This window comes from Mus musculus, chromosome 11 (assembly GCF_000001635.26).
Source record: "Mus musculus strain C57BL/6J chromosome 11, GRCm38.p6 C57BL/6J".
NCBI lineage: Eukaryota > Metazoa > Chordata > Mammalia > Rodentia > Muridae > Mus > Mus musculus.
This window is the reverse complement of record NC_000077.6, coordinates 5,554,761-5,969,127: the sequence shown is the minus strand read 5'-3', so window position 1 is coordinate 5,969,127 and position 414,367 is coordinate 5,554,761. Positions and strand designations below refer to the sequence as shown.

Sequence of the window (414,367 nt, the reverse complement as noted above, 5' to 3'; positions counted from 1 at the left end):
CAGGACTCAGGACCGCCAAGGCCATCGCAATGCTGGGGCCTAGGGACCAACTTTGTCCTGGCTGCTGAGAGGCTCTTCCCCGGGCTTCCCAGGCTTCCCCTGCGCTCCAGCCCAAAGCATGGGACAAACCTTTCCCAGTAATCTGTGCTAGGTCTGTTTGCCTTCAGTCTTTGCTCAGAAGTCTGCAAACGTGAGCTCCTATATCCACAGTCCTAGGCACTATTAGTAGGGAGGACCAAGGAGTCCAGAACTGGCCAAGGCTCCCCCCAACTGCCTCTCTTAAACATCTGTTTCTAAGCATCTTCACTTTGTAAGAAGGCCACTGTTGTCTACCTAACGGCCTCCGTGGGCTACACCTAGGGAAGTGCTCTCAGGTACGTAGGTAGGCAAGCAGGCAGTAGGTAAGTCTCCAGAGCTAATACAAAAAAAATCTAGGCCAGTGCCCACAGGCGCAGCAGCAATGGGCCCTCTATCTAGGGTTCCAGCTACCTATCAGTTGTAATCGGAGGAGTGTTTCCAGGCCAGGCCTCCCTCAGGAAGGCAGCATGCTGCAGAGCCTGAGCCTCCACCATACATTATTCCTGAAGCCTTTGTGTGGGTGCTGGACAGCAAGGCAGGCAGCAGTTTTCAGGGGCAGGCCCCAGGGTTGGCCATCCGGTATGGGGCGGAGCACTAAGAGGGACACCCCTCCAGGAACCTTTCTTCCATTCAGCCTCTTTGAACGGCGGCGTGTACTTTAGACAGAGCGCCTTAGGCATCTGTCTCTAAGAAGGCTCAGGTTACTCTCAACACTTCCAGGTCCACATCAGGCAGAGGGGCCTCTGATGACAAGGACACCAAAGACAGGCTACAAGGCCTAGCTGACCTGCTGAGGCAGAGGCAGCAGAGGCCTCAGACCACTAATTGCTAGCCACTGAGGCCATTTCACACTGAAAACCATCCTCCAGATTTGAGTAGTGCCATGCTGACCCTCACACGTTGTCTGTGCCCCTCAGGAGTAAGAAATCCCCTCAGACCCTCAGAAGTCTCCCAAGGTTAGCAGAAAGCTAGGTGGTTTGCAGCCAGCCCGCACTAAACGGGAAACCAGCAAAACACAGCATCCTCCCCAGGACTCTATTGCTAAGAGGCGGCACACCCAGGCAAGTCTTTCAGTGTGCAGAAAACTGGGCTCTGAAACAGCAAGGCTATTCCAGAGCTCCCTCACCCGCTTAACAAAAAAGGAACATTCCTACCAGAAAGGTCGGGACCCTAGTATCCACAGGAACACAGTACCTGGTGTCTTCCCACCCTCACTGGCTGAGCTGGGGAAGAGGTTTCCCTGAAGCTAAAAGTAAACACAAGACAGTATTGAATTTCAAAAGACAATTTTATCTGGACAGAAACCTTCAAACAGAACATAGAGAAATTAGGCATCATTAAAATACACTCTTGCCAAGTGATTTAGCATTAGAATATAATGGGGGATGGGGAACCACTGGGCAACTCTCCCACTGCAGGCAAGGGAGACCCTGTAGGACAGCCATATGTAGGCAAAGGTTACCTTCTCCCCACAAACTTCTACTGCCACCCACCTCTCCTCCTCCCCAGTACCCCCAGAGCAACAAGAGAAAGAGGCAGCACCCCAGGCCATTTATTACACCTCAAGTGCCAGCAACACACTGGATCTGTGCTGTCCAGGGGCCCTGGGTTGGAGAGGTCTGTGGCAGTGGGAAAATTACATGGGCAGGTCAGTCCAGGGGGGGGCCCGAGCCCTTTGGCTAGCAGTATCCAGAGAAATAGACAGGTACACCAACTAGTGGGGACTTTTGGAAGCCACAGTAGATATCCCCCTCCCCATATGAGCACTCTGAGGGCAGTTCAGCAGGCTCAGGGTAGGGATCAGAGTGAGACAACGCTGGCTCAAAAATCAGAGGCCAGCATCCCAGCAGTGGCTTTTGGGGAGACAGGATCTCTCGGATATAGTTTGTGCACAGCAGACCATGAAGAGGTGATGTGGAACCGGGCACACTCTGGATTCACCATGTAGGCTGTGCTCGCAGTGGCACCAGCTCAGATCAACCCCTCAACCCCTCAATATCCTCTACTCTGCAACTGTCTCTGATAGGGAAGGGCTTACAGGCCAGAACTGGACAGACCACAGGTAGGCACTGGAAATATTCAGGCTGCTGGCACTTGTCCTGATTTGTCCCAACATGCAAGCTCCAGGCAGTTGCCAAAACACTCTTGTGGACCAGAGACAAATAAAACCAGCTTTAAGAGACGACAGCATCCACTAATTTGATCTTGATGTTCAAAGTCCAACTGCAAGTCCAGGTGAGTGTTCCTCCATACTGGACAGCTGAAGGCACCTGTGTCTGCTTCTTCCCTAAAGATGGACACTCCCAGCTGACCCTCCCAACACCAGAACAATTCCAGCCCACACTCAGTCTGCTAGCTGATAAAACTTACACAGCCTGTCCACCTTAGCCCATTCTAAGTACCTCCCACAAAGTCATCTTTGTGATACTGGGTGAAGGTACTTAGGATAGGCCCTGTCCCTGCCAGAAGCCAGTCCTACCAGGCAGGCAAGCTAAACATGTGAGACCCAGTGACCACTACCTTTCTCTGGCCATGGTGACTTTCTCCCTGCCCCCACAGTGCAAGGTAGTAGAATGCTGGAGTGTTCAGACTCTGCCCACCCCAGCCCTATCACCCCAGCCCCTCCCCCACCCCATTCATGGAGAGTTAATATCGTGAATGCACAAATGAATCCTAAGTCATACCAAGGATCAGGAAAAAGACTCCCTCCCTAGAGCCTTCCAGGGTTAGCTGAGAATAAGCCCTTCAGCACCTATAAGAGCCACTTAGAGTTTATGGTTTCATTTTCCCAACATTACATCTTGGAGGTCCTCAAATTCCTTCCCAAAGTCACAACCACACATACGAACATCAATGTTCCCACCCTTAAAGCATCCCTCCATTCCTCTTGGGAACTTCAAAATAAAAGCAGCCAGTCTGCCTGGCTCCAGATCCTCTTCTAGACACTGCTTGTCGCCAGGGGCTGATGTGACGTGACGATCCAGCGCCTGCCTCCGTGGGCTACGTCACATGATTGCACAGCAAGAGTTTTGTTTCCGGGCCTTGAAAGAAGAAAAAGAGGAGGCTGAAGAGTACAAGGAGGGCTGGAAGGTGTGGGGAACGCAGCAATCAGACAGAGAAAGCAACACCAACCAGGGGAAGCCCTCAGGGCTGCAAAGGGAGCTGCCCACATGACCCGACGCTGCTTCTACTGCCAGGATAGGCTCCTTATGGTTTTTGTCGCACACTAATATTTTCAATAAATTAATATAGTTCCTACAATCAGACCATGTATAAGCAAAAGAAGCAATCGTGGAAATTGGATTGATGGAGTCTTTCAGCAGTGCTATCACTGCCTTGGCAGAGAAGTATGGTCTCTGCGCATGTCTGCAGCAAGCAGCTGCTACTGAACCGATTCTTGCTTTTTGGCCAAAGCCCACCCTTCTAACCCCACCTGATCATCTTCCTCCAACATTGCAACTCAACATAAATATGCATAGGCAGACTTATCTCTACTATTGTCCCACAGTGGGCCAAGAACACAATGTTGGGGCTAAGGTGATGGCTCAGAAGTTAAGAGCACTGGCTATGCCAGGCAGTGGTGGCTCACGCCTTTAATCCCAGCAGTTGGGAGGCAGAGGCAGGTGGATTTCTGAGTTCAAGGCCAGCCTGGTCTACAGAGTGAGTTCTAGGACAGCCATGGCTACACAGAGAAACCCTGTCTCCAAAAACCAAAAACCAAAAACAAAAACAAAAACAAAAAACCCCAAAAAGAGCACTGGCTGTTCTTCCAGAGGATCAGGGTTCAAAACTCAGCACCCACACGGCAGCTCACAACCACTTGTAACTCCAGTTCAGGGAATTCTATGTCCTCTTCTGGCCTCTGTGGGCAGTAAGCATTTATGTGGTGCACATACATACATGAGGCAAAATACCCATACATATTAAACAAAACAACAGAAATGTTCACAACTGGAAATTTACGTAATGCCTCGAGAGAAGCAGGCAGTCAGCAGGAGGTACCCTGCCAATGGAAGGAAAATGTATAGAGAACTAAGAATCACCTCAGAGACGTGAACTGCTGGTATCTTAAGGATTTATGCCCAAATGTTCTCCCACCAGAGGAATTAGGAAAACCCTGGTGACCAAAGCTGGAACCAATATGGGAAGTGGGTGGTAGCTCTGAAACCAGCAAGGCCTAGCCTTGGTCAAGCAGCAGGATGCCCCAGTGTACGCCGCTCGTCCCTGGAGCCGAAGCACTTGCTTTAGGTCCCCATATCCCAAGGAGTAGTACCCAAATCTCATCTTGGTTAAATAAAGGGCCAGCCCTCATAAAGAATGCTAGAGAAACTAGGTGCAGTGGCTGTGTAGACAGGGATGCCCTGGAGGGCCAGGCAGAGCTACTCACAGTTTTATAGAAGGCTTTCGACTGTGTTCCCAGCACTTCTGACTTGGATACCAGGTCATCAAGCTTCTCGCCTCGCTCTAACAAAGACTCCATGGTGTTGTGCTAGGCAAGAGAGAGAGAGAGAGAGAGAGAGAGAGAGAGGAGAACTCTTGGCTCTGTGCAGTGAAGTGTCTGCTGACAGCAGGCCCTCATGGAAGTTTAATGGCTAGAAGTGCCTCCTCTGGGCCCCTACCCAACAGACACAACAAGCACTGAGACCCAGGCCCAGAAGATACTCCAGTCAAGTCAACAGCACAGGACCCGGTGGCTTTCCCATAATTTTTCCCAGCACAGACTGAGATAAGCACTGCTCTAGGAAAGCTCACACAAAGCATGTTTGTATTGCACTTGTGTACTGTAAGCACACATGTGCAGAGAGGTTTCTGTGTGTCAAGAAAGACATATCTGAGTGCTCTGTGACCGTACCAGGATAACAATGGCTGTCTAAAATTCACATCCATCCAGAGCCTCTGAATGAAACTGTACTTGGAGATAAAGTCTCTGCAAGTGTCATACGCGTAAGAAGCAGTGGTGCAGGGTTAGGTGGCCTTAGTTACATAACCAGCATCTTCATAAAACTACAGATGCAGGCACAGAGAAGCCATGTGATGACACAGGAGAAACTAAGAAACAGTGAGAACTGCCAGCAACTTCCAGAAACCAGAGAAAGGCCTGGAACAGACATTATTCACATGGCCCCAAGAAGGAACCAGTCTGGCTCAAACTTCAACATCAAGCCCCAGCCTCCTACGAGGGAACACATGGCTGTTGTTTGGAGTCATACAGCTCATGATTAAGTCTGAGCATCCATAGGAGACTAGCATAGTGAGAAAGCTGTGTCATCTGACCCAGGAGCCACAGAGCTACCAAGCACTTGAGACAAGTCCTAATATGTGCTTCAAGTGCAAACATAACACATTTCAGAGACTCAGGCTCAGCATGCAGAAAACTTTATTAGGACTGGAGAGATGGCTGGCTCAGTGGCTAATCATACTGGTTGCTTTTCCAGAAGACCTGGGTTCAATTCTAGCACCCACATGGCAGTTCACAGTCATCTCTAACTCCAGTTCCAGGAGATCCAATGCCTTCTGCATTAAAAGGCACTGCATTTGTGCAGTGCTCAGATATAACATGTAGGCAAAATCACCCTTACATATAAAATAAAAAATTGTAAAAGGTAACACTGTATTAATGACTTTTTTATACTAAAGATGTGATGGAAAGATACTTGGACATTCGGATTAAATGAGTAACAGCAAATCTCAACTACTTTCCTTTTTGTCATTTAAAAATGTGACTCCTTCCAAATTCAGAGTTTACACACACATATCAAATACACAATAGGTTACACGCTCACTGACAGCACCGTGACAGGAAGCCTCGAGATGAGGTCTAGTCTGTCAGCACTACAATCTGCCTTGTGGAAACAGGAGGACAGAGATGGAGGCCCTCTGAGGAGCAGTCCTGCTGCCCGGTCCATTTCCTTTCCCAGACAGCCACTGCCAGGCAGCTAGCTGTCCACTGGTGTGAGTGATACCAACTGAGGAGTCAGCCACACTGTCCTTTACTCCTGTACATAACTGGGCAATTCATACAGCAGAAAACGTCAGCTCAAAGCTAGGGTACAGCTCACTGGCACAATGCTTACTAGGACCACACTGATTCCCAACCTGGTCCCCTCCAAGTAGAGGGCACTGTAAAGTAAGATGAGGTATACAGGGAGAGTGACAAAGTTGGTGGAGTGGCAGCCACCACTTCCTGAAGCATGCTGCGACTGTCATTACGTAGGAATGGACGCTGTGTTTGGTCAGCGCACATCCTCCTGTGCTTTGGCGTCATGTTTGCCCTCCACCCTTCCTGCTTACCAGAATGATTTTGGTCTCGTCCAGTTCGGCCTGCACTTTACTCATGGGATCAGCTTCTCGGGGGTTCTAGGAAACAAAACAAAGTCAAGGTTGAGACTGAAGTAGTTACCTATAAACAATGTTGAACTGAGGAAACTACCAATTCTCACAATAAAAAGGCACAGAACAGTGGACTCAAAACCTAGGGTTATCTGAAACGATTTCTCTGTGGTTCTCAAACAGACCATTCACCTGCGCATCAGCCCTGAGCTACCACGGGTGTGGACCTTTTCCAGGTCCCACAGCTTCTGGGACGTCTCTAGATGGTGTTTCTTTACCTGGTATTTACTAAGGTGATCGTCCAGGCCTGTGTACTGGATTGTAGCCGGGGATCCTACTGGCCAGTCTATTCTATCCACCTGCTTGGAGAATTCATCTAGTACCTGCAAAACAAAGGAGACGCAACATAGCTTCCACCCAACTTCCTAGTACCTTCGGTGAAGCACCTTCCCCGACAGCGCTCATCCCACATGAGACTCCAGGGCACCCCAGGATACACAGACATCCAATGGCAAGGGAACTCTCTAGGTTCAAGTTCCTCTTTTTGAATGTTTATCATTAAAATATATCTCAGTAGTCTAGAAGCAGATGTAAAGTGTGCCGAGTATTAGGTAAACTTCATCTGAGGATGCTAAAAGCATCCTCATTTTATACTAGCCCTCTAGTTTTCCAAAGTAACTCTTCAAGAAAGTGAGCTTACCAGGCAGTGGTGGCACTCAGGAGGCAGAAGCAGATAAAGGCCGAGTCTGAGGCCAGCCTGGTCTACAGAGTGAGTTCCTGGACAGCCAGGGCTACACAGAGAAACCCTGTCTCGAAAAACCAAAAAAGAAAAAGTGGGCTGGGTCTTTGGATGTGCCGAAAAGTGCTTCAGTGCTATGAGGGACAGGGCAGTGCTTTCTGTCTCAGGGTTTATAGTGAGAAGTCACTGGGTGCTAAACTCCATGGAGTGAATAGGGATTGTCGTGCTGCAACATGCCTTTAATCTCAGTACTCAGGAGACAAAGACAGGTGAAATTCTGAGTTTGAGGCCAACCTGGTCTACATTATGAATTCCAGGCTAAACAAGGATACACAGTAAGACCCTGTCTCAAAAACAAACAAATAAACAAACTGCAGGAAGCCAGTGGAGAAAGCTGTAGTGACTGCCTGCAGGAACAACAGGAAGAGAACCCGGAACCTTCAGCAGAAACACAGGCAGAGGCTGGCAGCAGTGGCCCTAATCCAGCAGCAGGACACAGGTGACCTGAAGGCCAGAGTCAGCCCCAAGGAGGAAATACACAGAGGCAGCATTTCAAATGTCTCCTGGCTTGGATAGACGGGATGGGGAAACCGTGGCTTCTGGAACATTCACCCCTCGTGCTTCAGACTCTGCACCCACCTGAGTTTGTCTCACACCTGACATCCCAGCCAATCTAGTCCAACAACACTCACCTTCTCCAGCAAGGTGAAGGCCACTCTGGAAGGGTATTCGCTGTCAGCAATGACCACACCTGCCAGACTGTCGCTCCGGACGTAGACATGGCAAAGATACTCTACGGAGACAAGAGATCTCACATAAGAGGAGGGCTTCAGACTGTTGTCAACCTGCCAATGCATCATAATGCTGGTTCTTGATTTCTAGTTCAAACAGAGCCACTCTGAACTATTCTGAATCTTAAATGCTCTGAGCGAGGTCTACGAGAAGGCTCTTTACCACAGTTCTATGGGCCACACCCAGGAGCTCTGACTATTTAATATCCTAGATCCCCTGATAGTATGTGTGTAGCAGGATCTAAATGAGCTGCCAGGGATGAAAAACACACCAAAGACAATTTCCCTAGGAGCAAGTCTAGATCACTGCCCAGGCCAGGTCTGGCTACGTCTTGGCAATTTATGGCCCTCCCCGGCTCCGTGCTGTTCCTAAATTGAGGGAATACCAGACAGGACAAGCTGCTTCTCCTTTCTTAAAATAATCTTGACAGGGTGGCTGAGTAGCAGAAAATGACTTCCTAGGGCTTCAACCCCCTGTAATAAGACAACACAGTTTGACCTTCTCTAGCCTGTGGTGGGTGGCTGGAGGAACTGTCTAGAGAAAGCCCAGATAGCCATGGATGAGGTCTCTGGGGTTATTGCACTAAAGCTGCCTTATGATTACAGAGGGGATGGTTTGCAGAAAAGCCTGAAAATAATCATAATCCACAGGACTGTTGATTTCCATCCCTTGAAAGGATTCAGAAATGACATGGCTAACCGCATCCCCAGAACAGAAGAACCTTGGATGAGAGCTTACAAAACCAACCTCTTGTTTATGGAGCTGACCCAGAAGATTCCAATGTTAAACAGAAAGAAAAACAAAAGAGGAAAAGAGTGTAAGTCCCTGGAATCCGAGAGAAGCAGAGATCAACAAGGACAGAGAGGGATGGGAATTACCATCTTATTTCATATACATTCCCAAATAAGAAGGATCCAAACATGGAGTCAGTTTCCATGGAAACTAAGAAGCTTGCCAGGGTGAGAAATGGTCCTTATGGGATAAAACTGTGAAGGGTAGACAGCAGGAAGGAGAGAACACTGATAGTCACGAGTCTTTTTCACTTCTATGGTAGTCACAGGACAGAAACTCTTCACAGAGAATATACAGCCAGTATACAGATCAGTGATCTATCATCAATTCAGGAACTCTATCCTGAGGCCACTGATTAGGACAGGTCATCTTTGTTTATGCTTCAAGAAATTCATGTAAGATCAAATTTGTCTGTGAAGTGTATCAGTCTGAAATAAATACTCCAACCTGATATCCAAAACCTGAATTATGAAATAAAGGAAAGATCCTGCTGAAAAAGAAAGAGAGAAAGAAAGGAAGGAAGGAAGAAAGAAAGAAAGAGAGAGAGAGAGAGAGAGAGAGAGAGAGAGAGAAAGAGAGAAAGAGAAAGAAAGAAAGGAAGGAAGGAAGGAAGGAAGGAAGGAAGGAAGGAAGAAAGAAAACAAATGTTAAGGAACACAGTATTACCTCAGTGCAAGCTAGAACCTTCTTCTGAAGGCTCTACTCTGGGAGGGAACGCAGGATGTGATGGCTGCTGCTGGACCAGAGAATCAGCGCCTATCACTATTCGGCCTGCCAGGCTGGGGCAGGTGGAGAGCCAGAGTCTAACGAGCAGTGAGTGTAAGCTGTCTAAGTGCAGTTGCACATCAGGGTGCAGCAAGTGTGGACTTCAACATTTGGTTTAGTGCTCTTTATGGATAGGAGAAGCAAGGCGAGGACATGCGGTAGCAGAGGAGCACAGGCCTGGGAGCAGTCACACGGCACGGGCAGCATGTGTGACAGCCAGGCCAGCACTCAGAGGGGCGGGAGTCCTCTTACCTTGTTCTTTGACAGAAGCTCTGCTGCCTTTCCCCGAGCGTTCCACAATCAGTTGACTTGTAAAGGTCATGAATTCCTGCACACTAGGAAATATAACACATATTTACAACCTTCTTTCGGTCACACTGTCCCCAACACAGTGGAAAGTGACCTCCGAGGTTCTCTTGGTTTTATTCATTCCCTCTTAACCTTAGAAACAGTATTAAACCCAATGTAAATGAACACGAAGGTATATAACACCATTCATGTCACACTTGCGTACAACAAACCAGCCAGGTTGTCTGAGAAATCTTCAGGCTACAGCTATCTTAACATTTCACTCAAAACATGATTTGGGGTCCAGTGAGATGGCTCTTTGGATAAAAGCACCTTCTGTCAAGCCAGGAAACCTGAGTTTGATCCCTGGAACCCACATGGTGGAAGAAGAGAAGTGACCCCTACAGGTTGTTCTCTGACTTCCATAGGCATCTCATGATACACTCGTACCCACACACAAGCACACAGAAAATAAAACTGTGATTGAAATCTTAACATGTCTGGGTTCTAGTGTCAAAACAGAAAGCACCTCCTGTTCGAATTTCCAAGAACCAGGATAAATAAAATACACTGCTCTAGAAAAACACTAGTGGTAAAAACTGTCAGGCAGAAAGAAGCATGCCTGCTAGTACTATGGCCACAGGACAGATCCTGGCTGGGAATGTCACAGACCTACTAGGTGAGAGCTAGCTCAGGTCTGCTGAAGCCCTGGACACTGTGGAGGAAATGGAAAGAAAGCCTAGTCAAGGTAGAAGTGGGAGTCACTCATATGAAGCTGCAATAGTGGTTTATCATGGGCCCAAAGAGAGGTACAAATCTGACCAGAATAAAAGAATTTATGGTCCAGCCAGAGGACAGGTGAGAAACCTTCAACTGGAGATGCATGATCAAGGGCAGCCAAGGCCATCAGTTCAAGGTTGATCATTTTTTGAGACGGGGTCTATGTGGCCCTGGCTGTTCTAGAACTCTCACATAGACCAGGCTGAGATTCACCTGCCTCTGCCTCCCAAGTGCTGGGACTAAAGGTGTGCACTACTGTGTCCAGCACTACAGTACTCTTAACTACAATATCTGAAGACCTAGCTCTGAGATTTCAAGTCTTACTAGGTGTCACCCAAATTACTGTGCTGACCTCGATAGTAAAATCAAGACTGGTGCGATAGTTATGAGTGAGTTAATATACACAAAGCAATTGAAACACTACCTGGCACATAATACACTACTATTATTATCATGAGGGAATGACATGATGAAAATAGTCAAAAATATTTCCTTTTTAATTCTCAAGAAAGCCTTTGCAATAAAACAAAAAAAGAGCTATCTAGAGCAAGATGACAGTCGTGTGATTGGGACTACTACTAGTGCACTAACTGTGAGAGACTTTAGTAATCACAGTGACATGAAAGGTAAGACTGCGGGGTCTCACTCAACTGGAACATGTGTCTCTCTGCTTCACTGCTAGTCATCTGACAGTAGATAACATCAGGGTGTCAAAGAATGAGATGATAGCATTGTGAAGCTCTGAGAATCCTCCATATAAACAGAGAGAGAGAAAAACGGAAAGATCCAGAGCCAAGTTGGCACCACAGGTTCCATCCCAGAAGAAGAACACCAAGCACAGAGCAGGGGCCAGGGCACACAGAGGAGAGGAGCAGGAAGAGCAAACGGAGCCAGAGATGACTCAACAATTCCACCTTCAGGGGTGCACACCACAGCAAATTGTAAGCTGTGTCTCTGTGTATCTGAGCATCCACGTGCCATCTGTGTGCAGCTGCATGTGTACGCAGGGAGTCTTTCCTCAGGAGCCATCCACCTTTGTTAGGATGAAGTTGGTTATGCGCTCACAGAGTAGGCTTGAGCAGGGGGCCAGTCATCGCGCCATGATCCCCAGCGGGTCAGTCATCAGGCGCCATGATCCCCAGCGGGTCAGTCATCAGGCGCCATGATCCCCAGCAGGTCAGTCATCAGGCGCCATGATCCCCAGCGGGTCAGTCATCAGGCGCCATGATCCCCAGCGGGTCAGTCATCAGGCGCCATGATCCCCAGCGGGTCAGTCATCAGGCCCTGAGCCCCATCACCTTGTCTCTGTTTCCCTAGCTTTGAAAGTACAAGCATGTGTCAGGACACCCAGAGGTTGGTTGGTTGGTTTGTTTGTTTTTCCTTTTGATGTATTTGGGATCAAACCCAGGCCCCTCATGCAGCAAGCAGTCTCCTGAATGAACTATTTCTCCACTCAAGCTACCTTCCAACCCCTTGGCAAACACTATTCACATAACTATAATCCACAGCAACTCATGTCCATCAGCGGATGGATACATAAACAAAACATAGTGTTTACATAAAACTCAATACTGTATATATTTTAAAGGGGAGAAAAATTTGGTATCTGCAGAAACATAGGTCAACCTTGGGGTCATTCTGCTTAGTAAAATCAGTGGGACACAAAAAGCCAACTACTATATATCCCACTTATATGAAGTCATTAGAACCATCAAAAGCTGAGACACAACCTGAACAAGCAGATTTCCCCAGACGTTGAGTCAAGATGACCACAGGTCCTACCCTGTTGGGCCCTTTTCCTTTTGTGTCTGAGTCACTCCCACAAGACTGGGTATCTGTGCAGCTTACAATTAAAGCACCCCACAATCCTTTACATGCCTACAAGCAATACAAATCCAGTGGTTCCTGCCTAGCTACCAGTGTGGACCCTTCCTGATAATCAAGGCCCAAACACTAAAAAGAATGAGTTTGACCCCTGACTCCCAATCCTTGAGGAATCAACGATTTTACTCATAAAAGAAACACCTCCATACAGAACTTCTGGAAAGAGCTTTGACCAGCGACTTTCACAAACTGTGGGCTGCAACCCCTTTGGCAAACCTCAATCTCCAAAAATACATATGCATAACAGTAGCAAAATTACAGTTATGAAGTAGCCACGAAAATAATTTTATGGTTGGGGGTGGGAGGGTTCCCTCAACATGAGAAACGGTACTAAAGGGTCGCAGCGCAAGGAAGGTGAGAACCACTGGCAACGACGAAATACAAAGGTTAAGACACCAAACACTGGTTAAATCACAGGGTGCGAGGCGTAGTCAACATACTTATTTCTGAGTCCGGAGATCCCAGATCAGAACAGTTGGCAGCGCGTCTGTAATCAATGGCCTTCCAATCTTTCTACAACTGGGCAATACCGCGTAGGGCAGAGCCCTTTCCCAGGGTTGCTAACGACTCCTCAGGTACAGCCTGCCGCCCGAGGGAGGCCAAAGCCGTGCTCGCCCTTCGAGAGACTCGACTCCCTGGACTCCGGGTCCAGCCACCCGGGCCCGGCCCACTTACCTGGACCTCTGGAAGAAACTAAAGGAAGACACGTCGTACGCGGCCTTGAGCAGCACCGCTTTCGGATCGCCTTTGTAAAGGACACTAAGGCTGTACAGCTTCATGGCGCCGCACCTTCGGGCCGCCGGCTGAGCCCCAGACCCGCTCCCAGGAGCGCGGCCACAGTCCCTCAGAACAGCGGCGGCCGCCTCCTGACGGGGCCCGGCCGGCTTCTTCCTCCTAGAGTAAGGCCCACTTCCGGTTCCGGTGGCGAGTTGCTCCAGCCGCTCCTCGGAGGCCCGAAGGCAGGGTACGCGCGTGCGCGGACGGGTAGCTAAGCGGCGGGGCGCGCCCGCGTCCGCCCGGGTCGGCGCCAGGAGGCTCGGTCTCCGCCTGCGTGGCAGTGCCTTGGCGCAGGTTCCCTTCCGGGCTGTCGCGCGGACCCTGGCTGCCGGTGGGGAGTGCTGTGCCGTACCATCGCTCTTTTTTCCCCATTCTGCTAGAAAAACAACCCGTAGCTGTCCCCACTCTATACTTTTGTTGCATTCTATGTGTAACAGCACCAGGCTACCCAACCTCTTCCCTGGGTGTCCCAAGTACAGACGACTAAAAGAAAGGCCCTTCATCCTTTCTCTTGCAATAATAAAAATCAGAAACGTCACTGGCTATGGCCACTCAGCTTGGACACACTTGTTCGACAAGCCAGGCGGCCAGAGGTGTCAGCTATATTCACCTGCACTGACACCATGGCTCCACAGGCGGCAGACGGAGAACCATTTCTGAAGAAAGCCTCTTTATCCAAAGTTGTACAAAATTACCAGGATAGTGACCTTGCAGAAAGAGATGTGGATTAAGAAAATTGATAGCAAGAAGCAGACCTTGGGCTTCCAATGTGAACAGCAAAATGCTTATCAAACTCCCTTACAGCCACTCTTGGCACCTCTTCCTGCTTTTCTCTGACTTTACCCAGCCTCCCTTGGTCCCAGGAAGTCTCATCTAGAGATATGCGAACTCCCCAAGCCAAGCTTGTTAATCAATTTCAAATGACATTGTTTTCCCCTGCGTTTCCCCAGCTGTTATCCAGCCTGAATTCGGTCCCAGTACTTCCGCACCGCAAAAGTTACCCCCCCCCCCCAATCTGTTGGACTCAAAAAATACCTTTTTTGTAGACATGTTGGTAAAAGTGATAAACTATCAAATTCCAAGTCCTGCTCATTGCAGATGTTTAACAATGACGACGATGGTTATTTGCACCATTACGTTAAATGACAGAAAGAAAGAAAGAAAGAAAGAAAGAAAGAAAGAAAGAAAGAAAGAAAGAGGAAGCAAGCCTCATGAGAGGCCGAAGGTGCCCTTGAGGCTGTTAGAAGCAGAGCTTTAAAGGGAGGCTAAAATCTGAGCAAGGTCTACAGATTAGATAAGAGCACTATATCTTTATTTCCAGCTTTCAGTCACTGACTGCCCTGACCTTATAAGAGAAGTCTCTGGTGCATGCATGCATGCACACTAACACACAGTAACATAAATAGATGAACACTATGTATACAACTTACTCCGAAGAGGTCATATGCATACATACCTACATGTAAGTATATCTACATCTATATATATCTATGAACACATATATATGTTTCTATACATGCTTGTATATGAACATATTATACATGTATTAAAGTTCTCTAAAGGAACAGAATTGATAGGACATATATATTAAGAGAGGACTTATTAGATTGGCTTCAGGATGCTGTGTGTGTAAGTAGTCCAACAGTGGCTGTCTCACACTGGAGAAGCATAGAGTCTGGTATTTAAGCAAACCACAAGACTGGATGTCTTAGCAAACTTAATCTTGTGCTGAAAGTCTGGTTGATTCCTAGAGAGATTGGTCTTCAGCCTACATTTGAATCCCTAAATTGGTTTAGGTGTAGAAATACTGCGGTGGCAGGGTAGGTGACCTAGCCAGGGAAGGCAAAAGCAAGCAAGCGACAAGCCAAGTTTCCTTCTTCCACATCCTTCCATATGAATTACCACCAGGAGGTGCTTGCTGCCCAGAGTTAAGGTGGGTCTTCCCGCTGCCTTTAATCTGCTCAAGCAAAGCGCTCACAGGACTGCCCAGCAGTTGATTCCAGATGCGGTCAAGTTCAAAAGCAAGGTTATTCATCACGATGCCAAAGACAGAGCAAATGCGGGGAAAAAAAGAAAAAAAGAAAAAAGATTAAGTGATGCAGATGGAGAGCGTCCAGAAATTTCTGTCCTTGTTCAAGAAACCTGAAAGTATGGGGAGAGAAAAGCTTGCAAAAATAATTCATTGACAAGACAAGCATAGCATCACTGGTGTGGGATGGTGGAGCTCTTATGTCCAGCCTCCCCGAGTCCTGAGATGTCAAAGAAAAGCCCTTTTGCAGAGCAGGAGAGATGGCTCAGTGGGTAAAGGCATCTGCTGCCGTGCCTGATGACCTAAGTTCGATCCTCTGGCCCCAATGGTGGAAGGAGAGATCCAAGTCCCACGTGCACACATGCACACAATAACATACACGTCAGCCCCCTGAATACTCATTCATATGCATGCATGCACACTAACACACAGTAATAATGTTATAGATGATATATATATTTATAATTAAAATGTTAAGGGTTTTTTTTTTCATGAGTGTTACTCTACGTTGTACCCGAGGAGGCCAGTAGAGGGCGTCAGATACTTAGATTCCTGGAATTAGAGTTCCACATGGTTATTAGCTGCCATGTAGGTGTTGGGAACCAAGCATAGAATCTGTAAGAGCAGCTAGTGCTCTTAACCACCAAGGCATCTCTCTAGATCCTAGTTTTTAAAAAGCTTCTTTGAAAACATATTTGTAATAACAGTGTCCATGATGAAAGACCCAGGTCCTATGACTTTGCCCAGTAGATACAGCAAACACCTACCTGCCTCTGAAGCTTTGCCATGCTCACAAGAGGTGTTCATCCCAGCTACACAGCAGAGCCCCTAAGAAATCAAGACGGTATTGAAAGGGATTGCCTGGGTAGTCAGATTTCTATGAGACCAGTTATCAAGCTTTAGGTGTGTGAATATCTACTTTGGTGCTAGGGCCTTGGTCATACTAAGTAAGTTTCCCCTTCACTGGGGTGTACCAGTTTACCCTGGACTGTCTAAGCAACAAGAAGGATAGACATGGCCTACCACAGATTTCATGTCTGCCACTGGCTATGTCAGAACATGTAGGAGCTTTTGGAATCAGTGAAACAGGTATTTTCAGACTGCCTTCCCTGCGTGGGGCTTTCCCGAAGCCATATTTTTCCTAGAGTCAGCCTTTCCCAGCTGAGGACAAGCTGTACTGGACAGATGCCAGCCACTTGAACTGGGAATACATGGTCATTTAGGCAGCTGGCTTATCTCATCCATGGTACTTGATGGCTTCGGGTCAGCACCTCACAGAAAGTTCAGACGGGAGGCTTCCGAGAAAACAGAGAAGCAGGCAGGAGATCCTGCAGGCAATCCTCCTGCTCCACAGCCTGCATGGACTTCCCTCAGCCTTAGTGCGTGTGGGTCCCATCTGAGAACATTGGTTATATGTTATTTTCAAACCGATCTGCCTTTAAGGAGTGGAAGAAAAAAACTGTGGTGTTTGGGCTACCTTTATGATAATGGCCTTTTCATCCTCCTAATAAATATTGCCAAGTAGGGTAGATTCTATACGAATGCTCTTAACCCATGGTATTAGCAAATCATGTAGGTGCTAATAATGAATACTGGATGCAGTCAGTACAGGGATATAAAATGGAATGTAAGAGCCTGTTGCTATGAATGGTTAGCTAACTAGATGTTGTACAAGAAATGTTGACGTTATGACGTGTGGAAACTTGGTATTGAAGATGTGGACTCGAAACTTTGTGGATTTTTTGATGCCATGATAAAAATGTGAAGAATACTGTTCCTTACCAAAAAGAAGAAGAAGAAGGAGAAGGAGGAGGAAGAGGAGGAGGAGGAAGAAGAGGGGGAGGAAGAAGAAGAGAAGGAGGAGGAAGAGGAGGAGGAGGAAGAAGAGGAGGAGGAGGAAGAAGAAGAGAAGGAGGAGGACTAGGAGGAGGAGGAGAAGAAGGAGAAGGGGAAGGAGAGAGTAGCCAGAACATTTGGGGTGCCATCAGAATACCAGATACTCCAGACATAGTCACAGAAGGACTGGTTTGTTTGTTAAATAGGTGCTTTGAAAAGTTTGTGGGGAAACCTGCAGTGAGATTGTGTGTCTTAGAAATGATAGGCAAGATTCATCCACAAGAATGCGACAAGATGGCTGCCTGAACAAGCCCTGAACATTAACAGCACCAGTAGACCTGCTTACACGGAAGAAAGCAATCTCATAGGCCCTCACCCCAAACAAAGACTACAGACAGCAGAGGAACTGGAGAGCAGGAGAAATTGGGTCTCCCTTTTATGAGCCCCCTAACTGGTTGTCAAATACTCAATGGTCAGCCCTGAAATCATATGCACAAAGTAATACTAGCGCAACTGAACAGATTGTAGCTGTGTGTGTGTGTGTAATGATAACAAAGAAGAAAAGGCCCCATGTTAGAGAGGGAGCAAGGTGGGCATGGAGGTATGGAAGGAGTTGGAAGGAGGGGTGAGAAGGGGAAAGTGATGTAATTATCTTTTAATTTATAAAAAAATAAAAAATGGGCTGGTGAGATGGCTCAGTGGGTAAGAGCACCCGACTGCTCTTCCGAAGGTCTGGAGTTCAAATCCCAGCAACCACATGGTGGCTCACAACCATCCGTAACGAGATCTGGCGCCCTCTTCTGGAGTGTCTGAAGACAGCTACAGTGTACTTACATATAATAAATAAATAAATCTTTTAAAAAAAATAAAAAATAAAATATTAGAATAAAATGTAGAGGAATATTTTTAATTTAACAACTTGGGTGTGGCAAAAGCTTTCTTCAACAAAAACTTAATCCCTCAGATAAGAAAAGACTAGAATCCACGACGTGGATAGATACTTCTGTATGATGCAAGACACTATTTATCAGGTTGTAACTTGAGCAGAACTTGAGTTGTAACTTGTTGGGAAACACAACACCCTTGGCAAACAAAAGATTACTAGATATTTTAGATGAAATATAAAAATACTTTCCACAACTGATAGGTAGGAAACAGTTCAATAGTAATATAATTATTGAACAAATAATCCTTAAAAGAAGAAATCCAGAGGAATAGCAAGTTAGGGGAAGAGAGGGTGTGTGTGTGTGTGTGTGCGCGCACATTTATAGCCAAAATAGATGATATACTTAAATGAACATGCCATTATAAAACCCATTATTTTGCATACAGTTTACATATGCTAATGAATACTTAAAAAAAAAACATTGGGATTGGAGAGAAATGGCTCAGTGGTTAAGAGTTCAATTCCCAGCAACCACATGATGGCTCACAACCATCTGTAATGGGATCTGATGCCTTCTTCTGGTATGTCTGAAGAAAGTGACAGTGTACTTATAATTATAAATAAATAAATCTTTAACCAAAAAACCCCCATAATTTCAACAACAGATATGTCCTGGTCTGAGGCTTCCAGGCATAGAAATAGAAACACACAGAGTGTGGAGCCAGTGCGGTTCAGGTCCGCCATTCCAGTTCAGGCTTCAGACCAAGAGAAAGGGAAAAGAAGAGACAAGCAACAAGAAGCTTCCTCCAGGCTGGCAGCCAAGCATGCCTTTCCTGTTCTTTTGGTTCTCAGATATAGAGGGCTCTGCTCCTTAGTGTGATAGGCACCAAGGCACTGACCTGGGAACTAAGCAGGTGGTAATGTCTACCAAGCTGGCAGTCACTGTGGTGACAGGGTGACAGAGTGGTCACCATGGTGACAGGAGTAGAGAGGCCTTTGGCAATCAGTCCCAGTTTTCTGCATGGTGGCTCTAATGAGACAATGGTCACCATAGAAACCACAGGCCCTCCCAGGAGCACAGAGGCCCTGACAGGAGACATCTACTCCACACCTGGTTGGAACAGAAGCACCGACTGTGACTGAGCCCAGAGAAGAAAGCTGAGGCGTGAGGGACAGAGAGTTACCTGTTGCCTCATTACTCAAAAGCCATCCCCAAGCCACTGGAGGGAGAGACCTTTTGTGCTGAGTCCGTCTAGAGGCCACCAGTTCCTCACAGCTCAGCAGAGCTGGAAGAAAGTCAGTCAACACTGAGGAACCACATGGCTCCTCCTGAAGACCGCTGGGCCTGAAGAGGCCTTGGTGGGGAGGGGTCCAGAAGTGAACAATGAAAAAGAGGAAGCTGTGGCTTCAACCAGCCTGAGGTGGACGGCAGAGCTCTCTGAGGTCCGGGGCTGGCTGTGACTCTGTGGGGGAAGTCTGGGCTACTTCTGCTTTGGAAAGCTGCTGCGGAACACTGAGGGGTCCCAGCTCACCTGGGCTGGCGGCTGGGCAGATGCTGGATGACAGAGCCAGGATGGAGGCCACCAAGAAGGAAAAGGTAGCTACCTCATGAAGCATTTTAGAAGTATCTGTTTGCATGTCCCCAACACTCACAGGGTTGGCTGCCACCTATAAGTGTCTATGCCTCAGAATTTGCTTTTATCTTTAAGAAAGATGTGGCTGGGGGCACTTGTCGGGCAGAAAGATCTCTACTTCCTGGACTGGTGTTGAAATCTAGCAGTGGAGCTGTTCAGAGGTGTGGGTAGCAATCTGTGGAGAGACTCTGAGGTGGTGATGGTGGTGGGGATCAGAGATCCTATTGAGGTATTTGGGTGACTGAAGCATTAGTGGCTCAAACCTACTGCCTGATTTTGAGAATATACTGAACAGCTACAGCAAGCCAAAGGTGGCCTCCTCCCCCTCCTCCCCTCCCCGTTCCCCTCCCCCACCCCTCTCCCTTCTCCTCCCCGCTCCTGGAAGGAAGCACTTCACAGGGGCCTTGAGGGTTGCTGCTCCATAATAAGAATCATAGGGCAGTCTCCTTCCCAACAACTGAGTTCCAGATGTCAGCGCTGGCCCTGGGCTGAGCAGCGAGCAAGGAGAGAGATGAGGACAGGACATTGGCTGGGAAGCATGAACGAAGAGCACACTCATCTCTCCCGTTCTGGAGTGAGCAGGATTCAGTCATTTTGGGCACATTTCCCCCCTGGCTTGTCTCCTCTTTGTGTGAAACGGCAAGGTCAGCATAAACACCCTCTAGCCTGCTTCTGACAGAGCTAATGATGTTAGGAGACAAAACAGCCAGAGCTAGCCCACATGACACAGGCAGGGACAGGCCAGGACCTAACCAAGTCCCACATGTGCCTGCTACGGGTGCTTCGGTTCAGCTAAGCTGGGCCAAGCAAGGACCACTTTATACCATCTGGGGAGAAGGAAGCTGGTGTCTAGCACAAGGTAGCTGGAGACAGAAAAGGGGGGTTTGTTCAAACTGGGAAAGAAAGTGTGGAGTGCCTGCATCTGTGTTCCCTCGCTTCCAGGTAGGGATTACTGTCTGCAAGAAAGGCATGGCCTCCACTTGATGTCTGGGCCTTGCCTGCTAGAAGGGAGATGGGCCTTTTCTTATACATGCCTTCTGTTTTATTTTATTTTATTTCTTCCTTTCCTCTTCAGAGAACTGCAGGGTCACCTCTCCTTGTAAGCTGCTCTCTATTCCCTGCCTTCTCAGGGCTCCTTTGGGAGCCCTAAGGAGAGTCTAAAGCACACACACGGGTGTGTTTGTCTGTCTAGTGTGTACATAGGGGCCCCTGGCTTGGCCAAGATGGGCCCAGGTGGACTCTAAGTCGCTAACGGAGCAGGAAGCTGCCGGAAGGACTGGAGTCAGAAGGGTTAAATGAACTCCCGCATTTCCTCCCCAGCCCCATCAGCTTCCTGGCTCTTGTTCTTAATTCCATAGGCTGCGTGTATTCAAACCTATAGCCCTGTAGCCTCTGCTACTGATTTGCTACAGCTCGATCCTGCCCAATGGAGTCTTGAGCAGCCACAAGCCAGATCTGTGCTTCTCTCTTACTTCCCAGTATGTCTGTCTCTGAGGGAGGTGATGTCTGGACCTCGGAGGGCAGACAGGCCAGGCTGAGTCTGGAGGTTGTTGCTTGACTTCTTTGGGCCTATGATTGATCACTAATTGATTAGAACAGTGCTGTTTACTTCCACCAGCTGCTGAGAGGAGGAAGGAGAACTGCCTGTCAAAATGGTCAGCTGCTGGGCTGATAGCCTCTCTGGGCAGATGGATAGACACGCTAGAAATGCAGGCACCAAGCTCACCAGACCTATAGGTCATCCCATGTGTAATGAGAGGTGTTGCTACCAGGACAAACTGTCACAAACCTAAGAGCTTAAAACAACACACACTTAGGTTACAGTTCTAGAATCTAAAATGGATCTCTGAGGGTTAAAATAAAGGTGTTGACAGACTGACCCCTTCTGGGTACCGTAGAAGAAGCCATTTCCTTTCCTGTCAAGCTTCTCCGCCCAGCCAAACTCCTGGGTACCTGCATCCTTCCTCCTATATTCAATGATGGCCTCTGCACCTCCCTCATCTATGCTTGACCATCACATAATCTCTGTCTCTCCTGCCCACTTCTGATAGCATCGGCCCGAACAGATAATCCAGAACCATCTCGAGTCACTAGCTAAGTCACATCTGAAAAGCCTTTCTTACCACATCCGATTCTCAGGCCCCCAGGGCTGGGACATCTGTAGGTCATGACCCTGCCTCTTATACTGTCCTGTCTCCCACCTTAAGATCCTCCTTCAACCACAAGCTCTTCCCTGACTCGACCTGTGGTCCTGTTGCCCTTACACATTATTAGCTTCCCGGATCTGAGAACATTCTCTTGTCAGCAACAGTACGGCCAAGTCTGTGCCACGCCCCCTCCCGCAGTGTCGGTTTACAATCTCATTCACCTGTGGCCAACTGCAGTCCAAAGATATTATGCAGAAAACTCCATAAACAAGTTAATAATAAGGTTCAAAGATTTACTTTTTACTTTTAATTGGGTACTTATGTATATCTGTGTCTGGGAATGTGCACACATGAGTCCTAGCCGGCAGAGTCTAGACTCGGATCCCCTGGAGCTGCAGTTGTGAGCCATCCGATCTGGGTGCTGGGAACAGAACTCTGATCCTTTGCAAGAGCAATATGTACTCTTAAGTGTTGAGCCATCTCTCCAGCCCCCCAAATAAGCTTAAAATTGTATGTTGTTCTGTGTAGTAAGATGAAACACCTCACATCCCTCTTTTGTAAGTCATACTTTCTCAAGTGTATCCACTATTTACTGGACAGTAGTGCACAGTATATGGTGTATTCACTTCCTGCCCAGTAGCCATTTAGAAGCTGTCTGTATTATCAGGTTGATTGACAATATCAAAACTTCGTGTTCAGCCAGGCGTGGTGGCGCACGCCTTTAATCCCAGCACTCGGGAGGCAGAGGCAGGAGGATTTCTGAGTTTGAGTCCAGCCTGGTCTACAGAGTGAGTTCCAGGACAGCCAGGGCTACACAGAGAAACCCTGTCTCAAAAAACCAAAAACAAAACAAAACAAAACAAAAACAAAAACCAAAAAAAAAAACAAAAACAAAAAAACCCCTCATGTTCAAGTAACGTCTGTGCAGTAGCCTAACTGCCCCATGATGCCTAGCGGCACCTGCTAGCTCCATCTCATGATACAGGCACTCATCACCTCCCCTCACAGGAGAAGTGAGGCACAGCAGAGCCGTATATTTTAAAAGAACTCTTATCATGGAATATTGTTATAATTACTCTGCTTTGTTATTATTACTGTTAATCTCTTACTATGCCAAATTTCTAAATTAAAGTTCATCATAGGTATGAGTATATGGGAAAAACATTGGATAAGTGGGGTCCTTTGTCTCCCAGATCTTCAAGCATCCACCGAGGGTCTTGGAATGCATCCCCCGCAAGGAGTACAGCGGTTTTTGTTGTTGCTTTGTTTTGTTTTTGTTTGGTTCTTTGGGGATTTTTGAGACAGGGTTTCTCTGTGTAGCCCTGGCTGTCCTGGAACTCACTCTGAAGACCAGGCTGGCCTTGAACTCAGAAATCCACCTGCCTCTGCCTCCCTAGTGCTGGGACTAAAGGTGTGCTCCACCTCTACCCATCACAACACAGAGTTTTAATGAAATTCTTATATTTAAATATAAAGTAAAGCACGTGGAGGATGGAATTAAGGATAAAGGAACATGGCAGGTTGTGCTCAGACCTGTCCTAGGTCACAGCTTTTGCCATTCATACAAAAGTCCCGTGTGTGGCCCAGTGAGGCTCAAACTGGGTGTGTGAGAAGAGGGTGCTCTCGCCTGGGCGGGTGTTTGGTATGCGGGCCAACAGGATGCACGTCCATGGCCTTCCTGTCCAGTGCTGCCTTTCTGAGAAGTTTGCATGGGGGAAGGTTCAGCAGGAAGGCACATTGTCCCTTGGTTGTTTGTCCTATGAGGGCTCTGAAGTAGAAAATAAATACCTTCAGGATGTATGGAGTCTTACAGCTCCTGAATACAGGAGAAAGATCTACTGATGCAGAATCCATGGAGACAGGAGTCAACTGCCTGCCACCTGGCCTGCTCTCATGAGCAGTCTTGGCATTTGACTCTTTGTGTGTGCCATGGATTCTCAGTGTTCTTCCATGGCCAGTGAGGGAGCCTCGAGTTGAAGGAAAAATACGTCATCATAGGCAGATGGCCAGGACTGCTCTGGTACTGACTCATTGGGTCATAAAAGCAGAACCTGGGGTGAGCACTTGGTATCTGTGGTTTAGGAGTCCCTCTGAGGCAGGCCCAGCCTTTTGCACTCCTATACCCACCAGCCACTGGGGGGCCCTGCAAAGGCCAGGGCTTCCAGACTTGGTAAACAAAAAATTAGGACATCCAGTTAGGTTTGCATTTCATATAAACAACAAATGGTTCATTATGCACCCCAAGTAGCCCATGGGCACTCTATTTTCTTTGCCACACTTAAGGAAAGAGCAACTCCCTCAAGTTGTCCTGGGTGCGCTGATTACATCTGGGGAGTGAGTCTCAGGAGTGAGTGTATCTGTGAGCTGTGGCCATCCCTGAGCCTTAGGGAGGGGCCATTGCCCAGCAGACACCACTGTATCCACAGAAACATTTACAATGGCTGAGATGATTATTCATACATACAAACATGCCCATTATAGACCTTATCAAGTGTTAAGTAATTAGGAGGGTGATTTTTAAAATGTTTTATGTCATGTGTAAATATTTAGTGACCTGCTTTACCCAGAGAGCGTTTGGTGATAGTTCCTGGGTGGGCACTGTACTTTCTCTTACGTTAACACTGGAGTAATCCTACCATCAGTAAATTAGCTCCCAGCACATTTTTAAACTGGCTGCAAAGGGGGCTAAATGGATGTCTCAGTTAGTAAAGTTCTTGCTGAGAAACCATGAGAATTCCAGTCTGCAACCCCGGCACCCAAATAAAAGCAGAGCATGGTGCCTTACACCTGAGATCCCAGAGCTGAGAAGCTGCAGACAAGAGGATACCTGGGGCTAACTGACAAGTTGATTTAGCCAAATAGGCAAACTCTAGACTCAGTGAGAAACCTTGTCTCAAAGAATAAGGTGGCAAAGCCAGTGAGATGGCTCAGTAGAGAATGGAATTTGCTGACAGGTCTCATGACCTGAGTTTGATCCCCAAAGCCTATGTGATAGAAGGAGGGAACTGACTCCTGAAAGTTGTTCTCAGTCTCAGGCATGCTGTGGCATGTATACACACACACATACACACACAAACACACACACACACACACACACACACATACATACACACACCACACACACAAACACACACCCCACACACCACACACACACACACACACACCACACACACACACACACACACACACACACACACACACACACACACTTTCTTTTTTCTGAGTCAGTGTTTCTCTGTATAGCCTTGGCTGTCCTGGAACTCACTCTGTAGACCAGGCTGGCCTCAAACTCAGAGATCCACCTGCTTCTGCCTCCTGAGTGCTGGGATTGAAGGTGTGTCCACCACCACCCAGCTCTACAACATCTTTTAAATGGCTGCAAAAATCCTGAGCATCCAGGAAGTCTAAGAGGCCACCTTGGCTGAGATTGTCTGGAGAAAGTCAGCAGGTAGAGCAGATAGCTTCTTCAACACATTTAGGTGAGGCACAGCCCACTCCGTTAAGCCATCTGGGAGAACTTCAGCCTCTTGGAAGTGGGCAGAGTGACTTCAGACTTCCATGGATCTGGAGGACTGGATGTCTAGGAAATTCTTGGCTTGGGGGCAGCTTGGTAGAGAAAGCAAATCTTGGGCTAGGAGAAGGGGTTCTGTGAGCAGATCTTGGGGGCTTAGGGAGGAGCTTGTTGTGGTATTATGGGAAATGTCCTCCCTAGGCTATGTTTGAACTCCTGGTCGCCAGTGGTGGCACTGTTTGGGAAGGTTGTGGAACCTTTAGGAGGTGGCGCTTCTGTGAAGTGGGTCACTGGAGTGGGCTTTGTCCTGTTTCCTGTTTACTCTCTGATTCCTGAATGTGGATACAATGTGACCAGCCAGCCTCCAGTTTCTGTCTCGATACTATCCCAGCCTTGTCTTCCCACCAGGAAGGACTGTATCCTCTTGGGACTGCAAGCCAAGATAAGCCTTTCTCCATGAATCAGCTTTTGTCGGGGCAATTTTATCTCAACAAGAGTAACTCAGAGCTAGCACTCACTGCTGAGCCCCCTCCCCGCTGTCTGGTCAAGAGTAACTCAGAGCTAGCACTCACTGCTGAGCCCCTCCCCGCTGTCTGGTCGGAGCGTTTATAATGCAGAAGGAACAGAGCAAAAGCCTCCCCTTAGGCCTTTTTCCAGGAAGGCTACTTGTCTGCCCTCTTCTGCATAACACTGGGGTTCCATCTCCTTTCAGGGTGCCTCCTTTCCTGCCTCACTAGAGCTCCTGACCTCTTCCCTCCTGGTTCACTCAGGGTCACCGCTGATGCCCACTTCATCTTGTTTTCATTCTCTTAGACATCATCTCCCTGGAGCCTATGACTTGTTAATGCCGCTCTGCCCATTAGGGGTGTTGTGCTGTTCCAGATACCCAATTAAACTGAGCACATCTGAAGGTTTGTCGTGTTACCCGGCCAACAGCCTAGAGGCCCGTGGTTTTCAGCCTCAGAAAGGCTCAGCTTGGCTTTCCTGATTCTCTTGAACCTTCGCTCATGGCTGCCAGATGTGCCACAAGTGTTGCAGGCACAAACAAATCAAGCACCCCAGAAGCAAACATGTATGGTGGCTCACCATTTCATGGCTCCAGAGATTGACCTGGCCAGGGTAGAGAGGAACTAAAGAAAAGACACACACGTGGACATAGAGAAAAGCTGGGATCGGTGTTCTGGGATGATGAATGGAGAAGCCTCAGCATATCGGAGCGCAGTGTATATAGTTAAGCATGGAGCTAGAGTTACGGCACATAGATGAACAAGAAGGCAGGTTCAGCTAATCTGAGTAGGAGCAGTCTCAAGAGGGGAGCAGTCTCAAGAGGGGAGCAGTCTCAAGAGGGGAGCAGTCTTCATATGATAAATTTCCGGGCGGGGGGGAAGCTATAGTGGATATTTTCTGCACAAACTATCAGTATCCACATATGGACCAGAGGAATACCGCCATTGCTCTGGGCCTTTCCCAGTGAAGGCTTTTCTGATCCAATGAGACACTGGGGCTGAGACACTAGGGTCTTTGACATAGCAACAACATGCATCCACTCAGTACTTCATTCCATCCCTACAGGAAGAGGCTTCTGTCACCACATCTCCCAGATACAGAAAGGTCTAGAAAGCAATTCAGCAGATACAGACGGGAAGGACAAACCACACAGGTTTGTGCCCAATGCTGGGTACCAGAAACCAGTTGCAGGCACATCTCCAGGTTGCAACAGCCCCTGATGGCAGAGCCATTGCTGAGCACTGGGTACTCGCAATGGGCCAGGCCTGGGGATCTGGACCTGCAGGAGGTACAGCATCCTGCCCCCTGGCTCTGTCTCACGAAATTCAAAGACTATAACCCTAAACAAAGAGAGCAATGTGTGGGCTCCAACAGTGACAGACACCATCTGATATTTGGGCTAAGACCTCAGATGAAGGCAAAGAGGAGCTTTCTCCTGCTGGGGGCATTGTTTTCAGGAAACTTACTCTCCCATTCAGTAGAACCCACCTGAGTTCAAGGAAACTTTGGCTCTCTTGTTTAGAGGTCTTGTAGGGCTCAGATCGCCTTGGTCCCATAAAAACAAAAAATCCTGTGTGAATGGCAAGATTTATCTTCTAATCCCTGTGAAGTGCTGTCAAATGGTCTGTCATCAGATCCCTATTTGATAGAAATTGGCAGCAGTTTTGAAGGTATGGATTGCTCCTGGAAGAAAGCTAGAAAGAGTCCCTTACCAGCTCCAAAGCATCCATCCCTTGGCCTCCATCACAGTATCAGAGCTGGGATGACAGCTTCCATGGTCCTAGATGCCCAAAAGTCTTCCCAGGGGACCTCACTGTACCTGTGTCTAGCATCATCCTCTGCTCTTCCTTCTAAATGTACACTATCACAAAAATGAAACCCTCTTCTGTGAGCCAGGTGTGGTGATTGATGCCCACAGGTAACCCTAACACTTGGGAAGTGGGAACAGGGGCCTCAGAGGTTCAAGGCCAGCATCAGCCCCATAGTGAGACCTCAACTCAAAAACTCAAAACCAAAACATAAAAGCCATCTTTTTAGGTACACTTTGGTGAATTTGGTCAAATGTAAGCACCAACGTCAAGACTCCTGCCATTGAGCTGGGCAGTGGTAATGCACGCCTTTAATCCCAAAACTGGAAAGACAGAGGAATCTTACTGAGTTCGAGGCCAGCCTGGTCTACAGAGTGAGTTCCAGGACAGCCAGGGCTACAAAGAGAAACCTTATCTCAAAAAACAGAAGACTATTCCCATCACTCCAAGAGGCCCCTCCATTGCCTCCTCAATGACAGTCACCCTTGCTGCTCCAGTCCTGGGAAATCTCCGTCTGTTTCCTCCTCCTGTAGATTTGCCTTTTCCAGGACGTCTGTAAACAGGACAGTCTGATGCATCTGACTCTTTCCTTACAGGAAGCTTTGCTGTCAGCAGCTGGGTTGTTCCCAGCCTTGGCTGTCATGTGTAACGCGTCAGTGGACATTCTAGCACACGTCTTTGCATGGGTGACCATTTGGGGAGCAGTGGGAGATGTGTGGAATGACATCGTGTAGGACTTTAGCCTCAGAAGAAGCCCAAGCTCTTTCCCAGAGCAGAGGAGGCCTCTGCCTTTCCCAGGACAGGGTCAGGGGGCTCAGTTGATGCACGCCCCTCCCACTCCCCAGTTTCTGCTCATGTTCATGTTTTAAATGGGAGCCATCCTGGGACTCTGCAGTGGCGTGTCAGTGTGACCTTATGTATCTTTTGACTAATGATGGTATGTGTATGTTTTGACATCTGTATTGGACATCCTTTGGAGACATTTTCTTTTAAAATAGGGGTGTTGTCATCTTATTATGTTGGCAAGGCTCTTTATGTCTTCTAGCCTCAGTCATTTTACCAGGTGTGTATTTGATAAGTTGAGTGGGTCTACATGGATCCTGAGGGCAAGAGTCCACATCTGTTTCCATGAACTGTGTCCACACCTCCTATGCCCCATCCCCCCATCTCTCCCCACTCTCCTGATTCCTGCTGTGTGATATCCCATCCCCAGCATCTCTCCCCATCCCCCTGACTCCTGCTGTGTGATATCCCATCCCCAACATCTCTCCCCATTCCCCTGACTCCTATTGTGTGATATCCCATCCCTAGCATCTCTCCCCATCCCCCTCACTCCTGTTGTGTGATATCCCATCCCCCTGACTCCTGCTGTGTGATATCCCATCCCCAGCATCTCTCCCCATCTCCCTGGCTCCTGCTGTGTGATATCCCAGTTCATTTGTCCCTCCTCAAAGATTTATTTCTTTTGGTTTTCTGATACATGGTTTCTCTGTGTAGCTCTGGTTGTCCTGAAACTCACTCTGTAGACCAGGCTGCACAGCCACCTGCCTCCAGATCTTGTAGGCAGGCCTGTCTTCAATTCTGGGTCCTGGTAAAGACCTTCCAGGGAGAAACACTCTAAGTTGGGGTCTCACATTCCCCACTCCTTCTAGTAATAGTTCTAATCTTAGAACTAAGAAAATTAAACCTCTGGCCCAGCTGTCAAACAAAGCCAACATGAGGTCTCAACTTTAGGATTTGTAACATTGAGAGCCTCAGAAGCCCCTTGAATGAGACTAGAGAGTCTCTCGTCAGTGGTAGGAGGGAGGGAGGAGGTTCCTGTGCAGTGCCTGGTGAGTGTGAGCAGGGCTGGGCCAGTGGGCCTCGGCAGGTCCAGGAGGGGGAGCAGCAGGGCTTGTCAGAAGCACCAGGTAGGGTCCTTTTCATCTGGGTTCAAGGTTGCTGGAACGGTGGCGCCAGACCAGGACAGGATCTCCTATTTGAAATTTATGTGGCACCGCGGTGGTTCCTGGTTCATACGTTTTTTATTTTTTCAGCAATTCCCAGGCGTCTTTTCTGACCAGTTCTAGGGCCTTCAAGCGAGCTAGCAGGGGCTGGGAAAAAGGAACATCAGGGTCAAACATTCCCCCTGCTTCTGTTAAGGGGGGCGGTCCCCCACGGAGGAGTTCAAAGGGTGTAAGTTTAAATTTCCCTAGGTTGTTCCATACTCGGAACAAGGCAAAAGGAAGGAGAGCTGTCCAATCTTTCCACCGGTCTCTAAAGCCAATTTAGTCAAGGTTTCTTTTAATGTTCTATTCATCCGCTCTCTCTACCTGTCCTGAACTCTGGGGTCTATAAGCACAATGTAACTTCCAATCGATCCCCAATTGTCTGGCTAACCCTTGACTTACCTGGGCAATGAAGGAGGGGCCATTGTCTAAGGAAAGTACCTTAGGGATGCCAAATCTTGGGAAATTTTCCTCTAATATCTTCTTTGCCATGACATTGGCGGTCTCCTTCTTAGTGAGGAAGGCTTCGACCCACCCTGAAAAAGTGTCTATAAAAACTAATAGATATTTATTACCATACTTGGCTGGTTTAACTTCAGTAAAATTTACTTCTCAGTATGCCCCTGGCCGGTCACCTCTTAGCCGCCTTCTGGGGGCGTTCTTGTGGTGAGTTCTTAACAATTTCTTTGAGCTTTTTAGTTCTCAAGTGTGTGAGCCGGTGTAGATTGGCTACATATTGTTGCCCTTCTTTGGTGGGCAGGACCGAGCGACCATCTTGGGTTTTAGCCACCCTCTGGGGAGTATACCCACATATCTCAGCTATTTTGCCTATTAGTTCTTGATCTTCTGGAGTGTAGTCAAAGCCTGCGTCTTTGAGTTCATAGTGGTCCTTAAGTTCTTTATTTTTCTCTCTAGCTATGAGGATCATAGCTCCTTTGGCCGCCTGTTTGGCAGCCAGGTCAGCCATCTGACTTTTCTTCGCTATGACATCATGGCCTTTATGGTGACTCTAGGGCATTGTATGATGGCCAGTTTTTTGGGGTTTTTTTTGTTTGTTTGTTTTTTTGGCAAGTGTATGGCTTCTAATAGGCTCAAGATTCTTGAGCGCGCCCAACTGGCCAGGAAGAACGACGCTACAACAGGATCCTTCTGCACATGTTTATTCAGTCCTGTTTCTTCTTGTTTATATCTCCCTTCTTTATATCTCCCTTGTTTATGTCTCCCCTTTTTATATCTCTCCCTCGTTTATATCTCCCAATAATAACAATCCTCTCTCGAATAATAATCCTCCTCTAACCCGGGCCTCTCACTCTTTTATACTCTCAGTTCCCATCCACGCACAGCAGGCCACACCACCTCACCAGGCACGCAGCTTCAGCTAATCAGGGCAGCAGGGGCATATCTCCATCAAAATGGAGTCACCAGTATCCTGGTACACCTGCGCAGCTCTCAAGATGTTTGTGGCTTATATTCAGGTGTATGAGGAAGTCAGGTGCAAATCATATGACTTAGCTGCAGTCCCTAGCGCCTTTGGGACTGCCGCCACACCCGCTCCTCACATCTCCCCCTTTTTTCTTTTTTGGCAGAGAGAATGTCTGTAGATAGCCCCCCGCAGCCATGCCCCTTACCCGTCCTGGGAGACAAACAGCATTGGTTTGATCCCTGTCTTAGGTTGGTGACATGCCCAGGGAGTCTTATCACTGACTACCTCTCTATCATGCCAAGCCACACCTGGGGAGATTGTGTTTTGCTTGCGGCAGGTGCATCAAAAGGCCAGGATGTTGATTAATCTATGGCCAGATCTTAGTTGCTGCAAGCAAGCCTCATGGGTGAAGGTAGAGGTCTGATCCCCAGTGTGCAAGCATAGGGGCCCTACACAAAACCATCCCTTGGGCTCATCACCCAGAGAGGTCTTGGCCAGCTCCCGTGTCGTTTTTCCTGGGGGAAGAGAACTAGGACACTGAACCTTCATGCAATCAGACATGCCTTCCACAGGATGCCAACAGCAAGCTATCCTCTGTGCAGTGCTTAGCCTCGCAACCCACGGCATAACACAGCATAATTTCTTTTAGAGCAGCAAACCGAATCTGAGGAGATTGTCCTGCCTCCACTGCAGCAAAAGCCTACGCTACCATGGCGAAAGTGCAGGACCCGCACACTCTGCACCTAACACATGTGCCAAACACACAACACACACACACTATAACAAGCATACATCCCAGGGCTCTCATCCCCACTCATCTTCCCTGAAGCAAGGGATAGATAGCCAGAGGGACTATCTCTTTAAGGGGAATTCAGGGATCAAAAACGGCATGGAAAAAATTTGAACGTCATGTTGAGCTGGTATCGGCTTCTGGAACACCGAAAGGATCTCCCATCTCGGCTCCATCGTTTGTGCTTGTGGGACCATCCACCACATCCACAGGGGCAATTGGATCAGGAGCCTCATTCTTGCAGCGTCTCACCAACCTCTCCGGCACCCAAAGAGGTTCCGTCTAATCCTGTGGAAACACACAAACAGACCCTCTCACCCACGTCAACACCTGATCTGGTAGATCCCCAGGGAGATGGATACAATACCTCGTGGTGATGAGACGATAACCTCAATCACCTGTGTGTCCATCTGGGGAGTCATTACGAGAGTCAAGTTTTCACTAGCTTCCCCTCTGTTGGGCAATGATTTCCACACCCTTATAGCAATCTGATTCACCTGCTCAAACACCTGCAGTGGATATCCTGTCTGTTGTTGTGCAAATCGACCTTGACCAAGCAGCATATCCCTATCCCATGCTGGATTTCCTGCAACAGCATTAGCAGCTGCCTGTTCATTTGCAAATTCAATAAGGAAGGCTTTCCAATCTATATACTGCCCAGGTGAAAGGCATGCCTTCACTAAGCCTGCCCAATCGGACAGCGTCATGCAGTGTCTATTCAAGGCCTCCACTTGAGCCACAGTATAGGAGGCAGTTAAGCTGTACGTCTGCACAGACTCAGCAAAGTTCCTGATTACTTTGAAATCTAGAGGCTCATGATATCTCTGCCCTGCTTGGTTGGTGAAAATAGGACATCCCAGCAAGGAGAATCTAACCTCTCTCCAAATCTCTGGACAGAAGGTCCGCCTATAGGTGGCTGCTGAGGAGGCATAGGGAGGAGGCGCAAAAGCTAATTCGCCTTCCTCCTCCACCTCTACTCTTTTATTTTGTCCTTTCTGTCCACCTGATAACACTGTGTCTCCTTTCTTTTTCCTTTTTCTTTTTAAGCCCTTCTCCTCTTCCGACATACTTTCTTGTTGCTCCATAAGAATTTTCTGACCTGTCTTGACTGCCTCTCGATTCAAACAGTAACAGAGTCCATATATCAGAACAAACAAGACCAAAACTATCACACCTACCCACAAAGGGTCAATGGGAGAAAAAAGCATAACTACACAGTGAGGATCTATTGATCACTACACTGAGGTTATCATAGTTCCTTAATCTATCCCGAAACCGTGAACCTTAACTTGTCCCAAAGCCAGGAACCTTAACTTGTCCCCATAGTTTCACTTTTACTTTGTGCCTGCTTCCTGGCAACTTTATATTCGCCTCTATTTTATCCGAGGTCCTTTCCAAACTCCTGGGGTCGTAAATTTCACTCACCATGAACTTACCCTGCCTGCAACCACTGACTGCTGAAAGTTCTGAACTCGGTGGGGGAGTCGGTTCCCCGTACGGGCCACCAATTGTCGCGTCCGCTCTCGACCAGCAAGAACGACACGACCACCAGTCCTTCTAACAACAGTTTATTCAGTCTTCATCTTTCTTCTTTCTCTTCATCAGTACCGTTCCCCAGCTGAAGAGTTTTGAATCCACGCCGGATCCTTCTCAACAGTCTGTTTTACGGGAACCTTTATTAACCACTCCTTCCCCGTGATGCAGTTCTGAATCCTCCCTGTAGCAGGGGGTCTTCACTCGTGCCTGAAGATGTTTCTTGTCCCGGGTTTCGGCACCACTTCTTGCGCGTGCCCAACTGGCCAGGAAGAACGACGCTGCAACAGGATCCTTCTGCACACGTTTATTCAGTCCTGTTTCTTCTTGTTTATATCTCCCTTGTTTATGTCTCCCCTGTTTGTATCTCTCCCTCGTTTATATCTCCCAATAATAACAATCCTCTCTCGAATAATAATCCTCCCTCTAACCCGGGCCTCTCACTCTTTTATACTCTCAGTTCCCATCCACGCACAGCAGGCCACACCACCTCACCAGGCACGCAGCTTCAGCTAATCAGGGCAGCAGGGGCATATCTCCATCAAAATGGAGTCACCAGTATCCTGGTACACCTGCGCAGCTCTCAAGATGTTTGTGGCTTATACTCAGGTGTATGAGGAAGTCAGGTGCAAATCATATGACTTAGCTGCAGTCCCTGGCACCTTTGGGACTGCTGCCACACCCGCTCCTCACACAAGATTTCTTCTTCATTTTTAATATCTTTCCCAGCAAATGTGAGTAGCCGCTTTGGTCTATAGATTGCCCCATGTATGTGAATGGCAGCGAAAGCATACCTGCTGTCTGTGTAGATATTGATGTTCTTCTCTTCTGCCAGCTGCAAGGCTTGGGTGAGTGCGATTAGCTCTGTTCTCTGGGCTGTCGTCCCTTCAGGCAAGTTGCTGGCCTAGGTGGTTTGTTTTCCGTTGACCACTGTTGACTCCGCTTTTCACTTACCTTCAACCAAAAAGCTCCTATCATCCGTGTACCAGTTGGGACATCCTGTATCATCCTTGCCATGGCTGGTCAGTGAGGTCTTTCTTAGTTCCGGTTTCTTCTGCCAGGATGTCCATACACTGGTGCACTGGTAGGGAGTCGTCGGCTTCCGGCAGCAAGGTGGCAGGATTCAGGACAGCAGGGGGTGCAAACTGCACTCTCTCAGTCAGTAAGAGGCTCTGATAATGGGTCATGAGAGCATTAGTCATCTAGCAATCAGACGGTTGTCTAACGATACTTTCTAAGGCATGAGGGGGCTACTACTATAGTTCGTTGACCTAGAGTCAGTTTGTCAGCATCTTTGAGAAGTAGTGCCACAGCAGCGATAGCTTCTAAGCAAGATGGCCATCCACTGGCCACTGGGTCTAATTTTTTTACAAGTAGGCCACAGGTCGTTTTCATGGCCTTAGAGCTTGGGTCAGGACCCCTCTCGCTATTCCTGCTCTTTCGTCTACATAGAGTGAAAGGCTTGGTCAGGTCCGGCAGGGCTAGGGCTGGTGCACTAAGCAAGGCTTTTTTAATCTCTTTAAAGGCCTTCTAGTGTATGGGGGTCCATGAGAAAGTCTCAGTCTCTTTAGTAAGGGGGTAGAGTGGGGATGCCAGGGTGGCAAAGCCTGGCTTTTTAACTGGTAGCAATGGAGTATTCCAGGAAGACTGACAAGGGACCAAAACACCTAGTTCTAAGAGTCTTTGAACGTAAGGTCTGATTCCCTCTCAGGCCTCTTTGCTCATGGGGTATTGTCGTATCCCAATAGGAGTCGCACCAGTTTTCAGCGTCACAACGATGGAGGGCACCCTCTTTGTCTCTCTCATACCCCCAGTCTCTGACCAGGCTTGAGAATATCTCTCTAACCAGGTCCCTTTTATTACTTTTCTTGATGGGGCTTGAGGCTCATGTAATCTATATTTTTCTTTGAATTTTAAAGCTAAAATTATAGAGATAGGGACTTGCCAAGAGGTTGAAGTTCCTTCCGAAGAGAAGCTTATTTGGGCTTTGAATTTTGATAGTAAGTCTCTCCCCAACAATGGGGTGGGGCCTTCAGGGATGATGAGGAAGGTGTGAGTTACTTGGCTTCTTCTTAAATTAACTTTCTTATCAGTGGTCCAAGAGTATGGTTTCTGACCAGTAGCCCCAATTACTATGGTTTTTGTTGTTGTTGTTGTTGTTCCTCAATTTCTCCAGTGGCTCTTTCAGGACTGAAAACTCTGCTCCAGTATCAACAAGAAAATCTGTGGGGGTCCCCTCCACAGTTAGGGTTACCCTAGGCTCGGGGAGGGGGTCTGAGCCCCGTCTCCCCTAGTCATTATCTTCCAGGGTAAGGACCTTGGGTGGCCTGGTGTCTGTCTTTTTCTTGGGGCAGTCTCTTGCCCAGTGTCCCTTTTCTTTACAGTATGCACATTGGTCCTTATCTAGAGGTGGCCGTGAAGGTCCTCCAGAGCTCTGAGGTCTTCTCGGCCCTGTGTTGCCCAGGTACCCTGTCTGCCTACTTCCTCCACCTTTTCTATAAACTTCCTTATCACCTGCAAATGTAGCCAAAATCTTAGTTAAATTTCTTTTCTGCCTTCTATCTCGTCTACTTTTTCTTTCCTCAGCCTCTCTGTTTTCTATTTTTCTTTTTTCTTCTTCAGTCTCTCTCTTATGGTACACTTTCTCTGCCTCCTCAACCAGATATTGCAAAGATAATGTTTGTAGACTCTCTAGATGCTGTAACCTTCTCCTAATATCAGAAGCAGACTGCCCAATGAAAGCCATGGCAACTGCCGCCTGCTGGCCCTCTGACGTATGGTCAAAGGGAGTGTAACACCTGTATGCCTCTAAGAGGCGCTCTAAAAACACTGCTGGGGGCTCCTTTTCCTCTTGTAGGATCTCTCTTATCTTGGCCAAATTGGTGGGGCACCTGTCAGCTCCTCTCAGTCCTGCTACCAGATCCCAGCAGAAAATTGTCAACTGCTCCCTACCTTCAGGCCTGTTAGGGTCCCAGTTAGGACGTGTCAGAGGGAAGCCTGCATCTATTTCATTTGGAAGTTGTGTCGGTAGTTCATTGGCCCCCCAGAACGTTCTTTCTTGCCTCTAGCAGAATCCTCTCCTTTTCCTCTGTGGTGAAAAGAACCTGTAAAAGCTGCTGACAATCATCCCATGTGGGCTGATGAGAGAACATGAGAGATTCCATTAGATTAGTAAGGCTAGAGGGGTTTTCAGAGAAGGGGCCATGATTTGCCTTCTAATTATAGCGATCAGAGGAGGAAAAAGGCCAGTACTGAAGGGGGCCATAAGTATGTAAAGGCAGTGCGGTGGTTGAGTCTGGTCCCTCTGGGCTCTGAGCTCGCCGGCTTTGGGTTCTAGCAGCTGATCTCTCTGCTGTGTCTCTAGCAGCACCCTGTTGAGAGATCTGGGAGGGGATCGGTTAGGGATATGGGGGTGGGGTGTTACGCCATTTTGGAGGTTCTTCTATCTCTGGATAGACCTTGGGAGGAGCTGAGGGTTGTGGTTCAGCCCCCGTCATTTTTAATCTGAGTCACGGATAGCTAGGACCCGGGAGCCCAGCTTGTTCTTTTGAACCCAAGGCTTCAGCCAGGATGGGGGGTCCTGTGCTAAATTTTTCCAGATGAGAATGTAGGGCACTTGATCTGGCTGAAACCCTGGTCTCCTCTGCAAAACAACAACTTTAACAGCAGAAATCACAACCAAACCAAGAGTGCCCTCTGGTGGCCAACCAACATCAAAAGCTGGCCATTCCGCAGAGCAGAAAGTTCTCCAAAATCTCTTTCTGACATCCACAGACAGATTGTGAGCCCTAGTCTTAATTTCAGTCCAATGCTCGATAGTCAGTCCAAGGGGAGTGCTAATAGTCTGTCCCATCGTCAGAGTCACATACAGGGAAACAAACAATATATACACACAAAAAGACTACGATAACTGAGACCAGGACCCAAACAGACGGCCGAGTGAGCACACTCTCACTTGGCACCCAGTAACAGAAACAGATGGCCAAGTGAGCACACTCTCACTTGGCACCCTGATGGAGATCTCCAGGCGTCCCTGGAGCTCCCTCAGACCTCCTGGGACGTCTCCCAGGGTGACAGCCGGTTACTCCTGACACGTCTGTCAGTAACGCTCCCATCCATTCCGGACAGGGAGTTCGTTGCTCTCACGAGCGCAGACGACTGCAAACCGAGAATACCGAATTCAAACACAGCTGGCAGACAAAGGCATAGACAAAGATAGGATCCTACCTCCAAGCAGGATCTCTGAGAACTGGGGTAGGCCACAAATCCTGGATGAGCCCCCACATGTAAGACCCCCCAAAGCTGGGCCTCCACTCAAGTCCTGGGATGAGCTGGCCAGCACCCCAATGACCCGAGAGAAAACCACACCTGATACAAACTGCAAGAGGTTTTATTATCAGCTAGCTGAGGACAAACTCCTCGCGTCTCCCAGGGCAGGGGAGTTTGACCCAGAGTGGTGATAATAGGGGGCTTTTAACAGCTAGCTGAGGAATTGGGAGGAGTTGGGAGGAGAGTTGGGAGGAGAGTAGGGAGGAGTTGGGAAAAGTTGGGAGGAGAGTTCTTCTCTTCCGGGTGTCCTTGGTGAAATTTACAAGGCAGGAGTGGGGAGTGAGTTCTTTCTGAATTTTTATCTCCATGTCCTCGGCACAGGAAGGCAGGCATCTCTGGTTGTAAAGTATAGAAACAAAAAGGCTTTTTGCTGGCTATAGAGAACAAAGAGCTTCTTTCTAGCTGTATTTTTAGAGATCAGGGAAAACAAGCTTGGGAAATGTCCAGGGGCTTTACCTTCCAGGGAGAAACACTCTAAGTCGGGGTCTCACACTCATACACTTGATCTTTATGTTTCTCCATTTTCACAGCAGAATGTCCTGTTGCTCTAATAGTTGCTTTTCCCATAATGTAACCAAATACTAGGCAGAGCAACAAAAGGGAGGATGATTTGTTAGGCTTATGGCTATCAGAAATGCAGGGGAATGTAGTCAGTCAGTCATGGTGGGAAAGTGTGACAGTGGGGTTTCTGTCTGTGTGCACTGGGGTGTGACAGTGTCATTCCTGTCTGTGACACTGGGTATGCACTGGGGTGTGACAATGGGTGTGACACTGGGCGTGCACTGCAGTTTGCTCATTTCTGGACAGACCTGAGAGACTGGGCAGGAATCAGAAGCAGATGTCAACCCACTTCTACCTAAGTCACACCTAAAGCTTCCAGAGACTCCCAAAACAGTGTGGAGAGCAGAGATCAAGGATTCAAACACAGTCTGTGAGGAACTTCCTACATTTGGACATTGCTTGTCCACTCCACCATTATGCACCAAGGAGACTTTGTGCCTTAAGTCTAAGCCATCAGAGATTGATGTATCTCTTCAAACATCTGGAATTGCTTCAACCCCCTCCCCTCCATCCCTAATCTACCGCTTCCTCCTACTCAGGAGCTACAAGACCTTTAAGAAAAAAGATCCAGAGACAGCTGAAATCTAAGAGTTCTGACACCACCAGAATCATAGGAAGGACAGGCTCCAGTCAGATATAGCGAGGGCAGGTGGCACTAGAGATAATTAGATGGCAGGAGGCAAGTGTAAGAACAGAAGCAACAGAAACCAAGGTTACTTGGCATCATTAGAACCCAATTCTCCCACCATAGCAAGTCCTGGATACACCATCACACCAGAAAAGCAAGACTGGGATCTAAAATCACTTCTCATGATGATGATAGAGGACTTTAAGAAGGACATAAATAACTCCCTAAAAAAATGTAAGAGAACACAGGTAAACAGTTAGAAGCCCTTAAATAGGAAACACAAAAATCCCTTAAAGAATTACAGGAAAACACAACCAAACAGGCGAAGGATATGAATAAAACCATCCAAGATCTAAAAATGGAAATAGAAACAATAAAGAAATCACAAAGGGAGACAACCCTGGAGATAGAAAACCTAGGAAAGAGATCAGGAGTCATAAATTCAAGCATCACCAACAGAATACAAGAAGAGAGCATCTCAGGTGCAGAAGATTCCATAGAAAACATTGACACAACAGTCAAAGAAAACGCAAGATGCAAAAAGCTCCTAACCCAAAACATCCAGGAAATCCAGGACACAATGAGAAGACCAAACCTAAGGATAATAGTCATAGAAGAGAGTGAAGATTCCCAACGTAAAGAGCCGGTAATACCTTCAACAAAAGAAGAAAACTTCCCTAACCTAAGAAAGAGATGCCCATGAACATACAAGAAGCCTACAGAACTTCAAATAGACGGGACCAGAAAAGAAATTCCTCCTGTCACATAATAATTAAAACACCAAATGCACCAGACAAAGAAAGAATATTAAAAGCAGTAGGGGAAAAGGTCACGTAACATATAAAGGTAGACCTATCTGAATTACACCAGACTTCTCACCAGAGATATGAAAGCTAGAAGATCCTGGGCAGATGTCATACAGACCCTAAGAGAACACAAATGCTGACCCAAACTACTATGCCCAGCAAAACTCTCAATTACCATAGACAGAAAAACCAAGATATTCCATGACAAAACCAAATTTACATCATATCTTTCCATAAATCCAGTCCTCAAAGGATAATAGGTGGAAAACACCAACACAAGGAGGGAAACTACACCCTAGCAAAAGCAAGAAAGTAATCTTTCAACAAACCCAAAAGAAGATAGCCACACAAACATAATTCTACCTCTAACAACAAAAATAACAGGAACTAGCGGTCACTTTTCCTTAACATCTTAATCTCTTAACATCAATGGACTCAATTCCCCAATAAAAGACATAGACTAACAGACTGGATAACTGGATAACATAGACTAACAAACAGGATCCAGCGTTTTGCTGCCAACAGGAAACACACCTCAGTGACAAAGGCAGACACTACCTCAGAGTAAAAGGCTGGAAAACAATTTTCCAAGCAAATGGTCCCAAGAAACAAGCTGGAGTAGCCATTCTAATATCGAATAAAATCAACTTTCAACCAAAAGTTATCAAAAAAGATAAGGAAGGACACTTCATACTGGTCAAAGGAAAAATCTACCAAGATGAACTCTCAATTCTGAATATATATGCTCTAAATGAAAGGGCACCCACATTTTTAAAAGAAACTTTACTAAAGCTCAACACATCGCACCCCATAATAGCACTCTCAGCAATGGACAGATCATGGAAACAGAAACTAAACAGAGACACAGTGAAGCTAACAGAAGTTATAAACCAAATGGATCTAACAGATATTTATAGAACATTTCATCCTAAAGCAAAAGAATATACCTTCTTCTCAGCACCTCATGGTACCTTCTCCAAAACTGACCATATAATTGGTCACAAAACAGGCCTCAACAGATATAAGAAGACTGAAATAATCCCAAGCACCCTATCAGATCACCATGGACTAAGACTGGTCTTAAATACTGACAAAAACAATGGAAGCACACATACACACGAAAGCCGAACAATGCTCTACTCAATGATAACTTGGCTAAGGAAGAAATAAAGAAAAAAACTAAAGGCTTTTTAGAATTTAATGAAAATAAAGACACATCATACTAAAACTTATGGGACACAATGAAAGCAGTAAGAGGAAAACTCATAGCTCTAAGTGCCTCCAAAAAGAAAGTGGAGAGAGCTTACACTAGCAGCTTGACAGCACACCTGAAAGCTCTAGAACAAAATGAAGCAAATACACCCAAGAGGAGTAGACGGCAGGAAACAATCAAACTCAGGTCTGAAATCAACCAAATAGAAACAAAAAGAACTATACAAAAAAATCAACAAAACCAGGAGCTGGTTCTCTGAGAAAATCAACAAGATAGATAAACCCTAGCCAGACTTACCAGAGGGCACAGAAACAGTATCCAAATTAATAAAATCAGAAATGAAAAGGGAGACATATCAACAAAATATATTTTTAAATTATTATTTTGTTTGTTGAATATTAACTGCTGAAAATATTAAAATCATGTTCTACAAGAAAACAAACAAACAAACAAACAAACAAGATCCAGCTGAAACCCCAGTGTCTTAGTACTCAGGAGGCAGAGGCAGATCTTTGTGAGTTTGAGGCCAGCCTGGTCTATATAGGGAGTTCTAGGACAGTCAGTGCTATGTAGTGAGATCCTGTCTAAAACAAAACAAACAAACAATAAAGAAGAACCCACAGTCTCTCTTATGTTCTCCAAAGACCCTACAGTGTCCATGGACACTTCTCTACTTCTCTTTCCTTGTTCTCCTTTCTTTCCTTTCCTTTCCTTTCCTTTCCTTTCCTTTCCTTTCCTTTCCTTTCCTTTCCTTTCCTTCTTTCTTTCTTTCTTTCTTTCTTTCTTTCTTTCTTTCTTTCTTTCTTTCTTTCTTTCCTGCTTTCTTTGCTTTCTTTGCTTGCTTTCTTTCTTTCTTTCTTTCTTTCTTTCTTTCTTTCTTTTGTTTTTGTTTGTTTTTTGTCTTTTGGAGACAGGGTTTCTCTGCGTAGCTCTGACTGTACTGGAACTCACTCTGTAGAACAGGCTGTCCCCGAACTCAGAAATCCGCCTGCCTCTGCCTCCCAAGTGCTGGGATTAAAGGCGTGCGCCACCACTGCCTCCTTCCTTTTTTAAAAAAAGGTTTACAGTTTCTGGTCCTCTTTTCAGACATTGGTGCCACTCCAAAGGATGAGTCTTGGAAGAGTCTTCACTCCCTTTGCCACCATCCAGTCCCCATTGGCCTTGGCAGGTCTTCTCCCTTCCCCCCAATTCTGTTCTGCTGCCCTTCCTGGTATCTCAAGGTCTTTTGCCTCTCATAAAGGCCATGTCATACAAGTCTGTGTTAGGCTCATACATAATCACGAAGCCCATTGTGCAAATACAAAGATAACAGCTGGTGTGGCTGTGTACATTTTGACTACCTTTAGCTGAATTGTCTGAATGTGTTTGGCATGTTGCCTTCCCAGGATGAAGGACATTCACAACCATTTGTTTCCTTGGTAGTAGACACTTACTTAGTCATGAACTTCCCGGCCTGGACAGCAACTGAGCCATCCGTGATGACATTAGTCCTCCAGCAGCCAAGGAGGGGAAGGAAAGTCTGCCACTTTGAGTTTTGACTAAACTGTCTCTCTTTTTTGTTTGCTAGACACTAGACTCCTGGAAGTTAAATATCAGTTTCTAGAAGTTCTTGCTTAGGTGGCCCAAGCTGGAACAAGACAGAGGAGATGAGCATGACTGCAAAGGATGTGTTCCATATTTCCTGAACACAGTTGTCCTGAGTACTGCAATAAATCTAGGTAGACAGACAGACAGACAGATGGACCGGCAGACCGATAAAAGAAATAAGTCACTTTTGTGACTCAGATTGAGCACAAACGTGATACGCAGCAGTATTGAAGGAATGAGTGAGTGATCTCATATCCTGTTCAAATCTCTTGCTGATCATCAATCAATCCTGTATGCTGTGTTCCTTAGGACACACTTCACTGCTGTAACCAGTCTTATGAAAGACTGTGTTTCTCATCATGTACGTTAGTGTGGGAGGTCTGACGGCCCAGATTATCCACACTGTTGGGAACGCAGACTTCTTCAATTCCATGGCTGTGACTATTCCCTAAAGCCGATGGCTGTCTGCGTCTAGCCAGGAAGAGGCAGGCAAAGATATTCTCTTCTTAAGCATGTGGAACTGAAAATTGTACAGTCACTCACATTCTATGGAGTCAGCTTGTTAGGAAGAAGGCTGAGAAAGACATGGTAGCCAGGAGCTCAGCATCGTCACCAGCGTGGAAAAAGGGGTCAATGGCCATGGGAAATGATCTCTTCCATTGTCCACTCTTCTGTGTGCTTCAGTTCACAATCCCATGCACACTTTCTTCTCACACATGGAATGTGCATCAACCAATGCAGTTCCTGCATTCAAAGCAAAGTACGGGATCTGGGAGGCCGGAGACGGGGCTCGCCATGCATGTAGATAGTGCCACTAATTGGTTGTCATCATAAAGGAAAAACTAGCAATCTACCGTGGGATATGGGAACTTGGGTAGGAGATCTTCATTAGGTTCCCATCACTGCCAGAAATATTTGGTATAATCAGCTTATACAAATAAAAGGTTTAATTTAGCTCACAGGTTTTAAACTGTCCCCATTTTTGACTGGTTAGTCCTGCTCCTTGGAACTTGTGACACAGTCCTGATATGAGAATACCATGGAGTGACACGTGGCTAGAAAGTCAAAGAAAGAAGAGGAAGGGCTGGACTCATGCTCTGCCCTCATGGGGCGCCCCCACCCATGACGTAAAGTTCCTATCCCTATAGGACCTTGGGGGGACATTTAGGAACCAAACTTAAGTGTCAGCTTCCATTCAGAAAGAGAAAGTGAGAAAAACAAGTGTGTAGCACTAAGATGTAGCACCGTGCAGGACCTGGATGGACCGGACAAGTGTAGACCTTGAGAACACTGATCGTCCTCTGTGGAGAGCTCACATCCTCCCCAGCCTCGGCCCCACCTTTGGGAGACTGGTGGGCACTCTGAGTGTGCACTGTCCTTTCATGACCCACTCCCCACTGATAAATTATGGGTCCCAAGAATTATCTTTTGGTTTGGATAATCAAAGACTTCATTTCAAGCCAAGCTTAAAGGGTTTTCATGAGAAGCTGCCAACGGCTCCTCCCACCCTAGCTTTTAGATCTATCTTCTCCTAACAGTGGGACTTCGAGGCATCTGGAATTGCACATTGAGGTAAGAAGTCACAGCAAATTAATCTTCAGCCAGCGTGAGTCCCTTTGTTTAAGTGAGAAACCTAAGCTAACCTTTGCCATGGCTTCCTTGGGAGAACAGAGTGTGATTGTGATTGAGGGAGTAAAAAACCTGCTTACGATGAAAAGAGAACGCTTTGTAGTCAGTCTCTCCTTTACCGTGATGAAATCCTCAGAACCGGGGTTTCAGATCACTGTGAGCCACGTGGTGTGAGTTCTGAGAACCAAATTCAGCCTCTGGAAAAGCAGCAAGCAGTCCTAACGACTGAGCCGTCTCTCCAGGACCCATTTTAACCATTTTTAAAACTACAATTTGGTGGCATTAATTACCAACAACATTGTGTAACTCCTCACTCCTTCCAAAATGATTTTATCACTCCATTCAGAAATGCACTAACTTTCTACCCCCCACACCGAGGCAGGCACCACTCCTATTTCAATGAACTTACTGTTTTGTATTTACAAAACGGTAATCGTCATATATCTTTTCATATAAAGTTTATTTTGCTTATTTAATGTTGTCGAGGTTGATCTATGTTATGTCATGTATCAAAACGTTTCTCTTTTTCATGGCTAAATAGCATTTCCTGGTTTGCACAGACACCTTTTCTCTCATTCATTTATCAATTGATAGGTAGTTGGGGTGAGTCTACCTTTTGGCTGTTGTGAATAGCACTCCTATGATTGATCACTGGTATGTAGGAATTTGTTTGAGTTCCCACTTCAGGTTTTTAAAAGAGTGTACTTGGGTGTGCAATTGCTGGGTTGTATGGTATCCTCTGTCTAACTTTACAATGAATCACCAAGCTTGTTTTTGCACAGCAACTGAATTATTCACACGTTTGCATATGCATTCGTGTGCATATTTGCATGCACATTTACATATGAGGGACCAAACTCTCTCCTCTGCCAATACTTCATCATGGCCAACAACTCTTGTTATTTTCTGTCCTAAATGTCTTAGTGGGTGGAGGAGGGGACTTCACAGTTATGATTAGCATTTCCACCAATGATTACCAACATCTGTTCATGTGTTTTTGTCTACTCTGAAATCTTCTTCAGAAAAGGGTCCTAATTTTCTTCCCCAATATATGGGGTTGTTTGCCTTTTTGTTGGCATTGTTGAGTTGTAAGAATTTTTCTTATTGATAGATGTGAATTAAGCCACTCCTTACTAGATAGATGCAAGATTAACAAATACCTTCTTCCATTCAACGCTCTCTTGAAGGTGCCCTTCTGCCTACTGAGTCTGTTGTTGTTTGCTGCCATTGTTATCTGAGAGGTACTCTTGCTACGTTGCCCAGATTAGCCTCAAACTCCTAGGTACAAATGACCTTCCTGCTTCAGTCTCCTGAGCCTCTAGGAGTACTGGAACAGACCACCATACATGGCTCAAAACGTTCATGAAGTCTGGTTGATCTGTGACCTCTTATTACAGTGCCCTTCGTGTCACATTATGCCAGGGCTGGGTATGTGGCTCAGTGGCAGAGCTCTTGCCTAGCATCAAGACCTAGACTGGATCCTCAACACTAGAAAAAAGTTCAAAAGAGGCCACTGTTAAAATCCAAGATTTATCCCATATCTTCTAAGAATGTTCTAATTTCACCATTTCAATCCATTTCTTTTTAAATTAAGGGTTTTTTTTTGTTTGTTTTGGTTTGGTTTGTTTTGGTTTTTTTTTTTTTTGGGGTGTTTGTTTGTTTGTTTTTCAAGACAGGGTTTTGCTGTATAGCCCTGGCTGTCCTGGAGCTCACTTTGTAGACCAGGCTGGCCTCGAACTCAGAAATCTGCCTGTCTCTGCCTCCCGAGTGCTGGGATTAAAGGCATGTGCCAACACGCCTGGCCTTTAAATTAAGTTTTGTTTGGCATACAAAGTAATGGGTTTCATTGTGCTATCGCCACACACACACCTGATTCTACCCGCCCTTTGATCCACGACAAGGTAATTTTGTTATAGTATTGGGAGAGAATTCAGCTTCCTTCTTATGTGCATGGATGTCAAATTCACACAACATCTTCTACTGAAGAGATTGGTTTTCGTCCCCTGTACTGTCTTAGCACCTTTGTCAAAACACAAGCCATATGCAGGGAAACATTGTTACTGGGCACGCTACTCTGTGTCACTGAGATGTCTGTCTGCCATTAAGCCAACATCTATCATGATACTCTTGGTTGCTTTGACACTTTGTAGTAACTTTGAAACTGGGACTATTTGGTGTGTTGTGTTGTGGTTTTTGTTTTTTTTTTCAAAATTGTTTTGAATATTCAGGGCTCTTTGAGATTCCATATTGATTTCAAAATAGGAGTCATAATTTAGAGAGTTAGGAAGTGCGGAGCACCCGTGGATCACGTGGGGCAGTGTGGTTTTCCCAGGGCTAGTGTCTTCCATTTGCTGAGGTGCCCTCCTTCCTTTCAGCACTGGTTTGCTGTTGTGATGACTTCCTTATCAAGGAACTCCTTTTTGGTGCTGTTGTAAATGGAGTTGCTTTTACATGGTTTGTTTTTGTTTTTGTTTTTGTTTTTTTCAGTTACTTGCTACTGGTGTATAAAAATACAACTGACTTTTGTGTAATTTTTATATCCTGCAACTTTGGTGAATGAGAGGATTTTTACGGATTAGCTGTGACCTTCTACAGATACGGTGATGTCTTCTGAATTAGAGGTAGTTGAAGGTCCATTTGGAAACTGTAGAAAATTTATAAATTCAGCCACTTGAAAATAGCAGACTCTTTTTTTTTTTTCACAGTTCTGGAGTCTGGGGAGTCCAAGATCATTCTGTCATGTGGTCAAGGCCCGTTCCTCAAGTCTCATTTTCAGTATCACACCCTGCAAGGTCTAGAAGCTCTTGGGACCTCTTACATAGTCGAATCCCTGATGGCTCTGCCCTTGTGACCTAATTAGCTTTGAGAGGCCTCACCCTAAGATCATCCCACTGGTAATTAGGATTTTACAGATGGACACTGAGGGTAAAACACATCAGCACTCCAGCCCTTCATAGTTTGGTTATCTTTTATTTGTTTTTCCTTCCCCAATTGTTCTGGCTAGAGATTTCAGTACTGTGCTGTTTAGAAGTGGGTCTCTTTGTCATGTTCCTGACTTAGTGGAGAAAAATGTATTTTACTGCTGAGTATGGCATCAGCTGTGTGCTGTCATCTGTGCCACATGAAGTGACATACTCACAGGTACCTTGAGCTTTATAAGAACGACAACTCTATCTTCTTAAGATGTCCTAACCCACGCTGGGTCCCTTCTCAACCAAAAGGGACCCAGCTTTCTGTCTAGAATATCTCCCTGTAGCGTTTCCTATAGGGCAGGCTTACAGGGGACTCATCTATCTGTTTCTGTTCATCTGAAATATCTTATCCTTTCTGTGGGAGACTAGTTTTGGAGACCACGGAAGCCTCAGTTACAGCTTTTTCTTCCAATGCTTTAAGAATGCTGCTGGCTGGCCCCGGCAGCTTCTGATGAGAAACAGCTTCCCAGTCTCCCTGAAGATCCCTAATGTGGGTAGAGCAGGTTTCAAGCATCTCTTTGTCTTTTGACACTGTGACTACAATGTGTCTCAACCAGGGTCACTTGGAGTCTCTCCTGCTAGGAGCTCCACTGTGTGTTTGTATTTTTCATTAGACTTGGAAACTGTTTCACCACTATTTCTCCAACTATTCTCTGCCCCTCATCACCTTCTTCTCCTTCTAAAAGCAGTTGTCTTTATAATGACATGCTCGATGGGTCCCATGGGATGGTCTGCAGAGGTCTGCAGAGATGGCTCAGTGCAGAGGACTCAGGTTTGATTTCCAGCACTCACGTGGTGGCTTACAAGGTTGTCAGTAAATCCAGTCCCACGGGATCTAGTGCCTTCTTTCTGGCCTCTAAGGGTCCCCAGCGCGCACGTGGTACATGCACAGACATACATGCTGTTAAAACATTCCAACATATAAAATAAAAATAGATAGCTTTAAAAATCTGCCATTGAGCTCTTCAGTGACGTTTCCACATCTGTTATGCTTTTAAGCCCTCAGATTTCTATTGCGTTTTTAATACCTTCCATGCTTTTATGATGGACCATCTCTTATCTGTTGATCTGTTGATACATGTCTCTCCTGACTTCCCCGAATCCTCCATCTACTAATCATGTCTAAGACATTTGACTCCAGAGTCTGAATTCCTGATTAATAGTTTCCTTCTTTTTTTTTTTTTTCGTGATCCCTATTTCTTCACATACTGTATCAGAGTTCTCTGAAGAAACATGACTGATAGAATTATATATTAAAAGGGGATTTACTAGCGTGGCTTACACCATATGGTCTGGGTGATGCAACAGTGCCTGTTGGTCACACTGGAGAGGCTGAAATTCTGATAGATACTCAAGTCTAGATATCTCCACTGTCCTGGAATGGGGCTGGAGGAAAGGCTGACTCCTGGAGAGGCCCAGCTCTGATATCAGTGAAGAAAGGCAACTGCAGTGGGCAGCAGCAGAGTAGATGAAGTTGGCATCAAGACAGAACCGCTCTGCTCCATTCCCACCCAATTCTCCGCCCCTGCTCCCGCCTCACATTCTGCCCCATTCCACGCCCCGCCCCCTCGCCCGCCCCACGCTTTGCACTCTGTCCCGCCCCATTCCGTGCTCCGCCCCCATGCCCCATCTCCACCCCATGTAGAGTTCTGGCTTCTCAGACCTTCATCCCCTCCTGCTCTCAGAGACAAGCAGACTAGCCACCATATCCCCTCACCTGCCAGCGGAAGCCGACGCCTCCTTTACATCTGTTTCCCACGGAAGCAGCTCTGAGGTTGTTTCCTGACCCATGTGCTTAGCCCTAGAATGCACCCTCCACATCTAGTCCGGAAGAACAAAGTCTTGGACAAACGATCCCAGCACCTGGAAGGTGGCAGTATGAGGATCATGGGTTTGAGGGCATCATAGCTATACAGCAAGACAAAGGAGGAGAAGCAAGAGGTGCTTAAATCTTAACAATCTTGGAATTAGAATGGCCTGGGTATGAATCCCACTGAGTGGTTTGAGGCTGGAGCATCCTTCTAAACCTCTTAAATGTCATGGGCCTCAGTCTCCAAAGAGCATACAACCTGTAATTTGGTCAAAACTCTGCCACAGCATCCTACAAAAGGTTGTCGATGATCTCAGGTAGCTGTGGCATTTGTCAGGGTGGGTTCTGCTGTCTCTTAGTCTATCTCCCTCCTGTTCTCCATCCCCAACACCCTGGTCACAAACCATTTTCTACCGTCTGACACCTCCCACTCACCAGGCCTATGGCCTGCCCCTTTACACAAAGGCCCGGCCAATTTCTAGTTCACTCTGCGCTAAGCAAACACTTGCAACACTCATTGGCCTCCATACCCCATTGCATCAGGGTACCTGTACCTGGAACTAGACTAATACTGAGGGCAGCCAGAGAACAGGCCAGTTGGGGGTGGTCTGGCATTGTGGACTCCCTGGCATCTGCTTCATTTCCCTCTAGATAAGGAGCCTGGAAATGTGGCCAATTTAACTGAGAATCTGGGCCTTGGACCTTTTGTTCAAAAAAAAAAAAATAGCTATACCTCTCTAATCTGTTATTTTTTAAACTTAATTTTAAAATAATATTCAAGTGATGTGTGCTGGCTCCTGCCTTTACTCCCAGCACTTGTAACAGGGCAGGTGAGTCTCCATGAATTTGAGGCCAGCCTAGTCTACATAACAAGTTGAAGAAAATACATATATATATATATATATATATATATATATATATATATATCATATTCACATCATTATGGTATAATATTTGTCATATTTCCTTCAACATGAACATCATCAACATCTCCTTCTCATCTCCATGGCAAAACTACAGCATTAACAAACAATATAAAAAAGAAAGTACCATTTGCTTTATGTTAGCAACGTGCTAACAAGCCCAGTTATGTTTTTAAAAATTACTTTCAAGACGTGGAGACTTAAGACAAGTGGACTTTACTCTCCTGCATGGTTTCTGTGGGTCCAGCAGGTGGTCTGCCTTTTGGTCTCTCCTGAGATTTAGTCAAGGGAGTGGCTGGGCAGCAGCATCAGGGAGTAGGCTTGTGGCTGGTAGATCTGCTGCCAACATGGCAGATTATCAGTGTCTTCATTTTTTCCTCCCAATGTTATGGGGACACCTTCTTCCCATGTCATGTTCTCACCTGATGGCACTTGGCCTCCCTCAGAAGGAACAGACTAAGAGAAAGACAGGAACCACAGTGTCTTGTGGCATAGCTGCCATCATTTCTGCAAAATCCTATCCGTTACCCAAGACAGACCTATGCACACAGGAGGTATAGCCGAAGCGTATGCCAGGCCAGTGTCTAGTAGGAAATTGCAGGATGGTAGCTGCAATCCCTTTAAACAGACAGTCATTGACATCTTTGCATACTGTGTTAGTTACCTTTGCTGTGACAGTGTCTGCTAAGAAACAACTTAAAAGGAGTCTTATTTTGGCTTCTGGTTTTAGGGGACACATTCCATCACGGCAGGGAAGGAATAGCTCTAGGTCACGAGGCAGCTGGTTTCACACTGAGTCCACAGTCAGGAAGCAAAGAGAAGGCAGGAAGTGGGATTGTTCTGGGGTCTGTTTAAATCCAATATAACTCAGACACCAGGCCAGTGCATATGATAAAAATGTGTTAGAATCAAGCCAATACTACTGTATCAGAGCAGCAGAACAGACTCTGGAGTTAAACCATAACAGTGAGCCAGAATATTTAAGCTCACAAATCACAAACATCTGTGCCAAGTTACATTTCCCCATCAATCAGGATGGGCGTTGATTCCTGAGCCTGAGAACCTGAACTGGGTTTCCCCTTGCCAGCAAGATGGAGGCTACCCTTGAGATGACAACTCAGACAACTCTGCCCTAACTCGAGAAGCTGTCCAGCTGTGGGAAAGTCCCCTAGCACCTAGCACCAATCTCCCCTAGCACCTAGGACCTTGAACTTAGTTTCCCCCAAGACTAAATGGAGTCTGAAAACAAAATGGCAGTTCTTTAAACAAGTTTCTTTTGCTTGTCCCTAACAGGGTCTGGCTATCAAACCATAAGGCCTGCCACCCAGGGACTCACTTCCTCTAGTGAGGCTCCACCTCCTAGAGGTTCCACAACATTCCAAAGTAGATAGCACCCCCAGTTGCGAGGGACATTTCATGTGCTAACTTTAGAGATCAGCCTGACAAGCTGGAGAGAGGGCCTGTCACGGGCTGTTCTTCTGGGTTCCATTCCAACACCCATATACATTTAAAAAAAAAAAAAAAAAGAACCAACCTTACCTTTTTAAAAACTATTTTTGTCTTAAAATTTTAACTTATTATTATTATTATTATATGTGCTTATGGCACACTTGTCCAGCTCAGACAACAGCTCTGTGGAATACCCGCTCTATGGTGTACACACATGAGTGCACACACACACAACCATGCAGTTCTCTCCATCTTACTTTTTCTTTATTTTATGCTTTTGGATGCTTTGCCTGCATGTATGTCTCTGCACTATGCGTGTGCCTGGTGCCCAGAGAGGCTAGAAGAGGGAAGTGGAGTTATAGAAAGTTGTGAGTTATTACCATGTGGATGCTAGGAGTTGACCCTGAGTCCTTTGGAAGAGCATCAGAGTTCTACACTGCTAAGCCATCTTCCCAGCCCCCTCTCTGTCATCTTTACGTGGTTCCAGAGATCAGACTAACGTCACCAGGCTTCCATGGCAAGTGCTCTACCTGCTGAGCTATCCTGTCAGCTTTCACGTGACCTTTGTTACGACTGCACGGAAGTGCTGCCCAATGCTGTGATTATTATTTTTTGATACTAGAATGAATAAGCTTGATTATCAGTTACTATCCTTGTCCTGCTGATACCTTGAGGTAAATGAATAGAAAATGCAGCCACGTGTATGAAATGACTTCTTGAACAAGGCACAGGGACCGGGGTGGGGGAGGGGTGCTCACTGAGTAAGAGCACTTGATGTACAAGTGAGAGAAACTGAGTTTGAATCCCCAGCACCCACGTAAAACCCAAGCATGGCTCTGCATTACTAATACACCAGAAGTTGGAGGACAGGGACAGGCAGAGCCCCGCAGCCAGCTTAGCTGAAAACATAAACTTCATGTTCGCTTCTGTCTCAAACAGAGAAGATGGCAAGTGATAGACAAGACACACATATTCTCCTCCTTTGGCCTCTTCTGCATGGCAGTGCATAGGTGCATGCACGTGCATATGAACACCACACACACACACACACACACACACACACACACACACACATACACACACACACACGCATGCTTGCATACACATGAGAGGAGAAAAAAGGAGGTGGAAGGTCACCAACTAGGACAGAAAATGGTTCCTTCAGTTTACTCACTCCCTCTATCAAATGAAAGATGAAGATGGGAAAATGCTCTAACTCATGGCTGCAAGGCTCTGTTTTTCTCCAAATCCAAGCAGACACAGTGTTCATGCAGCTTTCCATGTCCTGTGCGTCCATCATGAGATCTCATCCCTAAGGCACCTTCTGTCCTGTCCCCTCCTCTCCAGTCGTGACTGTTGAGTGTAGGAAGAACATCGAGCTACGTGTCCTTACTGCAGAATGGTACTCCTGGACGAGGTGGATTCACAGGGGGGGGCGGTGAGTTGCCAGAGTTGTCCTGGGTGCTTAGCCAACTAGATCCCATTCTTCCCTCAAAGGTGCAGTGACTGGAAAGAGACCACGCCCTGGGACATGTTCTGGGAGGATGCTTGCTGCTCATGCGCAGTCTGGCTGAGACAGAAATCCGCTCCGTTTGTCTCTGGCTTTGCATTGGTTCACACCCTTCCTCCCACCTCCCAGAGATTAGAGCTTGAAGATTTGCCTCCTCCTCCTCCTCCTCCTCCTCTATCCTCCTCTTCCTCTTCCTCTCCTGTGACTTGCCCAGGAGATGGGAGCAAGGCTCCCAGGCAGCTCCAAGACCAGCCACCCCAAATTCAGGCATGAGCTCAACCCCCAAAGCAAAAGGGGCTCAGAGCCAGGGGTTGGGTAGTCAGAGGCTTGTCATATGAGGTCTGGTGAGGCCAGCTTTGCTCTATTTTGGGAAAGTGATCAATCGTGTCAAGGGGTGACCATACTGGCCAATCTTGGGAAAACCTGGCATTCTGACAGGCACCCTATGTACCCTGTCATACTTGCCAGTGGCAGCTAATTTTAGCAGGGCTTGGAAATGCCAGCAAGTGCAGAGTATGTTGGGGTCACTCCTGGCCAAACCCAAAGAAAGGTCTAGGAGGTGTCTGAACCCCGTAGAAGAGCCCAGAATGTCCTGAGCATTGCTGTCACAAAATTTAACGGCCTCTTCTATTCTATTTCTTGCTGTTTGGGTTAAAGGAAATTTAAGAAGATTCCACAATAGTTAAAAAAAAAAATTGTTTTACTTGCAGGGGAGGGGGTGTCAGGGAAGCCAGAGGACCTGAATCTTCTCCAGCTTGTATGTGCACAGATGTCCTTCCCATCTGCCCCAGTCCATGCCGTGACCAAACTCTCCCTTCCACAAACGCTTGGCTTCCTTCCTTCCTTCCTCCAGCTTCTCCTTCCCAGCCAAGTTCTATGGTGGAGCCCCAGACTGTGTGGCTGTGCATAGCCAACCCTCCATAGGTGAAACCCCATGAGGATCTCCACTACCCACAAGTCTGAAGCCTCACTGGCTCACACAGCTCCTCGTGCCTACCTGTTTCAAAGCATCCGATCATCATCTTCTGTAACAAGTCTGGAAGGGGGCATGTGAGTGGGCTAGCTCCAGCCACTTCATCAACCTCTCCACAGCAGCTCCAACCAGTGTTCAGAGAACATGGTAGCCTGTCTCATAGCCCTGTCCCTGTGGCCTTTGTCAAACCTGATCCCACGTGGTTCTTTGTCCTGGCCCTGGCCCTGTCCCTGACCCCGTGGCAGTAGGCAGGGTATTTTAGGAGCCACCTCTCAGACTGACCCATTAGTGCAGAAGTCCTTGGCTGCCTGTCTTTTGCAACACTCAGCCAGACAGTCCTCACCCACAGCAGGTGGCCTCGGGAGTCAGGAACATCTCTACTTCCCCAACGACCCCTGCTTATCCTCAGATGGCTGTGGATACTACAAGGAGGGGAGCCCAGTCGTTGACTCTGGTAAGGGCCCCTCACAGGCCAAAGGCCTTGAATTGGGGGAGACCTGGAGGGCAGCATGCTCAGGTTGGAGAGAGGGATTGGTTCAAGGATGAGTGCGATCCTGTAGGAGACCTGGATTTGTCCCTTCTTCCCTGTATCCCTTCTCATTGGTGCTACGATTGTCCAGCTCTTGAGGAGTCCACCAGGGCTTGTTTCTGGAATGACAGTGCCTAGCCTCGGGATGTTTTCTGAGTGCTGCTCATCTCTAAGGGGCACCTCATGGCTGTACTCAGTAGAGTGTGGGGCTTTCTTCTCCAGAAGTATGTGGATGGCTGACCTAGGGCCACTCACTCCTTTGTATAAAGCCACCATAGGACCTTGGAAAAGAGGATCCAGGCTAAGACTGGACATGCAGGTGCTGACACTGTCTCTGGACCTTCAGAACTGTGGCTTTTGTCTGTAGGCTGCTATGGCCCTTGTCCAGATCCTCTGGGGTCTACAGTTCCCTGGGGCTACCTCTCCCACTGCTAAGATGGTAAACACAGCACTTGATGGTGTCTTCTTTTTTTCCTGCATTATAAGGTGGGCAATCAGAGTGTGCTCAGGGATCTGACCCTGCCAGCTCTATCCCTCCCACTTTTGCTATTAGTTCCCTGTGACCTAATCCAGACTTGTATAAGAACATCTCCATGCTAAGGGCTTGTTTCCCCACTGTTTCCCTGAACTGTGTCTGCACACAGCCAGCCATACATACTTGAGGCAGCTATGTGCAGGCAGATGGGTTGCTTAGATTGGTTTCCCAGGATGCCTAATCCCAGTGGATCCCTGCTGCAGCTGCTCAGGCTCGTCCATGTGATCCTCCTAGTGTGTCTCTTCCTAAACCCCCTAGACCAAGCTGTCACCAGATGTCTGTATGTTCTCTAGACCTTACCACATCTCTGTCCTGTGTGCACTGTCACAGTACACAGATTCTGGAGACAGCCTAATGCCACCCAGTTCCACCCTGTCTCAAGAAGTCCGCATTCTGTAGCCAGGCGTCTCTAGCCTTCTCGTGGTTGTCGGGGTGACTCCTTTCTCCCCTCTATGCAACTTCCTCACTTTCTAGGAAAGTGAGGAGCTGCACCCCTCAGCCCACCCTGACACCCACTTCCTTGCCTCACCACCCAACTCAACTCTACTGTCATGTAATTCTCTTCCGTGACTCTCCGTGAGCACTGGCCTCGTGTGGTACTGTGCTTGGACAGATAGACAGACAGACAGACAAACAGACAGACAGCAAATGCTCTCAGCTCTTCTCTAACATCCCACACACCACAGAGCACACTGGCTAGAACTGGCATCAGCTCAGGAAACCTGCCAGTGCTCTTCAGGGGACTCAGGAGAAGGGAGTCCTCCCACAGGAAAAGCCCTATGTTTGCTCGTGGCCATGAACCTTGGTTATGTGTCCTGTGACTTTTCAGACAAGGCCCACAAGAGAATCTAGTGAGCTACCAGGGTCTCCCTGCAGCACGAGGTACTTCTAGAGACACGTGAGAATGGCTAACTGGACACCTGCCAAAGCCAGCTCCTGAAGTCCTGCAGGAAGGATCCCAATGGGCGAGTGTCGGCTCCGAGTCCAGGCTTCTGCTTACAACCCAGCTCCGCACTCTTGGCTCTGTAGGCTCTGCACACCGTGGCTTTGTGGGGGTGGGTTGTAGAGTGTGTGTTTAGCAACCCTGGATTGTCTTGGAATGATTCAGGAATATGGAGTGTCCCAGGGATACCCACGATAGGCCTGGCCCACAATCCTTGCTCATGTGCACAATGCACAGAGGCTGTTAAGACTGACACAATGCCCATTTCCCCTCCCAAACCCGCAGCCTGAGGGCTGTGAAGCCTCTCCCCAGGGTTGCACACTGAGCTGGTGCCAGGAGTATGGGCATCTTCAGACCCAGTGCACACGAAGAGGCGCTGTCTAGCAGAGCCCGTTAGCTACTGCAGCCTAAGCCTCTTCCAGCACCCACCCTCCGACCTGCATCGCCTGCATTGGGAAAGACAACGTGGGGAATGCGAGGTGTCCTTCTAGCCACAGTGGTCTGGGTCAGTATGGGAAGTACTGAAGCCTAGCTGGTTTGGCCAAGGCTCAGAATGAGGGTTCTGTGGCCAGGTCCTACCACTTGGGGGCAGCCTCTCCACTTCCCTAAAGCCTCCTGAGCATGCAGACCTAGTTTGTTGGAGACTTCTGTAGAAGGACCTCAATTTTAAATAAATTTTTAAATGTTGGCAGATCCACAGGCCAGGTGCAGTTCTGTTTATGAGAGTGGGGCTGGGCTCTCAGAAGGTCCTTTCTCACTTCCTCAATGCCAGAAAATTCTACCCCCTTCTCTGGAAAACTGCAGAAGGTGGCATGGTGGCGGTATGTGTCTTGGGTTTCTTCGGCATGGCCTTGTGAGTGAATGCAGTGTCTTAGGGGTTTTTTTTGTGGGTCTTATTTCATTGTAGAGGAGGTCCTGTGTCCTTCCTGTGATGTGTTCATATATTCTATGTCCTGAAGTTGCTGAATCAAAATTAAATTTTGATAGAGACAATACCTGGTCTTCTGGACATTTGGCATCAGTTTGGCTTCAGTCATGTCCAGGCCTTCAAGGTACAGTGACATAGAAACTGCAGAACCTGGGACCATCCAGGACACGTGCTCTTTCCAACATCTGTATAAAGATGATGGCACAAACATATTGGCCCTGCCAATCCCTCGCCACAGTGAAATAAGAAACAGCAGGTACCATTCGCTACATTCTCACCAGAATGCTCTAAGCTCTGGACAAGTTCTCCTCAACTCCAAGAGGAAAGTACAAGTCACTTGGAGCCCTCATCAGCCAGAGTCCAGCCATGTATTTACCCCGTCACCCTGAGCCATCTCCCTAGCCCTCATCCTTTTCAGAGACCCCAGCCTAAAGTGTTGGCTTCTTTTATGGAGAATCTTGAACTGAAGGCAACCTTAACCCTCACCTTCAACCTCACCCTCAGCCAGGGCCCAGGCCTCTACTCACTAGGAGGGACAGCCATTACAGAGAGGCAGGGATGGGGCCCACCATGGCCAGAGGATTGAACCCTTGTTAAGATCAACCCTCCTTGTTCCCCAAGACCAAAAATATCTTATAATTGGGTCCCTTTTGGTTTTTGGTTTGGTTTGGTTTGGTTTGGTTTGGTTTGGTTTGGTTTGGTTTTTGAGACAGGGTTTCCTGCCACTGACTCCCAAGTACTGGGATCAAAGGCATGTGCCACCACACCTGGGCAGTCACTGGGTTCCTTTGTACTGCTGTACCTGAAAGGAGAAGACACGTGTCCTGTGGCTGCTAGTTCTCAGGAAATCTTACAAATCTAGGAAAGAAACAGAGGAGGCCATCCATATGCAGGAATGGCAGTGTTGGATCTGAGCTATTCACACACAGGTCTCCCATGTCAGTATCCAGAGTGCCCTCCCTCTCCACTTAAAGCCTGCACACTGTGGGACGCCATGCTTTGCTAGCCAGACCCGTTTGGCGCTAGAGGTCACTCCACCTACTCTAGTCTTGGCTACCCTGTGCATCCTGACTGGCCTATTCATTCCATAAAGCCTTACAGCAGAAAAATATTGGCTCTCTACAGTGATGCCAGCTCCAGTTCTGCCTCACCAAATCCCACGTAGAGCATCTTCTCCCCTCATCCACACTCTTAGGGACAAGGGGAGGCAAGTTAAGTCATCGTGCTGCCAAGGTCCTGTTAAGGGCAAAGGCTACCCATCTCCCTGGGATCACCACCCCAGAGCTCCCAGGCCAATAACCATTGAAGGTCTGGCCTTGGAATGTTTGAAATCAACGATGGTAAATAGTCTGAGATGTAGACCATCCTGCATCGGGAGTCAGAGGACCAAAAGAGACCCTTGGTGTGTGGTGGCTTCTAGCGGCAGCCATAGCTGCTCCCATCCCCTCCCTCCCCGAATAGGTAGAGCAGATCCTGGCAGAGTTCCAGCTGCAGGAGGAAGACCTGAAGAAGGTGATGAGCCGGATGCAGAAGGAGATGGACCGTGGCCTGAAGCTGGAGACCCATCAGGAGGCCAGTGTAAAGATGTTGCCCACCTACGTGCGTTCCACCCCAGAAGGCTCAGGTACCTCAGGGCTCATCTGTCCCTAGACAGGACCCTCTAGGCAAACGATGACATCCCCGAATCACTGGACCTGCGTTTGTCCAGCTACCTGAAGCCCTGGGGTGCTCAGGTCCAGCCTAAAGATATCAGTCCCTAGGAGAATTGGCCTTTTTGTCTCTGAGGTCACCTGGGGAAGCTCCTCCTCTTCTAGAGTCTGGTCTGTCACTCTAGGTCTTGTGTAGCTCCCTAGGTTCTGGCTGCCTCTACCTAAGGCAGGGTTTTCCCGCTGGTGCTCCTACTTCACCTTTGACCCTTCCACAGGTTGCTCTAGCATTACCCCACCCCCAGTGTCTAGGCTAGCATCCCCTCAGCCACGTTGTCTGGGCTCCCCAGACCTAGTCCACCCGTCAGGTGGGCCACGAGACTGAACATCTCTCCCTTTGCCTGCAGAAGTTGGAGACTTTCTCTCCTTAGACCTGGGAGGAACCAACTTCAGGGTGATGCTGGTGAAAGTGGGGGAGGGGGAGGCAGGACAGTGGAGCGTGAAGACGAAACACCAGATGTATTCCATCCCCGAGGACGCCATGACGGGCACTGCGGAGATGGTGAGCAGCCAGAGGGGCTGGCAAAGGAGGGCTAGGGGTCAACGTCACCCAGAACCTCAGGAGAATTGGTCCTGATGGGAGGGTTCCAAGGACAGGAGTGATGGAGGTCCACCCAGCTTCAGAGACTCAAGAAGGTGTCTCAGAGGCTTAAAGTATCCCAAGTCCCAATCCCAGCCGGCCCAGAACAAGAAGGGGCTGAAGAAAGGTCAGCAGCAAGAGAAAACCCCAGCTCCTGTTCAATTTCCTAGTGGAAAATCAAAGCTTAGGACTGAGCAGCCAGAACCATACTTGCCCCTCCTTCCTCACAGGCCGCCATTACCCAGCAACAGGATATGCCAAGTGGCATGGCCGAAGCCACATTGCCTAAGCAGCAAAGGTCCCTAAGCATGAGAAAGACCCAGATGGGAGACCAGGAAATAGAAGGACCCGGGTTAAGATAGAGCCCCCCACTGACATCCCCAGGGACAAAGCAAAACCCTTTACCAGAGGGGCAACCAGGCAAGAGGTCGCCTATAGCCACTCAGCCTTCCCTTAGCAGACCTTGAACCAGGCATGTCATGACCCAGCTCCCTCATCCATCTGCAATGTGTCAGCAATGCCCAGTGATTGAGTGGTCCCACTTGAAGGGATTAGGATCGGCCTTCAGCGGGGGCAGGGGGCCAGTATACCTGGGAAACAGCAAAAGAGACAGAAATCATAGTCATAGCTAAGAATGGACTCCACCCAGAGCTTCACAGGATAGTCATCCAGGTTTAACACCAGCCAGTCCTGTGCTGTGTCACCTTGCTCTGGAGACTGCAATGTGCAGGGTGCTCCACCCAGGGAAGTGTAAGGCCTTAGTCCTGTTGAGAAGCAAACTCTAGACAGGTCCAGCATACAGTTGCCTCCCATTGTCCCTAAGAGTGTGGATGAGGGGAGAAGATGCTCTAAGTGGGAATTTGGTGAGGCAGAACTGGAGCTGCCTCAGGGGTCAAATGTCTTAACATCTCCAAGAGACACTTTGGTACAGTTCCTGGGGAGAGAGAACTGCTACTGTCCCAGCCCTGACCTAATGCCACACTGGTGCAACTCCTAGCTCTTTGACTACATCTCTGAGTGCATCTCTGACTTCCTGGACAAGCATCAGATGAAACACAAGAAACTACCCCTGGGCTTCACCTTCTCCTTCCCTGTAAGGCACGAAGACATAGACAAGGTGAGCAGGTGGAGGAGAGAGGAGATGAATGGGTGGAAACACTTGGGAAGAACTCTGCCGAGACTGCCTTCAGTTGCAGCTCCCCAACCCATGCCGAGTGGGGATTGCAACTGTGACCCCTGTCACTTCCTATCAGTAAAGCTTTGGCAAATAGACATAAATCAGTTGATTCTTACTGTGTGGCAAAGCCTCTCAGGAGACATGCTATGGTCACCCCAGTACCGATAATGAAACAGGTTAAGCAAGTCGCTTGTAGTGGGAGGTGGCAACAGGCTGTAAGAGTGAGGCCCAGTTCACCACAGAGCAGAAAGATACCAAGCTGCTTCACTCTGAGTCAGATGTGGGAAAGTTCTGAGAATCTACCCACCAGCAAGCACAACCTTATGAGTTACATCACAAAGACACACACAGACACACATAGACACAGACAGGCACACACATAGACACAGACACACAGACACAAACACACACAGAGACACAGACACACAGACACAAACACACACAGATACAGACAGACACAGACAGACACACATGCACACATACACACACATACTTCAATGTAACTTTTATTCTCCTGATGTAACTGTTGTCTGGAGGCTTACCACCTCTGTCTGCTAACCTAGGCCTAGTCCTGGAAGCTTCTAGCTTTCATACAATCTAACCTAGGCATAGAATATTTTCAGCCTCTGGGAGTTCCTGCTGAATAAGCTCACCCTTTCTTGTTCTTTCTGAACTCTAGCTGGCTCAACTCAGCTGTTCTTGCTCAAACTTCTCTCCAAGCTGACTGATTCAATTTGGCTTCTCTCTCCTCCTCTCTTAAATTACTCTGCATGGCCTCAAACTACCTCTAGCAACCTGTTCTAATCTTCAGGCTCCTTCTTATTCTCTGGCTTGTTCTATCTCTACCTGTGTCTAGCTTGTTCTCTCTGTAACCTGTCTCTGTAAAACTCTTCAGTAAAACTGCCACTTTGCTATCTTTTTTCTCTTTCTGTGCTCTCTCAAGTAGCTTCCCTTTCCTCTCTCTTCTCTGATAATTGGGCAGATCCTATTCTGTCAAATCTTTGTCTGATTCGTCACTTTGTCTGCCACGCAATTCGACATCACTTTCAAACATGGGTGCTTCTTTTTGCAAACTAACATCACCTTCATTGTTTGGGATCAAAAGTGTGTCCTAAGAGTATGTCTGTATTCCAGCCAAAGAGATTAAAGGTGTGTGAGCCACATCTTAACTGAATATAGGTTTATTTTTTCTTCAGTAAATAACATAATCTCAGGGTTCACAGTATGATAAAATATCTGCCGGGCGTGATGGCGCACGCCTTTAATCCCAGCACTTGGGAGTCAGAGGCAGGTGGATTTCTGAGTTCGAGGCCAGCCTGGTCTACAGAACGAGTTCCAGGACAACCAGGACTACACAGAGAAACCCTGTCTCGAAAAACCAAAAAAAAAAAAAAAAAAAAAAAAAAAAAATCCTACAAAACACACACACATACACACCCGTGCACACGTGCACACATATCATAAGATCTCTGCTTTAGTTTCCTTCGTAGTTACCATGAATAAGTAGTCTTCTGACAAAAGAGACATAGGGGAGAAAGGCCTTAATTTAGCTCACTGTTCAGGTTATAGTACATCACAGCAGGGAAGTCTCAGAGGCAGGAGCTTAAAGGTTGGTTGTATCACATCCACAATCAGAAACAAAGAGCAAAGAATGCATGCTTGCTTTTACTGAGACTCTGAGACTCCCTTCCCAGGTGATTCCTCACTGGGACAAGTTGACAAGGCAAATCATTACAACCTCTGTCTGAGACAAAACCTGGTCACGCCCACAGGGACAAAAGCAACAGCCAACCTCCCACCTCCTGTCGTTTTTAAAGCCCTGAGATCCACAGAGAAAGGCACATTTGGTTCATCCATGTGCATCAGGATTCAGTGTAAGAGAGGAACCCAGTGTCGTTCAGCACTGCTCTGCCCGGCTCTGCCCGGCTCTGCCTGGCCTACCTCTGCTCTGAAGTCGTATCCCTGAGCTTTCCTGCTCAGCATTCTTAGGCTGGGGTTATAGAGCATTTACCCCAAATTCTCACGGTCCTGGGTTCACTCTTTGTGTGTGTGTGTGTGTGTGTGTGTGTGTGTGTGTGTGTGTGTGTGTGTAGAAAATTGCTCCCAGTGCCTCTCAAAGCTGTGTGAGTCTACTTCCTCAAATGTGAAACAAGGTGTTGGGAGTGTCATGGCCTTATGGCCTGGTTGGTTGAAGGCCACAGCTCCATGTCAGTGCAGCAGCCATGAGGCTATCCTACCCTACAGGGCATCCTGCTCAACTGGACCAAGGGCTTCAAGGCCTCCGGAGCAGAAGGGAACAACATCGTGGGACTTCTCCGAGATGCTATCAAGAGGAGAGGGGTGAGCATAGCTTTGCCTGCCCTCAGGGGCTGTCCTGCGGATGTTCTCCCTCATCACAGGGCCCTCTCCTCAGCTCCATGTCCACAGTCTCTGTACTTCTTGGCAGGACTTTGAGATGGATGTGGTGGCAATGGTGAATGACACGGTGGCCACAATGATCTCCTGCTACTATGAAGACCGCCAATGTGAGGTCGGCATGATTGTGGGTAAGGGCTTCTCCCCCTTGCAACCTTTGCAGGCTGCACAGGCTCATAGCACTCAGTGCCAAAGCATTAACAACAAGAGCCAGTCAGAACAGGCCTGGTGCCTGAGCCAGGCAGCCGTGGGGTTCGGAGTGGGAGAGAATCGGCAAAATGGCACCATTCATGTGGCTTGTCACCCCTGCCCCAGTCTGGCTCTGCTGCCAACAGCGGACCCAGCTCTGAATCTATGAACTGCCAGATCCTAAACCTACTCTGGAGGGAAGGAGATTCCAGAAAAAGAAGCCAAAGCTAGCTCAAGCTTGTCCCGCCCACCTCAATCAGGGTGGGAGCTCCACACCAATGCCCTCCTCCCGCCCTGCCCCCACTGTCTCAGAGGTTCCTGAGTTCTTCCGAAGCAGTATTTCAACCAAATCAGTTCCCTGCTCTGCACACTGGTGTAGGGATGTATGTTTGCACACTCTGCACACTGGTGTAGGGATGTATGTTTGCACTCTCTGCACACTGGTGTAGGGATGTATGTTTGCACTCTCTGCACACTGGTGTAGGGATGTATGTTTGCACTCTCTGGGCACTGATTACCCAGAAAACCCGTGTTTTAGGTGCTTCAGAGACAGATCTCCAATAATGTGTTTATATTCATAGGCTCTCATCTGTACTTAAACTTGTGCAATAAATCCTGGAACTCATTTTGTAGACCAGGCTGTCCTCGAACTCAGAAATCTGCCTGCCTCTGCCTCCCAAGTGCTGGGATTAAAGGCGTGTGCCACCACGCCCAGCTTTATAAACATCATTCATCTTATATTATCTTATATATATATAAAACATTATAGGTGTACATATACACATACACACACATACACATACATATACATATATTTGTTGCTGTTGTTGTTCTGAGACAGGGTCTCATTATATAACTCTAGCTGTCCTAGAACTCACTCTGTAGACCAGGCCTCGAACTCACTCTGTAGACCAGGCCTCGAACTCACAGAGATCGTTCTGTCTCAGCCTCCAGACTGTTGAGACTAAAGGTACATGCCACCACACCCGGCTACGTGCATATATTTTATGCTCTAGCCTGACCCCTCTGCATCTCTTCTTATTTCCTACTTTTACTTTCAATCTTGCCTTGGTAGTGAAAATTTCTCTCTCCAGATGTCCTTGGCTATCCCTGCCTCTACGTTTCCTCTTTAACTCCTCCTGGAGCTCCCAAGACACTTCGATCTGAACTTAGCCTAGCCACCCGCAGCTACTCTGCCCAGGCACAGCTCCTCTGTGGCATGATCCGAAAGTGATGGGTATCTTTTGTTGGCACATGACAAACTGCAGCAGGCCCTGCCTACGGTGGCTTCTGAGTGGCTCTGAGGTACCTACCTACATGGTGCCTCACTCACTTTGAGAGTCCTCTAAAAGGGTTCAGGAGAGAGACTTCAAGATGTGCCTGCAGCGTGCTAGAGAGCAAGGGGCTGGAGAGATGGCCGAGCTGTTAAGAGCACTCAGTGTTCTTCCAGAGGACCTGGGTTCAATTCCCAGCACCCACATGGTGACCCACAACTGTCTGTAACTCTAGTTCCAGGGATCTATAACTTCCACTGGCTTCTCTAGGAGTCAGACAGACACATATGTAGTGTGCAGACAAAATACTTATATACAGAACATTTTTAAAAATTTAAAACCATGACACCTCACATTCATTTCCGGTGTCAAACCCACATTGGCACGCCTGGTTTTTCCTCCATCCCCCTGACTTCCCAGGTAAGGAGCTCTCGTTGGAGGGCCATCTGCAGACTGACCCAACTACTCTTCACTGCACAGCTGCTCCAGCCGTCCAGCATTCACCCCCCGGGTCTTATAGCGTAAATGTGCCTCATCCCGTAGGCACTGGCTGCAACGCCTGCTACGTGGTCTTATAGCATAAATGTGTCCATCCCGTAGGCACCGGCTGCAACGCCTGCTACATGGAGGAGATGCAGAATGTGGAGCTGGTGGAAGGCGATGAGGGGCGCATGTGTGTCAACACAGAGTGGGGCGCCTTCGGGAACTCCGGTGAGCTGGACGAGTTCCTCCTGGAGTACGACCGGATGGTGGATGAGAGCTCAGTGAACCCCGGTCAGCAGCTGTAAGGATGCCCCCCGCCCTCCTAGCCCACCCCAGTGGCTGTGCTGGCTGGGCATGCCACAGCTGGCTCACAGCACATAATAAATAGCCTGCTTATAAGCAGCTCTGGGGAGAAGCAAGTTGATGAGCCATCTGTGAGCTGGTTCTTTTCTTCAGCTCAGTTATCCCCTGCCCTGTGAAATGTGGAGCTGTCATGGTGGTTAGTATAAAGTCCCACCTCTCTACTCCTATAGGTGGCCTCCCACCAGATGGCCCTGAAAGACCCTTAGCAAGGTTTATCTGGTTTAAGGAAGAAACTCCCAAAGTACATATGCATGCCAGTTCCACAAAATAAGAATTGGCATTTAGGGGAATGCTGTGGGTTGGCAGAACATAGCTTGGGAACCAGCTGCCTTGAGTCATGGCTACTGCGGGGTATTGAGGTATACTCCTCTAATCTCACCACTTAGGAGGCAGTCAGACAGATTTCTTCGTGTCCCAGGCCAGCCAGGGATACATAGTAAGACCCTGTCTCAAAATAAAAGTAACTCAGTAAATAAAATGAATCATGCCTATCACAAGTTAGTCACCTATGTGGTACCATTCTCATGCTAACTATTTTATGAGTTTCCTCACAGACCCTCACGGGCCTCTGTTAGGTCATTTAATATCTGCTGGATTTCAAGACGAAAATATGGAGCCTCACACATTAGACAAAAATATACCAGGCTGCATGTGCCATGCCGGGCACCAACCCTGTGAGCCACTGAGAATGGTTGTCACTAAATTCCAGGGTGTGGGCTTCACACAAGGCCTGTCACCAGTAAGCTTTCAAAGGACCAGAGGCTCCTTAACTCTTTGTCCCTTTAATATACCAGGGTCAGCACAGGGCCAGATGTACCCCTCAACTGGGTTAAAACTGTGCATGTTCTCAGGACCTGAGGTTTCTGAAGCCTCTAGTTACGAATTTCGGGGTGGGGGGCAGGTTGTGAGGACAAGACCTTGGATAATGGCTTGGGGGTGGGGATGAGAGGGATCAGTGCCCCACGTGGTCACCTCCTAACCAGAATAGGGCGCTTGGGGATTTCCTGACGGTCAGCTGGCATAACCGACTGTTCTGTATCCAGGTACGAAAAGATCATTGGCGGAAAGTACATGGGCGAGCTGGTACGACTTGTGCTGCTCAAGCTGGTAGAGGAGAATCTTCTGTTCCACGGAGAGGCCTCAGAGCAGCTGCGCACACGTGGTGCTTTTGAGACCCGTTTTGTGTCGCAGGTGGAGAGGTGCCGAAAAGGGGCAGGAGCAGGGGCCGAGTGCGGGAGGAGAAGGGATGGGGTGGGGACAGAGACTGGCTCAGTGGACACAGAGGGATGAAGTGGGGTTCTAAGGGAAGCGGAGTGTTACGTCAGGGGCACCGGGGAACATGAAGCTAGGGCCAGCGCTCCTGGGCCTCTGTGTTTTATAAAAAAAAGCTAAGGATATGTTTTATAGAGCGTGGTATGGTGAGGTGGGAGGGGTGCCTCGGTGGATCCATGCTGAGGCATCCCTTCCCCGTGAGGTACCAGCCACATGACGACAGGTATAGTGTATAATAGAGTTTATTAAGAGAAAGGGAGGTAAGAAAGGAGGAGAGAGACAGAGATAGAGAGACAGAGTGTCACAGAGAAAGAGAAGAGGCCGCCAGAAACACGTGGAGAGAGGGGGGAGGGGAGAAAGGGACAAAGGGATGAGGAGATGAGAGTCTGAGAGAGAGCACCAGGAGAAGCCAAACAGTCCCTTTTATAGCAAGCCAGGCCTACCTAGCTGTTGCCAGGTAACTGTTAGGCAGAGCCTAAAAGGAATGCTAACACTGAGTGTCCAGTGACTCAGTGTCCACGTTCCCCAGTCACTCCTCACTACCCAGAGTCAGTGTCTTGCAATTTCATGCTACAGCTCGGAGAATGTGGCATTGTCATCCTCACGACAGAGAAAACCCGGGGGCTGACCAAAGGACTGCTGGGCAGGGCAGGGCATTCCCATTCCCCCAGGACCCTCAGTGACTTCCCTCCCTAATACCGCCCGCAGCGACTCTGGGGACCGAAGGCAGATCCTTAACATCCTGAGCACTCTGGGCCTTCGACCCTCTGTCGCCGACTGCGACATTGTGCGCCGTGCCTGTGAAAGCGTGTCCACTCGCGCCGCCCACATGTGCTCAGCAGGACTAGCGGGGGTCATAAATCGCATGCGCGAAAGCCGCAGTGAGGACGTGATGCGCATCACGGTGGGCGTGGATGGCTCCGTGTACAAGCTGCACCCGAGGTCAGCCTCCACCTTCGCTCGCGCTCCAACCTCCCGGGCTCCAAGGGAGGCTCCAAGGGCGCGGCTTTCAACTCCAGGCTTTTGTGAGCCGATCCTGCTTGATTCTCCCTGGGCCTGGAATACTGAATATATACTGCAGTCTGGGGTGAGGGGTGGGAGTGAAGAGGTGGGGCGTGGCCTGGTGGGGCGTGGGCTGCCGTGGCGGGGGTGGCAAAGGTGGGATCTAAAGGATGGTAGCAGAAATAGCAGCCCCATTTTCCTCCTGTTCAGCTTCAAGGAGCGGTTTCACGCCAGTGTGCGCAGGCTGACACCCAACTGCGAAATCACCTTCATTGAATCAGAGGAGGGCAGCGGCAGGGGAGCCGCACTGGTCTCTGCGGTGGCCTGCAAGAAGGCTTGCATGCTGGGCCAGTGAAATCCAGGCAAGGACAGGGACCTGGGTTCCACGGGGACTCCACACCCCACAAATGCTCCCAGTCCACTAGGGCAGGAGACCTATTCTGCTGCTACCCCTGGAAAATGGGGAGAGGCCCCTGCAAGCCAAGTCAGCCAGTGAGACAGCCCTAGGGCTCTCAGCCTGGGGCAAGGGGCAAGAGGATCAGCGGCACCAAAAGCCTTTCTTGCTAGAATCAACTACAGAGAAAGGTGAAGCACACTCAGGTCTTGCTCTTTCAGCTTCTGGCCTCCCACAGCTGTGGGTCTGGCCTCCCAAGGGAGTGCCTCCTGGACTTGCAATGGCCTGGCTTCCCTGGGAACACATCTCCATGGGGAGGTAGCTTCAGCAGCTTGGCCAGACCAGACCTGGGCCCCCAGAAGAGTAAGGGCTGCCCAGACCTGGCTGTTTTCTTGCCTGTGGCTGAAGAGGCTGCAAAACCATGGGAGACCGACTATCTAGCTACATGGAGGGGACTTTCCAGGCCACAAACATTCCAGAGACAGTCTCCTTCATATACCTCCACCCCTGAGTGGCTTACAGTTCTGGGATGAACCCTCCTAGGAGATGCCAGAGGATAGAGGCCCAGAGTCCTTGCTCTAGGGGACCTGAAGGGGAGCGCCTCACTCTGCACTGTTAGCAGGATGGCAGCTTCAACACTCACATCAGTGATCCGGGAAGAGAAGCAAGCCACCCACAGCATCTCTCCAGGAAACCACCCAGGTCCCTCTGTCCCTCATCCCTGTCAGGTTTCCCAGATGCCATGCCGCCCTCTCCACACCAGCTTGGAACCATGGGGGAGTTTTTAATTAAATATTTAAAACTACTTAAACATGGCCTGCTGATTGTTCTTTGGCCTCTGTGCATACTGATGGTGGTGAAAGCATACAGAGAAACGTCACTGATATACACAGACACTCCCTAAACTCGGCCATGTCTCAATTTGCTGTGTCCTCCAGACACTATACCCAGGGGCCTGTGAGAGGTAGGCTATAGGAATAGGAATGTGGAGGCATGGGGACACTAGGGGTACTGAATAGCCCCTGCTGGGCCCAGACCCCACCCCCACCCCCAGCTGCCCTTGCAACATGTGAAAGATAGAGGCTAGGATGCCAGGCTAGCTGCCACTCTGAGGAGGGGAGGGGTTGGTCCAGCTCTAGGATGGTCTCAGCAACATTCTATCTCAGAACCAGGGAGGAAGCAATATGGGCCAAGGCTAGGAGCTATTAAACAGTTTCTAAGGTCCCTCCAGAGGCTCTGGTAGATGGAATCTACCTAATGCTTTTCTATGCAGCATGAATATGCCTTCAGGTGAACGGACTTGTATGCGTTTAATGCACATTTATCTCTCACTGGGAACCCAGGGAGTCAAAGGCTTACTCTGTTCTCTGCTTCAGAAAAAAAATCCCAAATTGGTGGTTCTGTGGGAAAGTCACATTTTTCTTGAAATCTTGCTGTTTTCTGGTAATTCTCGTGTAGAATTGCTTCTATCGGCTTCACTTTCTTGAACCAACACGAGCATTTGCATTAACAGAGTACAACACTCATATTGGCACACTCACACATTGGAACAGATTTTCAGTCTTTCATCTTTTCGTACATACTGGGATCTGAGGCATTGTGCTGGTTTGTTTGTTTGTTTTGTTTTGTCTCTCTTTATACATCCAACTTGAATGATTGAACTTTGTTTTCAGGTAGTTAGGAGGGTGTTATAAAATATTCATACAAAAGGAGGCCTTGGAGTTGTGTGTGGTACAGACTTGTAATCCCAGCACCAGCCTGGGAAACATCGTGAGTTCCAGGCTAGCCTTGGCTACATAGCCGACCCTATCTCAAAATAAAAGAGGATGGAGTGGGACTTGAGTCCTAACAGGAGATAGTGCCCATATCCTAACTCACCTTGCATAGCCACATTGGGGTGAGGATGAACACTGAACCTAGTCAGAGACCTACTCATGATCTCCCCTAAGCTGTCCAGCTTCTCTGACTCCTCTGCCACACTAAGGTCCTCAAAAGTTGACGGCTGCTGCTTGCAACCAAAGCCCCTTGGTCCCAAATTCAGAAACATGAGATGGTCTTTGTGGGCCAGTTTCATAAGAACCCAAAACTTTTCCTGTGAAACAGCATCATGTAGGCCTGCCACGTGCCAGGGTTTCTGGATTCCAGATGTGGAGCAAGCTGGGTGCCCAGGAGAAGGCTACAGCTCTCAGTTGGGAACGTCAGAGAGAATTTGGAGGAGGAGGGTAGAGTTGAGATGGAGCTTAAGAAACACAAGATTCCGTATAGGGTGGGTACGCGCGTCTCAGCAGGACAGGCCGAGTGAAGAGCGCATGTCTGAATGTAGGGAGAGCAGCATTCGGTCACTCCAATCCTGAGTTACCCCCAAATCAAGCCAATGGTCCTGTGGGGCTCACAGCCTGGTTAGAACTGCTGTCTGTCCATTGTCAGATGGCCAGCAGGCCAGAACTCAGGGGTTTTATCTGACCCAGGGGATTCAGGCCAGAGACCATTCTCAGAATCATGTACTGCTTCCCAAGCCCAGAGTATAGACAGCACTAGTCAGGTGAGAGGACGGTCAGATGCAGGCATCACAGGGAATCACACCACCATGACCTGGACTAGCACACGTTTGGAGCGTCTCTGACCAGGGAAGACATGGAGCCTGGTCACAAGAGATGGATGGGTGGATCCTAGGATGTTACACTTGGGGGCCTGAAGGTTACCAGGAGTGTGAATAGGATCTATGTGGAGCCCTGTCTTTCTCCACCAGCGGGGGCTTCCAAGTTTAGCCCAATCATCCATTCCTCTCCTTATTTGGGCCTCTGGGTGATAAGGCTGAGACATAAAGAGCTGGGTGGCACGATCACTCAGTCAGACCGCCACAGATCATGGTGAGTGCTGGGTGGGGAACAAGAGACCAGCCACACCCAGGTGCTAGTCTCTGAGCTGCCCTGGGACAGAGCCAGGGACTTGTGTGCCTGTGCTGGGCTCAGGGAAGTGATCTCGGGTGGGGAAAGGCACCTCTCCCTGGCACTCCCACGAGACTACATGAGGTAGGGAGGAGGTCTTTGGAGAACTGGAGAGAGGACCCCTCTGATCATCAGTATTACAGGCCAGTAGGAAGGCTGGGACCCGAGGCAAGGCTGCAGCCACCAAGCAGGCACAACGTGGCTCTTCTAATGTCTTCTCAATGTTCGAACAAGCCCAGATTCAGGAATTCAAGGAAGTGAGTAGCCTATCCCAAACAGCCTCTCCCCGATCCGGGGAGCCACTTCATACCCCATGCACACGGCTCTCCTCTGAGGGTCAGTGCTCCTGCCTCCAACCTCGCTCATACTACCCGAGACTCTCCCTTACCCGCCATCCCTGGAAGAGATGGGGTGAGCAGCTCCCACCTGCAGGCCATCTCCTCACAGGCCTTCAGCTGCATTGACCAGAACAGGGATGGGATCATCTGCAAATCAGACCTGAAGGAGACCTATTCCCAGCTCGGTGAGTGGGTCCAGGAGCAACCTCCCAGGGACCCGGCTTGTTCACCTCAGGCACTTGCTCCGAGAGAGGACAGTGCCCCGCCCTTTCTCTCCTACTTAGCCTCATTCAGGCAGGAATCCCCCTCCCCCACCTGCCACACAGCTAGAGCTGCCCCTGCCTCTGCCCTCACTGCCTGGGAAGCCCGGGAGGGCGGCCTGGGTCACCTCAAGACCTACTCTCCTAGGGAGGGTAAGTGTTCCGGAGGAAGAGCTGGACGCCATGCTGCAGGAAGGGAAGGGTCCCATCAACTTCACCGTCTTCCTCACACTCTTCGGGGAGAAGCTCAATGGTGAGTTGGCAGGAGGTCTGAGTCTCCTTAGCCACAGCGCAAACCCGACCTCACCTGACCCGGGAGCCCCACGTGAGGCTCAACCTAACTCCCCTGAAACCTGTGCACCCTGCCTGCCCAGGGCCAACGCAGAGGATGTGGAGCGCCTGAACTGGCTTGGGTTCAGGAAATATCCACTTCCTAATCACAGTTTTGACTTCCCAGCCGGGCCTGCCAACCCCTTTGATGCCCAAGAAACACTCTGAATTCCGACTCAAGTCTCTTCTGCACCCTCCAATCTACCCCACCCCACCTTTATTCACTCGGTATAGCCGGAGCCCTTCAGGCCCCAGTACAAAGAAGCTCCCTTGTACTCCAAGTTCATCCTGGGTGGGGCCTCGCGGCAGGGGATCTGAGAGTTCACTTGGCTGCCTCGCCCCGCCCCCCCCTCCAGGGACGGACCCCGAGGAAGCCATCCTGAGTGCCTTCCGCATGTTCGACCCCAGCGGCCAGGGGGTGGTGAACAAGGAAGAGTAAGTGAGGCCCTTTCATGCCCCAGGGCGGGCGCCATGGGGAAACCCAGAAGGTGGTGAGGTTCTTTGTGCGCCTCAGGCAGGTGAGCAGCTCTACCCTGGGCCCCAGCCTCGCACTCCCAGCTCAGGCATTCTCTCTCCTCAGGTTCAAGCAGCTTCTCATGACCCAGGCAGACAAGTTCTCTCCTGCTGAGGTGAGACACCCAGACCCACCAACTCCTGTTCCTGTCATGACCCGCTGCCCCCCCCCTCACGCCCCCCACAGGGCTGTGTTGGTGGGAGCCAAATGGATAACAGGATCTTCTGAGAAGAGATATAGGCTCTGTTAAAACCCAAAAGGGAGGACGCAGACTCCCAAGAGGGTGGGTTTATCTATGTGGTGAGCCCTTTGGCCCCTTCCCCATTGGGCCTGTTTCCTAATCTGTTCAGAAACAGGAAAATCCAGCAGACTGCAGTTTGGGGTTGAAAAGGCTGAGTCCGGAAGCACAGCTGTTGGGACAGGGTATCATAGGGTGACATCTCTGCTGTCCCCCTGCAGGTAGAGCAACTGTTTGCGCTGACACCCATGGACCTGGCCGGCAACATTGACTACAAGTCTCTCTGCTACATCATCACCCACGGGGATGAGAAAGAGGAGTAGACAGGCTGAGGTCACCTCAATAAACTCTGTGCCTGAACTAGAACTGAGGTGTTGGCTTGACTGTGGCAGATGGGCTGGAGAGGGACCCCACATGGTACCACCTTGAGTCACCCTACACCACCAAGTAAAATATGAACCTCTATTTTGCCCACGGGTGAACTCCAAGAGAGGAAACGGGGTACACACAACCTCCATGAGGCCCAGGAATGAGCCACAAGTGGGCAACCCAGCTCTTGATGTCTGGGGAAGGAAGAAACATCTTGCTGGACCCTTTCTGCCCAACATCCAGCTAGAGGATGCAGCCCCAGGGACTCCCAACCACATAGCCTTCCCGTGCACTCAGGTCTACTGCCCACTCTTCTCTTGATGTGCTGCCTGTGTGGGCCTATGGGAAAACCACAGGCAGAACTCAATGCTGGCTCTGCGGTGCAAGCCTTGCCTAGCATGTTCTATGTCCTGGATTCCATTCCCAGCAAGCACCTCTCCCTTAGGTGGGGGAATCACAATCATATTGGGATTATAGGAAGATTTTGACATGATGGGACATGATGCTGGACGCAGAGCCAGATCACATGCAAATGCTGAAAACTGGTCTCCTGCTTAATGAGGCCCTCACTAAGGGTTCTGGCACTGGGTCACACAACTGGAGTTTAGGGAGGGGACTGCCCCTACAGAATTGTTAGTCTCCCCATATCTCCCTTCTCTGTCAAACCACAGGTTGCAGAAACAGGTGATTCGCCCCACAAGTACCTAGGGAGAGTCAGGAAATGAGTGAGTGCTCAGGCAGGCCGGGGCTGAGCAGGTCTCAGAGCTCTGCCTCCCTCCAAGCCTGCCACAATGGCCAGAAGCTTGGAGCTGGGATGAGATGAGAAAGAGGAGAGGAAAAGAGGGCAGGGGGGTGGGGGGGGTGGGGGGGGGGCGGGAAACTAACGTTTACACCATCCCTTCCTGAAGGCAGGAGAGAAAAGGCCTTTTTACCTGGGAAGGTGCTTGGCACTGGCCTCTATCCAAACCTGACAATTTAACTAGAGACTTTAGGTTCAAATCAGTCATTTGGTGGCTCAGCAGGTAAGAACACTGACTGCTCTTCCGAAGGTCCTGAGCTCAAATCCCAGCAACCACATGGTGGCTCACGACAACCCGTAATGAGATCTGACGCCCTTTTCTGGTGAGTCAGAAGTCAGCTACAGTGTACTTATGTATAATAATAAATTAATCTTTAAAAAAAAAAAGCAGTCATTGCAGTTTCTGTGGCTCATAAGGTCATAAAACCCACAGCCTTTGCCCCCCTTCCATCCAGAGGGAAGTGCAGCCCGACTCACTGGGAGTGCTAACCGGAACATGTGCAACCCACGGCTCTTTGCAGACATTGCGGAAGACTGAAATGCACAGAAAGGTCTCAGGAGTGAGGCCAGTGGCGAATGGCCGTTATCCCAGCACCCAGAAGGCAGGGCCAGGGGGGTTGAGAGTCAAAGCCAGTCTGGGCCAAATAACAGAACCATCTTTCAAAAAGAGAATCTCTAGGTTGGATGTGGTCTCTGGATCTGTCTTTGAGCAGTTTCAAGCTCTGGAGTCATGAGAAACCAGCAGCCAGCCTCTGGCTTTCAGCTGAAGGAGCTGGTGCAGGTGATATCCCCTCTGCTCAGTCAGAGAGGCCAGGTTTCATCTGCAGAGCAGATTCAGCTCAGCCTTCCAGATTGTCCAACATCTGGCGCTCCTTGAATCTGCTTTCAAACTATTTGTAGAATCTCACTGTGTCTCTCATGAATGAGCAAATAAATCTTCCCCGGGCATTCATTTTGTTTCATACTTGAGTCATATGTTCTACTTTGCACCTGTTAAAAGGCCAGAGAGATCATGAGGACCTTAGAATCCCCAGAACCTACAGGGGAAAGCTGGATGTGGTGGAGAGTGCTGGTAACCCAGTACTGTGGAGTCAGGGGCAGGTGGATTCCTGGAGCTCACTGGCCAGCCAGGCTAGACTAATTGGTGAGTAACAGGCCAAGTGAAATACTCTGTCTCAAAATGAAAAAAAAAAAAAAAAAAGGCAGACATTCCTGAGGAACGGCACCCAAGGTTGCACACACACATAAGTGTGCACGGCTCCAGGACACACTCACACCCACACAGCCCTGGGTCCCACCTGCCATTGCAGCTTCCCCTGGAAAGCAGACCCAAGACATGCAGCAGGGCCGCAGGAGCCCGTGCTTCAGGCTGCACCCAAGTTCTGTGTGGCTTGAGACTAGGCCTCTATACTCTGTACTCCCACCGCCCCCCACCCTGCACCCCAGTTATTCCTGAGGCTCTTTTCAGGGGCCTTTATCAGAAGGCTGCAGACAAACCCTCCACCTCTGATCCTTCTGTCTTCTTGAAGCCCAGGAAGCCTCCTTGTACTCCAATCCAAGGGGACATTCCAGACTCTCCAGAGCTCTCTGGCCTCTAGGACCTCTCAACCTATTTTACCCCAGGGCCCCACATCGTGACCCCCCCCCCAAGCTTCTTGCTCTACATCAGCACCAGAGTTCCCCATCTCCCTGGATGGACTCTAGTCACCTTCTGCCCCTCCTCTTTTAGGGAAGCCCACCCATCCCCACCTGTGCCCCAGCAGACCCTGTGTAAAGGCCCCTGGGAGCCTCTTTTCCCTACAATGCGGTTATCTAACGGCAGCTGCTGGTCTTCTCTGGGCATTCAGGGCAGGGCCCACTGCAGAGCACAGTGCCCTAATATCATCTTTAAGGGACAGATGCAGACATCTAGATGATTCTTAAAATAAGAAAAAGTTAAATTTTGCTCTCATAAAAGGTGAACATGAAGCCGTAATGGGGGGGAAGCGGAGAGAAGAACGAGAGCTGAGGTCACTTCAAGGAGAAATAAGCTCTAATTGCCGTGGCACAGGAAGGGGCTACAGAGAACAATAATGGCCCTGGTGTCTCACAGAACCTACAAGGGTGGATGCTGTGTGCTGTTAGAAAAGAGGACAATGACACAACTCACCAAGATATAGACAAGCAAATAAGGACTTCAGAGATGGCTCAGGGGTGACAAGCACCAGCTGCTCCTGCAGAGGACCCTGGTTTGTTCCCCAGCACCCACGTGGGGACTCACACCTGCCTGTAATTCTAGATTCTAGTTTCCGGGATCTGGCCTCCTCTTCTGGCCTCTGCAAGCACCAGACACACAAATAGTGCACAGACATACATCCAGGTAACACACACACACACACACACACACACACACACACACACACGAATAAATATTAAAGTTTTAAAAATAAACAAAATAAAAACAAGTTAATCCCCAGGCACAAAGGAGGTGAGGACATCCCCTTGTCTTCTGGGGCATTTGTTTAGAAATCTTGTAACTTCAGCACCTTTTTTGGATTCAGTTATATAAATCTATCTGAACATTAAAAGAGTCTCCTTCCAGAGTTACAGCCCAGGACTGTTTCCTAATGACCTGGGAGCCCCACTGAAATGTCATCACCATGGGAGACAGCATCCTTATCTCGCAGATCCCCAGGAGGGCTGAGGCCTAACTTCAGCAGGCGCCTGGGTGTGCTTGTAAATGCACTCCCAGTCTTAAAGATAAGAGTTTATTTTTTTCCCTTTGGATAAAGGCAATTAGCACAGTCAGATGGTCCAGTCCTAAGGGAGACTCAGGATTCACTGCGTGTAACATATGGTTCCCATATCTCTCCAGGAAGTGAATGGAATAGGTTGCCTCTGGCAGCAGATGGCTGTCTTCGATCTCTTCTGTGTTGCCAGAGACAAGTATTATGGAGTGTTTAGTGGTTCTTCTCTGTGGAAGAGTTTTCTGGATTGACAGGACATTTTGTTTGTCATTATCTTATCAGCATGACCCAGTGATCCATCCTTGCAGAGCCTTACAAGCCAGGGATATGCAATGCAAGCTGCCCCCTAAAGGCCCAGTTAGTGGAGGCTGGGATGGATGGACGGATGCTGGTGTTTTCATGCCCTCTGATTTCATGCTGAGACACCTCCAGCCCCAGAATCTCAGCTCCTGCCTTGCTTCCACCCAGCCTCTCTCCACATTTTCTCTTCAGCTGAATTAACACCACGGATTCAGTGGGAGTCAGACTCTTAGATTGCTGCCCTAGTATGAGGACTATGTGACCCCACATACTTCTCTGGCAGGCACGGGCTGCTCCAAGCCCCACACTGCCAAAGGCTTGATGGATGCCTGCTGGCTATCCACATGCCCTCTCCGGACTGGCCTCCACAGGCTCCCCACCTGCCACTAACCCATCACACCCTTCACTGCACTTGAGCTCAGAGGGCCCGGGGATGCTGCAGAGACAGGAGTAGGCTCACATGTGCAGTGAAGCTGCTGGAATCTTCTAGGTGTGGCCATAGAGAGGGAATCGTGCCAGGGTGAAGAAGAAGGCATACGTCCTCCGTGTATGACCTCACCCTCTCTGGGGTTTCATTTCCTCATCTGTCAACTGACTGGGCAGCACCTTAACAGCCCCCGATGGTTGCCCCAGTGCTCTCTTCTCGGGGGTCACTCCTCAGTGCCCACACCTCCATGGCTGCCCTCTCTTCCTCCACAGTAACTAAGTCAGGTTGGGATCTTGGCCCCAGAATAAAGACTCCACTTTCAGCAATTTTGCTGGCAAATAACAAGCAGACAAAAACGGTAGCAGTTTCCTGCCTAGAAGACAGACATAGGAATGTCCTTTCGCCTCAGATATCTGACAGTCTTAGCCTTTGGAAGGTGAAAGCTAGTGATCTGTTGACACATTCCAAAAAAGATTTACCTAAATAGTCACAAACACAGAGATGACCATTCGTGGATATCAAGGGGCTAAAGATAGCTCAAGATAATTTGGCTCCAGCTCTCAACAATCACAGCTCCAATCAGTCCTCTGACTGTAGACCCTGCTACATGGTGTGCCTTTCCCACCTTGGGGATTTCAGGCCACACTGCATTGCTATTTGTGCACAGGAATCCCAGAGCAGAGCAGAGCAGAGCAGAGCAGAGCAGAGCAGAGCAGAGCAGAGCAGAGCAGAGCAGAGCAGAGCAGAGCAGAGCAGAGCAGAGCAGAGCAGAGCAGAGCTGCAGGGCTAAAGGTATGTCTCTGCAGAATTGGCCAGCAGGACAGATCCCATGGTGCAGCTGCTCCCTACACTCGGGGATTTTTATGACTCTCACATTCCCAGAGGCTTCAAATGAAGACAATGGAATTGCACAGGCTTGAGACAGCACCCAACCAACCCCTGCAGCCTCCTCTTCCAGGTGGTCTGCCTGGAGTAGTTTGATTTGGGTCCAGAACTTCTGGGCACATACACTCTCTGGGCCTGGGTGAGTACCCACATCTCCTCGCCAGGGAACAGCGTCTTAGAAGCCATAGTCCTGTGTGAGCGGCACCCAGGAGTGATGACAACAGAGTTTAGTGGTGAGCCACTCTTCTCAGCAAAAGCCAAAGGGGCTGCTCCACTCAGAAGGCAAGACAGCCTGAGGCATGCTGACCCCAAGCTGGAAGTTCTGCCCTCGCTTGCTTGGCGAGGAATCCAAAGGCACTATGCTGATATAATAATAATACTAATGTGGCATAGGGGTACACATCTTTAATCCCAGCAGTCAGGAGACAGAGGCCGGTGGATCTCTATGAGTCTGAGGGATCTGGTCTACCCAGTGAGTTCCAAGTCAGCCAAAGCTACATAGTGAGAGGACCCTGTCAAACAGGAAAACAGAGTAAGAGATTATATACAGACAGCGGCCTGGCCCTTAGCCATTCTCCTAGAGCTCATAGAAGATTCCCATGGACCCTTATCTCCTGTCAAATGGCCATGCCCAAGCTCAGGCAGTAAGGCACCAGGAGCCACATGGTCACCTACAGCATCTTGTTTTGAGCCAACAAAATCTGGCCAGGCCTGTCCTGCAGATCTGTGGTCCATCGGCTTAGTCAATGTCCCAGTGGAGTCTATCAATACCATTAGCCAATAAGAAAGATCAACACAAATTTGAGACTCTAGCACGTGTTGTAAGAAACAGAATGTCACTATCCTCTCACCCACCCAGTTGCTGGTTGGTCACTAACTCCACAGGAACCTAGGGCTCTCTGTGCAGTCTCCTGAAGCCAGAACTGAATGGAAGGCATGAAGAACCAAGACCAGAGAGCTCAGGCCAACCCTGAGACAATGGTGCACGCCTGGCCAGCTCATCTGTGTTGGAAGAACTTCAGTAGCCCACAGTGAATTCCTGTGTCTGCTGACACGTGTCCATGGTCACATGACAAGAGACTCCAACCAGACCTTCCCCTCCTAGTCCTCCTTCTCTTAAAAAATATATATATATATATATATATATATATATATATATATATATATATATATATATATATGTATAGTCAAGCTGAGCAGGGAAGCTGAGACAGGAGGATCAAATCAGCCTGGGCTATAGAACAAGACCCTGCCTCAAACAAACAAAAAACCTTCAATGATAACCGTTAAAGCACAGTAAGACAGACTTTACTCTGGGCCATCATAATAAGTGTAGGAACCACAGCAACATATTTTGTAGCAGGGACAAAGACTGGGCTTGACTCCAGATATATGGTATTCAAGGAGCCAGAGGCAGTATCTGTGGTGGAAAATAAATGAGAGGGAAGACCAGAGCAGGGAATTCCGACTAAGTTCACTGTCCGGGATTTTGGTTGAATACAAAGCCAGAGTGGCCAGACAGGGAAGGGGTGAGAGAAGGAACCTGGTCAGGTATGGGGAGTGGAGGATGTGACCAACTAGCTGTACTAAGACAGGACCCATGGAAGTGAGCACCAGGGCTTCCCAGGGCTCACCCGGCTCACCATGACTTTGAGAGAACGATGTGAGTGTAGCCCTCGATCCCGACACAGAACAGGCACTCTGAGTAGGTTAGTAGTGAATAAAGAGAAAAGAAAAGTGTCCAGCCAGATACGGAGGCAGAAGAGCCTTTAGAGACTGGGTCCCCAGACTTTGCCTCTGGGAACAGTTAATGCTCTGCTTCCTCTCTGGGTAGCTGACTGCGTCTCCCTTCAAAGGCTGTTGTCTCAGGACCTGCTTCTGCAAGCAGAGCTGGTATATGGCAGAGGCTTTGCAGAGGAAAGGAGCTCTCTGCTGCCTGCATCTGCACTGTATGGTTTATATGTGTGCACTAGGGTGAGGTAAGGTGTGTGTGTGTGTGTGTGTGTGTGTGTGTGTGTGTGTGTGTGTGTGTGTGTGTACACCCTATATATCTATGGTCCCATTTCTCCAGGACATTGTTGTTTCTACAACCCCAGGCATCTGAAGTACCTCCCATCCTTCCATCTCGTCCTAACCTTAGCCCTGCCTCCCCTGACGGGAGATCATCCCCTGGAATGTGCTGCTGATGTGCAAAGCCCCACAGCTCCAAAATAGAACCCTATCTCCCTCTTGGCCACGTGCCAACAGCAGCACCTCCACCCCACTTTCCTCAGGACCCCTGAACTTTGACTTCCTCTGTATCCTCACCCTTCTGGAGAAATTGAGTGAATTCCAGTTAGCCTGGAAAAATACCCTGACAGTCTAATGAGCTCTTTTATTACAAACAGCCATGCTCCTGCCTGCTGCTACTTATATCCTTATGACTGTCAGAAATATGTCACAGCTCCCTGGGAAGGAGCTGAGGAGACATAATCAGAAACAGAAAAATCAACTGCACATAAAACACAGGTGCAAATGGCTTCATCACTGAGCGTGACCAAACAGCCCAGAACGCTGCTGATGCTGGTGCAGGCATAGCTTTGAGGCTCAGTGTGCCAGTGGTACATGAAGCAGAGCCTCTCAGCTGCCTGCATCTGCACTGCCCAGTACTCTAGGGCTCTTTTCTCTACTCCTTACTCTAAGGCGAGTCTGGAAGGAGCCTGGAGTCTGATGTGATGTATCTCCTTGGTAAAATGGTTTCCCTTATGAAAGTCTCATAAGGGCTAGTGAGATGGCTCAGTTGGTAAGAGCACCCGACTGCTCTTCCGAAGGTCAGGAGTTCAAATCCCAGCAACCACATGGTGGCTCACAACCATCTGTAACGAGATCTGACTCCCTCTTCTGGAGTGTCTGAAGACAGCTACAGTGTACTTACATATAATAAATAAATAAATCTTAAAAAAAAAGTCTCATAAAAGCAGAATGACCCTGTCTATTTTTTTTTTCTGGGTTTTTTGAGACACAGTTTCTCTGTGTAGCCCTGGCTGTCCTGGAACTCACTTTGTAGACCAGGCTGGAACTCATGGTTTCACTTTGTAGACCAGGCTGCCCTTGAACTCTGAAATCCACCTGCCTCTGCCTCCCAAGGACTGGGATTAAAGGAATGTGCCAACGACCCTGCCTATTTTAAAATTGATATTTTGAAAGTGCTCCCATGTTGATGACACTCAGGGACTTTTCTCAGTTTTTGCTTTGCTGTAGCAACCAGGTAGTGAGAAAGAGGAAGGAGGCCTTCATTTCCCCGGCTCTCTAGGTGGGTGTCGAGCACTGGTAAAATCTGTTAAGTTCACGGTTTGTATTAATGATGTCATTGTTGAAGACTTTCCTGCTATTCCTGTAAACAAGCAAGGCTGGGGGCAGACACATGACTCCTTACTCGGCAGCTTGGACTCTTGGTTGCTGTCCTGGCTGCTTTGAGCAAAAGGACTGTCAGGGGCTGGAGGGGCTGCTCAGCAGTTAAGAATACTGGACACTCTTCTAGGGGACGCAGGCTCAATTCCCAGTACCTACATGGTGGCTCACAATAGTCTATAACTCTAGTTATGGGGACAAGACGCCCTCTTCTTGGCTCTAAGAAGACCACATGAACATTGTGCACAAACATCTACATAGGCAAAACACCCATGTATATAAAAAACTTAAATAATAATAATAATAAATAATAACAATAACCACAGTAAGAGTATATTTTTAAAAGGACCATCAGCCAGTCTTATACCGGCATTCTCAGTGTTCCATGGATGCCTTGAAAAAATTGCCCAGCAGAGGCATCTGGTTGCTCTAGCTCCTGAAAGCGCCACCTTCTGCAGGAATATTTCACAGTTTATACCAGCCTTAGTGAACTCTAGATGACCCTGCAACTATGCCTACCTAAGGTCAGAAGGGGAGACTTCCCTTGGTGGCCTAGTGGGGATTTGATTGTTCTGACTGATGCTAAAGAGGCAGTTGTGATCTGCCGCCAAGAATGTGTCATTCAATACAAACCTTTGTCTGCTTGTGAGATGTGGCGACAGTTGGTCCAAGCTCCCCGCATCTGACTCTATTCACAGGCTGCTCAGAATCAATGAGGTGGCTTAGAGGTCCTCTCCTGGGATACCCAGGCCCGCCCAGGCCCGGCAAACAGCAAGCTCCACAGAAGACTTCCACAGTCTTTCTTTCCTACTTTAGTAGCATAGGCTGAGCTGATAACAAGAAGAAGACAGGCAGGGAGCCGGCAGTGGATGGGCTGGAAGACGGCTCAGGGGTTAAGCGTGTCCTGGTTTTGCACAGAACCTGGCTTTGATCCCCGGCACCCACATCAAGCAGCTCACAATCTCCAGAAACTCCAGCTCCAGGGGATGGGATGCCTCTGGCCCTCGCAGCCACCTGTACTCATGTGTGCATGCACGATTAGAAGTAAGATAATTTTAAGAAGAAGAAGCAGAGGTGCAGCTGCAGCCGGCGGCAGAGCTTAGCAGATGCTAAGGAGGAAAGCATCTGGCTCCTTAGCAGCTGGAGAAGCTGAGGAGCTCAGGTGTGGCCAGGGCAGGAACAAGGGAACAAGCAGGAGTCGGAGGACAGAAAGTGCAGGCTCTGGTCGCTGGCAGAGTTCCTGAGAACTGCCATACCTTAAGGCCTCAGGCCTCAGGCCCTGAGCTGGAACCCTGCTGCTCCTGAAGGACTTGGGAATCCTCATGCTTAGGCCTGCCTGCAAGCTGCAATAACGAGCTGCAGCCACTTTCTGGGAAAGCACAACTTCCTGGGCCCACTCCAAAGCTAAAACACAGTGCTGCAGAGATGGCTAAGCAGTTAAGAGCACTGGCTGCTCTATTAGAGAACTGGGATTTGATTCCAGCTGACAATCATCTGTAACTTCATTTCCTGAGGATCCAACTCCTTCTGGCCTTCGAGGGTAACAGGCATATACCTGAAACACAGAACATTCATACACTAAAAAGTAAAATAATAATACAAACACTTAAAGAGCTCTAATGCTTAACAGTCAAGGGTCCCTCTAGTGGAGAACTGCACACACTCCACTAGAGGGCGCCAGCTGTTAAAATTCCTACTTTCTCACCGCTGCCATTCCCTGAGAACACCAAAGTTGTCAATCAGCAGCCCTGGAAGAGCTTGCCCTTGCCCATCAACGGTTTAAGTTCAAGCGAACGATCCTAGCCAGATGATTGGTCGTGGAGGGGCTTCTGAAGGCGAGATCCTTGAATGGTGTAGGGTTTCCTTAACACTGAGCTTCCACCAGAACAACAGTGGGCCCACCAACGTCCTCCAAGCCCCTCGAGATGCTAGCGGCCAGACCCTACCCCTGAGGACCTCTAACCACCAGGTCCCACGCCCCAAAGCACCCAGCCCCTCCGGATGCAGATCAAGCCTTGCCCTTCAGAGTAAAAAGCCTGATCGCACGCCCTGGGCATGAATTCCCACCAATCGCCACCCATCCTGGAAAGCTCTGACCCAAAAAACCCTACATAAAACCTGCTTCCTGCCCAGGTTTTTATGCTGCTTCTCGCCCTAGCAGAGGCAGCCACCCTCTTGTGTCTTTTCCAATAAATCTCTCGTGTGAGGTTTGCTGTGTGGTGTGACTTTGTGGTACTCCTTATGGCTCCCCACTGCCAGGATACCTTTCCCTTCAGAGCTGTAACACTGGCATTGGGACAACCTCCCCACTCTGAGTTGTAATATTCCACTGGGGAATCTTTCCCTTTAAGAGCTTCAACACTTGTATTTGGGAAACCTTAGCCCTCAGAGCTGTGACACATATACACTCCATCAGGGAAGGGGAAGGGACTCATAGGCCACCCCTCCCTGAGGAGCCAAGAACAGTTAACGGTGGAGGAGGAAGAAGAGGAGGAGGAGGAGGAGGAGGAAGAGGAGGAGAACATTAGTAATAGTAGTAGTAGTATTTTGACTCCTTGAAGAGTCTTTCTACATAGCACTGGCTGTCTAGGAACTCACAGCTCACTACGTAGACCAGGCTGGCCTTGAACTCATAGAGATAAACCTACCTCTGCATGCTGAGTTCTGGAATTAAAGATGTGTACCAGAACACCAGGGTTACAGATGCAGCCACTAGGAAACTTTCTAGAACCTTGCTCAAGTAAATAACCCCTCACCCACTCACTCTCACGCAAACAACCCCAATGAAGTGTTGTGAGCACCCAAAACACTAAACAAAATGCAACACATCTACCAGGCTGGGGACTGATGGGAAAAAGGGGTTCAGAGGGAGGGGTGAGAACAATGGGGGAATATTATGAAAGTATAGTATATATGTATACAACATTAACAACTGAATATAAACAAACAAAGAAACAAACACACAAAAACCCAGCTGCCCTAGAGGTTCAGGAAGATGGCGCCATGTGAGGCCCCAACTAGCCCTCCTTCTGCTGGGATTACAGCTGCTCACAGCCACACCTGAGTCCCTGGCTGTTCTTTTTTCCCCTAAATATTGTCCATATTAGGGCCAGGTCCGGTGACATCCGCTGTAATGCCAGCATTTAAGAGGAGAGGGCTGGAGGCTTGTGGGCTCCCAGGCAGTGAGACTGTCCGTGTTGAATCTAGTAATTTGCTGAATCCGGCCTGAGTCTGGCTCTAGCTGTGGGTAAACTGTGGTTCTCAGACATTGGTTTACCCTGAGACCTCAAGTCTTTGAAGGCTCTGGCACAAGCTATTGATTTTCGGTTTGCTCTGCATTTTTCTTCATTGTGTAGATGGAGTGTGGTCACTTCCCAACTCTTTATATGTCTGACCAGAAACCAGCTGTTAAAGCTATTATTTTAGAGATGGAGAGATGACTCGGTGCTTAAGAGCACTTGTTGCTCTTAGGGAGGACCTAGGACCTGGGTTCAATTCCCAGTACCTACCTGGTGGTTCACTACTATCTATAAGTCTGGTTTCAGGTGATCCAATACCTTCTTCCAAAATCTTCTGGCCTCCATGGGCACCAAGCAAGCCTGTGGTGCACACGCCTGTATACAGGCAAAACATTCATACGTATAAAATAAAATAAATGAATTTAAAACAATTTACTTTTAAAAGGTCTTAGTCAGTAAGGAGGACAGAATTTGATCTCCAGAACCCACATTTTTAAAAGCCCCCTGGGGAGGGGTCGTCACACACACCTGTAATCCCAGTGCTAGAGACCAACCCAAGCAGACCCTCAGAGCTTGCTGCCAGCCATCCCAGCCTACTTGCCAAGTTCCAGGCTGGAGAGACTCTAAAAAGGTAGGCAGCCCATCTAAGGGGCAGCACTCAAAGTTGTCCTCTGGCCTCCTTATGTGCCTGCACACACAACGAAAGTCTTCGGATAAGTGTTCCGTTTCAGACCCCGGGACAAGGGACTGAGGTGCATATTTTACATAAACAAAGCAGACTGGGTCTCAGGTTCTCCCAGAATCCCTCAGTCCGTAGGTGGCATACCCTGCCTCATACCTGACAGCCCCTCCCCCAGAGGCTCTTCCCTAAGTAATCCAGACATTTTGGTCTCTCTCTTCTCCTCTCTGCGTGTATGCGCCCCCTTCTCTCTTCCTCTCTCCTTCCCCTATCCACCCCCTTTCTCCATGGCAACCTCCCTGGCCTCCGTCCTTGGGGCCAGTGAACCCACCCACCTGAGAGCAGCTTCCCAATAAACCTGCCTTTAAAATAATCCAACCTGGTTCCAGTTGGCTCCTTTCACCGGTGGCGGCAGTGAAATCACCTATTAATTACTTTTCTTTGTAAAAGTATGAGAGCTTGATACGCAGCTCAGTAGAGCTCTTGCCTAGCGTGCTCAGTGCCGACATGAGTTCAATCCTCAAAGCAGGCAAAATAGTGAGCACTGGGAAGATGGTGGCTCGGGGAGTACAGGCGCCCCTCTCTCACCTAGGAGACAGAGGTGCGGAGCCTGTCTGGTACAATGTCCTAACTGCACTTCCTTAGACTGTGTTTACCTATTTGGTGTTGTCTCATCACAAGGTGAATTAGATTTGCCACACTTCCTTTTTATAATTTTTAATCTTACTATCATGTGTCTGCTTATGCACATATTTGTGAGCCATCACACGTGTGGAGGTCAGAGGCCGACTCTGTGAGTCGGTTTCTCCTTGCACCTTTATGTGGGTGCTGAGCACGGAGCTCAGGCTGTCGGGCCTGGGCATCAGGCACCTTTACCTGATGGGCCTTTTGGGGCAGCCCTAGATTAACTGCATTTACTTCGTCTTGATGCCTGGCATTGGAGCCTTCTCGAACTGCTCCTCCCAAAGCTAGCCAATCATTCCTAGAGTTATCAGAAGAGCTTAGCTAGACAGGGGTGGCCCTTCCATACACAAATCAATGGTTCTCCCAACACTGATTCCAGAGAACTGGAAACCATCTTAGTACTTGGGTGAAGTGGCCTAAGGTAAGAGACTCTTCCAATGTATGTTCTCAGACGAAAAACCAGACAGAGGCTAGAAGAAACATTAAGGAAACAGTTAATGAAAGCAGAGCTCAGGAAACGGGGTGTGAGTTACAGCAGGGCAAGACTGTGGATGATGACAGACGACAACAGAGGACCAGCCACAGAAAGTCTGTCTTTGGAAGCTTCCACTGAGAGCATGTAACGTGCACTCTGCCCAGGATGATATGAGCACTGGATATGAAAAGCACACTCCACCCACTCAGGCCAGCCAAGAGAGAAATGACTACACTCTACGACTGCTGGTTTAACTTTGCAGTCCAAGGCTCTTCTGCATGGCCCCAAACTCGGACAGAGTGTGAGACAGGAAGTAACCAAGCACACCCCTGACCACAGGGTTTCCTTACCTCTCGTTAGCTTTGGGCCACGATGGCACGGCTAACTGTATATATCCTCGCCATCCTTTTGCTTCTGTCTGTCTGCTGTGACGTGAACAGCCTCCTCCCCATGCTCCTGCTAGTATGACTTCAGCCCACCACAGGCCCAAAGCAATGAGGCCTCAGACTGGTTACCTGGTTTGCTTTTAACTAAGCAGTGACAAGAACTTCCAAGACCAGCTTGCTAAATGGCAGCATTTCAGTTTAACATATTTCTTCGAGAACCTGCCTCCTCCCTAGCCCCTTGACTGTGGTGGGTTGAATAAAAATGCACCCCCCCCAAGGCTTGTATGTTTGAATGTTCGCTGCCCAGCTAGTGAACTGTTCGGAGAGGATTAGGAGTCTTGGAGGAGGTGTCACCGAGGGGTGGATTTTTAAGTTTCAAAAGCCCACAGTCTCTCTGCCTCTCTTGTGGATCATCAGATGGAAGCTCTCAGCTACTGCTCCAGGCCATGCCCTCATGTCTGCTGCCAGGCTTCTCACCATGATGGCAATGGACTAACCCTCTGCAACTGTCAGCAAGCCTCCACTTAGATGCTTTCTTTTATAAGTTGCTTTGGTTATGGTGTCTTCCTACTGCAATAGAACACTAATTAAGATACTGACTGTTGCCGGGCGTGGTGGCGCACGCCTTTAGTCCCAGCACTCGGGAGGCAGAGGCAGGCGGACTTCTGAGTTCGAGGCCAGCCTGGTCTACAGAGTGAGTTCCAGGACAGTCAGGGCTATACAGAGAAACCCTGTCTCAAAACAAAACAAAACAAAACAAAACAAAACAAAACAAAACAAAAGATACTGACTGTCCCAATAGCTTCTCTTCTATCAACACACCAAGCATGTATGTTCCCAGTCCTGGACCCAACAAGAACCGGTTTCTACCACTGGAACAAAATACCAAGATAATCAATTTATAAAAAGGCTCAGTCAGGAACAAAGGTACACACTTATAGTCCTTGCTACTTCAAAAGATGAGGCAAGAGGATAGTTTGAGCCTACGACATGGGGGCTAGCCTTAGAAACATACTGAGACCCTGGGAGGGCAGAGAAGAAAAGAGAAAGAAACTGTATTTTAAATTCTGGTTTCAGAAGTACAGGCTCATAATCTGTGGGTCCTATTCTTTTAGACCTGATGCAAGGCAACGCACCATGACAGGAATGCATAATGGAGCCCAACAGCAACCACATAGCTAGGAGGGGAGACAAAAAGGCCAGTGGCATGTCTTCTGTCACGACACACCCCTGAAAGGTTCTATAGTCTTTGACCAGTCCCTCCTAGGGGACCAAGCCTTTTAGAGACCTTCCAGGTCTATGTAAGCTATCTGGCCATTCATTAAGTAACCAACATATCATAGCTAAGGGGACAGTTTAAAAGAAGATGGCTGTAAGCTACCATGTGGGTGCTGGGAATTAAACCTGAGCCATCTGTAGGATCAGCAAGCACTCTTGCCTACTGAGCCATCTCTCTGGCCCTGATTTCTAGAGCTTCTAACTGTGGGGTTGAGACGTTCAGTTTTTGTATATCAGAGAGAGATGGTGGGGAGAAAGGTACCATGAGGAGGGAGGAGAGAGAGGGTAATACAATATACGGGACACGTGACACAAAAGCACAAGTGGGGGCCATTTGGAGGGACAGAAAAATGGAGGCCAGAGAGAAAGGGAACAAGGAGGATGAAGAAGAAGAGCACAGGAGGGTGAGAACTAACAACTTGGTGGCACATGCCTCTGACCAGCACCAGGAGGCAGACAGGTGAGTTCAAGGCTGGTGGTCTACAGAGTGAGTTCTAGGACAGCCAGGGTTATGTAGGAGATCTTGTCTCAGTAAGCCAAAGGCGGGGGGTGGGGGGTGGGGGGAACCAACATATAATGTCATTTATATATGAAAATGCCATAATAAAATATATTATTTTGGATTCTAATTTTAAAATTATTACACAGAAATATCAAAAGAAGCGTTCAAGCCTCCCCGCAAATTCAAAGATCACAAAGTATACAAAGAAACACGACAGTTTGACCCAAGGGGAGAAATCAACAAATTCCATATCGGCAGAGTTCAGGGATGGTGAGGAGGAGGAGGAGGAGGAGGGACACATATGCCAGGGAAAGGCCAGATGGCTGACTTGTTAGAGAAGTGCTCTGAAGCAACTGTATGACTAGTGAGTTAAGTGGTGTTGAGCTAAGTGAGCAATGCCCACGGTCAAGTAAGTGATGTACAAGCAAATGGAAGCATAAACAGAGAAGTCTTTGACGGTTTTTATTTAGGTAGCAAAAATATTCTGAAGCTGGAAAATAGTGACTAAAATACAACCTGTAGCCGACTTAGATTTAAAGTAATTAGAGCAAGGGCCACAATAAAGAACAGCAAAGGTGAAAGTCAGCTAAAATGATCAAATGTAAGGAATGGGGAGCTAGAGACACGGATCGGAGGGTTAAAAACAAAGCAAACACACTTGCTGCTCCTGCAGAGGCCTGGGTGCCAGAACACATGACCGCTCACAATGGCCTGTAGCTCTGCTTCCAGGGGATCTGGTGCCCTCTTCTGGCTGCTGATGACACTGCATGCACATGGTGTGCAGATGTGCACGCAGGCAAACACTTATATACATTAAAAAAAAAAGGAGAAAAAATATCTAAAGAACAGAAAAAAAAATACTAAAGCGAACAGATCTTTCCAGGTGTGTGAGCATCATCAAGGTGACCAGCACACCTGTCCTTCCTTGATGTTCCTGTAAGGTGAAATAAACCTTGTTCCCCAAGTCGCCATTAGCCATGTTTATCACAGCAATAGAAACCTGACTAGAACACCTGTAATCCTAGCACTCTGGAGGCAGACATCAGCCCTCGGAGATTAGCTGGAACACATAGCAAGATACCTGGCTCAAAACACAAAGTGGACGTAGGGCCAGGCAGGGATGTAGTTCAGAAGGCAGAGTGTTTGCTTAGCCTGCATGAAGCCCCGGGGCTCACTCTCCAGCACTGCATAAAACTCAGGGTAGTGGCACGTGCCTGTAACCCCAGCACTCCAGAGGTGTAGACAGAAAGATCAGGAGTTTAAGGCCCTGTTGCTACACCATGGAATATATTAGACCCGTCTCAAGGAAAAAGTAGAAATAAAGATATTCTGGGATAAAATTTGATGAGTCCATTTCCTTAGACATTTACTGTAAGGAATCCTAAGGAGAGTCCTGCAGACCAAAGGGAACAGCAACCAAAGAGTAAATGGAGAGCTCCAGTCAAGGGGCTGCACAACAACGAGCTCTGTGTCATTGTAACTTTGGATTTTAATTCTACAAAGTGGTTTCAAATCCATCAAATGGGGTTTGTTCCTGGAACACAAGAACGTTGCAACATAATCAAATATGCAACAGGCTACTTGAGACAGTAGGCAAAAATCCGCACTCAGCCCAGCTTACAAAGGAAAAAATACTCAACAAACTGAAACATTAAAAACAAATGATTTAGCCGGGGGTGGGGGTGCACGCCTTTAATCCCAGCACTTGGGAGGCAGAGGCAGAGGCAGGTGGATTTCTGAGTCCGAGGCCAGTCTGGTCTACAAAGTGAGTTCCAGGACAGCCAGGGCTATACAGAGAAACCCTGTCTCGGGGGGAAAAAAATGATTTAATTCATTATTAAAACAGGAACGAGGGAAACCTTGTCTCAAAAAGCAAAAACAAACAAAAACAGAAACAAGGGGCTGGAGAAAGCTCGGTTGAGAGCTCTTTCAGAATGGCTCACAACCATTTGTAATTCCAGTTCCAGGTGACACGGACGCTCTCTTCTCGCCTCCGAGGAGACTGACCTCACATGCGTGCAGGCAAAACACACCCACACACAAAACAAAACAAAATAAATTCAAAATAAAACAAAAAAACTTAGTAAGCCAGAAGAAACCTACCTTAAGTAATAAGTTTCAGACTGAGTAATTAGGCAATTTTAAAAAGGAGCAATGTTACCACTGAAGTCTGATGCACTTGCAGTCAGGGTGTCTTAGTGTGAATTCTAGCTTTTCTCACTAGCTGGGTCATTTTGCCTGTTTCCCTGCCTGTGAGATGGGAGAAATTGTTCATGCTTCCAAGGGAATCTGAGAAGTCAGGGTGAGAATCACAGCGCAGGATAGAGTGGGAGGGAAGCTTCAGCCACACAGGAGCCACCAGACCCCCAGCGCTCGGGGAGAGCAGCATGAGCCAGGCGCCCAGCCTCACTACGGCCCACGCTACCCAAGGAGTTCACCCGATGAGGCCCAGCCGCAAACACCGCATGCGCACAGGAAACCCAGTGCTAAGTGATGGGTTGTCCCGGGAACCGGAGGCGTGACTCCGCGTTTCCTCGGTCCAGAGGCGGGGCGCACGGGGATTGGCTGGATGAAGCGTGCAGCGATGGGCGGGATGGGGCGGGAGGCGATTGGCTGGATGCGCCGATGGGCGGGACGGGCGCGCAGAGATTGGCGGGATGCGGCGTGGCGCGGTGAGTGTGCTGCTGAGCGGGGTTAACGTGGGTCCTGGGTCAGACTTGGCGGTACCTGGACAGCGGGCCGGGGTCTTGAGGGTGCTTCGAACTGTAACATGGGCCCGAGCTGGGCGTGTCTGCTTCGGGGCAGGTCTCCCGTCGGGTCCGGCCTGGAGCACCGTGTGGGCCGCTGCCACCACCGTGCGTTTTTGGCTTACATCCAGTTTACATGTGCCCATTTGGCAAATTCATAGGGTCCGCTCCCTAAGCCAGAGCTGCGCATTAAAGAAAGCCGAACCAGCTAGGGGAATTTGAACTTTGTAATAGCTGTACCAAAAAAAAAAAAAAAAAAGTAAAATGAAAAAGAAAGCTGTGTTCAAAACTTCCGTTACTACATCCAGCCTGTTGTCGTCTCAACTACGCATGAAGAATATGTTGAGATACTTTATACTAAAGTCCGCTGTGCATCCATCCCCAAGCACATCTTAGTGGGAAGGGGTGCAATACAAGAAAACAAACCTCTGCGCTGCCGGAGCTTAGGCAACAGTTGGAGGAGGCAAAGTAAATGCTTGAGAGATGATAATGATGCAGACAGTTGAAGTAGCAATGCAGTCAATTAGATATGGGAAGGTGAGTTTTAAGGAAAGACTTGAAAGGGAAGAGCCAGTAAGCCTTGGGGAAAAGGAGAGGACCCAGCAGGAGTAGAGAGGCCTCTACTTGGAGCCCCTGCTGTGGAAGGGACACTTGGAAGGAGAAACAGATAGGAGGGGGGAGCTGTTCTTAGAGGCCCAGAGCTGATCTTACAGGTCGTGGTAAGAACTTGGGGTTTTATTTACTGAAAAGCAACCTTTGGGGGGTTTTGAGCAAAACAGGGGCAGCTTTATGCTTTATTTTTTATCACTAATTATATTATGACAGGCTTCTTCAGTGATGCCTGATAGCATCCCTAGAGGTAGCAGAGGTCCCAGGGAGCTGGGCAGAAGCAGATCAATAATTCCATTTGAGGGTATGCAGAATTTGAGACCCTGGTGATTGGGTAGAAATGTGGAGAGGAGGAGGTGATGAACAAGGTTTGGAACGAGCTCCAGGTTGTATCTGACTAGGTTATAGGATGACACCTCCGGACACATGTGTGCACATTGTGGACAGCGTGGTTGGGACACTAGGGGAGCTTTGGGTACAAGAAGGGATTGCAGGAATGCCTTTGTGTGTCTCTGCAGTGATAACTCCTCGGCCTGGACACAGCTGCTTGGACCAAACAAGCCAGGAGTGCCGCCATGTTCTCCGAGCAGGCAGCACAGAGGGCCCACACTCTGCTCGCCCCGCCCTCTGCCAGCAATGCCACCTTTGCCCGGGTACCTGTGGCAACTTACACCAACTCCTCACAGCCCTTCCGACTGGGAGAGCGCAGCTTTAACCGGCAGTACGCCCATATTTATGCCACCCGCCTCATCCAGATGAGACCGTTCCTGGTGAGCCGGGCGCAGCAACACTGGGGTAAGTTTGGGGTACGCTGCTCCCAGCAGCCCAGCAGCTAGAACTAGGACCTTATCTAACCTGGAATACTTTCCAGCTACCATGGAATGGCCCCTTCAGCTCCCTGCTTCTTCTTAAAAGTGAGGATTAAATTAACCTGTGTGGTTAAAGTTGGGTTTGGCCCAGAGTCTGGTCAGAGGTAAGGGCTAGGTTCTGGCAGTGATGGCTACTGTTCCATCCATGGAGGAAATGGTCTTCCTATCCTTATTGTCTTCAGTGTGAATTGGTCACTGGTGTGCACCCTTTAGCTAGAGAGCTCCTCATAGCAGCAGGCTTGGCACCTTGGTCTTTGAGGGATGGACACACCCAGGCCATAGCAGAGCCACAGCAGGTGGGAGTGTGGAATCTGCAGTTTATGTTGGCATCCAATGCTTCTGTGTGGTGTTAGCCCTTTTCTTCTGTGGATGGAGCTCACGGTGGAGCTCTGAGGCATGCTCCTGGCTCTTCCAGGGCAGGACTGCGGTTCTGGCCCAGCCTCCACTTCGCCCTGCCTCCTCAGCAGTTTGTCCCAGGATTGGTCTGTGCTGATGAGTCCCTGGAACTCTCTGGAACTTGCTTTCCTTCTTCCTGCCCAGCGTGGCTTTCTACATCTTTCATGCTGGGCGTGTGGAGCCTTCACACGTGTTCTGGTTTTCCTCCTGGGGATGTTGAATGAACAAGGCTGCTAACTCCACAGAGAATAGAGTGGGCTGGGGTGGAGGGGACACAGAGGTGAAGGATCGGGCAGAGCAGGGGCTGGCATGAGAATCCAAAGTCTTAGCTAGGCCTTTAATCTTAGTACTGGGGAGGCAGAGGCAGGTGGATCCCCGTGAGTTCAAGGCCAGCCTGGTCTATGGAGTGAGCTCCAGGACAGCCAGAGTTATTTCATAAGACCCTGTCTGGAAAATAAAAGACTGCAGAGTCTTAAGGACATGGTAGTTGTCAGCACAGAGCATGTGACAGGCATGTAGGTAATATACTTCAGTTACTTCCCGTGTCCATGGTAACAAAGTACTGTATGTAAACAGGGGACTTAGGACAACACACATGTATTCTCCTATGGTTCTGGAGGTGTAAAGTCTGAAATCAAGTCAGCAGGGCTGATTTCTTGTAGAACAGTGCCTCTCAGCCTTCCTAATGCTGCGGCCCTTTAATGCAGTTCCTCATGTTGTGGTGACCCCCAACCATAAAGCTATTCTCATTACTGCTTCACGGCTGTGTTTTTTGTACTGTTTTGAATTGTAATATAAATATGATATGTGGGATATCTGATATGTAACCCTGTGAAAGGATCATTTGACCCCCAAAGGGTCACGACCCACAAGTTGAGAACCATTTTGGCTCCTGGTGGCTCCAGGAGTCCCTGAGCTTGTTCCCTGTCTTCACGTGGCCTTGCCTCAGACCTCCCCAGTCTCTTTGGATGTTTGGTGTCAAGGTCCCATTCCGCCCAGAGCCCCTTTATCCTCTCTTCATGTCTTCAGGGTAGGGTTTCATCACATGACTCTACCCTCATGTCCAGGCAGCCGAGTTGAAGTGAAGAAGTTGTGTGAGCTGCAGCCTGGGGAGCAGTGCTGTGTGGTGGGCACGCTGTTCAAAGCCATGTCCCTCCAACCCTCCATCCTGCGGGAGATCAGCGAGGAGGTGAGCCCTACCACCCCTGACGTGCCAACCTTGTCCACTGCATTGATGCTGGGCCTCTGACTGTGGGGCATGAGAAAGCCAATCCAGGCAGGCAGGGATTGTAGTGCCACTTCATAACACAGAAGCCATGGCCACGTGAGCTCTGAGACTCCTTCCATCTGTCTCCTAGCACAACCTGGTCCCCCAGCCTCCACGGAGCAAATATATCCACCCGGATGACGAGCTGGTCTTAGAAGATGAGCTGCAGCGTATCAAACTGAAAGGCACCATTGATGTGTCAAAGCTGGTCACAGGTAGGAGCCCCAGGGATGCAGTGGCATCCTGAGGTGAGGGTGACCGTGCGTGGCTTCGCAACAGTACGTTTAGAGAGGCCCATTGCAGCATCTCAGGGGGTTGCCTATGCATTAGAGGCTGGTACACCAGAGGCCTTGGAAGTAGGTCTGGGTTCACATGGCTTGTCCGTGGATGACCATCTGGGAGGTCAATCTATCTGTCTCTACCCAAAAGCAGTAAGCTTGGGAAGTAGGCGTCAGTGCTGAGATTCCTGGAGTGGTTGAGTGGGGTGGCTAGGCAGTAGGGGAGCCTCAGAGGCTACTGTGGGGCTCTGACTTCACCTTTCCCCAGGAACGGTCTTGGCCGTGTTGGGCTCTGCGAAAGATGACGGGAGGTTTCAGGTTGAAGACCACTGCTTTGCTGACCTGGCTCCACAGAAGCCGGTACCCCCACTTGACACAGACAGGTGAGGAGCCCCACTCGGGTACCCCAGGGCCTGTGTTGGGAGGACTTGCCCCCTCCCTCCAGCAGCCCACAAGGCCTCACCTTCCTCTGCAGATTTGTGCTACTGGTATCCGGACTGGGCCTGGGCGGTGGTGGCGGGGAGAGCCTCCTGGGCACCCAGCTGCTGGTGGACGTGGTGACGGGACAGCTTGGGGACGAAGGAGAACAGTGCAGTGCTGCCCACGTCTCTCGAGTCATCCTCGCAGGCAACCTGCTCAGCCATAACACCCAGAGCAGAGACTCCATCAACAAGGTATGGCATCCAGCTGCTCAGCCCTGGCCTGGAAACATGGCTGGCCAGGCCCGATGCTCCAGGGCTGTCCTCCAAAGGCCCCACTCCCTGAAGGCCCTGGGTGGAGTTCAGGGCTTGTCGATCATTCGGTATGTGCCCCGTCTACCTGCTGCTGGCCTTGGCCTTTCTTAGAGTCAGGGTCCCTGGTGGGTTCTGGGTGCCCCCCTAGTCAGCCTCACCAAGGACCTGACCACATCGTGCGCATCTTCTCCCAGGCCAAATACCTTACCAAGAAAACCCAGGCAGCCAGTGTGGAGGCAGTCAAAATGCTGGACGAGATCCTTCTGCAACTGAGTGTAAGCAGCCTGGGGGCTGGCGGGCGGCGAACTTGCAACTGGGGTAGCGGCTGTTAGATGGGAAGGGGAAGGTAGGGTGGCTGGAGTAGGAGGCCTGTGAGCTCTCTGCCTTGTGCCTTTAGGCCTCGGTACCGGTGGATGTGATGCCAGGCGAGTTTGATCCCACCAACTATACACTCCCGCAGCAGCCCCTGCACCCCTGCATGTTCCCGCTGGCCACCGCCTACTCCACACTCCAGCTGGTCACCAACCCATACCAAGCCACCATTGATGGAGTAAGGTAGAGATGGAGTGGGGCCTGGGAGCAGAGGAGGTAGGAGGGCGCAGGGCTGCAGGAGGCCTTCCTGGCATCTGTCCGCCTTGCAGGGTTGGCTCGGGCACCCCCACAAGGCCATCAGGTGGGATCTCAGATAGTCTATGTAGGTGGGGTGGTAGTGATGGCCCCCCTTCACACTCACACACACACACACACACACACACACACACACACACACACACACAGAGTCCACAATCAGCAGAGCCTTTGCCTTGCAGGTTCCTGGGGACATCTGGACAGAACGTGAGTGATATCTTCCGGTATAGCAGCATGGAAGACCACTTAGAGATCCTAGAGTGGACCCTGCGGGTTCGTCACATCAGCCCCACGGCTCCAGACACCCTAGGTATCTGCTCAGCTACACTTGTGGGACCAAGGGGCCAGGGTGGGTTCCCAGCACAGCCGTGTATTCAGAAGCGCTGTTTTGGCAACCACCCTGGAATGTTGATTCCGTTCATGGCCAGTGCCTGTACCATACAGACTAGGGGCATACAGCTCCTACTTCCACAGAGCACTTTTGTCACAGTTGGGGTGCTGTTGGCATTCAGTGAGAAGGGAGGGACCCCTTAGCGGGACAGCTCAAAAACAGGCCTTTCTCCAGGGTGCTACCCCTTCTACAAAACCGACCCGTTCATCTTTCCGGAATGTCCTCACGTCTACTTCTGTGGCAACACCCCCAGCTTTGGTTCCAAAATCATCCGAGGTAAGTTTTATCTTTTGGGGGCTCCAGGCCTGAGTTGTGAGGAACAGTTTTTCCTTGCCTGGGTACAAAGGTCCCTACTGGATTCGACAGTCTGTACAGTGGCTATTGTGTGTGACATGGTGTAGCTGACTGGAGAGGGTCTCAGATGGCTCTGAGCACACGGTCCAACTGTGGCTGTTCTTTCTGGGGGCTTCCCTGTAAGGCAGGTCCTACCCAGAACTTGAGATGACCCCATATGATTGTTTTTGCAGGTCCTGAGGACCAGGTAGTGCTGTTAGTGGCTGTTCCTGACTTCAGTTCCACACAGACGGCCTGCCTAGTGAACTTACGCAGCCTGGCCTGCCAGCCTATCAGCTTTGCGGGCTTCGGGGCAGAGCAAGAGGACCTGGAGGGCCTGGGGCTGGGTCCCTAGTGAGAGGCAGCGGGCTCAGGACATCACCCTTGCAATGCAAGCCCTGTAAATAAAACATGAATTTTTCACAGGTCTGAACCTTGTTCACTTGGGCATGTGTAGGATGGGACAGGTAGGGAGAGCATCCAGCAAGCCAGCCTCTTGTCCAGCCAGTCAGAACAGGGGAAGGTGGTGTCATGAGCTTGTTTTATTGATGTGACGTTGGCTTCCTTGCCTGCCCCTCCCCAAAGGCTGGCAGGTAGAGCTGGGGCGGGTAGACCAGAGTCTATGCAGAGTCCCGGTAGCTTTGATGTCCCACACTGGGGGAGTGGGGTCCACCCAGGGACATCTGATGGCTATGTGTCTGCTGGCACAGGCTTGGGAGGTGCTGCCTTAGTTTGAATTGGGCAGGGCTTTGAGATCCCAGTCTCAGAAGTCCCCAAAGTTCACTGTGTAGGTCTCCACTGTTGTGAGTGGAAATGTAAGGCCTGTGTCCATCTCTTCCTCCTCCTCCTCCTCCTCCTCCTCTATCTCTTCCACCTCTAGGTCAGTCCCATACTCTGTCTCAAACTCTGTCACTACTTCTGTATAGGTCTCAGTCTCTGACTCCTCCCAGCCTGCAGTGGTAGTGGGTAGAACTTCCCAGGGCCTCAAGGTAATGGCTGGTGTAGGGGAAGGGGGAGGCATAAGGGCAGGAGTGGGGCTTGTGGCAGGGCCTGCGGTAGAATTGAGGCGACGCAGTCGCATCTGTTCCCTCATGCGGAGCCGGTACTGTAGACGGCGCTGCTGCATGCGCCGCTGCTGGGGGGTCATGGGTCGTGAGGGGTCAACTCGGAGAATGGGACGGTTCCCGTTCATAGCCAAGATCTCCCGAATGCGCTTCCAGTTGGATCGAGCCAGGATGAAGTTGCACTGAGTGGCCCCAATATCGTAGTCCACATTGCAGATCTTGGCACTTGAGGTGTAGCCCTCTGCGTGAGCTGTCACACGGTACTCACCCGGGTTCAGAATGCGCCAGTAGTCACCTCCACTTGCTATATAGGGAAGGTGGGCCTGATTGTCCCAGGGTCTCCCAGCCCTGCCCTTAGATTCCCCAGGCCCAGTCCTCAGGTATCTCTCCACACCCTGTCCTCCTGAGTCCTGGGCAGGGTCCAGAAGGCCAGACTTGCTGCACAGGCCAGGCTTGCCTTGCTATTTGGGGAGACTCACTACTACTTTGAGAGGACAAGGTGAGCCCACCTGGGAAGGCAGGTAAAGCTGTACATGCAAGAACCAGGTGTCATGACACAAGCTCTGACCTCAGTACTCAAGGGCTGTGAATTGAAGGCTAGCCTGGGCTATACAGCAAGTTCCGAGCCAACCAGAGGTACATGGTGAGACCCTTAAAAAAAACCACACACACATGCAGAAAGTGCATGCAAAGTACCTGTCTTCACACCATGGTTGATGCCACTCACAGAGATGGTGGCATTGGCAATGGGGATGCCTTGCTCATCTGTCACCACACCCTTAATGCCACGGTGCACCTTCAAAAAGGGAGATACAGTGGGAGCCCACCTAGAGATTCGATGTCTACGCCCCTCCCAAGCTTCACCCTGCCTTCTGTGCAGCTCAGGTTATCCCACCTGCTCCATGAAGGTGAGCAGCGCTTCTTTGTTGTTCTCCCATTCTCGGGGTAGCTCACTCTCGTGGGGGAACTTGTCACAGCCCAGGTATACGGAGAGCTCCAGACAGTTTGTGTGCAGGTAGCTAAAGTCATTGAAAGCTGGACGGACAGACAAACAGACAGACCTGTGGTCATCCTCTCCCCATCCCTTTCTCACACCTTTCCCAAACTCTTCCCAGGCTTACTCCCAGAGCGAGGATTCCACTTGGCCCCGTTGACAATGCCCATGCCGCTGGTGTAGTCCTGGGCCTGGCACCCTCCCCGGTAGGGCTCCGTCATGGTGAGATGGGCGGAGGCAAATGAGATGGCCAGCCAGCGGAAAATAGCGTGATCTGGAGTCTCCTGGGCCTCAGACACCCCGTCATCATCTTCTCCGCGGGCAGCTGCCAGTGCCTCGGCCAACAGCTGCTCCTGGCTAGGTGTCCGGGCCATGTCATAGGGATAAGACACAAGCCGCTCACCACCGTTCAGATTTGCACCCAGCACAAAGGGGTTCTTCTCCATCCAGGAAATAATGGCCCGGACTTCTGTGGAGACCTAGGGATGGGTGGTATAGGCCGTGTCCCCTTCCGTCTGTGAGCACATCCTACCCATGGCCCTCTGCGTCTTCCTCTTGCCCTCCAGGGTCTCTGTGTCAGCACCTCAGCTTCCTGTCAGCAACCCCCTCCCCAGCATCCTACCCCCCACGGCCTGCCACAGCTCAGCAAGCCAGGGTGCACCTCTCACCGTGGCATCTGGGGACAGGTAACGTTCAGGGATTGGCAAGTTATTGTTTGGGACCCTGTAGGGGACCCATTTCTTCTCCTCAGCTGCCCAGAGCACAGAGTTGAGATCTGGGAAGTCCTCGAAGATGTCAAAGCCCTCCTCAGTCCACAGCCCCAGTGCCCAGTTCCCAAACTCTGAGCCCTGCAAGCAAAACCATCGGTCACTAAGGGCTGGAAAGTCAAGGAGCCCCTGCCTCTGAGCTCTGCCCACTGCTCGCCAGCCCCACACTGAGCGCACCATCTGCGCTGCCACCTCATAGCCATCAGGGTTCAGCGAGGGCACCAGGTGGATGCGTGTGTCCTGCACCAGGTTGCGCACTCTCGGGTTCCCATCGCGGTACTCCTGGCATAGGTATTGCATGAGCAGGAGCAGGAGCTCTCGGCCTAGCACCTCATTGCCGTGGATCCCGGCTGTGTAGCGGAACTCGGGCTCCCCTGCAAAGACAGGAGCCACAGCAGGCACTGAGCCTGGCGAGGCCTGGGGGCAATGAGGCTTGTGGTGCTCAGCAAGGCAAGCCTGGATCTCCTGGGGTGTCCAGGTCAGGCAGGAGATGGTGAGTGTGGCAGGCATATCCACTGTACAGGCCCAGCAGGAGCACAGCAGTGCAGGACCCTGGTGCTCTGGCCATTGGCAAAAAAAAAATGACCCCGGGCTCTCACCCAGTTCATGATCCCCAGGGTTGTCTGAGATTTCCATTGCGTAGATCTTGAGCCCTCGTGAACTCTTGCCCAGGCTGTATGTGCGAGTGATTGTGGGGCACTCCTCATTGACAGCCTTCATCAGCTGGCAGGGAGGAGACATGACGTCACTGACCGGGATGCTGCTCCCCTGATGGGTTCTATGGGAAGAGGCAGGTAACTCCAGCCCCTCTCAGATGCCTCCAGGTACTAGTTTCCTCCCTAAAGCAAGGGGTGACCAAGATTCCCTGAGGGGAGACTATGCCTTTGGAATAGTAAGGACAGGGGTATATAAGTATAAGCTCTCCTGTACCCGAGCAGGGCCCATCCCAGCCTGTGACTCGGGTTCCTAACCTGGCGCATGTCCTTGTAGCTGTGGTGCCGGAAGTCCAGGCTGTCAGTAGTTACCACCTCATTCTGTGCGTAGTAGCTGTAGACAGCTGCAGGAGAGCCGGCATACAGGGCCTGGATCAGTTGCCCTTTGCTCCATATCCAAATCATATGCAGCTACCCCCAAAACCACAGGCAGCCCCCCTCCCCTCTTCACTCACGGGTCACGGGGCAGCCTAGCACCTCCAGGCGCATGCACAGGCTACCGTTCCAGGTGAGTGGATAGATGCGGATGAAACGGGCCACAACTGGCTCAGGGAGCTCGCTCAGCACAGGTGTGTCCTTGTCCACATTTCCATAGAAGGTCTAGAGAGAAGCAGGCCTCTGGGTCCCAGCCTGCCCCTCCCAAGGGTCCTCCCAGGTCCAAACGTGAGAGCCGAGCAGCTCTCGGGCACCCACCATTTCCTCGTAGCCATTGGTGTACATCACCCAGGTCTGGCTGTCATTGCTGAAGCCCACAAAGAAGGTAGTCACGAAGTCGTCACTGTGGAGCAGACACAATCGAGACAAAGCTGCTGCCACCCAAGGCTCTAATGCCCCAAGACCTACTTCTGGGCTAACAGGGCTATGGAGCATGACCTGGACCCCTGGAGCCAGATTCTGTGACTGTCTGGCCATGGGCAGTTGCTGTTGCAAAGCCTGTCTGCCCATCTGAACATGTGGAGTATGTGAGTAGCCATGACTGAGGGATGGAGACTTGGTTGGACTCTCATTGATTTTCTGGCCTTCCTAGTTCAGGCCAAGGGCTGTCCTGAATGCCCCACACAGGACTCAGAGCGGTGCTGGGCTCCTGCCCACTGCCCAGAAGCCCATCGACATACTGGATGCTGGAGTCACGGCCCTGAGTGATGACGCCCGTGAACCGAGTTGTCCTTCGGGTGTCCACCTCGATCCACTGGGTCTGCGACTCGTCCTCAGCACACCATGCCCCGTCATAGTAGTCATCTTCATTGGCACCAGCCTGTTAGAAGGGAGGCTGAGCATGGGCAGTGGAGCCTGACCCACTGCAGATAGACAGCCCACTCACCCACCTGCATGTTGAGCCGGCCCCGCTGGGCTCCGAGGCCGTGGCGCAGCATGGAGGAGGCACGGATCTGGTTGTCCTCAATGCGGTGTGACTCCATCCCAATAGGTGGGCACTCTGCAGATGCACACACCGTCGTGGGCTAGTGGTTCAGACTCAGCCTCCCTCCATTAATCCAGAGCCAACAAGCCTACAGCCCGTACCACTTACATGTGGGTGCCAGTCAACTCTGATCAGGCCAGGAGCCAATCTGCTCCAAGCCTGCTTCCCCTGCCATCTAAAGAATGAGCTGCTGATGCTTAAGACTTATGAAACCTATAAAGGCAGCTGGAGAGCTGCTTCCCTCCCTGAGGCCCTGCCCCCACCAGCCAGCTGCTGGATACCAAGAATCTCTGTCCCTCCCAAGCCTCCCACCATGCAAGCAGTCAGCCTCAGGCTGGAGCATGCATGAAGCTGAGGAAGGCTGCCTTCAGTTCATGAGACTCTCCGCTGTATGCTGCAAGAGTCTATGGTCTGATGGGCTTCTGGGGGGTCAAAGTTGCACCATGAATCAGGTCCCATGTATGGTCCTGAGTGGGTCCTCACCCTCCGCATAGCCTACTCACTGATTTTCTCCACTGGCGCCCACTCCTCCTCCAGCTCCTCACCCTTCCGGGGCCCTGCTAACAACAAGAAGGGGAGGAGCTAAAACCAAGGGCCTACAGCATCAAAAAAACAAAAAAAAACAAATGCTGTCCCCATGGGTGCCCCGTGCACCTTTGTGGTCCTTGTTTTTCTCCACGGTCCACTTGTCCTCTGTGTCCTCCTTGGGGCTACTACCCTCCTTTTTGGGCTTCTCTGGGGCATGTAAGATAAAAAAGAGGCCAGTCAGGTTGCCCCGGGGCCTGGAGTAGGGGAGAGCAGGCTGAACGGGGAATACATGGGGGGGGGGGTGTCAGGTTGAGCTGGGGCATATGGAAGGATCAGGTTTGAGCTAGGGGTACATGAGGGCCAGGCTGACCTAAAAGCAAGCAGGAGGGGTCAGGCTGAGCCAGGGCTATGTGGTGGGGTTCAGGCTAAGCTAGGGATACATGGGTCAGGCTGACCTGAGAGTATGTGGGGAGGGGTCAGGCTGAGCCTGGAGCATGCAGATAAGGATCAGGCTGAGCAGGGGACTGAGGGATTCAAGTTGAGCTGGGGGCACATCTGGTAGGCACATCTGGCCTCAGGAGGTAGCCTGCCATGCTATCTGCCTGTTCTGACTCACTCATCTCTTCCTTTTCCTCATCCACCTCTTGTCCAACATCAGGCTTCTGCGGTGGAGGGTGGGGGAAATAATAGTCCACTGTAGGAGAGAAAGCCTGGGTGAGCTGGCCCGGATCTATGCAGGTCTGGGCTCCTGAGCTCACAGGAGGCAAGCGAGGAGGTAGGGCCAAGACTGAGGTCACAAGCCTAGTACAGGCTCTGCCTATGGGGAGGAAGAATCGAAGACGGGCAGAGAGTGGCACCAGGACAAGACAGGTGCCTGGGTGGCAGCTACCATTTGTGGCCAAGAAGGGTCAGACTTTGAGATCTGGGCAGAAGCCAAGGGTCCGAGGCAGGGTAAGGACCTGTACCAGTCTAAAGCCCAGAAAGAAGAGATTTGAAGGATCCACTGGGATTTGGGAAAGCAGTGTGCCGAGGTCGACAGCCAAGCCCCTTGGATTTAAGGTCGTTTTCTTGTGCTTCAGCTGTGTTAGGCTATCCCAGGTTTGCTGTAGTAGGTAACTGGGCTCTGCTCGTGCCATATTGCCCTGGCTATTATTGTGTTTTTAGGCTGGCCTTTAGCCTGGCTTTTGTGGTTATTATAGGTGAAGGTGCTGATTTCTGAGTTTATCATCGCTTTTTGGATGTTTCCCCCTTGGTTTTTGTTTCTGCTGTCTACTGGCCTGAGTGGCCCTGGGGTTCTGGTTAGGTTAGCTAGTCTTCAGGTCCAGTAGAATGTCTCCCCTGGGCTTTTCATGGCCTGCATGACCTTTGGGGTCCTAGTGCCAGGGTAGCCTGGGGTCCCTGGTGCTGGCAGGGCGCTGGGAAAGCAGGCCCAGTTGTGAGCCAACCCCACTGGAAAAGACAGATGCAGTAAGCTGGCAGGAAGCCTGCTAGAACCCAGGGTATGGAGAGCAGGGCCCACATAGGGTAACAGGGCCAAGAGACTTAGAGACACCCATAGTGTCAAAGTCAGGGGTTAGGTATGTAGGTAGGGAAGGCCCAGTGTCCTGACTACACTTTCCACACCAGATGTCCATCTGTCTGCATCTAAGGACTTGAAGGTGCTACATACTCACAGTCATCATAGTTGGGGATCACGTAGCTATCCCCATAGTCCGGAGGCAGCAGGGGCTTCAGAGGTGGCTCTGTGGAGGTAGGATGGAAGTGAGCCAGGGTCTCTCTTCTGACCCCGACCCCCCTCTACTGCTTCCTACCCTACCGACTTCCTTCCTTTCCTCTGGCTCTTCAGTCTTCTCCTCAGGGCGCTCTGGCCAGAGCCTCCTCCTGCTGGGTGTTGGCCTGGGCTGCTTCTGGCGACGGATGTACTCAACTATGGGGGAGGCAGATTCTGAGCAGCCAGCCATGCTGAGTGGGCTGCAGGTTGACCCCTCAGTGCCCAGGCCAGAGTCTAGTCCATGCCCATGTGGAGGGCCCTACTTACAATCCTCGTAATCCTCCTTCTCTATCTGGTCATTGTAGTCCAGTGTGGGCATCTCAGTCTCCTCCTCTGGCTCTGAAGGGAAGATAACAGTGGCCTAGTGACAACCCTACCAAGGTCCTGTCCAGGAAGCCTCTCAGCATAGCAGGGCTGTACGGTCAGTCGCCCTGAAATCAAGAGGATGACAGCTGCTCACCTGGCCGGGGCTGCTTGGCCTCCACCTGGGTCTCTTCTCCTTGACCTTGCCAGGCATTTGGGAAGGGTGTGTCTACAACACAGAAGTCCAAAGAACAGATGAACGGGGCTGCCTACCCGGACCACCTCGAGAGTCTAAGACCACAATGCATCAGAGCCTTTGGGGATCTTATAGATACCCTCCTAAGACCACAGCTCACTCTGAGGAAACATAGAAAGCTCACTTCCACCCTACCTCCACAGATCCACCTCTGAAGCCCCTGTTGCTAGCTATTTGATCCCCAACTATGATGATAGTGAGTATCTAGTATCCCAAAGTCCATGGGTTATAGTGTAGTCCTAGTGTACCCTGGGGCTAGAGAGCTATGCTGCTGTTTGTAGGAGCTCTTACCATAAAGCTGATGCTGCCAGAGGAAAGCAGGAGGGACCAAGGGACAGAGCTCTCACCTATAAGCTCCCAGGCTTTCTCTCTGCCCAAGAGCAGCAATAACAGAACTCACTGAGAAAGCCACCAAGTTAATGACAAGGCCTCAAAATTCCCTTGTCTCAGAGTCCCAGGAATCTTTCCTCATTTCTCTGTCCTCAAAGAGGTCAGAGCCCCAGGGATCCTGCTACAAACCTCTCTTCTGCGGTAGCTCCTGGGCGCTGGGGTTGGAGGGTGAGGGGAGTAACCGATCCAGCGTTTCCAAGGGGGCCACAGTTGAGAACTTCTTTCCTGCCGAGGGCCTCTTAGTGGCCTTGGGTGGCTTCTCCTTAGGCTTCTTGGTGGCCTTGGGTGGCTTCTCCTTGGGCTTCTTGGTGGCCTTGGGTGGTTTCTCCTTGGGCTTCTTGGTGGCCTTGGGTGGCTTCTCCTTTGGTTTCTTGGTGGGCCTGGTAGAGCCCTCCAGGGGTTTTGTGGCTTTGGGGCCTTTGTCCTTCTTTCCTTTCTTCTCTTTGTCTTTGTTTTTTTCTGGAGGGACTGTCAAGGATGAAGATGCAGGAGCAGACAATCAGAGCCTAATCTGTGTGCCCACATGGTCCCCCTGGATGCCCAGAGCCTGGGTGTGAGGGCACCTGTCAGTCCCTGGTCTGGTACAGATCAGGAAACTGAGGTTAGCCATTTGCCCAAGTGATAGAATGAGAAACCTTGTCCAGGCATCCTATCTGTACATCCAGAGTGAACAGCAGCAACTCTTGGCTGCTCTGAAGTAGTGAGTTCAGGGCATGATATATAGAGAGACATCTCTGTCTGTCCAAACCTCCATGGGGTCCTCATAGTCCCTAATTCACATGTCTGCCTAACCCACATGCCTCACAGCTCAGTGCCAGGCATGGAAGGTACAGGGAAGAACCTGAAAGAGCAGGGCTACCCAAGCAAACAGCCAGGCAAATTAAAGACTGTGGCTTGGCCTTCCAAGAGCCTCCTTTCAAGGGAGAAGAAAAGCTTCAAAGAGACAGTCAGGCTGGGGATGTAGATCTGCCCTAGAGCAGTCAGTCCCCTGGTATGTAAGGCCCTGGATTTGGTTCCTTCCCAGGGAGGAAGGCAGGCAGGCAGGCCGGCAGTCACTCCGTAGGTCTTGAAGTCCCAAAAGGTTCCCGTTGAAACTCAAAACCAACAGGAGGCCCTTATCAAGGACAGAGGGAGAGAGAGGCAGGTAGGTAGTTCTCTCCGTGCTGGCTCATCTCAGAGAAGTCAAGTAGCAGGGGCCACCCTTCTAGCACCCTAGGAGCTGCAATTGCTGGGTGCGGAGAATTTAATGGCGAATGGGAAACACACAGGCAGCTGGCTGAAACACAGGGAATACAGCAAAACATGCAGCAGGAGCAGGGTCACTTGGCAATGTCCAGAACGTCTTGGTTGCTGGAGGCAAAGTGTGCAGGGAGGTGAGGGTAGGGAGAGCAGGACAGATCTACAGCAGTGGGGGCCGGAGGGGGAGTGGCTGACCTCAGGAATGATGAATGGTGCCTTACAGTCTCCTGGGAGAGAGATCACAAGATCCGTTGCCACTCTCCAGAGGGCCATGAAAAACAGCTAAGATTTACTGACAACGATTGCATAAGAGGCTCGGGGTTGCATGCCTCCGGGATGCTATCACCTCGCTTAGTTCTGACCATCTCAGACTGCCCACTTTCACCTGGAAGTCTTCCTCACCCCGCTCCCCTGTCTGTGTTCCTGTGGGAGAAGAGGAGGCAAGCAGATGCCTAGGCTTGAAGCTTGCCACTAAGAGACTAGGGCCAGTTCGGAGAGGCGAATCACAATTTCCCACTCGTCCAAACCTACACTCTCTTGAGACCTGGGATGAACAACTTGGGCGACCTCAAAAGCCCAGCGCCACCCTATGCTGAACACACACCTCCAGGTTTCCAAACTCCAGGACAGAACTGCTGCCTGGCAGTGTGTTGCCTTGCGTTGCCTTGGAGAGACATTCCTCACGGGGCAGCATGGGAAGTGGCTAGACCCTCCAGAGCCCCTGTATGCTCACTTGATGCCATGGCCACCCATGTCACCAGGTTCTCACCTTCTACATCTGCCCGCTGCTTGCCCCCTGCCTTGGATTTGCGGGGACGCTGGGTGGGTTCGGGAAGCGGCTGGACTTCCACGTCGTCTTCCCGGGGCGGGGACTGGGTCTCCAACTCCGAAAGGAAGCCTTCGAGGAACTCCTCGATCTCGTCGTCCGTCAGCACCGTCTGTGGGTTCCCCTCAGGGCACAGCGTCAGCAGTGCCAGGAGGCCGCAGAGCAGGGATGCGGTGCGCACTGGAGCCATGGCTCTGGGCACGCGCGGGAGCCGGGCGGGCTTGAGCAGGGACTTGGGTGGCAGGGGCAGCGCCCCGCGTAGGGGCGGGAAAGGGCGCGAGGAACGTGGGCGTCAAGGGTATCCAGAAAGCGGTGGGAAAGGGAGATTCAAGGAGAGCAAGGGGCTCCAGGAGAGGTTCTGGCGGGCCCAGCTCCGGCAGCAACTGGGCGCTCCTGCCCCGCGTGGCTGGCTCTCACGCGGACCGCCCTCCAGAGCGCTTGCGACGGCCTGGCCGGGGCGGGGGCTTCGGGTTTCCGGAGGGGGAGGAGGAGGAGCCGGCCTTGGACCGGGGGCTGCGGGGGAGGGAGGCGGAGCAGCACGGAGCCCAGACTAATAGCAGCGTCAGCGCCCAGTTTAGAGGGTCTGGGTGCAGGGCGCCTAGCGGGGAGGAAGGCCTGGGAGAAAAGAATGCAACAGTTATGGGGAAGGGAGTGTGCGGAGTCTAAGGAGACCTGTGCTCTAACCCGCTGTGCCCTTTGCTCTGAGCCCAGGGAGATTGCTAGGGGAGGGAGGGAGTAGGGCCCTCGAGGGTACTGGCGATCACCTCCTTTCCACTTTCTGGAGGTTAGCTCTTCAAAGTGTCACCTGCTGTGTGCTTGCACAGGTGTCACCTTTGTCCAGTTATCACCAACATCCCAGGTCTTTGGAGCCAATTTTTGCGAGGAAGGCTGTGAAAAGCTGTTCTCAGCAAGCTGCTGTCCTTATGGAGATAGGAGCCCCACTTCAGAGCTCAGGGCTCAGGTCCCAATGTGGAGTAATAGCTATTTCTCTCCTTCCTCTGACCAGAAGCGGTTAAAACAACAAATTGTTTACAACAGCTTCAGCTATGGCTTCTAGAATACAAACGTTGGCTGGCTCATAATGGCCATCATAGCTAAGCCCAGGAATGCCAGAGCATTTACCCATGAAGGATTAAAGATGTGAACGTGGGCTTGTAGCAGCCATAGGTCCAGGGCAGTGGCAGGCAGCTTTCAACCAAGGTGGGGAGGCACTCTGATAAAAAAGAATAGCGACCCCCAGATGATTGACATGGGAAAGTTTACATCTCAGCTGGAAGAGAAAAAAGAAAAAGCAGGTCAAGAAACACCAACACGATGCCACCTCCTCAGTCTTTCACCCTCACCCTCACCCTCTCTGTCCAGCATGAGCAGGGAGAAAAAGGGGAAATTTTCGGGTACTGGGCTCTGTAACCCACTGCTCTCAGGGAGTAGGCAAGCCCCTCCCGGCAGTCTCCTTTCTGGCTCTCCTTGAGGAAGCATGGAGACTATGCCAAGAACTGATGTGTGTGTGAGTGTGTGTGTGTGTGTGGGGGGGAGGGTCTAACCCATCTTAGCCCTCCTAGCTGTCTGACTCAGCAGGGGAACTCCGTGTCCACAACTTACTATACGCATATTAAATGGACCACCTTTCTGGTTTATTCGATTTTTTTGAGACAGAGTTTCTCTGTGTAGCTCTGGCTGTCCTGGAACTTGCTCTGTAGACCAGGCTGGCCTCGAACTCAGAAACCCACCTGCTGCTGCCTCCCAAGTGCTGGGATTAAAGGTGTGCACCACCACTGCCCGGCTAAATGGACCACTTTGTGCTGTGCCTAGCACACACGATCAGCCCTTGCATCCCACAGGCTGTTGGTCCTCATCCACTTTGCTCCCCCTCCCCCATCCCGGGACAATCCTCTCACAGCTAGGCCTCCCCATGAGAGACTTCAACCTGGTCGCAGAGCAAGAGTAAAGCAAGTCTCACTCATGGTCACCCTCTGAATCATTGTGCTCAAAGTCAGTTCTGGGAATTGGCTTCCGTGCCCCCAGTCTGGTCCAGTGTGTCATGCTGGGTATGCCACAGGGTGCATGAGGGGACATGGATGTCACTTCCCTAGGCATGGGTCATACTTGGACTGAATTTGGGTTGGATATTCTCTGCCAGGGAAAACAGAAGCCATTTCAAAAATGGAAAACAAAGAAACCTAAGGTCTAGAAAGCCTTTTCCTGAGCCTCAATGAGTCACGGACAGGAATTCGAGCAGAGGAGCTGGGCCCAGGAGGCCTGAGGGGTTGAGGCCTCCACACAGAAAATCCGGAAAGGTGCGTGGGAGCACAGTGCTACGCTGGGGATCCTCCCGAGGGAGCCCGTCCTCAGGAAGTCTTTCTAACCTGGGCCCACAGCGCTGGGGCAAGAGGACAACCAGAAGCCAGAGCCTGTGAGGAGAGCTCTCCACTCTGCTGAAGAGCATAGCGTTTAAGTCAAATGTCCAGAGGGCACTGCCAAGGCCACAGCTGAGGAATCGGGAGGCTGGTGGCTTCCATGATCAGGAGCACTCAAAGGGTCCAAGGGGGTCCCTGAGGGGTTGGGGGTTCCTGTCCGTGTCCAGGCGTTCTCCTGAGGTCCTGCTGGAAAGTTCTGTAACTCCTCTCCCTCCCAACTCCTGTTGTCCCTGTGAATGCGTTAGAGTCTTCCCGAGGGATCACACAACAGCACTGGGCTGGCCTGAGAGAAGGAAGGTGTCCTTCAGTTTTGTTTTCAATGCTGCAGAGCAGAAGCAGAGCTCCTGAGAGAACAGTGGCTGTTGGGGGTGGGGGGAGGCCCCAGCCTCCTGTCCTTCAGTATATCTGTGTAGTTTGTACCCCTGAAGGTTTGGAACAAGCATCTTCTGTAAGTGCTACCTCCATAGGGAAGCCCCAGGAGAGGAGCCAGGAGAGAGGGAGACTAAGCTTGGGTCAAAGGCAAAGAGAATTGGTGTTCTGTGGTGTCACATAAGCACGGGTGGGTGTCACATGGAAACGGGCACAAAGGTCTCCTTTCTCTTTGCAGTATCAGATCTCCCCATGGAAGGAGGGGAACCCACTCCCTTCTTATGAGAGGCCAATCCTGGGATCAGGCTCCTAGGGTGGAGAGAAGAGATACTGAAAACAGGATTAAAAAAAAAATCAACATTTTTAATTAAAGTGAATCTGATAGGTCAGGTCTGGTGGTACACACCCGTCATCCTGGCATTCAGAAGGTCAAGGCAGGAAGACAGCCATTTTGAGGCCAGCCTGGATTCTGTAGTGAGACCCTGCTTCAAAAAGAAGTAAGAGCTGGAGAGATGGCTCAATGGTTAAGAGTCCTTTCTACTTTTGCAGAAGACCCAAGTTCTGTTCCCATCACCCACATGGTGGCTCACAACCACCCCAGTTCTGGGAGTATCTGATGCCCTCTTCTGGCCTCCCTGGGTACTGCATGCACCTGGTGCACAGATGTACTATAGGTGCACACTCCTACACAAACAATTAAAAATCAAGCAAAGAAGTGAGCTGGGCAGCAATGATGTTTGCCTTTAATCCTAGTGCTTAGGACAGAGAGGCAGATGAATCTTTGAGTTTGAAACCAGCCTCGTGGTCTACAGAGCTCCTGGACAGCCAGAACCACACAGAGAAACCATCTCATAAACGTAAATAAATAAATAAATAAATAAATAAATAAATAAATAAATCTGACCTTAGCCGGTCAATGCTGGCTGCTGCTGAGTCAGAAGTGGGAGGGAGGGAGCCGGGAAGGGCTGGAAATGGATACTATTTCCTATTTCCTTCTCCTGTGCTTCAATGGGAGGGAGTGGTTTTGACTCTAAGAAGAAGGGTTCATTTCTTTGGAGCAGCCAAGAAGGCTCTGGTCAGCATGTGGCATAGTTGCAGCATCATTCAAGCCCCTGGGACATATCTGATTGGCTTTGATCACAAGGGTCAGGGCCACTCCTGCTTGCCGGTGACACTGCCATCCCTCCTATATTCAAATCTCAGTCCTGCCTTAACCAGCGGTGACCACAGCTTCCTCATCCATTCTCTGTGTGGTGGTTAGACTAGGAACGACTCCTATAGACTCCTGTTTGATTGCTCGGTTACCAGAAAGTGGCACTATTAGGAGGTGTGGCTTCTTGGTCTAGGTGTAGCCTTGCTAGAGGAAGTGTGTCACTGGGGGTGGGCTTTGAGGTTTCAAACGCTCAAGCCAGGCTCAGTGTCTCTCTCTTCTTGCTGCCTGCTGATCTGAATGTAGACATCTTGGCTCCTTCTCCAGGACAATGTCTGTCACATGCCACCATGTTTCCCCACCATGACAATAATGGGCTAAATCTTGGAACCAGTAAGCCATTTAAATGTTTTCCTTATAAGAGTTGCCATGGCCGGGTGTGGTGGTGCACGCCTTTAATCCCAGCACTTGGGAGGCAGAGGCAGGCAGATTTCTGAGTTCGAGGCCAGCCTGGTCTACAGAGTGAGTTCCAGGACAGCCAGGGCTACACAGAGAAACCCTGTCTCGAAAAAAACAAAACAAAAAAAAAACCAAACAAACAAAAAAAAGAGTTGCCATGGTCATGGTGTCTCTTCACACTCTGTGTCTGAGACATACTGTGACTTTCGAAGAAGTTCCTAAGTAATTCATGGCATCTCTCTGAAAGTGTCCCTCTCACGCCATGATGGGAGACATAGACTGTGGCACTCCTTAAGGGAACCGATGAAGTATTATCTCTATGCTCTTGTAGAACATATGTGTCATACCTGGGTGCAGGTGGGCCAGACAGAATAATGCCAGACCATTGATCACCCAGCCCCCCTCTACCAGCCTTGAGATTTCAAGGCAGTTTGCACACACCTCCATGTGGGTCCTTGCCTATGCATGGTTCTTTGATTCATTCAAGAGTATCTATAGAGTGGGCCAGCAAGATGACTGGCTCAGTGAATAAAAGCACTTGTCACCGAGCCGGGTGGCCAGTTCTGTTCCTAGGACCCACGTGGAAGAACCAGCTTCTGCAAGTTGTCTTCTAATTCCCGTCCACGTGCAGTGGCAGCACCACCCCTTGCAGTAAATAAACATCAGGAAATAAAACCACGATAGACTGTATGAAGCTTTCAACGGGTCTTGGCTTGGGAATTGCCAGAACTCCAGCCACCAAAGATGTGTAACTTTCCTTTGGAAAGTTGGGGCTAGAAAAGACTGAGTCCAGGAACTCAACAAGTAGGACCCTGGACAAAAGAACCCACACAAGGACCCACAAGCTGCTTTGGAGGAGTATGAAGGAATACCAGCTGGCCAGGCTCTGCCTGTGCACCTCTCAGGAAAGCTCAAGTCCCGACCAGCTGGGGCCCCGTGGCAAGGCCTGCTGAGTAAATCTGCTTCTCCCTTTCCCAGTGAAGAAGCTAAGGCCCAGGGAAAGGTTACCTGTTCCAATAATAGCATCAGTACAGAGAAAGTCTCAGCTAAGCTTTCTGAGACGGAACAGCACCCACCCTCCAGAGATTCTGCTGCCTCACATCAATAGCCAACAAGTCCCTGGCAGCGCCAGTGTGGAGGGCAGGCCAGCTTCCTCCCTGAAGCCCCCCCCCTGCAGCTCCTGAGCACCACTCTAATGATGTAGGGTCCTGAGCCTGATCTCAGACCAAGACTTACCTGCCAGTGGGCCCCGTCGGCCCCCTAGCTTAGTGAGGAGCTGTAATGGGGCAGGAGGCTGCAAGAACCTGGGAACCAGGCAGCAGACCTGAGGCTTATGGGCTCTCGGTGGCAACAGCCCCAACACGGAGGCTGAGGAAGTGTAAAGGCATGGGTACTGATGCCCTATGAGCCCTTTTTCTTCAGTTGCTCCCAGATCAGCTGGTCAACAACACCATGCACATGTAGAAAGAAGCATTCTTAAATCATAGGTCCAAGAAATCTGGCTTTCGTCATTAGGCCTCTGGGACCTCAGACGTTGTCCCTTCTGGACACGGTCTTCTGAGGAACCAAAGGGACAAGGACTTTTCCTTCCCCTGGTGGAAGTCCCGAGAGATAGCTCCTTCTCTGCAGCCCAGCTGCCTGGACTTCACCAGTGAGGTCAGCTGCTCAAGCCCACAGAGCGAAGTGGTTCCCTGAGCCATGTGAACCTGGGTCTTCCAGACAGTGGCCGGCCATCCCCACTGGCAAACCTCTCGGTTACTGACAGCTTGAAAACCACACGTGATTTTCCATGGTCCAGGCTCCCTGGGCCTGGCTGCTGAGCGAGCAGAGTGAGTGCTGAATTCCTTCCACTCACCGCAGGGCAGACAGTGGGCCCAGCTGTGGGGAGACTCTCTGGAATGGGGGGTCACCACATGCAGCCAGGGCAGGCATCCAACGCTGATGAGTAATCCTGAAGCCTGCTGCTCTGGGAAGAGGACATGTGACAGTTTTGTGTAACAATCAGCCCAGTGTGAAGCTAGAGAGGTGGAGACCCCTCAAAATGGGGCTACAGACAAAATGAGCATTTGCTGCCCCCCACACACCTTCACCCAAATTAACTTCAGATGTCAATATTTCTTGCCCTGGGTAGAAATCTTGGTTGCATACAAGCTTTGGCTCTGTGTACAACAAAAAGTCACTGAGGATGAAATTTCAAAGGAAACAGAACACTGGAAAAGAATCTGCATCTCTTAGGTCAGGTCAGAGACTGAGCATCCATAGCCTCCTGTGGTTTTAGAAAGCAGCTGTGGCAGCAGACCAACCTGCTGTGAAATCACACTTTGCAACATTGCACTCTTTGTTTGTCTGAGACAGGGTGTTGCTATGTAATCCAGGCTAGCCTAGAATTTAGGATCCTCCTACCTCAGCCTCCTGAGTGCTGATTATAAATGACTCAATCACTTCATCTCTGGGTCTCAGTTTCTCTCTTCTGTGAAATGGGCAAATGACATTATTAAATCTCTATGTCATGGTTTCAAGTTTTATGGAGACACATCTGGATACACTATTTATTATTATTATTTTATTTATTTATTGTTTGGTTTTTCAAGACAGGGTTTCTCTGTGTAGCCCTTGCTGTCCTGGAGCTCACTCTGTAGACCAGGTTGGCCTCAAACTCAGAAATTCACCTGCCTCTGCCTCCCAAGTGCTGGGATTAAAGGCGTGCGTCACCACCGCCCGGCCTGGATAAACTATTAAATCTCTGTCATGGTTCCAGATGTTGTGGAGACAACTGGACACTCTTGCCTGAAAACAGTATTTTTTTTTTTTAAAGACCTCCTAGGTGTGTGTCACACATCTTTTGGTTCCTGGAAATACCCAGTGTCCAGAAGGGACAGTGTCTGAGGTCCTAGAGCCTACATGGCAAAAACCAGGTTTCTTGGCCCTCCATTCAAAAATGCTTATCTGCAAGTGCACAAGGTGGTGTTGACCAGGAGGACTCAGGAGGCAGGGGATCTCTGAGTTCAAGACCAGCCTGGTCTATAGAGCAAGTTCCAGGAGAGCCAGGGCTGCACAGAGAAACCCTGTCTCTAAATGTTTGTTTGTTTGTTTGTTTTTATGTTTATGAGTGTTTTGCCTGTATGTATGTCTGTGCCTGCCCCAGTAATGCTTTGATAAAGGGAAGGTGCATTTTTAAAGTTAATTTGATTCCACTTTCCTTTCAAATGTCTAGCTTATTGAGAAAGCATTTATCCAGCATGCAAAAGGACCTGGGTTCTAGACCCACCACCAGAAAATCAGCACCCCACCCCCAAGGCCCAAAGAATAAAAATGAGCTCAAAGGGCTGAGAGAGAGAGCATAGGTTCAGTGACTCGCACCCTAAGGTGGCTCACAGCTGGATGCACCGACTGTCCCAGGTGATGCAGAGCCCTCTTCTGGCCTCCGTGAGCATCAGGCATGCATTTAATATATGCAGCCCAAGCATCCATATTGAAACAAACAAACAAACAAACATTTATCGGCAGGGTTTCTAAATGACCTAAGAGATACAAACAGACAATTAACAAAAGAAACATAGGTGGCCAATGAACATGCAAATGTCTAGCCTTCCCGAAGGTTATAAATATTCAAACCGGTACTGGAGAGATGGCTCAGCGGTTAAGAGCACTGGCGGCTCTTCCAGGGGACCTAGGTTCAATTCCCAGCAACCACATGGTGGCTCAAAACCCTCTGTGATGGGATCTGATGCCTTCTTCTAGCATGCATATGTACATGCAGATAGAGCACTCATACATAAAATAAATCTCTTTTTTAAAAAAATTCAAACCAAGGTGACTGGAAAAATGGCTCTGTGGTTTAGAGGACTGACAGCTATTCCAGAGGACCTGGGTTCTATTCCCAGCCCCCACAACTCACAGTCACTTATGACTCAAGTCTCAGGGATACCTTCCTCTGGCCTCCTAGAGGGACCAGGTGCACATAGGGTACACAGACATACAAGAAAGCTGAGTAACCATACAATACACATAAAAATAAAAAGTCTTGGGAGCTGGAGAGATGGCTCAGTGGTTAAGAGCACTGGTTGCTCTTCCAGAGGACCCAGGTTCAATTCCCACACCCACACGGCAGCTCACAGCTGCCTGTAACTCCAGTTCTAGGAGATCAGAAACCCTCATACAAACATGCATGCAGGCAAGACATCAGTGCACATAAAATAAAAGTAAATAATCATAAAAAGACCAAAGCTGGGGCTGATGAGATGGTTCAGCGGTTAAGAGCACCAACTGCTCTTCTGAAGGTCCTGAGTTCAAATCCCAGCAACCACATGGTGGCTCACAACCATCTGTTACGAAGTCTGATGCCCTCTTTTGGAATGTCTGAAGACAGCTACAGTGTACTCACATATAATAAATAAATAAATAAATAAATAAATAAATAAATAAAAGACCAAAGCCAGGCATGGTGGTACATACCTTTAATCCCAGCACTTTCAAGGCAGAGAGAGGCAGATCTCTGTGACTCTGAGGACTCTGAGGTCCAGGACAATGAGGGCTACACAGAGATCTGGTCTCAAAAAACTAACAAAAAAACCAATCTGAAATATATATATATATATATATATATATATATATATATATACATATACATATACATATATATGTGTGTGTGTGTATATGTGTGTGTATATGTATATATATGTGTGTGTGTGTGTGTATATATGTGTGTGTGTATATATGTGTGTGTGTATATATATATGTGCATGTGTGTATATATGTGTGTGTATATATATATATAGTGTGTGTATGTGTGTATATATATGTGTGTATATATATGTGTGTGTGGGTGTATATGTGTGTGTATATATATATGTGTGTATATATGTGTGTGTGTGTATATATGTGTGTGTATATATATGTGTGTGTATATACATATATGTGTGTGTATATACATATATATGTGTGTATATATATATGTGCGTGTGTGTATGTATATATGTGTGTATATATATATGTGTGTGTATATATGTGTGTATATACATATATGTGTGTGTGTGTATCTAGACTTCCATAGAGCACCACGTTCATTCCATTGATTCTATTGGCCTTTCATCACAACTGCCTCATGGGAAATGGGAAGCACAGCACAGGTTTTTCTGATGTTCTGGGCTATCTCTAAAGAAGGGAGATGACAGAGACCGAGGACTAATTAATAGACTCTGCTACACGTGGTATTCTTGCTTTTGTGTCTAGTAAGATCCCTGAAACCTAAGGATGATATACATATATAAAGCCTGCATCTGCTGAGGAGGGTGTGAGATGCAGTGAGATCCAGGGAGCAGAAGTCAGAGGCTGAACCAGAAGCTGTGATGCGTGTATGGGGGTGGGGTGGGGTGGGGTGGGGTGGAGGGAGTCATATTCCTGCCTGGTTGCTGGCTCAGCCAGAAGCCCAGCCAAGCAAAACATGAAGTGGGCAACCAGCTCCAGCCAGGGAGACATCCTGCAGGTATCCAGCCCAGCTCTATAGCCCCTGCCAGCATTGAGAGAGAAAAAATGTTTGCCAGTACACTGGGGTGACCCAGGTCTAATGCCAGGACCTATAGCTGCCTGGTTGCTATCTCTAACCTCCCTTCTGGCCAAGGAGTTGTTCACACACAAACATCCATTTCCTCAGCTCCAGGCAGTTCTTCAGAGCCCGGCCACTGCATCTCCCCTGGCAGAGTTAGGGTGGTCCCAAGTTTCCAAGTGTCTCCTTTTTCTTCTCCTTCATTCTGAGATAAGGTTTCAAAAGTATCATTTGATCAGTTCTTCCTTCCTTCCTTTCTCTCTTCCTCCTCCCCCTCCCCCCTCCAGTTCTGAGAGTTGAACCCAGGGCCTGGCACACATGAGACAAACACTTCTCCCAGCACTTCACAGAGCCCTTCACTGTTATCTTCTTGTCTCCTTCCTGTGGGAGCACTATTGCTGCAGAGAGGACCACCCACTCTCACCCGGGACAACTCTTGTTCTCCAAGTCTAGGCTGGACTTCATTCTGACTTCCCACCAGGCCCAAGTGCCCTCTCCCTAGCACTGTAGGGTCTGGGTCACCACTCCCAAGGTCTGCTGTCTCCCTGGGCCCACTGACTCCCACCAGTCTGGGAGTTTGATGTGAGCATCATGCCTGATTCATTGCTTGCCCCACATCTCTCTTTCCATCCCCACATACCACTTCAGGCCATTACAAAGACTCCACCACAGTGGAGGAAGTCCCACTGTAATATTCCTTAAGACAACCCTGTCCTGTACCTTGTCCCCCTGTTTATCCCTGGAGTGGGTCTGAAATCTCAAGGACTGGCACTTAGGCCAGACCTGATACTTGCCTGCTCTAGTTGCTCTGGTCTACTGCTTTTGACTCTCATCCCTGAAGGTCTATGCCCTGCCTACTTTCATGAGTCACCTACTCACAGCGCTCTAGACAATCCCCTTGTAAGCAATACTGGATCACCCACCGTGTAGAACTGCCCCTGAAGGTTCTCAGCAGCAGTTGAGACAATGGCTGAAGCCTGACACTCAAGACCAACACAGAGGTCCTGGAAGAAAGGCTGAGTGGGGCCTGCAGAGAAGGGACAGCCTTGCCGGGTGGGCGAGAGAACTTTGTTTCCTTTAAACACAGAAATGCTACATGAATGTTTCTGTTTTAAATCCAGGTGTGGGACACAGGGCTGCTTCAGACAGCAGCTGACTATGATGTGTTTCCTGCTCTAGCAGAGGTGTAGTTTTGACAGCTGCACAGTGTTTGCAAGTGTGTGATGTGTGCCATTCTGGAGACTCTTGAGAGGGTAGATAAATGCCAGAGCCCTGAGAGGGGGTGGCAGTTGCTATTCTCTGTCCTGCTGCTGTGGCTCCTCCTCCTCCTCCTCCTCCTCCTCCTCCTCCTCCTCCTCCTCCTCCTTCTTCTCTTTTTCCTCCTGCTCCTAGTTGCTGGTTGTGGTTGGAGATATCCTGACAATGAAGATCTGAAGTGGAAACTTAAGGGTTCTTTGGAAAATTAGTTGGATGGCATTTTGCTGGGACAAACATGCAAAGGAACATTTTGCTGAAGCAGACACAGGAGAGAGGATGGTCTGCTAAAGCAAGCACGTGAAAGGACACATGATGCAGGATTCTTCACTAATGACATGCATGTATTGGTCCACCTTACATTTGTTAGAGAGAAATGCAACCCCCCCCCCCCAAAAAAAAAAACCCTTCTGGTAGTGTGCTGCAGTTTCTTGCCCCTTCTGTGAACTCAGGCTGCTTGGCAGAGTGATGTCAGCTGAGACAGATGCTCGTGCTGAGGCAAGACACGTGTTGAGGCAAGACACATGGAGGACACGTGGTGTTTGGTGGGTATAAATAGGACTCAACAAACAGTGATGGAGGCTGAGCTTGGCTTGCTTATAGAGCTAGCTATGCAATTCTTTTTTGTTTGTTTGTTTGTTTGTTTTTGTTTTTCGAGACAGGGTTTCTCTGTGTAGCCCTGGCTGTCCTGGAACTCACTCTGTAGACCAGGCTGGCCTAGAACTCAGAAATCCGACTGCCTCTGCCTCCTGAGTGCTGGGATTAAAGGCGTGTGCCACCACGCCTGGCTTAGCTATGCAATTCTTGTGGGTCCCTAGTCTTCACAAAGATCAACCTTGCCCCAAGGAACTTGATCTCACCTAATCATCAGGAAGTAGTTTAATGAGACCGACACCCCCTTCCCCTCTATCCTTCTCTTTCTAGTGTTGGGAGGTTAGAAGGGATAAGGGTGGAATAGGGTGATAGAGAAGGGGACCCACAATGTAACCCAAAGTACAGTTACAGGAGGGGGCCAAAGAAGGGGTGAAGGTGGACGGGAGTAGACATGGGGGAGTCAACCTGAGCTCGGATCTTCACTGGGCTGAGGTAGAAGTCATTGGAGTGGCCTGCACAGAGCAGAAAAACAGGGACGATGCAGACATTCAGCCACAAGAAATGGTCAAAGAATCAACTGAGCCAACACAGCTTGGAAGTAGTAGGTAGGATCCCAGAGAGAGAAGAGGGGAGAGGAAGGTGAAGGTGCCTCACCCCTACTTAGCATGTCTCCAAGACAACTGAAACACAAAAAATCTTGGTGAGAGATGGGGAGCAGACTTCTAGTGGGAGAGGGGATGTGCTTACCCCAACCAGTTGTGAAAGAAGAATTCGTGTGTGTGTGTGTGTGTGTGTGTGTGTGTGTGTGTGTGGCAGGTGACCACATTGCCTGACCCCTCCCCGATGCCCCTTCCCAAAATGAGCTCATGCCTAGGGGTATAGAAATGGCCACTGGTGACCACATCCTGAATAGTTCTGGATAGCTGGTGCCAGTGGGAACACTGGAGGAATGGGGGGGGGGACCTCCTTACCTCCCTGCAGAGCCTGGATCTCTGCCAGCCGTGTTGACTCAGAGAAAGGCTGTGGTCATGGGCTCAGTGCTTTCCTGGTGGGGAGCAGGGATGGGGCCAGGGAGCCTCTAGTGGTTGATCCCCTCTCCCCCATGCAGTATGCTTCTGTCTTGGCCAGTGCCTAGCTCAGGTATACCCTTTCATCAGGCAGGAACTTGGGGCTCAGCATCTCCACTTTGCAGAGGCCCTCTGCATCCTTCCTGGTCAGTGCTGGCTATGACTCTGAGGAAGATGGTTCTTTCAAAAGACTTCTGTTGCACAAGTACTATGCGCTCAGTGTAGAAAAATTAAAAAGCATGCCAAGCCAAATAACAAAATTATTGGTATATGTTATCAAAGTACAGGCTGTGTCCCCCCCTCCCACCAGAGAGAACAACTATAATCTTCCAGAGGCTTATGAACTTGTTTAGACCTTGAGACACCTGAGGGGTTTCACATTCCATCAGCTGAGAAACTTGCCCTCTCTGTCTCTAGTCCCTCCCTGGCAAGATGCAGGCGCTGGTGTCACTCCCACTGACAGGACATGGTGTGGAGGGTTTGAGCAGTCTGGCAGCGTGCACTGGCCAGGCTGATCTCATTATGTAGATGTGCACACCCTTAGAAACATTTTATTGTGGAAACTTCAGTCATCTGCACAAGCTGCCTGCCAGCCTGGGCGCGTGCTCCTGCGATTCTACTCAGGGACCATCTGCTCTGCTGGGTTTCATTCACTCTCTCCTCTGAGGACATCATGTGATTCCACCAAAGAGTTCCCCCCTTTCTTTCCCCTCCCCCCAACATTAGCACTCGTGAACCACCAAGTGCTCTGTGCATTTTGCAGTTACTGTTTGTTCCTTTATTTTTTATTTGTTTGTTTGTTTGTTTTTTGAGACAGAGTTCCTCTGTATAGCTCTGGCTGTCCTGGAGCTCACTCTGTAGACCAGGCTGGCCTCAAACTCAGAAATCCACCTGCCTCTGCCTACCAAGTGCTGGGATTAAAGGCGTGTGCCACCACTGCCTGGCCTTACTATTTATTTGAATCAGGGTCTTTGTAAGACCTCATACGCTGGGATTATCGTCTCTGGCTCTCTTACTGCATCTAGGTTGTTTCTTCAGAACTTTCTCAGTGCCTGGACCTCGCTAACTTCTTTCTTTTTTTCTTTAAAGATTTATTTATTTATGATATGTAAGTACACTGTAGCTGTCTTCAGACACACCAGAAGAGGGCATCAGATCTCATTACAGATGGTTCTGAGCCACCATGTGGTTGCTGGGATTTGAACTCGGGACCTTCAGAAGAGCCGTCAGTGCTCTTAACCACTGAGCCATCTCTCCATTCCCGCACTAACTTCTTTCTACATCAAACATCTGAAACAAATGCCATGGCATTTGCATTTGCGGTGACGTCAATTCCATTCCCAAACTTGGAATGTTGAAAACTCAAGTTGACATTTCCCTGAGTGGTTTCATTCTGGCTTTGAACACCCCAGCCTGTTGCAGTCTTGTAGGGGTGCCTTCTTCCCTTCCCCTTGGCCTCCAGGGTACCAGAAGACAAGGCTGAGTGGAAGAATGTGGCCTGGAGTCACTGTCCAGAGACGCACACTCAGCCCTCCACATCTCACCTCATTGTAACCAAGGGATGTCTATGTGCAAGGAGCAGTCCCCATCTGTCAGTTTACAGTTTGTATTTGAGACTCTGAAGGGCTCTCAGGATTTTGTTTCATGACTAGAGTTTGAGCTGTCATTTAACTTGAGTGACAGGCAAGATTGAAGGAAAATGGAGGTTGCTCTTCCAGAGAGAACTGGTCAGGAGGCTCCCTGTCCTCTCAATCTCCTGCAGAACTTGGTGACACGTCAGGGATGCGTTACAGTATAGTTCTCAGGTAGCCAGTCAACTCTAGCCAGCTTATTATCCCCACCCTTCTCTTGGTGCTTGCTTCTGAACATCTCCTTTGCTTGTCCCTTGTCTGGGTGGGAACCGGCTCTCAGTCCTTTCATTCACATCTTCTGTACCCGAGTCCCCTCCCTCCCTTGCAGATCTTCTTGGCCCTGATGCTTACTTATAGCTGTAGACCTCGCTGCTCATCTAGCGAGGTGTCTTAGTTAGGGTTTCCATTGCTGTGAAGAGACACCATGACCAAGGTAACTCTTACAAAGGACAGCATTTAATTAGGGTTAGCATACAGGTTGTGATGTTCAATCCATCATCATCATGGTGGTAGCATGTTAGGTTCCAGGTAGGCAAGGCACTGGAGGAGCTGAGAGTTTCCCATCTTGTTCAGAAGGCAGACAGGAGAAGACTACAGTCTTCCAGGCAGCTAGGAGGAAGGTCTCAAAGCCCAAGCCCACAGTGACACACTTCCTCTGACAAGGCCACACCCACTCCAACAAGGCCGTTCAACAAATGCCACTCCCTGGGCCAAGCGTATTCAAAGCACCACACAAGGTGACCCTCATCCTTTGCTGTAGCTCTCGGGAGCACAGCATCTTGCTCCACCCTCAGCTCTCTGCCTTTCTGGCCTTTCTGCTGATGGAGAAGATCTCTGCCTCTTTCCCTCTCAGCCAGAGCTGACTCATTCAAATCACAGTGTAGTCAGAAGCCTGCATGCCTCCCCTGGGGCAGGCAGGACAATCACCAGTTGGAGTGGGCTGCCAGCTCTTCTCTGTTATCTCTTCATGTTAAAACTAAAAGGGCCAATTCCGGCTGTGAACCTCTGTTTGAAACCTCCCTTCCTCCTCCAGAGTAAAAGCCAAAGTCCCTCCAGTGACAAACAGAGCCATGTGATCTGACTACTTTTTGCACCTCTTCCCCGTGGCTCTGCTCCAGCTGCAAGGCCACTTCCTTCTTGATCAGCAGAGCACAACCTCACCTCACTATTCCCTGCCAAGAACAGGCCTGCGGGAGCACTGCTCGACCTCCAGCTTCTGGCTGGGCATGCACTCTCCCCTGGTTTTGATTTTAAACTCTATGGACACACCCAGTTCTGTGATTTTCTGCTCGTTCCTGTTCAGTAGGAGCTGGGGTCAGTGCTGGGGGCTGTGGTTCTTGTCTGTCTGTCTGTCTGTCTGTCTCTCTCTCTCTCTCTCTCTCTTTCATATGGCTACTTGTTACCCATAAATGGACCAGCCTCCTGACATGGCAGTTGTAAGCCCTTGTCAATGTAAACCTTGTCCTCAGGGTCACACTGACACTTCTGCATTCTGTTGGCCAAAGCAAGTTTCAAAAGGGGCCAGTGAGATGGCCCAGTTAGTAAAGGCACTTTCCCCCAAGCCTGGCAACCTGCGTTAGATACCTAGGTCTCACATGTGGAAAGAAATGACATCAAATAAGAAGGGGGCAAGCCTCTACCTCTTTCTAGGGAGAAGAGACATCAATCTGTCATTAAAGAAAGATGGTAGGTGGGAAGAATTCCTGGGCCACCTTCACTGTCATTGACTAATCTGCTGGTCCAATGTGCATTCTCCTTGTCTATCTTGCACCATGTGGGCAGTGATTTCTGTATGCCATATACACTATACTCCATGTGCTCACACAGAAAGCTTTGTGTTTGTTGAATGAATGGTTGGAAGGGTAGCTTAAAGTTAAATAGCTAATTAGCTAGTTAGTTAGTGTTTGTTTAGGTGGGAATTGGGTTTTTGCTGTTACTGGTCTCAGGTGGGACAGATAAAGTACTCTAACATTTGAGCTCTGCCACAAGGTTTAAGTTACAGTTTATATGAGTGTATGTATACATACACACATGTATACATGTACACATAGGTTTCTGTGTTTAAATCATGCTTCTGCCTCTTTGGCTACAGCAACCTTAGAAACATTATTTTAGCTGGAAGCCTGTTGCACTAGCTACACTGTGGGGAGATGATTATGAAGTGGGTGTAGTGGTTTGCACCTTTCCTTAGGACACCCTGGAAGCAAAGGCAGGAGAATTGACAGTCCTAGCCCTGAGCCACACAGCAAGACAACAATAGTAGGGGCTGGAGAGATGGCTCAGTGGTTAAGAGCACTGACTGCTCTTGCAGAGAATCCAGGTTCAGTTTCCAGTACCCACATAACATAGGTTCCAGTTCCAGAGGATCCAATACCCTCTTTTACCGTCTGAAGGTAGTGTATGTCGAGTAAACATAAACTCTTATACACACTCAGAAAAGCTTTAAAAATAAAACCAAGGTGAGGGACGGTGGTGCAGGCCTTGAATCTCAGCACTCAGGAGGCAGAGGCAGGAGGATCTCTGAATTCAAGGCCAGCTTGATCTACAGAGCACACTCCTGGGCAGTCCAAGCTATGCAGAGAAATCCTCTCTAGAAAAACTGATTGATAGATAGATAAATAGATAGATAGATAGATAGATAGATAGATAGATAGATAGATAGATAGATAGATAGATAGAATAAAACCAACACCATCAAAGTACAGATGGGTCTTAGCTTCTAATGGTCTGACTTAACAAATCTTCAGTTTACAGTTTACTGGTTCAGTTGAAATTACACTTTTTTGTTCAAGATAAAAGATCCTGACAGAATGTAAAAGGTCACAGAAGCCCTGAAATTGGCAAAATAGATTTCATTGTTAGCAGAACTAGCTTCACTGATTTAGAAAAAATAGAGGTGCACAATGCTCTGGCCACTCCTAGAACCCATGTGTCTGTCAATGTTTTGACTGTTCCTTGAAGTCATGTGTGTGCCCACTGATGAAGCCCATTGCCAGGTGTTTGTGATATTGGTTGCTGAGAAAGAGTCAGAAAATCTCCCCAGCAACCACAGCCCGGCCAATCCGGAGTTGCTGCACCTGCACCAGACTCTTTCCTTGTACCCCTCCCATACCCATTTCTTGAGAATAGATATTGTTTAGATCGGGAAATCCCCTACTCCCTCCTTCTCCTTCCCCCCCTGAGAGTCTATAAAACCTGGGACCCCTTTCCCCTCGGGGTCGACTCCTCTACCAGAGCTCTGGCTTTCCCCGAATAAAGCCTCGTGTGGTTTGCATCAAGTTTGGTCTCTCATGAGTTCTTGGGGGTCTGCTATTATCCTGAGACTTGAGTGAGGGTCTCCCTTCGGGGGTCTTTCAAGGACAAGTGATGTGCTGAATCTGATGAGAGCGGTAATGACCACTAGAGCAGGAGGCAGACCAGCATTGGCCTACAGTGTGCTAAGCTACTCCACTTTAGTGTTCTGTCAGACCAGTGTAGCAAATCTTTTCCTAGCTGAAAGATTTCCAACTTGTAACAGGTTTACCGTGCATTGTCCCACCATGGGTCAAGGACCCTCTACAACCAATTCAACATATTCAGAAGGAAAATAAAAATTCAACAAGTCACTAGTGTGGTACTTGGCTGCTTCCAGGGCCTCCGTTCCTGTAAGAGTTATTACTTCTCACCCGTCTTTCTGCCTACCACTCAACTTCTGATGCAGGCCTTGCCCCTGACAAGGAATCTAGGATTTTTCTACAACAACCCCCGACTGCTGGCTCCCCTTTTCCTTGACTTGGCTTGGTGCTACTCAGGGGTAGCTTGTTGCTTCCCTGTCCAGCCTCTCAGAACTTTCTGTGGATCAGAAACCAGGAAAGGTATCAAGATTTTCCGCTGGGCGGTGGTGGCGCACACCTTTAATCCCAGCACTTGGAAGGCAGAGACAGGCAGATTTCTGAGTTCAAGACCAGCCTGGTCTACAAAGTGAGTTCCAGGACAGCCAGGGCTATACAGAGAAACCCTGTCTCAAAAAACAAAAACAAAACAAAACAACAAAAAAAACCCAAAAAAGAAAGAAAAATATTTTCTAACTATTTGTGTCTGTGTTTTATTTCAATAACAATCACAGTAAATGAGAAAATAATTAAACAACATTGGGTCTGAACACTCAAGAATGAAATAGTGTTAGCTTCTGTGGCAGTGGGAATGAAAGCATCTTTAGATTTTTGTTTGTTTGGGATGGAGCCTCACTGTTTCATCCTCGAACTAAAAGACAGGCCTGCCTCTACCTCCTGAGTGTTAGGATTAAAGGTACCTGCCACCACACTTGGTATCTTAGTTTGAGTTTTATTGCTGTAAAGCAACACCATGACCAAGGCAACTCTTATAAAGGCAAACCTTTAATTGGGACTGGCTTACAGTTTCAGAGGTTCAGTCCATTATCAGCATGGTGGGAAGCATGGTAGTGTGCAGGCAGGCTTCTTGATTAGAAGGCAGCAGGAGACTGAAATTCGACACTGGGTGGAGCTTAAGCATAGAAGACCTCAAAACCCACCCCCACAGTGCCACACCTACTCCATCAAGGCCACACCTCCTAAAAGTGCCATTTCCTGTGGGCCAAGCATTCAAACCCATGACTCTACGGAGGCCATTCTTATTCAAACCACCGCACATAGCCATCTTTGGATTTTTAACTTGCAATGGAGCTAGGGTCTGCAAGTGAAAGACCCACAACATGAGGACTCCCCCACATTCTGACTCAGGAGAGAGACACCCCAAATCACTCACAAGAAACAGTCTGGATGCAAACTGCAAGAGGACTTTTCTTTCAAGAGCACTCTTGGGCCCACAGTCATACACCACGCAGGGGTAGAGGACCGGGGCACCTCGAGTAGCTGGGTAAGGGGGTATTTAAAGGAAGAAACCACAACTCAAAGGGGTGGGGAGGACGTTGTTGGAAAATACCAAAAATACCAGTTAAGAGTCACAAGGAAGCCGGGCGTGGTGGCGCACGCCTTTAATCCCAGCACTCGGGAGGCAGAGGCAGGCGAATTTCTGAGTTCGAGGCCAGCCTGGTCTACAGAGTGAGTTCCAGGACAGCCAGGGCTATAAAGAGAAACCCTGTCTCGAAAAAAAAAAAAAAAAAAAAAAAAAGAGTCACAAGGAAGTCACAAGTCACAAGGGAAAATACCTGATAATTGTGAGGTTATTTTCTCAGGACAGTTTCTATGAGGCACATTTGCATAGCGGGTTCCATGAATGGTCAGGGTGGTCCTTTTTGAACAAACACTCCCAGAACCCAGGAAGCAGGTGAGTGGAGGAATGTCACTATCTGTTTTATGATTAGCATACCTTGGGGCATTGAGTCACAAAGATCACATTTTCAAGCCTGGGCCTAAAGGCCTAGTTTTTATGTTTTTTTTTTTTAAGATTTATTTATTTACTATATGTAAAGTACACTGTAGCTGTCTTCAGACACTCCAGAAGAGGGAATCAGATCTTGTTATGGATGGTTGTGAGCCACCACGTGGTTGCTGGGAATTGAACTCAGGACCTCTGGAAGAGCAGTCAGTGCTCTTAACCGCTGAGCCATCTCTCCAGCCCGTTTTTATGTTTTTATGTTTCACTTTTTCACAAGCACCCTTGTCTTTCTCTTCTCCTGAGCCCTGGAGGCACTCCCTCACTGCCAGCTATGCCTGAACTGGATAGACAAACCCAAGGAGCCTTCATTTTAAGGGTACTTCCTATTGGTACAATCCTCAGGCCAAATCCTAGGCAGAAAGGGGTCCCTGTGCTTTCTGACTTCCACCACTCCCATATTGCAATGGGATCCCAGCCTGGTCCTCCACCTGCTCACTGGGTTCTTGCATGGTGCCTGTCCAGAAAGAGAGACAAAAATCTTCCTTAAAAGGCAGCAACTGTTTCTCACAAATAAAGCCTCTATATTTGTTGCATAACCAGGCAGGCCCTGGCAAGCCTCAGCTTCAGCCCCAGCGCTAGAACATCAACTGCCAAAAATCCAAATCTAACCCAGACATGGTAGCACAGACCGGTAATCCCAGCAGTGTAGAAGCTGGGGTACTGGAAGTTTAAGGCCAGTCTGGACTACATAGTGAGACCTATTTCACTATGTAAAATTACACAAATCTTGAAGTTCTAACAGGTCAGAGGAGGTGGTGAGGCTATTCCCCAGGGTAGCAGATTGGAAAGCAGCCCCCCTACCCCCACCCCCCAATTCCTTGTCATCCCAGAACTTTTTTGGAATAAGAGTCTTTGCTGATATTAGGGGAAGAACCTTGAGATGATGTCCTCCTGAATTTGAGCAATATTGCTTGACCAGTATCATCTAAGGAAAGAAGAGGACTCACAGAAGAGCCCAGAGGGAAGGCAGCCAATAAAGCGATAGCAGAGGCTAGACCAGTGCAACCGCTGACCAGAGGAGGCAGACAGGGCCCTCAACTGCAGATTTTAGAAACCTGGCCTTGCTGACACCTGGTTTGTTGTTTGTTTGTCTTTTTTTTTTTTTTTTTTTTAAGTTCTGGCTTTGAAAATTAGGAGAATTTGTTTCTGTTGGTTCAAGCTGCCGAGTTTGTGACAATTTGTTACAGAGTCACAGGGAAGGTGAAAGACCCACAACTTGAGGACTCCCCCATGTTCTGACTCAGGAGAGGCAACACCCCAAATCACTCACAAGAAAAGGTCTTGCTGCAAACTGCAAGAGGATTTTTATTCAATAGCGCTCTCGGGCCCATGGTCATATACCACGCAGGGGTAGAGAACCGAGGTGCCCCGAGTAGCTGGGTAAGGGGGTATTTAAAGGAAGAAACCACAACTCAAGGAAGTGGGGAGGGCGATGTTGGAAAATACCAAAGATACCAGTAAAGAGTCCCAAGGAAGTGCAAAGTCACAAGAGTCACAAGGAATACCTGGTAATTGTGCAGGTTATCTCTCAAGACAGTTTCTAAGTGCCCCTAACAATAGCATATTAGCATAGCGGGGACTGGCAATGGTCAGGGTGACTTTCTTTGAATGAACACTCTTTGAACCCAGGAAGCGGGTGGGTGGAGGAATGTCGCTATCTGTTTTATGATTAGCATACTTTGGAGCATTAAGTCACAGAGGTCACATTCCCAAGCCTGGGCCTAAAGGCCTAGAATTTTGTTTTTATGTTATACTTTCAAAGGCACACCAGAGATGAACGACTATAATGTATCAAAGAGCTTGCCAGTCCAGGCCAGCACTCCTGAGGGGCCAACAATCTCCAGCAGCCCTTTCAGGCAGCATCAGGAATTCAGCCACAAGCTTTCCAAGTGTGGCTGGCAGGTGGCCTGTAGGGTGAAAGAGCCGGCCGCAGGAGGGGCAGGTGTGGAGCAGAGCTGACTCCCAGCCCTCCGGCCTCGAACAAGCCTCATACAGGTGCACCGAAGCAGAAATGAAGACAGGTGCTGCAGGGGTGGGATGAGCAGCAGAGGCGTGCTCAGGGTTGTCTAGCTCTGGGAAGGTTTCCCACTGAGTTGGCCACTCTTCCCCAACACAGGCTGGAGAGTTGAAGAGAGGACAGCAAGCCTCAGGGCATTTAAAGGGGGTAGCAGGCTCTCTGACTAAGTGGGGGTCTCTGAGAGGGGAAGGCTTGAAACTTAGATGGGAACCCCTGAGCTAACTCTACTGAAACAGACCACCCAAATCAGTCTGACTTCACTATTTCCCAAGAGGCACGAGAGCAGCCTGGGGGTTCTGGAAGGGGAAAGCCGGAGACTACCCACACCATGTCAGGTCTCTGTCCCCTGCTGGGCCTGTCTCCTGAGGCCACCTGTTCTTAATTAAGGAACTTTTTGGGCCTGTTCCTTGGTATGTATGAAGGCATACACAACATTGTTTCTATCAGGAGATTAGGCCACACCTCCCTTTTTTCTTAAGGGCACCTCGTATTGGAGACAGAGAGCAGCACACATCTGGGCTGCCCCTTCTCAGACTCACTTCCCCACCACATGACTACCACTGTAGGACTGAAACCCAGACAATTTCCATATGGGAATCTGAAGTCTTTGTTCTGTGGAGTCTTTGTTACCACCCGAAGACCACTCTCCAGGAAGGGCAACTCCATTCAAGCACATCTTAGCAATACTAGGTCCTGGACCTACCAGGTAACTATGCATCCTGCTGCTAGCTCTGCTGCAAAAGCTACCTCCAGTGCCAGGATAGTCACAAACAGGTCTCTCAGCGCTCCAGGAGAGATCCCTTCCTTTCTCCACCTTGCACAGGAGGATTACAGACCTGCCCTTTAGCCTGCTCTGGGACTCTCTTAGGCACACAGACACATATAGGACACTCAGTACTCACAACCCACAGCCAGCTCAAACTACTTTCAAATGGAGTCCCTCCTTTCTCAGGTTGGAGTGCTGACAGTGCAGCTATGCCACCCTGCCAGGCCAGGATTTAAAGTTACATGTGGTTCCACTTGCCATTCTTTTCCTCCAGTTGGTTGTGCTCCTTAGATCACAAAAATCTTCCAATGGGGCTGGAGAGATAGCTTGGGAGTTAAGAGCACTTGCTGCTCTTGCAGAGAGCCCAGGTTCAGTTCCCAGCCATCTTTAACTGCAGTTCAAGATCTCTGCCCGCACCAGGCATACACGTGGTGTACATGCATGCATTCAGGCAAAACAATTAAGCACATAATTAAAAAAAAATTTTTTTAAGGGGCTAGAGAGATGACTTATTGGTTAAGAGCACTTGTTCCTGCTGAGGACCTGAGTTAGATTCCCAGCATTCACAGGGGCAGCGGCTCACAAATGTTCTTAACTCAAGTTCCAAGGATCTGAAACATTCTCACTCGACGGCACCAAACATGTACGTGGGGTACAGCTACACATGCAAGTAAAACACGAAGACACAGAAAATAAAAATAAATACATCTAATAAATATTTTTAAAAATTAAAAAAAATCGAGTGTCACTAATATAGCTTTGGTTTCTTTTTCGGATTTAAATGATTGCTGATCCGTCTGAGATCTGCTTAATGTTAAGCAGTTTGTAAGGGGGCCAATTTTTTTTTTTTTTTTTTGACTATGGCATAATGGGGCATAGGAACATTTCTGACAAAAGATCCAGTGAAATAACTGAACAAAGGGTATCAATCAGGACTCAAAATCCTTCCTAATGTAACTATAAAGGAATTTTAATAAGTTTAATCTATAAAATCCATAAATAATGCTGTTCCAGATGAAGAGCCACTGGAATTATTTTTCTTCAATCGGGGAAAAAGGGCACATAGAAACCATTTCTGTTCACTTCCACTGGGATCTAGTCTTTTTTTTTTTTTCCCCAATTTTTTATTAGGTGTTTTCTTACTTTACATTTCAAATGCTATCCCGAAAGTCCCCTATACCCTCCCCCGCCCTGTTCCCCTACCCACTCACTCCCACTTCTTGGCCCTGGTGTTCCCCTGTACTGAGGCATATAAAGTTTGCAAGACCAAGGGGCCTCTCTTCCCAATGATGGCCGACTAAGCCATCTTCCGCTACATATGCAGCTAGAGACATGAGATCTGGGAGTACTGGTTAGTTCATATTATTGTTCCAACCTATAGGGTTGCAGACTTAACTTTCCAAATGGAACGCCAGCTGTCCCAATGCTGTTCGTTACATTGGAAAACGTTTTCACCCTCCACCAGCTCACATGTATACTACTCAAACTCCGTTCCCCTCTGCATACCCAGGGGAAGTGGCGTGGGCGCTCTGTCACCAGCAGAGGCAGTGGAGGGTTATCCAGGACTTCTCATATGGCCAGGATAACCTGAGACCCCGCCCTCGGGGGCGAGGAAGAGAGGCCGAGACTCCGCCCCCGAGAGGAGAAAAGTGCCCGCCCAGTACGAGGCGAAGCCCCGCCTACGGGCCCAGGCTACTCTAAGGTCTGGGAAACCACTGGGGCTTTCTATGAGAGTAGTTCAAATAAGAATCCTCGGGCGTTATTTGCATAGAACTGGGGCTTCCGATGGGAAGCCAAAAGCATCCTAGAGGGCGTCTCGTTTGCATAGAGCAGACACCACTTCCTCTCTCCTCCTTCCGCCTTCTTTCATGACCCTGCCTTCCTTCGTTCTGCGGCTTCCTGTGCTTCCAGAGTTGGTGCCCAGATGCTTCCGAAGCGACGGCGAGTGCGAGCTGGGTCCCCACACAGCGCGGTAGCCTCTTCCACGCCGCCCTCGGTGGTGCGCTTCCCGGATGTGGCCATCTACCTTGCGGAGCCGCGAATGGGCCGCAGCCGCCGGGCCTTCCTCACCCGCCTGGCGCGGTCCAAAGGCTTCCGCGTCCTAGATGCTTACAGGTGTGCGGCTCCCGGGAGGCCCCGATGGTGGTGGGATGCCATCCCCCTCCGGGAGCTGGTGTAATTGTGCCCGTCACCCCAGGGTAGGGACTTACTGTGGCCCAGGGCGGGAGCTGGCGCGCAGCTGTGACAGCAAGCAGCACCTGCGGCTTTGGGTTCCAAGCCAGCCTCGGTACTTCGCGGTTGCGGTACGGTCTCCAACCCGGAGTTCCTCTTTTTGAAAGGATGCCATCGAGTCAGAGGCTTCTTAAAGAGCTATAAAAGAAAGAATGGTTAGTGAGAAATATTTGCTAGCTGCATTCCCTCCAATGAGCCAGCGGTCAAAGATGTCCTGAGTTTGCAGACGTCACCAACTAGCTCCAGTAGAGAAAATGCCCAGGGCAGTGGAGTAACTGAGATTGAGGAGACTAAAGGAGCCTGTGCCCGTGTAGCTGGCTAGTTTGTTTGCAACTAACTCCTCCCTCCACAAATGAAACATTCTTTTTGTTTGTTTGTTTTGTTTTTTTTCGAGACAGGGTTTCTCTGTGTAGCCCTGGCTGTCCTGGAACTCACTCTGTAGACCAGGCTGGCCTCGAACTCAGAAATTTGCCTGCCTCTGCCTTCCAAGTGCTGGGATTAAAGACGTGCGCCACCACGCCCGGCTCAAGACTACACTTAAAAGAGTAGAGATAACAATTTGGATTTCGTGTGGCTCTACATTCTTACCACAGCCTGACAAGGTGGCCTGCATTGGATTTTCCCAGTGTAAAGGAAATATAAATACGATGCTTTCCAAGTACATACAACAAGAGTCTGCCTACTGGGGTTTGAATAAATAGGGCAAAATTCTTGTGTCTTAAAATCTTAGCAGAATGGTATGCCAACCTGTAGTCCTGGTACAAGGGTACTAGAGTTCCAGGCTAGCCTGGCCTACAAAGCAAGTCTCTAAACAGCAATTAGCATTGAGATCAGAAACACCTGGCCCTGGCCACTAAGGCACCTGAGGCAGAGGGTGGCGGGTAACATGCCCAAGTGGCTTGTGGGTGAGGCTGCAGCTAAGAACCTGTTGGACCAATGGAGAGGTGCTCTCCCATCAAGGAGGGGCTGGGAAGGCTTTCTGGAGGAATGGAGGCCTGTCACAGTGCAAGAACAAAGGCTTGGGATAGGAGCAGCACAGCAAGGGCCCTGGGTTTCATTCTCCTTCCAGCTCAAAGGTGACACATGTGGTGATGGAAGGGACCTCAGCCAAGGAGGCCATCTGCTGGCAGAAGAACATGGATGCTCTCCCCACAGGCTGCCCACAGCCAGCTCTGCTAGATATTAGCTGGTTTACAGAAAGCATGGCAGCTGGGCAGCCTGTCCCTGAGGAGGGCCGGCACCACCTGGAGGTGAGCTAGTGAGCTGAGACAGATGACATAATAGCAGGTCCTTGGTGTCCTCAGGAGGAGGTAGGGAGTGAGGACTCTCCCAAGACTGCAGGGGGCCCTGGGAAAGCAATAGAGACCCCAACAGGGACTTGGGGGCTGGGCCATCCCACCTTCTGGTCTAACCATTTGGGACGTACTTTTAGTATAATTAGTTTCTTCCTTAGTGAGTACTTGGGATGAACTTGAGTCTGTCCTTGGGATGCTCTGGAGCCAGGCTGCTAGAAGACAGGAGGCAAGCTCCCTCCCTTTTGAGACCCCCATCCCTAGCCCACATATGTAGAGTTAGGGGCAGAGTACATGCCAGTGCTGCCATTTCAGGATGACCCGTGCCTTGCCCCCCCCTTTTTTTTTGCAGGTAGCTGAGCCCAGGAAGGAGCCCCCAGTCTCAGCGTCGATGCCAGCTTATGCCTGTCAGCGCCCCTCACCTCTCACACACCATAACACTCTCCTCTCAGTAAGCTGCATCTATGAGCAGATCCTCACCCAGAGAGCGGGACATGGGTAGAGCTGGTTGCTATCTGGCAAGGTACCTTATCCCATAACCAAGCCCCCCCCCCCCCGCCCCCAGGAGGCTCTGGAGACGCTAGCGGAGGCAGCGGGCTTCGAAGCCAACGAGGGCCGTCTTCTCTCCTTCTCCAGAGCGGCCTCGGTGCTCAAGTCCCTGCCCTGCCCTGTTGCATCTTTGAGCCAGCTGCATGGGCTGCCCTACTTTGGAGAACATTCCACTAGAGTAATCCAGGTAGGTGCTTGTCAAGGTGAGTGGGGCGAGTGGGGTGTCCTGGGCCCGGTGGAATAGCAGGAGACTTGGTTCAGAGCCCAGTCTGACAATATGGGTGTGCATAGGAAGCTGCTATGAGGGCCACAGTGAGTCACCGTCAGTACAGATTCCTAGTGTGTGGGTTGTTCCCCTGCCCTAGGGCGAATGAGTGACTCAGTAGAGGTTGCTGCAGGCATTCACGTCATCGTTAGGATGTTTGGGGTAGTCAGAAAGCATCCTGGAGTGGTTTTTGAGGGCCCAACATCGAAACAGCCTTTTGGATACTTTTTCCTGAAGAACCTATAGTGGCAAAAGCTGCTTTCAGATGAAGACATACATGTTTCTAAAGGGAAACGTTGGTCTATCCTGGGCCGTGTATGATGAGTGAACCATACCTCTGACCCTGAAAGGCTTTATAGCTGGCATCCCTGCCACACCAGCTGTGCCTTAAAGCTTTGGTGACCTCCCTGGGCACAGTCTCAGTTTCCAAGTCCTGCTGGTCCCTAACACTACAGAGCCTCTCTTTGCAGGGTACGGAGGGAACTCTGCCTTGGGCTCAGAGTTTTGTTTTGTTTCTGTCCCAGGAGCTGCTGGAGCATGGAACATGTGAAGAAGTGAAACAAGTCCGTTGCTCAGAAAGGTACCAGACCATGAAGGTGCGTGATGGGGAGGGGACAAGACACGGGTTCACTGCATAACCCACACGAGCAAGCAGCCAGCAAAGGCCTTTTTGCCCGGCCCTGGGGTCATAGACGGTCACTAAGGAATGGCAGCTAAACTGACACCTGATAGGCAGGAGGTTGCCAGATGGAGACGTGCAGACAGGGCCTGTTTTGAGCGTAGGGAAATTTCTACATCACTCAGCACCTTCTGTATTTTTTTTTATGGAATATTCTCGAATGTATTAAAGGGCTCACTGAGCCTGGCGGTGATGGAACAGGCCTTTAATTCCCAGCACTAGGGGGTACAGAGGCAGGCGGATCTTTGTGAGTTCTGAAGCCAGCCTGATCTACAGAGTGAGTTCCAGGACAGCCAGGGCTACAAAAAGAAACCCTGTCTCAAAAGACAAAAACCATCATCAACAAAATAAAAATGAAAGTGAAAAAGAGCACACTGAGCAAACTAGGATTTGTGTGTGTGCATGCGCGTACATGCGCATGCTACAGTCACCTTCATGGTGCCATCTCTGGTCTCTGGTATCATCATCAGTGCCGCGGGCCTGCATGCACCCATACGTACAGAGCACGTACATGCGCATGAGCACGTGCATACTACTGTCACCTTCATGGTGCCATCCCTGGCCTCGGGTATCATCGTCAGTGCTGTGGGCCTGCCTGCATCTGTGCTGCACTTGCACCCGTGCCTACTCTCTGCCAGCCGGATATGGAAGCCATCTGGGTGGGTGCCTTGCTTTTATCTGCCCAGACACCTCTGCCTCTCCTTTTGTAGCTGGAGATTGTCAGGTCAGTGGCCTGAGATTTGTGGCAGTGATGTGTGGCCTCCTGGGAGGGTGAGGCTTGTGGTATTGTGGGACACTGTACTGTCAGAGTGGCAGGGAGGACTTGGTAGAGAGTCCTCTAGCCAAGAGGCCTGGCTGTGGCCATGCTGGGTAGATCAGGCATGGGGCTCGAGCTGAGGTGACCTTGCCCCAGCCCCATAGAGGGTTTTCTGGGCAGAAGAGAGATCAGCACTAGAAGATGTTGGAGGTGTCTCCTCGCCATTCTGCTTCCCGGGCACCCCAAAGTCTAGAAAACATCCATGCCAGCAGAAAATTATTCCAGTAATTAGAAGGTTTTGTTTGTTGGTTTGCTTACTTGCTTTTCAGGGTAGGGGGTTGAGACATCTCATTACTGAAGCTGAGAGTGGCCTCCAATTAAAAGCAAGGGGCCTGCCTCTGCCTCCAGTGCTGAGATTATAAGTTTGATGCCCGCCCACTTTTCCCCCCACCCACTTTAAAAAAAAAAGATTTATTTATTTATTATATGTAAGTACACTGTAGCTGTCTTCAGACACACCAGAAGAGGGCGTCAGATCTCATTACGGATGGTTGTGAGCTACCATGTGGTTGCTGGGAATTGAACTCAGGGCCTTCGGAAGAGCAGTCAGTGCTCTTAACCGCTGAGCCATCTCTCCAGCCCTCCCCCCACCCACTTTTAAAAACAAATAATAGACTTGTTTTCTTAGTGCTTTACTCATTTTTAGATTTAAGTTTTAAAACCTGGTTTGTTTCTTTATCTGGGGGAAAGCACACCATGGCACACTTGTGGAGTGTAGAGGAGAGCTTGCAGGGGTTGGTTTTGGTTTTGGTGGACTGTGTCTCACAGGTCCAGGTTGGGCTGGACCACATTCTGTAGCTGAGGCCACCTTCCTCCTGCTTTGACCTCCCAAATGTTGAGATAGCAGAATGCACTGCCATATTCAAATGCCAGATTTTTTTTGTAGGTTCATTCTTTAAATTACATATATGCATGCATAGGTGCTGAGTGAGGTGGGCCCAGGTGACAGATCCCCTGGAAATAGAGGCAGTTGTAATCTACCTGACATGGTGCTGGGATTTGAACTTGGGTCCTTGGCGTGAATAATACTTGATGATAATTGCTGAGTCAGTCATCTCTCCAGCCCTAGATTCAGATTTTTGTTTTGTTTTTGTTTTTCAAGACAGGGTTTCTCTGTGTAGCCTGGGACTCACTCTATAGACCAGGCTTGCCTCAAAGTCAGAGATCTGTCTGCCTCTGCCTCCCAAATGCTGGAGATTAAAGGTGTCACCACTTTAGTCAGCTAGTACCAGATTTTGAAAGCCAGGTTCTATTGACTGTTTTACACTGTGAGTTCAGAGTCAGGGAAGCGGCTGAGAAATGCCCAGGAAGGGCAGGGCTGAGAGCTCTTTTTCTCATCCACATGGCAGCTTCGTTTTGTTTGTTTGTGATCGGGGTCTTGCTTAGAGTTCAAGGCTGCCTTGGAATTCGAGCTCTTCTTACGTCTGTCTCCTACATCCTGGGATTACAGGCATGCACAGCCACACCTGGTCTCCATCTTCTTGACACGCATCTGTAATAGCCACTGCTAGGAGATGTAGCCACAAAAGGGTTTGGACTGTGTGTATAACCTTCACTGCTATGGGGGCTGCCCTTAGTCTCATTCAAGAGTCTCTAGGTGGTTGGCTCAAGGCTGGCAACATGCTAGTCCAGGACTCCATGGACCAGTTGGCATTTGAATGTGAGAACAACCTGCTGGGGTAGATACTGGCCAGGCCTCCAGTGTTTCTCTTGAAACCACATCTTTGTTCACTCTTCCTTGGTTTTGGTGTTGAAGAGAAGCACAAGTAAAAAAGCTCCAGTTGTGGTAGGTTTTCCCAGGAAACTAAGAACCTGGCGAGCCTGTATATTAGAGTAACTCTTTGGGGTCTATTGTAAGCACAGGCTGGGCCTGTGTGTTTATAAAGTGATAAAGAGAGAGCTTACTGAAGTTTTTTGGTAGTTGGGCAGCAGAAATATGCTGTCCCTAGTTGGCCAGGATTGAGTCCTTGTCCTGTGGCATTGCATGAAGACAACACTCTCAGTCAGGGGCATCGTTCTGTGGATTTTGCTCCTGACCCATCCGTTCCTTCTTCCACATAGCTCTTCACCCAGGTCTTCGGGGTTGGGGTGAAGACTGCCAACCGGTGGTACCAGGAAGGACTACGAACCCTGGATGAGCTCAGAGAGCAGCCCCAGAGACTGACACAGCAGCAGAAAGCAGGTGAACTTCCCAAAGCTGCCTAGCCCTGGAAGCTACACAATGAAGCCCTTAGCTTTAGTGTGGAACACGCTAATTGCCTGAGTGCGGGGCAGCAGTTGGTGCAGAGGAATCCTGGTAGCCATGCGAGGGGCCCCCTGTGGCTTCCTGCCTGGACCCAGGGTTGGCCATGAGCCTTTCTCAGCGAGTGTTGTCACAGCACTGCCCTGGCATCCTGACCTCATGTTTCTTCCTGTTTGATTTCAGTTTGTGTTAGGGACAGCTTTGGTCTGGGCTACCTGTCCAATGTGGTGTCTGATGTATGTGGTTTTTTGGTGTGGGCGCCACCTGAGTGGAAATAACAGAAACCTTGGGCTGAGTCCACTCCTCCACGTGCTAAGTATGTAACCATGGCTTCAAGACTAACCTCTCTGAGTCGAGGTTACCTTCTCTGAGAAACACAGAGAAATGATAAGGTGGAATTCCTAAGTGCCTCCGGAGGCTGGCGAGTGATGAGCACACACGCTGTCTGTGTAGCCTGCTGGCTTGAGCCGGTGAGCTTGGCTGAAAGGTACCAGGGCCTGCTGGTGGCCTCCCCAGGGTGCTCCTGCTTCAGTTGCCTCTCCCCCAGCAAGGTAGACAGTATGGGCAGCAGCCTTTACTAAGAGCTTGCTGTGTGCTAGGTTTGCCATTCCTCGTGCTTGAGCCTCCTTAGTGGTGTCCCTTTGGCAGGCAAGAGACAGAGTAGGCCAAAGGAGAGGTGACTTGCGGTACCCCAACTTCTTCCCGTCTTTTTTCCACATCTCACTTGCATTGCATTAATCTGGAGAATCTGCAACCTTCAAAGGGCTGGCTACATCTTGCCTGCATTAGTTTCATTGTCTCATGTAGTTTTGTGAAAGAAGTTTTTGTTTGTCTTGTTGTACTGTTGGGGATTGAAGCTAAGGCCTTATAAGGCACATGTTAACAAACTCTGCCCCAGCCCTCTGGTATGTAGCCCTGGATGGCCTGAAACTCTATATATAGACCATGCTGGTCTCAAACTCACTCACTGGAGTTTTATAAGATCCTATGTTAGTGGGAGAGTTGAGGAGGGGATCTTGTTTTCTTCATTTGCATGTGAATCTACAGTTATCTCAAAATAAGAATTTGAATTTAAGTCAGACGTGGTGTTACATGCCTTTATTTCCAGCACTTGGGAGGCAGAGGCAGGCAAATTTCTGAGTTCGAGGCCAGCCTGGTCTACAGAGTGAGTTCCAGGACAGCCAGGGCTACACAGAGAAACCCTGTCTCGAAAAAAAAAGAAATTGAGTTTAAAAGGAGAAGTAGGTCATTAGTAGGGTATCACTCTGCTCTGGCCCCAATCTTTCCCTCTGTGTCTCTGCCTTCCCTACAGCCACCTGGCTGTGGTGGCTCTGTGTGCTGGGGTGGGGGGGTGGGGGTGGGGGGAGGACTCCGGGGAACAAAGGCTTGCTGCCCACAGGGCTCCAATATTACCAGGACCTGAGCACTCCAGTTAGGCGAGCTGATGCCGAGGCTCTGCAGCAGTTGATAGAGGCAGCTGTGAGACAGACCCTGCCCGGAGCCACTGTCACACTGACTGGCGGTTTCCGAAGGTAAGGGGGCCCACCGTACCTTCTGAGATACTCCAGGCTCCTTCCTAAGGGAGGGACTCGAGTTCTGGACACTGAGGTGGCCTTTCCTCTCACTTAAAAGAACATGGCTTTGTGCTGAGAATCAAACTGTCTCTTTCAGGGGGAAGTTACAAGGCCATGATGTAGACTTCCTTATCACCCACCCAGAGGAGGGGCAAGAAGTAGGGCTGCTGCCCAAAGTGATGAGCTGCCTACAGAGCCAGGTGAGGGCCTCCAGCAGCCTGTCCATGAGTGACCACTGACCAGCCTTCTGCCCTCCCAGAACCATAGCAAGCCAGGCCACACCTGCCTCCCCTCTCCCAGGGACTCGTCCTGTATCACCAGTACCACCGCAGCCATTTGGCAGACTCAGCCCACAACCTGCGGCAGCGGAGCTCCACCATGGATGCTTTTGAGAGGAGTTTCTGCATCTTGGGTTTGCCACAACCCCAACAGGCAGCTTTAGCGGGGGCCCTGCCTCCCTGCCCAACTTGGAAAGCTGTGAGGGTAGATCTTGTGGTCACGCCCAGCAGCCAGTTCCCCTTTGCCCTTCTGGGCTGGACTGGCTCCCAGGTAAGTCATGTGTTCCTTTCCGGGCCGGGACTGTGGTGGGCCAACCCTGCTAAAGGAAGCTGTCCCTTCCCTCTCTCCTCAGTTCTTTGAGCGGGAGCTACGGCGGTTCAGCCGTCAAGAGAAGGGGCTGTGGCTTAACAGCCATGGGCTGTTTGATCCTGAGCAGGTAAGTCTCTGGGAACTAGGGTAAGAAACAGTTTCCATAACCCAAACCTAGTCCACAACCTCAAGTTCGGTGTACACCGCCAGGCAGCATGACATGGTTCCAGCCACACTGTGCACAATAGCATGGCCTGGCCCCAGCTCTGCTGCATGGTAGCATGGCCTGGGCCCCAGCCACTAACGCTCTCGTCCCTTGCAGAAGAGAGTTTTCCATGCAACTTCTGAGGAAGATGTTTTCAGACTCCTGGGCCTCAAGTACCTTCCTCCAGAGCAGAGAAATGCCTGAACTGAGAAATGCCTGTGGGCTGCCACACCCATCCATACAAAAATGAGGGGCTGCCTCTTGCTTGACCAGGAATGTTTCTAGACAGGAACACTGCCACCCCATGGCCTCACCTGTGCAAATGGAGTTTTCACCTCCTGGGACATTAGTAGAGTGTGACCCCGAGTCAACTCAGCTTTCAACCTCCACACACCTCGCAGTCAGGGGCCTTTAGCAGTTCATACATCACGGACCTATGTCAGAGCCTGAAGTCTTGGTTCTGGGCCAGCTGTGGTTGCTGTGTCTGCTGCAGAGTACTCCGTTCTGCGTGCCAGAAAAGAGAGACCTATGTTCCCGCCCTGGGCTTGATATGGGAAGTGTCATTCCAGCAGTGAGGTGTTGTGCAGAAGTAAGACGCCTGAGTGCCTGCTGCAGTAGGAGGTGGCCCAGGACAGCAACCTCCAGTGCTGGTGCTGTTGGCACCACCACCCGAAGACATGGGTACCTGTACCAGACTTCATAAGCAGCTCATCTCCAGAATCGGCCCCACATGTGTCCTCTCTCTGTAGCTACCAATCCCCCGCATTCCAGCCTAGGCTAAGCCGGGCCTGCCTACCCACAATCTCCTGTGCAGCCTCAGCCCCTGCAGTACCTTCTGGGAAGGCTGGTTTCCTAGCACAGAGACTGTAGCTCAGCAGCATCAGTGGGCAGCAGCAGAGCGCTCTTCCTTCTTATCCTGAGATTGTGAGCTGCGTGGTCCCTGGTCCTGCTCCTCTGCTCTGCCACGTCTAACTGCCCTGCAGCAGTTTCGAACCTGCAATCCTTATGCAGGCCTGTGACCCTGCAGTCCTCAGGCAGGCCCTGTGACTCTGGTGTTTCTGTTATCTCTTCCAGTCTCAGCTGTACCCCTCCAGATAAGCCTTCCCCCACTTACCCAGTTCACTCCTGGTCCCTGTTTCCCAGCTCTTTGTGACCAACTTCTTCACCTTCTCTGGGCTGGAAGCACTAAAGTGTCACAGTGTCTTTGTATCTCCAAGTGTCGAGACCTATAAAGTCCCTTTCCTTCCTGTACACTTAGTGCCCACTGTCCCTGCCTCCTTCAGGGCCTGACAGATGCGGGCCTCCTAGATCAGTCAGCAGATTAACAAGTATTTTTAAAATTAACATTCAATAAAGTGGATTATTTTTTTGGATTATAGTTTTACAAGTTTTAACACACACATGCACACACAGAGAATGGCTACTTCTGCCACCTTCAGGACACAACAGCTCTGTCCCCCAGAACTTTGTCTTATACTGTTATAGTGACAGTTTCCTTACCCAAGTGTGTTAGGGTTTCTATTCCTGCACAAACATCATGACCAAGAAGCAGTTGGGCATCTCATTACGGATGGTTGTGAGCCACCATGTGGTTGCTGGGATTTGAACTCAGGACCTTTGGAAGAGCAGTCAGTGCTCTTACTCACTGAGCCATCTCATCAGCCTGGAACCAAAACTTCTAGGTCAATAGAACTTAAGGCCATGGGAACAGGAAGAAAAATTTTCCTAGTGGGTCACTAAGGGTGATAGTGAGTAGAACTATTCTCTTCTCCACCCCTTGGATCCTGGGTATGGTGGAAACTGTACCATATATTGGATGCTGATTCAAAGCATATACTGCCTTCTGAAGAACTCTGCCCCAGCCCTCCATGCTGCTGCCACCTAGTTGGTGCTGTAACTGTGTCTTCAAAAGGCCATTCCATATTTTTATCAAGTGGCTGCTTCAGGATGGTGGGGAACATGGTAAGACCAGGGGATTCTGAGATCATGGGCTCATTGTCCCACTTCTCTGGTTGTGAAGTAAGTTCCTTGAAGCAATACTGTGTGGATACCATGGTGGTGGGTAAGGCACATATGATACTATGTGGATACCATGGTGGTGGGTAAGACACATATGATACTGTGTGGATACCATGGTGGTGGGTAAGGCACATATGATACTGTGTGGATACCATGGTGGTGGGTAAGGCACATAAATCTATGAGTAGCTTTAGCAGAAGCATCACACGCTGGAAGTGGCCCAATGTAGTCATCTGCCACCAGGTTGCTGGCCTGCCCCAGGGGAATGGTGCCACATCTGAGGCTCAGTGTTTTTCTCAGCTGTTGGCAGGTCTGGCATTCAGCAGCGGCTGAATCCACATTGTTGAGCCCATCTCTGCCACCATGACCACTTTGTTCATGGGCCCGCTGGGCAATGATAATGTCTTAGCAGGGTTTCCATGGCTGTGATGAGACACCATGACCATGGCCCATGGCAACTCTTTTTTTTTTTTTTTTTTTTTTTTTGGTTTTTCAAGACAGGGTTTCTCTGTGTAGCCCTGGCTGTCCTGGAACTCACTCTGTAGACCAGGTTGGCCTCGAACTCAGAAATCCGCCTGCCTCTGCCTCCCGAGTGCTGGGATTAAAGGCGTGCACCACCACGCCTGGCTCATGGCAACTCTTAAACAGGAAAATAATTGGGGATGAGCTACAGTTCAGAGGTTTAGTCCATTATCATCATGGTGGGAAACATGGTGGCACACAGGCAAATGTGATGCTGGAGAGGCAGCTGAGTGACAGGCAGCCAGAAGAGAAAGTGACACTGGGCTTGGCTGGAGCAGTGAAATCTTGAAGGCCTCACCCACGGTGACACACTTCCTCCAACAAGGCCACACCTTCTAATAGTGCCACTCCCTATGGGCCTATGGGGGGCATTTTCATTCAAACCACCACAGCCCGGAAAGAGGCTGACTGTTCACAGAACAGGTCATCTTAATTACTTGATTTTGAGCTCCTCCCTAGCTGTAGTCCCCTTTTGACGAACACTGACATACAACACAAGTATCGTCACATCATTTATTCATTTGGGGAGATCTATCCACATACTTCTCCAGATGTCTTTCTTACCAATTTTCTGATCATGTTCTTCCCAAGTCCCTGACCATCCAACTAATCTATTACTTACAGCCCATGAGTCAGTGAACAATTGCACATATGGCCATTTCTTCTTCCAAATAAAATGTGTCCTGCTCAACTTCTGCCCACTGTGAAGATTTCCCAGAAAGGAGTTGTAATGCTGCAGCTGTGTACCTCTGTATGGTGTCTGCTTAGGATGTAGAACCATCAGTAAACCAGGCCCTATACTCTTCCAGTCAACTGATCTGGCACACCCTGTAAGGCTATATAGGTGCATGTGTAACAATAGACAGCATTGTATGGGGAGTAGAAACCACTTGGACAACTTCTTCATAGAACTTGTTTGAGCCTTTAGGATCTGCTTCTGTCCAATCATATCTATGCCACTTCCAGTTAATAATAGATTGCTGTGGTGTATGTCCATACTGTATTTCTTGATGGGTCAGACAACACCCAGCTCATAATGGGCAGCTTAGGTTGCATGGTAACTTGATAGCCTGTTGCCAAGCAACCTGGACCTGTTGGAAGAGCCTTCTCCAGTTCCAGGCCCCACACAAAGCTAGCAGCTTTCCCAGTCACTTGGTATATGGGCCAGAGTCAGACACCCAAGTGAGGAATGTGCTGTCTCTAGAATCTAAATAATTCCCTAAACACAGTTCTCTCTCCCTTCACCTTGGAAGAAATACCTCTGCATGCCTCTTACCACTGAACTCATAAGAACTTCACTGAGGTAGTAGAACCTTGGATTGTGGTTGGATTTATTTCTCATCTTCTGATTTATCCATGTGTTATCAACAAATCTAGCACCTGTTCACTTGACCCAACCAGCATTGTGTCGTCAACATAGTGTACCAATGTGACATTTTTGTGGAAGAGAAAATCAAGATCCCTTCAAACTGAGCTGACAAAGGGCTGGAAAGTTAATATACCTTTAAGGTAGAACTGTAAAGGTGTACTGCTGGCCTTCCCAACTGAAAGCAACCTGTTTCTGGTAGCTCTTATGGACAGGTGCCAAGAACATCTTTTGCTAGATCAGTAGTTGCATACCATGTACCAGGAGAGGTGTTCATCTGCTCTTGTAGGGCACCACACCTGGTGCAGCAGCTACAGTATGAGTCACTAGGTGACTGAGTTTTCAGTGGTCAACTGTCACCCTCCATGAGCCTTCTGTCTTTTGTACTGGCCACATACACACCCTGCAACTTTCCAGTCTTTGATGGTGGCACTAATTTCTACAAATCATGCCGGGATGTGATACTGTTTTGCAGAGACAACTCTAAAGGCTTCCATTTAGCCTTTCCAACCATAACAGGTAGCCCACTCCACAAGTCAGAACCAGTATGAGAATTCTGGCACTTTTTTTGTTTTGTTTTGTTTTGTTTTGTTTTGTTTTGCTTTTCGAGATAGGATTTCTCTGTATAGCCCTGGCTGTCCTGGAACTCACTTTGTAGACCAGGCTGGCCTCAAACTCAGAAATCCACCTGCCTCTGCCTCCCAAGTGCTGGGATTAAAGACGTGCGCCACCATGCCCTGCACAACTTTTATTTATTTATTTATTTATTTATTTATTATTTATTTATTTTGGTTTTTTCGAGACAGGGTTTCTCTGTATAGCCCTGGCTGTCCTGGAACTCACTCTGTAGACCAAGCTGGCCTCAAACTCAGAAATCCACCTGCCTCTGCCTCCCAAGTGCTGGGATTAAAGACGTGTGCCACCATGCCCTGCACAATTTTTATTTATTTATTTATTTATTTAGTTAGTTAGTTAGTTAGTTAGTGTTTTTCAAGACAGGGTTTCTCTGTATAGCCCTGGCTGTCCTGGAACTCACTTTGTAGACCAGGCTGGCCTTGAACTCAGAAATCCGCCTGCCTCTGCTTCCCAAGTGCTGGGATTAAAGGCATGTGCCTCCACGCCCGGCAACTTTTAAGTATATCTATCCCAATTATGCATTGTGGGACAAACACAAAGAAATTCAAAGCACATTGACTGGACCTACTGAATCGGACTTCAGTCAAATCCATTAATCACCTGAACTCTGTAAGCACTTTAATTGGAAGGCCACAGTGTTTCCTGAGGTTCAGAACCAGTATCCAATAGACACAGGAAAGGTCTGATTGTTTCCTTTCCCCAAGTGTATAGTTATCCTTGTAAATGGCCATAGGTTCCTCTGAGGAAGCACTGGAGAAAACCTACTAATAAAACCCTTAGTTATTTAATCGATGCCCTTCTTTAAGAAACTTCCTATCTCTTCATTGAATGGGTTCTAGGTCTGCAAACAGGCTCAAGTCTGGAAATTGGTTCATGGATCAAGATTCCCTTCTGCCATGATCCAATGGAGACTTCCGTTTGTTTGAGAATCTTTCCACTTATACAGATCAAAGAGAAATGCAGCAGGCTTTTTATCTATTTCATGCCTGCACATGCCAGGATTGATTAGCCAGAACCAAGGGTCCGTGTGAGACATGCCACATGACAGTTGCTTTGCCTGTGGGTCAGGCCACTGTGGACACTGCTTTGTCTATACTGCCCACTATGATAACCAAGATCACTCTGCACTTGGGCATTCAGTGCTACCACCTGGCCCTGCTACCTGGAGCCTAATTAAACCCATTGTATTTAATTCATCTAACTGAGCAGCAGCATCTCCAAGCCATTGGTCTTGCACGAGGAAAAGGTTGACGACAAAGCTCTTCAGATGTGCTCACCATTTTGCTTCTTATGGGATAGCTAAGGGTACGTCTTCTGGGCCTTCCCTTTGTGGAGGAGTTTTAGGTTTTACCCAGTATACCCACTATAGCATTGCAAACTCCCTGAGTCTTAAAATCCCTTCATCAACACTAAGCCAAGATATATCAGACATCTTCAACTCTTTTTCAGTAGGCCATCTTTGGACCAATGTTTCAGCTGACCATTTAAACAAACATTTGATACCTTTTTTTTTTTTTCTGATTGTGCAAGCTTCCATATTAAACTTTGGATTTTCACTCAGAGAGCCCATATCAACAAATTTAGCCTGATCCAGTTTCATGTTCCTTCCACTATTATCCCATATCCTTAAAATCCATTCTCACACATATTCCCCCAGACCTCTGCTTGAATGAATTAGCAAACTCCTTAAGCTCTTTGGTGTGTAGTGCACCACCTTATGGGCCACACTTTCTATCTCCCCTCCAGAAGATTTTTTTTTTTTTTTTTGCCTTGAGTTTGGTTATAGGTGAGAGACATCAGTATTGTCTTGCCTGGCATCTCCTTCAGGGAAAATCACTACTGGTTTCGGCAACAATGAAGGATTAGGCAGGATTAGGAGGAAAAGACAGTATTTCAGGGGATGATCAGGAGGGTGCATCTTTTGCTGAAGATAGAGAGAGACTGCTTCCTCGGGTGAGATAAACCCTTGAGAATCTGAGAGTTCAAAGTTCTCAGCCTTAACATGGTCCTCCCCCAAGTTACAGGACCTCATTCTTTTTTTTTTTTTTCCCCCTCGAGACAGGGTTTCTCTGTGTAGGCCTGGCTGTCCTGGAACTCACTCTGTAGATCAGGCTGGCCTCAAACTCAGAAATCTGCCTGCCTCTGCCTCCCAAGTGCTGGGATTAAAGGCGTGTGCCACCACACCGGCTAGGATCTCATTCTTTACTGATTACTTTACACTTAACTGTGATGGTTTGTATATACTTGGCCCTGGGAGTGGCACTATTGGGAGGCGTGGCCTTGTTGGAGTAGATGTGTCACTGTTGGTGTGGGCTTTAAGACCTCATACTAGCTGCCTGGAAGACAGTATTCTGATAGCAGCCTTCAGATGAAGATGTAGAACTTTCAGCTCCTCCCGTACCATGCTTGCCTGGATGCTGCCATGTTCCTCTGCCTTGATGATAATGGACTGAACCTCTGAACCTGTAAGCCAGCCCCAGTTAAACGTCATCCTTTATAAGGCTTGCCTTGGTTATGGTGTCCGTTCACAGCAGTAAAACTCTTAACTAAGACACTTACTTTAGCTGCCAACACCCTCTGAGGCGGGGACTTGGATTTTCTTTGTAATTTATCCAAACCTACAATGAAGGCTTTAGTTTGACTTTCTGCAGCTTGGCTGTTGAGAAGGCTCTCCCCCAGGACACACTTAGAAGGACTTGGGATGTTTATGTGCGTCTGGAGCCGGTCCGTTTTATCCCTGAGGTCATTATTATCTTTCACTGTTTCTGGGATGCTAGAAGTCGGTGGTCTTAGTGTTGTCTTGCTGTCAAGAGACACATGACCATGGTAACTCTCACAAAGAAAAGCATTAAAGCATTTCATTGGCGCTTGCTTACAGTTTCAGAGGTTTAGACCATTATCATCATGGCAGGGAACATGGTACTAGAGAAATAGCTGAGAATTCTACATCCAAATCCATAGGCAACAGGGAGACGCTGGGCTTGGAATGAACTTTTGAAACCTCAAAGCCTACCCCTGTAGTGACAGTTTTGGAATTTTGGTTTCTTTAAAAAAAACACACACATAAATATAAGAATATGTTTTTGTTTTAATCTCAGGAGTGGGATATGGGGCTGCTTCAAATTGCCCACAGCAGCTGACTATGATTTGCTTCATGCTCTGGCAGGGGCATGATTTGGCCAGCTGCAGAGAGTTTCTGCAAATGGATGATGTTTAGAATTCTGGGAAGAAACAAGAAGAAACTAGATATCCTAATGGTGAAGATCAAACTTGTCCCAAGGAACTGGATGCCCCTAATCATCAGGAAGTAGTCTATTGATAATATCACCCCCTTCTGACCCCTGTCAGGAAGTAGTCTAATGATAATATCACCCCCTTCTGACCCCTGTCAGGAAGTAGTCTAATGATAATATCACCCCCTTCTGACCCCTGACTTTATTCAGGGATCTCTTTCCTTTCCTCTCTATCATCTTTTTCTCTCTTATCTAATGTTAGGAAGTTGAAAGAAAGGTGAAAGATAGAAAAACCCACAAGGTAGCAAAAGACATATACATGCCCTCTGTTGTTGGGGTTCAGGAATCGCCACACAAACAATATGAACATGGATCTCATTTAAGCAAGAATCGTTTACTGAACGTGCATCTTAATACTGGTCAGACCAGGGAGAGCCCAGAATTCTCTGAACAATAACAACAGACATATTTTTTTTCTGTCAGCTTATGAAGGAAAACCCCCCACAAAACCCACAATGGGCTCATACACGCAGGCAGGAAAGGCTGCCTGGTGGTCAGCTCTGACTCCAAGCTTTGTGGAATTTCTTAAGATTAACAAACCTCAGAACACACCAAACATAACAGGGGATATGGTCAGCATGATCTTACTCTGAGTCAAGTTATTTTTTTGTGTTAATGACTAGCAGGCATATTACAGCAACAATATGAAACATGGAACAAAATGGTTACAGCTATGCTGGGGGTGGTGGTCAGACCAAACATCAGTGACACACTTTGTCCAACAATTCCCCATCTCTTAATCCTTTCAAATAGTGCACTCCCTTGTGACCAAGTATTTAAGTCCATATAAGTACCTCTCTCAGTTAAGCAAGAATAGTTTATTGAATGCACATCCTAACACTGGTCAGACAAGGTACATAGCTCAGAATTATCTGAATGATCACAACAGACATCTCTTTCTCATTCAAACCACATTAGTTAATTTTATCACAGAGCTTGTTCTTTTTCTTTGCCAGTTTATACAGAAATACTAGCATCGTCGTCATTCTCCTTATTTTTCAACAAATAAAAGTTACCTCTCATAATTAGTGATTGAGGATAATCAATTCATTTGTCTTCTTAAGTTTGTAAAATAGTTCATACCATGGGCTTTCAATGCTCTCAGTTTTTAGGAGAGGCATCAGCAACTGTAGGTGTTGGCATATTGGAAAACGTACTCCAGATACTTTAGAATTTATCCTTATACATCTGTTGCTCTAGAACCTCTTCTAGCACCAAAATCTGTTTAGTCAGGGTTCTTGAGAGAAACACAACTCATAGAATCTATCTATCTATCTATCTATCTATCTATCTATCTATCTATCTATCTATCATTTATCTATATTATTATGTAGAGAAAGGGGATTAGAATGGCTTACAGGCTCTGGCCTAGCTAGTCCAACAATAGCTATCTATTAATAGAAGATCCAAAAATCCAGTAGCTGTTCACTCCCTGAGGCTGGATGTCTCAGCTGGTCTTCAGTATACACCAGACTCCTGAAGAAATAGGTTCTAATATCAGTGAAGGAGTGGACTTGCCAGTAGGAGCAAGAATTAGCAAGCAGATAGAGATAGGCTTGTTGTGAGTAGTCTTTGCTACTCAGCCTAAGCTTTGGGAATGGGCTGTGTTACCAGCCCCCACCCATCTTCCCTTGAATCGAGGGATAAAAGACAGACATACCATTGTTCATTTTCAACTTGCCTTCTTGGCACAATTGCTGGACATTATTAAACTCCAGAGGCTAGATTGCCCTTATCAATACTCTTAGCTCTGCACCTCCCCCTACCCTAAACTTTAGTTGCTTAGTTACATCTAGTCCCTGCTAAACTCCCCTGACTACCCGCCTGTAGGAGTGGCCTATGTGGTCACTCCATTTTGAGATCTCACATGGCTAGTCAACTTTTCTCCATCAGAAGCATGGCAAATTCTCCTCTCCTCCCTTGTGTCTCTGTTTGCCTGCCGGGACCTGGAAGTCCCACCTATCCCTTCCATCCAGCAATTGGCCCATGGCTTCTTTACTGACAGATCAAGAACCAATTGGGGAACAGGACCATAGCATCAGAATTACCCCTACAGAGACTTCCTTCTTCTATGACCTTTATATTGTGTGCCACCAGAAGGCATGGCCCAGATTAAAGGTGGGTCTTCCCATCTCAAAGATCAATGCTTTCATTAAGAAAAAAAGCCCTCAGACATTGTGGGCTGCTCCCTGCCCTGCCCTGCCCTGGTGAGCATAGCCAGAATCAAGCAAATATGTGGTAGAGAAATGGGAGAGAAAAAGAAGCTGCACAGCTTGTGGGCTACGAAGAGAAACGGAGCTGGAGATGCAATGGTGGTGAGGAGCAGCCTGATGTGAGCGGCCTGCACAGCCACCAGAGGTTGTGGAAATGTGTGGCCCAAGCTGCCACTGAGGATCATGGCCTGTACTACCACGGAAGGCTATAAGAATACCCATAGTTTGTATTGCAGCCTGAAACCATGTTGATGGTTGAGGTCTGTCCTCTCCCCCACATAGCTGTACCACTTTGCTCCATGTCTGCCAGCTACTTCATATTGTTGCTGTAATATGCCTGCCATTCATTGACACAGATAAATAACTTGACTCAGAGCAAGGTATGCTGATCACATATTCTGTTATGTTCTGTATGTTATGAAGTTTGTTAATCTTAAGAAATTCCACGCCGGGCGTGGTGGCGCACACCTTTAATCCCAGCACTTGGGAGGCAGAGGCAGGCAGATTTCTGAGTTCGAGGCCAGCCTGGTCTACAAAGTGAGTTCCAGGGCTATACAGAGAAACCCTGTCACGAAAAACCAAAAAAAAAAAAAAAAAAAAATGTATGGTAAAGGAGAGATGGATACATTTCCTACCTTCAAATTTGATGATCCCAAATTTGAAGTCATCGACAAACCCCAGTCCTGAGGAACATACAAAATCCATGTGGTAATTTGTCATGAATTAGTTGTACAACTAATCAAAAAATTCAAATAAACATTCATTTCACAGTTAAAAAAAAAAAAAAAAGAAATTCCACAAAACCTAACATAGGACCCATCAAATTAAAAGTCAATATGAACTGTTACATCTAAAATGGCTTGAGTTAGAGCTGACCATTGGACAGCCCTTCCTGCATCTGCATATGAGCTCACTGTAGTTTTTGCAGTTTTAGTCTTTATAAGCTAATAGAGAAAGATATTCAGCACCATAGCCTCAGCTCCAAATTCTAAGCTTACAGTCCTGATCTTAAGGTGTGCATTCAAATAAACCTCAGAACATAACTGAGATTGGTGTTTGTGTGGTTTGTGAAGTGACTCCTGGACCCCAACACTGATGTCCAAGGGGTGCACTGAGCTGGCTCTGCCCTCCCACTGGTCATCATATGGTAGCCTCAGTGGTGATATGGGTGCAGGAGAACTTGCTCTGCTCCTCATCTGGCCATCAGGTGAGCCAGTTTTGGTGGTGTGAGCATGGGAAAGCTGGCATGCTGACCAAGAGAACTGCAACCTAGACCCAGATCCAGGGCTTTGAGTTGGTCCACTCCAACACCTTCCCCACCAATGAGCTGTTGGAGCTCATGAAGGGGCTGATCCTGAGGAGCCATAGGGCAGCAGCAGGATATCCAAGAGTCTCCATGAGGGTCCAGTATTGATGTTGTAGCAGAAGTCAGAGGCTTCGAACTAGCCTAATGACTCCAATGAATGGATGCTCACAAGTAACACTCTTTTGACAAAATGGTATAATGCTCAACACACAGATACTTCCAATGCCACTACAATGATAGAATGTGTGATGGAGAACGGGAAAGATGGAGGAACCAAATGCTACATGGAATCAAATGCTACATGCTCTGAAGGCTCTGGTACATAGAGGAGCAGCTCATTGCTCAGAGAGGCCCACGAAATGGGTTTTGTTGTTGTTGTTTCTTTTTCTTTCCTTTCTAATTTTCACTTTTTATTTCTTACTTACTTTTTTGGGGGATGCTCCAAGGTATGAAGGACTGGAAGATGAGTGGGATTGGGGTGTATGCTGTGACATTCCCAAAGATTCAATAAAAAATTACATTTAACAGAAGCCTTCAAGGAGGGGCCAGGCTTGGGGTTTGTCATCCTCAAGTCCCCTCTGCTTCGTTGGCAGTGCTGTCATCAGGGAAAGAATCAAGGACCAGAGTCTGAACTTGGAGTCTTTATTAAGCCAGACAACAACTACCTGGAGAGAAATGGTTCTCACAGAGCAATTTGGATTGTTCTCTGCAGGAAGCTTTTAAAGGCAAAAGCCAAATTCTGGTTGCCAGTTGCAGGGGGAAGTGCAACAAGCAAGCAGTTAGCTGGGGCATCTTGACCCCAAGTCCCTGAGATGTGGTTGGGTAATTTTCTCCAGGATTTTCCCGTAGGTATGAGTAAGTGGGGTAGAGGATTAGCTCCAAGTAAGACCTTAGATGGCTGCAGCAGGCAGGGACAAGATGGAGGAAGCTTGGCCTGTCACAGTGTGAGCCATACATGTAAGTTAACAGTCTCCTAAGAGACTGTTGCTCTGAATGTTTTCTGTGTTTATTTTAGTTGTTCTAGTAGGCTTTGTGGTGGTTTGAATATGCTTGGCCCATGGGAAGTGGCACTGCTAAGAGGTGTGGCCTTGTTGGAGTAGGTGTGGCCTAGTTGGAGGAAGTGTGTCACTGTGGGGGTGGGCTTTGATGTCCTATGCTAAGCCCCACTCACCTTCCTCCTGGCTGCCTGCTGAGGACAGTCTCTCCTGGTTGCCTTCAGATCAAGATGTAGAATTCTTGGTTCTCCAGCACCATGTCTGCCTGGATGCTGCCATGCTTCACACCATGATGGTCATGGACTGAACCTCTGAAACTCTAAGTCAGATCCAATGAAATGTTTCCTTTTATAAGAGTTATCTTGGTCATGCAGTCTCTTCAAAGCAATGAAACTCAAACTACGACAGAGCTAAAGCTGTGTGGTTCATTGTAATGTATATGATGTACCCCTCAAAAACTCATGTGTGTTGAAGTTTTGGTCTCAGAGATGAGGCTTTGGAGAAGTTTGACTAATCATGAGGTCTCGGTGGAATCAGTGGCTCAACCCACTGGTTGATTAATATTTTGATAGTGTTTCTTGGGTGGAGCATGGAAGCTACAAGGTGGCCTGGTTGGAGGAAGCATGGTTCTGGGTCTTGCCTTGAAGCATAGATGCTGTCCTCATGCTTCCTGGCCCCCGTGAGGTGAGCCTCTGATCTGTGGCTCCTGCACCATGATTTGCTGTCTCCACAGCTCTGCAGACCTGTGGCTCCTGCACCGCGATTTACTGTCTCACCACAGACCAATCGACACGAAACCCGTGAAACTGAGCCAGACTGGGTATCATGTAGCCAAACTGGCTATGTAGGCAAGGATGGTCTTGAACTTCTGGTCCTCCTGCCTCTACTTCCTGGCGCTGAGATTATGGCTATGCAGCTCTGCACCCTCGTCATGTGGTGCCAGAGATGGAATCTAGAGCATTGTGTAGGTGCACAAACCGCAGAACCACATCTTTGCTTCTTTGCTTTTTCTTGGGTAGTTTGTCACATACATGTGTTTTTTTCTGCATGTATGTTCATGCTCCATATGCATGCTTGGTACTTGCAGAGGTGAGAAGAGGGCATCAGATCCCCTGGGACTAGAATTATGTATGGTTGATGAAAAGAAAGAAAGAAAGAACGAAAGAAAGAAAGAAAGAAAGAAAGAAAGAAAGAAAAAAAGAAGGGAGGGAGGGAGGGAGGGAGGGAGGAAGGAAGGAAGGAAGGAAAGGAAGGAAGGAAGGAAGGAAGGAAGGAAGGAAGGAAGGAAAGGAAAGGAAGGAAGGAAGGAAAGAAAGAAAGAAAGAAAGAAAGAAAGAAAGAAAGAAAGAAAGAAAGGAAGGAAGAAAGAAAGGGAAGGAAGGAAAGAAAGAAAGAAAGAAAGAAAGAAAGAAAGAAAGGAAGGAAGGGAAGGAAGGAAAGAAAGAAAGAAAGAAAGAAAGAAAGAGAAGGAAGGAAGGAAAGAAAAGAAAGAAAGAAAGAAAGAAAGAAAGAAAGAAAGAAAGAAAGAAAGAAAGAAAGAAAGGAAGGAAGGAAGGAAGGGAATGAAGGAAGGAAGGAAGGAAGGAAGGAAAGAAAGAAAGAAAGAAAGAAAGAAAGAAAGGAAAGGAATGAAAGGAAGGAAGGAAAGAAAGAGAGAGAGAGAGAAAGAAAGAAAGAAAGAAAGAAAGAAAGAAAGAAAGAAAGAAAGGGAAGGAAGGAAGAAAAACCCAGTCTACACAGTTGGAGAAATACTCCAAATCTCACAATTATGCATAAAGAGCTCTCAGAATTCATCGCACATGGAGGCTAAGGCAGGAGCATTGTGAATGTGAGTCCATAGTTTAATCCCAAAACATCAATATCAATAACAACAACAACAAAACAAACAACTTTCAAAATTTGGCAGTAGGAAAACCTTAAAGCATGCAGATAGCAAATAAGCCCCGCAGACTCGGCAAGGTTAGACACTGGGGAAACATAGAATTAAGCCACACTCAGTGGGCTGTGTTGGTAGCTGGCTGTCCTGGTCCAAGGTTGGTGAGGAGAGCCGGACTCTGACAGAGGACCCACTATGCCTACCTCTGACGTTCAGCAAAGGCTATGTCAATGTCTAGAGACACATTCCTAGAACACAGAACACACCTAATTTTTATCGGTTTTCCTTGTATCCTGAAGGATGACAACACTTCATCGTAGTCATAAGAGATTTTTGGTGAATTCCATGGGGTTGTTTATAAAAATAATCATGTAGTTTATAAATGAGAAATACATTTCCAATTTGATGGCTTTTAATTCTTTTTCTCGAATTGCTATACTGGCTAGAACTTCTAGTATCGAGTTGCATAGGAAGAGCAAAGTGGCCATCTTTGTTCCTGATGTGAGGTGGAGAAGAATTCAGTGTTTCACCAATACATATGAAACAAGTTTTGTTTTGTTTTGCTTTGCTTTTCAGAGCTGAGGACCAAACCCAGGGCCTTGTGCTTGCTAGACAAGCGCTCTACCACTGAGCTAAATCTCCACCCCCATTTTTTTTTTAAGAATTTTTTTGCTTGCTTGGGTTTTTTTGTTTGTTTTGTTTTGTTTCTTTTTGGTTTTTCAAGACAGGGTTTCTCTGTGTAGCCCTGGCTGTCCTGGAACTCACTCTGTAGACCAGGCTGGCCTCGAACTCAGAAATCTGCCTGCCTCTGCCTCCGGAGTGCTGAGATTAAAGGCGAGCACCACCACACCCGGCCTTTGTTTTTGTTTTTTCAAGACAAGCATTTCTCTATGTAGTCCTGGCTGTACAGGAATTCGCTCTGTAGACCAGGCTGGCCTCAACTTGCGTCTGCCTCTCAAGTTCTGGGATTAAAGTTGTGTGCCACCACCACCCAACTTAAGATTTATTTTTATTTCATGTGTATGAGTGTTTGCCTGCATGTGTATATGTATGTATTCCACTTGCATATAGTGCCTGTGGGAGCTAGGAGATGGTGTTGGAGTCCCTGGACAGGAGTTACAGATGGTTGTTACCATCTGGATATGGGCGCTGGGAATCAAACCTGGGTCCTCTGTAAGAACACCCAGATTCTCTTGACCACTGGGCATCTTGCCAGCCCACAAACTGTTTTTGTTTTATTGTAGATGCCTTTTATCAAGTTAAAGAAATTACTCTTTATCTCTAGATTATTTTTAACATTTAAAAAGATTATTACACTTTCTTGTGCTGTGTGTAGTCCCATGCACGCACAGTGCACACGTGGACGTCAGAAGACAGCTTGGGGGTTGGTTCTCTCCACCTTGTGGGCGTGGCAACAGATGCCTTGGTTCTCTCCACCTTGTGGGCGTGGCAACAGATGCTTTCCTCATTCAGCTGTATCGCCAGCCTTCAAGGTTTTATGATGAGTTAAGTGTTGTCTTGCTAGCTGCTTTTCTTGCATCTAGTAGTACGATCGTGTGATTGTTGTTTTTAGCCAGTCAGCATGCGCCAGTTTTGGAAAACTCGACTAGCTTTCAGTTCCTGGGATAAGTTCCCATGTTTGCAGCTTGCTCTTGAGTGTTGTTGGAATTAGTGTTTGCTGAGGATTTTCATGTTTGTCTTCATGAAGAACACTGACTTGTAGTAGTGTCTGCTTTCACACAGTCAGGGTGTTTTCTGCTACTCTGTTTTTTTGATATTTGGATTTTATTTTATGTATATGAGTGTTTTGCCTACATGTATGTATGCACATCACATGCCTGCCTGGTGTGTTCAAAGGTCAGAAGAGGATGTCAGGTTCCTAAAAATCAAGTTACTACGTAGGTAGGATTATTTCATTTGCTAGACGAGATTATAAAAAATTATTCTCTAAACATTTAGAACTCACTAGTGGAACTGCCAGAGTCTAGAGAATTCTTTCTTTTTTTCTTTCTTTAAAGATTTATTTATTTATTTATTTATTTATTTATTTATTTATTTATTTATTTAATGTATGTGAGTACACTGTCGCTGTCTTCTGACACACCAGAAGAGGGCACTGGATCCCATTACGGATGGTTGTGAGCCACCATGTAGTTGCTGGGATTTGAACTCAGGACCTCTGGAAGAGCAGCCAGTGCTCCTAACCGCTGAGCCATCTCTCCAGCCCCCCACTTCTTTCTTTCTTGAGACAGGATCTCACTGCGCAGTCCTGACTGGGTCTGTAACTTGCTATTTAGATCACCAGTCTGACCTCAGATTCACAAGAACCACTTCCTCTGCCTGGGTGCTGGGCTTAGAGGTGTGTGCCACCATATCCAGCAAAGGGATTCGTTCACCAAAGGTCTAAAGTCCCGAATCGAATTTCCTTAGCATCTATAGGATGATGCTAGTTTTATCTTCTTGGGTATTGATAGTCTGTGGCTTCTAAAGCCATGGGTCTGTTTTTGTTAAAAGTGTTCATGCATGTAGAGTGTTAATGCTTTTGGTTTTCCGTGGCTGCGGTTGGTCTGCCCATCTCTCTTTCCCAGGTTGGTGAGTGTCTTTGTCCTCTCCCAGTCTCCTTGCATTTCTTTCTTCATTGCTTTTCCTTCCCTTGTTTACTTCATCAGTTTCTCTATTATCTTCTTTGCAATGGAAACTGAGTTGAGGCGAGCCTTCCCTCTTAAGTGAGCATGTGGCATTCTCAGTCTCCCTTGATCGTGAGCTTTGCTACCTCACAGTTGCTACACTGTATTGTGGGGGAAATCAGGTTTTTTCCATCACTTTAGTCTGTTTTTTTTTTTTTTTATATATATTTGGAGTTTACTTTATGTGTATGAGTTTTTTGGTTTTGTTTTTTGCCTTCGTGTACATATGTGTATCACATGCCTGCCTGGTGCATCGGCGGTCAGAAGAGTGTCAGATCCCCTGGAACAAGGGTTAAGGAGGATTGGAACATGTGCAGCTGCTGGGAATTGAACCCAGATCCTCTGCAAGAGCAGCAAGTGTGCTTAACTGCTCAGCCATCTCCCCAGCCTCGTTACTTGTTTTTTTGTTTTTTTGTTTTTAATTGGTTGGTCTAATTTGTTTGGATGGACTGTCCTAGTCTATAACCTAGGTTGGACTTGAACTTCCAATTGTACATCTGCTTACCCCGTGCTGGGACCACACTCCTGTACCATCACACCTGGGTCTGTATTTTTATTTTTTCAGCTCACACTATTTTCTGTTTCCCCCGAGGTTTCCTCTCGGATCCAAGAGTTGTTTAGAAAGGTGTCGCTTGCTATGTTTCCCAGTGTTAGAGGATTCCCCCTCTAATCTTTTGGAATTCTGGTTTAGTTCTTTATGGTCTGAAAAATGATCCATATAATTTCAATTTTTTAGCTTGTCAGTATGAGGAATGTCCCATGTATGCTTTTTAGGTGCAGTGACGCCGTATCTACTGATTTTTAAAAGATTTATTTATTTATTTTATGTATATGAGTACACTGTGGCTGTCTTCAGACACACCAGAAGATCAGATCCCATTACAGATGGTTGTGAGCCACCATGTGGTTGCTGGGAATTGAACTCAGGATCTCTGGAAGAGCAGCAGTGCTCTTAACCGCTGAGCCATCTCTCCAGCCCGTATCTATTGATTTTTGTGGGTTCATTTTGCACCCTGCTACTTTGATGACAGTGTTTATTGAGGGGGACCCCTTGGATGTCCAGGCAGGGCAGCAAACCTCAAAGAGGTGAGAATGGCTTGGTTTATACATGGGAAGTCTGATGACAGGGGGTTCATTGTCAGCATATTTAAAACACAGTACAATTTGGAAAAAGTTTCCAGGCACAATCAGCCCAATCAGTCCAACTTCAGGTGCACAGCGAAGCTTAAGGTAGATAGAAACTCCTTACAAAGAACACGTGACCTTGAGGGTAGGTTCTACCAATAAAAGGCATATAATCTATTGTGGTCTCTGACTGAGTTAGCATATACGTCAGCAGGCCATAAAATACATGAGCCATCTCCCTTAAGGATGGGTTCTATTAACTGGGAACTAAAGATAAAGGTCTAAGGAGGGAGATGTGGAATAACTTTTCTGGGAGACTTGGGGGCAGTCTGCCTGTACTGATAGTGAAAGGTCACCAGGTCATTAAACAATACCTACTCCCAGCCTTCTGGGTAGAAAACAGGCAACTCCTCCTTTGAGGAGCGGCCCCTGTGTGTTTAATATTCTTGGTTCTCTAGTGCTCTGTGTGCACGGGGATCTTTGTGTTCCTAACAGTTTATCAACTGTACAAGTTTCCTAGTAGATTTTTTTGGGGGTGGTCATTTATGTTTAAAATTATACCATCTGCAAATAAAGATACTGTGACTCCTTCCTTTCCTGTTTGTATCCCCTTGATCTCCCTCAGGTGTCTTATTGCTCTAACTAAGAATTCAAGTACTATACTGAATAGGCTGGAGAGAGTGACAGCCTTGTCTTGTTCCTATTTTAGTGGAAATGCTTTGGGGTTCTCTCTGTTTAGGTTGACACTGGCCGTGGGCTTGCTGTAACCTGCCTTATTATGTTGTGTTTTGTCCCCTGTATGCCTAGTCTCTTCCAACTATTTATCATAAAGGGATGTTGGATTTTGTCAAAGGTCTTTTCTGCATCTAATGAGGTGAGCATGTGGCTTTTGTCTATCAGTCTGTTTATGTGGTGTAGGCTTAAATGTTTCAAACCTTCCTTTTGATAAGGGGTTTTAAATGCTGTACCTCCCTCCTAGCCCACCACCCACCAGAGGTAGTGAAAAAGAAAGGTTACTAGGCTATGGGGGAAGTAGACCTGTTTAGAAATTGTTCTTTGGAGCAAATCAAATCTGCAGGAAATCAGCAGTTCAGTTCATAGGATTCAGCAGCAGCAGCTCAATCCACTTGCAAACACTTCACAAATAGACCAGCAGTCCAGTTCAATAGTCATGCCGCAGACCCTCTGGGCCCCTTTGTCTGTGTAGAACGGGTCTCTAGTCGCAGGTGGGCAAAGCATTGGATGAAATGACAGACAGATGCACACAGGAGAGGTTGTGTAGAATCTGAATGTAATGTGTCAAATTGAGCATCAAACTTTTTATACAGAAGAAAATAGGGAAGTTAGGTGACACATCGGCAAGGTACAAATGAGGTTACCGGATGCTTAATGACTCTTACACAAAACTGAGGAATGAAAACACAAAGACTGGCAGGAACTGGGCAATAAAACAACTGAGACAAAGTCAGCCCTATCTAAGGTCAGGTATAGTCTTAGAAGCCAGGTGTGAGATCTTTACACTCCTAGGGCAAGGGCTTTCACACCTAAGTCATGGTTTGCCAGGGCACTCTGGTGGAGTCAGCTTGTGAGGCAGAAATGCCAAAAGGCTGCTCATGAGAAATGAATTTCTAGGACTCTCCTCCTGGATGTCTGACGAAAGTCAGCCATCCAGTTTGGGTCAGTTTGACAGGCGAAAAGCCTGGAAGCTGTTTCACGAGGATAAGAGTTCCATGGAAATTTCCCTCCCGGAGTTATGGCGTTTTTTCCCTAAATAATCAAATTTCCACCGCATTAGTCTAATGTATAGATTCACGTGCACTCTATTAAGCATTACCTTATAGCAAATGCCTTTTAAGATTGTATTCTAACATAGCTAAAGCCTTTTCCCAGTGTTCTTAGATTCCAGATAGCAGCAAGGAGTTTAACCTATTCAGTAACTAATTAAGCACTACCATAAAACAATAAAACACTAGCCACTAATTCAGTTGTCTGCAGAAAGGGCCTGAAAGTCTCACTGAGATAGAAATCTTTTACTACAGGCTACATTCCATGTCAAGAATAAGTTGATATACTACCCCGATAAGGGGAAACTCTCCAGACAGGATAAGTTTTACTAGACCTAAGAATTTAGAGCTCCGTGATAACACATTACTCTTAAGGCCTGTCAAGAGTTAACAACCCCCTGATGCTTTTAACCCAAAAGTGTGAAATTCTTGCCTGGCATTAGGCTGATCCTAGGCAGGGCTTGTTATCCCTAATGTAAACATTTAATTAGTCTCTGCAAATTCCTTTCTGCTATAACTGGTGAATTTCAGTGTATCTTGTCTTTTGTGATTTGTATCTTCTCATAATTCGTTGTAATATAAGTCTGAAGCTCAACCAGAACATTACATTCAGATCCAACACCACTCTTGCGTGTTTGGCTGTCTGTCACATCCGACTCTTTTGCCCATCTGCCTAAGAAATCCCGTTCCTCGCAGACCAGGGACCCAGAGGGTCTGCGGCAATGGTTCTAATTAGGGAGTTCCGTTCTAGCTAACCATCTCATGAATAATGCAATACTCTAAAACCACAGCCCGATCTACTTCCTAAACCATTGTAAATTCCTGTATATGGGAGCGACTTGGCTTTTATTCTAAGTGATAGTGTAATACCAGAGGCAATTCTGAATGTCACTGAACAGGCAACATTCTTCCTGAATTCCAAGCCCATGGTCAGCTCAAAGACTTTCTAGGATGTTGGAACACTGGCAAAGGCTTAGCTATGGCAGAATTCAATCTTAAAAGGCACTTATAATAAGATAATACTAAAAGAGAGCACGTGGATCCATACACTAGACTAACTCGGGAATAGGGTATAAGTATATGGGTTAATGAGAATGCCAGAACTCCAGGAGGTGAGCTTCCGTGAAACTCTCTGCCTCGAGTGGCTTTTAGGCTTCACAGCCTGTCAAGCTGACTCGACTGGAGTGCGTGGCAGAGTCAGGTAGCAAATACAAATCAGCAGCGTGGCATGACCTAGCAGAAGTAGTCAGGCCTCCACCAAATCTGCATGAGTCAGCAGAAGTGACCAGGACCAGCCCAGACTCGAGGAGAAGTTCTCTGCTGAGCCTCTTTCAGTGAAGTGAAGATCAGAAAAGACGAAGATATGAGACCAATGAAGTATTGCAAAGCGAGCTATGCAAGCCAAACCCATCACTGTCTGTTGTGTCCTAGTGATACTCCCTTCAAACATCATGTGTCCTTCCACAAGTCTTGCCTCACCATGTGAGTTGGTCTTAGCAAAACTCCACGTGAGTCTGTATCAGCTGACATCACTCTGCCAATCAGCTCAAGACCACAGAAGCGGCAAGAAGCCACCAGAACATCATGAGAAATTCTTTGGTTTCTCTCTATGGTGTCACCACAAGAGGAGCTCTGCAATGCAATGCAATGTGAACCAATACATGTGTGTAGTTAGTGAAGAATCCCTGTGCTCTGCCTATAATGGGTTCTGGGGATCAAACTTGAGTCTTCATGCTTGTGAGGCAAACATATTTAGATTATTAATCTATTTTGAGTAAATTGGTAGTGACTGTGAAATGGGGGTCTCCCTTCATTGACTTTCACTTTTCATCAAAAAACTATTGACTAAAGAGATTACTCTTTCCTCCTCGGATTCTTTTGGCATACTTGTCAAGAGCATTTTTACCACAGTGTGAGGAGAGTCTTCTGGACTCAGTACTATTCCTTGACTTCTGTTTGTCTCATACAACCATGTTGTTTCTGTTCCTGCATTTCTTTACTGATATTTTGAAACAGAGAAGAATAAATGCCCTGGTGTTTTGTTCAAAAATTTTGGCAGTAGCTGTTTGTACTGGCTGGTTTTGTGTGACACAAGCTAGAGTTGTCAGAGAAAGAAGCCTCCATTGAGGAAATGCCTCTATGAGATCTAGCTGTAAGGCATTTTCTCAATTAGTGATAAAGGGAGGAGGGCCCAGCCCATTGTGGGTGGTGCCATCCCTGGGCTGATGGTCCTGGATTCTATAAGAAAGCAAGCTGAGCAAGCCAGGGGAAGCAAGCCAGTAAGCAGCACCCCTCCATGGCCTCTGTATCAGCTCCTGCCTCTAGGTTCCTGCCTTGTTTGAGTTCTGGTCCTGACTTCCTTTGGTGATGAACAGCAATGTGGAAGTGTAAGCTGAATAAACCCTTTCCTCCTCAACTTGCTTCTTGGTCATATTGAGTCCCTAATTTATGCAAAGTAGCCAGGTAGGATACTTCTGATGAGACACTGCTTTGAAGGTTCAGGTCACTTGCAGAAAATTACCAACTTCAACTATCTATATATAGTTGCCTGCCTCTGTCTTCCTAGTCTTCTATGTACTGGTATTAAAGACATGTACCTAGCACAGTTGTGTCTCCTAATCCATAAACATGGGTTATTCAGATATCCTTTAGTTTCCTTTAACAATTTTTTAGTTTTTATTTGTAGGTTTGTGTGTTATGAGTGTTTTGCCTGTATACTTGTGGGTATACCACGTGTGTGCTTGATGCCTGCAGAGTTCAAAAGGGCGTGTCTGATCCCCTGGAACTGGAGTTACGAATGATTGTAAGCCACCATGTGGGTGTTAGGAAACAAACGTGGATCCTCTGCAAGAGCATCGAATTCATGCAATCACTGAGCCATCTCTCCAGTCTGGTTTTATAGTTGTTGTTGTTTTTATTTTTCAGTGTGTGTGTTTCTGTGTGTGTGTGTGTGTGTGTCTGTGTTCATCTCTGCATGTGTGAATGCACACTAACTGCAACATATATGTGGAGGTCAAAGGCCAACTTGTGGAAGTCATTTCTAGCCTTCTCCTGTGAGGAGTATGAGGCTCAAACTCAGTTTGGCTGGCTTGGTAAGCATAGCCTTTACCTGCTGAGTCACCCTGCCGGGCCATTTTAAGTTTTTAAGAGTATACATTTTATTTACCTTTTGTTATTCCTAAACCCAGTGTGGGTTCATCCCTGTAAGCCCTGGAGTTTAAAACCAGCCCGGGAACCCTCGCAAAGAGGGGAAAAGCCCATGTGCTCTATTCTTCAAACGCTGAATTAAGGGGAATTATTTGTCAATTTCATTTCAGATTACTTATTACTAGTGAGTAGAAATACAGTTGACTTTTGCATTCCTGCAACCTCGCCAACTCACCTACTGTTCTTATGCTCGAGTCCTAGGATTGAGTCTGTATAGAAAGCCAAGCTATCTGCACACAGAAATAATTGTACTTCCTCCTTTCAATCTAGATATCTTTAATTGTCCTGGCTTGCACCTCTGTGCTGTGTTGTCCCTAGATAGGGAGTGTGAGGACCTTGCTTCTCATCTTGGCCTTCATTGTTAAGTCTGATGTTAGCTGTCACAGTTTGTCATAGATAGCCTTTACCAGAAATGACAAAGACGGTCAACTTGACCATAGTTTGGTAAAGGATGTAAGATGAGGATCTTGCTTCCCAGCCAGTTATAACTTTCCTCCACCACGGTGTCAGAGAACAGAGAGCACCTCCCTTTTATTCCTAGTCTGGAAGTGCGTACTATGAAAGAGTGTTAGATTTGTAAAAGGTATTTTCTGCATATATTAAGGATAGTTGTATATTTTGCTAAGTAACAAAACAATTTTGATAGGTGCTGTAGTCTGAATACTTATTTTAATTTAAACATCATGTGTATATGTGTGTGTGTGAAAGAGTGTGGGTTTGTGCACATGAGTGTAGTATCCACTGAAACCAGAAGAAGGCATTAGACCCCCAGGGATTTGAGTTACAGGTGGTTGTGAGCTATCTGACCTGGGTGACAGGAATTGAACTGAGTTCTTTGCAAGAGCAGTACAGGCTCTCAACCACCACACCTTGCTCTGGCTCCTGCATTTTTTTTTTTCCGAGATGGGATTTCTCTGTGTTGCCCTGACTGTCCTGGAACTCACTCTGTAGACCAGGCTGGCCTCGAACTCAGAAATCCGCCTGCCTCTGCCTCCCAAGTGCTTGGATTAAAGGTGTGTGCCACCCCTGCCTGCCTTGGCCCTGTATTTTTAACCAGAGTTTATTAGCCACACCAGCCAGGTGTTGTAATGCAGATCCTTATAGACCTCTGTACCAGGTCAGCCTGGTCTACATAGCAAGTACCAGGCCAGCTAAAGCTGCATAGTGAGAGCCTGTCTTTAAAACAACACAGGGGGCTGGGCAGTGGTGGGGCACGCTTTTAATCCCAGCACTCGGGAGGCAGAGGCAGGCAGATTTCTGAGTTCGAGGCCAGCCTGGTCTACAAAGTGAGTTCCAGGACAGCCAGTGCTATACAGAGAAACCCTGTTTTGACCCCTCCCCCCCGCCAAAAAAAAAAAAAAAAAAAAAAAACAACATCAGAGGGGTGACAGTGGTGCATGTCTTTAATCCCAGCACTTGGGCAGGGGGTAGGATTAAAGGTGTGCACAACCAGGTTCTAAAATGTCTTTAAGTTTATTTTTAATTGTGGGTAGGAAATGTGCACATTAGTGCAGGTATACACTGAGACCAGACCTGTTGGATGCCCCTGGAGCTATAGTTGCAGGTAGTGGTGAGCTGCCCAATGTGGGTACTGGAGATTGTATCTGGGTCCTTTGGAAGTGCTCTTGAGGAGCCATCTCTCCAGTCCCTTAGGGTGTTCTGTTTTTTACTGGTACCTCAACCCAGTGTACCCTTCCTGTAGGGCTCCCAGCTCTGCCCTCAGTGTTCTTCTAGCTCACCTGAGTATCATCTGGGGAGCTGTCTCATCCTGTGCACCTCTCAAAGCAACTGCTCCTCATCCTCCATACTTAGTGGGGTGGGGGTATCTGCCTGGTAAAACGTGTGTGCTCACTCCGTCTCACCAACACAGCAACACAGACAATGCATGTACGCTGGGACAGGCACCTGGGCAGAGAACAATCACTGTTGCAGACACGCCTACTTATTTACTTACACACTGACCTCTTTGTATGGATATCTTATACATACCCTTGACCTTGACACTAGGCTAGACTTCTTCCTGAGATGCGCTTGTTCTTAATTGTATTAAGAGACTGAAGAGAGATTGCAGCTTGAGTCACACAATTCAACTCTGTCTTTAAACATATGTATATATCAGAAAAGGGCCTGGAATAGTTGTTTCTACCCGATCAGGAGAGGGCCAATTGTGATTGAAAGCTGCTGATGTCAAGAGTGTCTCCACATGGAGAACACCCCCAGGTTGACTCCTGCCCTTCACCCTGGTCCAGTTCTGCAGCCCCATGCGGCTTGTTACCAGGTGCCAGCTGGTTATGGGGCTTGTCATCTGAGCTGATGATTTTGTGAGACTATTTTTAAGTTCAGCTCCTTGGACTACACCCCACCCCCAGTTCTGCTACTGGTTGCCTGCCTCTGCCTGTATCTCCTGGAATGCTGATTGGCAGTTAGGGCTGGGGTGGGGGCTGGGAAAACTGTTATAAAGCCTAAAGGGCCAAGCAAGCAGCTGCCACCTAGAGTTCCTGTGTCCCCCGCCACCATGACCACCCACCGCCTAGTAATGGTTCGCCACGGTGAGAGCTTATGGAACCAAGAGAACCGTTTCTGTGGCTGGTTTGATGCAGAGCTGAGTGAGAAGGGAGCAGAGGAGGCCAAGCGGGGGGCCACCGCTATCAAAGATGCCAAGATAGAGTTTGACATCTGCTACACGTCGGTGCTGAAGCGGGCAATCCGCACCCTTTGGACCATCCTGGATGTTACGGACCAAATGTGGGTGCCCGTGGTGCGTACCTGGCGCCTCAATGAGCGGCACTATGGTGGCCTCACAGGCCTCAATAAGGCTGAGACGGCTGCAAAGCACGGGGAGGAGCAGGTGAAGATCTGGAGGCGTTCCTTTGACACCCCACCACCACCCATGGATGAGAAACACAACTACTACACCTCCATCAGCAAGGTGGGCCAGATGCCGGGAAGCTGGAAGGTTGGGAGCCCAGGGGGGAGGGCTACCCAGTAAACAAAAGCGAAATGTTCCTGTGCCCTTGTCCCCAGGACCGCCGCTATGCAGGCTTGAAGCCTGAGGAGCTGCCTACCTGTGAAAGTCTCAAGGACACCATTGCCCGGGCTTTGCCCTTCTGGAATGAGGAGATCGCACCTAAGATTAAGGCTGGCCAGAGAGTGCTTATTGCAGCCCATGGGAACAGCCTTCGGGGCATTGTGAAACATCTGGAAGGTGAGGCCTACTCTCAGGAAAGATGTGAGACAGAAACCACTGCGGTTCATTGGTTTCAGCTATTTTACAGATGTCAGGGTTTCAGAAGTTGATGGAGGCAGGAGTTTTGTAATACTTTGTGTTGTCCCATTTCCAGTTATGTAGTCAGCACAGACAGCATAGCTGAGGCACCCCACAGGAGCTGATCATAGGTAGAGCAGGCTTCTGGCACCCACTGGGGAAAGAGGTCAGAGCTCTGGCCATCAACGCCAAGTATTGGCTTCCTGCTGAATCAAGCCACTTGAGCTGTTATAAAACTCTTGCTCTCTCTCCTGGTGCTGCCTGCATTTCCTCTTTTTCTCTCAAGTCTATGTACAAAGTGCCTTGACTCTGAGGCCCCTTTGCCTCAGGTACAATACATAGTCCATCCACCCACACAGACCTGAACCATGTGTTCCCCCACCTCTCAGTCTTCTATAGGCTAAAAAAAGGCAGCAGAGTGCAGAAATATGGAGCTACTTAAAATCTTAGGCCTGTGGTGGTGCTCCTAACTGAAGAGCAAGGGCTAGTAGACAGGCCTGGAAGGGGGGCATAGCAGTGTAGGGAGGTTACCAATTATGGTCCCAACTGGGTCGTAGACACCGGACGTCTATATTAGATTCTGGGTGACCTTTAGACTCGGTGGGATCCTAAGAAGGGGTTGGGGTGTGATCCACGTCTCCAGCGCCTAGCGGCAACCCGAGGGTTCTGCCCCTGCCCCTCCTCCCTGGGCTGTGTTCTGGGAAAGAGGTTCACGGGGTGTGCCTAGGGAACATTCCCAGGTCCTCCCTGTTGGTAGGGGTGCGGTGGCAAGAGCAAAGGTTGAGCTGCTATTCCAGGCAGGGGCTGCAGGAGCAGGCAGTGGGTCAGGTTTCCTGTTCCTCCCGGGTCAGAATTTAGAAGCTCTAGAAACCAAATGTCACCCTTCCAAACCTTCTTTAGCCAGCTCACACTGGGCTGAGCATGCGTGTGCCACAGCTATTCATGGAGGGTGTTCTCGTCTCTCTGTTGGGCTATTTCTGCAGCCAGGTCTCCCTTAACTCTTAGGCACACTTTTGTGGCCTTGCTCTCAGGGATGGGTTAACTGGCAGTACCACGAGCCCACAAAGGCCATTCTGCATAAACTGTTCCCCTGCTTCAGGGATGTCCGACCAGGCCATCATGGAGCTGAACCTGCCCACTGGAATCCCCATTGTGTATGAGCTGGACCAGAACCTGAAGCCCACCAAGCCCATGAGGTTCCTGGGAGACGAAGAGACGGTTCGGAAGGCCATGGAAGCTGTTGCTGCCCAGGGAAAGGCGAAGTGAGGGTGGACGGGGCAATAAAGTTACTTCCGCACAGCGCCACGTTTCATATAGCTGAGCGCGGTCCACCCAAGTTTAGCACAGCCGAGCGCGGTCCACCCAGGCCAGCTGGTTAGTCACAGGGCCGCCTAGGTCCAGGGTTACAGCTATCCCAAGCCACCATGTAGAGGCAGAAGTCCTGCACCATCCCAGGCTACTGGGGGAGAATCAGGACCTTGCGCACCCTGTGTAGTGCGACCAGCCCCTGCAGTGGTTCTGAAGCTATAGAACCACTTGTTTCTATGAAGGACAAAGGTAATGGCATCTGGCCTTCTTCCTGAGAACAGGAAGTACAATTCCTGGCCAACTTCCTTCAGGGTGGTTTTGTGCTATTCGTGGCATGCTAAGTGTACCTTCAGGGCAGAACAAACCTATTAGCTAAGCCTGTAACAGCTTAAGCTCATAGGGCCTCCACGGCCTGTTATCACCATAATGCCTAAAGGACAGGCAGAAGATGGGGAGGAAGTAGGCTTGACAACTGCCTGATGTCAGGGGCTTCCTTGTGCATTTCCACTCCAGGCTGCCAGTGGGTTAGCCTGGGAGTTAAGCATGTCCATTCATCATCTCCAAGCAGATGAGTGCTGGACCGTGTTGCAGGGGTTCCTGGAAAAAACTGTAGCAACGGCCTCTTCCAAACTGAAATGCACGAATGCTCTGACATCAGTTATATCATTTATACACCAGTTAACCCCGGCTGTCCAGGAACTGTGAACACCAGGCTAGGCTCATGGCCTTGAACTCAGGGATCCACCTGCCTCTGCCTCCCTGTGATGCTGAGATTGCAGGCATGCACCATCATGTCTGCTCACTTATACTTCCTGTAGGAGGCTAAACAGAGTCTGAGGGCACATATGTGAACACACACATGTACACACTCAGGTACGATGCAAATACAGAGCCTAAGCTTGGATTTCTCCCCCATTCAGGTCACAAGCGGGGCAGATGGGCTGTGGGCCTCACCGCACTGCTTAGATTCGTTTATCAGACATGGATGGGCTGAGCCAGGGTATAGCACGCAATAGATGAACCACATGACGTCTTTGAATGTGCACATTCCCAGAGATGGAAGCTTGGTCGTCCCATCCCTCCTTCCACAGCAGACACGGAGAGAAACAAGGTGGAGAAGCCTCCTGTGAGAAAACATCCCTGCTGTCTCAAAACTCACGGGCTAGTCTGACTTTGGTCAAGATTTTGCTAAAAGCAATTCTCTTTTAAGTTCACAATTCCCAAGGGCCTTTCTAAACAGCTGCAGCTACCACCCTTAGAAGCCACCCAGAAAGAAAGGCAAGAGTACACTGTGGCCCCAGATATGCCTGCTCTGAGTCCAACGTCTCAGTGCTGCTGTCCCTGGACAGAGGTCATCAGAGCTGGTCACTGGTTCACCTTGGCTCAATATGCCATCCCCACTGGGGTCAAGTGTAAGGCTGGAGAGGGCCTAGAGGCTGCGGTAAGCATTTGGGGGGGCGGGGGGCAGTGGGACACTGCTACATCTGGGGTAACAGGAGCACTCAAGGCAGAGGAAGTCTTGTCCTCACTCAAGTCCCATTCCTGGAAGAGTGCCAAATATTAATTCTTTGGCCTCCTCCTTAGGCGACAAGGAATCCACTTGTGGTGGAGAAGGACGCCAGGTCTCGGCCTCACTCTATGAGCTCCACGTAGTTGGCAGGAAACATGCCAAAGTGGCCGTCAGGCCCATAGCCTCGCCACCAGCCTTCGTCAATCACCTCGATGCCTGTGATTAGGTTCTCAGGGTCAAAGGAGATCTCGGTGTCATCAGCTGCAGGAGGGAAGTCAAGGCGCGGCATCTCAGGGCCTTGCCACATCCCTCACCAGGCCCCAGGGAGGCTGGCCTTTCCTGCTGTAAAGGTCAGAAACTCCCTGTTTCCTCCTCAAAAACAGCCCACTGCCATTCAGCCTGAAGTCAGTATGAGTAACTGCAGTGGCCAGCTCTCAAGGCACAGCTCTCCAGAGCACGCCTGTAAGAGGCAGCGCCACAACCCCCAGTCCATTCCCCAAGGCCTCCCCTCAGGAAGGCCAATATCCAGGCCACCCCTCTCTGAGTGATCAGACCTGGAAGGTCTACAGTAAAGATGGCTACAGGTACTCCTGCCCATGGATGGTGAGCAGCTAACTGGAGGCTCACTGAGGCTCCAAGGCAGGCCATTCTCCCCAGGGCTTCCCACCTCACATCTTTCCTTTCAGACATCCTCTAGAGCTGACCTCCTTGAAGCCCCTATACACGTCTGTCCCCTAACATCATGTTCTGTACCCTGTGACGGCCAGGTGGGGGATCTTACCTGCCTGGTAGTCATACAAGGCCCGGGCGCACAGCCCTTGTCCACTGAAGCCCTGGCTCTGCATGTAGTTGTCAATGTGTTCGGAGCCAGCCCCTTGCTGCTGTACCTGTCAGAGTTTGAGAAATGGCATCACCCCAGCCGCAGCCTTCTCCCAGGTCAGATTAAGCTGGGGGCTGAGGCCAGGGCACAGAGTACAGAAGGGCTTTGGGGCCTGATACTTGCAGCACAGCTCTCGCCTCAAAGGCAGATGCTCAAGGCAGTACGCAACTGCAAGGAGCTCTGGGCATCTTACAATGCAAGCTGCAGCACTGGTTCACACATCCCGAAGGACAGCACGGCTCCAAGGCAACCAGAACACACTCACTGCTAGGCTGCTTCCTTCCTACCATGCTCAGGTAGGAAGGATTCTACCATCCACGCTGCAGAACAGAATGATGCTATGCATGGCTGCAACCCTGCACTCAGGGAGCTGTGTCCAGGGCTCCCCAGCTGAAGGCCATACAGATCTTGTCTTTAAGAAGCAGTAAAGAGCCGGGCGTGGTGGCGCACGCCTTTAATCCCAGCACTCGGGAGGCAGAGGCAGGCGTATTTCTGAGTTCGAGGCCAGCCTGGTCTACAAAGTGAGCTCCAGGACAGCCAGGGCTATACAGAGAAACCCTGTCTCGAAAAACCAAAAAAAAAAAAAAAAAAGAAAAAAAAAAAGAAGCAGTAAAGGGGCTGGAGAGACAGTCCAGTAGCTAAGAGCACCTGGGGTCCTTGCAGAGGACCTGGGTCTGGTTCTCAGAACCCACATGGCAGCTCACAACCCTAACTTGAGTTTTAGGGGATCTGATACTCTCTTCTGGCCTCCATAGGCATCACACACACATATATGTATGCAGGCCAAATGTTCATACACATAAAATAAGATAAAAAGCAGTTCTAAAGAAAAAAAACCCCACCCCTAGTACCCTAAAATTTGCCACAGGAAACTCAGGCCTATGTTTATACCCACAACCCACACTAGGGACCCACCAGTGGTGGTTCCTCATAGAGGGTGTCCTGCTCTGGGGGTACTTCATATGTAGGTTCTTCTTCTGTCTGGGCAGAAGACAGAGTGCTAGGCGCTGGCTCCTCACAGACACCTACAGCAAAGGACATAGCAGGCTGTGACCTTCTTCCAACAACACTCCCCTTCTCAAGTGTACCTCCCCTCAGGGCTATGTACGGGCTGTTACAAAGGTCTTGCCTGCTGCAGGCCGGGAGACAGGAGCTGTGGGCTCTCGGCCGTAGGAGGTTTCTGGTTGAGTGAGTTGCTTCTGCAGGAAGGGGCTCCTCAGCTTGCCTGGAAAATGCAGCAAATGCATCAGGTATCACTTCAGACACAGCTCCTGCATCTATAGACCTGCCTGGGCATGTCAGAGTGTGAGCCAGAGCCCTGTGTTCTTTAGTGGTCAGAGTGATATAGACCATACTGCAGGGCATACTGCAGGACATGAGGGGACACCTGGACTCTAGGGGGCTCTCCTTATTCATTTGTCCTTTGTCACCCTGTAATACATGCATTGGAGGCCCCTGCATGGGACTCTGGCTTCCCCTCAGCCCACCCTGCTGTGTGGCAGGCCCAGAGGAGGTCTCACCCGGCTGCGAGCTGGTGACAGAGGTGGTGGACATTGCCCTTTCCTTCTGCTTGAAAATCTCTCGTGGGTGTGGGGCCTGCTGCCCAGCAGACTCCTGGGAGAAGCACAGAAGCACGCCTTGACCCGACTGCTCCTCCCTTAGAAAGCAGGCCCTCAGGCTCTGCTAACAATGTGTGGCGTCGGGGAGCACGGGGATTAGGAAGCAGAGGCGCTGACAGGGCCGCTTCCCAGAGCTTCTGTCCTGGCTCCCCCTACTGGGTCTCTAATGTGCAGAGACGCACCTCAGGCTAAGCCTTCAATCCAAGATCAAGGATTTCACCAAGTAGCCAAGACAGATCCAAATCAGCAAGCTCCCAGGTCCACGAAGGGACGTCTCAAAACTCACCCACTCCTGTCTGGTCCTTGAAACGGCTTCCTGCTCTGGCTCACCTGTCCTGCTGGAAGGGCTGAAATTAGAGGAGCTGAGGCTCTTCAGCAGCTCCCCATGCTGTTCCCTCAGTGGCCCTGCCTCTCAGAACCACTTGCCCCAGTGAAGGGAGGCTAACCTCGGGGCTCCAGCTGATCTGTGCTGTTCCTGGTAGCGCTGCTCACGTCGGGCAGCCTCCTGCAGCTCCCGCTCTCGTCGCTCCTCCTCCAACCGCTGCCGCTCCTCTTCGGCACGCCGCTTCTCCTCCAGGCGGCGGTTCTCTTCTTCCTTCTGCAAAGGAGCTGCTCACTCAGCCATGTGCAGCCAGCCCCCTTGGCCTCAACCCCTGCCAGGGACTTGGTCCAGGAAGGGCACTCTAGCCCACCATGCTCTGTGACTTAACTACATGTGCCTGCAGTTTAACTAGCTGTAAAGGGTAACGCCCAGAAGGATGCCAGTCAGTGTGCCACCTTCACGACTGCAGCACTCACCTCAGCTTTGGCCCAGAAGTTATCCTTGCCGACTCTCTTGATCTCAGATATGGCATTGGTCTTCTGGTACACAGAGCCCTAGAGACAGCATAGTACACGCTAGAGGTCTGGCCCCATGTGGAACGTCACACATCCCATGAGGCAGGGTAAAGGGAATCTGTCAGCTCTAGAGAGCAGGTGAAAGCTACTAGGACTGCATCTGGTAGGCTCAAGGGAGCCTGGCCCGCCACCCATGAGAGGAAACAGCAAGATGTTCAGAAAAAAGTCTAGGAGCACCCAAGAGGCTGAGGCAGGTTTTTTTTTTTTTTTTTTTTTCCAGTTTTTCGAGACAGGGTTTCTCTGTATAGTCCTGGCTGTCCTGGAACTCACTCTGTAGATCATAAGCCAGGCTGGCCTCGAACTCAGAAATTCACCGAGGCAGAAGGTTCTTGAGTTCAAGGCCAGCCTAGCTTATGGACCAAGTCCCTGTCTCAAAAAAACAAAAACAAAATACGAGCTGGAAAGATGGCTCAGCTGCCAAGAGCACTTACTGCTCTCACAGAGGACCAGGTTCAGTCCCCAGCACCCACATGGAGTAGACTCTTTAACTCCAGTTTCGGAGGATCCCACATGCTTTTCTGTCCTCTGCAGGCACAGTACACATGTAGTGCACATACATATATGCAGGCAAAACACCCATACATACAAAATAAAAATAAAAGCCAAGGGAACCCATGCAGCAAGGTCCTGGCATCCTGAGAACAGTGGGTATATGCAAACATTAGTGTCTCTGGTGGAGCTGGTCCTCGCTGATGGGCACAGAAAAGGATTCTTATCCGAGACTCCTGGCAGCGCTAAAGCAGGCTGCTCCTCTGACAGCTGTCAGCTGACAGCATCCAGGAGAGTCACCATGGAGCCCAACTGTATGACTAATAAGTGGTTTGCAGCCATGAGCTCCACGTGATGCCAGAAATGCATGCCTGTGTGGTTTCAGGCTCCATAATAAAGCCAGCAGACACGTTCCACAATGGCTCCTACCAGGGACCATCCAAGTCATGCAGACACTGGAGCCCCTGTGGACGGTCTCAGCTGCAGGGCCTTTGCCAAGCCCGTGGGGGTGGTGCCCAGCAGGGTTAGGATTACCATCTAAAGACCCCAAGCAGGAGGAATGTAGTTACCTCGACATTAGGAACTACATTTCTGGTCCCCACTCTCAGGCATGGAGGAAGATAATGGTGGGCGGGACTCACCACTGGGGCCTGCGGCCCTACATCCTGGAAGGAGGTGCTTTCCTTATGGAAGCTGTAGTTGGCCCCAGAGGCCTTGGCAACCTTCTCCATGATGCACTCAGGCTCCACATCCTCCTCGGCCCGGGCATTGATGGTCACGTGGGCACCCTGGCACAAAAGCAGCACTTAAAGCACAGGCTTCGCAGGGTTAGGAGAGGGCGGGCCCAAACCCTACTTGTCCACACAGTAAAGGCCACTGCTGCACACAGACCCACAGCAGGAGACACCAGGGCCCGCTCTCCCCAGCTGTGGACCTTAGAGTTCCTGACATCAGGCCCCACACTCCAACTGTGGATGCTATCTAGTTCCTGCTGAGTTCCATCCCTGCTCAGGCACCTGCCATCCATTCCTGTGGCCTCATTAACTGTTGTTATACGTCTGACATGTTTGGGAGCTCACTGAGGATGTAGGCTCAGTAGCAGAGCACTTGCCTAGCCAGCACATGAGACGATATCTTTGATCTGAGCACTGCAAAAACCTTAAAACTTAATTAAAAGCTTAGATGCTTCTGTCACCCACCAGATGGAAGGACTAAGGAATGTCTAAAGTCATGGAGGCAGAAACTGAAGCCAGTCTCAAGTCTTCCCACCAGGAACCAAGGACATGCAAAAAGTCAGCTGAAAACTGAGTTATAAATTGTGATTGAAAAGTGTCTTGGAAATTGGAAAAAATTACAGCTGTAGCATGAGTGACAATGGTTGTAATAACAGGTAGGGACGGAATGCATCAGAGGACAGACAGGGCTCAGAGGGTACTTGGGGCAGGGCATCAGAGGGTACTTGGGGTAGGGCATCAGAAGTATATGTGGGCAAGGCATTGGCAGCTTGTTCCTTCCTCCAAATCTTGCTGCTGTTTAAACACCACTCCCCCCTTTTGCTTTTAGTTTTATGAGACAAAAGGCCTCACTGTACAGCCCTAGTTGGCCTGGAACTCAAAGAATCTGCCTGCCTCAGCCTTCTGAGTGCTGGAATTAAAGGCTGGAGTCACTACACCATTTGCTGATAATCATTCGGACAGAGCAATCATAGCAATACAAAATCTAGTACTCAGTCCCCGTATTCCATCGGTGCTGGAGTGGTCCTTACCTTGCCCACACTGAAGCCAGCTAGAGGTGGCTCTGCCCATCCCTTGCTGTCTAGACAGAACATTAGTTACAGCCCCGCTCCTAATTTCAGCCCCTTTCCAGTTCACCTGGACCAAGACTAGATCTTGCAAGGCCCTGCAGGGCTTGGTTCAGCACCTACCTTCAGGAAGTTGGCCATGGTGCTGACGTGGTTGGCACATGCTCCTTTCCGCACATCATTCACACCCTCTCCTGTCTGCAACACAAGCACAAACTGCGTGAACTAGGCCTCCTCCAAAGCCACTTCCTGGCCCATATTTCCCAGGAACCCAACAGTTCCCTCTTTCTCCTAAGTGATACTCTCTAGTCCCCATTCCACACCAAAGCCAAAGCCATTCTCCCAAATAAGTCACATAGATGAGATCGGTCCTTGTACTTCCCAAGGAGCTCAGGGTGTTCTCTGAGAAGTATGGTTGCTGGCTTCCCTCGTGGGAACAGTTCTCACACACTCCGGACCCCTCCCCCACATCCTGCAGAAATGAATGGGAGGGTGAATTCCAAGCAAAGCCAATCCTTGGTTCACAACGGTGAACAGTCTAGTCTACTCGTTCACCCATTTACACCTAACAGGTCTGCTGACCTGCTGAGTGAGTGGTGTCTGTTCCCAAGGGTCAAAGGAAAGCACACCAGGAGCTTCCCCAGTGGCGTCAGAGGGGCTGACTTCACATACCCAGTTGATGAGGACAAACTTGGGCAGGCCGGAGTTGGGGTCCTTCACCCTGCAGAAGGCGTACATCACCTTCCCGCTGTTGAGCTCTTCCACCAGCTCCTCCAGGCCTCCCTCTGCAGAGTCACAGGAAGGCTCAGAGCAGCCTGCACCCCTGCCCCTCCACCAGCTCCTCCAGGCCTCCCTCTGCAGTCACAGCAAGGCTCAGAGCACCCTGCACCCCTGCCCACGGCTGCCCGGGACACTTCTCCATCAGGGCTCACCCCACCTGCCTCAGAAGCACTCTAAGGACGAACACGCAGCTCAGAGGGAAAGGGCCTGGCTAGCACACACCACCAGATAATAAGCAAATAATTAAATGACTATACAACCGATTCTTGGGCATCAACCCCACTCAGCCGATTTAGTAGAGTTCTGACCAGCAAGTTAGGTGACTTTTTGTTTTTACCCATAATAGGTTTTGTTTTTTAAGCCACTTCTCTAAACTGAGAAGGGAACGAGAATTTAAAAAAAAATAAAAATAAAAAATTGCTATTTATACTACATTTACCTTTTCTTCTTTCTTTCCTTTTTTTTAATGCTTTTGTGACAGGTTTTTCTGGCTGTCCTGGAACACTCTATGTAGACCAGGCTGGCCTCAAATTAACAGACATCCTCCTGCCTCTGTCTCCTGTGTGCTGAGATTAAATGTATGCCACTGTGCCTGCATATCACTAGATTTCTGTGACAATTTTACCAAGGTAGGCCTGAGACAATAGGCCTATAATGTTCCCTCGTCACAAACTTGACCATCAGAGTCAGGCCTTTCTGGAGCATTCCAAAGATGAAGCTCAACTCTCACATCCCTGCCTGGGGCCAGGATGAGCTGCCCTAAGCGTCTTCCTGACCCTGGGCTTTGCTCTCTAAACTTCCAGGTCATAGCAGAAGCCAGGTCAGGCATTTCAGCTACAGGGCTCCATAGAACCTAGGGCAGTCAGCATTCTGATGAACAAACGAGTCCTGCTTTGTGCCGGCAGGAAGCTAGGAATGCTGATACCCACAACTCACAGGCACCTACCACGTCACATGAAATGTCCATTTGGTGGCAATTCTAGAAAGAGGATGTGTCAGCAAGAATGGCTCATAGTGGAAAGGGACCTTTCTATCAGCAATAGTAACTGAGACCATACTCTCATTTGCCTGAGCAGGAAGTATGCTCTGGCCATCCACTTGGAGCTAGGAGCAGAGGGGGTTAGGAAGGCCCCACGGGCAGTCATGCTAGCCTCAAGCAAGGGGAGAGTCAAGGGTTTCAGCTGACAGACAGGCCTGTCTCATAGCTCAGGCATCTCTGGATCGATCGGCTGACTTGCCAGTTGATCCCTATAGCGGACAAAGAATTTCACCTTGACCACTTGCAGCAGCACTGCCTCTCCTAATGAGGGTCAGGTTCTTGGAGGTCCTTGCCCAAGAGCAGAGCAGGACAGAAGCAGAGAACATATGTGGGCCTTCACCTGCATCACCAGCTTCAGGGCTGGCATCCTCAGTGTGCAATGCCCTAGAGAAGGGCTGCCTGTGAAGTGGAAAGCAGCCTGTTTCTTAGCTAACAGCTCTGCCCGGCCCAACCAGAGAAGTTTTTCACTAACAAACATGTGACCTGCGTCAGTGTCATGGCTGACATGGCTCTCGCCCTGGTCCTGGTCGATGCTGGTCTGCATTCAGATCAGGAGTAGCCCTTAATGAAGCCAACTTGGCAAAAGGTCTGCAGGGAAACTCAGCTGGGGAAGGGTCACTGTAGCTGAGCTGGAGGAAGAGATGGCTGTGTACCCAAGTCCTCTTTCTGCGCCTGTGATGGCTTGAACATCAGCTGCGGTGGCCCGAGTTAGTCACACGTCTCCCTTTGTCATCTCACTATGATACTGTTGTTTGGGTTCATACTCACCTCCTGTGCCAGCCACACGGATGTCATTGCTGTTGCCTTCATAGGTAAAAAGAGCCCTGCAAGGAAACACAAGTGGGCTCAGTGCTGACTCAGGGCTCTGGGCCTCCTCTGCAGCTAGCGCAGCAGGAACAAGCTGCTCTGCACTGAGACTACTCAACAGCTACTCTGAGGATAGCACAGGACTTAGTATAAGAAAGCCACTGGGAGCCAGGCAGTGGTGGCGCACGCCTTTAATCCCAGCACTTGGGAGGCAGAGGCAGGTGGATTTCTGAGTTTGAGGCCAGCCTGGTCTACAAAGTGAGTTCCAGGACAGCCAGGGCTACACAGAGAAACTTTGTCTCGAAAAACAAAACAAAAAAAAAAAAAACAAAAAAAAAAGAAAGAAAGCCACTGGGACTGGGGAAGGACATATGAACATATACTTAGGGGAGGATAAAAGTGGGAGGGTTATGTGTTCTTTCTACACACTAGTGAATAAAACACTCAGCTGGCTTTCAGGCACATAAATTTCAAAAGGCAAAAGATGTCTTCATATTCCTGAATCCAAACACCTAACGTAGAAGCAGGAGGGAGAAAGGTGCACTGGGGACTCCTGGGTGGGTATCAGCCCTGCCTTCATAGCCTGAGGGTAGACAGCAGGGCTTCCTGTCTTGAGATTCTCCTGCAAACATGCACTTTACCAGGCAGATATAGCAACAGAAAGTAGACAATGACAACACTGAGTTCCAGTGAAGACCACAGAGCCACCAAGGCTCTAATGGATAGTTGTCCAGTGGCTTTTTTTCCATCTACTGGCGCCTTGCACCTGTGTGTCCTGTGAGTGCATCTGCACATGAACACGCACACATGCACAATACACATATCGCCCCAAATAAAATTTCCAGTTCAGAGATTTTTTTTCTTACCTTCAATAGAACTCTCACCTCTTCTTTTAAATCAGTGTGAACAACGCCTGGTACGTGTATGCTGACTGGACTGCAGCTATGAACAATTCCTAAAAGGTCCGACCCATGGAGCTTAACTTCCCTACACCTGATGCTAATGTACAGTGTACACAGAGTGTAATAGGAACCAGATAAGCACAGGTCATGCCAGGCTCTTCAGGGAGGAGGCTGAAGCTAGATTATAGATGAGAGAAACTAAAGCTATGGCTCTGGTCTACAGTGTCACGGTACCAGCTCTGTGTGTGTGACCTTTTTTGGCTACCAAATTGAAGACTACCTCTTTTTGACAGTCTCTTTTTCTGCATGGCTTAATCCATCCATCAAAACATATGACAGCTAGGCACAAGGGTCTACCTGACCATGTTAGGGAAGAGAAAAAGCACACACACACACACAAACACACACACACACACACACACACACACACACACACACACACACACACAGAGTCCATGAGGGTTCCCAGCATGTTTCTTATTTGTATCACAAAGAAATGAAACTAGGAGAGAGGACAAAGTGACTATCACTTTAGTCTCAGGGAACTCCACAGTCTTTTCTGGCCTCTGAAGGCATGCATGTGGCCCATGTACTAGGAATTTAGGAGGACTCTCTGAGAAGACAACCCTAGCATAGAGACATAAAGGACAAGAAGCAATCAAGATGATGTATATGTATGTTCCATGCAGGGGAAGCAGCAAGATCAGAGGTTCTGTTTGATGAGGAACTAGCTTGCAGTTTTGAGGAAGAGAAAGACTTTGGTACAAGGGTGGTCAACAGGTGTGGCCAGAGTAGTAAGCAGGAGGGGCAACAGGAACCAGGGCAGACAGGGTAAGAGTCTGGGCTTTACTAAAGTGCAACAGGAAGACACTGCATTTATGGGCAGGGAAGTTAAGATGGCCCAGATATTCTCTCAGCTAGCGAGTGGGGACCTGCCACAAAAATCTTGCTGAGTGACTACTGAAATGGCTGTGACAGTGAGGGTGGAGGCCAGAGGCTCGTTCAACTGGAGTGGCAGCACCGTCTGCATACAGTACTGTAGGAAGCTGGGCAGTAGCATGGCTGCTGGGGCAGATGAACAGTGTATGGGGAAAGAGCAAGATCTGCACCCTCAGAAGGAACAATGGGTGGATGAGGCAGGACAATGTCAGACCAAGGTGGAGCAGATGATTCTAGTAGGAGGCTCAATGTGTGCTCGGGAGACAGACACAGGTGAGATCGTGGCCAACCTGGTCTACACAGTGAGTTCCAGGCCAGCCAGAGCTACACAGTCTCAAAAGCAAGCAAGCAAGCAAAGCAAGCAAGGTCAGTGAAGAGTTATAAGCATGGGTGAAGGGCACTGCTAGCTAGGTTGTGAGGTATTCCCCAAACAGTGATGGTTCTGAGACGACTAGAGGGCCAAAAGATAAAGAGGAGAGACAACACAGTAGAACAGAAGAGATGATTGGCCAGAGTTCTGCAATAGGGGAAGTCTCCAGGGAAGACTCAACACAGGCAAACTCAGTATAGCGCCCCTCAGTGCTGACCACAGGGTAGTGGTGGCCCCACCAGAACTCCAAAGTCCAGTTTGTGTTCCCCAGAATTTGTCCACCTGCCATACTCATCAGATGTCTGAGAAACTGAAGCACTAAAAACTGGCTAACGGAAGCATGTTAAGTAAACGGAAAGTGAAAGAGAATTACTATAGACTGGTATGCATGTAGCAGAAACCTAAGAGGGCTCAGCAGGGCCACTCCAGAAACTTCAGATCTAGTTCACAGTACTGTAATGGCTCCTGGGGTGGTGAAGGAAGGATGGAGCCTTTTCTCAAACAGGTGACAGGATCCCATTTTCAGTCCCAGAATCAGGGACCCAGACCTGTGACATCCTTGACTGAGCCCTGTGTGAGCTCATGACCTCAACCCACTGCTCACGCCGCTTTCAAGGTCTCTTCCTGAACTCAGGGTTTAGAAGACGTGGTTTCCGCCTTCCAGGGAGTTGGGGAACTGCGCGGGACCCCTTTGTCCAGTGAGGTCCCAGAAACGCAGAGCCTGGCGGAAAGCAGAAAGCACAACCAGGCAGAGATCTTCAGGGCAGAGCCGACCGACCACTAGGTGGCAGGGGAGAGGCCCGGGGGTACTCGCCGGGGGGACGGCGGTGGCGAGGGTGGGGTAGCATCTCGCTAGGCTTCAGGAAGGTGGACAGGTGATCCTGCAATACTACGGCTACGCCGCGACCTCCACCTTCCCGCTCTGGCGCCTCTCCGGCCCCGCCTTGCTGCCTACCAGTCGGTCGGGGATTTCTCGGTGACTACGCGCACGTAGGCCTCCTGCAGCGCCGGCCCGTTCCGGCTCAGGTTCACCGCCATGGCACGCCCCACGGTCCCCGCGATGCAGCAGCTTCAGCTTTCTGCCGGCCTCCAGTGACGGCCGGAAGCCCCGCCCCGGAGGCCGGAAGCCTCGCCTCTGACGTGCAGAAGCCGCGCCCAAGAGGCCGGAAGCGGAAGTGGAGAGAAGGCGAGCTAGGCTGAGGGTAAAGTTGAGGCGGGGTGCTGGTGAATGAAGATCCACGAGAGGCGGGCCTGCCCGTAGGTCCTCGTTCGTCCGCATCTGCAGGGCGTGGGCTCGATTTAGAGCTTCACGCTGGTTCGTCTCTCATTAGTTAATGTATTTTGTTTAAGAGCAAGCTGTATGCGCGCAGGCGCCTCGGAAATTTCATCTGATAGTCGGACATGATGGCTACGCCTTCAACCCCAGCCTAGCCCGGTGTACAGCGCAAGTTCCAGGATGGCGAGGGCTAGGCAGAGAAGCCCTGTTTGGAAAAACCAAAGAAGAAAAGGAAAAAAACATGAATCTGCTGTGTTAGGCGTAGAGGTACAAGCCTGTGATCCTAGCGCGCAACTGGCAGAGGCAGAAGCTTGAGTTCTAGCCCGGCCTGGGCATTGCCTAGATCTTCTAAATAAAGTAAAATGAAATATTTGATGTGATAGTGGGGTAATGAAGAGAACCTGCTTTGTGCTTCACTTCTATTTCCAGACAGTTGCCTGAACGTCCCTATGAGAGACCATACTCTGTTGTCGTAAACTAAAACGAACCCTTACTTCTCTAAACTGCTTTTAGCTAGGGCATTTTATCACAGCAACAGAAATGAAACTAGAACAGTGGGGGTCGAAGTTACATTTAAAATGTTGCAAGAATGGGGCTGGAAGTGTTGTTCGTGTATTTAATCTCAGCACTGGGGAGGCAGAGGCAAGCCTGGTCTACATAGTTGAGTTCCAGCCTATCTCAAAGACAAAAAAAGGGGTGGAGGGGCTGGAGAGATGGCTTGGTGGTTAAGAGCACTGACTGCTCTTCCAGGGGATCCAGGATTGATTCCTAGCACCTATGTGGCAGCTCACAACCCTCTGTAACTCCAGCCCTAGCCCTCATCTAGTCTCTGCTGGGACTAGGTATGGCCATGGTGCACTTAAACAATCACACAATATAAAAATAAGATGGGTGTGGTGGCACATGACTTCAATCCCTGAACCTGGGAAGCAAAGGCAGATAGATCTCTGAGTTTGAGTCCAGCCTGGTCTACATAGTGGATTACTGGCTATAAGTGAGTCCCTCTCTCAAAAAAGTATTAAAAAAGAAACTTCTGGCTGGGCAGTGGTGGCGCACGCCTTTAGTCCCAGCATTTGGGAGGCAGAAGCAGTTGGATTTCTGAGTTTAAGGCCAGCCTGGTCTACAGGGTGAGTTCCAGGGACAGCCAGAACTATACAGAGAAACCCTGTTCCGAAAACAAACAAAAACAAGAAGAAACTTCAGCTCCATCTAGCAAGCCCAAATCTTCCAAGAGAGGTTATTATGTGTGTGGTATATGCACATGGGCCAGGGTAGATGCATACTACTGTGCTGTTGGAGGCCAGAGGACAGTGTCAAGTATCCTGCTCTTTCATTATCCACCCTATTCCTTAGAGGCAGGTCTCTTACTGAGCCTGGAGCTAGGCTGGTAGGCAGCAAACCACAGTGATCCTCCTGTCTCCGCCGCTCCACAGTACTGATGCTATATACAGAGCCAAACCCAGCTCTTGAAGCAGTTGCTGGGTGTTTGAACTCAGGTCTTCAAGCTTGTGCGAAAAGTGCACTTTCCCACTGAGCCATCCCCACAGCCCCAACAGTCATTTATTTGTCACAGATCACTTAAACCAGTGTTCTCCACTTTCCTAATGCTGTGACTCGTTAATAGTTTCTCATGTTGTGTCCACCATCCATTAAAATTATCTCATTGCTACTTCATAACTGCAATGTTGCTACTGTTATGAATGGCACTGTACATATCTGATATATAGGATATCTGATATGCGACTCAAACGTGAAGAACCACCAACTTAACCCCATGCATCTCTCTGATCTCTAGGGTCCACCCAGGGGAAAAAAGGTCACATTACCCCACAGTTATCTTTACAGATCTGCTTGCTGTTCAGTTACTGACCTAGGACTGGGCTTGGAAGTATAATATATACATATGTGGGTGGCACGGACCACCCACACAATGGCTTATTTTCAAAATAAGACTTTTGACTCAAGAATCTTTCCCCTAGGTTGACCAGAGCCCGGGGAACATGATGTAGGTGGCCCTCCCTTCTCAGTGGCAGAGAACCCAAAGGATTTGCCTGAGCACAGACTGTGCAAATGGTCTAGCTGGTATACAAGCTCATTTTAGCTATGCAGTCAATTATAGAAAATTTACACTGGGACACCAGAGGGCCCAATTTTTACTCTTCCTCCTACTTATTCTCCAGTAGCAAGGACTGGCTTGGAGATTGTGTGGAGTTATAAACTACAATGCTTGAAAGATTTAAGTATGGATGCTTATAGCACTAATATACCATATTGGACCAGGCCTTTCCCCTCTGCTGGCCTCTAATGTGAAACTGCCCATTTCCTGGCTAGGTTATTATCTACAAAGTGCTGTGTGCTGCCAAGCTCAAGTATATGACTTCACATAACACATGGTGTTGCAACTTGGGAGGGAGCATGTTGTAACAGCTTTGCAGAACACTTCAGTAGAAAATCTTAAAAAGCAGAAATGTAAAGAGTAACTCTCAATAGGCTGAGAAGCAAGGAACAAAGACTAAGCCCCCAAAGAGACTGTGGTAAGGACATCTTAAATGTGTGCAAATATAGGACATTGCTGAAGTGCTGAGACCAGTACTCTCCCGGGCACTGGCTAACTTCTATTGTGGACAGTCGTATGTGGCTGAGGCTGGCCTTGAACCTCCTTCCTCCACTTCCTCCTGCATACTGAGGTTCTAGGTATGCATAACCATGCCCAGCTGAGTGCTTTTAAAGCAAACCAATCTCCTTTGGCTGATTCTCAAGTGTTAGATCTGCGGACTTCTTTCTCCTTGCTCTCAAACGCCTTATCTAGTCTTTTAGTGGCAGTTTTCTCTTCTCTCCACTTTCTGATTCACCAATCACTATTCCCTGGGAATAAACCAGCATTAAAATCAAATCAGAAGACTAAGTTAAGGTGTTATGGGTATACCTGTTCTCTCTTGGTATGGCCAGCCTGGACTATGTTGTAAGAGCTCATGTAAAAAACAAGACGACGGCGATGACCCTCTGTGGAGACTCTTTGGATCTCCTCCCTTTCTGTAGTCCTTTCTAGAAATTTCTTTCCTAGCCAGAAGACTTAAAACAAGAGGATTCAAGACCTACTCGGGCTACATAAAAATCCTTTCAAAAAAGCAATTCTTTTACACTCACAGATACACTCACTCTTATGTTTTCCTTGGTAATTAATCTCAAAGCTTTGAACTCTTAAGCTGTGTGCTTCACCAGAAAGCCAACAGAAGAAGCCAAGTAGTTAAAGACTAATCACATCTCTAAAGAACCTGGTAAGTAGGGACTAGATAGCTACAGTGTGCTCATATACATAAATAACTAAATCTTTTTTTTTTAAGATTTATTTATTGATTATATGTAAGTACACTGTAGCTGTCTTCAGACACTCCAGAAGAGGGAGTCAGATCTCGTTAGGGATGGTTATGAGCCACCATGTGGTTGCTGGGATTTGAACTCCGGACCTTCGGAAGAGCAGTCGGGTGCTCTTACCCACTGAGCCATCTCACCAGCCCAAACTAAATCTTAAAAAAAAAAAAAAAAAAAAAAAGGACCTGTTATGTTTATTTTCTTCTAAGAGAAAAAAAGGAAACTTAAATGTCAATTGTCACTTCTGAAGGAATGACCATTTTTATTACCATTTAAAGTCCCATTCCTTCCTTGTGTTCCAGTTTGTGAATGGCTTATGCTTGAATTTCACGTTAAGTTTCCAGTGGGAAGACGGTAGAGGAAGCCTCATTACATACACAAGCATAACCCGAATCTCCCCTTGTCTGAGAATCCCATTCTTCCTTGGGTGTTATGTGCTTTAAATGCCCCAATGCTCCTCGCTTGCTGTTTGCAGCATGGAGCACTATGGAGGAACGTGGCGGAAGATGGCTTTCAGGGGAGGCTGTTCCAATTTCTAGGAGCCTCCAGGACATAGTGGCACTCCTTAGGACATGGTTCTGTGGCAGACAAAGTATGAAGAGAGCCCACTCTGTCTGGGCCCCTAGGAAATCACTGTGCTCTAAAGGCAAAGGGCAGGTGGTCAGGGGGCAGACTGGGCCCCTCTAGAGTGTCACAGTGAGTAGTGGCACCATTTGAGGACAAGTACAGGAGGCATGCATGGCTTGATTCCCCAGACAGATTCTAGTGTAACCAGGAAGACTGTAGATCATAACAGTGGTTGCTGATTTAGTATCAAAGGTGTGGTACTGTCAAGGCCACAATGGCTAAAAGTGGCACCAACATGCTGCAGCCACAGAGGTGAGTGCCAACACATGTGTGAACACAGGATGTTCCGAGAGTGCCTTAGCCAAGAGCTCAGAGCTTCACAGGAAGGTCACTCTGTGGGGCGAGCTTCTCTTGGACAGGGTCTTCCATGGAGCCTTCGAGGCACTTACATAGCATATTTCTGTGTCCACTCTCTTGCTAGTCTGTTTTACCTAGAAGAAAAAGGCAGACAGAGCAAGAGCTCACTTGAAATGAGTATCCTTTCAGTGTGGAGCAGAGAACGAGAGGGAGGCTGCTGCCTGTCAGGCATCTGGGGCTGATGGGAGAGTGAGACAAAGGCCACCATGGAAAGGTAGCACTTCAGGCATGAGGTAGGTAGGTGGTTCCTGTTGCTCCTCCATAACTAACTGTGGTAGAACATGCAGACACCATCTACTTTGTGGGGCTGTCAGGAGGACTGGACAAGCCTATGTAAGGCTCAAGGGCCTGGTAAGAGGGAGGGCTCTGTACGTATGTGTATTTACCCTCATAGTGTTACGGGAACTGATGCCCTACAACAGTAAATTAGAAATGTGTAGAGGACGCTGAGAAAATAGCTCTGTCTATCTAAAACAGTCCTACTAAATGTTAAAGTAAATACAGCTTAAGCCAGGCACAGTGGTGCACTATAATCCCAGCATCAAGAGGCAAAGGTAGGCAGTCAAGGCCAGAGAGGGCTATTCACTGACAGGATCTGTCTCAAACACGACCACCACCACCACCAAAACAAACAAGCAAAAACTCTTCAAATCCAGTCAGTTTAAACGTACTTTGATTGCTACTGGGAAACCACTAAAGAAATCAGATTTATAAAGACCTCAAGAAAAAATCTGGAAAAAAAAATCACTTACTATACTATATACTAATCTCTTTGGATAAAAATACCTTATCAACTAAAAGACTTATTGAAGATAATCTTTAAAAGATTGAATACTGGGGGCTGGAGAAATGGTTCAGTGGTTAAGAGCACAGGCTGCTCTTCTTGAGGATCCAGGTTCAATTCCCAGTACCTGCATGGCAGCTCACAACCTGTAATTCTAGTTCCAGGGGATCCAATGCCCTCTTCTTGCCTTTGTAAGCACATGGTGTACATACATACATGCAGACAAAACACCCATATACATAAAAATCTCAACAACAAAATCCAGATTCAGCCACATACTAGGCTGTCCATTAGCAGGACCACCACACTTGAGCCCCTGCTCAGAGACTCGACACTTGATAGTGACTCCTGCATGTGCTTCAGCAGCCAAGCTTCCGTGCACCATTGTGCTTGGCCACAGGAGGGAGGCCTACAAGTCTGGGTCTAGAAACCAGTGTGTGCACAGCTGGCAGTGAGGGCTGGGTCTTCTGATCAAACAGCTACACACTTCAGACTTCTATCTTATCAGCAAGCTAACCTTGGCAGTGCTCCCCACCCTGACTGGCTCATCTGGGGGTGTCCAAGCAACTCTCTTATTTATTTCATAAACCTTTTAATTTAACCCTGACTTTTCTTGTCATATCCTTCTGAGTCCTTTGTTGACTGAGCACTGATGTGGCTGTCCTCAGGTCAGGGCTTGCCAGGATTTTAGGATTCAGCAATGCTAGCTGGTGATCTATCCAACAGGGCAAAGTACTTTTATCCCTTCTCCCTCCTCTGGCCAAAGGACATGTTAGTTATAAAGGCAGGCAGGAGGCTCAGCCCAGGACACACCCACTGCATACATGGGCTTGGCTTGGGCAGGAAGATGTCCGTGGGAACCTGGGCAGCTGCACACAAAGCCAACCCTAAGAGGGCGCATACTTCGCTCTGTCGGCCTTGTAAGTGTGGGCTATTTCTGGCACGAGTGGGTCATCAGGGTTGGGGTCGCAGAGCAGAGAGCAGATAGACAGGAGAACTAGGAAGAAAGGAAAGGGTCAGTCAGCCGAGGCCCTGAGGTGTGGGCTCCTCGTGCGCCCAGTGAGCATCCTCAAGCACAGTTGCTGTCCCCTCTACACTCTGCTGTCCCCTCTACACTCTGCTACAGGCAGTGGTGGCGCACGCACGCCTGTGATCCCAGCACTCGGGAGCCAGAGGCAGAGGCAGGCAGATTTCTGAGTTCGAGGCCAGCCTGGTCTACAGAGTGAGTTCCAGGACAGCCAGGGCTACACAGAGAAACCCTGTCTCGAAAAACAAAAACAAAAAAACAAAACAACAACAAAAAGATTCTGTTCAAGTCGCGATAATATTTGATGTTAAAATACCAGCAGGACACACGTCATAGTGTAGTCACAGCACACTGTTCTGGGATTCCTCCACGTGGTCCTGGCCTTCACTTCCATCCTTCACACTCTTCCAACCGCCCGTCTGTACCCACACCACACATCTTTGGTGCCCCAGCAGCCTTGTCTACTGACAAGAAGACAGGAATTCCGAATGCTGAAGTTAGAGACTCCGAACCAGAACTGCAAGACCAGTCTGTGCCCTCACCGCTGCTTCTGTGCCCTCCTGTGTTGAGGACAATGTCAGAGGACTTGGACAAAGGAAATACTTTACCAGGTCTTGCTGAGCAACAGATGAAATGCAGAGAACAGTATTTATGCTTTGCCCTAAATCTACCATGACTCAAAACAAACTGGCTTCATCGAGCCCAAGGTCCTAACCGTAGTTCCTACAGCTAGAGCTGCCCGTGGGAAGGGCAGGCTCCGTTAATGAAGGCACTCAACTCTTTGGCACTCCAGGGCTGTAGATATCCCTCCACAGCACTCAGGGCTGCCTGTCCTTTCTCAAGTGTCCTTGCTGCTACCCCCTTTCCCTCCATCTTTTCTGACTCCTTACCTAAGATGCCACTGGCCCTGGAGGCTAGCAGACTCTGATGGCTGCCCCTGCCTTTACTGGGCAGTGGGATTAGGCTGCCTCCCTGAGGCACAACCCAGAAAAGAGGCATTCTGGCAAATGTTTCCTAGATGTGTGGGGTACACTGTGATCCTGAACAGTACGGTAGTTCTGTCCTTCTGGATTTACCATATCTACCTCTGCAGGCCTCTTGGTTTTTGTTTTTGTTTGCTTGTTTGTTTGTTTCATTCCAAAGCCTGCCCTGCCCGTTGCCCCATAGCCTGAGGCCTCTCCCAGTGCCCAGAGCCTTATGCTCCTCATACCGGCTGTGGGTGGCTCGTCCCACACGCACGCCCTACCGTACTCAATCTCTGTTCCAGAGCTCCTAGCATTCTATAGCATGGTGTAGATTGGATTGTTTTGTTTTGTTTTGTTTGTTTTGCTTTGTTTTTTTTTGAGGCGGGGTCCCTCCTAGGCTGGCCCTGAACTCTCAAGTGCTTTGTTTATATGTGTGCAGCTTGAATTCTTAATGCCGTCCACCAATAAGCTCATTATAACTTGTTTTGGGAAAGGAAAATGTCTTTACACACTAGAGCCCAGGCCATGTATTTGACCTTTCAGAGATGACTCACAGTCTGCTGGTCTGCAGATGAAAAAAAGTTTCATATTTGCTTTCCGACTTTTAGGTGAAAATGCAAGTAAAGTTGATGCTATCTTCTTGTACCCAGGTGACAGTTCGGAGCATCACAGAACAGCTGATGGCTGAGAATTACTGGCATGGGAACTGTGCTTCGCAATGCCCTCATCGCCTTACAGCATGGAGAATGAGGGAGTCACAGGACTGGGCAGGGCTATGTGATCTGGGGAAGCCATCTGTTCTTCCTCAGCTTCCGTGTCCACTAGTCAGCAAGGGGGACCAGTAGACCAGCATGCTCAGTCCATGCCAGTGTCTCTACCTTTAGACACAGTCAGTGCTGGGGACCACTGTGACCTCAGGATGTCCAGGCAAATGCTGCCATTGCTGTTGATATTAGGGTGATAGATTCTGGTAGTGAAAGCAACCTGTAAAAACAAGACATGAAGTCAGATAAGCCACAGGGAGATCTGGAAAATAATCCAAGTGAGGAGGAAGTAGCTCCTGCTGAGCTGTGTTGGCAGTGTACCCAGCGCAGTTTCTAACGGGGCACACACAGGCAGGCAGCCTTACGGGAAGTAGAAGCACCCAGACCCATTTCTTACTGCATTTTCACTTTGAACATGGCGGACTGATGCCAACCTCCCAATGCAGTATGCCGTGACTAACAAGCAGAGTGGGAGAATGAACCCAGAAGCCCAAATATCTATGAAAAAAAACCCAACTCTAATTATGGTTACAATGAAGAAGCAGTCAGCATAAGAAACAGCCACATAAAATTCACCACTCACTCTTTGCTTAACTACTTTAGTCTGGGTGGCTTAGATGGGAAAAACAAAACAAAAAAACCCAAAACCCCCCAAATTTTTTTTGTTTGCTTTTATGAGACAGGGTCTCATTATGTAGGTCTGGCTGTCCTGGAACTCACTATGCAGACCAGGTTAGCCTCAAATTCACTGAGATCTGCCTGCCTCTGCCTTCCAAGCGCTGGGATTAAAGATGTGTGCCACTGTGTCCAGATGAAAATTTTTATTTCAGCCATCATTGGTTTTGGCTGACCACCAAGCATAGACATTTTGTTGTATTTGTTGTACTAAGATGTACCATTAACAGGTAATCCTAGGCCCCACCCCTTTAAGATTCTCTTCTCCAGAGTTCACCTTCCAGTCTTAGGCCACACACAGTACCTTGAACCTGCCTGATCTGACTGTAAACAGGGCCAGGCCTGGGTAGTGCTTGGACAAGAGCATCTGTCACATGCTTAGTATTGGCCTCTCCCACACGTTTAGGCAGCGTCTGTGTCGCCCAGGCTGACCTACAACTCGAGGAATCCTGAGCAGGCATATAACTTTACATCTTGCACCAGCTTCCTGAGTGCTACGGCTGTTCCCCACCACAACCAGCTCACACATCATGCCTTAATACGATCTCCGTGGGTCTGAGCTCTCTCGTGGGGAACATGCTGATGTGCCCTGGTAACATCTATATGCATGCTGCAGAGAACGGCATAGCCATTGCCAGCTGGAAACTGAGCATCTGTGATTTTACACTTGAGAACTCCACGGCCTGGGGCCTCCCGACAGGCCCTTGTGGAGGGGAGGAAGGGTAACTCTGCCAGTGGGTGGCCCAGAAGGAGGGCTGCTGGGAAAGGGTAGAAAACTCATTTTTTCTTTCTTTTTGTATGAGTTATTTTATATATGAAAGTACACTGTTGCTGTCTTCTCAGACACATCTGAAGAGAGCATCAGATCTCATAGCAAATGGTTGTGAGCTGTCATGAGGTTGCTGGGAATTGAACTCGGAACTTTTGGAAGAACAGTCAGTGCTCTTAACTGCTGAGCCACCTTTCCAGCCCCCAAGAAAATTGATTTAAAGATTTATTCATTTTTATTTTCTGTGCACAAGCATTTTGCCTGCAGGCACCATGTGTGTGCAGTGCCCACAGAGGTCAGAAGAGGGAGTCTGAAACCCACAAACTGGAGTTATAGATGGTTGTGAGGTGCTGTGTGGGTCCTCTGGAAGAGAGGCAAATGCTCTTAACCACCGAGCCATCACTGCAGCCTGGGAGAGATCATTTGTTGATTGTATAGCCACCCCTATGTTACCTGTTCTTCCAGAGCTAACTTCTGTTCCTTTCAGTAATCCCAGCTGAGCTCACTGCTCACCACGCTAGCCTTGGGAAGTGTCATTCTTGTGTTTGTTTGCCACAGCTGCCCTATCTAGGCTGAATACACATCTCCCCACGAGACTAAGCTGATACCAGAGTTGATATGGAGCCCATGAATGATTCTCCACACCAAGGACACGTGTATTTTAACTGTCTAAGGAACCTGATTCTCAAATCAGGTCTCCCTTCAGTCCTCCTACCAACTCTACCAATGAGTCCTAAAATATACTTAAAAAGAGTGTGCAAGGGCAGTGTGAGTGCAGATCTCAATGCGGATCTGAGGATCTTCTACCTCATGGTTTTCTCAGGCAGGGCCTGACTTCAAAACTTCAGCTGTTATCTGTTTCAGTGACTTTTATAACAACCACACAGTCTTGTCCAATTTCTCCTAGGGTCAGAAAAATCCTTGTCTAAACACTGATACATTTTCTTTAAAGGTAAACCCTTTACTCTTTTAAGAACCACACCGGCTGGGCGGTGGTGGCACATGCCTTTAATCCCAGCACTTGGGAGGCAGAGGCAGGTGGATTTCTGAGTTCGAGGCCAGCCTGGTCTACAAAGTGAGTTCCAGGTCAGCCAGGGCTACACAGAGAAACCCTGTCTTGGAAAACCAAAACAACCCCCCCAACTGTATAGTGTGTGCCGCCGTGCTGGCCTTGTGTAGTGTATGGTGTGTGCCGCCGTGCTGGCCTTGTGTAGTGTATGGTGTGTGCCGCCGTGCTGGCCTTGTGTAGTGTATGGTGTGTGCCGCCGTGCTGGCCTTGTGTAGTGTATGGTGTGTGCCGCCGTGCTGGCCTTGTGTAGTGTATGGTGTGTGCCGCCGTGCTGGCCTTGTGTAGTGTATGGTGTGTGCCGCCGTGCTGGCCTTGTGTTTTGAGACAGGTTTTTCCTATGCAGCCTAAGCTGGTCTCGAGCTTGAGATCCTCCTGTCTAAAGCTTCTAAATCCTGGGAGCACAGAGCTGTATTAGGACTTTTGAGGTTTTTTGAGGCAGGGTCTCATATAGCCCAGGCTGGCCTTGGACTCCTGATCTTTCTGGATCTGCCTTCCAAAGTTGGGATTACACGCATAAGCTATCTCACTACCTTTTGCAATATAATAACAATTAATAATAATAATAATAAACACAAAACATGTATGGAGGTAGAGGCCAACTTTAATTGGTTCTCAAGTTGCCTCTGCCAAGTTCCTTACCTGATGCCCACATAGTGGTTATGCAGACCCCACTGCAGACCCCACTCTCAGCTGTAACACCTGGGCCTCCTCTCCCCACAGGAATTTCCTGCTCTCTTAAGATGTCCATTGTAGTCGCCTCCCTACTTGAACTTACACAGTGCCTGCTCATTAGAGAAATACCCACTGCCACCTGGCTCTTGGTGCCAGCCACTGCTTGAGTGTCTTTTTTGGCATGTCTCTGTATTCAATTTATGGGAAGGTAAGCTCAACCGAGTGTGGGAAGCCCTGATGTGAAGAGCCATGTCAAGAACAAGATAACCCGCACGCAGACAGGCCTCCCAACAATACACCTAGCCCCAGGTTGTTGTGGACTGGTTCTAATGCTATTTTGTTAATTCGGCTCCCAAAATTACATGGTGTCTTAGTCAGGGTTTCTATTCCTGGACAAAACATCATGACCAAGAAGCAAGTTGGGGAGGAAAGGGTTTATTCAGCTTTCTCTTCTACATTGCTGTTCATCACCAAAGGAAGTCAGGACTGGAACTCAAACAAGTAAGGAAGCAGGAGCTGATGCAGAGGCCATGGAGGGATGTTCTTTACTGGCTTGCTTCCCGATGGCTTGCTCAACCTGCTCTCTTATAGAACCCAAGACTACCAGCCCAGAGATGGCCCCACCCACAAGGGGACCTCCCCATTTGATCACTAATTGAGAAAATGCCTTATAGCTGGATCTCATGAAGACACTTCCCCAACTGAAGCTCCTTTCTCTGTGATAACTCCAGCTGTGTCAAGTTGACACACAAAACCAGCCAGTACACATGGGAACCTGCACCATCTGCCTGTAAGATGCTGAGGGTGAATAAAAGTTGCCAGCAGCCAATGGCAGGGCAGGGAGACAGAGGCAGGATGTTAGATTTCCTGGGAAAGGGAATCCCTCACCCTCAGCCCTCACCACCAGGAAGAGGAGGTTTTTAGAACTGCCATGCCAGGGAAGTACAGAGATCAGGCCTGAGAGCTGGAGAAGTGACAGTGTACAGCCATGTACGAGCATGCAGAGAGTGTCCCCAGGGGCCCCTGCCCCGATTGGGTCTGGGGTAGCAGAGATCAAATATAGATTTTAGTAAGTAATATTATTCAAGAGTATTGGAGGGGAGGCACTAGCAATGTGGAGGTTGGGAAGTGGCCCAGCTGTGGAGCTCCTTATTAAATAGAAGGCTGCATGTGTGTGTGTGTCTTTCATCCGAGAATTCACAAATTGGGGCAGCAGCAAGAAGCACATGCACACACACACCTGCCAGACTTCGGATTAAGCATACTATTCTTACAGATGGAGTCCAACCTGTAGGCTCAAACTCACCATTAAAAATTAATTGGAGATACTTGAAAGGAGGTGGGGAGAATTGATTTCTTGGCAGAGCTGGAAGTGTTGCCTGAGCCACATCTATGTGGGTTTGGAACTAGAACAAAAGGTGTGCTAATTGGTACAGAAAATTCTGGGGTTTGTGGGTTAAGGATGAGACACATCCATGCTGAGGCAGACAAAACTGGGTCAGGGGATTTACCCTGAGCCGCCCTTAAAGGCTTCTGGCTGCCTCAGAGAATTTGAACTCAGAGTTACTGGGAACCCCTGCTGTGTAAAGAGACAGGGTACTGAAGGCAGAGAGAGGCAGACAGTAGAGGCTGCTGGTGATAGAGATGAATGAAGTTTGATTTAATTGTTTTTAAGGATAGAAGGAGTACAGTGGCAATTGTTTCAGTGCTTTTAAGTATACTGGAATGAAGAAATCCAGGCTTTGATCTCAAATGTAGGACCCAAAGGCACTGAGATAGATAGAATAGAATGAATGAGTAAAATTCTCATGCTTTAGAAGAAATTGTAGAAAGTCTATGCCAGGGCGGCACTGGCGGGGGTTGGGGTTTGAACGCTGTCTACACGGGAGTCCTGAGATTGTCCTGAGATTTAATTAAAATTAAATCAGAATCTAATATAACCATGAGTTTACTCCCTGGCCCTTTACTTGTGTTACATAAAAATGTCTCTAGCCAAAACTTCAGCTAAAATTAGAAATAAATCTTGTTGGTTATGGAATCCTTAAGATTCTAATGAAGATCTATTACAATTGAATATTTGTCAAACTAACTCATAAAAGGATAGTTGCCTTTCACCTGCTCAAACAAGGAGCAAAAATTCATCCTTAACTGTTCTGTGCACTTTGTACAATCTTTATGAATATCTTAATAGTACTAAAAGTTTGGTTGTAAGATTCATATAGTGCGGGGCTGGTGAGATGGCTCAGCGGTTAAGAGCACTAACTGCTCTTCCAAAGGTCCTGAGTTCAATTTCTAGCAACCACATGGTGGCTCGCAACCATCTGTAATGAGATCTGATGCCTTCTTCTGGAGTGCCTAAAGACAGCTATGGTGTACTTACTTACATATAATAAATAAATAAATCTAAAAAAATTCATATATTGCAGAATTTGCAGTTCTGACAAGATTCATCCGCAGGGACACAGAAATGATCTACAGTTCCAGCTACCTGCCTCCCAAAACAGCATGAAGAACAGCTGTTGATTCCCAATGAATTCAGTTCATCCAGCCTTTCAGATGGATCCAGTAAGGACTTCAGTCAAGTCCTGAGCCTTCTAAGCATACAGAGACTGGATAACAAATGCTAAAGCTAGCTTTCTTAAGTCTAACCAATTTTTCTAATTTTCTTACTCCTCCCCACTTTAAAAAATTTTAGCATTGGAAATGTAATTGAGGAAAATACGTAATAAAAATTATCTTCAAAAAAAAATTTTGTCACTCCTATTCAGCAGAAGTTGTGGAGCATTGTCATGCCCATCCCTGGGGTTTGGGTGTCTGGTCATGGTTAATTTTATAAATTATAGGTAGGCTGTCATTTTAAGGGATCATTTGGAAATGGTCATAATTTTGAACAGGGAGGAAATATATGAGATGGATTACTAAATTTATTCTTGAACAAAGCATTGGATAGCTATAATTTTACATTGGTAGAAATCTTTATAATTGATACAAAATTGAAGTTAAAATTTCTTACATTGGTTCAGAATTTATATATTGATACAGACTTAAGGTTCTCATTGGTATAAATCTTTGTATATTGAGACAAAATTTGAAATTAATATTGTTATTCTTAGATAGACATTGTCCCTATGCAACTCATTTAAGAATACAAGGCTTTGACCCAGTCCTTCTATAGCTGTTATTACAAACTGTTTAGGATGATTAAGTAACACAAGTAAAGGGCCAGGGAGTAAACTCATGGTTATATTAGATTCTGATTTAATTTTAGTAAAAGTGTTTTTAATATTATTCAAATAGAAATAGCTAAGAGTAGTCAAGGTTTAACAGTTCAGATATACTTTATATAGTCTTCAAAAACATCAGAAGTCCACAGAATAGAGCACTTATAATCATTTCATTATTATTAGATTTTTGACTAGGAGGCATGTCAGCTCTTACAGCGCCCTCTTCATGGTTCAAATAAGATATTGAGCATCATAACCTCCATATGGAGTTGTTCCAGTTGTGACAAGGTAGGCACTGGACAAGAACTGCCCTAATTCATCTACAGACAAAAAGGAAAGGACACAAGATAGTGGGGTAATTGGCAGCTTAGCTCTGCCAAGACAGAGTGAGCTAGTCCTTCATAATTCCTGCTTCACTTAAGGTCTGTCAGATGGTTATGGCCCAGAAGGCTGAGGACAGATGCTCTGACGCTTTGAGAAATAGGAGACTGTCCAGGTAGTCAGCTGTCTCTATAATTTGTTTAAGTTTTTGAAGCTATGTTTTTGTGCTTCCTATATATTCAGGTAATATTTACTTTGTCTTGGATGGGGTTGAAGACTGGTTATAGTCTCATAATCAAACTTAAGTTGTTTAGCACTAAGGAAGATGATGTAGATTTAATAGGATGGTTTTCAGATGATAATGCAAGTTAAAATCAGAACATAATTCAGTTATAGAATTGTAAACTCTTAGCCAGGCATGGTGGCGCACGCCTTTAATCCCAGCATTTGGGAGGCAGAGGCAGGTGGATTTCTGAGTTTGAGGCCAGCCTGATCTACAGAGTGAGTTCTAGGACAGCCAGGGCCACACAGAGAAACCCTGTCTCAAAAAACTAAAAAACAAACAAACAAACAAACAAAGTAAACTCTTTAAGTTAGGATAGATGTTACAGTAATATACCAATATTAACAAGATTGATGGGCTGGGAATTATTAGTGTATATCATACCTTATAGTTTACATAACTGCTGCAACTATGCTCACTATATATCTGAGAGAAAAGGCCTTTTTAATGGACAAAAAGGGTGAGATGTTGTGAATTGGATCTAATGCTATTTGTGTTAATTTGGCTTCCAAAATTACATGTAAACCCACATGTCTGCCTGTAAGACACTGAGGGTCCCTTCCCCCATTTGGCTTCAATTGGTGGATAAAAGTTGCTGGTGGCCAATGGATGGACAGGGAGACAGATGTGGGACTTTAGATTTTTTTGGGCAAGGGAACCCCCAGGAGGAAGAGGTTTTTAGAATCACCATGCTAGGGAAGCAGAAAGATCAGGCTGAGATCTGAAAAGCAAGGGCATACAGCCATGTAAGAGGCAGGGAAGAACGGTCCCAGGGGCCCCTCCCCCACTTGGCTCTGGGGTAGCAGAGATGAATTATAGATTTTGGTAAGTAACAATTCATGTGTATTACAGGGAAGGCACTAGCAATGTGTAAGTCTGGGAGTGGCCCAGCTGTCCAGCTTCTTAGGGCATATTAAATAGAAGGCTGTGTGTGTGTGTCTTTCATCTGAGAATCCACAACATTGCGGTGGTAGCAAGAAGAGCAGGTTAACCATTCTACTGTTACACAGGTCGTTACACAGGTCACTCCTGCTCATTGATGGAATTGTTCTCTGAGCCTTTATAGAGAGAATGGTGTGATGGCTAGTTGTGATCAATTTGACACAATCTAGAGTCCCATAGGAAGAGGGTCTCAATGAAGGACTGTTAGGATCAAGATGGCCTGTAGGGGATTGGTTTCACTCCATTAACTGAGCTGGGAAGACCTCTACTCCCTAGGCTGAGGATGCTCATCAGCACACAAACAGAGAATGGGAGCTCAATCTAAGAATGCATGCACTAGCGCTGAAGAGCTGGCTCAGTGGTCAATGGGCACTTGTTGCTCTTGCAGAGGACCCACACTCAGTTCCCAAGACCTATGTGGCAGCTACAATGGACTGCGACTCCACTGCAAAGGGATCCAACACCTTATCGGACCTCTGCAGGCACCAGGCATGCAAACAGTGCACATACATATGGCAGGCAAAACACGCATGTACAATATATGAAATAAATATTAATGTGTACATTCCGTTCCACTTTGCTTCTTCATTATGGACACAATGGGACTGGTTGTCTCCAGCTCCTGCTGCGTGGCTCCCCTGAAATGATGGGCTGTAACCAGAAGCTGTGAAGTGAAATAGACTCTCCCTAAGTCACTGCTGTCAGGTTACATTCAAGCAACAGAAATGAAACTAAGACACAGGGGCTAGCTGGTCTTTGGCTATTTGGTGGGTTCTTCTTTCTCCCACCCTTCTCCACTCTTTTCCCACCCTTTCAACCTCCTAATATTAGATAGGAGAGAGAAAAAAGATAGAAAGGAAAGGGACAATGTTATCATTAGACTACTTCCTGCTGAATAGGGCATCGAGTTCCTTAGGGCAAGTTTGACTGTCTCTGTCAGGATATCTAATTTCTTCTTTCTTCTTGGTGGACGACTACTTAACAAACCATGGCAAACAACCAGTGACAACCAGCACACAACCACCTCCCCCCCATTCACCCACCACCCACCCAACCACCAACCTAATCTGCCTCACAGGAGCTTAGCAATTTTTTGTTGTTGGTTTTTTGTTTTTTTTGTTTTTGTTTTTTTGTTTTTTTGTTTTTGGAGATAGGGTTTCTCTGTGTAGCCCTGGCTGTCCTGGAACTCACTCTGTAGCCCAGGCTGGCCTCGAACGCAAAAATTTGCCTGCCTCTGCCTCTCGAGTGCTGGGATTAAAGGCGTGTGCCAACACTGACTGGCTCTTAGCATTTATTTATCCTCTGAAAAATTCCCCTGAATTCTAAAAGACTATTGTAGAAACTATCTGCAGCTGGCAAAATCATGCCCCTGCAAGAGCATGAGGCAAATCATAGTCAGCTGCTGTGGACAATCTGAAGCGGCCCCATATCCCATACCTGGGATTAAAACAAAAACATAGCCTGATGATATTTCTGTTTTTTAAAAGAATCCAAAACTTCAAACTGTCACTACAACAGGTATGTATGTGAAAGACTGTCTGAAATCCTTTTAACAACAAAATAAACTAACTTTTTCGGGCTCCATGAGCGGGTGATTTCACCTCTGTGTTTTCTAGTGTGGAGAGGAGAGAAGAGGAGTGGTCCCAGGGTGTGCAGGTCCCAGGTGCCTCACTGGGCTGGGCACCGTAGCACACCTGCCTCCCCCAGGACCCTCTCTTAACATCCCTGGGGCAGGTATAAAACCATACCAGTTGAGGACTCTGTCTGACATCGAAAGGAAGGAGGCCAGAGCCTGAAGACTCTTCTACAATGATAAAGGGCAGTTTAGGGATCTTCATTAACCTGCCTGCTGCCATCTGTGGCTATTTTAACAGACCCTTAGTAACTCTGGTCTATTTTCTCCAATATACTGCATTTCCCAAAACACTCCAATATACAACTAAAGACCCAAACAACAACACTCCCCCCTCATTAGCTGCTTTATAACTGGATGCTCATCTTTTTCTTCTTTCTGTCTCTCTTTCTTTCTTTCCTCCCCCTCCCCACCTTTTTTGATACAGGGTGTACTGGCTGGTTTTGTGTCAACTTGACACAGGCTGGGGTTATCACAGAGAAAGGAGCTTCAGTTGAGGAAATGCCTCCATGAGATCCAGTTGTGGGGTATTTTCTCAATTAGTGATCAAGGGGGAAAGGCCCCTTGTGGGTGGGACCATCTCTGGGATGGTAGTCTTGGGTTCTATAAGAGAGCAGGCTGAGCAAGCCAGGGGAAGCAAGCCAGTAAGGAACATCCCTCCATGGCCTCTGCATTAGCTCTTGTTTCCTGACCTGCCTGAGTTCCAGTCCTGACTTCCTTCAGTGGTGAACAGAAATGTGGAGGTGTAAGCTGAATAAACCCTTTCCTCCCCAACTTGCTTCTTGGTCATGATGTTTGTGCAGGAATAGAAACCCTGACTAAGATACAGAGTCTTACTGCATAGCTTTATAGCTCTGGGTGGCCTTAATCTCACAGAGATCCACCTGTGTCTTCCAAGTGCTGGGGTTAAAGTTAAATTAAAGGTATGCACAATCGTGCCTCACTGTTGCCTCCTCTTTCAGACCGCTGGTACCTTCCACCTACAGTGGTCAGGTCTTTTATACTCTATATCTTGGTACCCGAAGAAGCTTTAAAATTGTGACTTCATTATGGAAACCACTTACCACAACAGTCCTGGATAGTTTTCTGTCAACTTGACATAAGCCAGTCATTTGGGACTAAACTGAGAAAAAATGGCTACCAGATTAGCCTGTAGGCAAATCTGTAGAACATTTTCTTGATTAATGATTGGTGTAGGAAGACCCAGCCCACTGTGAGTGGTGCTACCCATAGGCAAAGGATCCTGGGTTGTATAAGAAAATGGGCTAAGCAAGCCACTAGGAGCCAAATCAGTAAGCAACATTCCTCCATAGTCTCTGCACATAGTTCCTGTCTCCAGGTTCCTGCTTGAGTTTCTGTCCTGATGTCCCTTAGTGATAGGATGTGACCTAGGAGTCATGACATTATCACAGCAAGAGAAACTGTAAGATAAGGCTAATCGTGAATGTCAGGAGTCTCAGCAGGCTGACCACTGACTGGTAATGGCAGAGCATTGGGAAAAGGTACACACACCGCTCTCTCTTATCATGACAAGAGAAAGTCACCATAAGCTGTCCTTTCATCAGAGCCGTATGGGCGTTGGGGGCAGCCTCACCTTTGGGGGCTTGAAAGGATAATCTGTAGGGAAGTGGATGGTCGGGAAAAAACCCCTCCTTGGTAAGGACTGTCATTCTGGAAGGACAAGACAGAGGAAGACATCAATGCCTGTGGGAAAGATGAAGTTCCAGAAAGAACCTAGAGCTGTGCATGCAGCAGCGCTACCTACCGGGCGCATGATGGCGGCCTGCCAGTGGGACACTCCAAGACAAAAGACAGACAGGCATGTAAGGCTCCTCGGGGAAGGTGGAAGGGTGCTGCCAGGCTCCACACAAGGCTGCCTTGCTTCTGACACCGACTGCAAGTGTGGGGCTTGGAGAAGCACTCACTAGGACTCCAGGGCTCCTTAGAAGCTGCTGCAGCCGGGGTTATAGGTTACTAACATGACACAGATCCAAATTCAGTTTCCTAGGCAGTTGCTGCCAATCGGGAATGCTTACCTGTGCAGCCCTGCTGAGGCATCAGCAAGACCCTACAATGAGCACACTGATGAGCAGCTCTCAGAACTGAGGTTAAAGTTCCCTCCGATCTTTTTTGGTCCAGACTAATTCTGGTACTTAGAAGGCTAGAACAGTGTTGGAGCCCCTGAACTAGAACTGAAGACAGTTAAGGAGTCCAAGTGGTCGTAGGAACTGAACTCAGGCTCCTTGAAAGAGCAGCAAGGGCTCTTCAGCATGGCGACTGCAATCTAGCGCTCGGCACGAAACTGCATCCTAGCTAGGCTTTGCCTCTTTACATGCTGCTCTTGGCAAGCGCTTTTCTGCGTCTTGGTCAGGCTGTGGGGCCTCTTGGTCACCCATGTCATCCTACCTAGTGACCCAGGCAGTCTTCTGAGGTTTTGATAACAAACCTCGAAGCCTTCTTGTTTTTGTCAAGTCTCTGCCCTTCAGCAGCCAAATGTTCATATCAAAACTCCTGTTGCCGGGCGTGGTGGCGCACGCCTTTAATCCCAGCACTCAAGAGGCAGAGGCAGGCAAATTTCTGAGTTCGAGGCCAGCCTGGTCTACAAAGTGAGCTCCAGGACAGCCAGGGCTATACAGAGAAACCCTGACTCGAAAAACCAAAAAACAAAAAAACCCAAAAAACAAAACTCCTGTTGTCTCCAGGGTCTCAGGCTGTCTTTACTTAAGCTCTGCTTATCCCTAGTACACAAGAGCTCACTAAGCTTCTCTGAATGCTTCAAACAGCCACGTCCACGGCTCCAGAGTACTTCAGGGCAAGGACTCCAGAGCCTCTGTAAGCACTGTCTTTTCACTAATGCGGTGGTGGGCTTGTGAGTTCTTAGAGATCTCCATTCTCAAGAAAATCCATCTCCTATAAATTCATGACAGATATTGATGTAAGGCAAGGTTTAAGGCCTGGACCTGTCGTTCCTGGTTTTCTTGTCACCTGCTCAAATATTCTAAAGGTTCAGTCCAGTCCATGTCAGCAAGACAGAGACAACCCTTATGTTTAGAACACAGGGTTGAAGAGAATCTTCCGAAACTCCTTGGCTCACAGATCTTCCTCAACATTTCAATCAGATGCTTGCCTGAGCTAATGAAGATAACACTTTAACATTTTAAATCATTATTGCTGGGCTGGAGAGATACCTCAGTGATTAAGAGCACTGACTGCTCTTCTAGAGGTCCTGAGTTCAATTCCCAGCAACTACATGGTGGCTCATGACCATCTGTAATGGGATCCGATGCCCTCTTCTGGTGTGTCTGAGGACAGCTACAGTGTACTCATATAAAATAAATAAATAAATAAATAAATAAATCTTTAAAAAAAAAGATAACTCATTATTGCTGCATGCCCGTGGTGCCACAGGACTGAACTTGGGTCATCAGATTTGAGCAACAAGTGCATTTACCTGCTGAGTCATTTTGCTGGCTTGAAAATATCACATCTATTGCTTTTGACTGTTTTAATTTCATCTCATGCTAATTATTTGGTTTTTAAGTTTTATATATATATGTGTGTGTGTGTGTATATATATGTATATGTATGTGTGTATATATATATATATATATATATATATATATATATATATATATGAATGTGATCTCTGTGTAGACCCTCATGCGCCATGGGGTGTATGTGAAAGTCAGAGGACAGTACCCTATCAGTTGCTTCTCTCCACTTATACATGGGCTATGGGGATCAAATTCAAGTTGCCAGATTTTCATGGAACATGCTTTTACCCATTAGCTATCTCAGTGGAACTAGGAAGACAGGAATGTACTTCGTATATAACTCAGATCCTTATGTACTGACTGAATCACCTTTCCAGTCCTAAAATTTTTTTTAATTAAGTGATAGAAAAATATATATTACATAAAAATACCATTTGCAGGGGGCTCAAATTTTATGGCAATCTACACTGTCTCAAAAATAAAAATGACAGGACCATGAAGCTGACTCAATGGGTGAAGAACTTTCTGTAAATGATAAGGGGCTGGGTTTGCATCTCAGCACCCAGATGTGGCAGCGTGCAATGGTGTCTGTGTGTCTGTCTCTCTCTGTGTGTGTATATAGTAAAACTTAGGGGTTAGGTAGTTAGCCAGCCAGTCTAGCCAAAAAGGTGAGTTCTGGGTTCAGCTAGAGACCCTGTCTCTAAAGATACAGTGAAGGGACCAGAGAAATAGCTCAGTGGTTAAGAGCAGTGGCTGTTCTTCCAGAGCACCCAGGTTCAATTCCCAGCACCCACATGGTAGCTCACAACCATCTGTAACTCCAATTCCAGGGGATGCAGTGTCTTCTTCTGGTTTCTGGAGGCACTGTTGTGTACAGACATACATATAGATAAAATAATAAGATACATGTAAAATAATTTAAAAATTAAATAATTAAAAACTATCCGTGTACCATTTGCACTAGTGTCCCGTGTCTGAGCTGGGACAACCTGCCTTCCTCATGACTCAGCAGAGAAAGAATGATTTCTGATGGCGCAGGCTCCATTTGGAATGTAACATGACCAGTCACACTGATATGAGCTCATGGTCTCCACTGAGAAAGCAATTCAGGCAGTAACTTACAGATTGTCACCACTTCTGCCCACTTTACTGAGTTCTAAAACCCTTTCTATCGTTTTGGATACTAGCCAAAATCCTAAGCATGCTCAAACTGCCTCTTGTCTAAACTTTCTCACTGTTTCTCTGAAGAACCCAGTTCCCAACTTCATGCAGCAGCGAGCATCATCGCTGAACACACCTGCTTTCTTGAACTACTTCTCTTCTCCATCAAACTTTATAGCTTACCTGTTCCATTGCTGTTCTCAAATTCTAACACAATGCAAAGTGATCCTTAAGCTTTAAACACACACACACACACACACACACACACACAAAAACCCAACCAAACCAAACCAATCAAAAACAAAAAGAAAGAAAAGACAAAGCAATCTACAGTGGGCAAGGTGGCACACATTTATAATTCTAGCAATCTGAAGAATAAGACAGGAAGATTACAGCTTGAGGCCAACCTGGGCTACATTGTATGTTCAGGCCAGCCTCAGCTACTGAACAAGACATGTATTAAAACAGCAAAAGCCAACCAAACAAAAAGCAATTCATAAGTATATGAAAGGAAAACAATTAGATATCCTAAGAACTGCTCAGAGGGGAGAGTGTCTGATGACACAGGAGGCTTTGGCTGCGAGCCTTCTGAAATCTGGAAGGATACTTACAGTCATCACCCACAGGTCCCGCAGAACACTGAGCAGGGGGATCCCTCTGTAATCAGTCAGTTCCTAGAACATGAGACACGAGTTAGGTTGCTCTATGCCTTGGAAGCTGCCTGTACACACTGGTCCTCTGGCCTTGATTAATCTGGCAGAAGCCCTTAGGAGGTGGCTGGAAAGAAGTCCAGGCAGGAGGCTACTTACAGAGGTGGATTCAAGATGGCCAAGAGTTCCTGGACAGACTAGAGACACTCAGCAGTTAAAAGCACTTGCTGCTCTTCCCGCAGACAGAGTTCTGTTCCCAGCACTCACTTCAAGGGGCTCACAACCACTTAACTTAAGCTCCAGGTGATCCAACACACTCTTCTTGCCTCCAAAGGCATCTTACACATGTGGCGTGTGCACACACACACACACACACACACACACACACACACACACACACACTAAATATAGCGTTTGAGATGAGCAACAGTTTGTACCTAAGAACCAAATGAAAGTCAAAATGAGACCTTTTGGAGTGCCTGGTTATAATGTGATGGACAATCTTGATTGTCAACTAGACTAAATCTTGAGTCAATTAAAATGTAAGCAGCTGTGAGAGATTTTCTTGATTGGATCATTTGAAGTTGGAAGGCCCACCCTAAACCTGGGCCACACCTTCTGGTGGCAGCCCACAAAAAAGGACATAGAAAAAGGTCCATTGCTATTTGCCTGCTAACTCTCACTCTTTTTTTTTTTTTTTTTTTTACCCCAGGGTTTCTCTGTATAGCCCTGTCTGTCCTGGAACTCAGAAATCCGCCTGCCTCTGCCTCTGCCGCCTCCCCAGTGCTGGGATTAAAGGCGTGCGCTACCACGCCCGGCCTCACTCTCACACTTGCTGGCAAGTTCATCTAGGCTGCAATCCTTTGCTAGTATTAGAACCTGCTTCTTTGGAATTCTAAGAACACTGAAGACCAGGAGAGACATCCAGCCTGTGACTGAAACTACTACCAAATCCTTCAACTTTCCATAGAGAGACAGTCATTGTTGCACTAGCCACTCTAATAAATTTGATGCATAATCTCCCAACAGAAGTGATTCTGTTTCTTTAGAGAACCCTGACTAATACACTAAGAGGCATCTCACACTATGAGCCTAGCTAGGCCAACAGCTATCAAACTGCCTAGAAGCATATCCTGGTAACACCACTGTGGAGCCAAGCTTTAGAGCCAAACAGGAAAAAACCAGCTGAGGAGCCTAATGAACAATGCTCTTCTGAGCCTATCAAGGGATCCCACCACTTTGATTTGGACACTTTAAAATGACCAGCTCTGTCTTCTTGGTTGTCTGCCTAGGGCCTATGTGGATGCTGGGAATCAAATCTAAGTCCTTGGTAAGAGCAGTAAGTGCTTTTAACTGTTGAGACGTCTCTCCAAACTGACCTTTTAAAGTGCTTGAGTTTTTTAATGACTTTGGGACTTTACAAAGTTGAAATGAAAACCAAAGAGATGGTCCAGTGGCTAGAGTACTTGCTCCCAACCCCTACATGATAGCTCACAAACATCTGAAGGTCTAGTCCAAGAGGATCTGACACCCTCTTCTGGATTCCACAGAGTACCAAGCATGTATACGATGCAGTCATTCATGCAGAGGAAACACCAATACACAAAAGAACTTAAGAAAAACCAAGCACATTATTTAAAAGTTGCAATGTATTTTGTATTGTGATATTATTATGAGCTCTTGGGGATAAACAAAAAAAGAAAAGATTATGGTTTAATAACAATCTATTGGTATATTAAGTTGATAAGGGGTCAATCGACTTGGAGGGTCATTTGGGAAGAGGTAACCTCAACCCAGCAAATCCCTCCATCAGACTGTCCTGTAGACAAATGTCTGAGACATTTACTTGACTGATGTAGAAGAAAGAGCCCAGTCCACTGTGCACGGTGCCCTAACTGGCACATGGTCCTGGGGTATAGAATAAAGCAAACTGGCACACACCAGCAAGCAGCCCTGCTCCATGGCCTCTTCTTCAGTTTCTGCCTCCAGGTCTCTGCTTTGGCTTCCCTCTCCTCCCAAGCTGCTTCTGGTTATGGTGTTTATCACAGCGACAGAAATCTAATTGAGACACATAACCTGGATCCACTTGGTGGAAAGAATCATGCTAATGCTAAAAGTTAGGGTCATAGGGCTGGAGAGATGGCTCAGTGGTTAAGGGCATGAACTGCTCTTCCAGAGCTCCTGAGTATGATTCTTGGCACCTACACAGGGCACCTTACACCCACATATAAGTGAGCAAATCTTTTTTTTTTTTTTGGTTTTTCGAGACAGGGTTTCTCTGTATAGCCTTGGCTGTCCTCTGTAGATCAGGCTGTCCTCGAACTCCGTCTGCCTCTGCCTCCCAAGTGCTGGGATAAAAGGTATGCAACACCACGCCCGGCCCCAAATCCTTTAAAAAAGAGGTTATAAATACCATTTTGCAGTATAGAAAATCCCAACTAGGGTTGGTGAGATGGCTCAATGGGTAAGAGCACCCGACTGCTCTTCCGAAGGTCAGGAGTTCAAATCCCAGCAACCACATGGTGGCTCACAACCATCCGTAACGAGATCTGACTCCCTCTTCTGGAGTGTCTGAGGACAGCTACAGTGTACTTACATATAATAAATAAATAAATAAATAAATAAATAAATAAATCTTTAAAAAAATTCCAACTATTAATACTATGTGAAAACATGGATCATAAATTACAGTATAATGCAGGGTATGGTGGTGCACGCCCCTCGGCAACCAGAGGCAGGAGGATCTCTGTGAGTTTGAGGCTGGCCTTGTCTACATAGCGAGTTCTGGGTCTGCCAGGAGGCCGTGTCTCAAAAAACCAAACCAAACCAAACCAAAACGGAACAAAAAACAACTTAGAAATATAAAATAATTTTCTTTAGGAAAAGGACGAAAAGTGGATAGGCTAAAACGTTAACAAATGGTAAAGGGTGGATTGGTGGCTTCTTTTTCTGAGATGCAATTACCAGGCTCTAGGTTAATGGGCTAATACAAACCTACGGGATGAAATTCTCCCGCAGCTCAGCCTCTCGTGCTAGGCACCCTGGGAGACACCCCTCTGCTTCCCTAAACTCCGCCCAAAGCTGCGCGCGCACGTGACCCGGTCGCATGACTCCGCCCCCGCGAGTCGCCCGCCAGAGGCACTCAGCCACCTCCTAAGTCTGCGCCGACCGCGGCGGAACTCGCGCGGGGCAAGTGTCAGTGCGCCCTGCCGCACCTCAGCCGCGGGGTTCTATTCGCTGCGACAGCCCGCAGAGTGGACGGGCGGGAGGACCCCGTTTCCGCCACTCTTACCTTCTGGATCCGTTTTAGAGCCATGTTCCCGCTGCTCGTGCCCCACCGGCCCTGCGGGGCAGACTAAGACGGCCGCCTGGGCCGCAACGCTGCACGCCGGGAACGGCGCTCTACGCGTGCGCGCCGCGGTGCGCTGTGGGTAGCTAGTGCGCGCAGCAGTCCTGGGTCTGACCACGGAGTCGCGCACGGTCAGTTACTCGGCCACGGTCACGGCCCTGTGGCTCTGGTTTCTGCTAGGCGAGGGGCCTGGGCACCAGGACATGCCTGAAACCGCAGGTGCCACACGCTATGCTCTCTGCCCCTCCCTGGGCTCCTCCCCAGGCTGTCACTTAACTCCTGAGCTTAGTGGTTGTCAGCGCTGTAAGTATACATTCACTTTTATATGCTTTCTGGGCAGAAGTGTTACAGATATTTCTGAATACGCGTAGGTGCTGAGCACAGATGCATCTACATGTCTGGAGAGCTGCATTTTCAGTAGTACTTAGTTGGCTTCAATGCACTGCCGCTATTGAGACTCAGCCTGAAAGTGCACATCCCAAGCTAAACTCTGCTTCCCTTTCCCCAAGACATCGAACTGTTTAAGACCAAGTGTAAAGAACTTAGTGGTATGTCACAAAATCTGTGTAATAGATTGTAGCCAACATCTTGGAAATGAAATAGAATATGGCAAAATACATAATATCAGCGTGCCTCATACAGTAAAGAATCTGGACTCTCTATATAAATAATCATATATATTGTTTCCAGACAGATAAACCTAATAGGGTATGCTAGTGCAGTTGCTCTGGACCAAAGGTGTTCCAACACCAGACTGGGCTACATAGTGAGTTTGAGGCCAGCCTGGATTGCAGAGTAAGACCATGTCTTAAAAAAAAAAAAAAAGCCGGGCGTGGTGGCGCACACCTTTAATCCCAGCACTCAGGAGTCAGAGACAGGCGGATTCCTGAGTTCAAGGCCAGCCTGGTCTACAAAGTGAGTTCCAGGACAGCCAGAGCTATGCAGAGAAACCCTGTCTGGAAAAACCAAAAAAAGAAAGAAAGAAAGAAAGAAAGAAAGAAAGAAAGAAAGAGAGAAAGATCCCCAAAGGAAAATCTAAAACTAGAGGAGCTGAGGAGATAGTAGATAGGAGTGCTTGTGGTGCAAGCATGGGGCCCTGAGATCATTAGTACCCACAGAAAAGGTGAGGTTGGCTACTCATGTCTCTAACCCCAGCACTGGGTAGCCGGCATGACAGGATCCCTGGAGCTACCTTAGCATAGATAGTGAGATTCCAGTTCAGTGAGAGACCTTGCACCAAAAGCAGTAAGGCACAAAGAGTAGCATTTACTCTGTCATATATCTGGCATTCTACTCTGGCCTCTGTCATGTTCCTGCACATACGCATACAAACCCTGCCCAAAACAAAAACAATGAATCGAACACTTAAATGGTTTCCCAGCCAGATTCCTATATGCCATTCACCTATTCTCCTAGTTTATCCTAAACACATGTCATGAACTGTCCTCTAAACTATAAGCCTTACCAAGCTCCACCCTCTTCCAAAACTCCACAAGGAAGATCTGTGGCCTGTGGGAATACATTCAGGGCTCTCTGTGATCCCTTAGGGTCTGCTGTCTTTAAGTTTTACTTCCTTACCTTTAGTTATGCTATTGTGGTGGTGGCTCATGCCTTTAATCCCATCACTCTAGAGGCAGAAGCAGGCAGATCTTTCAAAACAGGGTCTCTGTAGAGCCCTGGCTATCCCGGAGCTCACTCTGTAGACCAGGCTGGCCTTCATTCAGCTCACAGAGATCTACCCATCCTGCACCTTCTATCATTTAAAAAAAAAAACCATTTATTTAATGTATATGAGTACACTGTGGCTGTCTTCAGAAACACCTGAAAAGGGCATCAGATCCCATTACAGATGGTTGTGAGCCACCATGGGGTTGCTGGAAACTGAACTCAGGACCTCTGGAAGAGCAGCCAGTGATCTTAACCACTAAGCCATCCCTCCAGCCCCATCTTCTATATCTTTACACCTTGACTCTTTCTTTTTTTTAGATTCTTTTCATTTTATTACACATATATTACATACATATATATATGTGTGTATATACATATATATGTATGAATATTTGCCTGTGTGTTTATATTTGTGTGTATGTGTCCACAGTGGTTTGAAGAGGTCAGAAGAGGGGTTGGATTTCCTGGAACTGGAATTAAAGATGGTTGTGAACCACCATGTAGTCCTGGGTCTTTTGCAAGAACAAGTGCTCTAGACCACTGGGCTATCTTTCCAGCCCTGTGGCCTACTTTTATCTGGAAAGCTTCCTTTGTTTTTCTTGAGTAATCTTCCAAAGCTAGTTGAAACTTCACTCAGATGGCTTAAGTACAAGACTTTGCTTCTGGAGTCATGTTTTCACAGCCCACCTGGGTGCATGTTTCCAGTTGGGTGCAGTGGCTCTCATTTGTACTCTAGCTACTTTGGAAACTGAGAAAGGAATATCGTGAGTTAGGGCCAACCTGGGCAACATCTAGAGTCTCCCATTAAAAAAAATAAACAAATGTAACTGGAGTTGGTGTCTTGTGCCTATAATTCCAGCTCTTGTGAGGCCAAGACAAGAGGATTGCTGTTAGTTCAGGCCAGCCTGGGTTGCAAGTGAGTCCCTGTCTCAAAAAAACTAACAGCCAGGCAGGATGGTGCACATCTCTAGTCCTAGTACTTCGGAGGCAGAAGCAGATCTCTGTGAGTTTGAGGTCAGCCTGGGCTGTAGAGCACCAACCAGTATAGTATAGTGAGATCTTGTCTCCAAAAAAATCAGGCAAGTAAAAAACAACTACCCTCTACCCTGACATACACACATAACTTTGGTCACCTTGCAGAGAATAAGAGACTTTGGAACACTCAGCCAATATCACACACCCTTCTCTCCTTAGGAGATCTATTTAGATGAGGGAGCAGAAAGATTGTTAGAACCAGTCAGAGCCAGAAGAGATGGATAACTTCAAGGAAAGAGCTTTTTAAAGACATATCAGAGCAGTTGTATGTATGAACTCACAGACTGACAGCAAGCAGAAGACCTGCACAAGTTGAAGTCAGACAATCCTAGCGCTGAGAAGAGGAAGTAGACACAAAATCCCGCCCACCCTAGCCAAGGAGCTATTTGTAAGTGAAGGCTGCTGGCCGAGGGAAAGTCAAGTTTCCTTCCATGAAGGACCCTGGGTTTATCCACCACATCCCAGGAGTAGTCATTCAATACAATTGGACTTGATGTATTTGTGGTTTTAAAGGAGAAGACCATGAAGTTGAATGGTAGGTAGGATGTGGAGGAGCGTAAGTAATATGTTCAAAATACAGTGCATAAAATTCTCAGAGGATAAATAAAAGCATTATTTAAAAAAATCAGCTCACCCTTTGTAATATAAGTACTTGGGAGGCAGAGGTCAGAGGATGAGTGAGTTCAAGGGCAGTTAGGGTTACGTAGTGAGACCCGACCTAGCAAACAAAACAAAACAAAACCCTAGAATGAAAATTAATGTTAGTTCATGGGCCACCCATCTCATTCCATTTAACGCCCTGCACACATCTTGGAACAAGTGACTCCAAGCTTTTTGTAATTGTTCATGTATTTGTCTCAGTGAGCCTGAGTGATGGTGATGGCTATTCCTGGCTTTAGTAATGACTGATATCTTTTTTTTTTAATGATTGTTTTCATTTTATGTGCATTGGTGTTTTGACTGCAAGTATGTTTGACCAAGCCTGCTCAGTCTGTCAACAGGTTCTCCAGTGTGGGAGTGAGGATTAAAAACAAAAAAGACGGGCTGGTGTGATGGCTCAGTGGTTAAGAGCACCGACTGCTCTTCTGAAGGTCCTGAGTTCAAATCCCAGCAACCGCATGGTGGCTCACATCCATCCGTAACAAAATCTGATGCCCTCTTCTGGAGTGTCTGAAGACAGCTACAGTGTACTTACATATAATAAATAAATAAATCTTTTAAAAAAAAAAAAAAAAAAAAGACAGACAACATTGTAGCATGACCCCAGACAATTCTGAGACTGAAGGCAAATTTTTATTTTCCAAGCTACTTTTTATACCATTTTAATTACATGCAAGTATTTTGGGCAAGCAGTATAATAAGGAACTAACAAAGCAGCAAGCTAAGTCCACTCCCATGACAGTTGTTTAAAAGGGCTTGTCATAATGGCTGAAATACTTGAGCCCATTTCCTCATCCAACCCCAAAAATCTTGCCTGAAGCCCAGTTCTTCTGTTCCACACTAAAACTAAAATTCTTGCCTTACTTTACTTCTCTATTACAGCCTAAAGTTATATTCTTGCACTTCCTTATTATGCCCTAATGTCAGATTCCTGCCTGAAGCCCTTTTCCTTGTCCTTGGCCAATGTCAGACTCCTGATAAGCGGTACCCCAGAAGGCTTTCCACATATGTCTGTGTGGGTATCAGATCTCCTGGAACTGGGGATACACAAACTTATGAGCTACCATGTGGTTGTTTGGATTTTGAACCTTGATCCTCTTGATTGTTAATTGATATAGGAGGGCTCTGCCCACTACAGGCAACACCATTCTCTAGTAAGGTGATCTTCAAGTGTATATAAAAGTTCATGAGTCTTCATGCCAGCCAACAAGCAGCAACCTCTGTGGTCCCTACCCTACATCCTCGTGATGTGAGTTCCATGGTTGGATGCGATGCTGTATGGAATAGAAAGCAGGCGTGCCTTCAAGTTCTGTCTTGACTTCCTTCCATGATGAATTGTGATCTAGCGTTTTAAGTCAGTAAACCTCAGGTTGCTTCTGGCCAGAGTGTTTTATAACAGAAATGAATACAACAGTGCTTAGAAGCCTAGCACTTAGGGGGTGGAGGTAGAAGGAACTTAAATTTGAGTTTAGCTTACATTGTTATGTGATCTGGTTTTTGTATTTGAATGTAGTTCACAGTTCTGGAGACATCTAAGGTTGGACAGCTGTAACTGCTCAATTTGGGTCTCACAGTGATCTGTGGTACAGAGCTAGAAAGGCACACAGTGGTGCAAAAAAAATAAAGGTGCTAAACTTCCAAGATAGCGAATTCATTTCCTCAAGAAAAGCATTCTAAAGGCTGGAGAGATGGTTTAGTAATTAAGTGAATATTGGTCTTGCGGATCAACAGCCTTTAACTCAGTTCCAGGGAATTGGATACCTCTGACTTCCGACTTACCTTCACTCACTTGCACACGTACATAATAAAAAAATCGTAAAACATGCTTTGTCACTGTTGCAAATATCTGAAATAAAGATCTTAGAAAAGTCTGTTTGGTGTGCTGACCCATAGCCTTAATCTCAGTCCTTTGAGGAAGAGTCGGGTGTATCTCTGGGTTTAAAGGCAGCCTGGTCTATGTAAACTTGTCACAAAGCAAAGAACAAAACAAAAACAGAAACTTGGAGGGCTCATTTTGGTTTTGGAAGTTTCAATCCACAGTTGAACATCCATTGATATAGGGCCTGTGATAAGTCAGTACATTGTAGAAGCAGGAGGACACAGCAGCTCATCTTACTGCAGCCAGAAAATGGGGAAAAAAAAAAAAAGAGGAGGAGGAAGAAATCCCATCACCTCCTTCAAGGGCGTACACCCCTCACTTAGAGTCTCCTGTATGGGCCAGTGCGTTGGCACAGCAGGGAAAGGCTCTTGCTGCACAAGTCTGGTGACTTGTGTTAGGCTTCCAGAGGCCACCTGAAGGTAGGAGAGAACTGACTCCACAAAATGTTTTCTGATCTTCACACATGCACCCACACATGTGCATGTATATGCCCAGTATACACACACATACACACCAGAAACCTTGTGCAAGCCTTCTCTCCCTTCCCACTCTATTGTCTTGTATTGGCGATGGTCGTATGCAGCAATGCCTGCCTTGCGCTCACTGTTGAGATCGGGCTATTCCCTACTATGAGTCACCCCATGTTGTTTAAAACTGGTTTTCAGCCTGGGTTGCCCTGAGAGCATTTATAAGCAGCTTTTGACTTGATTTTGAAATTGAAGGATCTTGCTCTGGATGCACAAGTAAACACCACCATCTTTCAACAGTAGGGGTAGGCACCGCCCATGCAGCACAGGCTGGTTAATGGCAGACTCCTGGAAGAAGAGAGGGGGCCAGCCTATGAATTTATTGGGGTGAGTGGAGACATTGGGAGCATGTGGGTAGATTAAAATCATATCAAACAAATTAGACGCAAGAACTTATCTGACATAAGTCAGCCTAGGGAAAGGGTCCTCAACCAGGACCCCAAAAAGTGTGAGACACCTAGCACTTAAGTGGTGATGACCCACCTCCTCTATCATCTGATGCTTGGGTGTGTATCAAGGTCCACAGAAAGACAGAATTCTGAACTGTTCCTGGGGCCTCTGAGTCTTGGTCCACTGCTGTTGACATGAGCTGCCTGCCTGCTGCCATCCATCCATCTGTACCTGAACTGATCTTAGACCTGGTCTGCCTTTGGCCTTGGTGCTGGAACTCTGCAGCTTTCCCTTGAACACTGTCAACAGCAGCTTCTTTCCCATTGTCTTAGTCACTGTAACTGAGGCAACTCGTAGAAAGCATTTCATTGGGACTTGTATGCAATTTCAGAAGTTTAGTCTGTTATCGTCATGGTGGAGAGCATGGTGGCATGCAGTTCATGTATGATTCTGGAGAAGTGACTTAGTTCTACGTCCAGATCTGTAGGCAGCAGGATTCTTCCAGTGACTGGGCCTGGCTTGGGCTTTTGAAACTGCAAAGCCCAGTCCCAGTTGTGCAGTTCCTCCAACAAAACCATCCCTGCTAATCCTTGAGTATTACTACTCTCTGGTGACTAAGCATTCAATATATGAACTAGTCTTGGTCAAACCACCACACCAGTGGTTCATTATGCTATACAGATTCTCCTTGCATTCTCTCAGCTCACTTTAACTCTGTTACAGCCTCCTTAATGTGTTTTTTCTTTTTCTTTTTTTAAGATTTATTTATTTTATGTAAGTGAATACACATCAGATCCCATTACAGATGATTGTGAGCTACCATGTTGTTGCTGGGAATTGAACTCAGGATCTCTGAAAGAGCAGTCAGTACTCTTAACCACTGAGCCATCTCTCCAGCCCAATATTTTTTTTCTGTAAACTAAATATATGTATATATGTAATGTATGTATGCATGTCACTTGGAAGGCAAAAGTGAGCAGAGTTTGAGGCCAGCCTGAACAACATAGACCACATCTCCAAAAAACAAAAACAAAACTAATAACAACCCCCCCCCCCATGATTGAAATAAAGGGGCTAGGTATTACTCGTCTTTGCTACTTTGTGGGTTTCTTCTTTTTCCTACCCTTTATCACCCTGGTTATAACACTAGATAAAGAAGCAAGGATAGAGGGGAGAGAAGAATTAGGGAAATCCCAGAATCTAGTGACCATGGTTACTAACAAACCACAACCAACCTCACCCACCCATTCAAAATCAGGGCCCTAGCACTTAAGTATCCTCTGAAACGTTCCCAGAATTTTTAACATCACAAAATTGTAGAAACTATCCACACCTTTGGAAGCCATGCCTCTGCTAGAGCATGAGGCAAGCCCTTAGTTGGCTGGTGAGGACAGTCCAGTCCAAAGCAGCCCCACATCCCCACACCTAGGATTAAAATGGAAGCACATTCTTACAATATTTCTACGTTTTTAAAAGAAATCACGTTCCAAAATTGCCACTGTATTGAAGAGATGGCTCAGTGATTTAAGTGTTTGATATGCAAGTGTGAGGACAGGGTTTCTGATCACCAAAGTAAATACCAAGTGGGTATTGCAACTGTAATTTCAGCCTCAGAAAGCAGAGACAGGTTATCCATCAAGCAAGCTGACCAAGGAGACTTGGCTCAAGCTCTGGGTTTGCTTGAAGAACTCTGCCTCCTTGAATAAAAATAATTGATGATTTTTGGTCTGAGTTCTGCCCTGCACCTATTTATAGGTTTAACTACACCTATTCCATGCTGCCACCAGCAGGTGCTGGGCTTCAGGGAAGTACAGAGACACTGCTGTGTGTATGTAAAGTTCTGTCTGAGATGTAGGAATGTTGGAGTTGGTATTCCCTGACTTCTGGACCCCCAGTTGCTGCTGGAGAACCACACAGAGAAGTCAGGAAAGAAGTGTCGGGGTCCCCAGACCTGCAATGAGGCTGAGGCTGTGGTGGCTCTCAGACTCTTGTATATCCAGGCAGCTCTGGGAGTCATAGAAGAGCTGAGAATGGAGCTGAGTGCCTGCAGGCTATGAGGATGTGTGTGTGTGGTGGTGGGGGAGTGTTGGGAGGTTGGGGGAGGGGAGAAGGTCTGGCTTAGCTCAGAGGTGATTGCCATTAGCTTGGTGGCTGTTATGGCTGGGTGCACAGATGGGCCTTCTACAGGAGATTTAGGCTTGTTAATCGAAGACCTCTTTCCATGCTGCCCACTGCAATTCTTGATGAAATAGGCAGTTGATGGTTCTAAACTGTTTATTGTCTGTTCATTGGGGAAAATGGATACAAATGTACCAACTTCTCAGGATGGACCTGAGATTAAATAACTATGCAGAGAGAAATGTCTGGGAAGGGAAGCTTATTGGCTAAACCCTCAGGGACTCTACGTACCTCATTAGAATTGAGAACTCTGTTCTGGGCCTATGAGACCACAGGTCACATTTCCTTATATGAGGAGTGTGGCACGTGTACCAGGCTAAGAATTTGGCAGAGAGCAGGTAGACGCCTACCATCCCAGGTACGAGTTTCCAGGATCTCAACCAGTTCTACCCACTAAACTTCCTGGCATGGATTACCATCCACAGGTGATGATCTGCAAAATCAGCATCAGGTTTCCACATATAAACATGCATGCACACAGGACAAAAATATTGTAATGAAAGGAGACCTGCATTTGCCTTCACCAGATTACCAAGGAAAATGGGATTATCTGGCACATTGTTGCCACTGAAGCCATTGAATCTTGTGACTTTAGTGTTTGTGTTTCTGGCACAGTGTGCTTATGACACTCAGTACATAGTGGAGGATAGCCTTGAACTTTTTATTCTACCCCTACCTCTGAGTGCTGGGATTATAGGACTTTTCTACCTCCCAGTCTTTCCATTTGTAAGCTTTTCATTTTTCTGTAAATATTCTTGTATGTGTGCTTATTGCCTTGATAGAACTTTGTATTGCACCAAACCACTGTAGATCTATTAAAATAGGTTTCTCTCCTTCCTTCTTTCCTTCCCCTTCTTTCTTTCTTCTCTTTTCTCCTTTCTCTCCCTCAGCTCTAGGCTAAGGAACAAGCAAGACAATAAATAGTCAAGGAACAAAGAAGACAATAAACACAAATAGTCACGGAAAAAGCAAGACAATAAACAAAGTCCCATGATCACTGTTTCTAAGGGCTAATCAGGATGACCAAGATATCTGAGCCTACTTCTCTGTCCTAGCCCAAAGTCAAACTCTTGCCTGAAGCTTACTTCTTTGTTCTAGCCCAAAGTCAGATTCCAGCCTGAGCTTACTTCCCTGTCTGGGCCCAATGTCAAATTCCTGCCAAGCAGTCACAAAAGCTCTCCACACACTTCTTTTCTTTTGGAGACAGTATTTCACTATAGCTTTGGCTGTCCTGGAACTCACTATATAGACCAGGCTGGCCTCAAACTACCAGAGATCTACCTGTATCTCCTCTCAAGTGCTGGCTGTTTCAGGATTTCTGTAACTAAATTCTGAAGGATATAGGTCAGTAGGTTACTTTCTTTATATAGCTTTATTTTATTATTATCTTTTGAAAGAGTTTGAGCAGGAATGAGGTTTTCTAAAAAATTGGAAGAACTTATCAGTAAAGACATTTGGTCTTAGACTTTGGAAGTTTTTGGTAAGTGACTCAGTATTTTTACTTTTTACAGGGTCGTTTGGATTTGCAGTGATTGTCCCTTTATTTACTTATATATGTGTCTATGTGGGCATGTCCTTTGAAGATCAGAAGACAGCTTGTGAGGGTTGGTTCTTTTCCTGTCACCATTGTAAAAATATCTTTTTTTTTTGTAAAAAAAAAAAAGATTTATTTTATTTATTTATTTTATGTATGTGAGTACACTGTAGCTATACAGATGGTTGTGAGCCTTCATGTGGTTGTTGAGAATTGAATTTTTAGGACCTCTGCTCGCTCTGGTCAACCCTGTTCTCTCCAATCGGTGAACCATCTCTCCAGCTCTGTAAAAATATCTTTTACCTGCCAGATATAATTGTCATCTTGGAGGCTTACTGCTGAATAAACTCACCCTTTCTAGCTCTTTCTGATCTCTTGGTAACTGGTTCAACTCAGTTGTTCTGGCTTCTTTTTGGCTTCTGACTGAATTGCTTTGCTTGGCTTCAAACTAGGTCTGGCAGTCTGTTCTAATCTTCTGGTTCCTTCTCATTTTCTGACTTCGTTCTATCTTCCCCTGAAACCTGTCTCTGTAAAACTGTCCTGGTAAAATTGCCCCATCTTCTCTCTTTCTGCACTGCTCTTGTAAGACTCCGGCCCTCAGTCAATGGTACTTACTTTGAGATGCCCCCCAGTGAGACACCAAGATACAGATTGATGCAAAAACAAGAGGTTTATTTTCTGGCGCATGAGGGTCAACCTTCAATTAGTCCTTCAAGGTGAGTTACTAGAAGGTGAGCCCCGAATGACTATTACAAGCAGTTTTTATACATTTTAGAGGCACAGGTTACATCAGCAAGGTTACAGTTCAAACTTTGCATATTGACCTTTAAATCTATTTGTTAGCAAGCATGACACACAATTGAACTCTCCCTGGGACTTTCCAGAGGGTCAGGTGACTATCAGGACATTCTGAGATTTTTTTTACTCAAGAATGCTCCTGTGAGTGGAGAATAGAACTTGGCCTAGCCTTGACCCCAGTCGGGAAGGGGAAGCTGTAAGGAGGGTGTAGGACTGGAAAAAGCCCCTTAGGGTCCTTCACTCTCTCTCTTTTCTGTGCTGTTCTCCTGAGAGTTGAGCATACAATATCTCTATTCATTCTGTCAAATCTTTCTCTGATTCATCACTTTGTCTGCCCCTCATTTAGATAACACTTTCAAACATGGCTGCTTCCTTCTACAAACTAACTTGATTGTTTGGGATTGAAGGTATGTGGCATGTTTGCATTCTAGCCAGATCATATCTTTGGATGTAATTCTTTGCCAGAACAGCCATGTTTCTGGGTTAAAATTCCTCTACGCACTTTGGTCCTCAGTCATGGGAATAGGCACCTTTGCCTGTTGAGCCATCACACAGGCCCAGATTCTCCTCTCCTCTCCTCTCCTCTCCTCTCCTCTCCTCTCCTCTCCTCTCCTCTCCTCTCCTCTCCTCTCCTCTCCTCTCCTCTCCTCTCCTCTCCTCTTCTCTTCTCTCCTCTTCTCTTTTCTCTCTCTCTCTTTGACTTGGTTTATGTTACAGTTTGAAAGTGAAATGTCCCCCTTGGCTTATGTGTTTGCATACTAGTGACACTGTTTTGGGAGTTGCAGAGTCTTCAGGAAATGGGGTATAGCTTAGCTGAAGCAAGTGGGTTATGAAGTCCCAAAGGATCTTATGAGTTAGCTTAGCTTCTGGCCAAGCCTGTTTTCTGATAGCCAATACAATGTAAACATCATTCTTAGGGTCTTGCTGCCATGCTTTGCACGTCATGATAGACTTACTCTCAAATGAACCAAAGTAAATTCATCCCTTCTTAAATTGTCATTAGATATTTTGTTACAAAGATAAGAAAAATTATTAAGGGGCTGGTGAGATGGCTCAGTGGGTAAGAGCACCCGACTGCTCTTCTGAAGGTCCAGAGTTCAAATCCCAGCAACCACATGGTGGCTCACAACCATCCCTAACAAGATCTGACTCCCTCTTCTGGTGTGTCTGAAGACAGCTACAGTGTACTTACATATAATAATAAATAAATCTTTAAAAAAAAAAAAAAAAAAAGAAAAATTATTAATAACTTCAAAATAATCTATATTTCTGGAAATTTGCTCCTTTCATATGGATTATCTAATTTGTTGGTATACAGCTGTTCTTTTGATTTTGTAAGGTTAATAGCAATGTCTCCATTAATGTTTCTGATTTTTATTGTGAATGCTTTTTTTCCCCTTTGTTAATTTGGCAACAAATCAGTTTTTATTAGTTTGCCATCCTTTTATTTTTCAAGAAACAAAACTTGTTTATAAATGATGTGTGTTTGTGTGGGTATATGTACATGATCTGGGGTGCCCTTTGAGGCCAACAGCGTTGGCTCTTATAAGAGCTGGGGTTGTTTCAGGCTGCTGTTAGCTGCCTGACATGGGTGTCGGGAACTGAAGTCAGGTCATGTGGAAGCACAGTGTATGCTCGGAACTGGGCCATCTCCAGCCCCAAGAAACAACTTTGGAGCCTGGTGATGGAGTTTAGTTGGTAGAATTGACCAAGCACGTATAAAGCCCCAGCTTCAGCTCCTAGCAACACATAAAGCTGCTGTGGCACATGCCTGCAACCCCAGTACTGGGGAGGTGGAGACAGGATAATCAGAAGTTCAAAGTCACCCTTGCCTTAGAGCCAGTTGGTAGGGCCAGATGATCTTTAAAGATAAAAGACTACACATTCGGGTCTAAAGAGTTGGTCTGTGGTTAAGAGCACTGTTACTTTTGTAGAGGACCCAGGTCCAGTTTCCAGCACCCACATGACAGCTCACAGCCATAACTGCAGTCCCAGGGGGTCCAGTGTCCTCTTTTGATTTCTGCAGGTATTGGGCGTGGATGTGGTACACAGACATACACACAGGTAAAGCACTCGTACACATAAAACAATTAGCAATTCTTTTTAAAGTGTTTAATGAATAAAATAAATAAAAACTTTCATTGAGTTGCTCAGTAGCAGACCATTTGCTTGGCATTTGCCAGGTCTTGGGTTCAATCCTAGCACTACAAATTAAATAAATAAACTTAGATGGTTTTTAAAATATTAAATAATTCAAATTAACAGAAATGTCTTACCATGCCTTTTTTTGTTTGTTTGTTTTTTAAACGTTTTCTTTCTTTGGGGTGGGGGTGGGAACCATCTTTGCCAGGGTCCATGTGTAAAGGAGAGAGGACATCTTGTTATAGTATTTCTCTTTAACATGACATGGGACCTAGGGTTTGAACTCAGGCTGGCAGTTATGGCGTCAGGTGCCTTCACCCACTGAACCATCTCACCAGCTTTTTCCTTTATTTACTTATTCACTGTAACCCCACTATCAGCCCCTCTTCCCACTGCCTGCTCTCACAGCTCTTCCTCCCTTCCCCTCTCCTGAGAAGGGGGAGCCCCTCACCCCTGGGCACCACCTCCATCCTGGCATAGCAAACTACCACAGGACTAGGTGTGTCCTCTCTCACCGAGGCCAGACAGAGCAGCCCAGTTAGAGGAACAGGATCCATAAACAGGCAACACAGTCAGGGATAGGCCCTGCTCCTAGGGTCCAGGTTAGATGACTTTTGGTTTTCCTTTAGAGTCCGTATCCATCCTCAATCCTTCCAATTCTTCTACAAGACTCCCCCAGCTCCATCAAATGTTTGGCTGTGTGTCACTGCATCTGTTTCAGTCAGCTATTGAGAGGAGTCTCTCAGAGGGCAGTTATGCTAGGCTCCTGTTTGTAAGCACAACAGAGCATCATTAATTGTGTCAGGTTGGCTGTTCCCTCTGTCTCTGCTCCAATTTTGTGCCTGCACTTCTTGAAGGCAGGGGCACATTTTGGGTTGAAAGTTTTGTAGGAGGGTTGCTGTCCTTATCCCTCCACTGGGTGTCCTGCCTAGCTACAGGAAGTGGCCACTTTAGGATCTATATCCCCTACTACTAGGAGTTTCAGCTAGAGTCCCCCCATAGACAGACACCCTGGGGCCTCCCCGAACCCCCACTCTGTCCCAGGTCTCTGGTACATCCTAGAGATGTCCCCTGCCAATTTCCATTCTCTCTCCCCTGCTCTCCCTACATGCGATCCCCCATCCACTCTGCTGCCCAGTCCCTCCCTCCGTCCACCTCTCATGTCTATTTTATTTCCCCTTCTGAGAAAGGTTCAGCATCCTCCCCTGGGCCCTTGTTATCTGGCTTCTTTGGGTCTGTTTAGCAGCTTTTTATGCAGCAGGAACTGGCTTTGAACTCCTGATTCTCCTGCCTCCATCTCCCAAGAGGTGCTGGAATTATAAGTACTAGTATTCGGAGAATAAATATTGTTGTCATTATTTCAGTTTTTATAAAGAGCGAGGGCAATAAATGCCCTTTTATTCAAGCATGGTGGCACACGTCTGTGATCCTACTTGGGAGGTAGGGGCAGAAGATGAGATCTTATCTCAAAACACCAAAACACCCCTCCTCCACCCTACCCCTCCTTTTTTATCCCTCATGCATCTTAGAGGTTGAGGCAGGAGGATAATGAGTTTGAAAAGGCCAGCCTGGGTTAAACAAGATCTTACCCCCCTTTCCCTTCCCTTCCCTTCCCTTCCCTTCCCTTCCCTTCCCTTCCCTTCCCTTCCCTTCCCTTCCCTTCCCTTCCCTTCCTTCTTTCTTTTTTTTCTTCCTTCCTTCTTTCTTTCTTTCTTTCTTTCTCTCTCTCTCTCTCTCTCTCTCTCTCTCTCTCTCTCTCTCTCTCTTTCTTTCTTTCTTTCTTTCTTTCTTTCTTTCTTTCTTTCTTTCTTTCTTTCTTTCCTTTTTGGAGGCAGAGTTTCTCTATTTAGCAGTCCTGGCTGTCCTGGAACTCACTTTGTAGACCAGGCTGTCCTGGAATTTGAGATCAACCTGTCTCTATCCCCTGCCCCTACCCCCACCCCCCCAAGTGCTGGGATTAAAGACATGCATCACCATGTCCAGCAAGATCTTACCTTTAAAAAAAAAGGAAAAGAATAAAACAAAAATACAAAAAAAAAATAGCATAGTTGAAATACTAGAATGTCCTAGACTAGATTCCTAAATTTAAACAGGATTCTGTGACCTTCCTTTAAGGAGGTAATTAGCATTAGATAAGATCATAAGAATAAAGCTCTAATCTGATAGGATTGGTGTGCTTATAAGAAAAGAAGATGGACTGGAAAGATGGATCAGAGGTTAACAAGCACTGCTGCTTGTGGTTGTCTGAATGGAAGTGGTTCCATAGGATCATATGTTTTAATGCTTGGTCCCAAGCTGGTAGAACAGGTTGGGAAGGGGTAGGAGGTGGTGGTAGAGGTGGTGTGTCCCTGAGGGTGGGCTTTACAGACCATACCATTCCCATCCTCTCTGTGTCTCAGGACGTGAGCTCTCAGCTGCTGCTCCAGTGCCATGCCTGCTTGGTCTCATGCTATGATGGTCATAGACTCTAGACCTCTGAAACTATAAGCCTCAAACAAACTCTTCTCTAAGCTGTGTTTGTCATGGTATCTTCTCACAGTAATAGAAAATTAAGACAGAAGCTGGTATCAGGAGTGGGGTATTATTGCCTGTCCTAGCTTTTTTTCTTTTCTTTTTTTTTTTTTCCTTTTTGGAGGAATGTGGAAGTCTGAGGACTTTGGACAGGGAGAGTGGTTGGAACTGTAAGTGGGGATTACCATACCAGCCTAGTAGGAGTTTAGAAGATGGTAGTTCTGAATGTGAACTGTGTGTGAATTATGTGTGAACTATGGAGGCCCTGGCTTATGAGGTTTCAGAGGGAAGCAATATTAGCAAGTATTAGAGACAGTTCCATTTTTGTGATATTTTGGCAAAGAATATGGCAGTTTTTGTTTTGTTCCCCTGTCTTAGTTAGGGTTTCTATTCCTGCACAAACATGACCAAGAAGCAGTTGAGGAGGAAAGGGTTTATTCAGTTTACACTTCCACATTGCTGTTCATCACTGAAAGAAGTCAGGATTGGAACTCAAGCAGGTCAGGAAGCAGGAGCTGATGCAGAGGCCATGGAGGGATGTTCTTTACTGGCTTGCCTCCCTGGCTTGCTCAGCCTGCTCTCTTATAGAACCAAGATTACCAGCCCAGGGATGGCACCACCCACAATGGGTCCTTCCCCCTTGATCACTAATTGAGAAAATGCCTTACAGCTGGATCTCATGGAGGCATTTCCTCAACTGAAGCTCCTTTCTCTGTGATAACTCCAGCTTGTGTCAAGTTGACACACAAAACCAGCCAGTACATCCCGCAACCCCCAAATCCTAAGGATATACCTTAGGCTAAATTGAAAATTAATGAACTACTTTTTCCCCCCCTTGGTAGAGATTTCAAGACAACCTAATATTGACTTTATCTTGTAGTTATTCATAATTGTTCTTATGTGGGTCTACAATGAAAAAGAACAAATGGGGCAAAAAGACACACACAATGTACAATAGAAGTAGAAAGAAGAACACTAGGAAATGTAATGTTGGAGCCAAGGCTTGTGCTGAAAGAGATGAGCTGTGCAGTGGCATCTAGGGAATGGTGCCCGGGGACCCTGCCCCACTGTGCTCCTGCAGAGCAACAACAGCCTGGAGCTGGACCCTGCTCAAGCCCAGGGCGCTCCCAGCTCCTTCAGCACCTCACACTGTGTGGGGCCAGTGCCAGAGATCGGCGCCTTCTTCTGACTGCCACTGCACTTCACACATGTGATACAATTACATACATGCAGACAGATCATCCATACACATACAAACAAGACTTTTCTAGAATGACATGAGAAGAAAGAAAAAGACAAGAAGACACCATGGAGAGTGCCTGTTCCCTCCTCATGCTCCCATGCATATGCAGAGACACAGACTCACTGTCTAAACAGAAAACAACCACAAGAAGTAGATTTTGGAACTCTAGCCATGTTGTTTCTGGCACCCAGTCTGTTGATAGTTTTTGGTAGTCTGAACAGACAAAATGCAAAAAAATGAACCTTGAATACATAGTTAATAAGTTGGTGGAGCCCAGTTTCCAGCCGAAATGTTCTGATTACTGAAAAGAATTTCATTATAGCTTAGTGAGATTAGGTGGTCATAAAGAATAGTTCTGATCCCATTAAGCAGATCCCTAGAAAGAGAGCATTCAAATAGCTACAGCACAACAGAGAGAGCTTCTAGGGTGGGGAAGTGGAAATAGAGAGTTATGTCAGAAGGATCAGTTTCTGTTCCAGATGATGAAACTTTTCTAGAAATGAAAATGGTGGTAGTTACTTAATGTTGGCAATTTACTTCATAGCAGTTTGGGCTCACATGGTTAGGGATAGGTAAAGTTTTGGGTTTTTTGTCTTTTTTAAAAGATTTATTTATTTATTGTAAGTACACTGTAGCTGTCCTCAGACACTCCAGAAGAGGGCGTCAGATCTCATCACGGACGGTTGTGAGCCACCATGTGGTTGCTGGGATTTGAACTCCTGACCTTCGGAAGAGCAGTCGGGTGCTCTTACCCACTGAGCCATCTCACCAGCCCCCAAGTTTTGTTTTTTTAAAGTGATTTCTTTTAGTTGTATATTATCAGTATCCATATTTAAGACATTATATTTACTCAAAAATTACTTACTGTAAATGGACACAATTTACATATAAAGACTCAAAGTGAAATGAAATGTCAAGAGAAACCCTGTAAATATTTATGAGACTGGGAATAGATAAATAATATATTTGTAAATAATACTATTTGTCAATTAAAGTGAATACTTGGCTTTACCAAATATCAGAATATTTTTTCATTTTACTCTAAATGAGATGTAAAAAAATGGGATACATTGTTTTCAATGAATGGCATTATGTGTCTCTGTTGTCTAGGCAATAGTCATCATTAAGACAAGGGTCTGAGACCTGGCTCAGCAGTCTAGAGCACTGGCTGTTTTTCTAGAAGACTTGAGTTGTGTTTCTGGCACCCACATGACAGTTTATAACCAACCATCTGTAACTCTAGTTCCAGGGGACCTAATGCTCTCTCTTAGCCTTTGTGGGCACTGCACTCATGTAGGAACACAGACATATATACAGGCAAAGCACACATGCATAAGAAATAATAAATCTTAAGAATGCAGTAAGAGGGCATGAGAGAGGAGATGGCTCAGCAGTTGAGAGTACTGCACCTGCAGAACACCCAAGCTGTGTTTGAAGCACTGTGTCCAGTAGCTCTCAACCTATGACTCCAGATAAGGGGGATACGATACCTCTGGTTTCCACAGCCACCAGCAATCATGTGTAAATATTCACATACACATACTTCATTAAAAATGAATTTAAAAATCTTTAAGGAAAAATTTAAAACAAAACAAACTCCTGGGAGAGGTTGTGCATTCCTCAGTCCTAGCACTGAAGAAGGCAGAACCAGGCAGATTAAGCAACATTTAAAAATAAAGATTTATAAATTAAGTTGATAATATGAGATGGTTTACTTATTTCTATTTTGCCTTATTTTTTGAGACAGGGTTTCATTGTATAGGCCTGCCTAGCCTAGAACTCACTCTGTAGATTGGCAATGTAGGACGGGGTGTCTCTGAGACCTTCACAGACAGCAGCGACTAGTAAAGGGAGGCGAGGAGGTGAAGTGTTAGTTTGTCAATTTGCTCTATACTTTCTGGCGGGTACGCATGCCGCTATTGCCCCAATGTTCTGGATTCCTGAAAGAAAGACACACACACACACACAGCCTTATATCTTAAATAACCTTAAACAGCTCAATGGCCAAGCCACTCCCTTATTCCACGTGGCTAACACACACACTTCCCTCCCGTATCCCTGAGTTAATACTTACTAAATCTATATTTCATCTTCGCTGCCCAGGACCCTGCTAGGCAGCCCTCCTATGGCTGCTTTCCCCTGAACCTACATGTCAGCTGTTTCACCCTCCTGCGCCTTTCCAGAGTGGTCCGTCTCCTACACTCCGGTCTTGGAGGAATCTCCTCTTCCTCCTTCCCTTCCTGGGAATCCTAAAAGTCCTGTCTCTGTCTTCCTACCCAGTCATCAGCCACCGGAAACTTTATTGACCAGTCAAAAACCAACTGGGGACAGGCTTCCTTTGGTCCAATGTGTGGTGTGGGACACTGCTCCCTGAGGGCTGGGACTGAAGGCCTGCACTACCACAGCCTGGCGGAAGAGGCTTCCTTTTGCACATCAATTTAGGTTTTTGTTTTGTTTTGTTTTGTTTTTTTTTGGGGGGGGGGGTGTTCAAGACAGGGTTTCTCTGTGTAGCCCTGGCTGTCCTGGAACTCACTTTGTAGACCAGGCTGGCCTTGAACTCAGAAATCCACCTGCCTGTGCCTCTGCCTCTGCCTCTGCCTCTGCCTCTGCCTCTGCCTCTGCCTCTGCCTCTGCCTCTGCCTCTGCCTCTGCCTCTGCCTCTGCCTCTGCCTCCCAAGTGCTGAGATTAAAGGCGAGGCCACCACCGCCCTGCTTGTTTTGGTTTTTTAAACTTGCTTTAGTCTGGCCTTCTCTAGTGGCGATCATTACTGCCTTGAATCCAGCCATTTATGATTGCCCAGTCCTCAACCTTTCTCACCCTTTCTTCTGGATTTGTACTTTGTATCGAACTTTCCATTTGTCAGCTTTCCTGGGTAGCTCTCTGATGTCTTCTGAACATCTCAAGTAATTGTTAGCTTTTGTTTTCCTGAAGAGGGCAAGAATGTCCAGAAGCACTGACTGGATTCAAGTACTGAAAGAGAACCTGTACTAAAGGAGTATTCATTTATTTAGCCCTCAGAGAAGAAGAGAATGAGGAGTGGTGGCCCTGGAGAGCTCCTGTCTTATCTGGGCAACTGTAGCTAGTAAGTAGGCAGAGCCCAGTTTCCAGCCTAGGTGTTCTGGTCGATGGGCAAATTGTTCAATTATCTCTTCGGTGCTTTATAATCTCTTTGGTGTTTAATATTCTTTTTTTTTAAGATTTATTTATTTTATTATCTGTAAATACACTGTAGCTGTCTTCAGACACTCCAGGAGAGGGCGTCAGATCTCATTACCGATGGTTGGGCGCCACCATGTGGTTGCTGGGATTTGAACTCAGGACCTCTGGAAGAGCATTCAGTGCTCTCAACCACTGAGCCATCTCTCCAGCCCGGTGTTTAATATTCTTAGTGGTGAAGAGAATACTATCTCAATGTTGGGCCCTGCCCCGCATGGTGGTGCACACTTTTAATCTCAGCACTCTGGAGAAAAAGCAGGCAGGTGGAACTCCATGAATTCAAGGCCATCCTGGTCTACACAGCAAGCTCTTGGCAGGACAGTGTTAAACAGAGAACCTGTCTCAATGAAAATAAAGAAAAAGAACTTGAAGGTAGGAAGGTGGGGAGGAGCTGGGAAGGGAAATTATAGTGACACATAGTTTGTATTTTTTTTCTCATTTTCTCAACAGTTCATTACTACCGTTTGATTTGATTTTACTGGTTATGAGTTCTGAAATGACATGATTGGACTAATGCTTTTATGTCACAGAAAGGAAAATGCACTGTATGAAAAAAATAAATTGAAAAAACAACTTAATGTGATAACACAAAAATGCCACCAGCAGTGGTTTGCACTGCATAGTCCAGAGTTTGTTTCTTTAAATTAGGTATTTTCTCTTAAAAGATATAATTTGTCTTTGAAACTAATTTAGCAGGGGCTGGAACCAAGCCTCAAAATTTTACATGCCTAAATATTCATAGCTTGTAGGTGATTCTGGGAAACCCCACTGCACAAGTTCTAAACTTTTTATTTCTATGTAATACAAGATAAGGCTTAATATACACACTTAAAAAAAAAGTGGGAAACCAGCTCAGAGGCCAACATTACTCCACCCCGCTGCGAACTAGTAGCAGGAGAGATGTTGTTTTCCTTTAGAACAGCAACACTGTACACCCCAGAGGTAGAGGAAAGTGCGTTTCTTACAGAAATTAACATCAGAATGCGGGGACTAGAGGGTGGTGTCCAGCAGTCTGGCAGCTGTCAGTGGCCCCAGGGCAGGTCTGGCTCCGCAGGTGAGTTCCAGCCTCCGGGCAGCGGGCCGGCCTGGCCGGTGGCTGCCGTAGGTAGTGCTCTGGGCCCAGGGCGTCCTCTCCCTCGCCCCAGGCGCCCGCCTGCCCTCCACTGAGCTCAGCCCACGGCGCCCGACGCCCTAACGGAGCGGGCGGGGGCGGCCTACAGGCCCCTCCCCGGCGCCCGGCGGCAGCCGCGCAAGCAGCGGAGGAGGCGGGAGCGCCCAGGCCGCTGCGCTCATGGCGTCGCCGGGGTGAGTGAGGCGCTCCGGGTGTGCGGGGGGCGCCTGTTGGGCGAGGGGCGGGCGGAACTGTGCGTGTCCACCACCCGGCGCCCCCTTGGCCTCGGCCGGACCCCGGCTGACTCTGTCCCGCCAGGTGCCTGTCCACGACCCGCGGCCTCCCCCGCCGACCTTGGGCGGTCGTAGCCGGGCCAGGGTCTCCCGGCAGGGCCGCGGGCAGGACCAGCCAGGACAGCGGCCGGTCAGGGCCGGAGAAACGGGTTCTGGAGAGGGGCAGCAAGGAAGCTGCGGGAGGGGACTCGGGGTCCTAGGGCTCGGCTGAGGCCGCAGAGCGGCTTAGCAGGCCTGACGTGTGTTTCTGGCGTTTAGACTTGCTTGCGTTGGAAGTTGATGCTTGGGTTCACAGTCATTAGGGGACATCCCCAGGCTGTCCCACGTCAGGGCAAGTGGGGCTCAGCTGGACTGGACCCTTGTCCAGAGTGAAAAAGCGGATTCGGGATCTAAGACTGCCTGTGTTGGGGTGGGGGTGGGGGTGCTTCTGTGGGATGGCTACACTTGTTCTGGTATTACCTCTTTCCTAGTGCTCGTTCTCTCTCCCAAATAGTGTTCTTAGGAAATTATATAGTGACACATAGTTTGTATTTTTTTCTCATTTTCTCAACAGTTCATTACTACCGTTTGATTTGATTTTACTGGTTATGAGATCTGAAATGACATGATTGGACTAATGCTTTTATGTCACAGAAAGGAAAATGGGTCTCAAGGTCATCGCTATAGGTGGTAAACATCTTTTTGACTGTACGCCATCATTCAGAGGGTCTCAGACCCAGTAGTACTGGTAGCAGCCCACGCTGTGTATCATTGCAGTTAGAAGACTTACAGGTGCAGGAGGACTTCTGGGGGAAGCATGTAGAAGTTAGCTCTCCCACAAAGGCAGACTTCACTATGCTAGGGAGTGATTTGGCTCGGTACAGTGGTCTGAATGAAGGTGAATGAAGCAATCTGAACTTGATCCAGGCCTGCAGGCGCCAGTCAGATCATGGGCAATTTCCACCTGCCTAATGCCTTTCTAGGCTCGAGGGCAAGCAGGCACTTCTGAGACCAGGCCTTTTTCAATGCCAGCTGGGTATCCAGTACTTTGAGCTCATAAGGAGAATAAACTGTGATCCATCCTGGGCAGGCCAGGCTTTGGACCCAGAGGGCCAAGGTCCCTCTACATTCTTGCCCAGCCTCATAGGAAAGTGTAAGGCAGTGTTTGAGCCTGTGGCAGCTGCCATTAGGCTTGTAAGACAGCTTAGTACATTTTGTGTCTAAACACACTGCTTTGTAGACAGGGGTTGGAGGAGGATCTCCTAGGATTAATAATTCTGTGTGCCTGGACCCACAGAATTATGGTATTGTCTGATAACAGAATAGTGTAATGCCTGAACCATGGTCTGTATATATAGGTGGTATTAATATTTGCGATTCTAGTTGTGAGTGATCCAATTAATTTGTAATATTAATAGTAATCTGTAATTTCCTAAGGGGTGTCTATTAACAAAACTGAGGTCACAAAACTTTTAGTATACTCCATTTAAGGAGAAATCTATGCTTACTTTGATATGCATACACTACTATATTAGGTGTTTTAGAGAGCAAATATAGATCAATACATGGCAGAAATGGAAGGAGCTGTTCTGGGGAGGGGTGTCTCTACATTTGATTTTTTTTTTTTTTTTTTTTTTTTTTTTTTTTTTTGCTAAGTAGCAGTGTCAGTGATCTATGATAGAACTAGAGAGGAAAGAAAAAAAAAACTCTTAACTTGTTTTGAGTACCTTACAGATGTGCTAGGCATAGTGTCAAAGAAAGAAAAGATGTGTTTGAGAGATGACCCATAATCCACTGTGTCTTGAGCTAAATAAATAGAAGAGAAGGCAGGGACCGTGGACTCTTTGCCTACCACTAAAGGGCATCTCCAGTCGGCCTCACCACAGCTGTCTCTGGGGGAATCTGGTAAGCATTGTAGAGGAGAGGACGCGACACAGTCCATCTGTCCATCTGGCCCCTTCTGAGCAGGTCCCACCCTTTACAGGTGGCCTAACCAGAAGCACTTTAGTTCAGTCCTCAGCACCACATAAACTAGGCTGTAATTCTAGCACTCTGGAGTAGAGGCCAGGTGATCAGATGGTCAGCACCATCCTCTGTTAGAAGACGTCAGCTTGGAATGCATGAGAACCTGTCTTAAAATAAAAATGAACTCTGGAATGTTACTGTCGGTTCTAACAGCACTTACGATTGCCCGCTGCCCAGAGGAAAGGCAGGGAGATGCCTGCCAGCCTTGCTCTCACTCCCACCTACAGAGATCTTCCTGTTTAGCCTTCTCTTTGATAGTTTGGGTTTCCTCTGTCAGCCATCTCTGCTCATCTCAATACAGATTCTGCATTTTCATGGCTATTTCTGTGGACTTAACTGTTGATTCACAATTCACATGTAGGTTTCTAGGAGTTTCTCTGTTCTTTGAAATATTGTATGCAGTGTTAGGGTGATGTTTATGGTCCTGGAAACAAAATCTAGCTATTGTTGGGCTCAAGACAAGGTATGACTATGTCACCCAGTCAGGCCTTGAATTCATGATCCTCCAGCTTTGGTCTCTGGAATGCTGGGATCGCTGGCCTTCTTTCTCCCTGTGCTCAAAAGCATTCTCATTCTTAGCAGGGTCGCAGGCCATCCTAGACTCCTAGACTGTGTGTGTGATGGGGTAGCGTGGAAGTTAAAGGAAACCTTACAGAGCAAATTCTTTCCTTCTGCCTTTATGGGAGCTCTGGAATAGAACTCAGGGAGCCAGGTTTGCACACAAACACCTTTCACATTTTCTGTAAGACCGTCTCTCTTAAAATACTAAAATACTAGTGTTGCTTTTCCTGTTATCTTGAGAGGGTTTCTTCTAAGACACCCAGCAAGTATCCGAAACTGGCTAACATCAAAGGATTTGAGACAGGGTCTCCGGGTCTCTTGTAGACTGGGCAGGCCTCAAACTCACTGCAGCTGAGGGTGACCTTGAAGTCCTGATTCTCTTGCCTCTATCTCCCTAGTACTTGGATAAGCACTAACATAGCCAGCTAATACAGCAAACCTTTAAACTTTTTTTTTTTTTTTTTTTTTTTTTTTTTTTTTTTTTTTTGGTTTTTCGAGGCAGGGTTTCTCTGTGTAGCCCCGGCTGTCCTGGAACTCACTCTGTAGACCAGACTGGCCTCGAACTCAGAAATCCACCTGCCTCTGCCTCCCAAGTGCTGGGATTAAAGGCGTGCTCCACCACGCCCGGCTTAAACTTTTTTTTAAAGATTTATTTATGTATATGAATGATTTGCTTGCATGTGTTTGTGTGCACCACATGTGTGTCTGGTGCCTAAGGAAGTCAGAAGAGGGCTTCAGATCCTCTCAATGGGAGTTATGCATGTCTGTGAATACTGGGTGCTGGGACTTGAACCCAGGTCTTCTGCAAGAGCAGTAGGTGCTCTTAACTGGTGATTCATCTCTCCAGCCTCTAGCAATTTTTGTATGCATTTTTCTTATATACACACCCTATGATAAAGTTTAATTTATAAACAACTAGTAATAAAAATGAAACATTCATACAGTATACTGTAGTAACAATAGTTTGGGCCATTTGTAAGTTAAGTAAGAGTCACTGGAATACAAGCTGTGTTAGTATGACAGTTGACCCGGTAATCAGGCAGATTTTTAAGTGACTAACAGGTTGCTGACATACATCACAGATATGTTAGAAGGAGGGATGAGTCATGTCCTGGGTGTGACGGACCGGAGGCAGGAGACCTTCGTGCTCTTGAGGACAGTATGAACTTTGAATCTTAGCAATTCTTTATTTTTTTATTTCTCAGTTTAGAGTTCTAGTCTGTAGTTGGTCACAAGGAACAAAAACTCGAAAACTCTGGAAAGTGAAACCCTGGTGTGTGTGTATTTTATGTAGTCTTATACTTACACAGTCTTACAGATGAAATGAGATATTTCCCTGTCTCCCTGTGCCTCAGCTGAGTTTGGGGAGCACCCTGCAGACTTCTCTTTGTGTTTAGTCCTCTGTTGTTTTTGGAGGGGTATCTGGGGATTGAACCCACACAAGCTAAGTAAGTCCTCTATATCTGAAGTAGGTCTTACTGAGATTTTTTTTACCTTTTTTTTTGAGAAGAGTCTCACTACATGGTTCAGGCTAGCCTTGAACTTGTGATCCTCCTGTATCAGGTCTGGAACAACTAGGAATATAGGCCTATGCCACTCAAGCCTGCCGTTCGGTCTGTCAGTACATAGAAGCTTGAGAGTGGTCATATTGTTATATTGTTTTGTACTCGTTTAATTTGGCCAACAATGTCTTCTGTTTTTCTTTTAGAAGCTTGAGAGTGGTCATATTGTTATATTGTTTTGTACTCGTTTAATTTGGCCAACAATGTCTTCTGTTTTTCTTTCAAGATGGGGTTTCTCTATGTAGTTGTATAGGTCAGGCTGGCCTTGAACTCAGACTCTCCCTTGCTGTCTGCTGGGATTAAAAGCATGAGCCACCACAGCTGGTTTGAAATTCTATAACAAAAGACATAGATAACCTAAATTCTGACAGTTATGTCAAATTCTGTGGCATGGTCACAGTATTCTGTGTAACAGTATTCAGTTAAGAACGGTCATTTTGTCTGAGGTAATGCTGCCCATTTGTATCCCTAGACAGTTGAAGAGCAAAGGCAAAGGACTGGCCTTCTGTAGAACCGAGGTTTCCTATCTTTAATCCTGGTACTCTGGAAGCAGAAGCAAGAAAGAGAGTAAAGAGTTGGCTTTTTTTTTTTAAAGATTTATTTCTTTATTTCATGTATGTGAGTATACTGTTGCTATCTTCAGAAGAGTGCATTGGATTCCTGCTACAGATGGTTGGGAGCCAACATGTGGTTGCTGGGATTGAACTCAGGACCTCCGGAAGAGCAGCCAGTGTGCTCTTAACCGCTGAGCCAGGCCCCCCCCCCTTTTTTTTTTTTAGGTGGAGATCTTAGCCATTTTAAAATTGGTACCACCAGTCAGGCAGTGGTGGCACACACCTTTAATCTCAGCACTTGGGAAGCAGAGGCAGGTGGATTTCTGAGTTCGAGACCAGCCTGGTTTACAGAGTGAGTTCCAGGATAGCCAGGGAGGGATACACAGAGAAACCCTGTCTCGAAAAACAAAAAACAAAACAAAACAAAACAAAACAAAAATTAAAAAAAAATGTTGGTACCAGCAAGTATTCTGAAAACGGCATGGTTTTGCCTATTGCTGTTGCTTTTTAAGAGTTGCTTATACCCACACACACGTGCTAAGCCCCTACAAAAAGTAAGCTTCTTCCGTGGCCCTGGTATTTCCTCAGTAATATTTAGCCCAATTTATTTGACCTGATAACATTTGATTCAATTGGTAACACTGAATTCTGAGCACCCACATTCCACAAGTAATACTTGGTTTGCATGAAAATGAACCCACAGTCCTCAACTCTTGGTTTGGGCTGTGACCATCACCCACACTGAGGAATTAAGGACTCAGATGTGAGAGGAGCTGAGTTAGAGAGGAGGAGGAGCCATGGCTGAGTGTAGTGGGAGCATGGGATGGGGTAGGGGAACTCAGAGAAGAGCCCAGGCTGGTGCCTGGGGGAAGGAGAGACCCTAAGCAGAGCCTTCTCGTCCCTCCCTTCCTGTCTTCCTTTCTTTTTCAATCTTTTCTCTCTGGCAATTAAAAAAAAAGATTTATGTATTTAGCTTGTTTTCTGTGTATGAACGTTTGCCTGCTTGAGCACCGTGTGGAGGTCAGGAGAGAGTGACAGGGCTCCTAGACCTGGAGGGACTGGATGCAAGCTCTACACTGCCGTCTCTCCATGCCTTTCTCATTCTGTCGTCTTCCGCTCTGCGCTCCTGCCGACTTCCCTCTCTCAGCCTTACTGTCCAGCTCTCACTCTCTGGTCAGGTGATTGGTCTTTACAACCTCGCCTGGAGGCCTTGTGTCCACTTTTGCTCACTCCCCACAGGACGTCCCCATTACCCAGAATCCTCAGAGCTGCTGAAAGCTGCTGCATTAACACTTTCTGGACATAAAAGGAACCCGAGGTGGGCCGATACTCAACCCAGCATCTGTAGAGTGGAAGGCTTGCCTCTCCTACTGAAATCTGGCCTGAACTGAGTGGGCCACATATTGGGGGTTGGGGAAAGATGAGAGAGACTGACATGCCACACTTGGAGAAAACCAAAGATGTGTCATGCTTTGGAGCAATCTGACAGGAACACACACCTACCTTTGTTGCACAGACGCTTCCATGACCTCTGCATGGGACATAGTTGGTTGTGCCTTCAGCACTTTGCAGTGGTCTGCGAATCCGAGGTCCCCACAGGGGTGTACTTGGCAATCTCCTGGGGGTACTGTAGGCTGGAGTGTTCTGGCTGGGGGGGGTAGTTCTTCATCATCAGACCTGCTCTTGACCTCTCTGTGCCTAGAAACAAACCAGGAGCTCTGAGTCAGGGACTTTCCAGTCCAGAGAGTGTACTTAAATTTAGGTCCGGCCCACTTCCAACAAATGTGTTGTCAGGCCCCACCCTGGTCTTTGGACAGTTAACTAATCCTCACTGCAAGCTTATGCAGAGCATGCTGCCACTTCTCCTTCCCACAGAGAAGGAGATCAGGCCCAACCAAGCTGCAAAGTCAAACCCATCCAAAATGATTTGCGTGTGTGTGCGTTGCATGTGCTCTGTGGAGGCCACGGTTGTTGAGTGCCTGTCTTCAGTTGCTGTGTGCCTTTCTTTCTTGAGACCAGGGATCTGTCTGTCAGCCCCAACTTCCCTCCAAGACTGGAGTTTCATGTAACTGACAGACAGGCCAAAGAAACAGGTCCACTCAAGTCTATTGGGTTAATTATAGGAACATGGGTAATCCAAAAATGTGTCACCTGGAAACCAGCATGTGTGGTGCCCCGACCCAGGTGGCTGAATCTGTGGAGTGCCACCTGACATCGGCCTAGCCGTTATTACTGCTTTTATCCTTATTTATTTTGTATTTTGTTTATTCTGTATGTATGTATGCATGTGTATATATGTGTGGGGGCAGTATGGAGCACGCCACAGGGAGATCATGTGGCGATCAGAGGACAACTTGTGGAAGTCGCCTCTCTTTCCAGTGTGTGAGCCCCAGGGATGGAACCCAGGTCACCATGCTTAACAGCAAGCACCTTTGCCTGCGGAGCTGCCTCAGTTGCCCCTTATTCTTACTTGTTTAGTATGTACGCATGTGGTGTGTGTTTGTATGGCGTGTATGCCCATGTATGTGGAGACCAGAGGTCCATGTTGGCTGTCTGTTTGATCACTTAATTACTTTTTTATTTTGATTTTTTATCATGTATCTATGTATGGTAGAGTGGGTTTGTGCATGAGTGCAGTGCCCAAGAGGCTAGCAAACCAGGGCGCTCTGGCTCTGTAGTTACAGGTGGTTGTGAGCCACCCCATGTATCACTGGAGCCCAGACTCAGGTCTTCTGGAAGAGCATACATGCTTTTAACCCCTGGGCCATTTCTCAGCCCCTTGGTCACTTTTCAGGGTATTTCATTAAGTCAGGATCTCTCACTGAACCTGGAGCACTCTGATCCAGTGAGGCTGGCTGGGCGTGATGAGGAGTAACAGGCGGGTGTGCAGTATTGTCCCCCATTTTCACACTAGTGCTTGTGTGGCAGTGATGAGGAGTAACAGGCGGGTGTGCAGTACTGTCCCCCATTTTCACACCAGTGCTTGTGTGGCAGGGTCTTTACTGACTGAGCTATCTTGGGGCTGCAGTTTATTGCTTTTGTAGCTTGGTGAGGGGCCTGTGGCTCTTGTAACCGGCTGGGCTTTCTCAGCCTTGGGAGTTCCCCTTCCCTCCAGGAGGAAAAGTCTCATTTTGGAGGAAATAAGGCACAGCAGATGATTTCAGCCCAGCCCTAGCATAGGTGCTATCATAATCTGACTGATGCTCTCCCAGTATGGTATGTTGGAGCTGGAGCCCCGTGAATGCAGCTTTGGAAACTGGATCCCCATAGGTCTGATAAGTTAAAATGAGGTCTTATACAGGATCAGTGTGGGCTCTGGGGTAGTGTGACCAGGGTTTTTATATGGAGAAGAATCAGGAACTTAGAAAGCTGTGAGGAATGAGGTGACACAGCTGTTGAGCCACACATACACTATGCTAGTTCCCTGTAGTTAGTGTCACAAGGTACAGCTATTGTCTGATAGACTTTTCCTGGGGAGATGCAACACACACATCTATTCACCCCAGATCATGAGGCCCATGACAGCGAGCACTGATACTGTGGAAGTCCAGTTTGATGAGCCACAGAGTTTTATTGGGTAAGGAGTTACTTACAGGAGCAGAAATAATTCAGAGACAGCTGCATCACCGAAGCCCACCCCAGCATGGGTGTCCGCTCACAAAGCTGGGAAGCTGAGCACACTGTACAGCTGCTGCAGCACACTCAGCAGATGGTCTCACCCTCTCCATCCATCCGTCCATCCGGGAAGCTGTCTGCTCCCTGCTTCTTCCAGTCTCCTGGCTGGCTGCTCTCAGCTGTTTCTGTGCAGCTTTAATCCTCAGGAGTGACTCTCAGCAGTCTTTCCTGGTCACTTCTGGGAGGGAGGAGCCAAGTGACTCCAGTCAGTTTCAGGGGCTTCCTGAAGCTATTTTAAGTTGTTTACTCTCTGTCTTGAGGGAGTTTTTCTGAAAGATGGGGTGTTCCACCCCCCACCCCCCACAGAATGTCCTCATTTTCCCTTTACAGCCTGTGTCTGAAGAAGTTTCCCTCCAAGTTGGAAGGTTTGAATCTGGGAGTAAAACTGCTATACAACAACTCTGGAGACTGCTGACAAAATGCCTGTTCTCGCTGCTGGAGGCTTTCAAGTCCCAGAGTTGAGGACTGCTGGCATCTGGCTCTTCTTGAATCACACATGTGTCACTGCAGTCCTCGCCTGTTGCTGTCCTTCGTATGGGTCCAGTTTCCCTCTTTCATAAGGAGAGTGATCACTAGAGTAAGGGCCCACACTACCACATCATGACTTATTCATCTTTTGTTTATTCCAAGTCAAAAATCTTACTCTTTAGCTCCAGTGGACTTGAACTCACTAGGTAGTTCATGTTGGCGTCAAACTTAGCCATAAACCGCCAGCCTCAGCATCCCAAGAGCTTGGATTCCAGGCATGAACCACCTTCCCTGGCTGTGACCTCATCTTTATTTAGCTAATTAGACCTGCAAGGCTCCTGTTTCCAAGTAGGATCACACACAGTTCAACCCACAACACATATCCACAGGGTTCTTAAATGTGTCTGTCTCATAAAGTGAGGCTTTGGGGCAGGACGAATTTCTTGGGATATTAATTTAATTTAGGATAAGAATACACAGTCAGCATCATGGGAGAAGAGGAAGCATTGGGCTTTCTTGCCACTTTCTGGAATTACAGGGCATAAAGGGACGGGGACTTTAAAGCAGAGGTGTTCTTATCCAAAGCACTTAGTAACCTATTGCTGATTACAGTTGCTGAGCGGCTCACCTGTGCTTGTCAACGCTCAGCATCACAAGAAACAAAAAGGATGAACCGAAAAGCTGAAAAACTTTGCAAACTTATAAAAAATAGCAAATAGAATGTGCTAAAAAGGAACCAGCTGATTTTTGGGTTCCAGCCATGTTTGGGGTGTGAGCAGATCTTTGCCACACCTCTCTAGCCCTGCTTCCACCTTGTAGTGTGGATCTGGGGCCACATGAGCTTCTGTAAAGCACTATAAACTGGAGGCATCGATTATAGCCGTTGACTTTCTCCCAGATCTTGAGATAGCAGGTAGGTTTGAGAGATTAGGTTTCTGGTGAGGGCCTTTTCTCTGTGTCTTCAGGGGGAGAGTGGCCCTCCTCTTGGAGGTCACCAGGCCTGTCACATGAAGGCCTCATCTTGTAGCCTTATTTGATGCTAAGTTACTTAAAGATCTCAAGTTGAAATATAATCAATCACATTGGTGAGGACTTCAACATAGGAATGTTGAGTAACACAGTCTGTTGTTTGAAGGCATAGTGTGTTTAGTGAAGTTGTAGATGAGAAGGCACCAGCCACAAGCCTGGCTCTGCCTGAACCTGATATTTCAGGAGCAGTGATAGACCCCCAAGTCTTGCTTTGTACGTCTCCGTTGACATGGTTTGCAAGCAAGAATGAAACACAGAACTTGCCAACCAACACACACTTTGTGTGAGCGCGGTTGGAAGGACACCCTTTACTGTTTGCTTCCTGTTCCTTCTGTAGAGCAGAAAGGGCTGAAGTCAGATTCCTGTCTTTACTAGCCAGAATACATAGCCTGGGATGCATGTCCAGCCTTGGAACATGGATGGACCAAGGTCTTGAGCTGTAGAAATCTGTTGTCTGGCTTAGCTTGTCTGTGATCTGGCAGTGTTCTTGGACCTCTGAGACAGGCCTGCAGCTTCTGTTCTGAGGAACTATGTTTAACCAGAGACAGTTGTTTTATATTTTATTTATTTAGTGTACTTGTGTGTGCATGCGCATGAGTGAGAGTGCACTTGTGTGTACACCTGTGTGCGTGTAAGCATGTGGCAGTCAGGTGACAACTATTTCTCTGCTTCCATCATGAAGGACTGACCTCAGGTTGCCAGGCTTGGCCGCAGGACCTTAACTTGCTGAGCCATCTCACGGACCTACTTACAGCCAGCTTACTCTAGTCCTTTTCCTCTCCGAGACAGGGTCTCCAACCAGGGCCCTGCATGTGCCATGCGCTTACAGTACCACCGAGCCACACTACCAGCCAGCCTTTCCTGCTAGCTCAGGCCTCTTCTTTTGTTCAGTAAACCCATTCTTGGGGAGTTTTTCTAACCACCTTCCAACACCCCTTCTCCAAATACCATTGTGTTGGTTTTAGGCTTGGTGCAGTGACCTCTGGGATGCCGAGTGTGTTCCGTGTGCAGGGAGAATGGTTGCTTGCTTCCTGGTATTTTCCCCTTAAGCCTTCAGTATCTGTTTCCTAAGAAACAAGATACTCTGTTACATAACCCCAGCACTGACTGGACCTACATTTCATTTTCACTTCACCCCAAAATTTCTTCTTCAGGATATAATCTAGGATCAGCTGCTGTGTGTGGTTTTCTGGGCTGTTTCCGTTGTCTTATGGCATGTACATTTGAGATACTTTACCCCTCGCCCTCCGATAGAAGGCCACTTGTCTTCAGTGAGTTGTGATTGCCCACTGCGGGATCGGAGACTGGGGGTGCACACCAGGGTCTGACTTGATTATTAACGTTAGTTTGGCTCAGCTCTGGAAGTGTGGCTTGAGCTGTGTTGTTAGTTGCTGCTGGGATTTCTTCCCTGGCACTTCCTAGGGAGACTCGAGCCTGAGCACGTACAGTGGAAAGATGGTGCTATTCTCTCTACACAGGGTTTCTCTGTGTAGCCCTGGCTGTCCTGGAACTCACTCTATAGACCAGGCTGGCCTCGAACTCAGAAATCTGCCTGTCTCTGCCTCCTGAGTGCTGGGATTTAAGGTATAAGCCATTATGTTTGGCCTGATGGCACTGTTAATGTTGTAACCCCTGCACTTGTATTCTGTTGTGAGCGAGTGCTTTTTATTACCTGTATGACTGTTTATTGAGCTATTTATTACCTATATGGATGAATTAAATTTGTTTTTCAGTGTTGTTTCTTGTTGTTGGTTTTGAGACAGTCTGACTGTGCAGGCCTAAGCGAGCTCAGTCACCTGTCTGTCTGCCTGCCTCCGGGGTGGTTTTCCTTTCGAGGTTGATTTGCACATAGCAGTGTTTTGCCTGGATGTGTGTATTATGTGCACCATGTGTGCCTTGGGTCAGTGGAGCCCCTGGAGTTGGAGATGTGGATAGTTGTACACCACCACGTGATAGCTGGGACTAGAACCCAGGTCCTGCAAGCGCAGCACTCGCTCATAACCACTGAGCCATCTCTCCAGCGGTTTTTCATTACCATAGTTTATTTTTTCCTGCTCAGTTATCCCAGCTTTGGCCAGTGGGAGTCCCTCAAGCTGCTACAGGAATGCAGAGACAATCTCCAAAACTGTGCAGAGAGCGTTCTTACTCAGATGCTCAAGTCTCTCTTGTCTCCCTCTCAGTGCTGGGGTTAGCCAGCGTCTCCAAGGAGTCCTTAGTTCTCCTAACACGGACTGACGATGAAGGTGTAAAGGTATGGGATGCTCACAGTGCTCACTACTCTGCCTTGCTTCCTGGCTCCTTCAGCAAACGCCGGATAGATGTGGACACAGACATAGATGACTTAGGCATGTGACACTGAGTATGTGTGCAGAGGTCAGTTTACCTCAGCACCCTGGCAAGTTTTATAAATTTTGCTCAATATTTGGGTGTTCATCTTCCAGTTAGAACCTTCACCCTCAGGCTTGCTTGCTCTCCTTTTTTGGGGGTGGGGTGGGGTGTGTGTTTCGAGACAGGGTTTCTCTGTGTAGCCCTGGCTGTCCAGGAACTCACTCTGTAGACCAGGCTGGCCTCGAACGCAGAAATCCGCCTGCCGCTGCCTCCCGAGTGCTGGGATTAAAGGCGTGCGCCACCACAACTGGCTTTTTTTTGCTTGCTCTCCTTAAAAAAAAAAAAATGCTGTGTGTGTGTGTGTGTGTGTGTGTGTGTGTGTGTGTGTGTGTGTGTTTGTGTACAGGCATTATTATGCCACAGTGCAATGTGGAGGTCAAAGACAGCTGTTTAAGAGTTGCTGTCTCCTGCCCTGCTTTTGAGACGGTGTTTGTCGATCCCCTGCCCTTGCTGACCTCTTTGTTACCATTGACTGGCTGGCCCATTCTCCCATCTCTGCCTTATATCTAACTTCCTGTCAGTGCTGCTGCATCTGGCTTCTTCCGTGGGTTGCTGGGATTGACTCCAGTGTCAGGTTTCTAAGGCACTGTAACTGCTGAGCCCGCTCCCTGGGCCATGGTATTTCTGTGATACACTTAAATAGCTTTTACATTTTAGAATTTTATTTTATTTTTGCATTCAGGATCTAGCGTTGCAACCTCATCTGGGTTTGGAACTTGTAATTCTCCTGCCTCAGCTTGTGTAGTATTGAATTGGGGAGTGGGTTATAGATTAGTAGTAGAACATTTCACATGCGGGAAGCCCTGGGTCTGTACCTCAGCAGCACACACACCGTGAAAACAAGCAAAGAGGGTTATTCCTTCTTGCCTGGACTGTTTGTTTTATGCAGGGATTTGCTGTGTCAACCGGCAATTGAAGCTGAGATACTCCTGCCTCGGCCTATTGAGTTCTGGGGTTATAGATGTATGTTACCCCACAGAGCTCTACACTGAAGACAGTTTTTTTTTTTTAAGATTTATTTATTTATCATATATGAGTACACTGTAGCTGTCTTCAGACATACCAGATGAGGGTATCAGATCCCACTACAGATGGCTGTGAGTCACTATGTGGTGTTGGGAATTGAACTCAGAACCTCTGGAAAAGCAGTCAGTGCTCTTTAACTGCTGATCCATCTCTCTACTCCTCACTGTAGACATTTTTGTTCTGTGACCCTTAACTTTTTTTTTTCCTGAGACTCTGTGACCCTTAACTTTTTTTTTTTTTTTCTGAGACTCTGTGACCCTTAACTTTTTTTTTTTTTTCTGAGACAGGGTTTCTCTGTGTAACCCTGGCTGTCCTGGAACTCACTCTGTAGACCAGGCTAGACCAGGCTAGCTTCCAACTCAGAAATCCGCCTGCCTCTGCCTCCCAAGTGCTGGTATTAAAGGTGTGCACCACCACCCAGCGATGACCCTCAACTTTTTTTTTTTTTTTTTTTTTGGTTTTGGAGACAGGGTTTCTCTGTATAGTCCTGGCTGTCCTGGAACTCACTTTGTAGACCAGGCTGACCTCGAACACAGAAATCCGCCTGCCTCTGCCTCCGGAGTGCTGGGATTAAAGGCGTGTGCCACCACGCCCGGCTGACCCTCAACTTTTGATGAGCATATTTCTGTATCTCTCAAAACATACATAATTTTATCATATTTATATTATACTATTCTGTAACTTGATCCCTGCTAATTTGTACACCCGAAACTGCTCTGTTCACAGAAAGAAACCCATAGAATATTTTGTGCTGACTGTGGACTAGGACTGTAATTCCCTCTTACTGGACTTTAACAGGCATAAAGCTTTTGCTATTGAATATCAAGCTCACATCAACATCTTTGTAATTAAATTTTAATTTCTTTTCCTTAGGATAGAAGTGGAATTACTGGTCAAAGGGTATGTATCTTTTTATGTCTTTCTGAGTAGCTGGCAGCTATGTGAGTGGTGGTATTTCCAGGCTAGTGTGCCTTCCTAGGGCTGTGCACTGGAGCTATTGGGGGCATTGCACTTCACAGATGCCCAGGATCAGCCAGCTCCCAAAGGGAGAGGGTCTGAGTTCATGGGTCTGGAATACACAGAGAGTTTATGCGTTTGAAAGACTATAAGGATATGTGAATGTCCCGGGAATTGAATTCCGGCCCTCTAGATGAGCAGTGTGTGCTCTTTACCACTGAGCCAATTCAGCAGCCTGAGATTGTAGTTTTTAGAAGCTTTTTCCTCCTAAGAGATTTTATATGCAGCCAGTTTGATTAGGTGAAGGTAGTAGTAAGCTATTTTAATGATAATTTTCTTCTGAAAAAATTTTCAGGCATTCAGATCTGGGAGAAGTGGCCCCAGAAGTAAAACCTTCAGACAGCCAAACATCTGTGGCAATTGCAGGTAAAATTAGACCTGGGCCCATTTTGAAATAGATAGGTTTCTTCTGTCTGTTGGGATTTTATACTGTGACTTGCCGGGGATTGTGGACCTCTAAATTAAGCTTAAGACTTTTCTTTTTCTTTCTATAAAAGGATTATTCTACCTCAGCTTCTTTTGATAAAAAGCTCTAAGTTGTACAAATACTAGATCTTTATTTGAGACATAGATACATACTATGCAAATATTTTATCCCAGCTCCTTATGTGTGTGTGAGCACGAGTGTGTGTGAGAGTGTGTGTCTGTGAGTGTGTGTGTGTCTGTGTTCTGGTGTGTGGGTGTGAGTGTGTGTCTGTGCGTGTGTGTGTCTGTGTGAGAGTGTGTGTCTGTGAGTGTGTGTGTGTCTGTGTTCTGGTGTGTGGGTGTGAGTGTGTGTCTGTGCGTGTGTGTGTCTGTGTGAGTGTGTGTGTCTGTGTGTCTCTGTGTGTGTGGTGGTGGTGGTGGTGGTGGTGGTTGTGTTTTAGCTACTGCTGGAACTCAGATCCAGGGCTCAGTCATCACAGTAAGTACTGTTATTGAGATACGCCCCTAGCCCTGTGTTCAGGTTTTTTCCTTTTTTCTTTTTCTTTAAAAAAGGCTCTGACTGGCTTGTAGGTCAGGCTGGCCTCAAACTCACAGCGATCTGGCTTCTGCTTCTGAGTTCTGGGAGTAAAGTTATGGGCCGCCATGCCTGCCTGTTTTCACATTTTTGGTATTGTCCTTTGATGCCCAATGTTTTTACTTACCTTTTGCTTTGTCAGCTATGTTTAGTATCACATCTAAGAAACTAGAAAGAAGTCCAAGGCTATGAAGATTTACTCACATGCCTTCCAAGAGTTTCATGATTTTTAGTTCTTACATTTAGATTGTCCATTTTAAGTTAGTTTCTTATAAATGGTGTGAAATAGTGGTAACTATCTCTACCCAGCGCTAACAGTCTTTTTTTTTTTTTTTTTTTTTTTTTTTTGGTTTTTCGAGACAGGGTTTCTCTGTGTAGCCCTGGCTGCCCTGGAACCCACTTTGTAGACCAGGCTGGCCTCGAACTCAGAAATCTGCCTGCCTCTGCCTCCCAAGTGCTGGGATTAAAGGCATGCGCCACCACTCCCGGCCAGCGCTAACAGTCTTCAGGTGTACATGGGAGACAGGCAGTTAGTGCTCAGCAACAGTAGTCTACCTCTGGATGGAAAACTAGCAAGTGGGTGTTGGGCACTGGGATAATCAGGAGGGAGAGACCACTTGGTGTCAGTGAGAGTGCTTTAATGCTCCACTTTGAGTTCTCCCACGAAGGCCTGGAACAGGTCTCACAGCATGTGACTTCCACAGTGGAGTGTGGGCTTGTCACTGAGTCACAGTTACAGCCTCTCTCACTGTTTTGTTTTTTTAAGACCCGTGTTGTTAAGTTGTCCATATTGGTCTGGAACTCTGTGTGAGCTCGCCAGTCCTTGAGCTTGCTGCCTTCCTGATAAGCAGCCTGGGAGCATGGACGTGTGCCTTCTTCCTGCCTCTGAAAGCTTACCAACCCTGTACAGTGCTGCACATCTGCTGTTCCCGCACTCAGGGGGCAGAGACAAAGGGAGTCTGTGAGGTCAAGGCCGTCTTCACCTGCGTAGCAAGTTCTAGGACAGCCAGAGCGACACAGACCTTGTAAACAACAACAAACAAAATGCTATGCATGCGTGTTTTGCCTGTGTATATGTTTGTACACGACGTGTGCACAGTGCCCACAGAGGCCAGGCTAGAGGAGGGCACTGGATCCTTGTAATTGGGGCCACCACATAGGTGTTAGGTGCACCTCAGTCTTCTCTGCAGAAACCTCTGGTGTCTTGACCTCCGAGTGTCTCTCCAGCCCCTGCAACTGGCTCTGATTTTGCTGAAACCTCTGCTGTCTTGACCTCTGAGTGTCTCTCCAGCCCCTGCAACTGGCTCTGATTTTCTTCTCTGCTTATTTTTTCTCTTTACACTGCACTTTGAATTCTTAGGGAAAAATTTTTTTCTTCTAGTATCTTACTTTCACTTTGAGTGTTTTTTGTTTTTGTTTTTGTTTTTTTGTTTGTTTGGGTGGTTGGCTTTTTTTGAGACAGGGTTTCTCTGTGTAGCCCTGGCTGTCCTGGAACTCACTTTGTAGACCAGGCTGGCCTCAGACTCAGAAATCCGCCTGCCTCTGCCTCCTGAGTGCTGGGATCAAAGGCCTGCGCCACCACCTCCCGGCTTGAGTGAGATTTCTTAAAATATGTATGTATGTATGTATGTATGTATGTATGTATGTATGTATGTATGTATGTGAGTACAATGTCACTGTGTTCAGACACACCAGTAGAGGGCATTGAATCCCATTGCAGATGGTTGTGAGCCACCATGTGGTTGCTGGGAATTGAATTCAGGACCTCTGGAAGAGCAGTCGGTGCTCTTAACCTCTGAGCCATCTCTCCAGCTCTTAAATGAGATTTTAGTTGCTGGATACTGTTTTTGATGCATGAATCCTTCTATGTTTTCACTCACACCATACTGCTTCCAAAAGCCAGAACCCCCTCAATTTTTTTTCCTTTCTTGTTCCTATATCTATCTCCAGAAAACATCATCAGAAAAAAAAGTTTTGTTTGTTTGTGTGTGTGTGTGTGTGTGTGTGTATATATATATATATATATTTTTTTTTTTTTTTTTTGAGACAGGGTTTCTCTGTGTAGTCCTGGCTGTGCTGGAACTCACTCTGTAGCCCAGGCTGGCCTCGAACTCAGAAATCTGCCTCACTCTGCCTCCCAAGTGCTGGGATTAAAGGCGTAGTGCCACCACTGCCTAGCCAGAAAAAACAGTTTTAAATGTTAGGTTTATCCCAGGACTTGGGAGGCAGAGGCAGACGAATCTCTGTGAGTTTAAGGCCAGCCTGGTATTCCAGCCAATGCTATGTAGAGAAAGCCTGTCACAAACAAACAAAACTTAATTGTGAGGAAATTATAAGGTTGATTAAATAAAAAAAAAAACTATTAGAGCCATAGCTATATTTCTAGCCTTTGTTTTTGTTTAAACTTAGCTCATTCCAAGATCTAACCCGAGTATTTCAGCGATACTCAACTATAGTAGCAACAGTCAACAAAAGTCACGGTCAATTCGGACTTCTTCACAGACAGGTTCTACCTTGCCGATGAGGTGAAACCCTGTGTCCTTTCTTTCTAGATTTGGAATGGAGAGAAATGGAAGGAGATGACTGCGGGTTCCATTATGGAGGTAGGGGCTCTGGGACTTAGTTACACTGGGCTGCGGGTTTCATTGTGGAGGTAGGGGCTCAGGACTTAGTCACACTGGGCTGGGGAAGGAGGGTGCAGATGAGAAGTGAAAGTCACTAGAACCCAACAGTTTTATATTTTATATTTTTAGGATTTCAGAAAATTACATTGTGGTTTAAAAAAAGGTTTGGGTTCTACTTAATTCATTTCCTATCATCCAAACACACACTATTAGATTAATCTCCTTTATTTTCCTTGCTTTTTCTCATAGATGGTACAAACGAGGCTCAGGACAATGACTTCCCCACAGGTATTCATTTTCTCTTTCCTTTCCAATTTTCCATTCTATGGGAGGAGAGGACCCTATGGTAGCTAGTTCTCATTGACTCTAGATATCCTCTTGTCTATCACCCCTTTATGAGCTACTAATAATGTTGCTAAAAACAAAACCACCTGGGGACTTCCTATCTATAAAGTAACCAATGTTTCCTTTAACTTACCTACACCATCAGCATGCGTCTTTGTAGGTGGAGGCTCCTGCAGGTATCTATCTTGTTTTTAACTAGCTCCTGAAGTTTTTCTAATGCCCAGCTGGCTAAATTTAGAAACACTAGCAATAGCTTCGTTTGCATATTGGCAAACTTGAACCCAGAGCTGCTGAATGGTCTCCTAAGGGCCAAGTGTATGTATGGGTAAATATAGAATGTGGTTTTCCCAAGTTGCTTTGATGAATCATGCTACTTAAGCAGTAATGGTTGCTGTATATCCCTGGCTTCATCCAGTCATAACAGGAAAACCCAAGTCATATAGAACTTCTGACACAGTCAGTCTTCTGTTTTTAGTTATTCTTATATTACAGTTATTTGGGGCTGGAGAGCTGGCTCCATGCTGAGCACTTGTTTCTTCTGCAAAGGACCTGGGGTTGGTGTCCAGCCACCTTAGCTCTCTGTTGTTAGTCTAGTTCCAGACGAATACTGTGCCCTCTTCTGGCCTCTCTGGGCACTGTGTGCATATAGTACACACACACACACATACACACATACACACACACACACACACACACACACACACACAAAACAGCCATACACATAAAAACAAAATTTTTAAAAATTACATTGAAAAAACCTTACTTTATGTATTTGTGTGCACATGTGCAGGTGTTAGGTACAAGGATCAAACTCAGGTCATCAAGTGTGGAGGCAATTGCTTTTAACTGCTTAACCATACCATCCGTCCAGTTCTGTTTTTAAAACAAATTCACAGCCCCTTTGTAACTTCTCAAGTGGGCCTTCAGTCATATTGCTCTAGAACTTGAGCCCAAGCTGACAAGAGGGCTCAGGGGTAAGGTTGCGAGCTGCCGAGCCTGATGACCAAAGCTGCATCACTGGGACTCCCTTAGATTTTCTCTCATCTCTATACATAGTCTATGGCTCGTGCATGCAAATAAACTTAGAATTCCGAGCCCTAAACTCCATGCTATGGGACACTGATGGTGTTGTATGCCTGTCATCCCAAGGTAAAGGCAGGAAAGCTGAAAAGTTGAATCCATTCACAGGTTTGAGACAAGATGGGAACCCCCTCATTCCTCCTCCCATCTTGAAAGAACTAAAAAAAAAAAAAAAAAAAAGAGTTAGGGGTCTCACTCCGTGGTGAAATGCGGCCTAGCATTTGGGCTGCATCTCTGCTGCAAGGTACATCCATGCATAGATACTTACATTGATAAGATAGCAGGCCCAGGCCCTGGAGCAGTGACGACTTGATAAGCACCCTTTATAATTAAGCATCTGCTTATGAAAGTTTGCATCATAAAGGGTGGCATTTGAATATCTTAATCATTCAGTGTCGGCAAAGCATCGGTGACACCAAATGCTTATTGTCACTGCATTAGCCAAGGTTCTCTAGAGTAACAGAGCTTAGAGAGTGAGACTGTGTGCGCGCGCGCGTGCGAGTGCACGGCACGCACATGTCTGTCTGTAGTTGTTCAGTCCATGAGGCTGGAGGTCTCAGCTGGTCTTCAGTATATGTTGGAATTCTCAAGTCCTAATGCCAGTGAAGGAATGGATTTGTTGGCAAGGAGAGAGCAAGCAAGCAGGCAGACAGCAAAACCTTCCTTTTCCGTGTCCTTACAAAGGCTTCCAGCAGAAGGTGTGGCCCACGTTGGAGGTGTGTCTTCCCAACTCATGAGATCTGGGTTAAAGGTGTCTTTTTCCACCTCAGAGATCTGGATTAGAAGTGGATCTTTCCACTTCAAATGAAGCAAAAAACCCTTATAGTTGTACCCTCCATTTTTGGGTATTAGTTAATTCCAGATGTAGTCAAGTTGACAACCAAGAATAATAATCACAGTGCCTAAAAGACAAGTATTAGAGAGGGAGTGGTGGCTTACATATATAGTCCTAACAATTTTGAGGCTAGCTTGAGCTACATAATGAAGCTGTCTTCAAAATATCAGGAGCCTCAGGCTGGAGAGATGGCTTAGTGGTTAAGAGCACCAACTGCTCTCCCAGAGGTCCTGAGTTCAGCAACCACATGGTGGCTCACAACCATCTGTAATGGGATTTGATGCCCTCTTCTGGTGTGTCTGAAGACAGTGACAGTGTACTCACATACATAAAAGAAATAAAATGTTTAGAAGAGATATTAAGTGCTTGCTGGGTGTGGTGGATGAAACCCTGAAACAGATGGATCTGTAATTTGAGGCTGTCCTGGTATACATAGATTAAGAATAGCCAGGGCTACAGAGTGAAATCCAGGAGAGCCAGATCTGCATAGAGCAACCTGTCTTAAAAAAAACAAAACAAGCTGGAGAGATGGCTCAGTGGTTAAAAGAACGGATTGCTCTTCCGAAGGTCCTGAGTTCAGAAATCCTGGCAACCACATGGTGGCTCACAACCATCCTTAATGAGATCTGACGCCCTCTTCTGGTGCATCTGAAGACAGCTACAGTGTACTTAGATATAATAGTAAATAAATTATTTAAAAAAAAAAAAAAAGGGCTGGTGAGTTGGCTCAGTGGGTAAGAGCACCCGACCGCTCTTCCGAAGGTCCGGAGTTCAAATCCCAGCAACCACATGGTGGCTCACAACCATCTGTAACAAGATCTGACTCCCTCTTCTGGAGTGTCTGAAGACAGCTACAGTGTACTTACATATAATAAATAAATAAATCTAAAAAAAAAAAAAAAAAAAAAGGCTGGGCAGTGGTGGCGTACGCCTTTAATCCCAGCACTCAGGAGGCAGAGGCAGGTGAATTTCTGAGTTCGAGGCCAGCCTGGTCTACAAGGTGAGTTCCAGGACAGGCCAGGGTTATACAGAGAAACCCTGTCTCGAAAAAACCAAAAATAAATAAATAAATAAAATAATAAGGGCTGGAGAGATGGCTCAGTGGTTAAGAGCACTGGTTGTTCTTCCAGAGGTTCTGAGTTCAATTCTCAGCAACCACATGGTGGCTCGCAACCATCTGTAATGGGATCTTATGTCTTCTCGTGTGCCAGAAGATAGTGACAGTGTACTCACATATATAAAGTAAATAAATAAATCTTTAAACAATAAAATAAGTTAAATATATTTACCATATCTTAATATATAAATAAGGGTGAAGATACTGCTTAATGGTAGAGCTTTTGCAGGCATGCAGAGGGTGCCCCATCTTCAGCACCAGAAAAATCCCAATTCACAACAGAAGCCAGAGTCCTGCATTACATTACTCGGCAAACTGTTGCCAAGATATGGTTGCTATTTTTTTTAAATAGTCTCCAGTTTCTTGACAAATATAAAAGAACACTCAACAGACAACCCCGAGTGTGAAGAGTGATTGTACCCCATGGGAATTTCCTTTTGACATTTTTCCCTCCAGGTTTTGAGGCAGGCTTTTGCTATGTCTTATGTTGATCTTGAATTTACAGCCATTTAGCACCTGAGTGCCAGAATTACGGCTTGCTCTGCCATGCTCTCCAGATCCCTGATTGGGCTGGAGTGTGAAGAGTGGGTGGCCATGTGACCTGGGCTGAGGTCTGGGAAGTGGTGTTTGCACTCAGCACCTGGGAACACATGCTGCTGCTTTCTCTAGTTACTTAAGGTCCAGTTTAGACTTAGGCAGTGCGGACTCTAGAAAAACTAGAAACCAGGGCTTCTACATGAACTCTCTTGATCTTAAATGTAACTCCTAAATTTTCCTTTTTTTCTGTCTTAGCTATGGTCTTACAGTGAGATCCTGGCAGACCTGGAATGCCCTGTGAAGACTAGGCTAGCCTTGAATTCATAAGCGGATTCTGCCTATGTCTCCCCAGTGCTGTAGATTTATTTTTCACGTTACTTATGTGTATGGGTGTTTGTCTCGATATGGGTGTGTGTATGCAGAGGCTGCGCGATTCCCTGGAGTTGGAGTTCAAAGCAGTGTGAGCTACCTGACAAGGGCGCCGGGAACTGACTCTGCCCGTTTTCCTCTCTGTGCTTTTTTTTTTGGTTTTTCGAGACAGGGTTTCTCTGTATAGCCCTGGCTGCCCTGGAACTCACTCTGTAGACCAGGCAGGCAGGCCTCGAACTCAGAAATCTTCCTGCCTCTGCCTCCCGAGAGCTGGAATTAAAGGCGTGCGCCACCACGCCCAGCTTCCCTCTCTGTATTTAATGGCTCACACCCGTTAGTTAGACGGTGCAATTGAGACAGGATATCCCTTTGCCCAGCATATCGGGGCCCCTTGCACCTGCGTCCTGTTCTCAGGAATGTCCTCTCCCAACCCTTCTCTGCAGGCTCTTCCTCTACAGCTCTGCTCTGGCCCTGACTTGAGAATGAAGGCTAAACATTTGTGTTTCTGTTTTGTTGTTTTGTTTTGTTTTGTTTTTTATGCAGTGGAGAGAAGCAGGCTTCAGGAGATGCTGTCCCTGTTGGGACTGGAGACATACCAGGCACAGAAGCTCACCCTCCAGGACTCCCTGCAGATCAGTTTTGACAGCATGAAGAACTGGGCTCCTCAGGTTCCCAAGGACCTTCCCTGGCATTTCCTCAGGAAGCTGCAGGCACTCAACGCCGAAGCCAGGAACACCACCATGGTGCTGGACGTGCCTCCAGAGGCCTGGCCTGCAGAGAAGGAGAGCCAGGCAGAGGAGGAGATGATGTACTGGGACCCAGCGGAGGACGTCGCTGCTGACATCTACTCTTTCTCAGAGCTGCCCATGCCTGATACGCCTGTGAACCCCCTGGATCTTCTCTGCGCCCTCCTGCTGTCTTCAGACACCTTTCTGCAGCAGGAAGTCCTGCTGAAGATGTCCCTCTGTCAGTTTGCACTCCCACTTGTGTTGCCCGATTCTGAAAACCACTACCACACCTTTCTGCTCTGGGCCCTGCGGGGTGTTGTGCGGACGTGGTGGTTCCAGCCCCTCCGGAGCCTGGGGAGTTTCCGAGAAGACAGTGTGGTCCTGTCCAGGGTGCCCACGTTTGCCTTCGTGCGCATGGATGTCAGCAGCAACTCCAAGTCCCAGCTGCTCAATGCCGTCCTCAGCCCGGCCCGCCGCCAGTGGGACTGCTTCTGGCATCGGGACCTCAATTTAGGCACTAATCCTCGCGAGATCTCGGATGGGTTAGTAGAGATCTCCTGGTTTTTCCCCAGTGGTAAGGAGGACCTGGATGTTTTCCCGGAGCCCATGGCCTTTCTGAACTTGAGAGGTGACATTGGGTCTCACTGGCTGCAGTTCAAGCTCTTGACAGAAGTCTCCTCTGCTGTGTTTATTTTGACTGACAACATCAGCAAGAAGGAATACAAACTGCTGTACTCCATGAAGGAGTCAACCACAAAGTACTACTTCATCCTGAGTCCCTACCGAGGGAAACGGAACACGAACCTGCGCTTCCTCAACAGGCTGATCCCAGTGTTGAAGATAGACCACTCTCACGTCCTGGTGAAGGTCAGCAGCACGGACAGCGAGGGCTTCGTGAGGCGCATCCGAGCCATCATGTGCAGTGTGGCTCGCTCTCCCTGCAGGAGGGTGTCTGTGGAGGACATGGCACACGCGGCACGTAAGCTCGGCCTCAGAGTTGATGAGGACTTTGAGGAGTGTCAGAAGGCAAAGGACCGGATGGAGAAAATCCTCAGGAAGATCAAGGATGTGGACGCCTACAAGAGAGACGAGCTGCGGCTGCAGGGCGAGCCTGCGAGGAGGGCCGCCCAAGCTGAAAGAGAGTTCTGCCAGCTCCAGTGGGTCCCGGAGCCCCCAGAGAAGCACCGGGCCGAGCTGAGACGGCGCGTCCTTGAGCTCCGGGTGCAGCAGAATGGCCAGGAGCCCACCTCAGGGGTCCAGGAGTTCATCCTGGGAATAAGCAGCCCCTCCCCGAGTGAGAGGCAGTACTTCCTGAGATGGATGGAGTGGGGCTTGGCTCGGCTTGGCCAGCCACGGCCAAGACAGCCTCCAGAGACCCTTCTCACCCTCAGACCAAAACTTGGTGGGCCCTCAGACTTGACGGAGCCACTCTGGCCTGAGCCCTTGGGAGTGGAGCACTTCCTACGGGAGATGGGCCAGTTCTATGAAGCGGAGAGCTGCCTGATCGAGGCAGGGAGGCTGCCCGCTGGCCAGAGGCGCTTTGCCCACTTCCCGGGTGTGGCTGTGGAACTGCTGCTGGGTGGGCTGCCCCTGGAGCTGGTCGATGGGGCCACCCTGAGCATCCCTGTTCGATGGGTCACTGGGCTTCTCAAGGAGCTGCATACCCGCCTAGACAGGAGATCTCGGCTAGTGGTTCTCTCTGCCCTGGGGGTGCCTGGCACAGGGAAATCTACACTCCTTAACACCATGTTTGGCCTGAAATTTGCCACTGGGAGGAGCTGTAGTCCCCGGGGGGCCTTCATGCAGCTCCTCCCTGTAGCTGAGGGCTTCAGTCAGGACCTGGGCTGTGACCAGATCCTGGTAATAGACTCTGGGGGTTTGATCAGTGGGGCCTTGGCCTCTGCTGGAGACAGGTTTGAACTGGAGGCTTCCTTGGCCACACTGCTAATGGGGCTAAGTAATGTCACTGTGGTCAGTTTAGCTGAAACAAAGGACATCCCACCAGCTGTTCTTCATGCGTTTCTAAGGCTAGAAAAAATGGGGCACATGCCCAACTATCAGTTTGTGTACCAGAACCTTCATGACCTGCCTGTTCCCAGCCCCAAACCAAGAGACAGGAGGCAGCTCCTGGATCCGCCAAGCGACCTGAGCAGGGCTACCCACTTGGAAAAGCAGGGCGGCGGCTTCCGGACACTGGCGGGCCTGGCCGAGAGGCAGCACGTCTGGCACATCCCAGCCTTGTGGCATGGAGCGCCACCCATGGCCGCTGTGAGCTTGGGCTACAGTGAGGCCATTTTTGAATTGAAGAGATGCCTATTAGAAAACATCAGGAATGGCTTGTCCAACCAGAACCAAAACATCCAGCAGCTCATTGAGCTGCTGCGCAGGCTGTGACTGGTGTGACTCCAGGGCCTCCTGCTGTGGCCGGCTGTAACGACAGTAAGGCTGTGACAGTAAGGCTGTGGCCGGCACCTGGGAGTTGGCTGGTGCCTGCTGCTCATGGAGTGAAGGCCAGTGACAGCCAGGGGTGACGGGCCTCCTCTTCACAGTGTTAAGAAGCAATCTCAGACTAGCTCAGAGACACCATTGAGAATAACCCGAGGCCCGGGGTGGGGTGGTAAGCAGTAAGTTGATCTCTGTTCCTTACCCATGACAAAGCTCCTGGCAATCGGCCCTCTGGGTAGCTGCTCCTTCATTGGCCCCTGAAATTAGGGAACAGCTCCCTTAGTCACTGTAGCTGCTGGCAGACAGGGGTGTTTCAGGTTGTCCCAAGGAAGCAGACTCCACACAGGTCCTCTGTGGACCAGCCTGGAAGGTTTTGGTGATGTGCAGCAAAGTGTGAGGCACTGCCATGGCACTGCGCTCATGTACGGTGTATGACGCGCTCTCTGACCCGTGCCCAGGAAGTGCTCATCAGTTACCCTTCTGTGGTCCAGCACTGTCATCCTTCCGCAGCACCTCACGGCACATTGTCACGTGTGTTTCCTGTCTGCCCCTAGACTGTGAGTTGCTTGAGGGCAGGGCCTAAGCACCATACAGCTCTGGGTCCCTAGGACCTGGCACACATAGGCGCTTAATAAATGTTTGTTGAATTAATGAGTTGAATGTATACTCAAATGACAGTAGTGTGCAGGTTCTGCCTCTCCACGCCTTCATTGTCCTCATGCTTAGGACAGCAGCCTCTGCCTGAAGAGGGCCTGGGGAACAGTGGAAATGGTACCTTCATGGTGACTTCAGCAGGGTAGTCATTACCCCATTTTGTGGTTGCTGGAGGGTAATGCTAGCCTGCAACACCTGCACAGCAGGACGTGAGAGGGTCTGCTATACATGCTAGAGTCCTCCCCAGCATTCTGAAAAGTGCAGCAATGGAGCCACTGTTTGAGACAGTTACTTGGTCAGGGACCTCAGGCTCTCTGCCGTTATCTTCAGCTGGATCAGTCACTTTCAGAGCCCTGCTCCACCTACATCTACACCTATGAGTTTCTATCTAACTGTGTCTTGCTGCTGAGGTCTTGGGCTTTCCATTCATCTATGTTTTTTGTCTTGAGAGAAGTCAGGCCATGGCCTGAGAACCTCTCCTGTGTCTTGTCCTTTTACTAGATTCAGCAAAGGTGCCCTTGGTTCCAGGGTACTTGTGCGCTCTCTGATCTGGAACCCTTTCTTGAACCAAGGGCCCACTGCACTCCTCTACTGGCCTGGCTCCCTGGGTCTCCCAGGATGACCAAGAGGTGCCCTGGTGATCTGCTGGTAGGTCTGGCCGTGTGCGGATGAGAAAAGCAATCCTGAAACTTTGCAGGATCTCTGATCTGCCTAGAATGTTAAAATAACTTGCTGATTCAGTTAGAAATAACAAAACTTTTTTTTCCATATAAAAAATTTCATTTTTGCCAGCTGGACATGTTGGTGCACACCTTTAATTCCAGCACTAAGGAGGCAGAGACAGGTGTCTCTGGATGTTCAAAGCCAAGCAGGTCTAGGATAGCCAGAGCTACATAATAAACCCTGTCTAAAAATACACAAACAAAACAAAACAATAAAAAACAAAACCTTCCTTTTCCCACTTCTCATAGAGCTGGAGAAACTTCCCTGGCACCCCCCACACACTGCTTTTCACCTCGAGTTTTCCTAGCTCCAAGTTCAAACACAGGGAATTGTTGTGAATGGGGGGTCCTGTAAGTGGGTGCAAACACTTGCAGCAAAGCATAACAACTTGAATTTGATCTCTGGAACTCACCTAAAACTGGAAGGAAACCAATCCCATAAAGTTGTGTACTGACTCCATACGTGCCACGTCACCGCCCCCCATGTACACACTGTAAGCACACCTGCTAATAATAAAACTAGGGTATTTGCTTTCAGAGTCCCTCCTACTCCTGAAAGTTCAAGAATTGCTTTTAACCATACTTAAAAATTGTTTTATGCTGTCCCTAAAATCTGAGACAAAGAGGACAAGATTCATGATAGCTTAGAAAATGACTCTTCATACTGGGAATGGTGGTGCATAGCTGTGGTATCAGGACTTGAGAGATGGAGGATCCAAAAGTTTAGGGTCAGTCTGGGTATACAGCAAGACCCCCCATCTCCAAGAAGATAGAACGTTCTTTCTACATGAGGTCTGTCCACAGCCCAGAAATAAAATTCAGTCTGTATTCCTAAAATTTAGATACATGCAGAAAGTTTGTGATTTTATAACTTTGATCACAGTTTTGAGGGGACACAGATTATAGGACAGAGTGTGGTGGCACATAGCTGTATTCTGAGCATCTGGGATGCTGAGCAAAGAGAATAGTTCCAGGCCAGCTTGGACTGCACAGCGAGACCCTGTCTAGACATACCAAAGTCACCCTGGAGGCAGAGGCAGTAGGTAGATCCTAGTCCTAGGCCAGTCTGATCTACGTAGTTGGAGCTCCAGACCCTTCCTCAAAACAAAACCAGATAGCAACCGAATAAGTTATTCCATGTATCATCAGGACCCATCTGTTTTTATGTATCAAACAACAGACCAGTCTTAGAAGTCGTGGAGACTCCTGGAAACGGAATTTTGGGAAAATTCTGTGACTGTTTTAGAGTCAAGCTGAAACCACTGACACTCAGACATAGGAACAGAAGAGCTCATTCTGAGCTGGCGACTTCCAGGAAGTAGCATGCATGCTCACCTGCCCACACTGAGCTAGGTGACTTCCCGGAAGTAGTGTGCATGCTCACCTGCCCACCCTGAGCTAGGTGACTTCCCGGAAGTAGCATGCATGTTCACCTTGCCCATTTGAAGGGCTGCTGTTTCTAGCCCAAGGATTTCAGGACTGCTCTTGGCAACCAAACTTGTACAGTTGGAGTCAGTGTGAGTTTCAGTACTCAGCAGTGGGCTGTTCAGCCTTTGTAATTGCCCTTGGCTCTGATGTCAGGAGAACATTCTCAGGGCCCCAGAGCTGAAGCTAACTGCAGTGTGCCTGAAACCAGGTACTTAGCCCTTTTTTCTCTCCACAGGAAGAATGAAGCAGGAGGCTGCACAGGCTGCCTGTGGAGCTCCATTCTGCTTTAACCTGTAGGGTTCAGCAGTTGACTACCCAGGAAAAGCACTCAGGTAATTCTTGGGTGCTAGATGGATTTACACAGTCAAAGTGTCAATCCCTCTGAGTTGATTTAAGTCAGTTGTAAAGAGAACCAAAGGACTGGATTTGATGGTACATTTGGGAGACCAAGTGATCCTTAGTTAGAGACCACATGGGGCTGTATCTGGAGACTGGGAAAAAACAACAGAAGCTGTTTCACCCTTCCTGGATTCTAGTAATTCCCAGGAAATGCTTGTTTTCTCAGCTTTTGCACAGTCACTCCATAGCCCAGGCTTTGCACACTGTCTAGGTGAGACTGTTGGCTCTGCTGGGACACAGATCATTTTTAAGACATCTAGAAACTAGGGCCTTCTGCTACCAAGGGCCAGCAGGCCTGGGAAAGTGCTAGTCTTTCCCCCAGGAAGGTTAAGCAAGTTAAGAGTAGTTCTTGGCTGGAGAGATGGCTCAGTGATTAGGAACATTTAACTGCTGAGAGGACCTGGGTTCTGCCTCGAGTGTGCTCATATTCAGGTCCTCTTCTGCCCTCCCTCCCAGCACCATGCACAGATATAGTATGTATACACAAATTCAGGCAAACACACACACACACACCTCTACTGCAAACTTTAATCATCTGAGGAAATTTCAGAAAACATGTACCTGCCTTCCCATAGGCTGGCTGGGCTCTATCAGCTTCTGAGAACACAGGCTACCAGTTGTCACATGAAGAATAAGAATGCATGTGAGAAAGCAATACATACCTCAGGCTCGGCACTGGGCCTGGGTGGTGGGGTGCCGTGGCCATTTTTATGTGGCTCCTGGCTAAAGCTGCTCCACACCTTGCAGTCACCGAGCCACAGAAGCTGGGACCCCTCCTTCATCCCAACATGGTTCTGAACCTTCACCCTATCAAAAGTGGTGCAGGACCCCAGAAGTAGGACAAGTTTGTGCTGTGAATGAGGCCTGAGCCCAGCTACTCTGTGAATCCAGAGCCGCTGGGGTCTCATCTATAATGACGGGATGGGATAAGGCAGTGGTGATACTGCCTTAGCATGAAGGAACAGTGCATTGAAACAAGTGCACGCTGTAGGAAAAATGTCTCCCTTTAAAAAGTTCCCGTGGAGCTGGGGAATGGCTCGGGGTTAGAGCACATTGCTCTTGCAAAGGACCCTCTTCTGGCTTCCACAGGCGCGTGCACACATCTGGCCTAGAATCACAGACACACATAGACAAAAGTAAATGTTAAAAGTGGAACTTTCCCTGGCTGGGCTGGGGGAATGGCTGTGTGTGAGGATCAGAATTGGGAAGCCTACTATGCACATAAAGACCTGTAATCGCATCGCTTAGGGGAGGGAGACAGGCCTGCCTGTGGCCATGCATGCACGCCTTTAATCTCAGCACTTGGGAGGCAGAGGCGGGTGGTTTTTGTAGCACATGCCAGGCTAGTCAGAGCTGTACAGTCTGGAAAAAAACAAAAACAAAAAAAAAGAGGAGACAGGACCTCTGAAGCAAACTGGCCAGCTAGACTAACTGAATTTATGAGCTCTGTAGAGGTTCTCAGAGACCATGCTTAAGTGAATATGGTGAGGGGTGACTGAGGAAGAGCCACCCCCCCCCCAGCATCATGGCTTGACTAGAGAGAACACATTTGATTGTGCTAATGCCTGATGCCTGGGGAGGGGGAACAAACTCCAAGCACAGTCTTCATGCCGGCTCATGTAGCCAGCTCCTACTGTGGGAGGAGAATGTATGACTTTGTCACATCACCTTTATGAGGTTCAAGAGCAGCCAAAGGGTCTGTTCTTCCTACTCTCTGCTTCAGAGGTCCAATAAAGCAAAACCAAGTGAAAGAAACAGTAAGACCCCACCAAGCAGCCAAACAAACACAGAAGGCGTGTAACTTCTCTGTGGTGATAAGGTGCGAGTTGTCATGGATGGTGCCCAAAGCCGTATGCTTGTGCCCTAACACCAAGCTACACCCTCATCCCCAGAAACCATTACTGTCCCCATTTTACAGATGAGGGGGCCTGGACACAGGGAGGTTGACATTGCTTTTGCACAGCTAGGAAGTGGGTTCAAGTTTCGACCTGGATAGTTCAGATGCTGCAGGACCACATCTCTTTCCACGATAGAGCAAATTTATGTAATTTGTCAAACTATAAAATTGTAATATTTTATGAGAAATTTAAAAATAGCTTAAAAGGATTATTTGGGGAAAAGTAAAAGACTTTACATTTGTAAAAAACTATGGATTTTGAAAAGGTCACATCTCTATAAGTTATCGACAATTTGGAACAGTTGGAGGCTGTAGTCTAAAAATTAAAAATAGAACATTCCCGTTGAGGTCCAGAGGAAGGACCCAGATTCACGTGGCCAAAGGAATTTGACTTTAGAAACATAAGTGGAGGCCTCGGCCTTGCTGTCTGTGCAGGCACCAACCAGCTAGCAGCCCTGTTTCCATTTCCCTCTATAAGTCTAATATTTCTCCCTCAGGAAACATGGAGTGCAAATACCAGTAGCTCACCCACGCATATCCCATACAGCCAAAGTCAGCAACTTTGCACCATTCAGGCTGATAGACCCGCTGCCATTCCTTAATTGCTGTCTTCTGTTTTTTGTTTTTTGAGACAGGGTCTCTCAATAAGTCAGTATAGCCTGGAACTCTGTAGTTCTGCCTGGCCTTGAACTCAAAGCAGTCCTCCTGCCTCAGCCTCCCAAGTGCTTATAGGATTATAGGAGTGAGTCACCATGCCTGACTATTAAATGCCTTCATCCTAATAGCTATAAGAAGTGGTTACTTTCCTTAAGGTGTGTGTGTGTGTGTGTGTGTGTGTGTGTGTGTGTGTGAGTGAGAGAGAGAGAGAGAGAGCTTCTCCATCTGGAGCCTGATGGGGTCATTCTCATTTAAACCATCATAGGGTGGTCCTCTCCTTCCACCTTTACAAGGGCTCTGGGGACAGAACTCAGGCAACAGGCTTGGGCAGCAAGTTCTTTATCAGCTGAGCTATCTCATTAGCTCTGTGGGTGAGATGTTTCATGTCTACATAATGGATAATGGAACCAGCGCTCAACTGTACAAATATAACAGGTTTGCCTCTTGGTAAGTGCAAAATCAAAGCAAATCTAGCCAAGACACGAGTGGAGAAAGACTGATGACCTATGGCAGACAAGGTGGCACATACCTCAGCAGATCAGAGCATCAGGAGTTCAAAGTTAGTTTGTGGTACACTTCTAGGTCAGTTTGGGATCCATCAGATCTTGTCTTGAAAACAGTATTGCCTGCCGCAGGCAGGAAGCACTGGGGTTATTTCCAAAGCAACGCCCTCTCCGTGAACAAGGGAAGAATGACAATTTTATCCAGAGAACCTGTACGCATTTGTCTAGGAGTTGACTTATTTCTAAGAATGACCAGTTAGTTCCTGGTCATGGTCTTTTATTTTGAGACAGGGTTTATTTACTCTGTAGCCTTGGAGCCTGGAGCTCCATATGTAGACCTTGAACTGATAAAAGATCCATCTGCCTCTGCCTTCCAAGCACTGACATTAGAGTGTAAGTGTCCACTCCCATGGATGCTTTGAAGGAGTTCCCAGCCAGGTGTGGTGGCACACCCCTCATCCCAGCACTTCAGAGGCAGAAAAGGTGGATCTTTGTGACTTTGAGGCCAGCCTGGTCTATAAATTGAGTCCAGAATTTGTTACACAGAGAGCCCTTGTCTCAAAAACAAAAACAAACAAAACAAAACAGTCCCCCAAAACAAAAAACCAAAGCAAAACAAAAAATCCCTTCATTCAATATTTTGTTATAATGAGAGTCAGACTCTAGAGTCCATGTGCTTTCTTTAGTAGAGTGAGTTCTTCACGATTCTATTCCCCCCTTGCCATTAATAATTACTCAATAATAATTACAACGACATTGCTCTAGCCTCATAAATTTCCTTGCCATTTAAAATTTTCTTCCTTGGGTGGCTCCACCGCAGAAATAGACCCTCAACACACTGCCTCTTTACTTTAAATGATTAGGAGCCAACCCAGCAACCCCTTTTCTGGGATCTGCTCAGCATGAAGGCAAATGACTATTCCCAGCCCAAAGGAGGCTGACGCTGTCATATTGGATATTCCTGGAGAGTACGCGGTCTCAGGTAGGAGCACAAGCACGGAACAGCGGGGCCTGAGGGCCGGCGCGTTTTCTCTTCAATTCTCTAGAGGACATTGAAGCTGTTTCTACCACCTCTCTATGAGGATAAAAACTTCATGGCTTTTGTTTGTTTGTTCTGTTTTGCCAGAACGGGTTTCTCTCTGTAACTCAGACTCTCCAGGAACTCGCTTTGTAGACCGGACTAGGCTGGAATTCAGAGACCCACCTGCCTCGGCCACCCGAGTGCGGGGATTAAAGGCGTGCGCCACCATGTCCAGCTACACCTCAGTTTTGTTTTTTTTTTTTTTTTTTTTTTTTTTTTTTAAAGATTTATTTATTTATTATATGTAAGTACATTGTAGCTGTCTTCAGACACTCCAGAAGAGGGAGTCAGATCTCGTTAGGGATGGTTGTGAGCCACCATGTGGTTGCTGGGATTTGAACTCTGGACCTTCGGAAGAGCAGTCGGGTGCTCTAACCCACTGAGCCATCTCACCAGCCCCACACCTCAGTTTTATATCACCAAATTTTCGCATTTAAAACCCAACACCAGGTCCGACCAAGGACTAGCTGACAGTATCAGGAAAATTGCAGGACGTCCCACACTCCGACCCACGCCACGCCCTCTCCCTCGCCACGCCCCGCCCCCGCCCGTGTTCCCGTTAGTTCCTGCTCTGAGGCCCCGCCTTCCTGCGGCTGCGCACTGACGCGTCCCGGGTCGCGCCGGCCCAAGATGGCGTGGTCCGCGTCGGTGCGCGGGCTAGGGCAGCGGGTGAGTGGGCCGCGGGCGGGAGGGCTGGGGCGCCATCCGGTGTCCGCTCACTCCCCGCCTCTCCGCAGGTGCTGGCCTGCAGCCGGGAGCTGCCTGGCGCCTGGCGCACCCTGCACACCTCCGCGGTCTGCGCCAAGGTGAGTGCGGCGGCCGGGTCTGGGGGCCGCGAGGGCGGCTGGGCTGGGTCTCCCCGTGACCGCACCTTCGCTCCTAGAATCGGGCGGCGCGAGTCCGCGTGGCCAAGGGGAACAAGCCGGTGAGCTACGAGGAGGCGCACGCCCCGCACTACATCGCACACCGAAAGGGCTGGCTGTCGCTGCACACAGGTGAGGGCGCCTGGGAAGGACTGCCACCCTGGTGGCACGGGTCACTCTTGAACGTACTCTTCAAGGCAAAGAGCCGAACTTTTGGGTGGGAGGCCGGGCGTGACGGCGAACGCGCTCGGGAGGCCGATCTTGAGTTTAAGGCCAGGTAAGGTTACTTACTGAGACCCTGTCACATTTAGTTAGGGGACTGGAAAGATTGCTAAATGCTGTGCCGCTCTAGCATGAGGGTGCAGCCTAGCTCCTAAATGAGCACTTGGTGCCACAGCTCAAGGGGTGTGAGGGTGAAGGAGATATTTGGTTCTTGGGGGTCACTGGCCAGCCAGTCTTGGAAGAGCAGCTGTTTTGCTAGAAAATAAACGAGCAGCAAATAGTGATAGAGGAAAAACATTGGCTGTTAACCCCTGGTCTTCTCCATGCGTCTGTCAAGGGAGCAAGCCTGCACACACACTGTACATGTTACCGACAACAGAACATATGAGTGATGGGCATATTAGGATGGTGAAAGAAAGGAATTCTTGCATATTGAAAGGAATTTGAATATTTCTTGCTAAAGTCTCATTTGAGCCTCCATAGAACAGTATTTGCATGCTTACAAACAAGGTTTGACAGTGCTTTTTTGGCAAGCCATAATTTACAGATGTGTAATAGCCCGGAGGCGATGCGGTAGTGAAGTCTACATAGGATCCTAGACCTGGAAGAGTGTGCCCTATGTAATGCGGTGTTCACCCAAGTACAAAACTGCAGGAATGTGCTACAGTCTTCATGGCTCACAGAACCCGTATTTTTAGGCTTTTTTTTTCTCCCCCTACTTCCTATTTTGTATTTTTCTTGTTCATTTCCATTTCAGTATGCATGTTGTGTGTGTATATGTATGGATGTGTTCAGTTTGTCTGAGTCAGCCCTCTCCTACCATATGGGGCCCCAGGGATCAAGCAAGCACCCTTGCCTGCTGAACCATCTTTAAGAGAGTGTGGCAGTGTACCTCAGGCTGCGCTGGAACTCTCACACGCCAGCCTCATTTTTCTCAGTGCTGCGAGTATAGGTGTGCACCTGTCACCTGCCTGTTTATCTTTCAGTGATGCTGGAGTTTTGACTCCCGGACAATAAATTGTCTATCCACATTTGTATGTGCATGCTCACGTGTGAGTGCAGGTGTCCGTGTATGACCGCCTTAGGCCAGTCCTTGCCTTCATCTTGTTTGAAGCAGGGTCTCTTTCTTGTCACCACCTTTGTGTGCCAGGGTAGTTGGCATACAAAGGTCTGGAGACTGTCCTGCCTCTGGCTGCATCTCACGGTGGGAGCGTGGGGGTTGCAGATGCTGTTACCACTGTCCTGAGCTCTGGGCCTCCAGGTTCAGGTCCGTCTCAGGTTTGCAGGGCAGACACTATACCCACCCTGCTGTCTGCTCAACCCCTCAACCCTTGCATATGCTTACAATGTATGATTAAAATTTATCTGTAACCTCCAAGTCATTCAAGGTCACTCAGGGAGGTGGGCAGAACAAGGCCCCCAGCCGAGGTAGAACAAGCTTATATTGTAAAATGTGCCCTTTTGGAAGTTCAGAGCCGTATTTCAATCATTACTGTGCCTTTGTGTTGGGGACATGGCACTTTGTGTGGTCCTGGGATGCTGTCCAGTGTCTGTGAGCTCAAGAAGACTGACCTGCGTACGGAGAAAATTTTGTTAATCTTTCCTTTTTTTTTCAATTTTTATTTTTATTTGTTTATTTTTTTTATTTATATGAATACACTGGAGCTGTCTTCAGACACACCAGAAGAGGGCATCAGATCTCATTACAGATGGTTGTGAGCCACCATGTGGTTGCTGGGATTTGAACTCAGGACCTTTGGAAGAGCAGTCAGTGCTCTTACCCGATGAGCCATCTCTCTAGCCCTTGTTAATCTTTCCTTGGGCCTGAGTTATAACTCATATTAATGAGTCAGCCTTATACATTAGCAGTGCCTTTAAAGAGAAGGACAGGCAAAATTAGTTATTTATTAATCTCTCGATTAAAAAATATTGTGACTATGTGGCACTTTGGATTTTATTTAAATTACTACTGTGTGCAAGTGTATGTGCATGTGTGCATGGTACATCTGTGGGGGTCAGAAGAGGGCGACTTTCTGAGGCAGTTGTCTCCACACCACCTTGTTGAGACAAGGCCTCTCTCTTTCTCGTGTCTGCTGTGGTTTGGACTCCAGGCATCTCTTGAACTTCCTGGGCAGTTCTCCGTCATCTCGTTGTAAGAGTGCTAGGCTGACTGGTGTGTGCCACTGCTTCTGGCTTTTGTGTGAGGAGCTGTGGACTGAGGGTTTAATGAGATGACTCAAAGGCAGCTACAACAGGGGAAGTAAATCTGGCTTCTAAGGTGTACTTCGGGGTTGACCCAAGATTGGCAGGTGTTTACACTAAGCACGCTTACCTGCTAAGCCGTCTTGCCATCCCTGCGCTTTGGATTTTAGAATGTTTTCCTATTCCGTTAGCGTGCCCAGGCCTGTTCCATGTCAGGTCTGGGGTCTGCACAGCTCCCTTGGCTGACGATTGCTTGTGTGTTGTCCTCTTTAGGTAACCTGGATGGAGAAGATCATGCTGCAGAGAGAACCCTGGAGGATGTTTTCCTTCGAAAGTTTATGATGGGCACCTTTCCCGGCTGCCTGGCTGACCAGATTGTTCTGAAGCGCCGGGCCAACCAAGTGGACATCTGTGCCCTGGTCCTCAGGCAGCTGCCAGCACACAAATTCTACTTCCTCGTGGGCTACAGTGAGACTCTGTTGTCACACTTTTACAAGTGTCCTGTGCGACTCCACCTGCAAACTGTGCCCTCCAAGGTCGTGTACAAGTACATATAAAAAGTGCACTTTTCTCCAGTAGAGCCTACAAGGTCACAGAGGTGCAGGAGACCAAATGCCTGTTCTCTGAGGTGGAGGCGTCAGCTCCAAGCTGCTGTTGAATAAAACCCTGATCATGTTTTGTCCCTCTGGGTCTCTCTCTCTTTCTTTTTTTTTTGAGACAGGGTTTCTCTCTATAGCCCTGGCTGTCATGGAACTCACTTTGTAGACCAGGCTGGACTGGAACTCAGAGACCCGCCTGCCTCTGGGTGCTGGGATTAAAGGCGTGTGCCACCACCGCCTGGCCTCTCTTGGTCTCTTTTAAAGATTTTATTTTTAATTATGCGTGGGTGGGTCTGTCTGTGGATGGGTCTGTGTGTGTGTGTATGTGTGTGTGTGTGTGTGTGTGCACATGAGTAGAAGGCATTGGATATTCCTGGAGCTGGAGTTACAGTTAGCTTTTGTAAATGAATTAAACATTCAACAGGAAATCAACAGTGGAAGTACCTTAAGAAAATGGGGAGGTGGGGGGTGGGGAGCCAGGCAATGGTGGTACACACCTTTAATCCCAGCACTCAGGAGGCAGAGGCAGGTGGGTTTCTGAGTTCAAGGCCAGCCTAGTCTACAGAGTGAGTTCCAGGACAGCCAGGGCTATACAGAGAAACCCTGTCTTGAAAAAACAAACAAACAAAGGAAATGGGTGCTGGAGAGCTGGCTCAGCAGTTAAGAGCACTGACTGCTCTTCCAGAGGTCCTGAGTTCAATTCTCAGCAACCACATGGTGGCTCACAACCATCTATAATGGGATCTGATGCCCTTTTCTGGTGTGTCTGAGGACAGTTATAGTGTACTCATATAAAATAGATCAATCTAAAAAAAAAAAAGGAAAAATAGGAAGTGCTGAGCCTGGCTGGATGTCTTGTCCAGTGCTGTACAGTAGGGGGAGGACTGCACTTTGAGGCTGGCCTAGGTTAAGTAGCAAGTTCCAGGCTATACAGCAAGGGTCTATCAGAAAAATCAACAAAATATTGGTCAGTACTTATTACACAAGGGCTGAACTGATGGCTCCCATTAAGAGCATTCGTTGCTTTTTATTAAGGACCAGGGTTCAGTTCCACCACTCACAAGGCACCTCACAACCATCTGTAACTCTAGTTCCAGGGAATCCAGTGCCCTCTCTGGCCTCTGCAGGTACTTTGTCACATGGCGAATAAACATACGCATAGGCAAAACACAAAGCTTTAAAAATTTAAGGATAAGACAGGATACTATGAATAATCTATATCAACATTTTTCAGCACAGATAAAACAGGGTAATTCCTGCCACGGACTGGGCTCAGTCGGTCCTTCAACCTGTGGGGGAACCAGGATACCCATAGAGGTGAGCAAGGAGTTGGAGGATGACAAAACAGACACAGACACCAGAGAGAGAGTGCTGTATCTGATTGTAATTTCTCAAAGCGAACGCCAGACTTACAATACAGAAGAAAAACAAGAAAGCTAGGTGATATTTCAGCCAAGGTACATTGAGATGCATAATGGTTCTTCACACAAAACAAAGAATGCATACAATAAAAAGCTGACAGGAGCCAGGCAGTGTTTTCAACTGAGATAGGAATAGCCCTATTTAAAGTCAGCTATTCACAGGAGCCAGGTGAAAGGTCTGATGCAATGTTAGTGTATTGTTAAGCCCACCAGCAGGGGTCCCTTAGTAAATACCTACTTATGCTGTTCCTTTGGGCCAGGGGAATTCTGTTCTACTAACCCTTTCATGAATAATACAATACTTTACTTCCCCCTAATGTGATGTAGGCTGCCATTCATTTCTGCAATGGGAATTCTAAGTTTACTATTTTGAACTAGACTGAGAATGCTAGCTCCTATCCGGCAAACTGAGATGCCTGATTACTGTCAACACTGGGGCATTTCGTCTGGATGAATAACATTCTTACGAAATTCCAAGCCCAGGGTCAGCTCAAGGACTGCCTAGGACATTGGTGAAGGCCCGGAAGCAAAGTTCAATTTGATTTAGGTATTAGTAAAATCATTTCTTAGAGGCACCTATAATAAAACAATATTGAAAGAAAGCACACAGACCCATTCACTGACTAACGCTGGGACAGGTTTGGAGCATCTGTGCCAAGGTTCCAGGAGACTGAGTTTCCTTGACTGTATCCAAGCTTTTGGCCTTGTCACACAGTCTTTACTGGAGTGGGTGTGGCAATTTCCCTAAAAGGCAGAATATCCAAATACAAGATAGAGACTCAAAACCAAACATGTCTATGATAAAAAATTTAAAGTATCTTAAGACATTTGTATTTTACACATTTGTTTTGCCTGTGTGCATTGGAATAAGTGTGTTCTTGTTGGAGGAAATGACACTACTAGGCCCCAAGTGGAGGCTTTCTGGGAGCTGCTGATCTTCAGTTGACCTTGGAAGCCTGAGAGAGATGGGTCTGATGTCAGTGAAGGAATGCAACAGGATAGGTGGTGCGCTTGCTCATAGTGATACTACTAGGAGGTATGTCCTTTTTAGAATAGGTGTGCTCTTGTTGGAGGAAGTGTGTCACTATGGGAGTGGGCTTTTGGGTCCTATGCTCCACCCAGTGTGGAAGAGACCTTCCTCATGGCTGTCTGCAGAAGAGCCAGTCAAGATGTAGAACTCTCAGGTCCTTTCCAGCAGCCTATATGCCCGGACGCTGCCATGCTTCCTGCCATCATGATAATGGACTGACTCTCTGAAACTAGCCAGCTCCAAGTAAATGTTTGCCTTTATAAAAGTTGCCTTGGTTATGGTGTCTCTTCACAGCATTGAAGCTCTAAGGCACAATCTCAAAACTTTATTATTAATATGCAGGACATTATGAATTTACACATTTTCAGTAGCATTTATAGAACCACCTCTGGAAACAAATACAGTAATTATGAGTAATCATATGATTCAGAATATACAGTGCTTATCTTGAATCCATTCTGGCTAAAACCAGGCTGCTTCTGTGATAAGATGTTGAACAAATATCTACAAAACACTGTAATCTGCCCATGCTTTCTTTCTTTCTTTCTTTCTTTTTTAATTAGGTATTTTCCTCGTTTACATTTTCAATGCTATCCCAAAGGTCCCCCATACCCCCCCCCCCCGCCCATGCTTTCTTGAAGAACTTTATAAACACACATAGAAAAGCAAGGCGGCTCACATTGTCTGTTCAGTTGCTTCTCAGGGAGTTAATCCTGATGCTTTGTCTTTAGTATTTCATGTGGGCTGTCAGCATGACCAGGCCAGGAATCAACTAAAAGGCACACCTGTGAGGGATGTTCTTGATCATACTACTGGAAGTGGGGAGACCCCCACCCCCACCCCCAAATGTGGGTGGCAACTTTCTGTGGCAATCCAGATAGGAGTCAGAAGGACACTTGGCTGATTGCCATTTGCCCTCGCTCTCATTGGCAAGCATACCTACCCTGTTGCATTCTGTCACTGATATCGGACCCATTTCTTCAGGCTTCTAAGGTTGAACGAAGATCAGCAGCTCCCAGAAAGCCTCCACTTGGGGCCTCTGCCCACATTGTAACTACCGAGGCATGTCCTCAGGGACTGAGCTACCGAGGCACATCCTCACGGACTGAGCTACTGAGGCACGTCCTCATGGACTGAGCAGCTACTAGATCCTTGGCCTTTCTGGTGTGAGGCAGCCATTGTTGGACCTCTCAGACCACACTGAATTAATCCAATAGAGATTTGTTCTAGGGGTTCTGTTCCTCTAGAAAACTCTGGCTAATAAATACAAGGATGTTTTTTTGATACTTCTACACAGTCTTTGGGATATAGGTGCAAAGATATGCACAGCTAATACTGTACACCATAGGTGCCCACTGAGTGGTTTCAGGGGAGTCAAACATGGGTTTGAATTCATAATAAACTAATGTGGGAATTCAAAATTCCTTTCTTTGGTAAGAGAGATGTACAAGGGGAGAGATGATCAATATGGTGAGTTTATGCTGAGGACGACGCTGCCATAGCTCGGCAGAAGGACAAGCTAAACTGAAACCTGGAAGCATCTGGTAGTAATAAAGAAGGAACTCCTGATGTGGGGATAACTTTTAGTTTCTTGTTCTTCCTGTTGGTGGCTGATTGGTTTTTGTGTTTTTGTTTTATTTTGTTTGTTTGTTTGTTTGTTTTTTCGAGACAGAGTGTCTTAGTTAGGGTTTTAGTGCTGTGAACAGACACCATGACCAAGGCAAGTCTTATAAAAAACCATTTACTTGGGACTGGCTTATAGGTTCAGAGGTTCAGTCCATTATCACCAAGAAGTGTAGGCTCCCCCAGCCTGAAGCAGGCTGGTCCCGACTTTGACCTTGCTGCCACTAAGAAGGAGATTACCTAGGGTGGAGCCTTCCGACCTAGATGGCTCTGTTGTTCTGTCACCTGCCACTGCTCTCCTCCAAACACTGCTACCTGCTGAGAGGCCCCTGAGATATTCCGGAGGCACATCCTATCCTGCATGTCACCAGCAGGCTGGCTCCAGACACCAAGAATGGACTGGTGTGTGTGTGTGTTGGGGGGGGGGGGCTTCCCCCTTTATAAGCACAGTTTCTGAGTAAAATTTCAGGCCTTGATCAGCACCTTTACGGGCCGGCATACATCAGATTGGTGCCCTGAACAGCAACAAACGGGAAACATTGGGAATGGTGGGAAAACACTGCGGGAACGCTGCTTGGTGTGGAGCTCCATGGGAAGGAAAGAATCAGAGGACCGGATCGTATCGGGCACGGTGAGCAACAGGTATGTATGAAAGTGTTGCTGGAGGTGCGAAAGGATACGGGCTAAGTTTGGAACAGTGCTAACCCAACGCTGGTTTCCACTTAGGTTTAGCAGCAAATTATCAGAACTAGAAACTCAATCAGGAGGTTGTCCGCAGCTTTTAAAAGCTGCTTCAGGTGAGAAGAATAGGGTTTAAAATAACGAAACTGCATCAGGCTAGAGGAATAGGGTTTAAGATAATAAAATAAAATAAAGGAAAATGGATTTTGAAATTCTCCCAGAAACAGAGAGAAAATCGGGGGACACCCTGCTTATTTCTCTCTGGCTCTACAGCAGAAGTTCTCTGCCCTCTTGGTGTTGTCTAATGTCTGGTGCACCAAATCCGTTTATGTGTCAATCCATGTGTGTTTTGTCTAGTTGTCTGAATGACTGAATGTTCTGTGTTTCATGTTGGAAAATAAAAATGGCTAAGACTTTATCTGCTGGTTCAGCAAAGCCCGAGAGTGGCCACACCCTTTAGCCAAGGATCAGGGACAGCAGGGGAGCCACTGCTGGAAAAGCTGCTTTCAAAGAAAGGGAGAGCCGGGCGTGGTGGCGCACGCCTTTAATCCCAGCATTTGGGAGGCAGAGGCAAGCGGATTTCTGAGTTCGAGGCCAGCCTGGACAACCAGGGCTACACAGAGAAACCCTGTCTCGAAAAACCAAAAAAAAAAAAAAAAAAAAAAAAAAAGAAAGGGAGTCTGCAGCTTCTTAGTTTTCAAAAAAGCTGATAGTTGGTTCCTTCCTAGAAAATTCTCTGCAATCGTGATTATTGTGTTTAGCAAATGACAAAGCACTTTTTTTTATCTTATAATTATAGCTATAAAAGGTAAAATTCTTTGATTGGTCTAAATTTATAAGACTTGTGTAGCTGCTTTATTTGGTTTTTTACTGGTCTTAGAGGAGGTATAATATGCTCTGCGTGTCTTCATCATAGAGTATTAGCTTATAAGTTATTGGGTATGATCAAAAAGGTGTAACACTGGTTACTAGAAAGTTAGCGTTAAATTGGTAGCTCAGGTTTCGAGTCTTTCAAACATGTGGTGTAATGCAAGCCAAAAAACTAGGCCTCTTAGGGATGCTTCTAGTTGAGATAATATTTAAAGTGATTCTTATCCTAGAAGGTAGAATTAAAGATAAGATTTAAAACAATGTCTCTTTAATAAAGCATTAAAATTTGCACTGTCATACATTCATAGGTATAAACTGACAGCCAAATTTCGTAACGTGATAGTGATGTTTCTAACATTGATTCTAAGGTGATAAATTGTTTTGAAATTGGGTTTTGCTTTCCCAAGGTTGTAGATATTCTAACGTTGCAAAAGAAACTTGAAAATTATGGTTTAAATTGCTAGTGTTCCATTGACTGTAGCTTGCAGTTTGATCACAAGCTTAAGATTTTAAACTCACCCATATATTGTTAATTAAGATTATTACAAGAGTAATCGTCTTATGAGAGCGCTACAAAACTAAGACAGAGTTATCTAGATATGTTTGTTTTTGTACATAAATTAGACCCTCAGACAGTAGATTTTGGCTATGGTTGCTGCCCGGCAGGAGACTACAGTACAGGCAATTTTTTTTTTTACAGCACCAAAGTTATAAAGTTTTAACTATAAGTCATCTTAAGAAAGACTATCCAAAATTAGAAGCATAGACAGTTGAATTGTTCCCCCAGAATCTGTCCTCATTGCAGGAGGGCCAAAATGCTCAGATTAAAAAAAAAAAAATTTATGTTTGAGTTAATGCAAAGTTCGGAGCAGCCTCGGGGAAGTTTGTGTGAAGTTTCTTTTGTCTCGCTAGAAAACCTTGGCTAAGGAAGATCTTGGGACCTCACCCCTCCCTGCCTTCAGGGAAAATCCCTTTTAGCTAAAAGAACACTGTTACAGATCTATCCAGATGTTGTTCTAAATACAGTTCAAATTCCAAATTTATAAAGGGTCAGTCAGACTGTAGAACTTACAATCTGGCTTGCCTACTTAATGTAAAGTTATTATAGGTTTAAAGGTTCGTTTTTTCTCTTGCATGGTAAAGGGTTCACTTCTAGTGAACTGGTAATCATTGGAAAATTTTGCCTCTTTACATTATGTAAGAAAAATTTTTATTGTCTCTGCTTCTATACAAGAAGCTAAGAGTTTGACTCTTTCAGTGTATATTGTTTCCTAAGTGGAAAGTATTTTATTAGCTAATGCCTCTCAAGGGAAGTTTACTTCAAATCTTTGCTCTCACACAATGAGCTTTAAAGTTCTGGGGAGTAGCTGTTGCTCCAGAAAGATTCAGAGGCAATATCTTTTTAATATTTAGGGTCTTAGTTATGCTATAAAGTTGTGGTACAGAAAATCTAAGAGAAAGAAATTGATTTGCTTCAAAATTTTATTTTCAAAAGCTTCCAGGAGATGTTAATTAGCTAAGACCTCACCTTAAACTCACCACAGGAGAACTTAAGCTCTTGTTAGGTGCTATCAAGTGAGATTCATATTAACTGCCAAAGAACAAAAGGCTTTGCAGAAAATAAAGAAAGCTTTTATAAGTGTTATCAATTATGATCAATGGTAATTAAATATTAGCTGCTTACTTTAGTTATGGTTATTAAATGTGCCACAGCAATTCTTTGGCAAGAGAAAACATTAATGTAAAATCATCTTTCTTTGCCTCAAAGCAAAGTTTTAACATCTTATTAAGGCTACTGTGGTGCTAATAAAGAATTGTAAGATAAATTCGTATATCTTAGAAAACATATAACAAAAAATTGTGTCTTAAGAACCTGACAGGGCTGGTGAGATGGCTCAGTGGGTAAGAGCACCCGACTGCTCTTCCGAAGGTCCAGAGTTCAAATCCCAGCAACCACATGGTGGCTCACAACCATCTGTAACGAGATCTGATTCCCTCTTCTGGAGTGTCTGAAGACAGCTACAATGTACTTACATATAATAAATAAATCTTTAAAAAAAAAAAAAAAAAAAAAAAAAAGAAAGAACCTGACAAAGTGTCTGTTCCTTGTTCCAAACAGCAATTAAATTGGTTATTTCAGAATATTGATATTTGGCCTATTGCATACCATCATTTTAAATAAAATTGATAATCATTATCTTCAAGATAGGTTGATAAAATTTTTAAATGTAAGCCGGGTGTGGTGGCACACGCCTTTAATCCCAGCACTTGGGAGGCAGAGGCAGGTGGATTTCTGAGTTCAAGGCCAGCCTGCTCTACAAAGTAAGTTCCAGGATAGCCAGGACTACACAGAGGAAACCCTGTCTCGAAAAACTGAAAAAAAAAAATTTTTTTTTAAATGTACATGTCAAATTAAAAAAAAAAAATGTTCTTGGTGTCCTCAGATTTTACCTGTTTCCACATAATGGTGTTAATTCTTGAGGACTTATACTTAATCAATTGCTGCAAATGAATGCTCTTATTTCTGATTAATAAATAAATTATGCACATGTGACTATTAATAACTTTTTAAGCTTTCTAGTTACAACAGCTCTTCAAGAGAAACAACTGAAAGTATAATTATTCACTGCCCATGTTATATTAAAACTGACTATAACAGTCAAGTATTTGAGATTTTTGTCAACAATTCAATAATTCTCAAAGACAAATTATATTTATATTAAACTATAGCTTCTTAAAAAACAAAGAAGGGGAGGAATTATATCCCCATGCACATTATTTAAATCATATTTTTATTTTAAGAATTTTGAAATTTGGATGTCAAAGAACTTAATAAATGCCTTATTAAAACTAGACATAATCATGTCTAGGTGAGATGAAAAGGATCTACTTATTGGCATATGGCTTGATCCTGAACAGCTACCCTATTGGGGGAAGGGGAAAGCTTAGGTTCTCTCCACAGAATGCTGCAGAAGCATGACAACTGTCAGAAGGATTCGTGTGACAAGCTGACCTGTGAGTTCGCTGAGTGCCCTGACTGTGGTGACAAGAAAGATGAATTGGGTATATGTTTTGACCCACCTTTGCTTGCCTTTGTCCCAGATTGGACAAGCTAAGGTGCCTTGCTTCAAGTTTTTTAATCTTATGGGGCATAGAACGTTAAAGACCGTGGAATCTGACTTAGAAAGATTAGTCTTAAGAAAGAGTTATAATGATTCTTCTCTTTCCTTCAATGTGACCATTTATTCTATCTCAATCTTGGACTGGTCTAGTAATAATTCCAATATTAGAGATTCCTATTGAAGATAGCTAAAAATCTTAATTACCTAGCAAAGTTAATTTGGAGCACAGCCTCCACCTTCAGAGAATCTCTGGCCTTTCTGCTAATTCTCAAAACCAGCTCCCCCACACCGCTCCCCCACTCGGGAGGCCAGAGTCTGAGCGTGATTGTTGCTAATTTGCAACTGAATAAAGTACCTGGGCTTCCACAAAGAAGCTTTTATCCTGTTGCTTTTCACTGCCTCAACTTTGTTCTTCAAGCAGGTCAGTCAACACCTCACAGTCTGATTTCAGCAAGTGTGCAGCCTCGCCTCCAGCAAGTGAGGGTGGCAGAAATTCATCAATATGAAGAAGCATATTCAATACATATTGTGGCTTTGGTCTGATTTGGGAATAAGGTGTGCTATGAGGGCCAGTTAGTCAATGACGGGCAACTAGATTTCAGAGCCATATCAATCTAAGACAGAGGTATATGCCAAGAGGCCCTGGTTTATTAATAATACACCACAGAGCCATGTTTGTGCAAAATAAACACAAACAAGCTGCATATAACCTCTTTGACGGATCTGAATGGTTCGGGAAAATCTGAGAATTCCTAAGACAGGCATGGCCGCCAGCCACCTTTACTCCCAGGCAGGACTATGGAGCATAAATAAATTTTATGCCTCGGTCCGGCTATTTTTATTATATAATCAGGGAGGAATTGTAGGCTCCCCCAGCCTGAAGCAGGCTGGTCCAGACCTTGACCTTGCTGCCACTAAGAAGGAGATTACCTAGGGTGGAGCCTTCCGACCTAGATGGCTCTGTTGTTCTGTCACCTGCCACTGCTCTCCTCCAAGACACTGCTACCTGCTGAGAGGCCCCTGAGATATTCCGGAGGCACATCCTATCCTGCATGTCACCTGCAGGCTGGCTCCAGACACCAAGAATGGACTGGTGTGTGTGTGGGGGGGGGGGGCTTCCCCCTTTATAAGCACAGTTTTTGAGTAAAATCGCGGGCCTTGACCAGTACCTTTGTCTTGGCTCCATTTTCTCTCTCGACTGTCTAGTTTCTCTCTTTTCATCCCCAGCCTACCTCCCAGGTGTACCCAGTCCTTGTAAATTGCAGACCGGCATACAACAAAGGTGGGAGCATGGCAGTCTCCAAGCAGGCATGGCACAGGCAGAGCTAAGAGTTCTATGTCTTCATCCAAAGGCTGCTATTGGAAGACTGACTTCCAGGCAACTGGGTTGAGAGTCTTAAGCCCACACCCACAGTGACACACCTATTCCAACCAGGTCACAGGTGCAGATGGTGCCACTCCCTGGTCCAAGAATATACAAACCATTACACAGGGTTTCTCTGTGTAGTCCTGGAACTCACTCTGTAGACCAGGCTGGTCTCGAACTCAGAAATCTGCCTGCCTCTACCTCTGCCTCCCGAGTGCTGTGATTAAAGGCGTGTACTACCACTGCCTGGCTCTGTTTTATATTGTTTTTTATTTTAAGCGTATGGGTGTTTTTGCCTCTATGCATGTCTGTGCACTGTTGTAATTTCCAACCCCAATAAAAATACACAATCCAATTATTATAATTATAAGCTATATGCCTAGGTTGGGCAGATCTAACACTGTACCATATGAGTTTTCAGTTCCCACAGAGGCCAGGGGAGGGTTTTGGATTCCCTGGAACTGGAGTTAGAAGTGATTGTGAGCTGCCACGCGGGTGCTGGGAATTGAACCTGGGTCCTCTTGAAAGAGCAGTTAACATTCTTTGCCAGGCAGCCCTCTCTTCAGAGTTTTTTCCCCATGGGAATATGGGTGCCTTACCATTGTCCACAGTGCTGAAGATGTTTGTCCTTCCATCAACCGTTAATGGTGTATAAATCCTCAGGGAGGAATAGGATCCCACAGGCCCCTACTTCTTCCCATGATGGTGTTTAGGCTCAGCCGTCAGTTCCGCGGGTTTAGGAGTGCAACAGTCAGCCCAAGCTCTGTGCTGGGATCGGCGTCTTCCCTTCTGTTCTTCTTTTCTCTAAGCCTCGGAGGGAGAGGAGCAGATGCTCCATTTATGGCTAAGTTTTTACCCATCGTTTATTCCAGAACTTTGACCAGTTTTGACCAGCTGTGACCAGTCTCTGCAGCCTCTGCTGAGTGCTGCAAAATACATACAACCCAGCTTCTCTGACCCATGCTGATATCTCTGATCTCTGGGACAGATGTAAACTTTCAGAAGGACATGTTTAACGACATGTCCAAATTCTGCAGTAACCTCTCATGCCTAGAAATCCACTCAACTGCCCATGGTGTCCAATTGTATACTTGATTTTTTTTTTCTAGTTTTCAGTCAGGAAGCCCAAGAATTCCATGGCTGTGGCATTGTCCCCAACTCACATACACACTGGCTCAGGACTTCTCACTAGGGCTCTTCAGCTCCCACAATGCCCTACTGACAAACTTGGGTCTCCAGGGATGCTATTGTTGCTCACGGGGTTTATTCAAATGGTTTTTGATCATTGCAGATCAAGGCAGAGCGTTCCTCCACTAACTTGGATGAATTATGGAAGTACTGGCAGGACTTGGTGAGTTCATGCTTAAAAAATAATTGTAAGATTCTATTTTAATTATGAATATGTTTGTATGTGGCTAGTCTATGTGCAGGTGCCTGAAGAAGCGTCGACCCCTGGAACGGGGTTATAGGCAGTGGGAAGTGAGTGGTAAAACTAACTGCCTCACTTATGGGAGCATTTCTGAATCAGCAGAATCAGCAGAGCCATCTAGGGCCTCACTGTTTTGGGTTTTTAGCCATGTCGCTCCCCGGGGAGACCCTGTTACCCTCTCATTCTCCCCAGATGCTGTCACCACAGGATTTACAGGATTTCATCAGGCTCTGCCCAGGAAGTCTCTATTCCCAGTTTCCAAATGAGCTGCCTGTGTGGGGCAGTGGGCTGCACACAAACACCCTGGTCTCCAGTTGAGCTGAGGTCTTGAACCCGGGTGGGATCCGGTGGGTGGTGATTTCCACCTACATGGGCGTTTGATCTTGTCTCCAGGATCCCTGGCTCCTGTCAAAGTTACCGCCCCCACAGTCCCACCCCACCCCCAGGAGAGGTGTGTGGCTATCAGTCATGTAGCTAACAGCACCAAGCCTTCTCACATGCAAATAATGTTCCCCCCAAACTCTCAGTTCAAGCCAGTGATAGATACCTGCTGTCGAACCCTGAATCACCCCTAAAACTGTATATAAATCTTATCCAGGGAATTAAAGGTGTGCGAGAACTACTCCTTCATCTGAGTCTTTTGTTCCAAGAGCTGTAACACATGGAAAGAGAGATCTTCTCTCCCAGAGAGCCACCTGAGGTCCTCACTCTCATGGGCCCAGCCCCACCCGACTCAGTTCAGAGCAGCTCAGAGTTACCATGAGACCTGGAAGGCGCGGCAGAGACTTCGTCTCCCTGCCTGCACTTGCTTTCCTTCTCTGGAACCCTCGCATCAGGCCTGGACAGAGATATCCATGGAAAACATCTGGTACCCAGGCCCACATGCCTGGACGGTTCTGAGCAACTATAGGTGGCGCTACTGCTCTTCTGGAAAAGCAAACTGCAGCTTTAGCAGACCTCTATTAACAATAGAGAGCTACTGGACTCTGAGGGACATGGCTGTGTTCTGAGTTAAAACTATATCTCTTGGGGCTGGAGAGATGGCTTGAAGGGTAAAGAGCAATTCCCAGAACTCACATGGAGGCTCACCACTATCTGCAACCCCACTTCTAGATCCAAGGGACAAGGAACCCTCCCCTGACCTCCACAGGCACCAGGCACAGAGACAGTGCTCAAACATCTGTATGGGCAAAACACTCACACTCTAAATAAAAGAGAAGGAAATCGTAAAGATGACAGCCACAGCAGGCTCCACATGACAGTGACGTTCCAAGTGGTCGCAGCAAGACTGGTACTCCAGGTTCTGGAATGGGGGAATCACCTTTCCTGGTTCCCTAGAGGTTTCTGCAGTTGGCTGGCTTTCTGCTGAATAACTTGCCCCAGGAGCCACCAGGAAAATCGGTTGTTACCAGACTTCCCTGAGACTGTTAGGGGATGACAGTAATCAGCTGTGCCAGGACAGACAAAACAAACAAACAAACAAACAAACAACAACAACAACTGGAGCCTAAACCCTTCAAGTATCTGCACAGTCCACCTGAAACTGGGATAAAGTTAGCGTTTGACACTGAGTGAGCATTTGTTTTAGAATGGCAGCCTCTAGGGAGAGGAGGAAATGGGCTGATTTGGTGATCAGAGAGAATGATAGTGGTTCCTGAGCCCGTTCTGTGACAGTACTAAAGCCACTGAGGGTGGGGCATGCATGCTTTTCCTGTAGGTCTACACATCCCTTCACACTGACCTGAAGAGGAAACTTCTAGTTTCTTTGTACAGTCACTTGTGTTAAATGATGTTTTGCCGGGGCACGCAGGTAAAAGGATGCTTTGCTAAAGCAAACAGGAACAGAGGCCAGATGTTTAGAAAGAATATAATTATGACCCCACAGACAGTGGCAGCTTGAGTATCGGTTTGCTTTGCTTTGCCTCGGAAGTCTTTGTTGAGTATAGGCTCATATTGGCTCATCTTATATTTCACTGCTTAGCTGTGGTGGCATCATAAAGAGACACTCACTAAAGAACTTCTTGTGAGGTTTCTGTGGCTTCTTGCTGTTTCTGAGGACTTAGGCAGATTGGCCAGCCTTGAGGTGTCTTCTGAATTGAACTGCCATTGTTGATTTGTGTGTGGTCTTTGCAGAGTGCACTGGAATGCAGCTGCTGATTTGTGTTTGGTGTTTGCTGGTGGACTGGACTAAGAATAATGCAGATTGAATTTGCTCCAAAGAACTGTTTCTAAACAGGTTCACTAGATAGGTCCATTTCCCCTGTATCCTAATAGCCTTTCTTTTCCACTAAGTCTGGTGGGTGGTGGCCTAGAGGGGAGGTTGAACCCTTATTAAGGTAACCCTTATTAAGGTAGGTTGTGAAAAGCATACGCCTACTCCTATATGCCTACATCGATACACTGACACCTATACACCTGAGACATCAGATTCTGAGTTCAGGCTCCATCTTAGAGAATCTGACTTAAGGCTGAACTTGTTGATTTAAAACACTGATGCTAGCACCGGTTTCCAGATGACTCCCCAACAAGCCAGCTTCTGGCACCGGTTTCCAGATGACTCCCCAACAAGCCAGCGCCTGGCACCAGTTTCCAGGTTACAAGCCTGCACCTGGCATTTCACTCTAACAATCACCAATCAGGAGGAAAGTAGAAGTTAAGTTTATGGTTTGACTTCCAGTAATAGCCAATTATGTTAAAGGACAACAAAAGTCCTTAATGGACCCCCAATCAGATTGTAGCAGTCTAGAAACTCCCTTGCTTGCTTACCATTGTCTATAAAACCTTGTCCTGCCAAGCTCGGGAGAGCTCGGGACGTCACCTTCCTCCTCTGCTGAGTCAGAGACGGTGTGGCTCACGCTTGAGCTTGTAATAGACGTTAGTGGGATTGCATGGCAATCAGCTCCTTGGTGGTCTTTTGGGGATTGAAAATATGAAAAGGGCACAGCACATTGACACCTATGCGCTGATACCTGTATGCCAACCATGGAGTTATTTTGATGATTTTGTGAATTGCTTTTCCCTTCCTCTGTGTGTTTCTTTCCCGTGTCATAAGCATGTCTTTATCCAAGCTAGAAAACTTGTCAATGACAGGGACCCTCCAACTGACGATACCAAAGATCCCAATCCAGGAAAGTCTGCTGGTGTCAGAACACGCGGCGTGGGGAGGGAGGGGGGCAGGACACGGACTGTCATTCCCTGTCCATTGCCCTTCAAGTAGCAGACCCCAAATAGTTACACATGTTAACAATTCCAATTAATAAAATGGAGAAGTAGTTTAGTAAAGGCCATATTTAGAAAGCGTTATAGTACTAATCAGGTTAGCTACATGAGAACATTAGAGGGTAAAAGGCCACAGAAATCCAGACTGAAAAGGGGAAGAAGCCAAGGCCTCCTCGAACAGCAGTTCAAGTGCACATTCATTTCCCAACTCCGAGTCAGCTGTGAGGTCTGCACCCTGCAGCAGAGACAAACCAACGAGCTTTGCTATTTCCCTGGACTCTCTTTGGCTTGCTCACCCGGCTCTGTTCTCACGGGCTGGGCCAGGCTACCCTCTTCTGCATGGCGGTGCTGACGTCCAAGCATCCCTCCTCCAGGAGCCGTCGCTGAGCTCCCCGTGTGGCTAGCTGAGATTCCATGTTTTTAATTCTGAGATCCATCTGGCTTATCATTGCTGCATCATTGGTGTCTCTTAAATTTTCGATGTTGTTTTGATCTCTTGCTTGGATCTAAAGCAAAAAAAGTCCAAAAGTCCAAATAGTTAACCCTCAGGTGATTATCTTACTCTTGTTCCTTTGGTCGGGAATCATCAGCTCCTGCGCTCTTGTATGTATGTTAAATAAGATGGCGGGATTTACATTTTTATTACTAATGTCAATTACATTTAAAACATAAAGCCAGGCATGATGGTATGTGGAGGCAACGGCAGGTAAGTCTCTGTGAATTTGAGGCCAGTCGGGTCTATATAATGAACAAAACAAACCACTGCAACCTGATTAAAAACATATGTAGCAGAAGATGGCCTAGTCGGCCATCATTGGGAAGAGAGGCCCCTTGGTTTAGCAAACTTTATATGCCCCAGTACAGGAGAACACCAGGGCCAAGAAGCGGGAGTGGGTGGGTTAGGGGAGTGGGGGGAGGGTATGGGGGGCTTTTGGGATAGCATTGGAAATGTAAATGAAGAAAATACCTAATTAAAAAAAACATTTAAAACATAAAGCACTGTATTGCTTTCCTTTGAGTGGTGCTGGGGTTGACCCCAGGCCCTCCGTGTGCTACCTCAGCCGGAATCACTCTCAGGCTAGCCCGCAGGTATTTCCATAACTCACAGAACAGAAGAATCAATTAAAATTAAAAACATTTAACTGTAACTAAAGAAATATTTAAAAATATGTTTTAACTTTCATATAGAAGTTTTGCCTTAAAATTCAAACGGTTGTCTACAATATTGTGGAAGAGCAATCTTTTGTCAGTTTGATGTTAACCTCGCCATCACACCTGGGAAGACCTCACTTGCGGAACTAAGTACCTCCATCAGACTGGCCTGTGGACAAGCATAGAAGGCATTTCCTTGGTTTTGATTGGTGGGGGAGGACCCAGCCCAGCCCACTGTGGGAGGTTCCACCCCTCGGCAGGCTGAGCGCTCAGGGGGATGCAGGCTTCTGCTTCAACACTTTCTGCCCTGCTTGATGTGAGTTTCCTCCTCTCAGTGATGGTCTGTGAGAAGGACATGTAAGCCTATCATAAAACCTTCCTTCCTGTCTTAGGGCTGCTATTGCTAGGATGAAGCACCGTGACCAAAAGTAAGAGGGGAGGGAAGGACTTACTGGGCTGACATTTCCACGTCCTAGTGCATCACTGAAGTAAGTCAAGCCAGGTACCTGGAGGTGGGAGCTGATGCAGAGGGCCTGGAGGGTGCTGTTTGTTGGTTTGTTCGGCCTGTTTTCTTCTAGAACCCCAAACGACCAGCCCAGGGATGGCCTCACCCACCATGGGCTGGGCCCCTCCCCCATCAATCACTAATTATGAAAGCCAGATCTCATGGAGGCATCTTCTTTCTGTTCAGATCACTTTAGCTCCCGTCAAGTTTAATACCATCCAGCACACCTCCCACTTGTTCTTAGTGTTTTATTTCAGCAATACAAACCACAACGACCGACCGACATACACTGAAAACTTTAAAGAGAGGCAAATGACGACATTCAGAGATCTACCAAGCCAACTGCTGTTAGCCGAGGAGGAGATGCAACGGATGTAACCCACATTGCCAGTGTGCTGAAATGAATTAAAACCTGTCACGGACTCAAAAGACAAGCAAGCAACCCGGCTCTCTGCAAACCGCCTGCCCTCCCGCCCTGCTCTGTCCCCTGCCTTCACACTACCCACCTCGCTCTCCCGCACCCAGCTTTTCAAGTGGAGCACTTCTTCTTCCAAGTTCTTCTGGTTCTCGAGCAGGTGTCTACACTTCTTCTGTTCTGTTTTGATCCCTATCAGCTCCTGCTCGATAAACTGAAGCTTTACGACCATGTGTAGGTATTTGTAATATGTAGTCTCCCAACTTTCTTTCAGATTGTGAAACTGTAGGAAAAAATAATATGGCTTTAAGGTGAAGAATATGCACCAAGACTAGTCAGGTATAAAACCAATACATGTCTGCTGCCAGCTGAGAGGTAATAAGTCACTTATACTCTATAGCAGCCTCTTAGACTATTAGAATTATCCAGAAAAATAAAATCAAACCCAGCAGGAATGTCACAATTCTGCCCTTCGTACTTTGCACACAACACCTTTGCACACTTACACCTGAACGGCAGCTGTCACTTGCCAGGTCTGGTTTATTCTTTCCTTAATAACACAATCATGAGTCACATACGGACAGAAGTCCCTAGTGCTTTCTTCCTGAGTTCCGTGCTTGTAATTTCTAGGCAAGCTTTAAGGCAAGGTTTTCAGTTGCTTGGATCTGGATGGACGAGTGCCTTTCCCCACGAAAGACCCAAAAAATGAGACTGTAATGAACAGGTGTTAGAAGCAGAAGCATGGGTTCTGAAGTCATGTTTTTCTCTGAATTGCAAACATTTTATTTTAATTTTTTTTTCAAGACAGGGTTTCTCTGTATAGCCCTGGCTGTCCTGGAACTCACTTTGTAGACCAGGCTGGCCTTGAACTCAGAAATCCACCTGCCTCTGCCTCCCGAGTGTTGGGATTAAAGGCATGCACCACCACTGCCTGGCTTGTCTTTTAGGACAGGGTCTCGGGGCCTAGCAAACACAGAAGTGGATGCTCACAGTCAGCTAATGGATGGGTCACAGGGCTCCCAATGGAGGAGCTAGAGAAAGTAGCCAAGGAGCTAAAGGGATCTGCAACCCTATAGGTGGAACAACATTATGAACTAACCAGTACCCCGGAGCTCTTGTCTCTAGCTGCATATGTATCAAAAGATGGCCTAGTCGACCATCACTGGAAAGAGAGGCCCATTGGACTTGCAAACTTTATATGCCCCAGTACAGGGGAACGCCAGGGCCAAAAAGGGGGAGTGGGTGGGTAGGGGAGTGGGGGTGGGTGGGTATGGGGGACTTTTGGTATAGCATTGGAAATGTAAATGAGCTAAATACCTAATAAAAAATGGAAAAGAAAAAAAAGAAAAAAAATATCAGAACAGTGCAAAAAAAAAAAAAAAAAAAAAAAAGACAGGGTCTCACTGCGTAACTAACCCTCACTAGCCTGGAACTCATTGTGTAGAGCAGTCTGACCTTGAACTCACAGAGATCCACTGCCTCTGCTTCCTGAGCTCTGGTTAAGAGTGGGTTAACAGGATGATACAGCCCATGAAGTTCTCAGGGGAGCAATACTTAGCAGCTTATCGCTATGATCACAATTTTCATTGATAAGTTGCTTGGATACTACAGGATGAGTAGGGCTGAACTTGGGATGTGGATTTCTTCTACTGGACTTCCCTGTTGTCCTGTGACTCTTGGGTTGAGCTGCTGTCTCTAGAGCGTTAGCTGCAGGGAGGTGACTGTAAGGAACTGCTGGCTGAGAAAGAGGTTTGTATTGTGAAGAGGATCCGCTTTGGTTCTAGCCCAGGAACTGTGTTACGTTAGTCTTCCGCCAAGCTGACACTCTGTGCTGGAGGGAGGCTTATAGGGCCCAGGAAGACAGGAACATGCACAGGCTCAGGAAACTCAGGTTATGTAGTTGGCAAGGCCTTTCCCAGGGTTTTGAAGGCAATGATTGCTGGGGAGAGGGTACCCACCAGTGGGGCTGCCTTCAAGCTGACAAGAACTCCTGGGGTGCAGCTCTCCTGAGTCCTCAATCATGCTGAGAATGGCTTTTTGGGTGATGCAGCTGCCTTCGATCAACCATGCCCTGCTGATCTCTACAGCAAACTCATCACCCTTGGGTGACTCGGTTTTCTCCCCTTTTCTTTTCTCTTCTTCTTTTTGAGAGAAGATCTTTCTATTATGTAGCTGTGTCTGTCCCGGAACTTACTATATAGACCAGGCTACTCTCTAACTCTCAGAGATCTGCCTGTTTCTGCTTCCTGAGTGCTGGGATTAAAGGTGTGTGCCACTATGCTCGACTTTGGTCTGTCACTGTTACCAAGTCACAGAACCTGACAAGAGACTCGGCCAACTGTAAGATGACCATTAGTTCAGTTTTCGATGAGATGGCTGGCTTCATGTCCCTTTTCTGCACTGATAAAAACACTAATGCAACTGTACACGAGCTAAAATGACACTTCAATGCTGTCATTAGTGAATGGCTCAACAGAGTCTACAACCAAGATCTGAGGACATGCGAGAAAGAGGGGAGCGCAGAGAGAGGACTAGATAGGAGTCTGAATGTTTCAATGAATGAGAGGAAGAACCAGATATCCTTGAAGGCCAGCTCTTACCATGGTATGCAACCGGCGAGGCATAAGCTGGCCAAATCAGCCTTCACTACATAAAGAAATTCCTATCCCACGTGGGGTCCCCTGAGAGCAAGGGGACTGCAGGGGAGACCACCTCACCCCAGCGGAGTGCAGGAAGGCCCTGGATTTTGACAGTCAGAGCCCCAAGTGGGATCAGGTCAGAAGTGTCTCCACAGCAACTGGCTTCTGAGAGCTCTTCCTTGATTGGCCCCATTTCTAACCTTATGTGCATGCCAGTCAGGGCCTGATGTTCTGGGACTGCTTGAGAGCTCAGAAGTGGAGGAAGAGGAGGACTGGCTTCCACAGCTGAGCTCCCACTCCCTGCACAGGGCTCTCTCGCCTGAAGCCTTCCAGATGTGCTGCTGCTGCTGCGGTGGTGGCTGTGGCTGCTGCGGCTCTGGTCAGTGGACTGCAGGCTTGCTCTGCCAGAGACCTGATGCCCTCAAAGAGTCTTCTAGCTGTGACACAGTCGCGTGCACGGCACCCAGACGCCTGCAGAGGGCTTACAGCTGGGGCAGCTGGGGCACCACCAGCCTCTCTCTCTCTTTCTCTCTCACACACACACAGAGCTGGGGCACCACCAGCCTCTCTCTCTCTCTCTCTCTCTCTCTCTCTCTCTCTCTCTCTCTCTCTCTGCCTCTTATGGCCACTGAGGGTCTTGGGGTTCTTACATTCCTGTTCAAATTGTTATTCCCTCAAGGCAAAAAAGTTGCCTTTATTTTTCCTTTGCTGACTTTTCAGCAGGGAGGGTAACAGGAATCCAGTTGGGGACTCTACTATTCTTCTAATGTTCCTTCAAAAAGAGAAAGTCAACACCAGAATGAAGTTAACACTTTTCTACAGCAATTTGGCACAGTAGACAACAGGCAATAAGTGACCCACTACTGGGAAAGACTTCTCACTTAAGAAACGGATTTGACTGTCCCGGGCTTATAGACCCTCCCAAAGCAAACTCTAATGCTTATGATCAGCTGAATCTCAACAAATTCTGCAAAAAAAAAAAAAAAAAAAAAAAAATATATATATATATATATATATATATATATATATATATATGTATAAATATATATAGTTTTTTTGAGACATAGTTTCTCTGTGCAGCCCTGGCTGTCCTGGAACTCACTCTATAGACCAGGCTGGCCTCAAACTCAGAAATCCACCTGCCTCTACCTCCCAAGTGCTGGGATTAAAGGCGTGTGCCATTATGCCCAGTGCAAAAATAATTCTTAAGACTAATTTTTTTTAAACAGGAAATGATTCAGAGGGAACTAGTTATTCACACGTGAAAAAACCGCATATGAGTGACCACCAAACATCACAAATAAAATTCACTCAAAATGCAATATTTTTTTTTTTTTAAAGATTTATTTATTTATTTACTATATGTAAGTACACTGTAGCTGTCTTCAGACACACCAGAAGAGGGTATCAGATCTCATTACGGGTGGTTGTGAGCCACCATGTGGTTGCTGGGATTTGAACTTCGGACCTTCGGAAGAGCAGTCGGGTGCTCTTACCCACTGAGCCATCTCACCAGCCCCCTCAAAATGCAATATTAAAGTATGAAATGAGACATACAAATTCTGAGAAAAAAGCACAGGCACACACCATCATGACCGGATCAGGCAAAGCTTTGTGTTAGGACATTAAGACACAAACAGTTCAGCGGACTCCATGAACATAAAATGTCAGTGCACTTCAGAGACTGTGATGGAGTGCAAGGGTAAGCTGGTTAGAAGAATTCATACCCACGATATAAAGAGGGCCTCTACAAATACCAGTGAAAAGCTAATCCAATTAGCTTCTGAAGGAGCTACACTAATGGCCCAAAGGCTCAGGAGACCCCTGTGCTCCATTAAGGGAACCCAAATGGAAACTCCCATGACCTACCCACTGCTTCATGGAAACTTGGTTTACTTAAACTTTGGAAAAAGCCACATGTGGGGGGCTCACACCTTTAATCCCAGCCCTCCAGAGGCAGAGACAGATGGATTTCTGCAACTCTGAGGAAAGCCAGGGCTACAGAGTGAGACCCTGTCTCAAAACAGACACCCTATTAAAAGATGGAGCAGGTGTTGGCAAGAAAGTGGAGAAGTTAAGCACCCCACTCAGGACTGGAGGACAGGAGACTGTGGCCGCTGGAGAGGACATGCTGATGCTGGGGGCCTCAGACAGCAAGGACGTGGCTATCATGTGACTCAGCAGTGTCCCTGGTCAGAAGCCAGGCACAGGAAATGAAGCAGTTTTGTGCAGAACTCTGGCCTGCACTGTCAGAGCAGTATCTGTAATCGAAATTCAAAGTGGGGACAAGCCAGAGGTCCATTGGTTGGTGAGCGTATAAATAAAACGTACAGCTTATCCACATACCAGGACACTGGTCAGCAGTGGGACGAGATGAAGGACTTACAGGTGTGAGAACTTAGGCTGAACAAGGGAAGGATTGTGTCCAGGAACGGGAGCCAGACACAAAGGCAGCCAGAGTGCAGACTGTGTGAGTCTCTCCACACAAACTGTTCCGACAAACGTCTCGACAGCAGTTAAATGCACTTGGTTCCTTGAGTCTCAGCATGCAAGAGCAATCGCTAAGACATTTAGGACATATTTGGAATGTGAAAATACTAAAAAAAAAATTGAGATGATATTTGAGTATCTGTGAATATGCTCAACGTTACCGAATTTTACCATATACTTCAACTGTCTGGCTTTCATGGTCACCTACATCCTGATAGTGCTGGTAGCAAACAGAACGGACATGGGCGGAGTGATTTTAATATTGTAACAGTGCGGTGCACTGCTTGCTGTTAAGTCATCTGCCAGCATTGAGAGAAGCTGGACGATGGCTCAGTGGCTAAGAGCCCTTGTTGCTCTTTCAGAGGACCTGATTTTGGTACCAAGCATTCACGTGGTGGGGTCACAACCATCTGTAACTCCAGGTCCAGGGGATCCTGTGCCCTTTTCTGGCCTCTGAGGACACTAGGCAGATATATATATATATATATATATATATACACACACACACATACACTCACATATTATGTATGTGTATATATATATACACATATTATGTATATATATGTATATATACATATACATATATACATATACATATATAGTACACAGAAAAACACCCATGCACATCAAATAAAATCAATCAATCTAAAAAAGAAGAGAATCAGCACAATGTATCTTTTTTGTTTGTATTTTGTTTTTTGAGACAGGGTTTCTCTGTATAGCCCTGGCTGTCCTGGAACTCACTTTGTAGACCAGGCTGGCCTCGAACTCAGAAATCTGCCTGCCTCTGCCTCCCAAGTGCTGGGATTAAAGGCATGCGTCACCACGCCCGGCTAGCACAATGCATCTTTAATAGAAAAATATACATTTTCATTGATATCAAGTCAGTGAAGTTGCTTTTTTAAATCCTTGCTATATAGGTGCATATATATATATATATATATATATATATACATACATATATATAACCATAGCAAGAAATATTGAACCTATATATTACTGAAATTACCTCATGCCTTAGCATATTAATTGGAATATGCATATCAAATTGGCTGGTTTTTAAATCTCCAGGACCACCAAGCTCTCCGCCTTCATGTTTATTTAACTTCTTTCTTGTCTCCTCAAAGAGTTTCTTAAATCTGTAAAAATGTATAAAATTGGCCAATGAATGTTTTCAGAGTCAATATTTAATAATTTAAGTAGATAATTTGCAATATCATACAAAAGGATCAAATCTGTAAGCTGTGAGAATCTCATTTGTCTCAACCTAAAAGGAATCAAAAGTATTCTACTGAAATTATAATCTTTACATAACACTGTGTATGTGAGTCTTGCCTACATGTATGCATGTGTACAGCATGCATGCTCATGCTCACGGAGGCCAACGGTGGGTGTCAAATCTCCAGGACTGGAGCTACAGATGTTGTGAGCCACCATGTAGGTGCTGGGAATTGAACCTGGGTCTTCTGGAAGAACAGCTACCATCCTTAACTGCTGAGCCACCTCTCCAGCCTGAAATTAAAATCTTAACTTTTATATTTTTTGAAATTAAAATATAATACAGTTTTCCTCCTTTGCTTTTGCCACACCAATCCTTCCTATGAACACTTTTTTCCCCTCAAATTCATGGCCTCTATTATTTTAATTGTTGCTAAAAATACATGTTGTTGTTGTTGTTGTTGTGAGACAGGGTTTTTTGTGTAGCTGTGGCTGTACTAGAAATTAGCTCTGTAGACCAGGTTGGCCTCAAACCCACAGAAATCCATCTGCCTCTGCCTCCTGAGTGCTGAGATTAAATGAACATGCTGCTACCACCATACATACATACATACATACATACATACATACATACATACATACTGTGCTGGCTGGTTTTGTGTCAACTTGACACAGCTGGAGTTATCACAGAGAAAGGAGCTTCAGTTGGGGAAATGCCTCCATGAGATCCAGCTGTAAGGCATTTTCTCAATTAGTGATCAAGGGGGAAAGGCCCCTTGTGGGTGGGACATCTCTGGGCTGGTAGTCTTGGTTCTATAAGAGAGCAGGCTGAGCAAGCCAGGGGAAGCAAGCCAGTAAGTAACATCCCTCCATGGCCTCTGCATCAGCTCCTGCTTCCTGACCTGCTTGAGTTCCAGTCCTGACTTCCTTTGGTGATGAACAGCAGTAGGGAAGTGTAAGCTGAATAAACCCTTTCCTCCCCAGCTTGCTTCTTGTTCATGATGTTTGTGCAAGAATAGAAACCCTGACTAAGACAATATATCTAAATTCATAAATACAACCTGCTCACTATATATCATCGTACTTATATGTATATGATTTCAAGGCTGACTGCTTGGTGTTGGATACCCACTTGGAGGGCTCTTCCCTTGGGAAGACTATTTTTTCCATTCTCAGAATTTCTTAGTTGCCTGTAGTTCTTTGTCTGGACTGGAGTACCCTATAAGACTCCCCCCTTTCATAAAGGCATGTCCATTGGTGTTTGCCTTGTTTAGGCAGTCATGCTGATAAGACTTCACTTCTAGTAGACATAATCTTTCATGCTTGGCTACCTCTTACAGTCTTTTGCCCTGTTCTCTGAGCCTCAGGTGCAGGACTGTGTTAATAAGATGGATCAGTTGGGACCGGAACCACATGATCACTGTTTTTTGCATTTCTATCAGTCGTGGGTTTTTTTTGTAATTGTCTCTGAAGAGGTGTGAGAGCTACACTTATTTGCAGGTATAAGGAGAAATATTTAGAATGTAGTTAGAAATTAAACTGGTTTAGTAAGGTGGTGTTCCCCAAAGATCCACGACTTCACCAGTCCCGTGTGATTGCCCAGGTTTCCCTGAGAGACATGATTTCCCTTTGTTGAGTGGGTCTTAGGACAACTTTTGGTCATCTCCAAAGTATGCCCAGCAGTACTGCACTCCTATGATATTGGGTCATGCTGGATGTTGCAGTTTATAGGCATCGCAGTTGGGCAGGACTATCACTAGTTCTCCTGCCTTGAATCTTGCATAGCACTCTCTGGTACCATGAGAGCTAGCAGGCAGGCATTCAGGTTAGTTCCAGCTCAGGGACCCCGGACCCTGTGTCTGAAGTGTTTAGTCTTTACAACAATAGGAACTTCTGTCCAGTCTCTGGGAGGCAACCAAGGGCAACATTGATAACTTATCATGTTTTGGGGATCTCTTGGATAACTCTGAGCAACAACTCAGAAAGGGCTTTCACATGTCTGGTGTTGGGGTTTTTGTTAAATAGTCTATGGTTCTTGGGTAAAATTATAATATGAAGTAAATAAAATGAAAAAAATATTTATGATATTTATATCACATAAGGAACATGTGTTAGAACCACATTGAGATGTTTTATAATTATTATTATTATCCATTTTGGAGTGAACACTGACAAGTTATTAAAGATTAGTTCTAACTCAGAGATTGGTTGCCAGGGTGAAGCAGAAAAACATACTTATATATGAATGTCACTGAAAGATCCAAACACGCACTGTGATTCCTGGTTACTCTGGTGCACAAGAGGAAAGGGAAGGGCATGGAAAAGCCTCAGAGGGGACTGGCGTTTAACGCAGCACTCGAGTGAACGCTCAGCTCACCACTAACTGGGTCCATTCAGTACTGCTCTGCTCAGTACCCGTGATTTATCAAGGATTTCTAATTTTTCTTCCATTGATTTCAAGTTTCATTCCATTATGATACAAAAAGAATCAAGAAATCATTTTGGGGAAGAAGTCGTCTCAGCTGTGGTGTTGATGTTTTTTGGCAGTTGCTCCCGCTTTGCCAGTTGAGGGCACAGGGACACTCCATGTAAGGATGGTGTGTGAAAAGTGTGACATATGGAAAGATGGTGCCCGGAACACCACAGAGAGTGGTGGGAGGAAGCTGAACGAAAATAAAGCTTTGACTTAAAAAAAAAAGCAATGTTTGATCCATATGGAAAAAATAAGTTCTCCACTTCCAGGATTTGTAAAAGTTCTGTACACCTGTCAGATTCTCCTTACTGTCAAGGCTGTGCCTACAGAAAAGGCATCTGTGCGCTGTGTGGCAAAAGGTTTTGGATGCTAAAAACTACAAGCAGACTTCCGGGTAGATATGTTGATGAAGATCCTGACTCTCTAGGATTGTATTTTGTGCTTCAACTTTTCAAGGCATAGCATGGATGGCCATCTTACAAAATAACCTGTTTGAAGATGAATGATTCAGCCTGAAGCAGGGAAGTTGATCAGTATTGATTTTTTTTTTTTTTTAAAGATTTATTTATTCATTATATGTAAGTACACTGTAGCTGTCTTCAGACACACCAGAGAGTCAGATCTCGTTACGGATGGTTTTGAGCCACCATGTGGTTGCTGGGATTTGAACTCTGGACCTTTGGAAGAGCAGTCGGGTGCTCTTACCCACCGAGCCATCTCACCAGCCCCGATCAGTATTGATTTGTCTGCTCTCACAAAGTTCTGAACAGCAATGATACGCCCAGTTTTCTGCCTTAAGTGGTTATTTTCCTTGTGAGCATTTTACTGAACTAGATAAGAGACAAAATTAATGAAAAAGGTGTTCCTGACTTCTGTACGCACTGTCTACTCAACAGCATCCATATGATTCTTACCCGATCCATGCATTTATTTATAGTTGTTCCAAATGTGAAATTACTGATCCTTTGCTCTGAACTTGACATCCTGACCTCAGATTTCTCATTTATTCACAAATGTCACAGTTCTTAGAATGAGCAGCACCTTAGTTAAGTGCATTTTCATGAACTATAAATTATTGCAGAGTGGTTCCTTAGTGACCAGTCCTGCCGAAAGTCTAAGACAAGTTGCATTTTTAATTTAAATTTGCTGTTGACACTAAAGTCCAACATGTGACTCAGTCATGGGGCCCAACTGTCCAGGCATACACTGAAGTTCAGAGATGTCTATTCTGTCAGTATTATCTTAAATTCAAATGAGGATAAGTTTCTTCTGATTCAGAATGCTTTTTGAAACAAGAAACAAATCTTTCCTTAACGTCCCTCCACCCCCGCTGCCACTCCTTCAGAAATAAAGCAAGCACCCTGGCCAAAAAAAAAATCATTTTGATTTATTAAGATTTGATATTTTTGGCCTAAGATGTTATTTTCTTTGGGACTGTGATGTGAGCTTCTAGAAAGTGTACCCTGTTAATGTCAGGTGGGGCACTCGGTAGGACTCTGAGGTCTGTTATCACCTATCCTTCTGTCTTAGTCAGGGTTTCTATTCCTGCACAAACATCATGAACAAGAAGCAAGCTGGGGAGGAAAGGGTTTATTCAGCTTACACTTCCCTACTGCTGTTCATCACCAAAGGAAGTCAGGACTGGAACTCAAGCAGGTCAGAAAGCAGGAGCTGATGCAGAGGCCATGGAGGGATGTTACTTACTGGTTTGCTTCCCCTGGCTTGCTCAGCCTGCTCTCTTATAGAACCAAGACTACCAGACCAGGGATGGTCCCACCCACAAGGGGCCTTTCCCCCTTGATCACTAATTGAGAAAATGCCTTACAGTTGGATCTCATGGAGGCACTTCCCCAACTGAAGCTCCTTTCTCTGTGATAACTCCAGCTGTGTCAAGTTGACACAAAACCAGCCAGCACACCTTCAGTTTAGATCTATGGTTTCTTAAGATATTGAAAACCATGAGACTGGACACATGTGCATATCTCATTCCAAGTGTAGCACACTCTTGGATGAATATTCCATTTGTTACCCGCAGGGGCCTTCGTCATCTCTTCAGACTTTATCTTAGCTGGCACTCAGTCAGATGCACATCTAGGTAACCCTGGTTTTCAGACTCCATTTGCTCACTGTGGTTTTTCCCATACTTTGACTGTTTGACTGTGTAGTGTTTCCCACAGATGGAAGACTATGCTACCCGTACTAAGGTCAAATTAGAAGGGTCACTTCAGCTTCGAGGCTCTTCAAACTGGCCTTCACTGCAGATTGTCACATACCTCTCTTGGTAAGATTTCCCCCCCTCACGCTGTCTTTTACAGTTGTTGCTTCCCCAGGAAAAAACCTTGACAAAGAATCCACAATCGGCTTGTTGAATAGCAGCCAAAGAGCCTGGCTCCGACTCACATTGCAGGCTGAAGAGATGACTGAGCCTAGCTGCTCTCCCGCTCTGGCATAGGGCCTGAGTCAGGTTCCCAGTACCCTCTTGACCAACCACTGCCAGCTCCAGTTCCAGGCCATCCAACACCATCTTCCAGTGGGCACCAGGCATGTGTGTGGTGCACAGATACATATGCAGGCACGACACTCGAACACATAAACTAAAGAAATGACAAGGAACTTACACAATACCAAGTAGTCGTCCCTAAAATACAGGCGTAGGCGCAATATTAAGCAAACTCAGTAGATTGTACTGATAAATTCATATACACATTATATATCAATAACAAAGAAAAAGAAGCTATGAATTTGAGAGACCTTGGGGGACATGGGAGGAGCTAGAGGGAGGGGAATAAAGTAAATATTTCACATATGAAATTCTCAAGAATATAAAATAACAAAAATGTCAATGAAGCGAACTAATGGTTGAAAGGGTTTGAACGTTAAAATCTTACCTCGTTAGCTCTGTCAGTAATTCCTCATCTTTATTCATCTGTTTTTTCAAAGTACATTCTAAAGACTGTGTTTGATGGATGAGTTTCTTTGTCTCATCTCCAAGCTTTAAAATATTATAAAAATAGTTAAAAGTGTCCAGACTCATAGTCTTTCCTTATAAAATCACTTCTTATAAGTGTATGAGTAATACGCACCTGCCCAAGTTTGTAACATTCCACTGAGGATCAAATTAGAAAATAGCTCCTTAACGCTAGCTCCTATTTACTTAGATATTTATCATTAATTTCTGAAGAAATTTATTATTTTTATCTCCACTCCACATGTGTATATGTGTGTATATACACACCACATGCGCGCAGGTGCCTGCTGAGGTCAAAAGAGGGCCAGGTCTACCAGAGCTGTAGTTACAGATGGTTGTGGGGTGCTGGGAACTGAACTTGGGTCCTCCGGAAGAGCAGCCAGTGCTCTTCCCTGCTGAGCCATGTCTCTGGTTCCCCTCATCATTCATTTTTATAGAATTTACATTCCTATAATTTGTTAAAATGAGTCTTTTTGATCCTCACCTGACTTTAGGATGAGAAAAATATTCATTCTCACTAAGAATTTCCCCAGGAGTTTGACATTTTCTTCTCTATTTACTGTTTTTCTATAACAATGTCTCCGTGCTAACATCACAAAGCATAACATCTGCCTGACTCTTCTGGATTCCCTGCCATCCGAATTAGGCCCTTCCAGTGGGCTCCGATATTCCTTAATATGCAGTTCCTCTAAAAATCTATTTCATCACCCAGCACCTTTTAGTAACTTAAAAAGTACGATTTAAAAAAGAATTTATTTTATTTTATGTGCACGTGTGTATGTATGTGTGTGCATATGCCTAAATGTATGCATGTGTACCTGGTACCCATGGAGGCCAGAGAGGGCATCGGTTCCCCTGGAACTGGAGTTACAGATGCTTGTGAGCCATGTGGGAGTAGACCCAGGTTGGCTGCCCGAACAACACATCCTGAACCGTCTCTTTAACCTCTTAAAATCTGAGTTTTTAATCTTACAAATTCAATAAATATAGGGTAACAAGGACATTTTGGAGTCTTTATCATGCTTTGGGGCTTGTGAGCAAATTCTAATGATGTTCATACTTTCCCAGAGGCAGCTTGAGCCCTGCCTCTAGTTATAGGGGCAGCCATGTCATGGCTCCAGGTGAGTGTTCACGCCTTAGTCTTGTGATGGCGATGTCCGGAAAGGCAGTGTGAGAATCAGGAGACTTTGGATCTCTCTGGTGAAGAGTAACCAAGGTTTCACTATCCATCATTATAATGGAAACCTGAGCTGTCCATGTTCTCTGAGAGTGGAGGATGCACTGTTGTCTCTTAGCAGGACAGGAGCATCTCTTTGTGGATTTGGAAGTGGCTCTGCTTCAAAGCCTCTTTGGACCCCCACCCTCTACCTGATGATGCTCTGCTTTCTCTTCCTGCCTGTCTGAGCTGAGCTCCTGTGCCTGTGATCCACCTCCTGCAGCAGCTGCACAGTTTCTCTCTCTGGTTGGACTTTTCAGAGAAGCCAGCCTATCACTGGGAAGCTCTCCAGCACAGCCTTGCTGTGACAAAGGAGAGGGCTGTGTTCTTGGAAACCTGGTGGACACCCTGAGTGACAAAACAGTTTCTTCATCCTCAGTTCTGTAAGGCCCCATTGAATGAAACATCTCCTGGATGCATCCAATGGCATCATCACCTTTCTTTATGAAAATTACATGGAGAAAACGTCCTTGCTGGAAATGTTTATATAATGACAAGATATCTGCTTTTCAAAAGCATTTTTAAAGATTCATGTATTTGATGTGTATGAGTGTTTTTGTCTGCATGTACGCTTGGCATCTGTGGAGGTCAGAAGAGGATATCAGAGATCCCTTGAAGCCGGAGTTATGGATGGTTGTGAACCACTATGTGGATGCTGGGAACTAAACCTGGGTCCTCTGTAATAGCAGCAAATACTCTCTGAGTCCTCTTTCTAGCCCCAAGTATATCTGTTATTGATTAGAAATGGAAGTAACAAAGCCATTCATTCTCAAAACTTCACTGAAGGCTTCTGGGAACAGATTTAGAACTCTAGACCAAATAGCTAGAATGTTCTTAGAATACTAAGACTTTCCCTGTGACATAGACAACTGCATGCCGCCTACACAGCAACCCTACTTACAATATCCAATCACTCCACATGTCTATTAATCAACTAATGTGAAAACAAAATGTTATCTTACAAAGCATTATATATCAAAGATATGAATAATTATAAGATTATAAATCATTCGTTTTATAGGAATCTTGTTCAGTAAAATCTTTTTTCCAGATACAGGGTTTCTCTGCATAGCTCCGGCTGTCCTGGAACTCACTCTGTAGACCAGGCTGGCTTTGAACTCAGAGATCCGCCTGCCTCTGCCTCCTGAGTGCTGGGATTAAAGGTACTCACCACCATTCCCAGTGAATTCTTAATTAACACTTGTTTTTCTTTTCATTTATGTGTATGTGTATATATGCCATGTCTGTACAGGTGTACAAGTTAGAAGAGGGCATCAGGTCCTCTGGAGCTATCTGCTGTGGAGCTGGGAACCGAGTTCTGGCCCTCTGTAAGAACAGTGGATGCTCTCAACTTCTGAGCCAGCTCTGTAGCTTCTTGTTTAGTTAAATTTTGCTACCAAAGTCCCTAATGTTATCATTTCAAAGAACTTCTATAGAATCAAGGGGATATCCACTATTCTTGTTTGTTTGTTTGTTTGTTTGTTTGTTTTTCAAGACAGGGTTTCTCTCTGTATCCCTGGCTGTCCTGGAACTCACTTTGTAGACCAGGCTGGCCTCAAACTCAGAAATCCACCTGCCTCTGCCTCTCGAGTGCTGGGATTAAAGGCATGCGCCACCACACCCGGCTTGGGGATATTCACTACTGGTTTAAAAGGTAGTAGCATTATGAGCAGCAGCAGCAGCAACAACAACAAAAACCACCACACACACACACACACACACACACACACACACTCACACACACTCACACCATGTATGCAACACTGCCTCTATGATGTAACTCTGGCTGGTCTGGAATTCAGAGATACATCTGATTTGATCTCCTGAATACTAGCATTAAAGGTATGTGCCACCATGCCCAGACATGGCAAAGGCAAATATTTTTATCAATGGCACTTTTCAATTATCCTAAAATATTCCTATATAATCCCACAAATGGGGAGAAAGGATTTTCAGTATGGTAGAGAAAACAAGACTCACCAAACCTTCTTGCAGCAGATGATTCTGAATTTGTTCAATTTTTGCTGATTGCTCTTTCAGTGTAATTTTTAATTTGGAAAGTCGAAATTCAAGCCTAAAATGTATTTGATAATGATTCACATACACACTTTTAAAAAACATTATCACATTTTTAAACTAACATCTGAAAGAATAATTTTATTTTTAATAATTGAGAAGCTGGTGGTTTGGAAATCTTCCATGTTCCATGACAATGAACATAACAGTGCAGGAGTCATACCTTTATTTTTTTGGCAGGGTTTAGGGTCAAACCTTTTACCTTGCTCACACAGATCATGCCCTGTCCCAACTGTCCCAACTGAATTATATCTAAGATGTAAACAATGCATTTCAACTACTGTAATGCTGAGAGAGTTTCCTGGCCTCCTGGAGGAGTATTCATTATCATAACTGATAGAATTTCTATGTTACACTATTCCTTTTGCAAACTCCATGGTACTTTGTGGTTGCTCTATTTTATACCTTTGCAAGATGGCTCGAATCTTCTTAGAGCTCTGTACTGTCTGTGTGAGTTGATCTTGTGATTCCTGCAACTAAAATGAGCAATGAAAAACAAAGTTGTTAATACCATTCAGTCTGCCCTCTACCCATTCTCCTGGAGGGATTCGTGAGACCATGGCTGTCCCCTTCACCTGGATACTTTTACACTGTAACTGTAGAGTTACCTGAGCTGTGGCAACAGACTTCTAGCTCTACCATACTTAAGGTAATGAACGCTATCTGCTATCTACGGGAAAATTAACTGACATTTATCATGCACAGAAGCACAACTTGTTGGATACACAAATTAGGATGTGTAAAATGTGTAAATTTGTGGGTCTGAATTTCCAGGATTACCTCAAGACCCATCATTTGAAAAACTGGTTTATATATACATATATGAATGATCATATCCCTATGCCAGTGATGATAAAAACTGACAGAATGTTTTAGGTAAAAATTAGATATTTTAATAAATGATTTGAGAAACCAGGGAGTGGTACTATCAGGAGGTGTGGCCTTGTTGGAGTAGGTGTGTCACTGTGGGGTGGGCTTTGAGAATCTCCTCCTAGCTGTCTGGAAGACAGTCTGCTACTGGCTGCCTTGGGTTCAAGATGTAGAACTCTTAGCTCCAACACCATGTCTGCCCGGACATTGATGATAATGACTGAACCTCTGAAACTGTAAGCCAGCTCCAATTAAATGTTGTCCTTTGTAAGAGTTGCCTTGGTCTGAGTGTCTTTTCACAACAATGAAAGCTAAATTAAGACAGGGCAACTATTTAAATTTAATCTTCCTTCTTTGTGGCCTGTTTCTAGGTATTCAACCTGTCTGTATTCAACCTGTCTCTTTTTTTTTTTTTTTTTTTTTTTTTGGTTTTTCGAGACAAGGTTTCTTTGTGCAGTCCTGGCTGTCCTGAAACTCACTCTGTAGACCAGGCTAGCCTCGAACTCAGAAATCTGCCTGCCTCTGCCTCCCAAGTGCTGGGATTAAAGGCATGCGCCACCACTGCCTGGCTCAACCTGTCTTTTAAAAGCTTTTTTAAAGTTAAAAACATTTTCATACAATTTGAAATTTTCTCCTCTCCTATTTCCTCCCAGATTCTCCCAACCCACCCAACTTAATGTTCTTTTTATCTTTCCCTTCTTCTTTCTTCTTCTTCTTCTTCTTTTTTTTTTTTTTTTTTTTTTTTGAGACAGGGTTTCTCTGTATAGCCCTAGCTGTCCTGGAACTCACTTTGTACACCAGGCTGGCCTTGAACTCAGAAATCCTCCTGCCTCTGCCTCCCAAGTGCTGGGATTAAAGGCCTGTGCCACCACTGCCCGGCTTATCTTTCTCTTCTTAAAACATCAAAACAAAACAAAAAATCCAAGAAACACCTCCTCACAAAAACAGAAATCAAAACAAACAAGTTAAAGACAACAAAATCCAAACAAAACAAAAGGAGGTAAAAAGAGACTGGAGGGCTGGTGAGATGGCTCAGTGGGTTAGAGCACCCGACTGCTCTTCCGAAGGTCCAGAGTTCAAATCCCAGCAACCACATGGTGGCTCACAACCATCCGTAACGAGATCTGACTCCCTCTTCTGGTGTGTCTGAAGACAGCTACAATGTACTTACATATAATAAATAAATAAATCTTTAAAAAAAAAAAAAAGAGACTGGATTTTCACAGCTGCCATAATGGTCTGAACCCCAGTTCAGTCACTTTGGAGAGGTGTGAACTTTAGTTCTACCAATTTTCCACATCATGCTGTCTTCACTTATAAAATGGAGTTGATAATGCAGTGCCTGCCGCACTCCAACGCCAGAATGGTTAGACTGGGGAGTATCTATACATCATGGCTCATGAGGAAGTGTATTTAAGCACTAGTATTTTTATTATATTTTCTGTTCTAATTAAATCTGATATTTCATACAGCTGTTATGCCAATGAAAGTGGTAAGACCAGGGGTGAGTCAAGGTATTTGAGCCATAAGAGAGGCTGTGGACAAGAGGCTCAGCCAGGGGTGTGCTGAGACTTGAATAGTGTCTATTCAGGCAGACAGTAGTAGATTCCCCAAAGAAAAGTAGGAATGGAAACTGCAGTCCTCAATACCAGTTCCACAAAAGAAAATGTGGCCATCTTTTTGTTGAGGTCTGTTCCCGAGTATAGCTGCAGCCATTTTGTTCTATGCTTGCCAGGTATTTTATATTGTTTCTGTAACGTGCCTATAACATGTTCTGTAACATGACACAGAAAAATAACTTGACTCAGAGCAAGGTCAATGCTGATCACATATCCTGTTATGTTCAATATGTTCTGAGGTTCGCTAATCTTAAGAAATTCCACAAAACTTTACACAGGACCCATCAAATTAAAGATCAATGAACTGTTATGTCTAACATGGCTTGAGTCAGAGCTGACCACCAGGCAGTACTTCCTGCATCTGTGTATGAGTTCATTGTGGTTGTGTGTGTGTGTATGTGTATTTTCCATTGTAACCCAACAGAAAGATGTTTTGCAGTGGCTCAGCTCTATCAGAGCTACTGTCCTGTAGCTGTATCAGTATAAGGGTGTGCACTCAACAACAAAAAAGAGACTTAACCAACAAACTACTTCAGATGTGCAAGTCCCAGCAGAGAGATAAAAGGAACACAAAAATCTACCTCAACATGTTCCCTCTAATTACTAATTCCCCAGTAATGAGCTCCAGTGGGAATGACTTGGCAGGTCTTCCAGACAAAAAATTCAAGAGAATTATTATAACTGTGTTTAAACAACTCAGAGAGGATAGGAGTAGACTCCAAAAGAACAAAGACCTGAATGAACAGCTGAACTCAATTCAAGATAACTAACTTAATAAAGAAAATTGCAGAAAAATCCAAACTTAAATGTCTTAGAACTAAAAAAAAAAAAAAAAAAAAAAATTAAGAGAAATCAATGGGAAATCTCTTCAACAGGATGAATCCTGTGGAAAAAAGTATCAGGACTACAAGACAAGGTAGAGGAATTAGATGACTCAGTAAAGGTCAATGAGAAATTTAGAAATAATCAAACACGGGAGAATGTTGGGACATTGTGAAAAGACCCAACATTATAATAATGAGCATAAAAGATGGAGAATAACCATAGTGAAGGTGTAGAGAATATTTTCAATAAAGATTTCTCAATCCTGGGAAAAGAGTTATTCATCCAGGTGTAAGAGTCCTTCAGGGTACCACATAGACAGAAAAGAAACTCTCCATGATATATTATGGTTAAAACCTTAAAAGCACAGAATAAAGTGAGGGTATTGAAAGCTCCAAGATCAGGTAAATCAGGTAAATTTTGAAGATAGACCCACCAGAATGACAGCTGATTATTTCATAGAAAAATTTAAAGCCAGAAGTGGAAAGACACATTCTAAGTTCTAAAAGGCCCAAACCATCAACCCATATTATTATACCCAGCAAAACTAAAAAAAAGTGAAAGAGATGAAAGGAATTGATGAGCCCTAAACCAGATGTACAGAGGAGAGTAGGAGGAATGCTTCAGTCAGAGGAGAAGGATAAGCATCCCCAAGGGATCACAGGGAGTAAGTAACTAACCCCTGAACACTTGGAAAATAAAGTCTAAGAAAATACCAAAAAATTACCCATGGCAGGAATTCATTTACATATTTTAATAACAACACTATAACTTATTTTTATTTTAAATTTCTCTCTCTCTGTGTGTGTGTGTGTGTGTGTGTGTGTGTGTGTGTGTGTGTGTATGTATGTGTGTGGTTGTACACACGTGTCAGGTGCCCATGGAAGCAAGAAGCTTTGTATTTTCTGTTCTCTGCAAGAGAATTTTATTGCTGAGCCATTTCTCCATGTCAGTAATAACTTTAAATATTAGTAGTTTCAATTTCCCAATAAAAAGACATAGACACTTAGTAGATTGGATTAGGAAGCAAGATATTCAAGAATATCCCAGAATGATAAAAGATATTCTAGGAAACAGAAACAAGTAGGCATATTTATTCTAATATCTGAGCAAGTAGACTGCATAGCAAAACTAGCCAGAAGGAATAAAGATGGTCACTACATGATTATTAAAGGAACAATTCACCAAGATGATATCACAACCATAACCATACCCATACCATCACTTGTACTTTCAATTTTATTAAAGACATTCTACTAGGTCTAAAACTACATATTAGCCCCAATGTACAGTGACAGTGGGTTACTTCAATACTTTATACTCATCAATTGACACATCATTTGGACAAAAACTAAATTGAGGAATACCAGAGTTAAATGGACCAAACAGATATCTATAGAACATTCCACCCAATCACCAAGTCATACATATTCTTTTCAGTAGTTCATGGAACTTTCTCCAAAACTGAGCGTGTATTAGGACACAAGTTTCAACAAATACAGAAAAATTGAAATAACATTTTGCATTCTATCTAATCACAATGAAATAAAGTTAGATATCAGCATCAAGAGAAACTGTAGAAAGTACACAGATTCAGGAGGCAGAGGCAGGCAGAACTCTGAGTTCAAGGCTAGCCTGGTCTACAGAGTCAGGACAGCCAGGGCTATACAGAGAAATCCTGTCTAAAAAAAAAAAAAAAAAAAAAAAAGGAAGGAAGGAAGGAAGAAAGGAAGAAAGAAAGAAAGAAAGAAAGAAGAAAAAAGGAAAGAAAAAGAAACATTAATATAATTGAATAAAAAAGAAATCAAGAAAATAAAAAATTCTAGAATTGAATGAAAATGAAAACATATTATTCCTATATCTATAGGACACAAGAAGGTGGTCCTAATAGGAAATTTATGATGCTAATGCTTACCTCAAAAAAATTGAGAGATCTCTAATAATTTAATAAACACACTTTAAGACTCTGAAAAACCAAGAACAAACCAAAAGGAAAAAACAGTAGATGGAAAAAGAGAATTAACTAAAAAGAAATTAATAAAATAGAAACAAACAATTAAATGAAGAGTTGGTTCTTTGAAAAGATAAACAAGATTGACAAACTCTTAGCTAAATTAGCAAAAAGAAACAGAGAAAAGATACAAGTTAGTGAAGTTCAGAAATGAAAGTGAGATGACATAGTAACAGAAACTTATGAAATGCGGAAAATCTTAAGGACATTTTTAAACCTCCATTCCACTAAAATTAAAGAGATAAATAAACAATTTAAACAGATCTATAACCCAATAAGAATGAAACAGAGGGCTGGTGAGGTGGCTCAGTGGGTTAGAGCACCCGACTGCTCTTCCGAAGGTCCAGAGTTCAAATCCCAGCAACCACATGGTGGCTCACAACCATCCGTAACGAGATCTGACTCCCTCTTCTGGAGTGTCTGAAGACAGCTACAATGTACTTACATATAATAAATAAATAAATCTTAAAAAAAAATCATTTCTTTAAAAAAAAAAAAAAAAAAGAATGAAACAGAAATAAAAAGTTCCCCATATTAGAAGAAGCCCAGGACTAGATGGAGTCATTGTAGAGTTCTACCCAAACTTCAGAGAACTAATGCTAATACTATTAAAATTATTCCATAAAATAGAAAAGGAAGAAAGGCTTCCATACTCTTCCTATGAGTCCAGGATTACCCTAATACTGAGACCAGATAAACATAACATCAACCACAAAAGAAACTCAGACTGCCTCTTTAAGTCTGACCATAGGCATAGCAATTCAATAAAATACAGACAACCTGAGTCCAAGATTATATCACAAAGATCATTAATCAGAGTCGAGTTGATGATTCCATAGATACAGGAATGATTCACCAATGAAAGGGGTGGAGGGAGCACAGCTCAACTTAATGAAGTATACAACACACCTATAGCCAACACTGTGATAAATGCAGGGATGTACCAAAGCACTTCACAGAGACCAAAGGCAAGACAGGAGTGTTGGCTTTTCCACTCCGATTGGACATAGTGCTTGAAGTCTTCACTAGAGCACTAAGGTTAATAAATAAAAGGGATGCAGATGTAAAGCAAGAAGCCAACAGATCCGTTTGTAGACAACATGTTCTGTATATGAGAAATGCTAAGATGGCACCAGGAAACCCCCAGAGGGGATAAACACAGTAAAGTGGATTCTGAAGACAGAAATTGAAGATGCTACCAAAAGACGGAGAGACCTCCCATGCACGTGGGCTGGTAGACGCAATACTGTGAATATGGCCTTTTTTATCAAAAACCATCTATAGATTCAATATAATCCCTATCAAAATTCCAATGCAGTTCTTCATAAAAAATAATCTTAAACTTCACATGGAAGTACAAAGGCTCTTTGGCAGCTAATGCAATTCTGAACAATAAAAACTCTGCTGGAGACATTGCCATTCCTGAGCTCAAGTTTTATTACACAGTAGTGCGGGTACAGAGCCACGGCACTAAGAATAGCTTGGAGCTGGTGCAAGAGTGGACACAATAATCAGTGGAACAGAACAGAGGACCCAGATATAAGCCAAATATGCACAGCCACCTCATTTTTCCACAAAGATATAAAAATCATATCTTAGAGAAAAAACAGGACTGTTAACAAACTGTGCTGGGAAAACTGGATATCTACACAGAGAAGACGGAGACTTGATTTTTCTCTGTCATCATGTGCAAAAGTCATCTGTAAATCAATTTTAAGTAGATCAAAGATTTTAATGTTAAGTACAAACCCCTGAAACTTCTGGGAAAATGTATAGGGAGGGCAAGTCAGCATATAGGACGACATGCCAGGATATAGGGTCGGGAAAAGGCTTTCTTAATGGGACCCTGGTTTCCTGGAAAATAGGACCAACAATCTGTAAGTGGCACTTGATGAAACTGAAAAGTTTCTATACTTTAAAGGAAACTGCTCATTGCACAAAGTACTCAGAAGAGTAAACAGTGAGAAAACAAACCACCCAGTTTAAAAGTGGGCTATAGAACTGTACAGAGACTTCACAGAAGAAATACAAGTGACTGAGAAGTACTTGAAAAAGTATTTGCCATTGTCAGCCCTCAGTGAACTGCAAATTAAGACTACTTTGAGATTCCAACTTAGCCCAGTCAGGATAGCTAAGATTAAGAAATTAACAGATGGCGCTGGAGAGATGGCTCAACATTAAGTGCATCTGCTTTTACAGAGGTCCTTGGGTTTAGTTTCCAGCACCTGCATGGCAACTCATGTATATGTGTAGGTGGCTGAGGGAAAGATTATCTATCAACAGCCTTATTTCTCAGCTGTCAAACCTGTGAGCTACAGTAATGACTTGTGTGGACGCCATGTCCACATGGCATGAATGTTACGGTTTAACCAATGGCTTTCTGAGTTGATATAAGGCCTGATCTATAGGAGAAAGTTCATGCTCTACTGTAAATCTAGCCAAGAACCCATGGCTGGGCCATCATAGATTCAAGGGATGAGCCTACAACTATTATTCTGCTAAATGGGCACAGCAACAAACTGGCTCAAAGACTATATCTCTATCCCCATACATTAGTGCAGGTCTCAAGCCTCATTACAGAGGGTTTTTTGTTTTTTTTGTTTTTTTTTTTTTTATGCAGTGGATGGCTATCAATGTAGAAACTTACAACTCGCGTAAGTGTGTGTAATTTAATAAGCATCAGTGCAGTCCTCAGGCACAAATGGGACATCTATGTTACACCCCATCCTCCAAGGCTCAGGGACAACTACTGCAGTGGGGTTGGAAAGCTTTTAAGAATTAGAGGTCCAGGAAGACCAGTGTAAAACAGCGTCTTCTGGATATGACAGGACCATTGCAGTCATGATGGTGATTTATCAGATAGAAAATGCAGGGTTCCCATTTGCAGCTGTAGTGCCTTTCCAAGACCTGTCAACAAGCCAGTCAACACTGTAGCATGGTCAGGGCCTCACAAACCTGGGCCGAGGAGCCATAGAGTTTATGGCTTTGGAGGGGAAGAAGGGTCAATTTTCTTAAAGGGTTAGCCATGCTCCAGTGAATGGCCCCACGTCCATGAATCTATGGGCAGCGCAGATAGAGGCGGATGAAAGTTGGATGGAATGGAGACGTTAGGAGGGGAGGTAAATCTGACCAGAATGAATTTCATGCACGTATGAAATTCTTTAAGAATAAAAGTGCTATACATTGAAACATTAAGATACATTATATAAAACTGCATTGGCATTCCTGTACGAGTTAGATAAAGTTAATAAAATGAGATATATAGATCTAGGCCTGAGGATGTGACTTCGGAAGAGTATCTGCTATATTACAGAATATTATGGCTTTCAATGGCTGTGCACATTGAAATAAAATTGCTGTCTTCTTAAATGGAGGGAGTTCTTGGAAAATGGGACTCTGTTGGTTTTATTTTTCCTCCTTACATAGTAGGTGAAGTATACAAATTGCACATAAATCTCCATAATAGCACACGAAAGGAGGTCAAATCATTGTTCCAAACTAGAAAATCTGTCTGTAGATAGTAGATTTTTAAAGGAAAACATTGAAAGCCTTCTCTTTGAGTTAGCTTATCATGAATGCCATGATTCAGACAGACAAATAGAGTTAAATTAAGAACGTTACTGTAACTTGGGAAATGGAAGGGGGATATCACGAATTCAAGACCAGTCTTGGTTATGTATCAGGAGTAAAGATGACTCAATTCAACATTGCCGTAACCCCTCCCACATCTGTCCATTATACGCGTAAACTTAAGGCTCAAATTTCCTTCCTTTTTCATGATACAAGTGCATATTGGAAAACGCCTAAACATCTCAGACCTCCTCTGTGCTTTGTGCGATTGCTACTAAATCTTGTTGCAAAGATGATTTGCCTCAATCCTGTCTTATGAGACACTGGCATTTTGTTCTTGAGAAACTTGCAGCCAGGCTCTTTTGGTCCTCCGATTCCTAGAGTATCATTTCACTGAGTCCAGTTGTGTGTATGCTCCCTAACTCCAAAGCGTCACAGTAGAACTTTAAAATGAGGCCCCGGAAGCAGGGGGGCCGTTCCAAGGATGAGCGCTTTACAGGAATCACCGAAGCTGCGTGAATAAGCAAATTTGTCAAAGCGCAGAAGCAGCTGCAGAAATGGGCACAGGTAATACTGCTACTTATAGAAGATCTAACATGATTCACTACAGATCCAAACATCAATAGCCCACAGTTTACTATAAAACACTAGATGGTCATCCTGGTGGCAGTTGGCTAAACTCCAGCAACCCTCTAGTCCTCCAGCCAGGAACACGAGGTGAACACTATTAGATGCCAAGTTTATAATTTGTAAACTTAGCTACTAATGCCTTCATGTAACATTTTTGTTCTAAGCAATTCAAGAATGGATGGCGTGGCAACATTTAGGTCAACACAGGAGAGCTCTGCCTGGTGTCCCAGAGATTATACTGTCAAGTGATGATGTGCAAGGCTCAAGTTAGTGTAATTCACACTTTCACATTTTCATAGTGCTCAATTGGCAAGTAATACCTTCTCTTTCTGATCATTTTCTGTTAGTCACACATATGTATCTGAAAACATATACAAAATTGGAGTGATCTAACTAATACTATCAAACTCTCAGGAATATGAAATTTTACTCATAACTGTTTACCTGTCTCAGGTCCTTTTCTAGGGCCTTCAGTTCTGCGATCACTGTCCTGATTTCAGAGTGCTGAGTCCACTCCACACTCCCACCACATTGCTCCTTTTCCCTTTGTAACTGTGGCTTCTTTTGTTGAAACGTTAACTCAGCATTTTCTTGTTTCTCATCTTGTTTTAAGGGGAACCTAGAGTATTGAAACACATTGCAACTCATTTTGAGGAAAAATGGTCATTGTGATTTCATTATACTAACAAATAATCTACCTTCCAAACAATTGAATAAATTGACTTTGAAATAAAATTTCACCACCATAAAATTTGCCAGATGTGCCCCAAAATGATTCACATCGTAAAGGAGCACCCCAGGTTAGGCACCACCCAGGCCCGGAAGAGTGACTCCAGCATCTGCTCTCTCACCTGACTCCAGCATCTGCTGTCTCTCACCCTGCTCTCCTTAACATTCCAACCATAGCCCAATGCTCCTTATCACGTAGGAACCTTGATAGTCTTTTGTGGACAATACATGGTCCAACCATTTAGTAGCAGTGAGTAGTTCTTTAACATAGGAATCTGAGTCAACTATGGATGTATGAAAGAGAAATGTGGAATAAATGAACCAGTGTCCTCTATTTCTTTTTGTATTTCATTTGTGTTAACAGAAGTGCAGATGGGGATCTAGCTCATCCTCAGGCTGGTCATTCATGGTGCCCTTTGTTGGGTCCGTAGCACAGTAAATGAGTAATTAACTAAAGAGAACAGTTGCATCAACGTGAAAGTGGCTGCGTTGAGAAGTAATGACTCCTTCATGCTCTATGGATAAAGCTGTAAATGCATATTAGGCTTTTCTTAAACAACAAGTAAGATGTATTGATCCAAGCTTTAAAAAAGATTCCTACACTTTGAACCAGTAATGTATATGAATGATGTTTTCAAAATATTTAGAGGGGCTGGAGAGATGGCTCAGCAGTTAAGAGCACTGACTGCTCTTCAAAAGGTCCTGAGTTCAATTCCTACATGGTGACCCACAACCATCTGTAATAAAAGCTGATGCCCTCTTCTGGTGTGTCTGAAAAGAGCTACAGTGAACTCACATAAATATAATAGATACATTCTTTAAAACAAAACAAAAAATGTTCATAGCCAAAATATTTAGAAATTCAGAAAACAAAGTCCAAATGGCATTTCTTGCATTAACTGTAATAGGAAAATATGAAAGTGAACATAATTCTCATTCCTAAATGAAGAATTAACAGCATAGCCACTCGAATTCCAGTTTTGAAGATTATGAATTCATTTATTTAAAATATTCATATTCAAATGAGGCAGTTACACTTTCCTTAATAATTACACAACACACTCCATGGGACTGAGAATGTTCTTCTCCTAGAGCACTAGACCATAAGCCAGCCATTGCCTGTAGGCCATACAATATGGTGGTGAAAGTGTTCCTCTGAAGCTAAGACGTCATGGCACTGGAGAAATGGCTCAGTGGCTAAAAGCATGGGCCATCCTTGAGAGGCCCTGGGTTGGATTGCTACCCCATAGGGAGGCTCACAGTCATCTGTAACTCTAGTTCCAGACAATCTGATGCCCTCTCCTGGCCCCTGGGGTGTTCCATGCATGTGGCACATAGATACACATTTAGGCAGACAGACACACATATAAAATAAAAGATTTAAAACCAACTAAGACACCATGCCTCAGAGTGCAGAGCTTGTCCCATGCCACTTCTTTATGCTGTGACCAGGTTTTTGTTTTTTTAACTTTTGTCTGTTCTCTCATATTTCCCATTTTCCCAGGTTTTCTTGTAAGCAGTTCGCAGTGACTATTCTTCAGCTCTATCAGTCTTTCATCGGAGTGAGTTGTGTTCCAGAGCTTCAATGGGCTGTCAGAACCTGTAGGAGAGAAGATAGCATGACAACAGATTATGTGTGAGTGTATTTTGCACACAGGGACTGTATTTTCACAGTCAACCACTCATATGTTGAGAAGTAAGCACTCTATACCTGTAGTAAAGAACACAGTGTTAAATTCTGCAAATAAAACAAATGAGTCCTTGCGTGATGGATGTTCTTGATTGCCAACTTGATTATATCTAGAATTAACTAAAACCCAAATGGCTGGGTACACCTGTGGGGAATTTTTTTCTTAATTAAAGCATTTGAAGTTGGAAGACCCAATTTCTAATCCAGATCCAGAGGTGGAAAGATCCACCTCTAAGCCACTTTTGTAGTGGGAAGATACTACTTTTAATCTGGGCCACACCTTCTGCTGGACAAAAAAAGGACATGGAAGAAGGAAGCTCTCTAGCTCATTGCCTGCTGGCAAGTCCATTCCTCCAATGGCATTAGAGGCTACTTTGGGATTCCAGCATATACTGAAGACCAGCTGAGACATCCAGCCTCAGGGATTGAACAACTACTGAGTCCTTGGACCTTTCATTAGCAGGCAATCATTGTTGGGCTAGCTGGGACACAGCCCCTAAGCCATTCTAATAAGTCCCCTCTATAAGTTGTTACCCTAGAGAACCCTGGATAATATACTTGCTTTTGTCTAGTTTCAAAGCTAAGGGAGAAAAGACACAAAATGAGCATTATATATTCAGATAGATGCTGTAGGAAAGCAGTTCTATGAGAACTGATCTAAAATGAGACCAAAGTAGATTTTTCCGTGGAGGAAAAAGTTACACTGAGAAATAGAGGATAAACAAAATGCCAAAATATTACAACTATTAATATATATGTATTTATATATTTTAAGGCATTTTTAATTAGATACTTTCTTCATTTACATTTCAAATGCTATCCCCAAAGCCCCCTATACCTTCCCCCCCGCCCTGCTCCCCAACCCACTCACTCCTGTTTCCTGGCCCTGGCATTCCCCTGTACTGGGGCATATGATCTTCGCAATACCAAGGGCCTCTCCTCCCATTGATGGCTGACTAGGCCATCCTCTGCTACATATGCAGCTGGAGACACAAGCTCTGGGTGGGGGGGTACTGGTTAGTTCTTATTGTTGTTCCTCCTATAGGGTTGCAGACCCCTTTAGCTCCTTGGGCACTTTCTCTAGCTCCTCCATTGGGGGCCTGTGTTCCATCCAATAGATGACTGTGAGCATCCACTTCTGTATTTGCCAGGCATTAGCATAGCCTCACAAGAGATAGCTGTATCAGGGTCTTATCAGCAAAATCTTTCTGGCATATGCAATAGTGTCTGGGTTTGATAGTTGTATATGGTATGGATCCCTGGGTGGGGCAGTCTCTGGATGGTCCATCCTTCCTTCTCAGCTCCGAACTTTGTTTCTGTAACTCCTTCCATGGGTATTTTGTTCCCCATTCTCAGAAGGAACAAAGTATCCACACGTTGGTCTTCCTTCTTCTTGAGTTTCATGTGTTTTGCAAATTGTATCTTGGGTATTCTAAGTTTCTGGGCTAATATTCACTTATCAGTGAGTACATATCATGTGTGTTCTTTTGTGATTGGGTTACCTCACTCAGGATGATGCCCTCCAGATGCATCCATTTGCCTAAGAATTTCATGAATTCATTGTTTTTAATTGCTGAGTAGTACTCCATTGTGTAAATGTACCACATTTTCTGTATCCATTCCTCTGTTGAGGGACATCTGGGTTCTTTCCAGCTTCTGGCTATTATAAATAAGGCTGCTATGAACATAGTGGAACATCTGTTCATATTACAAGTTGGAACATCTTCTGGGTATATGCCCAGGAGAGGAATTACTGGATCTTCCGGTAGTACTATGTCTAATTTTCTGAGGAACCGCCAGACTGATTTCCAGAGTGGTTGAACCAGCTTACAATCCCACCAATAATGGAGGAGTGTCCCTCTTTCTTCACATCCTCGCCAGCATCTGCTGTCACCTGAATTTTTGATCTTAGCCATTCTGAATGGTGTGAGGTGGAATCTCAGGGTTGTTTTGATTTGCATTTCCCTGATGATTAAGGATGTTGAACATTTTTTCAGGTGCTTCTCAGTCATTCAGTATTCCTCAGTTGAGAATTCTTTGTTTAGCTCTGTACCCCATTTTTTAATAAGGTTTTTTGATTTTCTGGAGTCCATCTTCTTGAGTTCTTTATATATATTGGATATTAGTCCCCTATCTGATTTAGGATTGTTAAAGATCCTTTCCCAATTTGTTGGTGGCCTTTTTGTCTTATTGATAGTGTCTTTTACCTTACAGAAGCTTTGCAATTTTATGAGGTCCCATTCGTCAATTCTCGATCTTACAGCACAAGCCATTGCTGTTCTGGTCAGGAATTTCCCCTCCTATGCCCATATCTTCTAGGTTTTCCCCAACTTTCTCCTCTATAAGTTTCAGGGTCTCTGGTTTTATGTGGAGTTCCTTGATCCACTTAGACTTGACCTTAGTACAAGGAGAGAGGAATGGGTCGATTCGCATTCTTCTACACGATAACAACCAGTTGTGCCAGCACCATTTGTGGAAAATGCTATCTTTTTTCCACTGGATGGTTTTAGCTCCCTTGTCAAAGATCAAGTGACCATAGGTGTATAGATTCATTTCTGGGTCTTCAATTCTATTCCATTGGTCTACCTGTCTGTCGCTGTACCAGTACCATGCAGTTTTTAATCACAATTGCTCTGTAGTACAGCTTTAGGTCAGGCATGGTGATTCCACCAGAGGTTCTTTTATCCTTGAGAAGTGTTTTTGCTATCCTAGGGTTTTGTTTTGTTTTGTTTTGTTTTTTTATTCCAGATGAATTTGCAAATTGCCCTTTCTAATTCTTTGAAGAATTGAGTTGGAATTTTGATGGGGATTGCATTGAATCTGTAAATTGCTTTCGGCAAGATAGTCATTTTTACTATATTGATCCTGCCAATCCAAGAGCATGGGAGATCTTTCCATCTTCTGAGATCTTCTTTGATTTCTTTTTTCAGAGACTTGAAGTTCTTATCATAAAGATCTTTCACTTCCTTAGTAAGAGTCACACCAAAGTATTTTATATTATTTGTGACTATTGTGAATGGTGTTGTTTCCCTAATTTTGTTCTCAGCCTGTTTATCCTTTGTGTAGAGAAAGGCCACTGATTTGTTTGAGTTAATTTTATATCCAGCTACTTCACTGAAGCTGTTTATCAGGTTTAGGAGTTCTCTGGTGGAATTTTTAGGATCACTTATATATACTATCATATTATCTGCAAATGGTGATATTTTGACTTCTTCCTTTTCAATTTGTATCCCCTTGATCTCCTTTTGTTGTCTAATTACTCTGGCTAGGACTTTGAGTACTATATTGAATAGGTAGGGAGAAAGTGGGCAGCCTTGTCTAGTCTCTGATTTTAGTGGGATTGTTTCCAGCTTCTCTCCATTTAGTTTGATGCTGGCTACTGGTTTGCTGTAGATTGCTTTTATCATGTTTAGGTATGGGCCTTGAATTCCTGATCCAAGACTTTTTATCAAGAATGGGTGTTGAATTTTGTCAAATGCTTTCTCAGCATCTAACGAGATGATTATGTGGTTTTTGTCTTTGAGTTTGTTTATATAGTGGATTATGTTGATGGATTTCCATATATTAAACCATCCCTGGAATGAAGCCTTCTTGATCATGATGGATGATTGTTTTGATGTGTTCTTGGATTCGGTTAGCAAGGATTTTGAGTAATTTTGCATTGATATTCATAAGGGAAATTGGTCTGAAGTTCTCTGTCTTTGTTGGGTCTTTATGTGGTTTAGGTATTGGAGTAATTGTGGCTTCATAGAATGAATTGGGTAGAGTACCTTCTGTTTCTATTTTTTGAAATAGTTTGAGGAGAATTGGAATTAGGTCTTCTATGAAGGTCTGATAGAACTCTACACAAAACCCATCTGGTCCTGGGCTTTTTTTGGTTGGGAGACTATTAATGACTGCTTCTATATCTTTAGGGGATATGGGTCTGTTTAGGTAATTACTCTGATCCTGATTTAACTTTGGTACCTGGTATCTGTCTAGAAATTTGTCCATTTTATCCAGGTTTTCCAGTTTTATTGAGTATAGCCTTTTGTAGTAGGATCTGATGTTTTGGATTTCCTCAGGTTCTGTTGTTATGTCTCCATTTTCATTTCTGATTTTATTAATTAGGATACTGTCCCTGTGCCCTCTAGTGAGTCTGGCTAAGGGTTTATCTATCTTGTTGATTTTCTCAAAGAACCAGCTCCTGATTTGGTTGATTCTTTTTTTTTTTTTTTTTAAGATTTATTTATTTATTTATTTATTATATGTAAGCACACTGTAGCTGTCTTCAGACACTCCAGAAGAGGGCGTCAGATCTTGTTACAAATGGTTGTGAGCCACCATGTGGTTGCTGGGATTTGAACTCTGGATCTTCGGAAGAGCAGTCGGGTGCTCTTACACACTGAGCCATCTCACCAGCCCTTGGTTGATTCTTTGAATAATTCTTTTTATTTCCACTTGGTTGATTTCAGTCCTGAGTTTGTTTCCTGCCATCTACTCCTCTTGGGTGAATTTGCTTCCTTTTGTTCAAGAGCTTTTAGGTGTGCTGTCAAATTGCTAGTGTACGCTCGCTCTAGTTTTGGGGTTTTTTTGTTTGTTTGTTTTTTTTTTTGTTTTTTTGTTTTTTTGGGAAGCACTCAGAGCTATGAGTTTTCCTCTTAGGGACTGCTTTCATTGTGTCCCATAAGATTGGGTATGTTGTGGCTTCATTTTCATTAAGCTCTAAAAAGTCTTTAATTTCTTTATTTCTTCCTTGACTAAGGTATCATTGAGTAGAGTGTTCTTCAGCTTCCACGTGAATGTTGGCTTTCTATTATTTATGTTGTTATTGAAGATCAGCCTTAGTCCGTGGTGATCTGATAGGATGCATGGGATAATTTCAACGTACCTGTTGTACCTGTTGAGGCCTGTTTTGTGACCAATTATATGGTCGATTTTGGAGAAGGTGCCATGAGGTGCTGAGAAGAAGGTATATCCTTTTGTTTTAGGATAAAATGTTCTCTAGCTATATGTTAAATCCATTTCTTCCATAACTTCTGTTATTTTCAATGTGTCTCTGTTTAGTTTTAGTTTCCAGGATCTGTCCATTGATGAGATTGGGTGTTGAAGTCTCCCACTATTATTGTGTGAGGTAAAATATGTGCTTTGAGCTTTACTACAATTTCTTTAATGAATGTGGATGTCCTTGCATTTGGAGCATAGATATTCAGAATTGAGAGTTCATCTTGGAAGATTTTACCTTTGATGAGTATGAAGTGTCCCTCCTTATCTTTTTTGATAACTTTGGGTTGGAAGTCAATTTTATTCGATATTATAATGGCTACTCCAGCTTGTTTCTTTGGACCATTTGCTTGGAAAATTGTTTCCCAGACTTTTACCCTGAGGTAGTGTCTGACTTTTTCCCTGAGGTGGGTTTCCTGTAAGCAGGAAAATGTTGGGTCCTGTTTATGTAGCCAGTCTGTTAGTCTATGTCTTTTTATTTGGGAATTGAGCCCATTGATATTAAGAGATATTAAGGTAAAGTAATTGTTGCTTCCTGTTATTTTTGTTGTTAGAGTTGGGATTCTTTTCTTGCAGCTGTCTTTTATTAGGTTTGTTGAAGGATTACTTTCTTGCTTTCTCTAGGGCATAATTTCCATCCTTGTGTTAGTGTTTTCCCTTTATTATCCTTTGAAGGGCTGGATTCATGGAAAGATGTTGTGTGAATTTGGTTTTTCCATGGAATACTTTGGTTTCTCCATCTATAGTAGTTGAGAGTTTTGCTGGGTATAGTAGCCTGGGCTGGCATTTGTGTTCTCTTAGTGTCTGTATAACATCTGTCCAGGATCTTCTGGCTTTCATAGTCTCTGGTGAGAAGTCTGGTGTAATTCTAATAGGTCTGCCTTTATATGTTACTTGACCCTTTTCCCTTACTGTTTTTGATATTCTACCTTTATTTAGTGTATTTGTTGTTCTGATTATTATGTGTCAGGAGGAATTTCTTTTCTGTTCCAGGCTATTTGGAATTCTGTAGGCTTCTTGTATGTTCATGGGCATCTCTTTATTTAGCTTAGGGAAGTTTTCTTCTATAATTTTGTTGAAGATATTTACTGGCCCTTTAAGTTGAAAATCTTCATTGTCATCTATACCTATTATCCTTAGGTTTGGTCTTCTCAGTGTGTCCTGGATTTCCTGGATGTTTTGGGTTAGGATCTTTTTGCATTTTCTTTGATTGTTGTGTCCATGTTCTCTATGGAACTTTCTGCACCCCAGATTCTCTCTTCCATCTCTTGTATTCTGTTGCTGATGCTCTCGCATCTATGGTTCCTGACTTCTTTCCTAGGGTTTCTATCTCCAGAGTTGTCTCCCTTTGAGTTTTCTTCATTGTTCCTACTTCCATTTTTAGATCTTGGATGGTTTTGTTCAATTCCAACACCGGTTTGGTTGTGTTTTCCTGTAATTCTTTAAGGGGTTTTTGTGTTTCCTCTTTAAGGCCTTCTATCTGTTTAGCAGTGTTCTCCTGTAATTCCTTGAGGGATTTTTGTGCTTCCTCTTTAAGGGCTTCTATTTAGTAGTGTTCTCCTATATTTCTTTGAGTTATTAATGCCCTTCTTAAAATCCTCTATCAGCATCATGAGATACAATTTTAAATCTGAATCTTTCTTTTTAGGTGTGTTGGGGTATCCAGGACTCACTGTGGTGGGTGTACTGGGTTCTGATGATGCCGAGTGGTCTTGATTTTAGTTAGTAAGATTTCTTTCATTTGCCTTTTGCCATCTGGTAATCTCTGGTGTTAGATGTTCTAGCTGTCCCTGGCTGGAGCTTGTTACTCCTGTGATTCTTTAGCCTCTGTCAGCACTCCTGGGAGACCAACTCTCTCCTGAGTCCCAGTGGTGAGAGCACTCTCTACAGGCAAGCTCTCCTCTGGCAGGGAAGGTGCCCAGGGGTCTGAGTCTCAGCTCTGTCTCGTGGCTGAGGATAAAGTCGAGAAGGGTCCCTGTCCAAGAAAAGAAGCTCTGTTGCTTCTGCTGCCCACGTGCTCTCCTGCATAGACTGGTCTCAGTGATTCCAAGATTCTGGGTGTGCTAGGGCCTGCCTTTGTCCTTTGACCCTGTTGCTGCTAGCACAAGACCCTCTGGGCTTTCTGGAACAGATGTTGTGTTCTACTCACCAGTGATTTAAAGGTCCTGGGTGTGCTAGGGTGTCTACAGTGTGGAGAGTCCTCTGGGGACCTTGGAACCCTCCATTGAGATAGTGCCCAAGATGGTGCAGGGGTGGGGCCGACTGGAACAAACCCCAGCTATTGGTTGGGCAGGTATCCTTTGTCCTTGTTCCTGCTAGCACAAGACCCTCTGGGTTTTTTGGAACAGATGTTGTGTTCTGCTCACCAGTGATCTCAAGATCCTGGGTGTGCTAGGATGCCTGCAGCGTGGAGAGTCCTCTGGGGACCTTGGGACCCTCTGCTGAGATCATGCCCAAGATCACAAAATATATTTATAATAGTGTCTTAGTCAGGGTTTCTATTCCTGGACAACCATCATGACCAAGAAGCAAGTTGGGGAGGAAAGGGTTTATTCAGCTTACACTTCCATACTGCTTTTTTACTTTCATCACCAAAGGAAGTCAGGACTGGAGCTCAAGCAGGTCAGAAAGCAGGAGCTGATGCAGAGGCCATGGAGGGATGTTTTTTACTGGCTTGCCTCCCCTGGCTTGCTCAGCCTGCTCTCTTATAGAACCAAGACTACCAGCCCAGAGATGGCACAACCCACAAGGAGACCTCCCACCTTGATCACTAATTGAGAAAATGCCTTACAGCTGGATCTTGTGGAGGCATTTCCCCAACTGAAGCTCCTTTCTCTGTGATAACTCCAGCCTGTGTCAAGTTGACACAAAATTAGCCAGTACAATTGACCCCTTGTCAACTTGACACACAAACACATCACTAGTAAGCCTCAACCCTTAGTTCTTATTCATCCCCAAGATCTAAATAACTTTAAAAGTCCCACAGTCTTTACATATTAAAAGTTCAATCTCTTTAGACTATCCAGTATCTTTTAAAATTCAAAGTCTCTTAACTGTGGGCTTCACTAAAAAACTTCCTTCAAGAGGGAAAAATATCAGGGCACAGTAACAATCAAAAGCAAAAATCAATCTCCAACCATCCAATGTCTGGGATCCAACTCACAATCTTCTGGGCTCCTCCAAGGGCTTGGGTTACTTCTCCAGCCATGCCCTTTGTAGCACACATATTGTCTTCTAGGCTCCAGCCGCCTGTACTCCACTACTGCTGCTGTTCTTGGCAGCCATCTCATGGTACTGGCATCTCCAAAATGCTGCTGTCTTCCACTGTAACTTGGCTTTAACAATAGCCTCTCATAGGCTCTCTTCATGGTGCCAAGCCTCAACTTCTTTGCATGACCCCTTCAGTCCTGGGTACAACTGTACCTTCACCAATGGCCTTCCAAGGCCTCTCACAGTGCTGAGCCTCAGCTGCTCTGCGTGACCCCTTCATGCCTTCAAAACCAGTACCACCTGGGTAACTCTTACACATTACCAAGTCCAGCCACAGCACAAGGTACAACCATGGCTATCTCTAGAACACAGCCTTCTCATGCTTTCAGAAAACACTTCCCAGAAGATGTCACCTCAATGATGCTGGTCTCTTCTTAATTGTTGCTAATTTCTTAGCTCCAGCTAACCAGCATCAATAGTCCCAGTAATACAAAGGTTTCACTTTACTAGTTCTGGTATCTTGTTAATCACAGCTGATTCTTCAGCCCCAGCTAACCAGAACCACAGACTCTTCACAATCAAAGTAACAATGGCCCTGGAAAGAGTCTTTAATGTCCCCTCTGAAATTTCACAAGCCAGGCCTCCTGCTTCTGCACTGTTCTCCACATTATCTTCCAAGCTTCTACACAACATCCCACAGAGCTCTTAACATTGAATGGATCTTGTAGCTCAAAGTTCCAAAGTCCTTCCACAGTCCTCCCCAAACATGGTCAGGTTGTCACAGGAATACCCCACTATGCTGGTACCAATTTGTCTTAGTCAGGGTTTCTATTCTTGCACAAACATCATGAACAAGAAGCAAGCTGGGGAGGAAAGGGTTTATTCAGCTTACACTTCCCTACTGCTGTTCATCACCAAGGAAGCCAGGACTGGAGCTCAAGCAGGTCAGAAAGCAGGAGCTGATACAGAGGCCATGGAGGGATGTTCTTTACTGGCTTGCCTCCCCTGGCTTGCTCAGCCTGCTCTCTTATAGAACCCAAGACTACCAGCCCAGAGATGGTCCCACCCACAAGGGGCCTTTCCCCCTTGATCACTAATTGAGAAAATGCCTTACAGTTGGATCTCATGGAGGCACTTCCTCAACTGAAGCTCCTTTCTCTGTGATAAATCCAGCTTGTGTCAAATTGACACAAAATTAGCCAGTACAAATATGTGTATATATATATCATACTGTATGTATAACATTGTATATATTGTATATATATCATGTTTGTATATATAACATATATACAAAATATATTTATAATTGTATTGTAGTATACTATATTATATAATATATATACAATATATTGTATTGCAAAATATATTTTCAAGTATTAAGATAATGACTTATGAAGATAGTGACCTATGATGGGAAGGAAACCGGTGAAAGGGTTTCCCAGTGTCATATCTCCCTGTGAAGAGAGGGTCCAGGCCATAAAACAAGAAGAAGAAACTTATATGTAACTTTCTGGATTCCCTGGTGAGGAAGGTGAGCCTGGCAAGCTGACGCTTGCAGAGCACTCGAGCGAAGAGGACACTGTGGAAGAATGATGCAGACATGCTGAGGCCCCTTCAACATCAGCAGAGTGTGACCAAGGAAGCTTCCAGGGAACTGGAACATTGGAACAGGGCTCACAAAATGCTGGGAAGAGTCCGTTCCCAGCAGACTGCCTCGATAACCTGTTGTTCAGGTTGTAATGCGTTAGAACAGTAGTTCTTAACCTGTGGGTCGCAACCCCCTTGTAAAGGGCTCACATAGTGGCTCACAACCACCTGTACCTCAGTTTCAGGGGATCTGATGCCCTCTTCTGACCTCTCTTAGCACTGCATGCACATGGTGACCTTGTATATACACAAATGCATAAATATATTGTAAAAAATGCAGTTTAATTCTATAAGTGGCAGGGCCATTGGACTCAGGCGCTCACGGCAACTCTGCTATCTGCATATGAACAAGACCTCAGCAGTCAACATCTCAGCACGGACTGGCTCTGTACCATCAAGACGATAAATCCTGCCCAGTTTGTATGTCCAATGACACTTTACAAATACAAGACACAAAATTTAACCACAGTGCCTAAAGACATTCAGCAATGCCACCTGAAATTCTAGACACACTTACTCGGTAAGGGATGGCGCAGTCAGTGGGGCAGTGTGGGGCATTAGTATGCTTCCGCATGCTAATCCGCATTAAGAACAGAGGTATGCTACCACAGGATTAAGTCAAGACAATTTAAGCAATGAAAAATATGTTCCACAATGATAAAGAAATCAAATTGGAATTTAATGATTAAATTTTAGTAAAATTTGGCATAAGTACCAAAACAACTCTGACCTAATGTGTGGCCAGTTTCTATTCTCAACTTTATGCAACCTAAAGACACCTGGGAGGGGAAATCCTAGCTGAGCAGGCAGCTTGGCTTGTGCGCATTCTGTGGGGCATGGCCTTGATTGTTAATTGATGCAGGAAGGTATAGTCTACTGTGGGTCTCGCTGTTGCAGGCCGTGTAAGAAAAGCTAGCTGAGCACGAGCCTGTGAGAGAGCCTGTGAGCGAGCCAGCAACATTGTCCTTCCATGGATCCTGATTTGTCTCAATGTCGTGTTGTGACCTAGAAGTGTGAGCTGGAATTGTTAGGTACAGTCAAAGGAAACTTATGCTGAGTACTACTATTTCATTTGCAGACTCCAATCATAGGGAGAAACTAAATGAAAGGTTCCAGGCCCTAGGGGAGCTAGGGCCTTCCCGATAGCTGAACAGCATCTATTATAGGGAACTAAGTGTCTGAAACCAGACATGTCAGGGATTTCTCCATCTTGCTGGCAGAGTCAAATAAGTTCACATTCCTAGGCCCAGGACTCTACTCCCATCCTGATTGGTGAATACTCCCTTGCTCAACTCCTTATGTCAAAATATGATTGGACAATGCTATAGGCCATCCCCTCTCACTCTATGGTCTCATCTTTTAAATATGCTGTACAATTTCTCTTCATAGTCGTAACTCAGCTCCTGAGTCTGTTCGGTGGCACTGATTGATCAATAGTAGCTTTATTACTATAACTTTTGTCATCTTCATTGACCTGGTGTTTGAGTTGTGTTGGATTTAAGAGGATCCCACAACAAAATAAACCAAAGTTACTTTCATTTGCATGGATTATTACAGTGACAAAAAAGGAAACTAGAATGCCCAGTGACACAGGTCCCTAATCCTAGCTACCCAAGACGTTGAGGCAGGAGTATCAAAAGCCTGAGCCATACTGGGAGTTCAAGGTCAGCAGTGGAGCTAACCAAGCCTCTTTAGCAAAGTAACCAGAGAGCTGGAGATGAAGCTCAGTCGTTCTCCCCCAATGGGGCGTGCACACACACACACACACACACACACACACACACACACCATATAAACAGAAAATAAATATAGAAGCTTAATAGTACATTAAAAAAAAAACCCTTCAGTATGAGGAACAGGTTACCTCTTCTTGAGTTGATGACCAAGGTCACGTTACAATCTATTGCCAATACTCTTAGTTACCCCCAGAGCTTTACAGTAAGACCCTATTGTTGAAGACAACACAAACTTGAGTAACAGAACATGGAAAAAATGAAGCCGGTGCTGACATGGAAGCCTCGTCCCTATTGGCTAGCTTTTATGCTCTAGAAGGTGCTCTATATGCTACCGGAGGAGAGAGCTGGTCATCAGGTTCGCCCTGCTGTGAACCCTGTAGCCTGCAGACAGGCCAGTGCCAGACAAGATGCCCACTGGTGAAACAGCGCCATGAATGTCACAGGGCTAGCCAACCACTTTCTGATTGGATCTAAGGTCCACACCATGAGATGGAATCCATACCAGGTACTGTTAAAGGGGCCAAAAGTCTGTGGCTAGATGGGTCATAGGCTTTAGGCAAGAACTTAATACTATTATTCTACTAAATGGACATAGCTTTAAAATGAGTACTAATGACATTCTGGTATACACATATATCAAAACATCTTTCATCCCTCACCAGAGAAACTTCTCCTTGCAGTAGATGGTGATTGGTACAAACTCTCAAAGACACTGCGGAATGCTCAGCCCCAAACGGGACCCACGTATCACACCCCTCCCCCAAGGCTCATCATCTCTGAGGAAGAGGGGTTGGAAAAATTCTAAGAGGCAGAGGTTGTGGATAACATCAAGGCAATAGCATTTTCCAGATGCAGCAGGGCACTTACACATATAAAGGCACAGTAATTGATACAAGTTCAAGGCAAAAAAACCCAGTATCAGAAGGGGGAGGTGGGCATACACTCCTACTGCTTACATAGGAGCTACTCGCATTTGATAGCAGTGGGGACAGAAGAGTCAGTTTTCTTTAATGATGGGACCCCTGGTAGGTTGTCCCCATGACAGGGTAGGCCCTACTCACAATACTAATGGGGCATGAAGAGGGGGGAAAAACTCAAAGCTGGGGGGAGATGAAGGGAGGGTGGTTATGGGAGGAGCTGGGGAAGGGTGGGTAATATGACCAATATATGTCATATGAAATTCTCAAAGAATTATGAAAAATACTGTTGTTTTTTAAAGACACTGATAATGTGCAATAGACACTTACTAGAATGGTAGAAATGAAAAGGGCCCATGATGCTACTATGTAAAAACACAGAGACACTGGGCGTTGTAACTCTCATGTAACAGTGATGTGAGTGGGAACTATTCAAATACTTTGCAAAATGAACTGGTAGCTTCTTAGTAGGGAACTATAAGACAACGGAGGACACGCCTGTGACTGGAAGATTTATTGATACCCATGTTGACAATGGTGGTACGTATGTGTTTAAACATGCAGACACCTAGGCATGGGCCACACTTTACACACGTGTAAGTTATTTTGGTTAAGAAGACCTCAGCGGAGTTACTGAAAATACAAGGTTCTATTACAATATCACATGTCAAAGGAGCAGTAAAACCCAGGAAAAGCAGGAGGAGCCAGGGAGAGCGAGCGTTTAGCAGTGTGAAGTGACACCCTGGGGGAATTCTGAAAATAGACCCGACCGACCGTTCTAGTGACAGAGTGGATCAAGGTTTGTGGAAGTAGTTCTTTCTAAGGTTAGGACAGCAAGATAAACGGCACCTCACAGGAGTCTGCAAAGCTCGTTTGGCTGGGAGTTCGAAGTGGTTCTCGGTCTAGTATGGGACCAAGGGCTTCTCTTGTGGGCCCAGAACCTGAACTCTTCCACGTTCTGTGACTCGGGTCTGAGGGATGCAAGCGTAGGGCCCACATGCACAGAGGGCCCCTGCTCACACAGACCCCTTGCGCATGCCCTTCAGGTGCTTCGCTTGGCAGCGGATGAACTGACACATGACAAGGAGGGGGCAACTCACCCCAGCCTGGGGCTGGCGCACGAGGCTCACTTCCATGGCTAGCTTCTTCCATTTCATTTACTTGGGATTTCGTCTGTAAAATAGCACTATTTCAAAACATCCCTCAGATTTATATAGCATGCAGTAAATGCACAGAAGTGGTGGTTTAAAACTTAAATGTGTAAGTAGAAATGTGTGAAATTCTAGATAAAACTGATTACATCAAATGGTACCCCAGTCAACACCTCCTGTTTATTAATAATTAATCAATTAATTAATTTTGGGACAAGGTTTCTAGCTGGCCTAGAACTTGCTATGAGACCACACTGGCCTTGAACTCGTAAAGATCTGCCTGCTCTGGGATTAAAGGTGTGTGCCAACCACACCTAGCCCTATGTCTCCTGTATCTTAATTTCTTTTTCAAAACATACTCTTTTTACTAGTCTTTTTACCTTACCTCTGTAATACATTTCAGTGGATACATCATATTGTGTTTGACAAAAATATCTTAATAATATAATGTTTTGATACTTCTTATTATACTAAAACTAATATTAATAGTTGCTTGCAGTTATTTTTAAATTAAAAATATTTAGTATTGTATGTAATAGCAAAGCAGCCGCACTGGACATGTGGAGTGTGGTCTCTCCTGACCATTTGCATAGGTCCAGGGATCTAATGTGGTCACCTGGCTTTTTGGCAAATACGCTCACTCACTGAGCCATCTCTCTCACCAGCCCCAGAGAGTTACTTACAAAATAAGTCAACTTAAGTACTCTTTTTACTTTGGTTTTTGGAGACAGGGTTTCTCTGTGTAGCCCAGGCTGTCCTGGAATTAGCTTTGTAGACCAGGCTGGCCTCGAACTCACAAAAATCCTCCTGCCTCTGCCTCCTGCGGGCTGGGAGTAAAAGTGTGTGCCACAATGTCTGGCTGGCTTCAGTACTGAGTATTAAGTTAGGAGTAAGAATAAAAGACTGAGACCTGAGAGTGTACAGGGAAAGCTATTTTTCCACATCTGGGTCACGGCAACAGACAAGCTCTGGGGACCCTGCATCTGATGTTGCCACTGGGATTTCAGTTCCTGTCATGTTGATGTTAGACGGAAACAGCAATGTCAGCGGAGAAGGTGAACCTATCCACCTTTACCTAGCCTATCAGCTGTGCCCACAGCGTGGTGACTCGTGGCCATCCCTGGTTTGTGCATCTTTGGGCACCAGGGTTGGTAACTGAAGTTCTGACAGAATGGACTTTGGCGTGGGGGATGGGGTGGGTGGGTGGTGGGTACCTACTTTAGGTCTCATTTGAGTTTCATCATCCTCTTCCTTGCCTTCCTGTCTCAGGAGGAGGAGGCCCCTGCAGAGCCATGCCTACGGCCCAGCCGCATACTTGGTCTCGCTATTTAGCTTCTTCTTCTGTACCCTGGTGGTTCTATCGCTAATTCCTGCACGGCGGGCTGGGATACTACAGTGGATGCCCATAGGGTCACTGGACTTAGAAATTGGAACCCCGCAAAGCTTTGCTGACTTTGGGTATTTTTCAACTCCTCATATCCCCTCCCCTGCCCTGCTCATGACTCTACTAAGTTTGCAGGTGAATTGTGTGACGGGGCCTGGGACATGGACGTGTTTAGTATGGGTCAGACCTGCTATACATTCACAGTCTACCCTTCCTGCCTCAGCACCAGACTCTACAGTGTCCATCACCTTTAGGGAGAAGTGTCTGCCCGGGCATTTTTTGGCACCTGGCACGTGAAATCCTTTGTCATTCTTATGGATGGAACTCTTCTTCTCTCATAACAAAACAGTGCTGTTTCCAAAATCTTTCTTGCCACAACTATATTTGTAGGACAGACACTATTCATGTGAGGACTCACAGGCTGGACTCCCTACCCAATACCCATGGTGCCAGGCCTGGGTTGGGCAGGACCGGGGATGGGCAGAGGAGGTTGCAGGTTCACATCCTTGCTGCAGGGTGATGGTGATGCTGGTAGCAGCTGTGGCAGCTGTAGACGCTCCCGGTGAGATGTCACTCGGCCTGCAGCCCAGCTTCCCCGGGGTCTGCTTCACTCCTATAACCAATCAAACTCTGTTTCTGATTACTCATTTACAGTACCTTGTGCTTTTCTTTAGCTTCTCTCTTTGTCAGCCTTAAAAAAAATAGAATCTTTTCAGGCAAATGTTAAGAATACAAAACACAAACAGTGTCTTGTTATAAAACATCCTTACAGTTGTAATTTACCTCATGTTTCCATGTTATTGAATTTAAAGTACAATCATTTCCTGTAAAGTGGATTCAACTATAAACAGAAGTTAAACGTATTGGACAAAGAGTAACGGTGCTTGTGATAGTTAATTCTAACTATCAACTTGATCTAGCCAAGAAAATCTCAACGAGTAATTTCTAGCTCAGGTTGGCCTGAGATAATGTTCATAGCATTCAGTCTTGATTACACATTAAATAATGTGGGAAGACTCAGCCCCTGGTAGGTGGCACCATTCCCTATGCAGTGGATCCTGGACTCTGTGTAATATATATATATATATATATATATATATATATATATATATATATATATATATATATATATAAAATATAGTAGCATTTGATTTCTGATCCATTTTAGTACAAACAATCTCTCCTTTCTCTTCCCCCCCAACCCCATGTATATCTGCGTATATGCCTGTCTCCCTGTGTGTATACAAGCTCAAGTGACAGTTTACTATTAGCCTGATATAATGTATCAAGATTTCAAATACTTTGTTATACAAACATTTCAATTGTACAAATTGTCTCCTACACTGGATTATTTTCACCCTTATCCTCTTCTAAAAAGCTTAATTTTAAAAGGAAAAAAAAAGAAACGCTCTTAAATTTCACATCCTTTACTAGTTGCCACCCATTTTTATGTTGCTTTTATGAGACTAGTCTCCCCTGAGCACTGTCTGTTTCACTGATAGCCACTGATGAAAACTCTGCTTGTTGTGGTCATGTGCCTGCAACTCCATCGGCCAGCAGCACTGTCAGGGCGCTCCTTGTTTGGAACACAGATGACTCTGTTCTGCTTTGTTTCAGAAAAAGCAATCCCTGTCAGCACTCCTTCACAAGAAATGAAGACTTCACAGTTTTTACCTTCCTTCAACCCGATCCATTTTAGTGAGAAGGTGACCATCCTTCAGTAGTAGCAGATCAGCACCTGCTGGAGGGGACTTCTCAAATTCCGGTGTGACCACAGGCTCGCGGGGGCTCCATGCTTCCTTCTCACTGCCCTTTGCGTCTTTTATACACAAGTCAGGAACACTCCTTTGAAAAATTCACAAATACCAACATTGTCTCATACATCAGCAGATAAAGGTCAAACAGCAGTTTGGTAACCTTTTGCCTCTTCTCCATCTGCATCTACTTACTAGTTGTGAAACATTATAAAGCAGTAGGCAAGGAAGGGAATGCCAGATTCATTCTTCAACTAGGCAAATATAAGATTATGAGTTTGTGGACCAAGAGTTGAGTCTGAGCATGGGCAAAGTGTTATAGATAAGATTCCATAAAACAAAACAGCTCATCAGGCAAAAACTGGGGAAAAGTAGTTATGAGATATGGCTTAGCAAGGGAGACTACTTGTTGCTTTTGCGTAGGACCAAAGCTCAATTTCCAGCACCCACGTGGTGGCTCACAAGCATCTGTAACTCCAGCTCCCTCTTCTGGTTCCCGTGGTCACTGCACACACATGGCACACATATACACGCAGGGAGAACACCCATACACATAAGATAAAATAAGCAAATTAAAAAAATAATTTCTAAGCACTTCGGAGGCAGAGGCAGGTAGACTTCTGAGTTTGAGGCCAGCCTGGTCTACAGAGTGAGTTCCAGGACAGCCAGGGCTATACAGAGAAACCCTGTCTTGAAAACAAAACAAAACAAAACAAACAAAAAACAAAAACAAAACCAAAAATTCTAATTTTAAGTATTTATAACGTTATTATGTGTGTGTGTGTGACATGCATGTGCATATATGTGCATGTACTATGAGTGTGTGCAGGTCAGAGGGCAAATCCATGGCATTGGTTTGCACTTTCCATCTTTATGTGGGCTTCAGGATAGAACCTTGGTCACTAGGTTGCCTGGGAAACACCTGAATCCACTGGGCCATCGTGCTAGCCTTTGATTTCAATAAAATGCAAACAAACTTTGGATTTTATTCAACACAGTTTGCCATAATTGAAAGTATCATAAGTACCAGCCAAAGAATAATGAATCATGGCTACAATGTTGGAGTTTTCTATGAGAAAAATGGTTAATATAGAGGATGTGGACTACTAAGTGCCAGAACAATTAATTCAAAACCCATATATCTGTAAATTTAGATAAGAACTGACCAAAATGAAGCATTTTTAAAAACATTACTAGTCAAATGTTGAAAACAACAGCAGTAACATGTCACATAGAGTTTGCTCTTTACTACTGTAATAAGTGCTACCAAGGAGCCATTTACTGTGTACTGCCCCCATCTCTACCTCCTATGTTAGTAGCTGCACAAAATGGTACGAAAGAGGGTAAAACTCTGTATGGCAACCAAAAAGCCAGCAGCCCAAATACAAAGATGTCAAAGGAGCAAAACTCAAACAGGAAGATGAATGTTATGCATGGGGTGGAGGTGCGCTGGCAGCAGCCTCAGCATGGCCAGAAGGTAGCATACACAAAACCAATTCAGTCCTTAAAATTTCAACACGGCCTATGTAATTCCAGCCTTGGATACACGTGACTAGTTTCGGAGAGGCAGAAAGTCAGAGAGAGAGAGAGAGAGAGAGAGAGAGAGAGAGAGAACCTCCACATTTTAGAACAGAAACAAAATACCCAAACCCAGCAGCTGAAAGGGAGTGATGAAGTTGAGAACATAAAGTAATGGAGATGAAAAGACACAGAACCCACAAGACAGAAGTATTTCTTTGAAATGATGAACGATAATGACAAACATTGTAGAAACCCCAAATTCTTAAAAGAAGAGATGATAAAAAGTAACACTGCAATAGCTACAAATAAAATACAGGTTGATCAGCAAGTGCTCTGGAAATCTATATTGCCGGAAATTGAGAAGAGATGCAAACCCCTGGACCCCTGTGGCCTACCGACATTAAGTCAAGACCAAGACAGACTGATGTGAGTAAAAAGGGCTCATGAGGAGTCTCTCTGCAGGTGACTCAGGGGCCAGACCAGTGTAGACTCCAGAAAGCCTGCACTGAGGTCTGGGGGTATGTGGGGTGTGTCCAGAGGGGAAGTAGTAGATTCCAGGCTGACCCCAGGAGTCTGAGGGTGGGCTCCATGTTCAGATGCTGGGCCTCATGTTAAAGCTGTGAAATAAACAATGTGGAACACAGGCTGAACGATGTCTGCAACAGTGATTCAGTGAATGGACAGGGGTGTGAATTTTATTAACAAGTACTCTGTAAAAATTGCATTAATTTAAATTAACTACTGAGCAAAATACTCAGAAACAAAACAATCTCTCAGCCTGAGGAAGGCCAGGGCTGGGCTGAATCTCTGCATAATCTACCAAATTCAAGTAAGGCCCAGCTCAGCGGCCTCATACCGTCCCATAAAGATAAAGTGGTGAGAAAGCTAGTGGTGACATAGAGTGCGTTTGATCTTATTATCCTGACATCAAAATCAGAGAAAAAATATTAAAATATGCAAATGAATAAACAATCAAAATTGCCTATTTTGCTGCTGAACATAGATAAAAAATTCTCAATAAAATCCTTGAAAAACAAAATCAACAACATATTGAAATATCATACACAGCTACCAAGTTAGTTTAATTTCAGCTATGCAAAGATGGTTCAACATACATGTCTTAGTTTGAATTTTATCACTGTGAAGAGACACCATGACCAAGGCAACTCTCATAAAGGGAAACATTTCATTGGAGCTGGCTTACAGATTCAGAGGTTTAGTCCATTATCATCATGGTCAGGGGCATGGCAGCATCCAGACAGACATGGTGCTAGTGAAGGAGTTGAGAGTTCTACATCTTGATCCGCAGGCAGCAGGAGATTATGTGACACACTGGGTATAGCTTGAGCATAGGAGACCTCAAAGCTCTGCCTAACAGTGACACACTTCCTTCAATAAGGCCACACCTACTGTAGCAAGGCCATACCTCCTAATAGTGCCTCTCCCTATGGGCCAAGCATTCAAACACATGAGTCTCTTGGGGGAGGCATTCCTATTCAAATAACATATAAAAATAAAAAATTATGTATCTTGGCATACATATCAAGATACCAGGCACAGAAATCATCTGATCATCTCAATATTTGCAGCCGTTTGTCAAAGTTCAGCATCCCTCATGATAAAGCCTTGAAGGAGCATACTCCAATATAATAAGACTGCATTTGAACAACCTATAGCCAACGTTATACAAAATGGGGAAAATTTGAGTGCAGTTCCCCCTAATTAGCAATCATTTTATTTAACATAATGCTTGAATTTTAGACAAAATACTGTAGCAAGCCAAAGACATACAGGGTGACTGACAGGAGAGGAAGAGGTCAAATCATTTCAATTTGTAGACTAAGTGGTTGCCCACTAAAAAGATTCTTCTTATTCAACCAGAAAACCTTTTTGATATGAGAATGCTTTGTCAGGATACAAAATCAACATATAAAAATCAGTAGCTTTCCAATATACCAATAACTGAATATGTTAATATAAGAAATCAGGAAAATAGCCCCATTCTCAACTTCCTCAGAAGATGCACATCTCTCTCAATCAGTGTGTATTTTATGTGTGTCTCTTTTTATGTGTATAAGTGTTTCGCCTGCATGTTTGTCTCTGCACCACTTGCATGCCTGGTGACTGCATATGCCAGCATGTTGGGTTGAAGTTACAGATGGTTGTGAAGCACTGGATAGGTGCTGGGAGTTGAACCTGGGTCCACTGCAAGAGTAGCCAGTGCCCTTAGCTGATCTGTCTCTCCAGCCCAGAGCCCATTTATTAAGTGGTTACGCAATATGATATTTAGTGGATATAACACTATAAATAAATTCTTATTGATAAGTACACTATCTCTGAACTTATGATTCTAGTACCCATACATGCTATAAGAATAAATAAAATGTTTACATAAACATTTTAATATATATGTTTTATGTTCATATTACATATTGACTATTTAGTCACCTATTGTATATAATATGTAATAAATGTCCCTAATCTCTTCTTGGTGCTTTCATATTTTCCTGTCCCAGAGGAATCCAGCTCTAAAAATGAAGACAAAGAATGACACCAAAGCAAACATCTATGCACGCTACTCAGTTACCCGCGGTTACCTTGCTTAGCCGTGTGAGCAAGAGTGCACCAGAGGGACCGCCACTTTACACTAATCAACTCTTAATCTTTTAAAAGAAAATATTCATCAATTTAATTGGATTAATAGATATCAAATTATTTATATCCTTCTGATACCCTTGCAGACACCTGAATAGTCCTAGCAGAAGTCTACAGTTTATTAGCCCAAACTATTATTAGTGTTTGGAACAAGATGACTGACTTTAAACTATTTTTATAGCCTTACTTAGACAGGCAGTGGTGGCACATGCCTTTAATTCCAGCACTTGGGAGGCAGAGGCAGGCGGATTTCTGAGTTCAAGGCCAGCCTGGTCTACAAAGTGAGTGCCAGGACAGCCAGGGCTACACAGAGAAACCCTGTCTCGAAAAACAAAACAAAACAACCAAAAAAAACTACTCCCCCCAAACAAACAAACCAACCAACCAAAGCACAGCAAAGCAGCTTTACCTAGCAGGTTCATCTTTCTCGTCAGCAGGAGACAGCTCTGAGACTTCCAGGTCCATACTCTGCTGCTTCCTGCTTACTTCTTCAACCTTTGGTGAAAGTTTGAGGCAAGCGTGAACGTTACTGTTCAGGAAAACCATTACCATTTTCATCGCTTGAGGCTCATTTGCACTACCTGCCTTAGCGTGATTTGTGCAGGGCTGGAGAGGTAACACAGGGGTGAAGCACAGTTGCTGCTCTTGTAGAGGTCCTGGGTTCAATTCCCAGAACCCACCCACAAGGCCACTCACAACAACTCTAGTCCCAGATAACACTGTCTCCTGTCCTAGAGGGTACCTCACACACATGTCATACACATACATACACACATGCAGGTAAAATATTCATAAAGTAAAAAATAGATACATTTTTAAAAAGTTTTTGCTTTGTTTAATTTTAGCATTAGAGACTATTTTATTGTTAAGTCTGCTTTGTTTTATTTCTGTTTGATCTAAGAAGAAAAACCCCAGAGTTTTATACAACTTCAAAGATGAGCATTCTTAGATCTGTGTCTTTCTGGGTCAGTCTTTGCCATCTGGCATTTCCACTGTCTACTCGATGGAAGCGCTCTGAAGAACAGGAGAAAACTCATCGCCTTCAGGATTTCCTGCCAGGATCACACATACAACCGTTCAGGCCCCAGCACGTGCCATCATGGGTGTTAGGAGGAAATATGAAATGGTTCCTCACTGCAGAGCGGAACTCTTTCCCCTTTGACTTCGGCAACTTTTAAAATCACTTTGATACTGAGGTATCAAAAACTATGAAGGAGCTTACTGAAACAGATGTGCCCAATCCAGCTGCTGAGTGGTAGGTGAAGCTGCTGCACTGGTTTCAAACTCTGGGAACAAGATGCCTCCCAAACAGGACAGGCACTACCATTCCACAGATGGCTGGTACCTAAATTACTCCTACTTCTGCTTCAAGTACTCACTCAAAGCTCTTAGGGGCCATTGCCACAAGACAGGATGCAATCTCACAATGCTCTGTCAGATAAATGACCCAACAACTCCATGTAGTTAGTCAGTGCGATTAAAGACTTGTGAATTTGTGTGAGGAGCGGACAAAGACCTGAGCTAATGAGATCTTTGTGGGATGCATGTTGTTGACACTGTGTCTTGTAGACACTGGCCCAGCCACAGCCAGGACTCCAAGGCCTCTGCCCCGTGGGAGCGGCAATGCTTCCTGGGATAGGCTCAGAAGGAATATGAGTGGGAACACTGACAGTGTGCATAATGTCACCACAGCTGTCTCCCCATCTGATGGCCTGGGGACTGCTCCCCTGCCCACTGTTCCCACTGAAACTAGCTAACCTGCTCTTTACTCATCTGTACACGCTCACCATGTCTTCCTGTTTAACTGGGTGCCATAGCCCTGTCTCGGCTGTATGCGAGAACCCTGCTTCCTTGATCAGCTTGTTTTCCTTTCCTCCCTCGCTGGAGCAGTCTGGACAATCCCTGGAGCCACAAGGATGCAGCAAATTTGCAAAATAAGTCGTGTTTTCTTATGAGATGGTAGGCTGCATCTACACGTATGTTTTTAATATTTCTCTAGATTTTTGTAAATCTGGATCAAATATATTTTTTGGCAGATGATGAATTTTCTTGTATGATATAAAGTCATATGCTCTGAAACCAGTTTTACCAAAGAACATACTGTATGGATGCTTTAAAAAGGATGGTTTGTTGATCAACTTTAAACTCCATGGAAGTATATATACCCACTGTCAAAACTTACCAAGAAGGAATTACATCTTCCAGAGGTCGGAAAGGAAAATGCAAGTTTGCACACACCAAAGCACACAGTGACTATGCTGATTTGAATGGCAGGTTTTTTTGTCAAACTTACAGACATTTTCATTTCTTCTCATTTATTGCTTTGTTCCCATTGAGTAATTTTCCCTTAAGTCTATGAAAGCACATTTATCAAAAGCTGACAACCAATACCATACTCCTGTGTTTATCTTAACTCAAAAGATCACATGACGCGGGATAAATTGATTTTCTAGGCCATATCAATTAGTGAAAACTCATTCTGAAAATATTTTTCTGAATTTTTATTATTTAGACAGTAGAAAGCACCTCTATCTAGACACAGCTTTATCTGTGGATAGTCCCATTGTATAGTGAAGCTTTGTTTTATTTGAGACAGGGTCTCTCTGTGAAGTCCTGGCTGTCCTGGAAGTTGAAATATAAATCAGGCTAGCCTTGAAATTGAAGAGATCTGGCCACTTCTGCCTCCCATGAGCTGGAATTAGAGGCATGTACCACTATATGAAAGCTTTTAGTCGGCCAAAATAAGAATAAAATTGATTTTTGAAAGCAAGAATAGCAGGACCTCTTTTTGAATGTGAAACTTTTCTTTCTTTCTATTTTCTTTCTGTTTCATTGAGACAGGGACTCATTGTGCAGCCCTGGCTGGCCTTGAACTCACAGAGATACACACAGCTCTACAGTACTAGGGTTAAAAACATTGATCACTGTCTTAGTCAGGGTTTCTATTCCTGCACAAACATCATGACCAAGAAGCAAGTTGGGGAGGAAAGGGTTTATTTAACTTACACTTCCACACTGCTGTTCATCACCAAGGAAGCCAGGATTGGAACTCAAGCAGGTCAGGAAGCAGGAGCTGATGCAGAGGCCATGGAGGGATGTTCTTTACTGGCTTGCTTCCCCTGGCTTGCTCAGCCTGCTCTCCTATAGAACCCAAGACTACCAGCCCAGAGATGGTCCCACCCACAAACGGGCCTTTCCCCCTTGATCACTAATTGAGAAAATGGCCCACAGCTGGATCTCATGGAGGCATTTCCCCAACTGAAGCTCCTTTCTCTGTGATAACTCCAGCTGTGTCAGGTTGACACAAAACTAGCCAGTACAATCACCAAGCCCAGCCTGGATCTACTTTTAAAATGCCTATTTTGTTACTAATTTCAGCTTGTCTTTCTTTGTTTACACAGACTGACATCCTGTCACGGTGTGGGGAACTCCTGACATTTCAGGATTCAGGCGCCAGATTTTATACTTGTGGCCACTGCAGCAGTCAGGTAAGCCCTGAATTACTTGCATTACTTATTTACATCTTTACATCTTTAGTTGCAGAAATACTGTGATTAAAAATTATTCTTAAGTGTATTAATTGGTTGCATGTGTGTCTGTGTGCCACATGACTGGCACCTAAACAGACCAGAGAGAGGCCTCAGATCCCCAGGAACTGCAGTTACAGATGGTTAGGAGCTGTCACGTGGGAGCTGGGGATCAAACCTGTGTCCTCTAACAGAGTACCCAGCACTTGTAACTGCTGAGCCATCTCTACAGCCGCTGTGCAGTGTTATGGATCATTTCAGTCATATGATTCATTTCTTTGAAGTAGCTAAGCCATGGCCCTTTTGGTATACTAGTCTTGGGCTCTGTCCAATTCCTAATTTCCAGTTCCTACTTTCAGCACATCAATATCAAGCATGCTACGTCCTTACACGTCAGTTCTGACACTCCCAGGGACTTTTAGTCTTGTCTTCTGAATCACAACAATCCCCTTATTTGTGTGTCATATGTGTTTGTGTTCAGTGTTTGATTTCATTACTCGGCAAATGCACAGGGTGGCTGCTAAGCTCGTGTTCAGACCAAGAGCAAGAGGTAGAGGGAAGACATTTTTCCCTGTACCATTTTTCAAGTTGGGGAAATGTCCACATCACTTCAGACAGGCAAACCAGACAGACCATCAGCTCACATCAGACAGAGTCTTTTTTAAGTTAGAGGTAATTACCTTGAAGTGACTTCTACAGCCACCCGGAAGTGGATCCTCCACGGGACAAATGCTTTCCAGCCCATCGGCGGCTGTGTGCTGCAGCTCAGGGCAGCTTTGCTTTGACTCTCTGTTCTGCCCTCTCCTGTCTCCAGTGAGAGACTCTCTCCCATGCGCTTTCACTGAAGGAACTTCTGGATGTCCTGGTGCACATTCTTTGTCATCTTTCGTGTTTATTTCAAGATCTTCAGACATTTTTTTGAGACGCAAAGATGGGGGGTGAGTCTGCTTGCTCTCCTCCTCAGGCAGGGGCTGGATCAGCGTGGTTGGATCTGCAGGTGCGCTCTGGGCTTGTGGGCACGTCTTTGAGAGGTCTGGATTCTTCAGGGGACACAGGATGAGATGAGAAAAACAGTGAAAAATAAGTATATATTTTACATTTAAATTTCTTAATATATGTTTAGATGTCAGAAATCACTGGGCAGTAAATTTTTAAAAAAGAAAAATAATTTACTTAACCAATACAAGGATAACAACATGAACTGGAAAAGTTATGTTAGTCACTGTTGTTTGGACAAAACAATTATGGGTTAAATTATTAGTCAATCTGCTGTGTGTTATTTTACCAAAGATGAATTGTTTTGTTTTGTTTTTTTTTTCTTTACAAGGTTTTGCTTTGTTTGACAGCAGTTATGGGTTTAGGGGGCACACAGGCCTGACCCCTGTGTCCCGTTTGACCATGTGAGGAGACCCACGGTAGTGCTGGTGGTCCTGGGGGACCAGCCACGAGAGCTCAGCCGGAACCACTGGCTTCGAGGCTTTGTGTTCATTCCGCCTTCGGCCCCTTCTCGATAGGCTTCCCGACGTCCTTGCCCCGGAGCTTGAGGCCGATAGCTCTCTCAGTTTTGCCCAAAACCTGGTTATTCGGAATGGCCCGTCCACTTTCATAGTCTGCGATGACTTGCGGCTTCTCATTGATTTTCGTGGCCAGGTCCTTCTGGGTCAGGCCTTTGCTCTGCCGGCCCCGCTGGATCACTTTGCCCACCTCCAGGGCCACCCTGTCGTGATGCAGCTCCTCGGTCTCCCAGTCTAGCTTGGCTGTGTTTTTAGTGATGGAATGCTGCTTGTTCTGACCAGCAGCCCATTTCTTGGATGTCTCCACATCTTCTCGTCGCTGAGCTGCTAAGATGGCCTGCTTAGACTTGGCCTGTGCGGCCGTGGGGCCCTTCTTGCACAGCACCGTCACGGTGTCCCAGTCACTCTCGGCCATGGCGCGGCAGGGGCATCGGTCTGTCTGGCAGCTCTGGCAGCTGCTCAAGACCTGGCGCGGCGACGCGACATCCCTTCCGAATTGTTTATTTTTAATATTACAAATTTGTCTTTATATAAAAATATTGGACCTCTTAGGCTTCAAAAAGTCAGCCATGCTAGTGAGCTTCAGTGCGTTAGTGATCTGGTGAATAGTTGAGCAGGTGAAGGGATCAGAGCCAAACTCAAGCCTTTACACTGCCAAGAGCCAAAGCACTGACAGCAATCACACAAAAACTAACTGCTAAGTTTTGATTTAAATTACACAGCAACATACCATGACATCTATACCGGCTTTGAGCGTTAAGGCTGAATATACTCTAGCACTCACAAAAGACAATAGGTAACAGCATCAGCCACTTTCTAAATACCTAAGCTTATACCCATAGACAGAAGCCACTCTCAGCCTTAGCCGGAAGATCCTCCCCTCACAACAAATGGTGGCAAAAGCAAAGACTCAGTTTCCCAAGATGCTCAGCCTTTAACAAGGCATCCATAGCACCCCCGCCCCGCGCTAAGTCTGAGGGAGCACTGAGAACGGAGGGATGGAAGGGGCACTGTCACCTGTCTAGCCTGCCACTTTGTGCACTACTAAGGAAACTTTCTCATATGCTGTTACTAGCATGCTCTATGCTTTGGTGTTCTTGGAAACCAATCACAACAGAAGTCAGTTAGAACTGCTTTGTATAGTTAGCCACAATATGCTTGGAGCCAATCAACCACCAGGCAGCACTTCCTACACCTGTGTAAGAGCTTTTATGGTTTTTGCTTTTATAACCTGCCCCTGGGATGGACCCCAACATAAGAAGGACATCTGCATCAATACAAGAAACTATTTAGAATAAGACTTCCATTTTGAATAGTGTCGGAGTAAAATTTACGTTTCCAAGACCTCCCTGGAAATATGCTTGTCAAAAAGAGACATGTATGTAGGTAATTGACACCCTGGTTGGCAAGTTAAACAAGAATATTAGAGAAGGCAAGCCCCCTGCCCCAGCTGAATACCCCAACTAATGGGAGCAGGATAAGTGTACAACAAAGACTTGTTCCTAAGGAAATCCCCTACCCCTAAATCCTGATTGGTGAAATAACTTGACACAAATGTTTATGGATTTTGAAATTTAAAACCCTATAGAATCTTAACTCAATGTTGTAACCAGCTCCTGAGTCTGGTTTGTGGTTCTGATAGATCAGTCTTGGGATGTGGCATTCAATAAACCATCCTTGTCTGACTGAGATTGATGTCTGAGTGGTTTGTGTGGTGACTCCCAGACCCCAACAGTGACCGTGTGTTAAATTGTCTAAGAACAGGTTTAGTTAAAAATATATCACCAGTCAGGGTGGCATATGCCTTTAATCCCAGCACTCTAGGTGGGCAGATCTCTGCGCGCTCTTTCAGCCTGGGCTATAGCTAAGGTGGCTTCCGGAGGTCTGAGCGTATCGTACCCTCGAGCCCACCATCTCTTTCAGCACAGAAGCTGAAGGCAGTTCGACACCAAGAGACAGCATCGCTTCTTCGAATTTCCCACAAGCCATTGCAGGTGTGACACAACAATGCTAAGCTACAGGAAATGAGTCTCCAACAGTGGCCATCCCTGTTGGGCATACACAAGTTCAGGTACACAGGTCTATGGCTCAGAACTCCCCTCATCCTGTGAGGAAGTCAGATTCACAGAAGCAGGGAAAATACTCAGAAAAATGTCTGCTCTGAAGCAGCAAACTGACTGTAGCTTCTAAGAACACACAGTTTTATTACTAGTTTAAGATGTTTAAAACATTACACGTCAAATGTGATATGGAATTGCTGCCGAAAAGCTGATTATGTAAGCACTATTTGGAGTATGGCACAAAGAAAACATGACGGAGATTTGTGTATTAAAACTGTGCATACCGACGGCTGAGTATTCTCGCTGCTGTCAAGATTCTTTTGTTCCAGCTGTGATGTCCCCTCCGAATCCACTTCTGCTGAAACACACATACAGTTCTCTTAAAAACCTACTCATGAGGTTATAAAGAACAGCACTTAAAAGTAGATGAAAAGGATAAAAAGAATAAAACTCTAAAGGAATAATGGTTATTTTCAATTTTCAAATTAAAATTTTAAATGCAGATGGCTCCTTTATTTAAAAAATATTATAAGCTCACTGCTCTACACACACAAAGGGAGAGAGACACACACATATATACACATGCACATACAAACACACATGCACACACACTCACATACACACTTCTATATTATTTGGCTTGATAAATCCTTTCCCTAAATGAGGAAGCCTGAATAGTCCAAACCTGAGGACAGTCATTTGGACAGTGGGTAAAAGTGGCCTCAAGTCACCCTGATGTTGGGAAGATTCTACAATCTCAGACTTGTCTCTGTCAACAAGATCCCCAGAAGCAAAACGTTGACAGGAAAGAAGGAGGTACACACAACCACACCACTTGTTATTAATCACGGAGCCCAAAATTAATAGGATTTGTTTGCGCATTTATGTGTAATACCCTCTTGCTCTCATCAGAAGCATTTGTGTTCATTTTGTGACAAGTTCCCTTCTTTGCTGCAGCCAGGTCCTCAGTGGCGATGACTACACAGGTAAACTGATGTCCTTCCTATGTGCCCCCTATATTCTATCAGCAAGTGTACTCTATCTCCAACAAGAGAAGTCAAGTTATTTACTAACATTTGAGTCCGGAGATGATAGCTCAGTAAAATTCCTGACAAGCAAGCATAAAGGACCTGAGTTCAAATCCTCGCACCCACTTAAAAGCTGAGTATGGCTGCACAAATCTGCAATTGTAGCACAGTGGATGGAGGAAGGCACAGGTCCCTGGAGGAGCCTGCTGGCCAGCTAGGGAAGGTAACTGATAAACTCCAGGATTAGGGGTAGGGTGAGGGGACGAGGTCTCAATAGATCAAGTGCAGGAGTTGGGGGGTGAGGTGAGAGCAGAAAGATGGCTCAGTGGTCAAGGCATTCCCTGTCAAGTGATCTCGAGACAGGGTTTCTCTGTATAGCCCTGGGCCTGGCTGTCCTGGAACTCACTCTGTAGACCAGGCTGGCCTTGAACTCAGAGATCTGCCTGTCTCTGCCTCCCAAGTGCTGGGATTAAAGGCCATGGAAGTCCCAAGGAGCATTCAGAGGCATTCTCCTCTTGTCCTGGAATGACAGACACCTGGATCCCACTTTTCTTGTCCATTCCTTTTCTCCTTGCATTTAGTTAGTTCATTTCTTTGGCTATAGGGCACATGTTTACCATTCAGTCAGTGCCTGCTAGTCCCAGTGACTTTCAGGATGGCTCACCCTTACCTGTTGCCTGTTCCATATCTAGATATCGCCCTTGTTGATCTGTGGCATCAGATATAATCCCCTCACACTTGTTTAGCAGATTCTCAGAGACACTCTGAAAAAAATCAATACCCATAATTAGTCTGTAAACATTTCCCAAGTATTTCATAATATGATATCTGAAGTTTTCCTACTCATCATTTCTTTATTTTTTACTTTGCCATTAAAAAAAAATCCTAGAAACAAAAATGTCATACACTAAAATTAACCAGACCTAAAGACTTAAAAGTTAGTAACTTAATGAAATTCCTATTTGGAAAGCCACTGTTTTGAAATTAAGTAAAATGTTAAGTTTCTGAACATGTCTATAGAGGATCTTTTGTGTAATTTCTGGATCAAGCCAATATCTTTTCTTCATATGGTGACCAAACTTTGTATAGAGTTTGTAGGGTCTCTGGCCATCAAATATATTAACCAAAACTGGATGGCACACCTATCTCAACAAGGAACTACACTTCAGGATGTCTGCCTTTGATTCTGTATTTTGCACTAAAGTTAAACAACTATATAAAATACTTTAAATGAAAATGTATATGTATATTGCCTGTGTCACTCAGACTGACTTCCAACACAACTTACAGGGTTGGCGTTGTCATCGTGTGCACACCTGCCTCATCCCTGCCAATGCTGAGGTTACTAGTGTGTGCAGCCATGCCCAGAAAATGCCCAAAATGTTTCCCACGGCCCTACTTTTGTTGCAAAGCTCCATATTTGCCATGACTACATCTTGGTGAACATGGGCATGGGATGGTAGGACTCTCATTTTGGTAAACAAGAGTTTCGACAATCTAGATATAAAGTGGGAAATCACTGATGGGAGGTGGTTGACTAAAATGTGAAAGTAGTAAGAAAAGTACTGAGAGGGGTTGGTGGGATGGCTGTTCTTCCAGAGGACCCAGGTTCGATTCCCAGCACCCATGTGCTGGCTCACAATCTTCTCTAAGTCCAGTTACAGACATGCATGCAGGCAAAACACATACTTAGAATAAAAGTAAATCTAAAAAAGCAAAAAAGACCACCATGCAAATATTAGATCTGCCATGGGATTATCTCTTCATTTCATAAAACCACACAGTATTTCAAGTTTGGAGAAGAAGGAATGTTAAGAGCAGTTACTTACTAAAAGTCTACAAAATGCCAGGTCCTGAATTCACACACTTCCTTCCTAGTATCTCAAATGACATACCTAGGGTGGTTTAAGAAGCGGAGGCCACGGTGTTACGTTCCTTTGCTTAGGAAATAGAGTAGTCTACAAGGCTACACAATCTCATGCAAACACACCTCTATTTGCTTAGGGGAAAAGACAACAGGCAACAGGCATGCAACTCATGACAGCAAAAGAACAACTACCTCGCTTTCAAGGTGGACTTTCTCCCAGGCCAGGATCTCTTCCTCCAATATCCTGAACTCACTGTCGGATAGCCTGCCTCGCAGTTCTTCATCCGCGAAAGCTCTAGTTGTTGGGCCACCAGGGGGCGCATCACTGGCGGTTCCCAAGGTGCGCGCTGGGGCTTCAAAATTGCCCTTGCAGGGCAGTGGCTTCAGGAACAGGTCCTGTGTGCCTTTACTTTTCCTGTACATGTCGCTTGCAAGGGCAGAATCACCCCAACTTTTTACTTCGGTCACGTGACTCCTTTCTTTGGCGTTTGAAAGCCTGTTGGCATCACTGGACTTCAGCATGTGTCTGATATCTAACTGCCAGTCGGTGCGTTTTGGTTTCATAGTTTTTTGCGACTGGCTCTTGAACTCATGGCCTTCTTGCTTTTCACCCATACGTACTTCTGGGCACTTACCTTTTACCTTTCTGCTTTCAATGTTTTTAGAAGATTTCTCTTTTCTTTTGTGAAAAGATTCTCCCAATTCAGATGCGTTATTTTCACAGTCTAATTTATTTCTCATTAAGGGAAACTTAGTAAGTGACTGGCCACTGTAGTCCACGTCCTGAGAGGACGAGGGAGATGGAAAGGCATTTCCAAGGCCACCTTCCTCCTGTCTGGGAGAGGTCTGCAGTGTTACAGAGACCAGCGCAGCGCTCACATCTCTGTCGCCACAATCAAACATATTGTAGGCCAGGGTAGTGGGGTCCGACGTCAGGTGAGTTTTTCCTGAGACATCAGGTGGTCGCTCTTCCTTGAGGTAAACATTAGCGTTAACATCTTCATAGATCTCGTCACCCTTCTGCGTTGGCTTGTTAATGACACACTGTACAGTTTCTTTACCCTCCGGGTTTTCTCCTAATGTCAACTTTCCCCCAAGTATTTGGCCCTTAGCGGATTTTGAAAGTCCAGACGTATCTTCCTCATCAGAAGCCGTGTCCATCTCTGGCCCCTGAGATCTTTCTTGAAGTTGTACAGGTGGAGGGCTCGTCTGCTTGGCTTGATGCTGGGACGCCTTGGGTGCCAGAAGATGCCTCTCTAACCTATCCTCGTCCTTAGAAGTCATAGGGCAGGAACAAACAAACAAAAAGACTTAATGCGTACCATTTGGCTTTTCATAGTATGCGTTTAGATACACAAGAACCATACAAGCAAAATTAACAAGTAAAACTAGTTTAGGGCTGGTGAGATGCCTCTCAGTGAGTAAAAGGGCTTCCACCAAAGCCTGGGTACAACCCCCAGAATCTACATGGTGGAAAGAGACAAACAACTCCTCCAAGTTGGTTTCTGATCTTATCTTCATGGGATGCTGAGACATGGACATGCTCCCACACGGACAATAAATAAATGTAAAAAAAATAATAATAAATATAAATCCCTCATTTACTTCAGTCCTTCCAGAAGAATCTAGGACCCAGAAGACAACACTGTCACTGCTACTAGACTGATCCTCACTGATATGTGCTGGGTAATTTTCAATACTACAAGAACATTTATTTCACCATCCTTTAAATACTGATGCTTACTGACATTTAGTCTCTGAGAATGAGTAATTGAATAGTAGGTGAACTAAGATTGTTTACTTCCATAACGGTGACACCTTACATGCAAAACCAAATTAACATTAGAAGAAAATTCTAATGCTATGTTTGAAGAGCTGCAAATGCGACGGGTTTCTAAGTCTTCCCTGTTGAGATGCAGCTTCAAGAAGTATGGCAAGCTTTGCTGAGAGCACACGCACAACAACTCTGATGTATCAAGCACCCAAAACATGCCAGAGCCTTCTCGGCTGAGAAGAAAATTACTTTGGAGGTGGTTGTAGAGATCACAGGCGTCCTAACAACCTCGAGGGGCGCAGCCGCACGCAGCTGAGTGGCACAGGGCCTGTGCTGGGTTTTGGGTTAGGTCCTTTATGTACAAATAATGATGGTGATAAAGTCAACAGAGGTTTCTGTTTGCCTCACTTCTGGGGGGCATTGTGAGTAGTCATTGTCCAGAGGATTTGGATATATACAAACCCATCTTTTCATATGATTCTTTGGTAATAGGTAATTCATTTTAGAAAAACGCCTACATTGTGATTTTGTTAATTGGATGTGTATCCATCACAGGTACATAATTATCAGCAAAAGGTAAATTAAAAGGATTCGATGGAAGATGTACATTTTAAAGTAACTTAAAAACTTAAAAAGTAACATAGAAACTTAAATTTCATTTTCTCATTTACTATATAGAAATAAAGAGTTCTTACTGGGTATATCTTGTGAGTCAGTGGAAAGGGGCTTGTTTGGCAAACCCAAGGCCCTGTGATTCTCCCAATACAAAAAGAAAAAAAGGGAGGAAGGTGAGGAGGAGGGGAACAGATAAAAAGGCAGAAGTAGAAAGTACAAGCTGGTGTCTGTAACTGAACCTTTAATAAAAGGTTCAAATAAAATAATTTTGTATTTTTATGGATTACAGATTTGGGCATTTCATTGTTTATTTTATTTTTTAATAAAAAAATTTTAAACAATATATCTTGATTCTCCTCAAACTCCTCCCAGTTTTACCTTACCCATCTAACTTTATATTCTTTCTCTCTTTCTTAAAAACAAAAAAAGCCCCACAAAAAATAAAATTAAAAAAAAAATCAGGCAAAAGGCCAATAAAACAACAGATGCCAAATCAAAGAAAAAAATCCACAAAATACCACTGAGTTCATCTTGTGTTGGCTGATCACCTCCTGGTCTTGGGAACTTACCCAGTGAGACTCCATTGGAGAAAACTAACTTTTTCTTTTGCAATTGAGTATCAGCTGCTAATAGCTTCTTGGTTACGGGTGGGACCCATGTCTCCTTCCCTCTTTCAGCCTGGAACCCTGTCTGGCTTGAAGCTGTGCAGGTCCTGTGCATGCTACCCCAGTCTCTGTGAGTTCACTGTGCATCATTCCTCTTGTGTATGGAGGACACTGTGTCCCTGGAGTCATCTGTCAATGCTGGGTCTTAGAGTCTGCCTGCCTCCTCTTTCACATTGATCCCTGAGACTTGGAGGGGTTGGTTTGATGAAAACATCCCATTTAGGACTAAATACGCTGAAGTCTCTCACTCTGCACATTGTTAGTTGGGGTCTGTGTTAATCCCCATCTACTGCAAGAGAAAACTTTTCTGATAAGGGCAATTAAGTGAGGTGTTGCTTTTGCTAGTTTCCTTTACAAGAACCATTGTATTTGTGTTTCCCCTAGGCCAGTGACCTATCCAGCCTAAGGTTTTTGGCCACCCAGGCAATGTCAGACAAGGGTTCCATCTTAAAGTGTGTCTTAAAGTCAATCACATAGTGGTTGGTCACTCCCTCAACATGTGTGACGCCATTGCACCAGCCATCTTCCAGCAGGTCCCTGCTGTGGATTTGAGTGTCTGTTGCTGGGTGACCGTGATGATTGCCTTGCCTTTCTTCTCTGGTTATGCAGAGTGCCTTCCAGGGCTAGCAACGCTTGTCAATGGAGGCAAAGCTTCACCAGCTTGATAACTCTGCGTCAGGTGACCTAAGTGCTGTCTTAAGCAGCAGGGCCTTACTGTCAGCCCATAGAGCACAACCAATAGCCTTGGCGATAGCCTGGGATGTGTGATGTGTTGGGGCATCTAGGTTCCTCTCATATATGTATATATTTTAGGACCGTCTATAGCAGTAGGTCTCCATATGATTTCCAAAAGGCCTTTAGTGTAAGCTGTCCTTCCTAATGTTTCCTCATTCACTTTCCCTTCCCATCTCTCTCCCTATTTAATTCTCCTATTTGAGTTTCGCTTTTATCTCTCCATAATACTTCCTTCCTAGGGAGATCCTCTTCTCTCCCCAGTCCCTTACTAAGCTCTGTGGTTATTTGGGTAATAGCACACATCTACACATAAAAGAAAACATGCAATATATTTTTTTGGACCTGGGCTACTTCACTTAAAATGATTTTTTCTAGTTCCGTCCATTTGCTCGTAAATTTCATAATCCTATTTTTCTTAAGAGCTGAGTAATAGTTCATTGTGTCAATGTACCTCATTTTTACTATCCATTCATTGGTTGTTTCTATTTCCTATTGTGAAACAGAACAGTGATAATGTGGTTGAGCCAGTGTCTCTGTGGTGGGATGTAGGGTCCTTTGGGTGTACACCCAAGAGTGGTATAGCTGGATCTTGAGATAGACTGATTTCGAGTTCTCCCCAGAGCTGCCACATTGCTTCCCATGGTGGCTGTACAAATTCACACTCCCACCAGCAATGGAGAAACGATTCCCTTTGTTTTATTGATCTTGGCCATTCTGGCATGCATAAGATAAGATTTCAAAGTAATTTCGATTTGCATTTCCCTGATGACTAAGGACATTTAAGTGTTGCTCGGCCATTTGAGAGTTCTGTTTATATCTATACCCCATTTGAAAGTGGATTATTTATTTTCTTGGCATCCAGTTTTTTGAGTTCTTTATATATTTTAGATCAGTGATTCTCAACCTTCCTAAAGTCATGACCATTTAATACCTTATGTTAAGGTAACCCCCAAAGCCATAAAATTATTTTCATTGCTACTTCATAACTGTAATTTTGCTACTATTATGAGTTATGATGTAAATATCTGTGATCTCTGGTAGACTTAGGCAACCCCTAGCCCTCTATTGGATGTGTGATTGTTAAAATTCTTCCCATTCTGTGTAGCTTGTTCTTTGAATGATGGTGTCCTTTGCCATACAGAAGCTTTTCAACTTCATGAGGCCCCAGTCATTGTTGACCTTGGTGCATATGTTTTATTGAGAAATTTTGCATTCATGTTCATGAGGAAAACTGTTGTGTAATTTTCTAGGTGTTTGTATGGTTTTGATATTAAGATCATAGTAGCTTCATAAAAAGAATTAGGAACTATTCTTTTAGTTTCCATTTTTCAGAATAATTTGAGGGGTATTGGTGTTAATTCTTCTTTAAAGGTTTGGGAGAATTCTGCAGTGAATCTATCTGTAGGCTTTTTTTGACTAGGAGCTTTTCAATATGAGTTACAGATCTGTTTAAGTTACTTCATCTTGACTTAACTTTTGGACTCAGTAGGCTCATATATTTAAATATTTGGTCCCTAATTTGTGCAATTGTTTTTGTGAAGGATTAGGAGGTATGGCCTTGTTGGAGGGGATGTGTCACTAGGGGTGGCCTTTTGAGGCTTCAGAAGCCTATACAAGACCTAGCCTCTCTCTCTGCCTCCAACTCGTAGATCAGGGTGAGCTCTCGGCTCCTGCTCCAGCCACGCCTGCCTGCCTGCTGCCGTGCTCCCCACTGCGATAAATATAGACTAACCTTATGAAACCATAACCAAGCCCCCAATTAAATGCATTCTTTTATAAGTTGTCTTAGTTATGGTGCTCTTTCACAGTAAAAGAAAAGTAACTAAGGCAATAGGTTCTATATATGAAGAAATTCATCCATTTATTTTATGTTTTTTTCTAGTATGGTGAAAAAATATACATTTTAAAAGCATATCTTTATTGATGCTCTGAATTTCCCCACTGTTATAATGTACCATTTACATCTGGATCTTCTTTCTGGGCCTAATTTTATTAATCTGGTTCCTGTATGTCTTCTTGATTAATTTGGCTAAGGTTCTGTCAATTTTGTTGATTTTCTTAAAGAAGCAATTTTTCTGTTGATTTGTTCTTTGCACTGTTTTTATTTTATTTTATATTTTTCATTGATTTCAGCTCCAACTTTCATTATCTCTTTCCATCTACTTTTTTGGGTGTTATTTCTTCTTACTGTTCTAGAGCTTTCAGGTGTGCCACTAAATTACTAGCATGAGACCTTTACACACACACACACACACACACACATACATATACTTACTGATACGAACTTGACTCTCAGAACTGCCTTCATTGCGTCCCATAAGTTTGGATATGTCATATTTTCATTAAGTTTAAAAAAGTTTAAAATTTCCTTATTTATTTCTGTCTTGACTCATTTTTAGAAGTTAGTCAGTTTCCATGAGTTTGTAAATTTTCTGTTGTTATTGATATCCGGCTTTAATCCATGGTGGTCAGATAGGATGTAGCCTGTTATTTCAATATTCTTGTATCTATTGAGACTTGCTTTGTGTCTGAGTATGTAGTAAATTTTGGAGAAAGTTCCATGAGCTGCAGAGAAGAAGAGATAGTCTTTTGTGTTTGGGTAAAATGTTCTAAAAAGATCTATTAGGTCCATTTGGTTTATGATGTTCATTTAGTTCAGCTAAGCTTTTGTCTGAATGACCTGTCTACTGTGTACTGAAGTCACCAACTATCACCGTGTGAGTGTCAATATGTGATTTTACTTATAATAGTGTTTCTTTTACAAACTTGGGTGGCCATGTGTTTGGAGTATAAATATTTGTAATTGTAATATTCTCTTGAATTTTTCTTTGATGAATATGCAAGTTTCCTTCTTGGAACTAGTCTTGATTTGTCAGATATTAAAATGATGACATCCACTGCTTCTTGGGTCCATTTGCTTGAAAGACCTTTTACTCTCTTTTTACCCTGGGTTGGCGTCCATCCTTGTTGATGAGGTGTGTTTCTTAGATGCAACAGAAAGATGAACCCTGTTTTCTAATTTAATCTGTTAGTCTGTGTCCATTTGGGGGAGCATTGAGACCATTAATATCAAAAGTTATTAATGAACATTATTTACTGATTCCTGGTTTTGTTTGTTTGTTTTGTATGTGAGGTTTTTTTTTCCTTCTTCTTTAATTTACTGGTTTAGAATTAATCATTCCATTTGTTTATTCTGTGCATCTGTGGTCTCTCTGAGTTTGCAAAACATCTATTCAGGCTCTTCTGGCTTTCAAAGTCTCCACTGAGAAGTCAGATTTTAATCTAATGGGCCTGTCTTTATATGAGCCTGTCTTTAAAATGCCTGTCCGTATGGTACTGGCTTCTGGAGGAGGCATATTGTCTTTCTTTACTGTTCGTGATGTGGATTTGTTCTGGGATCTAGGCATTTGGAGAGTTATGGTATTTGAGGTGTTTCTTGGTATAGATGTCTGGTCTCAATTTTGTTGGTTGGATGTTTGGGCCATTGGTTGCTGTTGCTCACCCTGGATCCTAGGCAAGCGTGATGGATCTCCCGTAGAGAGTGTTGCTCTGTGTTGGTGGGTGATATAAAGGCATGGAGATGAGTAAGGAGGAGATGCTGAGAGGGGCAGCAAGGAGGAGTTAGGGGGACCCTGGGTCTATACCAAGAGATGGTGTCCCTAGGGAATGGAGATAGGAGAAGAGGAGGGAACTCTGCTACAGCAGGTCTATGAGTAAGTCTGGAGAGAAGAGAATGAAAGAGTTAGGGGAGGCTAGGTCTTCCCATTTATACATTTTAAAATACCAGTATGATTTTAGAAATGTAAAACCTTACTTTCAAATCATCCTGATTTTCCTAATTCTAGATCAGTAAACAAAGAGTTCTTATTTCCCAGCTTTTTCATTTCATAGCATAGCATATTAAATGTTATCAAAAAGTGAATAAAATCATAAATCTACCACTATTCAAATATCAGATTTATAAGCCCTCAAATACTTTTCAGATACTGTTCAAATTTTGGAAATTTGGACTCAGTTCTGACATGCACTAATCAGTTACATGCTAAGTCATGACATTCACAACTGCTAAATCTTTACATATGGATTATTTTGGGATGTTAGGAGGAATATAATCCTGATAGTTCCTGAGTTTCAAAGTTGAAAATGTTCTGTTAATATCTGACTGTCAGTATTAGGGGTGATTGGATAACCATGTGGTAGAGAACTAATTGCATACACTTGGATCTAGGCTCAAATAGTACAATTAAAAAGGGGAAAGCAATAAAAATTAATGTCAGTCAGACTTTCTGAGAGTGATTGGACAGGATGCTTGAAAATGCTGACTGGTGTTTTCCAGAGGGAGTATTGTCGATTCTGTTGCTCATCTTGCTTTTCATTCTTTGCTGAGAAGTACTGACTCTTAGAGCATACCACAACTGTTCAGTTGCTCATTGGGCAGGGCCACATGTGTTGCTATAACATGGTAACATTATTATGAGAAGACAAATTCAAACTGCACACACAAATACACAGCATCTATGTTTTCGAAGATGTCACAGATGAAGAGTTTCCTCCAGTGCTGAGAGCGTGGCTCAGGAGCTGGACTTCCTACCACAGGTATGACACTCAGTTTGATAACCAGCACCCTTATGGTGGGATGCATGAATACAGCTGACACCTTCATTACTATGCTGCAAATAATACTTATATTCTTTATGATACAATTAATTTTCTAAAAGCACCCTAGTAAGGGCTGGAGAGATGGCTCACCAGATAAGAGCACTGATTGTGGTCTTCTAGAGGCACTCCTGTGGATGGTCTCCCAGCACCCACACCAGGCAGTTCACACAATCCACTCACAACTGCTCAACTCCAGCTCCAAAGGACCCACCTCGCTCACCTCCCTGGGCAAGGGCACGCAGATGTGCACATACACACACAACAATGACAAATATTTGTAAACTCTGTATGCTAATAAAGAAAAAGCTTTGAAGGAATAAAAATTTACATATTTTTGCTAGCTAGTTAGAACCATGAGACACCAGAAAATTTCTTGATTACTATAAGTGACTATATTAAAATTAAAATTTATTTTTATGTATATAAATATTTTACCTGCATACATGCTTGGGCACCATATATATGCCTGATGCCTGTAGAAGTCAGAAAAAGGCACCTTATGCCCTGGAACTGGGGTTACAGGTGGTTGTAAGCCACCATGAGGTGGTAGGAACCAAACCTGAGCCCTCTGCAGAAGCAGAGGGTGCTCTTGACCACTGAGCAAACCCTCCAGCCTGTGACTGGATGTTTTGTAGTCATGAGTTTCATAAAAGTTGTATTGGTATCATGTAAAAAACTACACAAAGGCATATTTGTTCCACAAATCCTCCCCCAAATTTTAATTTTACTTTATCATGAGGAAAGTTTGTTGCATTTAAGTTTCACATCTCTTTGTTTTTCTCTTATCACTTCTTCATTCAAGCCTTGCTGTCCAAGAATATTTAATATCCTTTTGTGAGAGACCCAAGTAGAAACCTACTGACTGATTCTAACTATGTCGGATGTTTTCTTTGATCAGGGCTCAGTAGAAAGGGATAATAGGTAGATTATTGCTGACTTTAAGAACAGATGCTAAAACAATTCATACTAAGAAGAAGATGATCAACTTCTCAAAGAATTTTACCTTTGTATCAAGCTTATATTCATCCTTTCTTGCTGTGGGCTCTGGGTCACTAACATCAGGTTTGGCGAACCTTCAGAACAAAAATGTAAAGATGGGTGAGCTCTGCTCTTTAAAATCCCTCTCACTTTGTCTGGGATTGAGTCAAGCACACTGAAACTGTGCTATGTAGAAAAATCTACTTTTCTATATTGAGGTTCAACAAATTCATTTTACACTGTAAATACTTGATTTTTCTCAAAGAGTACCTAGCAATGTTTTTTGTACTGGTCTTATGAGGGACATCTGTAATTTGGATGTTTATAAAATATAACACTCTTTTAATCCATTTTAAGCTAAACACATATAAAAAACATTTCTCTTTAATAAATGCACAGGTTAAAAACAATCTATTTGTAGTTTTAATAGGAACCTGAGAATGCTATACTAATATTATAGTCAAATAATCATGAGTATATTATTCAATTAAAGTCAAATGTGGTTTCTTTATAAAATGTAAAAGATAGAAATGACATATTTAGAAAATGGGAAGTGTTACTGAGTGCAGATTATATCAAACTTAATAAATATGCCCCCAAACTTCTGTTATCATCATGATCATTTTGATATAGACTCCAAATATTCTAAAGTCATCAGTATTAGCAAAAGCGCATCTGAGTCTCCAGAAACTCCCCTTCCTCTGTCTCTCGTAGAAACTACCCTGGATCAGCTTCTTATTCCATCCTCATCTTTGATGATTTCAAATTCTCGCATACTTCATCTTTAAAGCACTGGTAAATAAACGGCCAGCAAAGGCCCCGGCCTTAGGCCTGAGGAACCTGAGGTTGGATTTCATTCCTGCCGCTTAGTGTGCTGAGGAAGTCCCTAAAGTCCTGGTACTGCGTGGACTCTCAATAGGGTCCACACAAGCAAAGGACAGAAGGTAGGACCCATACAGGAAGACAACAGCAACAACAAGTATGTTCATTGGTGACGAGAACACATTGAAAAATGACACTAAAGGAAGCAGCAGTGGTAGCTCATGGTGAAAATGAATAAAAGTCAGCAGCAGCAGCAGCAACAATTCAGATAGCTCCCGGACATATTTAGATATTGTTGGCTGAACACTGTCTGCATGGAGGCATGGTTTACTTCTAGAAGAATAATTCCTCTACAGAAGTTGCATGATTTTGTTCTGTACCAAACTGGAGGTCTGAGAGCCACAGGCTTGAGACCTACCCTGAAACTTTCACTGGTTAGAACAGGCCTTGGTGATGACTGCGGCTGTAAGATTTTTAAGACCATGATTATAGCACCACCACGCTTGTTGGGCCCACTCTGCACACGAGCTCCCATGGCTGGACTTTGTGAACTGAGGTTATACGAAGCAGTTTCTTGGTTTCATTGCTCATGCAGAAGAGCAGGCAGAGGCACTGAGAAAGTGCACCGTCTGATTCCCTGGCAATTGTGGGACTTGGAGCCCTTCAGTCAGAGGCACCTAGCTGAGGAAAATGCTTTATGACAGACAGCATACATGCTCTGCAAACAAGTTGTGATGACTACAAACCAGCCAGTGTCAAGCACATTATCGGCAGCGAGCCAGAGGACACTAACATATACCAGGTGTCTTTTTTTCTCTACTTAATCTTTAAAATCCTACCTTAGAATTGAATAGGACTCAGTACTTTCAGCTGCTTCTAAAGGTAAAGGAAAAATATATTGTTAATCAGCAATATAAAATAATAGAGAGGAAAGCCTGGAGGGGGTGTTGCATCCCTTTAATCCCAGCACTTGGGAGGCAGAGGCAGGCGGATCTCTGTGAATTCTGAGGCCAGCCTGGTCTACAGAGTTAGTTCCAGGACAGCTAAGGCTACACAGAGAAACCCTGTTTTGAAAAACAGGAATTTGTGTGTGTGTGTGTGTGTGTGTGTGTGTGTGTGTAAAATAAATTAGTATATTAAAATGGTATAATTGATGACTGTTTGGTGTGTGAATCCATTTGGAGCCTTGCATCAAGAGCATTCTAATGACAGACAATCCACTCTTCAAAACCTCATACTTCCACTAGTTTGTCAATTGCAAATCAAAAGAGAAAGACACTCGTCAAAATTTAATACCTAAATGTAAACTACCATGCTCAATAGCCAGACTAACTGAATAGCATCAGACTGGCAGAAAATGATTTTATTAGCACAGTCAGTATGAGAGGCTGTTGGTGTCAAAAACAGGCAGTGTGACTTCGGGGCTAATGGCAGAAGAAGCTGAGCTAAGGGCATGTGCTTATTTTTTTTTTTATTTTAAACTATTTTTCATTTTTGTTTGAAGTATGTAAGTGCTTTGCTCATGTGCAAGTCTGTACGCCATCTGTATGTCTGGTCCTTGTAGAGGCCAGAAGAGAGCACCGGATGCCCTGGAACGTAAGTTACAGGTGATGTTGAACCATCACCTGAATGGGGAGAGTTGAACCCAGGTCCTCTGGAAAAGCAGTCAGAGTCATGACTGAGTCACCTCTCCTCTCTGTGACCTTGTTTTGTCAGGACACAACACCACTGCTGGGAGTTCTCAGTGGAAACTGCTCGGCTTCAGATAAATCCTGCCCAAAGCAGCTTCAGTGAATGGCTGTGGTTCTTTGAAACTTTGCAAAAACATAATGGGTAGAGGAGTAATATGCTGGCTGGTCTTATGCCAACTTGACACACAAACTAGAGTTATCTGAAAGAAGGGGACCTCAAGTGAGGAAATGCCTCCATGAGAGCCAGCTGTAAGGCATTTTCTCAATTAGTGATTGATGGAGGATAGTCAAGCCCATTGGGGGGTGGTTCAATCCCTGGAATGGTGGTCCTGGGTTCTGTAAGAAAGTAAGCTGAGCAAGCCATGGGGAGCAAGCCAGTAAGCAGCATCCCTCTGTGGCCCCTGCATCAGCTCCTTCCCCCTGGTGCCTGCCATGTGTGAGTTCCTGTCCTGACTTCCTTCAATGATGCACACAGATGTGGAAGGGTAAGTTGAATAAACCCTTTCCTCCCCAACTTGCCTATTGGACATGGTGTTTCATTGCAGCAGTTGAGAGACTAATAACTAAAACAAGGAGCAAGGATCCAGCAGAAGGAAAGAGACATCAATTACTAGGAAAAGCTAATGACAACTCTCAGTTCTAGCTATGTTCTCTATCTTACGTGTGATGTAGTTAGCTCACTTCTCCCATGGACCTATCTCATGGGAAGACCATTTTGTGATGATTTACCCACTCCTCACCATCTTTATAGCAGAGAGAAGCTTGAAATACACCACTGAGGAAGAGAAAGTTGCTATCTGTTATCACAACTACAGAAATAAAATTATCACATCCAAGCTTCAGAATGGGCCAGAAGAGGGCTCTCTCTACATGAAGAAAACTTTCTTTAAATCATCTAAAGCACAAAAAATAAGTATTGGAACTCTCAAGTATTTCCCAGGACAATACTATACTCATAGAAAAGTAAGGTAATAGATGTAGCAGAGTGCTTTACACACACACACACAGACACACACACACAGACACACACACACACAGACAGACACACACACACACACACACACACACACACACATACCGACACACACACACACACACACACACATACAGACACAAACACACACGCAGACACCCCATAGGCTCACGTGTTTGAATACTTGTTCCCTGGTTGGTGGAACTGTATGGGAAGGATTAGGAGGTGTGGCCTTGGAGGAGGTGTGTCACTGGGGCAGGATTTGAGGTTTCAAAAGCCCATGCCATTCCTAGTTAGTTCTTTCTGCCTCACTCTTGTGAATAAAGGTGCAAGCTCTCCACTCAGGTTCAGTGCCATGCCTCCCCTCCTGCTCCCATGTTCTTCGCTATCGATGGTTAGAGACTCTAACTCTCTGAAACTGTAAACGCCAAATATTTTTTTTTCCTTCTATAAGTTGCCTTGGTCATGTTGTTTCTTCACATCAATAAAAAAGTAACTAAGACATAAGTGTTAGGTCCAAGGCCCATCAGTAGGAAATAAACAAATATGTTAAAATATAAAGATTTCTGAAAGAAACTTTGCTATCAGAACTTACACCCATAAATATTAATAAAAGAAACTATAGGAGACAGAGATGTATTTTGGTGAGAGAGCACGAATCCAGAATCTGGGGAGCTCTAGGTTCAATCCCAAGACCACAAAAGGAAAATGGTCTTTCTCAAGTCACACTGTTTCAGAAAACAAGATTTACTTAATGATGAACTCATTAAACAACTCAGATTCTAGGCAAATAAGTAATTAAAAAAAAGAATCATTTTATATGTTCACTTTGTAAACACCATTTTCATGATTTAATTTACTTAATTCTTTTCTTTTTTTGTTTTTGTTTTTTCAAGACAAGGTTTCTCTGTGTAGCCCTGGCTGTCCTGGAACTCACTCTGTAGACCAGGCTGGCCTCGAACTCAGAAATCCGCCTGCCTCTGCCTCCCAAGTGCTGGGATTAAAGGCATGTGCCACCACTGCCCGACAATTTACTTAATTCTTGCTTTTTTAAAAAAAGAAAAGAAAAGAAAGGAGTATCTACAATAACTCCTATTCCAGGTCTTACCTAGATTGCTGTCTTGGCAAATTTCAAGTCCCTTTTCTTCAAATTCTAAAACACCTTCTCTTTTTCCACAAATGAGAAAAATGAGAAGCATTAAGTACTGTTTTAGTAGAAGTATAAAAACATTTAACAAAGACTTTAAATTCTTTAAAGAATGTTTCAATAAAAACAAGAGAAGTTGCCACCTATAATCCAAATGTGCAAGTTCTCCAAGTTTTTATGGCATTTGCAATTAAACAAACACATAAAGACAAGGTTAAAACAAGATTAAAAGTGATAGGCCACTAATCGATATCTCAAGATCATACATCTAGCAAGTGTGGAATCTAAGAACTAAATGCACTCTTGTGTGAAGCTCAAATCTGCTGTGTTCTTGTTGCCATCCACTTATTACCTATGTTCACTGAAAAATGATTAATGCAAATAAAGACAGTTTACCCCAACTTCCTGTGCTCACTACACATAAAATCTAAGGCACTATAAACAATGTAAAAAGATTCTAGCAATCACAGTCAATGATCACTCAGAGATGCCATCAGGTGACTGCTCCTGCCATCTGAAGCATGGTCACCCAAATAAGAGAGTGATTTCCAATTCCCACTGTGTTTAACAATATACTTTCATAAGACGTGGGCATCAGAACGCAGTGATGAAAAGGAAAATAAGACATGAACTCAATGTTGAGTAAACATTCATGAGCCTGTGTTTTACACGAGTCCTGAGACCAGGTCGTGAGTTAGGAGAATATCAATTCTCTTCTACACAACTCTTTGTGGCTGCACTGAATAGTTCGTGTATGAATTACTCATGCTTTGTTCTGATAATTATATCTCATGAACTAGAAATGAAGCGTGCCCCTGTCTACTTAGTTCTTCAGCTCCCAGGGCTGAGTGCATCACTCCAGAGTGCCAGAGAGGCTGTTACACAGAGAAAGGAGGGAACATGGGCACCTCTCCAGCTTGACATCTGTCTGGAACTTGGCAGCTTCAGTTACTGGAAATTCTTTCATTTGTGGCTTTTTTTCCTCTAGAGGGGCTAAAAGTGACACCAATTCATCCTGTACAAACAAGACAGTAACTCAGTAACTCACAGCATATTAACATAATTAAACATCTCCTAAAATGCTCTGTGGATGTGATGGTGTAAGGCAGACAAGACATAAATGGTGTCTCTTTCCTCCATGGGGCCTTCACATGTGCTGTCCCTCCCCTGTGAAATGCTGTCAGGGCCATTACACCAGCCACCCTCAAAACTCAGTTAATGAAGGACAGTCAGAATGGGAAAAAATGGGTTGTATCTAAAACACAGAGAGTATCACAAGTCACCAAGGGAAAAACAAAGATTGATGGAGAAGCTGAACACTGTTCCCTGAGAGGGGCGGGGGAGGGGAGGAAAAAGACACGAACCAGCCCTCACTAGCTCAAGCCCAGTGGAGGACGTGGGTGAAGCAGCAACTCTGCCATGGACAGGTTGGTTAGTGATGGGGAGTAATCTTATGTGTTGTCGTGACATGAAACATGGAAAAGCAAGACAACACGGCTCCTTCAGCCCCAATCATAGCTCTTTAGACTGAAATCAAAGATTCTCAGAAGGGTAGACTATCAGAAGCAGATTGTAACAGTTTTCCAACAAGATGATCGGTGACCTGAAGAAGAGTGAACCAAGCAGGTGAGTTTTCTTCAGGACCGGGAGGCACTGGCCAGGAGCACAGAAGAAGCAGCTAGTAAGATAGTAGAGAAAATCGAGAAAATCAGAAGCATGGATGAAGGAGTCAACAACATGGAAGTACAACTCGGCAAGGAAATTGAGGCTTTGGGTTTTGGGGTTTTTTGTTTTTTTGTTTTTTTCATCAGAAAACACTTAGGCTTAATAAACACTTCCAGCAAATTATCAGGATACAAAATCAGCAGGAAAAAAATCAGGAGCAATTCCCACATGCCGACAGCAAATCAGCCAAGAAGGAAGTAAAAAACCCTTTCTCAACAGCTTAAAAGACAAAAGTACCAAAAGGTAAACCCCACAAAGGAGGTTAAGACTTCTATAAGGAAAAGAAAACACAGAAGAAAGGACTTAAAGAAGACGATAGACCATGGAAAGACCTGCCATGATCATCATTGGCAGAGTTAACATTGTGCAAACTGATATTTCACCAAAAGTGATCTGCAGATTCAATACAAAAGCGATTTACAGATTCAATACAAAAGCGATCTACAGATTCAATACAAAAGCGATCTACAGATTCAATACAATCCACGTCAAAATCCCAATGACATTCATCAGTACTGGAATAAACTGCTAAAATCCAGATGGTTCCCAACAAACAAAGCAATCCTAGGAAGAGAGGCATCACAATGACTAATCTCCATTTCTATTACGATATATCAACAAAACCAGCATTATACTGGCAGAGTGACAGACAGGCATGAGGGACTGGAGAGACACCGAGACAGTTAGGAGCACTTGCTGTCCTTGTAGGGGTCCCCACAGGCACATGGTTGCTCACGACCATCTACAATCCCAGTTTCCTGTAATCCAATGTCCTTTTCTGGACTCTGAGGGACACCACATACATGTGGTACCCCTACATGCATGTAGAATGCCATATACATAAAATAAAACATTAAAACAAAGACAGACATGTGAAACACTGGAGTAGAACACAGATGCACATATAAACCCAGGCACATAAGGCCACTTATTTTTTATGTAATTGTCAAAAACATCCACTGGAGAAAAAAATTAGCCTCTAACCAATGGTGCTTTTTGAGTACTGGGCCCCCACAGTTAGAAACAGGAACAAAGATCCACACATCTCACTCTGCACAGTCATCCATTCAAAACAGACCAAAGACCTTAATGAAAACTGTAAAATGTTGGAGGAAAACACTTCAAAGCCATGTAAGAATTAGTATGGGTTTTCTTTCCACAAAGGACTTTAGTTCAGGATGGGAACTAAAAAGGGTAGGGGAAGGAGGGAGGAGGGAGGAGGGAGGAGGGAGGAGGGAGCATAGCCCACGTCTGGCCAGAGTTCCTTCTTTGCTCTGGGCAGGCAGATGCGGGAGGGCTGCCAGACGCTTTTTTTTTTTTTCCGGCCCTGGGTGGGCATCTAAGCCACTGACCCCACTCGACAGGGGGTGGGGGTGGATAAGGGGCAGCCCCCGACTGGAGCCCCAGGGTGACACCCTGTAGTCCCCGGGTTATGGGAGAGAGGGCTGAGGGAGAGAAGTTCCCACACAGGCAAGAGGAAGCGCAGCGGGCCTTGATGAACAGAGACAGTCTAGGTTTTAGAGCTTTATTGTAGAAAGGCAGGGAGAAAGAGAGAAGGTAAGAGAGAGAAAGAGAGAGAGATTGGCCATGGCTAAGAGGAGAGAAGGGGGAGGGAGGGAGAGGAGAGAGAGAGAGAGAGAGAGAGAGAGAGAGAGAGAGAGAGAGAGAGAGAGAGAAGAAAGGCTAGAGAGTAAGAGAGAGAGGTGGGGCTAAGCAGCCCCTCTTACTGTTGCTGTGCTGTTATCTTTACTGTTGCTAGGTAACTGGGGAGGAGTTTAGACTGAAGGTCAGAAGCTTGGGACATTGTCTATGTGACTACTAGCCATGCTTCTCTGGTGGGGGCTGTGGGGGTGGTAACTTCGACAGGAGCCAGGGTTCTAGGAGACATGAGAGAACTCCTTCTGTCCGATGTAGGTGAATTATCACCACTGGGGTTCAGACCGCAACTCGACTGGAAACCAGACTATAGCCCAGTGCCCCACAGTTCGGTAGAAAACAATAGATAAATAGATGTTGGGACTGTGTTCTATTAAAATGCTGAACAGTGAAGAAGGCAATTGCCAGAGAGAAGAGACAGCCTACAGAGGGGTTAAAAAAATCTTTGCCAGCTATATATTAGACATTAACTTAATATCTAAGGTATATACTAAAGAACTGCAAAATTTAAACATTAGCAAAAAAAAAAAAAAAAAACAGTCATCCAATCTAACAATGTTCAGCTTTGGTTGATGAACTGAATAGATATTTCTCAGAAGAAGACACACAAAAGATCAACAGACATTTGAAAATGTGCTCAATTAGCTGAGATGGTTGGATTATCATTGTCAACCGGACTGCCTTTAGAAGCATCATGAAAAGTGCTGGGTATGAGGTAATCAGTAGAGTATGGCTGTCTTACCAGGAGCCACCTGCTTAAAGAAAGTTGACTCCCCTTTCCTCAGGAGCCATTAACTCCTATCAATAGGTCCTCCATTAGGAGTTGTGCTAGAATGGTTGATCTGGGTACATTGTGTGCAAGTCTTCTGCACACAGCCACTGCGGTTTGAGTTCATGAATACAACAGTCCTATCATGTCCACATGTCACCATTTTACTCTGGTCCCCTCAGACATGTGGCTCTTAACCACCTGCCTTCTGGAACATGCCCTAAGCCTTGGAGCGAGGGTGTGGTATACATGTCTCAGATCAGCACTCCTCAGACACTTATTCTCTGCACTTCATCAGCTGCACAAAGAAACTCCTCCGAGAGCTTCGCTCACTTATGGGTAGAGAGATGTAGATCTAGAGGGCAATGTAATACTATGTTCATGTATAATGATAATAGTAGGTCCACCCCTGGGGCCTGTGAGCTCCTACCCACAGAACCTTAGCCACATTTACAGTACTAGGCATGTGTTTTCTTGTGTGGAGCATGCTTCACCTCCAATTAGAAAGGAGTTGGTTACCCCCTTAACATTCATGCCATTACTGCGCCCATTGGCCTGTCTTGCCATACTGGTCATTAATTTTAATTGAACAACTTAGAAAACACACTATATTTCATTTGTAATGAAAATATTGATAAGCTGTGAATACATGCCTATGTTTCTACAATGTTCATATTAGTCTGAAAATGGCATCAAAAGAGGGAATAAACTCTTCAAACTAGAATAAAAAGTGCTAGAAGGAAATGCATCCACAGGTGCTCTGCTGCGTAGCCTTTCTTTGCAGACAAAGGCATGTTCCTTGATTATTGTGGTAACTAATTTAATACAGATTTTTTAGACATGAATATTGGATAAGTCATAATAATATAATTTTTAAAATCACAATACTTCTTACTTATCTCAATAATCTTTGCTCAATTTTCACTTTTCTTTACTGTGTGTCATGATGGTTTGAATAAGAACATCCCCCATATATTCATATGTTTGAATGATTGATCTCCAGTTGGTGGAACTGTTTGGGAAGGATTCAGTGGTGTGGCCATGTTGGAGGAGGTGTGTCACTGGGGGTGGGCTCTGAGATTTCTAAAGCCCATGCCATGTGCAGTTAGCTCTCTTTGCTTTCTGCTTGTGGACCAATATGTGAGCTCTCAGCTGCTGCCTGCCGCCTGCTGCCATGTTTCCCACCACGATGTTCATGGATTCTAACTCTCTGGAACCATGAGCTCCAAATTAAACACTTTCTTTTATAAGTTACCTTGGTCATGGTGTTTTGTCAGCAAACTACTTCCCTATCACTATGCATTTCTGGGCCATTACTTCAACTTGAGACCGCCAAGTATTTATTATCTCTTTGGCTTTCATCAAAATTAAAAATAATAATAATAATAACTGCAAGCCAGTTGTGGCGGCACATACTTTTAATTCCAGCACTCAGGAAACAGAGTCAGGAGAATCTCTGTGAGTTCGAGGCCAACCTGGTCCTTATAGTGAGTTCTAGGACAGCCAGGGCTACACAGAACAGAGTTTCTCAACCTTCCTAATGCTGTGGCCCTTTAATACAGTTCCTTGTGTTGTGGTGACCCCCCCAACCATAAAATTAGTTTTGTCCCTCCTTCATAACTGGAATTTTGCTACTGTTTGAATCATAATGTAAATGTCTAATATATGGGATATTTGATATGCGACCCATGAAAGGGTCATTCTACCCCAAAGGGGTTATAACCCATAGGTTGAGAACTGCTGACACACAGAGAGACCATGTCTCAAACAACAACAACCCCCACAACCCCCAACAAAACCCCAAAAAACAAAAAGCAAAAAACCAAAACAAATCAACTACACAAAATTGTCTAGGAAGGTTTTCTCTGACAAACTTTCCACATAAAGATGATGATAGAAAAGGCACCATATAACTTAGGACAAATTCTGAAAACGCTAGATTCAGAACAAGAAAATTAATCTAATAAAACAGCATTTTACCTTAGCATTCTCTCTTGATGGAAGGTCAGGGTCATTGGCACCAGGCTCCTTGAAAGCCCTTCAGGGTGAAACACACAATGGGACATGAGTTCTGGTCTTGAAAATATTCTGGAGTATGGATACTAAATGTGCTTTTATTTGTATATTTAAAAGTTTGTTTTAGTTAAAAAAACAAAACAAAACAAAAACCAAAGCTTTTAGTTACCTCCTCTACCTCCATTCCTCTCATCAAAGAATGACAGACAGCCAAAAATATTCTCAGAGGTTAAAATGATTAGATACTGGGTATACAAATTTCCTCTCAAGATGATTTTTTGCTACATTCAGTGCATGATAACTAACATGATAATACAAAACAAGGTAGGGGCTTTTCTTAATTGGTGATTGATGAGAAAGGGCTCTGCCCACTGTGGGTGGAGCCATTCTTAGCCTAGTGGTCCTGGTTCTATAAGAAAGCAGGCTGAGCAAGCCATGAGGAGCAAGCCAGTCAGCAGCACCCTCCGTGACTTCTGCATCGGCTCCTGCCTCCAGATTCCTGTACCCCTCCATGGCCTCTGCATCAGCTCCTGCCTCCAGATTCCTGCACCCCTCCGTGACCTCTGCATCAGCTCCTGCCTCCAGATTCCTGCCCTGTTCGAGTTCTTGCCCTGACTTCCTTTGATGATGACCAGAGATGTGGAAGTGTAAATAAACCCTTTCTTGCCCCAGTTTGTTTTGGCTGTGGTGTTTCACCAGAGCATAGGGACGCTAAGTCAGCCAAATCTGCAGCCATAACTCCAGCTTCCCTCATCCCTTCCCACAATTGCCTGAAATGATCCGACCAAGCAAGTGCATGATACACTAATGTATTCCTAAAATCAGAATGAAGTTTGCATTGCTCTGGAAATGAAATGGGCCCTTTAATTTGAGCCCACATATGGAGCGTAAACTTGGCTTCCCTTTCTGTTTTGAGCTAGCTTTCTTGGAATTCTCTTTCGAGTAACGTTCAGCTGCTATTATATATGGATCCATGTTCAGTCTTCAGAAATGTTTGATCAAATCTGCAACTGCAGATGAGCCAGCTCCGGGCTTCAGACACTTTGGAAAATATACATTTGAGGCCCAAATAGCAATTTATATGCAGCTTGATTATATGATGGGCCAGAAACAGCCACGGTCTGAGAGGCCGTGGGTGTCCTGAGAGGCCAAGGGGCAGGGTGGAGAAGCTGAGCTCAAAGACATTACTCAAAGGCACACAGAGAGTTCAGCCAGAAAGCACCAAAATATGAGAGAAAACATTGAAAGCGCTTTCCCTGTGTCCCTCCAGTTTCAACAGACCCGCTTGCTAGGGCAAGAAGGGGAAGATGGGAAAAATTGAGGTGTTTAGCATTTTTTGCCTGGTCTATGATGATCATACACTATTTTCTAAAGAAAGATGGACAAAGATGTCTGCCAGGATGTGCAGGCCCTGGGTTAGTGTGAAGTGTTTGGTTTTGGAACTGCAGTTTTCTCCTGGTTTTTGTCTCCTTCCCTCCCTTCCGTTCTTCCTTTTCTCCCTCCTTCCTTCTTTCCTGCCTTCCTGCGGTGCTGGGGGTGGACTACAGGTGCTTTCTAACACAAGGCCATTGCACTACCAATGAGCAGCACTCCAGTCCTAGGATTTTGGAGACAGAATCTGGCTAGGGCTGGCTTTAAATTCATGACTGTCTCCACCTCCAGTGCTGGGTTACAGGTACCCATCAGCATGCCTGCTGCACACCTGTAGAGTCTGGGATGGGGAAAATGAGCCAAGCAGATGTGTAGGCCTTACACGCTATTAGATGGTACAGACACTCACAAAATGAGGGTGACACCCACAGGCCAATGTGGGATTGAACATAAAACTGCAAACTATCTGATTACTGTGCTAATTTTTTCTATAAATCTAACATGCCTGGTGCACGGGGCTCTCACCCTTCTGATGGCAGTGAGCTGGTTTTACTCAGAGAAATGAGAGCCTGTACCTGGTCTGCAGCTGCTGCTGTGTCTGTATGTTTGCCTCCTTTCCCGGCAAGGCTGCACCCTGCTGTTTGCTCTCTAGAGGAACTGATCGGGATTCCATGTCTTCCTGTATTAAAAAACAAAATGTAAGTCGTTTAAAAAACACAGCATTACATACTTTTCGGCTAAGTTTAAAATCTTGTTAAAGCCAGCTTTACCCTCCATTCGGTTGGGTTGTAGACTGCTGGCTGCCTGGAGAACTTAATGGGTTCAGGCCAATCTGCCGGATAGCCAGCCCAGAGGTTGGACTCGGTGAGCACGGGAGACTGGACCACGGGAGGCTGCATGGAAAAGCAGAAGAGGGTGCCTGAGACTCTGAGCATCCACACCCTGATCCCCACCTGCCGTTCACATCACTGCTGGGAGGAGTTATACAGGCAGTGCATGCCACAACTGGCTGCAGCAACACCTGTGAGTGAGCCTTCCATGCCACTTAGAACCACAGTCTCAGCGAGCATCAGGCAGAAAGACAACAAAGAGAAATGCCTGATGTGCAGGCTGCATTAGACCTGGGACATCCAGAAGGAACACTTTGGTCTTAGAACTCTTTCTCAACTGGGAGGGCACACAGACTTGTGATCAGGCCACACCCCCACCTGTGGCATCTGGAAACAAATGCAGAGGAAGGAAGAAGAAGGCCTTCCCTAGTACAAGCGCTGCTGTAGGCATAACACCACATCTGATTGTAATTGCTTATTTTTATTTTAATCTTTTATTTTTAATGGTTTAGAATTTATACATTTGGACTTTGATGCTGTATTTTAATGATTTATTTATGTTTATAAGTGTTTTGCTTGTATATATGTCTGTATACCCGGTGCATATCTGGTATCCATGGAGGTCACAAGAGGGCATTGTACCCCCAGGGATTGGAGTTATGGATGGTTGTAGGGTACCATGCAGGTGCTGGGAATGGAACCTGTGTCCTCTGCAAAAGAAATAAAGGGCTTGTCTTAGTCGGGGTTTCTATTCCTGCACAAACATCATGACCAAGAAGCAAGTTGGGGAGGAAAGGGTTTATTCAGCTTACACTTCCACACTGCTGTTCATCACCAAAAGAAGTCAGGACTGGAACTCAAGCAGGTCAGGAAGCAGGAGCTGATGCAGAGGCCATGGAGGGATGTTCCTTACTGGCTTGCTTCCCCTGGCTTTCTCAGCCTGCTCTCTTATAGAACCCAAGATAAACAGCCAAGAGATGGTCCCACCCACAAGGGGCCTTTCCCCCTTGATCACTAATTGAGAAAATGCCCCACAGCTGGATCTCATGGAGGCATTTCCCCAACTGAAGCTCCTTTCTCTGTGATAACTCCAGCCTGTGTCAAGTTGACGCACAAAACTTGCCAGTACAGGGCTCTTTAACAGGTCTGAACATGGTGCCAGTAGGTTTTGCTCTTTTCCATTTCCTCTCCCTCACTACAGCATTAGATTACATTCATATAGCTAACCCCCAAGGTCCATTCCTTATTTGGCCATTGACTCACTGAGACTAAACACTAAGGTCCATCAGTCAAACATCATTATTTGGCTACATTGGTTCACCTGTCCAATCAGGATTTACTACCTCATCCTAGCACAGACTCCCCCTTTTCTCCCTTAAGCCCACTCTTGCAGAGACACCTGCAGTAGCCTTTGTCCAATTCCCTGGCATCACCCCTTCCTCTCAACACCTCCCAGAAAACCCTGCTGGTCCCTTTGGGATTAGCACTCTCCTTTGTACTGAGAACTTGGTGTTTGGGTGTGTTCTGTGCCAACTCCAAGGCCGCCTACATTGCTGCATGCCTTGGCTGGGTCTACACCACCCCCCACTCCAGTTCCCACACTTCCCAGAGCATCTGGTTTCTGCTCCCTTCATCCAACAGGGGCCAATGAGTGAGTTTCTCCCTATTCGTATCTTAAACATTCCCCAAGACGTCAGGAGATGACCACTGTGCATCTGGGAAATCTCCTGAAGATGCCAGCTCACAGCCAACATCACTGGTGCTAAGATCTTAGCATTCAAGAATGGTCCTCATGCTTCCTAGATACCAAACACAATGACAGCCTTTACGGTTTTGGGCGCACACAGACAGATAGGATGTCCCTACCTCCCCTCTCTACACATTTTCTGTCTCCATGTGCCCCTCTGCCAGCTTCTACCCCTGCTCCAAGCTTTCTGGCCACTCTCTGTTTCCCTTCTCTTGTGGGCAATTATTGGCCGCCAAAACCTGCACAGCCACACTGACTGACCAGTTCTTGGGCTCCATCCCCTTGGCCAGTCATGGCTGTTCCAATGTCTCCCCGTGCAATAATACCACAGCTGCTGCCGCCTTGGCCACGCAGCTCTAGGGGCCCGCTACAGCTATAGTGACTATACCGCTCAAACGCACTGCACAGACACACACACCATACACCCACACCCACACCCACACCCACCCCACACACACACAAAACCACCACCACGACCTGTCTGTCACCTCTGTCCCTGCTATCCAGTGCCAAAGCCTTAGCCTGCTCTGCCTCTCCCCTCTTCCAGTCCTGAAGCCACACTCTCTACCTTTGATAAGCCCTCCCTTCCACCCCGCTGATCTCAATCTTGGCCTTTTCAAACCCCATCTTCCACCTCCCTCCATTTCCCAATTTAACCCTTTGCCATCCCCCTGGGACCTGCAGGCCTGCCGGCCGGAGGACTATGCTGTCTCTGATCTTGCCTGCAGTCTACTCAGCCTGCTTCTGATCTCAGATTAATCCAAAAGTTCTCTCTCCCTCCATGGAGCCGCCTGCTCTGTCTTCCCTCTGGTGGAGCTCCTCCTTCGGCTTACACAAACAAATAATCCCTAAAACTTTCATGTCTTGCTCTGTTCTACACTCCCAAAGGTCTCTTAGCTCCAATTTCAACTCTTAAAAATCCTTTAGCTTCTAAACTGTTAGGGTTAAGGCTAAAATCAGACCTACTTCAGAGATGACCCTCAAACTCTTCAGAGATCTGTTGAATGTGGCATTTAAAACATTTATACTTCCCATTATAGAGACATGCCAGCTCTTAATGAACCATATGGTCTTCAAAAGAGATAGGACACAGCTCCTTCTGAACTATGGTAAGGCTAACCACTGGACAAATCTGCCCTATGCCTTGCTGCTGCCAGGATTCTGCCCAAACTAAACACTTTGGATTGATTGACCCACTCTGCCTGGTCAAAGCAAGGCTAATTTCCTCAAGTTCCTCTGCCAAGAACTCTTCCAGGCCGGGGTCTGACAGCAAAAGGCTCAGTACTCTCTAGGACCCCAAAGACCTATGACCACTGCCCAGCCTCTGAAACCATGGGCTAACCTGGTAGGCAGGTAATGGACCAGCCTCTGTTATTTTAATTGGTTGATAAACCAGTCGGATTACAACTCCTGCTGTAACTCAGCCTTCCCGGGGTCTCTGATGACACTGAGTGGCCTGTCCACACCCACACTTTTGAGGGTAGGGTCTCACTTCTTGAGTCAGGTTCCCACATCACATTCCTCCTAGATACAGGGGCAACTTTTTCAGTCCTAAGAGAATTCTGGGGTTCCACTGACCCCTTTTCTGCTATGTAGTCCCCAACCTTTACACTATTCTACCCACTGTTCCTGGTGGCACTACTCGTGTCTCAGTCCTTAGACCTTAGAGATGCTTTCTTCTCTCCCTCACAGCTAAGTCCTCCAGAGCCCTCCACACTCCATCCTTAGCGTCCCTTTTCCATGCCTTTCTCATCCCTCCTACCTTTTCACTCACTAAGAGAAGTCTTTTCCAAAATTAACGTAAAGGTTGCCTTCTACCCTGACAACCACTCCCAAGACACTGCCCTGAGTTCCCTTCCTCAGCCTGCACACTCTCCCATTCTCCAAAATTCCCCCCTGCACTTAAAGACCCTTATGCCTACCTCTCTAACCCTCCCTCCCCAGTCTTAGAGGCCTCAAACCCATCATTCAATCCCTTTTATCCAAAGGGTTTCTACGCCCTACCTGTTCACCCTACAGTACTCCCAGATCAGTGGAAAAAAATAATGGAACTCCTACTTAGTCCAAGACACTCCATAAACACTGCTGTTGTCCTTTTTCACCCGGTAACCCCCAGACACTCACGCACACACGAGCACAGAGGAGGGGGCACTCAATTATACATAAGTAAATGAGTGATCTTTTTTAAACTGCTGCAGGTGAGGCTGGGAAGTGGTTCAGTTGCTAAGGTGCTGGCCTCTCGGGCATCAGATCCTGACTTCGAGATAAGAGAGCCCTTGTAACCAAGGTGATATAGCACGCTTTTGGGTTCCAGTGCTGGGAGACAGAAACAGGAGGGTTCCCAGAGCTTGCTAGGCAGACAGTCTAGCCACGGGAAAACTCTTCGTTTAGAGTTCAACAAAATAAAACAAGGTCAAGAACAATTAAGGGAAACTCAGTGCTAACCTCAGGCTTACATAAACACCCCACCCCACCCCCAATGCACCGACTCGGTTTTAAGCCAACTAATCCATCTCTTGGGCTGAGAGATGGATCAGTTGGGAAGTGCTTACTGGCCTAACCTGAGTTCAGACCTCAGCACCCACATGAAAGCTATGTGGACATGGCAGTAGGAATGTTGTTGGTCTTCTGTTTGGATCAGTTTCCTAGGTCCTGAGACCTGAGTGACTGTAGCCATGATGTGCAAATGACCTGCTATTGTCCTAACCTAAGACCTGCTGCTGGATACAGCAGCATACATCTTTAATACCAGCACTGGGGAGGCATAGAGTTCCAGGCCAGCCAGAGCTGTATAAGACTCTGTCTCAAAGGAGGAGGAGGAGGAGGGGGGGAGGAGGAGGAGGAGGAAGAGAAGGAAGAGGAGGAGGGGGGAGGAGGAAGGAGAAGAGGAGTCGAGGAAGAGGGAGAAGAAAGAAAAAGGAATAAGGCTTAGAGAGATGCATACCTAAGAAATTTTAAGTTAACTGTGAGAATCCTAGAGACCATCATTTTAAGCAATGCATTTCAGAAACTACTTCCTAATTCTCTACATATGCAGAGCTTAATTTATATGTAATAATGCTAATTCCATTTCATAGAAATCTAAAGAAGTATGTGGGGGGGGGGGATGAGCAGAAAGGGACCATGGTGGGGGGTGGGGAAGGAGTTCTTCAAGATGGTTATGGGTAGGAAACTAGAATAAAAGCCTGCAACAGAATACCTATGAAATGAAAGCAGCTGTTAAGTGGGGTGAGGAGTGAGAGGTGCAGTCAGTGGGCAAGAGGATCACAAAGCCCAACATGGTAGTGATTGAGAGTGTCCCCCACAGTCTCGGGCCTCTGAGTACATGGTCTCCAGTTGGTGGCTGTTCCGGGGGTTTAGGTGGCACAGCCTTGCTGGAGGCAGTGCATCACTGAGCTGGGCTTTGAGACCAGTTTGCTCCCTCCCTGCTTTGTGCTCTCAGCTTCCTGCTGCCATGCCTGCCACTTCTTATGCATCAGCTCCACCATCATGAATGCTTGTCCCTCTGGAACCATAAGCCAAAATAAACTCCATCTTCCTTAAGTCACAGCCAACACAAAACTAATACGAAGGAAAATGTGACAACCCTTTAAGAAAATGCACCGGCTTATATCCTAATATTAAAAATTAATAATTCTTACTATAAAAGACCCTGTGCCTATAAACATGTGATGTACACAAGAAATAATGACAATCTGAATTCCATCTGCCTTGCTGCCTTCCCACCATGCTGTCCCTCTGGGCTGCACCTTTCTCTCTCTCTCTCTCTCTCTCTCTCTCTCTCTCTCTCTCTCTCTCTCTCTCTCTCTCTCTCTCTCTCCAGACCTCCCTGTACACACTTGCTGTTTCCCAGAACCTGCACTTCTGTCACGGTATTTTTTTCATGTGATTTTGGTGTTCTGTTTGTTTTCCCATTTACCAAAAGAGGCTTCATGAGGGCAAGGGTGCTCTCTCTCTCTCTCCATATGTATGTATATATATATATATATATATATATATATATATATATATATTACTGCAAACTTCAGCACATGACGATAAAGATTTTGAATATTTTATTAAATCAATATGCGTCATCATCTGAACAGCAAAGCAACTCAGTGTGTCATCCAGAGCCCATTTTTGTCTCGTGGAGTGATATATCCCTCAAAACATTCCATGCTCGCCTGTTTGAGAATGGACACAACACTCGGCAGTGTAGGTCACTACTAAAGAGCCTCATGGCAAGCATCAATGTTTGAGGGAACAGCATCTTGGGGACACGCTCACTTGGTTCCTTCAGTCTGGGGTGTCTGCACCCCGTACCCCAAGGCCAAGAGTTCACTCCTCATAGCTTACCAAAGAATTTAAGTTAACGACCTGCTGTGTTTACCGGAATGGTTTCTTGAGGCAAAATGTGTAAGTCTGCCTCTGAGTAGCATCTGCCTCCGATGTACTCACTGGGTTCATAGCACATACAGGATGTTGCTTCTCGGTGTATGAAAGAGTTAAGACAAATGGTTACAAGAGTTCCTCTCTTCCTCAGAGACAGAAGGCAACAATACCCCTGGGACAAAAGTCAATCAACAAAGCTACATAGAAGTTAGTGAACAAAATGTTGTAACTAAATAAGCAAAGACTTGACACAAAGATGGACCAAAAGACACTAAAACCATTTGTATAAGAAAAAGAAAATGAGACCAGTGGCAAGTCGTTTTCAAAGGGAAGGGGAAGAAACAAAAAAAAAAAAAAGTTAACCATCCCCTGACTACTTGGGCACAGGGCTCTCTGTAATGCAGCTCTAATGTGTAGCAATGACCGCTAAAAGGTGGTGATATCTATGAATGGTTCTGAGTTGAAATAACTGGGATCACTTTTGTTCCACCGCTCACTACACAGGTCTCATATTCTAGAGCCTCCTTCTCTCAGCCCTTTGGCTCACAGGAATCTACCTATTCTCCCAGTCAAGGGAGACAGGCCGGAGAGGCCAGGTCTGTTGCTAGAGGAGGGGTGGAGCCCTGGGTTTCCCTGGCTTCGGCTTTCTTTCTGTGTTGTTTACTGGATGCTATTGTTCTTACTGGGATGGGAGACCAGACAGCAAAGGAAAATGACATAAAGTTACAAAGGGCAAGGAAATGGCATGCCCAAGGGTTTCTGTTATTGTTACATGACATTTGAAGCACCCAGAAGACAAGCGTGAATGCTCCCACTAGAAAAAAGAAATAAAATGACTTGAAGAGCATATGGGTTTAAGAGCCCTGACTTGTGAAATATACACTAAACTGAGAAAATTAAATAACACAGGCCTGCATAAAACTAAACTTAAAAATGAAAATGAGAAGGTGGGAACAGACAAGGTTTTCAATCATGTGATTATATATTTTACAACATATCCTGGCACTGAGGACAGAAAATGTATACTTAGAATAACATATACAAGTAATTGCTCACATATGAATGCACATTGCTATACATAATGAAAATATCTCAGTATAAAACAAGAATTGAAAATATTACAAAACCACAGAATTTTTTAAAAGAAAATGCTACAAGAAAGCTCCTTTTGAAAATCATTCCTAAGTGTTTACACAGTGAGGCAGGAAAGCAGGACTGTCACTGTTCTTCTAGACTTCAGGTCAGCAAAAAATATCACCTGAGCCACCTGATGTGTTTTTTTTTTAATTAAAAAAGGTTATTAATGTGAATGAATGTGTTGCCTGCAGGTATCTATGCACATTGCATTGTGTCTGATGGCAGAACAGGGCACTAGATCCCTTGGAACTGGAGTTAGAGTGTAAGCTGCCACACGGTGCTGAGAAGGGACCACTGAGCCAACTCCCCAGCCCTGAGCTGTACAGTCTAAGGAAATACAAGCAACATATTGAGAACTGACCTCAAGATACCTTTAAAATATACACATGTGTCAGGACAATTAAGCTTTTTTTTTCGGGTGTCGGGGGTCGAGACAGGGTTTCTCTGTATAGCCCTGGCTGTCCTGGAACTCACTTTGTAGACCAGGCTGGCCTCGAACTCAGAAATCCACCTGCCTCTGCCTCTGCCTCCCGAGTGCTGGGATTAAAGGCATGTGCCACCATGCCTGGCCCAATTAAGCTTTTTGAGTGTCATTATGATATCGTAAGAAAAAACAAAATCCTATTTTAAAATTATCCAATCTGGTTTTCCTATGCCTAAGCAGATACTAATGGATCAGATTTCCTAATTGTGCCACAATGTGTAAATATAGGTTAAAACTGAACAAATGATCTAATAAGTACCACGAATTTGCCACCATTAAAATAGCACATTTGTTAGTTTTCACACACTTTCCAAATCCTTAGCAATTTGGACCCAGTAGCCATCCTGAGAAGGAACAGTGTGTGTGTGTGTGTGTGTGTGTGTGTGTGTGTGTGTGTGTGTGTGTGTGTGTTGGGGGTTGGGAGGGAATCACCAAGAGGCGTGAATTCTCCAGCTACAGGCCAGGAGATCAGGCACAGGGGTTGTTCAAGCCCCAAATTACATGCACTTAGCTCTGGATTCAAATGGCATTTTACAGTTTAAAAGGCAAAAGTATGCTAAGGTCAACAAATATTTCCCGGAGTCATAGGAAATGCTTCACTGGAGGGACTAATAAGGGGGGAATCGGCTGCTGAGAGTTCTGTAGATTCTGTGGCAATGTGTGTGTGTCCTTCTTATTTTTGAGTAACAGGTCCCAGCTCCTAAAACCAGCCAGAGATGAATTTGCCCACTAGCTGTTTCTCTCCGTGCTTCCTTTCCACACTCACACGGATGTAAAAACAAAATAACTCAGAACTGCTACGGAGAACATCTGCTCTACATTTTAAATAATGCACTGTCTTGTGATGGATTTTCTTGGTTTTGTAACTCGGATTAAGAATCTTCCCACTGGTAAGGGTGGAGGATGACTTCTGACAAACATGCAGTGCCGGGGTGACAGACACCAAAATAAGAGCATGTCGTCTCCAGAAAGAAACTGAACCATTTCTGACACAGAGAAAGACAAGTTGGGAAAAGAAGTCTTGCTTTGTCTTTTAATTGGGAGAAATGAAGGGCACTTAGGATGAGAGACAGTTGTGTGCAATGTGAAAGCACACATGTAGTCAAAACACAAGCACTGCAATGCATGAGAACTGCCTGTCAAAGGCCCCAGACGAGGGCCCCGAGTCCAAAGACTCTGACGATGCTCTTAGTCTTGGCTCTCACGGCCCTTTCTCCGTTCTCCCTTGTGACACAGCTCCTTTGAGCCAACCACCCCAGAGAACACACCCTAAACTCCAGGGAGGAGAATGAATTTAGGGCACATTCAAAGTGCTCAGTATTGTTAATTACTAGTGTTTTTCTGTTTCTTCTCACTGAGATATATTAAAATTCTGTTTTAGTGTGGAACTCTCATCTAGGAGTTAAAGGTACCCTGCCCACAGGTTTCTGGCCCTCTGCTAGCTCATAATGTGTAGACTTAAGGTGAGAATTTAAGTGAGTAAGTAAAGGCCTTCTAAAATCTAAACCATTAGAATATGAAACTGAATGTGAGCTCATATTAAAACTTAAGCACAAAACTTCAGAAATTAATTTTTTACACTGTGGTTATTGAATTTCTACTTGTACTAGCTTGTAACTATTTGGGAAAAAATGTATTATTTGGTTGTACTGATTTTTTTAAATTATTTTTTAAATTGAAAATAGGTTCTTCTTCATACAATACATCCTGGCCCCAGTTCCCCCCCCCTCCACTCCTCCCAGTGCCCCCGCCTCTCTTCTCTCCGAGATCCACTCCCCCTCCACTTCCCTTCAGAAAAGATCAGGCTTCCAACAGACAACAGCCAAGCACAACAAAACAAGATACAGTAAGACTGAGGAAAAAAACCTTATAGTGAGGCTGGACAAGGCCACCCAATAGCAGTAGAAGAGTTCCAAGAGCAGGCAAAAGAGCCAGAGACGCGCCTGCTTCCACTGTTAGAAGTCCTATAGAACCACCATTGGCAGACAGTTTTGAAACCAAAGGCAGCATCGACTGTGACATAAATTTTCAGTTTCCTTACCACTTTGAAACATGAATATAATGAAAGTCACACAAGTAAACTATTTTTTAAAAATCTTTTTCCATTATTTTATTTTGTGCGTATGAGTGTGTGCCTGCGTGTACGCATGTGCACCCCGTGCATGCATGATGCCTGTGGAGGTCAGAAGTCGTCCTCGGATCCGGGAGTACTGGAGTTACAGGTGGTTGGGAGTCACAGTGTGGATGCTGAAGCCTGAACCTGGGTGCGCTGCAAGAACAAGTGCTCGTAACACTGAGCCGGCTCTTCAGCCCCCAGGTAAAAGAAAAATTAAACCACAATAATGCATATTTATCCAAAAGTTCCTGGCTCAAATTTCAGATTGCTCTATTATAAAAACCACGCCTCGAGACTCTCTTTCCGGTATCCATTTTTCACACCCAATTCAAGTCTCACTGCACAGAGTAGCCACTGCCCCTGTCACGACTCCAAGTAAAACAAAGCAACAAGAAACCCAGCTGGTCATAATTATATAAACATTTCTCTCTGCTGGCTTTCAGATGCAATGATAGCAGACCATTGCTGGGTGTAAGAATATATAGTTTAAAAAATTCAGAAATAGAAAATTAATTTCATACAGGGGCATCTTACCTTGGTACTCAAGCTAGGTTCATCTTCTTCTTCTATGGGCTCAGAGTTACTAGGTCTGTGGGCAAAGCTTAGGAATAAAAATAAACAAGAGGAGGGGAGATTTGGTTATCAGTTATCTGTGCCATTTCTTTATGAGCTATTTAAAGTTGATCTCTGTTAAAACAAACAAACTAAGAAACAAGCAGTCGCTACTCCCATCTTTCTTAGCTCTCTACCCATTGCTTAGAGGTGGATCATTCATATATCCATGACAAAGAATGGTACTCCAAATGACTGACATCTCAAAAAATGTGTCTTCACAAATTTCCTCCTTTGGAGGCTGAAATGAAAACCCAGCTATTGGCTTACACATAGTTTTGCTGCCTGAACTGTTAAAAAAAAAAAAAAAAAAAACCCAAGGCTCAAATAGTTAGTGTTCACTCTTGGATGTCTCCCTCTGGTTAACAACTGCAATTCATTCAGAATTGGACATCTTGATCCTTCATAGTTCAAGCCATAGACTGAAAGATGCCGGGGCATTGTGTTGCCTTAAATCGGCACAGAGTCTCCCCAGAAGTGGAGGACAGCAGTTAAAAATCACATGTCTATATCGTTACCATATTCTCTTCAGAGAAATTAAAACATTAAAAATTATAAAAAATAATAATTCTTTTTCAAATAACCTTGATTTTCAGATCTTCACAAACAATAAAAGTCCCTCATAGGCTCCCCCACAGCCCAGGGAGAGAACGTGGGGCCCTGGTGGCAGGGCATCTAATTCCCCAGGGATATCTCCCCTCCTGCACACGCCACTCCCCAGTCCCCCTTCTTCAGGGCTCAATCATATTCTCCATTGGCAATGCGGCATGATAAAAATCTCTCTCACGTTCCCAAAGACTGATTTGCTGTAGCTCACAACAAGAGCTAATACTGTACCCTTTGGTCACTTAAGACTACAATCCTGCTATGTCCTCACTCAGCCTGTTTGTTTAACCTGATTTTAAGAGAACCGTGGGACCATCATCGTTCCTTGGCTTAGACTTCCCATGTAATCAACTTTTACAACCTATGCTGATGCATGGCTAGAGTCTCAAGTTATAGACTCTATAGGCTGGAGGGTACAAGTGCATCATTTGCTGGAAGCAGCAGATAAGCAGTTGAGTGCAATCTTCGAGAGTAAACATTGACCATAAATGTTAAACACAGCATTTGGATACTGGCTGATAAACTGTGATGTTTGTAGTACTGTTTGTTATCTGGGTCGGTTGGTGTCAATGACTCTATCTCTGTAACACTGTCAAACATTTCTATAAAATGTCCCATGTCACCCCCATGTGATGCTTTCTGTGCAGCTCAATAAAGACAGAAAAAAAAAAAAAACCTTTGTCAAGAGTATCTGCATCAAGAGATCTACACAGGATGAAACACTCAGGCCCACAAAGTAGAGAATTCGATAATGAGAATATATTTCATATTCATATTACTGGACTTGTTCTTGGTTAAATGACTCCAAAGGGAAATGCTTTCACTTCTTTCCTCAGTGAGACACCAGTGCGTGACTGGTGACTCGGAGCCCATCACTAATGCCCTTGATCCACACTTTCTCTGACTATACACCTCAATCCTGGGAAAGCATGGATTCCTGAGGGAAGATTGGATCGACTCAAACCGTTAACATTACAGTCCTATTCCTCGAGCCTGGCAAACACCCTGTGTGGAGTCAGCACCCTGGCCTCAGCTTGGCCTGGCAGGACTTCTCTAGGCCACAGATTCAACTTGCCCTGTCCTAGGTGACTGGGTATGAATTATCCCTGGAGTGGATGAGAGATCTGCTACCAGTACAGACAGATGCTTTAACTAGCTCAAGTTATTTTAGCCCTGTTTAACAGAAGTCTTGAATTTTGTCCAGAACTTATTTCTTTTTTAAAATTTTTATTTATGCTTCATTTACATGTTACATCCTTATCGAAGTTTCTCCTCCCCCCTCTCCTCCAAGTCCCTACCCCCGCCCCCCATCTCCCCTCTGAATTCTTTATTCTATATGCTCTTCTAGATTCTGCGCTAAGGATTTCAAATGACCTTTATCACATATGCTACAATCCTCAAAGTGCTCAGCCCTTTTCTAAATCTGTGAGCACCACCCACAAGTTGTCCCTGCACAGACCCTGTCTGTTGATGCTGTTGTGATAGCCTGGAGTAAGTCGCACTATTCCCATCTTTATCCTCTCCACTGGGTGGGTGTTTCTATATTCAACCACCATATTACTAGAACACTAATCTATTAATGGGGAGAGCGCTATGGCCATAGACTTAAGGGTCATTCATTGCTGCCGCTTGGGCGTGGTGGCACACGCCTTTAATCCCAGCACTCGGGAGGCAGAAGCAGGAGGATTTCTGAGTTGGAGGCCAGCCTGGTCTACACAGTGAGTTCTAGGACAGCCAGGGCTACACAGAGAAACCGTGTCTCAAAAAAACAAAAAAACAAAAAAAGGAAGGAAGGAAGGAAGGAAGGAAGGAAGGAAGCCATTTCAGAGTCTTTTAGTCCCAAGCTCTCTGACAGAGCAGCCAAGTTGGGGGGGGGGGGGGGAGCTGATTCTAAACACAGGTTCAAGTAACCACAGGTAGTTTGATTAGTATCTAGCATTCCCTAAAGTCATGAAACTGAACATGCAAAGGAACACTTAGCACTCAGATATAAAAAATAATGAAAGAGAAGCCAAAGGAATAATCATTCATAAAAGCAGTATATTCATTGGAAAGGAAAATAGACTAGAAGAAAGACTGATATGGGAGTTCATGTTGGTAAGTAGAAAGTCAATGAAATTATCTCTTAGTGAGATTTTTGAGTATTATCTATACAACATGTAAATGTTCTTCACTGCTAGTAGAATAATTATATATCAATGTTATGTGCTATGGCCAACGTTAGTGAGAGCTTCCTTAAAACCCTTAACTACTGTGATGGTTTGTGTATCCTTGGACCAGGGAGTGGCACCATCTGAAGGTGTGGCCTTGTTGGAATAGGTGTGACCTGGTTGGAATGGGTGTGTCACTGTGGGTATGGATATAAGATCCTCACCCTAGTTGCCTGGAAGTCAGTCTTCCACTAGCAGCCTTAGAATGAAGGCATAGAACTCTCAGCTCCTCCTGTGTCATGCCTGCCTGGATACTGCCATGCTCTCACCTTGATGATAATGGACTGAACCTCTGAACCTGTAAGCCAGCCCCAATTAAATGTTGTTTTTTATAAGACTTGCCTTGGTCATGGTGTCTGTTCACAGCAGTAAAACCCTAACTAAGACAATTACTAAAAACAAGCCAACAGTTACCAGTACAGTGTAACAACAAATTATTAGATTATGTTGATGCAAAGAAGAAAAAAAACTCAACACAGAATCTAAATTTGACTTTCTGCATTGGTGACCTGTATTTTGGTTCTTTTAATCTATGCAGAGGAAGAAGAGACAGTGTCCTAGAGTTATGCAGGAAGATGGTCAAATTGTAGGTCAGATACATATCAATGTCAGAATCGTGAGCAAGTTACTCCGATTTCAGAAGACAGTGACCGATTATGGGGGACAAGTATGTTGTTTCCTTGTTGGTGGTATTGATTGTTTTTTTGGTTGGTTGGTTCTTTTCAGTTTGTTTGGTTTTTGTTGTTGTTGTTGATGTGTGAGACAGCGTTTCTCTGTATAGCCCTGATTGTCCTAGAACTCACTCTGTAGGCCAGGCTGGCCTCAGATTCACAGATCCGCCTGCCTCTGCCTCCCGAGTGCCTTCACCACCTAGCAGGACCAGTAAGTTTCACCAGACCACTCTCTGCACACCTTCTGTGATGGCTCTGAGATGGCAGCTGTTATATGTACTGAATCTAGCCCAGGGAACACACAACGAAAACTCAAGACTGCCTTAAACAATTAAATTAATCAAATCTTACCTTGTTTTAGAGTAGCATTCAGGACATGCATCTACTTCTAAATATAAAGAAAGGCTACATTTTAAATCAACAAAAATGACTAGAAAATGAAGAAAACAGGAAGTATAATCTTTACATGGCATGGCCGGGGCATCCTCTGTAGCATGATTCTCCTTAGAACTGTAGCTGGTGAGTGTTCTACCAGGAAGACCAACGAGGCCAGTGACAGTGGCCAGGGCATTAGGAGCTCTTCATTTAACTTCTTAAGTATTTCAAATAGAAGGTGGGAAAAAGAAGTGTCTCGAAAAGTAATTACGACAGTAAAATGCCTCACAGTCACGATGGCAGCCTGCCAGACTGACAGCCAACTGTGCTGCCAGACTGACAGCCAACTGTGCTGCCAGCAAGGGCAGTGTTGAAACTGGCTGTGTCGAATGGCTCTGCAGTTTTCTGGACCGATGACACTAGGGACAATTCTGTTCTTACTTTGTTATTACAAAACACAACTTCTCTAGGATTTCATTCAAAACTGTGCTGTGTAAGATCAGTCTGTGAGCACTGTGCAGCAAGGTGGGGAGACTCTCTCGAGTCTCTCTCCCTGTGGCTGTCCTGGGAAGACGCTAATAGCCGCTTCCATTGCTTCCAAAAGGAAATATCCCACAAAAAGAACACTCCTTTATTTTTTTATTCACTCTTAACGAGAACCAACAAACAGGTGCCTTAAAGGATACAAGAAAGTTGGTATCTGATAGGAAAAAAAATGTAGAAATAAAATTATTGGAGTTGGAAGGATAGCTCAGCAGTCGAGAGCATTGACTGCTTCTCCAGAGGACCTCAGTTCAATCCCCAGAACCCACATCAGAGCTCACAGCCATCTGTAACCCCAGGTCCAGGGAATCTGATGCCTGCTTCTGTCCTCTAAGGGCACATGATATGCACGTGGTGCACAGGCACGGACAAGGCACCCAAACACCTTAAATTAAGTTTAAATTAAAAAATACCAGAATGTGGCAATAATTGAGTGATGGTGGCTTTTAATTGTCAACTTGACGCAGTCTAGAATCAGCTAGGCAGGGTATCTCAGTGAGGGCTTGTCTAGATTATGTTGCCCTGTGGCCAATCTGTGAGGGTTACCTTTGCTTTGTTGACTAAGGTGAGAAGACGCTACCACCGTGGGTGGCACAATTCCCTGTGCAACAGATCCTGACCTCTGTAACAGTGGAGACAGAAGCTAAACACGAGCATGCGTGCATCTTCTCCTCTCTTCTTCTGACCACAGACTTAATGTAACCAGTTACCTCAAGCTCTGGCTGCTGCCAACTCTGGACTTATAAACTAAGATAATGCCTTTCTCCTCTAAGGAGCTTTTCCCAGGGTATTTTTAATCACAGCAACAGGAAATGAAACAAAGACAAATGAGATCTCTATAATCAGAGACCTTCTCCCCGCCCCCTTCATTCTACTTAGAGAAAAAAAAATGGTTGGACTCTAGTATTTTCCAGAACAGAAAATATACTTATAAAAGGAAGGTTACAGACTCAGATCAACAATAGAGTAACATACAAACATAGACACACACACACACACACACACACACACACACACACACACACACACACTCTCCTGCACACAAATACAAACAATCTGTACACTGATGTCATAAATGTTGCTTTCCTGATCAGTCTTTTTTTTTAATTTTTTTTATTAGGTATTTTCCTCATTTACATTTCCAATGCTATCCCAAAACTGATCAGTCTTAAAGAAAGACAAAAGACTTTGTTTTTTTTTTTCAGACAGGGTTTCTCTGAATAGCCTTGGTTGTCCTGGAAATCACTCTGTAGACCAGGCTGGCCTGGCCTTGAACTCAGAAATCTGCCTGCCTCTGCCTCCCAAGTACTGGGATTAAAGGCGGGCGCCAGCAACTGCCCAGCTCTGATCAGTCTTTCTTGCTCCCACTTAATCAATGCCAGGTGGATTTGAGTTAATCAGACGGCTTACCTGAATTGCCATCTGCACAAATTTCAAGTTCCTTTTCTTTGTGTTTTGAAGCAGTTTGGCTTTTACAATGTGTAAAAAGTGATAAACAAAATTAATAATTAATATTTTAGTAGTTTTATGGAAAGTATCAAACAATGACATTAAACAATTGAAGGCTTATTTTATAAATTATGAAAATGAATATTATGAGGTGAAGCAACCCAAGTTCCTTCCTAAGTTTTCAATCAGAGAATAACATGTAAAACTGTAGAGGAAATGGTCACGAATCACACACGGGTAACAAAGCCCAGACAGACCGGACCAGTGTGACATCATAGGAAGTGCCAGGACTGTTCTCCAGACAGACACGGTTCTGTTCTTCTGTGTAAGTTCTTCTAAGAGATAAGCATTTTGTTGGCTTGCTTTACCATGGACCTTTCAAGACCTGAGGTGTTAAAAAGCATGAGCAGAGAAATAATAAAGAAACAGTGTGCTTTGCTCTAAGACTAACCTGCTTTAGAATCCCAAAGATGTGTCAGATCACAGGTTCAGACAACAAACACTGGGGCTGGACAAATGGCTCAGCAGTTAAGAGCACTGACTGCTCTTCCAGAGGTCCTGAGTTCAATTCCCAGGAACCACATGGTGGCTCACAGCCATCTGTAATGAGATCTGATGGCCTCTTCCGGTGTGTCTGAAGGCAGCTACAGTGTACTCATATACATAAAATAAGTAAATAAATCTAATACAAAGCAAAACAAAAGCCAATGTCTGCACTTACCAGAAATCTCTAAATTAGATTATTACCTGTTTTATTTTTGTGATGCATAATTCAGAAGCGTTAAGATAATTATTTGTAACTATAAATTCCCATTACCTTAACATGATTGGCAGTGATTCTAACACTAATGGATCACAACTATGCATGGAAATATAGTAAAAGCAAAGACAGGAGCTGGAGGGATGACCACTGTTCCTCCATACTGAGCCACATTGCTTGTCTATTGACTGGTCTGTTATTTTGAGAAAGAGTCTCACTTTTTAGTCTGGGTGCCCTGGAGCCCAGAGACCTGCCTACCTTTGCCTTCTGAGTGCTGGGATTACAGGCATGTACTGCCATACCAGGCCTCTGATCGAATTCTTGATACACACATATGAACGCACAGTGTATCACCCACAGAATGATATCTAAACTCATGACAACTGGGGAAGAGCGACAGGTTCCCTGGGAGAGATTCGTTACCATCTACAACCGATCATTTGAGGGACCAGAGACGTCAACTACCCTGGAGATGAACACAGTGAGGCATCCCACCACTGAGACTTCACAGAAGAAAGGAAACTTCCTCCCGAGTTACCCAAACCCTCAAGTTTACAATGGAAAAGCAAGAGACTCCCTGGCTGTCACCACGGGTGCACAGGCTACTGTGGATTCCACATAAAGTTTGCGGTTGCGGAGAACAATGAATCTGTGTGCTGTGTGTGGCTACATCTGGGAGACCTAGATAGCTGCTCAGACTGGACCAGCTCCTGGTCTTACTTTTCTGTTGCTGTGATAAACACCATGACAAATGGCAACTCATTTAAAAAAAAAGTGTCTAGTGGGATTTATGGATTCAGAGGGTTAGCGTTCATGATGGCTGGACTTCGATGATGGAGTTCATGGTAGCAGCAGCAGCTTAGAGCTCACACTTTTTCTTTCTTTCTTTCTTTTTTTTTTTTTTGAAATTATAATTGCAGCATTTCTCCCTTTACTCTCTCCAAACTTTTCCATATACTCTCCCCATCCCCCTTCAAATTTATGGCCTCTTATTTTATTATCATCACACAATGCATGCATGCACACACATATGCACACACACACACACATGCATACACACAGTCATGCACACGCACGCACGCACACACACATGCATGTTCCTACATTTAGCCTGATCCATCCTAATGCTAATGTTACTTGTACGCATGCTTTCATGGCAGGCCGTTTAGCCCTGGACTTTTGTCCTGGTATCCTCCCCTTCCTGGGGAAGGCTACCTTTCTGCTTCCCTCAGTTGCCTGCAGCTCCTTGTGTTTGAGGCCTCATGGGTTTTTCTCCATCCACTCTGGCACAGCCATTGCTTAGTTCCCTCCATCCACTCTGGCCCATTGCTTTGTTCTTAGTCAACTCGCATTTGGGTAGCCACGTTGGTGGACTTTAGGATGTGGAGTCTGACCTTACTAGGAAATACAATATTAAAGCAAACTCCCTGGTCCTCTGGCTCTTACAGCCTTTCAACTTCCCCTTCCCCAGTGTTTTCAGAGCCTTGGGTGTGGGGCTTGTTTTATAGATGCATCCTTAAGGACTGAGCTCTACAACCCTGCAATTTTGATTGGTTGTGCTTTTCTGTAGTTATCTCCATCTGTTGCAAGAGGACATTTTCTTTTTTTTTTTTTCTTTTTTTTTTTAAAGATTTTATGTATTATATGTAAGTACACTGTAGCTGTCTTCAGACACTCCAGAAGAGGGCGTCAGATCTTGTTACAGATGGTTGTGAGCCACCATGTGGTTGCTGGGATTTGAACTCTGGACCTTCGGAAGAGCAGTCGGGTGCTCTTACCCACTGAGCCATCTCACCAGCCCGTCATTTTCTTAATGAAGGATGAAGACTACATTTATCTGTTGGCATAAGGACAAATGTTTATAGATCGTTGTTAGGGATTGTGCTGGGTTAGTAAGATAGTGGTTGTAGATTCTCTTCCATGATCTATGACTTCCCTAGCACTAAGTATTCGGCTAGGTTTCCAGTACTAGGCATGTTTTCCCTCTTGTTGAGTGGCTCTTAAGTCCAGGCAGAGCGACTATTGCTTCACTAAGGTTGTTGTGCCGTGCTGGTAACTGATGATTCGCTGGCAGCAGAGTTGGGTAGGACTAGTGGCTTTCTCCCTCTTTGGGAAGCTTGCATGGTGACTTCTGGTTCTGTAAAGGCTCAGGGAAGAGCTTTCAGATCAGTTCTCACTCAGGGGTCTCTAGGTTCTGATTCTGAAGTGCATGGTATTTTCAGTGATCGAGACTTACCTTCCACCCCTGGGGAATCAACCAAGGGCAACAGCAATAGAATATGTTTTGGTAATTTCTTGGGACAGACCTGGCCAACAACTCAAAGGAGGGTTCTCATGTCTGCTATTGGGGTTTTCTGTAGATGGTCTTTGGCTCTTAGAGGGTATATCATCAGCCGAGATGAGAAAGTTCATTGAAACTACATATGCATATTTATACAATGAATTGAGTGTATGGTAGGTTTTTAGGCAAATGGTTCATAGTATGGCTCCCTGGGCCTTCTCAGACATCTTTACTGTTAATTTACCTCCCCCCTCTCTCTGTTATGTATCACCTTCCCCCTCCAAAGATCCTTTCATTCCCATTTCCCCTATCAGATCACTTGAATCCTGCTATTCCCACTCTTCCCCAAACCCTCTTCCTGGCAATGATCATCTTTTAGCTACAGGCTACACACTCATATCTGAAGATTTGGGGCTAGGAGCCTCCAATGAGAGCGAGCATGTGGCATTTATCTTTTTAAAGCTAGATTACTTCATTCAGTGTGATCTTTCCTAATGCCACCCATTAACCTGACAAGCTGGTGATTTCCTTTTTCTTTACAGCTAAATAATATTCCATACTGTGTGTGTCCACATTTCCATTGTCCATTGCTGGTTACAGAATATTTAGATTGTTTCCACTTCCCAGCTATTGTGAATATAGCAGCAATGACCATGGCTAGACAAGTATCTGAGGAGCAGGATGCTGAGTCCTCTGGGTAGTGCCCAAGGGTGGTGGGTCTGGACTTGAGGCAGATTATTCTCAGCTTCCCGAGGAATTGCCACACTGATTGTCATAGTGGTTGTCTGTGTTTGCACTCCTACCAACAATAAGTAAGTGCTCCCCTTCCCCTACGTCCTTGCCAGCGTGAACTGTCATTCATTTTATTGATCTTAGCCGTTCTGATGCCAGATGAAACCTCAAAATAGTTTTAATTTGTATTTACCTGATAACTATGGCTGTTGGATGTTTTAAAAAAATGTTTCTCAGCCACTTGGTTTGGAGAACTTTCTGCTTCGTTCTGCATCCCACTTTCTAGTTGGATTATTTGTTTTCTTTATCCCTCTATCAAAGCTGTAACTGGTAGAGATTTCTTCCCATTCTGTAGCCTGCCACTCTGCCCTGGTGTTGTTGTCCTTTGCCACCCAGCAGCTTTTCTGTCTCATAAGGTCCCGTGCATTAACTGTGTTCTTAGTGGTGGTGTTCTGCAGGAAGCCTTTTCCTGGGCCAGTGAGTTCAGGAAAGTTCTCCCACTTTCCCACCCATGAGGCCTTAGTTTGAGTTTCCTTCAGGGTGCTAAGTGTCTAGCTGCATTATTCTCTATACAGTCATCCATTTTGACCAGCATCATTTGTTGAAGATGCTGTCTTAAAACTCAGGTGAGCGGACTTATATCTGGTTCCTAGATTCCATTTCATTGATCAACATGTCTGTTTTATGCAAATGTCATGCTGTTTTTATTACTATATCTCTGTAGTACAACTTGACATCTGGGATGGTGACACCTCCAGTAGTTCTTTTATTATAGAAGACTGTTTTAGCTATCCTGGTGTGTGTCTGCCCACACATGTGTATGTTTTCATATAAAGCTGGGTTGGTTTTTTTTTTTTTTTCAGTTTCTGTGAAGAACTGTGTTGGAATTTTGATGAGTATTGCGTTGAATCTGTAAATTGCTTTTGGTAGGGTGGCCATTTTTACTATATTAATTTTACCTATCCATGAACATGGGAGGTCTTTCCATCTTCTGGTGTCTTCAATTTCTTTCTTCAATGTCTTACATCTTTATTACACAAGTCTTCCACTTGTCTGGTTAGAGTTGCCTCAAGATATTTTTAAGGCTACTATTAAAGGTAATTTTCCCTGATCTTTTTCCTCAGTCTATTTGTCATTTGTTGTGCTGCCTACTCTTGGGTTAACTTGACATAAACCAAACTTATTTCAAGGGAAGAAACCTCAATTGAGAAAATGCCTCCATAAGATGCAGCTGTAAGGCATTTTCTCAGTTGGTGATCAGTGTGGGAAGGCTCAGCCCCTGGTGGGTGGTCTCATCCCTGAGCTGGTGGTCCTGGGTTCTTTAAGAAAGTAGACTGAGCATCCATGATGAATAAAGCACCTTCCCTCCAAGGCCTCTGCATCAGGTCCTGCCTCCAGGTTCCAGCCTTGCTTGAGTTCCTGCCCTGACTTCCTTTGAGATGAACAACAATGTGGAAGTGTAAGCCAAATAAACCTCTTTTTCCTAATTTGCTCTTTTGGTCATGGTGTTTCATCACAGTGATAGAAATCCTAAAGGCTACTGATTTTTTTTTTGTCTGTGTGCTAATTTTGTATTCTATTATGTAGAAAGCGTTTGTTAGCTGTAGACATTTCTGGTGGAATGTTTAGGGTCTTTTACCTATAAAGTCATATTACCTACCAATAAGGATACTTTAGCTTCATTTCCTATTTTGTCCCTTGGTCTCCATCAGTGTCTTATTGTTCTAGCTAAGACTTCAAGCACTGTATTGAATAGGTATGAAGAAAGGATCTTGATTTGTTCCTGATTTTACTGGAAATGCTTTGAATTTCTCCACTTAGGTTGATGTTGGCTGTAGGCTTGCTGTGAATTGTCTTTATTATGTTGAGTTATGTCCCCTGTATCTTTAGTCTCTCCAGGACTTTCATGATGAAGGGGTGTTAGATTTTGCCTTTGTGGTGGTTTGAAAGTGCTTGGACTTATTAGGAGGCATGGCCTTGTTAAAGAAAGTTTGTCACTGTGAGATGGGCTTAGAGAGCTTCCTCCTAGTTGCCTGAGGATGCCAGTCTTCTCCTTCAGAGCAAGATGTAGAATTCTTAGCTCCCCCTGTGCCATGCTCCTGCATTGATGATAATGGACAAGTCTTACCCACAGTTCATGAGTGTAAAGATGTGGGCCAATGCTGCAATAGAAAGTTCTGCATGACTCTGAGTGTGAGGGAATGTGCCAGGGCTCAGGCAAAGGTCAGAGAAGTAAAAGCAATTTGCATAAACCCACTAAGTACAATGACAGAGTAGCTAAGTGCATGAATGATACCGATAAGCCGGATGTCAGCGCTGAAGGAAGCAATGGCTCCCTGTGGCCTCCTGCAAGCACGTGCCACCCTCCCTGTGTCAGGAAAGACGGTGGATGCTGTTAATGGTCCCAAGTCACACGCCCAGCAAATAGGAAAGGACACAGCTTCCTTTCTTTTATGGTACCTATGACTTTTATATCCAATCAAAGTATTTTCTTCTCACAAATACACTTCTCAGAGGAAAAAGTAAAGAAAAATCTGACATAATTGAATGATCTCAATTAATAGCCATTCATGAATAACATAGCATCAATATTCTTTAAAAAATTTTCAAGCATAACCATTGCAAATCATTTCACCTCCAACTTGTAGGTGGACATGTGTGAGAGGAGTCGCAGAAAGTGAAACACAGAGCTGGCCCAGTCAGCTCAGGGCTGGTCTCTAACAACCAGTGGACTTCTCAGAGACCCTTTTCACTGCTCTAAGCTCTTATGCAGTCAAAAGCCAGGCAGCAAATTGCAAATATCAGGCAGGTTTAAAGGGGAACACAAAACATCATACGCAGTTGTTTTTCCCACTCTGAGTAATTGCTGTTACAGTTAACTCATGCGTTGGTGGCGTGGCTTTCAGTAACTACCAATGCTTGCAGATGGGTTTCTTCTTATCGGTTTAATAGGACTCAGCTACTGTAGCCATCCCATAACACCCCACCCCAGCTTGTTTTAACTAAAGGAATGTACAAGCAGCTAGTTGTACCTCCCCAGCTCGTCAACTGCATCTGTGTTTTCCTCCATCCTTTTGTTGTCTTCCTTGAAGCGGGGTGAACATGGTACAAGGCCATCCTGTTAGAAAAGAAAAGAAAAAAATCCAAGAGCTCACTCACTTACATGTTTCTCAATGGCACAGGCATCTTATGATGGACCTGTGACTGCAAGCATGGGGCACAGGGCAAATAACAGAGTCTCTCCTCCCTCCAGATGCTGCCCCTACTATGAAGGGCCACAGAGCGACCCATAGGGGCCCATGCGCCTCAACAGGCTGTCTTTCAAAGAAGTCAGCCAATAGATGCTCCAAGGACTCCAATAGTTCCTAAGGGTCCCAAGCACCTACCATCCCTGCTCACACCTCCAGACTCCCTGTCTCTCCTGCCCAGTGTGGCAAATGTCTTGAGTTAAGGAAGTCAAGTTTCAGGGACATACATTGTGAAGAATTTTCCAATGGCTCCAACACTCTCTAGAGGTTATAGAAAATAGTCATTTACTTTTCATTGTATTTCAGGTGTCAGGGCCCCTGGTGCCAGCACCTGGCACTCATGTTCCCAGTGGGACACTGGAGGAATTTAGTGTCGCTTGTTAGATGGTTTAAGGTGTTTGCATGGTTTCAATTTACATGGGTTTCTCTTTAGGAAAATCTAGAAGTTTCTCTTTCAGTAATATCTTACCTTGGTTAGTATTCTGCTAATAATACTTTTCTTATGCCTTAATCTTTTTTTAATTAACATGGAGTAAAAACATTCATTGTTGCTATAAAGAACTAATTCTGTTAGCCAGTCAAAGCTAACTATGATTACCTCAAAACAATGACATTTCTAATAGATAGGAACACAAATTGGAAAAAAAAATAGGACCTCCATATTCCACTTAGGACAAAAGAAAACGGCAATCAAGATTCTAGAAAGTAACATGCAGTGTGTAAAGGTGCATTTGATGACAGAGTGCACAGCTTGGGAAGTTTAGGAAATGCTAATCTCAATTCCTAGCCTAAGGTCAGAGTTGAAACACACAAGGAATCCTGGTCAAGCCTTCTTTCCTATTGATTTTATTTCCTTGGTTTCTCACTTACTTATTTATAACATAGTACCTCAAAATAAATCATCTGAAACCATATGACTTTAACACTAAGAATATTTTTAAAATTTTGATGCATAATTACTAGAATAATCCACACTGTATTACTTTCAAATCTACATATGGAAATCCAATTGACAATTCACCAGCTCACATTTAAGAATATTGAAATGATTCTAACACATAAAAGTATCTTATGACCTCTTGGTAACATAAGCATGGGGACCTTAAAGCCAAGCAAGATGAAGCATAGGGAAGCTGCAGGCAGAGCGACAAAGCTATGAGGGATCTGCTAGCATCCAAATACTTGAGAATGATGCAAGGAATCATATTCCAACCACTGCAGAGCAGGCACTACAAAATCTACAATACCAAACATTTCAGAAATCCATCATTTACCATACAGTAATTGAGTCTGTACTTCTAGAAATGACAATCCTTAGGTAAACATGAATTGTTCATTTACCTGAAGAGATTCAGTCATGCTCAATGAAATGAGCTAGAAAACACAATGCAATCACTTTGTAATATGAATTTTGAGAACCTGATCATAAATGTCTAAATTTCCAGGATTTTTTCTGTCTGTCCCAACGTAGAAGTACAGAATACAGAACAAGCTCTTCTACAAACATACATGACACTAAAATAAAGTGGGTTTTATTTCCTTCATTGTTCTATTGTTTTAAGCAAGCAATCCCAGTGAGCATGCCAATCAGTAGGTCGACAGAGATTCCCATCTCCAGAACCTATGAGATTCCCATCTCCAGAACCTATGAGATTCCCATCTCCAGAACCTATGAGATTCCCATCTCCAGAATCTACGGACAGCCAATAGTTTAGAAGGAAAGGGTGGCTCCTGGCAAGCACTGCCCTACCCCACTTCCTTGAAATGCTACAGGAATTTTGCCACATTCTTTTTGGCCCTTTGATGATCTAGCAGTGTGCTTCAATCTATTTTAAGATTATTTCTGTCTCCTATGGCTCAATATTGTTATAGCTCACTCATGTGCACACACACAGGTATCTATACAATATATACACACCAAAACAAACAAACAAAACAAAAACTCTAGATTCAACTGTCAGTTTTCTCCAAGAAAAACAGCTTATTGGCCAAATACTACCCACATGCTAAAGTCATTGTGCAGATGTAATTCATCGAGTAAATGGAAGCAAAAGCGAGTGAGTTCAGCTGTACAGCAATCTGACAGAGTAGATATGAAACTCAAATACACGTTTATGTATATATGTGTATTGTGTACATGTAATACATTTCCCAAGGCAAATAAAAACCTTCCCCTTCAAATAATTCCCACAAGGAAGAAAGGATTGTCACAGCTTTAGACACAAAGGAATTAAAAACGAACTGCCCACATTAGAGTTCTGAGATTCCCAGTTTGGCCCCTCAGCAAGAGGAAGGATGTGTCATCCAGCCAGGGAAAGAGGGGCCTTCTGCTTTAACGGTGCCTGCTCCTGAGGACCGAAGCCAGGGAAGCTCTTGTTTCTCAATGACTGCAAGAGACCACCGAGGGTCCTTGAATAACTTAACATGGCAGGGGAAGTGCCAGCTTTCTTTTCAACATGGGCACTTCATTCCCTGCCTTTACCAGTGACCCATGACTCCTTTTCAGACACACTTGTGTAGATGGAAAGTTATGTTGACGGAAAATCCCAAAAGCTAACAGAATTAATGATGTCAGCCTCAGCGTTGGGAAGAAGATACAGAGAAATGAGTCTGCTATCTCTGAGAATTAGCTGTCATCATGTCTAACGCAGAAGCAGAGAGTGAATGAGCCACCCCAAATCACAGGTGATCTGAACCCAAATAGCAGAGGGACTCAAGAGAGACACAAGATGCTGCCGCCCCACGAAGGCCAACAGAAAAGTAAGGCATCCATGATTCGTGCTACCTGAGAACCGTAGCAATCCCTCTCATTCACGGCATCAGGAAAGAAAAGCTCACATGAACCTACTGCTTGTCTCTGCCAGAGCCAGCATGTGAAACAAGCGCCCACTTGCTCAGACTCGTCCATGCCAAGAGTATACATATCAGCAGACACCTTGAGGGTACACAGTGACCTACTCTCCCCAGGCTGAAAGAAGTCAGGGAGTTAGTGCAGCCTTTCGTTCTAGAGTAAAGCCTGCCTGTCCCCTGTGAGACCCCAGAGCCTCAAGAACAGCTTAAGGGCAAAGCCAGTTACCAGTGAAAACAATGAGATCACAAAGCTCTCTAAAAACAAGAGAAAACCTCAAGTACAAAGCCAGCTCCTGCTCTAACTCCATCCATAGCAATGACCTCACTATGGTTTAAATCTGTCAACGTTTCTCTTTTAGGTACTCGGACTGTGACCATATGCAGTGATTACAACTTCACTGTAGTTTCCTTTCAATCTATTCTGATGCTAGATTACTTCTCGGAATTTATATTAGTTTGCTTATATGTTAATATTTATTTTCACAATGCATAGGGTCTCTTTCTTAAAATCCTAAGATGAAAAGGATTGCACCATTACAAATCCAGGAGGTCCTTGAGATTCTAACAGAAGTACAGAAGAAAGCTGTGCCATTATTAGATTGTGCTGAGTGCAACTGTGCTGCACCAAGTTCCTGACAACTTGGGCAATGCATCCTTGGACCTCTGTGATTTACACACCCAAATTAAATCTAGATTGAACTCTATGTACATTTTAATAATTTCTATCATACCTTCATGGAAACCAGGCACTCACACTAAAAGGCCATTACCTTTTAGTGTTCATCTTGGGACCAGGCATGACATCCTCTGATGTCCTGAATAAGAACATCCTTCCTACCAGAGCCACAGCCTTCATGAGGGTCCGGAGCAGACGTTCTCAACCCTCTCGTGCTGCAACCACGGTTCCTCATGTTGTGGTGGCCCCCAAGCACAAAATTATTTCTGTTGCTACTTCATAGTTGTAATTTTGCTACTCTTATGAACCATAGTGTAAATGTCTGCTATGCAGGACGCTTGCTGTGTGAACCCTGTGAAACGGTCATTTGGGAACTGCTCTTTACTAGATGAGCAGGATCAAGATTTTTTTCAGTCCCTGAGTAGACAGGGTCACATCCCTACTCAGCGGTGAGCTAGCTTCAGAAAACAGGTTGTCAGCCATATACAGTCCTTACTATCAAGGGATAAAAGCCTAGAAGGGAAAATTAAGGCAGGATACAAGACGGGAAACTAAGAGAGCCCTGATCTGGAATTTGAGAGCAGTCAGCGGACCCAGGCCGCCCAACACAACTCAGTCAATTCAGTATGAAGACTCTTTATAGAGGGACAAGTGTTCTGCACGGGCATCTCAAATAACAATCTTACAATAGCAATGAACCAAGCTTAGACCTAAACACGTGTGAGTTTCCAGTTTACTCTTACTGTATTCCAGCTGTTCACAGGTCCGGGGACCTCATAATTTTATGAACTTCATTTATAGTCAAAGTATATTTCTCAGTTCCCTATGACCCAGCACAGCAGGGATTCCTTTGACCTTGTGACCTAAGGGTGTTTTCTTATCAGCCTCTAATTAGCCAAGTGCACACCCAGGAACTATTTGTTGTAAGATCTCATTTACAAAAGATTAAAATTTTTTCTTTACCATCTGTCTTAGGATTTGGTTTGCTATAATAAAACATCAAGACCAAAAGAAAAAAAAAAAGCAACTTGGGCAAATAAGTTCAATTTCATCTTACAGCTTCCAGGAAAACCAGGGCAGGAACCTAGAGGCAGGACCTGAGGCCAAGCCGGTGGAGGAGTGCTGCTTTCCAGCTTGCCCCAGCTGCTTTCCTATAAACCTCAGGTGCTCAGGGGCGGCACCACCCACAATGGACTGGGCCCTCCCACGTCAATTGTCAGTCAAGAAAATGTCCCACAGACTGGCCTTCAGGCCATCTTATAGAGGCATTTTCTCAGAATTCCCTCTTCCCAGATGTGAGAACCACAAAGCCCTGAACAATGTTACTCCAGAAGCCAGCAAGGGCTATTTATAAACTAACAAGCAGGTCTCCTCACCCAGAAGCTTGCATCGCGTTCTCAGAGCACTGCCCTCTTCCTTACTGAGCCCTCTTGGCCTTGGTGCTTGAGCATAACATCTATGTTAAAGCCTTTGCTTAACTCCAACTTTGTGATTAGAGTACAAGAAAATCACATTTACAGTAAATTTCCCCCACTCGGAGCTGAGGACTGAACTTAGCCCTTGTAGTAGCTAGGCAAGCACTCAGCCACTGAGCCAAATCCCTGAACCTCCACTGCAAACAATGTCAGCATCGCAAATGAGCTTGTACCTTGGTATCAAAACTGTGTCTGGCCTCTTTTGTTGTTAGCTCAGGTCTGGGACCAGGGCCTTGGGAAAGCCTGCAGAGGAAAAACTACAGTGAGAGTGGGTCCCAAGGACAGCCAGCCATCCAGGTGGCAGGCGGCACTGTTAACACTTTTACATTTTATCTTTAAGTCTGTTGCAGGGGAGCATATATATTCATGTGAGTGTTAAGTGCCCGATAGGCCAGACAAGGGCACTGGAGCCCCTGGAGCTGGAATACATGATGCTGTGAGCTACCTGGAGTATACTTCTCAACCGGAACAAACTCAGCTCCTCCTCGAGAGCAGTGCTAAGCCATCTTGGATCCTTTCCTTTCTGTCTGTCTGTCTGTCTCTCTCTCTCTCTCTGTTTGGGGTTTGTTTGTTTGTTTTTTGAGATAGAGTCTAACTATATATCACTGGCTGGCCTGGAACTCACTGTGTGGACCAGGCTCAAATTCACAGAAAGCCACCTGCCTCCTGCCCATCCCAGTGACGGGATGGTGACAGTGTGTGGGTGCGTGCCACCACACTCAATATATGGCATTTTATACTTGTCTTTATGTCAATTCTGAAACAATGAAGCTTGCAATTTCCTCTTTCTGCTTCTACTTCTCTCAACCTAAGAAAACAGTCAAGGAATGGTCTCTCCAGGTTCTACAGCAAAGGGTGACGGCAGTGCACTGTCATGGCCTGAAGGGAATTTGTGTGCACACATTCATCTCTAACAATGAACTGAGGCGCCAGTGACTGGTTCCTGTATCTTTTGCTACCTGAACGGACTCAGCTGAGAAACCTCTTGGAAATGTTCATCGCCAAGGACCAGCCCTGGAAGTGCTGAAGTGGGATATAGGGTAGGACTGATGCTTGCTGACCTTGTAACTCTCTTACTGTCTGGGGGTCAGAAGCTGATGGCCTCTGGAAATTTAACTCTCTCTTGCCATTCCATGGCTAAAAGCTGCTTACTTCTGGTAAATTGACTCAAGCCAATAGCAGCAGGGCAATTAGAAAAAAGGCTTAGTTTTTCTCTGGCTCAAGGGCCCCTCACTGGCCAGGCTAGAGGATGGGAGTTTGTTAACTCTTTGTGAGCCAGAGAGAAAAGAACAAAAATAAAATGGAGAATTCAAGCACACATATAGACACACAGAGACACATGGACACATACTTTGGCCAGACTGGACCACCTGTTTCAACATACGTTCACATGTTCATGCATACACACACACATACAGATACCTACACATGTATGTGTGTATATACATATAGACAGACAGACATATACATACATGCATTTGTTGGATGGGGCTGAGCCCTAATAGTTACACTTTATTTCTTCTCTCTGGCCTTTGTATACCTTCTTAAACAAAAGTTCTTTCTAAAAGACCTCATGATGAAGTGTTACACAGAGGGGAGTTACAGAAGGGTGTGGATAGTTACTTCAAAGCAGTGTTCACTCCGTAAGCTGTAAGTTCAAAGCAACAGTTTCACATGGTCTAACTTTATCCCAGTGCAAACCTGTGGCTTTACCCTTGGATTTAATTGTTCCACGCCTGCATTCTTTCCTAGCGCAATTGGCCCGTGATACATAAAGACTTACAGAGCTCTATTTGTACCCTCAGTCTACAGGGGTTTGGGATTACCTGTATCAACTTAAGAGTTCTATAAAATCATTATGAAGAATTGTGAAATCATTAATTCATCTAAACAGCATTATTATATGAGAGTACATCTTCATATTGATCTGTAGGAAATGCTGATGCCCAATAGGGTGGGCTGATGCCCAGCAATCATTAGTCTATGAAATAGTAACAGAAAAGGCATATCAGCAGCAAGAAGCAATCCTGAGATGAAGTCTCTGATGACCTTGCATCTCAGAGGACACCCACCACAGCCATGCAAAACAATGGGCCATTTCCAGACAACTCACTCACTAGCTCCAGCCTTTCTTAGATGGCTTCTGTCAGTTAGCCAGAAGTCTACATGTAGAAAAGCCAAAGAAATATCTGTACATTGTTATTAGACATCTCTTCCCAGAATGCAAGATTCAGACATTTAAAAACTGTAAAGACTAGGGGCTAGAGAGCTGGCTCCGTGGTGAAGAACCTCTGCTCTGGCAGAGGAAATAGATTTGCTTCCTGACACTCACATGGCACCTCCAGTTTCAGAAGATCAGAGACCCTCTTCTGGCCTCTTCAGGCTATCAGTCAACAATGCAAGGCAGAAAACGTGAAACTAATTTTTAAAAATGTCAAAGGATGGTATTGAGGGAGACAACTCACAAGAGTAGATAACCACATTTTCTGCTAAATTTTATATTAAAAGACCAACTAGATAATTAGACAATTTAAAAATGGGATACTAGGGCTGGAGAGATGGCTCAGTGGTTAAGAGCACTAACTGTTCTTCCAAAGGTCCTGAGTTCAAGTCCCAGCAACCACATGGTGGCTTACAACCATCTGTAATGGGATCTGATCTATTCTTCTGGTGTGTCTGAAGGCAGCTACAGTATACTCATATAAATAAAAAATAATAATTTTTTTTAAAGATGGGGCATTATCTATATACTCACGTGAGTCTTTAATTGTAATGAAAGAGTTCCAGTGTTAAGGACAGAGGACTTAACATTCCTGAGACAGGAGTTGAGCATACAACGCAGTAGTCCTCTGAGAGAGCTCTGTACCCTTTGCTACCCCAACCTAGTCTAGCATTGTACTTAGTTTCTAATGGATGAAATCAACTAACTCAGCCATTCCAAAAGTCCCCAGAATGAACTGTGTACTTTCATTGGATATATAAGTATGAATGGTTATAACTATGAAAAATATCTACTTGAAGTTTTCCTGTATTATAATAGAAACACTTACACTTGAAAGGTTTCAAAAACAGCGTAACTTTGTGCAGTAGCTCCATAGATGTCCACCAAAGATGCATTGGCGCCTTGCTGGAGAAGAAGGCTGATCATGTTTTTAGACTGAGTTCTCACAGCATGTATAAGGGCGGACCTAAAAGAGCAAATGGAACATCACCCTGACACACTTACCTTACTTTGTTTGTTTGTTGTTATTGCATGCGTTTTGTTGTTGTTGTTGTTGTTGTTGTTTTTCTTTTGTTTTTGAGACAGGGTCTCTCTACATAGCCCTGGCTGACTGGTAATCACTATGTGGACCAGGCAAGTTCCACCACACCAGGCTTCCTGACACACGTTAATGAAGTTATACAAACAACTATTCAGCTATGTCTCACCAAGTTCTATCTTGCCTGTGTGTTAGAGTGGCCATTAGCAATTAAGAACAGACAGAAGCATTGTGAGGAAGGCATTCATTGACCTTCGTTATCGCCAGTGCTGAAAGGGAAGACCCAAAACGCCCTGAGCCACCACTGTTTTTCTGCACCATGGCTTTGAGATAAGGTCCTCCTCTGCCTCTGCCTCCCACTTCCTGTCACCGTAGATTGGTGCCTGTGAAACTGTGAAGCAAAATAAATCTCCCCTCCATTAAATGTCTTTGTTCAGACTAGTGAATAGCTGAACACATCAATATGAACCATAGAAAGATGGGGGAAGCTGAGTAACATCTAACGACACACAGTCATTTAGAGAAAAACTAACATCAATATTCTTCAAACAAAGCAACACAGAGCAAAGAGCCATCAAAGAGGCAAAGTGATTTCCAAAAACATTTCTCATAAATATAGCATTTTTAAAAAAATGTAGAGCTGGCAAGGTGACACACACCTTTGATTCCAGCACTTGGGAGGCAGAGGCAGGCAGATTTCTCAGTTCAAGGACATCCTGGTCTACAAAGTGAGTTCCAGGACAGCCAGGGCTACACAGAGAAACCCTGTCTCAAAAACAAAAACAAAAACAAAAACCCAAAAAAGAAGAAAGGGGGGAAGGAAGGAAAAATAAAAAAGAAACAAGAAAAAAATGTATAAAAGACAGAGATGGGAAATATTGTAAAATTATTTTTAAAAAATTCACTGGAATCTTAAACAAGAAGTCACCACTTCCAACAATAAGACAAATACGAAACTATTTTTATCTAATATAAAATCTTAAGACTAAAAGGAAATAGACTCAAAATAACAATCAGTTGATATTAAAAAGAGATGTGAGCCCTGCTGTATGCTGAAGGAGACTAAGTTGAACAGTTAATTTCTATCTACCTGTTCATTTGTTTTAACATGTTTCCTATAAGCATGAGTTAAATTCTTATGACTTTCACATTGATGCTTTATGTGGTTGTAGCCACTCTAGAATGTCACAAGGATTTAAGAGTTTTCAAGGATTTAAGAGTTTTCACAGATACCTCTTGCAGTTATCCAGGGCGTTTATGTTGGCTGCAGCCTGCAGTAAGAGTTCCACCATCTCCTGTTTGTTTTCTAGCACCGCAAGTATAAGCGGCGTGTAGCCGTTCTGTGGAAATGAAAAGCAATTTCCAACTCACAGTTCAGTGTTTCTCAGTCAGCTACAAATCTACTAAGATCCTACTAAGAAAACCACCCCTTTCTAGAGATGACCAGACACCATACACATCTCTGGCCAGAGTTCTCCAAACTCAGCCCTGTACTCTCAGATTCTAAGAACTCAGCTCTTATCAGCATTTGCCATAAAAGGCTGGGCCAAGCAAGTCAGAGTGGGAAAGGATAGAAGCACTGTTCTTGACCAGGTTAAGATTATCCTGCCCGGAAGATGACATAGTGGTTGCATTTGGGAAATGATGCAAGGCTGTGTCTGTTACAGACCCTCGAGGAAGAAACCCTGCATTTTGAATAATTCCTATTGTCATCTTTTTGTGGGGACATTTGCTTTGAAGAAACCAACATACTGTTTAGAGAGTTCCAATAACACGTTTCTACTGAGTCATGAGAGACACACATTTGATCCTTCCAAAGTCATATGATACTGCTCCAACGTGGGCCACTAAAGATCTGTATTAAAATTCACAGGCTAAAAACAAACAAATAAAAGGGCTGGAGAGATGACTCAGCGGTTAAGAGCTCTGACTGCTCTTCCAGAGGTCCTGAGTTCAATTCCCAGTAACCATGAAATGGCTCACAAGCATCTTTAATGGGATCTGATGCCCTCTTCTAGTTTCTTAAGACAGCCACAGTGTACTCACATATATAAAATAAATAAGTCTTAAAAATACATTTCACAGGTTTCCAATGAAGTCTGATTGCTCAGTACAGGCAAAAGGTTGGTATATGTATATAACCTAACCTCAGCATATTCTACCTCACACAGAACTAGAACACAGTATTCCTTAAAATGCAGTATCTAAAATTCACTGTGATTCTAGTTCTGTTTAGACACTCCATAGAGTTATTTCTAAGAGATTAACATGAAGATAGATAGATAGATAGATAGATAGATAGATAGATAGATAGATAGATAGATAGAATCTTTATCCATTGTAGAAATAATTTTGGAAACCATGAGATCTTGTTAACACTATATTGCAAATAGAAGATGTGAACTCAATACATTCAGGGGAAAATTTAGTGACCTGAGAGACTGACCAGGAGTGTCCCTAGCAAGCTAGAGAGCACACGGCCTTTGTATAAGTGATGACTTGTTTTATAGGCAGTTCCAAAGGCTCACAGGAAGTGGGATTCAGTTATTAAGAAGCCTCTGCAGATACCTCCTACAGTTTAGAGGTGGTCAACTGTCTTTGGATCACCCTGACTCCAGCCATTAAGTTACTCTCTCTGCTGTGGTTGAATCTAAGTGCTTGTCTTGGGGTCTCCATTGTTAAGTAGAGACACCGTGACCACAGCAACTCTTATAAAGGAGAAACAGTTCATTGGAGCTGGCTTACAGTTCAGAGGTTCAGTCCATTACTGTCATGATGGCAAGCATGGCAGCAAGCATTCAAATACAGGAGTCTATGAGGGTCATCCCTAGTCAAACCACCACAACCATTATGGGCAAAAAGGAGTTTTTGCAAATGTTTTCCTTTCTTGAAAATCATGTTTTGCCAACTCAGAAGTCCCATGAGATATTTTAAATATTTTTTAAAGAAGATATATTTCTTTTTTGTTTTATGTGCATGGGTGTTTGGTCTATATGTGTGTGCCTCCTGCATGCAGTGCCTGTGGAAGTCAGAAGAAGGAGACCAATCCTCTGAGAAACTGCAGTTACCAATGGTTTTGAGGGATTATGTGAGTAGGGAGACCTGAACCTGGGCCCTTTGCCTAGCAAGTGCCATCTCGTATGCTAAAAACAAACAAAACAAAACAAAACAAAGCAAAACCCAAAACAAAAAATACAATGTATTGTTCATCTGCCAGCAAGACATAGAGACTTGAGAGCAGAGTTTAAAATCTTATCTAAATGGTACTTACTGACAGAAATTGGGAATATATACCCCCAAATTAACTGGTCTTCCCCTGGTTTCACCCATAACTGCCACTATCCCAGCTCCTGGCATTTGACTCTGAGTCCAAACACTGAACATGCTTGAAGCTCAACCATTCCCTTCTCAGGTAAAAATGAAGACACAGTTTTCCAAACATACAAACAGGGCAGAATTAAACCACACGACTTTCCTTATCTTTGCCAATGAGGACCGTACATTCCGACTCATCCTGCACTTTTAAGATAATTTTCTTCTCACCATTTTTTGTGACCCAGCCTCACCTCAGGGAGAAGTCATTTTAAAGTGTCACTAGCAGTATGATTTTTCATTTACCATAAAGCACTTTTGTTTGAGTTTTCGGGTCAAGTCTGATTCTAGACAGTTTCATTTGTTTGCTTGTTAAAACTGGGTCTCACTGGTTACAGACTGGCCTCAAACTCACGGAGATCTTCCTGCCTCGGCTTCCCAAGAGCCAGGATCAAAGGTGTGAGCCACCATGCCTGGCCAAATTCTAAGAGAAATTTTGTTTTCATGTCTCATTTTACTCTCATTAGAAAAACTGGTGAAAATATTTAAATTATATTTTAAAAGAAACTTTGGTGACCTATTTGAAGAATATTTAATGTAATATTAATACAGTTTTCTCAAATATTTTTATGGATACATAAAATCGTGTGCTCTGAAACTTCCTTTGTCAATTAACTTATTCTAAACCATTTTTTTAACCAAAGAATTCTCGCTTTCAGCTTCTACGTGTGGAAATGGTCCCACATATTGTTCAGGCAAATGCCTTTTAATTTGGGATATAAAACTGCGTGTTACCTTTGTCTTAACTTCGGTGTCTGCATTGAATGCCAGAAGCTTGGCGGCTATGGTGGTGTCCTTGTTGTAGACCGTGTAGTGGAGGGAGGTGTTCTGATGGATATCGACGGCGTTGGAGTCGGCGCCGTTCTCTAGAAGAATCTTCACACAGATCTCGTGCTGGCGCTGTGTGGCCTGCGGGGATTGTCCCAAGGAAACAGACTCAGTTCAAGAAAGTCTAGAATTATAATCCACACCTCAGAATCCGGGGGTTGTGCTAGTTCATCTTCTGCCCCGCTTGTTGGTTACCTTGATCAGAGCTGTGCTTTCCTCTCGGTCTCGGGCTTCGATGTTGCAGTCATACCACAGCAAGAGGCTCACCATTTCTGACTGGCCGTGAGCACAGGCGTAGTGAAGAGCAGTCCTGGGAGAGAGAGTGCGCCTGAGGGCTACTGTGCAATGTGAGGAGGCAGCTCACACTTTTCGGAAGCAGAATAGCCGGTTTTGACATTCTTTTTTCTATTTAGCAGTGCTAAGAAAGAGCAGTTAAACATGGAGGACCCCGAAGGAGAGGGCATTGCAAGAGACACGGGAAAATTTGCAAAGGAAGATTGGGAACGTGTTGTTGACTGCGGTCGTCCTGAACTAGGGACCACATTGGCAAGCTCCAAGGCTTTGATGGTCTCTTAAGATGTGAAGGCCACCAGTGGACCATCTGCTTCTGCATCAAGGAAGCAACCGAAGCTAATGGAGCACCTGTGGGAACTTTGGAGCTTCACGTACTATGTAATGAAGATGGATGCTAATCAAACTAGCCCACTTCAGGGCCAGGCGAACTAATGGATGAATCAGCATTGGTTAATAAAGATGGCTACCCTGAATAACTGGACGTGAAGCCCTGCTGACACTCCAGCCTCCGTGTAAGGTCCCTCAATAAATAACTTATAGTCCTCCGTTACCGTGAAATAAAAAGAATATGGAATTTTATTGAATGAACTTCCTTAGGACCCATCGCATTATTAACTTTTTCCATGTGCAGGAGAAATCACATTTAAATTGTCAAGAGTCTTCTAAAAACAGAATTATATGGGGTTTGGAAACCGACTAAACTAAATGAGTTTAGTTTTTTATTTGCTTCTCATGAAGAGTGTCTGGGCTCTGGACCCATCCAGGGTTTCAGATGCTGAGGCACCTGTGGTAGGAAGAAAGGCTAGCACCTCCTGTTAAAGCAGGCCTTAGCCTCCCTTCTCCACTCCCGAGGCCAAGATCAGTTTCCTCTCCTTAGGCCCTGCTGCCACTCATTTACCCCTGTTCTGGGCCACCTCCCAGCTCCCACCCCGCACCCTCTAACCTTTTCTTCCGGTCTGTAACGTTCACGTCAATATCCCCAAATTCGAGCATCTTCTGCACTTGGGGTATGTCCCCCACGCTTGCAGCTTTGTGGATCCTTTTCACAGGCATGTACCCAGTGAGGTACCTGGGAGGTTCTTGGTTCTCAGCATGCCTAAAGCTCAGAAAGCCCCAAGGCGAGTGACCCTTGAAGATCTTCTTCATGGCTCAGACTGTGGCCCTTCACCCTATCTCTACCCCTCCAAAACTCAGTGTTTATAACGCCTTCCTCCCTCCCAGTAACAACCTCGGTGCTCACAGCAAACCAGTTCTTTCAAGTCCCAGTCTTAGCCACCGCCAGCCAGTCCCAAAAGAGAGCCAACCAAGTCTCAGAATCTCGCCAGGATGCGCCCACAAAAGAGCCCCAAGGTTTAGCATCCCTCCACCTCTTAGGCAGTTGGCAGGACTGTCGTTGCCCAGCAACACCGTGTGCACGTGCTCCAGAGACCCACCCCCCACTCCCCAGGCAACCAATCAAAGCACGTAGCCAACAGTGCTCAGCACGCATGTGAGGCTCAAGAGCAACTGTGCCTTCAAGCATCAAACGTGTGCACCACTAGGCAGATGGTCCCGATGCTTAAGGCCTACTCAGTCTTGAAACATAACTCCCTTTAGATAGATCTACAGGCCTCTAAAGTCTAGTCTCCAAGAAAACCTTCCTCAGAATTCGAACTTGAGGCCAGCATCATCTTGCATGCCCAGCCAGACTGGGTGACCGTAGTAGGACCCTTTCCTAACAAGCAAGCAAGCAAACGAAGAAATCTCAGAATCTCCATATGTTTACACACACCCCTACCCCCGCTCCCAGAGACTAGCAATTGCAATAATAGAATGCTGCATTAGTGGTTTCGTAGACGGTGACAGTATTTGTGGTGGTGTGCGTGCTGGTGTGGAGGGAGCTGCACACTGTCCAGATAAAATGAGATCATGCGTCTGCTGCCTCTCGCCCACTTATTTGCTCCTCAGCATGGTCTCTGCTCGATGTTTTTTCCTCTTTAAATCTTCAGGGTTTATTTGGATCACTGTGTAATATTTCAAACTTTACCTTTTGATTGACTGTTGTCTCAGAAATCTCTTTCCATTTATGTTAGAATGACACTTTAGGCAGCTGGATCCTGTGTCATAGCCTTGCCCCATTGTCCTGGTCCTCCCTCTCCCTCTCCCCCTCCTCCTGGTTCTACATTTCTCCCATCTTTCTGGCCACCACACACCAACTCCTCATGTATACTACTGGTGAGTAGCAGTTTCCAGCCAGGATTTGACTGAATCTCTAATTCTCTGCCCTAGTTTTTGGCTAATATCTTCTCCACATTCTGTATTCTTTACTGTGTATTTGCCTTCCACTTGCAATCTCCCCTCCAGATCCCATCGTCTGCCTGGGCCCTGTCTCACACTTCCTAGGTGCCATCGACGACAGAAGCAGGATCCAAATTCACTGCTACCCCTAGCTCCAGACCATGCAGATCATCCATGCTGTTACCCAAAAATCAACGGTGCCCAGGAGGGTCGAAGTAGAGAATGTAACACCCACCCCGCTCTGCATCTGCCCTGCTTCACAAAGAAAGACCCAAGAGATGAGCAGTGGTGAAGTAGCCTGCATTAACACTGTGAAGGAGCCTCAGAGGAAGAGATCCAGACCTGACCACTAGCCCCACCATGTGAGGAGCAAGTGTACCCCTGTATGAGCAAGCATTCTCAATATGAGCGCCATGGTCAGGTTAAAGAGGACAACTGCTGCCCCCCTTCCCCCCCGCGATTCATGAGACTGGTGAGGCCTCCCCTGGTTCAAGAATGAGTGTGGACAGTGTGTACAGGAGATAAAACCCACAGCTTCCTCTTCCTGATGTCAGCAGCTGAGATGGCTCCCCAATAGAGACACCCCTACCCAGATTAACTAACCCTTGCTCAGCTACAGATAATAAATATGTCGAGGGTCTAAGACACCATTACATTGCTGTGAAGAGACACCGTGACCAAGGAAACTCTTTTTTAAAAAGCATTTAATTGGGGACTTGCTTACAGTGTTAGAGGGTGAGTCCATGAGTATCAGCGGTAGGACACAGGCAGGCATGGTGGTAGCTGAGAGCTTTGCGTCCTGATCCACAGACAGCAGGCAGAGAGGAGAGTGAGAGAAGACTGGACTTGGTGTGGACTTTTGAAACTTTAAAGCTCACCCCTAGTGACACGCCTCCTCCAACAAGGCCACGCCTCTCATTCCTTCTCAAACAGGTCCACTCCCTGCTGAGTAAGCATTTAATTTATGGGGCTATGGGAGCCATTCTCATTCAAACCACCACACTGAGTTTCCATCTTGCTAGTGCATCTCTCTCAGAGACCGCAGACCACCCAGTCCCAGCTTTTCTGTGTTGTGTCATCTCTTCAGTCTCTGTCACTCCATTCAGGTCAATCCCAAAACCACGCAGGCCAAGAAGCCTTCAGTGTCGCACCTCCAGAGCATTGTCTGCCTTCAGACTGAGGAAAGCTATGATAGTCCTCTCACCTTACATCACACAGTTTACAGTTGCTGGGACTGTGTGAAATGCTGTCAATTTCACTTCTTCCATAATGAATGAAGCTCGGCAAACACTGGGGCAAGGTTGGTAGGCAGAAAAGGGAGATCACTTAGAACAAGAGAGGGCAATGGACATGACCTGGGTCCCGAAGGATGATTTTTTGGGAAAAGGACAGGCCAATCAGGTGATATAATATTATATATACCAACGCCCATAATAAAACCTCACACTCTGAACAGTACCTATGCAAAACTGATAACACTCTCCAAACAAGGAGCACAGGCTCCTAGCCCCAGCATTCCTCTGCCCGGCACCAAGCCCAGTCCCTTGACAGCCAAGGTGGATGTCAAAGCCAGGAACAAAGGGACAGTGGACAGCATGGCAGGGGACCCCATCACTACTTCTTCCTCCTCTTTCCAACAAGATATGTCTTAGGCACAGACAAGCCTTCTCAGATGCTAACTTAAATCACCATTCTAATGACAATATATGAGTGTCCTTAGCAGTGGCAAACAGAAGGTTGCAGCTTCTGGCTTAAAGACACTGGATATGATAATCTAAAAAGACAGTGGGTGTCAAATGTACCCCCTCTTTTTTGAATAGGGTCTCACTCTGTAGCCCCACTTATCCTGGAACTCACTATGCAAACCAGACTGGCCTGAAACAGAGAGTTCTCTGGTCTCTGCCTCCTGTGTGGTGGGAGAGATTAAAGGCCTGAGCCACCACACCCAGCCCACACTCCCCAAATTAAAACCAATCGAGTTGATTAGATCTAATGTGATTGAATTAAGTCATCCAACTCCAGGAGTTTACCAAATACTGAGGATGGGGCACCAAACCTCCAGCAGAAAGGTGCCAGAGGTTGAACAACCACAAGCTGAGACCAGCCTGGGGTACAGACAGACCAATCTCAAGAGAAAGGGAGGAAGTAAGGAAGTCAGTCAGCCAGTCAGTCGGGGAAGAGAAAGACTTCCCCTCAGCTCAGCCCCACTCTTCACAGTGTTGTGGGGGCCCACTGTCCCCTGCCACTCATGCAGGGACCTCCCATCCATGTTTGCCCTTCCACAGGACTACTTTCATCCTCCCCAAGGCCTTGGTCCTTTCTCCTGAAAACCCATTTTGAATGTCAACACTTGGCCATTCATCTCCAAACACCTCATGGGCCAGTTCTCTGTCTTCTTGCAGATAATAATAATAATAAGTGAAGATCCTAAACCCCTTTTCCTACAAGGAATCTATAGGGCATACTCGATAACCACCTTCCTCTTCAACCCAGATAGAATGTGACTTTTTACCCAGATAGAATGTGACTTTCTAGGCCTTCGCAGTAATCACAGTGAGAACCAGAGGTGCCTTGTTGTTAAGTGTAGAGATGATTTTAATTACCTATGATTTTGGATCCTATGGAAGGACCATTAGACTGAAACCATGTGAGGTGGTGTACACTCCTGAGTATTGATGCAAAGCCCCTGCTGTGTACACTGTTGAGATGAATGCACGCTAAGGGTTCCTACAGCGCTACTCGCCATAACTAAAGTTATGGGGCAAATCTAGGTGTCCCAAAAGATGGAGATGGATAAAGAAAATGTGGTGTGTAGCTCAATGGAATCCTTTCCATCCACAAAAAAGAATGACCTCATAACATGTAAGGAATATGGGTGGAGATAGGAATATTCATATTGAACGAACTAGGCCAGTCTCAGAAACAAAAATCAAGCTTTCTTTCACTGTGTGAATCCCTAGAATAGATTGTGGTCACATTACGTCATGCATGTAATAGGATATGAATGACTAATGTTTCCCTGGGAGGCCATGTTGTTAAACTCCTTTCTAAGCACTTTTGGGTGTTTGTCTCCATAGATCTGTGTGGTTCTCACCCTGGATCAAAGAAGTTTCTTGCTGCAGAGGCTGGAAGTTAATGAAGAGTCAAAGCTGTTCAAATGCTGAGAAAGGAGACCATGAATGATCGATCATCTGTGGAGGGAATATCTACACCAACCCTCTCCTGACAAGGCTCAGGAAACATCAAGGAAGAGAGGGTGGAAGAGAAGAATGCTGTAGAAGGCTGGCTTCTGGACAGGACATGGCTATTCTACACAACCTCACAGCAGCTTTGGTCATGTGCTCCAGAGCTCCACAAGTCAAAAGAATTAAAATACCAGAACAAGAGCTGAGAAGTGGTGGACCAAGCCTTTAGTCCCAGAAGTGGGGAGGCAGAGACAGGCTGATTTCTGTGAGTTTGAGGCCGGCTTTGTCCACAGAGTGAGTTCCAGAACACAGGTAAATCCTGTCTCAGAAAAAAAAAAAAAATCTTGCAAGGGAACTGAGTCTGCTTACACATACATTCAACGCAGCACACTGGAGGCAGAAGCTAGAAGATCTATCTGATATCAAGGACATCCTGGTCTGCACAGCAAGTCCCAGGACAGCCTAGGCGCCATAGCAATTTCCAGTCTCTAGTTAATGAATTAATTAATCTAGCATGAGACTAGAGATGCTGGCCAGCTTAAGAGGTTTGCTGTACTATGAGGCCCTGAATCCTGTTCCCAAGAGCCTGTGACAGCTTAAAACCACCTGAAACTCTACGGCTAGATGAAGTGACACCCTCTACTGGCCTTGGAAACACGTTCAATACCAGTGGCATCCATTTACACAGACACACAAATAAAAATAAAAGTGAATCTTTTTTTAAAAGGTATGAAGTTCAGAGGTAGATGCTTGGGGAAGGGCAGATGGGGGAAGGAGAGAGGACTAGGTTTGAATACATGTATACATTGTATACATGCATCAAATTTAAAAGAGAAGAAATTTAAAGTTTACTTGGACACATCATAAATAGTGTAGCAAAATAAAATGAAATTTAAAACAGAATATGGAAAGCAGAACTGAAATTGTCTCAGGGACAGAGTGAGAAAATAGTCAGTAAGGAAGGCTCCAAAGGAGATCAGGATAAACTCCTTGAAAATGGCAGAGAACTCTGAGCTCACAGAAGGAATTACATAGCTGGGGGGTCAGTCACAACTGCAGGATAGTCAAGCCACTCTGCCATCTAAACTCTCTCTGGGTTTCTGATTAGAGCCAAGTAAAAATGAGTGGAGGCCCAGCCGACCACATAGCAATTCCAGAAAGCACACTGAAGGATCAGGAAGGTTTTGATCATTCTCTCACTCTCAGGGTTTTCCATAGGAAATGAGGGCAGCTCCTATTGGAAAAGGAGACACAAGACTTCAGCAAAGAAGGCTGAGTCAAAAGCCAATGGTCACCAAGGTGGATTAGTCCATTGCCCAGAACCTCAGGGCATAGACCCGCCACCAATTCGGAAGAGCCAGGTGAACTTTCTGCGGGGCAAGTCTGAGGAGACTTACAGAGACACAGTCCAGATGCAGGCCCAGAAGCATGGCTCCCAGCTCAGCCCTGAGCAGCTCTCTCGGCTCAGACAGCTCTCAGAGTCTCTGACTGCCATGGTGCACAACCTTCTACAGCATGGCCGACCAGGCAGGCTTTGTCTTCCCTGATGAGGGCTGGCTTGTCCCAGCCCCCATGCCTGCCCCTCAGGAGCTGTCTGGCGAGGACTCTCAGAGTCCTTTGGTGGAGGGAGGAGAGAAGATGACAGATCCTGCCAGCCAATCAGACAAGTCCTGAGCCAAGGCCATGAGACCCTCCTAAGCAGAGTCACACTCTGAGACAACAAAACTGCACCTCCCTGTCTACACAGCCTGTGGCATTCACCTCTCTGTGTGAACATGTACCAGGCACATTGATGAGAAGAGGAGTTTGAAGTGTTTACTCTGGACTATGAACTGTGTTTCACTGGGATCTAGGATTCAAGTGCTAAATGCACAGTCCATCCTTGCTTTCTTTGGATATTTTGCTCAAGTATGTATGTGTTGGGTTTGTGTACTTATATTGTAGAGTATGTCAAATAAATATTGATTTACCAAAAAATGCTGTAGTTCTTTGGTCTTTTCATTTAGTGTGAGGAGGGCGGGTACACAAATATCTTAGAGTATATTCCCTGTAGATCATAATCAGTCATCTGCCTTCCCTTCTGCCAGCCCCCTCCTGATTTTATATTAAGTCTACCTTTATTTTTGAGAAAGTGATGACATTGTGTCCTTACTCATGTTGAATGTCAATGATCATAACTACATGTTCTGGGATTGCACAGAGAATGTTTAGTATTAATTATGCAAATTAATTACCTGTAGCAAATTCAAATAAAGTGAACCGTTTCTTTCTAGTTTTGTTTTTATTATTTTATAAGAGCACATATCACAGTGAAGTCATAAGTTGAACTTGACTATTTTCAGTTTAGTGTTATCAACTTCCTTTGACTGCCTTGGGAGACTGGCCTCTGGCTGCAAGAGGGATTATCCAGATCAGACTAATTAACAAGACAAAGCCTCCCCCTGATGTGTGTGGCAGAATTTTTCCTTGGGGGCCTTGCCTCCTATGGAGGCGTAAGGGAGCCTGGCTTGAGTCTCCCTCTGCTGCCTGACTGCGATGGATGTGAGCAGCAGGCTGCTCCTCCTGTGCTCATGCCTTCGCCACCATGACGACTGCAGGAAGCCTTCCCTTGCTGAAGTCACTCTTCCCAGGCTGTCTTATCTCACTCTCGAGAAATGACCAACACCGCTCTGTTGCTGTGAGAAACCACATGACAGAAGCTTTTGTGAAATGCAAGGTTTCTTTCAGCGCACAGTTGACAAGTTGGTCCATTCTTGAACAGTCTCCTGGCAGGATGCTGGAGGCAGAAGCTGATGCAGAGGCCATGGAGTGGTGCTGCTTACTGGCTTGCTTCTCTTGGCTTGCTCCGCCTGTTTTTTTTTTTTTTTGTTTTTGTTTTTTTTTTGTTTTTGTTTTTGTTTTGTTTTTTTTTTAATAGAACCCTGTACCTGGTTTCCCAGTGGTGGCGCTACCCACAAGAATCATAAACAAAGAAAATGCACCACACACTTGCCTACAGCCTGATCTTATGAGAGGAATTTTGTCACTACTCATTTTTCCAAGTGACTCTAACTTCCATGAAGTTGACATAAAACTGAGCAGACATGCTAAGGTCATAGGCTACACAGAAATCTATTACAGTTGTCACAAAGAGACTTGATGTCTTGCAGAAATTTTAGGAACCTGGGAAAAGGCAATGCCATTCACTGAAACACTATTCCTCTACCAGATTCCAGGAAAAGGGAAAAGAAGGGGAGTGTTTAGAATAAACGTTGCTCGTCATTTAAATGTTTGCTTTGCAACCATTTTATGTTGAAGTAAATGAGGATGAGAGTTAGCATCAAAAGTCACACCTCATTGTAAGTTCTCAGAGATTTCCCTGGTGGTGAGATCTCTCTGAGGAAGCTTTATCAGACATACCTCTGAAAGGGTCTGAAGACCTCTGAAAGGGTCTTGAGATTCCTGGGTTTGATGACATCAGGTGCATGGCTGTGACTGGGAGAGACTTATGTGCCACAACCAGCATCCAGTCCTGGAGCATATCCATCTTATAGACATGCCATAGTCCTCCTGGCCTAGACCCGACAGTAAGATTGATCCCTCCTGTCTTTAATATCCATGTTTTTGCATTTGAACAGCCTTGACCCTCTGCATTAACCACTCCCTGTAATAGTGCCCGAGACCTCAGCTGGCCCCCGGATGCCAGCACAGTGGATTCCATGCTGAAAGCACCATTAATGCTGTAAAACTCAGCGAGTGGACAGCACCCTCTGCCAAAACTAAAACAAAGACCAAACCCATCAAAGTCCAAAGTTCTGGGAAAGTCTCTAAATGTACTTACCTTGCTTTTTAGCTTCTGTAGTTGCATTTCTGGCTAACTGTTCTTGCTAACTGAAGTATATAAACAGAGAACATGGGTTTTGTGCTTAAAACTCACCCCGAGAAAGACTCAGGACTATACTGGGATCCTTAACACACAGCGTAGTTTGCTAGCTAGCTAATGAATATTTTCTATTGTCTGAACAGTCTTCTCTGGTGAATACCCCGTGTCTTAGTCGGGGTTTCTATTCCTGCACAAACATCATGACCAAGAAGCAAGCTGGGGAGGAAAGGGTTTATTCGGCTTACACTTCCATACTGCTGTTCATCACCAAGGACTGGAACTCAAGCAGGTCAGGAAGCAAGAGCTGATGCAGAGGCCATGGAGGGATGTTCTTTACTGGCTTGCTCAGCCTGCTCTCTTATAGAACCAAGACTACCAGCCCAGAGATGGTCCCACCCACAAGGGGCCTTTCCCCCTTGATCACTAATTGAGAAAATGCCCCACAGCTGGATCTCATGGAGGCATTTCCTCAACTGAAGCTCCTTTCTCTGTGATAACTCCAGCTGTGTCAAGTTGACACAAAACTAACCAGTACACCCCACAATATATACATCAAGAGAAATAACACTGGGGGAGTTATTGGCTGGGAGGGCATTGTCCAAAACTCTTTCCATGGATATGAATCTAGAAAGCACACGCTGTACACTTAATTGATGCTCGCTCTTCCTCAGAAAGCTTAATCCAGTAAAGGAGTCTGTCTATCCCTGCTGTCAGGCTGCTGCCCGTGGTGCTTCCACTGCACACATCTGCATCCACAGCACAGGGCAGCTCCATTGTTCTGTAGGAGCCCTGGGACAATACCCCCTGAAGCCCTGGCAGTCTCCTAATTGTAAAATCTGCAGTCCTGATCATGGTGGCACATGCCTCTAGTCCCAGAACTCAGGAGGCAGAGGAAGGAGGATCTTTGAGTTCAAGGCCGGTCTGGTCTACAGAGTGAGCTCCAGAACAGCCAGGACTACACAGAGAACCCCTGTTTCAAATAAACAACAATAAATAAATAAAGATGTTTGCTCCCTTCCCCTAGAGGCATTGAAGATGTGGCTGCTGTGTCTCGTGTGCCTCAGTAGGTAGCAGAGAGGAAAGAGGCTCTGTTTACACTGTGTTCTGACCTGTGAACATCTGAATGATGAGTAGCCTAGCATTCCCTGAAATGGGGCTGGAGAGATGGCTCAGCCATTTAAGAGCACCAACTGCTCTTCCAGAGGTTCTGAGTTCAATTCCCAGAAACCCCAATGGTGGCTCACAGCCATTTGTAATGGAGTCTGATGCCCTCTTCTGGTGTGCCTGAAAAGAGCAATGGTGGTGTACTCATATGTATAAAATAAGTAAATCTTAAAAAAAAAAAAAATCCCTGAAATAAGCAAGCCTGAGACGACCACCACTCCAGTGTCAAGCAGGACTGGACAGACGCCCAGGACAGAACGCAAGCCAGAGACTAGAAGAACCCCACCTGGGACCACAGGCCACAGGCTGGAGTGAGTCCAAGACAGATAGCTGCTGGGTGGGCAGGCAGAGGAAGCACCCTGGAAGGACCACCAGACTCGGTGCTGTGGGGCACTGACAGGAAGCCAGCCTAAGATGAACACCAGCCTGGCACCCCCACTCCCACGCTCAAGACGACCCCTGCCTGGTACCATAGTACACAAGCACAGCATAGCTCCTGAGACCACTCCTGAATGACCCCAAAGATCCCAGGGGCCACTAAAAGGAGCAAGGAAGTGGTGGAGAAATGGGAGAGAGAGAAACAGAAGGATAAGGGCACAAGGAAGAGAGGCAGAACTACAAACTCAGGGGTAGTGAGGGACACCCTGATATAAGGAGCTGGTGATGCCGCCTGGACCATAGTAGGGTCCTGACCTGCTGACACTGAGAGACCACATCTGGATCCTTGGCCCTGCAGTATTAGGGGTCTGTTACCACTGAAGGCCAGGCAGATGTCCCTGGTCTGGGCTGCCTTAAAGTCTGAGGGCTGGCAGAACTGGCCCCACCCCTCACCTGGGAATTGTGGGAGAGCTGGCCCTAGAGGCAAGAGAGCAGGAGAGCTGGCCCCACCTATAGCCAGCTGAGTACTCAGGAGAGCAGTCCGCACATTGGGGGAGTTGCAGGTTTGCTGGCCCCAAGGATTCAAGCATGGGAGAGCTGGTCCTACCACTCCTCTCCCTGTGACAGCATGGAAAGGGAGAGATGCCTTCCTCCCCACTTAACCCCTAATGACCCAAGGCAGGTAGGAAACCTAGCCCTGGGGTTGTGAGATCCAGAGCTGACTCATCTTCACCAGTAGCAGCTTGGAAGAGCAGGTCCTGCACCTCACCCAGGAGCACAATAGAGCTGGCCCTGGATGTGCAGGCTGTGGGTGAGCCGGCCTGGAGACCACGAATGTGGGAGAACCAGCCCTGTGTCTAATCTGCTGTGCCCTGGTGTCGGCAAGGGAGAGATCCCCTCTCCTTCCTTTTGCCCTCTACACTGGAGATGGGAGAATTAGCCCCTATGGGGTCATGAAAGCAGGAGAGCTGTTCTGCCCTAAACCTGCTGCAGCATTCTGGAGAGCAGGCCCTGCACCTCACCTGGGCAGCATTATAACTAAGCCTGATGGCAGAGGTGGGGGAGTGGGAAGATGTGCAGGCGAGCCAACTCCCACGGTGTGAGTGTGGCCTTGCCTTTTGTCTGCCATGTGGTACTGTTCTCCACCGACACCTTTTGGGACCTAGGGCAGGTGGGAGAGCTGGCCCTGGGGTCATGAGTGCAGCAGAGCTAGCCCTGCTGCCTACTTTCTGCAGCTCAGAAGAGCAAGCCCTGAACCTTGCCTGGGCAGCATAGTAGAGCTGGCCCTGGATGCCAGGACTGCAGATAAGCCAGCCCCAAGAGTGTGAGTACATAAGAGCCAGCTCTGCCTCTTGTCTGCTGGGCAGTGGTGCAAACAAGGGAGAGACACCCTCCTCTCCTCCCTTGTCCCTCAACATCTGTGGCAGATGAGGGAGCCGGCCCCTGGATTATGACAGTGAGAGAGCTGGCCATGTCCCTCCCTGGCTGCAGCACTGAGGAGAGCGGGCCCTGCACCTCTCCTGAGTAGCTGGGTAAAGATGGCCCTGGTTGCAGGAATTTCAGATAAGTTGGCCTTATGATCGTGAAGGCTGGTGGCTGACCATTTTTGATACCCCTTAGGCCCAGATCCAGGGCCTGCCCCAACATCTACCTCACTGATGACCTGCTGGAGTGCATGAAGGTGCTGGTCCTACAGATGAAGATGAAGCCTTTAGATGAAGATGTCAAACTCTCAGCTTTGCCTGTGCCATGCCTGCCTGGATACTGCCATGCTCCCACCTTGGTAATAATGGACTGAACCTCTAAACCTATAAGCCAGTCCCAATTAAATGTTTTTATAAGACTTGCCTTGGTCATGGTATCTGTTCACAGCAGTAAAACCCTAAGACAATTAGTTTTATTATTTCTTTTTAAATTTATTTTAATCTCGGCATTAAACAGTTGGGAGTTTTTTGACATACCTTCAAATTAAGAAAAGTCATTTGTTTTTATTTAGACTTTTTGTTTTGCAACACTGAGGTCAAACTCATGGTCCTGCACTGCATTTGTCTTACATTAGGAATACTTGGTGATCTTTCCATTCACCTTGAAGAATAGAAAATTACTGGCCTCTTGTGAAAACATGAATTTTTTACCTCGGAGCCCACCCCCTCCCATCTAGAGATTGTTCCCAGAACACTCCTAAACTTTTCACCCCAAAACTCCTCACCCTAAAGTTCGAACCCTCCCAACTAAAAACTGTTCCAAGAACATTTTTGAGATAAAGGCCTCCTAGAACAACCTCAAAATGAACCAGGTACTCCTTAGTTACGTAGGTTCCTTGATAGGACATGACTCCTTAGTTACGTAGATTCCTTTGGCAGAACTCCCTAGTGATGTAAACTTGTACTTTTCCTGCCCAGTTCTCCCCCTTTGAGTTTTACTATATAAGCCTGTGAAAAATTTTGGCTGACGGTCGAGACTCCTCTACCCTGTGCAAAGGTGTATGAGTTTCGACCCCAGAGCTCTGTGTGCTTTCTGTTGCTGCTTTATTTCGACCCCAGAGCTCTGGTCTGTGTGCTTTCATGTTGTTGCTACTTTATTAAATCTTACCTTCTACATTTTATGTATGGTCTCAGTGTCTTCTTGGGTACGCGGCTGTCCCGGGACTTAAGTGTCTGAGGGAGGGTCTCCCTTCGGGGGTCTTTCATTTGGTGCATTGGCCGGGAAACAGCGCGACCACCCAGAGGTCCTAGACCCACTTAGAGGTAAGATTCTTTGTTCTGTTTTGGTCTGATGTCTGTGTTCTGATGTCTGTGTTCTGTTTCTAAGTCTGGTGCGATCGCAGTTTCAGTTTTGCGGACGCTCAGTGAGACCGCGCTCCGAGAGGGAGTGCGGGGTGGATAAGGATAGACGTGTCCAGGTGTCCACCGTCCGTTCACCCTGGGAGACGTCCCAGGAGGAACAGGGGAGGATCAGGGACGCCTGGTGGACCCCTTTGAAGGCCAAGAGACCATTTGGGGTTGCGAGATCGTGGGTTAGAGTCCCACCTCGTGCCCAGTTGCGAGATCGTGGGTTCGAGTCCCACCTCGTGTTTTGTTGCGAGATCGTGGGTTTGAGTCCCACCTCGCACCTTGTTGCGAGACCGTGGGTTCGAGTCCCACCTCGCGTCTGGTCACGGGATCGTGGGTTCGAGTCCCACCTCGTGCAGAGGGTCTCAATCGGCCGGCCTTGGAGAGGCCATCTGATTCTTCTGGTTTCTTTTTTGTCTTAGTCTCGTGTCCGCTCTTGTTGTGACTACTGTTTTTCTAGAAATGGGACAATCTGTGTTCACTCCTCTTTCTCTGACTCTGGAGCATTGGAAGGAGGTGCGGGTCAGAGCCCACAACCAGTCGGTGGAGGTCAGAAAGGGTCAGTGGCAGACCTTTTGCGCCTCCGAGTGGCCAACGTTTGGAGTAGGCTGGCCACCTAAGGGTGCTTTTGACTTGTCACTAATCGCCGCCGTCAGGCAAATTGTTTTTCAGGAGGAAGGGAGTCGATGTGGAATCTGCCCCCGTCAGGAAATAGCGTTTGGCTTGGCTGGTTGTACAAGTCCAGGCGTGGACGAGTGTGCTTAGAGATACTGGTGTCTTCTTTTTCTCTGTTGCTATCTTGTTTTTGTTTGTGGTTTTTGTCATGAGACACAGACACTGTACGTCAGAGGTAAAGTGAGATCCCTCCCTGTCTGTATGTCTGTGTGTCTGTGTGTCTTGTTCACTTGTGTGTCCTCCATTGGACCACCTTCTGATTCTGTTTTGTTTTTGATTTGTCTGGTTTCAGGTCTGGTCTTGGTCCCAAGGAGTTGACTGATTATCTTGGTTTGGTTTTAGGCCGGTCTCAGGTTCTGGGGCCTTCCCATGGAGACAGGTCCATTTGGGTTGGTCATAGTGACAGTAAGCTTCTCTGGAAATCGCATGTAAGATGCCCTGTATTGGTCTTGCTTGTGTTTGTCATTTCTGTGGTACTGTGATTCTATAGTGGTTGCCTGAAAAAACGGTTTCTGTGTGTGTCTTTTTTGTCTCTTTGTGTTCGGACTTGGACTGATGACTGACGACTGTTTTTAAGTTATGCCTTCTGAAATAAGCCTAAAAATCCTGTCAGATCCCTATGCTGACCACTTCCTTTCAGATCAACAGCTGCCCTGCCTCCCACTCCAACTCCAGAGAGCAGCCAGCGGGTCACAGTGGTCCCGCCCATGGACCTGGAGCCTAGGGAAAAATGAGCTCGGAAATCCGGAGCAAATGAGGAGTGGTCCCTGAGAAGTCAGTGGCCTAAATGTTGTGGCTGCTGAAGCAAAAGAAGAGGAGGCTGTTCGAGTAGCCGGCCAAGAGCGCTGCAGGTTCCCAGGCAGCTTCTCATTCCCCTGTCCCTCCCATCCCATCTCTTGTTAACAGAAAAACTGCTTTCACTTTAAGATAAGTGCCGGTTGCAGCCGGCTGTGAGAGCTGCACTCCCGTCTCTGCTCTAAAGTTCCCTCTTCTCAGAAGGTGGCACCTCCCTGAGCTACTGGCAGTGATGTCCAAACTCCAGTGAGAGAGGCATCCGCCCACTTGGGACTTCTGTCCAAGGTAAGGAGCACCTGTGAGTCTAACTGCCAGGCTCTGATGGGGGTCTCGTCTCTGTGGGACTAAAAAGTGTCCCAACAATCTGACCAAGGTAACAGGAAGTTAAGACAAAGACAGAGACCAGAGTCAGAATCAGAGCTGTGCTGTGAGACAAAAAGATAAGAAAAATAAAATGCTGGCCACAAAAGTCAGGAAAACTAGAAAACTTAGATAGTACCTGGCAACAAAAGAAAGCTTTTGGCTAAAGATCAACGTGTATACTGTAAAGAAAATGAGCACTGGGTGAGAGACTGCCCCAACAAAAAGAAGAGGAGCCCCCCTCATGATCAAACCCTTCACCTGTTCGTGGCTAAAAGTAAAGAGATAACAAAAGGGGTGCTAACACAGAAGCTGAGTCCTTAAAAGAGTCCGGTGGCCTACCTGTTAAAGCAGCTAGAAAAAGAGACTGTGTTTCATACTCCTCCACCGACCAGTGCAAAACAAGCTAAAAAGTTCCTGGGCACTGCGGGCTTTTGCAGATTGTGGATTCCAGTTTTGCTGAGTTAAAGAGATAAACAGCCCTTCGTATAAAGAAAAAAAAAAAAGGGAACAATCTTAGACGGCCTTAGATGCTCTTGAGACTGCCCTAATGTTGTCCCCAACTTTGGGACTCCTAGATGTGACTGAGAACAAAGATATTGCCAAAGAAGTTCTTACTCAGAGATTGGGACCCTGAAAAAGACCTGTGGCATACTTATAAGAAATTAGACCTGGTGGCTGTAAGATGGCCTGCTTGTCTGCACATAGTGGCTTCTGGTCAAGGACGCAGATAAATTGACTCTGAGACAAAACTTGGCACATGTCCTAGAAAGTGTGGTTCAGCC

At 46.2% G+C, this 414,367-nt stretch overlaps 11 protein-coding genes, 3 long non-coding RNA genes, 1 other non-coding gene and 2 pseudogenes across 48 annotated transcripts; 10 read left to right on the top strand and 7 right to left on the bottom strand.

Moving 5' to 3' along the window:
* Nucleotides 1-1,347: 1,347 nt before the first annotated feature.
* On the bottom strand, nt 1,348-13,370 carry Ykt6 (YKT6 v-SNARE homolog (S. cerevisiae)). The gene is made up of 7 exons (NM_019661.4): nt 13,124-13,370; nt 9,749-9,831; nt 7,840-7,940; nt 6,687-6,791; nt 6,370-6,435; nt 4,466-4,567; nt 1,348-3,119 (listed from the first exon to the last, which is right to left on the bottom strand). Exons 1-7 carry the CDS (start codon nt 13,225-13,227, stop codon nt 3,084-3,086), a joined length of 597 nt encoding a protein of 198 aa, NP_062635.2. The 5' UTR covers nt 13,228-13,370; the 3' UTR covers nt 1,348-3,083.
* A 5,676-nt stretch (nt 13,371-19,046) lies between these two features.
* Gck (glucokinase) lies at nt 19,047-68,312 on the top strand. 4 transcript variants are annotated; one of them, NM_010292.5, is made up of 10 exons: nt 19,047-19,573; nt 58,104-58,266; nt 58,696-58,850; nt 59,926-60,045; nt 62,350-62,445; nt 62,552-62,651; nt 64,584-64,767; nt 65,873-66,028; nt 66,810-67,043; nt 67,314-68,305. In NM_010292.5, exons 1-10 carry the CDS (start codon nt 19,529-19,531, stop codon nt 67,456-67,458), a joined length of 1,398 nt encoding a protein of 465 aa, NP_034422.2. In that variant the 5' UTR covers nt 19,047-19,528; the 3' UTR covers nt 67,459-68,305. The 4 variants fall into 4 exon arrangements, with proteins under 4 accessions (NP_034422.2, XP_006514507.1, XP_006514506.1 ...); XM_006514444.1 differs by having other exon boundaries at nt 19,052-19,573; nt 66,810-67,188; nt 67,314-68,312; XM_006514443.4 differs by lacking the exon at nt 19,047-19,573 and adding an exon at nt 53,946-54,161 and having other exon boundaries at nt 66,810-67,188; nt 67,314-68,312.
* On the bottom strand, nt 52,366-53,861 carry Gm11967 (predicted gene 11967). Its single transcript, NR_166847.1, has 2 exons — nt 53,732-53,861; nt 52,366-52,794 (listed from the first exon to the last, which is right to left on the bottom strand). It is a non-coding gene; the product is annotated as a predicted gene 11967 (long non-coding RNA).
* A 2,033-nt stretch (nt 68,313-70,345) lies between the features above and the next one.
* Myl7 (myosin, light polypeptide 7, regulatory) lies at nt 70,346-72,491 on the top strand. Its single transcript, NM_022879.2, has 7 exons — nt 70,346-70,367; nt 70,589-70,702; nt 70,893-70,968; nt 71,192-71,296; nt 71,730-71,808; nt 71,954-72,002; nt 72,347-72,491. Exons 1-7 carry the CDS (start codon nt 70,365-70,367, stop codon nt 72,446-72,448), a joined length of 528 nt encoding a protein of 175 aa, NP_075017.2. The 5' UTR covers nt 70,346-70,364; the 3' UTR covers nt 72,449-72,491.
* An 18,380-nt stretch (nt 72,492-90,871) lies between these two features.
* Nucleotides 90,872-96,948, top strand: Pold2 (polymerase (DNA directed), delta 2, regulatory subunit). Of its 2 annotated transcripts, none has more exons than NM_008894.2 (11): nt 90,872-90,936; nt 92,139-92,415; nt 93,953-94,074; nt 94,244-94,367; nt 94,699-94,813; nt 94,906-95,104; nt 95,359-95,439; nt 95,562-95,719; nt 95,974-96,101; nt 96,357-96,458; nt 96,710-96,948. In NM_008894.2, the coding sequence occupies exons 2-11, from the start codon at nt 92,196-92,198 to the stop codon at nt 96,868-96,870; spliced, it is 1,410 nt and encodes a 469-aa protein (NP_032920.2). In that variant the 5' UTR covers nt 90,872-90,936; nt 92,139-92,195; the 3' UTR covers nt 96,871-96,948. The 2 variants fall into 2 exon arrangements, with proteins under 2 accessions (NP_032920.2, NP_001348871.1); NM_001361942.1 differs by lacking the exon at nt 90,872-90,936 and adding an exon at nt 91,465-91,548.
* Aebp1 (AE binding protein 1) lies at nt 96,880-107,262 on the bottom strand. 2 transcript variants are annotated; one of them, NM_001291857.2, is made up of 21 exons: nt 106,730-107,262; nt 104,851-105,189; nt 104,233-104,304; nt 104,040-104,111; nt 103,818-103,928; nt 103,675-103,743; nt 102,618-102,695; nt 102,128-102,208; nt 101,977-102,033; nt 101,379-101,488; nt 101,169-101,308; nt 100,747-100,831; nt 100,509-100,653; nt 100,312-100,397; nt 99,940-100,063; nt 99,518-99,714; nt 99,242-99,421; nt 98,701-99,052; nt 98,475-98,614; nt 98,276-98,375; nt 96,880-97,883 (listed from the first exon to the last, which is right to left on the bottom strand). In NM_001291857.2, the coding sequence occupies exons 1-21, from the start codon at nt 106,974-106,976 to the stop codon at nt 97,279-97,281; spliced, it is 3,390 nt and encodes a 1,129-aa protein (NP_001278786.1). In that variant the 5' UTR covers nt 106,977-107,262; the 3' UTR covers nt 96,880-97,278. The 2 variants fall into 2 exon arrangements, with proteins under 2 accessions (NP_001278786.1, NP_033766.2); NM_009636.3 differs by having other exon boundaries at nt 101,977-102,030.
* Nucleotides 107,263-130,295: 23,033 nt separating this feature from the next.
* Polm (polymerase (DNA directed), mu) lies at nt 130,296-141,268 on the top strand. 4 transcript variants are annotated; one of them, NM_017401.2, is made up of 11 exons: nt 131,112-131,567; nt 132,754-132,934; nt 133,329-133,427; nt 133,542-133,712; nt 134,315-134,386; nt 137,348-137,468; nt 138,928-139,060; nt 139,200-139,302; nt 139,403-139,651; nt 139,734-139,817; nt 140,013-141,268. In NM_017401.2, exons 1-11 carry the CDS (start codon nt 131,377-131,379, stop codon nt 140,097-140,099), a joined length of 1,491 nt encoding a protein of 496 aa, NP_059097.2. In that variant the 5' UTR covers nt 131,112-131,376; the 3' UTR covers nt 140,100-141,268. The 4 variants fall into 4 exon arrangements, with proteins under 4 accessions (XP_006514822.1, NP_059097.2, XP_006514821.1 ...); XM_006514758.3 differs by having other exon boundaries at nt 131,118-131,567; nt 133,329-133,499; nt 133,613-133,712; XM_030246158.1 differs by lacking the exon at nt 132,754-132,934 and having other exon boundaries at nt 131,311-131,567.
* Nucleotides 141,269-165,331: 24,063 nt separating this feature from the next.
* On the top strand, nt 165,332-167,491 carry Pgam2 (phosphoglycerate mutase 2). The gene is made up of 3 exons (NM_018870.3): nt 165,332-165,853; nt 165,949-166,129; nt 167,289-167,491. The coding sequence occupies exons 1-3, from the start codon at nt 165,440-165,442 to the stop codon at nt 167,453-167,455; spliced, it is 762 nt and encodes a 253-aa protein (NP_061358.1). The 5' UTR covers nt 165,332-165,439; the 3' UTR covers nt 167,456-167,491.
* Nucleotides 167,492-168,147: 656 nt separating this feature from the next.
* Nucleotides 168,148-180,645, bottom strand: Dbnl (drebrin-like). 3 transcript variants are annotated; one of them, NM_001146308.1, is made up of 13 exons: nt 180,486-180,645; nt 177,281-177,336; nt 175,366-175,478; nt 174,817-174,891; nt 173,534-173,680; nt 172,305-172,382; nt 171,953-172,104; nt 171,793-171,853; nt 171,408-171,501; nt 171,017-171,112; nt 170,803-170,912; nt 169,789-169,894; nt 168,148-169,268 (listed from the first exon to the last, which is right to left on the bottom strand). In NM_001146308.1, exons 1-13 carry the CDS (start codon nt 180,566-180,568, stop codon nt 169,129-169,131), a joined length of 1,311 nt encoding a protein of 436 aa, NP_001139780.1. In that variant the 5' UTR covers nt 180,569-180,645; the 3' UTR covers nt 168,148-169,128. The 3 variants fall into 3 exon arrangements, with proteins under 3 accessions (NP_001139780.1, NP_038838.1, NP_001139781.1); NM_013810.3 differs by having other exon boundaries at nt 171,793-171,844; NM_001146309.1 differs by having other exon boundaries at nt 171,793-171,841.
* Nucleotides 180,646-184,417: 3,772 nt separating this feature from the next.
* Nucleotides 184,418-206,978, bottom strand: Ube2d-ps (ubiquitin-conjugating enzyme E2D, pseudogene). The gene is made up of 7 exons (NR_015577.1): nt 206,888-206,978; nt 203,557-203,619; nt 200,056-200,242; nt 199,885-199,961; nt 188,493-188,922; nt 186,771-186,943; nt 184,418-185,236 (listed from the first exon to the last, which is right to left on the bottom strand). It is a non-coding gene; the product is annotated as a ubiquitin-conjugating enzyme E2D, pseudogene (long non-coding RNA).
* Nucleotides 206,752-255,711, top strand: Urgcp (upregulator of cell proliferation). 12 transcript variants are annotated; one of them, NM_001361588.1, is made up of 7 exons: nt 206,752-207,247; nt 236,817-237,063; nt 242,271-242,297; nt 242,710-242,780; nt 245,967-246,017; nt 246,288-246,326; nt 250,865-255,711. In NM_001361588.1, the coding sequence occupies exons 5-7, from the start codon at nt 245,984-245,986 to the stop codon at nt 253,441-253,443; spliced, it is 2,652 nt and encodes an 883-aa protein (NP_001348517.1). In that variant the 5' UTR covers nt 206,752-207,247; nt 236,817-237,063; nt 242,271-242,297; nt 242,710-242,780; nt 245,967-245,983; the 3' UTR covers nt 253,444-255,711. The 12 variants fall into 12 exon arrangements, with proteins under 12 accessions (NP_001348517.1, NP_001071129.1, NP_001348518.1 ...); NM_001077661.1 differs by lacking the exon at nt 236,817-237,063; NM_001361590.1 differs by lacking the exons at nt 206,752-207,247; nt 236,817-237,063 and adding an exon at nt 227,952-228,031 and having other exon boundaries at nt 242,276-242,297.
* Nucleotides 255,712-261,426: 5,715 nt separating this feature from the next.
* Mrps24 (mitochondrial ribosomal protein S24) lies at nt 261,427-265,146 on the top strand. 2 transcript variants are annotated; one of them, NM_001362871.1, is made up of 4 exons: nt 261,427-261,483; nt 261,573-261,641; nt 261,719-261,830; nt 264,396-265,146. In NM_001362871.1, exons 1-4 carry the CDS (start codon nt 261,466-261,468, stop codon nt 264,677-264,679), a joined length of 483 nt encoding a protein of 160 aa, NP_001349800.1. In that variant the 5' UTR covers nt 261,427-261,465; the 3' UTR covers nt 264,680-265,146. The 2 variants fall into 2 exon arrangements, with proteins under 2 accessions (NP_001349800.1, NP_080356.1); NM_026080.3 differs by having other exon boundaries at nt 261,427-261,504.
* Nucleotides 265,147-279,510: 14,364 nt separating this feature from the next.
* Nucleotides 279,511-399,448, bottom strand: Ankrd36 (ankyrin repeat domain 36). Of its 12 annotated transcripts, NM_023816.3 has the most exons (27): nt 398,999-399,444; nt 397,957-398,071; nt 397,669-397,842; nt 394,795-394,901; nt 393,352-393,489; nt 390,475-390,544; nt 385,085-385,170; nt 372,348-372,414; nt 361,896-362,018; nt 361,701-361,804; nt 359,719-359,776; nt 354,497-354,603; nt 353,550-353,608; nt 350,617-350,653; nt 348,981-349,050; nt 339,722-340,801; nt 338,333-338,426; nt 336,919-336,989; nt 333,741-334,100; nt 329,943-330,028; nt 325,278-325,448; nt 324,261-324,294; nt 322,169-322,241; nt 308,290-308,485; nt 306,601-306,775; nt 281,646-281,837; nt 279,511-279,988 (listed from the first exon to the last, which is right to left on the bottom strand). In NM_023816.3, exons 1-27 carry the CDS (start codon nt 399,199-399,201, stop codon nt 279,791-279,793), a joined length of 4,248 nt encoding a protein of 1,415 aa, NP_076305.2. In that variant the 5' UTR covers nt 399,202-399,444; the 3' UTR covers nt 279,511-279,790. The 12 variants fall into 12 exon arrangements, 11 of the variants coding, with proteins under 11 accessions (NP_076305.2, XP_017170312.1, XP_017170309.1 ...); XM_017314823.2 differs by lacking the exons at nt 279,511-279,988; nt 281,646-281,837; nt 306,601-306,775 and adding exons at nt 376,264-376,300; nt 378,241-378,299 and having other exon boundaries at nt 308,208-308,485; nt 336,919-336,992; nt 398,999-399,448; XM_017314820.1 differs by lacking the exons at nt 279,511-279,988; nt 281,646-281,837; nt 306,601-306,775; nt 308,290-308,485 and adding exons at nt 376,264-376,300; nt 378,241-378,299 and having other exon boundaries at nt 321,568-322,241; nt 336,919-336,992; nt 398,999-399,448.
* Nucleotides 334,495-335,004, bottom strand: Gm11964 (annotated as a pseudogene).
* Nucleotides 399,449-400,009: 561 nt separating the features above from the next.
* On the top strand, nt 400,010-403,737 carry Gm39573. Its single transcript, XR_872233.1, has 3 exons — nt 400,010-400,269; nt 400,399-400,804; nt 403,410-403,737. It is a non-coding gene; the product is annotated as a predicted gene, 39573 (long non-coding RNA).
* On the top strand, nt 404,568-405,188 carry Gm3186 (predicted gene 3186; annotated as a pseudogene).
* Nucleotides 408,393-408,522, top strand: Gm22471. Its single transcript, XR_003949935.1, has one exon. It is a non-coding gene; the product is annotated as a small nucleolar RNA SNORA17 (small nucleolar RNA).
* The last annotated feature ends 5,845 nt before the right edge of the window (nt 408,523-414,367 follow it).

What these genes read in the sequence shown, in the direction of transcription:
- Ykt6 (NM_019661.4), bottom strand. Translation starts at nt 13,227, where the DNA reads ATGAAGCTGTACAGCCTTAGTGTCCTTTACAAAGGCGATCCGAAAGCG. An exon ending in AGTTTCTTCCAGAGGTCCAG is followed by an intron (nt 9,832 to 13,123) that starts GTAAGTGGGCCG and finishes TATATTTCCTAG; the next exon opens with TGTGCAGGAATTCATGACCT. An exon ending in AGCTTCTGTCAAAGAACAAG is followed by an intron (nt 7,941 to 9,748) that starts GTAAGAGGACTC and finishes TTGTCTCCGTAG; the next exon opens with AGTATCTTTGCCATGTCTAC.
- Gck (XM_006514444.1), top strand. Translation starts at nt 19,529, where the DNA reads ATGCTGGATGACAGAGCCAGGATGGAGGCCACCAAGAAGGAAAAG. An exon ending in AGGCCACCAAGAAGGAAAAG is followed by an intron (nt 19,574 to 58,103) that starts GTAGCTACCTCA and finishes CTCCCCGAATAG; the next exon opens with GTAGAGCAGATCCTGGCAGA. An exon ending in GTGAACCCCGGTCAGCAGCT is followed by an intron (nt 64,768 to 65,872) that starts GTAAGGATGCCC and finishes TTCTGTATCCAG; the next exon opens with GTACGAAAAGATCATTGGCG.
- Ankrd36 (NM_023816.3), bottom strand. Translation starts at nt 399,201, where the DNA reads ATGAAGAAGATCTTCAAGGGTCACTCGCCTTGGGGCTTTCTGAGCTTT. An exon ending in GCAGTTGACGAGCTGGGGAG is followed by an intron (nt 372,415 to 385,084) that starts GTACAACTAGCT and finishes TTTATTCCTAAG; the next exon opens with CTTTGCCCACAGACCTAGTA. An exon ending in AACCTAGCTTGAGTACCAAG is followed by an intron (nt 362,019 to 372,347) that starts GTAAGATGCCCC and finishes TTTTCCATGCAG; the next exon opens with CCTCCCGTGGTCCAGTCTCC.
- Myl7 (NM_022879.2), top strand. An exon ending in AGATTCAGGAATTCAAGGAA is followed by an intron (nt 70,703 to 70,892) that starts GTGAGTAGCCTA and finishes ATCTCCTCACAG; the next exon opens with GCCTTCAGCTGCATTGACCA. An exon ending in GGAGACCTATTCCCAGCTCG is followed by an intron (nt 70,969 to 71,191) that starts GTGAGTGGGTCC and finishes CTACTCTCCTAG; the next exon opens with GGAGGGTAAGTGTTCCGGAG.
- Pgam2 (NM_018870.3), top strand. Translation starts at nt 165,440, where the DNA reads ATGACCACCCACCGCCTAGTAATGGTTCGCCACGGTGAGAGCTTATGG. An exon ending in ACTACACCTCCATCAGCAAG is followed by an intron (nt 165,854 to 165,948) that starts GTGGGCCAGATG and finishes CCTTGTCCCCAG; the next exon opens with GACCGCCGCTATGCAGGCTT. An exon ending in CATTGTGAAACATCTGGAAG is followed by an intron (nt 166,130 to 167,288) that starts GTGAGGCCTACT and finishes CCCCTGCTTCAG; the next exon opens with GGATGTCCGACCAGGCCATC.
- Dbnl (NM_001146308.1), bottom strand. Translation starts at nt 180,568, where the DNA reads ATGGCGGTGAACCTGAGCCGGAACGGGCCGGCGCTGCAGGAGGCCTAC. An exon ending in GAGAAATCCCCGACCGACTG is followed by an intron (nt 177,337 to 180,485) that starts GTAGGCAGCAAG and finishes GTTTCCTTGCAG; the next exon opens with GGCTCTTTTTACCTATGAAG. An exon ending in ACTTCTGGGCCAAAGCTGAG is followed by an intron (nt 172,105 to 172,304) that starts GTGAGTGCTGCA and finishes GCTCCTTTGCAG; the next exon opens with AAGGAAGAAGAGAACCGCCG.
- Aebp1 (NM_001291857.2), bottom strand. Translation starts at nt 106,976, where the DNA reads ATGGCTCCAGTGCGCACCGCATCCCTGCTCTGCGGCCTCCTGGCACTG. An exon ending in GGCCAAGCAGCCCCGGCCAG is followed by an intron (nt 104,112 to 104,232) that starts GTGAGCAGCTGT and finishes TCTTCCCTTCAG; the next exon opens with AGCCAGAGGAGGAGACTGAG. An exon ending in CCCTGGGGATCATGAACTGG is followed by an intron (nt 99,715 to 99,939) that starts GTGAGAGCCCGG and finishes CTGTCTTTGCAG; the next exon opens with GGGAGCCCGAGTTCCGCTAC.
- Mrps24 (NM_026080.3), top strand. Translation starts at nt 261,466, where the DNA reads ATGGCGTGGTCCGCGTCGGTGCGCGGGCTAGGGCAGCGG. An exon ending in TGCGCGGGCTAGGGCAGCGG is followed by an intron (nt 261,505 to 261,572) that starts GTGAGTGGGCCG and finishes GCCTCTCCGCAG; the next exon opens with GTGCTGGCCTGCAGCCGGGA. An exon ending in CCTCCGCGGTCTGCGCCAAG is followed by an intron (nt 261,642 to 261,718) that starts GTGAGTGCGGCG and finishes CTTCGCTCCTAG; the next exon opens with AATCGGGCGGCGCGAGTCCG.
- Urgcp (NM_178623.3), top strand. An exon ending in GTGGAATTACTGGTCAAAGG is followed by an intron (nt 242,298 to 242,709) that starts GTATGTATCTTT and finishes AAAAATTTTCAG; the next exon opens with GCATTCAGATCTGGGAGAAG. An exon ending in CTGCGGGTTCCATTATGGAG is followed by an intron (nt 246,018 to 246,287) that starts GTAGGGGCTCTG and finishes TTTTTCTCATAG; the next exon opens with ATGGTACAAACGAGGCTCAG.
- Polm (NM_017401.2), top strand. Translation starts at nt 131,377, where the DNA reads ATGCTTCCGAAGCGACGGCGAGTGCGAGCTGGGTCCCCACACAGCGCG. An exon ending in AAAGGTACCAGACCATGAAG is followed by an intron (nt 134,387 to 137,347) that starts GTGCGTGATGGG and finishes TCTTCCACATAG; the next exon opens with CTCTTCACCCAGGTCTTCGG. An exon ending in TGGGCTGGACTGGCTCCCAG is followed by an intron (nt 139,652 to 139,733) that starts GTAAGTCATGTG and finishes CTCTCTCCTCAG; the next exon opens with TTCTTTGAGCGGGAGCTACG.
- Pold2 (NM_008894.2), top strand. Translation starts at nt 92,196, where the DNA reads ATGTTCTCCGAGCAGGCAGCACAGAGGGCCCACACTCTGCTCGCCCCG. An exon ending in AGATCCTTCTGCAACTGAGT is followed by an intron (nt 95,440 to 95,561) that starts GTAAGCAGCCTG and finishes TTGTGCCTTTAG; the next exon opens with GCCTCGGTACCGGTGGATGT. An exon ending in CACGGCTCCAGACACCCTAG is followed by an intron (nt 96,102 to 96,356) that starts GTATCTGCTCAG and finishes GCCTTTCTCCAG; the next exon opens with GGTGCTACCCCTTCTACAAA.